Raw genomic sequence first — 576,716 nt, 5'->3', positions numbered from 1 at the left:
AATAGGAACAATGATGTGCATCATTTTTTTTTCAAAGTGGCAGGACAGAAGCAGCTTTGAGATTTGATTCAGGCCATCTGCAGACTCAGGCAAACCTCAATCACTTAACACTGTTCATAGTCAGAAGGTAATATTTATAACCCAAGAAACTACAGGAGGATTTAAGAGATTAAATTAGGGAAGTCTTTGGTCATTCTGTATCTGTATGGAATAAAAAGAAAAGCATCTAGAAATTACTCTGCTAGGGAGTAAGCCTATTTTTTTAATTTTTTTTTTTTGTGCATGTGGCTTGGTAAATTGAGCATTGATTGCTTAGATTAGTCCTATTATTTATACCTAATATTTTCTTTGGTAGAAATAGATTATGGTAGCATAATTTGCTTTATAAAAGCTCCTCTTGAATGATGACCTAATTCTGGACACTATTTATTTAGCTCATTTTGGAAGAACACTACCAAATTTAATGGAGAATGATAACCTCATCAAAATTTTTTGGAGTTTGTTTTCTCAAACATCCCACAGTAAGAGCAATTCTGTGTTATGGTCAACAGAGCAAAGAATTATAATTATGGCCAGTAAATTACATAGGATTTTTGATGAGATAATTCTATTGGGTTTCTATGGTAAAGCACTGATTTTATTCTTCCTACTATTCTGTAGGATGTTTCCACAGGGAAAATTTGAGCTAAAGCAGAATCTCTACTATCTTCCTCTTGGCCTCTAGCTACTGCAACCCATAACAATTATAAACTGATAAATCACTTGAATGGTTATGACATCTTCCATTGACTACCAGGGCAGTGGTACATACACACATACTGCTGCCAACATTAAATAACTGTCAACTGAATTACCTAAATGATTTAGGCTCAGCTAAGCTTTTAAGGGCAATTTTTTTCCCTCTCAAAAAGGGACGATCGCTATACTTCCAATATTCAATCTTGTTACCCTTTTAAATTCCAATTGCTGAGTTTTCTGATTTCACAAGGCATTCTGCCCATGGTGATAGAGCAGAATAGTGGAGCTGATTCCTGCCATGTAGACCTAGGAGAAGGAAAAGGTATGCCAAGCTTGTAAACCCAAATTCCCACTAATGTGTGGACAAGGACAAGTTTCACATGGCACAGGTACACAAGTGTGCTTTATTCCACATATTTTTACATTCTACAAAGTTGTAAATAATTTCCAGTCTTTGAATGTACTAATTTTTTGTGTCCTCATTTCCACCCATAAAAAAAAATTCAAAAATATAAAAATATTGTCAGTGCTCCAGTAACTGATAGGCAGTCTGAATGACATAAGTGTATTTTTTAGCAGCCTTTGCACCAAAGAGAAATTATCACGTATGCTAATACAGTTGCAATAATGTTAGTAGAGTCTCACTAAAATATCTGGAGTTCGGTTATAATTTTTCCTCTTTAGGAAGGGTGAAAAGGAAAAATTATGTAGTTTGGGAATGCAGAGATGGTCAGCATGAACAGGAGTTCTTGCTAAACTTGGACTAACTAAGGAGATGCTTGTTTGCTTCCTGACAAAGATGGTGTCAGTTCTGTTTGCCAACATGCACTGCAGCTATATGTAACCACTAAAAAAACCACACAGACATTCAAGATCTGCCACTTTTGGAACAGGGACTAGGAAAACTGTATAATCCCAGAGTAAAAAACCACACAGCAGATGGTCTCTTTTTGCTCATCTCCTGCTCTCTCTCCCCACCAAGTGACGCTGACAGTATCTGCTGAGCAGACTGCCAAGGACAACCACATCACTCCATTTAGGCCACCTTTTTGGCACAACAGTCTTGTTTTAATTTTGCATTTTCTGTTGTCTTAGTCTAACTGTGCTAAGACCACAAGTTTAACTATATATAGGAACCCTAATAAATTTATTACAGCTGTGAAATGACATGGTAGAAAAAAAAAGGAAAGATGAAACACAGAGTGGAGCAGATGGAGGAAAAAAGAAAATGTTCATACTCCATGAAGAAAGATAAATGAAGCAGAGAATTCATTTTTGAAAGGCATTTTTAATAACATCATTATCATACAGGTTGGCTCAAGAAGTATAACTTCATAATAAAAGATTGTAGAATGGACTTTGAAGTATCTGATTTTCCATGCTGATGAGAAGCAAGCCTCCTTTTGACTGCATATTCACTCAATGGCTACATTCAAAGTGGTATCACTGCTCTTTTCTGTACTGCCTGTACATTATAGGCCATGGCTCATTAACAAATATTATTATCATGAGATGAGTCCAGTTTTGCCTTCCAGTTAGACATGGAAATCCCATTTGACTATATCTCAAAAAGCAAACCAGAAAGAGATCATCTCTATATGCTGGGAATACCAGCATATCTTATTCTTTAGATGCCAAAATATAAACATTTGCTTAGGAATACAGTCATGCAGCCAATTATCCTTTGTCTTGATGACAAAGTAATTCTTAGTTTGATAGCAAAGAGACCTCTCTACCTCAAAATCATGTGAAGTAGTGATCAGAGAATGCATTTTTCTATGTCACACACACTATAAATATATATTTCTCTCCTGTCCCAAAGTTACTTTCATTTATGTTTAAGTGTTAAAACTTTATGCAGAATAAGTATATTTGTCCTACAAATTATGCCCTAACATCCATATGATTTACAGACAGGGAGAGGGATGTTGAGGTGTCTAGAGAAACCAGGGAGAGAACAGTATTTAAACTCTAAAAGGTTTCTGGATACTCTAAAATATATTCCTTTGCATGATTATATTCATATCCCTCCTACAATTAGGGCTATATTCTGAAACTGTTGCCCCTTACTGAATTCTGAAATAAACTCTTTTGCTGAAAAATACTGAAACTGTCCAATTTTCAGTGACGTTTACTAGAAAGAGCTATATTCAACTTCACCTTAAGCGAATAATACTTAGGGCACTTTCATTTATATATAGCAGATTAGCCCCTCTCTCCTCCCCAAACTGCCCATCTTCTCCTGTTCCTGTAACATATCTCTCCCAGTCACAGAGATTCTGCTCTCACAGGAAACAAACTAAAATGCATACCACACAGAAACAGAATAAACAAAAGACAAGTCCACAAGAGAAAGCTGCTAGGACACTGGATGAAATATTTTTCCATGAATCTAAAAAAGATAACAGGCACTTACTTATATGTCTCCTTTCATCCCTGAAAGCCTTAAAGTTAATTCATGGTTTCATAACTACAATAAAGTAACCACGCAGAGATTAAAATCAGGGCCTATTTTTATTTGGATATCAACAGTATGAATCCCACCCAGGTCTTTCTAAAAGCAGCCTTGGCTGACACTCCAAAATGCTTCCTCAACTTCATCTTCAGCCAAATAAGAAGTGGTCTGGAAAGGATTCATCCTTTTAGTGTACACAGAAGATCCTCGTCTTGGATCTATAAACCAAGTCTTTAAATTCCATTGTAATTACTTTGCAGTCATAAATAGAGCACACTATTTGTGGCATCCCAGCTGGCTTTTTAGACAAGGTGCACATATCTTAAAACAGAACATTCAAGAAAAAATGGGGACAGTGACAGAGACATGGCTGTGATAATATATGAATGCCCAAAAAGAAAACAAGAAAGGAAAAGAAAGAAGAAAAAAAAAAGAAAATAAACATTTTTTTTTATTTTTAACATAAAGTAATGGCCAAAAAGAATTTTCCTTATTGAAGAACATTTTCTCAGAAGCTGGATTCCCACCTTGAAGTTTTGCTTTCAGGTAAGACAGGTTTGGTGAAAATGAAAGTTCTTTTTTAGCTAAGTCCTTTAAATCACTTAACTCTTGAGACATGATGACTTAATAACAGTATTACACAAACAACTGAACTCTTCACTCAGAATTTAACAATCAAACCAAAGTACTATTTTCCCCGAGAGATACATTTTTGTAGAGACAGTCATGGAAATTCAAGACCATGGCTAGAGTTAATGCTTGTTAAAGATTTCCCCAAAGATTACAAGTCATTCACAGTGCCTCTGATATCTATAAATGCCTAGCTTCCATGGATGTGCATGGAATGGTCACAAGTTCCTCCATTTTAAGCTGGGATAAAATTAATTCCATTGAGTTTGTCTGCCAGGGGTTTCCTGTGACCTACAGCATTTGCCAGCTCCTCTGTGGAACAGCAAATGACATGACTATCAGCGAGACAGCCAACAGTGCAGATTTCTCCTTATGAACTCACTATAAAGTGGACATTCAATAGGCCTTTTAACATGCCCAAGCATTGCACTAATTTTTAAAGCATTAAAGAAATATTGCATAGAAGTTTCACATACACAGCAGTAAAACATCACTGAAAACCACAGATTATAAGAGCATACAGCCATTTTTGGTAATATAATCCAATTCAATATCTAGTCTCCAACACCACTCTTAAGCATATGTTGAGGAAAGAGTAACTACTGAGTAAGGATACAGATATCACTACTGCCCGCAGTGGTAATCTCTTTAAAAAAAAAAAATACAACAGCTATCTCTGCACTGCTGCTATGTATCATTTCACTAGTAGACTACAAATGAAGAGTGGTTTTTTAAGAACTGAGTTTCTAGTACAGAAAAATGCTGTCAAACTGGTAGAATTGGTAGAATATATTCTGGGTAATGGTTAAAAAAAAATGCAGGAATTGTCTGAATGGATCTTACATGTATACAAGATAGCCTATCAGCCACACAAGAAGACTGAAAGGACTGGAACTCCAGGAAGCAAAGTAAAACAGCAAAGACATTATATGATTTTTAAGCTAAAAAAAGCCCATAAACCAACCAACCAAACACAAAACAAAAACAACCCCAAACTACTGCAAAGGGCAAGCTAGCAATCTGCTTCCCATATCCGCAGTGACAAGAAGTGACAAGCTTAAAAGCAGGAGTTTTTTAAACATTAGCAGAAAATACCCAGGAGTAAGTGTAGTGCAGCCCTGTAATAGGTTGCCTGGGGGCCTTAAAGAATATCTGTAAAGCTTTGGAACAGGTTAGACAAACATCTGCCAGGATTAGCTCATGCTGCCTTGGGGCAGGGTGATGAACTAGATGCTCTCTTGTGCTCCCTTTTAACCCTAAAATTCTATCATTACTAGGAAAAAGCCACACAATTCCATGGTAGTAGCCAGAGAGCATCTTAGTTCACTAGGAAACCAAGGACAGTGATTAAAAAAAAGCAGTAGTCTACCACTGAATGAAGATGATAATTTTTTAATAATGCTGAAAAACGAAAGTTTCAACACGTTTACATTCTTCAATCTCAAAGAAAAATATCTACTTTTGTTATGTTTTCAGGTTTCTAGTTTATGCAAATAAACGAAGTTCCTCAGGGAGAGAGTCATCCTCTAAACCTCATTTTCTTGTGAATGGAGGCTGAAAGCTAGGAGATAAAGAAAGATTTTTTCAAGGTGTGGAACACATATAAGGAGGGGGCCTTGCCACACCTTATGAGGCAGTTTTTTAAGCACAGATCTTCACTGTGTAAATGACTCCTCTGCAGAGATCATAGCATGAACTGCATGAGATCTGTAACCAGAAGATGTACAACCCCATTTGTCATGGCCCAAGAAGCAGGTATTTCACTGCAGAAACTGCTCTGCATGAGCTAACCAGGAGGGAAACTGTGAATGCATCATTCTGCACCTGGTGTGCATACCAGCCTAAATCAGTGCTGGCTCAGGATTCCCTTGGCTCTCAACTCTACTGAGGTAAGGAAAAAAGTGATGGAAAGAGGCTTACATCAGATTTGCTATTCCCAGCTAAATATTTTTCTACCTTGTTATACATGTTCAATTTCAGGTCTTCATTAAGCAGTATTTGAGTTAGAAAATAACTTGACAAATTCCTGTGCAATACTAAGACTTAAATTCCCCTTAATTTTTATTTTCTTCTTTTCTGGACTAGTTCCACCCAAGGAAAGCCAAGGGTATAGAAGTGTGGTGACTCACCTGATACATGGGAGAGATGTGATTTAAACTTCCCGTATTCTAGACACTTACTTCTCATGTTGCACCATCTACCTTTCTATTCAAATAACTGTTTCTCTCAAATCAAAACTTTTAATGACCTCACAGAAAGCAGAAACATTTTCCAGCTTAGCATCCTTTCAAATGTATGCTTCTGTTAAGAGCAGCTTTGAAAAATCAGCATTATTAAGTCATATTCCTACCTAAATATTTTTGTCACATTACACAAAATTTCTGGTTTGGTTCCCTTTTTATACAGCATAAAAATAACACCCGAAAGGAGATGTGTTTTGAAGTCTTTCAAAAGTGCTGGAATAGACTGGCAGCCCTGCTGCCCCTCTTCTACACAGTGCCCCTCTAAGAATTCCCTGTCAACTTTCAAGGGCAGGTGCTAATGAAAAGCAGCAAAGCCTACTTTGCTCTTCATCCTCCAGGAAGAACAGCACTTACAATGAGTGAGAGAGACAGAAAAATCATGCCAACCCAAAGGAAAGGCAGAGAGCTCAAGAGAAATGCAGAAATGTGGTTTTTAGGTTTTCTGCTTTGTCTTCTCTCCAGTTCTCCCTCTCCAAGTTTATTGCTTGTAAAACTGCATTAAGAGAATGCATCTGAGGATTTCAGGTCAATTAGTGTACATTTGGATTAGCTCAGAACTCCTGCAAACCTACCCTAAAGAATGCCTAAATAATTTCTCTTCCTTCTCATTCCCCTCTAGGACAGCACCACTGCTTCTCAGGCAAAGTAGAGGAAGTGGTTAACTCAGGACAAATGCTTGCTGACATCCTGTGCTGTTTCAGAATCGGTAGAATAAAACTATGTTGGATAAAAAACTTATTTTAGGTCTATATAATCAAACAGTTCATATTTACAAATGCTACCTATGCATTAATAACACTACTTAGGGCTACAGTTACTTTTTAAATTTGTTTTTATTATAGTTTTCAAAACTATTTTAAAAGGCTGCTATCTATGTGAAAAATACAGCACCAGCAGCTGGGCTTCAGCACTGTATCAGATTTGCTGGAGGAATGAAGACCTATCAACACCTTAGAAAACAAGGGGTAGCCTTCTGAAATGCAGGTAGCCTTCACCAAATGTCATCACATTATCCCTCCACCACTACTTAGAGCTATGATGTGAACACTAACAGGGGAGGCTCTCATTTTTGTCTCATGTCTATGCTAAGACCTTCCTAAACAGAAAACACAGCTGGTTATAGTGCGCAACTTTCACCAACTGACAAGGCTGGCATCCCTCAATGTAACAGAGAAATTTAATGAGGTTTCAATATGTCACACTGAGATAAATCAGAGCTACTATGACTGTCAATGACGTTATCCTAATAACTTCTCACCCTAGACACATAAATGGCTCCTGAAGAACATGACTTATCTGAGCACTAAGTTGAACACGGTTTAAATAGCATAATTAAAGATAATATGAATCTATTCATGTTAAATATACTGAAATACTTCAGATAGTAGAATAAATACAGTCTAATCTCTGGGGAAGGATTAGTGTGATAAAAATGACTTTGGTTCCACTGCTTAATTTTGTCATGTAGATGCACCCTGTAGACACTGCAGAGAGATAACTTTTCTAAAACAGAAAATTAGGTTCTCTTTCAAAGGCAGGCAAATCCAAAGCTTACGAAAACAAGATCATATTCAGCCTTGTGAAAATGGAAGGCTAAAACCTCCAAATGTAAAATGGTATTGAATAGCATTCACACTCATCCAATTTAATGAAGTTTTGGATTCTTGATGTCAACTGTAGCGCCTTGAGTGATAACACACAACCTATGCACTGAATTACAAAATTGTAAGTTATAATTTCTGTAATGTGTTTAATGTAGGTAAATAACTGTAGCTTTTTGAATCATGTAAATTAGAAACACAGTAACACAAACACTTCTTTACACTGGTAAGCAAAATTGTGTGTCCTACAAAGTAGCTCAAAAGCCATAACAATAAGGATACATAAATTGATATATTAAGATTTTTGAAATTTATTCAAGTCAGGTCAGAGTATTTTGGTAATGGTTTTGAGAAAACAAGATTTCTTATGTCAAATATTTAGTAATACCAACTAGTAAACTAAATCTCTGAGACGTAGCATGAGAAAAATCACCAGATGGTAAGCTGACAAGCTTTTTAAAGAAAATTCAGATAAATATAGCCTAAGCAAATTAATTTTCATTGGATTTACCATACATTGCAGATATGGCTCTACTTACATCACAGCTGTTAAAAAGATAAACTTATCTTAGAGATCACCAAAGAGTTACTGGGTAGTGATAAACATATGCAACATACAACTGGAATAGGATTAATACTGCTGAAAATACAAACAAATCCTAAATAAATTAATTCAGGCATGTAACTTAAAAAGGAAGGAATTTTAGTTTCTACAAAAATATGACTGAAATACTCAGAATGGTGTTAAAAATTCCTCTGCCTGGCTTACTGATTCTCCCTAACTGACCCTACACTTCTGTAGTCAATAAAATAATATCTGAGACCTACAGGAATGCAGAAATACCAAGATTCAGTGAGAAATTTATATATTTTTGTTTTACCTAGAAGCAGCACTCTGTACTGGTGATGCTGAGACATTCAAAACCAAATTAATTTCCCAAGAATAGAGGAAAAGACTGACTAACACCAAGCTGTAAAATTTTAGTTCAGCAGTCTTTATTTCTGAGAATCATTCAATGAACTTGAGAAGCTTTTATGAAACTTTAACTTCAGACAGCCACTGTCATAATATTGTAACTACACTATGCTAAGTTTTAAACATACTGTGTTGTGTGAAAAATATGAATAGTTTACATCTCATTAGGGGAAAATATAATCCTGACTTAAAGCTGAATGAAGACAAGAGCAAATAAGCCCAAATGATGGGATATGCATGGAGTTTACACTGGTTACAAAAATGACATTAAGAACAGTCTTCGTATTCTGCTCTACTGAAGAATTACTAAAATGTAATTAACAAGATCCAGTTCATCATATCTCATTCCACCTTAAGAACTAAAGAAAATGTTGATAGTCAGCAGTGACAACAAATATTAGTACTATATCTATACAAACTATGCATATTGCAAAGTAGTCAAAGTCAAACACTAAATATTATTTACTGGTTTTTCATTATCCACTTATAGATCTGACAGATTCTTCTTACATTATACTTACTCTGCATGGCATTTAATCTATAATATACATTGTATACAGCATATACAATGATAGGAAAACATTCTCCACCATTTTGAGTTTAGTTGTTTGGGTTTTTTTTTCAGAGAGCAGTATGACTTTGTAAAGTGAAAACTGGGGGGAGATTACCAGAAATTCTGTCCCTTCTTTTTTCTCCTGCATGAGGGAATAGGAAAATCTTTGGTATTGTCATGAGGTCACCGGAAATACTGCAGTAGTGAATATAAATAGGTCTTCATTAGGTGACTGCTGCATTGTGGTCATTACTTGGGAATGGTTCTGGATTATCATCTTATTTTTCTTGGCTCTAATTTAAAGATACCTTCTTCAGTTGGTGGAAAAAAAATGCTCCTTCTTTAGTTCTAAGAAGAGCAGCCTAAGGCTGGAATGCTCTAAAGAAACCCAAGCTTTTGTAAAATGATGTCATATGCCAACTGTGCCAGGCAAATGTTTAGTAATAGCTAAAGCATTCTATAATTAAAACAAGTCCCTTGTTAAAAGAGGCTGAAAGTGATCAAAGCTCTTCTGTCTGTTCAGACACTCGATAGATGTGAAAAGAGTTTTGCTTACAGTGAGGATGGTGCTGTGGTTTATTTCTCCATTTTAAGTAGCAACAGAGTGCATTCTGAGCTATCCCTATTTGCAAAGAAATTAATAAAAATAGTACAGCAAAATGACTGAAACAAAAGGGGCATTCAGAATAAAATAGACAGGTCTTACCCCTGTAAGACACAGTGTAGAGCCTTAAATATCTGAAACTATTATTTAATAGTTGCAAGGCAATAAAGCGGAGATATTTCAACAGTACTGCCAACAAATTGTCCACTCAAGCTGAAGGGATCATTTGATACCAGTACTGATTTGATTCAGCATGTGGTCCATGACTATTCCTTTACACTACTGTGTTTCTAAAACATTTCCTGTTTACCAAGAAACAGTATGTGTGAGAAAATATTTTGAAAATAAAATATTTCATTGATTGAAGCACATTCTTCAGCTTGCCTCTGACCTTGTTCCTGCTCTATGCCTGAAGTTGCCTTAAAGGTTATTCAAAAACAGCTATTCAAATGCACCTTAGAAACTGAGGAAACAAAATTTTTCATCCAAATACACCTTAGTGCAATTTTTATATGCCACACTTGTTATTCTTTGACTTGCAGAAGTACAAATAAAACAGGAGGCAGACATTTCTAAAACCAATCCGGGCCATATTTGCAAGACATAAGCTGGGAATTTTAAATTGAAGCCCTTTCTCCTAACATTTCCTTTATACTGTTAAGCAACAAAAATGAAACATAACTGTACCCACAGCATTCAGCATACTTTTTAAAACTTCCCTGACACAAAGCGGCAGAGGACAAGGGTGCACATCAACATTAAAAGGAAAGTAACACATACTCGAGTTTGGAATAATGGTTTGAAAGAAGCTGAGTAATGCTAAACTCTATCCTGGGTATTCACCTCTGTGGAACTAAAGCTTTACCATAAGAAGACATGAACACAAGCCTACTTCTTTCCACCACACAGCATGAGGACAAAAATAAGTCTGAATCAACCTTTTGACCAAGCGAGGACACTGCTCATACTCAATAATATGTTCAATATGTAAGAACTTAATTGCTTGCAAAATTTGATACCCTTGTTCCAAACTCTAGCTACCATTCCTATCAAATGCTCACTGAAAATGCAATACTAAGTTAACGTAAACTCTGCATTTCTAATACACAACTTTAGCTGTGACCAATTAATATTATAAAGCACTTTTCACAACAAAACATAACAGACTTAATTTCAGGTGCAAATTCTTAGTTCCTGTTCACTCTGAAGAACAATGAGATGCTATGTAAAATTTTGAGTTGACTTCTGCAGTAAAGCTAAGTCAAGTGTTTCATTATAATTTTAAAAGACTTTAGTCATGTTCTCCCTAAGGGAATCAAAACAACTGATTCATGAATTGTGAAAAAGAATTTCCCAGATTAAGAAAGCTTCCCAATTGATCTACATATGGTCCATCTGAAAAACATAAGCCATTCAAGGAAAGACCCACAAGGTAGATCTTCAGGTTTTGGGGGGTTTTTATGCCCTATCTTCACTCTATACCCTTTGCCACTGCAAATTATCTGCAATCACATATAACTTCATTTCTCCATTCAAAACCACTCTTTTTCTCCAATAGTCAATGTTACATAAATAGACCATAGTCTTCCAAATATCTTTTTATATCTCGTCTCTTAGCCCACAATCTCTACTTTGGAAAAAAAATAACCAACCAACCGAACCACACACAGGAAAAACATCAGACCATGTCATACAGACAAGTCTTCTGAAAACAGGCCATCAAGGGTGTTTCTAGACATACCATATTTTTCCAGATGTTTTGTGCCCACTAATGCAATTTACTCTTGGAAGGAATTTGACCTGTCTCTAAAATGCTTCATCACTAAAGGCAAGTATAATGATATCTGACTTCCTGGAACTGTTTCAGAATGTTTTTGTATTAGGTTTTTTCCTATTTCTTTTCAAAGCAGGATTAATGCTCATTCCTTGTAGCTCTTAAAAAGGTCTAACTTCTAGACAGAAAATATTAAACACCCCCATCAGTGGATTACTAAACTCTTAAGTCTTTTCTTTACAGTTCCTAATGTGGCACCACTTCATTGAGCTAGGGTTTATTTCTGTGATCTCTTACATTCATTATGTGGATGAGATGGGGCATGCAGCTTCTCAGTTGTTTTCCTGTTGTACTGCAACATTTTAAGTGGGAATAATGATCTGAAAGACTTGGTAGCTGTGCATCTTCAACAGGTCGGATTTCTGATGGAGAAAAGTGGGTCTTTACCTAGTGGTTTCAGTTCCAATTTTAGCATCTATAATGATAGCCTCACCCAATGATCTTTTAGAAAACCTGGAAATAATCCCAGTAAGATTACTGTAAATCAATACTTTTCATAGTATGATGTGTGAGGTTTTAATAATGGTATTCTCAGAAGGTTACAACAAAGCAAATGTGTAGCCAGAAACGTGCTAAATAAGCTGCACAATGGAAATATTACATCAAAGCGCTTTGTAAAGAAGCAAATGAATCTTCCACCTTTCATGGGAGGTGTTCCAGGGAACTGTGATTTCAGAGAATAAAACTTTCAGAGACATTAAAATAAATAAATAAATAAATAAATACATAAATAAATAAATAAAGGCTGGATTTTATTTCTGGATAGCACAGGAGAAAACAAAAGGGGAATGTTTCTTATCAAAGGACAGGGTGGAGCTTGCCTAAATCTGGAAGATTCACAAAAGACTTTGGGCAGGGAAAGTACATCCCTGAAACCTCTACCAGTTTAGAATTTCTAAATCTCACTCCTACAGAGATCATATGAAGATACCAAACATTGTCCTACTCACAAGAAATCCAGCAAGAGCCCTTCCTCTCTTTTGTCTAAACCATGAAACAATTAGAAATTAATTAAAAACAGTTTATTTACCCATCATAATTGATAACAAGAAATATTAATACCTAGGGCAGACTGTCAATGTTTAAAAATGATAAATTAAAGCCTTCCAGTGGGGCTCCAAGTTCCTGCATTCTTTTTAAATGCCTGCATACTTGCCAGCTTCCTACCAAAAATATCATGATGATACAATGGAAAGTTGATACAATAATAATAATAAAGCATTCAAAAATGCCTTTGGGAAATTACTTCAGTACTGATGAATGAAATCCATAAATAAATGTTAATCCCGTTACACAACATGGTGAATTCCCAGCAATGCTGCATTTGGAGCCGAAGAAGAAACAATCCAATCATTATCAAGAACTAATGTAATTCAGGATAAGTAAAAATGCTCCAGGCTAACATGTTATACTGTACTACCCTAATTCAGTAGGCCACTCCAGTTTGTTACCAGCTAAATCTATAGACAAGCCAGTACTTCAAGGTGTCTACAAATTATTGTCTTCTTACAGTAATGGAAATCTCATCTATTCCCAGAAAAGATGAGAAAGAGAAAAGACAGTACCTTTTCCCCTTAGGAAAAATCTACAGAGGTTAAAACACATTCATTCTGGCACATGTGCCTGTTCTCAAAGGGTAATGAAACACCTTCCTCTGAAAGAAGGGCTCATTTGAACAATTATACTTCCTCTGGTCAAAACCAATCAGAATAAGAAAGCAGTTTTAAGGCTGCAACTTGATCTAAGATCAGTCAAAATATGTTCAGCTCACCAGCAATAGCAGATTCTGTGATACTGTGAATGTAACACAGTACATCTACTGAATGTAACACAGTAACATCTATAGCTTACCAAATTACTTTCACAGTTCCTTACATGTTATGTGTCTACTGAATCTGGTTGCCCCTGCTTAGGTGCTAACTTGGCTTTCAAGTTAGAGATTACAGCAGTGTATATACTGATATATTTGTCTAAGAGCAATTTTGACAAGAAATAGAAAACCTATTTGAAATTTATTTTCTCCTGCTCTCCAGAAACCTACAAAAAGATACAGGAAGGACAAGTTATTGCTGTATCTGCCAGTAGGGAATAAAACCTACACACTACTACATCTTTCATGGTCAGTGTCCTTCATTCCCCACCACAATTTTTATGTTTATTTCTAAAATACTTGTAGTAGTGAGTAGAATCAAATTTCCATAGACCTTACAGTGATAAAGAATGCATAACTTCCACATGTAAGTTGTTGTGAAAGCACAAACTAGTATTTCAATTTCCTGGGTGCTGTGTTGGTCTGCCTCTGCATTTCTGCTAACCAAAGAGACATTTTGATGTGCATGGCTCACCAGCAGTTTAACCACGGTGTTGTAACCCATTGTGGCAGGGACAGTCTTGCTCTCTAGACCTGGTCTGGTGCCAGGCTCAATGGAATACTTGATCCATGAGGCTGGGTCCCAGAAACTTCAATGCACAAGTAATAAATAGCAATAAATAACAATGGATGATCCGAAACACCAGCTCACATCAGTGCCCTGTGTATACTAACATTTCTACGTTTTTCACCACCAGTAGAGCTGAAATTGAGCCAGTAATTGTGGGAAATTTTAGGAAAGTATGTCAAACATAGACAAGATAATAGTGTCTGTAGCCCTTTTTTTTTTAACAGCATTGTAGGGTGCCATTTTTATTGTCTATCAATGACTTCCAGATTGTTTACTCAGTTCACAAATAAAAATTAAAATGATTTTGAGAGCAAGCAGTTAGAAAAAGTCATGGAAAACTGGAAAAATACCAGAGGATTTCTTTAAAATGTAAATAGCATCAAACTTCAAAATAAAAAACTGAAGTATTCCTGACAATAAATATTCAATAAATTGATGAAAATAATCCAAAACACTATGACAATTCCCATTGTCCTGTAAAACAATAAGCAGCCACCCAAGAAGCAAGCCAAAATAGTTTGTTTTGTAGCTGTAGAACCTTTTGTTCTATCATTTAAACTGATGGACCATGCACAGCCAAGTTACTTTAGAAGAGGATGAAGGAAATTACTTCAGAAATTTCAAATTCTAATTTATGCTACTTACACTTCTGCATTCATTGAAGATCACATTGTGTCTCACCAGAGCTACACTTAGGGCAGATCTTATGATAAGCTTTGCACTGATGTTCATTCAAAGATGCTAAAGGCTCACCTTATCCTGCATCAGAAACAAAGCTTGATTTTGATACAAGCAAAGAAACACAACAAAACACAATCTTCTTTTCAATTACACTGATGTCTCTGTCATCTAAATTAAACTGTTCTTTTAGCTAAGGATCAAACCAAGGGGTAATAAAAATGTGTTTTGCCTGCAACATGTCCAGAATTCATGATTTGGAGCAAGGAACACAATGTGGACTTTGGAACACAAAATGTAGAATGGATAACAGAGCATTACTCACAGCCTGGCAAGGAGGGCTCTCAGAAAATAAATACAGTTGGCATTCTTTATCACTCCAAGTGACACAATATTCTTCCAGTGTCCTGGATTGTGGAAATGTTCATGAGTCAATATGGAGTCTTTTTGTTTGTGACTTCTAACTAGAACCTTTGACAGATGTTCAAGTGCTATGATAGAAGCTGTGTTTACTGTGGGTTAATTTCAATTTTTCTAAGAGGTTCACAAATAATGTTATCCCATTAACTTGTTTTCAAAAGACGTATAAAAGGCCAATATGTTAGGAACAAGTCCCTCTTTACTAGGCATTGATAGCAATCATTAAGTCATCAGAGCATATAATGCTGCAGTATCAAAATACTTATTTCCCGTAACGAACTCTTAAATTTCAAATTACTGCTATGAAGCAACACTATTGTTCAAAGAGCGTAATATAATGGAAAAAAATTCTGACACATTCCTATCTTCCCTTTCTGGAACCAATTTCTTTTTTCCTTGTGCTTTCTTTAGACTTATACAGTTTTGGAACAGCTACCTCCAGCACTAACAGCAATTAATAGCAAAATAAAAAATACCTATATTGAAAAGTACAAGACCAACAGATATCTAATCTAGTGCCCAGAGGCTATCCCACATTTACATTTGAAAATACTAGCATATGCCTTCGCATGATCTTGCTTATTTGGAAAGTAATGTAACTGACAATGTTTCTTTCACAGGCCTTTAAAGAAAAATCAAAACCCATAAGCTAAGAGGAAATCCTAAAAAAAGTTTTGCTGTAAGTGCAAATGGTATTTTATCATCCACCTCATTCAGAAGGTTGTTTCATGCTCCAACATTTTAAGAATATAGGATAAAGAGACATTGCATAAAAGTCTTTGAACTATGACATGCTCGGTGAAAAACTAATATTTTATTGATATAGAGGTTGTTAGGCTTTTAAAACTAATTAATCTTACAATATTTGGCACTTCTTTGGTCATCTTTGCTGTGAAAAATCAGTAGAGGACAGAGCATAGAAGCTGCTTGTTCATCCCTGCAGTTTGGAAAATAGCAATCACTGCAAGCCAAAAGACATGGAAAAGGATGATGAATAGTCAGGAATTTTTCTACCATTTTCAAATGTCTTGTATAGGACTGACTGTGAACATGAGTAAAGTCAAAGGAAACTTATGAAACAAAACCTGGAAAACTTAGGTGAAGTTCACACATATGAAATTACACAGTATATCTCACTTTTGATATTACACCAATGCTAGTCTTGGGAAGAAAAAGTCATTCCATATGAACAGAAGAACATGGAGTGCACAATGTGAAAGAACCAAGTGGCTGATGGGACAAGAGGTTACTATTACTGCAAGCAGAAATATGTTCCCATCAGGCTTTCAGTCTGATTTCAGTGTGGTTTGATCTGTTCTACTCAGAGAAGAAAGCAAACCATGCCAAAATGAGTTTTTACAGAAAATATATTTAACTTTGTATTTTCCTTAAAGCATGACAGAGATCCTATATTTGCAAGGGGGAGGCAGCATATCACTGAATCTGAGAATAAACCAGATTTTATCCAGGAAGTAGATTCCTTTTTATAGGAAGGCATCAAAACAATGTGAAAGACAACAGAAATACTTAAACACCTTAACACAGGAGGAGCTTTATTGTAGTGGGACCAGAAATAGGACAAGATGACCCTGAAAATCATTAACAGGCTTAAGTGACATAGAACAAATGCACAAATTAAGCCCCACCTTTTCAGAGATGGGGACATTAAAAAAACCCTCTGGAACTATGTTGCGTTTGGAGGCAAAAAGGCCTCTGAGAGAGACTGGGGTAATTTGTTGACATTACATTAATTCTTTGAGTAATTGCTCAAAAATCCACGGACTAAATGACAAAACCAGATATACATCTCCCAGGAAAAGTTGTGAAAAAATTATGATCAGCCAGAATTCCAACTTTGGGCATCTCATGACTGACAAAACTCCACAGTATGTAAACAAGCCCTCATCTCAAATATCCAGAGGCAGACCACAAGGGAGGCAAGGAGTGTGTACACCAAAAACTTTCTTAAACCAGTGGGAATACGGGTGATGCAAGGCACAACACCCATATGACTTACTCAGAAAAAAAAAAAAAAAAAAAAACCAATCTCACACCAAAAACTCTGAGATGTCTCAGCAGAAGGGCAAGCTAATAGAAACACTTAGTATACTCAAGGGCACAATACAGGAATACAGTATTTCTTGTAGATGAGGTAATTACTAGAAAACAACAAGGCAGGAACAACTGGATTTAGGAAACAGCTGTATCTGATTTACATAGGACCTTGTCAGGGCCTTATCTTGGAGGTATATTAAAATTCTATTGTCAGCACAGCAATCTACTAATAAAAAGTTCCTTTATTATAACTTTTTAAAATGAACTATACAGGTAGCAAAAAGACAGTAACATACAGGAAAATATTTTTAAAACCAAACCTAACTGAATAAAAAACTGAACAAACACAAATCCCAAACAAAAACCAAACAAACCCAAACATCTTAGCAGACATTTTCAATCCAGAAGCTGATGCAATGGAAAAATCCCTCTGCAGTACCTACCCTGTCTCTTACCTCAATTTGAGCTCCCCAAACCACACCTCTTTCAGGTTTCCTGGTTGAGCTTTATGGGAAAAAAAAGCTCCCATACTAAAAGATACCAATGCTTCGTACACCCTGGTATCCCCTCTTCAACTGTGGGCAGTCCCAGCTTAGTATGAGGTGCAGCTAAATCTCCTCAGTAGGTGACCATAGGAAGAGCTGCCCCAACATGAAAAGTTTCCTCCTGACCTCAGAGAGTAAAGGCTGGTTTATCGTCTAAACATACCTGATTATGGTGATAAGGATCCCTTTCAAAACTTTTTTCCTAATTTATTATTGCAATTTTTATACCCTTGCAAGGCACATAAATCACTCACGGGTGTTGGATCCTCATCCTTTAAACGTACAGATGTTGCAAGAAGGGGACTTTGAGGAAGAATTGTGTGTGGTTTTGGGTTGGAGGTTGTTTGGCATACCAAAAGAGGTATAAAGGGTCAATATGTTAGGAACATACTGGTTCACATAGGAACATTGGTCTGGATTTTTGATTTTTATGGTTGTTTGGAGGTTTTTTCCTATTTGGCAGTTTGATGGCGCTTTTTTTTTTCCCCAAGCCATGGTGCCTCCTAAATCGCTGCAAATTTTTGCTCAAGTAGGGCGATATCCAGGCTGCTTTCAAAGGACCAAGCTGGGATACTCAGAGCAATTCACCTACTTCAGCAAAGGTCTCAGCTGTCCTACTCTGAGAAGCCCATACCCAGCTATCTTCCCCGGTTGTTTCTGACTGAGAAACATAGGAAGGAAAATCCACTGTTAGTGATAAACTGCCAGTTTATCACCACTAAAGTGCTCCAGTTCTTGTTTTAAGATAACTCAGGTATTTCAACATTTACGTTACAGCATAGACATATCTTTCATAACTTCTGGACATTTTTTCATATGAACTCTTGCTTAATTCCCTAGTCTCTGCATATAAATAAAACCTGGAAAATAAGTATAATACTTCTAGGGTGAGTTGTGTATTTCTGATGGTAGCTTTTTAGTGGGATAAACACTAATCACTTCATTTTTTTGTTATTTGACTTAATAATTTGCAGATTCAAAAATAACATTTTGTTTTCCATAGTGGGGCTACTTGGCTTCTCTGTGCTTCTAAGGGAAGGAAGTATGTTTTTAAAGGCTTTTTATAAGTTCTAATGGAGTTTGTTGACATACACATTTTGTTGTATCCTGTTCTATCCCCTATTATCCACTTATTTATATTTGCTCTTCAATAGGGAGCATAGTAGGTATCTTAAGGAACTTCAGAACTTCATTGTGCTAATCCCTTGGATTATTATCATTAAGGTCAAAGCAGTTTCTTCCCCACACTTTAAATAGCAAAGATCATTAGCAAAGGCTCTTTGACCCCCAAAACCTGACACTGCTTAAGCCGGCATTGTACATAGCCATGGGCACAGATCTCTATCATGGCTACAAAGAAACCTTTGATAAATTTTATAAAAATACTGAAATATGTAAGATTTCCTTCACCACAACAAGCACTAAATCCATATTTTAGCCCTGCTAGCCTGCCTCCACACCGAAGGAGTCTTTTAACACGTACACAGAGTTTCTGTGACTCCCCAGTACCCTGTGAGTCGTGCTGCAGCTCGGAAGGAGCAGCACATGGCCGCTCACAGACGCTACTGCCAGGGACAGGTGAACCCCCCTGGCAAAAGCCTCTGCACAACCCAGCAGCGCCCACAGGTTTACTTTTCCAACTGCTAATATCTGTTTAGCTTTTTCTCGTGGCAATCGTCACAGCTACTAAAAATCTCTGGCCTATTTACAGTGTGCAATTACCTCCGTAAATCGACATTTCACGCGTCACTTTTGTCACAAATCAATTACAACGCTGCACGCAGGATTCAGAGCTGCCGATGCCGCCGTGATGCTCCGCCAGAAGGAGATTTTGCCTGGGGCAGCGGCACGGCTTTCTGCAGTGTCTGTACGGCGTTTCCCGCACGGCTCTTGGTGAGCGTGCGGCCTGCAGGTCCCGGGGCCGCCGGGGCCGCACGAGTGTCCAGGGCCGAGGCGAGGCCGCGATGCCCCTTGCCGGCCACAGCCGGGCACAGCCAAGCCCCTCAGCCGCGGGCAGGAAGGCGTGAGGGAAAAAAAGGTAGGAAAGGCCCTGCGAGCCCCGAAGGGAGAGCAGGAGGAGGGACAGCAGGGGCTCCGGCCGCCGGATTGCCCAGGAGAATCCCCGCCGAGCAAGGGAACAGCGAAAGAAAGCAGGAGCGGTCAAGAGGGGCTGGCACGGACTGACCGCAGCGACCCGTCCCCCTGCACCCCTGTGTAAATGATCTCCCTGTCTTTATCTTGACTCTCAAGCTCTTTTTTTCCCCCCTCTCATTTTACTCTCCCTCCCATCCTGTGGAAGAGGAGGAGTGGGAGCTCGGCTGGGTGAGTTTCTAGCCGGTGGCCCACCACGTTGAGAAATGCTGTGTGCTTGCACCGCCTGGAATGATCTTAAATCCATTTTTACACTGAGTCACTATAAGAGATTTGATAGCTGTCTTCTCAGAGGTGTGCCAAACACTAGAAAATTAAAGCAAACATGTTCAGAAAACATGCAGCTTAGGTCATATGATGGAGGGAGTGACTTTAGACAAGCCATCAGTCTGGTTCCCAAAGCATAGTAGTCAGCAGCAACTCACACATAAATAGGTAAGAGACTGATTTCAAATGGGAAACCTGTGAGTTTACCTCCCACAGTGGTACACACACATGAAGATTAAACTCAAGTAAACGCAAGACGGGGATGCTTCTTACTAAAACATAAAAATATAGTAAGCAAATGAAGAGAATTTCATTTGGTAAGGCAACAAATTTTAGCTCTGCGGAGGCAGAATATAAAGCGACACTCCAACTAACAAGTTCATTTTAACTTGTGTCTATGCTGTTTTTAATTTAATTAATTGAAGAACTTCCATCAGCTTGAAAGGGACTAGGATCAGACCCTTGAGAGAGTGATTGTTTTTGAAGCATTGCAAGCATTGAAAATTATTGCAGTATTCAAAAATTTATTCTGACTGTTCTTTGGTGTCTCCACCACTACCATTCTGTTAATTATTTCTCAATCTTTTCCTGAGTGAAAACAACAAAAATTAAGGATGTATTTTTTAAAATTGGTTTTGTTGTTGAATAGAGAACAATAATTCATATTGATCAAACTTTTAAAGGCTAGTCTAGGCAGGCATTTTCCCAGGGGTTTTAAGTTAACCTTTTTTAAAATTACCTCAAAGATGAAGCACAGAATTTTAGTTTATTTTAAAGATGTTTCTAAAAAGAAAATAAAAATGCAAGAGTTAATTAAATTATGTCTGTGCATTTATGACATCTATATATAGATGCCAGTTAACAGAATTTGCATCTTCCTGACTATATGCCAAGAAAGTAAGTGATTCTGGAAACCCACTTATACACAGATTTGCTAAAGTACCATGCAAAAAGCTTTTATTAAAAAAAGATTGAAATTGCTCATATCTTAAAATAACTGTAGCACATGATGTAAAATATACTATAGTCAGTGTGATTTTTTTGAATTTCAGAAGGTAATTAGGCCCCCATTCTTGGAACAAGAGCCCTGTTATTATGATTACCAGGGAACTATAAAATTTTCTCTTCATGGCTTTCTACTTTGTCAGAGATCATCCAGGAAATATTAGTGTTAGAGACTGACTGCACATAGAACATTTTTTAGAGTCTGACTTGTCCACCTGTATTAAAAAGACAATTCTTTATACTTAGGTGTGCAGGATGATGCTTGAGCACACATTAAGGTCTGCTTTGATCTGGACACAGATGAGATCTGGGCAAAACTTACTTACAAACCACAAAATTTCCATAAAATGTTTAATAAAAGTTTCAGCTTGAAACTTTACAAATTCAAGCCAAATAAGAAAGAAGATTTGTTCAGAAATAAGTTTGTTTTGATTGTTTTAAAATGGAGGAAAGTGATTTAACCTGGTCACTTACAGCAAAATATGGGCCGTTTTTATTTGTCGAATGACACATGAACCCACCATCTCCAGCACAGCTATGTGGATATTCTAGTGATTACATGGGTTCTTCAATCTCCTTTATTCATCCCTTTGCACATTGTAGAAATATGTAAGTATGAATAAAAAACAGACTAGACGCAATAACTCATGTGATGCCACTTCCTGGGTAAAGTGTCCCAACTGCTGACATTAAACTTCTTTTTTTTTCTCACAATTTTTTTGAATAATTTACATATGTGGAAAGAAAACAATTTATTTTACTAGCAGCATGTTTTTGTTAACAATTGCTGAACATCTTTATTTTCTGCTTAGTGAAACAAATACACCCTTAACCTCCCAAATTAAAGCCTTTAAAACAGTTTATCAATTATTTTGATTGTGTAGTTGATCAAGTAAGGTATGGCAATGAGATTATTTACAGAATGCTATTGATCAGTCTTTCCCTGTCTGCATATGCAATAATAGAAAAAGCAGTTCAAAAACAGACAGCAAAAAACTTGCTATAGAAACCTTTGTCCAACCAAAGCTAAATTGAAAAGATGAAAGATTTCATGAATGGCCTTGGCTCTTACTTTATACTTTGTCTTGACTTACCCCTTGAAAGTCATCCAGTCTGGATATCTCACATAAAGCTCTGATGGTAGGATGAAGTAAAGTTTGCAGTGGGATTTCTCAGGACACATCTTCTTGTGAAAGTAACATGGAGTAAACAAATACAGAAAGGGCGACCAGCCTGAAATCTTTTAATCCAACTCCATTTACCTAAAATCACGCATAAAAATTGCTTTTAGCTTCTAGGTCAGTGTTGAGTTTTTGAAAAGTGAAAGCTAAAAACATTGTAACATTGTAAGCAAGGGCAGTTGTACTTACTAAAATCACTCCAGAGAGCAATGGCCTTTGTGTGCTATGCTGGAAGAAATGAAATAGGTTTTGATTTTTTTTAATGTTTATGTTGGAGCCTGTAGCATTAGGGTCAAGGCAGATGTGCAACCCAGCCCTTAGCTAAGATTTTATTCGCTGCACACACACTGAACAGAAATAAATGTGCAGCTGCCAGTTCTGTGATTTCTTAGTGAATTTGTTTTACCTCTGTTCAACACAGTATGTACATTTATTTGGTACGGTTTGTTCATTATTTACATTTCTCAAGACCATCTAGGCAAACTCAGATATTGTTTCCATAGCTACCATCTGTACATTACTAAAACTCTCCCCTGACCCAGGCATAAATGCTTCTTTTCAATATCTTTGGGCTTTCAAGTGGCAGGTTTTCATTGGTTCTTCCAAATTCAGAAAACCTGACTTTCAACGTGTATTCATGAAGTTTTGCGGGCCACATATTGCAGTTTACATATTGCTGCTTCACTTGAGGTAAAGAAGCAGCGAAAAAACCCCTATGAATGGAAGTTTTAAGCATTTAAGCACCCAGTCTAAGCAAGCTTTGCATATAACAAAGACTTCTAAAAGCAAACTGTTACATATCAGAACCTGGAAAAAAACCACAACCAAGTCCAGAAAAACCCAAATGTTTAACTCAGGAATAATGGACTGCATGGGGTATCATAGACTTTACTAGTTAAAAGCAAAAAGCTTTTCTGTGGTGTACGCAGAAGCATCCTTGCACACAAACAAGTTCAAAAAGGTCACGTCTTCAAAGGTTTCAAGGTGAGAAGCACAGGGAAGCTGATCTTTATTTGGAAACAGGGCAGCATTTGTGACACCTAAACTGTTTCAGTGCACCTTGGGCTGCAATCCAAAGCCACTAAACTATGACCACAAAGCGCAGCACATCTAGGAGATTGTGTCATAGCAAGAGTCTATTTTTGAATTAAGTACAGGAGGTATTGAAAGGAACAAAAATATCCTTTGTATTTTCCAACTATGTCTTTCAATGACTTACCAGTTCTATCTAGAGCAATCACACAAGAATGTAGCAATACAAAGTATATCATACAATCAAGATTAATTTAATATAATACCAGAAACAAACTCCAAACAATCATGCATTCTTTCAGCTAATCTTTTCATTCACATTACTCTTACATAAATCTCTTGAATATTGTGTCTTAAAGAAAAATGTTTTAAGCTCCCAATTTACAAACTTTTACAATTTTTGTTATAAAAAAATAATTAAGTTTAATACAGGAAGAGAACCTGCCTGAAGAGAAGACCTCTGCTCATGCAAGCTGATTGTTTAATCCCACTCAGAAAGCAATTCAAACTCTAATGAGTTTGGTTTGGCCTGAGTCTTGCTGCTAACGTTAAAAGACAATTCCGGAACACTATTAGCAGAATATTCTTACCATCAGAGGAACCTTTTCCAGGCTAAATTTAGTCAGTTAATATCCTTTTTTTTTCCTGGGCCAGCACTGTCCTTAAGCTTAAGCCCCCCTTCTCTGACCCTAGTCTGCCATGCTTTTATAAAGGTCCATTACACATTTTCCTTCAGCCTTCAGTTTATGAGGTTAAACAACAAACTCTCTAATTTCTTTCCTAAGGTTTCTTTTTGATCCCCACATCCATCCCAGTCATAACAGTGGAGATTTTGATTGCAACAATTCAATAATATTGTAATTAAGACCAAGCTATAAATGAGCAGAAGCTTAAGCGTAGGTTCTTGAACTCCATTTGGACAGCCAAGAGGTCTAAAACTGAAAAATACATAGATAGATCCCAAATTGAATCAAGCTTGCTTGCGTGGGTTATGATGCATTTTAAAAGGAAACAGTAATGTTGCTGCCATATTTTACACAATCTTTACTGCAAAACCAAAATTAATAACAATATATTGGGGTTTATTATTAAATTTCCTTTAATATTGAACACATCTTTATTTTTCATAGAAGTTACTGTAATTTACAGACTTTCTACAAACTTGAAAAAGGACAGGAAATGAGGGGTGGGATTTCTGTAGTTTATGACCTCTCCACTCTAATGCTCCAGCATCTCAATTAGGTCATTGTACCAAGGAAAGGATGAAAAAAAATAAAATGGAAAGGCAATGAAGGGTAATCTTGCACTGAAGTCTGTTGCTTTGGCTTTGCACTGAAACTCTTCTAAGAAAACACCATTCCTGAACTCCATCTGTTTTCATGTGACATTTTTCCCCACATCAAGCCTCGCAGAAACTCCTTGCTAGATTCAGGCCTAATGAACCTTAGGAGTGCAGCCCAGTGAAGACCTGAGGTATGGAGTAGTGCAGCTCAAGAGAAAACATGGGGAAAACAAACTGTTATGAGGGGTCCTTTCTTAGAATCAGTTATATTTGTATTTCCTCTAAATAACAGATAGATACTGTAGTACAGCAATATTTCCAAACTTAAACTTTGTTTGCTTATGCAGGAAGAGGATGCATGACAGCTCTGTGCTGCCTGGCAGGGTGTAAACCTGATACGGTGTGAAAGGACCATGTGATATTGTACAGAAGACAAAGACAATAGTACTCTGCTCAATACAGTGGAAACAATGTGACTGAAAACATTTCAATAAGGATATGACTAGCTCACTAGCTTTCCCCTTTGGTTTACCCAGCAAGCAGCCCTCCAGGAGTCCTTTCTGAGTCACCATATTCTTCTCACTGCAGCTCATGGATGAGTCGAATTCAAGGAGAAAACTAACACAGAGCCATGTCAGCTGTGCTGCTCTACAGTGTTGACAGACTTTCTGTGGCTTCTTTGATACCTCCATTGATTATTCTTTGAGAATTTGCATTTATAAGAAACACCATTGACAAAAAGTCCAAGAGGAAAGAAAGGTGAAAGGGGGTAAAGAAAACTTTTAACAACAGGAAGAATACCAAAAGAGACATGTTGTCAGAGAGGAGTTAAACTGAAACCAAATAAAAGTAGAGCAGTTTTTGGGGGCTTTAATATATGCTTTGCTAAAGAAGCAAAAAATAAAAATAAAAACAAAAGAAATATCATTAGACAAGTGTTATTGTGGTTGTGGTAAAATTGTTTTTGTGGATTGTTGCAATTTCAGAAAAGTTTAAACTTTTCTCTAAAAAAACTCATTTGTTTTCATTTTGAAGTGACAACTTTGTTTAGAAAATTGCCAAAGTTCAAATAAAAAAAAATTAAAGGCTTGACCAGATAAAAAATTTTGCTTCTTCCTTGCTTCTATATTTCTTCTCCCACAATTTAGAAAAAAAATCTACCCAAATTAGTTTGAAACAAAACATTTCCCAAGTCTGGCAAAAAAACTGAAAACAAAACAGAACTGCAAAAAATAAATCAAATACAAGGTAAAAATAATAATCAGTCTCATTCTTTCTTTCTTTCTTTCTTTCTTTCTTTCTTTCTTTCTTTCTTTCTTTCTTTCTTTCTTTCTTTCTTTCTTTCTTTCTTTCTTTCTTTCTTTCTTTCTTTCTTTCTCTTTTAGAGCAAAAAAAGAAAGAGAGCTTGAAAAACTGTCTGCGTAGTCATTTGTATTTTTCTTGCATCTCTAACCTTTTTTCCATGGTAGTTGCACTTTAGGAAGGGCACCATGTCATGGTTTCCAGCTACCTAAAAGTTAAAGTGTTGCTTGTGTTTTGTCACCATATATTATCCCATCAAGCAACACATAATTGATCAAATACTGAAAAAAAATCTTAACTTCATCTTTGCCCTTGCCCCACTTATATTGTTTGTGTCATTCAGTGATCATTAACTTCTCAAAGTGGGCAGAATTTTGCTTTGCAACACAGAGAATAAAAAGGAACGGGAAACAAGTTAAACAGTCAACATATTTTATAACATTATAATTTCTTATTACTTTTCTACTTAATGGCTAATTTTGTTCATGTGCACACCTACATGCTTGAGTTGTGAAATTCAGCAGAAGCCTTATATTGACTGTAGTACTTCTCCATCATCTTTATAAGGTATACCTGCCAACTGCCAGTTAATAATTTCTTAACATCATATCCACCTACTTAATTTATAAAATACAGAGTTATTTAGTACTTGCATAAAGCATGTGTAGGAGACTTTAGCTTAAAAGTCTGACACACATGAAAACATCCTTGATTCTCGCTACTCTTTTTCTAAGCTTGAAAGCTTGAAACTGAATCCAGGTCTGAATTTAGGTGTTACTTGCTGTGAGAACTAAAGTTCCACCCCACACCCTGTGACACTTTATGGTAGAAATTCTTTTGAATACCTGATATCAAATGTTTGCCTTATTAAAGCTAAAGCTACACACAATGAAGAGACAGCAAAAATATCTATAACTACATGAACTTCTGGGGGTTTATTTATGTGTACATATGTATGTATAGGATATAACCCTATATGAGATATTATGATAATAATACACCTTGTCTTAGTCTAAAGGATATATTGACCTCTCTCTATATTCTACAGAGATCTCTGCTCATGCCTTGGCAATAATAAGTGCCAAGTCAAGTATGGAGACAGGAGATCCCTTGGGTTACTGAGTTGAAAAGAGTATGCAATATCTGTTCAGATGATCCTTGTGTTCTATGGAGGTCTATGTAATGACTGATTTTTAATACCATGGTGAAGAAAACAGGACAAACTTGATGGCTTTTGGCTAATTGTGTTCGATGGTTCTTGTAGGTGTATCTGCTGCTTTGTGAAAAGCAGGCAATGCTCAGGAAATGCTACAGGGGCAGGAAGTACCATCCCCACTCCCTTCAAACAAAGAAACATACATATAACTCTGATTTGGGCTAAATAATACATATTAATCCTCTATCTTATCAGCAGTGATCTCACTGCACAACAAGAGCTCATCTCAAAATGCATTAATTATCTCTCAAAATGCAGCCAAAACTGCACATATTCTTACTAAGTATTCCTGAACAAGGGAAAAATATTTAAAATGTAAAATTATTCTGTTTTGTTACACATTAAGAAAAAATACATCTGAGATTTCCCTTCCTCCTTCCTGAATGATTTTTTAAATGGCTTTCCTTGCCACAGCTGAGCTGGAAAGTTAAATTTTTATTCTTTCCTGAGCATTTACTCAGCCTTACATCTAACTAAAAAATTAAGGCTTTGAGTGCAGCTGGATTGAGAGAAACACTGCTGAAACATTTAACTGAAGTACTGCTCTTTTCTGGAATCCAGAATGTTCCTATAAGACCATAAAGAAGATGAAATCCTTACTCCATTTAAACAGAGAGAGCTTTGCCATTGAATTCTCACTGATTTCAAAGGGACCTGAATACCATCCTTAAAGTCTTCAATATATGTACAAACATCTACTGGTTTGCTCTATGTGCTCTTGACCAACTCCCTTAACACCACAGCAAGAAACACAGCACAGAAAACCAAATTGCGGAAGGTAAAACTCTTACATTATTTAACCCTTCAAATTGCAAACAAACTTACTAAATAAAAGATGTGAAAGACCAAAAAATTAGTGATTTTTTTAACACTGTATTAATACTTAAACATGTCAATCTACATTAGAATATCTGTGCAAGTTCTGCATATTCACAGTGCAAGAAAATATTGTCTCATAAGAGGCTAGTACAAACAAAACACTTTAAAAAAAGGTCAAAAGAAAATAGAAGAAAGGTGGAACTGAACAAGGTTATCCGCATTGTCAAAATGGAAATCCCAGATTGCAAGTGATGCCCTGATTTGCATGAAGTTACCCAATTTTAGAGTGGCAGGAGTAAAAACAAAACCAAATTTTAATGGATAATGCATTCAAATCCTAATAGTTAATCCTAAAAGTATTTTCTCAATATTTCCCTTAAAACAGTTTACACACATAAATATATATTTTAAATTGTGTTAGCAACAAATGTAAACATGAGAGTAAAAAACATTCATTACAGTAATTTCAGGATTTTGTTTAATTATTTTTAAAGGTCTGTATGACCTGGAATCCTTGGTATGAGACAACAAAATTTTGCTTTGCCTCTACCATTCCTATGGCTAGTAACTTACCATTAAGTGTTAATAATTCTTTCTTACTTGTGATTATATGCAAGAATGAGAAACTGGGTACTGAAGTATTACCTGTGCTTAATGGAGAATTCCTAATCAATGTTCAGCGTAGCAATAAATTGAAAACTCTAGTTTCTTCCAATTCTGTCTAAATTCTTTGCACTTGAAGGGAATGGAGTATATTGCCATCACCAAAGACAAGAGATAGACAGATTAAACTGAGCAGTGCACAGGGAGCACTGCCCAGCTGGGCAATTCCGTATCTATGCAGTAACATATCTGAAAGAGCCTTATGGAAAACTGGTTGTCTTACTTCAAGCTTGTCTTTCATGCTGGGCTAACAGGCAGCAAACATTGATACTCACAAAGAGTACGTGTGATGGCACACATACTGATATTCATTACAGTACACAAAAGACTTTTTAGCCTAATGGATACATTTCTTTTTCAAATTTCCATTTTTACTTTTCAGCTGCTATTTCTAACTGATTTTCTGCCACTAACAGCAGAATTCAACCACCGGTTCTTTCTTCACAGTCAAACTTCAAAATCAATAACTTAGGATAATTTATTTTTCTTCCTCTGCTAGTTTTTCACAGAATAGCAATATGCTCGCAACACCAGCATACGAAGTTCAGTCAAGTTTGTTATTGGAATTGTTTTTCAGCAGCAGCATCTCTTAGACACCATAGGACCTTAAAAACACAACTGATATTTAAATTCAAACACTGTTTCTTCATTTCTCTAGAGAAACTGTTTCAAAATGTAGCCTCTTCCCAGAAGCTGTAGCAAAAAGTTTTTCATCTTAAATAGACAATCATAGGAAATAAGTACGAGTACAAACTGCAAAGCATGTGGATACATGCACAAAGAAATGCAACACAATAAAGGAAACAGATCTACTGGATTTTAATGAATGGTAACTTTTAAAACCCAATTACTCTTCAGATCCATCAATAAAAATCCTTTGAGTAAAAGTCCTTTGAGTATTTTTTCTCTAATCAAATTCAATGTCTGAGAAATCAGTATCTGCAGGGGATGGATTCATGACTTAGGGCAAATGTTATGTATTTAGAAACCAATTATCTCCCTACCAGGTATGCCCTCAGCAACAAACAGGAAAGGATTTTGGAGAAAACAATATTAGACCTCACAACATCTCTCTAAAGTGAACGTTCCTACATCTGATTTTCGGTCAGAAATTAGACAGGCTCTTCAAGGTAACACCCAATGCCTACTGGTATTCAGAGCATAGGTCCTATATGCTCTATTTACAAAACTGTCCTTTCATTGCCCGAAATGTTTCTATAATATACCAAATCTCTTAAGAATAGAGTTTAACACTCATATGTGATTTAGTACAAGAATTCTCTTGTTGTCATAGTTCAGGAGAAATGTATGCATAGCTTTATCACCTGTGATATACCGCACAAATCACTTTATTGGTACTTTCTTTCTTGCTTACATCCAAAGCTCACTAAAATGAGGGAGAATGTGGGACTAGCCTGAATATGGATCACTGAAAATTTCAAGTTAAAAACCAAGCACATGAATTGGTGCAACTTGAGAGGCAGGGTACTTCCTGGAAGAGGTAGAAACGAACAAAAAAAGTGTGAACTTCTCAAGTGCTACTTGCTCCAACACCTCTTTAACAGTATCTGGAGTAACTTTTTGGGTTCAAAGACTGCTTTATGTCAGTAGTTCTGTGTGTACATGTGTATGAGCATACAAAAAACACTCAACTCAGTCTGTGCTATAGCTAAGCTTCTATCCAATAATAGAAGGTTCAGCTACTGGTAATGCTTTAGCTTATCTAATAATTTATATTGCATAAACATAATAACTTGAAGCCAATTCAAACTCCCACTACAATTAGAAACACACTTCCACTTGTCATCATTTTTTTCTGTTTGTCTACACCAGATACACATTGGTTATCTAGTGTATCTATTACGAAAACATTGATGAAAACTTACATTACAAATGAGCAGCAAGGACTTTTGATTAAATACTAAATTAATTTTGGTTGACCACATAAAAAAATTCTCATAGTCCCTCAAAAAAGAAATGGTAGGTGAATGCAAAAAAAAAAATCATAAGTATTTAAGAGAACTGTGGAGAAAATTAGCATATCCTACTAATATTATGCTTTATAGCCCTACGCCATCCTACTGATGTTACTGTTAGATTTTGGAGCCTTACACCAAAGTGGATGGAAAATTCTGTCATACATTAAGTTAGAATCATAGAATTGTTTACGTTGAAAAAGACCTTTAAGATCTTTAAGGTCATTGAGTCCAACTGTTAATCCATCACTGCCAAATCCACCACTAGATCAAGTCCCTGTGTGACATATCTACATATCTTCTAGATACCTCCAGAAATAGTGACTCAACCACTTCCCCAAGCAGCCTATTCCAGTGTTTGACAATCTTTTCAATGAAGAATTTATTGGTAATATCCAATCTAAACCTTACCTGGTACAACCTGAAGATGTTTCCTCTTGTCCTATATCTTGTTACTTGTGTGAAGTGACCAACCCCACCTGGCTACACCCTCCTTTCAAGTAGTTGCAGAAAACAGTAAGGTCTCCCATGAGACACCTTTTCTCCAGACTAAACAATACCAACTCCCTCAGATGCTTCTTGAAGTATGGGATACAAAACTGAACACAAGATTCAAGGCACAGCCTCATCAGCATCAAGTAGAGACAATCAGTGTCCCAGTCCTCCTGGCTGCACTGTTGCTGATACAGGCCAGGATGCCATTGGCCTTCTTCAGCACACTGCTGGTTCATGTTTAGCTGCTCTTGACCAGCACCCCCAGGTCTGTTCTGCCAGGCAGCTTTCCAGCCACTCTGTCCCAAGCCTGTAGCTCTGTGTGGGGTTGTGACCCAAGTGCAAGACTTTGAAATTGGTTGTGTGGAATCTCATTGCCCTCAGCCCATCAATCCAGCCTGTCCAGATGCCTCTGCAGAGCCCTCCTACCCTCGAGCAGATCAACACTCCCCCGCCCCATGTTTTCTAAAGATAAAAGTCATGATCCTAACCTTAGTGGTCTGCCACATTGAGGCTCATGCTAAACTTTGTATCTAGGAAAACCACATTCTCTAAAGAAAGGAAATGACACTCAAGACTGAACATTTGAAATGTTCGGAGTGCTCTAAGACTTCATAGTCCAGCCCAAGTTTTCTAACCCAGACTAAACTCAGAATCCTAAAATATAAGCACAGAGAATCACAGACTGTACAAACCCCTCTTTGAGCAGGCCAGACAAGCCAGCGTAGATGCTACTCTCTGGATTAGCTAATGTATTCTGACTCTCAGCTTATAAACCTCCTAAACCAAGAACACTACATGATTTTTGGACCAACTTAGTTTTTCCTTTGCCTGTTCTTGAAGACATCACTCTATCCCTACTCCAATTGTACACAAGTACTCTTGCTGTCAAACAAAAACCTGAAGACAATTAGGTAGTCTGTATACCAGAGGATGTCACAGTGGTTTAAACACTCCCTTCTTTCTCTTTTCCTCTGAACTGAGGAGAAAAAAGAATGATGTAAATTCCTAGAGTCAGATGCTGAAACACATGATTTAAAAAAGACACTCTCTGCTCCACTTTCCTTCTCCCACAAAGATGTGCGCAAAGAAGACAACGATAAAAGTTCTGCAAGAAGAAATTGATTTGCACAAGCTTTTCTGTGACTTTTAACCTAAGGCTGTAACTCTTTATGAACCCAGAGTCAGGCACTTTGTTTTTCCTTCTTTTTTTTTACTTTTTTAAATTGCTGTGAATTCACACAATTTACAGAGCATAAAGGGACAGTCTTTGTAGTCCTACTCTTGCCAGGAAAAGGAAAAATAGAGAAGATGTACTAGGTTGGAGCAAAGATCTGTCTAGGCCAGTGTCTTTCTGCTGTCACTGTCCTTAAACTGAGTTAGAGATGGGATTGTTTTTCTCTGCTCTGTGAATCACTATATTTCTGTCCACACTGAATTTAATCTGCTGTTTAATTGACCAGTCATTCAGTCTTGTTGGATCCTTCTGAAATTCTTCTGTCAGCCTTGCCCTGCATACCCCAATTAACTGTCAGCAGTCTGTCATCTCCCAGCTCACCCCTTTTTCAGGTCAGTTAATTTTTTCCCTGAAAATTCATCCACACAAGGCAAATTTCATGAAAAACCACAAGAGGTGCAAACTACCCAATTCACCCTCCACTGCTGACCTGTGTTTTCGCAAACCTAACCTTTCAGCCAGACACTGATTAGCAAGTAGCAGGGCTGAGGCAGTGGCAACAGAGTTTTGAAAGGTGCAAAATAAAACATTCTAGCCATTATCCAGCAGTCTGGCAATCAAATTATATTGTAAGGTACTCAATGAGCCATACTTTCCCATTTATAAACAGCAAGTCAAATAAATAGGTTTAAATAAGGAGAAGTTCACTGGAAGAGGAGCAAAACATTTTGAAAATGGATTAAGAAAACCTAAACAATCCCATAGGCAATACTGCCTTTTTCCCAGAATATGCCAGCAATAGCCTCTGTGCTGAAACTGCTGAAGTAGCTCCCTGTCCAGCTGCAGCAGTCACTATTTCATATCCAAGACTGCAATGAATGGGCAGATTATTCTGATGTCCTTAACAGCGCATCGTCTTTTTCTGGCTGCTATGCCCTCTTACAGATTTACAGAGGGAGTGCTTTGCTCCAGAACTCTCGAGGGGTATATCCCTTAGACCATCTCCCCTGAGGGTCAAGTCCTCCACCCATATGGGTTTATACTCTGTTTCCCAAGAGTCTGGTACGTGCACTTTCCATCAGCACGCACTGGCCAGGCAGTGCTTCCCTATTCTTAGGCTCATGCTAAGTAGTCATAGAAAGGTTTTCTGTTATAGAGAAGACACTCATAGCTAACAACAAATTAAGTAAGCTTTCCTTTCATTTCTTTGTTTGAGGAAATAATTTCCTCAAAGGATCCAAGTATTTTTAGATAATTAAAATGAAATATAGGGCATTTCTATTTATTAGAAATGATAGAAAACCATTATTTTTATAAATATTAGAATGCAGTAATTCAATTGTTCCATTCACAATTGTTTGGTGATAGAAAGCTGTTGATTTCTCTTCAGTCCTTAGATATGACATGTGCAGACACACGTTCTGCTGGCTATAAAGACCTAGCAACAAAAAAACTGAAACAAATAAACAAAAGATAGCCCCAAAATACCCCATCATGGAGACAGGCCCATTAATACACTGTTATGGAAGCAGCAATAGTTATGACTGTAGCAATAAACACAACCTGATGCAATTTTCATGCTTGTATCCTTTTTAGTCCACAGGTACAGACTCTTGTCCTGGTGCACAACTTTGTTATTGGTCTAGGTATAGAAGTATGTGCTTTCACCAACTATATTAGCCTACTGCAGCACCCACTAAGCTGGGTAACAATGTGGAGGACTTAAACAAAAAAACCCCACCAAAACCAAAAATTCCAACCAAACAAATTACCAAAACAAAAACAGAACACACAAACCCATGAAAATTCAGTAATCACCAAGTGGAGAAGACCAGAAGGCCACTGGCAGGTGACTAGACAAATTCAAATTCCATTTATAAGCTGACTGTGCAGTTCTAATACATAGCTGTGAAAATTACAGTTGCTTCTACTATCCTAAGCCATTTCTTATTTCCCTGAACACCAGATAAGTTTGTGGGGAAACTTTATGTGAATTCACAGTGGTTGGATATTCTCAGAAGAGGTCAATGGCCTGTAGCATCCAGCTTCAGCTGGGAATCAGACTGATACAGCTTTAAAACATGGCACAACGTGAATGTGCTCAGGCAGACCCTCTCCTTCCTAAGATAAAAATTATTCCCTCCAGCTAGGTTGTCCCAAAAGCCCAGTGGGGATTTTATCCTATTTAGGAGAGCAGCTGTAACATGAGAAAGGAGGGATATATTTATCCTTTTTAATTAAGAAAGATAACTATTTCCATTATGTTTGTGGACCTCCCACATAGCACAGTGCTGGGTTCATTTCTAATACTCTTGGATAGATAATAGCCAAAAACCAGCAGCCATGTGTACTGAAAGATCAAAACATAAAAGCAAACTATCTTCTTTTGCAACATTAGCCTTTGAATATGTGAGAGGGCACAAATCTTAGCAACTAATGACTCAGTATTTAAAATTAAGGAAAAGAGATGGAATTCTTGCACAATTTGTTGGCAAACTGTGAAGTCTGTAAGTGAATACCATTTGCTACTGTTTACCACAACAGGTGGAGTTAGTGTGTTTTCTGGATTTTTCCTTTATGCAGCTTACTACTTTATAATGCAGCTGTATTAAAGTAGAATTTTGCAGTTTAATTCTTTGGAGATTTTTGAGGATTTTTTCAGTTTGTTGCATGGTTTCAATTAAAGGACATACTATGGAGGTTTCGAAATTACACAGGCAAATGTCAGTTGGAAAATTCTTCTTTTTTCCCCTCTGAAATTTAGAATTTAATACCACTTCAAGATCTGGAAAACCTCTTTTTTAGTTTTCCATTTTAAAAAATATAGCCAAAAGGCAATGAATGTAATCAGAACTGAGGAGGGTAAAGAAAAAGAGCATTGTATTTGCCAGGATCACTAGAAGTCTGTTTTAAAGCTAAATTGCAACAGGAAGGGAGCTTTGATTTCAAGCAGTGCTTTAAAGTGAAGGATCCCTTCCAAATGCTATTACCAAGCAGATCCAATTGTGATGGTAATGACATGTTGCGTGGGAAGTAGTGGTTTTACTTGGATGCAAAGGGAAAGTGCATTGCCATGATTGATGTACCATATGAGGGTCAAACCACATAATCACTAACTCTCACACTGCCCAATGTAGTGGGATTGATTATTTAAGAATCTTATATTTCTGAAGTTTATTGTTTTTACTATGATCATTTCATTGTAGTGGTGAAAATATTTCGCAAATTAAATGCATTGTTTCTTTAGATGACATCATTAATATTTCATTTACTTTTCTGTGATGTGCTACAACTTCCACTAAATCTTTTTGCAGCTATCATATCACAGTTGTGGGTGGTCTTGTTCAGGCGAAGCATTGGATAATTCAGAACTTCTCAAAATGTTATGCAAAGAGAAAGTGAAAAGCAACTAATGATGAAACTCACATTTATCAGCCCTTACTACTCACATTTCAGTGTCCAATGTTGAGGACTAACTACTAGTTTAAGCTCACATATAAAAAGGAAAAGAAATAGCATGAAAGAAACCCTAGAAAACCTTCTTATCTGGCTTTGTTTTTTCCCCTTTTATTAAATAACAATTATAAATGCATTCATTCCCCTAATGCATATTCTAGAACTACTTTCTGCACTAATGAGTTCAGGAGAACTAATGTTTATTTCAATGAATGCAGGATAAAATTCTTATCTCTGTTTCAGTCTGCTTGTACTTAATAAGACATCCAGTTCCATTTACAAAGTCATTGACAGAACATGCTTAAAATGCTTTTTTTGAGTGAGCGGATCTAGGATTGTGCCCAGATTGTTCTGTTGTAGAACCAGAAGTCTTGGGCACAACCAGGTGCCCCCCAGGAGGCCTGCCCTGTATCACCCCTTACTCTTTAGCTGAGGGAACCTCCAAGACTAACAGCCTCTACTACTTAACTCTGCATCAGTTTTCAAACTCAAGCAAAGAGCATCAAGAAGTTTTTCACCAAAATGAACAAAAAAACCCCAGGAAAATACAGCACTTTTTAAAAGATAGAGAACCTTCCTCTCCTTTACATCTGTTAAGTAGGTGTTAGAAATTTACATTAGTATATCTATAACTTTTCATTTAGTAATTCAAAATAATAATTCAAAATAATAATAAATAATTCAAAAATTAGTGGCTTAGATGTGTTCCCACAACTTTGTTTCACTTCTCCCATGCCACTTCCTATTTAAGATGAAACGTGTTGTTATAAACAATGGCAAGTTTATTGCAGTTTGCATGTTCCGTGTTACTTTTTTTCTAATGTAATTCCATTTGCATTTGGTACAAAATTTCTCCTGCAGTTAGATCATACAGTGCATAAAATCCATTACATTTTTACAGCTGTTACTCTTTTCACAAAATCAATATATTATGTATCTATGCCACTCTCCAGAAGAGATTCTCTTTACCCCAGAATAACTCATGCGCATCCTTAAAAGAGAGCAAAGAAGATTTTGAGTCCTGTATACAAAACTAGCTACCCTTTACATTTCACTTCAAAAGACTCAAATGGCAGCAACTTCTGTAGTTTGCCAACATCATTGATTGAATGAACCCAGACCAAATTCATGCCAGACTCTTTGCTATAGAAGCACAAAATCAGATGTTGTTCGTCCTCAGAGAATAGTACTACACAAGGGTATTTTTTCAGTGGGAATAATAGTTTGTTGGTGTCCAACACTTGGTTCTCTGCCATTGTGGAATTAAATTAAATCAGTCTTAGGTCACACATAATTGAGTTAGACAGTGTCCGCTCTTGTACGTTGTTAAAGGACAGTAGGCCAAAGAAGAAAACTTTGGTTCTACTTGCTTGAAACAGTCTTCATTCAAGAGAAGCCTAGATTTGACCAAAGCAGGACAAGATGTCTTGGAGTAGGTCTGAATTCAGCACTTCCAGCTCCTCATTTATTAACACCAAAGTGCACTGTAACAGTCCCTACTCTGTGGAGCAGGAAATTGCTTTTTGAGCACCTATCCCATGAAATAGTTTAAAATTTGTTTTGAATGTATGGTAGAAAGCACTTAAAACACAACAAATGTACACTGTTAAGTTGAAACAAAATTTTCACTCAGAATTTCAAAGCACTAGAATGTCTCACACTAATAAAATTCTCATATTTTCTCTAAAAATTAATTATCTGGGTAACTTATTTTAATTCAATGAGAACCTTCTTTCCACATCAGAGAGAATTTGTTTGTGTTAAATCACTAAAAGAAAAAAAAAACCACAGTTTTAACAGTGATTGATTTTAATAATCATAACCCTATGCTGTTGTTAATACTGTAGACATTTCCTATGAAAAAGAGACATAATATTCCAGCTCTGCTGTGAAAATTGAAGGAACAGATGCTAGATTCAGGTAAGCCTACAACTGTTTAGATGACAATAGGAATATTATTCAGATCAACTTAATCCTTTAAGAAAGAATTCAGAGTTTCCCTGAATTTTTCTAAAATTATCCTCTTTAGAATCTTTGAGTTAATCATTGCTTTTAGATCTAAAATCTGAATCCTGTCATTGAGAGCCATTAATAGAAATTGAATGAGTCAGGATAGCAGGAGTCCTAGTACCTTTGTTTAGCTTTGTATTTTCTAATACAAACTATGTATCTTTATATATGAGCAAGCACTTAGGAAAATATTCTTCTCAGTTTTCAGCTACCTTTGTCCTACTGTTAAAGTGCTAGGAAAACAGACTGCATAAGTTGACTTTCATTAGTTCTGGTTCAGAAAATAATCAGAAAAAATGAAAAGAAAAACATAATGATTCTGATTTGTGAGCAAAGTCCAGGCAGACTTTTGGCAGATTAAAAAGTTGTAGCGGGGTGGTTCCAAAGAGAAAGAGGTGGTGCTTAAAAATGACTGTGAGTAGTCAAGCCAATCAAAAAAAAGGGGGAAAGAAAAGAAAAAAAGTAACACCAAATACTCCAACTTTAAGATAACAGCTGGTTTTTATTTGACATTGGGAATGCCAATATCTGTGTGAGGGATTACTTATACCACCATTCTACTGTTCATTTCCTCTTTCCCCTTCCTTCACCCAGCACACAGAGGTCAGCCCACACAGCTTGTTAGTTCACGGAAATGTGGATCTGTGAAAAACCAGTGTCCTTGTGTGACCCCATGTCCTTGTGTGACCTGAGCAGCGTTGGAAGACTGCAAGGCTGACAACCTCATGGTGATTCAGGCCCTTCTTTTCAAGGTAAAAAGGTAGAGTCCTAGATTCTGACTTCAGGGCAGGCTGGATCAGCCTGAGAGAGCAAAAATGAGAGACAACTGTAAGACCCACTTGCATATTTCCTGGCTAAGGGATCATGTAGTGCATCAACAAGAGAGTACTCTGATCTCTTCACATAAGGCCCTGGATGGGAGATAGGTCCAAGCAAATATTCATATTGAAGGATCACCCCTTTCAAGCTCAAGAGGGGTCTATCTCAACAAGCAGCAAACCTGGCAGAAATGCCAGAATACCTGCATGGATAAACAAGCGGTTCTTGGCAAAGATTAGATATGAAAAGGAAGTATACAAAAGATGGAAGTAGAGACAAGCAACCTGAGAGGACATAGGACAGTATCCAATCATGCAGAGACATGATGCTGAATGGGAAAGAGACACAGGACTTAGAAAAATTTGAGGTACTAAATGCCACATTTGTCTCAGTCTTCATCAAAGACTTTGCAATCTGGGATCCCAGGCCCCAGAGACCAGGGGGAAAGTCTGGACCAAGGAAGATGTGCTATTGGTAGATGAAGATCAGGTTGGAGAACACTTAAGCAAAGTGGCCATATGTAAATCCCTGGGGCCCAGTATGATGCACTCACAAGTACTAAGGGAGCTGGGGGATGTGATGACATCTTTTGTCATTAAATGTAAGGACACTCCTGATTACCTTAGAACAATATGGCTGCTGGGAGAAGTGCCTGGTGACTGGTGGAAAGAAAATGTCAGTCCTGCTTTTAAAAAGGACAAGAAGGGAGACCCAGGGAACTACAGGCTTTTCAGCATTACCTCAGTTCTTGGTAAGGTCATGGAACAATTAATGCTGGAAATGCTTTTCAGGGACATGGAGAAGAAGAAGACAATTGGGAGTAGTCAGTATGGATTTACAAAAGGGAAATCATACTTGACCAACCTGATAACCTTCTCCAATAAACTGAATAAGTTGGCAGTTGAGGGGAGAGGACATTGCCAACCTGTCAGGGCAGCATTTTGACATTGTATCCCATAGGATCTTCATACGGAAACTGATGAAGAATAGGCTGGATGAGCAGATAATAAATTGGGCTCAGGACTCGCTGAACATTCAGGCCCAAAGGGTGGTGATCAGCGGTATGAAGTGGGGCTGGAGGTCAGCAGCAAGCAGTGCGCCTCAGAAAAAGACAGAGTGAGACTTTTTTCAGTGGTGCTCTGCGATGGGAGAAGAGGCAACATGCACAAACTGAAACCTGGGAGACTATTTGGAGATCAGGAACCACTTTTTCACTGTAAGGGGGGGTAACTCAGCGCTGGTCTAGGCTGCTCAGCGAAGTGAATGAGTCTCCATCTGTAGAAACATCCAAAACCTGGCTGGACAGTTCTAGGGAGTATGGCTGCTGACACATAATTCTGTGACTCTAAATATGCACATCAAGAGGAGGTCTGCTGTGGGTAAGCAGCCTCTGGGAATCCTTTTGCCCCAGAGGGTCACCTCCAGAAGGTTTTTACAGCTAGGTAGCTGCTTGGAATAGAAATGTTAGTTTTTTACTGAAATCAAAGAAAAAATATTAAAGGCTACCTGTGACAGGGCTTACATGAATTAGGTATTTGAGCAGGAAATAATGTCAAGTGTCTCTGAAACAATAGGTTAAACTGCATACCTGGTCTGAATCTAAATTGGTGTGGGATATTCTACTCCCAGGCCCTAAACCACATGAAAACTGCAACTTGGCCAAAGTAGCTTAGAACCAACTCATCTCAAGAAGGCTGTAGAAATGGGAGTTACCAATCAAAGCTACCTGTAAACACTGCTTGTCAAGAAAGGAATACCATCATAGATGTGAAGTTGACTTGTCAGAAAATATAGCAATCAAAGATATTAAGAACTCTATTCCTTCACTTTATTGTAACTATCATCTTTGACAGGATTCACACGTACAGATATGGAAGAAATGCTTGGGTCAGCAAGTACTATTTATTTCAACAGATTGAGGAAAAATTAAACAGAGAGTTGATTTTCTCTATCTTTGCCAACATAATTTTTATCTGCTTGTTCAGCAAGAGAGGAATAAACAGGTTCAAGCAGCTTTTGGAAAGTAGGAGGCAGTTTTGTTGGTGATGACCATCTGAGTTGTTCATATAAATACATCAATGTATGTGACAAAAGGCATTTTTAAAATCTTCACCTGCTTTGAAATTCAGTGTCTCATTTCCCAAGGGCTTATGTTTAAAGCCTTGATCTATAAAAGCAGTTATTTATATAATGCAAGATATTAACTTTGGATATTTTGCCAGCTGTTTTTACACTCTCCAGAATAATTCAAACTATATCCTTCAATAGCTTTGCCCCAGTGCCACAGCAATACTGATAAAATGCTTTTTTTTCTAACAATCTAGATACATATACACTACCACAAAGGCATTTTCTACCTTACCACAATTTTACTTTCTCATATATACGAATTCTATGCCAAAAGACTTATTCCAAATACAAAACCAAAACACCACACCACACATTTTCACTGGCTGCTCTGTTACAGAAATGAACCCAAATGTTCCACTTTTTTTCTACTTGTATGTAAAGCATCTGAAAGTACAGTTCAAGGTCACTCTTGAATGTCAAAACTGAACATCACAGTGTTCCTGGGAAAACAAACACTATACACAGTAAAATGTTTAAAAAACAGGCAAAGAAAACATTAAAACCTCCCAACCGTAACCTTTTACAACACTTGCCAGTGCTAATTGAAACAATGATAAGAAGAGGAAGGATGAATCCTTGAACTCTATGAGAAAGATTCTTCATTTCCACTCTCTGTTATATGGTATGAGTTTCAAGAGAAGAAACGGTAACATGCATGGGAAAAATCAGTAAGAGGGCATGGCAAGGAATACTTCTTGTATTTGCAATTGCTTTAGGTCTCCAGATAGAGGTGTGGAATCTTTCAGCTGTGTATAAAAGAACCATGAAATAACAACTAAGAAAGAGTTTTCATTACAGTTCAAGAGAAACCAAAAAGTTCTTTTCATTATTGTTCAAAAGAAATCAGCAATCAGAAATCCTTACTCAGATAATTTCCCTAACACAAAGCAAGCAAAAACCTTACAATACATAGTGATGTTCATCAAAGTCTGTGTAAGAAAGCGGAGACTTGAACCAGAAGTGAAACCTTCCAATAAACTTTGGAGTTATGAAAAGAGGAACAAAGTGAGAGAGCTTGTCTTCTCCCTGCATAAAGTGAGCAAGGAGTGTAAACAAGAATTCCTCATGTCTTTAACAGGAAATTACTTTCCATTAGACAGTGAAGAAAGAAATACATGCTCTTTAAATTTGGGTGAAAGAACAGAGACAGCCGAAATGGCATTTTATTTCTGTGCAGTGGCATGAATCCATCAGCATAAAGCTTAGGAAACAAAAGCTCCTCTTTCACTGACCGGAAGACATCAGCCAGTTCAGCAGTAAGGACAGAGTGGACTATGCACAGTCTCCCATTTTGCAGATGGGACTCTGGGAACAAGTAAGAAGGAAAGAACATGAAAGAAAATGTGTGAATTTTAAAACTGAGTAGCACAGAAAATAATCAAGGAATGCAGGAGTTGTATAGAGAAAGACAGATGGACCAAAAAGATAGGAATGTAAAATGAAGGGTTACTGCAGAGGAGAGTGTTCATGCATCCCAGAAAGTTTGGATTACTAGGGTTGCCTCCAGCTGAGTTTGGGAACTGACTAAATGTGTTCCTCCAACCCCCTGCACCTCACAGTCAGAACAGGCTATTTTTCTTTTCTTGTAGAAATGCAGGAATTAAATTATGGTTCTTTCCAATTTGAGTAATGCTATCTTCCAGCTCCACAAAGTTGTCAGATGGACAAAAGACAATGGGTAGAAAAATATCGCTAGAGTTCCAGGAGCAAAAATACAATTGGACAGGGTTGAAAACAAATCCAGCAAGTATAACTTTCTTTTTTTGGGCCTGATTACTACTAAGGCACAGTGAATCTCTCATGCTGTCGGGATGTAGAAGACAACAGTGTATCAACTCATTTCAGCTGGTGACAACTTATCTTTATTCTCTAGAAAACTCTGAGAGTAAAAGGCAGGGTTTTATCCATGTATTGAACACAGACAGCAGGATTCTTCCTTTGGTCACCATACTTTGCACCAGCAAATATGTGAAAACACAAGAAGAGGCACTACCTCCTTGGCAAAACAAAAAATAGCAATGTATCTGCAGTGGGAACAAATTGCCATTAAATGGATGTCATCAGTTCTGATGGTGGCTGATGAGGATGTCCGTGGCTGAAAAACATAAAAGGAACAAAAGTAAGTTCTTTTACTTAGGCCAAAATTCAATAGAAATTAAGGCAGAAAGAAATCAGAGACCACTGCTTGGAAATTTCCCTTTCTGTGGGAAATAAATGCAAACTTCCACAAAAATTTGAATGTTTACACTTTTATGATTTCCCTCTGGTAACTTTGTGGGAAAAGAATGTAAACTTCCCTGGTCTTGCAGGCCATCTCAAGTGAACCTCATCTTTCTTAGCAATGAGGCAAATTCCAGAAAAGCAGAAGAAAACCCAGAACATCTGTCTCTGGGCCAGCCAGGTAAGCAAGAAAGGCACATCAATATGTAGGTACTGAATTCTGTTCATGAAAGAGAAAATGGATTTCTATTATCTCCAAGGCTTCACAGACCAAAAATAACTTATTTTTGATACCATCTCATTAGGAACAATAAAAGATTATTTTCTTGAGAAAGATCACTAAAAAATAAATGTTTTCTCATTCCTCAGTGTTGAGACATAACATGTAGAATATGGAATGAAAATAATTAAAGTACTTCTCTTATTTCTAAAAGAACAATAACCAATTGTCAAAATTCCCATAAGATATTTTTCCTTCTACAATTGCATTATATTGTGTTGCTCTTTAAAGATCATGCCTCACAACAAACAAGTGCCCAAGCTGATAGCATAAATTTGCTGGGACAGTCTCAAAACCAAGAAAGGAGAGATGAAGGAGTCAACAAAATTAATCTTTTTTCAAGGTCAGGATGTGAGTGTGGGCACACCCACAGCCGAAGGTTGTACCATGGTGCTAAACCAGCTAGAGCAAACCATGGTATCAAAGAGCAGCTGGGATGTCACAACTAGCCAAAGACCTAGTAGGCAGGGGATTGTAGAGGAAATAGTTATGAGTTTTCCTGGGAAAAACTCATGTATGTCTTTCATATGCAGGTCAAAAAATCCCAGTCTTCATATACTGTCACACATATATGTAGTTAACCCAAATGAATATAGGAAAGGAGGTAACTAATTTTAGCCTTGGTTTTATAGAGAAACGCCCTGTGGCCTTACTTGAAATGCTGTAAGTAAAATTCCCTTTTCTGTGTTTGAAAGAAGGATCCTACCTTTTTGTCTTAGAGAACACGTAACTCAGTTCATTTTGTGACCAAAGAAGATTTGCAAAAATGCATCTCTAAGAAACCTGATGACTTACATAATTTGCTCTAATCCCATGACATTTAACAACAAAATATTGCAAACATGTGACACATTCCAACAAGATACCACTGTATGAGGGGGTTAATGGTGGTATCAGTGACATGATCTGAGGCATAAGAAATTTGACACTAAGACAGATACATTCAATTTACTCCATTCAATTTGGTATTTAAATACTCTACCCTTCCTTCTCCTCCTTCTGCAGGAGAAAAAGACCCCACAAAGTCCCAGTAATAGTGAAATATGATGTTTCCTCCAGCTACAAATGTTCATTTGAGAATTTGTTTCGAGCCTTTGTTCAAAAGGTTAGTTTCTACTCAGCTTTTTTTGGTTTCTTGTAAGTATTCTTTCATCTTACTACTTTACATTCATGGAAAATAAAAACTAAAATAAAAACTATCTTGCTTATCTAAATTTTTGGATGTTTTTAGCCTTATTAGCGTTATTCTAGTGCACTTTTTCAAACAGAGGCATAAATAATGCTTTCTTCTTGGGAGCTGCTGAATTTCTCAACAGCATACATCCCATGGTGATGAGGGCTTGGAAAGTGAGGCAGGATGTGCAATGCTGGAAACCAACATGTATGTGCTAGAAAAGAATTCTTCAGTGATGTGGCTGGATGCTTGCAGTTGCTTTCCAGACCCTTTCTTTGTCTACCAAAAAAGGTCCAGATCTGTTGTAGGAATTCAGTCTGATGGGTGTAATTTTTTTCTGAGCAGAATGCACCTAAGTGATTTCTGAATGACAACTGTTAGACATTCTTCAGATCAAGAGCAATCTGCACTTGTACCACCCTGGCTCCCTATCCCCAACTTCTGAGAGGACAACCTGTGTTGGCTTCAGTGAGCTATCAATTAGGGTCTGTCATTGGAGGGTTGATGAGAGGGGGAAATCATTCCATCCTTTTGTAAGTTGCACTTTCATTCTTACATGATGCTAAACATGTTCATTTTTCTGATGTATTTATAGTTCTTAAATGTTAATACCTGTTAATATAGTTCTTAAATTTTGTTAGAAAGTCATTAGTCAGTTAATGATTCAAGAAAGAAGTAACACTACCAGTAGCCTGAATAGGCTATAGAAAGTACAACTGAATGCAAACCCAGTGACCCTTGGCACCTAACCTGTAAAGTCATTTTCACTCATTTCAAGGAGAGGAGAGTGGTAGACAAAGGAAACCCTGTGGAAAGAAACAAGAAAGGCTGAGCTCAGCTGGTGTCTCTGTTAGTCTGCCGGGCCACCTTCTGGGTGTTCCAGAGAGGCCGAGTGTCTGCCTTGAATTAGCCTCCCTGTGGCCCCCAGATTAGTCCTCACACTTCACAGTTTTCCTCTGTGGCCCTGTGAATGACAATTTATTCAGCTTTGGCACAAAATCAGTATGTTGCATAACTAGGAAGAAATCTAGCATGCATCCCTGCACTGTGAAGATCGTGTTCAAGCATGTGGGCTGTCCTCCAGAACCGCAACGTCAATCAAGCAGTAGAAGGATGCTTTTTTTTCCATAAGGGGGCGGGAAGATGGAGGGGTGAGGGAAGGAAGCCACTTTAATAAAGCTCTGAGTTTTTTATGCTATAAACTTAGAGCAGAAATTTCCTTGAAATCTGAAACAAAATCTACTTCTGACATTCCAAGCTCAGGTACAAAGCACCTGGCACAAGATCTACTTTGATATATCCAGAACTAAACCTCATAACTGATCCAGAGAGAAACAGATATTCTTGAAGTCTAAACTGCCTCACATTGAGCTTCATGAAAGTGTTGTGACATCCTTCTGAAAAACCTGCCTACTGATTGCTTAATTTAATGATATGAAGCAAAACACCCATAGCCCAAGGAAAAAAATCACAGAAACGTAGATATCATAAAAGAAGCCAAAGTCCAAAAAGCCTTTAACAGACAGCATGGATGGAACCAGTAGCTTGTGTTAACTGGTATCTAGAGCAAAGGAATTGCAGGCATACTTCTTTAAAGGACACAAAAAACTGCCCATAGGCCTGTCTTCTACAGGGAATGTTCAGTTTCTCTGTTTAAAAATGTAAGGGGACTTTTTTCAGCTAACATTTTCAGAGGTAGAGCAGCCAGGGTTTGAAGAGTACTCCATTGATCACAAGTCAATGATTCTGTTTTGGAACAGTGATTTTTACAGTTCCTGGACTCCTGTGATCAGGTGTCCAAGGCTGTGGTTAATTTGCTTAAATTCTACACAACTCCTCTTTTCTGGAACAAGTAGCTGTGGTTTGCTGACTAAGCCATTTGCTGCTTTTAATCTGCTTTTGTAAAGGAAAGTTCAGTTCCACAGTTTAGCCTTAAATTGTCACTCTCCAGATTCTTTAAATATGAAACATGTTCCTTCTGTATGGAATAATCTTACTTTGCCAATTGTATTAAAAAAAACCCAAACTTTTTTATCTCTCGCCCTGCTTCACAAATTGTCTTGGGCTTCCATTGCATAGATGACTTGGTTTGAAAAGACAGGTGTCTGCTAAGGAAGGCAGGACCTCTCTTGAAATGCAGAATGTACCCCCTCCCTCTGAATCATTATAATTTTGAAATTAAAGGCAAAGATATTGGAGTAGGAATAACAGTTCTTTATTAGGAAAAATGAAAATAAAAATGCAGTAATGCAAAACAACATTGACAGAGTCAGAATACAACCTGACACCCTGTTGGTCAGGATGTCGGTAGCAGTCCCATTAAATGGTGGCTGCAGTCCTCCTGCAGTGACAGATGTGGTTCCTTTGAAGCAATGATCCTGTAGAAGGGTGTAGTCTTTCTTTGAAGGCCCAGTGGTGGTGTAGATGGATCTCGTCTTCCTCTGGGAACCCAGTGGAAAAGGCTGCCTGTGGTGTTCTGAATCTCAGGTTATATCCATGTAGGAATGCTTGGCTCCTCCCCCTGGGTGGAGCATCTCACAATGGGAGGATGTGACTTCATCAGTCAGGCAGTGAGACTCAATGGCCCATTCACAGCAGACATTTTCCAGAGGGAGGATGGGTCATGGAAGAGAGAAAGAAAACTGCCCTACCTGGTTTTACCAGGTGGCCAAATTAACAGAAGATAACTGTCCCACCTCTAACAGATGGCAATAGAATACACATCCCATGGCCACGTCTTGCATTTGCAGCCTAAGACAACAGGACAGACTCTAGCCCTAGCAAACAGGTAGATAAATCATCTTTCATAAGTCTCAATAGCACTGAACTGATGTCAAAGGCCTTTGTATGCACCAATCATGGTCCCCCTTCATAAGCCTATACAACTCTATATAGAATATATCCAGGTTTTTATATCTAACTACAGCTACATTTCAGTGACTTTTATTAATTTTGTGCTTTCTTTCTCCAGCACTCCAACTGTGAATCCTTTGTCTAAAATGAGACATGCTCAAGGGGCTGAGTTTTGGGGGTTTTTTAACTTATTTTTCTTCATGGAGGTTTTAATTTATGTCTTATCAACTAGTTTATTTACAAAAATATATATTTTTAAGCTAGACTAGATATTTCCAAGACACTCATGCTTTTTTATTCTTGGACTTCACTGAGCTGGAACACAAGAATTCTTATGCTGAAATATATCCACCCAAACTAAATTCTAGAGATGTTAATTGCCTTGAGTAAATTGGCATTCAGGTAATTGAAGGCAATTAGTGAAAAAAAGTTGTCCAGTGTAGGCAAACCATGGTTGTTCAAACAAGTAGAAAATGTAATAATTTGGCTTGACTTTCACTGATTTTATTTTCACAGCTACAATTCATATGGTCTTTCGTTCATCTCACATTTGTTTTTCTTGAATGTAAAAGGAAAGTCTGCAGGCGGATAAGTCTCTTGCAGGAAAAAAAAAAACAGGATTTGAAGCCGAATGAAAAATATTACTTTCACTTTATTTCCACCTAATTGAAAAACTACCCACAAAAGAGAAGAAGTGAGAAGCAATTAGTCAAAGATAATCTGAGTTACGATAGAAGTTGCAAACTGAAATACCAGTTATGATGGGTAAAATGAAGCTTAATTGAACCAGGACATTTTTATAAAGTCAAGCTGAAGAGCCTCTCGCTTAAGAGTAAAATTTTCATAGAGAAAACTGATAAGTCCAGAAACTTACACAGACTTTGAGCTGGCAGATCAAGGAACCATTAGTGGCCATAGTGAATTTAGATAATTCTTGTTTCCTCAGGATCTTCACAAATCACTGGCTAACAAGTTTTGAAACTTGGAAGCCAGGTGAGTTTTGTTGAGTGTGGTGAAATATTCCAGCTAAACCCAGTGCTTAACTGCTGAAACAGTGCCAATTATGCATTTGCAAGCAAGTGGCAGGTAGAACATTCATACCAAGTTGGGGCCTGTTTCAGTGATTCATGGTATGAAAATTATGAAGGAGAAACTTATAACCTGACTAGAGTAGAAGTTCAACTTAAAAAAATCAGCTGAACTCATGAAATATCAAGATGGCATACTGAGGTAGTATTGTATTATACCCCAGCTCTTCAGGAGTTGCTACAAATCGCCCCCCAAATGTTAACAACGACCCATTCAGCAATGCTGGAAAAATCCCACTACTATGTCACTGGAGCATTACATAACAGTTTGCAATCTGCACTTGGCCAGGAGAATTATTTTTAAAAACTTTGCACTATGAGTTATGATAGGGCACGAATGGAAACCAAGTAATTTCTTACAGAGACCCAAAGTATAGAACAGTGAAACAGTTAAGGAATTACTCAAAGCAACTGTGTGCTTTTCCTTGATGACTCTGAAGTAAGAGTTGCTGAATATAGGGTCTCACTTTAACTGCATCATTAAAAGTTCAAGGCAAAAGTTATGAATAGAAAGAGTTGACTATTTTTTCCTCATCTCTATTATGAGAAACTATTTCCTAGGTCCTCACACAGTCCTTCACCAAAACAATAGTCTTTAATTTATGAGAGTACTGAGGAAACCTGAACGCTTTCTACAAGTTCTTCTTTCACTTATGGTGAATCAGATCCATCCTGAACTGGTCATCCCTAAGTAACTTTTCAAATATAGATTCTTTTGCCAGTCAAATATTCTGGAGACTCTGTTTAAACCAACATGCATTCATAAAACATCAACCAAAAATAAACACTGTTAGAAGAATACCCTATAAGCATAAACCTGGGCTCTTAACCATGTAAATTGCCCAATTACCTTCCATTCTAAGTGTAAAAACTGTTTCTAAGGGGAACATAACTTTATTTTGCTGGTTTTGTACAACTTCTCAACTTCTTTTCTAAAACAGCCCAGTTTCAGTTCAGCATATGTGTTGTGAATGCTGCCCATTCACTCTTCCCTTGAGATCAGGGAAGAACAAGTAGTTGACATGTGTTTTAGGAGCTCACACAACACCTCTGCCATCAGGGCAGATGGATCTATTTGCTCCTCTTCTCTAACCATGTGTTCCCTCAATCCCTGACTCTCAGATGACTGCAGTGGAACTGGAGAAGCAGGAGTCACACTGCAATTGAATCCACTTTGCAAGAAATCTTCTTTTGGGTTGCGGTTAGGGAAGGATAGTTATGCCCTAGGCAAAAGGGTGAAGGCAGGAATTAATTTGCAAGCAGCTGATGTTGTGCAGGCAGCGCCTTCCCATGTGCAAAGAAAATGAAAATATCAAGCTGATCACTACTATAAATCAGTGTCTTGACAGCTTTGTTAGGTTATCATAGTAAATAAACACATCCAGTAGCATGCACAGCAGGATCAAACCTGTGGCAGCCAATTATTGTGACTGTGTATTAAAAAGGAATAGAAGTGAATATAGATATTTTAAAAAATCCATACTATAAATCAAGTATTGGGAAGAGAACTTCTAAATTTAAGGTTGACTATGCATTTTTAGCTCAAAACTCTGTAATAAGGCTTTCAAATAAATCTCACATTCTATGGGGTTTTCCACCTACATTTTAACTTCCTGTGTTGCATGACAGTTGAAAAGAGATTTTACAAAGTCCCCAGAAGCCTGGCATACTTTCCTCTTTCCTGAGAGCATTAAATGAAGGTGACATAATGCCCAGATGCCCTACTTATTTTTATTAATTTCTAATTTTTTTAAATCACCATTTATCATGGTCACAGGTAATCCTACACCTGTCAAAACCCACTAGAACATGCGGAGTCAGGCATATAAAATCATAGATGTTATTTGTTTATTTAGTCAGACATTCCTTCATGATTATACTTAATTATTTGAACTTCAGAATTATATTACTTCTTGTGAAAAGCTGCTCATTAATCTTAGGTTGTTGCATTTGCTCTGCATGAAGAAAGTATACATTTAATTTAGAGAGAAAAAGTTATCTTTGGGTCCATTATAAATCCAGACTGTCACAATGAGACACACTTGCAAAATACATCCCACACCTACACCTGCGGCTGAAACTCAAACCTGGCTAGGGTGGGTTATGTTATGATACCTCGACTCAGAAATAACATCTTAGCTTCACAGAAACTTAATCCACCTTTTTGGAGGCTAAAAACCTTTCTGGACAACTTTGGAGGCAGATTGTGTTAGCTGCTGTTGAGAAACTCCAGGCAGTTACTATACCCTCCCAGAGCGTAAGCCTAGAAATAATCCAGGGATGGTCCGGTGGTTTCAAACTGAATGAATAAGCTTCTCAATTTTCTGACAGGCTCTAGCAAACTGCTGTCTAGCACCACAGAACCATGCTGTAGATGGCAACCAAGCTGAGTCTGAAGGGTTCACGTCTGTAACTATATGCTGTACAAAGTGTCCCACAGAACAGAGTATGGAGTAAAGCAACTTTCAGCTGTGTTATTTTGAGCTGTCACTGCATAACAACAGGGTGATACTTGTATGAGCTGCCTGTAGCAAAGAGAACTATTGTTCTGTCTTTCTTCAATACTTGGAACAGGATGCTCCTCCTGTGCCTCCTTCCACAGTAAATATTCCTTTAAAAAATTAGGGACTGGAAGAATTTAGGCAACCCCAAGAATTCTAACACCATGGCATTATCATAATTTGTGAGACTTCTAGGAAAATCCTTTCAAAATTTTTAACAAATGCAAAGTCATGATAACAGATGAGTTCACAGTGGATTAAAAAAAGACCAACGAAAAGGAAAAAGAACAATTATTCTCTTTTGTGGGAGTTGTTTTCTTTTTTACTTATTTGCCTGGGGAACTTAGTTAGCTTGAAGGTAGTATTAGTTTTATTGTCTAAAGCCCTGAACTAGAAAGCCTTTAACAATATGGAGAACTTCAAGCATGTAATGTCAAGGTTCTAATTACCTCTTACAAATTAAGCTATTTTAAATAGATAATAATCTGATGCTTAGATCCCTCTCCTCAGCAGGACAAAACTGTATTTTCTGCAAAAGAATTTTCAGTTACTTATTTTTTTCCCTTTGGATCAGGAGCACGCATTAGTTTGTTCCCAGACAGTCTTTTCTAAGGATATCACTATTCTCAAATCCCAGCCTTTTAGAATCCAGCTTTTTCTACCCAAAGGCTACCTTGTCCATAGAAGAAAAATGCACAAAAAGCTTTTCTTCCAAAGCTGTCTTTGCATTAGAAATTCAGTGTTGCCTGGTAAACTACTGTTGACAGCAGGTTTTCAGTGAAGTTTGTAACTAAACACACAAAGAGACATGGACAACATTGCCAAAGCAGACCCAACAGTGTCCTTGCTGGTTTGAATGTCTGCCGAGGGGTGTGAAAAGGGAAACCAGCAAGTTAATCAGCTCAATTTCTCCACTGAAACAAAAGTCCAGGCAACAGGAGGGCCTCCCTTCCTCCTTCCAGTTTTCTACAGTGGTCAATTAAACTACTTCAGCCCAAGAATTAAAGCAGCATCAGGTCCACATCACAGGTGAGATTTGATTGCAGATGGAAGAGGCAAACCTGAGTTAACCTTGTGCTTCATTGCTTTTGCTCCCCATATTTCTAAGCAGAGGAGGGAGGATAAGACATATTTGTCTCTTCCTACCCACAGCTGGATTTACTACCCACCTTTCCATATCATGCACTTGTGCGTCTTCTCAAGCACAGGCTCTCTACAAGTGTGAGTCAGCCTGGGAAACACTTGTCAATGCCAGGTGAGACATGAAGAAGAAAGAATATAGCTTTATTTGGAGGCTGGTATTTTGTTTCTATTTGCCAACCCTTGAAGCTTAGTGCAGCTATATTTGAGAATGAAGACTATGTGATATTAAAGTAAAAGGAAGCAAATAAATACAGTGTTTTCCCACAATATTTTCCTTCTAGCAAGCTTCTCAGCCCTGAAGCAAACTTTTAGTTTGAGTAGCCTTCAGGGAATCAACTTGCTGACCTGCCATCCTCAAATGGCTCTGTCTATAATGCTATAGCCCCTGTGAGCAAATCAATTATCCACTGGAGGACAAACTTTGCAGGCCTACACAAAAATGCAGGACCTGTCTCAATAGTCAATCTAGTCATTCCTGCCTGAACACAGGGGGAAGAAAGAAGTATAGCATCCCTTCTATCTCTTCTTGTATTTGCAGTATAGTTTACTGATCCTTTTACTCTCATTACTGCTATTGAGATAGGTGGCTTCTGGGATGTGTATTATTGCAAGCATTGCAATAAGCTCTCCTGTTAACCACTGTTCACTGAAGCCTTTTGCACAATCCCACTTTTCTTCACTTCTGACACTGACAAATTATTATTGCTTGAATTGTTTACTGTTTTCTTTTGTAGACTGAATTATATGTTATCCCTAATTTCAATAAAATGGGTTTGACTATTTCCAAGAGTGCAATTTTTAGGGGGAAGCAGAAATAAATTGTTTAAGTCATGTTTGACAAGATACAAGTTTAGTAACCTTTATTGTTATAGCTCCAAGGCTTTCTAATCTCCATGAAAAGACACTCAAATTATGGCCTTTGAATTATCGTGTAAGCTTTTTGTATGTAACTTGTCAGAGATAGTCACAAGCTCTGTTTAACTCCAAATGAACTCATTTTCTGGATGCCTACTTTGAAAGCTGAGTTTTGAATTACGTAGGTGCTGGTCAGATGTGACTGCAGCCATTCCATGTTGCATAGATCAAGTTAGTTCATAGTACTGGAATGTCTAATTTCTAATCAGGCCTTAGACATCTCAGATTTCCCAAAAATGAATTGATGCATTTAGCTTAATTTCTCTGCACACTGGTTTCCAGGATGCCAGCACTTCATTTGTTTCACTGGTATGGTGAGGATAGAATCCTTGACACAATTTAAAAATGCACTGATAATAATTATTTTTTAAAAATGCACTTTTGAGGAAATTAAAAATGCATCATTTCATGCATTCAGACTGTGCTTCAAATAACTTTGAACAACAAAAAAAAGCATTAATTGACATTAATTGCAAACTCCAAGAATAGTGTCGATCAAATATTGAAAAGGTTATGCAGAAAAAGAAGCATGGGATTGTGTGATTGAGTAAATCTTTCAACATAGATACATAAGGCATTCACCCAAGTTCTTGCTGACAGCCTTACAGACTGCAACTTCCTACTACTTGAGCAGTTGAACACGCAAACTTTATTAATATCCTCTGTTAGCAGAGGAAAGCTTTATGCACACACTTTACACAGCTGAATTTGGAAAACCCCAAGCAAATTTAGATGAGTGTGTTAAGCACTGTATGAGCATAATCAAAATCTCTATCCTTGTAAGGCCCTGTACTGATAAATGTTACTGCAAGCAAAAAAAGTGATACTAAGACCACAAAGATACATACTTTCCTTCATTCTTCACCTTCTCAGACTTTTTAAATTTTTTTCCATTTCTTTCTGTTTAAACAGTCACTGCTATATTTGTGGCAAAGAACATACTTTAAACTTTTCTGGCACCTAGAGTCAAAGGTGGTGTATTTAAATGTAATAAATAGATCTATCTCAATATTTTGACAAAAAGCGCTATAGGTTTTTTGCCTTATTCCAGGAGAAAGGGTCCATTTTACATACAGATGTACATTAACATATTATTATTGAATTTGTCACTGTTGTATGGCTAAATAAAAGCAACTTAAAACTAGTTTTACTTCTAGATTGTTATGGTTGCGCCCATGAAGCTGGGGTTGTTCAGACACATCTTTTGTTCCCTACACAATCCTGAAACAGGCTATACATGCTTCACTATTGCTTTTTGTGTTCAGACCCATTGTGCAAAAATGTAAAAGTGTAAAAATCTGTTATTCCTATTGACCTGTGTCTTCACACTGGTTAGACTGCTGAAGACTATGTGCTGGATTAAGTAGATTAGTATTTTTCTAACATGCAGATGAGATGACTCATTGCTTTTATAGATAATAAAATCATCAATTAATGAACTAAGCTGCACTATAAACACACATTCTGTACACATACAAAGGTGAGTGCTAAATACTGTTGAAAATTCTGCTTGCCATGGATTCTGCTTTAGAATGTCATAGCATTTTTTCTATCATCCATATATAATTCCATATTGTAATAGGAACTCAAAACATTTGCAGGAGAAATAGTTCAAGATTACTCCAACTGCAACATGAATACACTTAGATGCTTTGAAATTAAAAACCTCCAAACTTCTTGGTAGCGTAGAGCACAAACAATATTTCACTGTATCTAGTTACGAGCAGATAGTGTAATGTGACTAAAATGCTAAATGTATGTGACTGCTGCTTATTCCTTGGAACTGCAGTTAAAGAACAAAATTAATTTGTTGAACAGATTGGGGAGGGAAGGGGTAAGTGGGGACAGGGAAGTGGGGAGAGGACATGGAGAAAGAAGACCAGATAAAAAAACTTAATTCATTCCAAAGTAATAAAACTCCCTGGTAAAACCCCAACTGACATTTTTAAACAGACAAGAAAAATAAAGGTAACAGAGTCAAAATACAATCAGGAAAGAAAAGAAGGACAGAAAGGGGATTCAGAAGTTTGGAATGCTCTGTGAAAATTAGAGATGGACCATAGCAAGAAGGCTTGATCCAGATACCTCTAAATTTTGGAGGACGCTTGATAGCTTGAACAGGATTTGAGTGCTACAAAATTGCCTTTTTTATAATGAACTTACAGCCAAACTCTATTTCCAAACTCTGGGATAGTTTGAGAGTGTCTTTTGATTCACATACTGAATCTTCCACCCATATCTGTTGGAAATCTTACATTAACGCAATTGTTGAAAAACCATGGGGTGAGCCAAGATTCTGTTTTCACCAGTTCAGTCTCCTGAGCTGTCCTAGGCCACCACTTTCGTCTGCTGGAAATAGTGTATGAGGTTTGACCTGGGCAGTTTGAATGCCTTTCTGCAGTGCACAGACAGAGGTTTTATTGTAAGCTTCCATTTTCAGGACTTCAGTCCCTCCTACACAGTTCAGTAACCAGTTAATTTATATATGATGCCTGAAGCACTCCCTCCGGCTTCATAATATAATCTCTGAAATGAAGAAAATGTACCTAAAAGCGGATACAGCCATTCCCAGGCCACTTATTCAGCTCTAGGCTGCCTGCTGGCATGAAGACACTTGTAGCCAGCTCAGTGTCCCAGGGCAGTCTGCAACACTGAATGATGGTCAGCCCTCTGCTGTGCTCTCCAAGCAGCTACCTTCCCACCATACAGCACTTCGCTATATCAGTTTTTCCACTATATTCCCTATGTGGCATTCCCATTCTTTCCAGGTAACTGTAAGATTTTGGAATCAGCTTGCTTGCAAACAGGCTTTATACTTACAGGAGATTGGAGTGGGGAGGAAAAAAAAAAAAAAAAAAGGACAGGTTGGCTGAAATAAGTAGCTTGTGAGTCCTAGAGATAATTTCTATACATTTTTTTCCTTGTGTAAAGTTCAAACAGTGGCTTATAGCAAAGTGTAAATTCCAATTTCTTCTTTTTCCTTAAATTTCAGTGATTCTGTTGGCTTCTGTATCCTGTGAATTTTCTGGCATGTACTAAGGGAAAGCTCATACCAGTGCCCTTTCCTGTGTGGGGATATTGACAAGGTCTCTGCTCTTTCGGCTACCTAACTCATCTAGCAAACTTACCTGAAGTAAGCCAGTAGATCCAAAATTATTTGGGGGAAATAGGATCGTGGACAGCACAATGAAAATAATGGAGCTGAAGATCAATATAATTATTTTACAACACCACCCTCCAACCCCCCCAAAATAACCTACATACACAAACCATGCAAGAGGAATTGAAAGGACTTTTGGGCTCACTTAGTTTAGGTCTAAGAACTTTCCAATGTGCTCCATATGTAGCACCCCCCGCCCACCCCCCCCAGAAAGGCGAACAACAGGGACTGCCATGTAAATTGATAACCCAGCATGTTTGCTAAGCAGCTTTTTTCTTAGCTCCTAACTCTTACATACTAACAGTAACCTCCCTGATGTCATGAAGGTATTTGCGCATCCATTGGTAAAACAGTACTATAGTAATATAGTGCCTTTTTTTCCCCAATAAATAATGCGCTGCGCAGCCACAGGTTTGTGCCTCTGCGTGCAGGAGTGGAAAACAGATTTCCTGTATTTCTAGAATTTTTATGATCTCAAAAAGTTGAACTGAAAAATTGAAGCATTAAGCTTTTCCCACAAGCAAGAAATGAGCCTGTGTATCCTAACTGGGACTATCATTTTTTTAAAAAGAAATACTCAACTTTGAGGTCATTTTTTCTTTTAAAATACTGTGCAATATCAAAAAATATTTAAAATATTTAAAACTGTCCAATATTGTCAAATGGATAATAGCTTTAAATTTAAAAAAAATCTGATTTTAAAATATAAATTTGAATGTTTTGATACATTTTTTAAAAATTAATTTTTTAACTGGAAAATTCATCAAATCTTATACATAAACTGAGGCTCTAGTATAGGTCCTGTTACAGGGAACTACTCTTTCAGATAACTTCAACAGCAAATCCCACAAAATTTCAACATTACCATTTCTATCATGCTTCTATCAACTCAAAACTGCCAGAGGCTTACTATTTTATAGGTGCACAATTTTTAAACCTGCAGTCATTTTTTGTGTTTTGTACATAAAACACATTTTAAATGTGGCATTCCTGACTTCATTCCGAAGGGATAGAAAAAGAAAGAAGTATTTCCTTTTCTCAGAAAAACAGCCACATTCATTTTTGGCACATTTTAATTTTAGCAAGAGTCCCATCAGAGATGTATGGGGGTCCTTCTGCAGTGTTTTCCTGGAGGCACGTGTTAGACTCATTACCTTGTACCTCCCTTGTGATCCTGGTGAGACTAACACAGGAGTGGAAACTTCAAGCAGCATTTCCTACAGAAACTGGCTAGCAGGTGAAGACAGGCTGATGCTTTTAGCACAGGAATACAATGTAAGAAAGAAAGCAAGCTGAGAACTTGCAGCCCATGATTTTGTCACACTGATTATAAGGGACATGGGAATTTGGATAGCTTTGGCTTTTAAAAAAAGAAAAAAAGCACAAAGACTGTAGATTACTTTATTCCACTATCTAATAATTCTATTTATATTTAGCAACAAAAGAACTGAGACACCAAAATAGAAGTTTTTTCTTTAACTGTGATTCAGGAGGGGCTTGGAAAAGTAATCGATATGAGGGCAAAGGTATATTTCTTCTTTCGTTTAACATATACATTTTGCAAAATCAAGTTGCAACTTTTGGTTGCCTTTTATTATGATTTTTATTTATTACCTTCTGAGCATTTCCTTTCAAGAAAAAAATGTTTTATGAAAACACTCTGGCAGAAATACCAGAATATGTTTTTGGATCTCTAAGGAGATTTTGTCTCATGATTCATCCTGCACAATCTGATTCCAAATTATTGCTTTTTATGTTCAAATATTTTCTTATGCAAGCAGGAATTCATACACTCATGGCATGGGAAAAATGTGGTAAATCATATTCCAATGCACACATACAACTTGTCATGTTTAACTCCAAAGGATTTTTAAATAGCCCAAAGAATAACACAAATAAAATGAAATGCAAATAAATCTAATTCTAAAAGTAGAAAGAAAAAATGTGTTCCCCATATATATTCCTGAAATATTTCACCTAATTAATGTTTGTTATAGTACTTAGATGTAGGTTTTCATAGTTTTATTGACAACAATAACCAGCAATTTATTTTCAAACCCTACATGTAATTCACCAATCCTCAAAATCTTGCTGTAATAAGCAAATAAATTTTATTTAAGAAAAAGACAAAAAGGACAGTGAACTACCTCATTATGGCTAAACTTAAAATCTGTGAGAATCAGTTCTGAAACCTAAGGGCTCTGAGAGTGGTTTCCAGCACTGAAGCCATTGGGTTCTTTAATTGTGCGTGGCAAAGGTGGTGGAATAACCTTGACCAGGGCACACCCTGCCCTCCCCCTTTAAACAGATGCCCAAGGAGGACCCACTCTGCCTGGGCACATCTAAGCCTCTCACTGACCAACACCAGTGTGCTGCCATTGCAGCCAGCACAAGGAGAAATTTGCTCTCCTCTCCTCGGTGCCTTTGCTGCAGTAAGAACAGGTTTCTTCAGAAAATTGTCCAGCTACTGAGCCTTACCGCTTGCTCCTTCACCTGTCCCGCTAAAATTCCCTGAAATTCCCCTAATAATTTAATAAGATTAGAGTATGTTTAACTCAAAGAGCTATTAAATTTGGATTTCATCCCATCTCAAGGCTTGCTTTTGCCACAGGGTCTACCAAACACTGCCAGACAGTAATGCTTGGCCAAGAATAGATTCATTGGTTGATAGCTATTCTTCTGTATATGAGCTCATCTTACCACTATCCAATTCTACCAATTTCTTCATCCACACGTTGTTTCTTGTAATTCATCTGGGTTTCAATCTTCTGGAAGCACAGTAAACTCTTTTCAATATCTTGGTATTATCTCTGTGAGAATCCCAACTCCGGAAAATGGGTCAAGGGTGCTCCTGCAACATAAAATCTTACTTTGTTCTCCACAAGTTACTGTCCTATTATACAAAACAATAACTGATGCCATTATAACCAAGTTTTAGTACTCCTCTTTGTCTTTAAATGTGTTCTCAAAGACTCATCATCTCACTGATAGGTGTTTTGATCTTTGTTTGCTAGTTATTGAAGCTTTTTGTCTGATGATAGAGAAATAATTTTCCTCCCAGCTGATCGGGCTCCGCAAGGCATTTAAGTACGCAGAACCACCATTGGCCTGGAAAGGATCCTAAGGGCTCCCCTAGTCCCTGATCCAGTCCACAGCCCACCCTCTAATCCACAGGGGTTCCAAAAGTCCATTATTAACAGATATTCATTCAGCATAGGTGTGAGAACTCATCAAATATGCCTACGAACAACATAAATTTTCCAGCAGTCTACAGAAACTTACCAGCATCCTTAATGCTAGAAAGGTTGTCCTAACATCTAATCTGTGCAATATAAGCACATTATTTCTACTACATGGGCATGCTAAAAAAAGAATTCCTGGTACTTTTCATCAGTTTTCCAAATATTTGAAGACTTCCATCATATCTTTACTCCATTTTCTCTACTTTAGTTTAAACAGGCCCAAATTAAGGCAACAGTCCATCACTTGGAACACCTTAAGTATTCTGACTGTTGCCTGTAGTATCCTACAGGATGCTGCCAGAAGCTTTCTCTACAACAAATGGAGTCAATGCCACTGGCCACAGCTAAGCCCACCAGCAGCAGTGGCAGAGCCTCTGGGACAACATAATTGAGAAGGAGAAAAACACTGCATCCCAGCAGCATCTGTGAGAGGAATAAGGATATGTGAAACAGCTCTGAAGACCCAAAGTTCAGTGAGAAAGAGGAGAAAAAAGTGCTACAGGCATCACACCAGAGATTCCTCTGTAAGACAGGATAGGAGAGGAAAGGATAGGAGGGCAAGTTTCTTACCTTCCATTTCCAAATAACTCTTCATACTCGAGGTGGGGAGAGTAAGCGCCTTTTCTTCCATTTCCAAATTCTTCTGTGTATTCCAGGAGAGAGGAAAGTTGTTACCTTCTATTTTCAAGAGACTCTTCATACTCGAGGGGAGGAGGGGCAAGGTTTTTACCTTCCAGCTCCAAATGGCTTTTGATACTCAAGGAGAGAAGGGAAGAGAGTCCCCTACTTCCACAAGGTCCTCTTCCTCAAGGTTTTCTCTGAGTGGCCAACCCACCCCTTTTATCACCTTTACCTTAATTACCCACAGCTGTGACCCCTTAAGGGGAAGGCTGTTCCTCTTGTTTTGTATTTAGTTCACCTGTGTCTTATCAGGGGCTAGGTTGCCTGTTAAGGTCATTAGAGCTCATCCAGTTTTCTGGATTTCTTCTTTTAAACAGTTTCCATCAATAAGGGGCAACTCTGTGGAAAAGTGTTTTTTTATTTAGGAAAGATTTTCTTAAGTACATCTTACCCTTTAGCCAAATAAAAAGGGGAAGCATCAAAGTAATTTTATACTTGCACAGTAAACATAAACTTGGCACATGTGCTATACAGTAGACTTGCTTGCTGTGAAACCATCTGATTTATTGGGGTTGAGGTCAGACAGTCAGGTAGGTTTGACATATTTTGTCACAAAATATCCAAGATTGTCTAGACAACGATGCTATTTTTGGCTCAGAACCAGTGTTTGCCTGCAGATCCTTGAGGTGTAGCACAACAGTCTGGTACTACATCAATGTATGTTTGTATCTAAGCATGTGTCAGCAGTGTCCTGGCTTCCTGGGCTTTGTTAACAAAACAAAACAACATCGCAGCCAATTGACAAAGGAAAATTATTACTCACCTTTATCTGCTATTCATTAGATCACATTTTGAATCCTCCCATCTTTGGTTCCCAGTGTAAGATGTTGGTAAACTGGAGTGAGTTGAGTGAAGGCCAACAGCATGGTCGGGGCTGGCGCTCCTGCCCTGTGAGCAGAAGCTGCAAGAGAGAGGTTGTTCAACCTAGAGACATGATGGCTTTGGGAACACCTCACAGCAGTCTGTCCATATCCATAAGGAAGTTAACAAGAATGTAAATTCCTCTTATGTTGGGGCATGGTAGATGAATGAGAAACAACAGTCCCAGACTAAGAGGAGAAGTTCCAACAGGAACAAATTGTCCAAGGATCTCTGTGAGGACAGCAAAGCACTGGGACAGGCTGCCCAGGAAGTTGTGGAGTTTTTGCCATGGAGGCTTTAAACACCTGACCCAAGGAAGCCCTGAGCAATCTGGTCTAAATGCTGAATTCACTATTAACTCTGAGTGGGATGTTAGAGCAGATGCCTATCTGATATCACTTCCAACCTGAGAGATCCCATTGAAGACCATCTTCCAAATTCTCTCATGATTACCTTTGGTTTATGCAAGCCACTGAATATATTCCGATTTTCTCAAGGAAGGTCTAAGTACAGAACAAATCCATGAAAAGTATTACAAATTATAATGTGGGAAAAATTGCAACAATTCGGACTGCAAAATGATAATTGTGAATGGAATTGGTAACAGGATGTCTTGATTGATAGCAGGAACGCTTAAGACTGTGACTTAGAAAATCTCCAGCTGTTTTGACACTTTTTTTAGGAGCCAGTGTTGATTAAGATTCAAACAGGAATGGTCCAAGTCTTACAGTTCTGGTCTTCAGTTCACACAGTCCATTAAAGGGCTGTATCTGATTAGCCCATTATGCACTTTTCTGTATTCTCAAATGCTTAATAATTAATGATGGAGGAAGATGCAGGTCAGATTAATTAGTGTTTTTGACTCTGTGTTTGTGCATTAACATTACTGAATGGTCTGTTACTGCTTAATTAAGCCCACAACATAAATTTTTGCATTGATTAGGTACCATGCAGATGCCCCAAGTTCAGTTATTCAAAGTTATGTCAGACATCTAAGTTAGATGTTACTGCTACTGCTCCTACATGTTAGCAAATGTCCCAGATAAAACAGGCCAGGAATGTTCCAATTAAAAAAATAGGTACTAGATCTTTTGCTGGAAAAGTGACATGCACTTGATGAAATTCATCAGGCTAAATACTCTTTGTTTATTTGCCCTGAAACATAGCAGGAAGCCTTTCTGCATATGGCATTGGTTGGTGCACAGCAAAACTATTGAAGAGACAAAAGTCACGACTGTAGGCAGTGTGATGACGTGGGCTCTCTTACTGAAGGACAGACCTCTGCTGGAAGGTTATGTACCCACAGCTTCCATTTCACCCAGAAGCCAATTTGTGTTGATAGATTGTGTACATTTTCCACAAACACTGGAAGTGGGTTTCGTCTCAAGTAGCTTTAGACACTTACAAGATGTATGAGCTATATCAGAGCTGCTCTGTTAGATTCCCTTTATTGTCAGCAGGGAGAAGTAAGTACCAAGAAAATGATTCATCTGACCTGTCTTAGAAATCTGCTGAAGGACGAGGTGACTCATACTTGAGCAAATTGTATTACCTTCCATTGATGGGAAAAGAAGTTCAGACAAGAAGCCTGACTGCAAGTAAATCCCACACAAGAAAACAACACTGGTCCATAAATCTGGGACCAACAGAAGTTTTGTAATAAAAGGGACAAACAGCCTTATTCCTACAGAAGAGCAGCATTTTCAGTGTACCTGCTTCAGACATTATCAAAACAAACCCACATTAAGAAGTATTACAGTGCTATGATCAAAACTACAAGTCATACAAGTTTGAAAATCAAACTTTTTCATGTATTGAAGGTTTTTTACATTGATAAAGCCATGGGAGATGAGAATGATAGTTTCTTTTTCAGAATCTTTATATATCTGGACCATATTACATTAGCTTTATGCATCTGAACCTTTATTTGGCCACCAACCAGTGCCTTCTGAGTATCATCAAGTATAATTTGCAACAAGTAGCAAAAAAGAAAAACTTCTTTGGAACTCCCCTTGTTTCCCTCTGTGAGAGTAAAGTTCCTTCTAATCTGAAATCTATAGGGTACCACTCTAACCAACAAAGAGTTCACAATCTGCTCACCACAAGTCTTTCTGTTCATATTATTTCATCATTATAAATAGCAATTTCTAGAGCCTTCTTTGAGGAATTATGTAAAATATACCTAAATCTACCTCCTTTTGTCTTTTTAATTTTTTTTCAAATGAAAAATCCTTGGTTTTTTTCTCTGATGACTGCAGAAGAAAGTTAAAAACTCGACTGCGAGAAAGTGCTCAGCCAGAATCAAAAGAAAGACAGACAGAAGTCCCAGAGCTGCCCTGGTGGCCTGTAAGGCTGCCAGACAGTCTCCCAACCCTGGAGCTCAGCATCACGCCTTGCCTAAGCCTCTGTCCTCCCCCCTGTAGTTCTCAGCTCTGCTGCAATTCCAGCTGCCCAAAGTGACTCTCTGAGTCATTGCAGTTTTGGCACCACATAATCCTGAGAGGGATGTGAATAGAATAAGTTGAGGCTGCCAGGGGAAATGCACACACACCAAAAGACAAGGGAAGCCAAAATGATAGGGATACAGCGAGTGTGGTCACCAAACAAAAACATGACACATTCAGAAAGTTGAGGAAAGGAAAAATTGTCCTGAGTGCCTCCACAGTAGCAATACAGAGGCCTGGGTGTGACAGAAGGAGCTCAACATTCACATGGAGAGGTCATCACCTTCCCCACCATGGAGAAGAGTAACCAGAGAGGACAAGCTTTCATTGAAAGGGAGGTGAAAGCTTCTAGCAGGTGATGATGTTGGCCATTCAGCAAACTGCAGACTCATTTAGAAAAACTACAAAAAGCTTTCAACAATTTATGCTGGATCTTCTTAATAAATAGAAGTGAAGCTTATTTTTGAACATTGTAATCACAGAAAAAATGGTGAAGTGTTCCCTTTTCTCTTTCTCATTTTCTCTAAAGGAGAAAAACCTGCCAAGCTGCTTTCTCACAATTTAGCACATGGGCACCAAAATAACAATGCATCTCTGAAGGTAATTTTGACCTGAGTGGCTGATCACCATATTGAGGCTGTGGTCACACATCCTGACCTTACTGCAGCAGAGTCAACTGAAGACGCTGCCAGCCCTGCCTTGTCCCCAGCTGTTTATCTTCACTATTTGCTGGGGCTACTGACTTGTGGACCTGCTGGCATAACTATTCAGTCAAGTGCTCTCTGCTTCAAGTAAAGCAAGTCAGATGAGCTGTTATGTCATAAATATAAGTTCTTCTCTAGGCTGAGCTGCTGCAACTCACTGGGTCCTGAGGTGATCAATCACCTAAGCAGTCACCAGCACTACCAGGGATCTCAAACCTTAGTTACCTCTGGCCGAGGACTGTTTCTTAATGGAGAATGGAGACCAACCCTTTGCCCCTCATGCTGCTGAATTCTAAGATATCCGTGCTTTTCCCCTGACAACTCTCTCCCTACAAACTCTGCCTTTAAGTCATGCTAAAAATTTTTCTCTGACTTTTCTGCTGCCTTGGCCATCGGCTTCTTTAGTGTTTCTGCTGTCTTCATCCTGCCTCCTTCCCTGGTAGTTTGTCCCACAATGTCCAGTGTCTCTCCAGCAGAGGCCTACTCCCACCTTGTTCAGATCCATGCAGCTGCTGTGCCTTTTGACTCATAGTTTCCAGTGCTTTGGTTGTCTGCTCAGTAAAGGAGCTTAAATCCTTTTTGGTAGGGTAGCCAAGTGCATGGATTCTTCAGGAAAACAATAAATCAGCTGATCCTTGCTCTGCATTGAAACTAGACACAGAGAATTGCAATAAGATAGAAATTTCAGTAACTCTCCAGTCCAGGAGGTATGATGGGCTGGCTTTTGGAAAGGGACACTGAGAAATGTGCATAGGGCATCCCTGTATTTAAGGAGTCTTACCCGTTCTTCTCTATGGGTTCATCTTCCAGTGATTGATGGGTGATCTGAAAGAAAACAGACTACTTTTGCTCTCTGGTCTGAGCTGCCCTGTCCTTATGTCTGAAGTGTGGCCTTGCTGGCTCTCTTCAGCCTGAGCCTGCTGTTGTGGGACCAGCCTTAACAGGGCACCCTCAGCTCCCAGCACTACAGTGTGTACCTCTAATGTCAGTCTCTGGCACATGATTTCACTTTCAAATGAGATACACAGTAAAATTTGAAGTGGCAGAGAGATATATATCCTCACAGAGGTGCATACTGTTAAATATTACAGCTGATTTCTCCCCAGAATATTCCTACGCTGCTGTGTTGCTACATGTGTCTTGGTTGGTATGGTTTAACTAAGAAAACACGCTTGTAAATGCAGCAGAAATCATCAATAATTCTCTTTTCTTCCTATTTTCCAACATGTATCTCATTACCTCAGTCCATGTCTAATGTAAGAGGGTCCACAATTGTATTGCATTTGTGTGGAAAGGGTTTCATAATGGGGGTCTACAGGGACAACTTCTGTGAGAATTTGCTTCTCCTTTTCTGGGGAAGAATTTGATTGGTAATAAACTAAAATAATTTCCCCAAGCCAAGTCTATTTCCCCCATGATGGTAACTGGTGAGTAATCTGTCTCCATGTCTTTATCTCCAGCCACAATCCTTTTGCTGTATTTTTGTTCCCCTGTCCAGTTGACAAGGGGATTGGTAAAGTGGCTTTGGTGGGTACCTGGTGTCCAGCCAGGCTCAACCCACCACAACCATGTCTCATTCAGGGCCACAGGCACTGTCCCTGTCATGACTGAGTCTTCTGCCATCTGATTTCTTGCCCAGTTTTCCAAGTTCATATAGAGACTGAACTGTTACCTGAACCTTTTGTGTTTTCCCAGAACTGGAATGAAATGTCTCAGGCTTCCGCAGTGCAGTTATCATTGTTCTCTGTCATTGTGTAATCCCTCTTTGCTGAATGCAGCGCTACAAAACTGTTCATGTCTTGTTCTCATTTGTTTTTATAAAGCCTATTTCCTTGAAAGGCTTCTTTGTATTGACTGCATATAACATTTTCTCCCTGAGATCTCTTTCTTCTGACCTGAAAACTTAATGCTCATTTTTCATTATTTCAAACTGTACCAACAGAACATCCTTCCTTGCTTTCCTTAGGAAACTTTGTAACTATTTGTCTTTGATCTTTCTGTGTTTTTTACAAAGTCAGGTCCATAAAATCTTCAAATAACATACAGTTGTTCAGTGGTTTGAAACAGAGCTAAATTAGAACTGCATTTTCAAACACAAAATTGTGTGCATTTCAATGAACTTTACTTATTTGTTTACTCTTTTTGTTACAATAATGAATCAAATCATGAATAATTTTACAGAGCAGAGGTAAATAGCTAAACTGTTTATCAGTCAGGTCTAAAAATAAAAAATCAATAGAATCACCTTCTTCCTATTCTCTTTTGGAAACACAGACAGATTAAACATAGTGGAAAATATAAGAAACAGCATCAAACATATGGCTGAGAGGGACCCAGCACATGAGTTGTTTCATTCTTTCAATTTTTGCTATCCTAAGCCTAATATAAGAAGAACTTGTTCCTCCAGGAACTGCCCTAAACCATGGAAACTGAGTGGCCACATTGGTAAGGTTGGAACAGTTTCTTCTAAAGAGACTCTATTACTGTTTGAAAAAGGAAAAAAAAGTACTGCTGCTTTTCAATCTGAAAGGGAGAGCTGGAGTAAAAGGGCAGCTGTCTCTTAGCTAAACTAGCTGATTGGTGTAAGGGGGTACTTATCTGAGTGACATCTCCCATATTGACCTCAGGTCTAGCAATTCATTTCTGATGGAAATCTGCAAAAATACAGCCATGACTAATGAAGTCTGGCATCAACATGCTTACTGTCCTCCGGTAGATACCTATAGGACAGAGTGGTCTGCATAGCCCACACCTCCAATGTGTTGCTGGAGTTGGTGTTTCTAGTATTTCTCAGTCTAAAGAAGCAGCCTTGTTAAGAGTCAGCATTAGATTGTACAGTGCACTTGACCACTGGCCAAGCCTACTCTTTTTTTCTTTCCTGCTAGGTGAAATCCTCCTCCCACCTTCCACCCACCTTCATCTTGGAATGGTATCATCATTACAAGCTTCACATTAATTAATTCGCCTTTTTAACACATCTGGTTTTCCTTCCAATACTCACCTCTAGTGAAACATTTCTCACATGGACTTTCTCTGGCCTTAACCTGACAGCAAGAAATCCAGATAAGCACATAGCTTAATAGCTATTTTTAGAAAGACACATCAACATAGGCCTCCATTGAAAGTATAAACCATATCTGTGGGAGAAATGCATTTCAATACCCAGGCTCATGAAGGAAATGTCCAACCTCACAAGCTGGCTAAATATACCATGGTCTTTAGGAATACTGCACACAGCAGCTGGTGGAGCCAGGACTCATCTGAGGATCCATTGCAATAAGCCAGAGCAATTATCCACAGCATGAGAGAGCACTCTTGAAAAGCTGAGGCTGTGAAAGGTGTCTTCCTCAGGGGAACAACCTACAGATTGAAAGATGCATTCCATATAACATTACTACTTCTCTTGGAAACCTGAAATGCCTCAGCGAGACTAAGTTATACTTTGACTTCAGCTCCTCCTCCTGCACCCTGGCTCCTCTGGCCTTCTCATCCATCACATTTTCTTATAGATATATATATATATGTGATTCCAGTATAGAATTACCTTGTTCCCAAAACCCCAGTCTCTTTGGTCACCCTTCTTGGACAGTATCATTGTTGACATGAAATTCTTCTCTGGTTTGTTCACTAAAGGTTTCTCACTAAAGAACTAGTTGAATCACACCAAACTGGGGCCTACAAGCAAGTTAGCATGGAGAAGACAATCACTGAAATAGAACCTTAGATGAATGCAGAAACAAGATAGCTTGATGACATGGTTGAAGCCACAGATGTGGGGATTTACTCCACAGTAACCAATAACCAGTATGTTTTCTTAGCTAAGTCTTGCATGCAGTTTAGCCACAAGACCTGCAGTAAGCTTGCATTTCCCATTTCCTAAACTTAAATTTCGGTGTGCAATTCCTATTAGCCTGATTGTACCTTAATAAAACTGAAAGAGATCAGAGGAAATTTGGGTTTATTATCCCACTGTTCCAAAATAGCTTTCAGTGAGTCCTCAGCTGATCCCAGTACCTTGTTAGGACATGTAGGAACTTCTGTAAACTTAAGATTATAATAAGAAAGGGTGAAATAGCATAGAATGAGAGAATGAAAAAGAGAGAAGAAGCCCAACAGTGGCTGCCTTAGTCAATGGTAAAGCACACCCTTAGATTATTCTACATTGTGTTTTTCCTCTTATATTGTTAAACTCTCCCTCCCTGTCCCCCCCTCCCCTTTTGTTGTCAACAAAGCAAGATATAGGAAAAGATAGTTCAGAGAAGCCTGTTGTTTAAGAATATGTATCCTTTGGATAGAAGGGAAAGAAGAATATGCAAAACCCCCTCAATTATTTATACCTTTGCAAAATCAGATTTGAGTGTACTGCCACATTTTTTTAAATTATAATCTCCTTTACAACACAATTCCTTTAATTGAAATACAGATCAAAGTAGTTTCTTATCAGATGGGATCCTAAAAATAAATATAATTTGTAGATATTTTGTAAATATTCAGAAGCTGAAAGAAATAATTCAAATATAATGCACAGCATTTAAATAAAAACACTATAAAAACTACTTGTGCTATCATAAAATAAGCTCAGTGTACCTAAGAATACCAAAGGGCATAATCCATCAAAGGAGAATAATCCCCTGTTGTGTTATAAACACAAATCAAGGGAGTATAAAACCTATGTGATGTCACAGTTTTATATTGAAACATAAATGTTAGCACCAGGATAGATTTTGCTTTCAAGATACAGATGTGTGTTGCATTGCCCCTGGGTGAGCTCATTACATGCCAGGTTGGCTCTGGTTTGGTTTGCAATGGATTTCTGCAAGCAGCTTTCTAACTGTGTGAGGGTAGTGATGTGTGCATCTTGGTCCAGCATGAAACATTTCAATAGGAGAAATTTCCTGGGCTGGCAAAGACTGTAGCCCTCCCCAGGAAAATTATGTGCTTGCTCAGCCTGCTTTTCTTCCACTGGCAGAAAAATTTTCACAAAGCATAAAATTCCAGATGCTGTGATGCGAGTTAAAGTTTGGAACAGGAAGTGTATTAACCTAAACTGATTGAAGTCAGGGATCCAAACTGAATCTCCTCTTTAGAATTTGAATTTTAAAAAGTTTTATCTTGATGTAAGTCAATTATACTGTTATATTTGCAACTTTATAGACATAGTAACATAGAAAAATAAGGAATGTGAAACACTAATATCTACTTTAAGTAGAATTGGGTTCTGAAATATTAAAGCTGACTTTTACTCTCTTTAGGAGAGATGAAAAATGCAGCAACAGCACAAAATTATTATGAACTATCCCAAGCATCTGACAATGTGCATGTATTACAAAGATAAGGATGTCTTTAGATTCTAATTATCTACAATACTGGAAGACCACTATGCAGTCTTTTCCTTCTAGCAAAAAGTACCTAGTTGGAAGTTGAGTGGTCTAATTTCCCTTCTGGGCTTATGTAGGCATCAACTTGGCATATAGATTCATTCCTCTCTCACAGGTTGTCAGGTTAGAAGGAAGGACAGGAAAAAGACATGAGATGAGAAGGACTCAACTTTGCTCCATCTGAAATAAATGGGACATTGAAAATCCTGACCCAAAGTAATATGTAATATGCATAACAAGGAAATAAGTATTCTTGTATTTAAAAAAAAAAAATTGGCCTTTCCCGTAGTTGTTATTGTTTCATGATTCTTCAGACTGAGAGGGAAGGAAAACAGCAAAAGTAAAGGCAATGGGAGTCAGGGAAAAAAAAAAGATTAGAGGAATAGAAGGCTGTCCTTCTGTGGCCAGTAGCTCTTTCAGTTGTTTCTGACAGGGGTGTAGGGCAGAGCCTGTTCTGGTAAAGGCCAAGGTAACTAACCCAGGTGATGAAGAGAGACCTTGCTGCACATCCCTCTGTGAGTGTGCCTTGTGTCCGAGGACGTTTATCCCTGCCTTGGGGGAAGCCAGGGCTCTCATTTCACAAGAGGCCTCTGAAAAAGATGAGGGAAAAGGTTCTGAGTATGGATTTGGAGCAAGTCTGCACCTTCACCAGGGTGTGCCTCAGCAAACTTCAGCACACCAGGAAAAGCTAAGCTTGCTTGACTGCAGCTGGATGATGAAAAAGGTTTTCAAAAAGGGTGGTGATGACAAGTTACAGTGGATCTTCCCCTATAAATTTAATCCTCTGTAATGGACACTGCTGGAAAACTCTCATTTATACTTCTTGGGCAACAGTAGCTGAAAACAGATAAAGATCAAAAGGTGTTAACAGTTCTGAAAAAGAGTAGGCTGGGAAAATAAATGCCTAGCAGGTAGGAAAAAAAATGTATATTGATGCTCAATAGTTGTCTTCTGAGAACGAATTCAGCATTCTAGAATTAGCAAAATAATCAAACAATGTTGAAGGGTAGCAGAGGGACATCCAAGTCTGTGTGATTCACTTCCTACCAAATCAATCCATTTGGTTTAACTGTAAGCATTTTCCCAGTCATCACAGTTTCAGAGTATTTTATTGTTGGAGGGGTTTTTGGCTCTTATGTAAACAGCACATGCAGTAGAATGCAGCACATTCAGTAACCAGCACATGCAGTAAAATGCAGTCAATTTCAGCACATGCAGAAATACATTGTGATGTTTACTTTGTTTTTAATGGCAAAATTCATAGTTTTCATAGATTCTTTCAGAATCAAGATTTTTTCAAGGTAACACAACTGCTCCGTACACCCTTAAAAGGGGAAGAAGGGGGGATGTTTTCTCTCATTGATACTGACATTTTGAAGTCCAAAGTCAAAATAAAGAATTACTGTAAGGTAAAGCATACACAGTGTGGAGACAGCCTGTTGCTACTTTCCAAATTGAGTGAGAAACACATCAAAAATCTTAATTGCCTTTAAACACTGCTGTCCAGTGTTGCTTACCCTCTCTACTAAGAGTTGTTCACATTTCTTGTCTGAAGATATTTTCTACCATTTGGCTCTCATTATGTGATTCTCTGTTAGACATAAAATAGTAAATAATAAAAGCCTATAAATATTATTTTTATAAATAATAAAAACCTATTATTAAAAGTTTATTCTACAAGGTAAATACTAGAAGGATAATCGTATAAGCCTCCAACCTGCTTTTCAATGTACTTATCCCTTTGAGTTTCCTTAGGTTTTCTAACTAGCATGTCTTTTCTGGACATCAAATGATTCCTAAATACTGTTCCAAAGCCCATCACATTTCTGAAAAAAAACCCAGAGGTTTTAACAAGCCAATGCTCCAGAGGCAGTTGAGCATTTTCTACAGAGTTAAATAATCTTTTCTATTCTAATTGAGTTGTCTCTATTTCCGTGTCCAAATATTACAATCATCTTCTGGAATAACACTTTGCCCTGCCAGAACATGGTCTCTACCTAATAGAAAAACTAATTTTTGGAACCGCTTCTTTGCCAGTGAAAGACCACAATATCATAAAAATTACATTCTGTCTTTATTCCAGAGTTATATTTGTCTCCATTAAAATTAAAGACAGTAGATCCTCGGAATTTCTTCTTGTTATGGCTATTATTTTGTTATATTTTTCCTTTTTCCATTTTTAGGATTTATTATGTTAATTTAAATGTAAAATATCAGCTGCCCACAACAGAAATGCATAAAGTGTACCACACCAAGTCATATTACTCTAATGACAAAATTATTGTAGGATACTATTTATAGGTAACGTCTCAATATATCAAATTAATTATCAGAAAACAACACACTTTTATTTTTACTAGTAAATAAAAATTTAAACCTGTCATTTTCAGTGGAAATATATTTTAACCTGTCCTGTGGACTGATGAGGCCTTACCAATGGAATCTAAATAATGACATGAGTTAACAGAAATTTTGTGATTCCTTAAACCTTGTTTTTCTGAACTGAGAATATAAGCCTGGATGTATGACAGAATTGCTGTATGTGCAAACTGCTTTAGCTGAAAATTTCAAAGAATGGTTGTTCAAACACAGGACATAATTGACCCAGGGATTTTGCTGTCTGTGTTAGTGGAGTTTGAGATTTTCATAGCACAGTAGAATAAGTACAGATGTTCTGGTGGATTTATGCCAACTGCATATTGCATCCTTCTCTTTAGTCTTACTCATGGGCAAAGCTAGGAAATTGTCTTTGCATGGGAAAGTAAAATGTTGCTTGCTCTGAAGAGCTAGAATTCTACCTGCTGGCAATTTTTTCAGGATATTAGAAAACTCAAGCCACACAGTTGGGTAGGAGATAGTGCACCATTTTACAATGCATCTTTGCTAAGTACTGTCTAAGAGCAAGCAGAAGATATGCCAACTGAGCCAGTGCACCAGTTTTCAGGTTTATTACATTTAGAACAGGAGAAAGCAAGGAAATATTAATAATAAAACAAGCTCAAGCTTCGTCTTTTAATGGGCTTTGCTGACGAGAGAGCTAAACACAACTCCCTAGTCTTTTCTCATGGGTAGTGAAAGCTCAGGTCAGATGACACTAAGGAGAATAAAGGGCTATGAAAACTTATATTAAGATGCCAAAGGCAAAGCCAATGCAAAATATTTAGTTAATTAATTATGGAATTACAAACTTGAAAAGAGCCTTACAGTTCATCACTCTAATAGAGCTGATGAGCAGGTTATACCTACTCTGAACAATATTCTTAGAATGGAACAAGAACTTTTGAGTACGTTGTTAATTTCCTTTAAAAATAACTTTTTTCTTTTCACCTGAGGTAAAGCAAAATCCTTTATTTAAATGAAAGATTGTTTAGATTTCTTTCATGACAAAAGAAGCAACTGTGTCCCTGCAGCCCATGGAGGATCACAGCGGAGCAGATATCTACCTGTACCTTCTGGAGGACCTCGTGTTGGAGCAGGTGGATGCCTAAGAGAGGTTGTGACCCTGTGAGAAGCCTGTACTGAAGTAGGTTTGTTGGCAGGACCTGTGGACACACGAAGAGAAGAGCCCATGTTGCAGCAGATTTGCTGGCAGGACTCATGACCCCACGGAGAGGACCCATGCTGGAGCAGTTTGGGAAAAGCAGTAGCCTGTGGGATGGACTCACGTGGGAGAACTTCATGAAGGACTGTCTCCTTTGAGAGGAATCCCATGCTGGAGCAGGGGAAATGAGTGAGAATGGAAGAGTGACAAGGTGTGATGGACTGACTGTGACCCCAATTCCCAATCTTTCTGTGCTACTGGTAGGAAAGTGGTAGTGAAATTAGGAGTGAGGCTGAGCCCAGAAATAAGGGAGGGATGAGAGCAAGTGATTTTAAGATTTGAGTCTGTTTTTCATTTTCTTACTCTGATTTTGATCAGCAATGAATTGAATAAATGTGATTAATTTGCCCCAGTCAGGTCTGTTTTGTCCTGTTGTTATGTTGTCTCCTGATAAGACTCATGATTTTGATTATATTTTGTCTCCCCTGACCAGTTGAGGAGAAGTGATAGACAGGCTTTGGAGAGGATCTGGCAACTAGTGAAGATCTACCAACCACACTCATTTAAGCAAATCTGGCTTAATAGGGATGAAGACTCAGTCCTTAAAAAAAAAAGAAAAAGTCTATCAGGTTTAATAGACCTTGATTTTGGCACCATAAAGTCACTAAATCTTTCTCAGTTTGGAGACTCTTTAAACTTCTGTTTCCTGTTGTTTGTATTTTTTTTTACTAATGTCTGGGTTTGGGAAAATTTGGTTTTTCTATACTTCTTTGCACTGTACATCTTTAATAAAGGCAAAAATGAAAAAATATTCAGGAATGAATCAAAAATCTATTCAAGCTCCCAACCCCCAAACTTCTCCATAATATCAAAATGTCTTGAAAAAGTAAACATAAACAAAAAGCATAAGTAAACTTGCAATGATTTGGAGCAAAGATGTGTGCATTTATATGTTTCCTTTTCTTGCCAGAAATTAAAGTTCTTTTCCCAAGTTTTGGAAGGCAATTGAAGATAGAAGAGAGGGGTGGCATCTAATTTTGTTATTTATTTTCTTGAATTAAGATCTGTGACTCATAAAAAAACTTCTTCAGTTTGAATATGAAACAACACCCCTCTATGCATTAATACATTTAAATTTCAAATGTTAGCAAGTTTTATTCCTCCATTGATTCATTTTGCAATCGTCAAAATTTATTTCACAAGTTTTTATAATCCAAACACCAATGTATATCTAAGTGATCTCAACATTCCCACAATAACATGAGATATTAAAATAAAAAGATACTATAGTAGATAGTCAAAATCTACCCCTTCTCACAGTAATTTCAAGGTAAAATTCCTCGAACTCCAGATGTTTAAAAGGTTATTTAAAAAGTTATGAAAAGAAATAAAAAGGTTACATGATGGAGGATAAAAAGAAATTATCACTTTTGTCATGTTTCATCAACAGAGAAACTGGTCTCCTTAGGTCAGAAAAGAAAAGCCAAACATTAGCAGAGCAATAAACTCTCATTATCAAGAGTTCTGGATTTCTGTTCCAAGTAAAAATATCTGGGGGATTTTTGGTTTTTTTTTGGGGGGGGTTTGGTTTTTTTGGGGGGTTTTTTTGGTTGGTTTTTTTTTTGTTGGTTGGTGTGGGTTTTTTTTACATGTCTTCTCTAACTTACAGAATATAAGAGCTGACTTCTAATTCCTCTGAACGAGAATTTTATTTGGTTTTATATCCTTTTTCACATCTTCTTTGAAAATCAGAAACTATGAAAATAGAAGCATTGTATCTCTGGAACACAAGAAGCCAGAAGCTGCCTAGGAACTGCCTGAACATTACAATTAATTGTGTATAGTGAAATGCTTTTCCACCCCTAACTCCGAGCACTATAACACCTTTCCCAATGTCTTGGGGCCTAAGATACCTGTTCCAATTTCAGGCCAACTTTTCACCTCTGGAGTAAATGGCAGCAACTGTTATTACTGTCTGTAATGTCACCACACCTATCTGTCACCATTTCATTATTTATACAAACAGGAGAATTGAAGACAGGCAAGGAATACATACATGACTATCACCTCAATACTTGGGAATGGAATCACTTTCTGTCATTACTATTTTTACTGAAGCTTCTTCTAGTCAAAGGCAAGAACCATTATCAAGGTTAACTTATTCTAGCATCACATTATTGGCCATTTCTAGACAAATCACTATTTCTTCAGAAAATAACATTATCTGAGGTCCCAAGGTCTTTTTCATTCACTTACAGAGAGTTTCTCTCATTTGAGAGAAAAGACAGGGATCTTTCAGAGGGGTACTTTCTTCCAAACTTGTCCTCTTGAATTTAGGCAGTTTAAGGGAACAATGACTGCTGACAAGTTCCTTATTACCAGCAATTAATGGCCAGTTTGTTAATTAGTGTCCTGAGGCAAAGTTAATGTAGTGTTTCCAGCAGAACCCAAAACAAAAACATAGAATATTTTTGGATATGGGCTAACAGCTCTGTTTTATTCAGTATTTTTCTTAACAAGGACTGATTTTCCTGTCCAAACCAGTGGACTGCAAAGTGCACATGCTGGGAAAAGAAATCAGCTTCATTAAAAGGAAAAATAATAATAAACTGGCTGTGGTCTTTTTCCTGACCCAGAACATGGCAAGTTCCCAGTACATTCAGGAAAGAATAAAAATTCAAAAAGAAGATGGGGGAAAAAAAAAAAGAGGATGTGAAAGCATTTTCTCTGCCTTTTCAATGAAAACTCCAATCAATCCAGAGGCTTCCTGACAGATTCTTTCCCTACTCCCTATTATTCAAAGAAAAATAATCATCATTGGACCAGATGACCCACTGTCCTCTCTTCCAACTTTACCCATTCTGTTATTCTGTGATCTATCCACTACTGAAAATGCCTTCAATGATCTAACAACTTTCTTTTCTTTTTATTTTAAAATACCCAAAACAAAACATCTCACAAACTCGTGGAGTTTCAACTCAGAACTGCTATTTGCTTTGGGGATATCTCTGCTTAATACAAAATTATGAACTTTACAAAGGCAAATTTAGAAACTATCACATACCCTACCCTGTCCCCCACATTCCTCTGGCCTCTCAGAGCTGTGATCTTCACCTTTTTCTCACCTAATGAGCAGAGACATACAGGATATCTCTCTTATGGGTAAGGGTGCTCCTGGGTCAGTGTCTGTACTGGGCATGAGAATTTTTGGGGGTTTCCTACATGTTTCCCAACAGTGTGGTACTCAGGGCCCTCCAGAGAAGGAACACTAACAATTCTTGAACTGGTTGTAAAACCTACTTGCATTTCTAAAGACAATAAAGAATCCTCCAGACACCATATGGCAGAAAATCACAAAACTTTCTAGGACTGACCTCCATTGTCGCTACTTCTACATCCGCTGGACTGTTCCTCATGTTTCATTGTGCCAGTTGAATAAGGCAAAACTGATGCTGGCCTCTGCTGTGCATGAGAGACACCTTAAAGGCCATGGATTTCTCCCCAACTTTCCATAAGGCAAACAGCTAGAAATGAGAGCCGACCCATCTGGCTCCTCTGTGAGCCACGCAGACAGAAGAGCTGAGGCAGCCATGCCAGCGAGAATGACTCTGAACAGCTCGCAGTGAGGTTTCTCCAACAGAGAAGCTGAATTTTCATGCTGCAACAGCTCATTTCAGGACTCTCCAGGAAGAGGTGGGCTACAGCAGGCAGCTGTAGTCACTTCAGGTATCAATGAGAACATACTCTGAATCACTGAGTGATAAGACCCTACAAAAAAAGTAGAATAGTATAAATATGAAATTTTACTTGTTATATGGTATAGTCAGGCTGATTTAACTTCAGACTTTGCATCAGCCAAACACAACTTTCAGACACGAAACATTTATAAATGTCTGCATTTAATTACAATGGTAAAACTTCTTAAAATAATTCTCTAAACATGTTAAACCACATGAAATGCAATCAAAGTTGTACCATATTTTTTAAAATTGTATGAGTTTTTAATTGTATAAGCTATATTAAATTTTTATACCAGCAAAGATGTACTTATAACAAAACCAAAGTAAAGCACACACAAAAAGGCTGGAGGGATTCATGAAGTCTGGTGTCAGAATTCTTCAGAGAGCAATCAGGGTTTCATTTGTTTGGTTAATGTATTCATTGCTGTCGAGAACTGTGCTATATATAAAAGGAGAATAATCAAGAGCCATCTTTTACATGCTTTTCTCCCCATCCCATCTCCTAATGAATGGTAAATCATTTAAGTTATGAACTACTGATTAACTTAAGTCAGCCTATATATTTTTATACATGTATTTATTGTTTATAACGCAATAAAAAATTGTGTTATAAAGGATTTTTAGGATTTCTCTCTTACCCTTTCCTTTTGGGTTTTTATAATGAGTATCCTTGTGAAGAAAGCATTGTCATCTGATAATATGTCAAGAATTGCCAACACTGACATTGTTTTGACACATTGATTTGGCATAAATTGCTGAGTCCATTTATGTAACATCAACTACATTTATTAAAGCAAAGAGGTATAGGCTAAGAACTCTCATGTGATTTATGTACAATTTACTCTCCAAGAGAGCAGCCCTAAGAAATCTGGAGCTTCACCATCTTGCCATTCATTTTTAAATAGAAGATAGTGACTTCAGCCAGTTTATCAACTGTAAAGCAAGACAGATCTGTTTCTAAGATGTGATGTGCAACAGGAGGTCTCAACCAAAGGCTGAAGCGAGAAAGGACATCTAAAGAGGTACTAAAGTCTTACACTGATTCTGACTGTAGTTTATATAAGGATTTTGTCAGGTGGCCTAAAGAAAGAGATTAATGTAAACACAGAAGAGTTCTGCAGAACCACTATAACAAATATCCTCCAAGGAGTATTTGATGACACTTGATGCTAGTAAATACTAATTAAAGTGTTTTCATATAAGCACCCAAAAATCTTTCCAAGGCAATATTCAGGAGGGGAGACGTCAGACTAGTTTTGCCAAACAATACACTCCCATAAAGCAAATGATCCTCTGCTTCTGTTGTCTTCACTTAAGGAGTGTGTATTAGGTTAATTAACATATCTTTATAGTCCTGACATCTCATGTTTGAAGCAAGAGCATAAACCCAATTTTTGCCACTGGGTCTGATAATTTAGGAAGGCTGAACTGACACAGTCTGAACTCTCCTAAAATAGTGAGGATTTCACACTGAATGCTCCCAAAACATAGGATGAATAGTGTTTTTCAGGGGTTGGCACTAAGACCAGTGCTGCTTAACAGCTCTCTCAGTGCCATGGACAGTGGGATTGAATGCACCCTCAGCAGGTGTGCTGACCACAGCAGGCTGTGTGGTGCAGTCGACACACTGGAGGGGAGGGATAATGCCATCCAGAGGGACCCTGAGAACTTTGAGAAGTGAGCCAGTGCAGACTTCATTAAGCTCAACAAAGCAGAGCCCAAGGTCCTGCATGTGGCTCAGATTAATCCCACAAATGAATATAGGGTGGTTGAAGAATGATTTGGGAGCAACCCTGAGGAAAAGGACTTGGGGATATTGGTTGACAAAAAACAGGATGCCACCTGTCAGTGTGCGCTGGCAGCCCAGAAAGCCAACGGTGTCCTGGGCCACAGCAAAACCAGTGTGGCTAGCAGGGAAAGGGAGGGGATGATCCCCCTCTACTCTGCTCTGGTGAGACCCCACCTGGAGTTTGGCATCCAGGTGTGGGGTCCCCAACATAAGAAGGATGTGAAACTGCTGGAGTGGCTCCAGAGGCAGGCCACAAAGGTACTCAGAGGGCTGAAGTACCTCTCCCATGAAGACAAGACAAGAAAGGCGGGGTTGTTTATCCGGAAGTAGGATTAGTTTATCCTACTAATCAGCTAATGACATGGATGGGCAGAAGCCAATACTGCTGCCCTTCAAGCCATACTTCACAACCGAACTGGGGACATCGGACTTATCCTCTGCATAGCCTGACTGGCCTCCACCACAAACACCCGAGAAATCCAAGAAGGCCACTTATAGCAGCCTTTCAGTACCTAAAGGGGGCTTGTAACAAAGCTGGAGAGGGACTTTATACAAGGGCATGTAGTGTTAGAACAAGGGGGAATGGCTCTAAACTGAAAGAGGATAGATTCCCTTTAGACATTAGGAAGAAATTCTTTAGTGTGGGAGAGTTGAGATGCTGGAACAGGTTTCACACAGAAGCCGTGGATGCCCCATGCCTGGAAGAATTTGAAGCTGGCTAGGACTGGGCATTGAGAAACCCGGTCTAGTGGAAGGTGTCTCTGCCCATGGCAGGATGGTGGAACTAGATGATGTTTAAGGTCTCTCCAAACCCAAACCACTCTGTGATAGAAGTTCATGAAATTCTGTACAAGTAGCCTATTCAATCTATCTTAATTAGATGTTATATCATTACAATATGGCACAAAGCCACACAAAACAGAAATTGCAGGGGAAGGACAAAAATTTTTATGTACAGAAGAGAATTTGACTAAGAGGATCCACACCACAGAACTGGATTTGTTGAAAGTTACTTTGTTGGAGAACTGAACAGCAACTGGAGGGCAAGACAGACCTCATGTGACAGAATGATAACAATAGGCTGGGATTTTAGGAGAGTTGCATCAGGAGTGAACGATGATTTGCTCTGTCTTCCTTCTTACTCAAAGATGATCCATTTCCCATCTGGACACTGCACATCTAAACTACAGTGGCCTTAATAATGTTTGCTAAAACAAGCACAGCTGTACTTTTCATTTTGAAAGTGAGGGAAGGAAAATGCCTTTTCAGTTTTTGTTGCCTTTATCCTATTATGTGAAGCATGAGAAATACAGTGAAATCATGTAGGCCTACACACAGGTAAGTCATCCATGTGAAGTTTGTACTACCCCATGCAAAAAAGTTGTCTACTATGATTGGGATATTTATCTATCATTATTATTATCATTATTAATGCTAATTATTATTATCATTATTATAGTTATTAATATCATTACAAATGTTAATATTGAGTCATGTGGTAAATGCCTGGATAATCCTTCTGCCCCTGTCTCCATGCAGTTGATCTGTTCAGGGGATTAGAAGGAAAACTAGTTAGCAGAAAGAGAATGTTGAAAATAGAGTGATAGCTACAGTCTAACCTGCCTCCACCTGTCCACCCACACAGCTACCTGCATCAGTCAGGAAATAGGTGACTAATATTTGCTCACTTTTGGGAATTTGTTTAACATTACTGAATGATTCATAGAAACAGAGGTGTGGAATAATAACAACTTTTAAGGATAAATGCAAAACAAAGAAATCCATTCATTCAACAGATACACATTCTTTGGTACAGAATATAACTGTACTGTTGTACTGTTATGGCTGTCAGCCATTGTATGACCTGTAGTACCTCTCCTCTCTCCTCTCCTCTCCTCTCCTCTCCTCTCCTCTCCTCTCCTCTCCTCTCCTCTCCTCCTCTCCTCTCCTCCTCTCCTCTCCTCTCCTCTCCTCTCCTCCTCCTCTCCTCTCCTCTCCTCCTCTCCTCTCCTCTCCTCTCCTCTCCTCTCCTCTCCTCTCCTCTCCTCTCTTACAGCTATTTTTTTATTCCCACTATTATTTATGCAGCTAAAGAGATCTGCTTGGTACCTCTGAAGCACCATTTTTAAAACTGTATCAGGTCAAGAATAGCATATAATCTCTTTTCCATTCCTGAATAAAACTTCTCCATGCTCACAAAATAAAAGCAACAATAAAACCTTTTCTCCTTCATCACATTCTAATGATAAATCAGGTGCCAAAACCTCTTGAATTCACCTTTTTCTCCTGAGTGGAAAAAAAAAATTAGACCAAAATCCACTCTTAGGCACTTTAAAAGGGGCCTTGTGTAATGTCATAAAAAGAACACACAGGTTCCAGTAACATCCACACCTAAGTCACTGGATTTTCTTAGCCTCCCAAGAAAATCCAAAACTAAAACAAATAACAAAAAAGCATAAAACAACCAACACAAGCCACCAAAAAATCCCCCAAATTCAAAACCAAATACCCACAACAAACTTCCTCACCTCTCAAGATTTAAGAATTTTAAACTTAGATTTCGAACCATATATTTCAACACTGAAGTTTAAAAATGTGTCTCTCCACTTTCAAAGAAGAACAGAAACTTGACATCATGCTCTAAATAATTTCCTCTTAAATAATAATGTAAACTAATGTTGATTCTCTGCAGACATTAAATTAGGTGATCAACAGACAGGATTTTCATCATGCTGTGCTTGGCACAACTGGAAAATCCTTTTTATTAAACAGTCAAAAAATAGTCATCCATTTTACTTCTGTTCCTCTTTCTTCAATAAACACTTCAATAATTTTGAAGAAAAAGATAATATAAAAGCAATCTACAGAGTTGCTCTTATCTTTTACAGTAAAAATTCCTTTTGTGGTTTGTTATACACATATGTACACAGATGTTTCATCAAATTAGCTTGTGGATATGCTCAGATGTCTTTAATGTCTGGCAAATTGTGATGTCTGTTTATAACAAATACCAAATAGAGAACACAGCAACTTGTGGAGTCCAGTTCCATTAGAAATGTAAAACTGTGTATTAGGAAATCACATTCCTGTATCTCTCTCTTTGGAAATATAATACATTCTCCTGATTCATTTGACCTCAGAAAGACCCATATAGCCATAGTTCATAATTTCTTTGAGTTAAACATCAACGTTTATTTAAACTGGCTTTGGTTCAACTATTTTTGCTTCAACAGTAGTTGTGTTGCTCATCTTGTTTCTGGTGATGCCTCAAATACAGAATTGAGGCAGGTTTTCAGTATCATGCCATAGGATCAATCAAGGCAAATTTGTGAGACCAGAAAAATGGCTAGCATGAGAAAAAGATGAAGGAGTTGGTCATTTTTACTCTGTGGGAGACAGGGAAGCAAAAACATAATGGCAACATGCAAATAAGAAAGAAGGAGTTACAGAGATGATGGTGAAGGTTTTCCATACGCGCTTGGAGTAACTTGAGAAAATGGGGCTTAATTTGCCACAAAGTTTTCTCTACGCGTCTATTTATCCTGATTATGAAGCACTGGAAAAGCTACCTAAAGGGGCTGTAAAATATTATTTATTGGGAATTTTTATGACTTGATCCAGAAATGTTGATTCCAAGTAAGAAATGGTATATTTTTTTAATGTTAGACACATTGTGCCACACACCATGCTTCATGAGTACTGCAGGGATTACCTCAGGTCTAATTACTGCATTTCCAATTCCAAGAAGAGAAGGATAAGAGCTACTGAAATTTCAAGAAGAAATTCTCTATTACACTGATCCTACTGCTCAAGTGAACCTCTATTTCAAGAGAGAAAAAGAAGCCAAGACCAGGACTGATCATGCAAATCCACTAGCCAAAAAAAGTAAAGCAAAAGTAAAGGGAGCTGTAGTCAAGGTTACTTCACCAAAAGAAACGTCTCCCAAGTTCTGCAGAGGAAGATTACCAGGGAAACAGAGCAGTTTCATGGAGAGCCCAAAACTCCTGGGATCATTGGCCAGTATTTGGATAAGAAGTATTATTTGATGAATTATTAGTTGTCATACAGATTACAGTAATCTGAAGGATTGCAGTTCACCCCAAGGACAGAAAGGCTTACATTTCTCCATCTCTCAGTAGTACCATGCTCAGGCTGAAATCAACCTTCATTTCAACTACAAGCATTAGTGACTTAACATTCACAAGCATCACAAGATGCTTGTCACCCTGGCCATGAGAAACAACAAATTTTTCTGTAACAAATAATAAATAAGTTCCATTAAATATAAAGCAGAAGCAATACTTTTTGTTGTGTTTGTAAAGCAGTCTTTCAAAGAAATTAAAAGAATGAAAATAAGGAAAACAGTGTTTATAAAGGCATGAACTACCTTTTTTAAGGCTCCACAGACCATCAGACCCCAACAAATCAAGGATCCCCTTCTTAAATAAATTTACTATGTAACTTCTGATACAATGAGTAGCATTCCTCCCCATAAAGGCCAATACTAAATTTGGTAAGGACTTACATGAAATGTGATAAAGTGTGACAGAATTTGGCCTTGAAGTGAGTGTCTCACTAATTTAAAGAACTTGCTGCCTAGGCATACTAATTACATGTGCAGCAAATGAAGAATTATTTCTATTTGAATGAGTTCTCTTTCTGACATTATGAGAAACGAAATATAGAACCACACAATTACGTTTCCTCTTTATTTGTTATTCTGATGTCAGTTTGTGACTTGGAGAAATAGGCATAAGAACAGAAGTAGATACCACCCACCATTTGATAAAAGTAGATGTTCCAATTCCTGATCACAATTGTAGTATGAAAAATACAGAAAAAATGTAGAACAGAAATAACTATTACTTTCATAGCACTTTTTTTTGAAGCTGTCAAAGTGATTAGCAAGCATGTATTAGTCTCATAACAGCCCTAAGAAACACTTCAGATAAAATATTATTTTATGGAAATAATTTTACACTACCACAGTTAGTCCAATATGTGAACTTCTGTATAATATAAAAAATATTTTTTGTTTTCACTGCTCACCTCCTTTTCTGGGAGTGATTTGTATTTATTTTACATGATCAACTACACAGAGTTCATGTATTTCTGCACTGACTCCTAACAGCTAACTACAAACTGAACAAAGGTTTATGGGTATGAAACAAACAGTATGGCCTATATAGAAGCAACCAGTATGAAGAAGCAATCCTACTAATCTCCCTAGAACACAGTAGATGATAAATGCCACATTCCTGCTGAACTACAACCTCTTCCTCCTTTTGTGGGGGAGGGGAGGGGAGAAGGAGGTCATCTGAGTTGACAGGAGAGGAATGCAGTCAGAAGCCCCTATGACTCAGGGGTATAAAAACAATTTGAGCCACACCCCAGAGACCCACCTCAATCCCCTCAGTCACATCAGTGTAGGCCCTCTTAGAGGTTAATACCTCCTCTGCAAAACTAATTAAAGGATTACATAATTGCTTAGGGTTTATAACTGCAAAAGCATAGGCTGAGGCCAAATATAGTCTTAACTTTTTTTTTAGTTTTTTTCAAATAGTTTACTTTCCTTCATTTTGATGGAATATGAAATTTTTTTTGTGTAGTATTTCTTATACCAGCATTTGATGGTGCTTTACCACATGACAGATATCCATGTACAGATTCCATATAGATTAAGCCAGTTTTCAGCCACAGCTGATGTGCTGCTCACAACAGTACAAGTACTTAACATAGAGGCAGTTTCTGGGCACATAATTTTTTTTATGCTGCACTTGTCTGAGAATTCCTATCAGAGATTTAGTTTCTGAAGAACTGAATGGATAAGAGGGCTTAAGCATCACCTCTGTAGTTAGGCCAAAGGTCAGAGGGGCCTTATCTGAACTCCTGGGGTGTCAGTGTTCTCTGCTCCTCCAGCAGAGAACATGAACCTGGTACTGATGGTGCCAGAAGTCTGCCATAGCTTAGACGTGAGGCATGATCAACCATGGCCCTGCAAAGTCATCCTTGTAAATCCAGAGAGAGTTCTGTGAGAGCTCTTATGGGGTTTACAGGCCTAAAGCCAGCTTTTGTCCTTGGCTTCCCCAGTGAGAGGTCCTACTGGACATGGCACCAAGTGGGCTCCTTGTCATCCTCTTGTCCCCATGGCAGAAAGGCCAGACCATCAGGTGTTCTGCCATCTGCATTTCAGCTTTCACATGTCACTCTCACCTCATGCATTAGGCAGTGCATTACACCACAGCTACAGCACGGTCTGCACATACAGTGTTAGAAACCCTCCATTTCAAGTGCTGGCTTGGATGGGTGCCACACACCCCCTGGAAGCATCTGCATTTGAATTTAAAGGGGTGGGTGAGTGACAACTAGCTTCTTCTTCTGAAAAGGCTTTGGCAGATCATTGGTTGTCATCAAACCTATTGCGTTTCTTGCCTACTGCCAAAAATTCCACCTACATGCCTGATGGCAATTAGTCCTTTGTAGGTGCTAATGAATAAAAGCACCACGCACGCTTTACAGACTTTAGGAGAATATCCCAATCCATATATTGATTCCATATATAAACTCACATGCACACACAGTCCCCCCCTTCCCCTATCCACATGCCACTGTGCACCCATACCCAAATTCGTGCTTAGAAAAAAAGCAAGAGCAGTAAGATGATCATCCAACTGTGTGCAAGTAGGATTTTTTTCATGAATCATTAGCTATTTTCCCAGAACTCATCTACTGAAAATGTACTGCTTTATGAATGCAGAAGGCATCCTACATTTGGGATAATGAAATACATTCACTCCATGCTTGAACCTTTCAGAGGTCCAGACATTTCACACACTCCCTCTAACCGTGATTTTTCTGTGGTATCCAAAATCATCTGGGATACAACAGTATGACAAAACCAGCCTTCAGGAAAATATACCAACAATTTCCATAGAAGGGAAAATGAATAAAATAGGGGTACCATGAGACTTCAGCGCAGTACTTTTAAATCAACAAATTGAGCATTGCTTTCATGTTTTCTGTGTAATTCCGGGGGTTCTGGTTTATGTCAATTTTGGAAGAGAAGGTATCAAAACAGTATGAGGTAATACACTCTATATAAACCTAATTAAAATGTCATTATTTACATTTCCCATCAGAAGAAAAATCAGTTTTTAAAAAGGAAGCTATTTTACAGAATTGCATCAACTCCAAACCCAAAAATTTAGGGGGAAATACTGCATTTTGACTTTCATGTTATCGTTACATATATAGAATACAGATAGACACAATTAATTTTGAAATTCAGAACAGATTTAATTGAATATTATAGAAAACATTTCAAGCATCGTGAAAATGACTGCATTTTGTTTTTCTCAGACTATTCATTTTGCATGAGGTTTTCAATTCAAGTTTACAATATTTTCTTAAATAACGGAATTTCCCAACTACTTTGTAGAGTGGTCATGAACTAATCAAGTGTGTTCAGTGTCTTATTGTGACCTTTCCAGACGAGATTTCACAGTCTCCAAAAGGCTTCAGAAGGTCAGCTCTAAGCCAGCACATTGATATTTCAGCCTCACTAGATTACAGAGGGTTTTGCCCTTTTTTTGCTGGCTGAAGTGCAGGCAGGAGCAGTTGGAGAAGGCAAGCAACAACTCAGGAGTTGAAGGAAAGTGGGCAGGAACTGAATGGCAGTGCCTGACAGCAACCATAGTGGACAGCAGCCATTGCTGCATCGCTTTGTTTGGACCAGCAAGTAGCAGGATCTTTCTGCCCAGGAGTCAATAAAAGTCAGGCAAGGAGTCTTTAGTGTTCCCAGAGCAGATGAAGACAACATTCACATGAAACGCAGAATTAAAAGCTTCTCTACAGCATTCTCTGGTCCTCCCTGCCACAGGGGCACATAGCTTCTTTTGTCTTGCTGTTGCACTTTTGTCTTGCTTTGTAAACAGTTTTCAGTATTGTAGACATTAAGAATGAAGGGAAAGATGAGACAAATGTCAGAATGTACCTTTGTGAGAGGCTTAGCTGCCACGTCTTCTTGTTTCAGTTTCTAGATGAGGTCTGTAACTTTTCTGCCAAAACAATACTTTCCATAATTAATCTGAACTGGGCAGGGAACTTTTTTTCCATTTTAATTTCTTTTCTTTCAGCCTGTATGAGGATTGTTGTCCTAGTCCATTCCAATCCATAGCATATCCACAAGTACAGTGAGGATCAACAGTTCACACACCCTATTATTTTTTTATCCCCTCTTCAAAAATTTCTCCTCCAGCTTCCACTTGTAGCTGAGAAATTCAGACCAAAAATCTGGCCATTTCTCTTTCATCAGCATCCATTGAATCAGCTGCTTAAGTATACACAGGTGCCCACACATAACAGCATCAGATTAACACTGATGTTAAACAGCCAAATGCTCTGAAGCATAGCACCACAACTCACATTTCACTGGCAGACAGGACCTTACCAGCAGGATGGGTAACTGGGTGCTTTCAGAGTACGAAAACTGTAATCTTAAATCCATTCTTCAAAAAGCTATTCCCACCACAGATGTTGAAGCACAGTTTCTCCAAAAAAAGTTCTATTAATATCCATTGGAGTTAAACCCAGTCATGCAGGGATGGTCGTGCTTGCAGGGCAATCCCACCTGTGGGACCTGTGTGCTTCAAGGATACCCTGAGGTTTCAGGTGCTCCAGCCATTGAGGCAGGCTCTTGTGTTGTGCTGCAGAGCTCCATGAATACCAAAAGCTCCAGCACATCCCTCAGGAGTCCTGGACCTAGATGTTGTTTTCTCCCAGCGTAAAGAGATAAACCCTCTGCCTTTTTTGCTCTAGGATACCCTAATCTTTGTGTTGTTTTTATTATTAATGTCTCTGGAAGGACATTTCCCACAGACAGCAGGTGGGCAAGAGGTCAGGGCTCTCCCAGCTGGGGCAGCAGCAGGCAAGACACCAGATCTGTAGCTTGATGGGCAGAACACACCACTCGAAAGAGGAAACCTGCTTTCAGAAATTATCCCAGGACAATTTTCTTTTTATTCAATGACTGTTTAATGTAAAATGCATTAAAAGCTTAGGAGAAAAATGTGAAAACATATGGAGTGAAAATGTTTAGGCAAATTGACGAATACGTCCCTACCTCCCCGGAAAGTCTTACAAAATTCTTGAAAGCTCCTTGGATTTAAATATCCCTTCTGTTTTCATTGTCCCCTATTTTGTTCTAAACAGCTTTGGGGAATATGACTGCTCAGAATATTCTATTTTATAAGGTTTTCAGTATCCCCTGAGTTCCACTTATTTTAAGAATTGTCAAGTTATCAAGGCCATAGATATAATCCTAGTGTTTACAGAAAACCTAAACTTTTAACTGGCATATCTTAACACTCTAAGGGGAGTTCAGTTGCAGCTGATCTTTCATCTGTACTCTCCAGTCAGAATCCCAAAACTACATGACTACATCTGTAATCTCCTGGTCTTTTTCAGTCATAAAAGTTTGCTATTTTCCCCCTTGCCAATTGGTTGGTAAAATGGAAAGACAAACATAAAACAAAGGCAAAGACATAAATTAAATTAATACTTCTGGAAACTGATTTATTTCAAAGTACTTTTAATATTTACACAATTCAATACAATTTCATGTACAATAACTGCTCAAACCAACTGACTCATCCTGATGTCCACATGCTTTCTTTAAAACCAGAAAACTTCTTTTTAATCTTCAAAACATAACATTTTCCTGGAACAGATGCCTTATTTGAGCAAAATGACACATTTCTCTATTATTTAAAATAACGTTCCAGTTTCACCAAGATGCAAGTAATAGTCAATGAGTAGGAAAAGTTATCGTGACCATGGTTTTACCCAGTATAAATGAGATGACTGTGAAACATTCTGATAAAAAGTGTTTGATAACAAGGCCTGGCTGAACAACATGTTTTGCTTTCTTAGTTATTAGTTTAATCATTAGCTCTGTTCAAAAGAGTTGTCAGTACAAAGTAATGAGGTGAGGGCTGTAATCATGGGCTAATATAATCTTTTCAATGATTCACTTGTAATTCTGCCTAACTTTTATAACCTACATCTCATCCCTTCTACTTTTAAACTTTGTGACAAACCATCTATTCTAATAGCTAAAAAAATCCAGCCCCCTGTGAAAAACTTAGTGCTTTTAAGTTGGTTTTTGCTTTTCTATTTTCCAGCAGCAGCACATCTGTCCCTGAAAGGTTTTAAGTGTCTTTGTAACTGATACGAGAGCAACCTCAAAAAGATTTATTTGCTTTGGCTCAGTTAAAGGCTTTGGTTTCTAGCACTTTTTCAAACCTCCTGGAACTGCAAAAATAGATGGGGAATCTCAAAATGTTTCACTGTGTTTTTGTCACCTCCCTGTATTCAGTAGGAAATTTCACAAGAGCTTTCTTTATAGTAAACTGACATTTCTGTTAATGGATTTACATCTTAAATGTAGACTTAGCTGCAGACTTACACTGACCAACTTAGCTGTAATCATCACAAGAGATGGAAGCTTAGAAGGAGGCCACCCTTATCCCACATCTGCTCCTTTGGGAGTCTAATCCAAGAATCCAGGATTTCCCCTGTGACAGTGATTTTTTTTTTCCTCAAATTTCTTGATCTTTATCACCAATGTAGTTGAGAATTGAGTCCCTAGTGTTTACTATCCAGATGTTTTCTAGGGATTTAAATGTACAGTTTAGAACATATTTTTCTTTTGGCAGCAGATTTTCCCACTCAAATGACAAAATCATCACAGTTTTTGCATAGAGAAAAAACTCAGGCCTCATGTGCTGGAGAAAACGCATGAAGAAGGGTCAGCACAATGGTGTCATGAGGTTGCACCACATATGCCATCTAGTCACAAGAATGTCATGTCTAAGCTGCAAGACCATCTACATTGACTGAGGGAATAGCTAGGCATGTAGGTAAGGCATATATATAGATATATATATATATATGGGTCCATAGATTATGAGGATACACTAAGCTTTGCTGGTTGGCAACAGTCCATCCCTGTACCCCCTGTGTTGCCTACTCCCCAGATGGCTGATGCCAGCTGTGCAATTCCCCAGCTCAGCCTCTGTCACCTCAAAGTCAACAAATTGTTTCATCTTGAAAAGGCATGAAAAATCTATACAGTTGTTTAATGTCTCAGAGCTGAGCATCAGATCTAATAAATCCTTAGTCTAGAGCAATGTAATTTTATTAGTCCTTAGGAAATGGAGAAAACAAGAACTCCTTTTCATGCATCTTTATTTTCCAAATCCTAATATCTATGCAAATGTTGTATGTTTTCTTAGACCTCTAAAATACAGCATTATTCGGGCTTGTTTCTACTCTCATTCACATCAGCCTTAGGCATATTTACACAGATACTCTAGGATGATACATTAAGGCACAAACAAAATGGAACAAATAAATGAGGGGTTTGGACTGTTACTGACTATAACTCCCGATGAAAAGCTTTCTCCTTCTACCCATTTCAAAGACAGCTCTTGAATTGTTATGGCAAATATGCATTCTCCAGCTTGCTGAAATCTGGAATCAGATCCAGAACAGAATTTAAACAGTTTGGCTCATATTAGCTCACCACAAACAAAGGCCACAGGTAAACTGTAATCTTTCAACACAGTGCAGAACAGCTCTAATCCTGGTGTATTTTTTCCTAACACTAAGTAATTGCAGTTCTTAAAAGAGCTCAACACACAAGTCACGTATAACAAATGAGGTGATTTTCTTAGCAGATGTTTATTTTTGTCATTTATAGAAATACCAACAGAAAGTCTTATATCACCAGGTGAGTCAGCAGCAGTGAGATGTGTCATCATAGAAACTGCAGGGTATCTCCTTGTTTGGCTTCATTATCTAGTCATTGTTGCTAAGGGGAATTGAAAAAGAAATTATTCTTAGAGGGCAGGAAAACCCCATTACATCCCAGGATGATGAAGAAAGGAAACTACATCTTGTGTCATTGAGTCAAGACAGCCACCAAAGTACGTACTGTGAAATGACACAGAGGGATTTCTCTGTAAGAAAACCCATGCTGCTGGCTACTGACAGTGATTAACCGTCTCACACACAGGAAGCAAGGATAACACATTCCCTCTTTAAACCAACTTGGTTATTTTAAGTATATCAGATTCTTTTCCTGTTTATGTCCAGGGTAGCAACAGCAGTCACAAAAGACAGCTACAACTCTTATTATGCTGGATTTTTCCCTTCCTCCAAGTAGTAAGAAATTTCCCGGAATTTACTAAAAGCTTTATGTTAGTATTATGAATACTAACAGTATTGTGAATACTAACAGTTCTCGGATGATGAAAAAGGAAGTATTTCTCTGCTTCTTTTACCATATTTGGATGTCCCTTGAAAACTGTGGGGCTGAAGCTCTGTTGTGAAATCAAAACTCTTTTCTCAGGAAGGCTCATACGCCTGCCCTGGCTTCACTAAAGTCAGCATAGCTCATCTGAGCAGAACTCATTTTAGGACTTAAAAGCATAATTCGAGACCTGCGGTTCAATTTCCATTTGGCACTGGCTAAATGTGGTGACAAGACTAGTCTATGGTTTCTGATCTTATTTCCTTTCTTGCCCTAAAATCACTCAAAGAAGTGTCTTCACAGTTCACATAAGAACAGGCTTCATTTTAGTAATTTTCAATTCAGAGGAGAAGAGAAGAAAGGAGATGGTATGGTTCAAAAGTTGAAGATGAAATTAAAGACATTTAAACTGTAAATATATACAAACATTTAACAAGCAAAGATTGTCACCACTGAAGCAACTAATCCATCATCCTTTTCTGTGTTTGAACATGGCTTATATCTGTCTCTAAGAACTATACAATCATTCCCAAGCTTCCAAACTGCAATACAGATCACACCAGTGTGCAAGCCATGCCAAAGCCAGGAGCTGCTGTTGCTGACAGTAGCACTCAGTAGTGACATTAGGCATGGGAACGCATTAAAAAACAATTGCACAGACACATCAGAGGAAAATTTAGTCTACCTTTCCTCAGAAGACAATGTTACCCCCTGGAATGGGAAGGCCAAGGTGATTCATGCAGCCCAAAAAAATTTACCAAGTAGAGAATCTAAAATGTAAACTCTACAGCATCTTTAGAAGGTCTGTCAGCAGGATATTCAGCAGGTCTTACTCAGTCACGAGTCAGAAGAAACTCCTGTGGAGGGGTATGCTAAATTTGCTGAATAGAAATGACTAAGAGAATAAACTCACAGGTCTCTTTTCATATCCCACTACCATTAAAGGCAAATTAACCACATGCCACAGAATTAAAATTTCTCTTCTTTTTGTGACTGGTGGATGACTCCTGGAGTGGAGGCTTAGACTTTCTACTCCACTACAGAGTCTGGCAATGAGGCATCTGAAATCTCTTTATCTATTTAAGCTTTATTCTGACCTTCAAAATTTGACAAGGGATGAGCCATGAGATTCTACCACCACCAGTTCTACTCTCCCCAGCTGCCATTGGAAAGAACCACCCCTGATTTCTGTATTTCCAACTTTGTTCTTGACCAGAGGCTGTAATTGCAAGTGGCTTAACATTTCCTTAATCATTCTAATTAAAAAAAAAAAAAAACATATCTGAACACAGATCTGGACTAAAACCTTTGCTCTGGTTGCCATGACTTGAATGGTATAGGGATCAAAAGATACTGAACTGATCTTTCTCAAAATATGGTAAAGGTAGATAAAATCTCTGATTTTCAGAAGGAAAAAAAGCCCTCAGGATGGAGCACCTATTAAAAAAAAAAAAAAAGATACTTAGCACAAATACTAACTTGAAATTACAAGAATGTTCAGAGAAGTTTCTCACATAAATACCTGAGAAACATTTCATTAGTTTTTCTCAGGAGCTGTTATTTTGAAACCAAGAACACAAAGATAACCCTAAGTTACCATTTCTGTATTTAGGTCCATGGGCTGGCTTCTAACATGTGTTCTATATAATTGTATGTACAAATACATATTAATACATTTAGTTCCCCTCACCTCTTGCATCATCAATAAGAGAATAAATTAATAGAGTTTCCTCATATTTTCCCAAAAAAAAAGATATGGAAACTTTGATCTGAGGTGAAGCGGGGGAATATTCTGAGCCTCAATTAGTATTTTGTTTTTGTTCAAAGTTCAATACCTAAAATTAACTATTTTAAGGAGATGATTTTGATTGCACAATAAAAATATTATAACTTTTTCTTCCAAATGATATATTGATGGAAAATCATCATACTCCTCTCTCTTACAGGAAATGCTTACTGAAATTCTCCTTTTTTCACCAATATGCAGTCTGTATCTATTTCCTTGTCAGTGATGTACAAAGGGTGGCACTACTTATCAAAGAAATAGATGAAACATTCAGAATCACTGAACATGAGGGAAGTGGAGAGGCAAGCCCTGATCTCTTCTATGTGGTGACCAAGGGAGCAGCATGAAGCTATCTTAGGGGAGATTTAAGTTGGATATTAGGAAAAGATTCTTTCTCCAGAGGGTGGGCACTTGGACAGGGTCCCCAGGGAAGCTGGCACAGCACCAGCCTGACAGAGCTCAAGAAGCATTAGGGTTGTCAGGAGTTGGGCTTGATGACCCTTACAGGTCCTTTCCAAACCACGATATTTTATGATTCCATGACTCTATGAACATGAAGGGATACATATTGCAATTTAAAAGTTGTTTTTCCTTCTTTTCATTTGTAGTCTTTCTGTGGGAACAAGATTATACATTCACACCTTCTCTAGGAAGTGGAACTCAGTTCTTTTCATATAAACCTTTTCCATTAAACTTTAGACTAGGCTCCAGAAGAATTCAAAATTTGAGGTCTTTCCACACAGTAAGCACCCCTTATGCCTGTCTCAAGTATCCACACAGGCTGACACACATAATCTTCACTGACCAAGTACAACTATCTAAAGTAGGAAAAGAGCAAACACTCCCATTTAAGAGAAATTTACTCCACAAACTGCTAGAAAAATGAGATGTCCTAACAAGATGGTGTGGTTGTACCAGGAGACTGGGTGTCCTGAGAGACACATGTAGGTGACAGCACAGAGTCACCACAGGAAGTCAGGCAGCATGAGGAGGGCCCGACCCAGAGGAGGGCTTGGGGAATATGAAGAGACTTCAGCTCTGGCCTTTTGTGAAGAAACACTCTCACAAATGCTTGAATACTGCATCATTTCAGCAGAGAGGGAAAGGCTTCCAAACTGCACAATTATGCTATTGTAATCACAAAGCACAGGCCAAATTAGACAGAGCAGCTCTGTTTTCCTGAATCTGGTTTTATAAGCTACATTCTAGCAGCACTCCATTACGCTGCTATGCAGAAGTGTCTGGCATTGTTTCCATCACAAACAAATCTTTATGTCCTAAATTCATGCTGGACGGAAACTTGGCTTCCATGGCACAAACCTAAGAATTACATTTGTTTGTTTAAACAAATTTGAGGGAAAACATACTTGGCCATCTTTGAGTTATATGATGACAAGATGATTTAGATCTCCCATAAAAGATATAATTCTTTTTTTCTCCCCACACCAAACAATGATGCTTTCTTATAGCTGGACAGTTGCTGGCTAGGAGTACAAACCTATCGAGAAAAGCCAACTCTCAGCTGTATTGATTAGGACAGCAGATGCTGAGCACCTCACAGGATGTGGTTCTTCCTTTGGAAAAGTGAAGACAGAGGTTTATCTCCTACATTTATAAGACTGCATTTTTATTTCTCTGATGCTTCTCTGTGTAAAGCTAAATTGGAATTGACGTATTTTCACTGTATTGTGTAGTATTGGAACTATTTTATCTTCCCTAAACACTGCCTATTTACAAACCACTATTATAATAATACATCAATGAAAGGAAACATCCTAAGATAAAATTGAAATTTGTAAGAAATACAACCAAAGCTCAATTTTTCACTTTTACCCATCAAATGATAACTTACGCTTCTCAAAGCACAATCAAAAGAAAATGAGGATGACATTCTGCACTCAGTATCAAAAAATCACATCTTTCAGTCATTGAAGAGATACATACAATTTTTTACTGATGTCTTTATAGAATAGAATGCCTTATGTCCCTTAGTTAAGCAAATTGTCCCTCAGAGAAAAAATTGTAGTCTAAATGTATTCATAATTTTCTGTGTATAGAGCAGAAGTTGTATCATTTTGGTTATCTACATGATTTCATATATTAATTCAATCTCACTAATAACTGGCACTGAAGTATCATGGAGCAATAGACAAAATTATAAATCATTAATAAAGCTTTCTCTGGAACAAGTGACAAAAGCAACCTTAGTAAATTCTTCATTATCATTCCATCTTTATTATCTCCTTTATTTTTTGCCATCTTCATTTTATCTTCATTCAGTTGTGATCTTGGCTCTACAAGGCTCTATCAAAGAGAAGGATAAACATGTCCTTCACAGAACAAACAAATGCATATTCTCAGAGAAGCATACTGGATGATGCTAGGAACAGATCCCTTTGAATATATTTTAGACCTTCTTTTGAATGCCTCAAACTGACTTGTACCTTTAAAAGCCATTGAGTCTGAAGAAAATAAAAGCATATTTAGACAATAGAAGCAATAATTTAAAATTTACAAAATATATAGCTTCTAATGAAAAGCTGGAGCTCTTCTCCTTTACTGAAATCAAGTCTGTAGTGTGCAGGTATAAACAGGACAACCATGCAGTTCTTGATTACCTGGGCCTCAACTGAGAATGTTCTCACTTGGGAAGATTCTCACAAACCACTTTTTATAACTCAGCAAGGCCTACCAGCTAATTGCCTTTTCCAAATTATCTCTTAAGCTTTAATTTCCAGTAATAAATATTTGTTCTTGGCAGACTCAGAGGAACTCAGAAACCCAGATTAAATAAACCATTATATGCATAGACACCTGCTATGCTATGGCATACCATTAACACAAAGTTAAGCCTCAACAAATTAATTTGTTTGCTCATTGTTGCGTTTAAGCAAGTGCTTGCCATCTAAAATAAATTTTGAGCAGTTTCCTCTAGGGAGTTATTTGTTCTTAATGTCATCATTCACTACAAGAGTGGCCATAAGTGGATTTTCCATCCTGTCTAGATTGTAGTTTACTTTGTCAAAGTAATTATCCATTACTCCCATGTATACACATTTGTTTACAAGTTCCATACCAAATGCTTCTTTATAAACTGAAATGATGGTCTTTCTGAAGACAAACCAAACACTGAGTTAGAAAGAAGAAATATACTGGTAGTCACTGAAACTCTCACAGTTGAAAGATCTTCAAGACAGACATGCAATTGCTTTTGGATAGAAGAAGGAAATTAAGAAGCTGGATGGTGAGCTAAGAAACTGACATTAGCCAAGAAAGGACCTTGCAAGATGTTTGCAAAAGTTTACCAAACTTTTCCAAGTCACTAAGGATCACCTGGACCTCCCACTAGGTTTACAAACATCTGTCCAAATTCGCTGAGTCCTCCACATTTCCCTGACTTTGGGATACACACCATACTCTTCCTCTGCAAAGGCAGCACCTCTACATCTCACCAGCTTACGGTGCAAAAATAACTTAGAGTCAACTGCTTCCCAGTGCTACAACCTTAACAAGTACCAAGAGGCATGTTTTACTCATCAACTCAAAACACTGAGTCTCATTCTTTTGTCCTGGGACTTTTTTATATTCCACTATTTTTTCTGGCTTCCTTCTACTAAGAAATGCCACAGATATTCTCTTCAAGAATCAGTCTTTAGTTGACTTTTCTGAACTTCTACCACTAACAACGATCCCTTTCAGAAATTGTCTTTTTCCCCATTAGTCTCCTCTTAATTTTTTTTTCCTCAAAAAATTGACAGGATGAGCAATTGATTTTTATGTTCTTCAAAAAGTTCTCTTATTATCCATTGCAATATCTGAGTCTGTAGTGTATGCACTGCTTGTTGCTTCTTCCTCGGAAGGGAAGTCAAAATTTATACAGTTGACATTCAGCTTTCCCTGAAAATAAAAGCCAACTTCCCTTGGTTAAATGAAGTAAATATGTATGTTAAATCTTTCATCACTAGCTAAAATAATTCATTACAGTTTCCTACTGAAAGGAAATGAGGAACGTGATCTCTATGTGAAAGCATGACAAAGTAACACCTGTGAGCTTGACATGATCTGACATGATATTTGTGAGTAAACCAAGGGCAACATGCAAGGTAGTTTCCAGTCAGACTGAAAATAACTCAGAGCAGCTTGCATCGATCTTCCCCCGTGTTTCTGACAGTGCCACATGTTAAAAAAATACTTTTAAAGTTAAATTTGAAACAGCGAAAGGATATCTTAATAAGAAGCGCGTGTGTGCACACTCATTTGCAGACATACACACATTTTCTTGACACAAACTGTCACCTGAATATTGATTTCAATATTCAGCATCTCAGTTCTCTGTAAACATTTACAGAAAAACAGAATTCCCAAAGTCCTGATATTCAGTAAAATCCCAGGCAAAACTGAGCTATAGCTATCCTCATTTTTGCACTCAACCTCAAGTCAATGTGTCTTTTTCTTTATTTTCTTATTCTAATGCTTTTCTCTAATGATATTAACATGGGAGAAATAGCTTCTTGTCAGCACAGCTCTACAGAAACTGGCAGGTTCTGTTTCAAGGCATTTATGCAAGCTTCTTCTTTGGTTTGATTAGACTATTCTTGTTTCAGCATTTGGACCCAGATCAAGAAAGAAATTTCAAATTCTGCCCACAGAATGCAGCATCTGAATTGGAATGAGGTCATTCTGCCTTCATTTTCATGCCTTGAGGTTTGTTGCTAGCTTTAGAACTAGAAATCTGCAGCAAAACCTAGCTCCTTTCACCTAGCTTCAGGACCAAATTGTCTAACATCAGGAGCTACTTACACTGGTGAATACATGCCAACAGCTATCACACAGTGGTATGTGAGATGGAGCATTTATTTCTTCTTTTAACCCTAAGGAAATATTATGATAACAAAATGTCATCACCCCTGGAAAGTATTGACTTTTACATGATGACCACAGGGTCCATTTTTGGACCAACTTGTCTGAAATTCATTACACTAACCAAAAATTGGTGGGTTGGGATTTTTTTATGTTGTGTTCTAAGAAACTGGAATCATAAAAGCTTCATGCCATGTGAGATTGGACAACAGAAGCTCTGAGAAGCTCCTCTTAACTGTGCAGCTGTAGCCCAGACTAAGAGAGAGTAGCATTTATAGCAATGTTGATTTGTGGGTCCCTGAAAATCAGTGGTCCCTGCTGTAAAAGAGCCCATGTGTCCTTCTAAAAAACACTTCAAGTTGGAACCAGTGAAGCTCTGAAGCTTACTGTGAGGGCCCAGAACTCAGCTAGCATGTCCAGTTTATTACTGCTGCCTACATACCCTGAAGATGATCCCAAAGGTCTCCCAGAAGCACCAAGGTAACAACCAATTCATCTTTTTGCTAATTTCTTGTTATTCTTATTTCCTTGATCTCTTATTTCTCATACTCTCAGCATGCAATTTTTATACTCCTTACAGCTGTTTCTCTCTGATTGATCTTCCTCCCTGTGTCACCTTGCTAATCAAATACAACGCTATCCTCCCAGTGACACCATTTGTCAATTCATGTGCAAATGATGCTCCAAGGCAGTTACCTCACCTTACATATTTCAAACAGGAGCTCCTGTAGTGTCACCCCAGCTAGTAGTTATGCAAAGGTCATCCCCATCCATTTCAATGGAAAATCCACAGCATTGATTCACTTATGCATTCATGTACATGCGAAGGGCAGAGAAGTCTGGCACCCTGGAGAAGACTGTTGCTGACTTGATCATGCAGGACCTGGTTAGTGAGTGTTCCCATAGACTTGTAACTACACACATAACCCCATTCTGTTTGACTTTTTCCCCCCTTGGTTCCATTTTCCAAATCAAATTTTAAAGGGTTGGATCTGACCTTCTCACCCTGCGAAACAGTGAAAGAGCTCAAGCAAGAATACCTGGCCAGTCACACCATTAAAACAAAAACAATTACTGCCTTATTTAACAAAACAAGCCACAATCTCAAAATGGTAGAGGCCGCCTATTTTGTTAAGGTCTTAATAGCATATTTTATAGTTCCCTGAGGAATAATTCTCCTTATTCAGAGAAACACCTATAAACCTTCATAATTTATTTGTGGCTTCACTAAACACGCACGTACTGTACTGTATGGCCATTATTCCTGGGAGTGAATTTAATAATGATGGGTTCAGTTTAGCTCAGATAACCACCCAGATTTCTGGATACCTTTTTGAATATATATCAACTGTTTGAAACTCACTAATACACTTTTTCCAAAGTCTCTGTTACATAGCACTTTGTTTCTAGTCAGCCCTCCCAGAAAGTCCCCAGTTTCTTCCATCATGGTAGGTGAAGTGTTCAACTACTTGTTAACTGGCACCACAACTTGCTTATTCATATTTCTGAGATAAAATCTTAACTTTTAGCCAGAAGATCCTAGAGAAATGCAGCCTGTATTGCAGTCCTAGACTTTGCCATCAAACGTACATGCTGGCTCTGTCCCATAACACTCGTTTCAGTGGTCTTCTTCTGAGGAAGATGAGAATAGTGGAAATACAGAAGCTACCCCATCCAACTCCTATAAGTTTGGCATGTGGCTAGTCTATGCTTAACCTCATATAGCTTTTGTAACTTCTAATTTGCTTTTTTTCCCAATAACCTACTTAACCAGGCCTGCTTTGGCGCCTTGCATTTGATACAGCGTGTTATGTGTGTTTCTCCTGTCCTTATCACTGCAGGATTCTGAACCATTTTAGGACTCTAAACACAGACATATCACTAAAAATAATGATTTATTTAGAAAGCATTAAAAAAAAATTCCCAGAAATATAGTCTTGATACTAAAGAGAACAGATGCCCAAATACTGAGAAGTCAGTCTCTCTACTAATGGCTGCTGTAGTCTTTTTTTTTTACTACTTCATATTCTTTTGACTTATTCTGCTGCTTTTAGCTATTATCATTACTATTATTATTATTATTATTATTATTATTATTATTATTTAGTTATTAAAACTGAATAAGAAGAACTCCTCCTCAACATATTCCATCATTTTCATAAAATGAACAAGCCCAATACTAATGATGTTACTTCCAGAATTTACTAGCGTAGTGGTATTTCTGTGGAGCCTGTGGACAGAATAGCCATACCACGGCTATGTGAGCAATTACTGCTTGAACCAGAACTAACTTCAGAGAAAGCTATAGTTATTTCTAGCCAAATTGTGACTGCAGTAGAAAGGGCTAAAATAATTGTTCAAGAGGCTATAGACCATGTCCAGCAGTTCATTAACGGGGGTAAACTGGCATAAGTGTGGCAGGCAGAATGGTGGTAAACAGAGCATGTTTGATACATCTAGAAAGCACCATGCCATCTTAACACCCTCTGATACTTCAAAGTCAGACTTTGATTGTGAATCTCTACTGTGTATTATCAACTGCAATCTGAAACAAAACCATGGCCTGCAGGCAATTTCTTTATCAAATTATGGGTATGATAAGGGTGAGATAAAAAAATCACAAACCTGTGCTTACAGTTGTTACAGTCAAAGACACTTGAAGACATTGGATATTCAATTTCTACTAAAATAAAATCAATAATTTAGTGATCAAACAAAAACACACTAAAGCACCTGGGTTTCAAGCCTATGATGATTAAAAAGAAAACTTTGAAAACTTGGTCAGATATAACCAATGTGACAAGCATGACTAAATCTGCAGATGGGCTGAAATAGCAACACTGAAAGATATTACTGAAAGAATGATTCTGGCCTATTAACTAATAGAACAAGCACTTCACAGGACCTTATCAATACCACTGCAATTTATGCATCAACTACTAGCTTACCCCTTGGGATGAACAGGGAAGGAGATAAGGATCTCTTGTTACTGTCATCTTTGTCTGGTTGGCTGTATAAAGGAGAGATGAGCAAGAGAAGCTTCTGGCTGGCCTTGGGAAGAGAAGAAAGTTGGCTGGTCTGGACAAATCAGGAAGTTACTTGCTTGTTCTGACAGCTCAAGTTGTTGGCACTAGGCCACAAGATTCACTTAACTGCACAAGAAGAGAGACCCCACAAGAATGGGACCAAGCAAGAGGGTGCTGCTGCTGGAAGTGAAGCACTTGATTATCTTTAAGGACCCAAAAAAAAATGAGCTTGTCTGTAGGTTGTACCAGCCAATATCAAGTCCATGAGAATGAGCAAGGCAAGATAAACACATGTTGTGTAATGTGTTCAAATGCATTGGCTAACTTTCCTGCACACAATCAAAAAGAAGCTCTGAAGTAAAAACACTTGCATAGCTTGCTCATGGCAACAGGCAATTGCCTGTGGTGGGAAGGGCCATATGGTCTTTGCTCCCTAACAAATCACCTCATCTTGCTGAACAGCACAAAGTACACTACTGAGTAGGGGGAGAACATGTGAGGATACCTCACTTGAAGAAATTGCAGGAAGATCCCCTGACATAAGTGTGATGGGTCACCTCTACTGAGCAGACTTGCAAGGGACACTGCTCTGTATCTCACTGAACGCCAAAGCCAGGTGCCTTCAACTTGTTCAGAAGCTACTTGGACAGCTGGCTGCAAGAGCAACAGCTCAGAATCAGATTCAAGTCCTAGGAAATCCTGTTACTTGCCAGAGAAATAAGAAAGGAGCTGTAACACTGCTGGGCCAGTTGTATCCATTGTTCCTGACACAGTGTGTTAGGACCTTTTGGAGCACCATCAGAGAGCACAGAGTACACTAGTGCTTGTAATAGACTACACCAGCCAATGCCTGGAAATAAGCTTTTTTTCTGTCTCACTTCTATAACTGCGCATCTACAAAATACTCCTTGTGTTGCCTTAATTATGCCCCTATTTGCAATTCAAGCCTTGTTAGGTAAAACCTCCAAGAACAAAATAAACAGAGAAGGTGACTTGTTCTTTTTCCTCTATTTTCACCTGCACAGTTGAAAAAAGTGAAAGCAGGAAAACACAAATGTTTTCTGAGCAATATTAATTTTTAACTGCAAATATGTTTTAAATTCTTTTTATTCATCTCTTCAAATATTTTAAAACCTCATCTTTTATGCACTTAGAGATTGGGGGGGGCCTCATTCTCAGTAGTAATTACTACTTTCCATTGAAAATGTAGACAAAATGACTCTGTACAAGGTGTACTGAGTAAAATGTGCAAATACTTGTTTTATTTATATCACGGTAATCACCACAGTATCCCAATGCACCTAAATATAAATGGAACTCTATATTATAATTCCACAAGCTCCTTTCCTGTTTATTATTATACATACTAATCACAAAAAAAAAATTTCTGACTGAAAACTCTGTGCACCACTGTAATGTGAACATTGACTACACAATTAATTATTAATGGGCAATTGTTGTCATTTACAGAGATGCTATGTATATTTTTACATTGTATCTGCAAAGAATAAATAACAGGATAAGACCAAATGTTTTTCATGGACTTTTCATGGATTTTTCATTAATAGGGTTGACAGCAACTATAAGTTTTGTCAATAAATGTATAAAAATGTAAGTCTCATTTAACACAACTCGCACCCTCTGTCCTAATTCTGGGAGGACTGAAGTGGTCCTTCACTGACTCGCCTTGCTGGCTGCTGGTACAACAGGGTCATGAGCAATGCAGCCTAAGTAAATGGGGAAGACTGAAATTTCTATTTATTTACAGAGGATATCTTCCTTCCTCTGGTCTGCCTTCCTCCCTTCTTCACCCCCGCAGTCTAACCCTGCCCTGTCTGGTACGTGGGTATGGTATTTGTCTTCCAAACATAACAAATAGAAGTTAACATTCACCAACTGTGACTTATCTGACAGCTCAACACTCTGTTTCAAGTCGTTCACTGTTGCAACTTGATTTCCACAAAGCCCTGCGTCATACTGGGGCACCCTGCCAGGTCATAGGCTGCTCCATTTCTTCAAAATGGAAATTTGTTAAGTTTGCTGAGGTCTTTCCTCTTTCTCTTATGGTGTTTTATGTATTAATGAAAGGTCATGTCAAATGGTATTATTGCAGGGAACAGCAATTCATAATTCAGCAAAACTGTCCCTCCATTTTCAGTGTGAATTTTTGCTACCCCGTTTGGCATAGGAATTTACGCAGCTCCTCTCCTATGAAGATGTTGTTTTCCTAGTATTCTTCCCCGGACTAGAACAAAAATCCTCCTATATGGCTCAGGTATCAATTCCTCCAGTCCAGAGGTAATATCCTCTCCTGCTCTCTAACCAGACTTGTTTCAGACATAGTAGGGCATGGATCCAGACTCCTGCTCTGATCAATTACTTCCTGACCTTAGCTACACCATAGGAACTCTTTTTTCTTATTGTTTAAAGTGCCAATATATTTTATAGGTTTTCCCTTCCCCCTTTTAGACTTTGGAATAGATCAAGGACTACTTAAGAGTCACAGCATAGCAATCCATAACAAAGACAACAACAAAAATTGATGAAGAAGTACCTTTATGCTCCATATATGGATTTTCCATTATGGAGAACATTGTCTGCAAGTGTTTCTCTAAGACGGCTAGTGACAGCTTATTTTGTCAAATGTCCGTTTGTATTTGTAACTATTTCAGGAAGAATAAAAACTTCTTAACCCCTTGGTATAACTTCTAAGTCATCATGAGCCAAACTCCACACTTTTGAAATCTACACGGCAATGGTCAGTTCCTTTCTGTCTTACTAGTTCACACATACAATCTTCCTGCCCAATTACCTCACATCAAAACCATGCCAGAACCTGCAGCTTGCAGGTACGCCCCCAGACTCCTAGACCTGAAAGCAAGAGTACCACATTGAATCCAGCTGTGAGGTTGGATAAGTTTGCTACAGCCTTTTCTTGCTTTTAATGCCTCTGCACCACTCCAGAAATGCAAATCAACCTGAAAAACCTTTTATGTACCCATTTTGCTCCAACACCTCAACGGCTGCAGGTTACAGCTGACATACACTGACCCAGTTTTATACCACAGCCCTCTCATGATCTCCAGAGAATGCAGTGAGCCAGGGGAAGGAATCAATGGATAGACTGTCACTAAACTTATCTCAGGAACATCCTCTAACAAGAATTTTGTGGTAGTTAGAGCTGCCCTTTGGAAATTGATTCCTAAATGAAGGACTTTCCCATGGATTGTAGGACATCACAGAAAAGCAGAATAAAGCCCTAGCTCCCTTCTCCAGTCATCTGCAAATCGAAAGAAATAACTTCCTAATACCGTATTGCTGTGTTCTGTGCCATTTTCTGGTTATTGAATGGCAATTTTCTGTGCTATGGTGCAATGTTGATGAAGACTGGATAGCCTGAATAAGGAGCAGGAACCTATTCATTATGTCTGTCTTTGTGCCCTACCCAACAATGGGGAGAAAAGGTTTCCTCTGTTGAAGCAGAATATGTCCCCAGTGCTGCTGTATACACCTTTCACATGGAGATTTGTGTTATGAGGGTGCAGTCACAATGATTGTCCTCCTTGTAACACAAATCTCCTTTCCTGTTGCTGGGGCATTGTGCTTGATGAGAGAAGCAAAGCTAGGAATGTGGTCCTATCCATAACTTCATTTCACTAATATCTCTTCCAAAACACTACCTCCTCTCCAGTGGAGTGATTATACTTGGTGTTACTCAGATACAAGGAAAAGACCAACCAGCCCTGACTCACTTTATTCCTTGGTCCTTGCTTAGATAGAGGAGGACTGAACAAAACCTCAGTAAGGAGAAAAGGATGTGGCCTATGGTGATTAATTGTCTCCCACAAGCACAAGTCAGTGAGGGTGGTGCTTCACCCAATGCACCAAACCCTTCCGTCTCTCTCTAGGGCAGGAAGTCCTCACCCACCTCCTGAAGAAGCAGGGCACCCCCTGCTGACTCTGCCCCTAGGAGACAGCAGGTTTTGCATGTCCTCAAACCCAACTGAAAAAACCCCCAAACATATCCCTTGGAGCTCCAGTACATAGTTTTAATTTTGTTCTTTTATGTATATATTTCTTTTCAATTTCCAGAGAAAGATGCTTCTCACAACCGAAGTGTTTTTTCAGGTAGAAAGAAATATGATTCTTTGCCATACTCTCAGCATCTTTGGGGAAATTGCCCGAAGTAACCAGTGTTGCAGCAGAGAAAAGCTGATTTTATACACTGCTGTTATGCTTTTCCACTGCTGTTGCAGCTGAAAAATTGATCCAGATATTCTTCATAACAATGAGAGTAATATAACAATGAGAGTAATAACAGTGATTAGTATGGAGACAGAAAAAAAAGTACTTGCTTGCTCTGTGAGAAAGAAATTTAGGAGTTTGCCTGACTCAGGGTTCAAAATACTCCTAATTTCTGTATGTCATTATATCTTTTGTCCATGTGGGATGTTGTTGAAGCAAATAATTAGTTTTGTTTAGATTTGTCTAATCCAGCCATGCACTCAAGTCCAACATTTGCAGATATTGTCTCATCAATTAAAGGAATATTTGGAAGTGTACAGCAAGGCCATTATGCCTTGGTATTTATGCAGGATATAGGAAAAGAGGAGGGCTTGTCTCTGTGTTTAACTTGGTTTGGAGCAATTTAGCTTGAGGACAACCAATGCTCTTGTAAAATCTAAAATACTTCACAGATGCCAGGTCTCCAATAAATTTTGGAAATCAAGATGCATATTTTAATATCAACACTTTCAGCATTTTACCTAACATGCTGGAGATACCAGAAGAATTCTAAATTCTTCCTTCTATTCAATTTACTCCACATTTCTCATAGCAGATCTTTAAAGAACTGTCTTAGCAACAAGGAGAATAGGTGAGGGACAATTACAGCCCCTCAGTAGGAAAAAATGTGGGTATGAAAAACTTTCATAAATCTAATCCAATCTGGACAATCATGATTATGAATTACCAGACCCTCTCTTTTAATATAATGCAATGTAATTAATTTAAATTCATTGCATATTACTAAAATTGAATGAATACAGATTTGTTTTTATTTAGTTTATGACCTTTGGAAGAAGGGGCAGGTAACCCAGGAGGACTACAAGGATGTTTTGACATTAGCCAGGGAGAAAATTACAAGGGCTAGAACCCAACTAGAACTTAATCTGGCTTCTGCCATGAAAGACAACAAAAATGTTTCTACAATCATATCAGCAACACAAGGAGTGCTAGGGAGAATCTCCATCCTTTTCTGGATGCAGAGGGGTACATAGTGACAAAAGATGAGGAAAGGGCTGAGGTACTTAATGCCTTCTTTGCCCCAGCAAGACCAGGTGTTCCCAGACCCCTGAGCGGGAAGAGAGAGATGTGGAGCAGAGTGAAGCCCACATCATCAGGATGAAAGAGTCAGTGACTTGCTGTACCACTTAGACACACACAGGTCTATGGGTCTGGTTGGGGTCCACCCAAAGGTACCAAGCAAATTAGCAGAAGTGCTCACTGGGATGTGTTCCACCATTTAACAACAGTTCTGACTAAGTGGGGAGGTCCCACATGACAGAAGCTAGCAGATGTACTGCCCATATGCAAGAAGGGCCAGAAAGAGCATTCAGGGAATGACAGGCCTGTCAGCCTGACCTGAGTGCTAGGGAAGGTTATGGAACAGGTCATCTTGATTGCCATCACACAGCACGTGCAGGACAGCAAGGAGATCAGGCCCAGCTAGCACAGGTTTATGAAGGGCAGGTCCTGTTTCGTCATCTTGGCCTCCTATGGCAAGGAGACCCAACTAGTATATGAGGGAAAGGCTGTGGGTGCTGTCCACCTGGATTTTAGTTAAGCCTTTGGCATACTTTCCCATAACATTCTCTTGGAGAAATTGAGTGTTCATGGCTTGGACTGTGTACTCTTCACTGTAAAACGCTGACTGTATGGCCCCTTCTCACCACTGGCCACCCACCACTCTATTCACCAGAGAGTGGTGGTGAATGAAGTTATATCCAGTTGGTGGCTGGTCACGTGTGGTGTCCCCAGGGCTCAGTATTGGGACCAGTCTTGTTTAATATCTTTATCAGTCATATCAATGAGTGGATACAGGGTAAAACCCTCAGTCAGTTTGCAAGATAACACCAACCTGGGTAGGAGTGTTGGTTTGCTGGGAGGTAGGAAGGCTTCACAGGGGGATCTGATAGGCCTGGATCAACAGGCTGAAGCCAAGTGTATATAAGGTTCAACAAAGTGAAATGTGCCTGATTTTGCACTTGGGCCACAACAAACCCATGTAGAATTACGGGCTGGAGGCAGAGTGGCTGGATAGCTTCCCAGTGGAAAAAGACCTGGGGATGTTTGTTGAAAGTAGCTGAACATGAGCCAGTGTGTGCCCAGATGGCCAAGAAGGCCAATAGCATCCTGGCCTGTATTAGAAATAATGTGGCCAGTGGGATCAGCGAAGAGATTGAACCTCTGTACGCAGCACTGGTGAGCCACACCTCAAATATTGTGTTCAGTTTTAGGCCCCACACTCCAAGAAGTGTCTGAGGGAACTGAGATTGTTTAGCCTGGACAAAAGACAGTCCAGGGGAGTTCTTTGCACTTTCTACAACTACCTGAAGGGAGCAAGGTAGGAGTCATTCTTCCAAGTAACAAGTGTTAGGATAAGAGGAGAAGGCTTCAGTTTGAGCCAGGGAAAGTTTAGAATCAATGTTTAGAAAAAATTATTCACTGAAAGGGTTATCAAGCAGTGGAACAGGCTGTCCAGAGAAGGAATTGAGTCACCATCTTTGGCGGGATTTAAGACATGCAGACGTGGTACATAAAGACATGGCTTACTGGTGGACTTGGCAGTGTCAGATTCGCAGTTGGACTTGATGATCTCAGAGGTCTTTTCCAATCTAAATTAGTTATGATCCCATCATTTCAGGAAGATAATCACAAGCCTTATACTTTCTTTGTTGTATTCCACGTGCCTTACAAAGGCATTTAGAGTTGCCATTCTATTTCACAAGTTACATTTTCCCCCTTGCTACATAAAAAATAGAACTACACAAGAGTTTTTAATACCAAACACAGTTTGATAATTGCTTGTTGTCAATATTTTCATTATTATTTGAGACTTGAAAGTTTTAAAGTAGTAGAAGCTTCCAATATTTTTGTTCATGATTTTCAATTAAATCTAATTTTTGGTTTAGAATTTTATGCAAAATTGAAAAAAAAAAACTTAGAGCAGAAAAAAATATCAAAGTTAAGGAACTAAGAGCTGTTTGAACTATGAAATATAACAGATGGCAAAAAAGCCTGATGATCAGTCAGACTGAGGGTTTGTCTGATCTACTCTGCAAGACAATTCCACATTCTCCAATTCAGAAAGTCTTGCATCTGGTTCTCACATACTTTCTTCTGGGCAATGTGTTCTGCCTCAGTTAGGAGGAGTACAATTTTCATGGTGGTTTACAAATCAAAATTTGGATTTGATTAGCTAGTGTTGATTCACTAACCACCCTCAGTACTTAAAGTGACATCAGAAGCTCACCAAGCATCAGAAGAGGACTGGAATGTCTAGGTTAGCATGCACCACAATAAGAGGCAGCAACATCTACAGACATCAAACACACCACTAGGTGGTCACGTTAACCTGATCCTCAGTGTAAGCATCATTTGTCAGACAAAACACATCCAGGTCAAATGAGTTCCAATAACCCAGGGCTGGGTACTCCTGCCCTCAGGTTATCATTGCCCAGGAGGAAGGAAGGGATGTTTTCCAGCTAGCTGTGAAACCTTTCGAAAGCAATGCTACCTGGCCATAGAAGCCAGAGGCAGAACCCACAGGCTTTGCACAACTTTGATAAATAAAGTCCATATGTCTTCAATGAATGGAAGGTGGAGACAGAGCCTTGGCCCACTCTTCAAAGCATTCCCCCTTTCTGACTAGAATTGCTTTGGTCTTGCCTGCATTCAACTTGAGCCAGCTGCTCTTCATCCAAGAGTTTATTTCCTGAAGGCATTCCAAAATCCTATGGCCAGTGTGAATATATTGTCAGATTAGACCATCTAATAGCCCTCTGTCTGCCCTCAAAAACCTCAGAACTGCTGAAGTATTAGCGCCCACAAGGCACAGCTGAGATTACAGCCCATGCAGATTACGCACAGGAAGGCAGACCTGATCTGAAATAGCTTCCAGATGAAATTAATAAGTAAAAGCAAAGGCCATGGGTATGTAGGATTAGATATATTGGATTATTATATATACAGGGTACTCTAAGAGAAGGATAGGAGCATCAGATGTGTGTCACTATCCCACTATCTTATCTGCACTGTGAGATCTCTAGTACTTCTCCTCAATTAACTTTGTAAAAAAAAAGTTACATCTTCTGAGCCCTGAAAGTAGCTCAGTCATAAAATCCTTTTTGCCCTGTAGAAATAGAAGGTTTTCTAAATTAGACCATTTTAACAACCTAAATTATTTGCACCAAAAGTCTACTGACTGGTGTAAAATTCTGGTTTGTGTAAAAGATGCTTTTACAAAAATATGGGAATTATCTCTAAATATATTCAGCCAGCAGTATTTCTTTAATCGTATTTTTGTCTCTTCTTGTCTAAGAAGAAATTAATTTGTCCCTTTCTTGAAAGGCTGTGTATTTTCAGATCAGAAGCAGCAAGTTGATCAGACAGTCTGATTTCCCATCCTCTGTAACAGAACCTAAAACCATCTTCAGAATTTTTTCTGTCAAACACAATAACCCTACTCAAGTCAGAGATTTTCTCCCAGATATTTGGCAAATTGGAAAAGCATTCTTGTGGTCAGTATTAGGTCACTGAATCACTTCAGACAGAAAAAAATAGTACTAATAACTAGCTCCAGTATTATAATTCTCACACACTCACTGTACACAACAAATATCACATCCTACTTGAATTTTTCACTCCATATTTTCCTGTCTCATAGAATTAAACGTTAACCAGTCAACTGAAACTTTAATGAATTAATGTTCTCAACTTGCACAGATTAATATTAATCATTATCACTTTTGACTTGTTGAATTAATGTTTTAACTCATCAAAACTGAGATTGAGAGGATTGTTAATGTCAAGCTCATGTATCAAAATCATTAAATCTTTCTAATATATGCCTGCTGCTATTACATTTTTTCACATTAATTTCTTACTTTGGTCAGTGTTTACCTGTGGTAACTGGCACACTCTGGCTAAGAGTTCTTGACATGACAGATACAATGATGGGTGGTAAAGAGACACTTCAAAGTCTTCCATGCATCAAGTCAGGCCTATTCATGGAACATTGGTTTCATCTCACTTGACATCTTTCCAATTGACTTCCAAGTTGGTCATCACAGTACCACAGACATATGGATCCTTGCTAACATCTTTTTCCCTATTTCCAGCCACAGAAGAACATAATATGGATCTCTTCTAGTGGCTTTACAACTTGAACTATGGTCCTGGGGCAGGCATGCAGACAGCTGAGCCGCAGAAAGCACTCTGCCTCCTCATGCCTTCCCTTTGTTTTAGCTCCTGTCTGTAAACACCAGCCCCTCATTTTATCAGAAAAAAAAAATTATTAAAAAATCCTATACTGCTTTAGGTTTTTTCTATCCCTGAAAATAGTACAGTTATATTTATGAAACAACAAAACTTACTGAACTCTGTAAATGCACAATAACTAACTAATCATCAACAATAAAGAGTTGACAGTTTTCTTCTTTTACCTTTTTTAAGATTTAGGTTTTCAAGCTTTTCTTTCCTTTACAAGTGAGATATTGTCCTCTTTTCAGAGATTTCCTGTTATCCCATGAGTTCAAAAATGAACAGTTATAAAATTGGAAGAACTTATAACATTTATTATTTCTACAACCTTGTGGATGACTCATCAAAAATTTAAGTCAGTGCCACGACAAACATAGTATATGACCTTTACAGATGCCAATGACTTCTAGTAGTATATTTGCCGTGGAGGGGGAGGTCAGGAGCAGAATCAGTTTATGAATAAACAGTTTTCAAGACTTTATGATTAGCCAGTATGCAAGATAACACAGAATTACTGAATGCCTTCTACATCCCTACGTTTGGATTTAAAAAATAAAAATAGAAATGGCTTTCTAAATAGATATATTTCCTCCATTACCCCAGCCAACTGGAGAGCCAGTGTGACTTTTGTTATGTCTAGCAATGGCTTCTGGGTAGCTTTCTGTCTCTCATTTATTTCCTATATATTTGGTTTAGAACATGCTCAATATTTTGGATGAGAAAGCAGCCAGGCAAGTCATTAACTTTACAGATCAAAATAAATAATGTTGGGGTGCCTCAGTGATATTAGCCCTCCCCTTGTTGACACTGTGCTAAGGTCACTGTTGGGACACTGGATGAGCCTTCTTGATCAAAGCTAAGAACAAGAGAGAAAGAACTCTACAAAGCACTAACTGTCATGGCTACTGGGTACTGCCCAGGAACTTCATTATATAAAAAGAAATTTAATAATAAACATAACTATTCCAAGAAAGAACACAGACCAGAAATAAGAACATCATATCAGTGAATCCCCTAAAGTATAATTCTGTGCAGAAGCCATAAAGATCGAGAATAAATATGCTTTTCTTTTCTTTCCTTCTCCTGTTCCATCACTCCCATTCTTTACTGACATTTAATAACATATTTGGGGAAGGATAGGAGAATTCTCAATCTCTTAGTTACATTAAATTCATATTTAGAGAACAGACTGAATGAAAATCCTACTTACAAAGCACGTCAAACTTTGCAGGAAATATATACTTAGCTCCTGACTGTCACGGCTCAGTCCAAATCTCATAAAGTGGAAAAGTTCAGAAAGGGACAAAAATGATGGTTATTTGGTAAAGGAAACATTGGTTAAGAGCAGTGAAGGAAGGCATATATCTCTGCTCCAGAAATGCAACACAAGTCTGGTGTAATTGCACAGACTTTCTGTAGGACCAAACGAAGGCTAGACAGCACAGAAGTAGAATTTGGAACAGGACGTTGGCAGCACTTACCCACATCTCAACACATTTTTCCACCAGGTTTTTCCCAGCAACACTTTTACCTGATACTTTCCCGTCAAATAATAAAATTTTCAACATATGATTTTTCAGTTCTCCGTCTCAGTCCTTCCCTGCCTCCCCCTCCAGTGTTATGATCACTGGAAATAATATTAAAAGTTCAAGTCCTGAAAACACTTAATGCCATGATTAATTTTTACAGCTTAAGGAAATCCAAGATGACATATAGTAATTTTACTTATTCATGTAAGTGACACCAAGAATTGTTAAGCTGGCACAATACTCGAATAATAGTGAGCTCATATTCTCAAGAGCATGGAGCATCAGCATTTTGCCAAAAGATCAAGAGAGACTCTCTGAATCACTCTCTGGTTTAGACTATAGTTGTTTCTTTTAGGAACATATCAGCAGTTTCCTTTTCACTTTGCTATTAAATAATAAAGGTGAATAAATACTCCCCAACCTAGAGCAACCAAACATTGCATAAAGAGAAGGACGACATTCACAGTCAGACCTCCAGTTCACTGGAAAATACGTTATCTGCAGAGGTGCAGTTGTGCCAGTTAGAGGCTTTGCAAACACTGTGAGGCAAGTACTCTGAGAAGATGGGAAGAGCACAGAAGTAGTTCAGCATGCCTGTCTGAAATGCAGGCATAGCAGGAGGATTTTCAGTTGGAAGGATCAGGTTGCGCTGGGCTTGCTTGTGCAGATGCGCTGGAGCCACCCCAGTGAATCAATGGAACAACTTTGGTAACTGCTCCCTAACGTAAATGAAATGCTTCTCCGTGTGGCTCCACGTTTTAAGTTTACTCCTGACTAAAGCTAATTCGGGTAACAATAATTAGCTCCTTTTCTCTCAAATGTCAAACCGCAACATTTGCTCTTCTGTTTCTGTTGCCACACAAAAAAAAAAAAAAATCCCTCCTAACCATTTAATGTACCTTTTGCAAAATACTTAAGATAAAACAAGATAAGAAAAAGCTTCAAAACCACTGTAAGAGGCAGCAGAATGAGCTCAGAGCCCAGTTCTGTAAACATACCTACTTTTTACCCACATAGATCACTCCATTAATCTCAACAGGACTGTCAGCAGAAACAAACTGGTTCCCAGTACTTAGAAGTTAGCAGGGGTGGGCTATCACAAAACAGAAGAAGTTTGAGATTTAAGGACCTAACAAAAATACTTCACCCTTCAAAAAATACCTCTGCATCCCTCAAGGCCATCCCAAAAACCCACCCTCTGTGGAACGTATCTCTTCCTCTGAAAAATTCTTGGAGGCAGGAGCCTTCCTGGCAGAAGAAGCCTACCACCTCTTACTCCTTCTTACCCCAAGTGTGTTTGTACTCTCACAGGGGGCCTGAACATACAAAAAGTAAGCATCAGTTGGGAAAGGGAGAAGTAATACTGGCTCCTACTCCCTCCTGCTCTATCAGCTTGAAAAAGAACAGGAAATTGTGGCGCCCTGCAAATTGCAAACCCTGTCCTCTCACTCTAGCTTGGGGGAAGCAGAAGAAACATGACTCAGAACGATCCTGTGTAAGTGGGTCCCATTCTACTTGTCCTTATGCAGAGCTGGGGTGAAAGCAAAGGTTTACACCAAAAATCATGGAGCAAGACCTTTTCCAGGCAGCACCTTGGGTCAGTCAACCTGAAGCTTACTCCATACAGAGGACCAAGCAGCAGCCTAGACTGTCATTTGCAGAGGTGTACCAAAATGACAGAGTTGAAGGCTGATATATTCTGCTTGCGGCTGGCCAGGAGACTCTGAGTATTTGTACCAAGTATTACCTCCCTTTAAAAAATGCACATAACCTCTACCATCAATTTCCTATTTGTATATCCATGGGAAAAGTCCTGCAGGGGCAGTAATTCATCTCCCATTTGGAGATGTTATGTCCAGGCGTTGAGAGTGTACAGGTCATTTATGAGGATACAGCTCATTTGCAGACCATTTATTACCCCATCCATCTCTCAGCCTCCCCCTGGTGCTGCCAATACACAATAGCTGTTTTTCTAGTTCTATCAAGCTTCTCATTCCCAATGTATTTGAGCATCCTTGTGATATTAATGAACATATCCTCACAATGTTCCCGTGGGGATATTATCACCATTTACATAGGGCTGGCCTATGGCTATACAATCTGTGGCAGACCTGGGAAGGAGACCAAGAGATCTGGCGCTTCAGCCCAGTGCAGTAACCACAACACTCTTCCTCTGCTCCCTTTTATGAGTTGGACACCTGTTTGCTGGTTGAGGACCACCAAACAAATATCACATGGTAATAAACTTTTACAATCACAACAGACCTGGGCTGGATTTGAACCAGCATCTTAGAGGTGCAAAAGCCTTATGTACAGCCCATTATTGGTCCCTTGAGCTGGGTACTGCTCTGGTGAATGGTTGGCTATCCACCATAAAGATGAGCTTGAGATGCCAATAGCCTCTAGAAGCAGGTATTACTGAGTACTCTGAATTATTTGAGTTCAGCAAAGAATTCACATGGTAAGATGGGTGTCTGTATATGTGTGTGTGCATGCTTCTTTTTTTTCCTTCCCAAGGAAACGTTAGAAATCAACCTTAAGGATATGAACTTAGTTTAAATGTCAGCTGAAAAACAGCTGCTGAAACGAGATATGATCCATGAGCCAAAAAAATGGGGCTGGGAGGAAGTTGAAATAAGAGATATTTAGTTTGCTAATGCTCCTGTGTGAGGATAAAAGGGTGAGATGTGGGGAATCTTCTCTGGCATGAGGTTCTGCAAAGTGTTCTGGAAGATTCGGGTTAGCAGAATATGATCTCCCCATATGGCAGGTTTGAAAAAGTGGTGAAAGAAGTCCAAGCATATGCAGCAGTGAGGTAACAGGGCCAGAAGGGTCAGGCACCTGTGACTTTCTAGCCACATTAAGTTTTTCAGAAGCTGCTTTTTGACTTAACCGAGTAGAGTTTTCCATCACATATGTGTAAAACATTTCATCCATTACAGGTTTCTTGGCTCTTCTGGGTTGATTTTGTTCATGTGTGGGGGAATTTCAAGGAAACAAAACAACAACAAAAAAGTTTCTGAAACTCATTCCTTCTGTTTCAAGATTTTTCACTCATCCTGTTGAAGCATATGACTTGTCTTGCATCTGAACGATCAGTTTTTCAGTGCTGCATGTTGTTGTGTGTCTGAAGGCTGCTTAGCACAATTAACATACAGGGCTGCAGGAGCCTTCACCTATCACTAGGCATCTTAGGTAGTGCTATAATACAAAACCACTAATAAATCACTGCCTTCTCTCCACTCTAAAACTTTACAGAGACAATGTGTGAACTCTAGCCACAGGCAGAAAAAATCCAACTGCCTATCCCTCCTCATATAAAAATTACTTAGAGCAGAGTTTTCCCCAGATAGCTATAATCCACAAATAATCCTCACTTGCTACAACAAAAATGACAGAAAAAATATTCACTGTAGCAACACAGCTGACTCCTTTACCTCCTAGTGTACTTGAGGACTGAGGGGAGGAGAGGATACGGGGGCTCCAGGCAGCTATGTGGGGCTCAGAGCTCCCCACAGACCCTGGGTTTTTATTCAGGTTCAGGTCACCACCAAGGAGAGAATGAAAATGCAGCCTCTGAGGAGCCCAGTCAGATCTGGGATTACACTTGAGGCCATTAAAGTATGGCACTGCACTCTCCAGCGTGGGCCAGAATTCCTCATCTTCCACAAGTTCAGGTCAATGTTCAGGATGACATATGACCCAGCACAAGCAGTGACACTAAAATACCCTAAAAAAATAAGATGTCTGATTTCATAATGCATACATTACTACTGCAATAGATGTGAAAAGGGAGGATCTGACGCCACTAATCATTAATCTCTTGAAATTCATCCCTATGTAAAAGTGAAGGTAATGCCCAGCCCCATTTTTCTGCCACTAGGGATTAAATGATCTTGTTGTGCCTATCCTCTGAGCTTGTAGATGAGATTCTTGTCATCCAAAGGAGCTATCATTATCATGGTCTCCTGGCACATCACTGCTTGCCCTCACCATGGTCACCGATCTGTATCTAGTTAGTCCATTTGCAGTATCCCTTCAAGATAGCAAATTTTAAAAATTAACCTATTTGTTATGCAGCACTTCAGAAAACCAGTTATCAAGATTTCCACAGCCAAACAGCCAAAGCTACAACACCAGAGCTCGCACCTAGCCCATCCTAAAGAGTCTCTCCAGCTAGACGAGGTGCAGGAAACACAAGCCAGACTTTATACATACTTGTGCCTCACCTTTTGAACTACCCTGAATTCATGAGTCCCTTAGTTTCAGGAACACGTTAGAAAAAAAAGCTGCTGTTAAATGAAGCAAACTCACCTCTCATCAACTCACTGCTGTGTTTCTGGATGTGTTTTATCCTGAACCATGTCCCAACGTTGAGTGCCTTATCGCACCACAAGAGATTCTTTCAGTTGGTCTAGGCAATTTCACAGGTATCAGGAGGGGTACAGTAATCTACACACCTTCCCCTATCATGACTATGACCATTTTGCAGCAATGCCACACACAGATCAAGGGGTGAAAGCAGGTACAAAATTCCCTTTGACACCAAACATCATTACAGCTGGTCGATGTTGGTTTTCTCTCCTACAGCCTTGGCAACAATGAACATCAGAGAGGACCTGTACCACAAATCATGCCCTCCATCAATGTCAGCGCCCACCAGACATGCATCAGTTAAGGGTCTTCCCTGTAGCAAATAGAAAGGGAAACACACAGACTGAATCTTCTTCAGGCATTAAGGTTTACTTGCTTATTACAGAATGAATCTCTCAGACACACGGTGCAATTTTTGGGGTATCCTGCGCATGGCAAGGAGTTGGACTCGATGATCCTGATGGTTTCCTTCTGACTCACTATGTTTTATGAGTCTGTGATTCTATGACTGGTGAGGTGAGATCATCTACAAGCCCAGCAGCACCAGAGGGAACCACCAGGCTGCGGAGGGAATGGGGTAAGCCTGCTGATCCCCCACCCAGCACTTCACCCACACGGCCGTCTCAGCCTGGGGCTGCAGGGCAGGCCAGAATTAAGGCCGTCCTCTGGCATTCGATGTTGTTTGTGACAACACCCACAAAGCATCACAAGTGGATACTATCAAGGACTACTATTTGTGTATTAGTGAGTCACAATACGCCAGATTCATAAGAGCCAGATGTCACAGCTGACCCAGACAAGGCACTCAGACAGATCCCACGCGTTTCATGTGTCAGCCTTATATCCATTCATAAAACAGCTCCTTCCCAAAATATAAGTCTTGGGAAAATTTAAGATCATTGTGCAATTCTAAGTCAAGTTTCAATCAGTTTCTTGGGTTTATTTTTCCCCTTCTTTTTATTTTTTTTTTCAACAGTGGTTGAAAGAAAGGAGGGGCAGGAAATGATGTCCATCACAGAGGAGGATATAAAAAATGAAAAATATGGGTAGTCAGGCTTGGAAAAATAACTTTTCTTTCCTCCGCTTTTCAAAATGTTACAGCTATAGAAACAATCTCCTGGACAAAGTCAGACAGATGTTTTTTTCTCCCCGCCCCTCCCCCCCCCCCCTTCTTTGGATGGAATGACTTTCTCAAGAGCACAGCTGAAAAACCTTTGGAAAAAAAAACACACACACAGTCTCAGGCGTTGGAGGTGTCTGGGGCTAAGGATTACAGAAGTTCAAATTGGCTCCCCCTGTCAAAATTACAGCTGCACAAAAGATGGTACAACGTATCAGCCCAGGGCTCAAAAGGACTTTTTCCGGTTCTCAAGAACCTTGAGAAAACGCAGCTGTGCTGTGCGCAGCCAGGCTCTGCTGGCCCAGCCATGGCCTACCCCTCCCACCTCCCCCACCCTAAGACAATCTAGTAAGGGTGCCAGCCTGCTAAAGGACATAATTAAATAATACGTTCATGCGTGCACTTGTGATTTAGGGATGATTTACTGCCAGGGCATACCCTTTGTGACTTCTTGTAATAAGTTTTCTTAGTTTTCACACTTCCCTCTTAAGACTTGAAATTTAATATATATTCCAGCAGAGTTCTTGCTCCCTTGCCCCGCCTGACTTGCTCTCCCTCTCCCTCCAGCATATTATCTCTGTCCATTGCCCAGATGAAGTGAGCTGATTAAAATTTATGTGCATGGTCACTGAGGTGCTCTTTTAACTGTACAAATGTGTTACAAGGCTCTTGTACGACTCAAGCCCACCCCACCAGGGTGACCCTGCTAATCTCAAACTGCAGCCCTTGTCAGGTGATGACTGCTGAGAGATCCCTTTACAAGCTGCACCACACCATGGTTTTGTGGCTCTGTGTGTGTGTGTTGGTGTAAGGTTCCTGTGTTGTGCTTGGACGCCACAGCCTCCACCAGTCGCATGCAGGTGCAGCAGTTCAGGGGTCTATACATAGCAGGGATATTCTCAGTACAGTTTGCCAGATATTTTTGCCTACGTGTTTTAAATGATACGTTTCCCCTTCTTCCTCCTTAAAAAACACAGAGTTGACTGGCTATGGAGAGCCAGCTATACACCTGGGTTAGCAACGGCTAAACAGATACACCCACATAGCATGGTCTGATTGTTGCTCATGCTGCACATGCTGCTGTCTAAAGCACAAGAGCAACACAACTTCCTTCTAGTAAAGGCTCATTTCTTTGGCTATAAATCATGCTAAGGTACACAGAAGCTGTTAAGCAAATATAAATTATATTCTTCAATAGGAAAGGCAGATAAACCATTCATTTGAAATTCTCATTTTGATCTCTGGACAAATGGCAGCAGATCTGAGGACACAAAGATCCTGCTGATTACTCACTAGCTGCTCAAAATTTTTAGTCTGGATATCCTCTACAACTTCTGTTTCTGTACAGCAATTTTTAAAGGAAATTTCTGTGATTTGCAAATATGGGAGCACCTGTAAATTTTGGTTTCTTCCCTTGATGTTTATTTAGCTCCAAAAAATCCTCATTCCTCTAAACATTTTTCTTCTGAATTACTGGCATTCCTTGTAATATAGTCTGCCAAGAATTGATTAACTGCTATTGTCTTCCTTCCTTCTCATTCAATAGTACCAATTATGCTGCTAAAAAAAAATAATCACCCTTCTTCCCCACCCGTCTAATCACATTCTTCTCTTCAAATCCTGCTTTTGGCTTTTCTATACTCTGAGGAATTTTCTCATGCTTCCATGATAATCTCCACTTCTTCTTATATCCCTCTTCTCCCTTGTTTTGTTGCCTGCCCACTTCCCTAAAATTGCTCTCCAAGATCCTTCTGGTGTCTTTCACACATTATTCCTGCCATCAAGGTCTTCTTGACACTATGGACCTGTTTCCAGTCTGTGTGAGCACCAAATGGTCATCCCCTTCTCACTGTTACTTCTGGACCTGTATCAGCCTGGAAACAGCCCCTGCAAATCTTGCACATCTAGAGAGGGATATTTAATATGTAAAATATTAGTCTGTTTTCAGGCTAGGTCATTTTCCTGATAGCAGACACATTATCTGAACATCACTTCCTTTGAGATTTAAAATGCAGCCTTGCAGCAGAATATCTCTCATTCAGTCCATGGTTAGAGGCAAAGATTAACCCATACCCCTAGATACTCTGTGACACCTTTGGCAAGGCACTTTATTTTTCACTCTAGTTTAACTCCCTCTGTAAAATAGATGAGAGCAGCTCTTCTCCAAGCCAGCACTGATTGAGACATCTTATCAATGACCTTTATCTGTGTGGTCCATTCATAAATTCTTCAGAGACTTGGTATATCAAAGTATGTTGCCAGGTACAATAAAACCTCCAGTCTCAGTCAATACTACTGTACCACATCTATAACAAGAATTTAATGAAATCTAATTATTATTTTTCCAGTGCTCTGAGCATGGAAAACACTGCATTAGTGCCAACAAGGTGCTTTATTTGCTGTTAGTCAGGGCTGCTCTGCAGCAGGAGTAGTAGTAAAATAAAAGAATAAATTATTCATCAGGAGTTGTTCTGTCAGATCCAGTATTATTATTATTGTAGTCAACTACATACAATTAAATATATTAAAAAATTTCCAGTCTTTATTTTAAATTATATATTCTGGATTACTCTCAAAACATTCTCAAATTCATACCATTGTGTTTTACAGCAGCTGTATTGTATAAAGCATATATTAAGTAGACTCCACAATACAGAATTTTTGATCAGTGATACAGAGAGCATATTGCATAAGGCATATGTTTTCTTTTTTTCCCCAGAAAGTTACTATCCTGAATTCAAAACTCTTGGAAACACTTGGAAATGAAGGGGAATTTCTACTGCTCCTAGCTCATTTCAAAATGAAACATCAGCTGTCCCTTTTCCATATCATATTTCCCTCATTGCTTTCTTAGGAGATACAGGATTAAGTCTGATGCTTATTGAATTTATAGGTTATTAACACTAGTTATACCCAGGGATGATGTCTACAGATTCCCCTATCATTTTTCTCCTAACTTCTATGTATAAGTTCAGTTCTCATGGAAGCAGTGAGGAGAAAAATCTGATATCTCTGACTAAAGTCAATATAGTAGAAGCAGATTCTGTGCTAGCTCCTGCTCAAAGCTTTGCCAGTACTTCTAATTTAGTTTCTTGTTTCTCTCCTGTACCAAATGTTATCTTTTTCCTGACTAGCTCAGCAATTGTCTTTCATTCTAACTTATGTAAGAGAGCCTTGTAATTTGCGAAATATTCTGTACAAACTAAAGGGACCTCTAAAAAAAGCCCACTCCCCCCCCCAAAAAAGTAAACATGCTTGTGATCAAAATTTATGAAGGCCAAACCTTTCACTTGTCTCCAAGACCTGCTAGCAGGCAAGTCAAACAGAGGCATGTCAACAGTGGGATTCTAGTAGGGCTGGCCCTGCCTTTTCTATGCATGGAGAAGACCTGTGGTATGCATAGAGAAGACCTTTTGTAAGCCTAGTGGGTGAAGCAGGGTAAGAGGCAGAAGTGCTAAGTTCCATATTTATCTCTTCACCAATGCAAACCATGCTACCAGCATGCTACTACACTTAGCATGTAGAGAAGTGCTACCAGATCAAATAGATCACTTTTTATCTTGTTGTAAAGCTGTAGATGGTGACTTGCAGGCTTAGTGCTACTCTTTCATTTATATCTATTGCTTACACCATAACTGGGAATTCTACATTGGCATTTTACAAGGATACTGAAATGTATGCCTCTTACACACCCTTAAGTGCTGCACACTTCCTCCTATCTGGTTTCCAGTGTCACATAATTTGGCAAGCTAATCACTTCCACTAAACAAGGTAGAGATGTTGGAGGAAACAAGTGGCATGTGATCACACAGTTACGGCCTATGTTAATGCGTATATTCATGGTATACATGCGGACAAATAAGCAGGAGAAGCTGCTTAAATGTTCTACTTTGTTTAGCTACCCAGATCCAAACAGCACCAAGTCTAAGACTGTCATGCTATTTCTCAGGATTCATTTGGGGAAAGACAGTATAGCATATGCTCACGGTCAAATCCTGAGACTAGCACTAGACATGCTTTTGCTAGCATTATCCTGATAGGGATTATGGACACAAACTCAAATTATCTCTAGTCGGCTTCTCCTTAGTAACCACCCCCGTGAACGCTATCAACACTTTATAGATATGTTACAGCTTATTCTTCTTTCCCTTGGTAGTAAACACCTCAGCCTTGAATTATCCCACCACCATTTACACAAGGGCAGTTACACACTGAATATGTGGAAGGCTGTTATTTGGAAAACACAACTAACAGATTTTAAATCAATAAGAGAAGGCAAAAGTTCAAGCTTGATTCAAGGAAAAATAAATTCAGTACTAATAGCTGCGTGTGTGCACTATCAACTAAACCCTCTTCTTAGTCACTCATGTGGGAGTATTATCTTCTTGGCCTGCTCCAGTTGGGATAAAGAAAACCCATTGCTTTATTTTATTGGTTACTTGTGGCATTAAGTGTGTGGTTTCTTACATCTTCTTGTAAAAGGGCATTGCTCCTATTAAAGACGTCATGGTGCTAATGTGGCTTGATGTTGTATGGTCATTACAGTGTTCTGAAAAAATTCAAAAATGGAAAAAGCCATTAGAATATACAACAATGCTCTTTGTAACAGAGGTTGGGACACTCTTTGTCTGTAGGACCTTCACAGAACTGGCAGGTACCATAAGTCTCATCCTAAGCAGACTACCCAACCTACCCCAAAGCTTAACTTTTCAAAGACAGATTGCAGCAATAAAAGAAACTTTCCTATTGAACGTGCCTCTGTGTTTTATCTTCCAGCACTACCACAGAGATCTTCTGTTAATAACATTAAAGACAAGTTGGAAAATAAAATCTTCAGGAATTTACTTATTAGAAGATTTTTAAACAGGCAAGTTTAATTCTCACTGGCTCCTATTTCTGTAGACTGTGCTAATACAGCTCCCTCCCTGCTGCTTACCACAGCTAAGACTGCATCAATATGCCTATTATAGATGTCATATTTCCAGTACTTACAGCTCAGCTGTTGGTATTTTCCTTTGGACTAGCCATGGAAATTCAAGCCTGTAACCCAAAAGCATGTATAAATGCTCCATTTACTCACAGAAAACCTCTCCTGCCAGCTATTTAAACAGAAAGCTTTAGGAACAACAGCTAAAAGTGAGTCCCTACAATATTGGCTTTAACCACCTGTTACTGCAGGCAATTTCCAAGTATAATCCTAAATGTGACAATAGATCGGGCTACAATATGGTCTGTTATAATTTTGAGCTTTCAAAAATTACTGTTTAATGGTAGTGTTTTAAAATACTGTCAATCACATCAGCACATGACGGCCTACAACAGTTCCAGAGGAGAGTGTTAGGAAAACAGCCTTTGACTCAAGAGCTCTCAAATTCATTTGTGCTGTGGTCGCACATGTAGCCACAGCAAATTCACAGTGGTCACAGTTGCCAGACACACAACAGAGTTATAAAAAGTGAGCTTTTACACAGTGGTTGCACACAAAGTCCCTGGTGGCTGCATTTGGAAATTGCTGGTTTAATACATCCCTTTAAGAGACTGGGAGCATCAGTTCCTCGTTTGATTCAAAAACATATTCACTTGGACAAGTCATCTTAGGTTGCCATTCTTGCTTAACTTGCCAGTTCCTCCCTCAATTCAGCACCTTCCTGTGTTCTGTAGGATGGGCTTTTTCCATCAGTGACTGGAATTGACGCTAAACTAAATTGTCTAAACACTGCACAAGTATCTGTAGTAAAAGAGCCACCTTTGGAGTTAAACATTTACCAACTCTCGACAAGTTTTTCCCCTCTTCATTTGTCAGTTCTTTGCAGCATCAGGGCTTGTATGGAAAGCACAGTTATTAGTTGAATCCAAAGCCAGTTCCTCTCAAAAACAGATAGTGCAAGTTTTCTAAGAGGACCTCGCAGATGTAGTTCAGCACTGACCTTCATATCCCTCCCTGTGGATGGAAAAATAAAGAAATAAATCACAGCAGTGTGTAACTGGCAACACTTTAGTACCCACCTCAAAAATGTTGAGAGTCCTAGAACTGATGCCTGAGAGACTTTAATCCATTAAATCCATGTTCTCAAATGACCTTTTGCTACTGGAAAGCTCACCAAATAAAAAAAGTGACCCCCACCTACTCAGTTCTGGACCTTGTCATTGTGACTATCACTATAATGGCATTTAATGCTATTCAATACTAAATGTTGTAACAGAGTTTATCATTAAAGTCCCTTTTCCAGGACTGAGCTATCAATGCATTTCAGTAGTTGCCTTTTCTCATAGAACAAATTATCTCCAAAAATGCAAAGTATTCTCCTCTTCCAGTAACAGATGGTCCTGAAACATTAGAGAACTGAATCTTATCAATAACACTCTCAGCTACACAGGAAAAAAAGAAAGCTTCCTGAGCTACAGTGTAAAGTACCATTTACTGCCACAAGGGAATGTCTGGAAATGCCAGAGCTCCTAGAGCATGCTGGTTTAAAACAGGAGATACAAGATCCTGGGGGGGCAATTCATGGCAACTTTCCAACCTATGGAATGTTTCCATGGGGAGAAAGGGAGGAAGAAGGAATGTGATTGTGAGTTGAAAAGCAGTGCTGTAATCTGAAGGAGAGATAGGGTTTGGCTGATGGCGGCTGATGGCCTTACCCTTGGAGTGGCACGACTGCAGAATCACTCCTGTGTCGCCGGGAATCCTGCAAGGGTACAGCTTGAGTGCATGATAACAAAAAACACTGGAGAAGTAGCAAAGACTCTGATAAATGAAGGAACTGCTTTTCCCAGCTGTCCCCTTATGAAGGTGCTTGTAATTTCCTTCTAAAAAAGGAAAAATGAGAGGAAGAGAAGGCGGAATGGGACTCTTTCTCATTAAAATCCTTCCCTAGGCTGCCAACTACACTCCCACACTCTACCTTCCTCTTTAGCACCCTGCCATGGCTGGGTGGCTGAAGAATGTAGCACAGGAAAGCCAGGGCCCTTAGCAGCATGTTGTCTGAATGGACCACCAAAGTTCTAACCCAACATGTGCCTGCCTTTGCACTGACCCTTGCAGAGGGCAGTAGTCAGAGACAGCAGCGTAAAAACATAATTTTAACCTCAGTACTAGGAATATGGTTACTATTTGTGGGATTTTACCCTCTCTTGTACTTCACACCCCAAAGACACTTCCTTTCCCTTTGAAGCAGGAACCCTTCCTCCTGTCCTGCTTGCACACACATCCTTGCTTTAACTCTTCTCACAGAAAAAGGGAAAGAAAAGGCACTAGACACTGTCAAATGAGATAGAAGATGTAGGGAATTTTCTTCTCATGGGAAAGGCCTAGTAGTTTTCAACTTGCCTAAATACGTTCTATCAAATATCCTAGTTATAGTTGAACTTTTCAGAAGAACTTAAAGATTTTCCTTCAAGCAGTTATTCTAAACTGAGTTTGCTCTCTTTCAAAATCAAATGCACAAGTGCTATCAGAATTGTGGTATACAATTTTTCAATATTCCTACATTTGAGAAAAATTAAGTTCCTGTTAGCCTGCTTTCTCCTACCACCCTTTAACCTCTTTTCTCTGACAGAAAAGCAGCTTAGTGAAAGTTCTGCAACTTTTCTTACATTTTGATATTTGTATTTCTTTTATGTAGTTGGTTTCAAAGCACATGTGTTTTTAGTAACCTCCAGTAAAAATAATACTTGTATCTAAACTGAATTCAAAATGGAGGGCAGGCTGTCTGTGGGAAATGTCCTCTTGGTCTTATGAAAAACAGAGACATCATGTTCTCCATTTGCTCTAGGTTAGTCCCCCAGCTCCAAGTGCACAACCCTCTGCTGAGAACAGCCGAAGCCTAATTTTAGGTACCTGACCCTCACAATCTAATCCAAACTGCAGCTCTCAGTTAGTTGCTTGAACTTCCTATTTTATGGATGGAGAGACTTGTGTCAGGGTGGAATTTACCATAACCCACATGGTAAGAAAAAAGCCACAAAAATTAGCTGTGACAGCTATTTGTTACATTTGTCTTTGTGAAGGGGAGTGTAAAGACCTATCTGGACAGGTATGGAGCCTGCAAGATGCATTAGCAAGTAAGAAGCTCTCAAATAACATGGATCTCTAGGATGAAAGAGATAGACAAGGGTCAGGGTGTGAAGAAGCATCTTCTTGTGACCACCCAACACTTGCTGCTACTAGGAAAATCGCCACGTTGGTTAGAAGCAGCAACGAACCTTGTGAGACGTTCAGAGGAGAGGTGCATAAACTTTTACAAATTTCTATTCTGATATCACTATTTTATTCTCATTTTAATAAAAAAAATGTCTTTTGTTTCAGTCAAATTTGGGGCTTATTTTTTGGTTTTGGTTTGTTGATTTTGTTTTTTTAATTTAAAAGTCCTTTGTTCTCTTTGGGGAGATCAGTGCTGGGAAGAGGTCTACCCATGGCCAGCAAAAGCTACCAGTATGCTAATCAGTAGAAAATGCTAAAGAATGGGAACAGTTTTTAAAATTTTTCCAACTTCACATGATGTATGTTCTTTGTTCACAAGCTTGAGTTCTGCCTTGGACTACTCCCTTATTTCTTAAAATACTCTTGCTGCTAGTACTGTCTTTTATGGACCAGAAACTAGTAAGAAACTAATGGGCATAGCGAAGACTCAAGTTAACTTTTCACCTTGATATAGGAATGGAGACTCCATCCATTCATAGGAGGTTGTGTTCTGATCTTTGCCAGTATCCAACACCAAAAGATCTTAAGATGTCTTCAAAACCAAAGGGAAGGAGGTACCTTATTACAAACCAGAAAAAAAGCCCCTAATTAAAGCCTGAAGAGGAAGAATTCACATTATCCCCAGTCATTTAGCTTCCAGCTGCCCTTTTACCTAGGAATAAATGCATGCAAACTGAACTTACCAACTCCTCTCATACATGACTATGAGCCCACTTCCAGTCACAAAACACATAAATTAGTTCCCTTTTAATTTACTGCTGTATCATTGAAGATACCTGTTGGAATCCTGCTTTGATGACTGCTCCCACTAGCGGTGCATACAGCCTTGACTCGTAACTCTAGGTGAAGTCAACAGTACTAAGGTGCCTAAAAATTAGAGCTCCCTAGATGGTTTTAGCTCATAGCACTCAGAAGCACAGTTACACCCTGGCAGCTCTGAGGATTTAGACATCCCTGATGACATCCAGAAAAAAAAAGTAATTTTAAAAAATTTCTCAAAGATAGTTGAGATTGATCTGCTATTGACTGGAAGGTGTTCAGATAGTCCAGAGAAGAAGCAGTCAAAATTTGCTTATTAAATATGTTATACTAAGAATTCATTTTCTATAGGCTTGAGAACAAGCAGCTTGGCTCAAATGTGGGGTGTTGGAGACTTCTAAACTATGTAGAGCCATTTCTCCTTCTGTATGTTTTTCCTACATATTTAATCTAACTAATTTTCCTGTTATCATTGTGCTCAAATTGATCTTGGTAATGTACATAGTAATTAAACTCATCAATAGCATACACTGCATATAGAGCTTTTCTTTTGTATCTGCCATATACCAACAGTACAAACATTTGTCTTCGGTCTTAATCCAGTCAAAAGGGAAAGAAAATATGTAAGTATAGGTTTTAGTGTCCACAATCCTGTTAACATTTATACCCACAGATAAGCTTGTGTTGTCTGTCCAAAACAACAGATAAAGTTGATAAAATAAAAGCAGTCTTAAAAAAATACCAAAAAAACAAAACACCCCAACCCCTTTCCAGCCACTAAATATCTTCAGCATAGTAATGAAAAGCACTTAAAACACTTTCAGTAGTGCTTCAGTAGTGAATGCACTTCTCTATCCTTAACTTAAAGATATGGCATCATATTTACTTTGGAACAATCCTTTCAGGTCCATGCCCTTGATGAATGATACAGTGCTAAACTGGACTGCTGCTGCAGCTGCTAAACAACCACCTGAAAACAAAAAGAACAAAATATGGTTTAATTGCAAACCTGTGTAGCTAGTGCTGTCAGGCTCTCTCCCATGCAATACAAAGTACACAGCTTTGGTCAACCCACTGAAGGTGGTTTCCCTTGTTTATTCACCTTCACAGCCTGCTCTGACCTCAACAGGTCTTCTAAGGCACTGATTATATCTGTTATCAGGAGAATGGTGACAGGGAGGAATATGTGTGTAGGAAGATTATATTAAGGCACATGAAAAAGTTGCTAAAATTCAGGAGGGGAAAAAAGGACAGATGGATTTTTTTAGCAAATACTGTTGCTTCACATCTCCTTGGCTCCATAAGGGAAAACATTTTCTACTAAAAATAGTAGCTGGACTGAAAAGGTACCAATCTATATGAGGGTACAAAATGAGGTGTGAATTATTGAAAAAGGCAACTCAAACTGTGTTTGCCAGAAAACAGCCAGCCTATCATACCAGGAGGATGAGGGTTCATCTAGTGGTAAATACAAGGTACATGCCTTGGGAAAAAGATTTGAACAGCAGAATACCTAAATGATGAGGTGAAAATCTGGCAGCTGGACCTTCAACAACCTAAGCGCAAAAATATTGGTATAGTATTGGTGGGGCTTTTTTGTTTGTTTGTTTGTTTTTGTTTGTTTGGGTTTTTTGGGTTTTTTGGTTGTTTTTTTTTTGTTTTGTTTTGTTTTGTTTTGTTTTTTGGTATGGCTTTTTGGGTTTTTTGGTAAACAACCCTCTTTAACCTTTGTACTCTTTCTGTTCCCAGGCCGGTTAAAGCAGGGTTGTCTGGCCAGGGTTGTCTGAAGAGGATCTACATGGGTAAATACACAAATAAGCAATCACACACACCAAACCAGGTAGATAGGGCATCTATACATGCCATGGAGCTATGCACATATGACGCTCTTGTGACCACCCTGGTGTCTACCTTTTATACATTAATCTATCTCCTCTGGCACTGAGACTAAGCGTGGCTCTGTCTTGATTGGGTGCTTTTAAGTTTTGATGAACAGTGTTTCAGGCCCACAGATGAAGATATTTTTATGTTATGTAGACCCAAATGCTAAAGGCTAGGAACATATCTAAGCTCTTGAATAATTTCAATAGAATATGTAGACAGAAAAGCACTGCTTAGTAAGATGTTGTATTTTATATATCACCTGTGGAAATGCAAGGAGTTTCAGTTATCAGGAGCAGCCAGGGCTTTGGCTGGGTACCATTTTGAAAACAGTTTCCTTCAGGTCAAAATTAATACACTTCCTTGAAAATCCAAAACCTCTGCTACCATCTGTAAAGAGAGAACCACACAGTTGCCCCAGAGCTAGCAGTAGCTGCAATGGATAGGCATAGAGGCAACTGGCAAGTGAATGTTATACATACTGCTGCCTGTGGTTCTGAGAGAATTAAAAGCATTTGCTGTGATGACATTTTCATTAACAAGTTTCCACTTTACTCACAAGGGAATATAAACCAGTTGTCTTCACTGGAAGAATCGTATCGTGCGATCAGGAAAACATTGGAAAGGAATAGACATAACATGGATGAATTTAATTTTAGAAAAGTTACATAAAGACTGCGGGATATTCATGGGAGCGACTATTCAGATTCTTTCCTCTTCTTGAAATGAAAAGTCTCCCTGTGGTGTAGGTTTAAGGCTCTGGAGTGGGCACGGGTTTATTTCCAGTTTCTTTAATGTAATTGATACAACACACTCAGAGAAAGAAGACTGTAGTGGGAGACAGGCAGTGGTGATGGAGAAGGCAGTAATGATCCGGTGACAGATCTCTTGGTGCCTGGCTGTGTCACAGAGAGAGGCAAGCTGTCACAAAGCTGAGAACATAGCAAGGGAAGGGTGACCTGCAGTAAAATGAGTCTGTGTACTGTGGGGAAAAGATACTGAAAGCTTGATGAGCTACATGTCTTGAAGTGAAGGCATGTTAATATTATTGAAATAGTTGCTTTAAAAGAAGGTTTTCAATAGAAAGAAGAAGCAATCAGTTGTTAATCACAGATTGATTTTCATCTCTTTTCTCTAAGGATTTTCATAAACAAAAGAGATTAATTTCTAATTCCTTAGCAGAAGAATTCCATAATGCTCATTTTCTTTGTCTAGAAGCTGACACTGAAAATAGATGCTTTAGCCCTCCCCACTTGCTCCAAGGCTAGAGCGCGCAAGGAACATGATATGTCTTAGAGCATTCTGACTAATGCAAAGCTGCAAGGTGCATTCACGAAATCTGCTTACTCTGGAGGCTGGTTTAAAAACCAACAACAGAAACAAAAAGCACACATTAAAAAAAAGAAGAAAAATATAAAAAGATGAGAAATCTGAGGGAGAGTTTTTCCCTTGGGGGTGGTCTGACTAAGAAATGACTAAGAGCTCTAAATGAGAAATTACAGTAAGCAAAAGAGCATCCTGAGGTATCTGCAAGCAATTGGCGGAAGTGTAACTTTTAGTTCGGCCGATGACTAACAGGCACATCATTGAGCACTTTGTATGGCATGGCTTTTCAGGTCAGCTCGTGGTGTGTAGGCTCACACTCTGGAAATCTCCATGAAAACTACAAAGGTAATGAAGGATGTGCAGGCGGAGGAAGCACTAAAAGTTCAGGAGGAGAATGAAAAGGAGTGATGGTGATATAAATGATACACTGCTGTGCCATAGAGGCAAGAAGTTCACATACTCTGAAAGGATAGCAGACTTCAATAAAATTCAGAGCTCTCACAAGATATGGCAGATCTGGGGGAGATAATACACAGTGTGCTCATATTTCAGGCTGTTGTGTTTGATTTATGAATCTGAAGGGATCGCTTGCACTAAGGCAATTGTCCTCATGGTTTATATGAGTCCAGTACCAAACTAAATATGCTTTTAGTTATGGATTTACCATAGCATTTCATCATTCATCTCAACCAAACTGATGGGATGTGTAATACACATTGTCCCTTGTTTATAGTGTGTTTAAACCTAGTACAAGAGGGAAATGAAGACTATAATCTCAGTTGTTTAGAACCAAGACTGACTGTGAAATAAAAACACAGACCCCCAGCTGCTTCTCATGGCATACTTTGGTGCAGGGAGATATACTAGAAAGGAGACATTCTTTTCCTGACACCTCCATCACTATTGGAACTCTATTTCATGTGTCCATATATTTTAAAAGGACCAGAGCTAGGTTTTACACAGCAGTCCAGAACACTGCCTAAAGCTGAGCTTGTAAACCAAATTACATAGCACTTCAAATAGCACTTTCAGAACTCCACTGTCTAGCTGAATGAGGAGGGTTTATTATTATTATTATTATTATTATTATTATTATTATTATTATTATTATTATTATTATTATTATTGATGATTATTATTATGTATTCTTTGCTTCCTGTTGACATAGCAAAGGTATCACTCGAGACATAAGTCTGGGGAGTCACAAAAAACTCAGACTGAGCCAAGTAGTACTGCAACTTATTCCTAATTTGTCATACCTCACCAATGTCCCTGTTCAATTATTAGAACACAAATTGATAATCTTTGTCAAGCATGAAATTGGCACAACTGAGTATGATGTTTCACATTCACATTTCTTGTTCATTTTTAAGCCTACTTAAAGTGTTCTTTTTATTGAGGGATGGAGGTAATGAGTATATTTTAAAGGATAGCCTTAACTAACCCCTTAATAATGAGGAGGTTTTGAAAGATAGCCTCAACAAATGACTATAGAACAGCAGGAGTCAGGACTGAGAATCAGGCAAAAAAACCCCCATTGCCAAGTCTAAGTGAGCAAAGAAAAGTTAATCTTTTAGGTAGACTTAAAGGTAGAATGAAGATGCCCCTGTGGCCTAAAACTACGCAGCTCAGGACTCAGGATGTGGAGACCTAATATGTGGAGCTGTAATTCTTATTTTGACCATGCTGTCGAACAGGAGAGCAGTAGCTGAGGACTCTCAGGTCATGCCATTCAATAAAAACAGCAGGAAAACAAACCACCTTCCTTAGATGGGATAAATATTATTTTCTCATTTGTTGGTGCAAAATGTTGCATGTTTTTTGAAAGTATGCAGATTCCAGTGGAAGGACTTCTTTAAGTAATGAAGTGTTGAAGTGCTTCATCCATACAGAAAAAATTAGCTTTTCACTTGGGATGATAATCCTTCCATTCACTCCCTATTTTCTGTTGTCTATTTATATTTTAAACTCTTAAAGAACTGGGACTACTCTTTTCCACATATGTATGCAACATCCCTCATAGTTCGTCTCCCATTTCAAATGGCACCTCCAATTCTAACTACAACTAAGCAACAGGAAATTTAAGAACTGCTCTGCAGATGCAAATGATTACTAAGGCCAGTCAGGGACAGAATGAGAAACAGAAATCAGTATTTTCCACTCATTTAATTCACAGATTCATACACTTTCCAAGGAAAGGAACAAGATGTCTTTTGGCAGTATGGCTTTGAGCATATTCTTTAATCTCCAAATAAAAAAAAATATCAATTTGACAAAGTTCAACCAAGAAAATAAAAATAAAACCTATAAAACTGTCTCAAGTTTGTGGATACTGTGAGCCTACTAAATGGCTGTTGAAATGACTGTAAGTCTCTCCAGTGATTTCTGTAAACCCTCAGCAAGAACCTTAGTGAACTCAAAACCAGAGAGAGACTGGGAAGGTGGGGGGAACCTTTTTGGTACATGTATCTTGCTCTACCCTGGGATTCAGTTCCTGCACACAGATGAAAGAGGGTTCAAGATAAATTAGAAGGGAAGCTCCCTCCCATTATTTTATTTAACAGTCAGAGGAATCTGAGAAACATTTTTGTATGAAATAAATCCTATCCTCACTTACACCCATGCAAATGAAAGCAGCATTTGGCTGCAAGACAAGTGTATTTCTTAACTATTTTGAGTGCCATATGCTATATGAGTGCCATATGTTAGCATTTCTTAACTATATATAGCCATTTCAAATGGTACGCTGAGTTAAAGGAGAGAGCACTGCCCTGATCTCCCTTTCACCTTTCCTGCCTCTCCTATCTCCCCTCTCTCCCTTCCTTTCTTTTTCTCTTCCTTCTGCACTCCTCTCCACCTACAATCAGCTTCCTTCATCACACTTCCTACTATTTCTTATTTTAAACCCCCCACAAAAAATCAATAAAAAAATAACACCCCAAACCCCCTCCCTCCCCAAAAAACCCCACCAAAACTCCAGTATTTTGTATTTCTAAAAACTCCAGTATTTTGTATTTCTAAAAAACCTCCTCCTCCCTTCTCCCATCTGACATCTGGTTCTATTCTTCTCCCTGCCTTCCTCCTTAAGGCATACAGCATGGGTTCCCATCTTGGCAAAGCCAGGGGCATGCACCTCACCTGAGGTAAGGGCAGTAGCTAAGGGGAAGGTACAGTCAGTGATCCCACAGCCCTCCACCCCACTGTCTCAGCCACTACTCTCCTCTCACTCTCTGCTCCCTGCCACTCTCCATCTCTTCAGGACCTCTAGATTTCTTCCTTTTTTTGAGCAGTTGGCTGAAAGCACCTGCTTCCTCTCAGGGCTGGTTCAGCAGGTATATGCCTCCTGACTACCATATTATATTTTATTTTAAACCTCCTTTATTTCTTTCCCTTTCTTGTCTGGCACTAGGAACTAGCTTTCCCCTTTCAAAACACAATGAGTAGGACAGCCTGAGTCTGGCATAAAAACACATAAGGTTTCAACACTGTATGCTGCAGGTTAAACAGCTTCCACCACGCCTGTGTGGCCTGGCACTCAGCAAAAGAAGACAAAAACCATCTCTAAGGTGTCTCCCTGACCCCCAGCCTATATTACCCTTTTGCACAGTCTGGCAATCATAAAGGTACTGGAGAGGCATTTTCTCTTCCAGAAAAGCACATAGTGTAAAGTAGACATGAACAGGCAGCGTCCAGAGATTGATGCAACATAGAAACAGCGACACTGCATAGAAACACGCCTGAGCATAAGAGGTGATGGAGGAACCTGCACCTGAGAAGGACCTAGGAAAAAACCCCATAGAATCTGCCTGTCACAAAGGAAAATTTGAGATTTTTCCTCAGGCTGTGGTTTAACATAACCTATTTTTCCTGTTGCTTTCTGTTCAATTTGGTTGTGGTAATTAATAATGGGAGATATTTTGATCACTGCAGTGGAACAAACACTTGAAAACGTTTGCTCTTTGTAATCCACAACTCCACAAATCTATCCTTGGAAGCAGTGTGGTAAAAAAGGAAATAAATGTTCACAACACAAGGGAAAAGCCAGACCTACCATGTTACAAATGTTCCTTCACAACCCATGCCAAGTAAAGCAGAGAACAGCAAGTATCCCAAGAAAGGAATATTAAGGCAGGGTAAAATTCAACTCAGTGCACACAATCAGCACAAAATTATTTCAAAATTTATGCTTTTCTTAACATAGGTCAAGATCAATGTGATTCAAGGTATACATAAGATTTTGTGCCACATGGGAATAGTTGCCCCTGTTTCTGCATGAAGTATTTGCAGGCTGCTGGTGTCCTCCAAGACCTCTCAACTCCTGATGGCAAATGTGAGCCCACCTAAACAGGCTGAAGCAATAGCTCTGCTCCAGCATTCTAACTCAGGTTCTTGCTGCCACCAGAGGCCTCCTTCCCCCTCAGGAGCTGGAGCCCTTGATGAAAAAAAAAATATTTTCTATAAGCAGGAGTTCTGGGATGAGGGAAACACCACAATATGCTGGAACCCAAATTGGATTGGTCTCCCTTCAACTGACCCCAATGATTTGTATAATAAACCATTGAGCAAGAATGCTCACCTGAATATCATGTTCTACTGAGGTTTAACTGCAATACCTTTTGAGGAATTATATTACATTACATGTAGCTCATGGATTTTCAAAAAAAATGCAATTTATGATTTGCATGTTTTATTGCCTTATAATTATAATCCAACAGTGCCATCCACTGCTTCTCCAAATAAACTTTGCTTACAGTTTCTTCCTGAAGTTTTCTTTCATAAGTCATGGCACTATAACTGAACAGTTTGACTGTGTATACATATAGAGCATATAGGACAGTGCGGCCAGATGTGGGGATAAAAAACTTAAAGAGCAAAATCAAAATTGTCATCTGGTGATGTTCATAAGGGATTACCAGAACTGTCAAACAAAACCTTTCTGGGCTGTAGATAACACCACATTGCTTAGTTGGAAAAACCACACTCCAAATTCATACAGAGAAATCTGTGTACATAATTGTATAATACTTCTTGAAGTCAATCCAATAAAATAATGCCTTTCAACTCAAACTTTCCCCAAATATAATCATTGAGCCTAAGGGAACAGAACACCCCACGCTGAGAAATAACAAGTAAGTCTTGCTGATTCTTTGGGATTGATGCTTTGGCCATCACCCCAAAGAACCATTATTTCAACACTGCAATCTTCTGATATGTCCTGAGATAGCTGGCTCTCCAGATCTATTCAATCATGTGAAGATTGATAAAGATGCATTTCAGAAAGTGGCAAGCATGTTCCCAGGACACTACTAATGGTATTGCCTTTCCAGCAGGAAATTGTAAAAACATCGCTTGAGTTCAATCAAAGCATTGCTATTTTCTCATATTTTGTATGTGCCTTCATGTCATATATCAGATGCAGTACATCCATGTATACTCACACATACACATCTACATAGGTAAATATGCAAGCACCCACACAAACACCAACTTCATGTTCTTCCACAGGAACCTATAACTATACAAAGTAGCATTTAGGTGTATGCATTTTAAATAGTTCTTAAAATTTTGCTTCTAGCTCTGTATTTGAGAGCTCTAGTTAGTATCTTTTTCTTTTGTCAAACCAACACAAGCTAAAACCTTATATAAATGGCCAACTGAACATTTCTCTTTTATGAAAAATCATTATCATGTAGGCCTACAAAGGTTTTCATGGTAGGACATAAGAGAAGCTACAAGTCAAGAATTCACTGAATCAAAAAATCCAGCAAGTGGCCTACAAGGTCATTCCTAGACAGCAAAAGGCATGATTATCTTTCATTTTATGTTCAAGTTGGATCTGAATTTGGGGGCCATTAACAAATGCTGCATTTTTAAGCAGTAATTCTGTCTCTGCCATGAAAAATTGATGCTATAGTAACACAGTTACAGAAGGAAGTTTCCAAATCAGTGGGCAACTAGATTGAAAACAAACAACAAAAAAAATACTACAATTAATGTTTTTGTGTTGTACTGCATAAAACTCCCAGGCAGAGAACTACATCTGGAAATTAATCAGTAGCCTTAGTGTCAATAAAAGACAGCTATTACATATGGGTTTACCAACTTTGCTAGGATGCATGTGGACATACTCACTCACCAGCTACTTACAAGTGATCTATTGACCACCTTAACAGAGATGAAACCAATGCCAACATCATCGTATATCTCCATTACATTCCTTGATGCCAAGAAGCAGGATGAATATATACTGTTTAATTTGGTTTGCTAACCCATTTCCTAACAAAATACAGTAATTATCTACACTCTAAATTATCCTCTGAAAGCAAATCATGACCAGAAAGGACTTACCAAATCTTGTCCCAGGGGATGAGAAAGAACTTCTGGGTGTGTGAAACTGGGAGCAAAGTGATTTAGTGGTAGGGTTTTTTTAATAACTAAAAGGATCATGTTTATACAAGTGTTACTTCTGCCAATACCTCCCACTACAGTAAATTTATCTAACCCTTGAATCATCAATAGGACATGAAAAAAACTACAAACATCTATCTGGTCAATTCTGAGCCAAAATTAAAGCCTATGGACATGTATAGTCTGTCATCAGGAGAAAAGCATTGCAGCACATTCCTTCTATAGTTCAGAGAAATTAATAAGAAAATTACGAGTGCTTTAGTGTCAGCAAAGGGAACTACAAAAGCTGCCTGGGCTTGCACTGCTCGTGACCACAGCTTCACCATATGCAGTTAAAAAATAGTAACTCTGATTGACAATATTTATCAGTATTGTTTATGTGAAACTAAAAGTAAGACTTGTAATACACTGTAGAATGTCTAATCTGACACTGTATTGTATACTTGGAGGGAAAACAGTAACAAAATGTGGGCAAGTTCAGTAGCTAAATGCATGGTTTATGACTGAGAAAACTCTTTCAGAACAAAAGCTCTTTTTTTCCTATCATGTACCAGGTCCATGCTTTTAAAAGATGAAACCTAGCGTGTTTATGAGACCATAAAATTTTGGAAAATTATTCCTCAAATATACAGACATATATATACACACCTAACAACTAATGAAAAGCCTTTTCAGTCCCAAAGGCCATGCAGAAAGAAGAAACAGACTTCCCTTCCTGCTTCTTTTTATTTTGCCGGTCAGACAGACAGACAGACAGACTCTTTATGTTACTCAACTATTCACAGCAAGGAGAGTGGCAAAATGCTACCAGAGCCATGGCAAAGAGCACACTAATGCAGCCATGAACCCTAAGGTCACATCCTTAGATGGCCTCAGCTGGAGCAGCTCTGTGGATCTGAAAAACGAGAAACTGAAAAATAAGCCAAGCAAATTTCCACAGATCTTCAAAGGTTCATGGAAGACATGGCTGGCAGGGATCTGAAGACACTATTCAGCACATATTACTGACCAAAGGGAGGATCGCATTTCCTTAACCAAAAGTCATTAGCTATTAAATACAATGGTTTGGGAACATTCTTCAGCTCATTCCTAAAATTTGCCAGAAGCAAGAGGGATGTAAGGAAACACTTCACTCTTCTTATCTTCTCTTCAAAATATTCTCTGCTCACTGCCACCAGACTCTGGGACAGAAGAGGTTCTAGTCACCTGCTTATCTTGTCCCCTCTCCTGGACGACTTTGAAATAGCCTCTTTAAACATACTTTGTCCTTCCCCTTGGCTCTGGAGTTTAAAATTTCTAATGCAAATCTGTCTCCCTTTCATCAAGAGAGTATGCAATAAAATCTCAAAGGCCACCAACATAACAAGTTGACAGCAAAGCCAGACTCGTAAAATGATTAATTTATGTACAGAGAGATTACAATCTATCCATAATGAGGCATCCAGTGTGTGCTCACAATCAGATCCAGCAAACAGATGTTGGGTATAAAGGAATATGAGAAACTAAAGTTCAGAGGAAAAGACAGAAGTGGTGCCAAGGAAATATTTTTTTTTTCCTTTTCAGAAAGATTCAGGGAGATAAAAGTTCTCCTTCATATATCTGGGAGATTACAGTGCAAAAAAGCTATAAATAAGTGGGAGAGGTATTCCTGTCACTTGGCCTTTATCATGCAGTGGCTAGCCTTCCCCTTCATTGGTTGAAGGCAGCCTAGCTTGCGCTGAGAGCCCAGACTCTAAGGAGCTGGGGCTGCTTTGTCAACAAAGCTGGCATACAGAATCCCAAAATCTGCTCTCAGATACACGTGCATGGGTCACTATGCTAAAAAGCACACAGTAATGTGTCTTAATCTTCCTAAGCACCAAGAGTATTGCTATGTCAGGGCCAGCAGAGGAAGACAGCCCACAGAACAATGAAACAGCAGGTTTTAGCTGTAGAAATAACCCTCCATGGAGTATTTTTTCCCTTTTAAAGCCCAAGCAGGCAAGGAATGCATGGCAGGACAAGCCTTATATTACCAATGTCAGTGACAGAGATCTGACCTTGTAACCCATTATCCAGCCCAAAACCTTTATGAAGGCCTTCAGTTGGCAAAGAAACAATCACTGGAGAATCCCTGCATGACACTGACAGTCTGCACAGCTGTGCTTTGGACACACTGCAACTCAAGACAAATTAAAGATTGAAAGCTCACAGTCTGCCTCAGCACATAGGAATACAAATATTCAGGAGTCATCTGCGCTTTCCAGGTTGCATTGAAACTCTAAATGGTAATCTCACCTTAGGTCACAAGGGCCAGCTCTGTCTGGGATTTGTGCTGCATGGCTACCACTATCCAGCCTGTATTTGAAAAAGTTTCATCCATTCTCTGATCCAGACTTGCAGTTTCCATGAAGGTCACATGGTGTCTCTCACCAGAGATAAGTGCCAGGTTGGCACTTTTTCCTATCAATGCCTCATGTGACAGCACCATGAAGAGCTTACCCTCAAGATTAAACTTTTAGTTTAAAATATGTATTTCGTCCTTACTGCTGCTGTGGGAAAATTCCTTTTTTTTTTTTTTTATTGCTGTATCTCCAGCATTTGTACAGATTTATATACTACTCCAATATATTTTTCAGTCTTATAGCTGTCAGTGAGGATCAACTTTAATCTTTATAAAAAGCTACTGTACATATGCCTAGAAACTACAGGCATCATGTGCTCAAGTACACACCTGTGAAACAAAATTACTCCAAACGTGTTTTCTTTTCCTTGTCACTTTTTGAGTGCTGTCCTTTAAGCTTTGGTAGGCACTCTGCAATTTGTTATTGCTGTGGGAGGGAATGTTTTTGTTAATATGTTATAAATGCACAGCTATCAGGAGTTTGAGTAGTGGAAAAGGAAGGGCTGCTCCTCTTTGCTATCTCAGGAACTACAAAGTCCCTCTATTGTGCCAAATTTTATCATTTTGCAGAGGATTGTTATAAATTTCTCACACTCAGCCGTCTTATAAGGCAGTATTTGTATGGAGAATGGAAAATTAATAACATGCTGTCTCTCAGCTCAATAAAAGGTGTATACCTGCTTTTGATTTTGACAAATTTCATTTTTATAAAAACTGAAACAATAGGAGAATATGATTAATTTATAAAGTAATTATCAGCTAAGCATCATAGAAGAAAATTGCTGGAGCCGAACTTAGACTTCTTGGTTAGAGAAATTTCATTTATCTGAATCATATTTACAATAAGAAGTCATGCACTTCTAAGGCCTTCAGGTAGTTTTGAAAAGTGTAAACAGACTAGTTTCTTCCAGACCTTAAAAAATTGCATTTTCACTAGCAGAAATGTCATTAAACAATTGGCAGTCTTGCCTTATTTTTGTGTTTCCCTCTTAAATTGCATGGGGAAAAGAAGGGTCTTCATGAACCTTTCAATAATACTTTGCTATAAAGGGTTATTTTCTTCAATATTTGTATAAATACATATACAATCAGGAATAGGCACCAAAATTTCAGGTGAGGCGTACCACAATCTATTGATCTGACCTCTCATTTCTGCAATGCAATTTGAAAAAATGGGATGACATTTAAAAAAAAATTTATGACAGTTAAAGAAAAGATTAGTCTCAAATTATATGACTATGTGAGTTCCATCCACCAAAGTTGTGAGAACTCACTCTGTTATATCAAAATGTCACTGATGTCATTAGGGAGGGATGGCAGCTGCTCCAAGTTTAAAATTGCAACAGAATCCCCACTGGACTTGGTTTGGACCCTACCAAAACATTCCACTAAAAGGAGGTTTTCCTTGTGCAACCACAAGAGGAATGGCAGAAGAAGAAAGATTTTTGTACAATCAGGACCTACGGTCATGTTTCCTGTTTGGGTTGCAGAATGTTGGCTTTCCTTTTCCCTGCAAAAAGTGAACAACTTCTACTTCCACATTCAAGACCTACCTTTCTTTTTAAAGTGGGGAAAAAAGAAACAAATCCATGGTACATAGGGCAAGTTTAGATGCTTTGGTGTCCTTCCTACCAGGCTGCTGCTGCAAAAATCAATTCCATGCTGCTTTCAGTTTCCCATACTTACCCTGTTTAGCAAAGTTCCCTTGGTAATAAGGATTCAAGACTGTCAAACAGTCATTTTTTCATATCAGTTTCCTCCCAATGAATTTCAACTTCCTTGTTCATTTTCAGCCAGGTATGACAGAATGGTGGGTGTGAGACGAGTGAAAACTGGCATGTGGAGTCCATGTGGGAAAGGTTGCAGCACATACCTTTACCATACATTAGAGGATACAATGAGTAGATTCATGGAAATGAGAAGAGCAAGAGGAGAAGTGCTTTAGAGAGCAGTCTGTGGTAAGAAAGGCTTTCTGGGTTGTGCTATTCGTTAACCACTTCTTTTATGAAACATGGATTTGACCTGGCCCTTGTTCCCAAAAAAACAATGTAGATCCTTCCCTGTTCTTTGGACTTGGGCATCACTGCTTTGTTTTCTTGGATTAACTCAATATTTCATGTGATATTAAAGGTGAGTCTCAAGTGAAAATGTGGTGGGCTTATGTATGTCTATCTAGGAACTTGCTTGGAATCAGCACTTGCAAAACTCCTTCTTAAGGGCTTGTAACAAATGGCTAACACTGGTAATCACACAGCCTTTTCAAATCAAGATACTGGTCTACCCTAACACTGAGAGCAAGAAATACTACCAGCAAAAAAGTTTTATAAGAGAAGTCAAAAGATAAAGAAAAAAGACTTAAAAAAAAGGAAAAAAAAACCACAAGAAAAACACCAAAACCAACAATCCACAGTCATATTTAGTTGAAAACCAAGGAGACCAGAGCCAGGCAGACACTGCCTCCTCACATCCTAGACCAAAGGCCAGCCCCATCAGCACGTCCTGTGTGAACCAGACCCGGACAGCTCTCTCCTCTCTCTCTCACAGAATGGTTTAAAAAAAATATTTAGTGTCCTTTTGATCTTTTGGCTCCTTGCCTCAGCATGTCTTATGACTTCGGCCGGAACCTGGAAGAGCATCTTCCTAATTAATAGCTCAGGAATTATTTCAGACTGCCACCCACCAGGACTGTTTAGCTGGATGGATTGTGTGACCTTTCGGCTGCTTTTCCTCAGCCTCTTCCCAGGGTGCTGCTAGTGACCAGTTTGTAGCTGTGTCCACAGAAATCCTGCCTACCCCAGGCAACCCCTGTTCTATAGTGACCCTAAAAAAGGCCTACTAGAGCCTGCACCACCCAGCTTTTCCCACGCTTCACACACCAGCAATGCCCCATTCCCTCTTAAAATACTTTGTGTGTGGGGAGTAAACAGCTCTGTATTCAAGACCTAACAGATGAGCTCTTTCTAAACCTCCTTTCCCAACCTTTCAGACCATTACAACTGCGTCTGCTTCTAGTAAAGTGCTTTCACATACAACATCACTTATAAAACATACTGTTAACATTTATTTATAAGGTTGTATACAAACATGTGAAGAAGATTCACAGACTGATATAAACCAGAAAACAATGTCCTTATGCATAACTTTGTTGTCAATGCTTTAAAGGAAAACTGATTTTGATAACCTCTGGGTTTTCTTGTTGTCCTCTATATCTGTAAGGACCCTCAGTTTCCAAATTACGGAAACTTGTTTGCCAAAGCACAAGCCCTTTTAAGGTAGTTTTAATGGATCATCCAAAGCATAAGACATCTAAAACAATTAGTCACTCCCAAAAAATCTTGACTATTTATGTAACCTTATTTTTCTAATTGTGAATAATTGACCAATCTTCTGAACCCACACACTCAAATTTATGGCATTTCTTTGTAGGTTTGTCTGTCTGTTTGTCTGTCACACAACAGCTTGGGAATGCTGCATTTACTCAATTAAAAACATTAGAGACTATTCCAGATGCTCCTGGCCAAGGAAAACCAGCACAACAGTAATGGGGAACACAAAGAACCTTCGTCATCTGCTTTGTGCTTCCACCACTCCCTCTCAGGTCAAAGGTTTGGCTGACAACATTCATTAATGCTTTCTGAAATAACAGTATCCCTCCCTCATCTCTTTCCAGCCCATCTTTCCAATAAAGCTTATTATGCAGTCCCCCAACCAATACTTTCCCAAATAATGGGAGGAAGGATGTGGAAGGGAAGAGACACCAATGAAGGCCTTCACAGGAGGAGACAGTGGAAGGCAAGTACTAGAATGAGCACCTGCAGTATGTACCTCTCTATGGAAGCATGAATTGTAGTGTAATGGAGAAGGAAAGGCCTGGAAAAGGGAAGTGCAGGGGAGGATTAGGAGAGAAGAGTAACTCTGGGGTGAAAGTCTCCAGACCTGGAGGTACAAATGGAAATAACACAAACACATATTGTAAGGAGTTCTGAAATCTTCCTTCAAAATTAAGGTCAAAACTGACAGTTTAGAGGACTTGATAGTCAAATGTTGGAAGCAAGGGCCAGTATTCACAGTTTTGGAACACAATCATACTTCTATCTTATTTGCAAGGAAAAAAAAGAGTAAGCATCATAAAAAGACCTATCTAGTGTTTCATTTCATGACTATTTTTTTCCCCACTGTCACTCAAGCTAAATCACACTTAGCCTTGAGTCCTGATCCAGAGAGTTTTGACTTCGCAGGATTCTTTCAACAGTGGGATGAATTTCTTCTCAGCCATAAGCTTACCACCTTCAGCACGGAACCTAGAATACTTGTGGCCAACATTGTTTTACCCCCTAGCAGGACATTCAGTTTGTCATTACCCATTTAGTTTAGGATACCAAATTAGCCCAGCGTAGGAAACAGAGTTGCATACTTGACTTTTACATGTTTAACAAATGCTCTGAAGAAAACTTACCTAAGGTCTACACTACACTGATGCCCACAGAAGACAAAACAATGTGATGGAGCTGATGACTACATGCCTCCACTGATTATGTTTTCAAAACAGAACAGTGTGTACATGTGAAAAGCTGATGGACGTTCTTGACATTTTGATATGGCAAAAAAGAAAACAAATGAACTTGCCATAAATACTGCACAAATCTCTGGTTTAGCCACACAAATCTGATAAGTTTGTGCATCATGAAGAAATAATGCTGCAAGCTGAATCATGCAATCAGAGTTTCACAAGTGGATGGTTTTACTGATATGTTTGAAAGATAGATTGGAGATGTGGGCTTTAAACTTTTGTCTCTCTCTAGGCCAATCCCAAGATGCTTTGTGGTCACACAGGTAAGCATAATTATTAACTTTATAAGTACTTGCATCCTGTTGCAGTATCCTGAAGGAATGTAAGATCTGTCTCTTTAGCACTACTGATATTGAAAAGTATAGTATGAAACTTGCCTTAAATGGAGCAATAAAGTCAGTAGCTCAGAAATTTTTATTTCCACTATTTAACAAATTACTAATAATAATTTTAAAAAATAAATGATCATTTAATAAAGCATTAACCTCTTCTAAGGTATTACAAACACTCATTAGATCTCCTTTCTTGAAATGAGTATTCTAGGCTGAGCACAGGGTTACACTTACCAGGCACACTTGATTTCAGCTGTCTGGAGCTTCCACTATCTCCATGGCACAAACTGATCATTCCAGCTGCGCAGTGCATTGCAAGGAGGTGCATGCTAACCTGTGTAAACTCAAGACACCTGGCACAAAAGATGCCCAACACAGAGAAACTCGGGTGTCTCCACAGCACTCCTATTTTGGGTTGGCCAGCAGCCTGGAGGAGCTCTAAGATTCACAGGGCTGCAAAAGATGGACCAGAAGAATGTTTCCAGTGTGTTTGGTCTAATACTAGATTTTCTTTTCATGCTGAAGTCCTGCTTGAAATAGAAGGGTGTTTTTTGGGAGTGGTAGGTGTGCCTGTCACATGTAAGTGTACACTAAAGGAGTAGGCTGTTTAACTTACACTCTCCTCATCATCACTTCTCTGCAGGACTAACACCCCTGCTGAATTCTTTTTGTCAGATTATCCTCCTGACATATTCCTGGCAGTCCCTCTTTTGGCTGGATTCACCAGCCATCCTTCTCCATCTCTTTTTTTAAACTCTGAATACATTCAGATACTTTCCTGTACTCAGATTAATTTTTGACCACTTCAGTCTGTGTATTTCACCTCCCATAATTCAAATGAGGATCTCACCTCAGATATTATCTACTGCTTTTAAACTTGGCATTGTATTACTAACACAGCTTATTAATGGAGACTTTCCAAAAAACAATAACTACTGGTGCCTGCAGTTGGAGCCCTGTCGTCTCAGTGCCTTTGGAAACCAGGCCCGCCCTGCCCCAGACAAAGAAGTAACACTAATGCTTCTAAATTCAAAAAGCAGATTTGGGTCTTCTCCACACTTAGACCAGTCACCTCATCTTTGAAGCAAAGAATCATCAAATCTCAATCTCATGGGCAGCTGAAAGCATTGAGCATCAGTTCTGGAGAACATTGGGCTGACTTTGGGTTCTAGGATGGGACAAGTTTAGATGGCAACATTTTGTGTGCTGGCAGCCTCTATGTTAGTCCTGCAAGTAATGCAATGCACCTCTCTTAGCTTTTCCATTAACTGACCACCCATTTGCATGTAACTTAGAGACCACAGTCTCTAAGATTCAAGTCATAAACAACTTAGAGACCTTCAGTCGTCTTGGTCATATTTTCCCCCAGTCAAAGATGATAAAATCAAAGGTGATAATAGTTTTTATAAGTCTCATTTATTCCCAAAACAGTGTGAACAATGATACCATGATGCTGGCATGGCTGAAGATTCAAGAAAATCACTGTTAACTTTAAACACTTTAAACTGCCATTGTTGTTACTTCAATTTAATTTTTAATTTTTTTAAATTTTTCCAGTCAGACTGGTTGGACACATTGGGAAGAGCTGTTCCAGTGACAAAGCTACTGCTGACATTTAAGCAGGTGATAATACTTTTGCTCTTATAATACTATTTATAATACTTCTGCTTCTGACAGTCTGAGGGAGTTGGGGTGGTTGTTGAGGAGGCTCAGGGAGACCTTCCAGCAGCCTTCCAGTACCCAAAGGGGGCTTACAAGAAGGCTGGACACAGACCTTTTCCAAAAGGGCATGAAGTGATAGGAAAAGGGTAAAGGCTTTAAGCTAAAGAAGGATAAATTTAGATTAGATATTAGGAAGAAATCCTTTACTGTGAGGCACTGGAACAGTTTCCCCAGAGAAATTGTGGACACCTCATTCCTGGAAGCATTTAATGCCAGGCTGGATGGGGCTTTGAACAACCTAGTCTAGTGGATAGTGTCCCTGCAATGCAGGAGATTGGACCTAGATGGTTTTCAAGTTCACTTCCAACCCAAAGTATTCAATGATTCTCTGATCACCACTGATAGTTTATCCTCTTCCTTTCAGGCTAAGAAGCAGCCATAAAGCCTATGTATTTTATAGTGTAAAACACAGCAAAGGAACCCTTCCACCTTTTGTCCATATTTCTTCCATCCAACACTTAGTCCAGCCGGGGGAGAAGGTGAAAACATAATGTAGGCTGCTTTCTCAGCTGAGCCCAACACATAACCTACAATTTCAGATTCAAGCAATAGCAGAAAACAGCCATTGTGGACAGAAATGATTACATAACAGAGCAGATGAGTTCAGGATGAAGGGAGAGGAATTTCCTTCATAATGGAAAATTAACTCAGAAAAGGTGGAAATTTTACAAGGAGACATTAAAATGCAAAATGAATGCCCTTTGGTTCTTTGCTTCAGAACTCTTCCTCCCCAGGCTTTGTTCTGCAGATAGGAAGTAGGAACCAAAAAGGAAAATATTTCTGGCATGAACAGAGTTAAGAGAAAAAAAGCGGGGGGCAGAATGACTGCTAAAAGTCCATATTTCCACATCTGCTTTCAATTATACTTATGTCAAGTCATTTTATTATTTGACGAAACCAATCCAAGGAATTAAGCTTTTGTCGGATGCCTTGAAATGTCATTAAGTGTTCATACACAAACACACACAAATAAAGTCACGTTTTCCATCCAATATAAACGTGATTACAGTCTTGAAGGAGAACAGGAAGAGCAAGATGTTACCAACTTGCAAACCACCACTTCCCACTCTCCTGCCAACCTTGTCCTCTCACATGAGGCCAAAGCCAGGGTGAGGTCCCCTTTTTCCAGCACAACCCAGGGTACCTGAGCTGGGACCAGCAGTAGGAGGAAATAGGAGAGTAAGCACTGCCCAGACAAACTGGGAAGAAAGAGGGGAGAAGTGTCCATTTACAAGTTATAATTTTGTCAACAATCCAAATTTGGTTTTAAATTAAATATTAGCAATAAACTCAGAGAGAAAGGATTTCCAAACTGCATGACAAAGGAAGTGCTGGGAGCATATGTCTTTTCAGCAACTCAACAGATGTCTCTCTTTCCATCCCAGTTATCCCAGCCCATCCATTTAAGGTTCTCCATACTTTTAAGAGCTGGAGCCCTCAGACTGCTGTTTGCATATTTGCTCCAGAAGAAATCCCAGTAGAACTTCTGATGCTTTTACAGAACCCGAAGTATGGCTTTGGTGAAAGGAGTGGAAGTGTTTAACACATTCTGAAAAAAAATCAGACCCAGTGGATGTGCCTCTCACTAGAAACCCCAAAATGGGGATTTGACACCAAGAGTCAATTAGTCACTTAAAAAAAAAGGAAAATAAAAAAACTGAAAAAAAATTGCCTCTGATCACTTAATCTGTAATCTGTAGCTCATTTTAGAAAACACCATTGCTTTACTGCTCAACAGGATTGTGATCTCATGATAACAGCTGAGGAAATAAAATCTCTGTTTCTTTTGGCATTTTCTCATTTCAGGGTCTGCAGGCTTAGTGATGTTTTTCACTCTTTGTGCTGATATTACTGCAAAAAATTCTCTGATGTTTCAGTGTCTTATAGAAAGGGGAGCCTGATGAGTCTACTACTATCACCTATTTGGGCCATAAAGAATAATCCTGGTCCTGAAGATTTCCTTCTTCTGCTGTACAGACTCTCCCATGGAAAAGAATTTTTTGACAGAATAAGGTCATAAGCAGTTCTTTCTTGAATGACAGTCAATGGTTTGCAAAGTGAGATTTCTCAACTGTCAGACAGCTTTCTTTTATACATCTGCATGTAATCTATTTTGTTCTTCTCGTAAGTATAGGCTGAAAGTCTTCTTATGCTGCTAATACAACCCTAGGTCCCATGTCCCATCCTTTATTCCTTCAATTCCACACAGCAGCTCCACATACCATGGTGCTCATGCTTGTACTTAACTACCTTTCCACAGTGACCCATGACCATTTTCCTTCCCATATCCTAGGTAGCATACATGAAGTCCAAGCTTTGACAGACATGTTTATGACAGCAAATTGATGACTCGACTGCACTGCATATGGAGCAATGGGGTTAATCACAAGCAGGAAAATACAGATCTTAGCACATGATCCTGAAACATGCCCCGTGATTCTGCCATCACATCTGTGGTATAAAGCATCACAATTTGTTTGAAACCAATTCAGATTTTAGCAGAAGAGAAGTCCTAGCAATCCAGTGACCTGAATGAGTAAATCAATAAATCTCCTAGAAACTATCTTATGCTGGAAATTTTAAAGTCTATCCTTTTTAGTTTTTCTAGAGGTCTTTTCTAGACAAAAGTGGAGGGGGGGGGCAAGAGCAATTTGAGAGGACATGATGGAAAATAAGGAGACAGTCCTTCAATACACATGTAATTTCATTAATGGGAGAATTTAATTCTAAAATTTTAGAAACTATTAGAAAGAGTAATTGCTTTTTGTTTGGTTAGAATTTTTTAAATTGTAAATGGGGAGGTGAGAAGACCTATCCCAAAATACATGCTTAAATAACATATTTCCAAGTGCCTCCAATTCAGGACCTAAATAAGAGCTTCAAAACTACCTATCAATTCTTGTAAAACCTGTCTCCAGTACTTAGCTTGTAAAGTGGGCTGTCCATCCAGAGGTTCTTTGAGGTCTTGTAGGCAGACTGGAAAAGTTCATCCAACTTCTTGAAAAAAGTCACTGCAACGGCATGATTTATACCATCTCAACAAAGCTCCAAATGGAAGAGGAGCCTCCTTTTGAAAGATCTTAATTAGTCAGGAGACACTGAACATCAGAAACTTATTGCAGTGCAGCAACCCACCCACTTTTGCTGATTGGAAATATATACAAAAAATACATTTATTTCCCCTTTGGAACTTTTGATATATCCCATGCCTAATTTCATGTGTTCTTATTTAAAAATGAGGCTGCAAAGTTTTCAGGGTAGAGAAAGTATCTGTAGTGTGCTAGACACTGTCCACACAAAACATCCAGACACTAAGAGAATAGGAATAAGTGATTGTTTCAATAAAAATTACAAAATATATCAAAAGTGGGGGACCAGGAATTACTTAGACACATGGAACAATTGGAAGCCATTTACCATACTTGAGATGCTTGTGTGTTGCATAAGGCTTTCTCTGGTTACAAATACTGTTGTTTTTGACTGGAAGAAGAGAGGAGGAGGTAGCAATTTCCAGTGTGCTCTTGCTGATTGTGCTCACACTGTTTGTCTCTTTTGACTACTGCATAAACAATGGTTACAGCAAAAACACAGATCAGGGGTAGGTTTGAGACACTTAATTCCAAGGTGCTTCTACATGCTCAGGCTGCAGGCACCAGAATACAAAAAAATACTCAGAGAAGCTACTTGAACAATAAGAGAGGAAAGGAAGATGAAGCAAGAGGCAGGGGGGTGAAACCCCAAACAAAAAACCCATCAGGCAGAGAGTGCAGCTACAGAAGCCTGGGTGGAAGCACGATCTGTAATTGTCCTTTGGGCAATGTGGCATCTAGGCTTTCTTTGGGACCAAACAAACTGATCTGGGGGGTGAGGGACAGAGGGGGAAATCTGTTTGTGGGTTGCATTCCTGTAATAATAAAAAAATTATTCACTGAATGACTGACAAAGTTATAAATTAAATGGTGGTATAGTGAGTTATCTCACTCCTACCTTGGAATGCAGCCAGGAGGAAGAGTGTTTTTCAAGGATGAAAAAAAAGTCATTGAAATAGAAAACTAGAACTAATGGAGAATTAAGTCACCGTAAACACTCATGGTGTACTTTTGAGTTTTGGTATGATCTTGTGTACAACATCACATTCACTCAGGAGTGTGTGCAGGGTAGGATGTCTCCAGAAATCTTCTTATTTCAGCATGGATTAGTGGTCTCACTTTACAAAGCAAAATTTATTCAGCAAGGCTAAAATCAGTTGAATTCAAAGACTTCAATGAATTCTCCTGTGCTGGAGAGAGCTCAGTCTTTAACTGAAATGAAGTGCTGCTGCTCCACCACACAAATGCAGCCCTGCTACCCTATTGCAAGTGAGGATGTGGCTGGGTCACACCAGGAGAGCCTGGAGATAAGTCCTTTGCAGGGACCCAGGCATGGCAGATGAGAAGGAACAGGGCAAACACAACTTAGTGGATGTAATCCTTCTCTTTCCCTTTAATCTCTAACTCTTGGAGCCAAAGTTAGAGGGTGGTGATAATCCAGGAAAAAAGATACAATTGGGAAGAAGATATTTTTAGGGGTTGTCAGAAATGAAATGTTTGCACAGGATGCAGTGTTTTAGAGGTGGCTCAGCCCAGCTAGACCACTATAAGACAGGAAAAATCTAAGTATTCTGACCTTTCAGAGCTAGTCACCAGCATCTTTAAAATGGATGAGTTTGTATAGTGAATTCTCTACTCCTAGCTCTGTTAACTAAACAGTGATTTGAAAATGGGCCAAGATGTGGGATGCTGAAGAACTGGCAAGGCAGTTTAAGGGCAAAATGCAAAATAAAATGAAAACCTAAAAATGCATACAGCACCCTATTTTTAGAAAATGAACATATTTCCTTGTGCCTGGAAACACAGAGAGATCCAAAAAACCTGATGATCCCAAATACCTCCTGGTATCAATTTTGCAGCCATGACAGTTAACATACAAGTGAATTGGCAGAAGTGACTTTCCATGTTGTTGTCCCAAAGCAACTCAAATCACATGGTGGTGAATTAGATTTTTCTCTCAAGAAAAGCAAGTCATTTGACAAGAGGGGCAGCAGAAGCTACTAGTCTGTGATAAGATCTAGAGCAAGCCATCTTATTTATTTCCCTAGCATGGTGTTGACTGCAGGCAACTGGCAGTGTGCCTGCCATGACTCCAATCTTAATGAGCCCTGCACTGGGACACACTTCTCTTCTGCATGTTCTGGGTCCTGCTCTCTCTGCTCAGGACAGATCCTGTCTCCAAGAACATGCTCAAATGCATTTTTCAGCACACAGCACTCCAGCTTATCTGCAGTACTCATGTGTCTCCTCTCACAGGCCTAACACCTTGGATGCATTCATTTTCCATGCTTTTAACCCTATTTCACAGTGAAGTAGTTGGACAGAGCAATGCAAGGACCAGTGCCCAGGTGATCACCTGGAAGCCTCAAAATTCATCACCACTGTCCAAGACCGGTGCCGTGTCAATTGAATTTTCTTCATCACAAGTTCAATGAAACTCAAGCATTTACATCAGGAGACAGTCCCACCAGATTTGCTTACCATCCCTACAAACAGAACATGATCTTTTGAAGTGGAGCTTTATTCTGAGTGCGACAAAGAGCACTCTGGTATTCAACACACACATTCCTGATTGCATATATGGTACTATGGTCTCTCTTATGATTCGTGGCATCAGAGGTTTCTGGTATAAACCTAAAAGGCAGAATAAGTTCAAATAGGACAAGGAAGACACTATTTCTGCATATTCATTTAATAAATTCATCTGTCCTATAGGGGACAGGCTGTGTTAACTTTTTATTAAATAGGAATGTACTTTAAATTTTCTGCTCTAAAAGAGTAGGCATAGGCACACAAACAATAACCAAGGATTAACCAGTGTGTCAATCAATTTAGACATTAATTCACTCAATAGCAACCTGTAGATATTTCATCTTCTTAAACAACTAAGTTTCTATTCACCTAGTTAGAATTTTGGGTCAGAATTTTGATTGTTTTTTCCTTACCATGGTCTTTTTTTTATTGACTCTTAAAAGAAATCAGGAAAGCCAGATGAAAGCTCCATTTAGCCATTCTATCAACTGAATAATGAGGCTGGCACAATTGAACAGAGATATTTTGGGGCTCTATAAGCAGAACTGGAACCAGAATCCAATTCATAATTTTGTTTGCTGCATCCTAAGTGTTGTTATAGAAAAAAAGGTAAAATTCAGTAACTATCATAAAATCATAGAATCATAGAATGGTTTGGGTTGGAAGTGGCCTTATAGATCATACACTTCCAACATGCCTCACCATGGGCAGGGACACTTTCCACTAGACCAGGTGTCTCAGAGCCCCATCCAGCCTGGACTTGAACATTTCCAGGGATGGGGCATCCACAGCTTCTCTGGGTGACATGTTCCAGTGCCTCACCACCCTCTGAGAAAACTATTTCTTCCTAGCATCTAATCTAAATCTCTCATCTTTTAGTATAAAACCAGTCTAGTCCTATTGCTATCTGCCTCTATAATTATAAATTGCCCAATGCCAGCATAGCATATAGTTTTCACTTGAACATACATTTGTTATTAAAATTAGAGCCAGGCAAAGCCTAGAGCTAAAAAATTATCCAATGTGTGTGCTAAAGGTGTTTATGGAATTTATCATTCCCTTGCTGGTACAAGTGAAATATGAATAAGGATAGGAATAAGGATCCACGTTATTCCAGTGCTTAGGTCCAGATTTAAAAGTATGTGTACTTAGAACCTGGGGCCAGCTCTGTTTCCCTGCCAAACCAGGAAACCTCACACTCAGAGCAAGACCGGAACTGGAAAGGTCATGCAAGATGCTTTCACCCTGCCATGAGGAGCAGAAGAGGAGAGGGGCAGCTCAAGGGGCTGCTCTGCACCTAACGTTTAAGGGGATTGCAGGGTAGGAGAGCACAGGCCAGGAGACCCTGCAGGATAGCAGGGATACTGCCAGTACCCAGTGATTCACCCAGGTGCCCCAGGCCAACTTACCTGCCAGGAGGCCAACTTACCTGCCAGGAGGCCAACTTACCTGCTGCTTGTGCCAGCTTACTGCATTTTCCCACAGCACTCTCTCCTTTTCCCTCTCTCTTGCACTCCAGCATGCAAGCTCCCTGCTAAGGCAAGCTGCTGGTGTTCTACAATGCATTAAGCAGACTCCATCACTATGCTCCAGCTTCCTGCTTGGGATGCAAACATTTTCAGGTGCCTGTAAACAAGCCTAGCAGTCCCAGTACTAACAGCAAGCCAGTGCTCCTCTAACCCTAAAGCCTGCTGCCAAACCAAACAAAAACACCCAATGTGCAAACACTGGATATCCATCAGGGAAAGTGGAGGAAAGAGACATTATCTGTCATTTCCCTCTGTCATCTGTACAGCTGTTAAGCAAATACCAACTAGTTAATAATCTGGGTCTGTTGATAATATGAGAAACACTCTAAAGGCTGCTAATAACCAACAGGACCACTCAGCTGGAAAACACTGTTAAATCCAGTTTCAGATGCAGATTGCCACACCAGTGTAAAGACTACACTCCGTAGGTGCTTTTTGTATGTTCATTTACCTCAACTTCTGTTTTACATAATACAACAGCTTCCTCTCGACCCATCTAATTTTGTGAGCCCTGAGAGCTAAAATTCCCTTAAAAAAAAAAAAAATCACATTTTCTTGCCATCTGAAGGAACAGGATTCATAAACACAAAGGCAATCCCACTGTCAGACCTACTAGAATAAAACATATGTAAGAAACTTTTCAAAGCTTCTCCTAAAAAACCCCATGAACCTGAAAGATAAAGTTTTCTGTAACTACTTTTTATGTATGACACTTGCCAAAAAATCTGCAGAAAGTTTAGAACAAATTTGGAGCATTTGGATAAAACAGGTTTTCAAGAAACTGTACTGATTTGCTAAATCAGCAAGAATACATGGACAAATGGCAGCTTTGGATTAAGCAGAAATATTCCTGGTTTTGATCAGAAGCTGACTTTACAGACTCCCCATACAGCCCTTCAGAAGGACACCAGGGACCTGGCCTGAACCATGTTTGCCTCCTTCAGGCCACAGACGCACTGACAGCCTTCACACGCCAGGCACTTCATCTCAGCCCCTGTCTATACTCAGGCAAAACTCTCTGGCTTATTCCTAGCGGAACTTTGCTGATCAAACACACTCACTGGGTCTCCTGCAACCCAGGTGAAAGCCCTTCAAGTAGAAGACTACTGTCTTACTCTTTGTGAGGAAAAATAAATAAATAGAAAAAGGTTTTTTAGAAAGGCCTTGGATTCACTTCCATGAAGAGAACATATCTATTTAATAAAATAAAATAAAAAATAAAATCTCTGAACATTTTAATAAGAATGGAAAACTTATCTGTCTTCTGTAATCCTGTTGTTCTACCTGGGTCAGCACTTGGGATAAACATAGATATCCCAAAGTATGATTTTTATAAACAGTATTAACAAATCCAGGACAGATGAAGAAAATGGCAGCATATTCTATTGGGCTCTGTGGTGAAATTCATATACAATAATATGAAATTTACTTGCATGTAGCATATCCCTCTAATGATAAAATGTGTATGTACTATTTTGTTTGTTTCAGGGAATAGTGCAAAGGAGAGGGAACAAATTATGTTTTTGCTCTAAATGAAAACAGTGTTTATAATAATCCACTTAGTAACACAGGTTGCTATGAACACATCAGACCATCCCTACCCTCTCCAGCCTGCCTCTTTGCAGAGGCAGCATGCACCTCAGAGCCTGCACAGCAGGCTCTCACCCTTCCCGCAGGGATCCCAGCATTGCACTGAAGATGTGGTCTCTCTCTCTCCAGGACCTCCACTCCCCTGCACTAACAAAACTACCAGCCAGCAAAGGGGACTTGTAAATCTGGGTAGTGGGATTCCCTCCAAAACTGGATTCAGGCTTCAGAGCAGTTCCCCAGAGTAACCACATAGTCAAAGGCAAAACTCATTTCTTTCTTTCCCTTCATCGCATTGGTACACATGAACATATTCTCAGGCAAATGGAAGTTCCACAGCAATTTCAGCACAAGGAAAGAAAAAGACGGCCGAAAATAATAAAAAAGAAAAGGTCCTAAAAACATATGTGTACACGCCTGCACATCAATAAATACATTAGGAGTATGCAGGTATTCCAGCAGTATAAACCACGTAATTACCTCTAAGTGTAGATAGACCACAACCCTGGTCTAAGTGATGAAATTTAAAATCTGCCATTACAGAACAGTGGCCTGAAACATTATATAAGTGACGTGAGTTAAGGATGGAGTAACAGCCTTTACACTCAATTTCCTGGCTTTCCTTGGTTTGCGTCACACCCTTAATGTTATTTCAACATTGCATTTTGTCCTCTAAATTAAATGTACAGTAGGTGTTTTGTATTTAATTTCCTTAAGTTTTTTTCCCCTCCTAACGGAAAAAGAATGGAAGAGATTCATGAAAGGTTATAAAACACACGTTGTGTACTGGAGAGGCTGGAGTAGCTCTTTTGGAGCCTTTTCATTCTCCTGGGAAAATATGTAATTAGGTAGTTTTTTAACATGTGTATTATATACTGAATTACATGTATTTATATATTTCTCAAAGGAGTATTGCTTACACAATAGCCTGGAGCAACTCTTTTGGAGCCATTTGGGTCTATCATGTAATTATGTACTTAAGACCTGTTTATAGTAAATTTTGTTGTGCCTACATAGTAGCTTTTTATTTTTATTTAAGATGAATTTTAAGGCTTGTGAGGGATGCTACACTGACAGCCATAGAGACTGCAGGCTTCTGTTTATTTACAGAAGGGGAAAACACAGGTAATGAAGATGTCTGTGGACATCCCCAGACTACCCTCCAAAATTTATCTTATCTCTGACTTCGGGAACAACTCTCCAAAGTAGGTGGTAAATGACTCAGTATTCAGCTTTCTTAGCAATTTGTTATGGCAGGTTTGGGGATGAGGACATCCATCCGCCTGGAACTGGACTAATACCAAAAAAATTATTTCACATAGGCTGCTAAGTATTTACCATCTGCTAATCTGCAATTTATCTCATTTCATTTTCTCTTCTTATATAGGGAAAAAAAAAACACTTGGAAGTTGGATTACTGTAAGAATTTAGGTGCTGTGAATCAGACATAGGCCCTATGGAAAATGGTAATTACATATGTTTGTACTCTCCCAAGATACAGCTTTTTGATTCTTTAAACATCAGAAAGAATTTAAAGGTTCTGCAGCTTTTTTTCTTTCCTGGGAAGAAAGAATGCATAAGCCAAAATACTTTTCTGCTGAAATAATAAACAAACAAACTCCCTTTCCTCCTCCAAATATGCTAAATGACAATGTGATGCTGACAAGAAAGCACAGTGACAGCTGTAATGTAAATGCGTGGATATACATAATTTTACATCATTTAAAGTCCTAAGAAGGAAAATAGATTGCTTTGAATGAAAGTGAATCATCAAGCAATAGTACTGGACTAATAACAGATTTTCTTAACAAAAAAAATTTGATACCAACTCTGAAGCTAGTTTGATACCTCTCCTCCCAAATGTAATTCCATTTTACTTTGATTTAATTTTCTTTTTGAAATATTTTGGTTATTTAAGATGTGTCTGCCAGATTTTTGTTTGTTGTTTCTTTTTTTAACAGTCTTGTTTTAAACAAAGCATAAGAAAATATTTTTCAAAAATGTTGAAGGAATTCTGCATTTCTCAAGTAACACTTTTTATTTAAAATTCTCTTTCTTTAATTAAAATACAATTGGCATTCAGCCCAATATGTAAAGTTTTAAAACCTTCCAAAACTAATTTTTGGGAAAACCTCTATACATAGAAAGCCTTCAACACAGACTCCTAAGGAGCATTCAAGAGCAACATATTTGGCTCCAGCTTCCCTTTTTCCTAACACCATGCTGTGGGGGAAATGCATGAAAAGCAAGGTTAATGATGAAGGTCAGTACCAGAAATGGTTTTTTTTTGACTCTGTCAAGGCAATGTTCTCTAGCAGAAGCGCTGTACCTTTTCCTTACCGAGGTCCATCGATGGCACAACACAGACAATGAAAAACATGAAGACACATTCCTTATCCTACATAGAAGGAATATATGATGTGCAAGGAAAAGTAATCAAAACCCAGGGAAAATTACTATAATTGACACATCTCTGACTGTGTACCACTGCAATCTTTTTTAAGGTTGTCTTTAGCTATGCATTTTGCCAGATTAACACTCAGTACAGAAAGTACCTTTGTGCACAGAGTACAAATTTCAGCAAGTTACATCTGACTCAAAGCTACCAAAGTACTACGTGTCAATCTGCTTCCCAGGAGGCTATTTCTATGCCTGCTTCAGCTTTTTCTCCTCAGGTCTTTCTGCAGCAGAGAGGTCCACCACCAACTTTACAGGCATTTATTTTTTTGAATTTTAGGAAAGAGAGAAGTGCCTAAAATATCACAGACAAATAAAGGAACAAGCCTGGAAAATTTCAGCTCAAAAGCCAAAGATTCCAAATGAAATTAGTGACAGAAAAGAGTGGGTAAAAACAGAAGGACTGTAAGTTTCATGGGTGCTGTCATTCAAGAGGATGAACAGTGCAAGAGACAGACCCTCCAACTGGAAACCAAAAGCCTGACATCTTGGCATCATCATGCCAACACCCAAATCCCAAAATCCTCTGCACTCTGGTTTCTTTATCTGTTAAGTGTGTACAAAAGTGTTGGTCTAACTGCAGCATAGAAAGAAATGTTTAGTCATAAGCATCAGCTTTAAAGGTCATATGATTTTTTAGCAATGTTTTTAAAAAGTCATTTTAGTTATTAAAAATCCTCTTTATCTCTGTGCTGTTACTTTTGAGATACCTCTGCCATTTTCAGTCAGGGAAGCTACTTTTCCTTCCTGAGGTTACACGATTAAAAGCCTCATCCTGCATCCCTTCCTTAAAGGAGGAATCTTACTGATATGAAAGTTCCTAAGATATCAGTAGGCATTTTGGCATCAACAGAGCTACACGCACAGGTGCAAGAGGTGCAGGAAACTTCCCCAGGCCACCAAAGTATAGCTATAATTTATCACCAGTGCTTCACTTTCATCAAGAGAACGTTCTTCTCATGTCCGGGGACGACCATGAGCAGCAGGACATGTCTGTCATCACTGTACCAGTGCAAGTGCTTAGGAACACAGGAGCAGAATGAAACTGTGCAGCCATGAAGTTTGGGTCGGAGCTGTGGGCACTGGGGCACATAGCTCCTCTCTTTGTCTACAAAAAGTATACTGCATGCCCTTGTTGCTCCTGCTCGGAGGCAGCTTTATGACCTCACTGTACTGAAGGGTAGAAATCATCTGATTTCCATTTTAGTTCTACTCAGGGCCAAGTTTATGCCCACTTGTTCTTATGCAAATATTGCTCTTGGGTTTGAAAAGCTTTTTCCCCTCTCTGGCATTTAGCCCTGGATGTATTTATAGAGTGCTGTCAAATAGTCTCTCAACTCTATTTTGCTAAACTAAACAAGCCAATCTCTTCTAGTTCCTTCCCATAAGATAGGATTTTCAATCTTTTAATATCCACACTAGACTTTCCATATGTTCTAGTTTTATTTCAACTTTAACACAGTTATTTTAAAGTAAGTATGCAGTATTCCAAAATATGCTTTCCAGTGTCCTGTACAATGGTACCAGTGCCTTGCCTGACATATTTGACTTCTCTGTCATTTCATCTCTGTCACATCATCATCATGTCACTAGCTAGAATAGGATGGACAGAGTTAGCCATGAAGTTTTAGCCCAAAACTCAGTCATACACAGTAGCAGCACAGTTAGGTAAGCATTAAGTTTAGGGCATTTCCCCAGTTAGGTAAGCATTTCTAATCCTCAGCAATCCAATTTCCTAATAGGTTGAAGAGGGAATTTTCACTGGCATGTGTGCAACATCTCATTTTTTAAGGTGAATGCTGACCATTAAGAAACAAGAAATTAAGATGCTCCACCAAGGTTGATCTTTTCTTCTCCCCCAGCCATTAACTGGAAGAGACTCTCTGTTCAGGCATTTGCTTTTATTTTGAAACCAGAGAAATACAGAGTTGCCACCAGATAATAGTCTTGATGAATACACCCACAGATTTAGACAGGAACAATTTGGCCACTGTCTCCCCATGCACAGCAGAGCACCACTGATGTGCTGGAGGCTGGTGAACCTTTTGCTGCCACACCAACAGTTGCAAGGCTGCACTAGTGCTGCTCAGCTTTCCAGCATGCTTCCCTTCAAACCACAGCTAAGCTACAGCCATTCTCTTCCAGTCTCAGCCACTCTGTGCCAAAATAAAAATCAGTCAAATGGAAGAGAAATCCCAGAGCAGTAGGCAGAGTGCTCCTTGAGTTGCTCTCACCAGCTGACAGCCATGCAGTAGGAGTGGAGCAGCAGGTAACATGCACACATGTATGGCAGTGCTGCAGCAGCAGGATAAACCCAAGTGTTATTGATAGGTGCACCACTCTCTTCTCTTGGCACCCCACTGCTCTCAAGGCCATGAAGCATTGTGTCTTCTTCTTAATTTCATCCTTCCCCTTTCCAGAACTAGTCCTCAAGCCAGTGCCCAAAGAGGCACTCTCTTGCTGACAAAGAGTAGCTGCCCACACACTACAGCTCTGATGAGCATTTAGCCTGAATAAGTATTTCTTCAAGAATTCTCAGCCTTACCTTTACAGAGCATGTTTTAAGAATGAAAATGTATTAACAGCATTCTCAAGATGTTTCTTCTTACTGTTGTTTTCCCTGTGGTGGCAATGAAGGATGCTTCTTAAGGGGCTTACCAGGGGATGCATTAGGCAACAAGACGGCATCAGCCTATGGTGTTAAGGGAATAGAGAGTTAACTTATAGATAAGTTAAACAGCTAAGAGTAGATGTGAGAACAGAATAACAAGCAGTAGCAAAGCACTGTAAGTTACCAGTATTACTTGATGTGGTCTAACTGTGATTTACCATTTTCTCTTCTGTTTCAATTCACATATACTGCCTTGACACCTGCCCTGAGAGAAGTTTTATTATCCTTGCTTTTTCCTAGGCACAGATTTAAGAAAAAGGGCTAAAGAGGTACTGAAGTGCCTTCCTTTCCTTTTCAGGAAGGGTGTAATCCTCACATTACCCTAAGAAAATTATACCATACTACCAGCTGGAGCTAAACTGGGTTTACCAGTTAAAAACCTTTCCTTGTCCTTCCCACTGAATTTCCTGTATGAGCATCCCACCATCCTCACTCACATATACAGGTCACTTCCTCAAAGTGTAACACATCTTTTTGTCCTTAAGATTTAGAAAGCATTTGAACATTTTAATAACTCACACCCTTAGATTCCCACTCACTTGCTTACATGCCAAATTTTCAATACCAGAAGAACTCTCACTAGGCTGCAGAACAGATATTTATAGCTATTATAAAGGCATGAAAATTAATATATCAGGTTAAGGTAGAGCTAAACCCATCATTTGGGCCTTGCTTGTCTTGTTACCTTCACATGCTTGGACTTCTTTGAGGTGCAAATCTAACTTTCAATCGCAACATTCCTTTAACATTTTATCCACACATCACTGAGTAGTGCAAATATTAGACTTTCCCTTTTTTTATTCTTAAAAGTACATTTCATGCTATCACACAAGAAATACAGAATTTGCTGCTGCATCACCAAATCACCAACAATATATGCCAGATATAGTTTATCTTGAAATTCAGGTCTTAGATTCACCCATCCAAACAAGTAGGATGCTGAGTGCAGCTAATCAGGAACTTTGAACTTCCACAGCACGGGAAGATGGCTCAAGTCCTACAAATACTCATGAACACAGCTCTGAAGAGAGAGCAGTGACCAGCAGAAGAGCAACAACAAATTATTAATGAAGAGATTATTCTGGTAGCTCTCATAACAATACTTAGAGCATGCAGAACTCTTGCACACAGGTTGGATGCTGAGGGAAGCAACCAGCTTCCCTGTCTCATAAATACAATACATATACTAAAATATTACTGTTTGATACATTATATGTTTTTAGTGATTACATACAACTGTTCATCTAAATGGGTTTTTTTTTAATATGTAGTGAGCAGAAACATTACAATTAAGTTTAGTGACCAATAGTTTGAACTGATAGAAAAGGATACCTTTATTTAAGAAATCCAGTTTGGGTCATTGCAGGTCAAATAACCCAACTTCCTTACTAGTATTTACAATATTTATTCTGTTACTATATAAAATAAAAATTGTTGCATTTTCACTCTTACCTTTTGGTAAAATAAGGTTAACATGACAGATTTGGATGAAATCAGAACTCATAATCTTGAGCCAGAGATGGTCTTCACTACAAGAACTTCTCCCAGAAAGAACACATCAAACTTACAGATTCTCCTTTTTATTTAAAGTGCCCTGTAGCTTTTTGGAGGGTTGGTATGGGTGCTGTTTCGGGGTTTGAGTCTTTGTTTTTTCACTGGCTTGTTTTATTGTTTTCAGTAAATCTGGGGAAATGTTAGTTGAGTCACATGAATTTCACTGTATATTGTCCCAGCAGTAGCTGATATTTCTTTGAAGATGAACACAACATAAATACTTGGCAGTCATCTACACTGAAACTTGAAACACTGCAGAAATGCTAAGGAATGGATATTTTAAAGACATCTTCAAATCTGGATGCTCAGTTCCCTTGCAAGGAATCTCTGAAAAAATATTCATAAAAGTTGGGAAACTCAACATTCCAACACAAGAAATTTCCACAAAATTCTGACAAAAGATTAAAGTCATAAGATGCAAGAATTCAAAGTTTATACATTGGCATATATTTTTTCATTCATCTTTCTTAAACACATAAATAAATCTTAGAATCTCTTGCAGAGTCTTTACAAAAACCTGCAGCATGCCTACCATCATGGCTTGAAGTGTAAATGTTCATCTGGGAGAAACAGGTATTTGCTTTTTTATCTCTTTAGAGTCAATAAAATAAAAGATTATCCATACATTTTAGGGTCTTTTATTGACAAGTGTCTGAGAATATGTGCTTTACCCTTCCTGGAATAAACAGTGAAAGTAAAAGCCCTGTGTGAGATTTATGATGGCCTTCAACTTTCCTCTCATCTTGGGGGGAACAGCATCTTCCCCACAAAAACAAAAAAAAAAACAACAAAAAACACCATAGCAAACAACAACAATAAACACCAAAAAGCCCAAAAGTCCTGATTCTAAATCACTCAAAGCAGGTGATACTGATATTCAGACAAGTTTTACAGAATTTTTGTTAAGAGAGAAAAGTGATACTGAAGTATTTTAATGTGCTTATCAAAGATGGTTCAGTTTCTGAGCTAATCTGATCTCTGGGACTTGTTCCAGTCTATCTTATTGTGACTCACCAAACAGCTTCCCCAGCTTCTTCCTCCACAACCAAAGCACAATTGCAACTCAAAAAGGATAGTTTTGGCACAGATACCTGCCATGAAGTGTGGAGGTTTTGCTGACCGTGGTTATAATTGTTAAGCAGTACTAACAAGCGCCAAGCTTCCTAGAAGGTTAGAAATTATTTCAACTGCCTCATCTACCACTCTTATGCTTATGGGCATCTCCATTGAGAAGAGCAGAATCTGAATCCAGGTCCTAGGTATTAGGCACATTGTATTATGGCTACTTATAATTATGGCTTACTAATGGGTAAAACTTGATGACACCAAGCTGAATGGTGCAGTAGACACAGCTGAGAGACAGGATGCCACCTAGGGAACCCTGGAAAAGCCCAAGAAGTGGGATCATATCAACCTCAAAGTTCAACAAGGCCCAGTGCAAGGTCCTCAGCCTGGGTCAGGGCAACCCCCGGCATCAGTGTAGGCTGGGGAATAAAAAGATGGAGAGCAGTTCTGAGGAGAGGGACTTGAGGGTGCTGGGGGAAGAAAACCTGCACATGACCTGGCAATGTGGGCCTGCAGCCCAGAAATCCAGCCATGTCCTGGGCTACAGCAAAAGCAGCTTGGCCAACAGGGAGAGGGAAGTGATTCTGCCATTCTACTCTGCTTTGATGAGATCCCACCTGGAGTGTTGCACCCAGCACTGAGGTCCTGAGTATAGGAAAGACAGCGGACCTCAGTCACCTCTTCCCAGTGAGGATGATCAGAGGGCTGGAGCACCTCTCCAGCAAGGAAAGGCTGAGAGTGTGGTGGTTGTTCAGCCTAGAGCAAGAGAAGGCACCAGGAAGACTTTATTGCAGCCTTTCAATACTTAAAGGATTTTAAGAGAGTTGGAGCATGCATCAAAGGGACAAGGGACTACCATTTTAGCATTTTAGAGGGACATGGGACAATTGTTTTAGAATAAGCTAGGGTAGATTCAGACTAGATATACTGAAGAAATTTTTTATAATAAGAATGATGAAAGACTGGGACAGGTTGCCCAGAGAGATGGGCCATGTCTGGGACAGGCTGCCCAGAGATATGCCTCCCTGGGAACACCAAGCATCGGGCTGGACAGAGCAACCTTGTCAAGTTAAGGATGTTTCTGCTCATTGTGAGAGGATTGGACTAGATGACCTTTAAAGGTCCCTTCCAGCCCAAACCATTCTACTATAATCAGGTTTTGTATTGAAAGCTTCTAAGTTGTGTTTTGTTATGAGGATGTATTTTTGTTTTGAAAGTCATTATGATAAAGAGCCTAAATGAACTCAGATGATAAATACAGGCTCAGTAAAAATTGACCATGCCTTTAAAGCAGGGCATGTCTGATAACAGTTCATAAAACAATATTGGTGTTCCTTTTCTCAATAGAATAAGCCAAAAGCAGGAAGGGAAGGGAAGCACCAGGGAATCTTGGGATGTCCAATTTACTGTAAGTGGGCTCAGTTTCCTAGAGTTCTTTGTCTTGCAAGGGGTAAGAAAGTTGACTAGTGTGTCAATGGGTATGGCTGCAGGTTTAAAAGAAATATACCAGAAAAGCAGTCTAAGGCTTGAACGACATTCTTACTAAACCTTTATTTTTATGTTTTTTTCCACACAGATAAAGAACTCTGCTTTGCAGCAGTAGTGACAGATAGTTGCCACACCAATAGTTATCATACCAAATCAAATCTGTTTATCTTCATTTAAACAAGCTAGATTTCTAAAGGTTTTGTTATCCCTTGAGCTGGAAGAAGAACTTCTCTTATTTATATTAGTTGCTTAAAACTCCCCTCTGTTATGTGCTGCATAGCGGTATAGTAAGAGCGTTCCATCCCGAATCACTCACCATATAAACATAAGAGATACAGGGGATATTTTTCTTGCTTCTAGTAATACAGACCCAAATCAGGGAGTGACTTAAGCTTGCTCAAGGTCATATAGGAAACCTGTAGTACAGCTGCAGTACATATTTTTTTTTAGCTGTGACCTGTCAGATGCTGCTGTTGCTGCCTGCCAACAGGATTGGTGTCACCTCCTGAGAGAGATTGAAGCTGTCTACGTTCTGAAGCTGTACACGTTCACTGATGTAATGTTCCCTTGCATTTGTCTGTCATCCTTATCCACATGCAGCCCCAGACTTATTCCAAAACATTAGGTCCCAGTGAAGCTGAATTGCACTTGTATTCTGGAAGCATTTGTTACACTCCAGAAGATAGCTCCTCCATAGCAGTCTTGCACCACAAAACCCATGGTGACAGTTTTCTGCAAGCATAAGAATTGCTTAGAGGAATGCCTATGGATATTCCTTTAACCATGAGCCCAGTGTAATTTTACAAATAAATTGAGACACAGTTCACTTCCCAGCACAGACTGGTTTCTGTGTGCAGTAGAGGGAAAAACTATCGACCAGGGCTGCTGACATAGCTGCAGTGATACAAATGCTTTAAGAAAAACCTGTGCTACTGAATCCACTAATCTCAGTAGCACGCTGTGGGTTTGGAGACTACAACAAACACCGCATGAACATTATTTAAGCACAAAGTAAAGCTCTAAACATGTTTAACAGTAATCATTGCACTCTGGAAGGCCGGATTAGCCATTGTGGATGTGTGATCTCAGCTGACATCTTCCTCAGGATCTTCTTTCCATCACTCCCCTGCTCGTGGCCACTATCACAATATTGCACAATAGATATAGTCGCAACATGTATTTCAAGGGGAGCTCTGGAAATAAGGATATGCCTGCCACTTCCACAAGCCATTAATTCTGGGACATAAAATCACTGAGTACAAGCTCTTGGCATTTCAGTGCTCTGACAAGTACTAAAGAGCCAAAGGGTGCACCTGTCCAGCTGCTCAGCAGAATCAGGGCCTTCATCACAGGCAGTATCACAGCCATTAAAATTAGGCTTGGGTTCATAAAAGTCGATTGCACACCAAATTGCTTGATAGAAAGTAAACATTGAATGCATATTCTGTTACAGCATATGAGCAGCAAGGTACTTTTTTAAAGCCAGTACAGCTATTATATAGGGGGTTTTTTGTTGTTTTTTTTTTTATTCTGAGCTAGTAAAAGTCACTTCAAAGTGTATCAAAGGATCATTACCACGCTTGGTTTAAGAGCAGGACTGACATAAGTGTTAGTGCAAAGCATTGACACAGCAGAGTATAAATCTTTGGAGCCCAGAAAGTACTATTTTCAGTGGTTGTTTTTCCTTCTATAGAGCAACAATGTAATTTTCAAGCAAAGAGAACAAGTGGAGGAATGACTGACTGTAGGCCAAGCATTTGCACCCTGGACAAACAGCAAGTTATTCCTTTCACTGGTCCTCCTGTTATTACAGCTTCTGGAAAGAAAACCTATTTTGAAAGGATGATATCTTTGTATGTGTACCTTCATTTTATATATATACACTATACATACATATTCATATTCACATATATGAATGTCTGTTGCAAGTAGAGGTGTTTATACATATGGCCCCAATATTCAACCTTCTCTGTGAAGCACAGTGATGCACACAAAGTCTATTTCTTCTTTTTAAAGTATGTAACTACTGTGATTAAATAATCACAGAATATTCAGGAGCTGGAACGGATCCATATGTGAGCCTGTTCTCTGGGACAGCAGGGAAATAAGGGACAAATCCAAAACAGAAGTTTGGGGAATCCTGGCAGAATTTACACTGGCAGAAGCCTCTCCTGTGACATGAAGCTCATTACCAGCATGTACTTGTTTACTGTTGCTTCAACCAGCCTTTAAAGTCCCAGCAAGATGCAGTCTTCAAACCTCTGACACAAGGACTTCTCCTAGTAAGGATCTGGGCAGCCTCCCTCCAGCTAGGGGAAAGTGTGAAGCATGGGAAATTTCAAAGCAGCAGGCAGAAAAGGCTTTGCAGGGGAAAGGAGACAGATCTTTATATAGGAACAGAGCAGGCCAGGTATGTAAACATTTGCACAGCTATAAGCTGTGGGAGCACTCCTGTTGTAATCAACAAGATCTCTTAAACATGCTTAACATGAGGCTTGTGCTTACATACCTGGCATAAATGGAGACAGAAAGAGCAACTGCGGGGCCTGCTTTCAGGGGGCTCGCCTGCGCACACGGACAGCAAGCCTCGGGGCCAAAGAGCCAGGGCCACATCTTCCTAAAGCAACTGATACTTCTGGATGGCCAGTTAGGGTAAGGCTGATATTTACAGATATGGAAACAAATATATAAGAACATATATATTTATAAATTTTTTAGGGTTTTTTTTTAAGATATATATAAAAATCAGGTCGTAAGCTACTCATAATTTCTGAGATTCCCAAACCTAACGGCAGATGCTGCTACAAACTGGGACCTAAATGTCAAGTACCAATGATGTTTAAGTGTCACTTAATTAAATTAGAAGAGAAATAGCATTCATCTGTTGATTCAGTCATTCAGAAGGATTTTATACATTCACAGCAAGAATACAACTTACCCTTTAAGCACTCCAAGTTTTCACCTCATGGCTTTTTATTGGCAAAAATGCCTCATCTCTGTATTCAAGCAAAAAAGTTTTGCTTTATTTAGCCTTTTTAGGTCAGGTACCTACACACCCCATACCTTCCACTTACATTCTGTAGCCCAGAGCATCATAGAACAAATGTCACTTGCTCCACAAAAGTGACCTGTGGTCTCCACAATACCCCAAACAAGGACACTAATGGCAGAAGCCATCACAAACTGAGTTGAAACTCTGAATGCTTCAGTGAAACAAAGAGACACATTAGTTAAATGCAAATTAGCATAAAATATATTTGACTCCCAAACAGACCTGTGAGGCTCAACTATCTGTGAAACAGGAGCAGAATTTTGACCAAAGTTTTTTACTGATGGAAATACTAAAGCCTGCACTACATAAAAGGAATACCTGATGTATCAGATACCATGAAAAAGAATGAGTTAAAATTAATGAACATATGGAATACACATGTGTAAGTAAAAATTGAGGGTTAATTACTCATATTGTATTATATAATCAATGGACAGAGTTTAAATGTCAACTTGAGCTCCAGAATTTTCAAGTCAGCAAGAGTCCACTATTTGTGTTGAAGAACTAGACAAATTGTATGCACCAAAATGTTTTAATAACAGTATGTGACAAGGGAAAAGAAAGAAGAAAAAATGAATCAAGTCATACAATCCAAACCTACATCCAATTTCTAAGTAAAAACAAGAGGAAAAAGAAAGAAATATCATGTTTATAAATTGATTTAAAAGACAATTCTAGATTTTTCCATAAGAAATTAAGTTTAAGGAATTTTTCATGTCACCAGAATCCCCAAATACAAATTTAGTTTCTTCAAGCATTAGCTGATTTCCTTCAAAAAAAATCTTTTTTTAAAGGTAACTACACCACATGCATTAAGTGGTATTAAAAAAAATGTAAAACAAAAAAAGAAACCACAAAAAACCCAACTATTTCTTCTGCTTTTTATGAAGAAAGGTCAGGAAACACCAACCCCCTATTTAAGCATGCAATTTTTTTTTCCTGCCTCTGTAACTTTTGCCAAAACCCATTCTTTATCTGAGGCAGATAAAGAATGTGTTTAATGTAAAGCACCTTATTCTTCTAAACACCCACGTAGCTTTCTGAAGGTTAACAGATGCATCAGAGAGAGTAACAAGACACTGAAGTGAATCAGAAAGGTTTTGAAAGTTTGATTGCTTTGTTATACTGCTGTTAGCTGCCATGCAACCAAACAAAACCAGTGCTCCTTTCGAGGAAAACTTTTGCCATCTACATCAAACTCAGAAGTGTGAAGTGTCATGATTTAAGTTCACTACAGGTTACAGCAGCTTGTGTTTAGATGTGTTCTAGGAATCTGTTTTCAAAGCAGAAATGTATGTCCTATAGTAAGAGAAATAGCACGACTCCACTTTAGCATCACTGTTACCCCAGCTGTGTCCCTCTGATGTGGATGGATACTTTTCTAGCAATGACACCAGAGTGGAAAGAATGGCTGTTGCATTTGGGACTAAATGTGCTCTTAAACAACATGGCTTTGGCTGTGTTTCACTGGAAGATTAATCTGACATCCTTCGACACCTTAGAAACAGTATTGAAAGAGAGGACATTACTGTCTAGTGGTGAGTGCCACCACGACAGGTGCCAAAATACCACAGTTGAGACAGCGACAACACACAGAGTATCATCATAGCACTTCAGAAGGCTTCAACCCGTACAGAGTAACACCAGACCACTCCAGAAGGCTTCAAGCACCTACCCATAAGAACAACATTACTTCAGAAGACTGCAAGCATCTGCCCTTCTTGTCCTTCAGCCCAACCTTCCATACCCCTCATCGTTCATGCATTGCACCTGTCCTGCACAGCTGTAGCCCATTAGGAATGAGGCTCAGCCACAGCCCCACTCCCAATTACCACAAACTGTGTGCCTACACCAAACTATAAGTTCTAGCCCACTAGTCATGGATTGTCTGCACAGAAGTGCCCTGCTGCACACTCCCATCAGTACCACATATGGGCCCTCTGTGGGCCTGGTTCCTCCCACAGAGTGGAAGGGCCAAGTGAGCATGACCTCTGCAATTTCCAGGGGAAGAAAATGGAAAGCACAAGTCCAGCTACTGGAGTGATCAGTTTGAAGAACTAGATTTAGCTAAGATCCCCACCACCTCTGCTCTGATTTGGCAAGAGTTAAAGAAGTTAGAGGTTTAGAGAAAACAAATATCCTGTTATTTTAGAAAAGTTAATTCCTGGAATGATTGCTGCCAGGGGGCCACAGCAACAGAACAAACAAAAAGAGAGAGTCAGGGCAATTCTTTCCTATCAAGTTGGCATACACTCCAGAGATTGTTCAGCAATTCTCCAGGATCAGTGAGAAAAAGTCAGCTGTGGGAACATAGCCTTGCCTTTGCAAGCATCAGCAACCTTGTAAACACTGAGTGTAAGTGCTCTGAAGTGAGCTGGAACATGAAACCGAGCTGTTTTCCCAGCTGGTGTGCACGGGTGTCATTCCATCCACAGAAAGCTGAGCTGCGTGGCTCAGCTCCTCTTGGGACTGTGCTTCCAGGTACCACCAGTGCTTCCAATTGCAGCACAACTGCACACAGACACTCTGTGGGAATCTCCCTCTCAAGCCTGCATAGGCAGTTTTTCCCTGACTGCAGTATCTGGACGACACACAATTTTTTGTCACTATTTAAGATCTCACTAGGGATGAGGAATTTGACTTAGATAGGGCACACTCAAATTGCTCTACCACAAACTCGAAGCACTGGAAGAGGCATATTTGCTCCTTTTTGGCAATAAAAAAATGTCAGAGGAAGATTAATTTTAAGTTAACCACATAGGACTCCCTCTGAGCACCACAAGGCAGAGCTAAAAGTCAGGACAGAAACCAAACAGTTAAGCTGCATTCCTCTCAGAGTACCCACTAAAAGAAAAGGCTTTCTCTTCAGTCAACTTCAAATCCAGTATTCTGCGAAAGCAAATTAGAGTGGCTGGAACAGAGCTTTTCTAAAGCAGTTTACATTGGACAGAACACAAAAACAATAATCACAAAACATGCTTTCTGTGAACCTTCCAAATTATCACATTTCTTCTTTTGACAACTGAAAACATTCATAGGGTGGGGGAAAAGACTGAAATCTAAGGGATAAGTGTAAGGCAGTTTTAAGAGCTGATGATCTGAAATAGGAATAAAAGCAAAAAAAAAAAAAAAAGAAAATCCAGGCCTTTTGATTGTAGCCCAAACCCATAGTGATAGAAGAAATCAGATACTTTCTTGGTGACAAATTCCGAAAGCACAACAAGAAAGACAATTACTTTCCTCAAAAATGTATAGCTATGCAAAAAGACTAGCTTCTCATATCACTGTAACATCCAAGTAAAATCAGTACCTCATTATTCTGATCAAACACACGGGAACTCCTGATCAAGGGCAGTCCTTGCCCAGAGACATTGCAAAGCAACTGGATAACCAGAGAACAAGAGGAGGAAGTGTAATAAAGAGAAATCCTGGGTGAAGCCAGTCAGCAAAGAGCTCAGGGGATGCTCTTTATGCCTCAGATTACCTGCCATAAATTTCTGAGCATGTGTCAGGTGAGACTTGTCATTGCACCCCGGTCTTTTTACACTTAAAGACCTGCAGTGCTGTTAATGTTCTGGCAGTTTTTCTGGTTTTCTTTCCCATAGGCACTCACAGATTTGGCATGACAGAGTGACCCGAATCATACAGCTAACAGCCAGCAGGACCTACCCTGCTTCACAGCCTAGAAGCCTTCCTTCATCCCTGCCTGGCTTCAAAAAGCATCTTGGCTGCATCAGAGTAATCTCCTTTCCAAGAAAGGGACACACCCAAATTTCAACTTCCAAATACCCTACAAGGCCTCCCTCCTTTGGGTCCTCAGAATTGTTGTGCCTCCAACCCAGGCTTGCACTGAATCCTCCCCGCAGACCTACTTCTCACCAGGGGTAAGGTCTGTGACCCCAGCTGGCTCCTGACTCATCCTGCTGTGCCCACCACCGCCTTCCTTGCAGGAGAGGGGAGGACACCACACATAGCCCTCACCTCTGCCTTACTGCTGTGTTTTTGGGTTGCTCTCAAAGAAGTCAAACTGAGCTCCTGATTTTTCTTTCTTTGGAAGCTGTTGCGTTTCCACCCTGACTTGCATGGAAGCTGAACATTTAGACTGTATGGTTTGATGTGACAGTGCAGGTCATTTAATTACTCTTCATTTTTCACTTAGAGTGCAGATTGCAAAACTGGATATTTGCTGAAATCAAATGGACGTTTTTTACTCTGAATGGCTGATTTCAGTAACTAATCAGCAAGGCTCAAATGATAGGTTTAGCACGTCTTCAACAGTTTTAAATTTCTTCTGTATTTGAATGTGCAAGATTTCAATCCACTTCTCATTGCTATCTGTTCTTCTGGAGTTCAAATATGTCAGTATTTCCTGGAATGCATATGAGCATTACAAATAAAATCAGATTGAAAACTCACTTTCAAAAAGTTTGGCATTATTGAGACCTACTTTTAAGTGCAGGCAGATTTAATGATCATTTGTGTCCAGGAAGTTCAGAGAGCTCCACACGCACACCTTGAAGGCAGAAACAAACCATCTGAAATTAATGAGGTAAGTGTGGGTTCCATCTTTCTATCTGGGAAAGGTGGAGTGAAAAGTTCAAAACCAAAAACTTTATAAAATCAGGACTATTAATTAAATACTGAGCCAGAATTTATCAAAGGCAAGGAAGTAATTCCATGTGCTCCACTTGGCATGGGATCAGGCCCTTCATTTGAAATTTTGCAGAGTGAGGAAAATGGAAAACAACACTGTTACCTTCTGCTTTTTAAAGGGCAAAGTCACTTGTCCACCCTTCTAGAGAAATTCTTTAACTGGTAAAGCAGTCATCACATACCACCAGATCAGGGAACTGATTTGGAATAATTGCCTAGGTAATTTGAACACTTTTTCCAAGATTCAAAGAGCTTCATTTACAGTTAGACATCCCTGGGTTCCTCCCTGCCCTGGCTGTGGAGGTAGCTGTGCTTGATGGTCTGTCCAGATGTCTCTCCTCCCCCGTGTAATTTCACCCCTCTGCTTGGGGTGAAACCACCAGGCACATGCCAGTGACCAAACAATGCAGTGCCTAAAGCCTTCCTGCAACCCTTCCTGCAACCCTACTAAAATGTCTCCACCAGGCTAGCCCAGGTCACTGCTAGTGCCCTCTGCCTTTTCCTGCCTGGGATCATTCCCCACACCTTTAAAGCTATGGATCACTATTCAACTATCACAAGGATCAACCGCAGCAACATGGATATGACAGATTTTTCTTGGTATACCAAGGCCATTCCCTTCCTTCCCACTCTATCCCTTCCCCACTTTTATTTCTTCTCCTATAATTTCTCGTATGTTTCATCATCTCTTTCCCCTTTCTTCTCTCTCCACTTTTCTATTCTCCTTTTTTTCTTGTTTTTCTTTTTTCTTTCATTTTTTTTCTCTTTTACCTGTTTGAGTTGGGGTTTTTTTGTTTGTTTGTTTGTTTTTTGAGTTTTTTTTGTCTTGCCTTTCTTCTATTTTTTCTCTGCCTTAGATGCAAAACCTTCTTCTTTTAGCTTCTATTACAGCTGTCAGTAGTTCTTCCTGGGAATACACATTGCAGCTAATCTTCTTAACCCTAAATTCACTATCCCAGTCAGAAAATGAGATTAACTTCCTGAATTTTTTGCAGTTGCTGCCAGAAAGGCCAAAGTCTAAAAGCTTGTGATCCCAATTTTATACGTAAGCAACCACTAGGTACAAAGATACTATCTGTTTATACCCAAATGATCTGTGGAGGTCTTTCACAAGCCCTTTGGGGAGGCTTCTCTCTGTTTCAGCAATGGGAGATTGGGAAACTGTGGTTTTTCATATTGGTTTTACAGGAAAAATAAAATGTCCTCACTTTGCAAAAGAATTTAACTTCTCTGCTATGCTGCAACACATGCATTTTTAAATCAACACAATTCCTCTGCAAGACAGACAATGGATTCCATCTGTCTAAACAGAGATGGCCTCTGCTATCAGGTCAGCTTGCAATCTTTGTCTTTCTGAATGGAAAGTACCAAACTACATACAGATAACCTAGAGGAAGGGAATGGGACTTGCCCAGCATCAAACAGGAAATCTGTGGCATGCAGATTTTCTGATAGCCCTCAGTTTGCCCAACAATCACTGGATCAGTCCTCTTCACGAGACTAAATTCTTTAAAGCTACGGGAGTCCAAAGGACTATGATAAGCCAAGAAGAACTCCTGTATCTGCTACTTCTAATCTTTATCCCCCCTTAAGAGTTTTGTTTTTCTCTCCATTCTCTGTGAAGAATTTGAAGAACTGTCTTTGATTTTACTTATAGGAAGAGGTGGGGAATGCAGTTTAAAACTGTTTTCAGTCACACAATGCTTATCTTCATAGCATTGTAAATGTTCACATCCAACCTATTCAAGTATATGCTGAATAACAAGAAAGAGAACCTTTTTCAATTTAGCTAATAGCATCAGCTTGATCCCATCTTCCAGCTGCTGATACCAACAACCAGATATTTCAAAATCATCATTATAATTCACTTCCAATGTTTTCCTAGAAATAATTTCTAAAAGTATCAGCTCACTAAAGCTAAAAGAACCAAGCTGAACAAATTCCAGGGCTGCAAGGAAGCCAGCAATGACCTGCATTTTGTTCCATGGACAAATATGTACCAGAGATGTTGCTAGCCCTTTATCAGAAATCTTGCTATAGCTTCTTTACAAATCACATCTAGATATATCGTTCTATCATAATATTCTCTTCAAAATTTTTAATCTGTTCTTGATTACTTTAGGGTCTGATTCTGGAGTTTTTTGAGTGTTCAAGGCTGGCAATAGTCAACAGTTCTCACAAAAAGCTACACAGAAAAGGTTAGAATTCCTCTCTTCTCTGAATGCTGTTCAGTAAATGAGTATTCTACTGATGTCACTAACATTGCTAATAGCATGGTCATTAAGGCAAGTACAAATACCATATAAAGTCTTGTGTGGCGTTTGATGCAAGAAACATGTCAATTTTTGTATCATGATTCAAAGTGAAAGTGCAATGACCCTACCAAAGAAATTAAAACCCTAGCGATGTAAGGCTTCCGGATGAGACCACTGAAAAGGCTGTGAACTTTTACTACAGGAATTTAAAGCTTTGTGTACCTGGAGCGCACAAATTTATTGTACTGAGGTTCAGGCTCCCTACTGAAATAAATGTGAATGCCCCTTCATTGCCTTTAAAGGACAGGGGATTAGGTTTTTAATTGTCCAATATTTATGGCACAAAATAGATCTGTAATGTATTCAAACAGTTTTCATGCTTTAGGAGAATGAATTCAATGGTCAGAGGTACAATGTTTTGGAAATCTGTGCTCTAAAACTTCACAAATGCAGCTGTAAATGCAGAGGAGACAGGACAACCAGTGCGTTAGGAGGCAATTTGAAGGAAGCAAGTCCATAAAACCACACAAAATGAGTCAGCAAGCAGGACAGACTCTTCAAAATACTAACAGTTTCAAATTTGTTTACAAATTAATACTTCTACCAATTTAACATCATTGACTAAAAGTAACAGGCCTCACCAGGTCTTCAGATGAAGTTCATATTGTTTTGCAACCTGGATCTGTGGTCATTCAGTTTGGTCACGTAAACTTTTGTCAGACCTGTTACAATCAGAACTGTTCTACAGAGACACAGGGATACTTGGGCTAAATTCAAGGCCATCAGCCCTATGACAATACTACAGAATCTGGAGTTTTCTGCCAACATAGATGCAACTAAGTCTCAAGCAGTGTTTTCTCTCTTTGATCCTGGTTATTCTTAAGGTTCTTTCTCTATCTTAACCTGCTCCCCATCAAACACAAATGGAGTGTTTAGTAGAGTGGACATGATACAATGAGTGGGCAGAACTGCCGCAGAGTACAGGCAGTCAATGTGGTTTTTTCCTGAAGAATTCAGAAAAATGGTACCCTAGTAACACCTGTAGAGGTTTGTAGAGTGACTGCTTCATTATCCCTTTTTTTATCCCTTTTTTCTCTGACTGAACTGTATTTCCCTGTTTTTTCTCTGACTAAACAGGATAAGCAGCACACTATACTCACAGGATGAACACGTCAGGTATCACTGGTGTCCCCAGGCCACCTGGCCTGAAGACAATAGGGGCATGAGACACTTAAACTGTGACTTTCAGAAAACTCTGCAGTGGCTTTCTTGAATCAGTACTTCCATCTTTCTGCCAAAGTCCTTAGTGTTGGCTTTGGGAGAGAGATGGCTTTGATGAAAAGACCCAAAAAAATTTATCAGAGAGCTGTCAGTTTCCTCACATGATTGCTTTAGTCAAGGCTCAATCCACTAGGAGAAGAGAATCTCAGTGGGAAATGTACACACTGCTCTGCATTTTTATACTCAACTTTTTAATGTGAAACTTTACCTTCTCCTAGCATGGATCTTTAAGAAATGGAAGCTACATATGCATTCCTCTACCAGGTTACACATCTTCAAATTTCTTTTTATACTTAAAAGATCTTTTGGCTAGTTTGGGGTAGTTAGGCAAATGTTGAAATAGCTGATGCACAGAAGCAATTGCAGTGAAGTGAGCTCCTCCCCATGAGGAGTTCAGAGTCTGCTTCCCTGAGTACCTTGTAAATAAGCAGTGTGACACTACTCACTATAAATTAAACCATATTGAGTTTTTTTTAAGGCAGGCAGTTTAGTATACTCTTCACACTATGATTTTTAAGAATTTATTGATAACTAAGGACTAATTGGTACTTACTAATTCATTTTTAGCTGTAGCTCTAGGGAGCAGAATAAAACCTGAAAGTTATCTTATCTCCACTTTAACCCTTGCATGGGTCCCCCTCCATTGTTCACCACAGTCTGAGCCAAAAAACAGATTTTCTTTCAAAAGTTTTATAGGCCCGTGTGATGCCAGGCATTTTTCTCATGTCTGTTCCAAATTCCAGTCACAACAGAAACCTACAGTAATTGAATTGATCGATTGTCAGCTTTAAAAAGCTTACTGTATCACTGTCTACCGCTGCATTTTAATCACATTGGCCAGTATCACGGAGGCCTCTGTGTAGAGAGGTTACTTGATCCTACAGGAACTGCTTTCAGGTTCATTGGTTTTTTTTCACCAGCTAATAATCTTTAGCATTTCATCAGGCCACATTAAACTCAATGCACAAACAGTTAAGAAAAGTACTGTATCTGGCACTGTTTAATGTCACTGACATGAAATGTGAGCAGCTGTGCCAGCATTCCTGAACTCTGAAAGTACTTTACCTTTCTTCTGGCTTTTGGAAATTAAATACATTTTAATATGTTTTGGGGAAATAAATATGTTTTAGAACAGTGCTATAATGTTAGGAAGGTCAAAGGATTAACTGTGTCTTGTCATCTAGACAGTAAAAGAAATCAAGACCTTTTCAACTACAGAGATGTCTAGCTGCCTTTTATCTCCAGGTTCACCAGGGCTGAGGATTTACAGTGCTCTGTGAGTGGCAGAGCTATATGGCAATTTAATGAAAATGTTCTCCCCTGTTTTTGAGTACACTCACTGAAAGAACTATTTCTGACTGCTATTTTAGCCTCAACCTATTGTCATTAGACATGTTTGGGACAAGCTTTAATTTCTGAAGAAGCAAGACCAAAACTCTGATTAATGTCATCAGGCATCAATCTATTTCAATGAACTTTAAAAAAAGGATTTTCATATTTTGTATGCAAGTCAAGGATAGGGATATTCTCCCTTTCTCTGTTTTGGAATATTTTTTTGATATTAAAAGATATAAAAATGACAAAATAACAAATATTTATCTTGATTTTACAGATCTGAGAAGAAAAAGAGCATTTCCCTCCATGACAATTAAGTGATACTCTTTTACAGACTGTTCTTCATATCAATATGGCTTCACTGGCCTATGCACATCAGCTGGATCACTACTGAGGCTGGTGAGCTTCTGATAGTTAGCAGATTGTTCCTCCTGGCCACTAGCCAAAAAAGACCTTCTTTTGTATGTCAGTTCCAGGGCACCCATTGCAGACAAACATGCGAGGGCTTCCCAAGTGCATGGTTCTGGGGAAGAGTTACCAGGAACAAGATCCATGCAGGAGCAAGAAAAATCCATTACTGTCCATTTGACCTTTATTTGATTGGAATTTTCTTCTGATGCATTAAAGTATCCCTCAGTGAGATCCCTGGGCTATGCAAAATCCTTCTGACTCTGCCTGACCAGTTCTGCAGTTTTCTGGGTGATTTATACTTGGTGTAGAGATTTGCTAGCTTGCATGGAAAAGAAAGGAAGACAGTTATTTGAGGAGGGCTGAGGAAACATTTTTAATAGTGAAGATAATAAAAGAACAATGGGACCCCCAAATGCAGAGAATGGAGTCAAAGTGGCCATGGACCACGGCACCAAGAACACATGTCAAAATGGAAAGCTCCTTTTCCAATGGTAGCTAAAGCTTCCTGGCAAACACCTGTGAGTGGGTTCAGTTTGGAACTAGACAACAGGTGTGTTCTGTATCACTCTTTTGCTTTTGGGGGCTTTTTCTTCATTTTGTTTTTTAACACAGTGATGTATAAATTGAATCAAATTAAAGCAAGTACCATACACACTCTTACATCATGGCAGCACCAGAAGATTCCTTTCCAATTTAAGCAGGGAAAAACAAATATTCATTGCCAGAGGCAGCTGTGTATAGTCATCACAAACTACATTTCTTCCTCGAAAGTGGAGGGATCTCAGTTTATGAGTTCCAGAATCCCATGTGATGGCTGGTTCCAAGTTTTGAGGTACAAGAGAAAACCATTTTGAAATTACAATATTGTCAAAATGCAACTGAGCTCCAGAGACATCTATTATTGAAGATCCTTGAGAAGAGTGCAGTAAATTTTGTTTGAATATCTTTTTCTGCATATATTTGTTAATTTTTAAAGAAAAGGGTATTAGAACAGCTTAAATATTATCATAGTAATTATTAATTATTTAAATGTCTTCCAAATCATCCAAAACCAAAAGACTAAAACTTGTGAAAGGGTAAAACTTCATGATCAGATGTTGGAAACTAAAGGAATTTCTAGCTTCCAGATACTCCTATATAAAGGCTTCCAAGCTTCCTATTTAAAGGCTTCTATTTATTTCTGATGTTAGGGGTAAGCATCAGTCTGTGTGTGAGTGCTTGACTTAAAAACTGAGAAATCATGTCTGGATTTCTCCTGTTGCAGTAACTACTGGAGGTGAGACAAAGTAATGTCTCCAATTGTCCCTTTAGGTATTTTACTGTCAACACAGCAAACTGGAAAGGAAAAATACTAGTGAAAAAACAGAAAAAGAAAGGGAAATACTGTTCATGTGTGAACTCTGCACAAAATACTTTATGGAGTTTAAAGCCCAATATTCAGCTTATTTAAACCAGCATTACCACATTAAAGTCAAAGCAGCTCTGCCAATTAGCTAAGGATATGGTGATTAGCTATTTCCATTGCTTGGAAAAGCACAGGAAAAAAATCTTGATTTTTTTTTAGAAATCCTCCAACAAAACTTAGCAATATTTTATTATACCTTGTGCATAGGATTCTTAGAAATGTGAAGAAAATAACCCTTTGGAAAGTAAACCCAGAAAATTTATTTTTGAATGTTATCTGACAGTATTTTTCATTAGTAAACAAAGTTTAGTTCAATATCAGATTATCCATTTTATATGAAATAGAATTCAAATTTCTGCTTTTCTCATTAAAAACGGGATGTTCCCCTTAGATTAAAAGGAAGGTGGACTATATCAAAATCTCTTCCAATTCAGTTTCAGTTCTTCCCCTACGGTGTCCCAATTCTCAGTTCAGACTTATTTCTATATTTATTTTAGAAGTCACTCTTCCAGGATCTCATGATGTCTTTAGCACATGGATAGAGTATGGTGTTTGGTGCCAGGAATGCAGTGCAGAAAAAAAAAATTAGAAGGACACAAAAACCAGAGAAAACAAGCAAACAAGTGAACCAAAACACTGGGCTTCAAAAATAAGCAACCACAGTGGGGTTCCACTGCAATTTGATTATGTAATAACCTCTTTTCTTCTTCCAGAAGGTAATGCAGAGTTGTGAAGTTCGAATATAATACAGAGGATCTTGTTTGTTAGAGTGGAAACAAAGTGACAAGCTATTTATAATGCCAGGCCTGTTTCTGATACTTTGAGAGAAACATGGATATTGTGTGTTGAGCATCGATTTTAGTTTTATTCAGTGCTAGGAATAGAAAGGCTTTGCCTCGCTCCCAGTGTGCACACTACAAAGGTTAAACCCTTCCCATACACTGAGTTTACTTTAGCTGTAAACTATATCCTGTCACAGAGGAGCCTGGGATGTCTTCTGTAAGTGAAGAACTGCCAAATTGGTTTATAGAGAAGAAAGGGATCTCCTTTAATCCTTTCTTTACTACTTCTCATGGATCAAATTCTTCCAGCTTCTTCCACTGCATGGTGCCTTACTCTCAAGAGCAACCCTACTGAAGGATATGGTATTATGAAATTTGAGGAAGATCTGTCAACTCTCACCAGGTTTTAACCATGGAGGTTGGACTGAGTAAAAAATTTGGTACAGATTTCAACCTGTGTTTTCTCCATAATGAAGGTGGTTTGGATGGTAACTAGAGTCAGAGATAGGGATCAGTACCTACTCACAGAACCATCAGGCATGTTTTGGTATTCAACATTCAGCATGTGGTTTTCTGTGAACCAGTGTTTAATGAAGAGTACCCTGAACCTTTCTGAATAAAATTACAGAAGACTATTCAGCCACAGTTTTTCTCTCAACTGGTCTTGGAACAGGTATTTTTGATAGCTGAAGAACTGTGCCAATTTCAGCTTTCTGCTAACACGTTGAGATTGTCATGACTATGCAATGTAATATAATGACATATTAGTAATTTGGAATTCTATGGAATAGAGGTAAAATTTGCAATGGTTAGTCTACTCTTGATCTAAAATAGAGATGAACAAAGTTTTCAGGATGGATAATTCTGTTCAAAATCAATCAGATCAACTACCAATTTGTAAATAAATTACTTACTATTAAGACACAAAGCAGCTTTCTGTGAGTGGAGAGTCTAGTATAAAGATTTTAAAACTTCTGCTTCTTTTCACTAACGTCATGTCTTTCTGGGGACAAATGTTTAGGCAATTACTGTAATTATGATAAGGACTCCATTTTCCATGTGAAGTAGAGAGAATGAGTAGTCACACAGGACTGTATAATCACATTTATTCCCAACCCCCCCAAGAAAATCTTTCACTCAGACAGCATGAGATTGTTTATTTGATACATCAGTGTTAAAATCATACAAACACACGTGGAAGAAAATTAGGAATTAAATTATGTCTTCTCTTTGAGTCCCATTAGGGAAACTGAAGGGAGCAAAGAGAGGACAAAGTAGTGTGAACTCAGTGTGAAGGAATGTAGCTCATGTTCCTTATCTGACCTCATGCTGAGCCACAGCACCAGTGCAAAGAAGTTCTTCTATAGCGTCATCCTCATACCCCAGCACGCTCTTCAGTATCTCCACTGTGTGTTGTCCAACAAGTGGAGGTGGTTTTGCATGTGACATAGCAAATTCACTGTATCTGACACCTGGTCCTGAAAATTAAAAAAAAACAAATAGGAGGGAAATTATTTTCCAGAGTTACTACCCATATTTATATTGAATTGTTAAAGGAAAGTACCTCATTTTCACACCAGTTCTAATCACAGTCCTTACCATCAAAATGTTATATTCTGAAATTACAGACTAAAAATATTCCAGTTTGCAATGATATACCAATAAGCCACTTTTAAATAGTTCGCTCAAATGCAGAATTGCTGGATAGTCATGAAATGTTATGAAAATCTTCCCATTTTTTCCAGTGATATGTACATGTATATCAGGGTGCTTTGAGTCATATTATGTCACCAGTCTTCCACTCTCTGCTACCTGAACAGCAATGCCCAGTCCACTCAGGATGAGATGCAGAAATCCCCACATTTCTACAACACGAGGCAGAACAAGCATAAGGACACAATTCAGTGTCACGTTAACACTCTTCTACCGTTGTCAGAGCAGTGCACAGACAATGGGCAGCACCATCTCCAGCTGGCAGCAGCCCAAGCACCTCTGCAGTGTGCTCTATTATCCTGCAGTGACACAACTGACAGCATGATAAAACCAGTTTGGTTTACGTGTTTTATCAAAAATACAAGTAGCAGTAGCCATAAGAAAATCAACAATGATTTATTTGCTCTGGAAAAATAATTTCAAAAGTGAAAATCTGGAAGCTGGCAATGGTAAGAAGTCTTCTTTATTGCAGGCAGTCAGATGTCATGTTTTAGTGGTGCTCTGTAGTGAACTGATTTCAGTGTAGCTCCCTGCAGAGAAGTAGCTATACCATTACTACCAGACTCAGAAAGGAGAATGAGCCACAAATTCATGCTGGAATCAGAAGTGAGGTGCACTCACTCACCTCACAGAAGTGAGGTGCACTTTCATTACATGTGCACTCAGCACATGCAATGGAAGAATAGCTGCCTCATGGAGAAAGAGAGGACAATAGTTTCCTTAACTGCTAATTGAAAACTCTTCTTTAATACAAAACTGAAAAACATTTGATGCTATTGGCAAAATGATTCCTCTATTAATAGAGATGCTTTTATTACATTAAAAGAATTTACAAAATTGTTATATTTCATTATATCTTTGTCTACAAAACTACAGCTTTGCTTTGAAATGCAAAGGAATACAAAGAACCTTTCAAAAACCAGAACAGTATTTACTTTATTTCTGAAGAAATAGAATATTGACCAGCAAGGGAAGTGAACCACAGCATGAATTGGTAAATTTACTACATGCAGCTGCTACTTATTTGAGGAGAGATGTTGGCAAAGGTCAGTCAGAATGCCAAAATATGTAATTTAATTATTTTTTGCCAGTATTCATGAATGGGAATCAAGTGTTTAATACAATAAAGTATCCACCTCCAGGAAAGATAATATAAGACAAAAGGTGCTGAGAAAAACAGTATTTTTCAAGCTGATTTGGTACATTTCTGTCAAGTATGCTCCTGGAAGGACTAATGGCTGGACTTGATGATCTTACAGGTCTTTGCCAACCCAGATGATTCCAGGATCCTATATATGGTTTCTGAGTTTAAAAAGGAAAGGAAATACAGTTGGGGAATTGCAAAGCAAATAATTTAACTTCAAGGTCCATTCCATACTGGATGAAATAATCACAATGAAAATACTCAGCAGATGAGTAACAGCCAGCATTTACCTCTTAAGAACAAATAGTATGTGTGATCTCTTGTCTTTCTACTAGGAAAAGGGCTGAAGGTGAGAAACATCCCATCTAAATTTAGAAATCAATAATCTATATATTGATTTTAGTTTAGTTCCTTAGACACTCTTTGGAGATACTGAAGATGAAAGTACACACTTACAGTGTCTTCTAAGACACTGATAAATGAGTAAACCTGGCCAGATGAATTGCAATCACCTGTGTTTCTCCACAGAGGAAAGAGTAGACAAGTGCCCTAGATGGGGAGGTTTACCACCCAGACATCAAGCCAGGTGAGATGACCCTCTGTCATGGTTTAACTCCAGCCAGCAGACAAGCCCCATTTGCTCAGTCCCCCACCAGCGGGATCAGAGGGATAATCAGAACAAAGGCAGAAAACTCACAGGTTGAGATAGAGAGTTTAATAGGGAAAGCAAAGGCCTTGCACACAAACAACAAGAATTCTCTACTTCCCACAGGCAGGCAGGTTCAGCCACCTCCAGGGGAGCAGGGCCATGTAACAGTGACCTGGGAAGACAAATGCCAAAAATCCAAAAGTTCCATCCTTCATCCTTCTTTACCCCACTTTATATACAGAGCTTGATATCTTACAATCTGGAATGTTCCTCCGGTCAGCTGGGGTCACCTGTCCTGGTTGCGTCTCTTCTCAATCTCCCATGTGTTCCCAGTCTTGCCAGTGTGGCAATATGAGAAGCAGGAAAGGCTTTGTGAAAGCCCTGCTCAACAATTTTTAAAAATCTCTATATTATCAACCCTGTATTCAGCACAAGTCTGAAACACAGTCCCATACCAGCCACTGTAAAGAAAATTGCCTCTACCTCAGACAAGACCAACACATCCTTCAACCTGTAAGACACCAAATCAAGATCTGACTTTCAGAAAGAAATTTCTCTGCTATTTTCCCTAAACTGACTAAAGAAACAAGGTTTAGATAAATCCAAAACAAGCTGCAATACTGAGAGGGAACTCATATTCAGAAAATTGCTTCTTGGGATCTTCTAAAACAGAACATTTTAAGTGAGCTCCAGAGGAATCTGTTCAGTATGAAGCACTTACCAGTTTATTTTTACCTGATGGCTGATGGAACTCAGATCTTACCTGCTCAGCTTTCTGAGGACATCAAAAGCTATAAGTTCCTGTGAAGCACATTTTACAATGACCTGGCTACACTGGAGAAATGGTCTGATAAAAGAGGGTGAAATTCAATACTGTCAAGGGGAAGGAATTATGTTTCATTACATAAATACAGGGCAGGGGACAAACAGGAAAGTAGGAATAGTTAGAGGTTATTCTAGATCACAAAGTGAGGATGAGTCAACAACACCATGCTGTTGCAAAAAAGGCAAGCATCATACAGGGGTGTACAAACAAGAGAGATGCCTGCAGGACACATTTTTGCTCTAGTTAGAGCTGGCAAGTCACAGCTGGAGCAGTGTCTGGTGAGGGGCCCCCACTGCACAGCCATCTGGAACACCCGAGAGCTTCCACAAGACAGCAACAGAAATTTTCACAGGCAACATGACAGATTGAACCAAGTGGGATCATGGACCTAAAGAGAAAGGCTAGAGAAAAACAACTTCAAAACTGTTTTCAAAAAATGTATAAAACCCCCACTACTACCACTAAAATAAACCCTAAACACGCCCCCCCAAAATCCATGCAAACTTCCTGGAAGGGGGAAAGAAATCCTTTTTCATGTCCATGATGAGAAATATGTGACTTAAATTGCAACAAAGGAAACGGTAGGAAACAAAAATAAACTTTTATAATGGTAGGGTAGCAAAATGCTGAAACAAGCCACGGGAGGAGGCTGTGGAGTTTGTATCAATCCAGTCTTTAGAAAGGAGATTTATTCTAGAATAGTTGATCCCACAGCTGATCCCTGGGGCTTGCTCATGGATTAGATCTCTCACAGACCCTTTCACGCACTAATATATGTCCCTTTCACCCACTGTAATATGAAAGCTAAGAAACAGCTCACATCAGGGATAAGTTTTCTATTAGCTTGTTCCTCTGATTCTACTCACTTCAAACACACCGAGTTCAATTTTCAGAGGAAAACTTCTGAGAGATCAGTACATTTTAAAGGGAAAGTTGACATCACTGGGTAATATTTGTATTAATTCCTCTACTTAGGAGTGAGTAGGAGCCCTAGAAGGGCAAAACTGGCAGTAGTGCAAGCCACAGGAACGATCTCTGTGCTAGCTGAAATGCTTGTGACGATAATTTCAAAGTAAAAATGCCCTTTAGGGATTTATTAGTCTTGAAATTCAACATAGCCACAGAACTATTATGCAATTTCTACTAAAAAGAAAAGATACAAAGCAATCTTATTTCAGATGTGTGTATCTGGGAGCTCTTTACACCGAGAAATCAGCAAACCCTCAAAGGTTTAGTAACTATAGACTTTTCATTTACTTGTGCAAATTTTTGCTAACATAAAAAAATTATAGATCTCAAACCCTGGGAGTTTTTGCAGTGATATTGAAAGACACAGAATAAAATCTCTAAAGAGAGAAAACCAAAACTGACATTGTGTGCAACAGACAGAATGCTTCATGCTTCCCAAAGAAAATTAATCTTACAAACTAGAGCATGCTGGAAAATTGCACAGCAATTATAAAACCAGTGTCTTCCTTGAGCTTTTATTGTTTGATGCATAATTCATCACGCTACTTTTCACTTTGATAGAGTTATAAAGTTATCTACATTCATTCAAAGGAGCTACTTGCTAATGATCCATCATTAACGATTCTCTGTTCTTTCCTTGTGTAACTTCTACTTGGCTTCTGTGTCAATTAGGAGGGTGCAAAGCTTGCCAGTCAGGCTTCAGCAATCCCACGCTCCTACTGAACAACGCTCCAGGAAAGCAACCAGCAGAATGCTATGCAAATGCTAATTAAACACAACTGCCTTATGAGGAAACCATCCCTAGAGGCAGAGAGAGGTGAACTGCTTTAATTAAGGTCAAAAGCATTTGCATGTGGGTGAGTTACAGGAGCCTTGCCGATGAAAACAGGCCTTTGCTGGGGTAGAAACAGGGTGACTGGTGAGGGGGTATAAGGTGGTGGTCATCTGTGCATCCTTGCTGTCAGCAGGACATACTCCATTCAGGCATGAAGTTAAGGGGGCATTTATTGTTACCTGAAAAAAGCAATGAAAGAATGAGTAGCTGTAATTTACCTTTGTCCTGTTAAATTAAAAAGAGTTTGTTTCTCTTTTTGCTATGATTATCACTGACAGTAAAGCAAAGAGCTCTTTCACCACGTTTAAATTCTAAGCTAATATTTTGTTATTGTTATCATTATTTTGATTTTGACACATTGCTAAAATACATGCTGTGCACACCACATAACCTACAAGAACGAATAGTGTGACAATAAATCAAAATTTTTATCAATTGCAACCACAATGACAATTGTACCAAGACATCTTGAATACTTGAACTGAGCTTCATTATAATAAATTCTTTTTCTTTGGGGCTATCTACTGTGGCACTGCTAAACATCACACTGAGCCACTAGTTAAAGACATACCAAACACATTAAAGCAAAAGAGAAAAATGAGATAAAACCACTGAAACAGGTTCAGAAGGATCCTACAAGAGTGAGATGCCTTTGAACACTCACCCTAAACAGGTGAAATACACAACAGTCTTTGGAATATGTCTCTGAGCATTGCTGAGTTTGGGACAGCAGAAGCAAAGTCATTTTCACTCTACACACAGCAGAAATTAAAGTTAAATTTCAATTCTATTAAGTGTGCAAAGCATAGTATATAAAAATGGATAAAGGTAATAATCTTTGCTTTGCCCTGACAAATAGCATTCCTCCAGCATTGTACAGCAGCCACCGGAAAACACATTTTCTACAACACAGGTTAGAGCATATTGAAGCAATCTAACTCTCAAACTATGTAGACAAAATCAGGCCTGGGGACAGCCAAGCTCAGGAGAAAAGTCATGATTATCTGTTATTATCCAAGTGGGACAAGGGAAAAAAAGGGAAAATTTGAGCTAATATATGTGTATACATTCTGCTTGAAACAAATCATCTCCCTTTGCAAAAAAAGAGCAATGAGAAACACAGCACCACTTGTCAGTTAGTTCTACCCTAGCATACAGTGCAATTTATACACATGTAGGAATTATATGAAAACAAACAGAATTTGGTTTGCATTGCAAGGTTTTGGCTACAGGGGCAGTTTGTGGCAGCTGCCAGAAATTTTTCCTATATTCGATGAAGCCAATGCCAGCCAGCTCTAAGACAGACTCACTGATGAACAAGGCCAAGCCAGTCAGAGGCAGTGGTGATAGCAGCTCTGGGGCTACATATTTAAGAATAGGAAAAAACCTGCAGAACAGTAAGCAAAAGATAGAAGTGATAATGTGTGAGAGAAATGGCTCTGCAGATGCCAAGGTCACTGAGGAAGGAGGGGGGACGAGGTGCTCCAGGTATCAGAGCAGAGATACCCTTGCAGCCTGTAGTGAAGACCTGGTGAGGTCTCCTGCCTGGTGAGGCAGCTGTACCCCTTCAGCCCATGGGGATCCACAGTGCAGCAGAGACCAGTCTGCAGCCTCTGGAGGATCCCAAGCCAGAGCCGCCTGAAGAAGGCTGCGACCCCATTGGAAACCCACACTGGAACAGGCTTCCATGGGAGCTGTGGACTGCTGGAGAGAAGAGCCCATGCTGGAGCAGATTTGCTAGCAGGACCTTTGACCCTCTGGATTTCCACACTGTAGCAGACCATTTGAAAGGCTTCAAACCATGGAAGGGACCCACCTTGGAGCAGTTCATGAAGAACTACAGCCTCTGGGAAGGACTCATGTTGGAGAAGTTTGTAGAGGACTATAACCCATGAGAAGAACCCCACACTGGGGCAGGGAAGAGTGTGAGTCTTCCCAGTAAGGAGGAAGGAGCAGCAGAAATCTGTGATGAACTGTTCACAAGCCCCCATTCCTCACCCCCCCCTGCACCACTGTAGGAGAGAAGGTAGAGAATCAGGAGAATAGTTAAGGCCAGGAAGAATGGAAGGGTAGGGAGAAGATGTTCTTAAGATATAGTTTTATTTCTCATTATCCTACTGTGACTTGATGGGAAATAGATTAGTTATTCCCCAAGCTGAGTTTGTTTTGCTCATGACACTGATTTTTCTGTGTCCTTATCTTAACCCCTTCCCCTGACCAGTAGAGGAGGTGAGTGCTAGAGCAGCTTTGGTGGGCAACTGGTGTGCAGCCAGAGTCAACCCACCACACAAAACAAGCATGTATGCCTCTTTCAATAACATGGTGTTGCTACACAGGAGTTTTTCAATTCCAATGAAATATCATCAACAGTTAAGAATGATGGCCCAGAGCCAACACATTTGCATGCAGATCCCTTATATGCTACAGGTCAAGTGTTTGGAGCATGCAATTAACTGGTTATGAAACTGGCCTGAAGGAGATCAGCAGGAAAGAAGCAGTGACTTTTAAGGCAATGAAAAGGAAAGCGATACAAAATAAGTCCATGAGAGGGGCTTCATGGCTACTATGAAGAATATATGGGTGTTGGAAATGATGTGCGCAGGGATATGATGAGGAGTAGACCAGGGCAACCGCATTTTGAGTGTATGATTTCTTCCCATTGATCCCAGCCATGACTTCTGTCAATCCATTATTCCCAGCTGAGAAGATGCTGTGCGCAAGCATACAGCACTGCACAGCTTGGCTACACCACTTTACACCAGGTTTCTTCCCCTTGATGAAAATCGAAGCAGAAAAGTACATAAGACAAAAAAGCTCATTATACAGTACTTGCCAGTATGACTAGTGCTCACAGGCTTCAAAGTAATCTTCAGAATTAATGACCTGCTCCATCTCAACTGGAAATTTCTCATATTTTTCTTTTTCTTACCATAGATCTGAAAGTTTAGGAGCTTGGGAGACTTTTTGGGAATCATTTAATTGCTGGGAAAAATATTTCTTTTTGCATTACATTAGAGCAGGTGATCTACCTTTTAAGAACAACTCATAATAGATTGGAAAAAAAGTAATTGAAGAAATAATATTCAAAGTCTTGCTCCTCCTTCCTTACTGCTGTTTCCACTTCCTCCCCCACTTGGAGCACAGTCACACACTTGGCATCCAGCACAGCTGAGAGGGGGGAAAACTTTGGCAGGATAAGTAGGAATCAGTAACTGAGACTAAAGAGGATGGACAAACTTGCAAATGGTAATAAAAAAAGTAAACCTTGCTCTAGGTGCCATAGGAGCACACACATATATCATCAGTAAATGCTAAACAGTAAAATTGGTAGGGCAGTAAATAGTGTCAATACTAGAAATATCTACAAGTCACATTTTCTCATTTGGACAATTCTGACTTCTGTAGAAGAGGTATGAGGAGAGTCGAACTGCACACAAGTCAAGAATTTGAAAACCAAAGCACTGTGAGAAGAACGACTTGAAAAGCTGAGGGTAAATACATATTATCTGTGATAGCCATGATGGGTGTTTAAAAATGAGACTACTTTAAAACCAACACTTAGGCATTCAAAAGATCCCCTACACAATTCTGAAAATCCTTTGCCAAGTACATTTATAAAAGTACTTTCTCACCTGAAGCTGCACGTAAAGAAATGCATTAAAAACCATTTTATGTATTTCATATCAACAAACATCTTGGATATAATCAGTGCAATCCCACTTAACATTTATATAACTCTTTACATTTTCCAAGAGACACAATACTGACTGTACCTAATTAATATTGCATGACTGCTGGAGTAAAGGAAATAATTTATCAGTCACTCTGGTTGCATATTTGAGAGTAACCCCACATAATTGTGCTATCTGAGTAACACAATTTTGTGATAGGACTCTTGGCACCCAAAAGCTTTTAAAAAAGTTGCAGTATGGTGGTGTCTACTTCTTCCCACATGTATCATCTCGCAATGCTTAAAATTCGTCCCAACTTTTTGTATAGACTCACATGGTCCCACTCCTTCCTGAAACCCCCAAAGACCTCAAGAGAGGATTTGAAGAAAGACAGGAAGGAAGATGACCAGTAAGAATACACAGAGGTAGCAATTTTAAAGAACCATAAATTCCCCAGGTAATAATCTGTAGCTCCATTTCCTAAGGAAACAAGTTTATGTGTCTGTGCTGTCTTTCTAATCATCTGTTTGTCTGCCTTGTCCCTGCCACACACAGTAACTTCTGAATCTGTCAATCTTGACAAAAGTGTAGACATCCCAAGGTAAATAAATTCTTAAAAGTGTTGTGAAAAATAGCAACTGCTGAAGGACTGATGCCCAAATTACTGCCCTGATGATACTCAGAAAAAAACCCAAAGAATGCAATTGTTATATTATTCCATTTGGCTGCAAATGGCTTACCAGTAAGTACAGACACAGCTCTGTTAGATGCATCTAGCACATACTAAAAGGACGTGAGGATAGTTCAGGTGATAATAAGGATAGAGTTTATCAAGGATATAAGCTTGAAGTACAGCGCTATTTAGTGCCAGAATTTAAGTATCTTTTCTACAGTACTGTGGAAGGTGTGTTCTAGGGGTTTTTTATTGCTCTTGCAGGAAGGAGCTGAAGAGCTACATGGCAAAGACAACTTGCTGAGAGAATCCCTGCAAAACTCTAAAAGGAAAATCCTGCAGACACAAGCCTAAACTACTGAAAATCCAAGCTAAAAACATAATTTGTCTCAAGTCATAACCGAATCAATACAAAACACAATACATAATCCCACCACAGGATGCTGGTTAACCACAGGTTATGTACCTAATGCAGAAATTACAGAGCGAAGCTGAACTTGTACTACGCAGGAGGTCAGATCATAATATGATCACAGTGTTTTTTTCTGAACAAAAAACATATTAATTTCTTAAATGCCCATAAGCAAAACTGTTTCCATGCAACAAGGCTGGGGTTAAAATGGCCTATCTGAATCTCCTGTGACACTTAGATGGTCAAGCCACATATTGTTTCATGTTGCATCTTTACTGTAAGCCAAAAGGCCTTAACTACTGTATTGTATGGAGAGTAATAAGAGAGAAGAATGCTTACATGCATGGTACAGGAGAAAATAAAATGCTACCTGAAATGAGCCTCTTGTAAGGACAGAGCATGGCCTAGTTGCAACACATTCACATGATCTGGAAGGTGAATCATGCCCCCAGCTGAACAGGAAGGCAAGCAGCTCCTGGAGGGGAGGCTCTCCTACTGAGCCTGGTGAAACCTATTTCCGAGTTGCATGCCTTGTGGTTAGTGTGAGCCTGCCTGTTGGAATAAGACACGCCAGCCAACCCAGTCTGTATCTCCTCAGTGCACCAATTTGTCCTTTCCTGTGTCCTGTTTCTAGCTATAAGTTAGATTCTTTGGCTCTTCAGAGACCCAAAAATTAATCCTCTTGGCCAGCTGTGTATCATCAGAGTGGGAGCAGATGAGCTCTTCCTTGCAGATGAGCTTTTCCTTACTCTTTAGGTAACCAGCTGAAGCCCAGATACATGAAGCTGATAATTCAGGGATGCAAGACAATGCACACTGAAGGACATGCAAAGCCTAATCCAAAGTCTGGGTATAATTTGTCTTGCTTACTCAAGGGGCACTTTTTCAGGATAGGAGGCTTTAAGCTTTCTCCAAACAACTGGTGAAAATAACTAAAAATTAAAAACATTTGGGCCTTCCATTAACACAAATTCAAAAGAATACACAAAAAGCTCCCCTAAGAAACTTTTGAAAATGCATTTCTTGTTCCCAAACACCCTGACAAGGTTCACAAGCCTGATATTCCAGGTCCCAGAGAACATTTTTCTGTGGCCTGCCCTTTAAGTATTTCTCTAGTTATTTCTGTACCCTTCTGAAAGCCTGGACATCAGAACATAGGATTATTTTGCAGAAGATAAATAATTTTCTATGTCCCTTTTTTATGCCTCTAAATAGCAGACCAGCTCTTTTCAGTACACCTTGTAATGGGAATTTATGTTAAAATTATTATTTTTGGTGGCTCCCATCATGCTTCTTTAAGTCTCCTTTCAAAACCAGAGGTGTTTGTTGCACAGTCCTATTCTGGCATTCCTATCTGATAGTATCTCCTGTAACATCTGTATCCTGTATCCTATCTGGTAGTATCCTGTAACATCTCCTTTAACAGCGATGGTTGGCAGCCAGAATAGAAAGTGAACTGGATGGTAAACGGTTTATGGCAGAAGCAGGTTACCAAATTGCTTTGATCATGTTCCCTAACCTCACCACAAGCAGCTGGTATATTAGTACAGGTTACTTATTCATTTATATAGGATGATTAATGTCTTGCAATATCCGTATTAGAAAATGAGAGGGAAAACTGAAAAATCAAGAGAAAGAAACTGAGAAATGAAAGCCTTCCTCAGTCCACCTGTAGCAGAACTGCTTCCAGCCACTTTTTAAGACTTTTACATTGATTATTTTTTCCTCAATAATTGCTTGTTTTAGCCAAAAGCTTAACTCTCAGAAGGAGTATATTATTTTTAAAAGGCAAAGATTTGACATTTAGTTAGATGTCAAATCATGTGTCTGTCATGTGCTGTATGGATATTGCTACAGTCCTTTATTCTTTATGTCTTCAGATTGTTCCTCTGTGGCCCCAGTACACAGGCATATAAACCTCCACATTTGGAAAATTCAACAGTCAGTTGATACTTTCTTCCCTGGTTGGTGACCCACACAAAATAAGTATTTTCAGAGTGAGTATTAAAACAATGGGAAAAGCCATCAGTTGCAGCCCTGCCAAGGAAATTCTGTTGGTTGAAATTCTTCATCACAGATGTGAGCCAGGTAACTCTGTGTTTGAGCACCATGGAAATATTTGGAAATAAATTTTCAAGCAAGGCACCTATGATTAAATAGGGCTGAGCACTGTGTACAGCCTGATCATTCTTCCAAAAGCTCTCCCACTCCACCCTCCATTTACTTCTGCTGTCCCCTGTGTAGCAGAATGAGGCCAGTTCTAGTGCACAGGGACTTTCCTTGGCAAAGGAAGATGGGAAGGGATTTGATACTTTGTTTTGGATTACTTGAAGAACTGCAAATTACATTTTTAGCTCTTTTTGGGTAAGGTGCCCAGACTCTTTGAGGCATAGGCTACTAAAAATGCTGGCTGAGTTTTGAAAAGCTCTGAGCAACCTGGGATGATTCTTTGAGTATCATACTTGAGACATCTTTAAAGGGGCTCATTTTCCAGTAAAAGCTGAGGACATTTGAAAACCTTTCCCTTTCAGGATACCTCAATTTGACTGTGCAGAGTCATCTGCTATTCAAAGTAGACAAGAGGAGAGAGTATCCTCTTCCTTGAGCAGAGGAAAGTAACATTCTAGACATAGAATGTTCAGTCATTTCTTTTTCTTTTCCAATTTCATATTTAAAAGAAGTCATCACATTTATCTTAAGTTCTTTAGAGGGTGTGCTTAAATTGCAGTCTGTAAATGCGGTTAGACAGAGAGCACACTGCAGATTAGGCTGGGTTTTTCCATTGATTTGTAATTTGTAAGTGACAACTTGATCAATTCTGTCTCAGCGTGGAGGGCTGGGAACAGCTTTTCTTGTTTTCCACTGTTTGCTGCCAACCCCTGACATGTGATATTCAACTCATCTTCTTGCAAATATCAAAGAAGAATGGGCAGGAAAAACAACCATGTCAAACCAAGCAGCCTTCAGTATGGTTTTTGGTACTGCAGCCATGTCAGTGCGAGCGTGTCAATGTCGCTTAAGTATAGACTGGTTCTCTATCAAAGTTCTTGTGGTTTCTAACATTTGCCAGCCTTTACTCCATCAGAAGGATTTCAGTTTTGTGTTCTACCCTAAAGTGGGCAAAAGAGTCAGAAATCATTTCTCCTCCCCCGCAAAGACTAGAGTAGGATTAACAACCAGAAATTTAAGTCAGACACACCCATGAAGAGGAATGAGGCACAAGGTTAGGAAGCCATCCAAAGAACGGTTGCCTACCTCCTTACTAAACTAAATTGAGCTAAAGTCCCTTTTTGCTCAAGAAGACAACTGAAAAGCTGGGGAATAAAAATTATAAGCAAATTGAAACCAGCCATGCCTAACCAATACCCTACCTTAAATGTGTGCAGATCAGTTTCATAAAATATTTCCCCATTCTCTTTTTCCTTCTCTTAATACTTTGACTGTTTCCTTCAGCTGCCCTTTAAACTGCAAAACAAAATACTTTTACTGACATGGTTTGTAATTTTGAAGCCCAAATCTTAAGCAGCAGGTGCTTAGTTTTAACGGAATTTTTCCATCCCCAAATGTCTGGGATCATCAGTTGCACCTCCCTCCTACACAGCCCCTCACCTTTTATCCTTTGCCATTTGTTTTTGTGGATTTTCATTTTATATATTTCTTCTGCTTTCAGCAATCTGCTTTTTCACTGCAAACCCTTCAACCACTCTTCTTATTTTACCTCATACGATTGGCAAGTGCTGTCTCCTAAAAATCCATATAAAATATGAAAGGCCTTGCTGCCTCTGGTCTTGCTATCTCTAACTTTATTTTCAGCAATGCTCTGTCTCTTTTACATTGCACTGGCAGTTTGAAAGGGCCTTAGACTGGTTGTAAATATTTGCACCACAGGAACAATTACATTTTAATTGCTAGAGGTCCTATGGCTTCTCTGCACACACACACACACACACACACACACACAAAAGACCCACAAACAAAAAAAAAAAAAAAAAAAAAAAAAAAACCCAGCAAACCAAGAAACAAAAAGAACAAAAAAAAATCAATCTGAACCAAAATAACAGTTGGATTTAGTTCATGCAATTATTTTGAGCAAGTCTGTGTGTGGGCACATTTGTTCCATACTAACAGGTTTTGTTTCCATTTAATTTTAGCTTTTTGGTTGATTTTCCTGTAGTCAATTTTCTCTTATAATTTCCTTTTTTTTTTTTTTTTTGAGGTAATGTAAATTATTTTTACAGGCCTCATATTAAAGAAAATTCAAGGAAAAAGCATCCATACTCAGGTTGCAATAGCATATATAAAAGCATGGATTAAAAGTAGCTGTGTTGAAAAAATGGGATTCACATACTAACACTGGAACTAGAGATGCTGAAGTGACTGAATGCCTGCTCTGCCATGGTGCTGATAGATTGCTCCTGAACACAGTACAATTTGACAAAGTATAATCATCAGTCTAATCATCAGACTAAAATTCCAGTAATAAGGAACTGATTCCTTGTATCCAGAAAGACCTTTCCAAAGTTTATGTTTTAGTTAGTCCTACAATTCTATTTGTATTTGAATATAAAAGAACAGTTTCTTTTTTTCATTTGCCCTTCTATGGCTTATCAGATACACTTACATATCAGTATAGAGCTCTTGCCCAAAAAGAAATTACATGCTGTAGAAATGACCAGAACCTTATTTGCTAATAATTTTGACATTAATTTGACTGAAAACTCTGCCTTTTAAGATATGAATTTTCATTGCTCAGCAGTAAATCACAAGGTTATTATAATTATAGGTTTCTCATAACTAAATTTTAACTGAGCTTTCCATTCTTAACAAGGCAGCCCAGTTTCAGAAAGCCGTACCAGCCACTTCCTAATCCACAAAGCTCAGAGGTTTTCTGCACTGAGCATGCAAAAATGTTTAATACTAACACAAATACCTCTCACAGATTATTCTGATTCTCAGGCTGATTTCTAAGCCAGCTGTTCTCAGACTGATTCAATGTGCAGATTTCATTTTAAACCAGAGAAATTCCCTAGTTACCTGCCATATAACTAGATCTTACAGGTGTAGGGCATGTTTGTAATGCTTGTTAATCTACTTGCAGGGAAAAAAATCATAAAATCAAATAATTTGTGTTGCTTTCTTGGATTCTGATGTTTTCTTCCCAACTTTCAGATACTATATCAACAGAAGAATGCCAGGAATTACATCATGCTTTATATATGTACCTGTTACATATTATATTCATTAATTTCAAAGCCAGATGCTATTTTTGTTTAAAGTAATGCTTGATGGTACACTTTTTAAACATATATACTACATATGTATTACATTCCAGTAAGAGAAACTGCTTGCTGTGAGATACAAAGATTTAAATTTACCTTGATTATAGATCTGTTACATTACAGCTTTGTTCTTTTCCATATAAGTAGTGCAACTAGCTTCCTGCTCCTCCCAGGTCTTACTCTCTGTAGAGCAGTTTTGATAAAGAAACAAGACCAAATACAAATTAAAATGATGAAAATATATGAAACTCATCAGAAGAAACTAATCATCATCTAATAGTAAGGTCAACCATAGTACAGACTGTTGAGCTGGGAATTCAAACAACTGGATTTTAACCAATCAACTCTGTGATCACAGGCAAATCATGTTCCATTGCCGTATCTTTGTATTTCCTGTACACTTATGTTAGACTTGTCTATTTAGATTATGAAATGTTAGAAACTCCAGTCACTGCTTACTATTTGTTTACACAGTGACTGAGAGAATGGGCTCCACTTTGTATTGGAATGAAATACAAATAACAATTTTCTGATATTCTGTCTCCCAGAGATGCTTCAGAGGAGTATGAACCACTGTCCCAAGTTATATCTGATAAATTGTGTATTACTCTGTGGTGGGAAAGATTTCTTTCTAATCCAAAATACATCTGTCTTGCTGTGCTGCAAGTGATAGTTTCTGGGCAGAGAGCATACTAATTGCAGGATTAAACTCTTAGCTAACTCTTGGGTGGAAACAGTTTCCCATAACGTGGTAGAAAACACATGTTGGCCTCTGTCTGCAAACTCTTGAAGATCACAGCCCTGATCTTGACTGTGATATTTAGGTACTCTATTGAACTATGTCTGTGCAATATAAAGCAATTAAAATTAAATAATAACTAGCTATCAAAAAGTATTATTGAGATTTTAGTGGCTCCAGTACTGCTTAGCCAGGCTTAGTTACTCTTTGAAGGCAGAGACAATTCTGCACTTCCTTCAACTAAGTAGCACACAAACCTAGACCTGAAAAATTAACTGTAATTTCTGCTAAGCATCTTAGGATCATTTAAACTTTACAAAGACACAGGGATTTGAAGCTTTTTAAATCTAAAGTGCATCTTTGCTTATAATATTTTCATATAATATTTCTCATTTCTGCGGATGTACGCACTATATTCTATTCTTAAAGGTGAATGACTGACACTGCTGATATGACACAGACCCCACTGGCAAGCTTCTAGAAACAGCTGGCCCCCAACATCTTTTCTTCCCATGGGTATGTAGAGCAGGCAGATACCAGACTGCAAAACACAAATGTGGAGGAAATATTTCAGAAATTATTCTGTGTACATCTCATCTTAGGGCTATCCAATCAAAAGACATCTTGCTAACAAAGTACTAAAATTCCCATATAGTTAAAATGTACTGAAGGTGTTGGAGGTAAACATATTTTCAAGAAAAGCTAGATTGTTTGATGAATCTACTTGTTGTTTCAATCTAATTTTTATGGTAGTGGCTGCAGTGCCAACACAAGCAGTACCACTCAAGCAAGAGTTCTCTATTTTGTAATACTGAAGCAAAGCCCTGTGCCAGAAAACATTCGTAAACATAAGAGCAAAGTTAGCTGGATGCAGGGGGTGAATGCAGTAGGATGACGTGTACAGTGGGTTGTGGCAAGAAATGTTCTTTATGCTCAGAAGATCACAAAAACAGATTTGTGTTTGGGAAAACACAACTCTTCTGGAGAATAGGATTAAGGATTCTAGAGGAGAAGGTAATGACTGCCATCCTTAGCTTCTAATTCCAGCACCTTCTAACTCCTCTCAGCCCTTTTCCTAAGGTGGCCTAACCAATCAATTGTTATCACAGAGAGGTCTGCCTTTCCATCTAAGCCATCTCCGTATTTTCCTGCTTGGCACTACTCTTTGGCCTCATTTGCCAGTCATAACCACGTGTGGACAAACTTTCTCCCTTTCACAGAGACCATAAAATCTGACATAAAAGCAGAAATACATTCATAGTGGCTCAGTACACAAGACCAGTCTCTGAAAATGGTTAAAAGTAGATGCTCTTGAAAGCATGTGAGAATACAGGAGGAGCATCCAATATTTCCTCATGATAGTTTTTCAGCCTCTAGCAATTCATCATCTAGCTCCTGTATCCCACCCTCTTCTCATGCATACTGCCCCATTCTTCCCAAATCCCTCTCCCTAGTCTCCTATTAACCAACACCTACTTAAACATTCCAAGGTTAATCAGCACAAGGAAGTTAATACACCATGAGATAATCTATCCCATATAGATCAATTACTCATCAACTTTTAATGCTCTTTTTAGTTCGCAAAGCCCACAACTCCCCACAGCATTTTCCACTAAGCCTAAACCTTTTTCTCATTTGCTTCTTTTCCTACTCCTTCTCCAAAACCTTCTACTGACCTTAAATGTAGAATATTCTAAATGTTTGATATTCCTCACTATTTACATTTTTCCAGTTTCTTCATTAATTAATGTACTCCCTCACCTATTTCCTCCATAAAGCTGACCAGTTGCATATTGTGCAGTGAAAGCAACGCTTGAGACAGAAACATCAGCAAGTGTCTCTGACTAAATTTACCATATTTGTTGAATTCTTCTTCTGGATTTCTTAAATCTCTGCAGCTGGGATTATCCTTAATGATAAACCAAGTAACCCCATTTTGCAGCATGCACTGCACCAACATGTTTTAAGCAGGTGTAGGAAAATTCAGCAAAGAACAAATGACACCCAAAACTGCTAAGAGAACCTCAATTCATGATGAAAGATGTAATGCCAATTAATACACAGAGAGAACTTTTTGTAATTTCTATCTGGGTCATCCAGTCTTCTTTAGAGGCTGACCACAAACCAAACAAAACCAGAATCAGATCAAGAAATCAAATACAGTGAGCTTGTTTCATTTTACATTATTTAGAACTTTCAGGGAAACTACATCGTTTATGTACATGCAACAGCAATCTTAGGGTACCACAGACCTCTACATCGGATATGAGAAAGCCTTTCCTGTCAGAGAAATCCAAATGCTGTTTTCTTAAGTGACTCAAAAGGAAGGACATGGGCAGTGCATCTTTATTCACTCTCCTAGGTCAATCAACAGGAGTAGACTCTTGTGCAAAAATTCTATATACTCAGCTTCATGAGTGTGGCACTGCAACAGGCTAATCCAGGAGAGCAAATGGCTCCTCTCTATCTTTATTCTCAACCAACTTTCACTCATAACATGTCTAGAGAGAAATAAGACCACAGTTTTCACAAATGACTGCGTAGGAGCTCAGGATGCTTATACTATTAGATCTAAGCTGCTTGTGGTAGCCCTAAATGAAAGAAAGTGCACTCTCTGAAGTTCAGTCCTTAATATAGCTTCTGCTGGGTAATTAAAATCAAGAAACCAAATCACTTATCAACTTTGAAAAATTTGTCCCAGTTAGTATTTTTGTGCTCTAGCTGTACTCTTTTATAAAGACTTATGAATCCTTCTAAAAATATTATACAATATCAGTCCAAATTCTATTAAAATAACTGTTCTGCTTGGTTTAGAGACACAGATGTGTGTGTTCTACACACGTGGAGAACACATGTAATTTATATGGCGCACTTCCCATGACACGTGGAAACTGCTATTGAAATCTATGGCAAACAACAGCATGCAAATAATCCTTACATCTGTATACAAGTAAACCCACAAGTTTCACAGAAGTTGCTCACATTGGATGTTCTTAGATTGAGAAAGACATAAAGTGATTTTGTTTTCATTATTTTTTTATGAAAGCAGTGATGATTTCCTTAATCCCACTCATACTAACTTATATTTTACATCAAGAACAGTTTTTAATGGGGTTCAGATCCAAGTTTTTAAATTAATTAAGTTTTTTAATTAAGCTTTGTCTCTCCACATTTAAAGACCCTAAATAGTGATGCTTTGAAATAAGAGATTTAGAACCAGATTCAAGAAATATTTAGTCATTTAAGCATAGTGTAAAATCAATTTAAAGGATTGTAAAAAATAACTTAGGAACCAACATATTTTGGTAAATCTGGGCTTTCAGATTTTCTGAGCATAGAAATAAGGTCCCTTTCCCAGAGGCCACAAACTGATAATGTCAGGAAAGTAAGTCACTGGTGATTAAAATCCTTTATTTGTATTCTGCATAAAAATGTTAATGAAGGAATACAAATAATGTGCTATTTTCATTACAAACTAGTACCAAGTTGAAAATACCCTTTCAGGGAGAAACTGCAGTTAAAGGAAAGTTCTTAAGAAAGGAAGAAAAAAAGAAGGGGGAAAGAGAAAGCAACCGTGAATGTGGGAAATGCTATCATGATTTAGGAGATAATGCTATCATGATTTATGTTGATTCACATCTGAATCCTCATCCAGATACATCAAAATCAATGGTAATAATAGTAACACGGAACCATGGAATATGTAGAAAAAATCCTTGACTGCACTACAGCACTGTAGTATAGGAATGGGAATACATTGAAATCAACATCTTTCCTTGATTTGAAAATTTTAAATTAAGTGGTAGAAACAGTGAAGGTCTGAGGTTTGTTAACAGACTGATCTACAAGGTGTGGCATTTCCCTTAAGTGCAAATCAAATATTGCCAGTGATACAGGAATAAGTTCTTCAGAACTGTTAAAAAAAGAAGGAAAAAAGGATGAAAAACTCTACAGAGTTGTAATATATTCTGCATAAGAATGAATACACATAAAAACCCCACTATTTATCATGTGATGAATTCAGTATAAGGTCTGGATCTTACACTCCAGTATAACCATGAGTAATTTACACTAATTAATGGCATAAAGAGTTTGAAGAAGAAATAAATTCCATAACAGAACATCTAGATTTCCATTTCAGCTGGTTACATGCAGATACACATCCTACTTATATACACAGATGTACTGGTATTGTATAGATGCATGCACACTTTCACTTACAATGAGATGACTACAAGATGGATATTGAGACATATATATGCACGCACAGCAAACATACAGTCACTTCCATTTCTAAGACACTGAGATTCTTAGGTCTTTACTGTCCACATGGAGGATATTATTAACAACAAGAGGTGTATGGTTTCAGGTTGCTTCCTTCTCAAAAAAGTCTGATCCTTACCAAAGAAATTTTTTGACATCCCTAGTACAAAGCTGATGGGGAGCCACCATTGGATAGAGACACAAAATTCTAGCACTTGCACTCACTTGCTGTACAGCTTTCCATAAAGTAGCTACTCTGTAGGTTGTGACCCAGCAAACCATTTCAGCACATGCTCAAATAACCCAGCCTCCTCAGCTGCAATGAGCGATGATGCTATTTGCTGGCTCAACTCTTGGGTTATTGTGAAGGTCTCAGTAACACTAGTATGGAGAGAGGAAGTTTTTAGAGCAGCTAGAGCATTGTAACCAATATGACCAATAAACTTTCCTTAGAATAACAATAAACTTTTTCTATGATCCACACCAATCTGCCTAACTGCAACAGGCTTGAGAATTTTACACTTAGTGAACACCTTCCCTTCATGGTGTGTGTTCCCACTCAGCCCTAATCTCCATACTGTCCAGAGTCTGGCTAGGCATGCCACTGTCTCATTTGCACTGGTATATCCTGTTTTCTTTCGAAAACAAACTAGAGCAGGTGAGAGCAAGGGGCAATGAGAGTGCAGACCACAAAGAGTGGGGATGTTTAGCCAGCTGCACTTGTGAGCTCTGAGTGTCCCTGCATTGTAGACTCTTAGAGATCAGACAAAAAGAGCAGGAGAAGAGGCAGTGATAGATCAGAGCCTAGAACATGTCATTTCTCCTCTGCAGGAAGGAAAGAATGGCTCAATGATGAGTAGGTATTCAAGGACAAGAAATTAATTTATTGTGACCTTGGGGAAATTTCTCTTTGTCCTGTGAAATGGGGATAACAGCTCTTAAGTGGTTCCCAATATGAGGCTTTTGATTTTATCCATTTCTTTGATAAAATGATAATAGAGCCATTAAAGTATCTAAGGTAAAACAGAGCTGTATTTTCCAATTAAGTTTATGCAAAAAAAAAAATATTAAGATTGGTACAAATGAAAAGCCAAACTTTTTAAAAATTTTACATGAGTTAATTACTACTTGTGACAAAAATGAAATAGACTGCTCTGATTACTAAGGGCATACTATAATACCAGAATGGACCCTTCCTTGCTTATTTCAAAGACAAAAGCAAGGTCACTTTGAACATTTATGCCCAGGAATTAGCCATCTTCTGGGGAGAACCAGTTCTAAGAAAAAACAGAATTTTATTACCAATACCAACTGAAAGTGCCAAATTATTTAGAGACAAGTGAAACTGCTATCTTTTTGATGCAGGCACCTAGTCAGGAACATGCCTACTACCTGCCTACTAGATCAGAACAGAGTCCTTGAAGTGACCTTATGCAAGTAGCTTGCAACTGCTTTCAGATGGATATGATTTCATAACTTTGAGAAAAGGCTTATAGCAATTCAGATCTCACTGGCCGTATTTCTGTTATACATGAAAATGGTCTAATCATCATGTTTCAATTAATACCTCTTACAGCACAATTTACTGTCCTTGTCTCAGTTTCCTCTCAACATACAGTGACAGATTCTGAAAAGGATCAAATATCATAAAGTCTTCCAAAGGACTCCTTGTACAAAGGATGAGATACTGAAAGCAAAGAAAATGAACATTCATTTTAGCAATGTGCCTTTAAAGCATTAATAACAAAGGCCAAAACAGCAACAGGAAACTTTTCCAAACTGGTTATGTTTAGCTGTTCCAATTCTGTGTACTGCCCCAAGGAATTTGAACACCCACTGAAACCAAGGATCTTCCTTTACACAAGGAGACATAAAACATAATCCCATCGACTTCAATGCAAGTAACTTCCAAGAGACTAGCTAAAGCGATTTATTTGCAACAGGTTTGCTGCAATATTAACTTTTCACTAAACTACACAATGTTTGTCTTTTGCAAAACAGATCCACTTCATTTTCTATCAGAGGGCCACCAATCCTTTGTGCCAGGATTTCATAAAATTAATAAATCTACTTCCATAATCCTTGGTGCTTTTACTGACAAATGTAATAAACTACAGGATGCAAAACTCTGCAAGCCTACTGGGATTCACTTTCTTTTTTTTTCCTTGACAAGCTTTACAGAGTAGCACATGAGACATGCTCATGTGCTGTAAACTTAATCCTTAGCAATTTCCTCTTTTCCCAAATAACCAAAGTATTTTATGAATAGTGAAGGATTTCCTTTATCAGACAATACTTGTTGTTTGTTTTGGGTTTTTTTTCCCTATGTGAGTTCTTCTGAAAGAAATTCACTTTGAAACAATTGGAAAGTCTCAGGTAGACTTTCAAAAGACACACTACTAAGGAAACAGGTAAAACTTGACTGAAAAGGAGGTGTCCTACACTTTAAAGAGAACTGAGAAGAACTGATAGAACTGAGAACTGAGGCCAAACCTGATGGGACCTACAACCAAGGGATTCTTCCTAACCCTCTCACAGCAGGTATTTCAGTGCCAATTTTTATGCTTTTATCTCTTTAAAAGGTTTTCCTTTCTTTGTTGTTGCAAGTCACACATAGATTGATTTTCCAGCGTTGATGAGCCAGTGAGGTCACAAAGGCTCCTAATATTTTCTTGGGTGATGTTGACCACTCTATCTGCAACAGAAGGTGTTGCCCTACTCATAGAACAACCACGCTTATATGACTGTCTTCTGCAGCTAGGCCTGCACCTCTGACCCCATACTTTGCCTTCTTTATTTTAGTTGGAAAGTGTATTAGTGCACACACATGGGCCTGCAGTGATGCGCTGTCAAGAAATCTTGTGGACAAAATGCCAACACAATGGAAATCAAAGTATACTATAGCATTGATCCATCTGCTAAAAACTCTGATTTTTTGCTACAGAAAGAGCAGTCTGAAATAAAGCTCTTCAGGAAAAAGCACACTGGTTTGTATCACCTTCCTACTACCCTACATAATTGCTCTAGTCACAGCTTTACCTTATCCTTCTGCTGCTGAGAGACACTCTTGATTTGCCTGGGAAGTGGGGAATAGGGCATTGTAAGAACAACTAGTCCATTATTTCTTGTTTATTCTGAAAGGTCCAATAAAGCGATAAACACAAATCTTGGCTGGAATAACTGTAACAAAGAACAGCTGAGTACATTTTTTGACAGTTGGTTACCTTCAGGAAGTCTTAAGATCGTCTAAAACTCCTTCTTCATCAAGACGAAAGACTGCTCAAAATTTCCTTAAACTGACAAGCAACACTTAAGAAATAAATCAAATTGAAACAATATTCATTTTGCTACACATCCAGCTCCAAATTAAATATTACAGGAGCACTGAAAATCTGAAGAAAATGCCCCATGAGGCATAGAAAACAATTAGTGGGCAAAAAACGAGATGTATTCAGTGCACCCCTCACCCTAGAAGTCCAAGCCAATTACAGCAGAAATAGTCAGTGATTCAGCACAAAGGTTCCTTGGCAGACTAGTGAGGAAAAGGCACAACTCCAGCTGGGTCACTTAGAGAAAAAAAAAATGCAATAGTGCATCATAAGGGCAGGATTTGCGTTTGCAGCCCTTAAAAGGGGGGACATTTAATTCAATTAATATAATTTATAAGAGGACCTTCCTCATTTATATTTGCTCTCAAAACATAAACCTAAGAGTCTTTTGCAGTCACAGGGTCAAAAAACCCTGCAACCATCAAGGGTCTCTCCCATAACTTAACTCAAGGAATGACACATTTCTAGAGGGGCAGACTCTGATACTTCAGAGGGAACAACAGAGTGCAACCCAAAATTTAACCATCAGGGATTCTGTCATCCTTTTCCCTGAAAAAAAGGGGAGGGCCAAAAAGAGGAGCCTCAGGTAGTTGCTCTGAAGACATGTTGAAAGAGTCTTGATTTTAACTGATGACAGAAATAAACAGAAAAAGAAGATTAGGGGTTGTTTGGGGTTATTTTTTCTTTTTATTTTTTTCTCTGACAAGGGAGCCTGAATTTTGGTCATTGTCAGAGACGAGACAACATGAGATGCAGACCTGCTGTCTGCCATAGACTGAGAACTCTAGTTCTTGAGTATGCATGAAACATTTGTAAAAATAATCTTAGAAGAGCTATAGATTAGAAAAATTATAATGGAGAAGATAAAATTGCAGAAGGAATCACAAAATGTGGACAGAGTGCACAGCTATAGAGGTAAACAAACAAAAAAAAAAGAGTTAACTGTTTAGGACCCAAAATACTAGAGAGAGCAGGAGGAGGAGAGGAGAGTTTGATGTTAAAAGTGATGAAAAGGTGACTGAGATGCTTACCATTGAGATTCAGAAAAAATGCTGGAGCAAGAAGATGGGAGATATGAAGCAGAGTCATCAACTGCAGCTGAGGAGGTTCTTATGATCAAAGAATTTTTCAAAATGTTCTCAGCCAACTGTGGTTGACTCAATGAATAATGCAGTTAGGAACAGGAATGAAATAACTGAGCTAAGGGACAGCGTGGTAGAGGCCAACAAAAGACAGCAAAAAGAAAAAAGCTAATTTGAATGGATTGTGTCTGAAAAAAGTCAACTGCATCGGCTTAAGCTTTACAAAGAAAGAAAAGGAAAGGAACTTCAAGATACATTCTCAGCTCCTGCAGTTGTCCAAGAAGTGCTTTTAGCAATGAATTTATCTTGAAGATAAAGCTGTAGACAGAAAATATATTTGTCTTTTAGGAATATTTTAAAAGCATATGTGTGTATGATCTTATTTCCTAAAAATAAAAAGATAACGTTAAAATAAAAGCTTTTACTGTTTTAAAAAATACCTCAAACAAACTCCATGTCTTCTTACCCTTCTAATAATAGAACCACAAAATACCACAATACAAATACTGTTCTTGTAAAACTCTTGTCCTTACAATAATACCAATGGTTCCAGAAGTGTGAGGTTCATTAATTTTACAGTCCAGCTGGAAGAGTATGTGCATGTGTTACAGTTCCACAGCACTCATATAAAACATTTAGAACATAACCATTTTAAGGTAATACTGTCAATATTTAAATAATGCTAGATTTCTTTTTTTTTTTCAATACTATTGTGTCAGAAAACACTTGGCAATTTTGTAACTTAAGGAGAACAAGGGTATTATTTCCTACTGCTCCAACATGAACTGCCTGCAGAAAGCAGTTTTCACAAAAGTTTTCAGATGAAGCTGTGGAATCTCCATCTCGAGGTTTTCAAGACTTGACAGACAAAGCCCCGGGCAACTTGGTTTGAATTCAGCACTGAATTCAGCCTGCTCTGTCCAGCAGGATTCTAGAATGCACACCATCCATTATGAACAATTTCAGTATTTATCTCCTGGCAGATTGTCTTGGTAATAGACCCCTAGTCAAGCATGGTGTTCATGACTCACTTGAGCAAATAAGATTAAAAAACATGCAGAAGTAAACCTGGTATTTTAACAACTTCATTTGATGAGGGAGTGAGAGTGATAAACTCAGTGTCTAACACAGGGAACTGGGGTAAAATCTCACAAAGAAATAGCAGGAGCATCACAAGTAGTCTTCACCAATTTTGTCTTCTGTATTGCTCTGTACTGAACATGTGTATTGCATAAAAGATTTAAAATATGGTGTTATATCACTTTTAATGAGATTCAGTTCTACCTGTGTCCTGGTTCTGACCAGGACATGGTTAATTTTTGCAGTAGCCAGAGGGAGAAGGGTTAGGACCTGGAGGTTATTCTGTACCACCTCAGGCCATTTCCAGGGCAGGGGAAAGGAACTCTGTTCCAGGGAGGAGGGGCTCCTTCCAGTTGAGAGAATGTGGCAGAGAGAGTTGTATGGTATTGTCTATAATTGAGAGTATTTTCCATGTGAATATTTTCTTTTCTTATATCCTCTGTCACTAGCATTGTTGCTGTTAATGTTTGTTTTCTTACCTCAGTCTTATCTCCAGTAAATTGTTTTAAATCTCAACCTGTGATCTTTACCTTTTGTGCCTCAGGTTGGAGGGAGAGACCATGGTTGTAGTGGGAGTACTAAATTGGAGATTACCATTCCTAAACCACAACAACCTACAATGTATGAGATTAACTGACTAAGTTTCAAATTTATTTTTTCAACCAAATGCTGCAGGAATATGAAATATGGCTTAAGGTTTTCCAAGATGTCATGCAAGGCTGTTATTTGAATCTCAAAAGCCTTACAAGGCCTGCAGTCCTTTCCCTTTTGCATGGGGGAAATCCAAGTGGGTGAAGCATCTTGTTTGCAGTAAACTGTGATACTAAAGACCTCATGGATGTCCCTGTGTCATCCTTCATTGTATGGCTGAGGCCTGTTCCAACAGACTTGGTTTCAATCAGGCCAGTCAGCAGTGCCTAAAAATCAATACACTTTTTAGAAGCACCTCAACCATGGCATGCAAAAATCACTTCTTAAAAACTCACATGTTTTAAATGTATGAAATACTTGCAAACCTGAGAAAACAGAAACATTTTTTAAATGATAATTTTTCAGATTTTCTCTCTTCCAATGGATATACATTGTCCCTGGAATATGCCACAACATTAAAATTTCAATTGGAAGAACAATTCTCAGCTACCTCTTTCATAAAAACCTGTCAATCATTTGTAATGTTTTTTGACTGATAAATAATAGAGCTGCTTCACTGAGCAATTTAAGTAATATTATTTACAGCTGGAGAAAAATGAGAACAGCCTAGTGAGGCCAAAAAATATGATACATTCATGCAAAATAAATTAGATTTGTAATTTTTTTTGCCATTAGTTTGAGAAGATAAAGGATAACCTTTTCAAGTTTTACTTTGCTTGGCATTGCATTTATATTTTCAAATGAAAGATCTTGAACACAGAACTGCATGAGTGTTAATAGGTTTCAGCGCTATTGTTGATATGCTGAGACTAAATCCAGATGGAACTACTGAAGTATTGCTGTATTTGGAATGTCTATGCAGAGTCTTTCAAAACAGCATTCAGTGGCACTTAATTTTTTTTTTAATTATGTGGTGTCAAACTATACACCACTGTGCAAAAACTTGTTAAGCAGACCCTTGAGAAAGCATCTTTGCAGTTTTGGGGTGCTTTTGTCTGGTTCAGGTTTGGTTTGGTTTGTTTGTTGGGTTTTTTTTCTACAGGGATTGGTGGGAAGAAGGTAAATCTGCAACTCTGGCATTTTCCTCTACAGTCTCACTGCTGTCCTCCTGTGTGCACCAGACACCTTTGCAGTCTCGATGGCTGCAATAATGACAGTACCCAGACATGGAGAGCAGCTGGCAGCTAGGAGTAGGCAAAAGACTATTCCTCATGTTGGCCTTGCTCTTCTCAGCTCTTCTCAGAGAGCACAAGGCAAAGAGACATTTCAACTACCTGTTTGTACAATTATAATTGGTTTTCAGATTCTGTGTTTTGACCTGAGACTTCCATTGGAGTAAATCTGGGCTGCTCCATAGCATGTCTCAGCAAAACTTCCCCACAGGCAGTGGAGCCCCTCTAATGAACAAACAGGGCTACTCTCCAGCAGCAGTCAATTCCTATGCTGCAATGCTTCCAGAACCACCCCCAAGGGAGTCAGGAAGAAGAAAAGTTAAATAAAAGTTAAATAAGGGAAGCATAGTGGATCCATGGAGGTGTTCTGAACCTCCTGCCATTTTCCATCACTTTGGCATTAAAAAATGGAACATTTGAAGGCTTCTTCAGGGCACATACTTATTTTGAGTTATTGCTATTGTTTTTAAACTAGACAAAGGCTCAGCTGAACCAAGCGCACAGACAATTGGAAGAAAACTACCCTTAATCCAAAGAGTTTACAGACTGAGTTTAAACTACTGAATTGGGCAGCAGTAGAATCTCAAAAATATGGCAAGAGATATCAAAACACCTGTATTAAAATGACAGGTGAAATAAATAGACAGAAAATGCTTAGCTTTTCTGCACAATCCAAGGTCTATGTTTAACTCCGAGCAGACAGAACCAGCTCTTTTGCACCTCACACTGTTCCTTAAGAGATAGTTTTATGGGAGAAGAATATATTGTCAAATCACCCATGAGGTAATCTCTTCTGTACTTTTACCTTCACTACCAGAAGCAACTCAGGAGTTTCTCAAAAAACTAGTCTTAGGTGAGTAACTAAAATATTCATAATTAGAGCTGCAACCATTTACTGTATGCTGACTTGTACTATTTCAATGCTTTTTCGTGATCTTTATCAATTTTTGCTCCTGTATTACACTTAACATGACTCCATAGGAAAGAAGCCACTTTTTTCTATTTTTTTTTAATGTGTGCTGGGAGAACAGCACACATGGGGAGCTGTTCTCCAAACATATATGTTATAATACATAGATTAGGGACTTCACTACCACCACTAATTTGTCCTATACAGAATTCAGATTTCTAAGTTAACTTCCTCACTAATTTCATGTCAATAAATTAAACAGAAATGTTTCATCTTATTGTATTTAAGAACAGCCAGAAACTTTGAAGGGTTTAAGTAATGAGAGAAAAAAATTCAGAGAAGCTACTTATTGCATTGTACAAATAAGCTGACACATTACAAGAACCATCCATCTTGCATTAACAATAGATATTTGGATCCTCACTTCTGAGCCTTCTATCTTTTAGGAACTCATAGTAAAATAAAAGTATGAATCCATTAATCATCTGTATGCTGCAGGACATTAAAGTAATGCTTGCTCCATTATATCTTGAACTAAAAATTATGGTGTTTTTTCCAAGAGCAGGAGAAGCCAAGAGTACCAATTATGGTCCTCTCATTTAAACAAGATAGCATCTTTCTCTGATCAGACAACCCAAATGTATGCATGAAACCACTCTGTAACAGTTACAGTGAGTGTCAGTAATTCTGATTTCCAAGTTTGAAAAATGTATGTAACTTAGCTAACAATGCATATAGTAGATGCAACCTCAAATAATTGTTTGCCTCATAAAAATTTGGAATATGAGAAAAAATAATATTTCTCAGCTGTGGTGCTGGCTGTGGTTTTAGTTTGTTTTGCTTTTCCATTAGGAATCTGGTATTTGTGGCTGACATTTTTATTGCATTAATGGCAGGAAACAATATGAAAAGAATGCAGACAGAAGTGGAAAACATCAGCAGAAATATTTAGATCTATTGCAGGGACATTCTAATTATGATTGTGAGTAATAGACTTGTAGCAGAAAAGGCCAGGTTCAGTAATAGTACATGGAATGCACTTCACATTTTAAATTTGAGTTTCAAGTCTAAAAAGCTGAAGACTTGCAAAATGTTGGATAACTTTTGTTCTCCATTTTACTAGATATGGGTCCTTTCAGTTCTGCAAACTATGAAGTACGATAGCACAAGACAGCAAAAATTTAAAGCCTTAATCTAAGTGGTATCATCACAGCTTCCCAGAAAGTCTGGTTATTAAAAAATATCTGGGGTTTAGCCTTCAATTTAAGGTGCTGTTGCTTGTTTTAAGTTGTTTGTCTTTGAGAAGACTGTTTCTGGTATCTGCAGCTAAAGGCTGAGCATGATGAAAATTTGGGGTCAATGTGTCATGCTTAATTTGTCGTTATAAGAAGCACAGTATATTCTGTACTAATTGCACTTACTGCCATATTTATTTTCATTAAAAAGCAACAACAAAAACAACATCGCTATTTAGTTTTACTCGACAATGCAATGGATCTTGCATTTGCTGAGAAAATAAAAACACAAAAAAAACCGTTATCATGTAATTTATGTACAATTGGAGATGCATCTAGTTTAGTCTTGTTAAATGAGAACCAGATCTAACCACCAGTGAAGTTAACAGAAGACTTCCCCTTACACTTCAGCAGGCATTGGATTAAAGCATTGTTTTTTGGTGAGTCACAATTTTCTACAGCTGTCATTTTATCAGTGTTGCAGACCTTATTTGTGTGTTTCAATGCACACTTTCTTCTTATTTAGAGCTTTGGATGTTCTCTTGTGGGCTAGGAAGGATAGCTTTTTCAGAACTGATATATTTATTTTTTGAAGACAACTGAATGTGAAATGTATTGAACTAAATACAAGATAGTTCATCTGCAAAGGTTAGCAGCAGTACAGTGGCTGCAGTTGGGTCCTATAAACATGTAGATGTTATTAACTGTACCTATTGACCAGTCCCATAGGTTCAAATGGGACTACTCACTTCAGGAGTTACTGATGTGCATGGCTGTTTGCAGGATCAAAGCCCCACTATGAAGCAGAAAGAAAACATCCCCTTGGAGGGAGCTACCAAACAGAAAATACATGAGGAGTAAGAAACAAAGAGATATTTCAAGATGAGGTAGTGCACTGAGAATAGATGAGTCATGGAAAAGATGCTAAGTGATTCATTAATAACAGAAGCTTAGCCAATAAGGAATGTACAAGTATGAAACTAATGACTGTGCTTTTACAATACTACAAAACTATTTGCTTTTGTAAACTTAACATAGGAATAATTTTCTCCCATTCTGAAAATTTATTATGCAATTAGTTGTCACTTTAATAAACTATATGCACGGCTGTGATAACGGTGGCTCAAAATACTAAGGACTTTACAGTTTTTGTTTTAAAAAAGAAAAACACTAGGAACTTCAAGTCCTGCCAATTTTTCCTCCCTGCCAAGTCCTATTAGCATAAATGAACAGTTTATTTTAAGAAATGCCTGATAAATTACTCTACACAATTGGTAATGAGGGTACTGTCAGCAAAGGAGAATCATCTCCAAAATTTACTTGGCACAAATGAGTGGTTGACTAGCTCACAACCATGTTACATGGCCTGAGAGCCTGTTTTATTCCATAAATCCACCTGACCTCTTCAGGGTGAAAATTAGTGATTCTACAGAAAAGGTAGCTGGGCAAACCTGGTCTGTTTGCACTTTTTCTCCTTTTTAAGAAAAATTAACATGTTCAAACCATCTATAGGACTATTTTGATAGCTTCCTCTTTTTTGGCCTGCTGAAGCGCCAACCTAAAGGTACTGCCATAGGTTGTATGTTAAAATTGCATATCCTTTTAATCACAAATTACAAGAAACAAAAACATGAAGACAAGAATTATAGCATTTCTTAAGAAAAAAATAAGAGGTATGAATCTCCATCATGCTTCAATTAATCTCAACATCAGTGTGTTATCTAACAAATCAATTCTCTTCTTTATAGAATATAGTTTCAAAACTAGAGAGGAATCCCTTGGCATGGATTATTATGTCAATTAGCAACTGAAGCCAATAATCATTCATCATCTCTTCTAAAGAATCCCTGGTAAAAGTCCCTAAATACTTTATCATCATTGCTATGGAATTCATTACATTAAAGCAGGGAGAAAACCTTTCAAAGAAATAATTTGAGATAATAAGGTTTTTAAAAAAGCTCCAAGAAATCACTTGTGCTGTGCTCTCCCACCACTGCAAATTACTTCCAATTGTTATTCCTCTTTTTAAAAAGTTGGATTGTTACTGATTTGTCCAGTCTACTCTTCCAAGTCCAAAATCATAGTTTTCCCACACTCCCTTGCAGACTGCTTGACTAGTTCAAATATTTTTTATTCCAGTTTTCAGAATATTTTTAATATCATTTAATCTGCACATACTTTGTGCATCATCTGCCAAGTTCTTCACATCTAACAATATGTTATATATGCAGTTAAACATTCATGTCTAAATACAATGTCTAACACAATATGAATACACAGGCAGTCTATATAAAATACAGAGGAAAATGAAAGGCCCCACAAGTCTCGTGAAGTTTCATAGGAAAAGAATACACACCAACAGCCTCCCAGGAGGTCTGATGTGAGCCCCAATCTGCTTGTCAGTGCACAGCTGTGGTGCTGTTAGTGAGATGTTGAAATCTATCTGCCATTTGACAAGGAAGCAAAGGGTCTGGAGAGCTGAAGAAAACACCCTGAGTGCAGGAGAGTGCTTTACAGACTCACTTCAGAGACTGAACCCACACACAGTGGCAGACAGATCTAGAGGAAAAGTTCTCCATGACACATCCAAAGGTATCCATAGCTACTATTAAGTCCAGAGTAGGCCAACAGTCATGACACTTTGAGGCTTTTGTTCAACAAGGAGTTTCAGTCCTGAGATAACTGCGACAAAGCCACTCTCTAGCAAGGTTTGCACGGACACTTTCTCTTCTCTGGGAGAAGGATTTTAGCCATGGTAAAGTTTTCATTCTAAGAAACATATGCATGTTAAAATGTAGCCTGAAATTTCAGAAAGGTTTCTCTCTGCATAAGTGTAACTGTGTGAAACAGCAAGAAATGTACTCAGAGACTCTAAAATCTCTCAAGCTTTCTCACTTTTCCATATTAAGTTGATTCCAGGCAGCTGCCTAATGAAATGCTTCTTTTCCAGAGTGAGGCTCAGAACACAAAACTTTGCTTAACCTGTGTAAAGCCCATACCACACACTTTCTCAGAGCACTGAGGAGCAACAGAGCAAACCTGCCAGGTCAGACACCTTCCTGGAAGGCTGCATTTCCTCTCTCAAGCACAGGATTTGCCATCAGAAGAGAGGAATGTTTTTCACTTTTTGCATTTTATCCTGATGTTTCAAAGGGGATAAGCAGAAACAAATCTGAAGTGCCTTCAAAGATTTTTTTCCCTAGTGTTATGTAAGACTCTATAGATTGCTTACAGGTACACTGTAATGGAATGGTGGGAACGTTTACACCACACCAATGCTGCACTTGTCCTGCAGATACAGCTGATACAGCTGTACAGTCACCAGTTCTGAGCACAGAACACCTTTAAAATGGCCTGCAGAATAGTTCTGCTGAAACTCAATGAATCAAGAGTATAACTTAAAATTGCCATTGCCAAGCCCATATGTAAATTTATTTTACTTTTTCTTCAAGCAAACTATAACAATTTTTGAAAGAAATGAGATTTTGAGTTTCTGTTGGCATCAAGATTGTTGAAATTTCTTTTTTTTATACTTTCCTTTTTTATCACTTATTTACTTTGATTTGGATTTTGATTTTGTATGGGTACTATCTTCAGATTTTCCTCTACTATCAGTAGCCTTTAGTTTCTATTATTAAGTATCATCAGCCTTTAGTTTCTATTATTGCTGCAAGTGGATTTTTGATGGCTGAACCAGACCAATTCATCTACACAACAGTATCAGATCATCAACTTTTTTACTGATTTTTTTACTAGTTCATTGCACTGTTTATTGTTTCCTTTTTGCACAGTAGACTTGATTTATCTGTGCCAAGGTAAAAATTAGGAAGGGAGATGGTAGACTGAAGGGAAAGAGATGGAGGAATGTGAAAGCTGAACAATGCAAAGTGAGAAGTGTTCACCTGTACTGTTCTTGCTTACAAGCTCTTTATTGCCAGATTGTCTCTCCTGTTGCCGTTTGAGCATCCAGGCTAATGTGACCAATTTTGAGTTAATTTTGAAGTCTATTGCCAGGCATCCTAAGTTTCAGACAGTCTGGTACCATCTTTGTTTATATATTCTTCAACAAGTTGTACAGCAGCTGCAGCAGAAAGCTTGTCTATTGGTTTTATTCTTTTATTTTTCTTCACTTTCTTCTCTGTATTTTTACCAGGGCTGATATTTCATGAAGCTGTGCAATGTCCTGTGGTCAGTCAGAAGTCTGAGCACCTCAGATTTCTATTTCTTTGCTCCTATCTGGGTATACAGTCTTGGTTGGCATTTCATTCAGATCTATATTAGTAGGTCTGAAGCGTATTTCAGGCACACTGTACCACCCTCTAAGTCCTCTAGGATTGCTGTTAGGTCTCCTTCAAAAAAAAAAAAAATTTGCACGTACAGTATATTCGTCACAGACCAAAACAGAGTAACTTCCTGTCATAAGTGCCCCTTCAGACTGCCATGGTTGGTACACAAACTGATATACTACTGCCTGGTCTTCAGGAGGCTGTGTGAAGCCCACCACTGGAGATGCAGATTTTGTCTTATAAAATCATGTCTAGTATTCTGGAAGGCATGTCTTCTTGAGTGCATCTATCACATGAAGGGATTTTCTTGGGAAGTGCATATATTCATATTGTACTGCTAAAGTTTTACAAAGAAACAAACCCAAGCATAAACTCACAACGTTGTCCATGTTCCTTCGAGCAGATTTTGGGCAAGTGCTGAAAAGTGAAGTGAGGGAACTGCATTTCAGAAAATATGGCTCTGTGTTTCCTTTTTGCTTCCTGTCTTTAGTAAATGTTCTGGGCTGCTTGGTGTGCATTAGCACTGCGCCTAACCTCCTACAGAACAAAATAATTTTGCTTTAGTTACCCTATAGAGTCTTAGGAGCAGTAATTGTTTTAAACACCTTGGGTAATTCCAGAAAAAAAATCTCTATGTCTAATAGACATTGGACTGCTTTCATTTCAAGTGCTTTCCTAATTGTGCTGACTTTTCCAGGGTCTTGCTGACATCTCTGCAGATGTCAACTAACAGAGAAAACATAGTTTTACTCAAGTCCTACATGTCTACATTCAACTTCATATTTTGCTTATTACATAGTGACACTGACTGTCTCTTTTGTCAGATCATTAATTTTTAATAGCTCTGTCATCAGCTTCAAGCCACATGTTTGGGAATCCTTCCCAGCTTCAATTTACATTGCAACACCTTAGAAGTTGGGTGCAGGTCAAAAGCATTTACACCAGGCAATTATCTTCCAAAAGGTGTAGTCAGTGTTGTCACATGGCTCAAATCACAGAGTGGTAAAAGTCTTAACCTGACAGAGGTGTTAAATGGATGATAGCTTATAGAATCTAGTGTGTATTAGTGCTGACATACATACATACAATTATACGCTTTGGTGTATGGCTAAATGAAGATCCTCAGTTTACTCCAAATTTTTCTCAGCAACAATTAGTCATCTGAGTCATTGTCTAAAAGTTTCAATAGACATAATAATGTCAATTCTTGCAGAGTTATCAATTATTTGTTATTACTGTGCAATTATCAAAAACTGAATTTTAGTCATCTTCACTTTTGTGTGTCTGATTCCCTAAAGTATGATCGTACATTTTCTGAAAAGAAGAACACACACAGAGAACACTCTCTCCCCTACCATGCTCAGGAAATTAATACCTTGTGTATATAACATCTCTTGATTGTCAAACTTATTCTCCACAGGCTGCATTTGCTGTTTGGCTTCAAATGCCTGCTTCAAGAATTTTAATTCTCCAGATTAAAGTGGTCCAGCTCGGTAGGATTAGGCTGCTGATGCCTTCACCATCCAACTGCAGTCAACTTATTAAGACCTGATAGAACAGTTTTGAAAATAAACAGGCTGATATCATTCTCTGTATCCCTCTGTGCAACCAATTTATCTGGACTTATGCAAGACAACCAGAAGACAGCTTTCTTTTAACTGTAATCTCTATGTCGTCCCCACCTATTAACACTTTCTCTATTTCCCAAGCTACAACACACTGGACAGAAAGTCTTGCTATGCTCTCTGCTTTTTCTATGTTTTTCCTGGGTACTAGACAGGATTTGTACTGTTTTGTGTATTTTTTCACTCAGTACATACCCTGCAACCCAACACTTGCATTCTTGTACAGTCTGTCTCTGTCCTGTTTCTGAATTTCCTTTAGTTTATCCCTGTTCTGCACTGATGACACCGTTTTGATCCTCTTGCTAGACAGTTCAGCTGCCCTTGCCATTTGAAGAAATTTATCTGTTTCTTTCAGCATCCTCCCCTATATGCTGGAATCATTTGCCCCATATATGTTTCTGTCTCTCATTAAGTGATCTTTTATATCTCCAAAAGTACATGTGGATGCCAGATTATGTGACTGTGAGGCAAGCATATATTGCCCCTTATATTTCTTGGGTTCAGATAAATACACAGTTACATTCCTTCTAGGGTCACAGTATATCAAATACTTTTATTAGCTGCTACAATGTTTTAGGTATTATTTGTACCAACTATGTCTCATTCACTTCTCTTGTTCACCAGAAGTGATAGTAGAAATGTTTTATTATACTTTTCTCGTCGTTACACTCCCACCCAAAGCTTTATTCACTATATATTAGTACTGTTAAGCTTGAGTAAGGACTTTTTATATGGGAATTCAGCTTTATTAATGGACTTAAAGTCTCATGGCTGTTCATTGCCTCGTGACTGCTTCTTTTCTCTTTATAAAGCTCCTATTTTGTCTTCCAGTAATGCTTTATTCTTGCTGTTAGCATCACCTGACTGACTATTGTATCACACTGTTCTTTACTGCATAAGGTGGGCAGGGAGTGCCCCACATCTGAGAAGTCCAATGTATTCTATTACATTACTTGCAGAGATCATCCAATTGCCATTAACATCCCAGGCACAAGCACACAAACTAGCTCTTTGGTGACTTCTCCATATCCATTTTTCCTCTTAAAGTCCATACTTCTGTGGTAGCTCCATGTCTTGCTCAGCAAGGATGAACTTTTGAGAAGATCAGAAAATAAGAATCTAATGAGTTTCACTATACTGGTAAAGTAACAGATGACTTCTCTACACCACATGCTGCCTCACAATAACTGCTATCTCTATTTCATGGTGGCTCCCCATTCTCTCTTAAAAAGTAATCCAACAATTTATTTTAAACTAGTTGCTGATGAAAATGTTTCAATTCTTATACAAAGCACTGAAAGCTGAGTATAAGACAAACTGTAGAAGAATATCTCCCCTGGAACAATAAAACAGAAGTTTTGCCATTCAGGGTAATAGCAAACCTTGAACACTGCAGCCAGAACCAAGGGCTGAAGCCAATGCACAATGTGACTGACTGATGACAGCCCCTAGGACAAGCAGAATAAAAGGGGTGGGAGAGAATCCCCAAAAGATCGCTTTCTTTTTCAGCTATTTGTGCATTAGCTATTCTGCCTGCCCTGTAATTTCTATAACCTCCAAGCCTCCCCAGAATTATGAATACCTATTGTTGACTTAATTGGCAGAATAAAAAGAAACATCTGCCAAAACAGCCCAGTTTCTTAACTTCTGATGGTCTCGGACACACTATGACTGTGAGAGAGAATAATGCATTTTGTCTCTATGAACAAGCCTGGAAGAGATCCTTCCACAGTTCAGGGAGACATTCCCAGTGTAAAACAAAGAACCAATATACAACAGAAACTTCATAAAGGCTGTGTCTTGTTGTCAGGTGCCCATCTAATATGGCCTGTGGAATATATCTACAATATTACTGCTAGGCTGGAAGGGAAGGGTAGAATTAAGTTGATGAAATAAAAAAGGTCAGGCCTTTTCTTTCTTGCTAGAAGATAAGATTTGAGGGAGGTGAGTAGACACACAGGTGGACAGAAGGTCTAAGAAAGATGTAAATGAAGAGGTTTTTAAAATAGAATACAATAAATGGAATAGTTGAGTTGGAAGGGACGTATAGACATCATCTAGTCTAACTGCATCACCACTCTAGCTGTCCAGTGGAGGGCTGGATTGTGCTGCTAGTTGTGACTGCGTGGAGCTGACTCCAGCAAGGTACTGATGGATAGAAGCCTCATTAAAGCATTTCCCAGGCTCCATCTTTCATGATTTGCTGATTTGCTGTCATCAAATGTAGGAAACAAGGAAGTTCATAGTCAGATCTTTTGAATTTAGATTTCAGAAAACTATGAAGAAATGTAGGTTTTATTGTCCACATCATATTCTGGATTTCATGGCATTCACGTGGCAGAAGAAGCTCTGTCTCATGGTATAGGTCTACAGCATCCTTCCAACCAGCTGAAGCTCTGACAAAAGTGACATTCCCTACATCAATAAACACTCCTTGCATGAAGACCTGCAGACCAGAAATAGGTACCACAATGTCAGGCAGATTGCCATGAGTTTCTGCTCCTCTTGAGAACTATCAGAGTAGGAAAATATTCCCAGAGGCATGAACAGATCACAGGATGACTGTAAGCTATGAATGAGATACAAGCAAATACGTTCTTATGTCTCAGACAAGATATTTCCATAGGAAAGGCAGGCATTGTGCAAAGCCCTGATGAGAGCTCACCTGTACCGCTACAGACATTTCTAGTTTTTCAGGTTCAAGAAAGATAACTTCCCTCTGGAGTGAATGCAGGCCAAACTAAGCCCCTGACTTATGGCCTACAGAAGAAAGTGACAATTGGAAGGAGCAATACAAATGCTTGGAGGCCTACCATCACTTTCAAGAAAGGGATAATTTGTTAAGGTGAAGGAAAAAAAGGAGCTATTGAAGTAAAGAAAAAATATGGTAAAGAACACAAAACCATTAGGGACTTCTTTCCAAGAAGGCAACCTCATCATAAATAGTGTAGTGGCAAATGTTCATTGGTGAATTGGTGGGAAATCACGCATGCTCTTTATATCCCTGCATGTCCAAGGAATCAAACTCCTGCCTTTCATCTCTGGCATCACCACAGCGAAAAATATTTATACATTATATAAATGCCCTTATTTACATAGTCTGAAATTGCATACTAATTTTAGCACCAAGGTACACAATGACAACAGCAATACCTTCCTTAATCTTTTATTACTTTGAATCTTAAATACTAAAGGCAAAAAAGATTTGACAGAGTTATAGCTAAGACCTGAACATCTTCCTGCAATACAAGGTAGGCAAATAACTCTTAGAAAGATTAAAGGAAGAAATTAACTCTTAAAGTTTTACCCTGTGACTGAAGGGTGTTTTACATCATTTATAAGCGTGGCCAGAGGTTGTGTTTAACATAGGAGCTGTGCAGCTAGTTTTAGTGGGACAAGGGGATGTGATGGCAATAGCAGCAGTGGGCTATATTCCCAGTTTGTGACAGTCATCTTCATCAGATGGCAAGCCCCTCAGGAGATGAGATGACCCACCAAACCCTGGAGGTGCCTGAGGCTGTCAGCCCTTTTCAGCAGTGGCAAGAGCAAGGGAACACCTTCTTGAAGATCACTGCAGAGCTTGACATCCTCATCCCCTGGGGACTGGGGACAGCAGTCATATGAAATGGAATGCAGAGATGTTGCCATGGGTCCCAGTGGTTTGAAGCACCCACAGGTGCCCTGTCAGACCCAGAAAGGATTTTTGCCCCCAAGGTAGATAAGACATGGGGCATTTGGCCACTCTTGGAAGCCCCTGAGATGGCCCCAAGTAGGGTAAATTAGGGTTTGGGCATCTCCTCGAAGGTGTGAACAGTCTGTGGGGCAGGGAGGTGACAGGTTTTACTCACATGCTCAGGAAATAGCCAATAGCTATGTAAAATTACTTAATTCCTTCTAATCCAAATGGACAGTGTAAATGGCACACTAAGCATATCCTGTTGTGCAGGATCTCCTTTAGTATACAATATACAGAGAGCATATGTGTCCATGTTATAGATGTCTGGGACAAATTAAATCACTGAAAAAAAAATATGCCAAAGAAACTAGACTGGATGTGGAGGTGGTAAGCCCTAAGATACAATATTAGAAAAATATGGATAAAACCCATGAATTTAAACTTATCTACTTTTTTTAAACAAACAAAATAAATCCCAGCATCATACAGATAACATAACCACAATGCAAAATAAGTATGGTTTTCCTTTAAGCCTTTGAAACAGAAGTACAAAGGAAAGAAAAACTAATTGGCTATATAGTCTCATTTTTTTGCCAATAGATGCAATAGCATTAGAAAATATAATTTATGTCATATCCTGTATGGTGAGTGGTTATATGAGAGTGTAATCTGGTGCACATCTTAGTAATCTGGTTTTATTTCCTATTATATAGCTCTCTTCACATAGATTTCATTTGGTCACCTGGGGTTTTATTGTAGGCTGAACATTACCAGTGGAAGACGACCACTTGTGAGTGAATTTTATATTCATTGTATCTTAAAATTCAGGGCAAAATTGTTTGTTCAACCAGCATGTCTCATTATTTCACAGTTTCAGTATTTAGGAAAGACTGGTAATACGAGACCTGTGGAAGACACCAATCTATAATCAAAAGTCATATGTCTTTCAAAGGCTGAGCTGTACACCAATGACATCTGCACCCAGAAATAACTCTGGAATTAAGTACAATCACATTCCTGCCTGAATCGGTGTCTTTGGGTAGGTATTCTTAGTTAACTAGCTAAAAACTGCTAGGAAGTAGAAATCAGCTATTATCCCAGTATGATGAGCAAACCAAAAAGTCCTTCCTCTCCAAAGTGGGGTTCACATGTCCTGGTTACTAGGAACAGGACTTCTTTCTTTTTACAAGATAGGAGATGGTAATAGTTACATTATTCAAATATAAAACTAAATCTTGAACTACTAAAAACTCTTCTGCTAAAGATATTAAGCACAAGAAGACAGAAATTTCCTAAATTATGATTGAGCTTTCAATCTTATATCTTGGCTTTTTAAACAGCCTCTACAAATTGATCCTTTTAATATTTCTGTGTAATTATCAGTCACTATATTACAAAGTGTACCATGGATTGGAATCTTTCATTTTGTTTTGCATATATTAGGTACCCTATTTTACAGTAATTTTCAGTTGACTACTTAGAGTAAATTTAGAAAAATTATATGACAAAGCTCCAAACAGAGTCTTCAAAAAAGAGAAGAGCACTTTTACTAAGGACACATCTTACTGCAAAGAAGACTGCATTTGTTTAATTCATTCATCCTGAGTTTTAAAATTATCCGCAATTTACTAAGGCATTTAACATCGACAATGTATTCACAACAAATCATCAGAGCATGTAAGTTCCTTGATTGTACCCAATATCTGAAATCTGGTGTATAAATAAATAAATAATTATTTTTTGCCTGGCTTTCAAATTATTTGTTCTTGGATATCAAAGGTAAATAAAATTACCTATAAATACTGTTCAAAGGCAAGCAGGTAAAAATTCAGTATGATACCAAGGATTAACTTTGTTTTCAATTACAATATTTTTCTTTCTTATACAAGATTTTGTTAAAAAATGTTTATACACGAAACAAAAAATATTCAGATTTCTGAATTTTCTGAATCACCTCTACTTATAAATTATATGCACTGTAATAACCTAATTCTTCTCTCTCTACAGTTTAACCCCAAACAACCTCCTTGGTTGTCAAGCGTAGAAGACTTTATAATATATTCACATGTGATATACCAGTGTAATGAATAATTATGTTATTGTATATTATTATATTTCATTGTAACTTGTACCCAGTATAAGATTAAGTTCAAAGAGTAAGATAAGACTTTAGACTTTTAGCTTCTAAATACAATCAATGAAACATTTTGATTCATACCTGTGTACACTTGGGGAAATGAATACCAATCTATGAAAATACTTGAAAATGAGAAGTATATGCTGTGCCTTAAAATATAGCACCTGAGTGAAAACTTCCTACTTAAAAAAAATACCAAAACAAATACAAAAATCTAAAAGTAAAAAAGTAAATGCAAATTCATGAAAATGGTAATATTGCCTCAGGGATATTGTTGTGGGTGATGCTGCTTTGAGTGGTAAGCTTTCTAGCAGCGAGAATCTGAAAGCCATATTAAAACAGTAAACAAGGTATTGCTTTCTCTCTTGAAGTCAGCTGGAAGGATGATTCCAAGGTATCACCACACTAGCTAACGTTTTGAAAAGCTTAAAATCTGTCAGAACAGTAACTCTTAGAAGATAAATGGCTTAACTGGAAAACACCAAGGTGGGTGAGCTACTCCACCAATTCATTGTTTTCCTCCAGTAAGTTTCTCTACATTGTCATTCTTACAAAAGTGCTTGAAGGGTATGTTAAAGTGGTCTCTGGCAGCCTAACACTGCTATGTAGCCATGTCAAAACTACATTTTACCCATGTATTCTCCCAACACTTTTAGAGGCAGTAGAAGCTAGAGCAAGGTATCTGAATCTACAAGGAGCAAAAGAACAGGTCAGCATTTCTGATGTTTTTTTCTCAGGAAATCCAAGCAAAAATGGGGAGTAGAAAAGTATGCTATTAAGCTCTACATTCAGCATAGAGATAAAACAACTACTAAATTATACAGTGGGGACATTGATTTGTGATTACAGAGGAAGTCAGAAAGTAAAACTTCCCTTTCAGAAACTACAACACAAGTCCTCATTCCAGCCTTTTAAGAATGTACCAAAGGTAAATACTACCAAGACAATTCTGTGGCACTTTTAAAAAATTTTTTGTCCCCCTAGGTATGAGCAAATGTGATAACTAATATGATTCAAGTTATAGGAGAGTTTTCATCATAGATTCACTTATATAGGGATCTATCTCATAATCAAAGCAATGTAGCTTAATTTTTTAGCACTAATCTTCTGATTTCTTTAGAATACTGTTAAATTGCTATGAGCCTGTACAAGCTTGCATGTCTGTATCTGGGCTCGAAACAGCAGATGTGTGCATGAAGTTATGTATTGTATAAATTGGATGATGGGAATTGGGTATTAGTGCATCATCAGCCTTAAAACCTTTTTGCCCCACATGTTTATAAATTGTTCTGTCTGTTTTCACAAATGGGCCTCATTTTCTGTTCCTTGTGATGTTTCTAAAAGCAGTCGGCAAAGAATATTAAAAAGCTTGTTCTAATCTGCAAACTTCTGCTTCATTTCATCTCTACATCTAGTTGAAAACCGATGAGGAACACTCCACAAATAATTTTTTTTTTGTCCTGCCAAAGGTACAATCTCTAAATAACTTTAATTCAAAGCAATAAACTCACAATAAATTTCAAAATTCATTAAGTTATCAACTCAATTTGATAGATCATTTATTTGCTTTTTATATGGGTAATCTGCTTTTATTTTCTCTGTTCAGTCTAGTTTCAGAGAGCCAAAACATGGATTCTGTGTTTTCTTAGTGAATTCTGTTCTGTACCTTAACAGACTCTGTGTCAGGGAGATTTTTCTAATCAGGTCTTGACTCAATGCCTAGTGTTTCAACAGATCCTGGATTAAGCTAGTTATTCTGTCTTGGTTAAAATATTTTGCACACTATGTTAGGATGGACAAGCTATTTTTATTTGCCTAAAAAAAAGTTTATGCTGGCAAAAAAAGTCAACATTTGAATCAAATTTGGTGACCAATAGCAGATAAATAAAAGTCTGGTAAAAAAATAAAAGGAACACCTAGTCATAAAACATTTGGGAAAATTCTTGGGAATTTCTTTCTCTCCCAGAATCACAAAAGAGTTCCAAAATAGTTAGCGAAATGGCAGAGGGCAAAAGAGGTGGCAGCAATACATTACTTTTGATAGCTCAAATTATTGAGGCATCGTTTAGAATATTCAAGACCCGCGTCAAAATCTCCATTTTAGTTTTTGATTTTGTGTAATATGGCATTAATTTCTGGACTGGAATTTACTAGCAAGAGTGGTAAGTATAAGGAAGAGGAACAAAAATATTTTCAAGTTCACATTGACTAAAAGGACTTAAATATTCCCTACTTCAGGAGTTATAGATAAATTAACAAATGTACAACAGGCACACTCTATCTACTGATGGTTGGCTCTAAACAACTGAACAACTAAGCTAACTGTATAAGCCTTATTTTGTCCCTTATTTCTATCCGATAATTCTTTCATAAACTACAAGGAAAAATTGCATCAAATGTCACAAAATATGAATATTATAATTTGGAAAAAAATAATACTTAATTGTGAATTCTATTATCTCAATGTTTTGCATGAAGAAGTAAGAAACATAATTTCATGGTCTAAGAGACTTGTCCAGAGTCAGTCAGGAAGTTTGTGATGCACTCTATATAACTGCAGTTTTTCCTGTATTTATACAGTACATAGACTGCAATAAAAAATACAGTGTAACAAAACTGTAACTGCACTGTACTTACAGAAAGGACCTGAAAAGATCTGGGCAATTTACCCTATATAGTTTGTCAAAAAGTTATCTAAATAAAATTTTGGTCATGTAAGTACTTTCATGGTACAAAAAGTATTTAAACTTCATGAAAGACACAAAAAATATATAATTTCTGTATTAAACTGAAGATAGAGGGGTTTTAATAATTAAAGTAATCAGGCCTTTAAAGACAGATATTTGGCATATATTTGCCAAATTTTCCATCTTTGAGGACTTCTGAAAAAGACAATCTATAGTCAAACATACTGAAGAGTTAAATTGATGATATTCTATGATCAATGTGAATAAAAGGCAAAGCACATGACCTAATGGCCAGTGCTGACCACAAAATTGTTCAGTTTAGATTCACAGAAAACAGTGTAATTTCAATCACTCTTACCATGATGGGAAGGCAGGGCTTGGGTCAAGATGATATGAAGGAAACACAAATGAGGATTAGTCTACTCAGTATCCTAGCGATTAAGTAAAATTTTCTGGATGTTTAAAACATATTCTTTCATTTAGTGAAACCAACCCTTTTTTAACTGACACTAGATTCCTTTTATTATCCAATAATTATTAAAGATCATAAAGATATATGAAAAATGTATGTGTGTTGAAGTAATTTGGCTGTTTTACAACACACCCGAGGCATGCAGACATATCTTTTTAATCACACACCCTGAACTGTGTGAGCACCTGGCTGTGCTTGTTACAGAGGGAGGGTTAAGAAGCTACTTTCTAAGTTATTGTTATTTATAAAGAAGGAAGTGGGAAACACACTCAAACAGAAGAAAAAACCACATCATTTTAGACAAAGTTGAATTTTAGGACAATGACATTGGTGGAAAACTCATCAATTTATTTGGCTATTCAGTCAATACTTCACCTTTCACCCCCTCCCTACCCCCACCACGTGACAGCAATGAGTTAGTATTGAGTTAATGCTCCATCAGAATTATGTCCAGTTTAAATAAAACCCTAGTATAGCTTAGGACACATGGAAGAAAATGTGAAGAAAATGTAAAGAAAATATTCTCCAGTAACTAGAAGTAAAATTACCCATCAGCATTTAATACCTCAACCACAGCTTTACTTGACTTATTATGTACAAAGCAGAAAAATGTCCCCACTTGTCCTCTGAAAAATTTTTATTTTTCCTCCCTATATGGCAGTACCAGATCCTGGAAAAAATATACAATAAAATAAAAACAACTTTGGTTGTAAGATCCTAAAGACCAACAAAGAAACCTAGGGTGTGATGAGAGAAGAGTCTGGCTCAGAGACCTTGAATAGCAGTTCTGGAGAGCCACTTATTGAGTGACCCAGCCAGTACTGGTCCCAGTCAGTACTGATACTCAGTTACTTTAAGACTGATGGAAAAGTCTTCTACTATTTCTTAATTCCCTCCAACAACTGAAGACCTAGAACTAGGTAAGAAATAGCTGCATTTTCTTCCCAAAAACAACTTTAAAAGTATTAACTGTGGCACTTAGACCATTCCTACAGGTATAAAAATTTTTAAAATATGTGGTAGAGAAATACTGTGGAAACATATGACAGAGGAGCAAAAATGTTAAAAGGTTTGTTATTGATATTTTACTTTAAAATTATTCTTAAAAGATTCCAAATTAAAGCATCATTCATTAAAAAGATGCACTAGCCTTTCTACACAAGCATGAAGCCAATAACATATTCCTTGCCATTCCCACCATCTCTTTTCTGCTTTTGCAATCAGTGTGAATATACTGTTTATATATTTATTAATTTTTTAGAGTACTTTGAGGATAGCTAGGTGAGCTGTCATACATTATTTGTGTAAGTTCCTGTAATGGCCATGGACTCCTCAAAATTGAAATCGGCTCTGTGAATGTAAAAGACATAAACAGTCAGCCCTGATGACTAAAAAAGACAAATGAGGTCATGGTAATGCTGGTGAAACTGTTTGTCTCCAATGCACCATAAATAGTGAAGTGAAATTAAAATTTTTCAATCAACACTGGTTATGCACATGCTTGCAAACACACACAGACAGGCACACAAATAGGAAAAAAAACCTGATGAGAAGTGTTGCAGTGAAGCAGATAGAATCAGAATTTCAAGCGAAGGATGTTGAAAAAATTGTTGAGATTTTTTATGCTGTTGTTGCTATATTGAAGGATCTTCTAGCTGCAGGAAATAATGGATTGGAGTACAGACTTCCTTAATTTCCTGCAAACTTCCTCCATGTGGAAGTCACTTTTCTCTGCTTTATAGACCCACTGAAGCTTCCTATTCTACACTCACAGTAAATGGTCAAAAAAAATAGCATGTAAAACTAACAGCCATATTTGCTCCCTGTATTGAAATGCTCTGATCAAATACATAGACACACCACTGTTTCCTTAACTATAACTAGTCTTCCACATACATGAAGAAAATAGGTATAAATACATACATAACAAATCAAAATAAATATTTAAAATAACAAACAGAGTTTTCCTAAGAAATTCCTTCCCTGAGGAATTAAAGTAGTTTTCACTTATTAACCAAGATCCAAAAAACTGCAAACAATTAGTTTGGTAAGACACAGAGTGATTTGTCCAAGGTTAACGAAGAACTCTGTGGCACAATAGGGAAGTCCTATTAGATTTCTTGCCTCTTTGTCTTATTCTTTAAAATCATTCTTCTAAGAGATTGATAGCAATTAGTCTCCACGGAACCATGACACCATTTAACGAATCACATACAACAGGAAAAGCCTACCTCTGAAAAAAAAATCTTTCCTGTTTCAGTAGTATATTTGTAATGCACAGTGACAGGAGAAGACCGGAAAAAGGGACATTTCTCCTGAGTGGGTTGATTAATTAACATAAGTTGCCTGAATTCAGTCCAAGAAATCTATGTCAAGGAGGAATCCTGCACTGTGTTTCCTAACTGAGCTTGGAATAGTCCCCCAAAAACTTTATCTCAAGAGCAAATCTCAGGAGCACAGAAGGAAATTATGAAGCCAGGTATGAAATTGGCCTTTCTGAGCAATAAAGTCATCCTTGATGCACATCATGGGCCAAAGGAGAGGCATTGTGTTTGTCAACTCAGGAAATGGGGATGAGAAGAACATACAACATAAACATTATCAAAACTAGAATATTTGTTTTGTCTGGAAGAGGTGATTTACACAACTTCAACAGTTATACTGCTTCCTGTTTGATCAGAGATGATTCCAAAGTCTAGGCTTACATCCAAATCCCCAGTTTGCTAAGGCTTAGAAGGGGTCAGAAATTAAATTTAGTTCACAAAGGTTCCTGCTAGTTAATAAATTCTAAAATGGTTAGTTTGTTAGGGACAGCTGAATACATAGTGGTTTCTCATTAAAAAAAATAATATTACAAACACTGTTTTGACTTTAAAAACAACCAGCAGCCTTTAAAAGTCAACATTAGAGACTAGATAATGCAGAAGCTGGAGTATTATTATCTGAGTTTCCCAAACCATATAAGGGGACTGTAATTGAAAAGGTTTGGGAAAGACTGTAGTGCATCCATTAGTTCTTTTCTATGTAATCAGTATGGGTTGGGAGCATCCATTGTGCTCCATATTGGCACTCAGAATACTCAGTGGCTTCCAGAAATCCACATACTCCCAGTCTTTGTAAAATCCATTACTCATTGGCAAAGTAGTTCAAGACTAACCCAGATGCCAAAACTTCTTGAAATTTTGTCCCTTCACTTACCTGTAGTGTCTCTGTGCCATCCAGTATCATCTGAAATATGGCACTGTATAAAACATTATTTTTTTTGTCCCTGAGAGTACTTTCTGTGGTCTACATTTCTCATTTGAATTAAGTGTGTAATTTCCCCTTCACATCTCTGTGGAAAGGGCTAAGCATAATAGAGCTGAGGAAAAGATACTAATGTTAATCACAGAGTAAGAACATAATCCAAGTTGGAAAGGACTTCAGCAGGACACCACTGTTACTTGGATCAGGTCAGAGTCATGTCCTAGGTCAGATCAGGTTGGCCCTGGCTTTACCTAGCTGTTCCTTGAAAATGTCTAAGAACAGAGCATGCAGACATCTCTGGACAACCTGCTCCACTGCCTGGCTGTTGTCATGATAAAAAAGATTTTCATGATATACAGGCTGTATCTCTCTTGACCATCATCCTCCCACCATGTGCTCCCGATGATCTTTGGAGCACTGCCCTGAACTAAAGATTATTAAGTCACCTTCAGGTACATACAGAAACAGAAAAGATTCATCACTTCAGCCCTACAATCAGATGAACCAGTTCTGGCAAGAATGACTCAAACAGGGCTCTCTCATGGTGTTGCACCTTCTATATAACAAGTATATATAGTCTATATAACATTCTATATGACAAGTGTATGTATATGTCAGTTCAAGAACAACATCATTACATGAAAGTATGGAATTATATAGGTGAAACATTATCCTAATGAAGCCACTGAACTACCATAGAACAACATTTTTCTTCAGAATGTTCTCACAATCTTTTATAGAGTCACTCTAAGACGCAATGAACTCTCTTTTTCACATTTGTTCTTGAATTAGAGATATCTTGATACTAGTAACAGCAATGCAATCTATTTGTGCATAGACATTTTTCATGAATACTTGAAACAAGATGCAAGGTTGCTTGCTTTCCTACCATAAAGACACATTCTGAAAAGAAAAATTACTAGGAAAATGTTCTTTGTAGTACAACTTCTCCCATCACCCTATAATGCACTTATCACCACACAGTATAATTTACGCTGGGAATCACAAAAATAGCAAGGGGGAAAATGAGGAAAGAACCAAATTCAATAACCATATCAAAATATATTTAAGCAAAGGAGGAGTATTAATTACCAAGTCCAACCTTAAAATTGTAGCCAACACTAATATCAATGGCAAAACCCATTTCAAGCTGCAAGATCTCCAAAGAAGGACTCATATACAGGTTTGAATCAACTCTCAAACTGGGGACATGTCTGGAGAAGGACTACTGCAAATCAATATGCTAGACACAGAGGCCACCTGTGATACTTGGAGCTGAAATCTGCCAGCATGGTCCACTTAATTAGTGCCTGTCACTGCACTCACAACTTTATTTGGTAGCAAAAGTCAGACCTCTGTCAAGAGCCTCAAGTGTGATGTCCAATTCAATTACTAAAGGACACATTAAAATCTGGTTTATATGGTTAAGAAATAAGAGCAACTTATTTTATTTTGGGATTAGAATCTCCCCAGTCCCTTAAAAGAAAAACATTTTCAGCCTATTTAGTTTCAACATTCATATTAATAACTTAATTTTCCTTAATAAGCAATCCTGAGACAGAAACTAAGAGCTTAGTAAACTTGTTCTCTACCAAATACAAGATATTAAAATATAACCACATTAAAAAAAACCAAAACCTTCTATTTCTTAACTGTCATTGAGAAGAAATTATCTACTATAGGTTTTCTTTGCACACTCTTCCCTGTACTCTTCAGACATATCATTAAGTAGGACAAATCCAGGGTACTTCCATTACTTATCAACAACAGTGGCCAAATTCACTTTAGTTTTGGGACAGTGTAATGCACTGTCTTTCCAGAGATATCAATAGGTCCATTCTGCTCACACTGAATAAGTGTTCTTCCCCTTTCCTCCCCTGTGTCTCCCCTCCTTATCCTCCCATGCCAGGAAAGGAAGGAATTCTACTTTTCCTGCTCAAATATCCAATAATCATTCCAGCCATCTGTTTCAATACAAGAAACTCTTCATAGAAGTCCATCTAAATGGCAAACCATTAGAGACTAAGATGATTTATTTTAGTTTAGTGCAGTGTCACTAGTTTAATAAAATAAAAAAATTACTAAGGATTTAGGAAGTACTATGGCTTACCTATGTAAAAACTCACTCTCCTGCCAATACATTCTATCGCTGCTGACAGACATTAGAACATTCCTTTCATCTCTTTCTTCTTCTTGCAGTTTAAGCTATCCCCTTAAGGAGTATTTGCTTTCTCTAAGATAGATTATAAATTGTATGCAACATGAAAACCTTACACACTTCCTCTACCATCTGTAAGGCTTTTATTTCTACTTCTTAAAAAAGAATTAACTCAAAAACCTTTTACTTGTCTTTTCATTTTGGGTAAATAAACCAGGATTACTTTTCTGTAAGAAAATTCTTTAAAAAAGGACTGTTATTTCCAGATATGTGCATCTAAATTAGAGAAGCATTTTTCAATACAGTCAACCAAACATTGAAATCTAGTGAGACCAAATGTGGAATGCAAACTGTGATAAAGAGCAAATATGGAGCATACACATCCACACACACAAACACCCTTTCTATTCATGAAGAAAACATGATCTAATACAGAATTGGTTTATTTAAAATAATTCTTTCTGTATCCCAGTGTGATTTCAGGATGTGAATATAAAGATAAATTTTATGGGTCAAATTCTTCTTAACACTACATGTGCTCAAGTCAACTGAAATTGATGACAACTGGATGCCGTGTCAGAGGAGAGGAACTGGCACAGGAAATCACAATGTAAGGAGAAGTTCTTATAAAACTAGACATGACATAGTACTTTGAATGAAGGAAGAAACAATTCTCGATGTGGTCTGGGAGAAAGAAAAGCAGAGAGAAGCAGAAAATTTGACCCAATACCTAACAGGTTATCAGATAAGGATCAATTATCAAAACCAAGCCAACTGCAAGATGTTCATAATGGCTGTGGTTGAACCTAACTCCATTACATAACAAGTCTAATGGAAGGAAAGCTACAACAGTTCCTGGTCCATTTCTCCTGGTCCATTTAGAGTTGTAAAGAGGAGAGACTAGTTTATTACTTTTGTGCATACTTCTGTATTTTTGGAAGTTCAAAATAGCTATTTAAGACTTCATTATGGCAGAGCTTCATTCAGTCTTCAGTAAAAATTTCCCTCCTCTTTTGTCTTCTTTTGGTTTTTTTTTCTTTTAAACAGAAATGTCCCTAAAAGAAGCCTGGGTAACTTGCAAAATCAAACTAAATGAAAAACAGATTCACGTATTCATGTAGATTATTTAGCAGTAACATTTCTAGCAGTGGGAATTTGCAAATATTATCAAATTGATATTCATGTTATGACAACTGACCGATGAAAACCAGAAGCTTCTGACACACGTTTTAACCCATTTTTCTGCTACTGGAATGACTATTCCATCAATGGAATGACTATCCAACAAATGTCAGCCTGGTTAAACTTTTATTCATTTGAGTGAAATGTGAAGATGCGTCATGTCCTCAGCTGAGTTCCAGAATCACTCAGGATGTCATGTAGCATTTAATTCAGCAAAAAGGATTAAACATCTAACCTGGAACAGCTATCTTCCCAGCTGTTGGATGATTCATTTCCATCACAAGCCCATTGTGCAGTACCTAGGAAAACAAAACAAAACAAAACAGAACAAAACAAAACATGTATGTAATATAAAATACAATCAGTTCCTAAACTCAAGAGGAAAAAAAGAGATAAACTATGTTCTTCCACGGACTTTCTGAAAATACAAGGAGCTACAACACAAGTGGTCTGTTTAATGTGAAGGAAAAAAGCTTTGATGTTTGACACTACTTTTTATTCATGCAGCTAAATAAAAGCTTCACTAAGACTGCACATGTCTAACATATCTTTAAGGTCTTAGAATCATCATCAAACAAAATGAGCTACAAGCATGTTATACTTCCAACCACCAACAGACAGCTGGTACCAACACAGAATGACTGTTAAAACCTTCATACCCTTTCATATTAACCTTCAAAATGTACTAATGGCCTATACATAAACTATGTTCTCTTGTTTGTTTTTGCACTGCTAGTTTTGAGCTCATGATGGATCATACTGTAAAATGCTGTGTTCATAGCTTTTACAAACATTTTGGAAAGACTAAATAATTTTGATGTTTTTTCTATTATTTTGAGTGGGTTTGCCATGCTTCAGGCCCTGTGTATATCTATATGGGGTGATTATTCATCACAATTTTCAGATCCTTGTTATTAACTTCAGCCAGAAAACAATGTGTGATACCAAAATTGTCAAGTAACAGAGAAAAAGATATTTATAATAGCAAACTCACTGCTCTTGTTTATATAGTTCTGCACTAAAAGCCTCTAAACAATATTTATAATTTCTTTATCTATTATTCTTCCATCCTTGTAATACTGTTACCTTAATCATATAATCACAATTACTTAAAAAAAATAGATAGGCACCCACTAAGCAATTATTTTCATATCCAATGTAACAAGTCTAGAATGTCTTGCCAAATGTACCAGGTATAGAAAATGAAACATGGGAAAAGCCTTTTAAGTGATCATCTATCTATTCACCTCGTACCATGAACAACACAGCAACCTTGACTATTAATGACAAGTCCTGGTCTAATTATTCTTTAAAATTTCAAGTTAATAAGATGAGAATTTTCTTATGTAGTCTGCACCTTGTTTTGCATTTTTATTACTAGAAATTTTCCTCCTGATACATAATCTAAGTGTCTGACTATTAAACATCTTTATTCTTGTATTTCCCCCTAATGAACAGAGAAAACCAATCATTATCATCTTTATAACATTCTTTTATGTACTGGAAGATTGTAATCACATCCTTCCTCAGTCTGTTCTTTTCTAGACTAAACAAAACTAATTCCTTTAACCATTCTTTCCAGGTCAAATTTTGTGAACCCTTTATCTGTGTAGAATAGCGTGCTTAAAAAATTCCTATTCCTGAACAGGTGGTGTCAAAAGGTCAGGTCAGCTTTCTCTTAGCTTGTGGGATAAACCTATTTAGCTGACATTTAGAAATCCAGATATTTCCAATAATAGATGCTGGTGGAACAATGTCTCTTCACTGGTCTAATTGCTTGGCGGTATACCAAATCATTAGTTCTATTTCTATTTCAGAAGGTTAAAGGCAGTTTTAGTAGACATTCAAGTGAGACATCCAGAATTATTTTTCCAAATGACAGAATTAGAAAATATAATTGCTTTTTTTAATTCATATTTAGAATCTTTCCAGTAATGCCCTTCATCAAACAGTATTGACAGTTTGGCCTCCTTTCTTCACAATTTATTTACACAAGCTTGCTTTACGCATTTAATTGATTATTTGGGACCTGAATGCAAGAAAACACCTTCATTTGAACTTGAAATCCACAGCACGCTGAGGTGAATAAGCAGTTCTTTAGATGGCAAGTTAAAACATGTACCTAAAAGTGTCTCCAGTCATTTAAAGAAAAGCATACAAATTGTCTAGCAGCTACTCAAGGGTCCACAAAAAATCATGGTTTTCTCTGTTCTGAGTCTATAAATTCTTTTTCTCATAAGACAGACCTAAATTTCTTTTTAAATACTTTTTTGGTTAGACTCAAATTCCAGATCCCTTTTCTTTACCGAATGAACTACAAAACCCCTGAAGTATCTTTGAGGATCACCACTACTTCTTTTAAAAGAATTGCTTAAGATGCAGTCAAGCTTCCTTATTATTTTCATTATTAATACAGTGTTGAATTTTCCTCTCAGATATATTTTTTACTCAAAACACTGAAATTTCTATTAATCTTATTTTCTACAGCAATTAAGCCTATATTGATATACTCAGTTCCAACTTTTCTTTTGAAGAAAACAATCACCAAGAAATGACTGGTCAAGAACTGTGGATGTTTTTCCTACATCAGCAGCACTGTTTAAAATAACTGGGTAATTTCCCATTCCATTCATTGCGCTATTAGGACTCTCAAAAACAAATAAAAAACGCTTCACCAACTTCTCATGTGCATTCTTAAAAAACATGAAGGATTACTGTAACATTCTCATCCTTTACCATCAAGGACAAGGAAAACCAGAGGAAAAGGTAAGAGACACAACTCAATGGTTTTCTCCTCAATTGTCTTGTATAGCTGAAATGGTCATGATGTTTCTGATGTGGTAGAGCCCTCTACTGTGTCTGTATTCACCTGAGCTCATAATAAGGAACTGATTAACCAAGAGAATCACATAAAAGATTATGGCAATCAATAGATCATTTTTTTTTTCCATATGGGTTATTTTGCAGGGTAGAAATACTATATGGTCTATTACCACATGAGATTTTCTGAATCAAATAATGTTTGGGAGGCATTTTACAGTGAGATCACCATAAAGAAATCAGAAGCACAGTCTTCAGTCTTTCAGTAAAAATCTTTTAATATGTACCAGGAACAGTGTGGCCAGCAGCATGGTGAGGCTATACCTTCAGTTCTACATCCAGTTCTGGGCCCTTCAATTTAGGAAGGACATGGAGGTACTGGAATGAGTCTAGAAAAGGGCAACAAGGCTGGTAAAGGATCTGGAATACAAGCCCTGTGAGAAGCAGCTGAGGGAGCTGGGGTTGTCAATCCTGGAGGTAAGACCTATAACTACCTAAAAAGAGGCTGCAGTCAGCTGAGGGTTGGCCTCTTCTCCCAGGCAGCCAGTGACAGGAGAAGAGGGCAGTCTCAAGCTGCTCCAGGACAGATTTAGGCTGGATATTAGGATGTATGTCTTCAAAGAAAGGGTGATCAGATATTGACATGGGCTGCCCAAGGAGGTGGTGGAGCCACTGCCCCTGGAGGTGTTTAAGGAAAGACTGACTCTGATATAGTTGACATGATGGTCTTCAGACTTATGATCTCAGAGGTCTTTTTCAACCTAATTGATTGATTCTGTGACACCATTTTATTTTATTCCAAATACAGACATCACTTCTGATGATGCATGTAACTAACCACCCATGACAATCCAGTTTCTCTTAAAACTGCCAGCAAAGTTTCAAGTCTACCTATTTCAATTCTACCTAAGGTAAGCTTGCAAATCCCTATCAAAGGAGATACTGGAATCAGAAACATATCAAACCTTGTAGCTCCCGCCTCCCTCCTTCCCTGATTCAAATTTTAAAAGTTCTATTTAATGTGGAGCTATGCACTCAACATATGCATTTGCACAAGTACTACTCTTTCACAGATTCATCTAGAGTTTAGTGAAAAGGATTTTAAGGGCCACAAAGGAAATGATGTAATCAATTTCTCCATATTTCTGTAGCCACAAGATAGCTGGCTGTTGGTAAATGAAATTACCACCCATGCCTCCAAACCACAAAAAAGTAATAATAGTTTTCCCTCTACATGCTGAACATAGTGCAACGGCCATAATCACCCCCTGAAAAAGTAACAGCACATGTGAAGAAAATGCCATCTTGGAATCCCACATACTGAAAGTACCCTTTTCCAAACAAAAATATGTCAAGTCATTTGAAATTTGGAAAGGATATTAAATATATCCCCATCTGATGCCTGGTTCTGCTTGACTTTGTATTCCTAGAATGTTGTTGCACAACAGAATAGTTTGCATGTCAGCATGTTTCCCCTCCACTTTTTTTTCAAAGCAGAAATCCCAATATATTCAAATTGTGTTGCAAAGTTTGTCCTTCATCACTAATAACTTTACTATTCTTCTTTCAAAACACAGTTTCTAATATGCAATGGTCACTTAGAGAAGGTATTAGCTCTCTACTATATATATATCTAAGTATCGTATTAATGAATCACATCTATCTCCACTTTACCTATCTCTCATATTTGAAGCTTTTTAGCATTTCATGAGACAGAACATAATTTAAAGAAATGTTGCTTTCTTAACAAATTCGTGAATTAATAAAATCTGGCTTTGTTGTTTCTGATTGCCTATTAATTTACCTCTTTTCTCCCATTGCCTCATTCTGACACAGTGAACACTGTCAGTACATTATAGTCTCCAAGGTCTCTAGCACCATGTCTGTGATACTATATGAATCACAGTTCATTGGAATGTCCCTATTCTCTACTGCTGCTTTCTTCTAGACCAGTGTCTTACAGACTGTCTCCTTCACCCAACTTGTTGGGTTTTTTGTGCATGTGAGGTGATGGTTTTGACAAAGTTCTTCTTTTGTCACAGCTTTATAGATATTTGCTACTATAAACTATAGGCAGAATTACTTTTTATTGACATCCCTGGGGATGGCCTTTTGACGTCTGATGCATACATCTTTATCCTGATCCATGTCACATTATTTAAATACTTTTTTCTGCTACATCTCTTGTTCTACTACAGAACACCTCACCTACATTCCCTCTTGGTTATCAGAATTTAATTTCCTAACTTTTTATCTTTTGTCTAAAGAGTTTTTATATCCTCTAGCCTAACAGTGGTTCTACAAACTAGCTATTCGCTCTTCAATATTGAATTTAGGTTTTACAGCAGCCATGACTTCAATCAAAAATGGCGCATTCTGATACAGGAGTTAAGAGCTTCTTACCTGCATTCTGCTAAGTCACTTATATCAAGAATTCCATTGCATATTCTAGAACTAAACGTTTCAAAAGGCAATCACTGAGAGTGATGAGAAATTGCTTCCCTTACACTCTATGCCAATGTTACCTTTGACCAGCTGAAGGCAGTTGAATTCACCCATTATTACTACTTCATTAGGCTTAGAGGATTCTTTTATCTCCTCCAACATTTTGGACTCAATATCCATTTCCTGAGTAGAAGGCTCAACAGTATAGCCCTAATATAGCTCCCCCAGCTCTATCACCTAATCTGTCCATCCTGTTCAGTTTATAGCAAGTATTACACTTTCCTATTGATTTTTGTCCTTCCAATGTTCTTCAGTAATGGCTACTATGTCAAGATCCTTCTTCTTTGCCAAGAATTTCAAATTACCTTTTTTATTTGTTCTCAGCTCATGTTGGTATAGAGATATGTATAGGTTTTGTATACATTTGGGGAAGCAGAGAGTTGGCCAGATCATTTTTTTATTTAACTCTAAAATTTGACACTGTATTACCTTTCCAGAATTTCTCCTCTTTCCATTTTCCTACACATTTGATTCTTGTCCTGTACACTTTTTGTATAACTGGCATCACTAACAGATGTTTTAAAATGGTGTGAGCCCTCATATATCAGATTTTTCTCAACTCCTGCATGAGACCACACTCATTAATTTCCTGCACCAGCAATCTATTCTTACTACTGTTCTAGACAAGTCCTTCCACTGAGGTTCTTCTCTGCAAAGCTCTGTGTAAGTATCCCATGGAGATCCTATTCGTCATCCATTAACTGAAATATCAAAAATCTGATATTATGAAACCTGCACATTAGGCTAAAATTAGACCTCAGTTCAGAAGGGAGCATAAAGTTGGTGAAATTGGATAAGTTTCCAGGATTATTTTAGTGGTTCACAATACTGGAACAGAATATACCCACCACAGTGACCTCTTCTCAGGCACACTATGAAAGTCTGTTCTTCACAGCCTCACCTTCTTCCACCCTGAGAGTCTACTCAGCAAACTGTTTCTGGGGCCAATCTGAACAGACAATTACCATTTTTAGTAATTCCGTTTCCTAAATCATCTTTCAAATTCATAATCAAAGTAAGATATGATCCTGATACTGAGAATAGTTCTCATATTAATGTTTTGCTTCCCCTAGCACCTCCTCCTACAAAATTAAAAATTACCAAGTCCTTAGTGCTAAATCAGCCACAGTATAATACACAAAAGAGACATTAAACAATCCAAAAGTATTAAACAATGGAAACCTGTTCTGACAGAGCAGAAACACCTTTGCCACTGTCTAATCATCAACACATACTTATTTTTGAGAAAAATTACTAAATTTAATTTATACCTCACAGTCTAAGTAAATATGAGACAGCTGCTAAATATGTCTATATAAATCTCCTATGTTTTCATCAGATATATTGAAAAGTAATGAGAGTAAAATAAGGTACTTTCATTCTAATAGCAGACCATATTACAGTAAAGAATCAAGTTTGTAACTCTTGTGGAAAAGGAAGTATTCCCAAGGGGTTTATTAGCATGTGATATGTTTAATATTTGTAACAAATAGCAAGGAGATTAAGAGAATAAAGGTTTATAACTTGGGCCAAAATACACAAAAATGCATGGATACAAGTCTGTATTTAATCACATAAATTCTATGATTTTCAAGGCTGCAGACCTGACCCTGACTTCAAAAGGGGCTGTCCAGGTGCTTAAAAATCAGGTTCCTTCCCTCAAATCATCAAGAATAGTTCCCTGACAACTTCTTGCACCATCAGTCTGGAGACATGGCAGAGGAAACAATCTGTCCTTATTTGTAAAATATACATATATTTTTCAGATGTTCTTCTTCCCTGAGAACTGATGTGATTGTAAAACCATACTTTTGGTGAGTTTGAATGTGTAAATTCACAGAAATATTTTAGCAGAGATGGTTGGCTGTACTGCTATTTGGATATAAGACCTGGTTCATGCTGGTAGGAAGACGGGGTGTGGCTATATGCAAAGCACTGGCTCTGCAATCAAAAGAGTCTGTTTCCAGCTGCAGCATAGCTTTCCTAACACTGATAACTCCACTCTGATCATGTGCTGCTACAGAAACAGATTGATTTTATCATTGCAACAGTCTGAAATACTGACTGGTTTTTTCCTCATTTCAATCAGATTTGTCAGTAATTTTCTGCTAGCAATGGTGTTAAAAATTACTGCCTTTTGATAATATTTTTTCTACTTTGGATTATTACAAATACTATATTCAGCCTTTAAATGTTATGTTTGTAGTTTCTTTTAAGAAAAATCATGGAAAAACCTAATTACATTTACTTTTTAAAGATGCAAGTGAATGTAAAAATTAAGAAGAGTATCCCAGACTGTCCATAGTTTATATAATTTTGGTGTCCAGAATGTCACATGAAAGCCTTTATTTTATTTTATTTCATTGTGATTTACCTCTTATATCAAACAACAACAAAATAAGTTTCCAGATGTTTTCTTTTGTGGAAATTTACTTGTTAACAAAATGCAAGCGTATTGCATTTTGTATAACTTATTACACTGATAATAAGCTAGGACTGCCACACCTTCAAGCACTGTGCGCCATAAGTGGGAGACTGGTGGGGTAAAAATACCATGAACCTTCCCACTGCCATTGTTTTCATAACAACTCTGTGGATGTTTGTTACATTCATCAGGGATCATTTACAGACCCGCCTGTGGAGCTGGAGATGATGAAGAGAAAATTCTGATAGGGTTTTGGATAACTGAGATTTTTCAGAAGTCACTTTTTGCCATGTGGTATTGAAATAAGTAACATGCAGATGCAACTCTGGATTGAAAAATGACTGCGGTATTTGTCCACCATGTAAGGGAATTGTTAATTCAAAATGTACAAGCCTCAAAAATTGACAAATTTAATATCAGGCTAATGGTGAACATACGAACCATTAAACAACAGCATTGCAACATTATGCTAAAATATCACTTGATTTCTGATGGTCCTTGGGAATCTCACTTGTTTTGCCAAATACAACGTATTCAAAGCACTATAATATATAATCAGTACATATTTTCTGACCTTGCACGCCACACTGAGTTCCCAAGAACCTTCTTTTAAGTACTCCACCTATCTTTCACCTGCCATGCAAGTGTCATGGTTTATTTATACATCATTGTTTCATTAGTGCTGGTCTGTCAGCTCAGAGTACTTAACCTTTCCCAAGACTGCAAAACTTGCTCATCCTCAGAGGAATGCCACTTAACAGTGGCACCTGCTTAGTATTGTAAAGGACATCCAGATGAGCCCATCTCCCTGCGCATCCTCAGTCTACTGCAGGCAGAGATTCACCACAATTCCCATAAGTAGTTTATTCTTGCATAATCTTCCACTGACTTTCACAGCCCTTTAGAAAATGAGCTGTAACTGTGGTTTAAAACACAGCATTTTAAATTAAGTCAAAGGAATTCTGTATAGCAACATGTGCAGACAACCCTGGTAAACTGTATAGATGCTGTTGAGTGTTGCTAGATGTCCTGGACAGTCAAAGGAACTTTCATCAACAGAAACTCTGGCACGTGGAGATTTTTCCTGATTTATACTCTATCTCATTAACATTAGCCTTTGTAAGAAACCCACTTAAGACAGAGAACTCCTAACCATGCCTACACCACAGAACTGGGATTCAAGAATGCTAGGTGCAAGATTTATATGGAGAAGGTGAAGACTAAGTTCCCACTTTGTATCAGTATCTTCAACTCCTTTCCAGCACTTAACTACTGCCATCCACTTTTCTATCATTAGCATTTAGTAATTGATTTTATTACCCAACCATGAAATTTCTCTCCAAGTTGCAGTTAAACGAAAAGAAACTAAAGCCAGGAAGGTATTTCAGGGCTATGAATGTTTACACAAAAGAGGATATTTCTTTCAGAAATCATTAAAAAAAAACAAAGCATGGTTTTGAAAATACTACATTTAACAGTTATTTTATCATTGATGTGCATTTGATGCTCTGTAAGAATTTAATGTAAAAAGCAAGTGGTATGTGAATACTACATACGTAACTGTGAGCAAAAATACTTTTAAATATGATGCTTCCAATGAACTTTGCTGTACAAGTTGCTAGAGAAGCTGAGACCAAAATAGAAATGGAAAAAGGAAAATACAAAGGACAGATTTTTCCACTTAAATTCTTACACAAATTTTCACAGACACCAAACAGTTCACCAGAGTGTCTTAGGGATGGGTTTTTATCCCATAGTCATTTCTTGTTTTGTTTTTGTTTTGTGTCTGCGATGGTCACTGCCCACCCCCAAGCCTGGCTCTGGGAGTTTTGCAATGGGCAAGAGCCAGCTGGAGATTTCCTGTGAGAACTGGGGGGCAAGGTGCGGCTACTTCCTTCCAGTGAGGTGAGTCCTCTCCACGGCCATACTCACACAGTGGGACCTCTCTGACAACAGATACTTGTTGCCGTGCGGTTTTTTGCCCGTTTTTTATGTTCTTTTCCTTCGGCACTGTGACTGGAGCTTACTGGCTGGCTTCTCTGCTGCTTGGGAGACCAGAGCCAGTGCTGCTGCACTGGGACCTGTGAGTGCCCTACTGCCCACCAGCGACTGCCCCCTCTGCACAGCCCAGACCCGGGATCAGCCATGGCTGGTGAGCTACCCAGTGGAGCCATTCCCTGCTCAGCCCTGCTGTTCTCTGCTGCTGCTTCAGGGCTTCTAGCTACACCGTAACCCAACAACCAGACATCCTGAAGCTTCTGGCAGGGCCCAGAGTTTTCTGACAGACTTTGTTTGTCAAACCGGATGTGCCCGCCTCTGCTATTCCAGCTTGCTGCTCCCGAGTTTTCCTGCTGCAGTCCATTCAGGTTGCCGAGAGGCACTGAGACTGGCTTCCCCCTGTAGGTTTGCAAAGGAAAGCCCCTTCTCTCTTTCTTTCTTTCTTCAGCTCACCCACCATTACCGCTCAGCGGGATGGCTGGTCTCACACCAGAGCGCCCCCTGCAGCCGCGGGGGACTCATCGCACCTGCGCGGCCAGAAGCCAACAGCGCCCCTGCCGGCTGTGACTGTAACTGCACCAAAGGGGAAAGAGACGCAGCCGGAAGAAGGCTGTTACTGAGTTCTGGTTCTGTTTGTTCTTGTTGCCATTGTTGTTGGGTTTTTGCCTTGTTATCCATATACATACTAGTAAAGAACTATTCCTTTTCCCATATCTTTGCCTGAAAGCCTGTTAGTTTCAAAGTTATAATAATTCAGAGGAAAGAGGGTCATATTTTCCATTCCAAGGGAGATTCCTGCCTTCCTTGGCTGACACCTGTCTTTCACACCAAGACAGTGGATAAATTCATATCTTCAAACTTTGGAAGTTATATTCAACCTTGTCTCTTCAGCTTTGTGTTAAGGATTTCTTCTCTACCTCAGCAGTGACACCTGTTGCATAATACTACTTAAGGCAATACTAGCATGTGATAGCAATAAAGTGTCACAGACAGTAATGATGGAAGAGCATTTTTCCTAAACAAGCAAATGTAAGCAGATGAGCAATGTAATTGGAAAAGCATTTTTTTACATTCTTAACTATTTCAGAGCCTGCACAATACCATCAATTACAACACTTCACTCAGTATGTGAGTTTAGTTGAAGCAGGTTGTGCAACCAGAAGAAATCTCTCATTCTGAAAATTTGCTTTGTATAAGACCTTTATTCTATTGAATGCTATTCAAGGAGATCATTAAAATGACAGGCAATCAAACTATAAAAATGAAGAGAGGGGTGACATCTAAAAAAATGAAATAAAAATATTTTAATAAAAGGAATTGTCTTCAGCTTGTAGCTGATTTGTGAGATTAGCTCCAACATTAGTTCAAATAAGTATAATACAAAAGCTTCAAAATTTCATTTTTTGACTCTTCTGATTAAAATGCTACTACCTTATCATACAGTATGTATTTCCTACAAATGGTAAATTTTTTTAATTGACTCCAGTCCTGCAAAAGAACTCATCTTCCAGAACTACTATTGGACAATAAATGTCTTCAAAACCATACTATTCCATGCACATCACAAGAAGTTTGTGTAGATAATACCACTTGAGTATCAAAACAAGTGTCTTCTATACTTTTCAGGAAAAAAAAAGTTCATTAAATAATTCTGTTGCAACAAAATTATATTCAGTTTTGCTGGTAAATGAAACCATTCCATTACTATCATCATGTGAGATATTCTGAAGTTATTGTCATTTTTCCAGTTGATCACCTACTGTTCAAGAAGACTGTTGGGAGAGATTAACTTTAAAAAATGCTTAGTGTTTCAGATCAAAACAGAAAGTACTGTAATGTTTGATATATTAAGCTGGTTTGAAAACAGTATTGAACAACAAATCAAGTGTTACATAACTTTAAGTCATAAATTTTAAGAGAACATCACAGGATACTTTTAAAAATGGAAGGCATTATTTCTTTGTATTTCATTTATATGTATATAAATGTTACATACAGTGGAGTGCAGAAAACTAGAGTTTCTTTTTGTTGTAATTAATTGCTCCAAACACCTGTTTGCTCAGGTATTTAATTAGTCTGAAATTTTCTTTCCCCACTACTCTGCTTACCTGATGTCAAGCAAATGCAGAGCTTGAAAGAGATATTTAAAAGGCAGGTGATATAAGGCCTTTTTTTCCTTAACTGAGGCACATGAATGTTGACATTAAAATAATAACCAACGTAGGATACAAGTCCCAAGCCTAGAAGAATCTAAATAACTGTTAGAAGTGTTTCTTAAATATTGTGAGTTCCAATTTTGCAGTATTTGGGTTTTATGCCAACCAGAAAACAAAGCAGCAAACAAAGAATGCAGACCAGAAGTCACAAAAATTGACTTATAATAAAGGGAAGATCAAAGGAGGTGACTACTTCTGTGCTAAATAAGAGCCACACAACCAGTAAGAATAGAATAGAATAGAATAGAATAGAATAGAATAGAATAGAATAGAATAGAATAGAATAGAATAGAATAGAATAGAATAGAATAGAATAGAATAGAATAGAATAGAATAGAATAGAATAGAATAGAATAGAATAGCTGGAAGAGACCTGCAATGGGTCATGAAATGTTTCTTCGTATCAAGTCCAAATCTCCCCTAATGGATGAAACTTTGAGCCATTCCCCATGTCCTGGCAGTGAGGGACTGAGAAGAGCTTAGGATCTCCCTCTCCCCTTCCTCGGGAAGCTGTAGGGAACAGTGAGGTCACCCCTCAGCTTCCTCCTCTCCAAACCAGTCAAGCCCAGTGCCCTCAGCAGCTCCTCAGAGGACATTCCTAGCAGCATCAGTGCCCTCCTCTTGATGTATTAGAGTCACATAAGAAATATTTAATAATTTTAAAATATTATTAAAATATTTAAGCAGTAGTAACAGTAAAAGGAGATAAGGAACAAAAAGTTAGGGAGAAGTGCTGGTATGTAAAACCACAACATTTAAATAGGAAAAACTATTTTAATTTTCTGCTAAGACCTACCTGTCTTTTTAAATGGACAGAAATTTTAAGGCTAAAACTAAGTAAAAAAATAGAAAATGCACTACATAAAACAACTTTGTCTTATCACAGTACAGAAGGATTTTTCAGTGGTATGATCCACCTCTAGTATCTAGGTTCTGAGGTCATGTAAAAGCCCGATATCATATCATTTCCCTTGTCATGACCCAGTCATGTCAGAGACCTACTGTAAATTCATTCCCATAAAACTTAAAGCATAATTTCTTCATAAAAACCTATAAACTGGATTCCCTTAGACAGACTTTTCTTTTTTCTATGGAAAAAATAATCTGTATACCTGCAAACATTTTCTCACTCATTCATTACCACTATTTAGTTTAGATAAACAGAAGAAAAAAATTATTTCAACATGATCCTTTACTTAAATTGTATATATGAAGAAATATTCTTTTGGAAAAACTAGAAGTTCTGGGGTTTTTTTCATGTATTCCTTAGTCTCCTGAATACAGCTATCAGTATTCAACAGACAGCCAGTTTTTGAAAGATGATTACTGTTGACCTGACTCAGCCCATCCTCCAATTACAGAAACCCAGAAATTACCAAAACACAGTTGCCACATAAAATTAATTGACAGTTACTACTGATGTGGACTGCAATGGAATATGTAACCTGGTGAAATAGCAAAGATAGTCAAAGGAAGGATTTGTCATTAAAAAAAATGAACTTGTATTTGTGGAATTTCTTCTCTGCCATGCATGTATAGGATGATTTTGGAAATGAACAATATGACCCATATTCACTTCACTTACCATTAAACACTTGACAGAGGATTGCTAGATGGTAAACACATTTCCCTCATATAGGCAACAGAGAAAGACATATCCAGAGGGTGATTATGGCTCTGATAATTGACTACAATTATCATTACTATAATTATGACATTACTCTGCTAATGATGGAGTGATCTTACAATTAGAATGTAACTACCTCAAAAACCTCACATAAATGCTTGGTTTAGAACTGAGATGTATCCAGGCCTGTGTTTATCAATTCCTCATGTGCAAAATGTGGAAAATAATATTTCCACAATTTTTCAGAAGAATAAAAGGCACACGGGACACCGAAAGATACAGAAAGGATACTGTGTTGGGCTGGTTTCAGTTCACTGGACATTAGTCATCTGCCTTCTGATTTACAGCAGCAGAGGTGAGACAGGCCACCAAAATGAATTTTCACTATATTATAAAATCCTCAGTGTTTCTGGGATTCACTGGCACTGCTTTCCATGTATCCATTGACACAGATGTTCCTTATCAGTTGTTTCCTTTCTTATATATAATAGAATATTCACAGGCTTAGAGTCAATACTCTGTGGGTTGAAGGAAAAAGCAGAAATGTGTTCAGAAAATGTGCCCTGAATAAGTGGTAAGTGTCTAATGTGTTAAAGGGCAGTTCAGATGTGTGCAAAATCCAGTTTTCCCTTTCAGTACTGACAAATGCTCAATCTTCATTCAAGCTCTACTTACAGGCAGTTGACAGTTGGGACCTGCCTGCATTCTTCCTTAATCCATCAATACATACTTGAAGTGAAAAGAGATACTCCATATCCAGAAAAAAACTGGAGTTTTTCAAGTAGGCCTCATGGAGATTTAGCTTACTTATTTGTCTTGCATAAACGCGTCACTCAAGAAGACACCAAAGAAAACAGAGCTGTCATAAATCCGACGGTTGCTTTTTTGTTGGCATTATTATTGCTCAGCTATTCAAGGTGATGAAGTCTTGGTGAACTTGATGAAGCTAAATCATGCTAAGCTAGAACAACTTTCAAATTTAAGAAACATTGTACCAACACAAAAAATTATTTAGAAATGTTCCATGTATGTAACTGACACTCAAATGTAGCTTCAAGACATTTATCTTATATTTACCTTTTATTTGATTACTAAATTGTAGGTGTTTAATTTTGATTGCAGTCTTTTAAGGGAAAAAAAGTAAATGAGTTAGAATCCAGCCTGCTTTCTCTGAGTTAGCTCCACAATGTGAACCACACCATAGTAAATGGAGATTTGCTTTATAGACTTAAAATGCTTAATTCCTACTGTAAGTGGGAATAATTTTACAAGAAGATATATGTTACTGGTGATCTTTACAAGGAGTTGTATAACATTGCCTGTGGTTGTTTGTGGATTAGCTATCAAGAAAACAGATTCTGCTTCTACTGATGCAAAAAAGAGTTATGGCAAAACCCAAAACATGTTGGCAGACTGTTCAGTCAGTTTTGCATTTTAGCCTGTTAATGACAATGCTCTCAGGCACGTGGTGTGACTCTTGATGTGTCATGTGCAGAGCCAAGGCTTGGAGGTCGACAATCCTTGTGGGTCTCTTCCAACTCAAGATATTCTATGATTCTAACTAAGCTGGCACTCTCTGAGGGACAGAACAAGGATCTAGAAGAAGGACAGACATCCCCATGACTTCTGATTATGCTTCTGCCTGCTGATAATTTTATGTGCTAACATGATACGGTCATGAAGAAAGTCTGTGGCTGTTGAGGAAATGTTTTCCTTTTAGAGGAGAAGTGTCTAAATAATAAATCGGGTGAAAATAATCTGAATTTACTTGACTAATGAGCAATGAATACATTATATCTAAATGTGTTGACATTCTATACGAAAAAGCCCAAAATGAAGTCTTCTTGCCCAAGATCAATTGCAGTAAAATAAGTATTTATCAAATCACAGTGCTTTGCCTATTTGCTTCACTCCTGAAGTTAATTTCACTGTGGAGAATGAAAGTCCTAATTTTGGAAACTCCTGAATAGACAATGTATATACATGCTTTTTAACACTTTCCATTGCCATACACGCATGACAATTTGACTGCAAGTCAACTTCTTTAGGAAGCACAGTACCTGTGCTAATGTGGCGTCATTAATAAGAACCAGAATTGACTTTGTTATCTTGATTTCATCAATACTTGCAAGGTTTTCTAAAGCACTGAGGACAGATTTGAAAGGACGGACTAGGAAAGGAGTAAAAAATGAAGCAGGCACATGGTTTTCATTTGGGGCGGAGGGAGACTGTTATGAAATTTACTTGACTGCTGCAAGCAATATTGGAGGATTAAATGGAAACTGGCTGAACCTTAGCTTCCAGTTTATAAAGAGCATTCACTCTATAAAGTTTCCTTATAACACCTTTTTACATAATGAGCTTTAACTAAATTCTGTCAGCACAGAAAGTGGTTCATATGCTTTAAGATGTGTCTTACTTAAGGAATTCAGATTTTCCTTTCAAAGGCAGAGAAGAGCTTTAAAGGATGGATTGACTTTTGAAGTGGTAGAAGACGTTGTACCTATCCCATTTCTCATGTTTTCAACTACAGGCTTGAAAAACCTATGGCAGGATGTTGATCTTGCCAGTTGCAATTATCTTTCATCTGATTATTCCTATGCTATTTTCCAAAGTCACGCTTTCTCAAGGAGCTCAATTCTCAGCTCCTTGAGAAAGCGTGACTTTTCCCGATAGCTTTATAATTGCTACAAAAAACAAGGAGGACAAAATACATAAATTTATGCAATTTATATTTAATGTTCTTAGTTTTAAAGATTTTCCTTTACTTCTGTTCTGGGCTCAGTAAATAATTATCAATAATGGTCATTTCCAACATCTACTTTACTCATCAAGGTGGCTGCCCCTCCTTTTCTTTCTGCTTTCTTGACCTTCAAGAACTTCCAGCAACCTCAATCCAGCAAAAGTACTAGTTATGAGGAAAAGAACACAAGAAGCATCAGGACCTATCTGCCTTGCAAAAATCAAGTATTCTTTTGAACTTTTCAAAGGATTTTCCTTGTAAGCACTATTCAAATGAAATACTTTATGAAGTTTCAGGACTTAATGTCATTTGATTGAGAAATATATTAATGTCTTTGAAAAGCAAGCAAAGGCTATATAAATGTAAAATAAAGAAAAATGTATAATTTTATTTGTATTTAGTCAATACATATGTCATAATGCAGCAGAAGTTAAAACTCCATTTGAAAAAAGGAGTTGCCCAATGCAAACAGGTGATAAGTGAAGATGGCATTAGCCAAAGAACATGATACTGACACATTTATTAATCTGTTTATTTGTAATTTTGCAGCCAGAATTATCCCCTTGAAGTCCATACACAATGAAAAAAAATTTTGGCATACTAAATCAAAGGGGAAAGAATCAATTTTACAAGTGTAATATAAAATGTGATATTTATACTGTTTTCCGGTTGTAATCAGCACTGTCTGATGTGCAAGTAATTTGTTGAATGCCAAAGACATTCATGTCTGGCTAACAGTTGTTGGCTGATTTTGCTGAAAGCTGTGTGTCAGAACAGGAATCTGTTTGTGGTAAAATGGTTCGTGCAGGAAGGTAGGCAGCCTGCTTCCACATACTGCGCTAATGATGCCTCTTCACAGCAACCACATTTTCCATTTTGGAGCCTTGCTCTAAGTCATCCTGAAGTCTCCACTGAGAGACCATGGGGGAAAGAGAGTATATCCTCTCCTCAAAGCCTCAGTTCCCAAATTAATTTATTTACCAAAATGAAAACAAGATGAAAATAGCTCTATCAGCTAAATTAGTAATTGTTTATTTTAAGCAAACTAATAGCCATACTTTATCTTTCTTTCCCAAAGATCTCAATACTCTTTGCACTAGATAAACAAGCCTCAGATGGTGTTAAGTATTACCTTTTCCAAATATTCTATTGGCTTATGAAGAGACGGTGAAAGGAAGGGATATGAAACAGAAGAATGTGCTGCCATGTGTGCTGCTTTATATAAACCCTGAAAGAAAGCTATAGCACTATAGCACTAGCTGAATCACAGCTCCTCCTGGCAGCCCTTTAAATAAGGTGGGGGTCAGCATGCAGGATGGAAAAAACTCAGCAAAGATGAGCCTGACCACTTTGCAGCTCAGCTCCACCTGCTGAAATTGAAAGAGAAGCACCAACAACAAACCTACTAATGCTTTTGTCCACGTCTTTCCCCTGAGGGCCAACCTGGACCAGTGATGAAGGGAACACTAATATACTCATCCTGGCAGGTGAGGTGCTTCATGCCCTTCAAGAATGTCCCTGGAGCATAGTGCAATGTAGCCCTCAACTCCATGCCAGAGGCCACACAGGAGCTACATGGCACAAGCTGGGACCAATTCCCAGGTTCCCAATAGAGACCTAACTCTTGATCATAAGACTATACTTTCTTTTTCCTCAAGACTTTATTTTATTTTCAGCAATGTAATAGATTCTAAACCCCTCATAACCTCATTAAAGTTCTGCATGCCAGTCCCTTGCCCATCATCAGCAGACGGCCCTGCAGGCCTGAAACCACTTCCGATGGCAATTTTTCAAGCCACGCTAATCAAAATGAAATATCTTTCAATTAATTATCCCTCTACAACCTGCATTCCAATCCCACTCCATAATTGACAATTACTTGCCCGTTCTTCCTCACAAAGCCTGAAGTAAATTGGATAATTTTAGCATTTGTTTTATTTTGACTGTTCCTAAATTTAACGTGGGAAACTCTTTGCACCAACCCCCACTTCCTGTTTTGGTACAACAAGTTAGTTAGACCGATGTCTCCATAATTAAATTTTCAACAACACATCATGAAGGGCTTTGCCTCAGCTCTTTATTGATCTGATTATTACAAAAAGCATGTGGTTATAGCTATATCTGGCACTTTATACTTTTTCTTGTGATTTTAGGAGGTACTAAACAACATATTCAAAATATAATATTTAATATAAAAAATACATATTAACACTTCTGCTCCAATTTCTTCCAGACCAACATGTTGCAAAGTATTTCCCGGTTCATATTAAACACACATGAGAACATTTGCACTTACAGTTAGGAATCAGTTCTTGACCTTCTAAACTTGTATTGTTCCCTGATGAACACTCTGGTTCTAATTCCTTCAAAGGCCACGACCTGGTGTGTACCCAAGGTCAATTAAAATTAAGTCCTTAAAGCTTTTTCATATGAATTCTGTTTTCTAAGAATTATAGTCTCAGACTTAAACCTGTGCTGTTTAAGATTTTTCCAATATATGCTTCTGATTGCTCTGAGCAGCTGAGTGTGCTGTATTTTCTATCATTATTTCCCTGCACAAAGCAGCCCTTATGGCTTATTACCTTCCTCTTCATCACTGTTTGTTGGAATCAGAAGAATGAGAAGCAGTAAAAGTCTGGTCAGCCATCAAGGCCATTCTCTTACTTAGGCCCACCTATTTCTTACAGAGTTGTTAATGCTGAAGTTTTCCAGTCCCATTTGAATCTCCTATGGTTTCATTTGCAGGGTAATCATCGATATTCAGCAGCTCTTCTCTTGCTCTTCGATCTACATTCTCCCTTTAAAACCCCTTCTTAATCATCTATGACTTGACCATGTCCCATCTCACTTAGGCTACTAGTTCCCAATGAGTTTTGCTGTACTGGGTAACACCCCTCCCTATTCATGCAACCCAAGATGACAGAGTGGGAGAAAGTAAGACAAAGAATAGACACAAGAGGAAAATTATGAAACATAAAAGACAAATTAGGCACTAGAGAGCTCCTAGCTGGGTGACTTCAGATGATATCAAGGAAGAGAAAACCCCTGCACCAACAGTCAGAACTCAGATTTCAGACCAGAATTAGCAAACATAGCCGAGAGAGGACTGCCAGAACTGGCATACATAAATAACCCAGTTGGGATTAATCACCAACAGGGGATTAGAAAAGAAAATAGTCAGAGGACTGTGACAATGGGTTGTGAGTCTTGAAGAAAGGGAACTCGAGACAAGTGCTGCAGAAGGAGTGTATGTAAGGTAGAGCTAACAGAGAGAGGAAGCAATAGCTCGGGCAATTGAAGTCTAATAGCAGGACTCTGGCATGATAAAAAATTTTCAGTGAGCACACAAGTGAAACAGTCAGCCATGTAAAGCTTAATTGCCAATGCTATCAATCCTATTTGACAAATCAGGAGACTGGAACAAAAGAGATTTCTATTATTCTAGTGAGATTAAAAGACAGAAACACTGCCTTTGATTATTAGGTGCTCTTAGAATAACAATGTAGAACATGGAATGATAATTATTACATGCTGCAGGAATTGGAAAGAGAGGCAATATCTTTTATTAGCTCAACTGATATAGCTAGAACACAAAATCTCAGAAGCACACAAGCCCCGTTTTTAGTATTTTTTAATTACTAGCTCTATTTAATTGGTTTATGAATATTTTAGTACAAAGTTCTTTCTAGTGTTACAGCTATTATTTTTTAAATAGCATGGAACTTGATAAAAATGTTATTTGACTTATCCTCTTTGTAGATTTTAATTCACATTGTAGCTAAATCTTAAGTCAATAGCCTGACATAATTTCAAACTAACTTTTCTAGTTCTATATGGAATTTTCAGCTCACTTAAAATTTCAAAAAATACAGTTTTTGACTTCAGCTTATCCTGAACTAGCTAATCATCCAGAAAAGCAGCCAGAAGAGCTTTTCACAAAGTGAAATTAAGAGAATAAAGAAGATAAGCAGGAACATGCTGTATTTATCAGTGTAAATACTATATTTTACTTGTAGTGCACTAAGGTATCAGGGATTTATTAGACTAGTGATTTAATAAGCTAGTTCCTTAAATACTAAGATGTATAAAATTCTTTTTTTTTTTAATCTGTAAATTAATAACATGGGAATAATGATAATCTTACTGTAGTATCACTCTGCAAGTTTGTTGCAAGTCAGGAAGGCAATAACAATCCTGATATTCAGGAATGCCTGTACATACTCAGCTGGCATGCAGGTGTTCAGCTAATAAAACAGAAATAGAAATTTGACAGTTAGGCAGAAAGTTACCAGATGTTTCTAAGACATAATTAGGAGAACAAAGGAGAGAGATGGACTGATATCGGTAAAAAGAAACACCCATCATCTTTGCTTGCCTGGGTTTTTGAAGGTTTACGTGTAAGAATTCCTCCTTACATTTAAAAACCAAAAGACTGTATTTGCACTATATTGTATACAATTTCAGGGGAAAAAAATGTAGGAGACCCATATAAAACATATAAAAATAAAAGTAGAACTGCAGGACTATAAGGCAAGTAATTTTAAAAATGGGCAATTAAGATGGAGAAAAGTTAATGGTTCAGTTCGAAATGTGCTTAGTAATGAAGACCAGTTGCTTTAAATATTCAGCCATGGTAACCACAAGAACAGTAGTGATTAACACAAATTTTCTTGGTAAATTGGAAATAAAAGTTTAATAAAACATAGGGTTGAAATCTGATCTAATTTCTACTTACAAAGCACTAGAATAACTTATTTGACATCCCTGAAAAAAATGTACAGCTGCACATTCCTAAGTCCCAAAATTCTGCTCCAAGTACAATTTGCAAGAACATACAGTTTTTATGCAGGAGTTTTACCAAGAAGGTCTTTACATTTTTTAACTATGCCCCTCCCAAGCATGTCTGTTGTTTCAATAACCCTGCCTTTATCAGTCCCATCAAAGCTGCTGTCCAGCATGGGGTTGCTAGGAGCTATAATGAAGTGATGCTGCTGTGGATTTCCTTATAGCTCAAGATTTTCCACTACTAGGCAGGTGACTGCAATTTCCATCACATCAGGACAATTACTTTTAGGAACGGAAGGAACCTTCAACCTCCCTCCTTTTCCTCTACCCCTCCCAGCTGAGGCTGCATATCACAATCCACAAACTTACAGAGAATACTTTGCTTGTGATAACCAGTACTACAGGAAATTGAACTGCAAGACAGAAAAGTATTTGTTTAAAGGAAATTCTCTGTGTAAACCAAAGGCTGGGAAACAGATCATGGAAAATACTGTGAATAAGCTTTTTGATTTTACCTTTTGAACAGATGACGCTATGGGTTAAAAAATAAATAAAACAGGTTTTCAGAAACAATCCTTAGAGCACACATAAAAAATCATGGTTTTTTTTAGTACTGGAAAAGGTTGAGAAACATATTTTAATTTGTGCACAACTGCTAATCTCCAGAACACCACAAGGTTTTCATTCTTATGACAAATCTTAAGCATACAGAAGATTCCTATTTTATATTGTCAACTCCCTAAGCAAAAAGTTGAAACTGCAAATCCACAACTGAAATAATTTCCTTCATGAAACAGAAAATGAAGTTGAGCTGTAAAGGCATAGGATTCCAAACTTGTGCCAGGCACAAAACGATTAAGACTATCAGATATAACTATTATCATAGCTCCTTTTTTCTTTGACTCTTTGAACCATATGATGACTTTAAAGATTATAATGATGGCTATCCAACAATATTAAGAACAAATATGTGTCATTCACCTGCTCTGTTCTCATATTTGCTCTAAAGAAAAGGAATTACAACCATTTACATTAGTGTAAGTGATACACAAACAGCAAAGCAGCATTGCAAGATATGAAAATTACTGCATTGTAATATTGCACAGGCATATACAGCTTCAATAAACTGTTGTCATTATCTGACTCTACATCATTTATTTATACTGTGTTTTCTTTAAAGGCTAAATACAACACCTAAATTGCAGAGCACAGTAACCTGGCAAAAAAAAATTGATAATAGCCTCAAAATCTGTCTACATCAATGCTTTTTTTTCTGGAAGTCAACCTACAGCACAGTTATCTGACACTGGGTTATCACTGAAGTAGTCATAGAATCACTCCTACCTCAGCTGATGACAGCACATATCTCCACACATCCTATAGAATTACTTGCAGAATAAATTACTCTTACATTGCAGCCTTACATAAAATAGTGAAAGGAGTTAGTTATTCCACTTTGAACAGCAAAGAGGAGCTGCTAATTTTAAGCTAAAATGTGGTTGTAATGTGAAGGAGCAGAAAGTATCTACCTCATATCTGGCAAAAGTACTGGTCTCCAATTAATTACCAATGATGTCAATCAAGTTCAGGAAAACAGGCCATATTAAGAAACTGTAAGATGTCACAACAGAGGTGCTAGGTTCCTGGGAAGAATGTTGTCCTTGAGATAGGCTTTATTCCTTCTGGAAGCAAGTCTCACCAAAAAAGTTTGTCTCATTTATTTGGCTGCTACAATATGTTGTATGCAAACAGGGCCCTTTCACCAAGTACTCACTGCATCTTAGACTCTAAATTATTTACTTTGAAGAATGACTAAATACATGGGGCTTAAAAGAAAATATTAACTCTCTTTCCCTTTGATGTACAATGGGAATACTGGTAGACATTACTAGAAAATACTATTTTCAATAGTTAAATGCTATATTTGAGTGATTCTTTGCAATCTGATTTAGTTCAGTATTTTATTAAAAGTTCTTGGAGAATATTTTCAAATATTACTTAGAGAGCTGAGGTATCCAAAATGAGGTGCCATAAAGGGGAGCATATTCCAGAAAGCATTTCCTTATCATTTTCGTAATATTTTTAACAAGAGTAAGATATATTATCATACTTTCATTTCTTTCTTTTTCCAAAGCATTATTTTTATTTATTGAGAGTGTTAATTCCTTTAAATTTATGATACAACTTAGCAGGATGAAATTATAGAGGAAAACATAAACATAAATGCAACTCGCAGCACATGGTTCTGAAGTAAGCAAGTTCAGCCATTTTTAAAGGGAAAAACATTTAACAAATACCATCATCTAAAATGATGGTCTTCAACACTATTTTTAGGACAGACAAGGTTTATTTTTCTAGATGTTAAACAAAAATCCAAAACAGCAACTCAGGGTATCTTCTTGCCAGTTATTGAATCAATCCTGCTCTGGTTAAACAATAACCTCAAAAAAATTACACTTTTAAAATGCCAAAATTCTGTACCCTGAAATTCAACAGTGAAATCTTCACTGACTTCAATAAAGTCAGGTTTTCACTTTCATTTCTACTTTACTACGTGCTACATTTCTATAGGCTTGTACTTCTGATACTGAGACCTAGTTTTGTAAATCCCTTGTAATTAATCACTTGTATTAATCACTTGTATTAATCCAGCAGTTTAGAACAAAAAGATTACTACATCTTGGACTGAAATTCTCCTTCCTTTTTTTCATCTAGTTTTCATGATTGTGTAGTTAGGGAATGCTTGAGCTATTCATGAGCTTTTGCTGCTCAACAGAGCATATCAGCTCCTCTGACATTAAAAAGGAATAAAAGCTTTCTTCTTTATGTGGCAACTCTGGTTAATCCATTATGAATCTACTTTAAAAATTACTTGAATCCTGTTTTCCTGGAGAGTGATCAATCAGACTGTGACAGATTTTAAAGCCAACATTTGCCTAGAGGCTGAAATAAAAGTAATGGGCAGAACGGCTCTGTCTGTACCAAAAAATGCTTAAAGATTTTGTTTTGTTTGTCATCATGGTGGTAATGTTTGAAAAACATTTGGGGGACATTAGGAACATCTTTTTTACAATGGAAATACCCCAAGTGTGAAGATTAAAATAATGTAAAGTGTACATCAAACAGGGAGTGTTATAATTATGAACATTAAAGTTGAAGCAAACACAAGTACGAATCCTCCATACTCGGATCCTTTTTGAAGGATGGACATAAGAATTGATATTTTGTAAATCAGAAATTTACACTCCAACAGTAATCCATTCCTTAAAGCATGTATATGAAAAAGCAAATCAAAAATACTTCTACCAGCATGTGCTAGGACAAGCCTTTAGAAGATTCAAATCTCAGAAAGCAATAAGACATTTCCTATTGTGTTGTGGTGGACAATACCCACTAAGTTCTGTTCACACCTTTTACTTCTTATTCGAGCAAACGTCCACTGAAAGCAAATAGAAAGCACAAGCAGGAACATAACTCAGGTACTGACCCCAGACCTAACCTTTTGGAAAAGCGATTCAGGATTCCAGGCTCAGGGTAATGAAAAAGCATTAATTGAATCTTGGTTCTCTCGGTTTTTAAATATGAAAATAGCACTTAAAATACAATTTTAATATTTGATGAGACTTTTTCACAGAGTGATATGATAATCTTCTATAATGCTGGAAAAAAATAAAATGGTCTCTTTTATTTGACTTTAAGTAGGTTATTCAATGGCACAATAATAGTAGCACGGAAATATCATTATTTTGTCATCATAACTAATGATGCTATCCACTAAAACATCTGTGACCATAAAATACAGATAAGACTAGTCATAAATTCTCTGCCTTGAGTTATCATATCAATTCTTCATGTTAGCAAACCTACCTATACAGGATTGGCATAGCACAGCAGGACTAGCGAAGTGTTAAGTTTATACTAGATAATCATCAGCTTTTACAATGGGGATTATCAGATGTAAAGCACCACTAGTACAAGAAGCTATAAGAAGCTATAAGTTGCAAGCCTATAAAAGGCCACAACTTTTAGCAGCTAATTTGCTTTGACACATATAAGATGTGAGAGCAAGATTACTGTACTAGTACAGTGCTGGTCCCTTCAGTACACCTTCCTGTGTTTACAATGAAAACTTCAGTTTCAACTGTTCCATTGTTTAGACAATGCTAGTGCTGAAAACTTAATCTAAGTTCAAGACTCACTGTTCATCACTGTTAAGTGCAAACTCATTTTTCTCGGGGTCGGCTGCTTGTTCTCTGCCCCCGAGGTGAGTTGGGTGGTCCAGGGAGCGACCCCAGGCTCTGAAGAATGAGACTGGACTCTTTGCTGTTCGGTCTTCAGGTTGTTTATTAAGTCTTATCTACAAAATTTTCTTCCTGGCAGACAGAGGTCTGACCAGCAAGGCAGCCACGATGCTCTCCGACCGCCCCCGAGGCTGCTCCGTCTCTTATACCACAAATTACGTATATCATATTTACCTTTACCTTCCAATACCTATCACCCATGTTGGACAGTGCACCCCTTCCCCAAACCAATCCCTGAGTGCCAACACCACAGCAGAAGATGGAGAACAAGAAGAAGAAGGAAGAAGGATGAGACACGCCCTGTTCCCTCCATCTTGTCCCCATTACCTTTATACAAAATTTTTTAAAACTTATATTTTCACCCTGTGTACACCTTATAAAAACACCCTTTAAACCTGTGACACCTTCCAGCCCTCATACCAAACTGGCAATTCATTTGCAGGATCGAAATCCAGCCACCAAGTGTTCCGGGCATCATGCCAAGATCTCCGAGCCCCCTGACGGGGTTTCGGCTCTCGACGTGGTCTCGGGGGACTCCTCACATCTGGAGTGATGTGCAGAGTTCCCACAATTTTTAGAGGCAAAATGTCATAAATTTTGGTATTAGTATGTATACAAATCATGTATAAAGATAAACTAAACAGCATCCTAAACACTAAATCAATTCTGCAAGTACAGTTGACAGGAATACAGGCTGAAGCAGAGATCAGGTGCTCTCATCTCCAACAGTTACAAAAAACAATCAGAACCTGCACTTTAGCTGCAAATACTGTCAAATGTACTTGTTAAACAAAACCAAAGATTCTGCTACAACAAGAGAATGACCAAAGACAAAAGAGATTCCACTGACACTGAAAGAGATACAACTACAGTAGAAGTACCAGCATTCATGAACTTAAATTCATCATACACAGATACTGCAGGATCAAAGCAGGGTGCAGAAATAGGTTGCACAGTACTTTAACCCATGCAAATGAACAGTAAGAACATTAACACTAGGAACAGTGTAAAATTAACAGTACGAATTCATACAAACAGTCAGCTAGAGAAGTCAGCTGAAATACTGCAGCTGAAGATAGGCATTAGTTACTGATAGGCTGGAAAATACAAATATTGCTTATGCAGAGTACTGAACCTCAGTAGTGAAAAAAAATCACCTTTGATCACCCCAAGTTAATTCAGCACTGGTAGAAGATCCCAAACTCTATTCCTGGATATACACATGCTCTGTTTATCCACAGAAAGGAAATCCACCCTGGATAAGTTGATCCTAGCCAACTACCGCCCAGTATCAAATTTCCCACGAGCAAGTCCATGGAGAAGCTAGTCAAAGGCCAAGGACATTCTCATCTGGTAGAAATTAACCTTTGAGACACAGCATAGTCTGGAGTCAAGCCAGGACACACAACTGACACCACCTAGGAGACTGATGAATATTCTCCACCCATCAGTGGGCAAAGGACTGATATCCGTTCCCATCATCTTGGACCTCTTCAGTGAGACTATAGCTCTAAAATTAAAGAGTCCTTCCTGAAGAGGTACACCCAGTAAGTAGTGACAGGAAACTACCTCCACCAATGGACTCCTCAAACTGTGTGGGCAGTCACAGAAGCCAAGATCTGTGGAAATTACATTTATCCCAAATATCACATCGTTCACACAGCTTTTGTCTCACACCTCTACCCCACCCTATCCCTGCTTTATTTGGACTGTGAGCTCCTTGGCTACTGATGATCGACACCTCTTTGTTTACCCAGCATCTAGCACAAACAAAGACTTCAGCGGCAGTCCTTTGTATAACCTAAGAAACACTCTTAATAACAACACTATTTGTGAGGTTTCATAACTATTCATTTCCCTTCAGCTTGTTTTCAATATCTACACAGAACAACAAGCTGAAACAGTGCTAAATCAAGTCCTAGCAATATGTAGACAGTAAAGAATTTTATCAGTAGCCCCCCACATCCTCATATAACTACTGCCACAATAGACCATTGTGAGGAACAGCCGACTACACTGGAAGAAAGACGGAGAAAAAAGATTCAGGAGCCTGTAGCCACTTCACCCTTTCTATGCTTATCAATGGTTAGTCAGTGAGTACTGGAGCAGTACACATTTTTAAACTCATCTCTGTTTTGACCAGAATCACCATAAATCTTCTGTCAGCCTAGACAAGGTACAAGATGTTCCATAATAACTAACACTGTCAAGGCCCTTTAACTCTTCACTAAACTAGCAGCAAGACAATCTATCCAGACATGGATATGACAGAGACTCAAGAATCCTGACTGATGTCATATGAACATGGCATATTCCCTAGAATCACAGCTGCTACTGTAGATACCACTTCATTCCAAATCATGTTCAGATTGCAGTTTTATACTCAAGGCATTTTATGGCCTTTCTTTACAAGAATATTTTTATGTCTATATATGTATATATACATAAAAACCACAGCCATACAATTTTTTTTCTATAACAATAACCATAACCATAACAACAACAATGATGTTTAGATACTATAGATACTAATCTGTAGTGGAAGGAATCCATGAAGAGGAAGAAAAAAAGCACTAAAAGAGAATATAGGCAGTGAGAGGATCTTTATCAATAATATAGTAGAATAGTTTTTACTACTGTATTTTAAAATTTAATTTCATTTTTGATCCACTAATTTACATGCATTTCTTTACTCTGCATCTAATACTTACTTCAGAATAAGCACATAGCTATTTCCAAGGAAGATAATACCATGTATTTTTCAGCTGACTTTTGAATAAACCTATGAATTTTTTAAACCCTTAATTATGTCTAGATTTGTAAAATTCCTTCAGCAGTTCTTTGCAGGAAATGCATAAGCCCATTTATAAACTAAATTTCGTTGGGACTGGATGACCATGAAGATACAACAATCAGACTGAGGAATAGTTTGCTCTTTTCAAATACAAATCATGAAACCAAGGAATATAGGGAACAGATATGCAATATCTGAGCTACACAATATGAACTTCAACTCACCAATTTGGAACAGTTGTTGATGAAAGCTAAAATGATGCAAAGTGTTTGGAGTTGCTAATAAGATGTATGATACTTAGAAACACTCAAAACTATTGGAGATAAAACCCCCTAACATTACAGAGTCTATGCAGACCTTACATTGTTTGAATCTGAAATGTTAAGCAAATCACTTTGGTTTTAATTGCAATGTGTTTAATATTCATAATATACTGGAAAGAAAAATGAACAAATACCATAAACATTAACACTAGGACACTAGGACTTTTTGTGGTTGAAATTGTTTTAACACTACCTACATGTGTCTATTGTGAGAACACTCCAAAACACATCAGGTAGATTCAGACAAGATGTAAACTTTTTTTCTCTGCTAGAGAAAATATTTAAGTTGGTTTTCTGGGGTTTCTTGTTGTTTTGGTTTTGGGGTTTCTTGGGGTTTTTTGTTTGTTTGTTTGTTTGGTTGGTTGGTTGTTTTGTTTTGTTTTGTTTTTTAATAAAAGTGACTTCTACACATAAAACATTTATATTGGAATTTTGTAACATCTGGAAACACCTCCTGAGAACAAAACCTGACAGGAAGAACGGAAGAACTGCAATGCTGTCAGGGCTGGATGAACTTGTATGGGAATTTGGGAATTACTGGAGAACTTATCCTATAGATTATATATATATATATCTATATCTATATAATGATGCAGACATCATAAATATAGCAGAGCTGCACGAATCCTGAGGGCTGGTAGAAAGGTAATCTTACATGTAATATTATTTTTTTGTAGTTCTCTGGAGTTGCAAAGGAAGGAAAGAAAGGGTTTTAAATTGTCCTATAGTTTAAATCAGCAATTTACGTATCTCTTGAATAGCTGCTAGAAGTAAAATTAAATGCTCAAGAGTTCAAGAAAAAAAAAATAATAATAATAATAATAAATAATGCAGTTGCCTCTAAAAAGATTGACTTAGAGTCATTAGAGTCACAGAAAACATTTAGAGAAATGTCTGTAATGATTATATCCATCAGTGTCCAGGTATAAATTCTGACTTAGGCCACATACAGCTTTTTATCAGCAGAGTGGTAAATGGTATGTGATTACTGATCAGTAAGGGCACAGTCCTGTTCCTGTGCCAAGCACAAAAACCAACAAATAAATGTACCTGAGAAACAAATGTGATGACAATTAAGACAGTACTGCCTTCCTCCCACAGGGACACCCTATCACGATCACTTCTGAAAGTGTACCTCAATGTATTCTGTGCATGTGTGAAAGCAAGTGAATGCAAATACAAGCAGAAAATTTTGTCAAGCAAGAATAATGGCTGGTTACCACAGCAGATTCAAGCAATAAACTGTTTTGGTCAATAAACTTAGAGCTGATGTGAAATGCAGAAGCAAACAGTTAACCAATCTCGCCAGACATATTAAAAAAACCCTTGATGATCAGGAAAAGTACATGTACCAAAAAGTGATAGGGAAATATGGTTCAGATAGCTGTCCAAAATTTGGAATTATCTTGGGAGTTTGATCCCAATTCAAAGAAGCCAAAAGGCCTAGTGAATGACTGTCTCCTGAGAACTTTTCTCCAGGTAGACATTCCCAGGATGAAACACATTTGTTTATTTTGTCTCTTGGTAACAGAAAATTCAATCAATGGCCTCTGACTGCCCATCCTGTTTCCAGTCCTAACAATAAGCTGTTGGGAGAATATTTTTCCCCCTGCTCAAGAAAATCATCCTTTAAAATGTCAGGGTGGTTAATAAGAGATTAACAGACTCAGCTCAGCACCTTGTCTACTCAAATATCACCTTTTGTGGTGTTTTTTGGTTCTCTTTTCCTGAAGGACACAGAAAGTGGGAGTCCTGATCAGACAAGAGGCACCCAAGTGCACTTGCTGACACATAAACACAGACACCAACAATTTTCAATTGTAAATTAGAAAAATTTCTGAGACAATGTGTAACTCAAACCCTTCAGTGTTTGTGATGTTACATTTGGGTGAACACCATTAATTTGAATGACTATACTTGTGTGTTGGGTGATTAAACATATTTGTGTCAAAAGAAAATCTTGTTAATGCTCTATGGAAAGGCTTCCTTCTTCCCGCTGAAACCCAACCTTCATTAGCCCTTCATATAAGCAAGGAGAATATTATACATGACTATCTGGGCAAAGTGAAAATGTATTATTTCTTACAACCTAAATACCTTAAGACATCATTCTGCCTAGGCCTCTGCTCTGGTCTCATATCCATTAATTAGGAAAAAGCAGACAGCTACCAGCATTTCTGAGATCATACCTGTCTTGTAAGACATGCCTCAAAAAAATTACACGTCTGTACTTATGTAAAAATGGAAGGTTTCCATTCAATACTCAGTTTATTTATACTGGATACAACCAAAATTCACAAGAGTTAAAGGCATCAGTACTTTAATACACATATTTTTGAAGGGGGAGCAAGCCTAACACTACCAAAGATAAAACCAAGAACAGTCAAAATATTGTTCATGCTGTAGTATGGCATGTAAGTCAAGAGGATGGAATGAATCTATTGATGATAGAGCTTTACCATATTATCCTGAAGTCAATGTGCAAAACTGATGAGAAGGATCAGAAATAACAACAATGAAGATGACAGTTCCATTTCATGGCAAATTTTGAGATTTCATGAAATTCTTTTATTCCTTGCTATAAGGAATGCAAAATCTTTTGTGAATTTTTGTCAAAACTATATTGTGATCACAGTCTGACTGAAATTTGAGCTTTATTATGAAAGAAAATAAAATTTATGTTTCTCTTTGTGTTGTGAGAGGAGGCTGTTGTGAAGCATATTTTTATGTTGATAATGAAGATGTAATGTCAAAAGGTCCAGATTCAAACTCCCTTTCTGCCTTATTTCAAACATAATTTTTAATCCCTGAAACATTAATTAAGGTAAAAAGGTTTTGATTGACTGACAAAACTGAGAATCAAAAGCACCAGCTTTAGTGTTCCAATTAAAATAGCGCAAACATAAAAGATTGTGTCTGTTTGTGGTTGAAACTCTTGTAAAAGATATTAAATTATTACTCTGACAATAATTTACATTTGCATAATCTACACAATTTTCATGTTCATTTGCATCCATAATAGGATTGCTGGGGAAATCATAACAGGAAAATAAAAAAATACCTAGTTTGAGATCCACGAAGTTGCATTGTTTATAACTTCACCTAGTTGGATCCCTATCTTCTGCTAAGGATTGCTGTGACTTTCTGTATAGAGTACAATTCTGACACAGTAGTTTTCAACTACTGAATAAATCATTAAAAAAATAAAGCTTAAATTTGAACATAAACTCCTGTATGCAAGAGAAATTTTTGTCTAAGCAATGCAGGTCTCCTCTCTAGAACATGAATGAATGCTTATAGCCTGCTCCATTAAAATTATTTACAATATATATAAAAATGTGCTGCATTAATAAAAATACTTTGGTATTATAAGGAAAAGATGAAAAATGTGATCAAGGAAGAGAGACAATGAAGAATTAGGGGAGGTACATTAACAAATAAACATTTATATTTCTGCGTGAAAAATGCATAATATACCCCAGGACTAAAGAAACAGGTAGAAAGAGGTCAAATTCTTCCTAAATGGAATCTTTCCATTTCTCAATTGTATCTTTGTTATGTATAAGAGACCAGACTGGAAAAAGAAACAGAACATGTTTTAATATAACAATTAGAATGATGGCCAAAAGGGAATTATTCCACTGAATTAACCAGATGAGTTTCCATGCCAAGCTATGGTGCCTTTGAATTTCCATCCCTTAACACAAACAGATCAAATAATATGTTTCTTGCTTTTTTCCACAGCTATCCCAAATGAGCAGAAGTACAAAGTTATTCATTAAACATTGAAATAAAATATTAAACACTGTAACTGCCATTTAATATGGTGACCATATGTATTAATTCCTGAAAACATAAAGCAAAATATAAACTTCCTTCTCTTGCTGGAAAAATTTTGATTGCTGAATAAGCAACTATTACTGTTAAGTGGTAAATTACAGTGACTATTTTTGAAATATGGAAAGCTATGGATACAATAAATGACAGATGGAAGAAAACTGACAGAATCTGCAGATTGAATCAAAAAATTGTAAAGACCTGTTTCTTTGGGGAAGGGTTAGATTTGGTTTTTTCTTACACTTCCACAGGCATGTCATGTGAGATTTTAGTGAAGGATACTAAATTCTTGTCACAGAATTTATCGAAGAGAAAGAAATAATCTCTAGACTCTTTCCAGAGTGATAGTAATTACTGCTTTGGGCAACTGGAAGTCTTTGCTAGACAGTGTCCTTTTTCTAACATGAGGGAATGAAGTGTTCTGTCATTTGAAGATTCAATCTTTATTATAGGCCAGGAGGTTGTGCCAGTAAGAATGTTATTTTTAAAAATAGTTCTTCTGCTGAGATTACTATACAATATCTTTTTCTTATTTCCTACTTTTCCTTCATTGCAGACACTTTTCATAGAAGCCAATCTTTTCTTTTGCAAGAGAGCAGAGTTCTTGGAAAGACCATGTACCTCTTTCACTAGGAAATTTGTGCTTCCAGGCTGACCAGGGACATAAAACAGATATAAGGAATTAAGTATTCATCCAGCTACCCTGGCCCTTCTCTTCCTTTAGACAGCATTAAGTTTTCTGGGTTCACCACTTGCCATTCAGTGCACATCTAAGGCTTCAGCTCCAACAATGAAGCCTATGCTAGCTGTAGCTGGATTTTCAATCATTCAGTATGCTTAAGTGAATAAAAACAAGAAAAAAATACAGCCCAGAATGATGGAATATATATTAAAGTAGTTCATGGCCTCCACCAAATACCCCATTTACAATGACTCTTAAGGAAAACTTGAATTTTGGTCTCAGCACCATGGAATAAAACCAGGGTTTTTTGATTCTTCTTTTTTTTTCTTTTTTTTGCCTTCTGGTTGCCAAATATGAATTAAACAAATCCTATATAAAAATCACACTCTAAGATTACTATTGTTCATGCTAATTTGTTCATGACAGCTCTTTACAAAAAACAGTTTGTCTCATCTATCATGGCAGAAAGACTGTTCAATAACATGGCTCTAAAATTTTGACCTTGGGGCTTGGGGAACTTTTCCTTGCTTATCTATGCTAAATATCTTTTAAATATCTGTTTCTACACAGGTCCCATAAGGTTAGGGTTTAATTCAGTTCAGTAAGTCAACATATCTATCATATGAAAAAAATAGATCATATTTCATTTTGTGACATGAGAAATTCACAAGGCTGAAAAAGGCCACTGAAGGACTGGACACATCTATTTTAAGGACCCCATTTGCTTCCATATTAAAAATCATCTTTCTCTTGCCAAGTAAAGACAGAAAATATTCTGCTTATATGACAATCTTATATTGAGGACTTTTAAAAGATAAGTTAAAATTTAAGAATCAGTGGGAGCAAATTAAGATTCTTAATTATATTTATAAACTCTATGCCAAGTTAATAAACATTATTTAATTAATTTATCTGTCAAGAGGAGAAATGAGAAAGCTGATATCAAAAATCCAAGCCTTGTCCATATCTGTATTGAGCTACTTTAAGGACAGACTATCTCTTTAAAGGCTTTTCCTCTTTATTTCTGCCTAAATGAAAAGACTTTCCCACTTGGTGAGGAACTGAACAGAGCTGTCACATAGTTCTCTGAAAAAACAGATGTAAACCATCCCCAGATTCAAAGTTTTGTTTTTCCTGTTAGGCTAAGCTCTTATGCCCTGCTCTATTGTCGCATTGCATTGGCAGTATTTTGTGCTCTGATGCAACAGCCTAATTCCAATGTAGATCCTTTTCCCTCTCATATATATACATAAATGTGTATAAACACACAAATACATACAAAGTGCTCAGAATATTTGGCCTCTTACCAAAACCCTTCTCTCTAGGATTTCTAGGATTTTACACATTATATTATATTTGCTAATATAATTACTTAAAAATTAGATTTGCATAGGTTAATTATAGAAAAAAGGGTGTGGTCTTTTTGAGGTAATGCATTATTTTCAACCTACATATTACTTCAGGCTGAATATGCTGTTCCCTGATGTGTTGACAAGATTGCTCAGAATGAGATATCATCTGACACTGTAAATCTGCATTTTCAATATAAATTGGTCTGTTCACGCTGGCCATTTTTCTAACTATCAAAAATGCCAACAGCTTCTGCGGATGCAACAACTACATTTCTGGTTTTCCCACATTTTTTGGAATTGAAAGATATATTTATGTGGGATTTTTGCAGTTTAATACACAGCAGATTTGACTTGACTTGAAATTATTGCTACTGTGAGACCTTTAACTACAAAAAAAACATTGGAATGTGGCCAAAATCTTTGTTAGCAGTCAGGAATAGCCAAAGGCATGGAAAACTGGTATTCCCAATATGGCCCGTGACAAAACGTCAATGCCAATGCTGTTCATTGTACCCTCTTCCATCAGGAAGAGCTTCCTGTGGTGATCTATCATGTCTTTGCCTACCAGTTATAAGCTTTTAGTCATCCAAGATTTTCTTTTCCTAAACAATCTGGTTTATGTATTTTATAAAAGATCATCATGACATAACTCCTTTAAGTAAAGTGTAAGTATTATATTATGAGGATTAAGTATATTAATGAGTATCTCATGAACATCCACCAACATATTGACTCTCTTCACTGAAAGAATATATCAAATCAGTTTTAAATATAATTTCTTTGTGCCATCCACAGTGCACAATGTAAATAATACATCAGTGAGTATATAACCCACCACTTTCTCTTGAGTGTGAAAATGATGTTGATAAATCTTTTCTTGCCAAGTCTCTTCCTGAAATAGGTCAATTTGCCCCCAGTTATCCCTTAGCAGACACAGTTTCACACATCTAAACTACAAAATACTCAAGTATACTTTGTATATCTATAGCGAGGCCATGCATCCATTCTGTGCATGTAGAGAGTCCTGACTGTGCTTAAGAACTATAATAAAGTCATAGAGATGCTGTAAGAAGAGATAGCTGCTTTGCTAGTTATAAAAAAAACTAAAACTTGGTCTTGCAATACATTTCTCTTTCCCAGCACATTTAATGCTGCTGGTGACCAGCGGAGTCTTGGCTCAGTCACTATAGCCTACTGTAACAAGAACCAAACCCATTCTCAGCACAAAGAAGAGGACCAAAAAAAGTTGAAAGGGAGAAGTCTTCTCCCTCAATTTTAAGATGCTAGAAATTTAAAGCATATAATTTTATAATGGCTGTGTTTATTTCAGCAACAGTGGACTTCTTTCCTTCATTTTGAGTACAGGTACACTACCCTCTGTTTAAATTCAGATCTATTTCTGATTGATAATAATAAAAATTTTAAAAAAACAAAACAAAAAAAAACCCAAAAATTAAAAAAAAAAAAAAAACTAAAACAAAAAAAAAAACCAACAAACCTGAACTACTAACAGGTGGTTTAAATATTTAGACCAATCATAACAAAGTAACAACTTTTTCCAAGGACGTGATGTCACCCTATATCCAAAATTTATTCTTTCATTGTCTTTGAACAAGAGGGTGTTGCTGAATCTTTCACATATCTTTCGTTCTTGGGACATGGACAGCAGATGCACATTCCCTACTATCTCCACATTGAACGAGTGTTACAGAGACAACAGAAGAGCAAGATATACCAAACAGCTGATCAACTATTACATAAAATCACAAATATTCCATTTTATTTCAGTTTGTGGAAAATCGACTGTAAACATAGCAAGAATTTGCATTTTCTTCACTACCAGAGCAGTGCCAGACAACAGAATTGCAAAATGCCAACATAGCCCTTCTGCCCAATCAGGTTTTCTAGACAAAAGTTGTTTGAAGTCAGAAATAAGGCTGTTTAGAAGAAACTTACCAATAAAGCAGTTCTTGTTCTAGTCGCCGAAAAGATACAGATTTGTTTGCATACTTGAGGTAAATTTGATTTCGTTTATTAATGCTGCTAACTAGTAAGTGAGTATGAGAACCAAAGTTTCTTATTTTCTACAAGAATTTGTTATTTTTACCTGAAGGCTATTTCAAAAGAAATACAAACTTTATGTTCAGGTAAAAGCCTTCATTTTGGATAAATTATTTCACCAGCACAGAAGAGGGAGAACAGGTTCTAGATTCATCCTTATTTTAACTGGAAGCAAATCTTGAAATTTGGTAAGAGTGTATACAGTGCATGTGAGTATACCATGCATGTATGCACAGAAGTGGCACAACTGCCACCCAATTTTACTCTGTTTTATACCATGGCAATCCACAGAAGTGATGTGACACAGCAAAGATGTTCAGCGAGGAATCCAAGAAAGAACTTCTTGTGTTCAGTAGCACTGGCATTCACTTCTACCAGATTCATCTTTCTCAGATTACAGGAACTGAGTCCAAGTTAGCCATAAAATTTTAATCTAAGTACAATGCTATGTCACTAAAAACTTGTCCTACTCCAACAACTATCACAAATATCCTCCCATAATTCCTCCAGCCAATGGTCTTAGAGATATATACCATTTCCCAAGCGGCTCCAATTTGCCTCTGAATGACAACACGGTCTTGGTGAAGAAGTGTACCATAGAGAAATCAGAATTCTCTCCTAACTTTGTAGCGCCTTTATGAATATCCGACAATTTGCTTTTGCTCTGACACTTCTTCCGGTACCACACCCTATTAACTTATTCTCTCAGCATGTGCCCTTTAAGGATACCTGTGGATGCTTTAAAGCCTTTGAAAGTGTGTGTGCACACACATGAACTTTCAGTGCTTTCTGTAACATGTGGCCTGCATATGGAGAAATCTGTGATTTAAAACTAGCTAAAGATTATCAGACAGGCCTCTAAGCAGCACACAGTGATGAATGTGCCAAGAGACAACTATTAGAAAAGAGAAGGATGTTACTAGCAGTCAGTATCATGCATCATTTATCACTAAAACAAGCTTTTATTTGTGTGTTTAGAAGACTCATGCTCTTTCATGATTTTAAGCAAAAGAGATAGGAAAAGATTATTTCTATTTTCTCACTGTGATCAAGCCAAAGAAATTTAGGCATTTTTCATAAATAACTAGGAATGCTTCCATTTTAAAGAGCCTCATTTTACAAAGACCGTCACTTAAAACAGTGCTTACAACAAATAAAAGGTATATGACCCAGCACTTACAAGAAATAAAATTGATTCTGGAAGAAGGAAACAGCAAAAAAAACATGATCTTTAAAACAGTGTGAACTGGGACTCTTTTATTGACTATGAATAGTCTGAACTCTCAAATAACATAGGTATTTGGCATGCAATTAGGGGCTGAGAAGTGCAGGTTGGATTCAGGACTACTTGTATTAGACAGTATCTAAAGGATTTGAAAGCAATTATCAATTCACAAGCTTTTCCTCCTGAAAAAAATACTCAAGATATTTCATGATTTATACAGCTGGGTAGTGCTTTCAGTGAATAATGTATAAGTTTTCAGCCCACCTGAAAATTATTTCAGGTTGAAATCAGCAATATTCAACTGGGAAAAAAACCCCCACAAACCCTAACACATATCACTTAGACTATTTCCAGAGTGGATGCTTTCAAATTACATTTCCATTTTGAAATTCACCTTTAAAGAGAATGAAGGAATTTTAAAAGTATTTTAAAACTCGAAAAAAAAAATATGGAGTGACAGCATTAAACATATCTGATTACAAGAAACCATTTTGTGTCACCAAAAGAAAAAAAGGATTGCATCTTTATTGTCCCTGAAAAAAAAAGGAAAAAATCAGGCCCAGCAAAGAATCCTCTCACTCCAAGAAGCAATCCTCATTTGTCTTCACTAGGATCTTATTCATTCCCAAATCCAACTGCTTCTCTCCTCTTTTTGAAATGCAAAAGGACCAACTCTGCCCTCCACTTCTGACCACATTTATTTCTCTACTCACGCTTTTTCTTCATCCTAGGCCTCTTCTCCATCTGTCCGTTTGCAGCAGCTGGATGTCATTCTCTTTCTGGGGCTGCTCTATCGATCTGGTAGGATCCTGAATCCCTGAGTTACATCCTCTCTCTAAATCTTCCCTTCCTTTTTCTTTTTATTTCATAACTCTTCTGTGCAATGAGGATGGTACATGAAAAATTACATTGTTCTGTAACTGCACATTTGGAGATAAAGCATTATATTCAAACTCAGGAATGAATTCACAAACATCACTTACTAACTTGTTAGGTTTCTTTAGGGCACTGTTCTATGAGGGTGGTAATAGCTTGTCAGTTAAAACCAGGAACCACAGTTGGCAAAAAATCTTGCATTTCAAAAAGTCTTTAACTTATATACCTAAACTCACTGCCAGCATTGTTTTTTCTCATAGTACAAGAGCTTCAAAAAATTTCAGAGAAATAAATACAGAAGCGTTCTTCAAATTGCAAAACAAAGCTCTCAAAAACCAGATTAATTATATGCAAAGATTAAACCAGATTAAGCAGGACCTACATTTTAAAAGCCGTCCTGTAGGTATATGGCTTTTTTTTTTCTTTTCTTTACTTTCCTTTCTTTTTTTTCCTTTCGGAGGAGCAAGTTTGTAATTACCTGACAAAGAAAAAAATAGCAACAGTGTCTGGAAAGAATGCGTTTTCAGAGAGTGAGTACTTACGAAAGAAGCTTCCATCACAAGATATATTCAATGGAAACATAGTTTACCTTGTACCATAAACTACTATCCTGCAACTCAAGTCCTGTCTTGTCACTCAGTTTTCCACGAAAATAGACCATAATTATGTGCCAAGCAAGTCTCCCCTCAAAAATAATCTCCTTCCCTTCCCCCAAAAAACAGAATCTCTGAATGAAATGGTAAAACTAATAAAAAGATAAATTGAAACTATTTTTTAAGTTTTCCTTGAATTAAAGCAAAGCTTACAACAAATAATTTTCCAGTCACACCACATAATGAAAAAACTTACTTGACAAGTTGAATGAACTTTAACATGTATTTGGAAACAGTTTAATCCCAGGCATCACAATATAAAAGAACTTAATAAGTAACAATTACTATGGTATGAAAGTGTAAAATATCAGTTTCCAATAACAGTTCCTTGATGCAGAAGATCAATTAGAGAAAATTCCCATCAGCATAAGTATCAACATTTTCTATTACTGAGGCACTGTTAACATAACTCAAATTATTTCTCCTTCCATTTAATGTGGATAAATGAGACTGAACTCTTAATTTCACTGCAGTTGCTGAAGTATTAGCTCATTCTCACTCTAAAGCCATTTGACTGCAATGAGCAGCATGAAGAGTTTCAATGTTGTTTTTGTGAGTGCTATCAGACCAGATACTCTCCAGTGCAGTTTTACTCAGAGAAGGCAGGCTGGGGAACACCATAAGGAAGCCATTCATACCTCCCTAATTCTGTGAGCACCTGGTTGAGACCTAGCAGAACACAGCTCCAGCACACCCTGACACCGTCCCCTTCCTTGCCACAAGTATGTGATGAAGGGTTGGTGGGACAACTGGGCACAGTGGCAAACAGCTTTGTGCATCAGGGGGATTCTCAGGAGTCGGGTACAAGCAGGTTGCCAGCCCTTTCATATGCACACATGCAGCAGAGGTGGCTGGGGTGGTCTTAAGGAATTCAGTGCACTGAATAGGTGCATCTGAAGACAGAGCATCAAAAGCAACAAGACTATAAAGCTTCTTGAGAACAGGGCCTTTTTGATGTTGCTGTTACAAATAGCAAACAGGAAGTGATTAATACTTGCACATTGCCAGGGTACTATTACAACATGAAGCTTCCAGTTTGAAGACTCTATATGGAACACCTTTTCCCCCTTGCATTTAAAAATAGGGTATTTACACTATGTTAGTCGCCATCTGTCTTACAGCTTTTCCTTTGTTCTCTGCATATAGCATTGTAACCTACAATGTACCTTTTTCCTAACGCTGTAAACACACCTTCAGATTGTTCTTGGGAAAAAAATATCACCAAAAATAAATTTCAAAAAAACCAAGCAAACAAAAAAACACCACAACGCCCTTCCTCCAAAAAATACAACAGTTCCGTAGCAGGTAGAGCCAAACCCCGCTAAATTATCTCAGTTTTTTTATTCACCCCACAATATTCCCTAAACACAAATGTCAAATTGCAGGTGCACAAAAAATATTTCTGTTATGACAAGAGCTGTGTATCTTCATAAGCAGTGTTTCTCATAATGATGTGTGAAATAAATGCTAACTGAAATAAAATGGAAAAAAGCCAAAAAAGTCCCAAGTGGAAGTCATGTATAGAAGAGGGACTAAGCCAAGTGAGAACAAAAGGTCACGTGGCTGACAGTCGAAAGGCATGCACCATTTCACTTTATTTCTTAAATTTCTAGGGCTCCAGCAATAGTGTTTGCATAGTAACAGGATTTGAGTTCACCATACCGATGGTACACTGCTGGTATCACAATCATCTGAGTGACTCATCACAGTGAAGAAGAGAACGCAACAAACAGGAATAAAGGTTAAGGAGCAGAAACTGTCAGAGTTTTAAAGACTGCAGCTAGCAAAGTTTATTTTCACAAACTATAGAAAAGCATGATTTTATACAAGAATATAGAAGACCAAGGCTCCTCAGAAGAAAAACTCATTATGTTCTTTTCTACCTTAATGTCTGTATCTGGGCCTTTGGACTACAAAACTATTACCTTCCCCCTAAACCCATTCTTAAAGCTACCAATCTCGGTCATAGCCAGAATGCTTGTGTCCACTACACCTATGGAAATGTTCTACATCACTCTCTAACTTTCAGCATAAATATACTCATGAACAGTTTTACTATGCATTTACTTGCAAAAATTCATCCTCTAGTGTGAAACTTGCCCCTTTAATTAATTTGCAGGGAGTAAAATTAATCCCTATAATTTCTGTTTTGTTAATTTAAACAAGAAGTGCCCTTTATAAGAAGTCTATGTTTCTAGGAAAATGAAAGTCTGAATGCAGCACAAACTGGAAAATCTTAAGGAATTAACTGTTACAGAAAGGAGAGCAGATGACAGCACATAGGTACAAGCTTATTTGTGAGCTTAAAACAGACGTTCTGGCTTCTAATCCATACTGAAACAGTGCTACTGAATTGTACTTTCATTGCTTGTTACTTGCTTTAGCGAGAGAAAAGCAGGTAAAGGCATCCCTACTGATGTGACAATCACAAGCTCTGCACAACAGACATGAAAAAGTTTAATGTATAAGGTCCCAGTGCATCTCCTTGGATACTCATAACATTCTAGCTAAGGCAACACAGATATAGGAAAAGGATTTCTCAAACACTGAACTTTTATTCAGCCTCTTAAGAAATTTTTGTCTAGAGCACTTGTAGTACTTTTAATCTACAGTAATTTTAATCTACAGTAGGTGGAGAAGTGCTGTGCCAGTATGACCATGAGGACAACACTGAATGTCCTAGTCACCAAGATTATGATCAGAAATCAGTGTGCATCAGTCTCCTTTTAAAAAAATATTTCAACATGACATTTTGTCACTATAAATAAAATTTTGCCAATTTTCACCAGCTAGGTAAAAAGAAACTAATACAGAACATTTAACATAGCCTTCTGACTCTAGCTAGATGTATTTTATTTTAGGATTTGACACACATTTATAGTGCATTTATGAATAAGGCAACTTCACTAAGTAAACTGTTCACTGTACTTTTCTTCAACCCTGATGATTTGTAACAGAAGAAATCTCCTCCATGGACTTCAAGAGCTAAGGAAATAATTCTTACTTTAAATGCATGGGATTGGGAAGCATCTTCCTCTGTGCTGAGTAATAAATGTGAGATCCAACCCAACCAAATTTAGTCACATGGAAAGTGAGCTCCCAATCTCACCTAGACATGCAGGATGAACTGCCATCCAGAGGTGTACCCACTCCTTCTGTCTTCTCTGAAAACGGGGGCTATACAAACTGCTGAGACCATATGCCTAACTTGTGACAGTTGTCACAAGGGCTCTTGGGTAAAGGAAGAGACGAGAAGGTTGACTCCATTATCAGAAGGCTTGATTTATTATTTTATGATATATACATCTATTAAAACTATACTAAAAAGAAAAAGCAGGAGAGCTTTTCAGAAGCCTGCTAAGCTAAGAATAGAAAAGTAAAGAATGATAACAAACCCCGCTCTCTCGGACTGTGTCCGAGCGAGCTCAGTTCTGGATTGGCCATTATTTCTAAACATCCAAGCTGGGCCAATCCAGACGGACCTGTTGCATTCCACAGCAGCAGATAACCTATTGTTTACATCTTGTTGCTGAACTTCTCAGCTTCAGCAGGAAAAATCCTGAGAGAGGATTTTCCATAAAAGAAATGTCTGTGACACTAACTGATAGCTAAAATCGGGCAAGATGACCTCCCACAACTCATGATATTTAGAGATGCCTTGCTTAGGGATTTTTCTGCAGTTATTTCTATAGTTTTAGATTTGTACCTTTACTCACAGCCTACATCTCAAAGTATTCTATTCATTCTATGCTACAATGGACTGACAAGAACATCTATGAAAATTGTTAAAGCACCCTAATTATGGGCAAATGCTACACAATTATGGCCTTATCAATCATTCACTTTGATTCTTTAACCTGTAAGCTCATCCTGAAGCATGAACTACAAAGAGCACTAACTGTAAAGCAACTACACTCAATTTACAAGTTGAACATTGGACACATACCAGGACTGGCAAGGGGAATTACAATCTTTCATTCTTGAGAAACTGCCTTGTGATCTTTTTATGAAGACCTAATGCCAAGACTATCAAGTTAACACTACCCAGAAAAATGTTCTAAGTAATCTCATCTGCAAGAGTCATTTAATAACACCTTTCCACTGAATCAGCCAGAATCTTGTTCCTTGTCCCCACAGAAATCTTCCATACAGTAATAGTGCTGATTCAGCTTCATTGTTAATTTACGGAATAGCTCAAATCTATAGAGACACAATTCCTTAACTCTCTTTTGCAAGATTTTCCACTGATTTCCTTATAAATTAAAGTTTCTTGGTCTGCTGGGGTTAAGGTACAGTGGGAAGGGTGTGGGCAAATGGGAAAGGGAGATGACATTTTAAAATGCTTTATAAAACACCAGATGTTGCAGAACCAACAGAGTGGAACAATGTATTTGGAATTATCAAAAAGAAGAGAGTTGTTTGTCCGCATTTTTAAAAGCTCATGGGATACTTTTAAGTCACTTAGTTGTGGTCTTTCTGTGTGTGAAGAACGCAGCAAACGCCCTTATAGATTTGATATTTAAATGACATGCACGACAAGGGAACAGCTTGATGTGGTTCAGCATTTGCTCTTGTTACACTCTGCACTATGCTGTACACATTCCAGTTATGTGAATAATTTAAAAACTATGCAAAAGCATTTTGCCCTTCTTCACATATCTTTTTTGTGCATGTTTGAGTTCCATAAAGTTGCCTTTGGCATATCATAAGGCAATGCTGGACATGTACTAGTGTATAGTTCCAATAACAGATGCCAGCAGCTGACAAGTATGTCCTACTTACTGACTTGCACCTACAGTTTCAGTTTCAAAAACCTTTTTAGCTGGAAGCCTAAGAACCACGTAGATTTCCTATTCCACAACTGAGAGCAGGATAATATCTACAAATTTTTAATCAATGGGAGATCTAAATATTTTAACACTTAAGTATGTCTTCCCTCTTGTCACTAAAGAAAAGACTACATACATTTAAAGCCAATCTGTTCTTGCATGTTTAAGGAGCTGTTGCAGATATTTAATGTAACCTGACAGATAATTTTGTTTGGAAACAATTCTGTTTACACATTACATCACTTCAATATTGCTCTAGAAATGTTTTGCAGAGTCTAGGAGACAGAGTCAGAAACCCTGAGCTCTGTGTTCACTCTGCCACTAACCAACTGTGCTCTTTTAGGCAAGTCATACAATCTCTCTGTGCCTTGGATTTTCCATCTGTAAAAGGCAACAGTTATAAATACTCACATGACAGAGGTGTTGTGAATGCCAAAAATATAGCACAACTCTGAAAAGTGACTATGCAAAAAGGCATCTTCTGACTCAATGAGCTTCTCCCTTAGTGAAATCCACATGTGAATTCGCATGGCCTTTACACTATATAAGCCCCATTTTGAGCACTTAATGGGAGCACTGCTATACAGTGGGTTTGTGCAGAGCAATGGATTTCCTTCCTCAGAGGATACGTACCCACATGTGCTGACTTCAGGGGCAAAAATTATTTTTTATTTATTTTTCACCCAATGCAGAGCATAGCTGAGATTGATACAGGCGGAGATTCCAGTCCACCTCGCATTCCATTGATACAATTTACTGTTCTTTCACATAATGTGAGGAAACAGTGAGGAAACATTATTGAAAGTGTTAGAACTGCCTACAAATCTCAAAGGCAAAAAATCTGAAGGAAGAGGGACAAAAAGAGCCTTGAAGTTAATCGGACTGCACAGGTATAAATAACTTGGTCAACAGGATCTCTATAACTAGCGTTATATATGTCCCAGTGTGTACATTGGGAAGAACCTGGACAGCTCTCAGAGCAAAGGCTCAGTTTGCAAATAAAGCTTAATTTCAGTTGCAAGCAATAATGATTTGATCATGAGTTACGAAGGACAAGTAAGATGGAAGGTTTCAACACCATTTCTGCAGCAGCTTCTCAAAAATCTTTAATGTATTAATACTTGAGAAGTACTGTAAAATCCTGAGATGAAAGACAAAGCAGAAAGTATTACAATGCTTCTCCTTTGGATTGTTGGTTTTGGGGGTTTTTTTGGTCATTTACAGGAAAACAAATCTTTGCTTCTTAAGAATTCATCTGCTCCTTATATTCCATTGTTTGTGTTCATGACATAATCATTTCCACAGCAACTAATTAGGAGAAATCAAGAATTATGACCTGAGAGGAGGCCTGTAAGGAGCAAATGAAATCATACATGTGTTACATAGAAGATTCCACTAAAAAAACTCATATCTGGCTAAAACAGTGAAATGAGGAAGGCATAAGCTGATTTTTTAAACTGAGGAGAAGGTTTTCACCTAAGACGAGACTGTGGGTCTCATCCAATGATCCATTTTCTTTTTTCCCATGTAGTGCATGTTAAGAACTAGGAATAGCTGGACCAAGTCAAATCAAAAGTCCATGCAGTTCAGTGGCCAACACAAGAATGTCTGGTTGTACAGAGGACAAATATGTGGAGACACTTTTCCAGCATATTCTCATGCAATTTTTCAGCCTGCAACTTCCATCTGAAACTTCTTCAAGGCAAGTGAATCAACCTCACTTCATGTAACACTCCCCATACAAAAGCATGCTAAAATACTCTTTTGCTGCCTCTCCTAGTGGCTTGGGATTAAGTGAGAGGAAGAGGTCCATTAATGTTCCCTATTAGAGAATATTAGGGACCTTTTTAAGGTCTTTTAATGTTCTTTGGCATGTCTTCTTAAGCTATTGTTATTAACTGTTATTATAGAGAACTGCTAAATAGCAAAATTACAGATGTAGTAGTATTTAATTTAAAGCTATTTTTCCTGTGATTGAAATGCAGGCTGAAACAAGCACTGGAGCAACTACCATCAATATCAGTTCAGCTGCATCTAAGGATGTTTGCCATAGACATTTTGGCCATCCAGTGGCCCACCTACCCTTTTAGCAAAAGATCAGTGAGGGATAATGACATGTATCAGTAAACTGAAATTAGGACTGGGAAAATTCTGCTTTGCTACAGTCTCTTAAAACCATTTGGGCTCCCCTCATAACAAACTAGTAGTTTCCTCCAGAGCTGCTGAGCAGCTCTCCTTCTCCCAAAACATCACATCCCATTGTCTCCTACAGTGCATTGTGTTTTAAACAAGCTTCAAGGTGCTCACTGACAAGACAATTGTTAAGATCTCTCAAGTAAGAGTTCTTTCTCAAAAAAACAACATGAATAGCCAACAAGGAGGGGAATTAAGCAGGTAATAAACCATCTCCTAAGGAAAATCAGTTTGCAATATACTCTACTTTCTTCTTCCTGTCCTCTTTCTTGTACTGTCCTCAGAGACAGGAGCCATTGGGAGTGAAATGCCCGAGGGCAGGAATACCAACTGACCTCAATGTCATGGGAATTCAACAAAAGGATATAACGAAATGGAGAGAGTGTCCTTGCCTACATTTATTATGCAGTGCTTGGCCCTTTAAATATGAGTGAATATCATTGAGAGAGATAAAACTTCATTGTACAGGCTCTATTTCTGAGGTTAAAGGAAGGTTTTATTAAATGAATTCAAAGTTTTGCTTACTCACTATAAACATTTCAAGGATACACTGTGTCAAACAGCTTCTCATGTTAAACACATTATATGACACTGATGTTTTCCATAGTTTATCATTGATAGAACTGGAAGTGTACTAGCAGGGAGTTTTAACTTTCTGAGCAGACAAAGTCATTTTGATAATGGTGGCCACCAGAGACAGGAAGAAGTCTAAACATTCTTGATCTTTGGGGTTAGTGGGAATTCAGATGAATGTGAGGGACCACACATGTTCTCTTGGGAGAAGGGTGCTGGCAGCCTTGTGTAAAACACAGTCCTTTTTTGGCTCAGGCACAAAGGAACAGGAGAATCAGCTCTAAGAAAGTCACACTTCTGGACATATGCAAGTCATTGCAACTGTGCATACCATATGTGGGGAATGGTAAGGAGGGGACTGAACACAAAAATCAAAAGAAGGAAAGTGGCAGAGCCCTGGAAAGTGGGTTTCTTCTAAAGCAGTAAGCCTTTAAAAACCATTTACCAGGCCAAGTCAGCTCAGGAAACTCTCCCTGCTGCCAGCTGAACTCTCTGGCAGATGAAACAAAGAAACAAAAATTAACAAAAGGGCATTAACAATAAAAAGACAGGATTCAGTGTAGAATCTAGTGAAATTAAGCCTTTTCTATGTCAGCCTGCTCTTGTTAACCTAACTTGAACTCCCCACATGACTGCTTGGGTCAGGAAACAGAGCAGTTACAAGCAAAGAATCACTGCTGCACTAGGCAAGCAGGGAGCCCAGTTCTGAAAAGTGTTTAACATTCATGTGCAGCTCTAGTACTGTGAAAGTTTTCTGCTGAACAATTTAAAGGTGGAGCAGTTTATTCTGCTATCAAAACAGACAGAGTTATAGATAAGGAATTCCTGGTATAATGTGCCAAATCCTCAGGCATACACAAAAGCCCATCTGGGCTACAGCAAGCCTTTGCCAACCTGCATCTACTCACGTAAGTCAGGATCATGAAGAAAAAAGGACTATACTAGCAAAACTAGGTGGAGCTAATCTGTGAAATAAAATTCTACCCTTTCACTGGGGAAAAACAGTATGGCATATACATACCAATAGTGTACTTAGAGATAAAACGAGATCGTGAATGTGAGTTTCATAACTGTTTAAATACTACATTATAAACAAAGGTTTACATTTCATTCCTCTATCATGTACTGGCATGATGCAATCCTACACCAAGTGAAATTCATATTATCTTTGTCACTGATTACCAAGGGAATATACATTTGGTTTAGTGTGCTTTCACCTAGAAGTTAGTAACCACATCTTGCATCATAGATTAGCTCAAAGTTTTCACTTCTTCCAAAACCAAAACATTTTGAAGCATATTGAAATAATGAAAAGGATTGGAAAGGATTGTTAACAATTGACTGAAAGGTTAATAACAGTTTAAAAGGTCTTCAAAATTTTCAGCACAGTATCTTGACAAAACAATATCATTAAGCATGCCTTAAAAAAAAAAAAAGAAACCTCTAACTTCAAAGAGTACTAGGCATTTATCCTCAGAGCAGTGCATTACAGGTGACCTCTATAGATTGAAAATAGGATTACAACAACAAACCTTTCACTTTTAAGTTGTGGATTGTGTGAGATGAAAGGGTGGTCTCCCTAACATTTTGCTGTGCTACTGGCTCAGGTTTAAAGGAACTATGCAACCAGGTATTCCCTGTCGCATTCTGATCTGCAATGCTGACATGGACACAAGGAGCAAAACCCTTTGAAAATGATACTTTCATATGATGAAAAAAAACTGGAGAACTCTGAGCAAATGGGTGTGAGAAACATGAGAGGGAATATAGGTAAGGAGACAAAGAGGAACCTTTATGTAAATATGGCCATGCACTTATGCCACCAGCAGTAACTTGTTTGTAGCACTGTGGCTTAACATCAAATAAAATTATATTAGATTTTGAGATTTACTCTTAATACCTGCACTTGGTATCTTCTTCTTTACATAAAAGTTTCAAACATACAGCAGGCAAAGCATAGCATTTTTTTCCTGGACTACATTTGACAAACAAAATAACTATATTTTCAAAGATTAAGCAAATTCATAAAAATAAACAAAATTAATAAAAAGCCCCTTCCATCCTTGTATTCCCTTCCAGAACTTGCCTGTTCTCCTGGGCACTCTGAGTTGGCACACACAGCTCCTATTTATTAAAGTCAGCAATTCCCATTTACTTTGTATTCAGTAGTTTTTTCCACCACAAAAAATGACAAAAAAGACAACAAACAAACAAACAAAAAACAAACAAACCAAAAAAACCCACAAAAAACCCAAACAAAACCAGGAACTGAAAACTTCCCAGCACTCCTTTTTAAAGGATCAATGCTTTCCCTGAGGAGGCATTCTGATTTGATAGACTTAAGACATGCCTATAGTATCTAGAGGAGACTCAATTTTGTACACTGAGACTCAATATTGTATACTTAAAACACTCAAAATAACCCCACTTCAACAAAGTATTATTTTGGAAATATATAAAAATTAGGAAAGGAGAATCTTGAGCCACCAAGCTTCAGGTACTGATTTAGCACTGTAAAGGTCAAGTAGGATTATTAAAGAAAATGTGAGCACCAAGTTATCCAGTCAAGAATTTGGATAACTAAATACAATACAAATACAATTCTAATAAGTTGTTTATCTCCTTGCAATTAAACTACAGTTCCCCAGAAGTGTCACATTGCATGCCATCAATCTCACTGTCCAAAAGAGTGATTGTAACAAAATGATCCATCATTTTCTTCCAGCACCATATGATAGCGGTAGGGAATGGATTAAATATATAGTCATAAAATCTTTGTATATGCCTTACTCAGCGATACCAAAAAAAAAAGAAAAGAAGGCTTCTAAAAGTATTCCATTATAATGTTCAATATTTTTAACTGCTTTACAACACCCCCTCACCTCAGAGTTTGGTGATATACTGACAGCAAGCCAGTTGCTAGTTCTGTATAAAGAAGGATAAACATCTGTTTGCAGACACTTCCTTAATTCCTCAAAATTTTACTTTTGCTGCAAGAGATTTCAAATCTGACCACAATAGTTAAGCAAAAAACTTGCACTCCAGTATAAAATACAGAAAAAATCAGAAAATACATACAGCTAACAAAAACAGCCTTAGTACTTCTCGATGAGAGGTATTTGGTTCCCTCTCCAATATTCCAGTAATGTAAAACCAGCATGTAAGGTAGAAAATAATTTTTCAATTTCAGGAAACATCATTACTAGCTGCCAAAAGTCTATCCATATAATAAGAACTATTTGCTAAAGCTGAACACCTGCAGTTTTATAGAAGGCCTCCAAGGACAGCTGTAATTATTCCAGTCTACTGGTACAGCAGCCAATCAAAACCTGAAGGTTTTGTCCAAGAAAACAACATTTTTTGCTAGCTACATGTACATTTGCAGACATTTGATTTAAACAGGTAGACAGAGAGATGGAAAGACAGCTTGATCATGACATAATGCCCTGTATGCAAAAGACAAGGCTAGTGAAGGATGTCTTAATTGAGTCCTCAAAGTAGATTGCTGCTCCCAAAATGCTCTTGGAAGCAGGCCAGACTGCTGGAACTTTGCATCATAGCAGACCACCACACAAATATGTGTAGATTACCTGCCTTTCCAAATACAAGGCAAACGATTGAATAGTAAATAGAAAAAGATAAGTACAAAGGAAAAATCTTCCTCATAGTATGCATAAACAATACATCCCAAACCCCTGTCTCTGCTAGTTTCCACAGCTGAAAGTGTGACCATTCATTTTGGGTATGAAAAAGATGTTCTTTTATTACTTGGTGTACAACTTCAGTAGCACAGCTTTGCTCCTGTTAGTTATACCCGGGCTCTTACTATAAAGGTTAAACTCCTTTAGGGGATGTTTATCTAGAAAATATTCAGTCCCTTATACTTAAAAGTCCATACACAATTATGGACTACTGAACTGCTCTTAACTGATCTTACATGGATGAGGTGACTATGACAGAGCATAACAAGAGTTTATATATGGAGAAGTGGAAAGAAGTAGGACTCCTTTCTCACTGCTTGAGTGAAAAAAGTATTTCTCACCATTCTGCTGTGATCCTCTTTAACTGGTGAAGGTTCTGCCTTAGATCTCAGGCTGCTTTAACCATTGCACAAGTGTTTTGTACATAACACGGTACATTCACCTTGAGTAACCAACCAATACTTTCAGAAATGTTACAATAAAGAGACATTCAGATAAAGACAACATTTCTTTCCCCTGAAATTCTGTCTTGCTGTTTCAAGATGAGCTGAAACAACAGATGCTGCTTAACCTAGGGCTCTGCTTCTCACCTCATCTACAGTCAGAGATCATGAGCACAAACAGTGCAACACAGAATTCTTTTAACCCCTTTCCACTGAACAAAGAAAGCAGATTAACTTTGAAAATATGTTTCTGAGCACGCAGTTTTGCCAGCTGCCACTGTGGCTCCATATGATGCAAAATGCAAGTAGCATGAATCCAGATAAATTGAAATTTGTCCCTTAATAATACACTATGCAGAATCTCCTGCAAAGGGAAGGATCTAAAGGGCACACACATGCACATACAAAAGAGTCTGAGATGGAAATAAATAAATCAATGAACGAATAAAAGCTAAAGTATTAAACACTCAATGATTTCAATAAATGCTTACAAAGCCAGGGCTAGCATTCATTCCTGAATTAAAACCAGAAATTCTTTCCAATGTACTTCTATGTAAACAAGACCAGCTCAGCTCTTATCTCAATTTAAGAAGAACACATCATCTCCCAAACTTAAAGGCAAAAATGAATGCTGTTTATTGCCCTGAGAAAAAAATCAAATGTATTCCCTTGTTGGCCAGAAATTTAAAAATTCAGCTGTTATGTTATCTCCAGCAACTCTCCATGGGGTCACTGTACCTTTTGTACATAATGGAAAGATACGAGTGTAGAAGCAGTTTCAAGGAAAGTTTCAGTAACAGCACACTCTGAGAGTCTCCCTCTATGCAGGGACTTGGGTCCCTTTCAGGTGCAAGTACAACCAAATGAGAGCAGACTAATCACTCTCCAGAAGAACCACTGTAAAACTGATTTGAGCCACAAGCTTATTTTTCTGATATGAGGACTGACTATTCTTTTTCAAAAAAAGGGGTTATGCCAGGTAAGTTAGCCTTCTTCCATAAGTCAGGGTCAAATTTCCCTTTATGGGAAAGGAAAGTTTAAAAGCAATGGAGAAACTTGAAAAAATACTCACTGGTACCTATTCTTAGTTCATTTATTGTGGGCCAAAACCTGCATACTCATCTATAATATCAACTGATACAAAAATCACACTACCTGAATTTTAAAATAACTCTATTGGGGAAAACCCTTAGTCCTACCAAAGTCAGTGACTACTGACTACTTTCCTAAGGCCAGATATTATCCTTGATATTTAGAAAATCCCAAATTGCCCAAAATCTACACTGAATACCTGGAGAGATGAGCCAGGTATATCTCCCACTATACATGAGGAGAGGTACATCAGAAAAGAACAGAACCCCAGACCAATAATGCAGTCTGCATTAAATAAGTACACCTTTTGCTTTGCTTTGGGAAGGTGTTGGCTTTGTCTTTTTTAACTCTATGTTTCCAGTGAGGTCTATTTATATGAAAACTGTTGCTCCCTCTAGCTTCTGATGGAATGTGACACACATCTCTTGTCCTAACCTCCATCAATGTATACATTTCATTACGGCTAAGAAAGATGCACAGAATTTAATAGAAACTATATTAGTACTATAAAGGAATGTTGTTTGTGTTGCCCATAAATAGTTATATTACCTATTTTATCAATCACATCAGAATGCTGTTGTACAGCAAGGCACTACAGAAACAGAAAAATTACAATGTCCAAACAAATTCATATAGTCTTTGCCAGACATTTTTCACACATTTTTATTTCAGGCAAGAAAATCTATGCCAGTACCACACAAAAAACCAAACCAAACCAAACCAAACCAAACCAAACCAAACCAAACCAAAAAACAAAACAAAAACCAAAACCAAAACCAAAAACAAAAAAAAAAAAAAAATCCAACAACAACAAAAAAAACCAAAACCCAAACACCTACAACAGCAAACAAATGTAATTTCAAACAGTAAATATTTATAGTCCATAAGCATTCAGGAATTCTGTTACAGCTGACCATCTATTTTCTCCACCAAAAGTCACAATCTATTTCTTGGGTCCTGGTTCAGTAAGAGCTCACTATGATGTTATTATGAATAGAGTTAGTTAGGAAGAAAACCCTATACTACTGTGCACATGTAGAAGTTCCCTTTGGGCATCTGTGTCTAAAGGGTTAAGTTCAACAAATTATTTTAATTATGTTAAAGAACGTTTAAAACCTAAGACTAATGAAAGATTTCATTCCACAGTTCGATCACAACAAAAGCAGGAAATTCAGAATTGACATTCCCACAGCAACCTTAATTCTATCCCATCGTGTATATTTATTTCAACTGAGTCTTTTTTTCTATGACCACATAGCATATGTGAAACAAAGGAAGGTGCTAGGAAAAAAAATCCTAAAATACATATAAATCAGTAGTATGTTGTTAAGTTCTATTATTACAGCAGTAGCAGTTGAGTGGAGATAGCATTCTGGATTTAAAAGAAAAAATACATGTTCACTAGTCCATGCATTTATTGAGTGCTATTGCCCGTGAATGCACATGTTCCACCAACATTTCTGGTTGCTCACCTTTCACACTGGGATGGGTACCTTACCCAAGCCTGGATGCAAGAAACATAGAATCTGAAAGAGTCTATTATGTATGGGGCTCCAGAGAAGTCTTACTTAATTTCATAAAGGGATGGCTCCTGGAGGAGCACAATCATTTGAATTCCAGCTCAAAACTAATAACCTGCCAACCCCAATCTGGCTCCACATATACATAATCCAAATGCTTCTGCAGTGTTTCCTCAGAACCAGAGCTCAAGGAAATTCACTACAACTGCTCCCCTGTGCTTCTACACTGCATCAGGACAGGTTTATCTCAGCCTACAAGCTCTAGCTCTTCTGCATATTGACCTGCCCTGGACTAATTTCCCCTTGCGCTGCATTTCACATTAAACTGGATGCAGAGTCCAGATATGACTATTACAGACCTGATATGCACATCCTAATAGGACTATTTGCTGTATTGAAGGTAAATGTGTTGCAGGGCTGCCCTTGGGACTTTTTTCAGGAATTGGCCCAAACCCAAAAAATGCAGTGCTGTGCTGCACCTCATAAGTCATCATTTTGCATTAACCATCAGACCTGAGCAGGTTTTTTGTATGTGTTGCCCAAACAGCCTGTGCTGGGAGACACTGCAAGGTCTCCAGATTGTATTTCTCATGCTACATGACAATTGGTACTTTCCAAAACTTGAGTGCAAGTACCTCTACACCTGTATTTAGGCAAACATTTTCATATGATGCTGAAAGATTTCCTAAGTATCTGGAGCTCAAGTTTAAAAACAGACAAAAACAGTGAAAAGCATATATAAGGGAAATACTTTTAGCTGTAGAATATGGGTATTTCACACCTGAAAACTCAAAATGGCATCTCATAGCACCTCATAAAGCAAACCAGGCACAGGTCACAGACATGCAGAAGTAAAATGTAGCAAACATAACTACCAAGGGGGGACGACAATACAAGTGACTTTGCATTTCTCTGTGATAGCAATGGCTGGAAGTGATTTAACGGTCTAAGGGTAACCAAGAGGAAACTCAGAGCTCTCATGTCAGTGAGAATTGCTGCTCTTCAGAACGGAAAAGTTTGGGAAATTAATGAATACCAGCACAGCTCTGGCCGTGCTCCATGCATACTTCCAAGGTATATTCTGGCTATTATTTATCAGGACGACCTATATCACCTTAAGATTTGGAGATATTTTTTTTACTAGAACGGTGCATCAAAAGCCTCTGCACAAGCTTAGAACCTACATTTTGCTTCTCTGAAAATGTCAAAATGTCAGTAAAACCAAATCTTTTCAACTGGAAAACAGGATCTAAACAAACAAACCTCTAACTTGAGAACTTAAAGGATGAGAATGCTGATGCCACTCTGTACAGTGCTCTCTAGGATCTTCAGTACTGAGCTCCTGCTTTGCAGACTGAAAGCGTAATTAATTTCTTACTGGACAGAACTACGAACAAGATCCTCCAGTCATGAACTCTTTGTCTTAAGACAAATAGATTTTAAAACCAAAATACACAGGTGATGTACCATGAAACAAATCACACAATGAGGTGCACATGAAAAATCTGCTAATTCCAATTTTGGTCACCAAGAACTAGATCCTGTTATTTTCTTGAACTCATTACAGATCTTCCCTCAGCAATGGTGGAAGTTCATTGAACAGATGGAAGCTCTACATAGTCCAAAATTGTTGCAATGCTGCCATTGCTATTCTCTTTCAAAATGTACTACAGTTTACACAGAACATAGAGACCATATATAAATGTTTTCTTTCACCTCTGCAATTTGGCATAGCTTATTTCCTTGCTCGGCTGTAAAAATGCTCATTATTTCTGAGTACTGTTAAATGGATTGGTTATCATTAGTATTACAGGGAGATAATAATCTGCTGCTTCCAATGGACAACTACACAGTGCTTTAGAGGGCCATTGCTCAAAATTTGGTTTCAGTTTTTGTGTTGTTCTGAAACAACCTGAAGATTACAGAAAAAAACATAGAAAAGGGTTGGGCTTAGGGTAAACAGAGAATATGATTTCATTTAAGACTACTGAAAACAGGCGAAAGATTCCCACATATTTTAATGGCCTTAACAATGTGCTGACATTGTATAATGTAGAAATTGACTATACTGGTTATCATGTTATTGAAGACACGCTGCTCTTTCTCCTGATATTTAAGCAAGTTTACCTTTTTTTTATTGTATAACAGCAGCAGCGTAGATAAACACTTGGTAAGGCTATTGCTACTCAAAAAGGCAAATCTAGATGTGGGAGATTGTATGAGAAGTGGAAAAAGGATGGAAGGTAGAAAACTGAATAAAAAGCACTAAATGAGCATGAAGGCAAAAGATAAATTTGCCTCGCACATAAATAGCTATGTATGACCTATTTCCCAATTCTGGCAGAATTTTATTGAAACCTGAAAGAGGTGCTTCCTGAAAGTATTACAGGAAGTGTAAGAAAAAAGTGCAAATCATTAAAAAGTGATTAATTTCTCTATCAATTCCAGTTACCACGAGGTTTTGGATATTTTAGAATTATTAAATGTTGTACTGACTCCCATATAATATCCTGGAAACAAGAACCAAATAACATCTATAGATGAAGCATCCAGCATGCAGATTTGGTCTGCCTAATGATTCAAGATAACCATAATGTTTACCAATGCAGAAAGCTATTTCAAGCTGAAAGGAAAAGGGCTCTATTCATTCTGTTTCTTTCAGGTGCCAAAAAACTATTATTTTAAAATGGTTTGTTTCTTCTTTCACATGACAGGAAGTTAACACAGACTACATGGGCACTGACTGTGTAAACATGAATCATTTTTAAGCATTGTAAATATATCAACACAGAAATTATGCCATGTTTTTTTCTTTGGAAAGGCAGCCAGCACAACATAAACCTCATCAGAATCTAACAATTACATATAGAAATATGTTTTCCATTTATGATAAAGTCAGCCTTAATAAAAAGTTCAATCTTGCATGGCTACATATAAATGCTTCTATGTAAAACCAGAAAGTTAGTGTGGTACCTTCACCTATGGCACAGAACATATAGGCCTTTATTCAGTACATCTTTACAGAATTAGTGCAGTTGAAGGATAGCCTCAGGCTGACCTAGAGGAAACAAACAAAAAAAAAACCCCAAAGAGTTCAATCAGTTTATTTGAATTTTGTAAAAAGTACTATAATGGGACATGCAATGTAAAAGTTTAGAAAAATTATGGACTTCTCAGATTCTGCAGGATAAGGAACTGTCAGATTAGAATTATTGGAAGTCATGTCACTGAAAACTGCACTGAGCAATAAAGACCTTTGCTTTATCTTTCCATTCCAATAAAAATGTCTGGAATTGGTTTCAAAAATGCTAAATAACACACAGCAGCATACTAACAGTTCATGCAAGAGCATTTTTATCTGGCATCCTTGGGCACCTTCATCCCCTATTCCTGTATGTCACTGTTCTATAAAACTAGGACAACATACACATTAAAATAATATTTTTTAACAGAAGTCATAATTCAAAAGTCTCATGCAAGAAAATTCCTTCTAGGTCTACAAAAGCAGTACTGACAGAATACAATGCCTAAGTAAATGGATTGAGAAGTTGAAAATTAACTCATAGATGTGGCAGATCATAAAACTATATTGACTCTTTTTGCTAAAAGCATATTATTTTTGGTGTTCTATATAATGTATTTCTATTAAAATGACCCTTGTTCCATTATTTACTTCCACTTGTTTTTATCTTGTAACATTCAGTTAAGAGGCATAATAATACAGTTAACTCCACTGCTTGTCTTTCCTTCGGACCACTGTGGTGAATTCAGCACTTGGGCTGCTAAGTGATAACCACCTTACTCCTGACCTCACTTACTGAGAAAGCATCTCAGTGAATGCCAAGGCTGCAGGAAATGCAGGTGAATACAAAGTTCTAGCAGCTAGGAAACAGTATGTGGATTGAAGCCTGGAAGCTGATAGATGTGAATGTATGACTGTGAGCTGTCACTGGCTGCTCTGAACAGGTCACTTCCACCCAAACTTACTAACAATCTGGGAAAAGAGTTCCTATTTTCTTCAAAGCCAATCACATGCACAAACAACACTGTGAATCTGGACTGAACTTCCTCAGTGATTTCACTTTAAAACAAGGAACACAGCTTTTTCTCAAATGTTTAGAAGACTAAGTAAACTAAGGGCTTAAAGACTTGCAAAAGATAGAACAAAAGGAGAGAAAGAACTTTTGATTCCCAATTGTAGTATCAAAATCAATTTAATGGTCTCCTAAAAGAAAATAAGGTTATTTCATAAAGGAGATGTTAGTATTCATAACTTTCTCTTCTTGGGTGATTTTCCAGAGTCGAAAATGAACAGATGAGGAATTTAATTTGAATACCTCTGTAGAAGATAGATTAAACAGTAAAACATCAAAGATCATCATTCAATATCAAAAGGGAAAATAAGTACATTATTTTTGAGTATTTTCCTGAAAAGCCTTTTACAGAATAACTAGTTTAGCTAAAAAATTTCCTATCTTACCAACTTGCTATAACAGGAGATGTTTGGATGTCCACAGAGAAGCTGTGAAAGTTCAAATAAAAATTCTGATGTTTTCACTACATAATTTAGAGAGAACAGGAAGAGAACCTAGTTGCTTCATCCACTAACAGATGGTAAGAAAAGATATGCAAAGAGGAAATAAACTTGCACAATTTCATAACTACACCTTTATATAGCAGCAGTATCATAAGCTGAAGATGTGCAGCTGAATCTCATAATACAACTTGCAGCAGATGTACTTGTGCTATGTTCCAGTGACCATATCATACCTACAGTGCCATTATACTTGGCTATGTACAAGTGAAAAGAGAACATAAGCCGTGTCAAAGCCTAAGGGCAGATAAAAGGGAATATTGTTCATGTCACTGGCCTTTCTACTGCTAAGCCCATATCCAAAAAATACCCAATTACAGTGGCAAAGAACTGTACCTGTTCTGTTCAGGAAGAAGAAATAACTGCTCTTACTGTTACCAGTGCACTCTGCTGCACGTCTTCTGTGTAGTCCAGAGATAGGAATTACATTTAAAAATCCACTCTAGTTCTTACTTTCTTTAAAAGACACTTAAAAAGAATGCCGGCCATCTTTCAAACCAAGACACAAAGGTACAAGCAAAGGAAAGTAAGATTACATATTAATGTATACATATATGTATATACTCCTCACAATCACCATGTGAAATTTCTTAACGTTATTACCTTAATGTGCAAATGGAAATGTGCTTCCACGGTCCTATGCAGCCCATTTTCTAAAAGTTCCTCACAATATTTTCATTCACAATATTTCAGTCAGCTATGGCTAGATTGAAAGTGAGGGAAACTAGATTCTAGTATCAACTTTCAAAATACAATAACCTAATTAGAAACAAGCAGAAAATGAGTCCATTACATATATTATTCTTGGGCTTTTCTGGAATGCTACTCCTCTATGGTTGTGTCCATCTCCATCAACTCAGAAGCTGCATCTACTGCTTTTCAAATATTCATAGGGAAAGGATTGTTGTGCGATCTGAAGTATGACATCTGAGTATGGGAGTGGGGAAAATAGTAAGCAGTACCTTCAGAAAAGGTTTTGCCAAAGGTTTCACTCATCACACATCACATTCAGACATGTTAGTGGAAATACGTTACTGAGGATTCCACTAACAGCAGGACAATAGGACCAGGCATCCACCATGTGGTTGTCCTCAGGAGGCAGAAATCAAAGGAAGCAAAGAAAAAAAAAGTAAGAAAAATCATGAGATGGAACTGAGTGAGCCAAGTGTAGATAACCTGTTAGGAGCAAGAGGAGAAGCTACACCTGGGTGACAGTTTATGAAAAGGAACAAGGCCTTTATTTGGAAACACCAAAATGAACAACAATGATTTATTAACATGTGTGAAATGTACCAGACGATATTAAAGGAAGGTACGCAAGCTCAATGAGTCAGTATGTATTCACAGGGGAGAAAAGGAAAGAAAAACAATGGACACAAGCATGTGATATGGATGTAGAAGATGATTCTGACCTTCAGCAGCAACAGGACAATGGGTGAATTCATTGCACTTCTACTAGGAATCAACAGAATTTTTTCTTCAGAAGTGAAAATAAAGCAAAATTCCAAGTTGAGGGAATTAACACATGTAAGCCAAAAGTAAATAACCAGGACATGGCTCAAGGTAACACAGTGCCAATCTTATTTAAAATTCCTTAAAAGCCTGATAAGGCAAAAAGAAATAAGTTGTCTGGGACAGCTTGGAATGCAAGTAAATAAAGCACTACAGGAATAAAAAGGGAATTTAGTTAGAATTCCAATACAATATATCACTTCATGGGTACTGAGCTCATGGAGAGAGCTGACAAGTTTATTCATCAAAGTAAATTATATAAATGAACTTAAAAACACGGGCATTTTTATGGTGAGAAATAGAAAAGAGTATTGAAGGATACAAGAGATAAAAATCAGACAGAGGGGGATATAATAAACTTAAAGAAGAACTGTCTTGGTTCAGATGTACTTTTCCAGCTCAGAAATTCTTTTTTTTACTATACTGGTGATTAAATTAAACCAAATTCTCATATGCTAATTGTCTCCTAAGTACCATTATCATTGCTCCAGAAGTTATATACACCATCGCATGCAGAAATCCTCAACAATTTACCTTTCATTCTGGCCACAAAACAATCCTGTGTTCATTGCCTGACAACATAAAATGTAGCATTAAGAGCAGAACTCATGAGATCAAAAAGCAGCAGTTTCTTCTCATCTGACTTGCACAGAAAAGCCCAAGCAAACTGAATATATCTTTCAGTATTGACAGAACCAGTCACACATATTCCTTCCCAGTAGTGTAATGGAACAGCCTAGACACATACAGCAAATATATCATGGCAAAGACCTTGACTTAATTCTGACTAGTATCAGTTTTATCTTAGTAAAAAGGCAGAATGGATACCAAATTGGGGGGGGGGGAACAAAAAAAAATGTCAGAATTACTTCTTTAAGCAGAACAAGTCAACATTTATCTTGCATAAGCCCGGTAATCATGATCACTTCGAAATATTAGAAGCTTCTGCAAGGACTGGTACATAGTCACTCCAGATAATAGCTCTTCTGTTGTTTAAAGGAGAGGTATACACTACAAAAATTGACATGTCTGATATTTACATCTCCTGCACTTCACTCTTTTACTCCATCTTTCCTAAATAACTCCACAGAACTCAGAGCATTGCTAGCCACACCATCTAAGGTGTTAACAGTGCATCATGCATTCTAACAGCTAGCCTGACTGAAGCTTGTAGAATTCTTCTGTTTCTCTTATTAGTTGGAAACTAAAAGCAAAGACCTTGCTGCTCTAGTGTGGCAGGGATGCACCTCAGAAGAAACACAGGCTAGATATTATATCAACATTTGCATCTTGTCTACCTTCACTGTATGAACTACATAGACCTTATCATATACATTAAGTTCTTACATATCTGCTGTACCAGTTTTAGCAATGGTTGACAGCTTGTAGTGCAAAAGAAGGTGAAGAACAAAGACTCTGCTGTTTTCTGATCCCCTCTGACATTTGAATAATTTTTTGTCTCTACAAAAAGTTTAAATTTCCTTTTTCTTTCCGTTGGAAATATAGTAAGGAGAATAAAAAAATAAGCTCAACAGCTGCAACAATCTGTACTTGCCTCATATGTCCACAGGACTTAAGCTGTTCAAAAATAAAAATTAAAAAAAAAATACAAAACCCAAATATTGTTAGGCTGGCAAAATGAAACATATTATTTTATTCTCAATTCCCTTTGTTTCAAGCTGGTTCTCATTACAGTAGTAGCCTGACAGCCCTAAAATTTGAAAACTTCTGTTCATCCCAAAATATCAGCAAGGAGAGCTTAACTTAATATTTTCCCTTGCCCAGAAGCTTCAGATATGACAGGGAGGGATCTCTGTCAGCCAGAAGCACTAGCCAAAGAACCATTTCTCCTCTGTTAAACAGCAAAACAAACGTGTTTATTATGCAGATGGCTAATAGGAGATTACCAGCAATGGTCACCAGCTCAATACTTCCAAATTTATACGGTTTCCAAAAAATGGCCTGATTTCCCAAAGCTAGAAGCAAGTGTGCCTTACCCAGGGTTTCAAGACTCAGCCCCTACTTCTGTAGTGACAAACACCAGTAAAGATTTTATTGTAAGTCTACAGGGAGCACATTTTAACTTGTACTCTTGCCTTCCCAAATTCCCCACATAAAAACTTTCAAAGCATAACCATGCCTTGGTTCCATTCTCTATACACCAATCACTTTTACTTTATGTTTAAACAATTTCCCACTGATCATTCATGAAATAGAATATTAACTTTAGTTTTATCTAGGTTTGTCTGACATAAATCATATTTTTAGCACTACCTTAAGAGACACAGACATAATAATAAAAAAAAATCTCAAATTATTCTTACCACATCCTACATGACAGTATCAATATAACTTGTATAAAAACTAAATAGACAATCAATAGGGCAATTATGTAACAATACACAAAAGAGGAATTTAAAAGAGCTGTTCATGCAATACTCAAAGAAAAGAACTTCCTGGAATTCAGGAATATTTTATATATTATACCAAAAAAAATTGATAAGATTTTCAAAAAGACACTTGTTCTCTGTGTTTTCTGAAGGATGGTGGTAGAATCAGGCAGAAAACCCTGGGCTATAAGTGAAAACAGATTACATATTTAGTACAAACCTTCAAATATCCAGTCTTCACTCGCTGCACATATATGCTTCTACTCTCTGTTTCTCAGACAGCTGCATTTATATTTGCAAGGCGCATAAAAAATTTCATCCTATACAGGTGATGGATACAATTAACTTCTCCAGGTCAAAGACCGACTCACTTCAATGACCTGCAAGGTCCTTGGCAAGTATTAGGCTGATGCTCACTGGGTTGCGCTTCTGGATCTGAACTGTTTCAAGGACGGTCTCAAAAGAAAATTGCATAAGGAAAATTTTTGCATGGAGAAACAGCTTAATTTCATGGTGCATACTTAGCTTCTATATGAATTCTCAGACAATTTTTTTCTAAACTTTTAATTTCAGATTTGGCTGCTGTTTCTCTATCTATTTCTTTTCCCTACTATCACTCCCCCCATTAGTATGGTAAATGAATCAAATTTGAACAAAACAAAGATGAACAAAAATTTGAGAGTAAACTCCTTTACTGTTCAGTGTCTGGTAACTATAGACAGATTATTTAGTGCTCTTCAATCCATTACTGAAAAATTTCTGTAAGCATTCCAGGAATTATGGCGTTGTCTTGAAGGACAAACAGCAAATCTAATATTGGTGTTTGAGATGGGCTAATGACTTGACACCAGACAGAAATATTGCATGATATGTCAGTTCTTTAATTTGAAAGGCATAATTCTCACTGCCTCACACGTGAAAAGACATTTACTTCTTCAGGCTTCATGAACCAAGACACTCTCTTACAGACACGTTTCTAAGCTATCACTACATCATTGCAAGAAGGTGAGCAAAAGGCTTCTTCCTTATACACTTATACACAGCTGTATAAGTGTTGCTCAAAACAACTCATTCTCAAAAATATGGGGCCCATTTATTTCTTCCCAACCCCAGAAGTTAAAAGAAGAAATTAGGCCCAGATCCTATTTACCCCCTGCATCAACACACAGAATAGCGAAACTAACTTGGAAGTATATCACATGTGTATTGCATTCCTCCACTTGTACCCACAGTAGCACTAATTTGATCTCTGGTTTTACAAGTTCATTCTCCTAAAGTTCACTATTAGAATACTCCTGCTAGCCAACTTATTTTGTACAGTTGCTAATGAACACAAGCATTACAAGGCCAAATGAAATCAGTGTTTTTCATTTAAGAGATTCCTTCCCTCTAGCTTCACCTAAAAGACAGTAACAACAAACCCGAAATTAGATATCTCATTGTTACTGATAGAAGTGGATGCAAAAAAAGTGGGAAGGGGGAGAGCATGGAGAGTAGACAGAAAAATACAAAACTATCCATTTTAAAGCCTGTTCAGATCATGTAAAGCTGGTAGTGCATTTGATAAATCCCTCTAGTGCTTCAGTGAAAAAAAACCTCAATGGGCAGCTGGATAGAGCATTGAAGGCTGCCCTTTCTTGTGCTTTTTTTCTGGTTTTGGCAACATATTGCCATACATGCATCTTTCCATTTCTACAGATTGTGGCTGTACATTTAAAGGAAAAAACAAATAGTAAAGTTCAAAGGACAATAAATATCCAGGCGTCTCAGAATTCTGCAGGTGTGGGACTCCTGATTCTGGCTAGCTAATCCTGCTGTAGAAAACACTGCAAGTGTTTTCAGAGCTTTCACATCTGCCTAGTTCCACCCAACCAGCATCCAAATTTCAAAAGCTTGAAAATCAAAGATTTTTTTTGAGTGATTTGTACAACCTGTACAACCTGGTCCCTGACCTTGCGTAATAAATGTGGCAGGGTAAAAGAGGGGCAATCATCATTCAATAAAACTGCATTATTATTAACAAAACAGTGTAAGTACCAGTGGGGTAGACCTACAATACAGTCTTCAGGATGTATTTGTAAGGACAAAGCACAATTTCTTTTTTCTATGACTGCAATGTTTTTTCTCCAAGAAATATCTAAACGTTGCAAGTGTCAGCTCAGGCAGAAACCTCTTTCTCATGTGTTAGAAATTTGAAGCACTATGCAGATGTAACCCAGTATCTTTTAGGAAAACCATATGAAGTTTAGCAGTACAAATCTGTTCCACTGTTACATGGACTCTATATTGCTGCTTGTTTTTTAAATAATTTTCACTGTATCTGGTTGTTTCTGCCAGGAATATATTTGAGCTTGGTACAGTTAAAATACAAATATAAAACAAATACTTGCTCCAAAAACCTCTCCATGTCTGTAGATAAAATGGATAAATAGTGAAAAAGGAAGTAGGATTATCCCAATTTACATGAGAATAATGAAACTCATAGCTCCATGTGCATTAGTACTAGGTTATCAAAAAAAATTAAAACCCAGAAAAGCACCAGAAACAAGACCAGGCCTAAGCACAAATATTTTTTTCTCAAACTAACTCCTGTCATAATAAAGAAGTCACACTGGCAGTAGAAGGACAAGTTTGATCCAATAAAAAGATTTGCCTAAACCTCACAAGAAAGTTGACTGTTTTCCATGTACTATTTAAGATGTTTTGCCACATATTTCACGTTTCTTGAGTCACTGACAATAAAAGTATTCTCATGATGCTGAAGTAACCAAAAACTATATGATTTCTTTTTCAGTGCTACAGTAAAGGAGTTAAAAACAGGAAATCAGGTAAGCATGGACAGCAGGAAAATTTCTGCTGTGTTTTGGAGTTCCTACAATAAAGGAAAGAAGCCCAGCATGTCTTTTACACTGTAAACACTTCTTTGGAGTTAGTCACTCTGACTAATACAAAAATATATTTGACAGGAAGAAAAAAAAAACAATTTAAAATTACATACTTCAAGCTTTGAAGTGCTTACTATAAATATTCATCAGGTTGATCAAGTGTTTGCATAAATGATGAATTCAGGTTAAAATAAAAGTACTTTAACAGCCTTTGGTCAGATGCTGTATTCTCCATCAACTGAGATATAAACCAAACAGGCTCAGCAGAGGAAATGTGTTTTGCTGTTTTTGTCCTAAGCTGTTGGGCGAACAGGTTTCTACACACTTAATACCCTAATCATTATCATAAGTTAGAAGAAAAACAAATAATACTTTTATTCACAATGCCAATGGCATTTTAGGATTTTTCTACAAAATTATACCCAGACTAAAGAGAAATAATAAAAAAAATTTTAAAAAAAAGCCAAACTCCCCCGCAAAAAACAAAGAGAAAAAATACACTAGATTAAAAGGACAAAGTCCCTTAAAAACATTTAATCACTCACTACGCTTCAACTACTGATATTGAAGGACTCAAAAATTTCAAAACTTCTTAAATTTCATTGTGGTTCTTAGACTAAAAAAAACAGGATTCCAATCCTAAAATGCAGGTGTTGTCCATTATGCTTCTAAGAAAACTTAACACTAAGACACCTTTTCATCCTCCTGGCACTAACCCTTCCTTCTTCACTTGAAAATGAAAAATAAATAACAAGAAATTCCACCCCACTGCAAGGTGAGAAATGTGGCTCTTCATTAGACAAAGAGCTGACAATTCCATTTCAAAAGACCTACTTTCTTGGTTAATGCTAATTGTCCCTTATAACTGACAAGAAATTGATTAGTAAGAAACTAGATTTTACTGTATTTCACTGTTAGTTTTTCACAGACAAGTTTATCAAGCATAAGTTTTTGTCACAGCCTTCATCAAGGTCTTTGATATCTAAGCTTAATTACTTCACTTGGAAGCATAACCGTTTAAAATAAAGTGTAGAACTCTAAAAATAGGCTATAAAAGGTGTATTCTGGAACTTCCAATCAACAGAATTTTAAATTAACTGACATACAAAATCAGCGCTCTACTTTAGATACACCGTAAAGAGCAGGACTGCAAAAGTGTATCTGAGGAGAGAAGGTGTAATACTTGAGTGAAATCCTTAGCTGTTAAGAAGCAATAGAAGAATACACTGTTTGCCATTAGATCCCGTTTTCTAATAGTTTTTCAAACGAAAAAAAAGAACTGCCTTTACTTGTAAATATATACAATAATAAAAATAAATTTAATAAATTGCTTTAATACATTTATTTTAATTTTTGGATAAGATCCATACTATTGACACAGTTGAAAATAAAATGTAGCACAAGATGACTTGAAAACAACTTGAAAAAGATACCTTTTCATGTAAAAATGTTTCGCTTGTAATATATGAAGTTGTACTCTCCTACATAACTGAGTAACTGGAAAAATTTTCAAGTACACTTCAACAACACATCCAATTCGAAGATGACATTCACTAGGTCTTTAAAGAAAAAATCTTGATCTTGATCACTGTTCTTTTAAGCTTCAGTGTCTCTCCTTCATCCTGGAATATTTTAATTTCTGAACCAGCACCAGGGTCCTTGGAGCTATATATCTAATGGCATGGCATTTTTCACCATGTAAAAGGGAACCCAACCTTACCTGAAACCTTAAGTTTTTGGTTTTCCTTAAAAAAAATTTAAAAAAAAAGATATGAAAGATCACCTTTATTGCACTTCAATAGCGATAGATTTCTATGCATTAGCTGATATATTAAGTCTAGGTAGAAAACTAAAATAAGGAAAGGAAAAGCAAGATGGAAGCAAGGTTTATGGGATAGAAGAGCTATATTATTGAAAACTGTGAATGAACAGTCTATTCTTGTCTACTGCTATTTCATATTGAAAAGCTATTAATTTAGAATGTTCTGGACTGAAGAAGAAGCAAATCTTGTGTAGCTTGCAAAAAACCAGAACAAATCCTTGGTGCAAACACATTCTGCTATAATGGTTCTGTTCTCTGTAACCCTCCCGGCAAAGCCCATCCATCTGACCACTTCCTAATCAGACCTCTGACAGAAACCTAAAGCAGGACTTGGAATTTCCTTTCTCAGTAAAGGAACAGATGGGATATTGCCATGAGTAACTGAAGTGTGTCGTGGTTTGAGAGGAAGTAAGTTTTCTGGGATATGAAGTCATCAGGCCAATAGCTGTTCAGATTTGAATATTGGCAGCTGGTTTGGCCAGTGGGGACATTGGATACACCACTGAGAACACAGGGGTTAAAAAGCAGAGCGCTCCTGGGGGAAGTTCTCTTGGGTTCCAGTGAGGGAAGCAGGTCAGACCTCCCCTGCCCAGCTGCTGGCTGGGTGGGGGAGGGGAAGCCATGCGGCTGGGTGAGGTAGGACTGGCCCGAGGATGGAAGGGCGGAAGAGAGAGAGCACCAAGAGGCATTGGGCAGCCCACCCCACCCAGGAGACAGACAGAGAGAGAGCCTGTGCCACCTTGAAATTTGATATCATGTGTTGGCAGCACAGCCCAGCTGGTGGAGAAGGGGGATGTGCAGCGAGAAGGCGTCAGGCTGCTGTGGGAGCTCTGGGTGGGCAGAGCCCGAGTTTTTAACCCTTTTTTTGGACAATGAAAACTTTACAGAACATTAACCTTTCCTAGAAGAGCGATAGAGATGAAATGGAAGAAGGAAATGTGCAAGTGTGAAGGTCTGGGCAAGTGAAAGATGTTGGAAGAGTAGAGAAGAACCTTAGGTGGGAAGAGATGATGGAGTGGCCTTAGCTGGACTCTTCTTGTTACAGCCATGGACAGAACCATGTTTCCTGTCACACGGAGACTGGATCCAGGGGGAGGCAATGGCTCAGAGCCAAGAAGGTTCAGTGTTGGCACCCCTTGGCCCCAGGGGGTGAAATTTGGGGGGGACAGGTGTCCCAAAGGTGAGACTGTGCTCTTTTTGGAATGGGACAAAGCATCCTTAAAAGGAACACCCTAGAAGCAGCTCTGGTCCATGTGCAGTGGTGAGAGCGCTGGACACGGAAGGAAGATGTCACAACGGCAGATGTTCTCCGGGTGGTGCCACGAGTGACATGGAAACACACAAGGTTTCAACGGTTTCCTGGGGAAGCCTATGGCACAAGAAGGACTCCTCTCCTCTTGATGAACTGAGAATTGATTACCTAAAGTGTGGTGATGGACCGAGAGTTGGTGATTTTGGGGGATGGATGTATTGGAAATTTGGTGGAGGAGGAAATGGTTTTGGAAAGTTTTCATTTTCCCTGTGTGTTTCTTTTTACTTAGAGTTGTAGTTTAGTTAATAAAGTTTTCTTTTCTTTATTTCTAAGTGGGGGCCTGCTTTGCTTATTCCTGGTCACATCTCACAGCAGAAACCAGGAAGAATGTATTTTCATGGGGGCAATGGCATTGCGCCAGCGTCAAACCATGACAAGTGTAATAAACTTATATTTTTTCCCTACTCTTTCTGTCTCTGGTGAATATTTCAAGAAAGATAGTTGGATTTAAAACCATGATAGTTCACCTATTAGGGCAATGACATGATCTGTACCTCAATTTTTGAGGAGGCTAAACCAGACCTTATTATGAATAGGGAAAGGTTTTACTGTCAAGTTTTTTCAAAATGTCAGCTGGATACATGTCATTAAGAATAAGGTTGGGTTTTTTTTTTCATTAATGTAACCTTTAAAAGGTCATGAGCCTCCTCATATGGGGGCTACTTTTTGACAAAGAACTTAGAAATTAACATGTCAATTGTGTGTGGTAAATTATATGCATGTATACATACTGTGTTTGGAGGACATTTGTAGGCACAAAGACTCAAAAAATGGATTGCAATGAAGGGTAAGAGAAAGGATTTAAGTCCCAGAGTACAATCTACATTTTATTCATGTTATAGTAATCTTCACATTGATTTGAGGAGATGTTGCATTCTACCCAAAATAAGGCGTGGTTACCAAACTCTAAGCACATGTACTTGTTACACTTGCCCACATTTGAGTCCATCTGAAGACTGATTTCAGCTGCATCAGTGTATTAGTATACTGTATTAAATGCATGTAATATAAACTTACATGAGTCACTTTTATTGATTTAAATTTTGACTGTAATACTTTTTTGCATACATTTTTACAATGAATAGTAGGAACAATGCTGCAAGCAAGCATTCACACATTTCTTTCCCTGGCATCATTAGATATTTGCATGAGCAGGGAGGTTGGACTACATGACCTCCAGTGAATCCTTCTAGCCTTAGCCATTCTGCAACTCTGGAATTCTGTGAATTACTGAAGCATTGCACTATATACTTACATATTTTAAGCAATACTCTTACTGCTGTAATTACAAGAATCACTCAATTTTATGATCAGTTGCAAGTTTAGAAATGCACATGTTTAAGTATCTGCCTATGTAAAATTGCACATGTTCCAGATTTTGGAAATGAGGGATACAATCATGTGTTCCAAAAGGTAAGCAAGTGACAGCTATCGAACTACCAGAGATAATTACAAATTATTTCCTGTTTCTACCCTACCCCTTCAATCTTCAGTACTACACAGGGTGCAACTTAATCTGAAAGGTTCTGGCACACTGAATTGTGAGACTCCATCAGAACATGATATCCAATGCAACAGATAATTAGCTGATAAGAAACGATGGATATTGCAGTGTAACTCGCTCTGCTTTCCCTGACACTGGCATACATGAGTTTACACAAGCATAAAAACTATTGCAAAACATTCATCAGGCCATTTGTTCATAAGCAAGTGAAAATAGTTCATCTATTCAATAGACAAGGAGAAAATACTATAAGCCAAAGAGTGGACAGAAATCAGGATGCCCCAAAGCCTTCCTGGAGTCCTACCAAAGAAACTTTGGTGTGAGGACATTGGCTTTCCACAGCCAACATTTTACAGTCCCTCTGGATTTGAGTGAGCAACCTTAAACACAACCTTAAAGTACTTAGATTTTTAAAAGAGGGTGTTGGACTGAAATGCTTAACCATAAAGACCAGTTTGTCTTTCTTCTAAATCAACAGTTGTGTCCACTTAAGAGGCACCAAAGGGGCACTGTGGTTTTATTTTAAAGGTTTAAAAAGAGAAGCAGTGAAAGAAATATATCCTCATATTTCCTTAAAATTGCTACTACTTCAGGAGCTTCTGAAGCACTGGACTGTTTTATTAAAATTGCCTCTTGGTAGTATAATAGTGTTGCCAAAAATTACTGCTCACTGCAGTGATTAAAAAGTTACTCTTTTTCTTAGAAAAGCTTTCAATTGTTTAGTCTGTCCCCCCAGCAGTAGCAAGTGAGCAAAGGGCATGTTTTTAAAAACTAATTAAGATGAATAAAAAGCTTAGCACAATTGAATTGGACCCCTGTCTTCCCCCAGTAAATACATCTAATATCACATACTTACATGTAATATCACATACTTATTCAGAGAGGGAAGAAGGGATCTCCCCTCAGTAACTTCTGGGGGGGGGGGAGGAAGAGAGAGAGAGAGAGAGAGAGAGAGAAGGAGAGAAGGAGAGAAAGAATGTAATTGTTCCCCATCTCATTGTATGTGTTACTAAGCCGTGATGCCAGCCACATGCTGATTATCTCTCCTGTTACATAAAGCGCTCTGCTCTCCTGCAGTGCCAATTGCCTGCCCTGTGGTCTGTATCCTGTTACATAAAATGTTATCCTGTACCACCAATGTGCTGTGCCAAAGTGCTATTCTTTCCTACCATGCTCCCAGTTTTTGGAGCTCAGACGCCCTTTGTTTTCATGCCCGCTTCTGCCCACAACTAAGCCACCTAATGATTAAAACAAAACAAAAATACTTCTCACTAAACAGTGATTTTTTTAGTTATACTGTAAAACAAGAAACAATGCAAATTACTGTTGCTCAGGGATTCTGGAGGATATGAGAGTGCTACATGAAAAATCCCATTAGAGACAGAGTTGCTGCAAGGCCCTCTGTGACTCAGATGTTGCACCTTCACACTTCTATCATTTATGGTCAATCTGAAAGATGCAGTTTTATTTGTCTTAACATTTTCCAAAGGCAATCCTCAGATCAGCTCTACTGCTTGAGATGAAAGTACCCTTGGAGTAAAACAGACCAAAAATAGCTGTCTCTCACGATGTATAGCAATAACACATTATCAAAGAGTGCTGCTGCTCCAGCAATCTGTAAACATGCTACATCATCAAAACAGAGCAGGAGTGATGATGTGTTACTGGAAAGATGGCAGCAGTATAAGAAGAGCACATCTACAAGCAGAGCACACCTGACTACAGACAGACAGTCAACTCACTGGTCTTTTGGGTGGTCTAGCAGAAATGACACTACTAAATCAGCTGCACTGGCGCTACTGTTTCTGGCAATCAGAAATGGCAAGTCTTACATGTACAAAGGTAAAGGTTAGGCAAGGGGTCTCCTAGTTGAGGAGAGACAAAAGAGAAATTGAATAATCAAATTTTTGTGAGGCCACAGAAAACAGAATCTGATCTCCCAGGGCTTCTGGCCTTTTCTACAACAGTGCTTTGAAGGGAGCATCAGCACTATATATTATTCCCTGAATGAGGCTAAGGGACGTTTTAGTATAAATCTTACAATTTGTTAGTTTCAGCATTTTTAAAATATTTCTCAGATCTCAAATAACAGTCTTGTGTTTAGTAACATGTTCATCAAATATCAATGCAATCTATCATCAGGAGCAAAGAAATCCCCCAAACAAGAGCAAAAACAGCTCTTCCTGGTCACTCTTGCTAACATAAGGACCATGATTAACTCAAAGGAAGAGATTTCAGCTTCACAGAACTGAGCAGCCTCAATTCCAGTCACATGAAGAAGGCTAGGGAAGGAAGATGCATTATTTTTTCATTCCAATGGTCTCTTGAGACTTACTGCAAAGACATGGCGAAAAGTCCTGATGCCAGACATAAAGCACGCAAAACGGTTTGTAAATATCAGTTTCCCCGCAGTTCTAAATCATAGCTCATACAACAAGAGGCAACTACCAAAAAAAAAAAAAAAAGAAAAAAAGAAAATAGAGAAAGTAAAGCCCAAATAGAACCTTTTCACACTAACAGTCTTAGAAATTGCTATTGGTGGATTCTGTTTCTGTGAAAACCTGAACAGTATCTTGCAATATTTAAACTGAAAGTTTGCAAGAAAATAATGGCAAGTCTCTATTGAAAAGATTAAAAGGGTTCAAGATTCTCTTAGTTTATACAGAGAAACTAGCAGGAAAACAATATTCTTGCCTTCATCCAAAACCCACAGCAGACACTTTCTATTTGTTACCACTAGCTTTGAATTGGAATGAACATTGCTTAACTTTTGTGCTACAATGACTCTCTTCTAGAATCATACAAGAAAACACATTGGCTGTGAAGACAGTTTAATGGGGAAAAAAAGGAAAAAATCAATGGTAGATAGTAGCCTTATGGTTTATAAACATGATGGAAATGATTTTGTCTGTTTAACTTGAAATAGCCTAATCAGTGTGTCTTTTCTGAACAAACTTTCTGCTGTAATGCCTTCTCCTGCACTATACATTGTGTCATACTACACCATACATTCTTTATACCCCACTATCGCATCCCTAGGGTCAAAGGCAGAAGATAGAAAAATTCCTGGAATAATATCCCCAATAAATTACTACTAACTATTATAATTCAATGTGGGCATATAAACGGCACTTTAAAGAAAATTGAATTTGTTGAAAATTAAAGCAAACCTGGTGTTACTTTGAACAAGAGGCTCATTGATTGTTTTCAGATTTCCATAATAAAATGGGCTTTTTTGTTTTATGTTTTACATACCCTCTGAGGAAAGGAATTGTACCTCAAAACATATGGCTGTTCAGAATCTTTATTTTTAAATACAATCCTCCATGCTCATAAAACCCTGATTGGAAGCCAAGGAATTTATACCAAGGTGCATAACAGCAAGCCTGAAAGAAGGCTAAAGATGAAGAAAAACAGAGCTTTCACTCATTAATTAAAATAAATAAGAAGAGAGCCTAGAAGTGAAAGTGACCTTAATCTGGGGACAAATATCTGTGGTTTAATTTAATGACATCTTCTCACTATATGTGGGTGCACAGGCACTGAAATACACTAGAAGACAGACTAATAAACCGGCATTTATTTTGTGTAGCAGGCATATTTTTTTCAGTCTACATCATAGTCCTTTTCTTTTCTTGCTGTATTATGTTACACTGAGAGCACGAAGAAAGGATTCTTCTATCTGAATTTTAGGGAACATTTTCATGCACACCTTTTCTTCAAAAACACATGTTCTGTTAGAACAACAAGCTTATATGTCTTACTTTAAACTGTGTTAAATAACCTAGAACATTGTTAAATATGCTCTTATAATATATGCCATGACTGAGTGGCCTCACTAGGATTCAGTGTATGCCTTGAGTGTACTTCAGACCTGTGTATTATACCACCTGTGAAGTGTGCTTCTAATCCACTAATGCACACACAGATAAGCTTTTTATTATTGGGAAAATGGTTCATTTCACATTACAAAAAAAAAAAAAATTTAAAACCTCATTTTTGGATTGGGTTTATGCAGCTTCTTCTTTTATTACAAAAAGTCATTCCAGGTAAGGAGCTACAGCATGAAGACTATAATTGTGTTTTAACTAGGTTGCCCAAAACCTTGTTTTTTCCTGTTGGCTAATGATTTCTTTTCCTTCTCTCTGCCCTTAACTGGGAAATCTTTAGTACTTGTCTGTGATGTATTCTGTATTTATCATTTCATTAAAAGGTGAGACTAATATGCCAGAGGGGGCACAGAGCTGTAGCTTAGAAGAAAAAAATGACTATGTAGTAAGAATCAATTAAAAATACTGTCCCTTTAAAAGGAGATTCCTGCCCCCCTTCCTTGCTCTATTGTCTATCACGTTCTCATACATTAATACCTTATGTCAACACATCAGATTCTTTCCATATGCACAAGCATAGTCTGATGGAGACGTGAAACCTCTGCCTGCATGACCAAGAAGAGCACTGGTGTGATTTTTATAGAGGCTCACACCAGCAGACAGAGTGTAGAGCTGAATAGTGAAAATCCACACCCAGAAACTGAGCCCTTATATTTGCAAATGTTTTCTGGTATTTCAGATCTGTCTCCTCCTGGTAATCCCTTTGGACTTGGCAACCACCAACTTTCTTGCGGGCCTAAGAGCAGGTGAAGAGGAGGAACTGGAGAATACTGCACTTCAAGGACATTCATATTACACTAAGGCACCAGCAATTAACAGTCTGCCTGCATGCACAAAAAGCTAGTTTGTCCAATCAAAATTGCACAGTTAAGCTGCATGCACAACAGTTTTATGAACAATCCTGGACTTCACAAGTTTTGGAAGTTGGGCTCAGCAACTATAAAATTATACACTTGATATATATTAGTAAGCACAGTAAACAGAGTATAATTAGAACAGAATACAATGTACTATTTTTCACTGCTTTTTATTCTTACTTCCCTAGAGCTACAAAATGAGTTTCTAATGAGCTTTGGGTAGTCACATAAATAGAAAACCTAACGTTGTAATGCCTGATAGTGATCTAAACTGCTTAGATATGTTTTGTATTACACCACAAAACAGTGGTTTGTTCATGGAATGGAACAAAAAAAATCGTGTTACTCATACTTTGGCCCTAGGCATGCATGTGTTGAAACCATAATCCCCCAATGTATTTCAGAATATGTTTGGACAACCTAGCTTTCTCTGTGAAAATGACCCAAAAGGAAAAACCCCTATCCATTAAAAACATAAATTACTGAGACCTCAATGTTTAAGTGTAGCCTACAGCACATAAAGAAAAATTCCAATACACTGCCTATTTTCCCAGTTAAAAAAGAATAAGGAAGATGAGAAGGATGTATTCAGGAACCATATAGAAAGCTGTAAACTAGCTGTGTATGGATAAACATTCTATACAGCAGAAACCAAATATTCTATGTCAATGCAAGAAATCTACTTATTAAATGATCTTCTAACATGGTTGTACTGATATATACTGGTTTCACATCCAGGGGTTCTCCCTTAAGATTTTCAACAGCCACTCTGTTTTTCTCTGGTGGGGAGAATAACATGAAAACTCAGAGAATACTGACAATAACATAAAGCATTTTTTCCCACTCTAGCAAATTCCCTACAGGTATTAGGTAGAATCCTGTACACAAAGCATAAGTATCATTACCTTTACACCACCTCTACAAGGCAGAAGGATTAACAGACAAGTGGACAGGCAGGCTGACAGACGGACAGAGAGATGAACAGAGACTAAGTGAATTACCAAGAGTCAAACAATGAATGCGCTGCAGTCAAGAAATGGATCCAGATACCACAAGCTCTTTTCTAGTGCTTTAAATAAAATGTCATCTTCAAGAGGCAATATTTCTTTACCAGGTAACAACTAATACACTTACATTAGTAGTTGTTTATTTTTTCTGTAGAAGCTGAATCATAGAATTGTTAAGGTCGGTAAAGACCTCTAAGACTACTGAATCCAATGACAATCCCAGAACCATCAGGTTCACCACTAAACCATATCCCCAAGTACCACATCCACATGTTTTTTGAACACTTGGGACAGCATTTCTACCACTTATCTGGGAAGCTGGTTCCAATGCCTGGACACCCATTCAGTGAAGAAATTATTTCTAATATCCAATCCAAACCTTCCCTGGTTCAATTTAAGACCGTTTCCTCTCATCCTGGCACTTGTTACCTGGGAGAAGAAGTTGACCCCCCACCTCACTACAACCTCCTTTCAGGTAGTTGTAGAGAGTGATAATGTACTCCTCCAGTCTCCTTTTCTCCAGGCTCCCTCAGCCCCTCCTCATCACACCTGTGCTTCAGACCTTTCCCCAGCTCCATTGCCATTCTCTGGGCTTTCTCTGGCACCTCCATGTCTTTCTTGCAATGAGGGGCCCAAAACTGAACACAGGATTTGAGGTGCAGCCTCACCACTGCTGAGTACAGGGGGACAATCACTTTCCTGGTCCTGTTGGTCATACTTTTCTTGATATAGGTCAGGATGCCATTAGCCTTCTTGGCCACCTGGGCACAGCTGCTGAGAACCAGCACAAGCTGGTCCTTTTCCACTGGGCAGCTTTTCCAGTCACTCTTCTCCCAGCCTGGAGCTCCAAAAGAGGTTGTTGTGACCCAAGGTCCTTCACCTTATTGAGCTTTGACCCATCAACACAGACTTTCCAGATTCCTGAAGCTTCAGTAGATTATTTTTTAGCTGCTTAAATGCTTATTTTTTGCTTATGGACCAGAACTGGAGGTTAAAAACAAAGCATAGATTTGAGAAGGTGTAGATGTAAACATCTACCTCAATGTTCTTCAAAAATATGGTTTCATGCATTTCCTTCCTTTCCCAAGCTGCGAATCAGAAACAAAAACCAAAATTTTAAAAACACAGATTCCCATTAGCATTCTGTTCTTGGTTTAATGCTTTTTGGTTTTGCTTCTTTGAGGTAATTCAAGAAATAAGCAGTCTTTTTATTGTTTATATGAACATTGCTTGCAGGTAAATAGAAAAAGTGCTAACATTTGATTGAAACTCACAAGGATAAAAAGGTCAACTCCTAATCATAGAAGGTTTACTACAACATGGTACATTAAAATTAGGGGGAAAAAAAGTCACAGTGATTCATTCTGTTGCTTCTTTATTACAGGAAAATAGAACAAAAAAGTGAAAATATTGCCTTGAAATTATAAAATCTCCTTTGGGATGGGCTCCATTTTGGTTTACATGCAGCATCATTTTACACAGCATTGGCTGTGAAAAGGGATTTTTCAACTGGTCTTTAATGGAATTTATGCCAGTTTTAAGGCCTTTTGCATAGCCAAAGGAGCACAAAGAGCCTTGATGCAAATGAAAATCTGTTCTTTAATGTGCACACTACTCAAAGTAATAAAAGTTTTATTATTTTTTAAGTTATGTGCACCCACTGTGCAATATCAAATATGCATGTTGTAAACACAGTGGACCAAGTTCAGACATGATGTAAGCATGTGTAACTAAACTGACTTCAAAGGAACCACTTGTGAAACAGAATACTGCTTAGCATGGCCATGAATTGCAGGATTCGTGCTAAATTCCTGGATCATGTTATTTTAAATAGATTTTTTTTTAGCAGGATAGTGTTACACTGCATCAGAAATAAAGGAGAACTGGGCTGTCAGTAATCTGTGGGGTCAAGTATCAAAAGAATTGTTTGACTTCATGCAAGACACACAAAACATTTCAAGCAGACTGAAAAGAGCAGAGAAGGAGCACACTGAAATGTCATTTCAGAGCAAGAATGGCCACCACTGCTTTAAACAAGAAAAAGCTAATAGTTCATGTATGCTAGTGGTGTACATAAGAAAAGCAATTACTATTCCAGAGAGAGGGCAAGGAGCAGGACCCACCAGTCCTGGGAGATGGGACCAAAATCAGGGAAATGTCATTGAATCAGACCAGCCAGAACACTGTCACAGGCACTAATACACAGAGAGCAGCAAAGCAGGTAATAGATGGTATTGATCTCATGGATCACTTTACACATCTCCACTCACTCTTAAAGTTTTAATCTTGCATCTATTTCACTGCCTGGCTACATTCTTAGCAACCAAAATGCTTCTGGAAAATATACAATGAAACTGCAACTTGTAATACAACTAGTTACTTTTTTTTTTTTTGTGTAAGAAAACTAGGGCATTAGACAATTCACAAAGACATTTCATCATGGATCATCAATCTGCAAACTAGGAGCCTGAAATCAAGTGGAAAAGAAACTCAGCAGAGAAACCACAGGGAAGCAATATTGCTGGGAAAAAAAAAAACATTCAGGAATGGAACCAAAAGAGATGGTCAAAGAAAAAAGGCTTTTCTGATGAATAATGAAATGGAACTGCCTTTTTACACAGAGGAGACTCATTCCCAAGTGCTGCCCTTTTAGCAATGTTGGTCAATGAAGACTTCATCTGGTAAAGCTAATGCAATGTTTGGAGAGAAGTTTTTCTGACTTACGGGACAAAGGCATGTGAAAGTTGGACAGCTTGCTGCATCCTTTCAAATCCCACCAAAATCACTGTTTTGCTGTGAAAAACTCCAGAGGCACTTTATTTTTTAAATCTTAAAGTTGCAAAAGCAGTTCAATTCCATGGAACAAGAGAGGATTTCTTTCAGCAATAAGGGAGATGTTACAAGTGTTCTTTCCTCACAACATGAGCAAGTGGCTGACTTCCTACTCCTTTTCTGTCAAAAGATATGGCGACAGGAATAACCTGTGCCCTGGGTAAGAATGCAGAAACCCAACATATAGACATTTTGCAACTCAGTTTGAAAAAATCACCTAAGATGTCTTGCCAAATTAAGATCAGGTATGAATTTCAAAGTAATGTGAAAAAGAACATCTAGTAAATACTCATACAGATAGAAAAGCTATGTCTTCAAATGCCAAGTATTAATATATGAGAACAGTCCTAAATGGTCACACCACACTGGAAAATAACTGAGAGAGAGGACAACTCCCAAAGCGTCACATACCAATTAACTTTTAAATGGTATTTTTTGGCCTCAAGAGCATTATAGCTGATGTAACATCTGAATTTCACCTATGGCAAAACTCTTCCTGTTTGAACATGTTTGGTGGTCTCCAGGTTTTGATAATATCCTGAGGTTTGTACATCTTGCTACTTAAGTGATATTTTTACCCAGTCAAGGACTGTAAGAACACGCAATGTACAAGAGAGTAATGAAATCACACTTCTAAACACTGATTCTGGACACTCAGAAAATAAATGAAGCTTGTTTTGACATGCTTCATGCCTTAGAATTGTGCCTGAGAGCACCTTATCTTCAAAATTAATACATAGATTATCCATTAAGGTTTGACACTGCTCATATAACCTCTGCATGCATAGTTCCTCATGGAATAATGTAGTCATGAGTGTATTAGTACACTCTTTCCAAGCAATCCAAGCAATTTAAAACTCATCTTTTAAAACATCAGCCATTTCTTGGAGTCACTAAAGACTATCCACTAACTGACCTCAGAAAAAAGGGCTGTAGCTACATTTATATACTTGACCCCTAAAAAAACAGGAAATAAATGTTTGGTGTTTTTTATATTCTCATACTTATACAACAGTGAGTTTTCAGTGTGTGGCCTGTTAGAGACAGTATAAAGGCCTGAGCCTCAAGCTGCCATAGTTCTACAATTCCAGGCACTTCTAGTATCACAGAATATTATTCAATAAATGAAATATACACATACATGGAAAGATGAGCACACTGGATTCTAAAACTATTCTGCGTATACAGCTTTGGGATGACCGTACATTAACAAAGTATGTGATCACAAATAAGCTGATAATTAGGAGGCTTAAGCAGGCCAAATTTTATTTTAAAGACTGCATAATTTGCAATTCAGACCTATATTACAATGTGAAGAGATAGACTGCTACAATTTGAATACTCAGTTATAGAGCACCTACTGGTTAACTGTCCTCTCTCCCTGGAATTCAGCAAAGGCAATTGCAGAGTCCTGTGCCTGGGAAAGAATAACCCCCTGCACCAGTGCAGTCTGGGGGCCAAACTGCTGGAAAGCAGTTCTGCAGAGAAGGACCTGTGGGTCCTGTTGAACAACAAGCTGTCCATGAGCCTGCAGTGAGCCCATACCAGTGGCCAAGGCAGCCAATGGTCTCCTTGGGTGCATTAGGAAGTGCATGGTCAGCAGGTCAGTGGAGGTGATCCTGACCCTCTGCTCAGCCAGACCCTCTACACAGCCACATCTGGAGTGCTGTGTCCACTTCTGGGCTCTTCAGCACAAGAGAGACAGGGAGCTCCTGGTGCAGGTCCAATGGAGAGCAATGAAGATGAATAAGGGACTGGATCATCTCTCTTATTAGGACAGGCTGAGGGAGCTGGGCCTGTTCAGCCTTGAAAAGAGACAACTAAAAGGGAACCTCATTAATGTTCATAACTACCTGAAGGGCGGATGTCAAGAGGATGAAGCCAGGCTCTTCTTGATGGTACCAAGCAACAGGACAAGAGGCAACAGGCAGAGACTGAGGCACAGGAAATTCCAGCTGAACATCAGGAAGAATTTCCTTATTTTGCAGGTGATTGAGCATTAGAACAGATTGCCCAGGGAGGTTGTGGAGTCTCCCTCACTGGAGATATCCAAGAATGGTCTGGACACTTTTCTGTGCCATGTCCTCTGGGATGACCTTGCTTAAGCAGGGAGGTTGGACCTGATGACCAACTGTGGTCCCTTCTGACTGTATCTATTCTGTGATTCTGTGATTAATTTTTAAAATTCTGAATGCCTTTGAATGGCAAATTGTTGTCTCTATGTAACTCAGTATTCATCTATTTGCCAATATATTACCATTTTTATGTTCTCTCATGCCAAGACAAACGCTTCTCTGTGTATTTAAATGTCTTTTAAATATCACAATACTGAATCCTAAATAATTATAAAAAGGAAGCCTATGAAGAGTAAGATGTCATTCTGAATTTTGTTACAAATTCATAGTGTTGAATGATTTGCATGATGCTTTACTTCTGCAGTCTTGCTTGAAATAAAAGTGTCAAAAGCATTCCCAGCTATTTTACAGAATGTCACTGTTTGTGCTTTTACTTCTAAGTAGGAAGCAATGAAAGAAGAAAATCTAAATTTGCCCTCTCAGGTATAATTCCCCATGCTCTCTTTCTTGAAGGAACATATCAGGGAGAAGTGAGAAATATGATTTTAAAGATTAATTCTAAGAAGAATTTAAATTATTCATTGCTTTTAGCTTGATGATCATGCTACAAAGGGAAAGCAAGAGGTAGAATTCAATTCACATTACTCAACTACTCAGAACAGCCTTTAAAATCATGACTCTGAGACCAGATCAGCTCTAAAGGGAGGAGGCAGATACTGGGGACAGCACAAAAGGGCCTGTGGAGATCTAATCTAGCACCTCTCCTCTGCTGTTACTCATCATAGGGAGAATTTAGTTTGTTTCCAGGCCTCAGCCAGATCAGAAGGGCAAAGCCAGGAGTGGAAAGAGAAGGGACAGGGAGGTCCCCTAGACAGCTGCTTGAGTATGAGGTGCCCCCAGTACATGCTGGGAGGCATCTCAACTGTTTTCTTGCAAAATGAATTTTGTAGCCTTGCAGTCTGGAATTGAATACATGCACAAATGACAACCAAGCATACACTGTTAGGGTAATTCTGAAGACAACAGACTGCACAGCTAAAACTCTGAAACTTCTTGGTATTAAAAATAATTCTTAATGATATAACAGTCAGGAAGACAAAGAAAATAAGGGATGGTGTGTCCTATCAGGTTCCCAGGCTGCTTGACTTGCTCTTCTCACTTTTTGAAAATCATCAACTTCTTGAAGAGACCAACTCATCAGGTTGTTCTAACAATGATACTTGAAAGGGTTTATTTTCCTGATGCCTCAATGTATTTGTTTGTATTATTTTGTTTACATTTATTTGTTTGTTATTATTCATGTTCTGAAGTATACTGTACAATAAACTTAATTCAGAAGACTTGCTATGGATTGATCTTTTACATGTGTCACAAGTAAAATCTTAAACCTTCCCATGATTCAAAAGAAATGGGGAAGGGGGAAAGTGTGGATCACATTAACTTAATTCAGAGAAATGATGTAAAAATCCCTGGGATTAGACAGATGCATGCAGGTTCTCTCATACAGACCCAAACCAGATTTGTGCTAACAAGATTAAATTTCATACCTTGGGATGTTTGGGACTTCTGTAGCACGCCTCTATTTAGATAAATGTTCTTTACTTCCATGGGTCTAACTGCATGAGCAACAATGGCTTGTGAGTTTGCATATGTAAAGGTGCCACTATAAGACACAATAAAATATGTCTGCCCAACCCTAATACATACTTAACAAGAGTCCTTGAGGAAATTAAATCAGAAAGGCTAGCACAGAATCTTAAGAGCAATAGGAATGAACCAGGAAGTATAAAAATTTATATTATATATATTATATATATTATATATATTATATATATTATATATATTATATATATTATATATATTATATATATAATAAAAGTAGGAATGCTCAAAACAAAATAATTATTCATGTTTGAAAAAAACCACATCAACATAAAAATCATTACTTATGCAAAGTGAGGACTAGCTGCTATTTGATAAGGCTAAATTATTTGCATTCTCCATGCAGCAAACTTTGGAAATTGACATACATTTATCACAGAATTACAATCTTGAAGTTAATCCTTCAGCATGGATGCTGACCATGTCACATCTTGACAAGTGCCTAAAAATCTTTAAGCAGTTTGTTTGCAAAACCAAAAATCTGTTCTGCTAAAGTCTTTCATAGTAACCTTCTCCCTTTTTCTTAAAATGTATTTTGCTGTACTGTAACAGAAAAAAATGCTTCTTCAAGTTTTTGCTAAGCAAATAAACATTGTTGGGAAAAAAAACCCCAAATCTATGTATGTATGTATGTATGTATGCATCTATCTATCTATCTATCTATCTATCTATCTATCTATCTATCTATCTATCTATCTATCTAATCTCAGAATGCAGATAAAAATAACAGCTGCATTTACTTCAGCAGCTAATGGTATTTGCAGACTCCAAAGTAGACTGAAGAACTCCAAAGTATTTTTACCCATCTCAGTGGAGTTACACAAAGCATGCACCATTAGAACAAGTGGAATAATCTAGTCTGGAATTCCATATCTTGAAATAATTAAAATTCAAACGTATTAGCATTAATAAATAATATTTTAAGGAAAACATTGCGTTTAAGTCCCACTGCAAGCTTGAACTGTGCAACATCACTTCTCTGGAGTTCAACTGTTCTCGGAAGCCCTAGATAATAAAGATATTCAGGTGAGGTAAAGGGTATAGCCTTTGAAATGCTATATTATACCTCCTAGAAGAGTGAATGTACATTGCACTTTTACCTTGCACAGGCTGTACATACACTGTCAAATACAGAAGTGACATTTACAATAAGAAGTTGACATTTGTTATTTCACTTGGAGACAATTTCTTTCACTTAGACAATTTCTTTTATCTCATGCTATACATGTTCTAAGCGAATCAAGATACTACAGAGAGTGAGTTCCCATCAAGTACTCTCAAATCTTGCTAAAACAAAGAGACAGAACACGAGATAAGAAAAAGCACAGGTACAATATATGTGGGCATTGGCATGGAATGTACACTTCTCCAAAATTAGCTAGGCATATGTAGGAATGATGGAATGTTGTCTTCTCTGAAGCTGGCATAGATAATTTCAGTTATTATGAAGGCCAGATGGTCTCATTACTCTTCATAAGCTATGTGGTAAGCCAGAACTTCGTCAAGGCTTCAAATGCTTTCCCTATGACGGACCTAAATCACGTCAACAGAGAAAGGCTTGGGATGCTTGATTTCAGGTTTTCTTGCTTCCTTGGTCACAGCAAGATATTCATGGATTCTGCTGATCTGATCAGAAATTCCAGTTCTGAAGGCATCTGGAGGTATTCCAAGGAAGTCTGCTTTTTTTTAAGGAACACTTTCAGATATTGTGAACTAGCAGCCATAATTATGACTAAAAATGTCAGATTCAGTGCAAATTTCCAAGTAAAATATTCACAGTTATTTCAGGATTGGCTACATTCAGGTTCACAAGTCAGAAGAACAAGCAAATTCACTCAAATTCAGCCTGTAAGCACAACATCAACATCATTAGGAAAAGGCTGAATGCTCATTCAATAATGCCTCAGCCACTAGCTTCAGAACATCATAAGTACTTTCCTTTCTTCCTCATTACAAAAAGAGGAGAGAAGAGAAATAATTTCACTGTAATTTTTTGCAGCTTTCTTTTGGATGGGGTCTGTAGACTATTTCAAGATGAAATAGTCTCATTTTCTCATGAGAAAATGAGTTGTATTTAAATGATTCTAGAAGATTTTTTTTTAACATGACCATTGCTAAATAGATGATGAATCATGCCTGCTACTGATCACTGTTTTCTGTCCATTCCCGAAAACTGTTTCAGCTATAACAGATTTTATAAGATCAGATAACAGATTTTATAAGATTTTTGCATATTTCTGTACAGAACAGCATACACATTTGTTTGTATATAACAGACATATTATCAATCCAGAAAGAGTTTTAACTTTCTTATGCCAGTATAGAAGTGTAGTCAGTTGGTAAGAATTACTTCAATATGAAAAATAAAACTGTGACAGAGTATTCCAGTTGGATCATTTTAATATGAAACAGGAAGATCTACAGAGAAATAGGTACTAAAATAATGAGTTTATAAATTCATAGTGATTGCTATATGTCCCTTGATAGCATCTAAATCAATTGAAGCTGTTAAAGAAAAAAAACCAGCAACTTTCACATAGAGTGGTAAAAATACTGCTAGTTAATTCCCAAACTCCTGCCTAGCCACTCTGAATTGAATCTGTTTAAAGGACTCTACCAGACGGAAGACATGACTCAATGTACAAATTTCATAGATATCAAAGAAAATTATTCATTATGTTCATTATTTATATTGATTCTTTTGACTGCTCTTCCAGAGGCATATGCCTAATTCAGGTTGTGAAGAATGGCAGACTTTCCCCAATTAGAACACCACCAGAGTTTAGAAGTTTCTGTGAATTTTCTCAAGCCCAAAGAACAGACTTCACAGATGGAATTATGTTATTAGTTAAACTTCAAGCATGCCTAAGTCTTGCCTCTCCATTTTTGTGTTGGGTTTTCTTGCGATTTTTTGTTTCTTGGGTTTTTTTGTGTTTTTTAGAAAGTACTACAAGATGTTTGAGGATTGACATTGAGTAAATGGGAATGTCTTGAGAGGCTATATGAAGTACTTGCTACATACATACACTCTGTAAAATGTAGTCCAAATGCTAATTCTCATCTATATACTCCTGTACATATATATGGGTAACATTACTGCAGACAAACATTACTGCTAGGAAAAGTTACCCATCATAGTATAAACAGTTATCCCAAAGCATAGATATTTTTCAGTTGTAAAATCCTTAATCCTCCCAGATGAATTATGGAGGAGGGAGCAGGAGAAGGAAAAGGAGAAGGGGAAGAGGAAATTATGGGGAAATGGAGTACCTCTAAAGAAACCAGTTCCACAAAGTCATAAACAGAGAAGATAAAAAGTGTTTAATTCAACACAAAGTCAACTTTTTCGATTGGGGAAAAAAAATCCTGGCAAGAAACAATTCCCTAATGCTTCAATTTTTCCCCAGATAATAACCATCAGATCCTGCGCTACTTCTTACGAGCACAATTTCCTCATTGTTAGCAGCTGTTCATTGGGTAGCATTGCACAACTGGCCAGGTGCATTATGAAGGGAATGAACAAGGAGAGAGGGTTGTCTGCCTCCAAAGCATCAGATGGACTAATAATATTCTTCAATACAGCAGTAATTGGCCCACTTCCTAAGCTACATTTGAGTTTTACTGAACGTAAATAAACAGCGGTGGGAAAAGGACACCCACAGTCCCGGACAAAGTCAGAAATCTTCAGGCATCTGTTGGGTTGTTTTTCTGCCTCCACCTACCCGGAAGTTGGGAACTGCAAGATTATGTGGTCTTTTTTTTTTCCTCCTAGCTTCCTGAGGATTCCCAGGAAAGCCTCAGGGGACTGGGCCAGTTGCTCTGGGGACAGGCAACAAGCTGGCTCACATGCAGTCCTGTCACACTATACACTGTGGCAGCTGATATTAAAATGAACAAACAGAAGTTATCCTGAAACTCTCTAAATTGATTGCTGTGAATTTATATTTTCAACTTCTCTGTGCTCTACTTAAAAGAATTTTTGATGTGATGAGCATTTATTTTTAGCAGTTTTTCCATACCAGTTCAAAAGCTACAGCTGTTTTTGCACTGCTTTCACCGTAGACTGTTAAATGGATGATTCCACCATGACTTTGCTCAGGAATAATCAGTGGATACAAGTCCAGGCATGTTTATAGTAATGAGAACTACTGAAATACTTGAACTTTAAGAACACTTTATCAACAGTATATTGCCCTTAATACCCTGTGCAAAATATATAAGGCACACAAAAATGACTAGCACCCAAGAAAAGAATAACAACAAGGATCAAAATACTTATGGTGTATGTAAACGTGAACATATCTTAAATCTAAGGTCTTGTCTGTAATGGTTGAAATTCAAACACAGGCCTCATGTTTTTTGTTAATTTGAAACGATCTGATTTTTTATATAATAACTCAGTTGAAATGGGAAAGATATTAAAAAATCAGACTCAAACAGGACACTTTCAAGGAAAAGTCTGAAAAATAAGATATAATCCTTAAGGTCTATGATCTAACATATAACATGATGAAAACTGAGCATGAAAAACTTATTTTAACCCTGCTTTGACAGAGGATAATGTATCTTGCAGAATCACTTGTGCTTCTAATGCAAATGTATATCAAAACTCAGTGAATTGGTCCCCTAACATTATGTTGTCTGCACAGACACACGTTCAGACCTAGAACACCAAGAGCTAAATTAGGTGATTAGAGGATGAAACACACAGTGTCCCACTTGCTATACATGCTGTCCCATGCATGTCTTGCTGATCTCTAACTACATGGATTCAGATTATAAACTTCATAATATGATAAGATCATACATACAGAGCTTTCGATTGGTTTTACTGCTTTTATCACTGCGGAAAATAGAGAAATAGAAAGGAAGAGACCTACGAACTATTACATAAGTAATGGAAGACACAAGTTTTAAATAAAATTTGTCTTTACCACCTCAAAAAGATACCATATTTTCATATTTCATCCACCAAATCATGTGTGAAAATTGTATCTCAATAATATTTAAACAAACCTCTACCAAAAATTGGAAAGTTTGAGAGAATTTTATCTGATACACTGACTTTAAATTATTTTTGTTTGTCTTCAAATATCTTTCTATTGAATTTTTATCACTTTTATTGTATTTTTTGGTTGTTTTCCATTTTCTTTTATGCATATTTAAACTACACTTTTGCAATGTTAAGACTGAAAGTTTGAAGTTGCTCTCCTTTTTAGAAATCCCTAATAATGTTGCACTTGTGATGGGAACCAATAAACAGCTGTTAACAACAAGCACTTTATGCTTTTAAGAAGTAGCTAAATATCTGACAGCTATTCCCTTGAGAAGTACTAAAGCCGAGTAGTTCACTATTGTACTCAACTCAAATGCAGACAGATTTGTCACCAAGTACAAGAGAATGACAAGAAATAATTTAACCCATGCTCTTTAACATCATTTAAATGTTTGATTGCAATTTTCCTATTTGAATACCTAAATGAACAGTCTAATTAAACACCTCAATTCATGTTGGTATGGCCTAATTGGCTCTTGTGGATAAAGCAGACAAATTGCAATACCTGCGTCAGTAGGTGCTAATACCTATAAATTTACAACAATTTCTAAAGCCCAATGATAAAGATTATTCAAGCTAATGTTTGATTTTGGCCCTAAAAATTTTGTACCTCAAGGCATAAACAATCAGATTTTTACTTTACATTACTTTTACTATGGACTACACAAGCCTTAACTTGGTTAATTTCATCTAGTTGCAATTTAAATTAGATTAGTCAATTTTTTCCTTTTAGATCATGAAATGAGTAGAAAGATTTATCTCAACCTAACCTATTTCTCCCAGTGGCCAAAGTGACTATATCTGTCTTTTAACTGGATGGTTACTAAACGCTACCCTTAAGCTCTAGATTTCTATAGAGATCTTACCCTATAAGATTGGTACCTTTCGCTTCCAGCAGGATGCTGTCAGCCAGCTGCTATGGATCTTGATATTAGCACAACATTTCTCTGAGTTCATAAACATATACTTCAAGTTTCACTCGCTCTGGGTTCTAGAGTTGGCTATCAGAAAACCCAGCAAGCAAGCAGACTACTGGCTTAGCAAAGGAACATGCATTAACGATTGACATGTCCCTTACTTGAAACAGCCACATACAGAGGGTGGTGGTCAATGGACCAGAGTCCCAATGGACATCAGTGACAAGTGGTGTCCATCAGGGGTCTATACTGGGACCAGTGTTATTTGATATCTTCATTAATGACAAACAAAAGGTCCGAGTGCACCCTCAGCAATTTTGCCAAAGACACCAAGCTGAGTGGTGCGGTTGTCACACCTAAAGGATGGGATGGCATCTAGAGGGATCTGGACAAGCTGAAGTTGGCCCATGGGAATCTCATGCAGTTTTACAAGACCAAGGCAAGGTGCTGCACCTGGGCTGGGGCAAGCCCCAGTACCAACACAGGCTAGGGGATGTACAGATGGAGAGCAGCCTTGAGGAGAAGGACCTGGGGGGGCTGCTGGATGAGAGGCTGGTCATGACCCAGCCATGTGCACCCACAACCCAGACACACAAACATATCCTGGGCTGCCTCCAAAGCAGTGTAGTCAGAAGGGTGAGGGAGGGGATTCTGCCCAGAGTACTGGGTCCAGCTTTGGGGACCCCAGAATAGGAAGGACATTGACCTTTTGGAGCAAGTCCAGAGGAGGATTACCAAGATGATTAGAGGGTTGGAGCACCTCTTCCATGAAGAAAGGCTGAGAGAATTGGGTTTGTTCAGCCTGGAGAAGATAAGGCAGCTTCTGGGTGATGTAAATGCTGCCTTCCAGTAACCTACAAAAAATATGGAGAAGGACTTTTTACAACAGTATATGGTGACAGAACAAGGAAGAATGGCTTAAAACTGAGAGTAGGTTTATGTTAGATATTAGGAAAAAATTCCTTACTGTGAGGGTGGTGAGGCACTGGAACAGGTTGCCCAGAGATGTTGTGGATGGCCCATCCCTGGAAGTGTTCAAGACCAAGCTGGATGGAGCTCAGATCAAGTTGGTATAGGGCAAGGTATCCCTGTGCACAGTGGGGGGTTGTAATTAGATGATCTTTAAGGTCCCTTCCAACCCAGGCCATTTTACGATAACATACTAGGAAATTAAAAGGAGGAAACGATCCCTGGGCTTGCCACTACCCTGTTCCTACTCAAGAATCTATTGTTTCTCTGGATGGGCTCATCAGAGGAACTATTAAAGGAATAATTGATAGATTGTGCTGATTTTTCATGAAGGACACATCCCAGAACAAATGTTTTAGCGCAAAATAAAATAAAATAAAACAAAAAAAAATGATATGGAGCCATTTTAAGACCAGGTCCACCAAAGGACTGCTTTGATGATTAAGGAACTGGAGTGCCCCTCAGATGAGAAAAGGTTGAAAGTGCTGCAATCGTTAAGTCTGGAGAGAAGTCATATCAGGGTGAATGTTATCAATGGATATAAATTGATGAAGGAAGGGTGTAAAGACAAGGATGACAGGTTCTCCTCAATGGTGCCCAGAGACAGAAAAGAGGCAACAGGTACAAAGAGGATGTGCTGTCTGAACACCAAGAAACACATTTTTACTGTGACAGTGACTGGGCATTGAAACAAGATGCAGACTCTGCCACCTCTGATGGATATGTTCAAGTCCACCAAGACATTATGCAGGGAAACTGACTTAGATGACCCTTCTTTAGCACAGAGATTGGACTAGAAGACCTTAAAAAGTCCCTGTCAACATCAACTTCTCCTGTGATTCTGTAAAGGAATTCAAGATATTGCTCTTCAATGGAGGTGACAACACAAAGTGAAATGAAATGCCATGCAAAAAAACCCAAATGCAGTTCTTGTTTCTGATACAGATACAACCTCTGCTGTAGCAAATGCACTCCAAATTTCTTGCTGCTAGTGTCACACAGTCCATTTTTCATGCTTTCTCAGGAAGGGAAACGTAATTGTGCAAAAAAGGGAGTAGATAAATTAGAGATTTGACTATCATTATTTCCCTCTTTCATCATCAGTTAAATCTAGCTTATATCCAAAATATTTTAAAATCACTGTGTTAGTGGTTGTTTTGTTATCTGTAATGAGTATGACTTTAATAATAGTGCCTGCACCATACTGCATGGGAACCAGTGACATAACTATTAAGAAGTTCTAATTTTCCCCACAATTTAAATAAAATGCACTCTCCATCCTCTAGTTTCCATGGTGTTTAAAAAAAAAAGTGGCACCACAATATTGATCTGTCTAAGAGGAATACAAACACAAGAAAGGCCAAAGTTGTATACAAGAAACAAAATACTGGCCAGTTATTGCCTTGGTCATGATTATATGCAAAGAGTAATAATAAATGGAAGATCCTCAAAATATCCTTTTAAAGTCTGAACAGGATCAAAAACATTTAAATTGCACTAGTGGAATCTTTAAAACAGGATGTTACACTTAAGGTACAATGTAATGTGTTTGTCTTTCATGGAGCAATTAATCACTGGCTGGAGGAGTTAAGACCCAATCAAAACGGAAAGGTGTTTATTGCTGCAGCTGGTCATTAAATTATTTCTATAAAGCTTAAACACTGGGTTTTATTGTTTTTATTACAGATCCGCTCCTATAAAAAATACATTTAAACTTCCTTTTTTAGATTTTGTGGGTAATTTTTTGTGCTTCTGTTAACCAAACAAAACCAAACCCGAAGAAACTGTATGTTATTCTGTTATCAGTGATAATAGGAACCAGAAAGATAGAAAAACATGTCACCTTGAATTCCAATATGTATACCTTTTATCTATGGGAAAAACCCCATGAATGATGGCAGTAACACAAAATAATCATTATTTGAGGTTTTATTTCATTGAGTGGGAATTCCTTTCATTCAAGACAGATAGTTGATTAAAATAAATTATTTCTTGGTATATGGAGACCTTAAGAAGATTCTCAAATACCCTTAAGATACCTATACATGCAGTCCTTTCAATGAAGCATTTGTCATTTTGGATAGACACCTTGGCTAGTGGTAAAGGAATGAAAGAAACTTCTCCACTACATGTAATCCTTCAAATGACTGTACTAAAGGAAACATCTGCAAGGAAATATCCACAGGACAGCCGTGGATATTTAATGCATTATCAAAGGATTTGTTTTCTTGATTGCTCCAATGAGGTATTTTTAGTAGATGCAGGTGCTTTGTGGGATTATCTGTTTATACCAAGAGGACACGTGGAGGCTCACAATTTTGATCTGAAGAAAAACCTATGGACTTCCCCAAGAGAAAAATTGAATCCCAAATTTCAACACCCTTGGACTGATTACCATGATGAATGACATAGAATTGCCACATGGGAAATAAAACCATAGAATGAGTTTGGGCAACATGTTAGGGAAGAAAACCTGTAGCTTGAATGTTTTCTGAAGAAAATGAGCAGGCTACAAAGGGCATGCTGAAGTAATATAAGATACTGACTACATACCAATTTCGAAAAAAACTTGCTAACTGCTTTAAATAGCAGAGCCAACACTTTCTGACAATCAGAGCTGACAAAATAATGTTTCTTGGAATGAGTCAAAACTATTAAGGCAAAAGCTCACACCCTTTTTCCTGGTGCTGGTGCAAAGAACAACTCTTGTGATATGTGCACAGAGATGTTAGCAGACAAAGTTTACAGTTTAAATATATATGGCTGCAAACAAATCAACAGCATAACATGTACACATTCTCTTAAGAAGCAGAAGCAAATACTACCAAGATTTATTCAAGACCTTTTTAATGTGCTACATGCTTCCATTTAGCACATCAATCAAGAGGAATTAATTCCTGATAAATTAATTTACAATTATTTCAATGCTTTCCCAATGGTATTCAATCTATGATTTCTTTCCTTGGTATCTGAATGTAATTTTCTCAGTTGTAGCTAGAATTTAGAAAAATTATCCTTGAGCATTAACCTTCTAGAAATAGCTTTGTTACTTTGATTCATAAACAGTTTTTATGAGTATTAAACATACACATAAATCAGAGTACAAACGAGTATAGTTCATGATTTGAGATTTTGAGGAAAACATATTCTCAGGCCATCAAATTTCAGGGTGGAAATCTAACATTAGGAAAAGAGAAGTCAGCAAAGTCTCTTCCGTATTGCAAAAAGCATGATTTTAGCCTCTTGGAAACATTTTTTGGAGTATGAGGAAAAAGTTATATATTGGACATCACATTGCTTATGGGAAAAATAGAGTGGATTAAGCCACACCTGGTTGAAAACGGAAAAACTGCATTTGAAATGTCTGCAGAGCTCATTAGTACCTCAATACCAAATTATTCAAAGCTATCTTTGGCTTTGACTCAAGATGATCTCCTAAGCATGGTGGCACAATAACAATCCAAAAAGCTCCACAGATGTATACTAGAAAATGATAGTGCTTCATTAATTACCAAAGTAAAAACTTGCTAAATAGAGGCCCATTTTAGAAAATAAAAAAGAAACAGACTGTTAAAACCAGATGGGAAATAGACTATAGTAGCCATTCATTACCTTTACATTTGCAACCAAGAGTGAGTATTGCCAGAACAGTTTGTTCATTTGTATAACAAATTCTATGCTTATATCACTGCATTCAGTTTTACTGAAAGTTCTGTATAATACATAGAGCATTAAAGAAAAAAAAAAGAGTCAATAATGCATAATCTAGGTGAAGATTTTGGTCAGTTTTATAGCAAGATAGCAATGGATTGATAATTGATGCCTATGTACAATACATACAACACTACACAGCTACTTGAACAAATAAAATGCTGACCAGCAGCACTACTTTCTTCTTCATCTTCTGTTTGTAAAAATCATATTCAAAGTTTAAGCTTTACAAGTTCATAGTGCAATGAGTAGCAGGTGTGAGAGGGTAGAAGCCCATTAGGAAAAAACCAGAAAAACACTTGACAGTCATAAACCTGGAAATTGAAAATTTTACCACCCAATACTTTCCTTTATACCACAAAAATCCATGACATAAGGGACAGATCTTTGGTTTCTCAACATAGCTATGGTAACAAGACAGGCCAGAGTAATTATACCCTAGTTATGTCTTTTAAATTGAATCACTAATGAATTACTTTTTGATAGCCTCCTAATTACACTCTCTACCTCTAAAAGCCCACAGACTACTTCAAAAATATTTTTCTAGGTTTTTTTTTACTCACAGAGTGCATCTCTATTTTTAACAGACATCATTAAAATGAACCGAGTTGACTGAATGATTTTTGTAAACTACCTCTAGAACTGTATGTTGAGACAGAGAATTGCTCTTAATTTCCCCTTGTACCATTAACTTTCCTTTAAATTATTCTGCTGCCTTCATTGATTCATTCCTATATTTGGAAAGAAGAATAGACCTTGAACCTACTTAAGTCTACTGTTGTGTTGAAGTTAAACTATACAATATATTAATGAGAAGAAAATTGTCAAATCTCTAAGCCTATAACTTCCTGTATGTTCAAGGTTTTCCATATACACTTTTAGCCCATTTGTCTGCTCAGAATCATATTCTTCCCCCATGAAATACTTTTTACAGTCAGAAAATACTGCCATGAACATCAATACATGTATTTCAGTCATCTAACTCATACCCAAAGAGATTTTACTTAATGTAAATCTAACAACAGCTGCTGCAGTTGGAAGAATATGCAGGTTATTTGCACCAAGTAATCTGTTTGAGACATTGAAGAGGGCCTTGTCTTGGTTTGAAAGACAGGTGTCTGCCAAGGAAGGGGGAAACCTCCCTTGGAATGGGGAATATGAATGTCCTCCCTCCAAATTACAACAACTTTGAAATTATGGGGCTTTCAGGCCCTGTGTATTTGAATATATATATATATATATATATGTATATATAAAATACTGGAAAAGTGTATATAATATTGGAAAAGGAATAACAGTTCTTTTCTAGATAATATGTAGTAAGACAGACAACCACAACAGCAGCAACACCAAACAGAAGAACAGAAACCCATTAGGAGGCTTCTCCCGGCTGCGGCTCTTTCCCCTTTGGTGCAGTTACAGTCACAGCCGGCAGAGGCGCTGTTGGCTCCTGGCCAGGCAGGGCAGGTGTGATGAGTCCCCCACAGCTGCAGGGGGCGCTGCAGCACGAGCCCTGCTGCCTCTCCCATGTCTAATGGCGGCACTGCTGGGGAAAGAGATAGAAATGGGCTTCCTTTAAAAACTCATGGGAGGCAGCTGGTCCCAGTGCCCTGCCAGATGGCAAAATAGGCTGTAGCAGGAACCTCAGAGCAGCAAGCTGGAATGGCAGAGGTGAGCAGACCCCGAGGTGGCAAACGAAATGTAGCAGAAACCCCGCAGCCATAGCAGGAGCCACAGGGTATCCAGGCAGGCGCAGGGTGTTGGGTTAAAGTGTAGTCAAAAATCCCACACAGCAGCAGAAAAGAGCAGGGCTGGATAGCAGCAGCTGGGCTCTTCAAATAGCCAGGAGTCTCTCCCTTGGAATAGGAGGGCAGGGGGTTGGGCTCGTGGGTTTTCCCCTGCAGCATCCGAGTAGATGGTGATCTCCTTTCCAGTGAGATCAGGTGTTGAAACAAAAAAAGGTCCCTGTTAAATGGTTGCTCTTATGAGCAAGAGTTCACTCACTGTAGGAGAAGCAGTACAGGGCTGGACTTCACCACGGCAGGGAATTCTCCTTGCGGTAGCAGCAACTGGAACGTTCCCTTGTGATCCTGAGAGTGAGCAAGGAACTGAGTCCATCCCCCTGACCTCACAGCCAAAATCTCACAGTATCTTGTATTCCCAAGAGAAAGCCCCCCCAGCTAGGAGGGTAGCCAAAGGCACCCTTACCCAGCCACATCCTTTGTCTCTTAAGTATCAGTCATTCCTATCTCTTAGGTAACAAATGGGAGAAAATTCCCTGAGAGAAAGAAAAGGGGGGGAAAGGAAAAATCCTAACCTCCAAAAGGCCTTGACTTGTTGTTCTTGTATCAATCTTCATAAAATATTATCATTAATATATCACTCACAGCTTTTGCTGTTTGAATTTGTGTTCCAGTTTTGGGAGTAACAGGGCTTGACAAAGAAAATAGTTCAATTTCCCTCAATACAGGACCTAAAACCTGTAATTCTATCTGTAGATTTTCTTCTTTCTGGAAAAGAGAGTTTCATGGGAAAATGCAAACTTATATATTTCTTCAGTCCAATATATGCAATTGCACAATTTTTGTGCTTTCAGTACAAAAAAATGAGTTAAACAATACTAAGATGTTTCATCCAGATTTACTCCTGGGAAGCTACATATTTAACAAGGATAGTAAGTTAGCCAGGCTAAGGTCTTATGTAATGCCTAACAGAGTTAATTAACCAATTTCTGCCAGAACAAATTTTGAATGCTTTCTTCTCTGCCTCATTGTGGTTTACCCTTATAGACACTAGCCATTCTCATGGATGTAGCCAGAACTACCATACCAACCCACATATAATGTGACTTCAAATATAAGACAAGTTCAGATATAAGGCCACTCTCATTTTTCAAAGGCTACATAGAAAAATCAGCAAAACTTATTAATAAAAAATAAATTCTCTACTGGAACTTCTTAGACCATCTTCTCCAGCCTCAGCTTCCAAAGTCCTTCCTCCTCATGGTCAGCTTGCCAGGCATGCTGGTGGCTGTCTGCACATCTGTTAATTGAGCTCTTCACATGCAGGGCTTGGACCAACCACACCAGTTGTGCATGTCCACGTCTGGATCTGGACTTTGGCAGAGCAAACAGGTGAGGAAGGTGAACAGATGGGCTAATCCCAAGCTCTCCAAGCAACATGGCAGACTACCAACATCTACCTCTCTTCAAAACCTTGAACTGAGTGGGCTTAGGCTGCTGTCTGTACTACCCCTTCCTGTGTGAGGCTGGGAAATTCAGAGGGCTCATCATATAAATGAAGTTTTAAAGGAGGCCAGACAGTGAACTCACAGAATGACAATATTCTGAGTTGAAGGGACCCAAAAGTCCAACTGTTAAGTGACTGGCCAATACAGGGATGGGACCCACATCACACAACCTTGGTGCGATAAGCACCATCCTCCAACCAGATGGGTTAATCTCACACAACTCATGCCTTTTATCAATACAGGAGTAAGTTGTGGGACTTTTTACCTATGCCTTTCATGCAAGCTTCACAGAAATGTAATGGAGTACCACTAAAAGTAGTGCTTCTACATTTTGCCAAGATGGGAAATATTTTTCCTTCTTTTACTCCCCACCCTGACACCCCCCACCCAAAGTATATCTCAGCAAGCATGATACTATATCACTCCATGAATCTGTCATTTCCAGATTCAAGCTTTTAATCTTCAAGTTAAGTCCATAATAATTCTTTCATTAGTTACTCATTTGTTGTTTCCATCATTTCCCTTCAGAGAAAAGACTGTTGTTTAAATTAATATAATATATTCATATAATTAAATATAATTATATAAATGCCATGGTCATATCCTAGCTAATGGAATATAAGAACAATTCTGTACTTACTACCCACGTAATAACTACCAAGCTGAACTGACCTACAGTGACTAAGAAGCTTGCAAAAGTCAATCTTCCAACTTTGGAAATAACAGAAGTCAGTTCACAGACAGGCATATAAACATATAAAAACCTCCTTGTACAGCAGTATTTACCTCCTTGTTACCAGTGCCAACTAAACTGTGAAGATACATTCAAGACATTGGATATGATCCTCCACATTCTCAGAATTCACTGAACATCTGTCAGGTATTCTGGTTATTGTGCTTGGCTTCTTTAGGATAACTGGCTGAAAATAGTAATGTACACACTTATTATTTTCCAAAGTAAAGCTAATATCATTTCCTGTGATCAGAATTTTCTGGAAAATACACAATGAGAAGTGAGAAAACTTCACCTGTGGAATATAAAAATCAGCTGATCTCTGAGTGAAATCCGTGATTCTGAGGAAGCAATTCATTTTCTAAGATAATGCTATTTGCATATAAAAGGAAAACTTTCCACAAAGAAAGGACAAAGTGCTTGTTCACAAGCTTCCATAAAGATCCTGATCATGCCAAAGCCATTTCCCCTTACAGACAGGTGGGCTAACGCCTGGCAAACAGCAGGGAAACATTTGGTAAACATTTTAGTTTTGGTATATGAACAATGTCAGTGATTTCTCAGATAGTATCTCAGAAATTTAATGACTACAGTGTGGCCCGGAAATGAGCAGTAATGAACAGCATTGAATCATTTCATCTCTAAATGCAGCAAGAGCAAAGCCTAATAATTATCCACAGCAGCTTAAATTGAGAAAACCACAAATGACTTTGCCTTTTGAAAGTCAGGGATAAGGCTAAGAAAAGTTGCAGCCAAAGGCTAAAAGAGTTAACTTAGGTCTCTGAATGTCAGACTCCCGCTTTCTAAGCACTGCCTCAGAGGTTTCTGATTCAAGTTGATGGCAGAAAAGCCAGCATGCTTTTATCAGACGTTAGTGTTTATAGAAGCAATACAAAACAGGATTCTGTTAAATGTATATATTATGCCAGATCAAACTATAAATTGAACCATCTGTGTCCAAGTTAATCTTAGATACAGCAAGGAGATTATTTGAATTGTGTGTTTCCTTTTGTGACCTTTTTAGATGCAGCTTTGTTTGAAAGGGGGAAGGAATGATTTTCTTAGCTTTTTATTCCTAAGCAGCAATGCCAATAGTCCATCATAAGAGCAATATCTTTTAAAATCACCCAGCTGAATAGCAAAAATCCTTTAGTAATTTCCCAGCATTGTTATACAGGGAGCTCTAAAAAATAAACTATAGTCATATAAACAGAGACTTGTAGTTTTAAGCATGCTACAAGCCATTCATTACATAAGTATTCAATTAAAACTGCTTTTATGAGCAGTAATCACATTCTGAAAAGGCAAACATGAACAGTTTGTGGATAATAATGCCATAATGCCTGCAAAATTAACTTTTAAAGAAAGCAGGTAAACAAAGTTCTGTTTCTTTGCTACTTAAGTAAAAGATTTTAAAATTCTTTTGCTCCTGCCTCCAGGACTCAAGGGACAGGAAAGAAAATTAAGAATTAATATTTTATTATTGAAAAAATAAGGAAATTATTTGCCTTTATGAATTAATATTATCAAAAACCAATCTCAGTTTAACTGAAACTATGATTACAATAAACAAATTTCCGTTGCGGAAGTAATAGAACAGAACAGCTGTAGTTTCCAGTAGTATCAATCTGGTTAACTGGCAACAGCATAGCACTTTAAAGAAGTAAGACAGAAACTTTTAGCTTTACAGGTCACCTCTTGAGCTGGAAGTAATTTAGGATAAAATTTCACAGAGTCTACCTCTCCTCTAGAAGTACATGTTGGTTTAAGACTCTTAAATCCAGAGAAGCCATTTTTATTACACTGACAAAATAGTTACAAAATAGCCAACAGAGTTTGCAAGGAACACCTCGTCCACAGCTCTCTTGACTGTCCCCCTTTAATCTCTCAGTTTTGAAAGCTATTTCATTCTCAGCTCCGAACCACCACCTATCATGCAAACCCTGATTACCTATTGTAATTTGTCAAAGATAGAATGAATTCAGGGCTGAAAAGGGGTTACGTAATATAGAGATGATGACCAATATTTGATGAGATGAAATGGAAGGACTGATATAGGGAATTTCAGAAAAAAAAATTCTGGACCATAATATAAACATATTTTACAACATCTACAAAATATGCACAGTATACAATATGAACCTGAAGCAAGTCCTCTGAAATCCAGTTGCTTAAGATGAACATGAAGGGCCAGCCCCTTATCTGTTAAAAGGCATTTTCTCATTTTTAATATCATACATATCATGAGCTGTGGTATCACACCTGTCAGCAAAGCTACACTTGGTATTGCTGTGCCATTAATTAAAGCTACTTGAGGCCACTGTTAGGACTCCATCCCTTAGCAAATAGTGTTGAATAAATTGTTGACTAGATTTTATTTTATTCCTAAATTTATTTAATAAATTCTTCACTCTTCAGAGAACAGATATTGAAACATAGTTTAAGGCACAAAAAACCATAAATAGATCAACTGGATCTTTAACATTGACTTGAGGTGGGACACAATAATATTCCATCTCCTTTCACTTGTTTTGACTTGTACAGCAGAGTGATATACAGATTTATCATACCTTCTGAAGGAATGCTTTGCGTATCACACCTGAGGGAGTGGAACATTAGAATCTATAATTTCTGATAGATTACTTTTTAGATTCTCAGATTTTGGGGAAAATTTTTAATTTCCAAGTGATTGGAAAATTTACTAAGAAAGAGTGAGGGGAAGCTTACATACTTCTGGCTGACATTTCTCATATCAATTATGTTCTCCATTAGAAAAATTTAAAAATTATCAAAAATACAGTTTTCACCGACAAAAATTATTTCAGTCAAAACTGAAACAAAATTAAAAGCAAGCTCTATGTGAATTAAATCCAACTTCACCTTTTCAAAACAAGAGCCTGAAATCTATCAGTTTCAGATCCTGTACCTCAAAGCCAGTTACAAAGTCAATGATTGCCTTGCTGTTACTTATGTTAAGTGCAGCTCCGTAACCATAGACACTTAGAAAATATACATCTTTTAGGAGAAGTTTTGCTATTGCTTAGTTTTGCCTTCCTGTTTTATGTTGAAGAAAGTATCACCTTTGTATCACAGGAATATGGTGGGGGCAAAGGTCTGATCATCCACATTTTCTGTACAAATCCATCACTGAAAATGATCCATTCAGAACCTTGTACTAGCACTGAACTAAAAAGATTCTGGCAATAGCTAGTAGGGCAGTGGTAATTCAGGGGAAACAGGTCCATGATCCACTCCCAGTTTGCAAAGAGATGTCTTATACAATAGTTATGCACCCCTCCTGGGAAATGGACATGCTTGAACACCTCTCAGAAGTGCCTGTATACCAGTGCACATGGTATGGCAAACAAAGAGGATGATTTGGAGATCTGTGCGCAGTCACAGGCCTTCATCTTATCACTTTTACAGAGACATTGGTGGGACAGCTTGCATGACTGTAATGCAAGGCTAGATGCTTTTAGAAAAACAGGACAAAAAGACATGGTGGTGGAGCTGCCCTTTGCATAAAGGAAATCCTGGAATGCATGGAGCTTCACCTTAGGGAGGATGATTAACTACACAAGAGTTTCTGGATTAGTGTAAAAGTGCAGACTAATGAGGGTGCCACAGTTGCTATCTGTTACAAGCCGCCTGATCAGAAAGAGGAAGTGGATGAGGCCTTTTACAGAAAGCAGCCCCACAGACACACACACTGGTCCTTAAGGGGGACTTCAACCACCCTGACATCTGCTGGAGAAGCCACAAAGCAAAGTACAAACACTCCAGGAGATTCCTGGAAAGCTCTTCCCAATACCTTTCTGATATACATGGTAGAAGAACCAAGAAGGAATAATGTGCAGCTCAAACGAAAAAGGTGGGCCTGGTTGGAGATGTGAAGTGAGGAGGCAGCTTTGGCTGCAGTGACTGTGAGGTCATGATGTCCAGCATCCTGCAAGGAGGAAGCAGGGTGATCAGTACAATTGCAACCCCAGACTACAGGAGAACTAACTTTGTCCTCTTTGGGGACCTTCTTGGAGGAATCCCATGGCTCTTGTAAAGCTTGGTGAAAAAAACTGCATTGGCATTTAGAGAAGCAGAACCACCTCCAAACAACTGGATATTGAGTCAGTTCCAAAACTTGTGATCACATCTATAAGCATAAAGCAGCATCTAAATGAGATTTTGAATTATATTTTTGGCTTTTTTTCTCATCTTGGATCTGTAACACAAAAGCCATGGGTTTCCATTGCTCTAGACTGTCCCAAGATCTACAAATTTCTTGCACTGAAGCAGTATTTAGCACTGTTTGACCTCAAAATAAAAGGGACAGAAGACATGAAGAATTAGAAATACAACCTGAAGTTTTCAAGGGTGTTGATGGAATCTAGTCACCCTGCAGAACTCAACACTTTTCAGCACTTTCTAATACATGTGAAACAAAATTCTTTGACCTGACTGTCCCGAGATTCAGCCAAAGTAAAACAAACACATCCAAAATCAAAAATATCAAATTGTACATTATTCTTAAGGCACCAATCTCTTCCTTAACAGAAGATAAAGGACAAAAAACTTGTGAAGGATGTTAATCACTTTGCTTAATGTTGAACTTATTTCTCATTTAAGAAAAAAGAAGGTAGAAGATTTTGCATACAATAATTAAAAAAATAAAACACTGTGAGGGTAGTATAGAGTCCAGGAACCCATAAAGTAAGGCCTGATACTAGCATTCTTCCAAGCTATTTCCAAAATGTGAAAAAAACCTCTTATATTTAAGGAAATATTCATAGCATATATTTTGTCTCTTACTTGCTTTTTCTCTGAATTCAAGAAAGATAAAATGGCTAATGGACTGCTAAAATGTTTCAGTTCCAAGTCTATAGTCATCTATTCTGACAACTATATAACCAATCTATCAGAATTTTCAGGTTTTACCTAGCAGCCTTGGGGCTTTAACAAAAGCTTATTATTTACATGCACAGAGTTTAGACAGTAGAGCTGGAGCTTTTCTGAGTCCTTAGATCACTTTTAAATGTGGCTTTTTTTTCCTCATCTGTTCAACAGTGATCACCTATAACCATCAATCCATCTTTCCTAGGCAATTTTAAAACCACAAAGTGAAAATTAATTGGTCTCTTGATTTATCACAGGTCCTGTCACATACAGACAAGAATATAAAATCAGTGGAAACTATTAGGAGAATTACATATTCTTTCCTTAAATATATAATCAAGCTCAAAGACGGTAAAATTACAGGGGATACCATTTTCCTTTAGTCTTGAAATAAAGGAAATATCAATTCAACCTGAGAGCATATCAGATGCTTCACACTTACCAATCCTGTTGTTTTCCTGCCCTACACTCACCACTTCTATTTCAGCAATTAAGACAAAACACACTTTTGTGACATGTAGGTGACCAGATGTCCTTCACTGACATAGCTGAACCCTTCATGCAACCCATTTGGTCACTACCAGTAGGTAGTGCTAATGAACCAAGTGTCAAGCCCATAGGTGGCAAAACCTTCTGAGGTCAAATCTATACCATGACAGCGAAATAAATTAGAATTTCTCCTTAACAAAGATGGAGCATGGTATGCTATCAAAGATTTAGGGCTTGAGGAATAAGGTCGGCAAGTGGCAAAATACCCAAAAGCAGTTACTGACCAGTAGCTCCCTCCATTTACTTCAAAGAATACATCTTTATATTGTTCCACTTAGTCCCTTTGAAAAGAAAACCACAAAATGGCTGCCTTTGAGAATAAAAGCATCCACATCGCATGCTAGAATGAAACACGAAGTTTTACTGTCACTTTTGCCAATGGATGTTTTTGTCAGAAAAAAAAATCCAAAGTTTTTAACTCAAAGCAGATTTAGTCTCTAGCAGGATTTGTAACTGTACACATAATTAACCTCAAGAGGCTCAGAACACTCTGTGGTCCACAGTGGCTAAAAGCAGAAGAGATGCCACAATCAAACTATGAAAGCACAGGCAATGCTGGCTGAAGAAACACAGCAAAGCATTGAGAACACACTGCCCTTGGGTAGTATCTAGTCGAGAGATAGAAAGGGTGGGAAGGATGAAGGCTGCATTTGCCCGCACAAGGCATGAGGGAATGCAGTAGCCTGTATTTGACTTATCCTCCCTATATCGCAGGACAGTTTGTCCCTGCTGCCATAATTGGCTCCAACTACAAACTATGTTTCCAATGAACTAGAGTGATGAAAGGGAAAAAAAAAGAAAGTAAATTTCTCAGTCAAAACTTAATTTGAACTGTTTCTGAAATTTCAAAAAATGTAATCATTACCCCTTCAAATAAGATGCATTTCCTGCTTCTAAATAAAACAAATAAGATCATTCTCAGAATACTATGAGAACGGTTGTTAAAGCACAATCAGAAGAAGAAAAGGTCAGATGCTTTACAAGAAAGTACATTATGAAATTTCCAGTATGATTTTACAAACTTTGTAGAATCCAGATATTTTCTAACATAATCCAAACTTTTAATAATAATAAAATAACAATACTTAACCCCCTTTGGGGGGTTGAATGAATAGCACTAAAGTATTCCAGAGAATAATAAAGATGGAAGCTGGTTATTCCAGATCTTGAGTCTGAATAATTTAAAATGAATTTTTACATTTTAAGGGATATTTCTGGGTTTCTTCAGGTGAATCTATAGATAAACAGTTTAGCAATTACTTGGCAGAGTATCAGTTATTTTGCATGTGCCCAGTTTTGTGATCTTATTTTAGTTGAACACTGTTTTATGTGTATTGCTTTGCAGATTTAATGTCATTTCAGCATTTTTCAGGTTTTGGATATTTACATAAAAAACTATACTGCACAAGAGAGTGGAAGATAACACAAACCACAAAACTTCCAGTTTTTCATGTAGACATTCCAAGTCAGCATCCTGTACAGTGATCTACATGTGATTTCTCTTTGCCCTGGCTCTATACTTTGCAAACTCCTGTCACTGTTACAATCCCAGTATCAGGACAAGGCTATTGGGTGTGAGTCTGTGACCCAACTACCTTTACTCCATACAGTCAAGAAAAAAAACCCCACATGCTCTCCTTTGCTGCCTTCAAAGCACCACAGGAGGGTGGAGAGCACTCTACAACCTCGTGTTTTCCACAACATAGTAGCTTTTTGCCTTGTTAGACTGGATTGACAAAAATGCACAGATTTCTGAGGTTTATTGGGGTTGCACAGCTTGAAAGAGCCCTCTGATGTGTATAACAAACATTGAACAGACTGAGACCTAGCAACAAGTTACCATGGTGCAGGAAGAGAGGAGAATTACATGGTATTCATTTGGAGGAGGGAACAGGGTAGGGAAATCATGTTTCATTACAAGTATGTTGTTCAAATTAGCCAAACTACCTCCTTCATTCAACCAATTCCTTCTTGAACACTGGCTCAATAAAATAAAACACTCCTCCTTTATATTTCTCTATTTATGATACAAATGAGGATAGTTGGAGATTTTGAGGGGGGAAAAAAAAGGAAAGAAATCTTAACCAAAATGTGACCTTAGCAGATGCAATTCAATCTTATTTCCACTACATTAGCCTACAGATGCTTGTGCAACTGCATAGCACAGCAACTGAGAGACAAAACAATGGAAGTTTTAAAGCTTTATTTATTGCTCATTCCCCAAACATTCAATCGCCATCATGCTTCAACTGCCAAATCTAAATTAGAGAGTTAAAAAAAAAAAAAGAAGTACTCTTCAGGGGAACATTAGAGCTCTATAGAGAGGTGCAAGCTCAAGGAGATGGAGTATCTGGCTAGAGACCAACTCGCCTATAAGTCCAGACCAAGTGGACCCATATGGATAGCTTTTAGAAAATTTTAAGTGGTTACAAGTAGAAAGATTCCCTCCCTTCCTTGTTCAGCCTCCTTTTTTGGCATTAGTAATTAAACTCTACTTACTGCTATTAGCAGATTACAGAAACTTCCACCAGAATCTAAATAATTTTAATGTAATCTAATAAAGTATAAATTCTATAAATTCTAAAACCACATTTATTCATGTTTACCAACAATTTCCCTCTTTTTTCTATTGACTGCTATGTAATATTACAAAGCATAACAAAAGCTGATTTGCTACTAATTAAGTACACCAGAGCAGTATATTAAGCTCTTCTTCCAAAAACAAGAAAAAGAAATCAAATCTCCATCTAAAGGTTTAAAGCAATTAGTAAAGTAAATGGTCAAAAATATTACCACTGAAGGTTTTTTTATGTGCTACATCTACAAATTGCTAGAAACATTTAATAATTTGCACTTATGCTAACATATTTATTCTATACAATGTTGGGCAGCTAAGTTCTAAATCTGTGCTAGTAGTCAATAATACATTTAAACTCTCATAAAAAAATTTGCACAAGCCACACATTTTTAATTTGTACAGCTTTCTTTCCTTCTATTTTCTTACTCAGTATGCAACTTTGCACTGCTTCCTTTCTTTTCTCTTTTCCAGCAAGTGAACAAATGCAGGACATTGTTCAAACTGTTTAATACCAAAATCTCATAGAGTACCTTCCAAAAGCTTGTTTACTTTGGTTGTAAATTTTCTTTTTTTCTATCAGTACTTTGCAGAGGAAATCAATTTGGGAATCAAATTATGTAAGACTGTTATGTGTGCTCTCATCTATCTTTTGCATGAAATGAAAAGTAGTCATTTTCATACTTCCTAAAAATGTGTTTACTTCATAAAAATGAAAAAAAAAATTACAAGGAGAATGAGACAAAGATAGCTAATAAAAAAAAAAAACCCAAACCCACACCACACCAACTAATCCCCTTTCTAGTGAATTTGAGAGGCCTTCACTTCAAGAAATTAGTATCTTGTTCTTTGACACAAATTTTATATAATACTATAGTATTACATTTACATATGAATAAATATGTAAGTATAAATTCTAAAAACACAACATACAGATGAAGTATTGTATCCATTTTCCAAAGAGAAAACCATATTTCACAGAAGTTGTTCATCACAAAGAATAATATTATTGCATTCCAGTTGTTCATAATGTTAGGTAATACATGGAAAAACCACAAAGACTAAGAATATTCTACCAGTGGTACGTGGTTAATTATATGAGCCAATCCTAGAATCATGCTTAGCATTTATTTTACATTTCCTCCCATCACAACACAAAAATTTCTAAACTGACACATCTTCAGTTAGCATCACATCATAAATTAACTTCAATATATTCTTTCTTATGTTACCTAACACACCTTTTTACCTTTTGGGATGCACTGTTAAGTGAATTTCCTAATGTCAAACAGTACATCATCCTCAAAACCGAATTGGAACCCATCATATTCCTGCATAGGTTTATGCTTAATCCATCAGATACCACAGTCCCCTATACAGCATGCAGTAAAGATCTGTCTGCATGGTTAAGTTGGAAAATAAACCCCTCAGAAAGGAAAAACATAAGATAGCTGGAAGAAGAAAAGGAGCAGAATGCAAACCCAGTGGAAGCTGGACTATGATTCAAAATGAGGTATGTTCTCCTCTCCTCCCCCTAACAGAGTGTTACTGACAAAAACATTGCACAGACATATGTATTAGGATGAAGTCCTGGTTATCATTTATGCATTTAAAATTATTAAACCATGCAGCCAAAAGGAGTAAAGCAAAAATAGAACAAACAGGGCAACCCCCATGACACATCCTGATGGCGATGGATGAACAATGAGCTGAATACTTCCAGCTGGACACGAGCATCATCTCCACACTGAGTGATGTATTAGCAAAAAGCCAAACAGAGGTTTCTCATTTCAGTCCAGAGTTAGACAGTCAGCTCTGCTCTTTGAGAAAGTGGTTTTCATAGGAAAGCAGATTTGAAAGTCTAAATTCAAATACAGTAAAAGAATAAAATAAATGTAAAAAAACAGATGAAAATCAATCACTGCTTGACAGAGTTGTCACAACACTCTCTCTTCATTTACTTAATGGCATGAACCAAGAACACAATTCTCTGCTGAATAGTTTTGATTCACTTGTATACTGCTTGCATTTTCTTTATCCAACAGAAAGGTATACTATAAAGTTGAGTGAGGCTTGGGTATTTTTATTCCCCAATCACTCTTTCTGCCAATTTTTTATACTCTCTTGTTTTATTCAAGCTTCAGATGCAAGAAAACTTAAAATTAAATGGTAAACCCCAAACTGAAATCACCATGTTTTACTACATTAACAATCAATCAGTGATACTTGGCACAATTCTAGTTCACAGCAGTTTAACCTTGCTGGTTTAAATACTGGTCACATTGTAGAAAAAAAATCCAAACAAAACCAAAAAACCCACACCAGCAGAGAAAATTTTAAAATATTCGTTACCCTCCCAGTATCTTTAAATTACAGAAAAAATTAAGCAATATTTTACTATAACACAAGAGATACCATTTGTTATCCTTACTAGCATACAACTGATATAAAGCCAGTTCAGTGTCCCACGGCTTCCATTTCCTATACATAGGGATACCGACACTTACTTATCTCTTCTGCAAAAAAGCTTTGAGATGCACTTATAAGAAATGGTTAAATTACAGAGTTGGTTATTTCATTTTAAAGTATACACTTATATCAAACATAGGTGTAAAAACAGTCAAGTGGGAAACTGTGAACAAACATTTGATCACTAGAAAAATTAGTACACTATGTACTTTCAACATCATCCTTGAAATAGCCTACAGTAACTATCCATATTTTTGGTTACATAGCAATACTGTATGACTTCTCAATATGACTTTATCTTGGAAGCTTTAAAAATTTGGTTTCTGAGTTCACAACCATGACCAATAAAAAGGTGTTCTTAAATTTAAAACTGACACAATTGCAGTACAAGGTAATTTTTCCTTCTTTTGTGACTTTTGTACATACCATTCTAGATACAAGAAAACAATCAAACTCCTCAGAGGGAGGAAAGTGAGGTGCTGAGTACAAACACCTGTTCTGCTCTCACCACCAGCTGGGACAGCTGCACTTCCCATGTGGTCAGTGTCATCCAATGACACTTATCAACATCAGAAATTCCCTTGTCTTTTGATGCTATTTAATAACTGTAATCTAAATACCAACCAGGCAAAGCAAATTGAAATATTGTGTACTGTCTGCATGTCAGAAGCAGAAAAATGGTGGTGGGAACAGCATCTTTTGGAACCATGGAGAAAACAGGTCCTATGACAAGAGTAATATACTATACTATAAGCATTTCCCTCTTTTTAAATTTCTTCTTACAGTAGCAAGGACTTTAAGGGCAACAACATGTTGCCCACATGAAGCATTTGCCCCGAAGCATCTTTTCTCTGAATGTGTCTGTCTTTTTAATCTGCAACACTGTAGTCTAATTTTGAAAAATAGGATGTTGTCAGCTCCTACTGACTTTAGCAGGGACTGCCAATGTATTTTCCTCTAACTAATTTTATCAGTTCATCTAATAAAACCATCACCTTTCCCTCTGAAACTCATCTCTGAAAGAGCTCAGCCTCTCTCAGATGCCTTTGAATTACCTTAACTCACTGGATATTTAGATGAACACTTTTTGCTCTTCCACAGACCCACAGTCTAACTACCAGCTGAATCTTCTAAACTTCAGGGACATATATATATATATATATATATATATATATATATATATACATATATATATTTCTACCAAGCACCTAGGACAGATAACAGTTCACGTTTCCTCCTGTATACCTTAATTTTTTATTGATCCTTTCCTCCAGTTTGTCCAGAGACAGATAGTATAACCTTGGATAGACACTCAAATGAGACACTAGCAGCAACATTTAGCTGTGTAGGAGAACATGTAAGTCTTACTTTTCTGGAAAGATGACACAATGGCCTTTTTTTTTTTTTTTTCATGGCTTCATTAACGCATTTGTACATGGTTATACAAGGAAGCAAAGGGAAAAAAATTCTGCTATTGCACCTATCAAGTTCTAATAACAAAAGGCAAATAGAGAAATTTACTTTTATAGATATATACACACACACAGAGATAAGTAGACATATATAAACACACATATATATGTACATATAATATATATAAAAAGTAAGCAGTAGTTATTGCTATTTCCAAGATGAACACAGGGGAAAAAATGAAATGTAAGAAGAAATAACAACTTCCCCACAAAGATGTCTTTCTATGGCTTTCACATTACCTTGATCCATCTGTCAAAGCATATTCTGCAATAGGTTGTGTAACTGACACTTCAGAAATTATGGCTCTGGTTCAGGAAAGACTTAGTCCATGCCTCTCCAGTTAAACATTTAAGTCTTTTAAGTACATGCTGAAAGTCCTGTTGAAGTTATGGACTTGCCCAAGCAGTTTTCTTAAATGGAAAATGTTGACTTGAGTGAAGCTTATACTTTGTGAACTAATATCCTCTCTCAACTGAAAACACACCAAACTAGGCATAAGCGATGACAATACAGCAAAAGAATACAGCAGAGAAGTGGGAGACATTTATCTTGATAATCTGCAACCAGTCCTAAAAGTGTCAGATGTAGGACTTTACACAAATTTACTAACAGAAACTAGAGAATGTTTAAGGTACTGATGACTTCAGCCTCCAAAATGTGACAGAGGGAGTGCATGTCCACAGTGAAGCTCCCAGTACAGCTAAAGATATCTTATCTGTAAACCATCTCAGGGAAAAATAGTACCTGACCATGGTGTATGGTGCCTCTACAATTTGTTTGATTTAAGACAGAACTGATGTACACTGAAATTGCTTTCTCAAAGCTGAAACCCAAGTATTAAGGAGTAGGTAAACACTGAGTTGACAACTGTGGGACTGCATTATATATGCCACCAATGTAAGGATCTATTATCAGAGCAACACCTTTCACATTTAAAAGGCACTACACTGCAGCAATGAAGATTCACAACTAACAAGTGAAAAAATGCTTGCCTTTAGGCAAAATATAGTACATGTGAAGGAAAAGGCCGCAGCAAAACAAGGCCCATTACATGACTTGGAATATGTGCCAAAAACTGTGGTTAGGATGAGGAGTCACAACATAAGCAGTGGACACTATTTTTTTTTAATATTGCAGCCTTGGAGCTAGCCATTCCAAGTATGCCAGATTCAGCATGCCATTAAATCCCCAAGGAAAAGCTCACAGGAGAGGGGAAAATGACAAAAATCCACACAGGTATTTGAAAAATTGATCTCTTCTTTAAAACCACAATTTAAGTTTAGCTAGCTTGCATTTCTAAAAAAAAAAAAAAATTGAAAATATGGGTTTGTCCTCTGTCTTTTTATTCCAACCACCAAAAAAAACCCAAAAAAACCAGTGTATTATAATAATAAATTGAACTATAAGCAAACTCATTTCATGGATTTGCTTTTAGTCAAATATGAAGCAGCTTCAGTGCTTGTGAAAGAAAGGAAACTTTCTTCAATCAAAAACGTCCAAAATTCTGTGAATGAAATTTTAGCATTCATCAGTGTGAATTCTTATCTTTGAAATCTACTATTAAGACGGTTCCCAGTTCGCAATTTTTCAAGACCATATGTAGTTGCAAATACAAATTAAAAACCAAAGAAATGACCGAGACTGATGTAACAACAGGCATTACCAAGCCTAGAAGAAAATGATGGAACGCTGTCTCCTTTCACAGGCATTTTGTCATCCCAATCTATATGCACATCTTTAGGTTAGATGCTGCTCATGGCAACATGAGGAGAGGAATATTATCAAACAGCCATCTTTGAATGGGCTACCTCAGAAAAAAATTCAGGGGAAAAAGGTGAGGCAGAATTCTTCACTAAAAGAGTTGTAGTTTCTATTTTACTTCACACCTGGTCTACTCAAAATATGCTCAAGGCAGAACAAAGCACTGCTTTCTCCCTTGGTTTTTATCCCTTGTACATGATAGAGGGTCAAGAATGACAAAGCTAACTAAAACCAGAGAAAGTGGAAATAAATCCAGGCCCAGCTCTAATGTCCCACAGGAACCTAACAATGAGGAATGCAGAATAGGGCTCTGCTTTGCTGCTCTGCCATTGGAAGGCTTCAGGCAGAGCAGTGGGAAGGTTGCAGGAAGGCAAAGAAGGAACAGGACTTAATTTCTGCCAATCAATATACCGTCTTATGGCAATTCTTCTAAGAAGGAAGTGGGTAAGGCATCAACAGAAAGACTCTTGGTACCCTCATAATTCAATGGGATAAAACAACTCCTACCAAGTACAGCAGTTCTCTCTACTTCCATTTCTGAGTGCCATACTCTATTGTGATAAGTCCAGCTAAAGCTGGTCTCTGTGTGCTGGAAGAGCATGTTGCAAGGGGTGAGGGCTGCAATTCTGTCATTATGTACCTGATTAAGGGCTATATTAGAAGACCAACGCTACTACAAGAACTTTAGTGTAGCTCTTTCATGCCAGTTACATGATGCAAATGTACATTTTGAACTTTACTGCCTGGGGAAGGGAGGGGAAGTTAATTTGTAAACAGCGGCATTTTCCAATCCATCTACCAACCAACTTGTTCTCCGAGGCTGGCTCTGTTACAACAGTCATCGTTTTATACTCACTGGGAGTATGCCTAAGCATACACATGCATGTTTGAATGCATACACACACACTAAAGTTACAATACACATGTAAATTTCATTCTATATTTATTCATTTGCTGTAAGCACCATTGCTAATGGAAAATAGACCATGTCTCCTTCTTAAGGGAATGATTAGGACCACATGTTTCACTGACTCTTATGTTGAAGTCCTTGCCGATATTTTTGAAACCAAATTACTAACAGCATACTAAACTTATTTCCCTGGTGAAAACCACTGGCTACTAACTTAGTGAATATGAACACATTTGTCCCTAAACATGCAAGTAATCATCGTACAAAGCCAGAGGCCTAAAATGAATAGGTATGGGGCAGACGAGAGCAAGGTTCATATGCAATAGTAACATACTCTATAACCAAATGACTTTGTTTATCTGAGAAACTCAGTATTACATCACTTTTCCTAAAGAGAATATAAACAGGACATTTTTGAAGAAACAGTTACTTAATGTGCAACTTGTCACCACTATCAGCTTTAACATAATAAAATACATGTGGAAAATCCCTTGAAGCAAACCTTCTGCAAAGCAGATTCTTCCCTAGTCTGGGTCAGAGGGTGTGTATGTCTATGAAGGAAATGCTATCTCTGTCTCTCTCTTTCATACACCCACTCGGTGTAGGTCATACAGCAGAGCTCACTGTTGTGATGTTTCTGCTGTATGCATGGCATCAGCTGCCTGAGGTAAAGAAATCCTCATTGTTTCTTGGGGACCATCTGTGCCTTGTGAAGAAAACCAACAAATCACACTTCAACATATTAAATAGCAGCACTCATTGAGACTTCAGCCAAAGACCTCTAAAGTGTTTGGCAGATAGTGAATAAAGCATGTTTCAGCAAGGTAAATATTGCTCTTCATATTTTGTAAGTATGGAAAACACAGCACTACCTAGCTGAAAAATTTAACCAAGGTCACTCTAAAAAAATACAGAACTGACAAACATTATGATCAGCCTCCACACTCTACTTTTGGAACCACCAGACTTCAATCACTATGTATAGAGGAAAGTTTGTACAATCTGGTCTGGAAAGGTATGAAGCATTTCTGGGGGATAAAGCCCCTCATTTATCTTTGACTCAGTGTAGAAGTACCAAAAATTAACGAGCATGCAACTATTCTACTCTTACTTATTTTAACTTCATAGCCTTAAAATCAGAGCTCTGAATAAAGAATACTATCTTTAAGCCATGATAGTATTTCATCCCTCATGGCATCACAAATCTTGAGATTGTTGAAATTATTCTGAGTCACTCTAATTGTTCTCAAAGTTTATGACAGAAAGAGAAGAATTGGTTCCATTTCTTTAATCAAAATTTATTTAGCCGAATAACAGCAGTAGAGAAAACAAATGAGGAGATATACAGACATGTAAGTCTTCCATTTACATACAAGAAACAAGTAATTTAATGCAATTGCAAAATTATTGTTGCAGAGTTGACATTTATTATACAGTAGAGTCTCTCACAACATCACTGGCGAAAGAATTATGGGTGAGCAGCAGCAATGGGTTAATAAAAGATGGTATGCTGTTAGATAAAGCTTTTACAGGTTTGCATCTGAAAGTCATAACATAACCTTTTATTTCATGTGTCACTGTGACAGAAGGTTTTCAAGGCACAGTTCTTAAAATTGCAAGATGTTAAACAGATGTACTGTACAGCCTTCCAGATTTAAATCATGAGAACTGTATTTGCAGCCCGTGTGTTGTATCTCCATTTTTTTCCCTTATCAGCTCTGGATGCTTTAAATAAAACCGTCTGGATAATGCACTTTTTTCCCCTTTTTTCCTAATACAGTGGACCCTAAAAAGCACTTTTTCCCTTCTTTTTTTCTTTTTTTTTTTCCCTTCAGACTTAAAAACCAAGAGTTATTTGGAAATATATCTCTTGGGCAGGGAAATCTCTTTCTTCTTATTCTGCAGGTGCTGGCAAACTGATCCAATTTCTTAGTGTAAAAAATCATTCACTGCAGAAAAAGGCAGAAGTGATACCAGTAAAAAGAAAAAAAAATGAAAGCATACCTGCTGAAATTTCAGCTTGAACATGCCTCTAAACTACTGAAATATTGACAGTCCTATACCTTCTCTATTTTAACTATTGCTTGCACTCAAAATCTTCTATTAAGAAACATTTGCATATTCATACAACTGAGCTTTCATGCCTACTCAGAGGCCACTACTTGGGTCTTTGAAACAATGAATGCAGTCATACTTTAAATACATCATTAGTAGATCATCACAGACCTCTGGTAGTCTTCTGGTCCAATCTCCCTGTAAAGCAGAGGCTGTTCAGGGTCTTGTTCAGGCATGTATTGGCTGTCTCTAAGGATGAGAATTTCACAGCGTATCTGATCTAAAACCTACTAAAACCACTGCAAAACTTTTCTTCCTTAAATCTAATCAGAATTTTCTTTGCTGCAACTTACACCCATTGCCTCTTATAATGTCAACATGCACTTCTGGTGCTAGGATTTACTTATGTGCAACAAGGAATTAGCATTTCTCACAAGGGCATACTGCTGACTCTTGTTCAGCTTGCTGTCTATAAAGACATAAAGACATTGGGTCTTTATGCGTAAATCTGCATTCTATCCAGGCAATCCCTAAGCTGTAATGCTGCTTGAGGCTTTTCTGTCTCAGGTGCAGGACCCCATATTTGCTTTTCTTGGACTTCATGAGGTTCCTGCTAGACCACTTGTCCAGCCTGTGAAAGTCCCTCTGAATGGCAGCTACACTCCAACACATCAACTTCTCTCCCAGTTTGGTGTCATTTGCAAACGTGCTGAGATTCACTCAGTCCCCTGTCCAAGTCATTAATGAGGAGTTTAAACAATATTGGCCCCAGTAGGGACCCCAGGGAAACCGACAGTATTTTACATACCATTGGGTTTACAAAGGCTGAACTCACAAACTACATTGTATGATCCATGCAACACTGCATGAAATAAAAGAAGTTTCCAATTAATAAAAATATGTAAATTCACTAAATTGGACAAATAATTTTGTGCTAGTGAGCATAGTACAATGGCTAGAATTTTCACTATATTATAATGGCATTTACGCATTTTTGCATTAATGCATATCCTTTAATTAACATGGCTAGTATTGTTCATAGGTATTCAGTGCTACAGAGAAATGTGGCATGTAAATGAATGCTGGAAGCACATCCCTTGACCCAAAGAATTCTTAAAATCTCAATAAAATACACTAGAAAAAAACCAGACAGCGTAGTGTATCAGCTACCACATCATAGAATTAAATGAGTGTATCTAGATGTGAAAATTGCAGTTTTCTGCATAAAACAGGCAATATATATACTTACAGACACACAAATATCTTTAAAAAGGCCAAATGAATTTGCATTGCAAATGGCAGGAAGAGGAACAGACAGTATTTCCAGCAGAGGAAAAGAGATCAGGCATATTGAGATAAACACCACAGTAAACAATTCCAAAAAAAAGGCAACCCAGCAACACCACCTACTTTTTCATCCTTGCAGAACACAGGCAAACCATTTGAGGCAGGCAGTCACAACAGAAACAAAAAAAGACTAGAAGAAAATCTTATGTGGGAAGAATATATGAAATTCAGTAATGAAATGGAAATTATTAAACATTGTAAAGTGTAGATTAGTCAAGTGTCAAAAAAACCCCAAGAATAATCACACTGTTGTGAATGCAACCTTGCATGAGAAGCATGCTGGTTGATGGATTGGGGTCAAAAATGCTCATCACCTTTCAGATTCAACTCCCTGGAGCTGTTTGAGTTTAGGAAAAGGCCAAAGTAAGTGCAAGCAGGTGAGGATTCCATCTTGTTCTGAAAAGAGCATATATAATTTGTTTCTTTTGTTGCTATCTCTTTCTTGGCACATATTTTATTTAGCAACTAGAAAATATATTCCAATTCCAATATGTTAAACTGTTCACAGAACACTCCTTGCAGAAACAACTGATTCTTAGGTGTTTAAAAGCAAGAAAATGCACAAATCAACACTCACCTGTTGCCATTGTATGCAAAGCTGTGAACTTAGCCACACTTTAAAGCTGGAGATTTAAATCATCAGCTTAGTGGAGACAACCAACTTCACCCAATCTATGAAGAACCTTCTGCCTCAAAATGAATATAGATGAAATAAAGGTGTTCCTATTCTGTCTTTTGCTGTTGGTCATCATCATGGTTATCTTGATTTATGGCAGTATAAACCAGCAACAATTAAAAAACAATACAGAAATGTTTTCAAATGTGTAAGACATTTAACTGAGTTTAAGTCAGCTGTTAAAAAAAAAATCAACTGTTTCAAAAGCGTGCGTTACTTCCACAATACAAAAAGGGGACCATGAAGTTAGATTTTCCAGCCAAAAGTCAATTTTTTCTTAAACATTTGTGTTTTAAAAGCAACATTTTACCAAAAATCTAGAATTTATCATAAATCTTCCAAAGAATATGGAAAGTCAGAAAGCTCATAAATATATTTGGGGCAATAAGTGAGCTAGATTTTATTAAAAAGATGAACTTTACATTTGGCATGAAGTTACTTTTAAAGTTTCTAAATACCAAAGCCAGGCAAGTAATACCCAACCTCAGATCTCCTCAGTATGAAGAAAAATATCTAGTTGGTATGAGATGCATGAGATACTCTAATTGAACTAAAGACAACCATTTATATGTCTCTGCTGTGAACTACTTCCAGGCTCCTTTGACAGACCCTTTTCCTGCTACACTTGTCAAAAGTAGCTGCTGGGATCTCACTGTTTTCAGCTGTTTGGTAGGCAGGTCACTGGATCAGAAAAATAGATGGCTTGGATTAATTTAACCCCAGTATTGACATTATTTCTCTTTAAGGGAAAAAAAGATCCCATCTTAATAGTACCACAATCATAATAGAATATCATAACATTTATGCCAGCGAGCATCCATCTGAGTGAAGGGAAACATTTCTTCAGATCTCACTTTTGATCCAGGATACAATATATTTTAAAAGTGCTTGATTTTCTCCTTGCTAGTTTATTCCCATTTAAACTTTTTACAATAATTAAAATTATTTCATGAATTTGATATAAATTACAAAGAATTTTATCTCTCCCAGAACCATATTCTGGTGATTGATTTGCTAAAAAAGTTAGTCCCATTCTATTTCACGTAATTGTTGCCTAAAGAAGCAAAATCCTAAGACAGAGACTATTAAAGAAAAGGGGGAGGTGGGAACCCAACAACCTGCTTTTAAGTATGCTTCTGTTAGAAAAACAAAGTCAGTCCATAATACGAGTATTTCAAGAAAGCAGGAAAAAAACATTTATCCGTCAAATACTTCTCTGCTAGGAAAAGTGCATATCAGCATGAGGCTACACACATTTGGAAAAATCCTTTGCTTTGGTAACAGAAAATATTGTTAGGTCAGCAAATATGCTCAGTCTTTTAGTCTCCTGAGAAGAGCTGCAATTACTCTAAGGCAGGAGACTGAGAAGGGAGAACTTCCCTGTTTAACTCAACCAACTAAAACATGCAGGGACCAAACAGAGAAAACATGATGGATATTATCAGCTACTGCAATCTCCCTACACACTTTTATTACTTTCTATAACCTCTCTGGAGACTTTGGCCAAATCCTAAAATTAAACATGAAACAGGAATTTGGGGCACAATACCTTTGAGGAGATCATAACTTACTTCATAAGCATATATCAGAACATGGAGGTTTTCCAAGAACAAATCTCTCTATTATTATTATTATTACCCCCTTTCTAATAATAATAATAATAATTTCTAATCCAGTTAAATCAACCTGCAATCTATTTTAAATGCAATTTTTGATTCAAAACTTCAGGCAAATGTGATGTCTTATTAAGTAACCACACAGATCAGCAGGCAAGATTCCTCTGCAGCAAGGAGGAATGTTCTATGCTCTCTTATTCTATAATTGGTAAAATAATTCCTAATTACACAATATACATATAAATTTCAAGCCTTTAGTTGCTATGTATAGATTTTATACTTTGTTGTAGAATCTATTTCTTCCCATTTCATTGGAAAATGTGTACAAAAAGCAGCAAAAAACATTCCTGACACAAACCTAGAAAAATACCTTTATTACAAAAACCTAAAATCTATTTAAGAATTCTGTTACTTCTGTTGTGATCTGCTGAGAAGTCAAGACTGAGTAATCTGAGTAATTAGCACTCAATTCTCCACACCCCCTCTAATAAAGTAGCAGCCTCTATAAATGAATTTGTGATCTAATGTTAAATATTCATATAGGTTTCTTTCTACTGACCCAAAGGCTGGCCTACCTACTGGAAGTTTCATCTGAAATAAAGGAAACAGTGAATTAACAAACCAAACTCACTGGCTATCTAATGTAATTTTTTCTCTTTTCAACATCCACATAGCTTGCATATTAATTTTCAATTAATGACATAGCCAAAACCAAACCATAGTCATACTTAAGTAAACATTTTTTCAGTTTCACCCATTGCCCCACTGACTTCTGGGGTTTTTTAGATGGTCAGTTAGACAGCTACATCAATTAAGATTGCAGCACTGGTTTTTGCTCACTCAATTTGACAAAGGCCAAACTGATGGAAAGGCAATAATCTCCGAGAGAATACAACAACAGTGTGAGGAGTGAATCTGTGTTTCCTTTTGAAGCAGCAGAAGGTTTGTATCTACAGAATTTGGTGTGTTCAAACCAAAAATTCTTAAAACCGCCAAGAAGTTTGGAAAAAGTGTATTGTATTGTGAAATCACAGCGACACTTCCTTCTGCACCCTCTCCTAGATGACTTCTGAAGATATAAACTATCTCCATGTGCTTTTATTTCATGCTTATTTTTCCATCACTCATCTAAAAAGGGAAGTAAAACATACACAGTGAGAATGAATGCATTTGCATTTTGCTCTAAAATAGGAAATATGCATGGATTGAAGTCTGGTAGAAGAGCAAACATGTCACAAGAACCCATAATTCGCTTTTACTTTTATAAACCTGCTTCCAATAAAGGATAAAGTTAGATAACTACTAGATTAGCAATTGCCCTAGTCTTGCTGTGCCTTTAATTTCAATTACAAAGGCTGTTTGACTGAGAAAAACTTTAATTTTTTTAAATTCTGAAAGAGCATATTCAGAGGATAAAGACGTGAAAACATGTTACTGAAATTAATTTAATTAAAATTTCCAAATATTTTGAAATTTCACTGCAGAGACACTAAATGCCACCTTCTTTTAATAACACATATTTATAACTCACACTAGTTTTAGCACTGTATTTACTGAAGTTAGGCCTTAAGAAAAAAAGGCAATTAAAGAAACACCAGTCTATATCAAGGATATATGTTCTGTTTCAAAACACATGACTTAGAAATGCTCAGTATGCACTCCTATTAAGTGCATGTTCTTATGCCCTAAAAATAAGAATGTGTAACACTGAAATATCCAACAGGTTCCTACAATAAATAGGGCTTGTCATGCAAAGTATAACTCTTTTCAAATATAACAGTTTATGGTGTTCATACAGAATACTGTATCAACAGAACTTAAGTTCCATCTAGAATATACTATGCAATAGGTATATTGCATGGTACATCCAGAAAATATGTATTATATAGACAGTTAAACACCACTAAGATTTAAGTTCACAAGAGAAATGTTAAAAACAGAGTCAATAGTTAGAAAAATACCTAAAGATGAAAATCAAGGCCATGAAAGAAGAAGGAAAGCATTTCTATTTTGTTAACATGCCTTGGTATCAGGGTATACCAATCAATAACGGCAGTTCAATTTGCTACTGCAGTTTTCAACATGAAAGAAATCACACAACCACAACCAGTTCAGTAAAGTCATGGAAAGATAGGAGATTCCTAAGTCTTTTAAATCGAAGGGACCATAAAAACATAGGAATTGTGGGGGGAAAGAGAGAGATAGTTTGCACACTCAAGTTGTCAGGAAATATTCTTCTCACTTCACAGTTTTTTTTGGGGTATCAGGAAAAATACGGAGAATTTTACAAAATCTGTTATTATATAACTGCTTAAAGGAGTTTCTCAAACTCAAAGCCTTTATCTTGATGACTGCTACAGAGTCCAACTGTTTTCAAGAAATAGGTGTCTTGAGCATCATAGGAAGGAGTAGAGAAAACCTGATTCCTCTTTCTCATTTGTGAACCTATGCAAATACAGTATCTGGAAGAACAAGATGTGCAGAGACAAAATGGTGTTTCTGTTCATGCCCACTTTGGGTGTGACTTGGAGGACTGCAGGAAAATGCATTACAGTTGCCTGCTCTATGCCAAGAGAGCACCAGACTACATTTAGGAGAAGTTTCTCGCCAAAACCCAGCTTATTGAAACACATAGCAATCCCTCAAAATGGCCCTTGCGGGTTCTTAGCCTGACTCTCAAAACTCTCTGATCACAAATCCATACAGCCCATCACAGAAGAATATAATACCTGCAACACTGGAGAAAAGCATGAGAGAGTAACACAGCAGCGTTTCTTTGGTTTTAAAGAGATTTTTTTTTAACTTACTGTTTTTTTCTTAGAAATTAAACTGGGATCCATAGTGTAAATACCATCTTCTTGGCATCTCCATTTATTCTTTTGTTTTTCCCTTACCATTTGTAAACTTGGCTTCAAATTCCTGATTTCTGTCTTTCCCTTCTCGCACATGTGAATCAGGATATCATATTTAATACAACTATTAATCACCTTTACTACACTAGCTTCATATTGCAGTGTAATTTCATTTTCATGTAATTTCATTTTAATTTTCTTATTCTGTGAGCTATGAGGGTTTCAGGTGTGGTCCTAAACAATTAAAAATCAACTGGGTCCTCCCAAAGTTCTGTCTGTAAATCTGATCAAAATCTGTTTTTTTGTTGATTAGCGTTTTTCAATTAGCAACAAATCCAGATTGCTTTTCAGGACTTAAAGTTTTTTAAGAACATTGCAGATCAACAATATTAATCCAGATTTATATGTAATTCAACAGAAGTTTCACTCTCAAAACATATACTACAAAATTACATTTTTTTATTTAAATTGTTCTAATTCAATGCTAGTGGCTAAGTATCCAACTGAAATTGTTGGAAGAAAATTTCAGCACACAGCTGGCTGCTCCAAGTGTTGACATCTGAATGCTATAGGCAGCTTTAAACTTAGAATGAATTCTTTAGAACAGTGGTTACGTTCCTGGCCTGACTGACCATGCACAGTGAGGAAACACTTCCTGCATCCTCATAAACTGTCTACTTGAATAATAATAGAAACCTACATGAAACCACTCAGAGATGAGAGAGAAAATGGCAATGACAGAGAAAGCTTACCTGACTAATGCCTTTTTGTGGTGGTTGGAAATCTGTATCTTCAAAAACCCACTCCTACTCAGCCCACACTCTTGTCTTCTGATGGCTCAGATATTTCTCCTTGTTATTAAGGGGCATGAAACTAAAACAGTACATTTTTGTTAAATATTGTTGTATAACTACAGTGTAAAATAAATATGTCAGCATCTCATTTGATAATATCGCCCTTTTTATCAGCAGTGATTGGGACTCCAAGATGAACCTAGGTTAATGGAGCGTGGAAATCTTTTTCAGGATGACAGGCCAGGGTCATGGCTTGAGCTAAGATTTAAAAATCAAGTTGAGCACTCAGGTAAAGCACCTGAAAACCAAATTATAAGTAAAGCCTGATTTGCACAGTTTCTGCAGTTTCAGCACAATTTCTGTCGTTGTCATTGGATTTTCCATTTTTTCTTCTTCTTTGCTGGGATACATGTACCATCATCTGTAGTTGCAATCATATGAGAGATTCTGAAATAAGTATTCTTTAGAATATCTTTAGTATTTTCATGCCTACAAAACTTAACTCATGCTACAAAGCTTCACCCCACTACTTATAAATAGATTAGTTTGTGATCAATATAAGTAATAAAGACCAAGGATAAAATCTAGCCCTTATGGCCTCTGAGAGACACAAAAAACCCCTGCAGGCTATGTTCAAATGAACTCCAGGGGAGCTTGGTGGCATTTATTTGGGGGAAAAAAAAAAGTAAGAAACATGAAAAGCAACCCTTTGTTCAAGGAAGTTATACTGAAGCATGTCTAAAATTTAATCTGAAATCACAGTGTTTATTATTGAGTCTACTTAAAGTTTGCTTAGTAAATGAAGTCACAGATACCTTAGAAAAATATTTCAAAACAATGTTGTTTTCTTACTTGATTTTATATACTTAGTTGATTTGAGTCAGGCAACCAATAATCATAGATAGTCTCACAATTCTCATGCTGCGGGGAGAGCAAAGAATCCCTATTTAACCTCACTATTACTTTGTGATGATGATTCAGTGAATGCTCAGATTTCAGAAAAAAAGTAAAATCAACTTGTAAAAAATCAATTACTTCAGCATATAAACTTACTTGTGGCTGAGAGACTTGATGAGACAGACATATGCTTGTATTGCTTTCTTTCCCATACATGTAAGAGTCTTAACACTCATCAAACTTTACATAAATGCAACAACTGGGTTAATTAAAAACTCTTTTGACCCCCACAGTTATACAGTTTATACAAACATAAATGAGGGCTGGGTTCACACTCTGAAGGGAACTTCCCAGAATTTACACATCTAACTCAGTAGATCAAAGTTTGATGGCCTTATCCTGAGCACACTCTGGTAGTGTGAGAAGCCAAATACAAATTCTTTGAAACCAGCTGATGCCACTTTGATGAGCTGCAAGGTTAGGGAACCAATGTGTAACTCCTGCAAGTACAGAAACTAATCCAAAAGTTTGAGGCACAAGGGATATGTATTATAGACTCCTAACACTAAGGCCTAACAAAAACTGAAAGGTTTCAAAAACAGCCTCTATGCTTCATACCCAAGCATGGCTTCTTGACACACGTGCTTCTAGAAGGAAATGCCCAGAAAGGCTAGGTGGCTCTTCATGTCCTTGAACAGCCATGGCCGCAATGTAACTTTTAAACACATTCTATTTTATGAGAATGGATCTCTTTTTTTGAGAACTTAATATTCTTCATAACCTGCAAATACTTGGATCATGCTCTCCTCAGTGAAAATAGGATTAGCTAAAGACATACCATTCGTATATATACACACTTAAAAGGGCACTGAAAAATTGCTGCTCCTAAGCATCACTTGCTTGCCCAAAGAAAATGTAGTGCAATCTAAGTGCATGTGCAACTTATTTCCTGTAAGGCTCCACCATCATTCAATAAAGATGTGCAAAAGTGATGCCACTTTTTGTAAGGCCTTATTTTAATATACATCAGTTAAATCACATGATAAAAAATTTAATTTCCCAATTTCTCTGGTGTTTTTACATGAGAAGTAATACTTCACAGAAGCATAACTACTGCATCTTTACAACACTGTTTCTCCAAGTTCTCCTCCATGGTTAAGAAGCCAAAATAGAGAAAATTAAGAATAAACCCACTGTGTTAGTTTTTTCAGCTATTCTAACAACATGATTATTTTTCAGGTGCTCCAATAATACTTTCAACAGTTTCATTTACATCCATGAGGACTCAGCACTGCTACGTATTTTGCATGTGGCATCACAAGGCAGGTACTCAAAACATGAGGAACATGCTTTAAATGACCTTTTAATATTTTGATCGAAGTGACTTATCCAAAGCTATGTGGGAACTGTGTGGCAGATACAGGAAGAAATTCCTGTCTGACATTCAACTTCTATAAAAAGGAAGCTATATTTCTGCTACTTCTTACTTCCTTTTATACTCTGAATCAAATGAATTAAGAATTTGACAGAAAACAATCTGGTTCAGAAGGCAGACTCAATGCCCTCCTAATGATCAGTCTAGTCTATCCTGCATGTATCAGGAAGATGATATAGCAGAAAGACATTGCCTGTTTTAAAAATATCACAATGCACATGAATTAGAGGTTCTACAGTAAAGTTGTTAGGAGTTCTCATATTGGCATTGTTCTTATTTATTGTAGCATTTCTAGAAATCAAAACTCAAGCATGGAAAAACCCTAAACAGTTTATCTAATGTAGATAGACAACTTTTTATCTAGATCTCAAGCCAAACTGGTGCCTTCAGGCTCACAAAACTCACAAAGGGCTTGGGGAATATGTGGCAACAGGTGAAAGCATGTGCTGTGCGGGACTCAAGTCCCCTTTACTAACAGCCAACTTTTTCCACTAACCTTAAAAACATGGAACAGAAAAGATCATATCTGTGACACTGCCAGCAACTTTCTGCTCAAGTCTCTTAGACAAAGAACTAATTCTTTAAAATGGAGCAGAAGAGCTCCCAGGCAAAACCTAGTTGTCAGAATATGCTGGTATTGTAAAAAAATCTTATTTGTGGAAACTTTTTATCCCCCATGAGTGGATCGTTTTACTAGAAATGTTCCCAATGTACTTGAGATTTAAGCAGACAACCAGCACTGGAAATTCTGTAAAGCTAAAGGCAAGCTAAAAACAAAACCTCATAATAGAAATTGTTGAGCTACTTCTTTACTATTATTTTTCTTATAGCACTGTCTATAAGTAGTAAGTACTGTCTAGACAGTAGTTGTATATTAAAAGTGTGTACAGACAAAAATCCTGCCATTAACATAAGCATACAGGGTTTTTTTCAAGACTTCTCCATTATAAGCTTTCCACAGGTCATTGTAACAGAGGCAGGCCATGCACAAACATGGCACAGCCATGGACCAGATTTCACTACAGCCAAAATTTAAAATACACTTCCTATTACAGTATTTCTTATACCAAAATACAAGTGCTGTTTCATTTTGATACTTTCCTACAACATCTGTATATAGAATATATATATATATAATGTATAATTGTGTATATGTGAAAATCACATACTACAAACTGTACTAGAATTGGATTTTCAAAATATGTTCCATTTCTTAATCCACTCCCCTTTAGAACAGAATCCACTTTTATAAAATTCCTACAGGCCAAAAGCTTGAAAACATTTGTAATTCAGTATAAGAGAGCTACTCTTGAAAAAATTAAAGGCTTGGGTATGGCTGGTGGTGTGGTGTTTTTTCATTGCACAGAATTTAAAAATTGAAGACAAAATTTGTCTTGAAACACCAAAGCCAGGCAGCACACATTTTCAACTTAGCAAGAGAGGCATGAATACAGTTGAATTTCTGATTCAAAGTATAGTTTAATTTTAGTTGTGTTCATTGAGTTGTTTCACTATCAATGAATTGGCATTTTTAAATATAAAAACATTCCATCATAAGATTTCCAACCAGTTTTAGTACTTATTTAATAGACACATACAAAATTTAATTCCTCTCTCTTGTCCATTAGGAATTACTTCCAGAAATATCATATTGCCTTAGACCTTCAATCAGTTGCTTTTCAGTTGCAGAAACCTCTACATGTAAAAAAACCTCTCTGTAGAATTATGAACATGAATATAATTTCATTTGTCTTGGGACAGCCCTCAATATGCCACAAAAGTATATTTCAACAAAGAATAACAATTAAAATATGGTCCTATTTTAAAAAAAGGAAAACAAAATAGCCCCCAACCAAAATCAAACCCAAACCAACACCAAAACCCACACAATTAAAAAAAAGCAACAAAAAACCACCATCAAAGCAAAAACACCCTACATATTTTATAACTTTTGCTCTTCTATTTGTTCAACATACTGAATGTAGAAGCTTTTACCAGATGCTAGGAAATATTTTTGCCAGGATATGTACAAAATAACTTCCAAAATAAGGGACAATCTGAAGGTTAATGAAAAAAAATAAACCACCACTTTTGTAAGTTTTCAAAAATAATAAACTTAAAACATCAAATAATTACCAGCTATCAGATATTTCAATACTCAATTTACTGTGACTTTTTTTTCCAAGGCATATTCAGAGAAATGGCTAAAGGAACTGTAATGGCCTTCTGGGACAGGAAGACTAAGGCTTCAGTAAAAAATGTTAAATTAATTTTTATAGTGATGCAAAGTCAGGGAAGGGTTGTTAAGGGATGGCCTCTTGCCACAGGGTGGAGTTTTGTTATGGTATCCTTTTAGAGTCTGCAGGTGTTTGGCAGGATCTGAAATCAGGGCCAGCTGTGATATTTCAGCTCCGATATTTCCCTCCCCATATTTCTCAGAAGTGATGCATCAGGATGATGTCTTACACCTGATGTACTCAACTTGTGTGGTATGACTGGAACTGCTGGGGGCATGGGGGAAGTGCCACTGCATGGTTTTCATTTTATTTTCAGCTGACAACATTCATATAGTAAAACTCATCAACATGAATGGATTTAATATAGTAAAACACCAGATTACAGTTTATTAAACTGACCACTTTTTTCTGAGTTGTTTTGGTGCTTCCTGGATTATGCCAGCTATTTAATTAAAGTAAGAACACTCTATAAAATAATGTTGAAATAAATTACAGGGCAAAAAAGGCAAGGACAATGTTCTAAAGAAGAAAAAAACACCTTCAGTCACCTCACTTAACCAGCAAAGAGCTTTGTCCTTGCATACTTAGCTGCAGTACAGTGCGTACCTGTTTTTGTTTTGTTTTATCTTTTGGGAGAATTTGAATAGTTTCTATTAAAAATGGTATTCTCTTTTAAGTTTGTTTTGTTTGGAAAGCTTCAAACCACATTGTATTTCATACACATATTCCCCAGTGTATGTAAAATGGGACCATACTGAGGTCACTCATAAGATTTTTAAATGTTTTAAGAATTCTTTTTATGTTTGTACTATCTTGGCCTGGTTAAAAGAGCATTTTTTTAATAGTTTTTAAAAGATTCACTATATAAATTTTCATAGTCTATACTGTTCTATTAAGCATTTGTAAGAACTTTCACAAACATTGCTTTCACCCTCACATTTTTAAGAAATTTGTTCCCTTAACTAGCCAATCTCCTTTTTCTCTCAGCTGTTTTATCCAAATATGCACAAGTACACACGTACATCTCTCCACAGACTGATTGACTTACCAGTACAAATGCCTGTGGTATTCATTTAACTTCACAAATGAATAAAATATTATAATCAGTGGGAAAAGTGGACATTTAACTCCATTCATGGAAAAACAGTATCACCTGGCACTCCAACTGAGTAAGAAATTTCCTGGGTTTTGGCAGCTCTCTTGGAGTACGACTGAAGCTGTTAATGATATTAGTGAAATGTCCTGGGATCAAAAAATATGTTGTCTTATCTCAGTTTATAGAAGGAGTTATATAAGCCACTCCCAGCCTTCAGAGCTCTGAGGTCCTTTTAATTAAATAAAGTTTGAAAGCACAACCAGCCTGTAGCCAATTGAGCTCCATTAAACTATTTCAATCATCTCCTGTAGTTGTCTTTCCCCCTACTTCCTCACATGTGCTTCTAGCCATCTCTTGCATTGTTCCAGCTCCCTCCCTAGATTTCTGCCTCCATCTGGTACCAGCCTAGAGCACCCTTTACAGCATTACTGACAACTGAGCTGACATCCGTGCAGTGCATCTTGGTCACTAACAGTGCAAGGCTACACTTACAATGCAAGGGGTTGGCATTATGGATATAAAAATCCAAAGATGAAGGAAGAAGGTAATGGCAATAAATGAAGTAAATAAAATGCTTAGATCCAATCTTGATGGTAACACACAAAAAGGAAGATGTTAGCTAAGCCTGTATATTATCTATTGGAATAAGATAAGAGTTGGGCAAAATTGAGCTATCACTGGGTTTGATGTTTTTCTGGACTCTTCACAATGGTTGAGAGCAAATGGTGATGAGAAGCACTTAACTGTGCTATGATCAAACAGTGTTAAGTAACATTAGAGTTTCACACATCATACAGTATCAGTATGCATGGTTATCATACGCAAATTGAGTGACATCTTTCTTAGAATGTATTTTCCGGTCTAAACTGAGCCTGAGAAGACCACATTATAATGTGAGCCCTGGGAAGAATTATTACAAAGTTTTCATACTTGATAAAAATCTGCATTCAGGCTTATACATAAGAAAATGGGTGGATTGATGAATAGGTGGATAAAGAATTGGTTGGATAGTCACATCCAGAGGGTATGGGTCAATGACTCAGTGAGACATGATTTGGGTGACAAGTGGTGTCCCTCAGGGGTGCTTTTTGGGACCAGTGCTATTTAATGTCTTCATCAATGACAGACAAAGGGATTGAGTGCACCCTCAGCAAGTTTGCAGATGTCACCAAACTGAGTGGTGCAGTTGCCACACCTGAAGTATGGGATGCCATCCAGAGGGACTCTCATATTCTTGAGAAGTGGGCCCACAGGAACATCACAAGGTTCATCAAAGCCAAGCCCAAAGTTCTACACCAAGGTCAAGGCAACCCTCAGGATCAATATGGGCTGGGACACGAGAAGATTGAGAGCAGCCCTGCTCAGAACAAATACAGGGACCTGGTGGATGAGAGGTTGGACATAAGCCAGAAATGTTTGCTTGCATTCCAGAAAGTGAAATGTGTCTCAGGCTGCATCAAAGGAAGTGTGACCAGCCCATCAAGACAAAGATCCTCCCCTTCTACTCTGCTGTCATAAGATCCCACCTGGAGTATTGTGTCCAGCTCTGGGGTCCACATTATCAGAAGGAGCAAGGTGGAGGAGTCCAGAGGAGTGCAGTGGAGATGATCAGAGGGCTGGATGGAGCACCTCTGCAATGAGGAAAGGCTGAGAGAACTAGGAATGTTCATCTTGGAAAAGAGAAGGCTCTGGGGATTCCCTGTTGTGGCCTTTCAGTACTTAAAAGGGGACTATAAGAATTTTTAGCAGGGCCTGTTATGATAGGACAAGGGTTAATGACTCTAAACTGAAAAAAATGTTAATTTAGATTAGCCATAATAAAGTTTTTACAATGATGGTCAGAAAACACTAGAACAGGTTGCCCAGATAGATGGTAAATGCCCCATCCCTGAAAATATTCAAGATCAGACTGGGTGGGGCTTCTGAGCTATCTGATTTCATTGAAGATACCCCTGCAGATTGCAGGGTTGTTGGAATAGATGACCTCACAAAGATCCTTTCCAACTCCAAGTATTTTAAGACTCTATGAAAAATCTTGCTGTGATTAGAGTATGTTCTTGTTGGTGGGTGCTGTTTTTCTCCTATTATACCTGGGATTTCATCGTGCAGAGGACACCTAGATTACAGTCTCTCAGGTGATAAATTGCTTCCCAAGTCAGACAGTCTCAGTCTTTTTTTCCCCCTGCTTCCTTTGAACTGAAACTATCTGTGAGAAAACACTTCTTTCAGAAATGAAATAAAGGTTAATATGCAGCTATGCACAAATATTGGCATTAAATTTCCAGTAGCAATGACTGGGTCCCACATATTTCAGAAAAGTGCATAGAAAAGAAGGTTTTAAAGCAGTTTCATGAGGAAAATATTAGCATGCCCCTTACAGAAAAATATCTCAAAAAACATGCCATATCTAACTGCAAAGCACCATGGTACCTTTTATTGATAGCCTAACTATGTCAAGTAATAACCTGACACATATATAATATTATGTTACATATATATATGTTATTTATATATATGTGAAAATGTTATTTAGGTGAATTTTAACAAGAGCAAGGTAGCCAAGATAACCTCTTTCCAATTTGGGAGGTAATAGCCCATGACAAATAATGCTTTAAAAACAGTCTCTTTCAGAGTAGACTCAGCTTCTTAAAATTCACAGCATCAAAAAAAGCACAGAATATTTTTCCAATGTTGCCCTAAGCAGAGCCAAGTCTGAGTAAAATACTCTTGCTGTATGTTCTTCAAAGCCCAATCTTAATCCCTGTGAAAGTTATGAAGTGAAAAATTTGGCCCATGCATACTTTACAGCATGATACTACATCATTTTAAGAAGAGAGTATTTATTTAATAAAAAAATATTCTTTCCCTGCAGTCACCTAACAAATATTATTTTATGCCTCTAAAATATAATAATATTTATAACAAACATTTATTATAATTTTTTTTTTATTACAGGGATTGCTTTGCCTGCTCTTATTTTCCCAACACTGCAATCACATTCACAACAAACGCTTCTGACAGCAGACATGGACATGTACAAAATCAGAAGAAAATACCAAAACAGACATTGATAAATCATTTTTTCTTGTGATTCTCTGTAGTAAAAATCATCTTAGAGGAGATTCATCACACATTAGAACAGCCATAAAATACCCAGCTGCAGTACTCAAGACAGTATAATTCAGTTTATCTTGGGCCCTTTAACCCTTCCTAAGCAGGAGAGTCAAAAAGTAGGGAAGGCATCAGGGAATATGAAGATAATATAACTCCAGGTACTAAAGTATAAAAATATTGTTTATAATTAAGCATAGGTGTAATCCAGTGCAATATTTAAAACAGATACAGAGATGAACTGGTTTTAGCAACTGAAACCTCCAGGCCAAGAATAGGTTTCTTTCTTTTTCAGGATTTTGTGCTTCATTTTTCTTTTTCCAGTCAAAATGTTGCCCATTTTTTTTCAAACAGAATTGATTTTGGTTATCCATACTCCATACAAAAAAATTAGTTCTTTCAGGGCCCAAAAAAAGGTGCTTTTCTGCATATTTATGCGATAAAATGCAATTACATACTATATTATGGTTTCTTCCTCCGTTTTACCAGCCAGTTTTGAAACATAGACTCTCAGTGTGAGACATGGAATACCTATGGTTTAATTTGTTGTGACAAAATCTGAGTTCCCAAGCATATAATTCATTTAAACATCTGTATTTATTTCTTAATATGACCTACTATTTGCTGAAACTCAATCCATCCTGAACCTCTCAAATCTCATTTTAAAGTAGCCAAAACCAGATCTGAGTGGCAGGAAGAGTGATCATTACTCACCACTTGTAAGACATGTGTAATAATGTACAGAAGAGACTTGGTGAGGACCAACCTGAGGATCTGAGAACACCTGCTTCATGTTGTTGATTGGGCCGTAGGGAACCCCACTCCCTTCAAAGAGCTGCAACCACTCGATCGTTGCTTTTTCTGAAAACCTAAGAGCAAATAAGAATGAATGTGGTTTAAACACTGTCCTTTCAGATTCTAAGGAATGTATAGCATATCTCCCTTCTCTTGCACTGCTTCCATACTCCTCTTCACTGATTTCTTCCCATTCAGTGAATAAAATAACAAAAATGGACTACCTATGTTCTTCAGAAATGCAAAACCCAAAGACTATCTCTGAACAAACTTCTGTTTCTATCTGATCATCTGAAGCAATGCAGGAATAATGTAAAGCTGAATTTATCATCAGTTTCAAGTAAGGATCAATGGGTTTCCTCCCTTCCTTAATTATACTAATGTGCTTCATATTCGTTTCCCATCATGTACATAATTAACAACAAAAAGATATAGTGCAAGTATCACACAATACTGCTCACTAAAAGCTGATGTAAAGCATCATCAAAAACATACATCAGGATTAAAACCCACATTTTTAGGTCAGATAAGTAGACTGATCACATATTTATTTGTTGCATGGTTGTACAACCTATTCTAAGAACACCCAGTTCAGCATACATACACGGTGCCTGTATGCTGGTGAACGCATTGCTCCAGGTCTTTGTATCACATGCAAAAAGCTTATTTTATTTCTTTCTAAGCATTCCATTTCATAACTAGTAACACCACTCTATTTCCCCTGTTTTGCTAGATAGATTTTCTTTCCTCATCTGCCTACTGAAGTTGCATACACGAAGAAAAGACACCGTTGGAACAATATCGGTCACAGAGAGATGGTATTTTCTGCAGTCATCTGGGATCCTGAATCAAAGGTAAACTTACTTGGAGATAGTATTTTAAAGTTCAGGAAGATAAATACCATAGAGGTCTACCAGCTTATTAGAAATCAAAGACTGGCTTCATGATATACCTAACACTGAAAAGAAATTAGATGTGATTTAAAGACCTGATGGATACAAAATTAATAGAAACCTTAAAAAGGGACACTCAGTTACTGGTATTCTATAGCTACCAGTTTGCTGTTCCTTAAGAGTAATTTGGAACAACATCAGTAACATTCAGCTTTACTTCCAGCACAAAATATGCATGGCCCTTTCTCAGAGCTAGCAGATTTATTCCTGAAGTCAACAAGCAATTCTAGAAGAAATGGAAGGAGCAATAAAAAGAAAAGTCAAAATAAAAGGTCTTAAAAGTGCAAAATGTATTATAAAATGAAGCATGAGTCATGAAAGAATGAAGCATAATGCAGCATAGCTTCTAAATAAAACAGATAAAAAAAATATTGCAATGCACTTCATTGAAAATTAAAGTGACCTCATGGTAAAGATGTAGTCAGCCATAAAGACAGTGCTGCTGTTGAACCCATCTAGGGTCTATCCAATTTAGTACTCTGTTGGAGCCATACCTAGAACCAGGTACATTGCAGGAAACTGGGGAAAAAGGTAACTCTAGAGAGGCAGATAACCTTCCTTCCTCAGTGATTACAGGTATTAACCATGATTTTAGTCTAAAATACAATTTGTATTTCCCTTCAGTACTCTCCATTCAACAATTATCATCATCTGTATATTCTTGTTATTCATAGCCATCTCGTATTAAGGTTTGGCGCTCAAACTACTGCACAATGTAAATAAGATTTGCATGAAAAACTGTTTCCCTTCAGTTACAGATGCTGTTTATATAAAATTATTCTGTTCCCTGCTAGCAACAGAGACACTTCATATTTCATGGCCCACTAAATCCCTTGTTATAAATGGAAAGCTTTTTCCAGCTACTACTTTTTGACACTTCAAATTCTACTATCTCATTTCTAATAAGAGAGGACAACTGCAAGAGGAATCTTGGGCTCAACTTCATAAGCATGGTGCTGAAGACCATCACCAGAAAATTATTGTAATTCTCAATGTATCACATTCAATTGATCTGTTAGTAATGAATAACTAACAGATGAATAACTAACTATCCTGCTATGTTATGTTCCCACAGTTCTTTTTAAAAAGAGTTTATAAATATCTTCCTGAGTCTAAAAACCCAGAACTTTTGCATTTAAAGAATAGCCTGAAAATGAAGTTTTTTCAACAGGAGTGTCTATAATGTATATCTGCATAACCAGTAGGCTACTTCCTGATGTTGTGGTAAATCTGAATAATTTTCAAGATATATATTCTTCAGTTACACCATTGTGAGTGACTCAATATATAGTGGAGCTGTATATGTAAGTTGCAGAATCTATGTATATGTTAAGAAAAATTTCTGTGATTCTATATTAATTTCTACAGCTTCAGGTTGCACTTAGGTTTTTCTTTCCTACGTGACAGAAAAAAAAACCACTACAATATTGTAGAAAACATGAAATTGTTTATTATCCTCTGTCTATTATCCTCAAGAGACACACAGTGTTTCTTACTGAAACTCTAACTCTGATGGGGAATAGCTCCCTTTATTTGTGTTAAAGAGAGGCTGTTGAGAACATATTGTTAAGCAAACTGTTTAAAACCAAAACAGAACACCACCACTGCCAATAAAGGTCTAGTATTCAGATTTTGAGAGCAACAGCATGGAACTATTTTGCTCATTCAACTATGTTTTATATATTGAAACATCTGCTGTACATCATTAAGGGAGAAATACTCTTTCAAGATCTGATAAAAGATAAGCCATGGATTACAAAAATGTTAATTTTTACCTCTGATGTCAGCTGTACAAATTTCAATTTTTTTTTTTACCAACCTGTATGTATTATTCCCCCAACTAAACACATTTTGTGATACTACTTACATACCATAACCATTACTTAAAGTGAAGGGCTGATGTTTAGGTTGCTGAGTACCCATTAATAACATGCTCAGCACTCCCAAATAACAAGAGAAGACCCTCAGCGAAAACTTCCAAGAAGTAGACGACTGACATTCTCTCCTGAAAATGAAAGCTCTGCCAGCAGGAATTTAGAAAATCTGGCCAATCTTTTTTCTCTTAACCTATTTTAAAATGTCTTTCTATGATTTTTCATTGTTTTTAATAAATATCATACTTTGTATATTTTTCAGTTAAGAAAAATAAATTATTGACTTTCTTTATGTATACACATTCATAAATAAAAACATTGTGATGGAAACACAGACAAGGCTAAACAATGGTCCATCTTCCAAACCTGAGCTAGTAGGGAAAAAAAAAGAATCCAAGACTGTAGAGCATCTGAACTCTGAAACACGACATTTGCAAGAGGATCTTTACCTCAGAGATACTCAGTGACTGCAGGAGAGCTCAACACTGCTCAAACTACAGCTTCATTTCTTTTCAGAGGAGTCTCTTTTCCTATAAAATGTTCCATCTGCCACATAGATATAAATATATAATCACAGAAATGCCCTCTAAATTACCTGTGATTTTTTTAAATAAAAAATGTTTTAAACTGCTAAATGTTTTACAGCTATGCTGTAGCATAGCTCTCTGCAATTACTACCAGTATTTTAGAAGTTCAGAAGGATTTGCTTTTTACTGTATTACTTTGTGGTATGAAATTTAAATTCAGGCTCTTTCTGAAAGCACCTCTAAAAACGAAAGGATATGTACCCCAATGAAGAACAAACCCATTGCTAGGACATTTACTGCAAAGCCTGAACTGAGGCTTACTTCCTGAAGAGGTCAAAGTCTCCATGATGTCTCATTTGCATTTTGAGCAATACTGTAAACCTCCTCCGCACTAAATTACACAGCACTCACAAAAATACTAAAGTTGCAGTATCGAAATGAGGCATCAAATTCCAGAACATGTAACATTAAATACGTTTCATGCTTTAAAATATTTTAAGAATAGAAAGTGTGGCATAAGCTGAACTAATTGAAATTGGAAGAAATCCAACTAAATATATTTTTCTTCAATTAGTAAATCTAGCAGGCATCATTAAATGGAAACATCTAAATTTAAACTATACACTCAGCAAATTCATCAAAAAAAATTTACAGCACAATATAAAGAAAAAACCTCTAAAAGGCAAAAACTAAATATAAAATAAAAAAAGTTTTACACCTTGTTTTTTTACATAAACTACAACCATAATTTGGCTTCTTGAAAAGCAGGATCTACATTCCCTTTTGCTTTCTAACAAATTCTAATTTAAAGAAAAAAGTAAGAAATGCATCTTTACATGTAAAACAGAAAAAGTATGTCTGCCAGACTTGTGCAAGTTACATGAAATGGCTTTAATGCGTTCATATTTTTTAATAACACTTGGGTATGTGTTGTATGTTTCTGAGTTTCTCATCCCGATAATTATTAAAATAAAATTTGGTGGTTTTTTAGCAATATTTTGTCTTTCAATGAAACAAAGACTTAAAAAGTTTGAATGAATCCACTTTGTGTGTATTCCATTTTCTATGTTTCCTAGGAAACCTTCAATCCTTGCTACCATCCTATGTAGAAGGGCAACTATATTTCTCTAATGGATAAAAATATCCAATCCAATTCTAATAAGTTTAGAAGAACTACTGAAGCAAAATACTGCTCTTTTCTATAGGAAACCTATGGCAATTAATTTAGAGAAGTTATTTGGACAGCTACCAAATACAGATGGAACAGCAACCTCCAGGATTAGTAAGAGCTTTCTACATGTGGTCAATCACAAAAAGCTCCTCTGTTCTTGCTAAAGTCCACAAGAGCATTCCTGTGTTCTCTAGCACAACGCAAATCTGCATCATAGTTTTTGTTTTATTTTGTTCTATCAACAGTCTCTTCACTACCAAACACCTCTTTAATTGTAGTTAAATGAGTAAGAGGGTTGGTACAGTTTCTTACAGTAGCATCTATGAAAGACACTACACAAAACAAAAGCCCTAGAAAATATTTGTTTGGAAAATTCAAAGAATGGATCATTATCCTTTAGTGTACAGTGAGTACAGAGTTAGTGCTTTCAAAGTGAATTCTACAGCATTTACTCAATAGTGTGTAAATATTGTTAGTGTCTACTCTTCTGTTACTGGTGAATTGCTGGGAAATCCACAACAGACAAAATATTAAAATAGTTGTGATCAACACGATTGTACAGATTTTGCTGAGAGATATTTCAAATACTTTAAAAGATGTCACATACAGTAGATTATAAGTGGTAGCTACATAAAAAATACTATCCAGACATTTGCAGTTACAACAATTCACCATGAAAATTCTTTTATATTTCTATATACATAAAAATATTTGTAGAGATAAATAAATATTGTTTATTTATAGATAAATATTGCATACTATAAATATTGCTACCAGTTTTGTAGAACTATTAATAAATCTTCGCCTTTATGCACTAAATTTGTGCCAGAGGTTGAGAGACTTCCTCTTTCCTCTATCAAGATTTGCATGCTGCTTTAAAACCATGTATGATTTTTAAGGAATGGCATACCAGACAGAGGGAAATACAACTATGTTGTAAAATGCATTTCTTATGGCTACTAAGAAGTTACTCCAGCATGTAAAAGAAGTAATTCTTTTGTAGTCAGATAGTGTTAAGCTACGCACATTAGAAATATACTACTTTTCTCCAACCTTCCTCTGTTTTACTCAAGTACAAAAAAGGACCGTGACTTTTATACTTATGACAAAAGAACTGCCAATTAACTGAAAATCAGCTAGGTAAACACACACTAATAAAAGCCCATTGAGAAGGATGAAAAGTTGCATTGATTTTGTTGCTGGTTTTCTTTTAACCCAAGGGGATTAAGGAACTAGCAAGGGACAGGTCAAAAAGTCACTTTAAAATCACTGATTTCAGTAGCCTCAAGTTAGAAATGTAAGTCATCAGAAAAGAGATGGCAAGCTCCTTTTCAGAAAGGATCTTGAACTTCACACAGATATGATAATCTTAGAAGGTTATTAAAAAGTAAGAAAAAACCCACAAAAAATACACATTAGCTTACCCAGTCCAAAAATCAGATGCTTGAGACATTTTAGATCTCTCTAATTTGTGTACAGAGAAGTCAACATAAAATAGCAATTTAAAATGAAGCTTCTTAAAGCAAAATGTGGCAATTTGGTAGCCACTGTCTACACAGCTCAACCCTCTATATGCTGATGGTAAGGTAGGTGACTGGGGAAAGTAAGCCTTACCAGCTGTGCCACCCTGAAGTCAACTGTCTTTCAAACTTCAAACACCTGTCTTGCTGAAGCTGTAAACAACCAGATGCTCATGCCTGTAATGTTATCAAGTGACTTTAGTCAGCAAGGCTCTTGGCTTAGAAAAGGAAATGGTGGGGATAGGGAAGATTTACAAAGGCTGGGTGTGTCTCAACAAGTGTGAATTTAACAATGCTTCTCATCAGGCAAATTAAACATCTTACAATACTCTTTCCCCTTTAGATGCCCTCCTATTCTGTTACTAGGCGGAAACCATTTAGCAACGACTTTATTAACTGAGGATCAAGTTCCTCTGTGTTTCCTTCCTGTTCATTCCTTTTCCCCTCACGCTTACATACGCAGCATGCAGCTGTAGTGTACAGTCAAGAATAAGGGGTTTAAAATATAAGTGCTAGGAATAGAAGTTCCACTCTGAATCATTTCCAGCCCTAACACTTCTGAGTCTACAATAATTTAGTTAGAGCTGCAGGAGCACTAATCACACTGAATTTATGTGTTCTTCTTTATCGGAAGCTGCTTCAATTTAAAGGCTGAGGGCAAGTCTGCTACTCACCTTCCACCTACACCTATACACCCCCACACACTCTGTTCCATTTACAGGTTAATTTCCCAAAGTACCTTGGAGCACACATTTAGCTGCCCTTAAAATGTGACTACATTACTGAGGTGCATGGTGGGATTAATGTTTGAATTCTGGAGTAATTTGAAGAAGAAGATCACCAGATTAAGCCCCCTTTCTCAAGCAGTTTCTTTTAAAACTGGTATTATACTAGGTACTATTAAAACTGGTACTATACTATTTTGCACACATGTAAAATTCCATGTGCAGTCTATATGTGTGTGTCTTGACATATGCCTGCTTATATATACACATACAAAATAATCTGCATTGTGTCTGATACTATTGTGTTCTAGTGGAAGCAAAAGTGAAAGGGAGGCAGAGGGGGAAGATAGCAACAATTAAAACTTGGTTCTCTTGTTTGTGAGTTAGATGTACACCTAACTCACGAACCAGAGGTTTTCACTGGAAACTTAAAAAACAGAGTGCTCTGTAGTCTGTCAGTTCTCACATGAGCTGGGAGTCTCAGGGGCCTCAGTGGTAGCCATTGAACCTGACCTCCACCCAGGTAGGGTCATTTTAAATTGACTCTTGGCACATACACAAGAAAGGAAGGCAGAGGTAATTTGCTTTTGTCAGAGTTCTGCTTTCTTGTCATTTGGGGAAAATGTAAATAAAGAGGCAGATACAGAAGGCACAAAAACTTTTTTTTTTTATACTGAAGAGTAGATGTGCAAATGCCAGCAGTGGGAGGAGAAAGAGGAAATAAGATGAAGAGAGGGAGGGGGGCCTGTAGAAAGTGGAGGAAGATGATGGGAACAGGAAAAAAACAGCACAGAAGGAAGAGGACCATAGATGGGAAAGGGACAACACCACCAGTAGCAAAACAAGTTCAAAATGCCCCATGGGCCTATATCCTTCTTGCAGCATTTTACTCATTTTCCCATAGACTGTGGAACTAAAAACACTTCATGTCTTGAGATGGAACTGTTTTCTGTAATCCCTCCTATTGCTTCAGTATGAGAGCAGGCTCTCTCAGAAGCAGCATACCACTCCACAGGGGTGTATCTTCCCCTCACTTTTATTGACATCTAACATCCTCTGTGGATATGTGAACTTATCCTTCCTTATTTGCTGTCCCTCTCCACCCTTCATTTGTGCCCTACAGATGGAATTGAGATGTACAGAGAGCAAGCTGGATTAAAGAGTTAAGGACAGGCATGCTTCACTCTTCATTTCTGTCAGAGAAGAAAGAGGATGAGGAAATTCTTTCTGAAATAAATGGAGCAATTCACACCTTTCAGAGCAGTTGTTTCAAGTTGCATATATGTCTGAAGTCATATTCATCCCCATCTTGTATTCTCACTCAGTTCAGTATATCTGACTTTGATGAATAGATAATTTCACACCCTTCTGAGAAGTCTTTTCTTTAAAGGTCAATTTCTTCTAAGTGCTGCATAATCCCCATGCTTACTTGACTGCCCTGAAATCTGGCATGGTTACCACAGGTGGTGAATAGAATTATTGATATGAATTAGAGGTCACATGAGTCAAGAATTCCCAAGATAGAGCCTTTTTCTTAAAAAATCCCAGCATTCCTTAACATTGACCAATTGTCACAATGTTTCCTTTGTGCACATATCTAGAAATAAAATTCTGACCAAAGAGTCTCAGTCGCTCAGTTTTTAGCAAATAAAAGCCACCAAGTGTCTCCTTGGTATTCAGAGTTCAAATGCTTTCAAAAATTTCAGCTCCACACATGAAGTGAACTAAATGCTTGAGACTTCACGGGAGTTTTTGACACTGTGAGTAGGTCTGAACAACTCCTTCTATTCCTATACAAAGTCTCATGAGCCCTTCTTCTTAAGGGTTACTTTTTCTTACTTTTTCTTAAGTAAAGAATCCTTCTTTTTGCACTTACTGAATGCTCAGAAGTTAGAAATTAATTGCAGGTAGTTCATTTTGAAAATTAAGAAAAAATTGAAAAGAAAAGGTGAAACACAGCTCCAGAAACAGTTCAAAAAGGATAAGGGCAAGGAAACAGTGTAGATAGGTCAGTGGAAACCTGCTCTACGCTCTGGTGGAGCCTTGGTTTATTAGGATTAGAACAACATCAAAGGCTTTAAAAAATATATGCTTATCTCTACTGTGCAAAAGCAGTGCTATATGTAAGCAACTGCAGAGTACCAAGCATCTGCCATACACACTGCTTAAATACCAATGACTTAGTGGAACAGAAAGAGTGTATAAACTGAAAATGGCAGCAGGAGAGCTTGGGGAGAAAAGGAGTGTCTCATCTTAACAAAACTACTGTACTTCACACAACTGTACTTCATTTGCTAGACTGAGAAAATCAATGTCTAAAGAATATGTCTTCTAAGCTGCTCCAGCTTATATCTCCACAAATTCATTTTAAAGTGGACAGCAGGGCACATAAAGTGAGTGAATAGAAGGGTCTGCAGGTATTTTTGTCCAAGTAATGCACCTTAGGGTTATATTTTCCATGTGCTGGAAGCTGTAATACTATCAAGCAATCAGTGAGTAAATTAAGGTATTTTTCAGTGAAATTCTATCATTACTATTTTGTCATTTCCCTTCATTTCTCAAGGGTTGACATTTTTCAGCACTGAGAAACCTTTATTTAATTCTCTAAGTAACTTCAAAAATAAACCATGCACAATTTTACAAAAAACTGTACATTAGTGAATTAAAGCAAAGTTACCATGGAATGTGCGTGGAAACACATTCAACTTGCATTAGAATACTGAAGGTGTTTGTTATATCTGTGTTTTATAACTGACTGCCAGATGAACTCACAATAATATGACATAGCAGAATACTTTAGAAATGTCTACTCCAAAAGTGTGTATACATTTACATACTTGCATATAATATGCAGAAATTCAGCCTAAATTATAATAATAAAAGAGAACACAAACTCTGAGGAAAAAAAATACATAAAGCAGTAATTAGAAGAGCAAGAATGTAATTTGATTAAGTAATAGCTACAGATATAAAAACAAATTGTAATTCTGGCAATTCAAAGAACAACTATTCCTTGAACTTTATCTTCTTGTTCAGACATTTCCCATAAGAAAAAAAAAAGACAACATCCAAAATTAACCAGAGGCAACAAGCTATCAAGTAACTGATCTATGGATGGCAAAATAGCCTTCTCACAAGGTACCTGAGTACATCAGACAAATTCCATACTAAATGAAGTCCAAGTAATAAATAAACATGAACCAACTTTGAAACTAAAACTATGCATCAATAATGTAAGAGCTCAAAATTAGGTCAAAAGATAAATTATGGCCTTTCAGGGGCTCAAAACTTATAGCAAAAGTGGCCTCATTTGCGTTATCACAATCCATTTGTTACAAGAAGGTAAAATAAGAGTTCCAAAAGTTAATCAAGGACAGTTACACCATAATTATTCAAAAATGCAGTCAGCTGGTACTTTGTTGTTTTTTTTTACCAGGGGCAGGACATCTGAAAATATACAGGTAAGACAGAGACAAAAGTACAAGTGCAACCAAAAGAAATTAAATAACTTTCTACACTCTTTAATGACTCATGATTCTGATTCTTAATATCCAAAAAATGTGGGATTGAGAGTGGGGAGTGTGGATGTGCTCTGAAACTGAAACTCTTTTTCTTGGTTGGAATGAAAAGGGGAGACATCTGACTTAGTGCTTCTAAACTCCCCCAGTAAAATTGCCTCAATGATAACTGTTATGCATTTGTTGACAAAGACTAATACTGGTCAACATGATAGTGTGACTTTTCTTGAATAATTAACCACCTCCTGTGCTCATCCCCAGAAGTATGAGGTGCTGCCAAAGCCACCTTTGGGAAGGTTTACACAAATCAGATTTTTCTTTCATTACATAAATTTATCATCTTCTCCATATAAGGCCTTCTCAAACAGAATGAGGAAGATAACTAAGCTATTGTAATCTCTCAAATAAAAATTTTTTTCAGTTCTCTCTTAAAAAAATGAAGTATTTAATAGGATGACTCCCAAACAGAAAACTAAACACATATCCTTTTGATTTTAAAAGGAATGGCCCAGGGAGAGTTTGTGGCACAGAGTACTACAATACAGAATCAGCAGTAAGGGAGAAAAGCAAGTGGAACTCCCCTGGATACAGAAACACTCATTGAAAACTTTAAAATCCCACAGCAAAAGCAAATGGTGCTCCAAGCATTTTTTCCAGGTGCTACATCCATTCAGGAAAGCGGAAAGCACTGGTTTCACTAAAATTCAAGTTAATGTTAAAGAGAAGTTAAAGGAGTTTCTGAAAACTTAAATCTGTGGTCTGGCTTCTTTAGTTCACACGATTGTCTGTGTGCAAAAGGCAGACTATTTACTATCAGTAAGCTTTTGCAATACCTATTATAAAAACTAGAGTATCTCAAAAGAGTAAAACAAAATTTTCACATGATGAGGGTTTGTTATGCATTACTATTTGCATTAACAGATTAAATAAAGATTCTTCCCTTTTAATTAACTTACCGAGTTGATAATATGTCAGTAAGTTCTTTTCTGTTCTGGACTCTGAGTGTATTAGTCTTGTACCTGGAATCTTTACTAACTTCAGGCAAATTCAGGATCTAAGTAAAAAAAAAGGTACGTAAAAATGTGCTTTACAAGATATATATATATAAAACAAAATAATTACTGATTTTTTTAAAACCACTTATTTCCAATAATCACTATTTATCAACCATTTAATATAAAAAATCAAAAATTAATTTTTAATTCTTTGTGTAAAAAGCTTCCTGGTTGATGTAACATAACAAGTAATGGAAAAAGAGAGAAATCAGACTGAAGATCCAAAACTTAGCTAACAGCTATTGCGAGTAGCCAGGAGAAATTCTTACCATAGAAAACCAAAAAACTAAGTTATTAACATGGGGATGGATAGATCTGTGGGATTATCCTGCACTAACTTGTATGTCACAGAAAAAGAAATATGTCTGTTCTTCATACACTAGATGGAGAAAAGATATGTCTAAGATTATTTCTTTCCACTTCAGTAATCTCTGTCAAAAAGGAAAGAAGAGAAACAAAAGAAAATTTTTTTTAAGTATTTTTCTATTGAAACACCATCAGTCTTTTTTATTATTTTTTTCCAAAATAATTAATAAAGAAAAGTTGTGGTATAGCCTCTGAGAAAGGAGAAATACATCTTTGATGTGTAACTTCCACCTGCCACATTAGACCTTTAAACAACATGTGCTTTAAAGACCATGTGTATTATACTATAAGAGGAATTAAATATGCAGAATGAGTCTTACAATTTTGTACAGGCATTCATTAGAAAAGCAGCTGTGTGGGAAATCAATATAATTTACCTATTTGTGCCACAATGACTTTCTATAGAACATAAATAAACACAATTAAATGTGATTTCTAAAAAATACACCAACTACATCAGCTACAGAGAAAGGCAGCATAGAATCTTATAAAGAAAGAGACTGTCACATATTCTTCATGTATTTTTACTCACTAACACACACTAAAGCTCCATTTTTCTTGTGATGAGTCTTATAAAAATTCTAAACATGCTACATTTTTATAGGGCCATTTCTAAGATGGCTTTAAAAATACAATGGCTCAAATCTGAAGTTCCTATAGCCCATCATTCTATCTCTGCCTGTTGTCTGATGCTTAGGAAAAGTTTAAGAACAGGGCCTGTACATACAACACTTCCTTAATATTCATCCAAACTCCAGTCCTCTTTTGACTAGGACATTTCTGAGTTGAAGGTGTTTTCTATATATTTAGCAATCATAAATGGATTTATGTTTTATTAACATGTTCAGTCGCTTCCTGAATCTATATGCTTGTGTACTACCACATGTAAGTGGGTGTCAAGTTGGTGTCAATCTCTCTGATACTTCAAACATTACATTCTGCTAATTCCTCTGACACTGCTTTAGACCAAGGCCACAATCATTTAATGACTCCTGACTTTGCTGGAGTGAATAAAGATACAGCTTCCTTTACAAGTGAATAGCTGTTGATGACATAGAACCATTAGCAAAATAGATATTCTTTCAACAGTTATTTAGAGACATTAAAAACAGATAGTCATCTTTGAGATAATTTTCACCTACAGTAACAAAACTAAGCATGGAAGCAAGATATCTGTAAGTTATGCTAGAACAATGGCGATGTTACAAAACTTTTCTGCAGATTTTTATCTGCAAGGTAAAACATAAAACATCAATCTAGCATCTTCCATCAATACTTAATTCACAGCATATTTTCTTTTTCTTCTGCATTTATATAATCCATTTTATGGAAATCACAACATATCATAAATTAGCATTACAAAATAGCTAAATTTTTCTATCTGGAAGTTTATCAATACTGTTGGTACCCCTTAAAATGATTTCCTTAATACTGCTGGTTTGGAGTTACAAATCACTGCTTTAGAAAAAAAACTGTAAGATTGTTCAAATTAAATTATAGTGAATTCTTATGTGAATTTAAAAAACCAATAAATTAATCAGAAAGCTATGGTTCCATTCGATGTGTTATATGAAAAAATGATCATATGGAGTTGCTCACTGTGCTGTTTTAATTAATGTCACTGATTTCAGCTTTAACTTAGTGTCCATCTGGTGTAAAGCTGCATGTCTATATATGTTCTTCTCAATTTTTTTTGTGACTAACAAATGCACGCTTGAGAAGTTATTCATTAATGTACCATTCATCTTTCTGCATCGTGTTGCCAATGCTATTTTCTTTATTTCACTGTAAACATTTAGAATGAAAATGGTGCTCTGTATTTGAGGCCTTGCTCGAGCTCTACATGCACACTCAGAGCTTACACTCTCTGTGTTTTGTGTCCTGCAACACTAGCAAAACTGTTTGAAATCTCCCTTGCTGTACCTAAATCTTCAGTCTTCTGAAGGGTCTCGCTCAGTATTCCTAATCAGACCAAATCGACCACAGGTCAGGATGTGCAGTTGTAACACTTGACCACAATGAAACGCATTTCAGCCAGCAGTGTTACAAAGTTTTTCTTCAATTATCTGAGTCCTCAAACAAGCTACGTTAGTTGTCCCTGATTTTGAAAATATCACAGTGAATTATTCCAGATTTTTCTTTCTGCTTGCCTGAAAAGATCGAAGCAGAATGTTCGCGATTGTTGACAGCTTGAGCCAGCTGTTACATCTCTAGACTATATGCCTTCAGGGCAACAGCTTCCATATAGCCTCCATTTTCAGCACCAACTCAGCTCAGAAAAATTCCCTAATAGCAATTCCAGTGTTTGAAACAATTTCAAACACTGTATTTACTAAAGCTCGCTAGGATGTTGAAGACCTTCCTGTAACAAAGTTCTTTTCCCTTATTGGCTTTCCCTCTTCACACTGTTTTAAGTTCCAAATCACCGTTGACTTAGCACAAAGCATATCTCTAACGAGACATGCTTATCTCTAATTCCAGCATTCCACTGACTTCTTAATCATTTTATTTTTTGGGCAATGTAACAGCCCAAATCCATACCTATAATAGCCTGATAAGGGTAAAAAGCATTCTTTATAGAAACAAATATGATAACTGGTGTATAGAAAAATCTAACAATTACTCAAAACTTGAACTACTTTTTCTGCCTTTTTAATCCCTTTGAAATGTAAGCAATCATCATTTTTCCATGCTCTGTACCTCTTTGTAGGAACTCAATTGTAGGAACACCAGAACACATTTATCAAGATAAGAGAGAAAAAACCAGCCTGCAGACCAGTGCTAATATTAGTCTCACTTAATATTTATCCTATACATTCTGGGGTAATACAAACCATTAAAATCTTGCTTCATCTTCTGGGGTTCCATTCCCTCTTTAATGATTACACAGAGAATATGTAGCAACAAGGCACACCGTAATTCTCTCAGCTGCACCCTAAAGTCACGTAAAGTGCATGGTCTAAAGATTTAGTGCCTGCTTGCTCACATCAAGAAGTCAGAACCTACTGAGACGGATCTTCAGCTCTCTCTTACTCAAGGATTGCAGGATGACAAACATTTGCTACATAATTCTTCATTTTAGATGATAAAGCATCAAAAAGACATTTACAGCTATGTCCTGGGAGACTCTGGAAATATTTCCTTTATGAGATAATGAGTCTTTGATAAAACTGAGTTGTGCCAGGTAGACACTTATTCAGTGATTAGTCTTCTTTCATATTAAGATAATGATGACTGTAGCAGTCAGATACCTTTTTGAAGAAAACCCACTGAGCAAATTTTGAAGAGCTTATGAGCCAACTCAAAGTGAAAGCAGAACCCCTCCACACAGTGAGCTGAGGATACATACCCCAAACTGTACTAAAAGAGAATCAAAACAGCACTGTCCTCTTACTTCATATTCCAGTTATTCGTGGTGAACTTCCACAGAAATGTGAAATATCTGACACGAACAAACGGAGGAAAATAATGCTCAGTTTCCTGAGTGTCATTAATTTATGTTAAATATCCAATTTCCTAGAGAAAAAACACAATGGCCAAAATAGCTAGAGCTGTAATTTTTTGAAATGTTGTCTAATGCTACATGCAAAAATTCTCTTGTCCCATCTTACATGTTACTGGGGTCTTTTATTTGCAATGTTGATACATTTCATTTAGAACAATTTTTTTAAACATTGTTCTTCAACATCATGTCTCTGCACCACTCCAAAATCAGCCCAGAGTCCTGTAACATTTCTTTTCTAAGTCCACAAGTTTCTCAGTGAGCACAGATCAGCACATGCTAGCGGCTCTAAAGGACAATGTGCATGGGTAATGATTTAAGTAGATGTAGATTCAATCAGATGTGCACAGACTTCAAAAGGAGCACAGTACCTACAAGTTTTAGAAATGGTGTGTTCTGAATTCAGAGTCAGAACAGATACAGGGTTAGAATTTATACTCACCACATATTTCCATACAGAAAATAAAAAATGAATTAAAAACCAGAGATAATAAAGAAGAATCAGCATCTTAATTTTCCTAGTGAGAATGGAAGCTATTACACATTTCTATACTCTTGCCTAACACACACCTTGCACACAGTGACAAACTGATGATCATTTCCAGCTCCCACCACGATGTAGCCATCCTTGGTCTTAAATGCCTGGAAGAACAAAGACAGGTGATAAGCTGTAACTAAACTATAAAATATTAGCACACCTTTGAAGTGAAACTCTGTAAATAATGCTCGAATGACTTCCTTAAACATTTCCATTCAGACCCAATCTCTTGTTCTATAAAAGTGGCTCAAAGTCACCCATTCACAAAGATGGATGAGGCCCTTTTTGAATTTTTTCCCTAGAGCTGAGAAGTCATCTTGGTTACTAGTTTATTTGCTAAAAATGTGTCATGAGCTACCCTTAAACTTATTGTGTCTCACAGCCACAGGACTGAGGATTGCCATGATGATGTTTACTTGCCAGGAGGTATTTATTCAGCTTCACTCAGACTGATTCAGAGCAGACGTCTGCACTGAAATGTTACAGATCCTGACCAAACACACCAAAAAATAATTGCCAAATAGTAACTAAGGATTAGGAACTCCCATGGGAATGAAACGGATAGACTGCATCTTTACAGCTCTTCAGCTGGAGATAAGGATATCTCCTTAGTCAGTAATATCAAGATAGGTCTCATGGAGGAAATGGGATTTCTTGTCCAACTTTAAAGATGTAATTTTTACTTTTGACTTCATTACAGTGGCCTTAGTGGCACATTTCATGGTAAACACAACATTGAACTGGATAGAACAGAACAGCTTTCATTTCAGTCTAAACCCTCTCGCTTAGATTTCCCCTGGAAAAAGAAAATCTGTAATTGGCAACACCCTCAATTTTTTCCATTGTGTTAGGGCATCTTCTAAAACTGGATAATGCAATTCCTCTTTTCTCCACACCTCTCTCTTATACAAAGGTGTATAACTGCAGTTTCAGTCATACATAGTACCAGCCCAATTTTTGAAAACATTTAGGAAGAATTCTTTCACCATTAATTTGACTTCAACGTAAGAGGCCAGCATAGGCTGGTGCACTAATTATGGCAAGAACTTGCAATCCTTTCTTGCAGAGAGCAAGACTCATCTTCCATTCCTACAAATCTTTCTTCTCCTTATTTTTTTGTTGTCTTTTTTAATGAGCTATCATGTCCTCATTTAAAGGTGTGAATTTTCACAATAAATTTTGGTAAAATAACACACAAATGTAAGTCCTGGAATGGAAACACTTTAAAATTCTTCTCATGCCACTGTGGCTTATTCCTCTTCAAAGAGAGCAATATGCTATCTCAACTTGCAATCTTTCATATAGATACAAACATGTTCACTAAGACTCTTTTACCATCTGGTATAGTCAAAGTTTTAAAATTGCATGTGGACAATCATGTCCTCTGAAATGCAGGTAACCATGCATCAGGTTAAAATATCACCTGTTTGCTCTTTCTATGTTTCATTTCATGGTAAAGAGTATTGTCCAGTCATAAGGTTTAACAATTTATTTTTCACACATTTAATTAAGTAGTTCAGTCTAAGATAGAAAGCAAAGATAAAATTCAGCAAACAATTAGTCCCAAGCACGCAAGAAAGTACCACTGACTTGGCCCCAGTACAGTAAAAGCTTAGTAAAATACATCATATAAAGGTACTACATACTCATGCTGAGAAGAGCAGTAAGCAAAGAAAAAAGACTGGAGAAAAGAATATAAAAAAATATTTGTATGTAAACATATATACATTTCTTAGCTAAATCTGTTCATAAAAATCTCACTCTAAAAAAATAATGGCAGACCCTGGTAAAAGAATATGTAAGACTCTCCCTCCCAGTAAATGGGAGGCCTTTAGTGGGAATAATTATGAATTAAAACTGTCTGAATAAACTTACTACCTTTAGTTACAGGCAAAATCTGTTTTCTGAACACCCTGTCCAAATCATGATTTTTCTTTGCTGATGTTCAGAGTTCTAAAACCAGCCTCATGCAATTGAGAGTCATTATGAGTCAAACACTGTATGTATCAGTGTGCATCTATAACACAGAATAATTTTTATTGGTGCAACCATCTACTACTTCCTGTAAACACAAATCAGAATTCTTTTGTACATTCTTTTAAACTTCCAGTCTGGATGCCTGCTACAGCTTACAAAGTATATGTCATATGTACAGATCCTCCTCCTCAGTACTCCAAAAAGAACTTCTATTGGTGCTGTGGGCAAATCTTAGAGAGTTTATTATTTATCAGCAACTTCTGCTGAGACACAGGTCTCTGTAAGAAGGCTGCAATCACACAATAGCTGCTGCAAACCACTGTGAAGCATGCATCTGTACCCACTGGCTGCCCATGCAGCAGCGGAAGTCACTCTGAATTTAAGGGCCTGGTTATTAGTATGTGTGCTTCAGTTGCTTTGTGGAATGTGTGGGAAAACTGATTATTCTTAATTGCACTGTATGTCTAAAAAGCTAAAATAACAATCATGTCATCCTTACACAAAAAAAAAATGGTATCATAATAAATGCAGCAGTGTCTTTTTCCATGAAGCTTAACTCAAATGTCTTCAGCTGCTATTTTAAGCTTCCCATTACAAAACAGCTGATTATTTGCCAGTCATTGCTGCTGATAAAGCAGAAACTTCCAAATGTTACTAACATAATGTTGATGCCAACATTTAAGGGTGACAATGGTTTTATTCATCACCCATGAATGTACACACACTACAGGTTACCACAGGTTACCATCTGGTCACAGAAAGCTTCACAATCTTATTATATAAAGGAGAGTAAGGGCAAAGTGCAGACAGATTTTAATGAGATTTTGTTTTGATAAACTGCTGTCCATCACATCGAATCATTTCACATTAGTGCAATAAAAGGCACTACACACACAAGGCAAAAGTCCTTTTCCCCTTCCCTTTTCTTCTGAAGAATGAGGCCTTCTGGTAAGACTCTTCAGAGTACAATCATGAGTTAACCTGCTACTCCCATGAAGTATCTTGAGCAATAGCACATCAATTGGTGAAGACAAGAAACAAATACTAAGCAAAAAATTATTAGAAATCTTATTCATGGAAAAGGCAGAGAAAGATTGGGAGTATTCAAAGGTGTAGCTTTTTCAGTGTAGTGCAAAAACTTGAGGGTTTCCAAGAAAATAGCCTGTAAATTCCCATTGAATGATATCTAGTACATGACATAACACATGCATGTTCCAAGGCAGATCTCAAGGTCCAGTGTATATGCATCAACACCTCACATAGTCAAATGGATGTTCCAGGACCTTATTAAGACTCAGCTCTTTTCCAACTTTGATCCTAGGACACAGTATATGCTTGAGATACTTCATGTATTAAAATACTTTAATTTCCCTAAACATGTGGCATATAAAATCTATCCACCTTCAGGAATGTTTTATGTGGTCTACAAGTATTCTCCAAATCCAAATATGTTACATAGACTACACAATAAAGATGCAGGCCAAACTTAACCTAAGTTATCAGCAGAGCAAGCAAAGATTTGCTGAGATAATGAGGCCAAGAGAGCCTTTCTTTCCACTGCTCCAAGTCAATAGCCTTTCAAAATTTGCCAGCTTTGAAGGCATTAATGAAAGACCATTAATCTTTGTATTTATTTCCTGCTTTATGAATTTTAAGTCTATATGTCCTATGGCAATCATCAATCATACACAAACATCTTTGCATGTGTTTCGATTTGCATGTTGATTCCACAAAAAAAAAAACAACCAAAAAACAAAACAAACAAAAAAAAAACCAAAACAAAACAAAACAAAACAAAAAACCAAACCAAACAAACAAAAAAACCACTTCAAAATATAAGGGACCAGTCAAAAAATATGGCAATTCCAATAAATTTATCAGAAGTCCAAGTCAGTTTTTAAGTCCAAAACACGGTAATCAAAACAACTAGAACATTTGCAGTTGTGTATAGCAATGGTCCCCTTCATCAGGTATTTATAGACATTCATAAGATCTCCTTGAGCCTCTTCTCTGACCTTTTAGGCTACACAGTCCTAGATCTCTCCTCATACGAAAGATGCTTCAAGCCCTTAATTATTTTCTTGGCCCTTCACTGGACCTGATTCAGTATGATCATGTCCTTGTCCCAAAAACCCCAGAATTAGACCCTGTTGTGGGCCCACAACTGGATTGAGTGGTTATTCAGCCTCAGTGGTGCTGAGCAGACAGAAGGATCAGCTCTTTTGACATGTTGACAATCTTCCTACTCATGCAGATGAGAATGATCTCTTTGTCACAGGGACACATTGCTGGCTCATGTTCCATTTTTTGTTCACCAAGATCTCCAGGTCTTTTTGTGCAAAGCTGCTTTCCAGCAGGTCAGTCTCAGTCTGTACTGATGCATGGGTTATTTCCTATCATGTGCAGGACATCACGTTTCCCTTTGTTGAATTCCATTAGGTTCTTGATGGCCTGACTCTCCAGCCTGTCACAGCCCCTCTGAATGGCAGCACAATATATCTTGGTAGATCATGTATCAACGACTCTTCTCCATTTTGCACATTCCACAGATTTTGGAGGCCAAACAATACTTGGAGAGACCAACAGAACAAAGTATTGGGTTTTTCAAATTGTAGAATTATTCCATATTTAGGAGAGGTTAAAAGGAGATGTTAATTATCTGAAAAAGTGCTTATATTCATTACCATTTACCATATTGGCCTGTTTACTGATAATGGCTGTCAATGGTTGAAATATTTGAAAGTTTTCAGACCTCCCCTTGGCAGAACATTTGTACTACATCAGATATGGTAAAAATTACACATAACTCATATTTATGAGTTTTCTTATCACATATTCCAGTGTGAATAACAATTAGGATCTGTAGAGATACTTAAAATCCCTTTTTATTGAGAATACCTGATGTTAGATAACCTTGGATTTGAAGTATCTTTCAAGACAGTGCTGCATTTTGAATCATAAATTTGAATAGTAGCATCCCTAAATGCATCCAACTATGAATCATGAGGGGAACAGTTGAAGGTTATGGGATAGTCAGTATGTATTGGCAACTTCTGGAAAAGGACTTAAAGGGACTTAAATTTTTGCATGCATTCCAACTGCTCTGGGTCTTATAGAGCAAGAGGCTTCAACTGGCATCATCAAACAGCTTGCTTAAGATTTTGGGATGATGGCATCCTTGAATAAAGGCTAGATACAGTATTTCTGTAAGTTAAGTGTTTGTCAGCACAACAGGCAGCTCTCTCTGATGGCATTACAGCAGAACACTCCTCTGAGATCCCTCCCAAGGCTGACATAGAGCAAGCAGCTTCATGTGGAGCCTGAATGAAACTTTGGGACCAGCTGGGATCAATGCAGAACAAACACACTTTCTTGTAAAGTCTTAAACATAACACCGGGAAAAGCCAAGCCAGTATTTTCAAACAAAGCTTTGAAACATATCATTAATATTTTCTTAAGAGATTGCTTTTTAAGTGTCACTCCTTCCTCTCCCCTCCATTTTCTCATTTACAGAACCATTGAGACACTAGGCGACCATACATAGGTCTTTGTTTACAAGCTTGAAGTTCTTCCCTGGCATTCATGGGTGTGGTCAAACAGAAGAGCTGGTCACTTGCAGGCTTGGAACCACAGTTTTATTACATAATTGGTTGTCAATTAGACTTTGAAGTTTTCCAGTGCAATATTCAATTCAATGTAAAGGTCATTTAAGGACAAGCATTATTTAGTCTTAATGCAGATTAAAGGTTACAATTAAGAAGGTGATGTATTCAGGGTTTGACTGATCTGTACAGGCTCCCTTGTCCTTCCAACCAAATGTATCTATGGTATATGTTGATTTTTCTCTCTCCAAACCAACTACAGTGTAGGAGATTCTCAGTTTTGCTTCAGATCCAGAATCATTACATTCCTTACAGATGGAATAAACTTTGCACATAATTTCTCTATCTTTACATATTAGTTTGAATAAAACATCAGCTGTACCACAGAACCATGGAGGAGTCACATTCTTTTTTCTTTCAAGGGAACGGCACAATCCTTTCATAACAACTTAATATTTAATTACTGTAACAAATGGGAACAAGACCAAGAAGTGTGGTCAGTGGTAGTTCTGAGCAATACATATAAACCATAAAGACCACACACTTTGAAACTATTTGCCTACTTTGCACTCTCTTCCAGTGAAAGCAAACAGTAAAAATAAAAAAATGTAAATTTCATGGACTGGATTAATGAATGCTGAATGTTCTCACCGAGCAAACTGAAGAAGGACATTCCACACAAAGATTTCACTTTTCCTCTCTGATCTTTTCAACCTACACTACTTATGTCTCATTTCCCTACCATGTTGCAGGACATGCTGCCTTGCAACTTTACAGCTGTCAGTCTACCAGACAGATTAGCATTAACAATATCTGAAAAAATTCTCTTGCCAAAAAAAAAAGAAGTTTGACTGGATGCCATGAGCTCCTAGGAAAGGTGTTTATGGCAAGAGTGGGAATGATTACTTTGGTCCCTGAGATGAGGCAGAACACCAGCACTGATGTAAGGAAGGCACACCACAGACTACCAGCCAGGCATACAATTCACTTCTGCAGAACCTACTACTCATTAGACAATTTTCCTGATCAGCTTTCAAGTTCCATATATGCATGAATCCAGAAAAAAGCAATGTTGTCTAACTGATCCACAAGAAAAGATTATTAACCACTAAAAGTGCTCTGATTGCACCTTCCTGAAAGGGACAACAAAGTTTACACGAAATCACAGCATCAAACATATCTGCATTTGGCAATATAGTGTATTACTCTCAACACTCCTTCAGGAAACAGAAGAGCTTAGAACTGCTTTCCAGACCATGTCATTTTTTTATCCAGTTTTTGCCTAATATGAGAACTATAAACTGCTGGAAACAGACTGAATCCAAGGCTTCTCCAATCCCAGCTCACTGTCCTAAGAAACAGGCTGGAGACAGGATCTCTCTTCCCCCTCACTTACTCTTCATCTGGCCATATGATATTTGCACTGTTCATTTCCCAACTGACTAGATGCAACACATAGGTCAGTAATCTAAAAGTACCACTTGGACAAACTATTAATCAAATAGACTTTTACAGCTGTTACCTCATATTCAATAGTAATAGAATGTTAACGGTGCATTTCATACCCTCATACTTTCAGACTTTTCTCCAGAATATCTCAAAGAACATATGCTACCAAGGAAATGAAACCATTTACTTAATTTTCTAATGCAATATACATTTAGCCTCATCACCCAAAAAGACATTTAAAAACTCCTGTAAGAACAGTGAACAGCTTTAAATTGGGAAACTTGTCACTTTCCCAAATTTCTAAAATTTTAAATTCTGAAACTATACCTCAATTAAAAATAAATTATCTGGTACTATAAACTGGCATTTAAACTGTTTCTTGCTGTTGAAAAATATCAGGCACAGAATCACATTCTCCATTGCCACATTAGTTTTCCATTAGTTTTTCAACAATGAAATTACACACACACAGACGCACACACAAAATAAATAAACTTTAATCACAGTATCACACTGGAGCCAGTGTAATTAACGTTGTGTCAGCATTTCCATTTAAGCCACTATTTTCAAGAGGTTTATAGCACAGCCATAAAAATTCAGTTAGGTTGAAATTAAGCAAACAAGGTCTTATACAGCAAGCAACATTTAAGTATATATACAGACAGCAGCCAGTTACTACTTATATGGGAATTAAAATAGATGCTTACTGATTTTAAAGGGCACTGCAGAGCCAGTTTTTAAACAATATTTTTCTCAACATTTATAATGTCTCAAAAGCCTGAACCCAAGCTATGTTTCCTTATTCTTTTTTCTTTCTCACACAATAGTTCACACAATTTCTTCCAATTTTGGGATTGTAAGCATTGTATTTTTGTTTCACTTTAAAAGTAAAAGAATGCAATGAAAACATTTCTTTTGAAAAACAACATACATGACCACAGTTTGATCCTGATACAGGCCTCCAGGCATAAGTGATGCAGAAATGACAAATATTTCTTACATCTTCCAATAATCATAAGCTATCATAAGTCTGGAAGATCTGGGTACTCAAATATGAAGCTTTAAAAATGCTATTTTGAATGTAATTCTAAATGAGGTCTTATTTCTGTTTTTAGTAGAACTCATCAGAGTGGGATTTGTGTCACTATTTCTGTCCCTTTTCCCTCTCTACTCTTTGAAATTAAGTGTTGTAGTGGTACAGTTTCCAAAGGTGAGTTTTATAATACTAACCACCCATTTGACTCATACTGAGTCAGGGACCATACTGAGTCCTGCAATCTGTCTGGGATTTCAAGCTGCAGATGACCCAGTGCAGGTAAACTAGAACTCAGACTGGGCTGGCAGTGCTATGAGCTTAAAGGTTTCAATAATTTAGTGTACTGCTACAAAGAAGACTCTTCAAAAGACTGAGTGAAATAATTTGTTTCTCAACAACCAGTCAACAGAGAGGAGCAAGGAATCAAATTAGCAATGATGCTGGTGAAAATCAGAAAAAACACCAATGGTGACACAATTACAGGGGTGTAAAATTGGCCAGGTTTCACAATTTAGCACTTCCATAACTTAAAATAAAAGCAGCCCTGTTTGTAAACTGCCATTTTGCTGCAGAGAGCAAAACTCCATTCTACTACTGTGCTTTTGCCCTATTTTATTCATCTTTCTCAATAAATATATCTGTCAAATATTATGTGATTCTATCTACTCCTGAGTAAACAAAGTACAGTGAACTAAGGATGGATTTCAAATATTTCAACCTTAAGTCTCCAGTATCCTTGATTTGTGGTTTCAAGTCAGACTCATTAAGTTTTATTGCATGCAGTCTGTTTTAGTTTAAAACACTAATTTATCTCTAATCAACGATTTAAATATTGACCTACCCAGACATCTAGGATGCACATTATTTAAAGTTATGAATGTATGCAAAAAATTCATTGCCAGGCCATAAGAATAGTGCTGGTGAGATCTATTAAAAAAAAAATAGAAAAATAACATTTGATGAGTGGAATGCTTAATTTTGTCTAAAAAATGTCAGAACCACACTTCCTCTTAATTTTCCTGTAAAGTTCTATTAGGTTTCCTTAAAACTATAAAATTTAGACTTCTGTTTTCTCCAGTATTTTTGTAATCATGTCCTTTAGTCTGAAAAATATTGAAATTTGATATCATATTACTGGAATTAAAATTCTATCTTCCCAAAATTTAGCATTATTTAAATTTTGAAATTTTGAAAATCACTACAATTAGAAACCAGAATATTATGCCTTTTTTCAACTTACTATTTTCCCGGCCAATATTTAACCAATTTTCATTCTGTTACCTAATTTGTCAAATTATCTGCTGACAAAGAGCTGCAGAAATCTGTGTAGTGGCAACTACTATACTATTTTTTATCACAGACCTTCAGGTCTACAGCTTGAAAAGGACTTTTCCAAAACAAACATAATTATCCTTTACAAAAGCACATGTTCTGGAGAATCAACACACTGTAAGTGTGCTTCTATTATCACACCCTAAAATCTACATCCACCTTTATACAAAATCTCCTTGCAGCCCCTGTAGCCCCAAAATCTGATGGACATAGGTATGCCAGTAAAACTGTGTGAAAAGACAATAGGAGGAGACAAAAGGAGAAGTCAAAAATTCCAATTTTTAAAATTGATCCCATATTTTTCCCCTTCAGATTTGAAAGGAAAAAACCTTTAGGTTTTCACTCACAAGTACTTATGTTTTTCTTTAACAAACTCTTTATTCTTATGAATTGTTACATTTATTTTGAAGTTTCATCTTGCCTTATGCTGCCAAAATATTTTTTGTTGTTGTTGGTCTGGATGGCTGAGGGGCAGCCTGTTTCTCATATGTGACAGTATGAACACCCAAAGGAAAATCCTGATTTAATAATGAGAGATTCATAGGAGTCTGAGCTTACTTAGGGCAGGATTCTGACTCTGAAGACCACCCAGTACCAGAGAGTTTCAATTTCTTGGCATGACCAGCAAATTTACTTTTACTGTCAATCTAAAACCTGACTTTTCATTTTCCTGAAGAAAAGCCCAATTGTAAACCAAAGTGGTGAATTCAAAGGTTAAGGACTATATATATCTCTGCCAAAACACTGTTACATCAAGAAAAGCACAAAACTACTGCATTTTTTACCATAGATAATTGCCACAAACTGTTCAAGTTATGAAAGTGATACATTTTATACAGCCAATTTTGCACCCCTGTTACTTACTATGTCCACATTGATGTTTCTGGTGCTTTTCATCAGCATCAGTCCTAATTTGATTCCTTGCTCTTCTCTGTTGACTGGCTGTCAGGAAACTCAAAATTCTAATTCCATTTAGGTTTTTGAAGGGCCTTCTTTATAGCAGGAGTGAACACACTGCATCACTGCACCTCAATCAACTGACAAGTGAGCATCAACACACACTGCTTCTGCTGCAGTCTCTAGCAAAAAACACCATTGTTTCACACATTTTCATAAAAGATATTTTAGAGAAAGTAACCCAAAGCAAACATACATAGCATAAAGTTAAATTAGTTTAATTAATTCATCACATGTAGCCAAATAAGTTTAACACTATCTGGCTACTGCAATCCAAACACCACAGCACAGTCACGTTAAAGTCTACGTGCAAACAGCAAAGATCTCCTGTAAGAGAGAACATCTCTTAAAGAGCGAATGAGTCTTGCCACAGAAATGTTCCTAGCTGCCAAGGGCCCCAGTCTGGTGACAGTGAAGGGATGGTGCCAGCAAGTCTGGAGGAGCAGCCTGGCACCTGACCTTCCTCATGCTTTCTCCTCCCTCTGTTGCATGGGCGAAGTCAAAGGGCTGGTCTCCTAATGATCCAGATGGCCTTCTGGTGACACTGGGCTTGGCATCAAATGGGCAGCAGCAAGCCCAGCACACAGACCTGCCATTGTACTGGGAAGGACTAAAATGGGCTGCTGGCAGAAGCTTGGCCTGCTCTTACACCCCTGATGACAGCCTGAAATGCTGCCCGCCCACTGTTGCCTGGAGTTGGCTATGAAATGACCTTTCACAGAAAAAGGGTTCTTGTCCCTAGATTATATGGAGCTGATATCTGATTGCCTCACCTGGGGAGGGGGAAGAAGGAGCAAATAAGGAGAAGAGGTGCACAGATTAATAAAGGCACTCACTCTTCCTCCCCACAGCGGGCTGATGAAAGCCTATGGATGTTTTAGACCCTCCTTTTAACAGTATTAAAAAAGAATACATAGAGTAACAGAATATACTAATTAGTACAGAGACAGTTTCAGTAGTAGTGGGATTCTGGTATATTTAATTTTCTTCCAATATACATTTCCTTTCACAGTTACAAAGCTTGGGCATCTTATTAGACATTGACAAAGCTGTGCTTACGAGTGGGAAGGATGGCTGCTAGAGAAAATTATGCAGGGAGGCATACCAATTTTCACATCAAGTTATGTACTGAAGCATAAGATTTTGGACACAAAGAATGTATTTCTCCAGCTACTTGATCTGTCTTTTTCTTTTCAAAATCTGCAAAAGTTAAAATACACCGAGTAAGCAAACAAAGCAACCTTAAGCTGCCATAAAGAATGCAAAATCAACTAAAATGAGTGAGGCATATGGTTGTGCACTGGACTTCAGCTTCCAGATGACAATGAAGATCCTATTGTATTCCTTTCATATACAAAGAAAAATCTGGGTTTCCAATGTATAAAACATGAAGGCAGCCTTCCCTCAAAGAAGTTTAAAACCCACTAAAAATCTTTTTGGACTAAAAACCTGAAGAATCAGAATAAACAGGAAGTCTGTGGCGGCATATGATTGCCTACCCTGGGAGTTCAGGCATTTCAAGGTTTAGGCTTGAAAATTTCTGTTCATTTATAAGAAACTCTGCAGGAGTATCAAGGCCAACTCAGAATAAGGATAACTTCCACTTCTAGTGGAAGGTGTTCCTGCCCATGGCAGGGAGGTTGGAACTTAAAGATCTTTAAGGTTCCTTCCAACTCAAGCCATTCTATGATTCTATGATAACTGACCTCACATCTGTCCTGGTTTTCACCAGATTGCAGAATGTGAACTGAATGTGAACCCTAAGAATCTTCCTGAGCTTCCTGAGTTGCTACAAGTACTTGTAAAATGGGATCCAGAACAAATACACTGCTGATAGCACCCAGGCTGGGATCTAGGGTTATTTCAATAATACCTATGCACAGGAGCACACCTCCCTCTGAACAGCAGTGCTCATCTCCCACTTGGATATTTTGAAAACCTCCTGCTGCCAGCCTGCTGTTGACATCAAGAATCATGAAATTAGACATAAATGAGAAGGGAATGAAGATTTCCACAGATCATTATTACATTTACACTGTTCAAATGCCACCTATAACAAGTGGTTTGCAGCTTCAGAGACAGCTTCAGAGGGCACTGTTAGGTTTTCCCTTTCTCTTCTCATGTCAGCAGAATGTAAACTTACATATCACAAAGAAGTTATGTCACAAATGTGTGTTAAAACAAGGATCACATGGAAAGCACAGGCATGTCAGGAGAAGGAAAGCAAAAGCATTATTATAATGTATTTGGGATCATATTTGCCCCCAGCCAGACTACAAAAGAAGTACTGAACAGTTAAAGCGAGAGGACTGGAACATTCTTCTGGACAACATTCCAACCAAAACAGCTCTTCACATAAGAAAGGGAAGGAAGGACCTGGGAATTCTGTGATGGGAATTCTGCAAACCCCAACAAGTTGTCAGTCATTCTACTAACTGCTCTGGAGATTGTGCTTTCCACACAATTGTCCACAGCTGGATGTCCAAGACAGAGGTTTGGCAAGGAAGGATTTTGTGAATACAGACCAGCATCAATTTGAATAATGACAGACACAGGAGTTCCTAAACTTTGTTACGTACACAGAAATAAGCAAACATCTGATTCAAAAATTATGAACTTATTCTAAAACTGACAGCTAATTTAAGAGTTAGGTCTGGATATTGACCTTTTGGGGGAGAAGTTGACTACAAGTGCCTTTGTTGTCTAGAGTAGCATAGGGTTGTCGAGAACCCAACAGAAGCACAAGAAAAAGTGCCATAATTTCAGAGATGAATGTGGCTCAAAACACAAACCTGGATAAAAAAGTTATGATAATGTTTAGGAGATCAGTTTGTTTTCCTGGCCCAGCTGGCATTCAGATGGAAATAAAATACAAGCTCTAGAACTGCTTATTTCTTAGTATGGACAGGGTCATAAACAGCCTCTAGCCAGATTACGGGCACAAACCTACTCCTAATGAAATCCATCCCTGCTCCCCCTCAGATATGTCAGAAAGCTAGTATGGTTTTAAAGTGAGCTGACATTTAGGAACTTTACTGTCAATTAAATTGGCTGACCATGCCATTTTGCCTCAGTTGGCCAAGTCATACCACAGCATGTAACTATATACTGCTAAGAACACAAAAAAATTTCTGCTGACAGGTGTTCTCACATTTTGCTTTTTTTTTTCTTTTGAGGCAGAGTGGCTGAGAATTGCTAGTTTATTAAACAACTAAACTTAGTGACTCCATATGTGAGGCAGAAATAAAATAAGTTGGTAGTAAATTTAAAATAATAGAAAATATGGGATCTCCAGTTTATCTCTCCATCACACATTCTTTCCCCATACCCCCATTCAGAGGCCTTTTATCTGGATAACCTCAACTTGACTAATAGGCAAGTATTATCCTTTCTAGATGAAGGTTGGGCAAAATTGTGGCTTCAACAGAACTCTCACACTTCCTCTTAAAAACAGATGTAATTTCAGAGAAATCAACATTCTTCCCCCCTCTGGCTTTGAAGAAGTCACTGAAATATATAATTACACATTGTGGGCATCAGCAAATAACTAGCCAAAACCAAGTAACAGTAAAGAAGCAGTAAAGCATCACAGCAAATATAGGTATTGAAGGTATTCCCTTCATCTTTATGTCCTTCTTATGCACAGGCACACAAAACTCTTTACAAAGGTCTAAGAGCATGTCCTCCATGCTGGAGAAAAAGCCATGCCAGATCTGCAAGAAGATGCATAAGGATTCGGCAGCTACTCATCATATGGGGAATCAACTGTCTCCATATCTACACAAGAGACCTGGAAAAACCTGCTGCTGCCTTCTAAAGGCAATGAGCTACTCTTGAAATGATTTTCACTACATGTCATGCCCTGAATTATCTGCTCTTCCTAAAATGAGTGTTGCATTCATGTTAACAGATGGAAAACATCATCATCTAAACTTGTACCCATGCCTTGCTACTGGCTTTTACAAAATTCATGAACATGGTTTAATTAGTTAAGTTAAAAACATTTTTGTATAGTGGCCTGTAGATGAAAAGTTTTCCCACATTACACTACAGAAAAACTCATGCAATGACATCTCTTAGGGCACCTCTTACCTGTAAAGCTTTATGCACTAGTGCTAATGTAGACACAGCACTCTGGACTGACATGCATGTGGATTTACAATTAGGTGCTTCATGGTAAAAGCATCTTACAGTAACCATGCCAAAAAAATACAAAACCAAACCACCACCATCTGCCCCCCCACCAAAAAAAAAATCAACACAGAGAGCTGCTGAGAAAGAGATTCCACAACATACAGGTCTGCCACAATAGAGAAAATAATATTCTAAAATAATACTCTATTATAAGTGAAAGAGATTTCATCAGAAAATCAGAAGGAAACTCCAGGCCCTGGAACTCAGAAAGATTCTCATAGGCAGAGCATCATACATATATGTCAGAGACTATTTGAAGAATCCAAGGATGGGCATTGAGATGGAAAAGGGGGAAGTTTTCCTTCAATAAGAGACAATCCCAATCAATGCATCATTAAAGAGATTACAGAACTACAAGAGAGAAGAGATTACTAAATCCCAGACATGAAAATCCAACATTCAGCAATTCTCTGAGGCAACATTTTGATGGTTGAACTGCACTGTGGGTCTACCATGGTGCTATCATTCCACACAGCTATTATCCATGTTGATCAGTGTATAATTCATAGTCACCAAGCAGTTTTCTTTGCCCCTGTGTCTCCATACTTTTCTTTTTCATGTGTACATCTTTTTAGTGATATCCACAGTTATACTGATGAACAAAAGATTTATCACAAAACAATTCATGTCTCTCATCTCATGGGCTGTAACTTTTCAGACTGTGGGTCAGGGCCCTTTCCATTTCAGTGAAACACCCAAGAGACAAGTTTATCTGCAATGAGAATTTCCCATAACTTTAGTAATTTCTACTCAAGAGAAGATGTAAACTACCATTCAAAACTAAATAGAGCTCCAGCTCTAGCAAGGAAGCTACAGTATTTTAGGATTTGTCTCTTCAACTCCCAGTTTTACTCCAGTGAATCCTTCCAAACCTGAAACAAGTCAGAAAGGGTGCAATTCATTTAAATACAGTTGTGGCTTCTTGGCACAGTGACAGAATTAAATGACTCTGAGAAAACCACAGGGATTACTCTCTCAAGTCAGCCTCACCTTGTCAGACACTAGCTTTTATTCTTTAACTGTTTGGCAGGTCACTTCTGGCTTTTGAAGTGCTGAAGGCCTTTCCCTGTCTTGACAGGAAATCGCTAATCCTTCCTTTTGGAATCCTTGAAGCAATGTCCTTGGCTAAAATGTCAATATAAGATTCTATGTCATTGCCTATTCTCCTCTCCATTTTGCATCCACAGTCTGGCATCCTTTAAAGCAGTTTCTGCTACCCTCATTACAATTTCCAAGAACTAGGGGGAGTAGAACTTTTAAAGTAGAACTAAAGTAGAAGTTCTATTAATTGCAGATGCTTTAAAAACTCTGTACTACTTTCATTATTCTGTGCTAACAGTACTATTAACTACTTCCTTCATCAGTTAAGTGTTTGGTTTGGGTTTTTTTGACTGAGCTTCTGCAGGATTATAGACATTATAACTTGCCACAAAAGTTTCAAAATTCCTGAAATCCAAGAGTGACACTGGCTTTTCTTCACAATTTCCCATTTCCATTTTAGCAAAATGTTATGTAGCAGAGTTTTAAGGATAACTTTTGAAAAAAACTCAAACTATTTATTAGGATTTGTTTTATTTCAATTGGCAAGAAAACATAAAGAAAACAATTACAACTGATTCAAGAAGTCTATTCACCGAGCAAAGCCAAGCATTAAAATAAAATTATTGTTCTGGTTTCAGCTGCTAAGAGCAATATAACTCATCATTCAGGATCAAACCACCAATGTCTACTTATAACAGGGTACAGTTATGTAAAATTAAGGCTGGCACTACTTTGTGCTCAGATACTTGAGGTCTGGATCCTTAACTATGAATTTCCTCCCTTTTATGATCTTAAGCCAGAGAAAATTGTCTGTGTTTTAATCTTGCCTTTTGTAATTTTCTTGCTCTTTTCTTTCAAGCGTTTACATAGAATGCTACAACCCTGAGTGATGCCACAAAGTAACACATCATCCAAATCTAGCTGTTTACCACAGATGCTATGATATCATTCAAGGTTGAACAAATCTTTTTTTTTTTACCATGGAATGGTAATGGATTCTTAACAAAGAAGTGGGTTTTTTTTAATTGTCATTCATCCATGTCTGCATCAGACAGCATGCTTATGATTAAAGGTTGTAATATTGTGATTCATCAAATTTATTCTAAATTATTTTCAAATGGAAAAAGTAAAAGATATCTGGAAAGAACCTTCAGCAGCATAACCAAGTTCCTTTGTTCTTCTTATATTATAAAGACTACATGACTGGAATTCTGCACTAGATTCTCTTCAGTCATTGCAAACTGGTTTGACTTTACTATGGTCAACAAACAATAACAAGACATCATTTCATTAAAAAAAAACAATTTGTACAAGCTAATTGTCTCCTTAATCTAATTTTTTTATTATTATTACAACACTGGCCGTGCTATTACAACACTGGCCATGCAAAATATAGTGCATAAAAAAGAAAATTATGAAGATGACAAAGAAAGTTAAACTCATCTGTTACTAGTAGAAAAGGCTGTAATAAAAAAATTGTTTAGAATTCACATTTTCCAGAGGAACTTGAACAAAACTACTGGCCTTTATTAAGCAACATAGAAGGGAGACTTCTCTTGTTGATTGGGCAGGAAAACCAACACTACTCCCTTCTTCAAGTATACCTCCTTTCATCTTAGACAGTCAAAGTGATAGGCTTCTAAAAACAGAACATTATGTTATAAATGTCAACATACTGTCCAAAATCATAAATATTTACCTTATGTTTCACCTTCCTATTGTATCAGATCCTCATTCTACACTAAATATTAGTACATTACATAGGGATTTAATCTTCCTCAATTTTGTCAATGCCATTCAATCTTACAGATTCAAAACTATGATGCTGGGACTATTCAAAGCATGCTCTCCCTCTATTTTATTTTCCAGCTAAAACTTTACTAACAGCTAAAAAAGCACCCACTGCAAAAAAAAACCCCAGATTAAAATAGTTTTCAATCAGTTCTGAAACCATAGTATAAACAGAATAGTACCTTAACCTTCAAAATTTCATTTAAGACTATACATTCTATAATATAACTAAGAATAGCACAACCAGTCTCTTTGCTTAGATTGTCATTCCTTTGTTTTGCAGACAGCTAAGTCTCTGGACTGTGTTGTTTTCACTCCTACAACAATTTTAAACAGAAGTCAGAGATGTCCATTTCTTAAACTTGTTTCTATGGCATGCACAGAGAAATACAAAAGTATTGTTACCCAAGGAATACAAAACCTGTCATATTTTAGAGGTGCCCATAGTGTTAGTCTTCACAAAAATGAGGTGAGCTGAAGCGTGTGTTTTCTGTTCTCCCCTTTAACAAGGAGAAAGCTCCACTGCACTCTGCATGTTTAAGAGTAAGACTGGATTGGCATTCAGATCTGACACAATCTATAAATACATGTTCCATTTTCAGTGTGACTCTCAAATTCAAATTCATTGTCACTATGGAGGACTACCTCATTTCTTGTTTTTACCATGCTTGGCGTTTGCTTGGCTCCATTCATGTTGTCTGACTATGTGTAGGGACCAAACAGATGCCATAATCTTGCATAATCCTACTATTGGAATAATCAGACATAAAGTTTTTAAAAATATTAATAAATAAAATTATGACTAAAGAAGATAGCTAAACTTTAAATAATTTGAACGAAAAAAAAAAAAAAATTAGGACCTGGAAGATTTTTTGCTTTTTAGATTTTTTCCACCTTCCACTAATTTTTATTTATTGCTCTGAATATACTATTCTTGATAATAAATATTTAAAATAAAAGACTAAACATCCAACAGAAGAAACATTAAGGAAAGAATAGATTATTGCTGCACAGATCATATATGCTGTCTTTAAATATATAATAGTGCTGGAGGAATAGGCTATGGTATAAAATAATCCACATCAGTAAGTCCTACTCTATCCTTGCTTTCCAGTACACAGAAAAACATAGTAACACAGATTTGCTTTTCTTAATGCATAATAGCATTACTGTGCAATGTGAAATGCAATCTTTCTATTTCTTTAACTATGTAGGAAGCTAAATCTAGTGTTAAAATATAGTGTGCTTTCTCTCTACAGAAGTATAACTTAAGGCCTTCAGAAAGATAAGACAGACTAGTTGACCAGCTCAGGAGATACTATATTTCTAGGATGGAGGATATCACTAGTCATAGAGTTTCATGTAATCTCACTATTTAGGAACCTTCCTGGAAAAACAAACAAACAAACAAATTTGTAATCACCCTTTTAAGCTACATTAAACAAAAAATGTCTAAACAAATGGCTGATGAACAGCTATGCAAAAGAATTCTAATCTAACACAGCTTCTCTCATCTCCTTCAGGATAAACATTCTACAACCTTTTTTTTTAAACAAGCACAACCAACAGATTATGTGGCAATCCAAACTGGCAGAAAATCTAGAATTATTTCTTTTTATTAAGACAAATGGATCTACAAGATGACAAGAAAAATCTAGAGGAAACCTCATTTCAAAATTCTTTTAAAATCTGTTTCTGCTAATGCTTTTAGATTTTGTACAAAAATATACATCTTAGTTAAAAGGAGATTTCCATAATTATTTAAAGAAATTAGCCATATACCTAGAATGGTATTAATTAATTGAAGTTCTCATTAGACTTCATGTTTCTTTCTTGAAAATATTATCTTGTTCTTGTTTAAACTTTGAATCTCTGCTCTTTTCGGGTAGGTACTGTTATCCATATACAGAAGGAGCCTCTGGCACTGCCACGTTATAAACCAGAAATACCACTGAAAACAGACCTGACCATTCTCTTGTTTTCCTTTGTCTTTCCTTGTTTTATCTTTCCTCAGAAACCAAAGAAGCTATCTATATCCTAACACTTCATTTCTATCAACAGCTTAAGAAACAAGTCCAAGACACTCCAGGCAGTGGAGCTATGGTAGATCTATGCAAGAAATTTTTCTGATGGAGTTAGAGTCTACAGTGTAAGAAAACTTATTTTGTTGGTATATCTTATTTGAGTTCCTGAGATAGCTATATGCCAGAAAAACAACTCCACTTTCCTGTTTCCAGTGCAGCTTCTGCCAGTGTGGTTGTGCCAGTTGCACTGTGATTTTCCCACACATCTAACCAATAGGACTCTGACATTGATGCTTTAAAGTACAGCCAAGTTTAGCTTGTGGAGCAATTGCAAAGATCATCTTTTTCCACATGATATGATTTTGTGTGAAATTTACTAAAAATCTGTCAACCCAAATGTCCTGTTTGTCAACTGGAGGAAAACACCACAAAAGATACACAGAACAATAGTCAAAGGAAAATGTTGCTGCATTTTCATCATATAAAGGAGGATTAGAAGGCGAGCATTATTTTTTTTTAAATTACCAGTGTCTTGCTTGTATTAATTACAAGAAACATTTGAGTCAACTGTTCCTGGCTTAGATTAATTTCATGATTCAAATTATCCTGAATTTACAACACATTTGTGTATGTGTGTTTCATATTGGGACAGTTTTAATCTTAGTTAAATTAAAAGCTACAGTCTGCTACATTTGATTGCTTTCTGTTCCACTTTGTGCTCATATAATAACCATCCTTCAGAATTCAAAAGGCTTATCAATTTTATCTACAGTCAAAAATTTTAAAAAATAGGGGATATGACTCAGAGCTGGATTTTCTGATCATCTTTATTCATGACAGAAGTCCCAGCCACCTTTGAGGCCACTGAATTTTACATGTACACCAACCGTGATGGACAAGTATTCTGAATGTTTTTTTTCTCTTAGGAAAAGGATACGGAGGATATGGAGGTTATGGAGGATATGGAGGATACAGAAAAAGTGTCAGTTGCTTGACACAGAATAAAACAGTTTTAAGCAGCTACAGTCTGCAATGAACATGACACGAGGACATAGTCTCAACCTGTGCCGTGGGACATGAGGAGGAATTTCTTCATAGAAGGAGTGATTGGGCACTGGAATGGGCTCCTCAGGGAGGTGGGGGAGTCACCAAAAACACTGAACGTGGCACTTAGTGTGATGGTTTAGTTGATAAGGTGGTGTTTGGCCAAAGCTTGGACTCAATCTCAGAGGTCTTTTCCGACCTAATTGATTCTGTGATTCTGAATAGAGAAAGTCACAGACGAGCAAAAGTGAGTAGCAAAATTTACCTATGTGCTTGGGTCTTTCCTCTGTATAATTCCATTGGCTTCACAGACGTACTGCTTCCATGGTTCCCAGTAACATTGTTACAAAATAGTCTCATGACTGTATTTCAAGGGAAAGGCAGGTCTTCTTTTAGGCTAGCTCTTGTATCACTGGAGAAAATCCAGTAGTAAATTGAATCAAATTAAACCTGTCAGGCTAAAATATTACAGTTCCTAAATAAACAAAAACCTAGACATAAAAATTGGTGTTTGAAACACCCTTTACACATACTTTTTTCATTATTTGCTCTGAAAAACAAGTTGATTCATTCACTAAGGGTCAGATGCCCAGTAACTCAAACAATCAGCACATAATACAACTCATAAGCAACACCCAGAACTGCCACAGAAGCCAAGACATCTCATGTCCCAAGTTATCTGCAGATTCGTAGATTATCATCAAATTTTGATGATAAGTACATTCATAATAGTGATTTTTGTACAGCTGTCAAAACTTTTGTGAAGACTTGAATGCTTTTTGAAATATAATTAGGCTAGTGGACCAAATAATGACATTCATATGCTCACCATCTTAACAGAAGTTTACCTGTCACATTTAATAATGAACTAGCTTTGATACACACATTTCATCAATCACAAAAATATCAACATCATTTTATTAACACCTTTCTGTGTCATGAAACACTATTTATGACTGTAACTTCAGCATGGACTGGAAAACCTATATGCATACTCTTCCCATGAGGCTGAAAAGAGATATCATGAATGCCTTCACCACTGTATACTTCCCTCCTGGTAGAACATAAAGCTGGCTCTGAGATTAAAAGTCAGACGTCATTGCCTGTCTAAATCAATTCAATCAGGACTGTGACTATGGCATTCCTACTTCAGATGAAATTATTTGTTTATGAGTTGTATTTAGAGGTTTACCTGGCTATTGAGAATACAAATATGTAACAAGATGTATTTCAGGAAAAGCATACTCTCTTATGAGAGCAATTGAAAATCTAGTGGAATAGTCACTCCTATCCACTACCAAAACTATGAGTTTTACTGTTTTCTACTAGCATTGTAGAGAAAGGACTTAGCAGCATTTTCAGTGTACAGAATTATGCTATGGTATTATATGGAACGAGATCCAAGGACCTGGACAACCCCTCTGCAGCCCTTGGGATTTTACAGTGCAGCAATATAATGTTCTCCCACAAAATATTGCTCTCTGAAGAGCCTGATAAATGTTTATCTTGGGCTCTCTTTCCTTCCTGTTTAAACAGTATAGTTTCTATACTTCCAATAAATATTCTGGTTTAAATTTAACATTTTCATACCCAAGCTTACAACATTTCTATGCTTTTGAAATTCATTCTGCTGCCTGTAACTACACAGATGTCACTAGACAACATTGCTGGCTTGACTGTTAACAAATTCAGCTGTTCTTAAAACACCTGAGTCATACAACTGTCAGATTAATTCAGAATTCAGGTTCAGATTTTATTTCCTCTTGCAATACAGTATCATTAATAAATCGTGCCAGGCTGCACAGCCTGGATATAGTCTATATGCATTTTTCTTTTTCTAATTGACAGGTCTTACTTCATTTGTGAGAGTACAAAACTTGTATGGGACTCTTTAATTTGCGACAGAAAAACTTTAATGATGTTTGGATCTTCTACATATTTGCATTTCCCACCAGGTCAGCAGCTGAAGGCCTTGCACTTTTGTACAAAATCTAATAAAATTATGAACAATGACAGCAAAGAGAAAATTAATGCATCTTAAATATATTTCAAGACATGATGGAGGCCAAATGGGAAAAAAGAAAATAGGAAAATGCATGTAAGGAAAGGGACAGGCTATGAGAAACAGGAACAGGAAGTCTACTGGAAATAATAAAGCATATAGGGAAAAAATTGAACAAGCTGCACAGAGAGAAAAGATAACTGCTTTGAGAACAGTAATTGATTAGGTTGCAACTTGACACAGTCACTCCTAACTGATTGAAAAGTTGATGTCCAACCTGCTGTCTCCAGAGGAAAGCCTGTGGTGGTCTCACCTCAGAAGAATAGTAGTCCTCTACATTAGACACATTTACAGTTCAGAAAATTGGACATTCCTGTTCAGGGAAGTCTAGGACTTAAACTTGTTTGGAAACTGAACTTCCTGTCACCCCAATATGGGCGCATCCTGTAGAGCCCCAGTGAATCAACAACTTCTAGACAAGTTCAAGAGGCTGATAGTTTGGTTTTATTTAAATATACTTATGTTTTCAAAGTCTACCTTCCTTCTTTTTCATAACTGTTTACCGTAAGTCTTCAGAAACTGGATCCATACTATTACAGTTTTTGCTTATTCTATTTGAAATACACTAAGCTATACTAGACAAGCTGGTTGCACTTGTAAAATAGCAATTAAACTGAAAAGAAAAAAAAATACATTCAAACACATGAGCTATCAACCTGAGAGAAAAATGCTGCAATGGCTGAAAAGCAACTGACCTTTGTTTTGTTTCTTTTTTAAACATCATTATCAGGGGCTGTGTTGATCATGTTGGGTAGGGTTTTTTCCTCCTAATCCTAGTTTATTCTCTATTTCTGCACCTATGCTTAGGGATACAGTAGATACCTATGCTGAAGTGCCATCTGAAATACATATTCAAAGTCAGATCCATCAGGATACTAGTAGAACTGAATGTTTTTCGGTGCAAAAAATGTTTATTTGTCAACAGCAACATTCACTATAACACACAGTCTCAAAGAATAAAACACATTTTAGGCAAAACTGAAATCAAAAGTTGCAGTAATTTAAAACATTTGTGATTTTTACTTTTTCAGAGTTAAATGTTTTCGTTTTGAAACAAATTTCCATTTCAATTTTATTCATATGGCAAAATATGCTAAGTAACGGAAAAACTAGAATCAAAGAGAAGTATTACTTCAGTAGTTTCAGCTTGTGAAAAATAGGGTTGCAATTCTCTTCTCTCTGCTCCACCAAGCTCTCCTATCTGCAGTTTAAAGCTGTAGGGCTCTGTCCCATACAACCTAGAGCATTACATCCTGCAGCCTGTTCTCTCACTGCAGAGCTGAGGTACAGAAGGGCTGCAGCATTCACCTCTGCTACACAAATGGCTTTCACACCATTGCAAACTGAGCCAAGATGCACAACTAAATCACAACTATGCTGGTGCAGGTGTTTGGCTCACACCTCAAGTAAGTCCTGATCTTTATTGTCCCCTTTTTTCCAAAGGGCTGGAGTCACATTCTTATTTCCCATTTGCTCCCTATAAATTCTCCATTCAAATTGTATGACTGAAGCATTGTCATGGAAACAGTAAAGGCTAAAACTTTACTTTAAAAACAATCTTGAAGAGTTTTGGGCAGTTTTTCTCAGCCCACAGCTGCTATATGTTTTCAGGCAGAACCATAGCAGACGTCACCAACTCTGTTTAAAGAGAATAACATGAATGGTGAGTCTCTTTATACTACAGAAGGGTGGGAAGACTGTGGTCTTTCTGCTTCTTTTTTCTCCCTTTGTTCAGTATTCCTGCCTGCTCCTAACTCCTTACTCTTTTGCTAGCACACATAATTTTGCTGCCTTTGCCACTCAGCACCAATTTTTAAAACATTACTTTAGGCAGCCACTGCTGCTGGCATTGCCCTCCCTACGAAATGGTATGATCAGAATAATGGCAGGGATGCTCTGCAGTGATTTTTCCTTCTCCCGCTGTTCCAACTGAGGAGAGGGGAACATTTTATTTATATGAACCTTGGATTGCAGGATCATTGGATAAGTCAGGTTGGAAGAAACTTCAGAAGGTCTCCAGCCTATCCTCTGCTGGGACAACAATGAGATCAGAATTGGTGGCCTGGGGATTTATTGAACCAGTTTTTGAAAGACTGCAAGGATGGAGGCTCCAACACTTTTCCAGACAACTTGTTTCACTGACCACCCTTATGGTGAAAATATGATTGCATTTGAATATCCTCCTACTGGAACATACTCTCAGGCATAATCAGCATAAAGAACAAACTTTTTCTTTAAATATTGACCTTACCAAATTAATGAGATGCAGTGCTGCTCAACAGAGAAAAACAAAGTAAACTGGTGACTTTTTGGCTACTTCTAATGAGACTTTTCTAGCTGGTGGCTGACAACTTACTTAACTTCTGTCTCAGCTTCCTTATTTGCATAGAATATATGATGAGATCTATTTACTCTGTAGAATCTTTTGATGTAGATAGAAAGTGATAGGAAAAAGGGTAACTTTGATAATGATGGTTACAATACGATATAAGTAACTACTATTGTTAAAATATTAAACTATTATATATATATGCATGTGTGTGTGTATGTATGTTTGTATACATACACATGTAGTCCTAGCATAGCTATAACCATCCTATCAGTAACTGCTTCTCAATTAATCTCATTCAGATAGGTAACATCTAAATCCTACAGACATACAAGGTTTTTAATATATATATACATGTATACATGTATGAATATATATGCATGTACATATATATTAAAAAACTACACAAAAATTATTGTGCTTTGTGTGTGCATATGTATCTCCTCACTTAACTTTAAACTGTGATGGTCCTAAGAACAAAGTTGCCCTTCCATAAGACAAATCAAATTTCTTTACATTCTACACCCTTGAGGGAAAAAAACTATAATTCTTGCTATCATTTTGTTTCCAAGGCCACAGAAAATACAGGAACTGAGCAGTTTGATCAGAATTCCACAGCACTACTCCACCCCTATGACAGCGTATGTTGAAGAATCTTTTGCTCTTACCCCCTTGGAAGACCTTCCTAGACAGATTGAAAATATCACAAAGGCTTAGCAAACCAAGCCTTCAGAATGGTGACAGATAAAGCTTCTTATTCTATAAGGGGCTAAACAGAGGATGATCTGGAAAAAACATTTGTTACTTTGCAGCTTCTACAGAAATCATCTTCTTCCTACACAAGGTTACAGTAAAGAAGCCAAACAAAGCAGACAGATTATTAAAAGACAGAACAGGGCAGATGAAGCCCTAATTCAACAAGCAACACAGAATCACAGTACAAGTTGTTAATAGAGGCCATGTTAAGTACTGCTTGTCACTTAAAAGCATTGCTTTATAAGGTTACCATTGAAAGTGCACTTGGACATTCTGGCTCCAAGATCTATGCAAGTGCATGGTCCAGATTTCTTGCCAACTTTGCTACACAGACCTTATTATAGAACAAAAATATCACAGCCATAATCAACAAATACTAGACATGCTGTACCACTCTAGAGATGTTCATACTAAATTGTCTTTAGAAAAGTACGCATTGCTTTCAAGCACACGTATCTGCATAAATTTTACAGAGTGATCCCATTACTAACAATTAAATTGGATGCTTTAATTTATATCTTTTATCAACCTCTTCCTCAAGACAATCAAGGAGTATTTTCTGCTGACTAATTGGAATGACTGGGAAAATTTAGTAAGAACAGGCAATTTATCAATTTCTACATGTAGATACATGTATATGTGTGTGTGTAAAAATATGCTGATTGACCAAAATTCCACTTTTTTTCTTAGACGTTATTTCTTAATCACTACAGGAATAATAATATCCTCATTGTCCATGCCACTTTTTCTGAGTACTGAAAGAAAACAAAAAAAGACCACTATCCACTAAATTTCCCTTCTACTCTTGCAAGCAGGTATGCTTCCTCATTGGATGGATTCACAGAAAAAGAGAAGTGGCCACAGGAGGGATGACTTCTGTTAGCTTAATGTAAAAGCATTGCAGCCCAATTCCAGATCTTCCTCCAACATTGCTCAAGTAAAGAGGATTTTTGGATAGACTCACTTTGAGGGAGATATGGGAGAAAAGTATCTCTGATCAGAAGGCACAGAATACAGCAGGAGTATCGTGTGTGGACAAGGGCACAAAACTAGTGCCATAGGTTTCACAATAGGAGGATGAGTGACAGGACCTAAAAAGTTTGTGATGTGCTTCTGAGTATTTATAACATGATGCTGTCTGTCAAGCACACGACACTAATGTAAATAGGATGAGATATGTGGATCATGTCAAACAAAAACTTTCATCATGTTCACAAGACAACAAATGGAGACAGACATTTCCAAAATGACAGTGGACGCCTAATTTAAATATTTTCATTGCAGAGACCTCTTCTCACCCACACTGTTTCCAATGACAGTGGGAGCAGCAGGTACTGAGAACCTGGAAAATTGAAGCCTTTTTTACTGGGATGTTTAAATATGAAGGATGGCACTGCCTCCCATAGAAATTGATCCATTTGATTAAGCATAACAGATTTTGGACAAGTGAAAACATTTTGATGAATGCTTCCCAGAAGGAACACGGGGACAAAGAAGCAGTTTAAGGGAAGCTGTGAGAGAAACTCAGACTGAAAGGGAAGGGGAAAGGAAGGACACAGGGCCTGAGCCAAGCCCCAGTTACTGCTTTTAACATGCGCCTGGAAATGTATATATGTGAGTATAAGAGGGAAATGAGCCAGAACAAATAAAATTGCAAAGTAAATGCTAAACATGTTTTTCTTCTCCATCTCATGGGAGAATAAATATTTTATCCTGCTACAGTTCTATTATTTATCTTCTTCATACCACATCCAATTGGGAAGTGAAACTGTTAAGACTTAATGTCAAGGTTTAAGGGAACTGTTTCATTTTGAGTTCAAATGCTACACTTTGGCAGTAGAACACCTGCTTCAAATGTTTCAAAGGCTCTTGACATTTACAACACTATGCCCCGAAAAAAAATCAAGCAATCGAGAGCATCAAAAACTGAACATTCTTTGCAGTGTGCCCCTTGCACACTCTGTGTTGTCTTGGTGTAGAATATAATGTACCATTCTGCACTAAGAATTTTATTTCAATGATGTAGTAATAACACACTTTTTTATTAGGGAGATAAAAATATCTGTCATTTCTTAGTATAAATAAAGCTGACAGATTGTACAAAAAAAGGGGGGGGAGAATGGAAAAAAGAGGTTTACAGGAATCACAATCTGCTTTCAATGTCACCCTACAGCACTTGCATTGTGTGTCACTATTTGCCTGGATTTCACAGTTGTAATTTTTCCACAGTGAACAGTAGATTTAAAAAGGATTTAAAATCCTGTCTTTTCATACATCTTATGCATGTCTCTGAGATTACAAAGCAAATGAAAAGCATGGAATTCTCTCATTGTAATAATTTTCTTATTTGTCTGCAAGTGAGTTTAGAAATCATAAATTTAAAAACTGTAGAAATACATTTAAATTGAACCTCTTATATAATGAAAGCAGCCAAACACTCTTAGCATGAAAATAATGCAATATCTACTTCAAGGCCAAATTTACTGTATTTGCTTAGTCTAAATAATAAAAACCATCATGAGAAAATTCTTTGTATTTAAAGGATAACAAATACAAATCACATGTCAAAATGATAACTGAAAAACAGTCTCATCCTTAATGTGACAAAATAGGCAAAAGAACCAAGTCCTACTCAAATTTACATGTCCTATATGGACTGGGTGGGTCAACACCAGGTATACACCTTATTTCATGAGAGTAAGATTGAACAGCATCTGTGGGCTGCTCAGTGGTCCCAATAAATATTTCATTTACATTCAACAGCAGCTATGCAAAATAGCTAAACTGTAATCCCACTTAATTTCTACTTATCCATCAAATCCCTGTGAAAATCCTCAATCAAAACTGACACCCCATGCCAAAAAACAATGCAAAATTTTTTCTGAGCGAATCATCATTTGCAGAGACATATTCCTTAAAACCACAGCAAGATGAAAAATATACATATATGAATATGGTATTTGAACTTATTCATTGTGTCCTTTTCGCATCATAAGACCACTCAATGGAAGACATGAAATTCTAGAAAGATCTTAAAAGCAGGCAGCTCTTCCCTGAAAGGATAGTAGTGGGTCATTTTAAGGGTGGAGAGTGAGGAAGATGGTCATGTGTCAAAGAAACTGCTTTCATTGCCTAGAGAAGAGTGACCCACATTTAATTTTACTGGCATCAACACATTATCTCTAGAGTAAGAGCTGCTGCAAAAGACTGTAAGACTGGTATACCTGGCCCAGGCTTTAGCTTTCCAGGAAGAAAAACAAGCTCAAAAAGGAATATGCATAGAAAGTTCAAGTCACCACTAAATTAGGACTCATGTTATGCAACCAAATAAAGTGGGAAATTTTTCACATACTCAGGCAAATGTCACAACAGGGAAAAAGATGCTGACCAGGATGTGAATGGTGCCAAGTCACTCTTCCAGAGAACTCTGCAAAAACGGCTTCATAAGAAGGATTCCAGTTTTCAAACACAGATGTTACCAAAAGAGGCTAAAAAAATGAGTTAAAGTTGTTGACTTAAAGGAAGTCTCTTGACTGAAGTATCCTGCCAGTGTACTCAAAATATTATAGTATGCCAAATATTCTTTTGTTTCTTCTAGTGTTCAAATGCACAGGTTATTCTTTTTCTGCTGCCTATGTACCACTTTGTGAAATGTAGACCTGATTGAGTACAAGACACTGAACAGCAGATTCCAAGGCAGTATTAGGTAATAAAGATAAATACAGGGTACAGTGACCATTTATGTCTCTCCAGCACAAAATGAATTACAGAAATGCATTTGCTTTCAAATTCAGAGACATTGTGAAGCAATTAATGCCATCTGTATAAAAAAACAAATTGAAAGTATAGTCTAAAATAGTCTTATTTGTCCTATATTTTTTAAGCTTGAAAATGCCAAATTTAAGCAAAATTCACAGTACCTTTTTATCACTCATTACTCAGGTTACCATTTTGGGTCTATGCTAAACTGTTAAACCATAGATACCACATCTAAATAAGACGGGACACTTTTAATACATCTAAGGAAATGACACAATAAAAGAAAGAGATGTTGACCAGGCTGTAAATGAAGCTGAGTCATCCTTCCAGAGAACTCTCCAAACACCATTTTGTAATTCTAACTACTCCAAAAACTCCATCTTAAATTATATTCCATTTGAGATAAGAATCTCAACAATGTATCATATGATCAGATCAACTTTCTACAAGAGATGAATATACATCAGCTAAGAAGAATGATACAGAAGCAAAATCAGAACACCTTGTGACAAGTGCTTCTTGGGAAAAAGCAGGTGCATTATGGTTACCACAGCAAAATATGAACCTCCACTTATTTATATCTAAATCTATTTTGCCCTTTTTCCTGTATGTAAAGAACTATAAGCAAGAGAAATGAAAGATACTGCAGTTAAGGAACAAACTGGAAATTAAATACAGAGACCCTGAGCTAGCTTTCAGCAAAAGTACTGACTTTCTGTAGCCACTACAGAAACACTCACTAGTGATACGGCAATATCAAAAATCAGAGCAACCTGTCTTAAAATCCAAAAATAATGAGTATAATGATGCTATGGAAAGGAAAATGTCTTTGGCCTTAGAAACAAGGGTTATTTCTTTGTTGATAAGTACTATTTAACTTCACATAGATTTTTCTTTCATGTCTGTTTATTGATATTGGAATATTTTCAGGCGAATCCATGTGAACAGTTTCTAGACCTTTCCAAACATGTGATTAATTTAGTTGGACACCATCTAACTGGCTTATATTTTGAGTATTCACATTGTGTTTGGAACAAACAGTGATTGCTTTGCTTTCCTTTAAGAATTCCTTCAAAAACAATTCTTTAGATCTTTACTGAATTTTCATGCATTTTATCTGTCTTAACAAGATGAGTGTGAATCCCACCTCATCATCTAGAGTAAAAAGAACTTAAATAAATTCTTAGATCTATTTCTGTTCTGTGTAATACTTAAACCAAAGTAGTTCTCTTCCAACTGAAAATACTAAGTCTTCTTGTCTTCAGTAAGAATTTATATGAATCAATTTAAGTATGTCCATAAGTTTAGATGCATAAGGATGCTTGTTTAAATCATTGTTGATTGTACATTTTCAACCACCAAGTTATTGCAAAAACATCTTTATTTATATCTTTACACCCCCAGTTTTTGTAAAGTTTCTATGCACTGAGTGCAGAAGATACAGTCCTTATGTTCTTAACATGTCGAGTGACTTAGGAAAAGAGGCTAGAATTTTTTTCTGTTCATAAACTAAACAATTTTTTCCAGTTACTCATTTTCAGGATCACATGGACAAAATCTGTAGTTCTGACAAACATACTCCCACTGAGTAGCACTCTTAAAATGCTCATACAGGTGCACAAACTTCTCCAGTGGAAGAAAAATAACATCTCTGTCACTATTACACTCAACTTTTGGTAAACCAATCAAACATACACATGGATAATCTTATCCACATTTTAAAAGTTCCCAAGATTAGGGCACTACATCACATGCGCAAGCATAAGAACACGAATACTGCCACAACTGATGTATGCATGCTTCCAGGGCTGACAACACCAACCAGGCATGCAGAACATGGGTAAAGGACTTCCATAAAAATGTGCACTACTTTGAATGAAGTCAGACTGACTGAAGAACCAAGCAGCATCTAAATGATCTATTAGACAAAGAAATTAGACATGAAATTTGATTTTAAATTTTAAAAATATATAAATCATTGATCTAAAATCTTGGAATTTTATGGTTTTGAAATAACTTTTGATAAACACTAGTTCCATGAAATACTTATGATTTATTAGCCATGCACACAAACAGATACCACGTCATATAAAAACTGTACTATCACTGCCTTGAAGGACTTCAATAACCTTGCTTCAGAACTCATTTTTCTGAAGTCTGTAATCCAGTCATGAAAAAGTACACTCCTGGGTGAAACCCCACAGTCAGAAGTTTTAGTCCACAAGCCTTCTTTCAGTTTAATTTGGTTTAAATTAGTCTTTTCATCTTGAAAAACTGACAAAAAAAGCTCTATGGTTTTACTTTTTAGGAAAATATTCTTTTTTCTCAAAAATAGCTTTGAATTTCCCTATTCTATTTGACTTGTGAATGAATAGAACAAAATTTAATGTGAAGTTTTGGGTTAATTTACCCCTCAAGCTCTATCTGTGAACTGAAACCATTCTATAGAAGTCAATGACAAATTCAGTCTATGCATATTTGCTGATTAAGAAACTAATATTGTTGAAAATACATAATATATAGCTATTAATTTTCTATAAAGATGTCCAACATAGTTCAGTGTGTATAGACGCATTATTCCAACAATATTTCTGATTTTCTCCAGCTATGTACTCATCTTTACCTCAGCAGTCTCCATTTTCTACTACAATTTAAATAGACAGTAGTTGTTTCTGTCCTGACATCACATCCACATATCCCACTGCTATATTGTACGTAGTCAATCAACAAGTCCACTACAGAAATTCATAGTGTCTAAAACCATTATATTACTCTGAGGTATAATGAAAAAGGAGTTGTGAAGCCTTATGAAAAAATTAAAGCCACACATGACCTACATTTTGTTAAGGGAATGAACCCTTCACAACTTGCAGTCCCACTCCACCTACCTAGACAGAGAATTTTCTTATAACTCATATGTAATACAAGAATCATTCCTGAAGTTAGGAAAGTCATTCTTCTGCACCTGACACACAATTCTGGCTAAGCAGTTTACTGTGTGGAATGGTCCAAATGGCAGATGCTATCGTGCTTTAAAGCATTCACCAATAAGCCTCCTTCTTTTGCCAGTTAAAAAAATTAATATGCACTACATATCATACAGAAAAAAATCTTTTCCTTCAGAAATATTCTCTGTTTATCAAAAAAATAACTGTGTTACAAAACACATTTAAAAAGAGAAAAAGTTATTTATTTGCTCATGTCTTCCAGAAGAGCTTTAAGTCTTCCTCCAGTGGGTAAGACCTGTTTATCACTTACACTTTCTATAATTTTGCTTGTATTTCAGTATTTCATTCCAACTAGGCTTGCCCCAGTTCAGGTCTAGATTTATGAATATAAAAAAGGACAGGCCTCCATCAACTCTTATGTATACTACTTGAGGAAAAACGAGCCTGACTTAGCTTTGCTCCTCAAAGAGCCTACAAAGTAAAGGAACTTTACAGCAAGATTTTCTCTCCATGCAGTTCTGGTTTAGACATGACTATAAATAGTCAACAATATGGTTTTACAAGTATCCTTCAAAGCACAACTTGTGAGCCTCATTTCCCAGTTCTTTCTTTTAACAAGGCAGTATCAGCTTCGCAGGGTATCCCTTAATATCTTAAATTCATAGTATAACAGTATGTATTACACAACCATCACTCTACAAAAGCAGAAGAACTTCAAAAGCAGAGAGACAGCAGCACTTCATCTGAAATGGAACAAGATATTGGATAAGGTACAGCAGGGGAAAAAGAAATTTTCTAAGTCTCATCCATACATGCAAGCAGCAGTTTTAAATGTATTTTAGAATCACATACCTGCTTCAAGGTTCCAATAGGCTACATGTCAACAGTTCACTAACCACTTCTTATTCATGTCCTGGTATGTCAATGGGATAAGAAAATAATTCCCAATCAAGCGCTCACTTCTATTTGTCCTAATTATGCAAAGGCTTTGGAGAAAGAATTTTGGCAAATACCTAAAAGAGTATAAATATTTTAAGCCTGCTCTAGCCAATAAAATTATGCCTTGTGTTAGATTTTATTTCTTACAAGAAAATCTGCAGCTGCTTAATTTTATGTTCATTATGTACCTCCATAGCACTCTGTTCACTTGTTTTTTTGGAATGACAGCAAGATGTTATAAGTGAAAGGAACCAAGGAAATAAGAGGTATCATATATACTTTATTTGAATCAGATATGTAAATCTTATCCCTTTTCTATTCATTTGCTCCTTCCTGTACACCTGGATCACATTACCTTCATTATCCTTGTTATATATTCCCATTATCCAATAAACACAAATGAAAGTGCAAAATTCTTCATTTTGATGAGCTCATGGAAGGTCATCTGACAAACTGGATATACTTCCTTTCATTTACAGATATTTCTTGCTTTCTACTTGCATTTTTTAGAATAACAGAAAGTCCCTTTCCCATAGCAAATCTTCATTGTTTTGTAAGCCTGTTTTATGTAGCTTTAATTAATACTACTGCAAGCTCTCAAAATCATTAATCATAATTCCTCTGTCTTCCTGGTTTTTATAAACACACAGATTTTTGCAGAATGCCATAGAAACTTGGTAAATCACAGCAATATGTTTTCCTTAGTTAAAACTTATCCATAATGATAAAAGGAATCATGCACTTAGTCAAATGCCTGAGAAGGTATTTAGGTCTGATGAGAGGAGAAAAAGGGACTGACCTGTAAGTACAGATGCTAGAATCCCCTAAAAAAGAATGTTTCCTAGCACTAGACTGCAATTCTTAAGTAACAAAATAAATTTAAGTTGAAGTGGTTTAGGTATTCTATTTTGTTATACGGATAAACTGCAGTAATACCAGATATTTTGTTGCAATTTTATTGAGGAAAAAGTAAGAATGTACTAAACAAAGAAACAAGAGAATAAATTAACTTTGAATGAAAAAAGGGCTAACTTGATCAAAACTATGAAAACAACTGTGTTTTGACTATATATAGGAGTACACAGCTCTCTTTGTAGGACAAAAGGTGCTTCTGCTTGAAAAGTACAGCATCAGTGATTATGTCAGTCAGTTAAATTTAAGTTTTTTCTTTATCGGTTCTTTTATTTTGGTATCAATGAAGTTGATTGAGCAAAATTACATCCTTCTTTACAGATCAAGATGAAAGTCTAGGTTTTTGATCTACATAAATGTTCATACTGCAAACTATTGCCTAAAATGATGTTCCTCTTTTAAACCAGAAGTAATCTGATTTTGCAATTCCTAGTCGCTCTCCACTGCAAGTCACCATGTTTCTTTCTGGTCAACATTTACTCTTCAGAATATCACCATGTTGCCCTTCTGTAACAAATCTCTTTAGCCTTCTCACAAAACCCTTGAAGGAGAGTCTCAGGCTGAATTATCTAATGCATCCTTAAAACACAAAACCACTTACAAGAACACATAGCAAAGAAAAGTCTTCAGATGAAAAATCGGTATGTGTCTTGATGGAAACTGGTCATGGTATGTACCATGACTGTAAATCAAATTAGAAAATTAACAAACAACAGTTGGCAGGAAATGCACAGTACTCTTGCCCCTGGGCTGCTGTCCTGTAAAAAACCCCAGCGATTTATTAAATATATTCAGCATACATGAGAACAGTCATAACAGCCCTCCACAGGTTCAATTCACTTTTTTGTAAGAGACTGTTTGTTCTTTGGGTATAAGGTACTGTCCATAGAGGATGAACACAAAACTATACAGTTACTAAGCCTGGATATTTTACTAAGGAACAGAAAATACACCCACTAAGAACTATTATTGAACAACCAGAGCAATCAAAGAACATCTACAGAGCAGGTTACAGTTGCTTGTTCTGTCTTCACTGTGCTATTAAGTCATTATTGCCTTGATTCACCAAGTTAGTTAAGCATATGTCTAATTTTATGAACATGAATAATCCCCTGAAGTCTCATGACTATTCACTCAATTAAAGTTAGACATATGCTTAGGTACCTTGATGAATTGAAGCCCATAATTGCCTGCAGTTGTTTCTGCCAATTTTCTGCAAATAAAACCCCAGAGTTTTGCCAATGAAAATGTGATACTATAATGCTTTTATCACTGCAGAAATTAATTTTATTTAATATTTTTTCTTTTAAGTCTGTTTTTCCACCCATGGTTCTAGGTAAAGTGGTCATCAAAGTCGATAGAACAAAGAAAATTGCATTTTAAATTTAAAATATATATGAGGATTTGGTTTCTCTTCCATTAATTTCTAGAAAAAAATCTTCTGAAGTATGATGTATAGATCATGGAAAAGACATAGGAGACTTGCTATTTCAAGTAGTTGATGTTGAATTCATTGGCCAGAGTCACAAACTGAAGAGCGTGACAATTAATGGAATGAGTACAAAGAGGAGTTTCACTTCAGAAGTTTTCCAAGATAGAAAGCTCTTCAGTTCTTGAAAGAATTAGGGTCCTGGTCTTACTGCAGCACCCCATGAAGTCTAAGGAAAAGATTTACATCAAATTTTGAGAAGTGGATTAAACTTTTACTTCTCATAAACTATCATCGTCCCCTTGTTTCAAAAAAAACCCACATACCTGGCAATACCTGCTAAAAGTTTTTATTTTTTAATGATTCCTAAAAGACAGGATTAGAAATAAAAGTGAAGGAGAAGGAATATTAAAAATATATATCTTTATGCATGAACAGAATGAAGTCCTTGTAAACTATGTTCTTTAGATCTATTAAGACTTTTATAAACATACTATTAAAAACACGGTAACTCTAAACAATTTATAACACCACAATTCACAGCCTTCCTGCCTGATCTAAGGCTAAGTCCAAAAACAGCTGTTATTCTGTGGCTACAGCTTAACTAATTTGCACAAGAAAGACATAATTAGCAGTGGCCAAAAGGTACATAGCTTGTTATCCCATCTAAAAAGTCAGTATTCAAAAATTTGCCAATAGCAGCACATTTTGCTGGCAGAGCAATACTGTTGGTGATGAAGAACAACATAGATAAGTTGTTAAAAATGCCCAAAAAGTAGAAAAAAAAAGGTTAAACTGAGAAAAGTTTGAGAGATTCCTATCCCTTTTTCTCTGGCACTACATCCTTTAAAAACACCTGCTCTAGACTCACACCTGCAAACTACAAACACATATGGCAGCAGTAGCCTACAAATTCTCGCCTCATCTGACATTCTTGATTAAAGGAATTGTAAAGGCTTTTCAGTTCTTCATAATGAATTGTTTGGATGTATGTTTTTTACTTTTCTCCCTGGAAGTCCTGACATTTCCTTATATAAAGACAACATGAGTATAGTCCACATTTGCCCACAAGGTTTAAAAACAAGTAAAATACATGCAGAAGTACATACATACTAGTTCTACTTTTGGAACTAAATCCAAGGGTTCTGGATAAAATTCACAGTTGTATATAAACCACACATCCTACTCCCCCCAAGATTATCCACCAAAAGACTTAACAACTTCAAAAATCAAAGAAATAGCTACAAAAATCACACTATGGAGCATTTAAAAATTTGTTTCCAAGAGAAAAAAGGTAAACTGGCACTGCCCGTATATATAAAGAAGTGACTACTATTTCCTACAAACTGGTCTCAAAAATTCACAATCAGAATTCATGCCCTGTTCCTGGATCATAAGGGAGAAAGGGGAACATGCAATCAAAGTTTTCAGATATATGACTACTGTAGGGAAAAAAAAAAAAAGTTGTGGTAGAAAATTAATCTGTAGTAGCTTAACCTGCTTACCCCTCCAAGATTACCTAGATGAGGCAAATATGTTTGTTATTAATCTAACACAAGTATGACTTCACCAAGTGGACCTTTCAAACTGTGTTCAGCACTCCTAAAAATACCCTTCCACAGCAAGTCCTGCTAGGTGCAGCAACGAAACACACAAAATATTTCTCATGGCAACATATGGTCACTTCATAATTACCATTTTGGGTTAACATACTTAAAATACCTCTAAGAATGATTACTGGAAAAATCTGTTTGTTTCACTGAATTAAAAAACCTATAAAGAAATACCTATCATTTTGTTGTTACTATATTAACTCACAGTTTACCCTTGAGAAAACAAAAGAGGAAACTAACCTGATTTTCCACTTTAAACTATGTTCTCTGTGCAACTTTAGTGTTAATATTTCTGGTAAGACTATCACTGCTTCCAATTTTCCCCTGAAGCTATGAGTGTTCATGACCACAGTTTGTTAGAGTGATATACTGAACTTTAAACTTTTAAGAAAATGCCACAAACAAATCCAAATAAAGCAAGCATGCACCTGCTCCCATACTTAATTTTTCCCTGCATTTGGTGAGGTTGTTGAGTCCTCTTGTTAAATAATAGCTTGAATCACATCCTGGTTTTAAAAAAGATATCCACAAATAGTTCCTTACAAATCTCTGTCCTTTTATTTCAAAAGTTTTATAACCAAACAGGGTTCAGCTCCTGCAATAACTCTACAGACTGTTTCTACCCACACAAAAATAAAGCAGCCTACTTACTGCACAATTTATACTCAAAATGTGTAACACTATTTTCTAACTGAAAACAAAATCAATTATGTGAAATCTAGAGTTCATAATAATGGAGAGAAAATAAAATCCAATATATCTTGTTCAAACAAACAGTAAGTGAAATCAGGAAAGCTCAAGAGAAGCAGGAGGGGAAGTTCAACCCTCAACTGAACTGTTACAAATGGCAAAAGTAAATTTAGGGCCTTGAGGGGGTGAGAGCAGAGAAGGATGTGAGGGCTGAAATCCTGCAGCAATTTTACAAATCATTCATTTCCAGATGACAAAAAACAACTTTGCAGACAAGGCAAGAACACCTGAAAAGGAATAAAAAGACACCTTCTCTACAAATTTGTCATCTTCTCATTTTTAATTGCCCTCATTACTGAAATTCAGAGAAACAGTAAGAACATATAAAGGAGAATAAAGCATTTTAAATCCCTTCCTACTAGCCCATCCATGATCAGAGACAAAATCACCTTATTTGGAATTTATTTTTTTCTTTATTCTGAGATATATTCACTAAGACATGAGTTCCAGAATCTACACTATTTCTGCTCACCCCCATGTCCACACAAACAGAGCCCCAAGCAAATAAATACTTTTCCTGTTTACGTTAAAAAAATTATGCAGGATTTCCTGAGAACATGATTTTCAAATTACAGACAAACCAAACTGAAGAGTATGCGTTTCCTTTACCACAGGAAATGTAGTGGATTTGGTTTTAAACTCAATTTATATATCAATTAAAAAGCTGGAAGTTCTTATCTGTGACTGAGTTGTGGCAACTTTTGAAAGTTGAGGAAAACAACTCTCGAACAAGTATTTAGATGTTGAAAATATCTTTTAGAAATGTTAAATTTAATAACTCTCCAGTGCATGTCTGGGATTTCTTTGTAATCTTCTTGAGCAATGTGTAATATTTTGGCAAAATCCCAGACCCTCACAGTTAGCAGTAGTAGAGCAAAGGAAAGGTTATTAAGTGAATTTGTTGTCTCTCTTTTTTATAAGTTTTAGAAACTTTAAACATAAAAGAAATCTTTCTTTACATTAACTTCACTCTGTTGCTGCATTCCAAAAACTTAGTGCAGATTTGCATGTGCTCCATATGTATCTTTCCAAATCTGCCTTTACCTGCCCTAAGCAATTACTGTGCATGTGCTGACCAGCTGTGAAGAAAGAGGTGGGGGGGGGGAAGGGGAAAGGGAAAACAACTGTGCTGCAGACTTGGAAAGCCAAGAGCTGAATTTCCTGGCTTACCCTGTGGCCCACTTAATGTCTCCAGTCAGGTGACCAAAAGAGGCCAGTAAATTACACAGGAGCAGGTAGTGGATGTCAAACAATAGATTATAACCACACAAAATTCCAATTTCCTTTTCTAGTCACTGTAGCCTCAATGTGCTTGAGTTAAACCCTAGCTTGGCAAATTTTTATGGTTGCTTCTCCACTTACTTGATTTCTAAGAGAGCTGAGCATGATGTTGCAGTCCATATACTCCTTCTTATTCTAAGAACTTGGTGAACTTAGTATTCTTAATTTTATTGACAGATTAATCTGAAAGGGCAATACTGGCCTCAGAATGTTTCCCTCACTACTAACAGGTGATTTAATGTGATAGAGCTCAATGCAATATGATATCAATTGATAAATCCTAGTTATATGTAGCTGCATGAACCACAACCAAGAATTTGAGTTTTTATAAAGTAAATTTTCTACATAGTGAGAAGAGGTTTTTACAATCATTTCACTAGTTTTTAATACTTAACCTGGACTTGCAGCAAGACATGTTCTGTAAGTGAATATCAAATCTTGGGCTCGTGGATGTTACAAAATTAAAGAAAAAAATGTCTAGCTTATCTGACTTTATTCATAGTATTTAGTACTCATGTTAGAATAAAACAGAGAACTAGAATGATAAAAAGTAAATTCTGAACTTTCAGAACTCTATCACTTTCAGCATCCCTTTTTCTGTAATACGTTTTCACAATTTTATTTTCTATCGCTGGTCGCTATTCATGAAGTATGGACTCAGAAATGCATTGAAAATAATGGTTATGATACAAATTACTGTTAAGCAGGAAAGCTTAGTCCAAATGGCAGGGAGATATTCTTGTCTCTCATCCTTTTTCTGGTTACTTACTTGAAGGGCATAGCTCTTACTTGGTATTGTAGTCCTATCATAGGCATTGGCAGTGTTTTAATTTCTTATTTGATGCTTCCCAGCTATAGCTTATGAGCTATAGCTTAGCTCATCAGCTCAAAAAAGCAGCTGTCTGCAATATGGGTTCAGCTATTCCCCTATTCTGCTATACTTCAAATATTTTTTAAATTGTATGCTAATCCCTCAACAGTAAAAAAGCAGCACTATATTAATTCACATGTGGCAAACACAGCGTCTTCCCTGCCTGAGCTGAAATTGTCATCACGCCATCACTTAACCACCAAGTACTGCCAGTTCCACTGCAGCCACTTCCACGAGGGTTCCAGAGACATTCAGTCTGCAGCTTTCCTAATGCTCATTACAACCCTTTTACTTACATGTTTTAAGACATTCTTGGAGTGCGACATCAGAACAACTACAATGGATTTGAACAGCATTTTAAATTTAGTGGATACTAGGTTTGTCTCTTAGCAGCCTTTCAAACGTGAAAGGTCTGCTTATTCCCTAGAAGACATGGGTGCAGAGCTTGGAAGCAATGTTATCAGAAATGGTTTTGGGGTAACGATGTCAAGGGGAGCATGTCTTGATGGAATTACAGCAGATGGTACAGTGAATGATTACATTATGCCAAGGCACATACTGAGATTCACTCAGATCTCCCAAAATCATAAAGCTGGCTTAAAAGCCATGAGATGCTCCAAAACAAAAACTATCAGCATTTTTCGCTTTCAGTATTTTTGGAGCTTCAGGGAGAAGCTGCCTTTCCTTCCAAGTCCTGATGAGTTGATACATTACTGATGAGTCTGGTGAGTCTGATAAACATTACCCAAAAAATACCATTTACATCTGGACAGTAAAGTCTTGCTAAATCAAGAACAGGGTCTTGATTCCCTCAAGGAACTGAAATCAAAGATGCAAAAACCAAATAACTGATAAGCTTTTATTAAAATGGAGGATAGACAAAGTCTAGCATGCTGCCAAGTCAGCTTCAGTAATTATGCAAAGGAGTCAGCTGTCTTCCTTCTTTTTCCACCAAAGCAATTTTTGCAACTCATAATATAGGGAGAATTGGCACATTCATCAAGATGATATTGTTTTAACTTCTGTTTCCAGCTAAAATTCTTAAACCATAACACAGAAATTAATCAACAGGTTTTACATGTCCTTGAAGCCACACTAAACTTGCACTTTAAAGGATTCAATTGGATTTGGGTGACTAAGTCTGCATGTCTATGATGCTGGGCACAGTAATCCATTTCGGTGACTAAGTTGGGGGGTCTAAGATGCTCAGCACAGTAATCAATGTAATCTGAAACTAACTGATGACCCTCTTGATTCCCATGAACATTGACAATCTCCAGGAGCAGCCCATCTGCCTACTATTTACATTCTGCAATGTGTTACTATTTTAGTTGCTTGATATTTGCATTAAAAGGACACCTATGACTCTATTCTGCACTACACAAACATATACTCAGGGAATTCATTAGAAAGGGTACAGTAGCACACCAACATGGCTATACACAATGAAATTTCATCTAGATTATGAAAATGCTGTGTTGAGAGCATACTTCTGAAAACACAGTGTTTTCAAGCACTCTGCTTAAGCACTTGCTAAGATATTTTTTTCTATAATCCTTGCAGTTGAGTCTGAGGAAGCTACACACTGTCATACCGGGGACAGAAGAGAGATACTAGAGATTAGAAATGTGCAGAGTGATTGAATTAAAAAAAAATAATACAATCAAGCAAATTATATGTCAGCACTTCCCTCTCAGAAGGACACACATACATTCGCCACCAAACAACCAGAGAAAGGGAAACAGCCAAAATTGTCTTCCAAAGTTCATATACATTGACTAAGGTGTCTGTCTCTGCACACCAGCCTAAAGGGAAGGGCAGTACAATTTAAGTAAGACCACACGAGAAAACAAATTATCAACTGGCTGGATATCAACCCGAAGGGGTTATGAACTCTTTGTCAATGTGAAAAAATACTATCAACTATTCATGGATCATTTCAATATTCCCATTAAAAACACAGATATGGAGAGAGGAAAGGACATACATCAACCCTGAAGATCTACAAAACTAGAAGGAACTGCAAGCACTAGTCTGACTAGATAGAACTGAAAGTGTTTGTAGCTAACTGGGAGATGAAATCTGAAAGCAGAAGGCAAAATTCAAGAATGAAAATCAGCTGGGAGGTTCTACAATTAGGCATGAGTAATTCATTGACATGAATAATTCGTATGCAAGAGAAAAGGATCCAGAATCTACGTGTTTCACAAACTGAGTATGAATTAACAAAGGCTCCTTTGCAACAGCAAGGTAATATTAAAGTGGAATTTTAGATCATCAGCAGAACCCACTAAATATTCTTTCTCTTGGACTTCAAGATGATGCAACTGGAACTGGAGCAACGTACTGCATTTGGTTCTGGATGCCACAAAACTGTTGTGTTCCAAAAGGAAAGGTCAGAGATTAACAGTAAATTCCAGAACATGTGATCCAAGGGGAAAGACTGAGCAAGCTGGGAATATTTAGCCTGGAGAAGTCTGAGACATACCAGCCTATAAGATCTAGAGGACTATTGAAAAAGAGGAAAGAATGTGTCCTCTCTGTTAGAAATCTTTTCTTAATATCTGATCTAAATATTCCTAGCATATTGCCTTTTATGCCACTGAGATAATAAATAGTGAAGCACTAGAATTAACTGCCTGAGGGGTTGTGAAGTCCCAGAATAAGTCAGGCAAATATCTTTGTAAAGCAATATTTTTAAAGATTATCTTACACAGAGAAAAGATAGCCCCATCCAAGACTGTTTATGATTATTCCCTGCTTGCAGCATTTAAACTAGCTCCTGTACATTGCATTGTTCAATGTCACGCAGTCACAGCCTGCAAGACACAAATCATCTCTTTTCAACATCTTATGAACAGCCTACTATTTAAATAGAGACCAAAGAGGAGAAAAGTAGAAGGAACAGGTCAGCTCTTTAAAAGATGAAGCAGGGGCATGCAAAAGTGCTCTACTCAAATCCCAAAGACAGCAATCAAATCTCAAAACATAGACAGAAATGTGATAAAAAACAAAGCAGCACAAATTCTGGAAATAACTACCACTCTGTTACTTGCTGTAATCTGGAACAGGTGATTTCAAGAAACTGCTCTACCTTGTATTAAAAATGGATTGGGAGCACTCCCCCAAAAATCAGTGTTACATTAAATGAAGTCACAACACCCAAAACAGAAATAACACAGCTATTTTGCAAGCAAACAGAACTAAATTTCTTAGTTTCAGTCCAATGTCTTGACTACAAATCATTTATTTTATCTTTTTTAATCTAACAAAGGCTTATACGACCCAAGCTCGAGGAAGCTTGCACAAGTTGTACAGGAAACCACTATAAAAACCACTGACATTCTCAGTTGCTTTCAGCACCTGGTACTTGAAAAAAGAAACTATTTAACTGTTTTCTCATCATCATTATTACTCAAAACTGTTAAATGGCAGGAAATAAACTACTTAAGAATCTCCAAGGGGCTTGAAAAGGTAACAGTGAAAAGACAGCATAATTATGCAGGAGTGCTAAGAGGTTTCACTAATAACATTCTCTTAAATGAGCTACCTGATCAGACTTTTAAGACAAATATACATATTATTGCTGTCCATGGCCTTCCTCATTATTCATGGATTAAATAGATCAGTAAATGCTGTAGGTATTAAACTAATCTCAGATTATTTCCTAATTTCAGCAGTCATGTGATGGCCATTTATGCTTCCTATTTATCTCCCAATTTTGACAAAATGGTGAATGTCAACTGAGCATGTAAAAATGGGTAACATCAGGAACAAAAATGTGAAATCATAAAATTACTTCAAGACATTCACATCCTCAAATAAAATACTTTATGCTTGTACACAAAAGAGGAAAAAATTATTCTTGGTTTTGTGAAAGCACTAAAATAAGACTCGGGGTCCATTGTTCTAAGCTTCAAGCCAAATTAAAATGCAAGTCTCTGCCCCAATGAGCTAAGTTAACAACTTGTGTATACTACAAAAGCCTTTGTTGCATTGTCACAACTATTATTCATGGTCAAAACTCTCTAGACATTACCATAACCACATATGCCAAAAATAAATTTGACAAGATTAAAACATGTCTCTGATGAGAAGAGACATGATCATACATCGGTATTTGTAGTATTCTATATTCCTTGTCTTTATGTTAGGATTTCAGTGTTACATAGATTCAGCTAATGTTTCTCTACTTGAAGGAAGTCACATCAACTTCCTATTTGTTTATTATTATGGTCATTCCACATGAAGAACAACTAATATTAACTGACAGCAAATTAAAGGATAACCTTTTGTCTGCTTTTTATTTTTTTCTAGAAAAGAACAGCCTTTCCACCAAAATAATTTAACTTCCACTCTTTACCATGGTAGCTTTCTAAAACAAAAAAATATAGAAAATATAAAATACAAAATATGAAACACAAGTTGGGTCTTCCATATTGTTACAACTTTTTGAAATTTCTAGCTTCATCTACCTAGAAACATGCAGGAAGAGACAGATGACTAATGATGTAAAACTAACATGCCAAAAATTAAAAAGTCCACCAAACCACACAGGGACATCCTCATTCAAAGTCTGCGTACCCTCAACTTGCTGTAGCTGACATAAACCAAGATCACGGTCAAGCAATTAATTTGGTTTCTGTTACCTCAGATTTAGAGGTCACTTCAGCAGAGTAACCTCACTTCTGCAGGCTTCACTGGACTTGGAGTCATCAGTGTACCTGATAACTAAAAACTACCGTGCAAAATGATCCACAGTGAAACAAAAAAAAAATATGGAATACAGACAAAGGAAGCCCAAGAACCTTTTAACAGTAAATCAAAAGGAAGCTGCAGCTGATAAGCAATCAGCAAAGTTTAGGCATCGAACTATATGCTGTTCTCCTGCCCTGGCAACAGAAAACCTTAGATGAAGGAGACATTACAACATGTTGCTGTTAAAAACTTAAAGCAAGCTATTATTGGGTGCCCTAAACACATGTGAAAGTTCTTTGTGTTACTCAAAAACATGTAGAATCCACTTAAGACGCTTGGTGGATCTGGACACATCACTTGAAGAGGTGATCAAAGTGGAAATCATATCAGAGATAAAATCAAAAAGATACAAGAGGTTTAAAAAATATAGCTTTGGGGGAAACATGAATGAACTGACTTCACATAATCTAGGAATAAGAACACGGTAGATGTACATATATTTACATATGTAAAGACTTGCTAGACACAACATTGTGATCAACTGTCATAACACACCACTAACTTTATAACCAAAAACCTATCACTAATTTCAGGTTCTATCTTCCTTATTGTAAATAGAGTTACTTCTTTTACTCCTCGCAGTGGGCATGAAAATCTACATAAACAAGACTGTAGCATGTACTGCAAAACTTCTGGTGAATAGAAATTGGAAAAAAAAATCTGTCAAAACTATCCTAGATATAAGTGAACGAAGGTGAAGGTGTAGACTGGATAAAACTAGTTGAGGTTCCCTTGGGGATACAGATGTAAGATTAATTTCTCTAGCTTAATTTGTATTAGAAGAGTAAATTCCAGGCAGTGAGTACTGCATGTTTTAGGTGATGGTCAGGAAGTATGATTTTGTCAAAACAGAGAACTACTTTTAAAAAATTTTTCTCTCACCTTCACCCTAATCCCTCTCAATACAACAAAATTACTATTTATTAAAAAGTAAAGAAATCAAAACAATTTTGGTAATAATAGTGGTTTAATAATAGAAGAAGCCTTAAATTACAATTCTAAGGGGGTTTTTTCCATCAAATTTTATTAGTGAAAGCATTAAATAATTAATAATTAAAAATACCTGTGCTAGCATCATGCAACATTATATGTATGATTGAATGTAACAAAGGGCATGAGAAACAACATTTAAAAACACTGCATAGTTAAAGCTTATGTACATAACCAGATTTAACATTTAAATCTTCAATACTTTGGAAAGACAACAGGACTGATACTTCTTAAGTTCATAAGTCATTTTTGAAAATAGAGCAGAAGCCCTCTCACTACCCTTCCCATTAAATTCTCAGGAGTGGCAGTGTACTGGAGTACCACAGTTGTGATTCCAGTGGAGCTAACCTTATTGTAGCAGTAAGGCAATAATTTTCAAGAAAACAGTATAGCCCATATGAAATTTATTTGCAGGCATCAGTGCTTGGAAATTAACTTAATGACCAGGTTTGATGAAATGTCATCTCACTGTGAAAAGAAGGGGTCATCTTGCAAAGTAGCAATCGGGTTGTGCACCAAAACTTTATGAAGCAGTGCTTAATATCAAATATATCTAGAGATACCAAACAAGCTTCACAAACTCTATTGACAGATTGATCCACTCTGTGAACATCCTCACCGCATAATGCAAAGTCTTCCATCAAAGAAATTAAAAGAGATGTAGTTTATATAGCAACTCCATTCATTAACTACCTCTGGAGAGTCCTGTTTCAGAGTTTCATGGGGATAAAGCACAGACTTCGAACATATGCATTAAACGTGAGCAGAAATGCAATTCTCATGCTAGGAGAAAGAAGAATGTTGTGATGAGATGTGGGGAACGAGCCTTTCTTTAGGGAAGTAAATGCTATGTGAAAGTAAGTGGTTTACATTCTTGAGGACAATATTCAAAAGAGTGAAACAGTTTTGAACAGCTTTATGTTTCTGGTGGCAGATGGCTCCCTTTTGGCTGAACAGTGTTTCTTAATCAGGTCTATGAGTACAATGAACCTTCACATCGCTGAAAGAGAAGCATCACTCTATTAAAAGCAAGTTCATAAGCAAGTGTTAATCCCCATACAAAGTAGCATTTATCATTTTTCATGCAAGTGCTCATTCCAAGAGGATTATCACTTCCCCATCTTGCCCTCTGGCTGACTACACAGGGCAGAGAAATTCTTTATTCCATATGGAAGGGGAAAGGGAGGTTGGAGGAAGCTGTGATCTGCAGCTTCCAGTTTCGCTGTAGCTGCTCCAAGCTGAAAGTGGGGAAGAGCACAGGCCAATGTTGCAGCAGTTGCTCTTCAATGAGAGTATGGATATGGCTCCCCAGAAGCTGTCTAGCAGTTACTAGCACACGCCGTACTACAAAGATGGGTGGAGGGAGACAGGGGGTGAAAGAACTCTTTGCTGGTATCAGTCAAGTACAGATCCTATCAGCCCACCCAACTGAATACTCAGTGGACTTCTGACCTGTCCACATACAGGGTATTTTATTTAAGGTAGATTGAAGTGATTCTAATTTAAGTCCCTCAGTTATTTAAGCATCGTTATGTGGCAAAGATATGTAAGTATGTAAATCCCCTTGTGTAAGTTTCTGAAATTTGAGTTCCCTTTCCTAACAAGATATGCACTTTTCTAAAGAACTGCTGTTTTAGTTATATAGAGCTTAGAAAAGATCATATTTGGGGTGGAATTTTATTAATCTCATGATATTTTGGTTTTCCTTTGGGGCATAATGCCCTGACATCTATACTCATGTCTCTCCTTCCAGAGAGTTACCAACTACATGCAGTTCACTTGGCTACTCTTATATAACACACCTACTCATGCAACAATGAATGCTATTCTAAGCAAAAATAGGCAAAGATGGGAGTTCTAGACTAAATTATGTGTCAAACCCATCACAGAGAGAATCCTAATATTATTTTGTAACATGCCACACATATATAAAGTCAAAAGCACTGCATGTAGAAAAACACCTAATAATGTTGGTAATTTGTATCCACCATCCTTCATGGCTCTTCAGAAATAAATGCTACCACAAAAACTAGATTACATGAATGACATCTAGTGGACATACCTTTCCATAACAATCAACTTTTCCCAACCAAAACTGACACAAGCTTCACATGGTAAAAATAAGGAGCACAAGCACCTATTTATGTACATGCATATATATATATTTACATATATATATATTTTTTTATTATTTTTTTATGCAGGACAATTATGTCAGAAGTCATTGAGCAATGCTGATACACAGATAACTGAGTCCTCTTTCAGACTATTTAAATATGTTTCAGCTCATGAGTGGCTGCACTGTATAATAATATAATGACTATAAAACATATGTTAAGAAAACGAAAAGCAAAGTTCATTCTTCTGCCTTGGATCCAATAAACAGATTAGAAGAAAGCAGTGATCCAGCTGCAGTCAATATCTCCTCTACAATCCCACAAATCCTGCTTTCATCACTTTCCAACCAGCTACAATGTGAAGAGCCCTCTACTGATCAGGGCTCTGTTAAACTGCTCTTCCAAAGAACTAAATTTGACATAAATATACAATTCTGTAATATTCAGTAGCCTTGTAACATGTTTGCTGTAAATACCAACTAGATCCCTCACCCCAGCAATGGGCAAATGTGGAAGAAACAATTAACAGTATACATAGAAGACAAATGTCCACCAAATGACATTGAAAATGAGTATACTTGTATTCCTATCCTAGTTTAATTAGAGGGGTTTTTTTAATGTATCCATGGACAAGTGACAGGTGAATAATCTTAATGTAGATTCAATTTAAATGAGTGGAAATAAATATGTCAGTACAAACACATATTCAAGTACATATACAAGAATAGCCTGTGACATTTCCCAGAAGGAGATAAAAAATGAGATTGCCTCTGTTGTCAACTATCTTTCCTTGACAATAATTGTGATTATCCATGCCTGTTTTGAAAATTTAAAGTATAAGTGACATTAAAAAATACCTTGCAGGCATTCCTTAAAACGAAAAGGTGCAGGGGGATTTCCTTCAGAAAAAGAAAACAGTGTCATGTTTTCAATTAAAAATGCATTTTATTTAAATCTGAAAATTCCCTTTGTACAGGTAGAAGCTGTCTGTGTGCATACCAGGTCAGCTTCTTTAAAGTGCTATTTCTGACAAGAGAGGATATACATGAATGAATTTATAACTACATCTCATATCATACACTGAGAACATATCTAAAACTGCCCAAGGCAAATCTACTGGACTGGTTTCCAGACAGCTGCTCTGCCAGAGGTGAGGCTTGACAACACACTGAAGGAAAATCCCCACAAAATTATCAGTATAATGTTGTCATGTTTGAATAACTAGAATTAATTACTCATCATTTATGAGCTTTCTACAGAGATTGCCACAGATATTACCATACTTTTTCAATTACTAAAATGGCAAGGAAAAAATCCATACTCCAGCACTTCTTACCAAGCAGAGTGCCAACTCTAGTCCTCTATATTCACAATAAGACCAAATCATCTGTGAAAAGGGCACAGTGGTTAATGTCATCATACTATAGTAGGAAACATCTGAAAAAAAATCTAGTAAAGAAAGCTACAAATAGAAAATTGTTCAAAAAGAAAGAAAGAAAGAGGGAAAGTCCTGCAAATTATATTCCTGTTTTCTTGTTTTACAGAATCCATTATGACACGAGCTTTTCTGGTTTCACTCTTTCTTGTGTCTTCTAAGATAAAGACATAAGGAAGGAGAGATTTAAAAAACAACCTATAGGTAAGTAGATGAAGGCCACTAAAGTATTGGATATTCCTCACATGAGTAAAGATATTGATTGTGAGGATGGCCAACTGTTCTTTAGAAATATTATCCATGTAGTGTGATAGAACACGCTTTGCTGCTGGAGAACACAGCTTCTAGTCAGCTGATCTGTGAATACATTTGCTTTTCATGTTTAGTGGTATATATGCTTCACTGCTTGGAAGAAAAATATAGGAAAATGGAGCCCCAAGGCAGTCTAAGTAGTCCAGATCAGTATTATGTAGATAACACTCACAGAGTAAGAAGGGTCATCTTGCATTGCCTGAATTTAAAACTTCCCCCTCCACAAAAAAAGATCTGTATTTTACTATATTTCCTGGGCATAAGTTCCGTCTTCTCCTAGACTGAGCTAATTTAGAGCAGAAAGATTTTCTTCCATTTTGAATTTATTTAAGGAGAGTCTCATGTACAAAACAAAACTTTGCAAATAATCAAAGCTCTATTCTTTGTTGCTTTTGATTCCAAGAGTCATTAACTGCAGAAGTATCCCATAAAACCACATAAAGGCAGACAAGAAAATGAGTACATATCACCATTCTTGGACGGAATAAGCAGTTTGAAATTTCTAAATGATTGACATTATTCTGCTGTCCTCTTCACTGAAAGAAAAAATAAAGGAGACTGAAGTTCTGAGAGATTCTCTAGAGCTGAGTTAGAAAAATTGGTGCACATTGTGCCTTTGTGTGAAAAGCATCTCTGCCAGATGAATCAGGTCAATAATCAAATTTCTCTGTTCCTGTGATGAGACACAAGTGACATGTGTGGGATTTTCCTTGTAAGACTCCTAGACAGTATGAAACTCTATGACCAAAAAGTATGAGATGCAGATCATAAAAATAATGCAGAGATATTTTATCTAAGAATGTGCTCATCTTCCTAATACCTCATACCTTTCACTTCCTTGTGAGCTTATACTTTGATCTTCATAACATTTAACTGACTTTGACACTGAAATAATTTCCTCATATGAAGAAAATTTTATGCTTAGCACAAGCAGAAGTTGATACTTAAAGAATCTAAGTGAGGTTGTAACAACAAACCATTAGTGTTAGGTCTGATGAGTTATTAAAATGCATAGGTCAGTCAACAGAAAAGGTAATTGGTTAAAATAATTTCTTTACTGTCTCATGTTTTTAACTTCAATTTAGAATGGCTGTGCCCTTTGCGTGTTCTGAAAATAAAATGAACTATACTTGAGAAAACCCTGCGAGTCTTAAAATTCCAGAACAAAAATAAAATCATATTCATTAGATATATGCAAGAACTTGTTTTCTCAGTTTTCTAAATAGATTTCCATCATTATGACCTGAAAGGAAATAGCTCTATATCTTTTGCTGAAAGTTTGCCTCTGCTCACTTGCCCAGGGGATCTGATGGCAGGGTGACAAGCTGCCACATGAAACATCTTGTACACATTCCACTTAGACTTTCTCAGGAGAATGAATTCCAAGTGGATCAATTGAAAGATGAAAATGTGAATGTCCATGTCTCAGAGAGCTACATTACTGAAACCACTAGAATGAGGGAAGACCTTATCACCCCAAGTGAAAGACTAAGAATTTTACTTTTCAGCACAATTATGTAAGCTGGATGTTTTGAAGCCTTGATTTCCTCTGGATAATCATGGAGCAGCTGTTGCTAAACAAGGTTTCTCATTAGAGAAACTGTTTTTTTAAAAAATTGTACTAATTATATTTAATATACAGCCCAGAACACAAGGTTTGTGTTTTAACACTTGAAACCAAGCAAATTGGGTTCTGATTACATTAACTATGACTGGAGTGACCTATTCAAGCTACACTGCTCTGATTAAACAGCAGATATCCTCAAAGTAGGTAATTTCTCATTAAGGTTTCAGGATTCAAAAAACTATTCCTGATTTTGTCTGATAAGAACCTAGAGTACTTCATCTTTGTGGCACATTGCAAATTCCACCTCCATTGAAAATCTGTGGCAAACCTTTACAGTTAGATTTACAGGAACCCTGGGAGACATTACATACGCAAAAGACATTCACATCTTTTTCTTTGGCTCCTGGTAATGAACGCAGAGAACTGAAAACTCAGACATTTCAGATGATCATGTCACAAAGTCAGCACATTGTAAACAAATGAGAAAAACCTTAAGAATAGGAAAGACATTGCACAACAAACTTAACATCTCAGACCAGACCAGAAAGAGATTTCCGAAGATGCTAATAGTTTCAGGAAGGAGAAAACCCATCTTCCCATTGATGCTTAATTTTTATATTTTTAAATGCAAAGAAAAGTAATAAAGGTCAATCGAGAGAACACATTCAGGGACAAATTATGCTGGTAGTATTTCAATCAAGAAGCAATAGCGAAATTCAGAGAAATGACAGAGATACAGTCAACGGTAAATTTGACCTTGTAAATAGAAAAAAAATATAGTCATTTGCAAAGATATCTTGAACAAATTTATTCGGGTGAAAATAAAAGATATCACAGCATTCAATATAGAACACTTATTGTAACAATTGTAAGCAAAAAAATTAGTTTTTATGTACATTTTTAGGATGCTTCTAACAGGGTTTTTTATTATTTTGGTCAGTGCTCTACTGTAACTCTGATCAGACATCTCTCACACTGAAAAATTATGTAAGTTATTTTGATTTTGCCTTTTTAATATCTCTAAGAGGATCTCATCTTTGCCCAGTCCTCCATGATTTAATGTAACCTGACACTTTTTACAGGACTGCATGTTCTGTGTCACTTCATAACCTATTACCTGTATAAACACTTAAAATACAGAAAAAGAAAACAAAATAAAGGACATGTGAAAAAACAACTAACAGTTTGCCACTATCTAATTGTTCTGAAATATATAGAAATTCAATTTTCTGAAATGTGCTTTTCATTATTTGAACAAATTGTAGTTCACTTGCATAAAATATCTTGGGAAAAAAATGGTAAAGATTAGTGTAAGTCATTAGCTTAGTAAGCATATTCAGTAAGTAGAATAAGGAATTAAAGTCAGGTATCAGAGATCTGTTCTATATTAGAAATTGCAATATTACAAATGAGCTGTATGAGAAACTGTAAAGCCAGTACAATAGCAACAGTGAGGGTTAAGTCAAGTTTATGAAGAACTTTGCAATCTAAGTATAGCTTGGGTTAGTAAAGGGAAAAAAAAACCCTCTAAAACCCAAAATATTCTTATGGTTACAATCAGAATTGCAATGACAGTAGCTGATACAATGTTAGGCCATAAGCACATACACACACAAATCCATCCATAAAAAGTCCACCCTAATTATTGGTTTATGAACAAGAAAATTAGATTAAATTTGTTTATAATATGGAGGTAATATTTCTACTACCTACTACAGAAACAGCACACAGAAACACAGGAACCATAATTTTATTCAGATATTTTTAAAAAAAATATTTACTTTCACAATGACTAATCAAGATTAAATCAAAAAACAGCTAAAACAATCTCCTAAACCTAAAGAGCTGTCTATGAAAAAAGAAACAAAGGATACTCAATGTATGCTTTTCATTTTGACTGTGGAAAAACAAAGGCCAAAAGGATATAAAAGAACACAAGTTTCAGTTATTCAGCCAAATGTCACATGATGAAGATAAAATGCTTTGTTTAGTCAGGTTTTTGGGTTTGCTTATACAAACTTCAGATACTTCAGATCTGTTTTATACTTTCAACATACTAAAGCTCAAAAGGCTTGCACCAAAAGGTCGCATCACAGAAACACAGCAGAGTGTAAATACCTGGTTACACTGGGTCATGAGAGCTGGTTCTGGAAAACTCACCCATGCTGCTACACCAATAGCACTGGAGACAAGGATACTACAGGACTAAACTAATTCTTGCAGAAAGAGCCACAATACCTCCCCATTGTTCTGAGACACTTTGCCATTTGTTGTAGCTAATGCGTAACAAGATAGTTGATTGTGCAGTAGTACAAGTAATGGAAAAAGTCTCCTAGATGAAGTAGACTTAGTCCTTACAAAACCTGTTCATTTTGGTTTTAGACCTGAGGAGGTCTGGCTTTTACTAGCTAGTGAAAGAGTTCTGCATAATAGTGGAAATTTTTTGCTTCAGATTTTATGGCTACAAGGAGCTAATCTTTCAGATAAGATCACCGTGATCTTCATCACTGGGAAGACTATACACTAAATTTCCCTCTCCTCCTGTAAAAAGAAAGGAGGGTATAAAGATACTCAGCAGTGTTTAGCTGCAGTTCTCCCAAGTAAATGCTGGAAACTGCCCCTCTCAAGACTTAAAGGACTCTGCACATAAATTAAGAAATACAGGCTTTGCCGGCTAGATACAAACATGACCACTTGCTAAGAAATGCCAAAAAATATGAAATAAAGAATAGATTTTTTTTAGTTAAATATATGCTCAAGTTTCCATAAGACACGACCTCCATCTAAGAACACAAAATGAAGAGCTAGAAAAGAACAAAATTTTTTGTTTACAAGAAGAGTTTACCGTACTGGTCAAAAGTAAGATAAAACTTGCAGTGAGATTTTTTTTCCTGTGTTTGTTTATATGATGAAGGTCATGTTATTTTAAGGAATGTCAACCCTTCATTAGATGTAGCAGAGTATGAATTCTGCTGAGGAGATCTGAGTTCTGTTTAATTCCTTTTATCAACCTGTTGTCTCACTGAGGAAGCGATTTGTAGCAAAATCAATAGAAAATTACAAATATGTAGCACGGCCAGATTATCTTTGTCATTTAGACTGCTCTTGTAGGCTCACAAGATAAAACCACCAACATTCAGAGGGAAAATATTGAAAGATCTCAGTTTATAACTGGTATGGAATGGAAGTCAGGTAACCCTTAAAAAAAAGGTTTCTCTGTTAGGTGAAAATAAATCAAGTCATCATGCTAGGTTTAAAGTCATCCAGTTTCAGCAAACACCTTTGATCTTTTCAGTGTTCTGTTACTGATCTACCGCTGATGAAGAAATATGTGAAATGCAGAAATGACAATGAACAACAGAACCTTGTCATACCTCTACACAGACACATTACAGACTACAGGTCATGGGAAAAGTCAATTCTCAATCTCATAATACACAAAATAATGAATTCCAAGGGAAAAAACCCTAATGCTTTCTGCTTACCTGATATGGAACAATACTCCCATGAGCAGTACCCCAGCGTTTTGCTTCAATTTTGCAATTAAGGTAATTCGCTGCTACATGAGTGAGACATGCAACCTGGAAATGGAAAAAAAAGTATAATATTCAGGAAAGCTGGAACTTCATTGACAATTTCTCTGAGATTTCTTTCTATGTGCTTTAGATACATAAGCTAACATATTTATGTCACAAAAGTATCCTTTAGACATTATATATTTTGTATACTTTTTTACTATGATAAAAACTCAGGCTACACGCTATATGACAGAAGTGCTTGTTTAAGAACAACTCCATAAACTCAAAAATTAATATGTTCCCTATAACACCAGTAATGCTGGACATATGTAGCATTAAACTATCCTAAGAGATAAGAGAGTGTTACCCTAAATATTTTGCAGAATAGTCAGCTGCAGTAGTGTCTTGTCTGAAGTCTAGTGAGAAGCATGATGGATTTGTGGGATAGAACTCACCATTTCCTGAACCTCAATCCCAAGCTTAAATCACAAAGGCTTTTTCCTCAGTTACAAGATTATCTTTTTGTTTTCTCCTATGCTCCTCATTTTACATGTCCAAGCTATGGAAAATATTTCTGAATTCTTCAGCTCCCCACATGTTCTGTAATATTAATTAAGTCATGGGCCTTAATAAATCATCTGTCATTAGAAGATAAGGAGAGATTTAGCAAGTTATTAGTCAGACATAGCTGGAAAAGTATTAACTTTGAAGAAAATACAGCATACTAACTTAGGAACCAGAATGTGAGAGTATAAATATATATATATTGTAAGTATGATTATATCTTAGGAAAAACAAATGAAAATTTGCGATGCAGTAATGCATGAAAATCAGTGGTTCTGTTATAATCCATGGCAGATTCCTTATTCTTTATTCTTGGAGGGAATACAGTGTTTGATGATATCTGAAGCCAAGTAACACAATAGAGCATTACAGCTACCATGGAAGATTATCACTCATTCATCAGACACAATGCATTTTTTTATTTTGTTAACTAGCTGCACCAGTAAGTGCAAGTGCTTGCCTCAACAGTAGACCATGTGAACAATTTTTTCCAAAAATATTATTTTCTCCATATTTCTCCCATTAGATGAAAGAAATTTTGCTTTGATGATCAAACTGTTTATACTATTTTGTACCTACTAATCAGTCTAGTCTACAACAAAACACACAATTAATTCAGAGTCTACCATTCATATTCCAATATGTGAATTATATCAGAATTCTCAGGAATCAAAAGCTATTTCATTTTCTTGTTCTTTCTCTATATATTCTGAAAAGAAAATAAGAATGTGTCACTGTCACATTTAAAGAAAATATTTAACTGTAAATCATGCATGGAGCAATTTAGTACAGCAGGAAAAAAACTAAGAAAATACATAGCAAATAAGTGTTTAACTACTGACAAAAAATTATATTTGTATATACTAACTAGAAATAAATTCTTTATTCCTGAGTACTTTTGGAAAACATTTTGTAGCTGGATTTCAGGTCCATCTGTTTATAGCCCAGTGTCACTTCATTTGGCTAAAATGTTGAACCATGTCTGTTCTTTGGTCCCCAGGAAAATCTCAGTAGTTAAGGAAATGGTACTGGAAATATCTAGGAAGAATTTTTTTCCTAGTCTACAACTTTTCTCAGCAATATAGAAAGAAACACCATGATTATAGAGAGAGTTAATGAGTTACAAGAGTGTGTTGTTTATTAGTAACACATAGTCTTGACCCATCATTCCTGCCATTTTTCACTTTGGGGTCATACTCCATAGTGATACTTTCTCTACCACAGCAAATGGCTCTGCAGTGAGGATGAAATATTATTCATTACATATTCTTCTGTATTTGCATGCAACACTACACAGCTGACACATTACACACAAATTTCACTGAGTGAAGTGAGATGCATCCATTACAACCAGCTTTTACTTCTAAAGACCAGGAATATGCATTTAACTTTCCACATTTTGCATAAGGCAATGCTATATCAAGCTTAACTCTGGGAAGGACATAGTGAATTAAAACCTAGTGAAACAAAATCCCAAAATATTGATATTGAATGCAATTTCATGCTAGTCATTTGTTTCTACATTCTATGCTATAGAATTAGGGATTGGAGTCTCATAAACAGAATCCTTCACAAAAAGACTTTTACCCCTAAAAATATACCTTCCTAACACAGTGTTGCAAATTGCTTCAGCTTCCTGGATGAGATGAATGTAATATTTTCCATAATGGAAAAAACCACACATCTAGATTTTTCCAAAGCATTTTTTCACAGTACAGGAAAGGGAAAAAAGGGATTAAAACATAATGCTCACCAGATACTGACATTTGGCCACTAAAGCATCTGCTTCATGCTTGTTTCAATAGCAAAAGACCGAAAATGCCAGGGAAGTCAGGGCTTAGTAAAGATGGCAATGTTGGAACTAATAGTTGCTTGGACTATATCAAGGTCTCAATTCAACTTGGTACTTAGTGTGAAGAATAATTCCATTTCAATCAATGTACTGACCACTTGCTTGAATGCAGATGCCTATGTAGCCTATAAAACTGGTTTGCTTATTTTTGTTTTTTCAATAAATCATGAAAGAAAATTCTTTTGGCTTCCTCTGACTTCCTTCTCTGATCTGAGTACCTTATTTACAGCCAAATTAGCCAGACAAAATTAATTATTAGCAGTAGCCGTAGTATCATCACCAAACAAATAAGCTAATATAGACCAAAATAAACTAAATACATCAATGTTTTGTGTTTTATATGAAAACACACTGTTGAGTGAACTCTGTGGCCTTTTGCCACATTCATAATAACTTTCTGACAAGTTCAGCAAACTTGAAGACGATTCTATTTCTACTGTCCCATGAAACTTTCCCCTACCATGCCTTTTCTCTTTCCTCTCTTCCTGGCTCAGTTCATTATCTTTGGTCTTTCCAAAGATTTAGTCCCACTAAAAAGGCACGGTCCAAAAAAACCTTTCAGCATATACAATTTATGTAATTAATAAAGAACACGAAGAATTGATCTACCTATATCTTACAGCTGTTAAGCAAACTGCTGAACTACTAGCATACAAAAGATATCCCAGACGAACATTTTTATAGATGTTATATCCTTTAGAAAAAAATGTTTGTAGGAATGTAAGTCTATTTCTCCAAACTCCCCAGTAATTCAAGACTCAGGACCTCACTGATAGAGACACTTCTTGCAGTAGAAACATCTATAATACAATAAATCTCTAAAACTGGAGTTTGGGTACATCTGTATGACATAGTCAGATAAGTATTTTTAAAATCTATACTTAAAACTGCTTTCCTGAAACCTTATAGACCCACTTCTTTTCTCCTTTAATTAAGGAATAATCCTCAAAAGTAACCTTTGAACTTACAACATTAAAGCAGATGTAATGCAATGATACAGACATCTCTGTATTCATTTGCTTGTAGAGACAGATCTATGCTCTGTAAATATGCATTATCAAATATCTACAGATAAGCGTTTCTTTATTTCACATCAGTAAAGGGAACACATATTTCAACATTCCTTTCTAATGTTACTGTTGATGGCCAAATCCCGTATTTGTGTAACAGACTTAAATCAGAACAAAAAGAGAGCTGCATTAAGGTCTGAAAAGTTATGCTCAGATTATGATGAAATCAGACAGATGGGAAACAAGATATTAAAAGCCACAAGGTCAGCAGACAAAGAAAAGAGACAGAATTTCAAAAGATTTTTTTTCAAGATAGCACATCAAACATAATCTATTACAATGAGTTCGCTGAGTCAATCAATCATTTACATGCAATTTCAACAAGTGTATATGAATAACAAGAGAAGACAGGAAACTGGAAAGAGAAAATAACATTTTAATTATATTCTTTACTTTCTTCTCCCTCCAATTTTGTGTCTGCTGTCTTGCCACAAACCTTAACAATGCTTTGACTCTAAGCCAAGTTAATTTATTTCTGTCTCATTCTTTGTTTGCTTTTTCTTAAAGCAAGCATGTAGACTTATTGCACTGACATAGGTAACTTATGCTATGCTACAGAAGTAGTAACACAATTATTAATCTACAGCTTTGTAGGAAAAAATCATTCCAGAAAATTCCATGGCCTTCTGTTGCACAGAGGCAAATAATCCTCCATTTATACCTTTTCCATACTTCTGGTGACACATTAAAAAAATCTTTACACAAGAAAAGTGTGAACATAAGACCACAATCCACATTTGGTGCACACTATAAAAGGTCTCTTAAAATCACTGATCCTATGCTAATATTTACCTAATGACTGATTTTACTGGTTAATGTTTTCCCTAATAAGTATTTTGACACTAGTAACATTTAAGTTTGACTAATTTTGCTTTTGCAGTTATTTCCTATTGCCCTTATGAAAGCCGTTTCCATGTACGTGTGCATCAAGTGACTCTCAGCTCTTGCTCCTTGAGTCATTTTTGCATTATCCAAAAACCCCAAAACCCCGCATGAAAACCCAAAACCTCTATCTCTATCAGGGAACCCCCACTCTTCCAGCTAATTATGCAATTCCTAAGCATCGACCCAACTGTTTCAGGACGTGGCATGACACCACAATGCACAGTGGTGTTCTATCAGTTTTTACACAGGAACTTTGTTTCAAACTTCTGCAAGAATTAACTGGGCAGCAGAAACCACAGCCTTGTTTAGAGGCAAGAGAGCTGCCACAATTCAAGGCAGCCCATCATGCAGGGGTCCAGCAGGAAACCACCACATTCCCAGGTGCTACCAACAAACATCACCTTACATTCAGGCTTGTAAGGGCTGCCCATCCAGCCCCAAGTTGAGAGATCTGCAGAAGCTAAAAATCAGTTCAAGAGTGGCATACACCTCTAGGCAGGGCAGACATTCTCACCTGCAATTATGCAGCAAAGCCACTGCCCACAAAGGAGCAAGATTCTACTGCTTCATCTGCCGTGTCCCTGCATCAAAGCAGCAGGTCTGGCCTGCAAAAGTTAACTAAAAAAAGTAAAACTACTATCATATAGGCCAAGGCTTAACACTATTAAAGAGAATTTTTGAAAAATGTCCATGGTCATGTTATGAGCACTGTGCTCCAGTAAAAAGTGTTTTCTACTCAGTGACTCTGATATCTCTTAATGAAAAACTCCAGGAAATTATCATGAATTCCCCATTCACACAAGAAAACTCCTGGCACTGAAGTATCCATAAATGGCATAATCCTGGTCACAACTATAATCTTCATTAATCTTCAAAGTTAAAATCAGATCTTCAATGACAAAAGACTAGAATTTTAAAACAGGTCTCCTATAGTGTACCTTCCAACCAGACACTTAGGCAAGTATACAAATCCACGCCAGCAATCAGGTGCAGCATGGGGGATTTGCTGATTCAAGTTAGCCATCTAACCAATAGCACACAGCAAATCACAGTCACACAAAAGATGTGCTAGAAGGTGTTAATTGAACCAGAAACAATAAAACCCTTCAAACCACACAATAATAAAATAAAAGATAATGTATTTGAATACCTTATCTAGAATACTAATTCTCAAAGGTTAAGTTAGAGAAAAAGAGCAAATAGATTTTAAGGTACACAGTTGTATAAATACTTTTTTTGCCTGAAAATTATGTTTGATAATATCTTTTATCAAAAAACAGTTTAGACTACACAGATAGAGAAACTGAGACATCTTCAAAAACACAATGCATTTGCATTGCAGAGAACTGCTACGTTCAGAGAAATGAAACAACAAAAAAAGAACTGATCTACAAATTATTTTAATGAGCTATTTACAGCTCATAAAAGACCAGAATGGATGCTTCCCATAGCATGGAGATCAGCTCCTAATTAAGATTCAATTAGCATAAACAGTAGCGAAGATTGATGCAAATAACAGATGTAGGACTTGTAATTTCAAAAGTATGTTTCAAGAGTAAGTACATCTTAAATGGACTCCTATCTCTCCAATTAAACAGGCAATCAAACAAGCAAAGAAAAATAAACTTCTACACACTCAGATAAATTTTAGGTGGAGGATCAAATATAAAAAATCGTGACCATGGAAGCTATTAGACCACACTGGCATTAAAGAGAAAAAGGAAACCAAAAAAATATTTCTTTTAAATGAGCTCCAGTTGAAGAAAAACACATTCTGAAAGGAATAATAAATTTCATTTTCTTGATTATGATAAAATACTAGTCTTTTTTTTCCTGAAAGCATAAAGAAAGATAATGCTTCAGCTTCATAATTACAAAGGAACACCACTAAGGAACATGTTAAATAAAAAAAAACAAAACCACAACTATTAAGGAGAGTACTAAGGCTAAAAATACCATGAACTCCAAAGTTAGTCTGTAACTCTGCAGAAAATCCAAAAACTGAAGGCACTGGGTTTCTCATAAAGAAAAAAAAAGGAAAAAACCAAAAAAGCCTATCAGTGGATTTTCCCATAACATGGTCCTGGAAACAGATGAATAATTTTTAAAGTAACTTTGAAAACAAATCCCTTTTCTTTTCCCTGACATGGAAAAATCAGCCAAAACAGTTACAACTCTGGCAGTGTTCTAACAAATGAAATCAGATGTTGATAACAGATATATCAGACAACTTTAGCCATAAATTTCTACAATTATTTTCTTAAGACTTTATTCTCTCTGAAGAAAGAATATGTATGCGTTGAGATATTAAATGCATTGTGTTCTGTATTTCACTCAGCTTTACCAAGTCCAGGCAAAACTGAACTGACAACAAGTTTATTCCACTACATGGTATACAGGTTTCTCTAACACTGTAATACATTTTGTGTGTTGATTTTCTAGAGCTAAATGATGGTGAGGATAGGGTTGAGTATTCATGGGTAAGAATCAAGAAGGCTAACAGGGCAGATATCCTGGTGGTAGTCTTATATACAACTCAACCAGGATAAAGGGAAGATGGAATACTCTATGAGCAGCTGGCAGAAGTCTCACAATTGCTATCCCTTGCTCTCAAGAGGGATTTTCAACACACTAGATGTCTTGAAAATACAACACAACAAAGAGGCAATAGTCTAGGAGTCTGGAGTGTGTGAAAGATGACTTCCTGATGCACTTGGTGAGAGCTAGCTAGGGAAAGAGCCCTCTGGACCTGTTATTTGTGAACAGAGAGGAAAGTCTGGGTGGGAGTGGAAGGCTGTCTTGAGCATAGCAACCATGAAATGATAGAATTTTTAATTCCTGCAGAAGGGAGGAGAGGACAGTTACCTTAAAATTCCAGAGGGAAGACTTTGGCCTCTTTAGGAGATTGGTTGGGAAAGTCCCTTGGGAAGAAGTTCTGTAGGACAAAGGAATCTAGGAAGGCTGCATATTCTACAGGAAGGAACACCTAAAGGTTCAGGCATAGGATCTTCATGCTGCACGTGCCCGACAGAGGATCAGGCCCAGCCAGTATAGATTTACGTAAGACAGGTCCTACTTGACCAACCTGATCTTCTATGGCAAGGTAACTCACTAAGTGGATGAGGGAAAAGCTGTGGCTGTTGTCTATCTGGACTTTAGCAAAGCCTTTGACATTTTCTCACAATCTTCTTCTGTTCGTGGTTTGGATGGGTGCACTCTTTGCTGGATAAAAAAACATGCTGGATGGCTGGGCCTAGAGAGTGGTGATAAGTGGTGCCACATCCAGCTGGTCACTAGCTCTGCAGGGCTTAGTATTTGGTCCAGTTCTGTCTAACATCTTTAACAACACACTGGGCAAGGGGACCCAATGCACCCTCAGTCAGTTTGCAGACAACACCAAGCTAGGCGGCAGTGTTGATCTGCTGGAGGGTAGGAAGGCTCTGCAGAGGGACCTGGACAGATTGGATCAATGGGCCAAAGTCACTGGTATGAGGTTCAACAAGAAGCGCTGGATCCTGCACAACAGAATCACAACAACCCCAGGCAGTGCTACAGGCTGCAGGCAGACTAGCTGGAAAGCTGGCCAGCAGAAAAGGACCTGGGGGTGCTGGTTGACAGCAGCTGAACATGAGCCAGTGTGTGTGCCCAGGTGGCCAAGAAGGACAATGGCATCCTGGCCTGGATCAGGAACAATGTGGCCAACAGGACCAGGGCAGTGCTCTATAATCAGATCTGCCGCAGCCTCAAATCCTGTGATCGGTTTTGAGCCCCTCACTACCAAAAAGATATTGAGGTGCTGAAGCATGTCCAGAGAAGGGCAGTGAGGCTGGTGAAGGATGTGGAGCACAAGTCTTGTAAGAAGCACTGCGGGAGCTTGAATTGCTCAGACTGGAGAAAAGGAGGCACAGAGATGACCCTTATGGCTCTCTACAACTTCTTGAAAGGACGCTGTAGTGAAGTGGAGGAGCCAGTCTCTTCTCCCAGGCAACAAGTGACAGGACAACAGGAAAAGGCCTCTAAACCCAGGACATTTAGATTCGATAATAAGAAAAAGATGTTAAAGAAAAGATAATAAGAAAAATAAGATAATAAGAAAAAGTGTTGTCAGCCATTGGAACAAGATGCCCAAGGAACTGGTGGAGTAGCTATATCTGGGGGTATTTAAAAGATGTGGCACATAGGGACATGCTTTAGTGTTGGACTTGGCAGTGCTGAATTACTTGATGATCTTAAAAGTTCTTTTCCAACCTAAATGATTCTTTTCTGATGATCTTAAAAGTTCTTTTCCAACCTAAATGATTCTTTTCTGATGATCTTAAAAGTTCTTTTCCAACCTAAATGATTCTTTTCTAATCTAAAAATAATAGCTATATTTGACGACTAAGAATGGAAACAAGAAAGCATAAAAATATGATAAAGACAAACAGATTTTGCTCATATAAAATTTAATTACCTGTGAAGACAGGCATCAGAATAACTATAGCAATTTTTGTTCTTGTTTGTAGTTGTGTAGTATCCATAGGCTCCAAACTGATTTTATACAAGCTTTGTGAAGGATACTATTTTTTTATTTAACCAGTAATAGGGATTCTTATCCATGGAAAGCTGTCAACATCCAAAACATGCTGTATTAAGGCAGTTTTCACTTTTGATCTTATGATAGGAACAGTGCCATTTACAATGAAAATATGCATATGTCTAACCATTTACATCACTCATCTTTTTGTTCTCCACATTTATCAGCATTAATATTTGCATGGAAAAAAGAAACTTAGGTGTGTTTGTCTACTGACATGGTCATTTTCATCTTATCTGTAGTGAACAAATACAAAAATAAAATATAATAGTTATTTCAATAGCTTGTACTGCAGCAGTACAAACAGGTAGATTTTTAGACTTTTCATTCGATACATAGGGAGGGTCATAAAGAAACAAGTCATGCCTATTTGGTTGTGTGAGAAATGTGCAAATGTTGTCTGCCTATTATCACAGCGAAATCTCCCATTCACTACAGTATTACCTCGGCAGAAAAACAATGGCTTTGGTTCTAACACTGAAAATCTCCATTCATTGTCCATTAAGTACTTAATGGTGCTAATGCACTGCAGAGATGTCACAAGAAACAAATCCATGCAATTGAACGAAATGTTTGAAATAGGATGTTTTACAAGATTATCATTTCTGTGCCTCTGCAGTATTAAGCAATGGCCACAAAGCTCTTTTGAGCATTTTAATGCTGTTCACATTGCAGATGTAGTTAATTTACTAAGCTGTTACACAGCATGCAAGCCAGAGAAATGTGGTCCAAAGTTCTGTTTGACTTGACTACTACCAAAGAGTCTGGAGTCAAAATACAGCACTTCTACATAATGCTTTTAAGTAGTGGCAACATTGTAAATTCTACTCTGAAGAAAAGAAGGAATTTATTATTTAATCAATCTACAAAAATATTTAAGTAGTATCACAAAAAACCAAAAATGTTTTATCACAGAGGAAACTAGAATAAAAATAACTTCAAATCTATTTATTAGAGAAATCTAGTACTACCAAATTCATTCAAAGCAAGGCAAGGAATTTTTACAAATAACTGTACTCTGACTAGACACTCACATTTACGGTCACATTGATCCACACCAGGGTAGCGAGGAAAGGAAAATAACTTGTTAAACCACTCTGAATCCTCTACCATCAATCCTTGTTAACTGGAAAAGTTCCTGCTGCCTGGAAATTAGCAAATGTAAAGGATGTAGCTGAAGGATGATTCAGGGAACTACAGCCCTGTCAGCCTGACCTCAGTTCCAACCAAGGTTATGGAAGAGATCATCCTGATGCCATTACATGGCACATACAGGAGAATCAGGTGATCAAGCCCAGCCAACATGCATTTATGAAAGGCAGGTCCTGCTTGACCAATCTGATCTGATTCTATGAACAAGTGACCCACTGAGTAGATGAGGGAAAAGCAGTGCATGTACTCCGCCTAGACTTCAGTAAAGCACTTGACAGAGTTCCCCACAGCATCCTCCTAGATGAGTGAACACCTCAGTTAATAAAAATCTGGCTGGATGGCCTGGCTTGGAGTGTTATGGTGAATGGAACTAAATCCACCTGGTGATGGGTCACTAGCGGTGTTCCTCAGGGCTCAGTTTTGGGGCTGGTCCCTGTTTAACATCTTTTTTGATGATCTGGGCCGGGAGATTCAGGGCACCCTCAGTAAATTTGCAGAAAACATTGGCTGGGTGGGAGTGTTGATCTGCTCAAGAGTAGGAAGGCTCTGCAGGGAAACTGGGACAGGCTGAGGACATGATGAGGACAAAAGGGAAGTGCTGGGTCCTGCATTCAGGTCCCAGCAAGACCAGGCAGCCCTACAAGCTTGGGGAGCAGCGGCTCAGGAGCTGTTCAGCAGGAAGGGGCTTGGGGTGCTCAGTATGAGCCAGCAGTGTGCCCAGGTGGCCAAGAAGATCAATGGATCCTGGCCTGTATGAAGAACAGTGTGGCCAGCAGGACCAGGGCAGAGATCACCCTCCTGTACTCAGCACTGGTGAGGCCACACCTCGAGTACTGTGTTCAGTTCTGGGCCTCTCACTTTAGAAAGGACATTGACGTCCTGGAGTTTGGCCAATGAAGGGCAACAAGGCTTGTGAAGGGTCTGGAAAACGTGTCTGAAAGGAGGTTGTAGTGAGGTCTGGTCTCTTCTCCTGGGCCTGCAGTGAGAGGACTATAATCTGTAATTTACAGATGAAATGGCCTTAAGCTGAGATAGGGCAGATTCAGATACCAGGAAAAAAAATTTCAGTGTTTGGGTGGTCTGGCATTGGAATAGGTTGCCCAGGGTGAAGTCACCATCCCTGGAGACATCTAAGAGGTGGCTGATCTGAATCATGGGATTTAGTGGTTTAGGGGTTGTAGTGGTAGTTCTGGGTTGACAACTGGACTTCATGGTCTTAAAGGTCTCTTTCAAGCTCGATGATTCTATGACTTTTATACAGTTTAATGGATACTTGCTTTAGAAGTCCTAAACTAGCATCTGAGGACATTTTTTATAGCTTTCACTATAACATAGTCAGTAATAAGTTGTGATTTTTGGCCTAACCACATGTCACTTCTCTAAAGAGTTTGCAATCTAACTGATTAGCCAAAACCAATGCTGAACAGAGAAACAATACTGCTGAATACAAAGAGAAATTCTGGCAGCAGGAAGACCAAAGGAAGTCATTATTTCACATGTGTTTCAGCATCATCCTTTACCTTTTTTAAAATAAATTATACTCTAGAGAGAAATTTTAATAAGAGTTTTCTGAAGTAATCAAACTAAGCAGTGTTGAAACCTTAGCTATAGTTCCATCATCATACCCCAAAGTGCCACACTTGTTAAGGTTTATTAGATTTCCAGAGGTTCAACAGCACATAAAAATCAGCTGTCTTGTTAACTTAAAATTTTCCATGACATAAAAGTAAAACCTCTTCCATCAAGTTACAACCCTATTACTTGTTAGTTACATTAAAAAATGAAGCACAATGTGCTGAAAGGCTCTATCCTAGTTTGATGAACTTATAGAATTACTTCTGAAACTTCTATGAGTTTAGAGGGGCAGGTGAGATTTTGGGGTACACTAAATGTGTTTATTCTGGTACTAGTTGCTTATAACATTCCCCTTTCTTTTCATTTACCCAGGTTATCCTTCTCCTAATACTCAGCATGATTCTGAAATCTGATCTGCTGGTAATAAACATCTTGATTCCATTTCCAAGATTACACCCTTATTTAAAGGTCATCTAAATTAAAAACTCATTAAAGAAATGTCTTCCTTTGTCTTCAAACCTTCAAACTCTCCCCCCTACCCACTCCAGCATCCTTTTTTTTTTTTTTTTTAGTAAAAAAGGGGCATATTTTTTCTATCTCCTTTCTAGTCTTTCTCTAATTAATGACAGAGACAGATCAACATAGGAAAATGAAGCTGAAACTCATTCAGGCTTGGTTTCTCTAGCAGAAGAACAATGGCAGCAAACACAAAAAGACAGAGAATTTACAGTTAGGCAGCATTTAAAGAAGAAATTCCCTAGCAATTTGAAAGGTATTCTGTTTACAGAGTAAAGAAAGCCTCTAAATAAAACCAAGATCCAGTTGGAGGATGTTCTACCAATGACTGCATAACTAATCATTAGAAATCATAACACAAATTCCACAGAGACCAATATTAAATTGAGTTACTGTCATGTGTGTATGGTCTTCTGGTCTATTCAATCAAATTCTGGCTGCTTAAAACCCAGAGGGATAAATTCTGTTCTTAGTTATACAGCTGTCCTTAATGGAAATTGTCAAGAATACAAGCCAAGAAGTGTTTAAAGTGCAGTATATGTTTAAAGAAATGTTCACATTAATTCAGATTTTGTTATTTTTCCATATGAGAGTTATACAGTGAAAAAAAAAGACATCTCCATACAGCACATGCTGAATTTTTTATTATGATGGAGATAAGGAATACTATGTTTTGCAAAGATGATGCTTTATAAGCTTGTAAAAAACTGACTTATTCAAACCATGTCCAAAACCAAGACAACTGTGTAACAGTCCTCATAGCTGGCCTCCAAAATCACCAGAAGCAATAACCTCTAAAAAAGACGATTTTCCTTTTTGTATTTTTGTATTCATTCAACTCATGACTCTCAGCAAGTGGAGAAGCAACAAGATAGCGTCAAGACACCTGAGCAGTATTGAAGTTCCAAGACTGATATTTCCACTCAGCCTTCTATGTCCTATGGGCAGAATGGAACTGTTACTAGTTTCACCTACACTCAATAACTGCAAAAAGACATGCCATGAAAGCCCTGAATAGATAGCACTGAAAGCACCTTAAATAGATAAGCCTTAAACAGAATCATGATGGGAAAATGTGAGGCAGAAACAAAAACTAATAGCTTCTAACCCTCATCATTCTCTCAGTAAACTAGCTGCTGAATTAAGAACAAAAATGAAATAAAGAAAATAATTTACAATAATTTACAATTTTCTAGCTTTTTCTAGAGTCACTTCAACATTTTAAGAAGATATTTGCTATGGCAAATACTAAAACATAGTAATTCGAAGCAGAAAAGTGTCTGATGAACAATCATATTATACAAACAATGTTAACCATATTTTTCTCTCAGTGGAATCTGGAAAAAATATATTCAAAATTGCAGAAATGTTATATGTAATGTATTTCTTGCAGATTTTTAATCCAAATGAAACCAACTTATTACAGTATTTGTTGGAGCCTGGTCGTAATTAAATACAGGAAGGATATTAAAACGTCCAAGAGATTTTTTTAAGCCACAACAGATGAAAAGGCACAATTGCATAATTGGAACCAAATCCAAACTCCACTTCCTTCTTATTTACCAGTATCATCTAAAGGACACTATTTAGATGCTGAAAGATCTGGAGCTTACTACTGTGAATCATCTAAAAGTCAAAAATTTCAAAGGAATTGTATGACACAGGTTAAAAGTTTATAGATGAGAGATATAGAAAGTTTCTGCTCACTACAAAACCACATCCTAAGAGTTACTATATCTCTCGTTCAAAAAAAATGCTAGAATCCTATTTTGTTGTGGGGAAAGAAATTTTTGGTAGTAATAAGTGTTTAAAACACAGAATTTGAAAGAAAGATACGTATTTTAAGATATTCTAAAAATAGTATTTTTTCAGTGTACAGAGTCTCACTATAATTTGGTTCTACACAGATAATATGAAACTAACTTGCAGGTCAGTGAGATAGTTCTTTAAAAAGTTTCAGATCAGCTTTCTTGGCAACTGAATTCGGTTCAATGCTCTTTGTTATTTGCATGTCTGTGCAGGAAATTAGCATCAAAAGCATTTTCCAGCCCTCCCCTCCACAAAAAAAAAATATATAAATTCTCTTGCATTTCTGCAAGGCATGCAGAAAAGTGATAGCACAGACACAGATTTAGATTTAGGACATTTAGACGCTAAGTCTTCTGTATAAAACAAACCAAACCATTTTCAAGATTTTCTAATTACCTGAGTGACTTAACCCCTGGGGTTTTTATTCCTTTGTGACATCGTTAAAGTCATCAACACTGAACAATGAATATGTATTGGCCAGGTTCACAATTTTCAGTTCAGATGAAGGGATGAACAAAAGATCCAACCACACTGCTATATTAGCTCAGTGCATGAAATGCTGGCAAAACCAAGAAGTTTCATACAAGACCCTGCTGTCAAAACACTATAAATAGGACGGTTCAGTACACATAGTAGATTCCTTTTTTTCCTCATTAAAAATTACCACACTTCAGTGAAATTCTTGCTGAAGAAGTTATCAAGATGTCTCTGTTTGACCTCTAGATACTACCATTAATCAACATCAACAAGAACCTAGTAAACTGAAAGTCTAAAACTTTAGGTTCCTTATTTTTTTGGCAGCATCCATGAGAAACTTCAAAAAGTCCTTCTTTGTAAACATTCATCACATGAGGAAAAGCTAGCTTTAGATACCTAGTTGGGAGGTAAAACCAAAACCTTTTTGGAAACATGTATCTTTAAAGACCCTGATCGCATCACGGTAATTGTCTAACTTCATTTAAAAAAACTCATTACCATCAGAAGTAATGCAAGAGTATTTTACTTATTTACATTAATTTTCAGATTTGTACTACTCTTTCTTAGTAGAGACACTCCCCCTAAAGACTTATAAGTAACCAGCAGTCTTACAAAAAGAAAGAAAACAAACCAAGAAACTAGATGTTCTGAGAGAGACTCAGCTGCCACTTATGTTTTTCTTCATTCACTGTAACGCATCTTTTTAATGGGATTAACCACATTTTGTTTGGTTTTTTTTCTTTAGAACCTCATCCATAAATACTTCTTCCAATTTAATAGATGTTCTCATTACAGTCTTGGGCCAACACCCTAAAATTAATTTGGACTGAAGCAACAGGGTCATCTAAAACAAAAGAGCCGTTTTCTGAATAACATCTTTTATCCATATTCTGTTCCAATATACCAAATTATTTGAATTTCATTTACCCAACACTGAAGTAAATAAAAACATTTCTTTTTCAATGAGAGTGTGCATTTATGGAATTACTTCTCAATAACTTTTAAATAACTATAAATTGATAATGAGCAGGGAAGGGGTTACTGTTTAAAAAACCTAAAAAAACAAATAAGCTTTTCCTTGACTATTTAGCACTTCTTCAACTAATCATGTAGAAGACAAACCCCATGTGACGTGCTTTGTTCACCAACATCTATCCAGGTCCTCAATCTCCTCCTTGTGCATGCTAAAGGAGTGGCCTAAAGGATGATGATGTGGAAGTTCAGGTGGAAATTTTGCAATATAAGAACACTTCTGTGCATAGACAAATCTACACTAATCAAGGAAAAATATTATAAAGACAAATAAGGTAAAAAAAATTAGCAAGTTGAAGTTAGAAACACCTAACTTCAACTCTTCTTGCTTTTAGCATTTGATAAAATATTGAATAATAATCAAGAAGACTTCATTTAAAAAAAAGCCAAAAACCAGTGGAACAAGCTATTACATGCACACATCCCTCCCAGAATTACTCTGGAAATCAATAAAAATTATCAAAAGTATTTTTAAAAAATTAGAAATTAAAAATATCAAGGCGCAGCTGCCATAATATATAACACTACAATACCTTAAACATAAAACCCCCCTATATCCATATATTTACAAAATATTTAATAAGCATTTAATACACATTTAAAATATTTTTCTGAACTGCTTTTTCCTAAACATTTTTTCAATACAGATACAACATTTGCAAATATATATAAGTATAATTAAGTTCAGTTCTTACAAACATTTGTTTCGAAATAAATGAGAAGTTCTTTATTGATTTAAGCAAGGATTTCCCCTCCTTTCTGATTTCAGTAGTTATTCAGACAAAAGCAGTAGGCACTAAAACTAGAGCAAACTCAATCATTAGTCTCAATCATTGTTACCATACAATGATATAGGTGTTCAATCTCTTGCTCACACGTGGGCCAACTTTTAGCACAATGGGCACTGTCATTTCTCAACTGTACTGACAGCTATAACGTGAAGAAAAATACAATTAAATAAGGATGAAAACAATGGAGCACTGTAGTTGCTTTAATTAGGACTGCATACAATTTTGACATACATTTTAAAACAAAACCAAAAATTTCTCTGTACCACGTGCCCAGTTGGTACCAGCAAGTACCTACATCAGCAAGACAACATATTATCTGATCATATGCTGCTCATATCAATGCCACTTGCTTTTTAGAAATGATAAATCATTGCACCAGTGGTGTTCAAATATTCAAAGAAGAAAGTTAAAGTTCTCATTATATGTAGTACATGCTATATCTTTCATGAACAAAACCACTTTGCCTTTAATGCCTAGGAAAAATGCTGCATCTTCAACCTTACTTCATTCTTTTAACTCCTGGGGCCAAAAGGCAGACCTCCTGGATTACATTACTTTGAAACGTGGGTGATATTTTAACATTCTGGATGATTTTGCACAAGTTAGTCAGTCACTCTAGAAGTAATGTGACCTAGTGCCAAAGCCTTCCTTTCAACATTGGTTTCACCACTTAGGCTTGTCTGTCTCCAATTACTCACTACAACTGTTACATTCTCAGTGATATTATAAACCTTGATTAACCCGTGCTTTCGCAGAACATGGCAGTCCTTTGCAAAAAGTGAAAACCAAACTTAGTGCAGTAGTAACAATAACCATGTCATATAAAATGGTCCCTACCAGAGTGGCAAGTAAGAGAATGATCACTAATGTCATTATTAGTGTTGTCATTAGTTATACTAACTAATGCACTTTAATTTATATGCAAATGGTATTCTTAGGTTCAAACATCTATACAACAAAAAGCAATTTTTTTACAACTCCTACCTGAGTTGACAGGAGATTGCAGTCAATGTGTAGTCCTTTTCCTGTCTTATACCTCCGAAGTAAACCAGCCATAATTGCTCCATATGTATACAACCCAGTAGCAAGGTCTGTCATTGCTACTCCTGGTCTAACTGGCTCACCATCCTAAAGAAAAAGAAAACACCCCAAAATGAAACAATACAAACAAACAAAACAATAAACAAAGAAAAAATTAAAAGCAGGGAAACAAGCAAAGACAGTACAATTGTGTGGGGCTGGGATCTTATTGGCATGACAGGGACACGGTGGGATGACTCCTGTGACTGGAGTATTGGAATGGAGGGATATAGGCTCTTTAGGAAAGACAGGCAAAGGAGACAAGGAGGCAGTGTTTCCATCTATATCAATGACCAGCTGGAGTTTCACTGGGGGTGGATGAAGAGCTGACTGAGAGCACAGGGAGGGCAATTGCAGCTAACATTATAATCCTGCTACGCACACCCATCCACGGAGACAGAGTGGATGGGGACCTCGACAGACAAATCGCAGTGGCCTCACATTCACAAGTCCTGGTCCTCATGGGGGGCTTCAACTACCCCAATATCTGTTGGAGAGACAACATAGAACCACATGCTGTAGGAAAAGATCACGTTCAAGACCATCTAGGGAACCTGAAGGTGCATAAGCCCATCGGACTTGATGACATACATCTGCAGGACCAAGGGATTTAGCAGTGGGAATCGCTAAGACGCTATCCATCATATTTGAGAAGTCATGGCAGTTCTAGGAAGTTCCCACTGACTGGAAAAAGGGAGATATAACCCCCATATTTTAAAAGGGTCAAAAAGAAGACCCAGGGGACTATGGGCCCACCAGTCTCCTCTTCCTATCCAGCAGGCTTATGGAGCAGATTCTCCTGGATGCTATTCTAAGGGACATGGAAAATAAGCAGAGGATTTGTGACAGCCAACATGGCTTCACTATGAGCAAATTGTGCCTGACAAATTTAGTGGCCTTCTATGATAGGGTTACAGCAGTAGTAGGTCTGGGAAGAGTGACTGATGTCACCTACTTGGTTTTGTGCAAAACCAAGTTGACACAACCATTTGACACCGTCCCACATGACATGCTTGTCTCTAAACCACGCACTTGGTAGATAAGGAATTGGTTGGATGGTTGCACTCAGTTGCAACTAGTACAAGAAATTAGTATCTTTGAGTGACCTGATGTATAAAAAGTACCACTGAAAACCAGGTATTCTTGGAGCATGTACACAAAGGCATGCCACTTTGTGATGCCACATACTGGCATCAAGAAGGATTTATTATGCCACTTTTTGTCCCTAATAACATAATGCTTCAACTCACCAATGCAAAAAGAAAAGAGATAGAGACAAGAGAAGCTAGTGAAGACTGAATTTTATTATGTCCAGAAGCTAAAGGTCTAAACAATTTCTACAGTATGCTAACACAGCTGCCTGTCTGTTTAAAAGTCAGAACCATATTGCTTCATTCTTCTCACTCCCTTTTTTTCTCTTGTCTTCAGTCCCTCACCAAGTGAAAGCTCAGTTTTGTATTTTCCACTATACACACTCCAGGCTTCTAGTAAGAAAACAAACACAAATTTTTGTTTACACATGTAAATATTACACATGCAAATTCATGCAAATTCATGACCTTCTGAGTGAAGGCACTGAAAAGTTGTTTGTTCAAATATCCTTTTTCTGTATGTCATCCCTTTTCTAGCATCAAGGGAAGAATCTTCATGTAACATCATGTGTTTCAGAACTTCTGTAATCACTGGCATGATATATGTCCTCTCTGAAATCAATGGCAAAATGAACTACTAATTTCAGCCCAGCTAGGCTTTTATTGTAGTGCTTCTTCTGAAATATTCTCCATTTCCTAGTCTGAAAAGTTTGAGGTCAGATGATCAGATTATCACAGCAATTCCTTATTTTGAAGTCTTACTTTTTGTTTGTTTGGGATTTTTTTAAAGTTTTTGAATTGCGAAGAAAAATAGCAGTGCAAAGCTAATGAGACTCTTCCAGAGTTCTGGCACCCAAGTAAGTCTACCATAAGACAAAATCATTTCAATTGATAAATAATAAGTGTTTGTCATGAAATTTACTAAAAATTACAAAATCTGTATAAAATATAGAAAAATTGGGAAAAAAATTAGTTACTCTCATCCAAACTACGGTAAGGATTAGTCTGTGACTATCTATAGCCTAGATATCCATAGGATGATACATAAATTACACAATACTAAGGTCAATGCTGCTTTAGGAAGTAGAACTGTTTTGAAGAATCTCTTATTTCTTCCTTCCCCAGATGCTACACTAAGCTACTTCAACTTCCCAATAGAAAACACAACTCAAAGATTCCAGCTATTTACCACTCTCATTGTACCCAACTCTGGGGAAAACCAGGAAAGTTTGTTCTTCACTTTCATATGCACAAGCCTACTGAGAAAACTAATTTGCCCATGAGAAGGTTTATGCTCCTCAGAGCTACCACAAAGAAATAAAATAAAAAATAAAACAACAAAAAAACCCCACACAGCAAAAAGACAAACACACATACAAAAACACCCAACCAAAACCAAAAAAAAAAAACCCTCATATTATCTGCTGCAAGTAATCAGCTTGTTTAAATTGCTCTTTCTTTATTATAGCCACTTCATTACATTCACTGGGTTGAGAAGAAACGAAAAAGACTAGATTTTACAAACAGATGTGCTGCAACATTCTTAGTTTGAAAACACTGCCCACTGTTTTCAGTGTCATTAATTTCACTTTTTAAGGAGAACACTACATTTTGAAGATGAAGAAATTTGGATTATTTTAATAGGTTGTTATATATGAACTCCAGAACATTCCTCATCAAGTACTAAACTATCTAATGTTTAAAAGCAAACACTTCCTTTGCCTCAGTAAAAAGTTCACCTTTATTTCTAAAAATACTTTCACAATTTCTCCTTAGAGAACACTCCTACAAACTACTAGCTCTATACTGCTATGTTATTTTTAACATGTTGGCTTTGTTTTATCCTAACACTCCACAACCTATAATTCTGAACCAGTCCACACAATTTCTAGACATCCTTGGTCTTCCTACCAAGACTCATGATGAGCTGCCATGTCTCACCGTTTAATCAGCTTCAATCAGCTCCTGTGCCATAAACCTGTCTTTTGTAGCAGGACACACAGGTGTAAGTACTGTGGAATGGATTCATTCAGGCTTTATCACTATCCTGCAGAACAAGGGATGTGAAGCTGCTTTATATGAAGGATAAGGCTAAACACACAGAGAAATAACCTGCCTTTGGACAGAGCTGCTGCCAGCACAGCAGTACTTTTGTATAGCTAACATTACACCATTTACCCGGGCAAAGTAAGGATCTATACAGTATCTTTTATTCAAGCAAGTTATTTCAAAAGTGACAAACACTGCCACCCCGGCCAGACAAAAATGATTTTATTGTTCTGGTAGGAAGAGCAAATGTAGCACTAGCCAGGGAGAATGTGTCTTAAGCAAACAAAGCTGCCATCCAGCCTCAAGGGCTGGCTTGAACTCTAAATTAGGTGCAACATCAGGAGTTGCCCTTTCCTCATTTGAAAGGATAAAGATTCATACCAGTTAAGCAGATGATTTGTTTTTAAATCACTGTGCTTTGCTATTGCTCAATCTTATAGTTTAGATTTTTATTCCTAATTTTTGCTGTTTGCTAAATTCCTTACAATTTGTTGACATATTCTCGCCCAGATATAGCCACACCATGTTTTAGAAGCTTCCCTTCCTGAGGTTTTTTTTTGCCCTTTAACATAACTTCCCTTCCCAAATTTACATCAGTAATACAAAAATCATCCATTTAAAATGAAATTTGTTTTGAAATTACATGTTTAAGAAAAGCATTCTAAGTCCAGTAGTTTTACAGATGTGAAATAATTGCTGAAGCTAATATGAACCAGCGATGGTTGTATTTTTCAACAGCTCTCAGCTATATATACCATGTGTATTCTTTTGTAACACTTTGTTTGGTACTAAACTGAAGAATGAATGGCATCTCTGGATTGCAGATTAAATGCTGTCTCATATTCAGTAAAACAAAAATGTTTTTTCCTCAAGAAAGAATACACCATTCTAAAGGTACTTCAAGTATTGAAGTAATTGATGTAATAATCCACTAGGAGATGGAAGGGGATTTGTAACCAAATTGGACTTTATTTAATTAATTTCAAGTTATTGTTTTGATGAGTCACAGAAATTTCAATTAGAATTTCAAATTTCACACGTGTGATAACTTCTAATACACAAGTAATCATGTACACATGTAAGAGCTTGCAGATTACTGTATACAAAACCATGATTTAAAGACACTATTCTACTGTGTTTGGGTTTGTACAATCAGCAAAAACAACACTAGCACAAATGCAGTTGTTTGTGCCAATATTTTTGCAATGTTGCAGAAGTTATAGCTTGATTACAAGGTTCAGAATATCACTCAGAAGCATTTCAAAGTTACTACCATTAAGTGATGCCAGGAAAAAAAAAAGATAAAAAAAGTGCAAGCTGTTCATTTTTTTTTTTTTTTAATAGGCAGGAATATATACTGCTATTGGATTATACATTTTTGTATGTGTCAGATACTGGACAAAATTTTAGTACCCTATTATTAAATTCTTTCTAAGGAACCATAAATATTTATACATTGATGTAAACATGTCTACCTCAACATTCAACACCTCAGTCATGTATGTAGATGCTTTTTTACTGCTTGCTCAGATTCATTCAATTTGTGTGCTGCAACAGCTGATGCCTCTGAGACCTTCCTGCAAGAACATTCAATGGTTTGTATACCAAAGGGATGTTTCCAAAGAGCACTGTTGCACTGATGATGTTTTACTGATTATGTACAGCTCCTGCAATTAAATACAAAACCAACATAATCTGTTATACCTTTTCCTTTTTTTTTCATTTCCAGTTTATGAGTGGCATTTTCTATTTTATTCTAAAAAAAAACCAGACCCTAGTGTACCCATTCAAATGAACTTATTCATTTTAGCACATTAATTCCACGTTATCTAGTCAACAAATAATTTAAGCTTTATTTTAAAAAAACAGCATGAAATTATGTTTCCTATTTTCCTCTTTTTCTTTGGCCACTTTTCTACATGTTGACTGAAACAAGGTGTTCTACTTCTGTTCAGACTTAGTTTTGTGAAATTTTAAACACAATTCTGTCACATGAACATAAATGTTTAAAAAAATGGAAAATTTTGCTATTAATAATACTTCACTTTTGAAGTAACTTCATTTTGAAGTTACTTTCCAACAAGCATATGATTTTACAGCCACTTGGATCCAAGTTTTCACTACAACAACAAAAAGCACATTTGTTTTTTTTTGGAGTAATTGACTACTTACGTCTTTGAAACAATACTGTCCATCTATACATCCAAAAATGGTTTTGAGAAATTGAGGAAATGCTACATAAACAACTTCAAATAAAGAAAAATAAGCAAATGTTTGCCTGCTCATTTTAATCATGCAAAAGAGTGACTAAGTTTGAATGAACTCTTAGAAGCCCCCGGTGAACAGACAAAGCTGTAACTGACAGTGACTAAATGATTCCTACGATTACATTACCTCGCGGCTTGGTGAGGTGATGCTAACATCTGCTTTTCCAGTGTAGACCTTAACACCAACTTTTTATAAAATCTATCTTCATAACAGCCACTGAGGACTATTATTTTCATAATATAACTTGCATGTAATTATTCAGTATACCAGTTATTTATTCTGGCACTCACATATCATTGAAAAGCAGTACAAAAGTCCTGTGTTTTTCAATCTTTCTATCTACCTTTCTTTATTAATGTTGTACTAACAACATCTGCCCCTTTCTAACAGTTTGTATACCCTTCCAATTTTGATTGGTATATTTTGAGGCGTGCGTTGTACTGGAAGTATTAACCTCCATTCTACAGACGCAATGTTAAATTTACTTACACTGCAGTTACTGTGATCAGTCGTTGCTTAGTGCACATGTACATGATATATTTGAAGGGAAATGCCTGTAAGGACAGCACTCAATTTCACGTCTTCTCATGTTCTGAGATGGAACATCCTATGAGTACATACCAGTAACACAGCAGAAATAAACAGCCTCAGGAAACTAGGCACAAGATGTTTCAGCTTACTCAGTCAAAAAATGCTCGATTTTGGCTTTTTTCCCTAATAAAAAGGACAACTCTGGTAACAATACTTGCCAGAAGTACAAACTTCTGATGTTTGCCATTGTTCTCAGTAGAAAACAAGTCTATTGGCAGAATATCAACCCTACAAGAGAGTTGTGTCCAGATCATGTGGTTAGCTTTCAACAACATACTCAAACATGAACAACTGACACTTAGTACAGAAACTTTATGAATTCCTTGTTTATCTAGAACATGCAAGTATTGTACTCACAAGAGCTGCACTACTGCTTCCAGAGTACCAGGAGCACCTCCACACTAGAATGGTATCTGGCATTTATAATGCATAGAACAGACCTGTAACACTACCTCACTCGATAAGGGACATTTCAGGACCACATTCAAGACACTTAATTAAATGCTTTTTGACCAGCGTTTTTCTGAGGTGAGGACACATGTTCTGTGTACCTCTAGAATTCAGATACTAAACTACTGTTATGCTTCCTGCACTGCCACAGCTAACAAAGATCTTGGATGTCAGTGGGAATAGGTAGCACATAAAGCATTTTCAGAAATGCATGGCATCTTTCTGCCTATTTGTAGGCAGAATGATTGAAAAACACCCAGCTTTTGTCAGATATCTTATCTATTTTGTCAGATATTTTATCTAGATAGCTTCACAATTCCCATTTTTACATAGGGAATATCAATATCCAAGCATCAGTGAGACTTCACACCCACAGATATGGTTCTATCATCCAGCTGTCAACAATGTGTCTACTACAGCTCTAGAAGTGACTACAAGTGACCATTAACAGGTTAGCACACATTGCCAATTTATTCACTAGAGATTTAGGATTTTTCTTATTTTCTTTAATTTTCTGTCTCTTGAGCATTTTTCTTTGCAAGCCTGTAGTGACATAGCTGAAGTATACAAGTACTATTATTTTCTTAGATTCCCAGAGATGAGACCTCTTACTGGACTCAGGAGGGTTTACATAAGAGATGTGGTACCAGCAGGCTGACTTGTTCCATGCAGCAGCCAGTTTTGGGACACAGCACAAAGATTCTATGAAATTTGTAAGTTGTGCACTATACCTCATGCCCTGTGATATGCATGAGACCAGAAACAGCAGCAGCAATGGAGTCATATCCACCTCTTTGAACCACTGGACCAGTCTGACCATAACCTAAAAGAAAAAGAGAACAACTAGTAATTCAATCAAGGACAAGTACAACTTAAGCTATTATTGCTCCTCAGCTTTTGTTCACAAGATGTCCAGACTGTACAAACAATGAAAAGTATTGTATTCTCTTTATTCCTTCACATTTCTAAGAGTAAAGTTGGATTTATCCTCTGTGGGTTGAGGATGTGCTTGATCTTAACTCTAGACAGACTTGTATCCCTGCTATGTTTCATTCCTTTTGGATAAAATTTCCTTTGTAATTCACTGTGTCAGCTGAGGTTGGACTCAGATGTTATTTCAGAGAATCTACAGTATCTCTACAGGCCTACAATTGCTGTCCAACAGGGCCCATCTTACCTGTGTTTTCCCCACTCTGCCATAAGGATACCTTGAATACTTCAAACAACACTAAAATCATGACACTATGGCTTTGACACATCACTTGCTCCCCCCTCATTTCTGTTACTTTATTCCATACCTAAACAGAGCTACCTTCAAAATAAGCATTGTTTACAAAGATGGCAAGGCCTTAGCAAGTACATACAATCTGTTTGCCAAGAGTTGGCACCAATGAAGTCCAAAATACTGAACTACCTAAATACAGTTTTGTTCAGCTGTATAATTAACTTAAAACAAACATCTGTAGACAGAAGGATGCTGTCTTACCTCTCTTTGCTATAGTCATCATGTTCTTCCAATAACAACCATAAAATCTTCCAACTGAGGAGATCTTACACAAGCAGCTGAGGGAGGTCACTGGAACCAGTAACCACCATCACAGAGGATAGAAGTCAACAGGGAAGGAGCAACATATTTGATTGATGGTTTCTATTAGTTCTAACAATGGCAGAGCCCTCAATAATCAGATTTAAGTGCAGATTTAAGAGGAAGCACATTCAAAGCTATTTAAGTGCTTTCTTTTCTGATATCTCTAAGAGAAATCCCTCGGAGCAGTTACAAGGTATTTGTGAAAGACAAGATTCCTAATCTAACTTTAGTTTTAAAACAACATTTCTGTCTAATTCTTACCTGTGAGGACAGTATTAGAATTACGTTCTATCAACATACACTGCAAGGTAAAAAATTCCTGAATCACCTAGATTTCTTTCCATAACTTGCCTGGAAAAATCTTCTCTATATTCAGACAGTCTGTTCAGCAGGCATGACAGTCTAAACATTCGCTTTGTGAATTAAAGCACACAATTAAAAATAATTTTTCATCTCATTCATGAGATCCCAAAGAGAACTCATGGTATTTCCTTTCATATTTACATTCTAAAGGTTTACAGCAAAGAACAATGTCTTAAAATGTAAGAGGACTAGCAAATAAAATATACTGGATCCACCCAAAAATGTTCCAAAGAGCTCTAACTAGGCATATACCAATATCTCATTGGAATTAACTGTAGAATTAAAACCAGTCAAGTGTGTGGGGCCACTTCAAAAACAAAATCTTGCTCAATAAAAAAAAGTACGCAAAACAACTTTAATTGAATAGTGAAAAGCATATTGAAGCAAGTGAGAAACTACGTACTGGCCTCAATTACTAACAAAGAAAAGACATCTCAACACATCTACTCACACAAATGTTTTCATAAACAGCAAACATCTGAAAATTAAACATTTAGTATGTAGACAGAACAACTATACAACACTTTGCAATGCTCTTCTGGTAAGGGCAAACATCCATCCCTCAAACACTGAATTCAGGAAAGGTGACAGGCAACAAGATCTGCATTTTTCTAGAGCAGTTTCACAAATAAAATTTTTTAACTCCTTTTCACGCTTTGTAACATCCAAGTTTCAAATTAAAAGATATTATTTAATGACTTTCTGGTTAAGATTAGAACTTGTATGGAGTGTTCAATTAGTCTTCACACATCACAATAGATTAAAAAGAAAAAAATACATAATTCTGCTTTTGATCTGAATTCTGAGTGGACAAAGCTAGTGTGGGGACAAAATCTCCTGTCATTGGAAATGTTTCACCCCAGGAACTATGGATATACAAGATTCCTGGAGGAAAAAGTAGACTTAAGTGAGAAATAGCTATTGCTAAAAATGAAAGATCTCTTTATCCAGACAAAAATCAAAGGCTGAACATTATTTTCATGGTCAATGGACCAACCCAGTGCAGATGTTTTAGAAATAACTAGGAACACAAACACAAAAAGCTTGAAGAGGAGTCCAAAATTACATTCAAAAATATTCAGTCTGGTACACAGATTTTAAATTAACTGTAATATATACACATACATACATTTGTACAAATACATGTGTAGATAGATATACAAATATATAAAATAACTCCCTACAGATATAAATGCCACCTAAAGTTTATGTTTGTCCAAATACTCTGTGTTCTCTCATACTTAATTCAGTGTGAAAAGAACAGATTTGCAATGACACCCTCAAACCTAGATATAGGCTTCTGATGAATAAAATGTAGTTAGTCGTTTAAAGTTTAGAAACAGTGAAAAATACTTTAGGGTAAAGAGATAATCCCAGTTGACTACAGAGAGAATAGTTTTAACAGTTTTAACTCAGAAGGTAAGATAAGGCAGCTGATCACACTCCGGCTCCCCTTTAGTGGAGCTTATCACAGTAAGCTACAGTCAATATTTAAATAGTCTCTACTAGAAAAAGAATTTATTTTAGATCCCTAAGTCCAATGTAGGTATTTTTATTTTGGATAATAGATTTCAGACAGACAATAGAATTTAAATTTTAATTTAATAAAACTAAATGTTTTCTAAATCATTTCAGCTTGTCAGGCAGCTGGCTAGATTCTAAATCTCATGTAAAGCTTTAGATTTTTGTAAAACAGAATCTGCAAATAGCAAAAGAAAGTTGCACCACACTAAACCCCTATTCAACTCCCCAAATCTCCATTCTATACCTTGCAGTAGGAAGATATGATTTCTTCTGATACCTGTCACGTCCTCATGTGTCTAGAATTCAAAATCATTCCAGTATGAGCCGGCATTCTCTATGGCAAAATGTACAGTTTCTCAGTCAAACCAAGTACAAGACAATAACCCCCAGTTAGATCTCCAAGTCCTTCCTAAAAATTGTCATTGTCAAAGCATTATTTAATCTGCATAGCAAGCTTTTGAAATTGCCAGAAACAGAGAATCACACAGAATCACAGAATGGGTGGGGTTTGAAGGGACCACAATGGGTCATCTGGTCCAACCTCCCTGCTCAAGCAGGGTCTTCTCAGAGCACATGGCACAGGATTGTGTTCAGATGGTTTTTGAGTATCTGCAGTGATGGAGACTCAACACTCTTCCTGGGCAATTTTTTCCAGTGCTTGGTCACCAGCACAGGAAAGAACTCACTCCTCATATTGAGGGGAAACTTCCTGTGTATCAACCTCTTCCCATTGCCTTGTATCCTTTTGCTTGGCACCATCAAGAGCCTGGCTTCATCCTCTTGGCACCCTCCCTTGAGGGGCATAGGGACATTGATGAAGACCCTTCTCAGTCTTCTCTTCTTGAGGCTGAAAAGGCCCAGCTCTCTCAGCCCGTCCTTTTGAGGGATATGTTCCAGTCCGTTATTCCTCTCCGTTGACCTCCAATGGACCCACTCCAGGAGCTCCATGTCATTCTTTGTGCTGATGAGCCCAGAACTGGACACAGCACTCCAGATGTGGCCTCACCTGGGCTGAGTAGACAGGCAGGATCACCTCCACCAACCTGCAGGCCATGCTCTTCCTAATGCACCCAAAGAGACCATTGGCTGCCTTGGCCACAGGGGCTCACTGCAGGCTCATGGACAGCTTGTTGTTCACCAGGACCCACAGGTCCTTCTCCACAGAGATGCTTTCCAGCAGTTTGGCCCTCTGACTGCCCCAGTGCAGGGGGTTATTTTTCCCCAGGTGTAGGACTCTGCAATTGCCTTGGTTGAATTTCAGGCACTGCTTTCTGCCCATCTCTGTCTTCCAGTTCTTCTCTTCCATCTCTCTCAAGGCCCTTTTGAAGACCATTTTGAAGCCCTCTGTGGTATCAGCCACTTCTCTGAGCTTTGTGTCACCAGTGAACTTGCTGAGGAGGCATCTGCCCCTTCACCTGAGTCACTGATGAACAAGTAAAACAATCCTGGGCCCAGGACTGAACCTTGGGGACACCGCTTGTGACAGGCCTCCAGTTAGACCCTGTGCCACTGATCACAACCACCAAAGGACTATTTGCTTATTCAGCATAGTCACACCTAAATCCTCCTCTTCTGACCCTGCAGCCAAGTCTATCTTCTACATAAGAAAGTGTAGAACCTTTACTCTTTGAAGCTTTTTCTGAGCAAGAAAAATTAACTGGGTACGAGAAGTATGAAAGAACTGGCACTGGCTACTTTGTGTCAGCTTGAGGGAAAAATGGGCCTTTACTGGAGCCATTTACAAAGCAAACGCCACACCTTTCCACCAGCAATCCTGTACCCTTAGCTCAAACAAGAAGGAAGAAAGAGACTTTTACCAATTGGAAAGTTCTGAAAAACAGAGGATGCTAAATAGAGTCAGTAAATATAAATTTGCAAATGAAAAGTTTTAAAGAATTTTCTTAACCAAGATCTCCACTATCACACTCTATTAGTATGCAGCATTACATAGTGTATGATATTCAAAATGAGACATGCTTAATGTAACATGAAAAAATCATTATCTCGCTGTTCCTGTATCTCTTTTTTTTAAATATTTGGGTAAATATGACAATTAAAGTTTTATAAAATAAGGTGGCTAACATGTAATAGTGCAGCTCACAGCTGTTCTGAAAGGTCTCCAGCAGTTTGATGGCCAAACCTTCGATATGGAGCAACAAGAGAAGACTTAAGGGTCTAAGAATATTTATCTAGCAAAACTGAAAAATAATCATGTCAAGATAAACAGTGAATTATAATAGCACTAAGATAGTCATCACTAGCTAGGGGCATGGCAGAAGTAACTTTATGCCGGACACTATTTGCAGCTGACTGAATATTTGTTTGGTAAAATGAATTGAAGCATACAAATTTCCTGTGAATATTGGCAATATATACACATTGCAATTAAATGTAAGAGCCAAATTGCTGCTATTATCTGATTAAATTACATTGGTATTAATACACCACAATTCCTGGCAAATGGAAAGACTAAAAGTATTTCTTTCTCTCAGATTTTTCTAGTTAAATCAGACACATATATTAAAAAAAAAACCAACCAAAACCAACAAAAACCAGAAAAAAAAAAAACCCAAAAACATTCTACAACAGGAAATAAATCTTAGCTTACCTACTGCTCTGGGGTTGGTGTGACATTGTAACATCTGTCCATGATGAATGAGGCCCATTTATTCTGAAACATGGAAGTTACTTCTAACACAACAAAGCTTATAGTTCTGGGCTTAGTGTGCAGGAGCCATGTGATGGCACTCAAAGTTTGGAACATAGCACAGGAACAATAATAATACTTTCAGGCATCATGTGGGACAAAAGTTTGGGGGAAAAAATAACATGTCATAACAAACTACTATTAATTTATCCACTTTTAAATGGTCAATATATTTATCACATAAGAGAAACATAATTTGCTTTACAATCCGCTCTAAATGATTCTGTTCTGAGAAACAGAAATAAATATTATGAAGCGAGAAAGGTCAGGCTGAAGATTACGAAAAAAAAGTAATAACAGTAAAAGTTGCTGGACTGCACAAAAGTGTTACTGCCCAAATTGCCAAATGTTCAAAAATGTCACACTAAATTTAAAAATGCTAGCAAAAAAAACCCAAACCCAAACATGTTTCCAGAAAGAACTCTGTTAGGAAAACAGACTAATGTGTTCTTACAGGTTTAGCTTTCTAATACCATGTCAGCTACATTTTTGCCAGACGACAGTGGGATTTTTAGACATATTTATGGCAGACATTCTTCATGAACTTTTAGAAACCAGGCAGACCAATTAAACAACTTTGCCCCAGACAAAGTTTCATATGTCTGTAGGTTCTATGCTATCTCAAGATGTGTAGAGAACACACCGTATTTCCTTGCCTAGGAGTTACTGATGATATGATGACAGAATTCCTAACATGTATAAAAAAAATTCATTTTGGCTAGGAGCTGCCTGAAAGCATCTGGGATAAACAGGCATTACTGTGTTGCAATATCACAACTTTAGGAATAATCACTCCAAAAGAAGTATTTTTATGTAGGTTAGTTTAGATTCATTTGGGATTTTTATGAAGATTAATAAAAATGTTTCTCCATTTCTCAGCTTGTTGTGTATTTGATTTGTATTTCATGAAATTTAACAGCTCAGGATAGTGGTGCAAACAATTTGCACCTTCAAAAAAACAACTGAGAAAGAAGTAAATGTCACAAAATTAATAAATGCACAGAAACTGGAAAGGAGGAATGAAAACTCATTCAACACCTGAAATTGCTACTCTCACTTCTTCAATACAATGTGTTTTCAAGCTAATGATGGCATCATAATTAAATCTACAGAACAGCCTGGGTATGATTTTCTGTGTCATAAAAAGAAAGGTCAGCATTTCTCATTATGACCTGTGTTCAAAATATTCGTATCACATGCGCAAGAAAACCAAAAGCCATAATTTCTGCACTTCTTCATGATTTGATAGCATGATAAAACTTTATAAGGCCAAATATAAAACACATTGTACTAAAAGGATAGGAAAAACCAACATGGAGACGTTGTCAACACAGACCAATTCCCTGTAGTTCAATTCCCAGATGACAAATGACATTACAAAGTCAGGCTGTATAAGATATTCTGAGCAAAACATACAAAAATATGTTCAACATAGGCATTTCTACAAATAGGAACTAAACATTGTCACAAATTCAATCCAGATAGATGGCTATCCCTGCTGAATAACAAATTAATGAGAAACACCTTTTGGCTTGTTCTATTGCCAAAAGAAAATATTCAATTAAAGACAGCTTACATCTTTACTTAATAAAGATTAATGAAACAAGCAGAAGAACACAAGCAATTCTCTGCGATGACAAAAGCCGAAGTTTAACAGACGCATTATGAGAAACTTTGCAGTGTCAGAGCTGCCAAATGCGTTAGCAAAACGAATAACGACTTTCGGAAAATGCTTGCCATGTGTTGGTCAGAAGGCAAGGAAGTACAACTTCCTGAATAGGCAGGCTTACAGGAGATCAGAACAGATACAAGAAAGGTGAAGTCAGAGCAAACTGTCAAGAGAGATGAAAGGATGTTAAAAAAAAATAAGCCTTAAGTCAGCAAGCATAAAATCTGACCAATCTGATAAAAACATTTCATTTCCCAATTGATGATTGCAAATTGTACAATAGTTATTGCTTTTACACATGTTGATTTAGACATTCTAACCCTGTCTTTTGAAAGCAATCAGGTGTTACAAGTTGGAAGGCATAGATAAAACAAAATCGTTACATCAAACACAAAACTCTATGATAAGATTTAGCTACTGAAAGACTAGAAGAGGACAAATAACAGCCTCTGCCAGTTGTTCAACTCCATTCAATTTTCATGTAATCTGGGTACCCAGCCTCACACAACTCATATTAGGGCACCAACCACACTTCTGGGACACAGTCACAGACCATTTCAAACAAGACAAGTTTGGTTTTCAAAAGGCTTTTAATCAGCCTGCAAAATTCTCGGCCATATTTTCTAGCTTTATACCATGCCAAATGTAAGTTACAAGAAAGCAGTCCTCCCCTCCATAGCTCAAACCATAATTATTCAAGAGATGCTATCTCTTTTGCTAAGTCAGTGAAAGTTTAAATTGTCACTCTCTGAATTTTAAGGCAGAAGCAGCTTCCCCGTCTGAGTGGGGCCACTCTTCTACATGATCTAAGAAATTAAATGTGTCATGATGACCATCTCAGAAAACAAAGTTTCAACTAAAAGCTTTTAGATGACACTGAGATTAGGTACTCAAACTTTACTTCCCACCTTAAAGGCGGCTGATAGACACCCAAATTCCCCATTGCTATTCTGGGTTTACACAAATATTCCCAGCTGAACACACTTAAAAGTAACAAATCATTCCTTGTTCCATGCTTGGTACAGATACAGCTGATATTAGGATTACAAATATTTATATAGTGAAAGCTAATATTAAAATAGTGAAGTGAATTACTCCCAGCAATGTAGCAATGACATTTCCCCAGAACATCCAGGTTTCAAAATTTGCACAGAAATTAGTTAAATGCTGAGGCAAGCTGTCTGTCCTCTGTGTGTCCTCCCCTACTTTGCTAGGACTGCTCTACCCACTCAACTCTGCCACACTATTATGACTAAGGTAAGGGAGCAAATATTTGTGAGAAATATTTGGCTAATCTGGAAATCAGTCAGGAGTCAACAGAAAGACACCACACTTCAGCTCAACAGATATTAATAATCTTACTACTTCTTATAGTGAAAAAAAAATCATGTAAAATTAAGACGTACCTGCAGAGTGTATTTTCTATTAACATTTATGAAGCTATAGCAAAGCAGTGTAGTGTTAGGATAGCCTCAGAGAAGTCTTCTGATAAGGACATTATCTATGATCCCATGACAGAAATGTAGGATAATTACATAATTATCTCTCATCTGAAACAGGTGATGTACATTCTAAAGTGGATATTACCCAAACAGATACCCATTTGTTGTGACTATACATAGTTATGTTGACAGAAAAATCTGTGCAGCAGTGTGCAGTGAAGGAGCTGACTCTGACCAAGCAGCTCCCCTGGAGATTGCATGTCCATGGCTGATCCTGACCTCTCGCTCTAAGATCAAATACATAGTGCCTCAGAAGTTGGAAAAGCATATTAAATGAACTCAAAATCAGTATGTAATTGTTTTTTTAAACTTTCCAAAATTTTTCTCAAAAATTTTCAAAACAAATCTATAAAGTTTGATTCCCAAAGAGGATTAAGTCATATGGAATGCAACATAGTCTTAGAATCTCAGGCTGTCATTTCAACCCTTTCAATAACTTAATAATAAGTGATATTTTTGAGCCTGATTTTAGTTCCCTTTAGTCTACACACACAAAATATTTAAACAGAGAATATATGATAAAATTTATAGTCTGGAAATAAATATATTTACTCTTTTAAGTTTTAAAATTAAAAGAAGTTCAATTCATTAATGAATTCATTCCCATATATTTTAAGATCATTATTTTAATTTTATAGAAATACAAGAAACTGGCAAACAATCATGTATTATATGTTCGGAGCAGGCACATGATATATAGCACCCCTTCTTATTGTACAAATAATATCATTTTAAATGAATAAGCAACTTGTAGTTGCAGTTCCGTATAATAATTTTGGAAGATGTAGTCTTTTAAAAGGTTACAAAATTTTGGCCTCCTATTTTCCTCTTGAAATGGTTGTCACGTCACTGTAAGACACAATCACAATGGCACTAGGTATCCTTATCCTGACTTTGCAATACCCACAAAGACTCTCCTGGAAAAGAAAGCTATCCTCTCTTTTAGAAAGCTTTTCTAAATGTTTAATAGGAATCCTTTTTTGCAGAAATTTGAACAGTTACTTCTTGTCCTATGTATAACAGATTATTCTTTCCTCTTTACAAGAACTTTTACTTACAAGAAGACTGTTATCCACAAACCTATTCTCATTACATACTTCACAGTAACATTCACTACTTGCTATGTCGAAGTTTTCCCTACAAGACAACTCGCAGATCAATGGATTTAGCTGTTGGCATAAACACTGAGATACAAAATGCTGTTAATGATCAGGTACATGGAAAAGTGCCAGATTCTGACACTATCTAGGTTTCTAAAAATGACAAAAACCATGCTATTTTTCAATCATTTGTGTCTTCTACACCCAAGACTGGTTTTATTTCTGTTTGCTAGCTACTGACAGTGTTTTATTTTATAACAGTATCCTAAAAACACAAGCAATGAAAACCATATGCTTACTTGGAAAACATTTTCAGGTCAACAGCAGCTACTTACAGTCTTCCTACAAATCAAACAACACCCACAGACAATACCGTGAAAGGGCACAACAAAGACACCGGATCTTTTCACCATTTTAATTAGTTATACCTGCTTCTTTGGTGAAATCACAAAGCCTCACCATTTGAAACAATGAAACAAACCAAACAAAGCAAAACTCCTGCAATCTTCATGAACTAAGTCCATCAGGCAAGGAAAAAAGATTAACAGAACAAGATAAAGCAGTTAAGAATGCTATTAGACAGGAGATTCCCTAAAAAATAACTCATTTGGAAACAAGCAGAGAATTTTTTTAGTAATAACAAACAAAATATTTCATGATCTTTTCATGATCAAAGTCTTCTCTTTAGACTATTGCGACTCAAACACAATAAATACTTCTTTACAAAAGCCTGCTGCATGGCTTCTGAAGATGCCTAAAATCTTCCAGCTTTGTTTCTGTTAACTTAGCTAGGCACCAATCCAAGCATAACAGCTACTGAAAAATAAACATTAAACCATCAGTAAGTGTCTTCACAGTTGTACTGTGCTGTTCATATCCAGGATTTTCAGTGTCTAATCTGTTTTCATTCACTGTAAACTAACCCAGTGTTAAATCTTACAACTCACAGGCTCTCTGTCTGATATTGTATTCTTCATTAGGACAGAGTCCAAAATTCTCAAGTTTTTGATTTTATACAAAAAACTGCTACTTAGATAAAAGAACAAGCAATAGAGTGAGAAGGCATAAGAAAAGCATTACTTTCATGCACTGCTGAAAGTCAATACTTGATATTAAAGCAAGGAAGAATTATGACTGGTTCACTAAACTTTTTATATGCTTCATACTGAAGAATGGGAACACAGTGTTTCAGAGAAGCACTTATTTTCAACTGTTTCTTGTTCCTAAACTCACAGTATTTTGGACATTCAGGCTATGTGTGACTGAAAAAATAATAGTGGAAAAAACAGCTAAGCCCTCCTGCTAGGATGCTAAATGCCAGTACAAAAGGGTAGCTCAATCATTTACAGGGAAAAAAAAAAGTTAATGCACTCTAGCTGCTGGTGGTGTGCTGATAACAGAAGCAGCAAAAAGTCAAAGACTTAGTGTCAGTCAGCTAAAATGCCTACTTTCCTGAAGGTGTGCAGCAGATCTGAATCCTGCAAGGATATCAATCCAACCAACAGAAAAGGGATTCTGTCAGCTCCCATATATTTCTCAATTATCATTTTTCAGTTTTCCACCTCTCAGTCTCTACCCTTTTCATACTTGTTTGTGTTACTGATACATTTTAAAGTTTGGTCTGTGTCAATGCCAGAGTCCTTTATTATTTTTGAAGTACTGGCAAAACCCCGCAAGTATAGCGCAAATGCAGCTTTCCAGACCAAACTGTACTTCATACTAGAATGCAAAACCATTTACAGAGATACATCTCCAAGAACAATTTTACCAGCAAAAGAAATGTTTTGTCAATATAATAACGTATTTGCTAATGGCTTCTGCCAAAATAACTAAACCAGGCAGTGTTAGCACCTCTTTACAATCCTGTCCAACAAAGCTGTGCTGACGGAAGTCTGTTGTATAGAAAACAGCCTGTTGCTCAGTTCCAAAAAGTTTGTCAACCAGCTGAACTTTATAGAATCCTCTTTTGAACAGACTTGTTTTGGCCCATGCTAATTTTGCAAGCAGTATATAAACCCACCAGCAACAAGACTGTGCTTTAAGTAGGAAAACTAACTGTTGGTTCTTCATCTTGACACAGCACAACTACATTAATCCTATAGAAGGAGATACCTTGAAGTTTGTTTTTATGGTAAAACACCCAAAAAAATGCAGCTTTGTAGGATTCATATTTCAGTCACTCTAGAATGGAATACACATTTTTGTGTATGGTACAGGTTAAAAAACATCGTCGCCATCACCATTAGAAAAGCATAAACACTCCAAATTCAAGTCCATTTTGTTTCTCCTCCAATCAAGAGCTACCAACGTAATTGCTCTGCAACACACCTCAGTCAAATCTTGCTGGTTCACACTTTACTCCGCAACCTCTTGGCAACTCATGTTGTCCAAATGGGCGGTAAAAGCATATTTTAAGGGGTTAAGCATGGGGCACCATGGAAATATGAAAACAAATGGAGACAAAAAGACCAGCTAGCTGCATATTCTGTCTCCAGAAACAGAGAAAGATAGATGACAAGATGAAGAATCTAAGCCTAATACTACTCTTGAGTACTATGCAGGTTCCAACAGTTCATAGCTGATAACATTCTTAATTAAGTAGATAAAGTTAATAAAAATTTCCCAAATCAACTGCTTAGGAGTAAAATACACAGAAAACCTTTCTAATTTTCAGTCACTTTAGGTAGGCAGACATTTCAAACTTACGTAACCATAAGCAAAAAACCAAACCAAAAAGAAAACTGAATATTTTGAAAAACATTACAATACTTTTAACACACAGTCCCAAAAAATTCAAATCCTATGAATCAGGCTTTTAAAACACATGGTTCTTAAAAAGAAATATGAAAAATATGTGAACAATAAAAGCAGAAGTAATTCAAAGTAGTCCCATTATTTGTCATCTGTTTGCAAGTTGGATCAGCAGTGAAGTCATTGTTTCCCAGTCTTCATCACAATCATTAGGATTTTTTTTCAGTAAAAGTAGATATCAACACAAAATAAACCAATTAGTCATTAAAAAAAAACCACCAAATACATTTCTAATCTCAGTAAAGAGAAAAAATAATCCTGGGTCTAATAGACCTATTTAATGCTTTTCGTTTCTGTCTAGAAAACCATGAGGTAAACACCTCCTTGCAGATGGATCACCTTTAATACAAAACACCTGGAAGTATTTAGGAGATCTTCAAAAAGAAGAAGCAGCAGAAATTAAAATCAAATTATTTATACACCATCAGGAGGTACACCCTGTTTTTGTAGCTGTGTTTCTGTAGAATAATAATTGGCACCATGAGCTAAGAATAGAAATTAAAAGCTTCCATTGGTCCTCCTCATTTAAATCTGAATAAAGCAGTCAATTGTGGAAGGCTATAACAATATCTGCTTTATTTTATATATAAATAACATTTACAAAAATTAAATTTCATGTGTCTAGGATTGCAGTTTATACTCCATATACTGAGTACTTTAGCCTAAGAAGAAATACTGGCCACAAAGTGCCAATCCTAATGCATCAGACTGTTTTGGAATGGGTCTTGTGCCAAGCACAAAGAGGTTTGGGACTGCACAGGTTGCCTTCTACAAGATAGACTAAAGGAGAGGCACAGAGCTATCTAAACATGTTCTGCCAAAATGAAGCAAGTCCTTAAAACATGATACTTAAGGGCTACATGATACTTAAAACATAACACTACTTTATTTTCAGAAGCATCAGCTTTAGTGCTGCTTCACTTGAAATCAATGGACATCTACTTCCAGAATTTCCTTCCTAAAGTTTTGCAACTACACAAATTATCTTTTGATCCTAAAAAAGTACTGAGAGTAAATCAACATTACATATTGCTACAATATGATAAATGGCTCGATCAGTTTGGCCACAAAAGCAATGCAGCTATAATACTTGAGGTCCAATTTACTATGCTGGTTAAGAGAGAGCTCGTTTTTGTTTCTACACAACACTATTAAGTGATGTAAATGTACTCTGACTGGCCTCAAAAGTTCCCTTTTGTAAAGGAAAGAACCTACAGAAACAGATCAAAGTAGTTCTTTCAGGAATTTACCTAGCAGTAAATCAAAGTAGTTCTCTCAGGGAATGTACCTAGCAGTACCACCTAAAACCACCACTGACACACTAATGCACTGCTGTGGCAATTGATTCCTTTCTTAGAAACAAGAACTGTTTCTTCATTCACAGGACCAAGTGACTTTTTTTTTCCCCTAAGTTTTAGTGAAAAAGTACTTTTTTGACATCACTGAAGTAGTATTTGGATATATGCATTCTACCAATTAATTTCCACATATAAGCAACCACTTTGCCACTTCGAACAGAAATTTTCTGGTTTGATGGCTCAGCTAAAGGAAAAATTGACACAACTTAAATACTCAAATGGCATAGGGTTAGTTTTTCAGGCTAAGGCACAAATCTCTTTAGATGTCTAGAAAGAAATCATATATCTTGAACTTATGAGATAATACTACCTCTTCCACATTAAGTTTTTAAAAAATATTACATTGTAGAAATTCTGCTTGTGAACACTTATAATACAAACAGAGATTAAAACTGTCTCATCAGTTTCTTTAGTGGCTTTATTCATACAGTGAAGGTGGGAAGAAAGGAGTAATAGCTTAAAAAACCATCCTACTGCCTGGAAGCATAAGGCGAACTGGCTCCTTGGCTTTGATTTACATCATGCAAACTTTCAGTCAACAATTAACTTCTTTATGAAGTTATGTCTTTACAACATTTAACACTTGTGCTATATGAGTTAAAACAGTTCCCAATTCTTTCAGAAATTCATATTTAGAATTAATACAGTCCAAAAAGCCTCAGTCCATTTGATCATATATTGATGGCCACCTCTGGGATCACAGCAATTACTCATGAGATGGATAATAAATTCTTGGAGCTCCTGCTGTATGCCATAAAGCTAGTTCTTTACTGCACAAGGAACCAAATACCAATCTGCACAAATGTGCAGTTTACACTGAAAATTACAAAGCAGCATATTGTGCAGTGCAGAAAAGCATCAAAGTATTCAATATCCATCATTTTTTATTTTGTACACCCCACATGTAGTCCCAATTACTTAAATCTCTGAAAAGAGGCAATCCATTTCTCCAATTGTCAAGTCTGAACCCCTATTTTAATTACTATCTCACAAAATTTTTTCTTGAGTATTCTTTTCTTAACACAGTCATTCTTTGAATTCTAAGTAGCAATTTGGCTAATTCTATGCAATAAGTAAAGGTTTTTGATGCTTTCACATCCTATCAGAACCTTCATTTCAGAACTGCTGTGTGCAAACGTACACAACGCTTTAGGAGGAGATGGTCAGACGGCCAACCACAATACTTCTGATCACAGCAGCCTTTCTTTTAAGAAAAAAACCTGATGTTCCAAGCTACCTTTCATACACAATGTTTTTTACTTATAGATTGCTCTTCTCTCAACTCTCTTCTGCTTTCCATATAGTTTTTGAAATGTGGTACCCAGAAGTAGACTTCACATTCCAACCTTACCAATGTGGAGCAGGGTAGAGAAACAATATTCATCTTTATATAATCCAGTATGACATTAGTCCTTAATCTAATGATATCATCACTGATTCAAGTTCAACTTTGATCATTCCCTATCCTTACAACTAAGTCTTCCGAGAACCCTCTACTAACCCAGTGTTCCCCACACTATATTAAAATTACATTATATTGATTATTTTTGATTAAGCACAGTACATTGTATTTGTTCCAATCTTTAATTCTACCCTTCCTCTTATATTTATGTAAAAAATTTGGTCAAGGTAATCTTTAATTTTAATTCTGCTGCGTCAGTTGACTCCCTTCAGCTTTGTGGGCTTTCAGAGCTGCATGGAGCTCTCAGGCCACTAAAAATGGATCTTTTACATTAGGACTTCATCACGTGACTGTATTGTGTTGACACAGAAACTGTTAGGAAGGGTTCCAATTATAGGCTTCAGTAAGAAGAACTGAGCAGAGCCCTCCATAACTCTTCTAAAAGTTAGCCAGACCCCCAGGAAATATTCTAAAGGACAGTATAAGGCTGTAAGGGAAGTGATGCCTTCTACCTGTAAAACACCTCCAGGTTCTTCCTGTCTCTCAAATCTAAACCCCACAAGCCCCCAGTAGCACATGATGTTATCAGAATTTTGGACTCGCCCACATTGCAATCCATCACCTATATTAAGAAAAGCAAAAAAAAATCCAGAAACATCAGTTCTAAAGCATTTTCTTCCATTGTCATGAAGTTTCTATAGCAAGCTATGAGAGAGCCTCTGATCCTCTTCAACCAAGTTTTTTATTTCTTGTACATCAATTGTCCTAGCTTTTCTGTGAAAGAATTATGCAAAAGTGTCAAAACTTTACTACAGTCAAAATATATAGCACAAGTTTATTATCCTTATACAGCCAACATTGTCTTAAAAAAAATTGTGTATCTGCTAATTAACTTGTCAAAAAATGATCTTAGACTATTTTATCTCTAGACCCTGATAAATTTTTCTTAACTGCCCACGCAGATAATTTCAAGCTAACAAAAAAAAAGGGAGATTAACTCTTTAATCCATCCATCTTCCAACTGCATAATGTGAAAACTAACAGATTAGAGAAGTTTAATCTTCTTTTCCAATGCTGGAAGACTCTAATAAATCAAGCTCGGGTAGAAGCTTCATATTTTTCCCCTCCAAATGCTTTATTCAATCATTGTGAGCATTGAAGTTCATACCTCAAGGCTTGCAAACTTGTGATTTTTGTGTTTGCTTAAGAGCTGTATAATGTTCACAGTTTTGCAGACCTCCCTCCTTATTCTTAAAACACATTAAGAACTAATGGAAGTGCGATACTCAGTTTGGTCTGACAATGCCTCTTTTACACATCAGACAATGCATTATTTTCCATTAAAAGAAAACAATACACTTATTGATAAAAGTCCATGAATATGTTTTACTGAATATGGTACCACAATACTCAATATTCATTTTTGCACTTTCCAAATTCCTTAACACATTCTCCAAATTGTTGCTGCTTTTAATATACTTAAAAGTCAGTGATAACTGTAATTACAAGTTAATTCTTCTAATTTCCAATTCATTCTGCATATCATCCTGCTTGAATTGACTATTTGACTCAATCAGATGTTTTGCAATGCAGGTGAGTTTTTTACCTTCCTTTTTGGTTTTTTTTTTCTTTTCTTTCTCCTAAATTGTTGTGCCTAGGTTTTTTTGGGTGGGTTTTGTTTTTTGGGGTGTTTTGTTGTTGTTGTTTGGTAATTACAAAAAAAAAACAAAAGAACTTTTTTTAGCATCTTTGGGTCACAAATTTTAAAAGCTGTTGAACAGATTAATGCTCAAGACCATTCATATAGCTGCTATTATTTAGTTACAACTACAGCCATTGCTTAGTCAGCTTCTGAATACCTGAATTTTGACTACCCTGCTATTAACAAATAATTTACACCATCAAGAAGCTATTTTGCCCAATGATTTTTACAACTAAAGCTATCATTTTTTTGGCAGGTAATCTATCAGTTTCTATCAGGAAACTATATCCAGATTTAAATGATATAGAAGCCGCAAAACCATCAATAATCAGGGGAATGAATGGGCATGAAGACACACCCATTCAAAGTAATGTGTAATTTTATGGGCCGGAAACATTTGGTAAGAGGGAGTCTCAAAACTGTACCTAATCCAGGCAATTCCACATCTTACCACAGTTAGTTCACAAATTAGAGGATCTGAAGGATGCTTGGGCTAGCCTTTGCCCAGCAAAACACATTGTGGTTGTCTTTTCTTTCCTGTTGTGAAAATACTAGAGACAAAGTAGCATATGCAACAAAACTATAACATTACCTCTTCTCAGGGAAAGCCACTACAAATTATCTGTACAACACAAGATACTGGGAAGTACCAAATGCTTCTTAAGTTGTTATTAAACATTATGTAAATGGTTGGAGTGAAGAACTATTTTACTTTCCATAGGTTAACCAGAATCACTCAAGAAAGATAGAGGACGTAGATACTTTTTTGAAATGTGTTCATTTATTTATCTTTACAACTTTATGTACATTAAATAAAACTACATATACAACAATTCCAGATTCATACCCATAGAAAACTCAGGTGACCCACAACACGTCTATAAAACTTTTGTTACTCTTTCCACCGAATTTTTGTCTCTTTAGCAACATGCGGTTTGCCAACAAACAAACAGTTTAGTGTAGTCAAGTCTATGTCAATTCAGAGTTAAAGCTAAGTTTTGTGGGTTAGAGAGTGCAAATCCCCAAGAAATATAAACTGTGAGAGTAACACAAAGTTAATAAAAATAGCAATTCCAAAAACTTATCTTCATCGTTACTTTTTGTCGAAACTAAGTATATTTTCATGGCAGATTCTCTACAATTATAGCTACATTTAATGACAGATCCCAAAAAGTCATGATCAGTGGCACAGGGTCTAACTGGAGGCCTGTCACAAGCGGTGTCCCCAAGGTTCAGTCCTGGGCCCAGGATTGTTTTACTTGTTCATCAGTGACTCAGGTGAAGGGGCAGATGCCTCCTCAGCAAGTTCACTGGTGACACAAAGCTCAGAGAAGTGGCTGATACCACAGAGGGCTTCAAAATGGTCTTCAAAAGGGCCTTGAGAGAGATGGAAGAGAAGAACTGGAAGACAGAGATGGGCAGAAAGCAGTGCCTGAAATTCAACCAAGGCAATTGCAGAGTCCTACACCTGGGGAAAAATAACCCCCTGCACCGGGGCAGTCAGAGGGCCAAACTGCTGGAAAGCATCTCTGTGGAGAAGGACCTGTGGGTCCTGGTGAACAACAAGCTGTCCATGAGCCTGCAGTGAGCCCCTGTGGCCAAGGCAGCCAATGGTCTCTTTGGGTGCATTAGGAAGAGCATGGCCTGCAGGTTGGTGGAGGTGATCCTGCCTGTCTACTCAGCCCAGGTGAGGCCACATCTGGAGTGCTGTGTCCAGTTCTGGGCTCATCAGCACAAAGAATGACATGGAGCTCCTGGAGTGGGTCCATTGGAGGTCAACGGAGAGGAATAACGGACTGGAACATATCCCTCAAAAGGACGGGCTGAGAGAGCTGGGCCTTTTCAGCCTTGAAAAGAGATAAGCGAGAGGAGACCTCACTAATGTGTATAGATATCTAATGCGGGGGCACCAAGAGCATGGAGCCAGGTTCTTCTCAGGGATGCCAAGCAATAGGACAAGAGGCAATGGGCAGAGACTGAAGCACTGGAAGACCCACCAAGTGACCAAGCACTGGAACAAATTGCCTGTAGAGCCTGTTATGTCTCCCTCACAGGAGATATTCAAGAGCCAGCTGAACGCAATCCTATGCTGTGTGCTCTAGGATGACCCTGCTTGAGTCAGGAGGTTGGACCATATGACACTTTCAGCCTTACCTATTCTCTGGTTCTGTAATTCTGTATTCAATTTTTGTCATGCATAAATACAATAACAAGTCTTTGCAGAAGTAAAATTTCCTTAAAAGGCAGAAAACTAAAACATCACATTTATATCCTAAGAAATAAAACTACAAAAAATACTAAAACAAGATATTTTAATATCACCAGCAACATGCAAAGCAACTTGCATATGATATAAAGTATTACTTCCTAGAATATTAGGAAGAAAACAAACCTGTACAAAAAGGAGAATAATCACAATGCACATAGATTAGCAGAGCAAAGGGCTGGGGTAGAGAACCTGAGAGGAGTACATTTCGTCATTCATAAACAAACTGTAAAATTCTTTGAAAACATACTACCTTCAGAGGCTTTAAGAAAAAAATAAAAAGACTTTGATTTGGAAACTATGTTGTCCTTTTAAACAGTGCCCCCTCCCGTTCAGGACTAAACTGTGACTTTCCTACTGACAGCGTGATGCAGACCATAATAGAAATGGTCACTCCCTTGTGACCTGTACATAATTTTCTTTAACCATCCAATTTTCCAGAACTTAAACCAATCTCAACCACAGAACTATCAACATATATTACATTTAAACTATTTCTAGCCAAGCAAAGCCAGCTTGTGAGTAAGAACAGGCAGTTTGGAGTTCAAGTGCACTCAAAGCAGCAGGAACATTGGGAAATGTCCCGGATATCCTCAAAACCCTGCAGCACTCACTGCAAAGCTGTATGGATTCAATCTGAGTTGTTTGGATAAGAAAATCAGTTTGTAAATCACAACTTCCAAAGTGTCATAAAAGAGACAGCGTCTGGCATACCTATGTAAAAACTCTTCACCTACACATGACCCTAGACTTACTGAAAAAAATACACTATATTTCATTTTACTATTTGCAATTCTCCAAAATTTAGAGAGGCAACTCCACATAAAATTTTTTCCTGTATTAAAGAAAAATGGCTCAATACTGTTTAAGTTATAAAGTAGCATATTTTCTGATTTCTAAGAAATGTGTCTCCTAGATTTTATTTTTTATTTTTCTGCTAAAATATGTGGCTATCCACCAGAAGCAGGCACCTCCATATATATTTCATTAACAAAAAGTATTTTATGTAATAGAGTTCAATCTTGAATTTTAATTTGTATAGGAATGAGAAGTTTGAATGCTTTCAAAATTTCTCACAGAACGTTTCAGCTGTTTTTAAAGACAAAACCAAAAAAGGAAGTAGGTTTGTTTTTCTACATTAAAAAGCCCACAAATTACAGTTGCTTTCTTAAAACACCAAGAACTTCTCTTCTTTTAAATGAAGACTTGAAAGAGTGGGAAACCTTTTTGCCATGGCTCTGCTTTTTTTTAGTGTTGTTATTTGTTGGCCATCATAATTGATGAGAAAAGGAGCATAGAAGGAACATACACTACTAGAACTCAGATTAATTAGATTTCATGGTGATACCATAGCTTAGAGCAAGGAGGGCAAAGTAAATAATAAATGAAAAGTAAGCTGATAACATCTCATTTATGTACCAGAAAGAGAAATAATGAAATACATACAAGTGTTGTTATATTACAGATGCACATATGAACCATTCACAGCCACATGACCGATGCGATATATTCTGAGAACAGCCCAGCCTGATCTGGCTCACATCAAGCAGTACAAAACAGTAATTCCTATATAACAGGATTCACAAAAATAGTATGTCCTGGGCTGACTTCTATGATGCTTGTATCCCCACTTGTCTGTTCGGTTTATGCTGGATAATAAGTTTTGCACCATTAAGACTTGTTCCAAGAGTGAAGGGGGGAGAGAAGAAGCACACAGTTTGTTATCAGAAATTGCACTTGCTCCCCCACATCCTGCTCCTGGACTGTGCTGTCTGCATCACGGACAGATGGAGAGACAGAGCTCTCCTTTGCTTTTAGTTAGGTTTTAGCTAGCTGAGCCAGAGAAGTTCCCTGGACTCTGGGATTTCTTTTTTTTTGGACCTGTTTAAACCTGCTCTGGACTGAACACCCAGAGGAGCACCGGCAGCTCGCACCTGTGGCCCACCAGGCTGGGCTGGGGCCACGGCATTTCCAGTGCTGGAGGGACTGAGTGAGCCAAGCTACAGCCCACCAAGGGGACTTTCTGAGTTTGTCATCTCCTTTGGAGCGGCAAGATGTTTTATTGTTTAATATTGTTCATTTTTTGTGCTGGTGAATGCTTTGCCTGTTATATAAACAGTTTTTTTCCACTTTTCTCCAAGGAAATCTTTTCCCAAACCAGTTGGGGGAGGGGCTGCTTCAATCTGCTTTCTAGAGGAACCCCTTTGGAGGTTTTCTCCCAAATTTGCCCTAAACCAGGACAAATACAATCACAAGGAGTGCAGCACTCCATCATCTGAACCACTTCAAGGATCTGGCAAATACCCTAATCCACAATAGGGTAATGGCTACTATCACTGTAACCACAAACACAAAATGCCAGCAGGTGCTGAACCAGCCACTGTGAGTATAGAGGGACAATCACTATTTTTGATACAAGCCAGGATGCCATTGGCCTTCTTGGCTACCTGGGCACACTGCTGGCTCAAGTTCAGCTGCTGTCAACCAGCACGCTCAGGTCCCTTTCTGCTGGGAATCTTTCCAGCTGCTCTTCCCCCACCTGTAGGGCTGCAGGGAGTAGTTGCAACCCAAGTGAAGAACCTGGTACTTCACCTTACTAAACCTCACACTATTGGCCTCAGCCCATCAATCCAGCCTGGCCAAAACCCTCTACAGATTTCTACCCTCCAGCAGACCAACACTCCCTCCTACCTTGGTGTTGTCCTCAAATTTACTGAAGGTGCACCCAATCCCCATGTCCACATCATCAATAACTTTAAACAGGACTGGCCCCAATACTGAAGCCTGGGGAACTCCACTTAGAAGTAGCCACAAATTTGATGTGGAAACACAGCCCACTGTGGGCTGTGGGCCCAGCTATCCAGCCAGTTCTTCACCTAGCAAAGTGTGCACCAGTCCAAGCCATGGGCTGCCAGCTTCTCCAGGAGAATGCTGTGGGAGACAGAATCAAGGGCTTTGCTGTAGCAACATCCACAGCCTTTCTCCCATCCACTAGGTGGGCACTGGTCATAAAAGGAGATCAGGTTGGTCAAACAGGACCTGCCTTTCACAAACTGGGTTGGCTAGGCCTGATCCACTGGCTATCCTGCATATGCAATGTAATGCACTCAAGATCATCTGTTCCATAACTTCCCCGGGCACCAAGGTCAGGCTGATTGGCCTGTAGTTCTCTGGATCCTCCTTCTGGCCCTTCCTGTGGATGAGTGTCACACTGATCAACCTCTGCTGGGCCTCCCCAGTTAGCCAGGACTGATGATAAATGATGGAGAGCAGCTTAGAAAGTTCATCTGCCAGCTCCCTCACTACTTTTGTGTGAATCCCATCCCACTCCATGGATTTGTGAGTGTCTAACTGGCACAGCAGGTCACAAACTAATTACTCCTGGATTACAGGCAGTCTGTTCTGCTTCCCATCCCCATCTACCAGCTCAGGAAGCTGGTTGATAACCCATCTTTCTGTTGAAGACTGATGCAAAAGAGACATCACCTGCTCAGCCTTATTATCCTTCATTGCAATATTCCTCTTTACATCCAATAGAGGTTGGAAATTTTCCTTGGCTATTCTTCTTCTTTTTAGCGTATTTATAAAAGCACTTTCCACTATCTTTCACAGAGGTGGCCAGATTGAGTTCTAGAAGAGCTTTTGTCTTTCTAATTTTCTTTCTACGTGACCAAACAACACCCTTGCTCAGTCTTCCTGAGTCGTCTGCCACTTCTTCCTAAGGTGATAAATTCTTTTGGTTTTCCCCTAAGTTCCAGCAAAAGCTCCTTATTCAGTCAGGTAAGTCTTCTTCCCTGACAGCTTCTTTGGCACGCAGGGACAGACTGCTCCTGTGCCTTTATAATTTGCTTCTTAATGTATGTCCAGCCTTTCCGGACCCTTTTGTTTTTAAGGGCTGTTTCCCAAGGAACTCTCTGAACTAGTGTCCTGAACAGGCCGAAGTCCAGCCTCCTGAAATCCAAGGTGGAGGTTTTGTTGACCCCTTCCTTACTTCACCAAGAATTGAACACTCCATTATGTCATGGTCACTGTGCCAAAGATGTCATCTGACCACCACATTTCCCACCAGCCCTTCTGTTTGTAAAAAGCAGGTCTAGCAGGGCCCACCCCTTGCTACGCTCACTTACCAGTTGTGTCAGGAAGTTGTCTTCCACACACTTGAGAAACCTTCTAGACTGCTTCCTCTCCACTGTGTTGAGTTTCCAGCAGACATCCCACAAGTTAGTCTCCCACAAGAACAAGGCCTAGCAATTGTGAAACATCAGCCAGAGGCTTACAGAATAGTTCATCCATCCTTTCATCCCAGCTGGGTTGTCTATAATAGACTCCTATCAGGATGTCTGTGTTGTTGGCCTTCCCCCTGATTCTTACCCACAGATACTCAATCTTGCCATCATTATCCTTGAGCTCTATGCAGTTGAAACACTCCCCAATGTACAGAGCCATTACATCACCTCTCCTTCCTTGCTTGTCCCTTCAGAAGTGTTTGTAGCCACGAGTTGCAGCATGCCATTTAAATGCCTCATCCCATTTCATTTCCCTGATGGCAACTACATCACAGCTTTCCTGCTGCACAATGGCCTTCAGCTCTTCCTGTTTGTTACCCATACTGATGTAGATGCACTTTAGCTGGGCTATCAATTTAACCCCTGACACAGGCATGCCACCCCAGATTTATCTCTAGTGACTCTGGTCTTACCTACTTCCCCCTTCAAACCAAGTTTAAAGCCTCCTCAATTGTCCCTGCCAACTCACAGGCCTAGAATCCTTTTCACTCTTTTAGAAAGACAAACCTTATTTGCCTGCAGCCAGCCTAGTGCTGTATAAACTATCCCATGAGGAAAAGCCAAAACTGCACCAACGGCACCAGCCTTTAAGCCATGTGTTGATCAGGGTTTTCCCGTTTCCTTCAGCACTCTCCCCTGCTACTGAAAGCATTGAGGGAAACACCACCTCTGCCCTTATCCCTTCAACCAGTCATCCCAATGCCCTGAAGTTGTTTTGGATTGCCCTAGGAACTGTCACGGCTGACCTGGAAATCCAGAATTGGAAAATAATCAGAGGGCTGAATCAGTCCAAGGAGTCTTCTAGTAATATCTCTTACTTAGGCCCCAAGGAAGCAGCAGATTTCCCTGTGCGACAAGGCCAGTCAGTATATGGGGCCTTCAGTTCCCCTCAGAAAGGAGTCATCTACATCAATAACCCATCCTTCTTTTTTTACAGCTGTAGTTGTAATGTGGCTGGTTGACTGACTTGCCCCACATAGACCTTTACTATCACTTGCTTGACATTCAAGTCCCAGAGTCTCATACTTAGTCCCATCTCTCTTCACAAAAAAAACCCAAACAAAACAAAACAAAAATACCCCCAAAAAAACCCCAAGCATATCTGAATGCAGCAAAGTCAATCACAGCACAAAATAGTTAAGAACTGTAATATCTAGAATCACATCACTGAGGTTTGTGAAATCAATCAGGAATTCTTCTTAAATCAGTTTTCTGCCTGATTGTGCCTTCTTGCATGTCCTAGTCTGGTTGCTTCTTTTAATATGCTTAGATTGAGGCTTTGCTATTTCCCACCTTAACTCAATGGATTTATGAGCTGATTTTTTTTTAAGGGCACTGGAGCTTATATTTTTATTCCTAAAAGATGCATCATCCTTAAATAGACATTGCTTATACCTGTTGAGTATCCAAGACGTAAGCAACCATAATTTAGGATTTCAAGCTGCTTTATGAATGCCTAACAAAACATCGCTTAGGTCTTACATCCCAAACACTTTCAACTTCAAGTTGCCATGGTCTATAAATAAGGCTTATGGTTTCCCATTATAGAACATAACTGTAAGTTATGCATTACACAAAGCTCTAAACAGCAAGATTATGTGATTTTTGTTCAGCTTGTCTTCCAAGCAGTGAAAGCAGAAGCAAGTGACCTAGAAGTACAGGGGTACTGTTTGATCATATAAGTATATGGTTAGAAAAGCAAAGGCTGACCTGGAGTTGAATTTGGCAAAAGACACAAAAGACAACATGAAAGCAAATCAGCATCAGAAGGAAGACTAGGGAGGATATGGACCTATGGCAAAATAAACAAAGGCCACAAAGGTGGATGCATTTAATGCTTTTTTGCCTCACTATTTACCAAAAAAAGATGGCTCTCAGCAGTCTTAGGTCCCTGAGCCTAGAGGAGAAGTCTGCAGCAAGGAAGAGTTACCCTCAGTTGAGGGAGCACTCAAAACATATAAAAGTATGCATCCTTGTAGCAGAGGACAGCAGTATTTTCTGCACTGGGAAGAGTGCCAAGCAGGCCAAGGAGGAAGATCCTTCCCCTCTTCTCAGCACTCCTGAGGCCACATCTGTAGTCCTGTGCCTGGCTCTGGGCTACCCAGTACAAGGCAGACATCGACTTAATGAGGCAAACACAGAGTCGCAAAGGTGATTAAGAGACTGGAGTATCTGACACAAAATGAGGGGGTGTTGTACCTCACACAGATTGTTTGGATGTAATTTTAATTATTTCCCATCATTACGGTAAACAAAAAAAAACCAAACCAAAAACGCAAACCCACTTGACAAATTCTAGTTGTGAGATGATATGCACAAGCAAATGTGATAAACGTTGTAGTAATTAGCCATTGACCAACCTAAACAGGTGTTTAAACAAAGATTCTCAGCAAGCCCTGAATAAATTGTCTTTCTGCTCTTGACATTTTCAGACATTTGCCACACAAATATGATAAATACACCACAAAAGACTAAAAAGCTATTTGATTTCTATTAAATAACACCCATACTCAGTAACCAAAAAGACAAAGCCATTTATTCTACAGAAATTGAAGAAAAAAGCAGATTTATAACTAAGATTTTAAAACAGTCTAAAAATATCTGTAATTTCTGCTGTTATTTAATTGCATTTTAATATTAGACTTTTCATTTTAGTGCTTGATTAAGATTTTGGGGGTGGTTTTTGTTGGGGTTTTTTAAGCAGTTTTTCAGACTTAAAATTATTTTTATATGAATATCAGCATACGTGTGTCTACTTCCGTCTCATTCTTCCCTGCTTTTATAAAGTACATATAACTCTTCTACTGTTTCAGTTACCAAGCAATAGACCATAAAAAATTCATGCAAAACTTCCATAAACAGGTAACTGCACAATTCGGAATAGAGAGATACTTCAGAGCAGTAAAAAACACTGAGCTTACCAGATTTTATTACACAATATGTAAATTGATTCGGTAAAACTGCTGGGAGAGTTAAAAAAAAATCTCAGTTTTCAGATAGTTTAAAGCAAAATCCAAGGAGGCCAGCCCATCCTGGCTCCACTGAAATCAATAGAACATGTCAGGCTGCTATGGCAATGACACTGAACAGCTACTAAGCTTTTGCCATGGTTGCTTCCTCAAAAGTTTTCTATACCTGTTTTTGAATTGAACTCACTTAAACTCTCAGTTTATCTTAACTGATATCAAAGTAACATACTTCTATACAACCACATGACTTTTATAACACTTTGACTGAAATAAAGGAAATAGTGAACATAGAGAATTGAAAACAAAATACCTGTTATCGAACAGTATACTATGTGAGGAGCAATCTTTTTAATGTCTTCATAACCTAGACTCATTTCAGCCAGCTTCCCAGGGACAAAGTTTTCCACAAAAACATCAGATGCCGCTGCAAGCTTTAGAAAAGAAAAGGATGAGTAAAATCTGTTCATTCGCTCCCAAAAGTTGAATAAATTCCTATGTAACTTAATTTTAAAATCTTGCTAATCAAAATGGCTCCAGTCTTCCTGATAAAAGAAAAGCTTACAGAGATACTTTTTTGCCTGTCAGATTGTGTCTTTCTGCAAGCTACATATTAGAGATGCTGCATATCTAGAAAGAAGACTGTCAAAACCCTAGAGTGATTAGACAAAACTGTGGTATTATCAGTATCACATCAATTTCCTAAGGCTTGACAACAGTTTACCAGAGCAATCTTCACATACATTCTTTCTACCCCCTTTTTCTTAAGAAAAGTGAAATTATATATCTCCATTATTCATGTTTTCTCCATAATAGAAATAATTTTTAAATTATTTTTCATTTTCAAGTCATTGATTAGAATTACCATAACAAGGCCATATATCCAACTTCCTATATGTAGAAGTAGAATAGGGAGCTCAACAACACTTAAAATTAAAAAAAATAAAATTGAGATCTTAAAGTCACATTAAATATGATGGTTCTGTCAAGTTCTGCAATATGACTTTTTAAATTGCTTTCAAATGAATCACCTAGTCCAAAAATCTATTGATGTTGAGATTAACATATAACCTTGATTTGCTTTAAATTGCATCCTCTCTTATAAAAATTATATGCAGATATACATATGGAAATTTCAGTGAGACTAACACAAGTTGACTCCTGAAGCATGAGAACTACATGTTAAAAGACAGATGTATGCCTTGAGGGACTTGTAGGCTTTCTGCCTGGTAAATTGTGCAGGGTATATGTGAGTGCACAGGAATTTAAGAAATGCTCCCTAACAGGTACACATGTTTGTGCACCCATTTTTAAGCATAACTGATATATTAATTGCTTAATGCTATTTGCAGCCAATCAAGGAGTCATAGTCTCTGAAACTGCCATGTCACTGTGTAATTAAATATACAGTGTGTTAAACAAGCTCCTACAAACTAGTGTTGTAGAACAGAAATCACAATGCCTTTATGAAAGTTTAAGTTAAGGAGGTTTTATTTTCTATTTAAATCCTTCACAGTTCATACATAAATACTTTTCAAACTGGTAATGCTACAGCTTTAGCCTAGTTGATTCAAGAGATTAAATTGATTACAACTTCTGTATTCCTTTCACTCCAATTTTGTAATCTGTGAAAATAACAGTGAGTGAGTGGGCTAAAACAGTTGAAAGTTGTCCATGTTATATTGAAGAACCACCATCTCCCACTGAGGAAGAAAGCATGACACACAGTACTGCAACATGAAAAGCACCATACTTCTGGACTGGGCAACATGCACGAAATTACAAAAATGCTAAGTGAGGATATAATGACTTGGGCCCAGAGTTTAGCAGGGTATATGCTCTCAGAGAAAGGAGTTTTCAAGACACATTACAAGGGCTGTGCCAGTTCTTCATCTAAAGTTTCCATTTAAAATAGTTTTTAATGTATAAAGCTGGCAGTCTACATGTAGCTCTGATGCCCACTGAACCAACAATTCTGCCATTGTGGAAAACTGGATACACAGTCTGAACCAAAATCATGCCTTAAATTTTAGCTTTTATATTTTCCAGATTCTATGCTGCATTAGTATATAACTCTGAACTTCATATAAAGTGTTAGCAAGGTCTCTTCACAGTTTAGTTAGACAAAACAATCTTTTTCTAGCCTAAGAACCAAGGACACCATTGCAGCATCAGGCCCAAAAGCGAATTGAGGAGAGCAATCTGGGAGGACGGGACTGCATAACCTGAAGCTGTAATTGGAAAATTAACCCAAATATGTAAATGGACCAAAACTTATAAAAGTGTGAAAACGTGTGACCTGTCATCCATCCTGGGTGTAGCCATGGCCAGGCTCTTGTACTGCCCAAGGTGTATCCTTTGAAGGCCTTCTTAATAAATACTTATTTTAATCCTTTAATACTGTCTAGCCTCTGTTCTAGGTAGCCTCTCAAGGCATCAAAACAAACCATGTTGTTAAAATGCACAGAGATTTTCAGTCTCCATTGGGTCTTAAGTCCACTGTCGACTAAAATTTCATACTTCATGCCCTAAAAATTCCTCTAAACGTCACTTGTATTTTAACACCTACTAACAGAGCAATACTATACAGACCTGACTTGGAATACTATCTGTTCCAGAGAGGACACTGATAGGCTCAATGTCTATGCCTCAGGAAATAATGAACAGCAGAATTCATGCCAAAGTAGTCATTAAGTTGAATAACAAAGAATGATGCTACTAACTTTATAAAGGAAGCCATGCATACCTTTTGGAAGTTTTGGTTGGTGTTTTGTTTGGGGATTTTTTTGTGTTTTGTGTGCTTTGGTTTTTACAAGAACTCTACAGAGAAGAATCTGCATAACACATACATATAAACAAAAACATTTATATATATGCGTGAGTAGCTTGCTTTATCAAGTAAGACAGCAATGCATGGGACGTATTGACCTTTCAGCTAAAAATAGTGGAAGAGAAGAAGTGCCATCAGCTCCCAGTCAATTAAAGTCCCATGTTCTTAATGAATAAAAAAATTTAAAATTCATTAGTTAAGGCTAAATAATTCACAGGAGAGAAGTATACTCAAGGTTCTTAAAATGAGTTTCTGACAATAACCAATAAATAATGTTCTAAAGAGAACAAAAAAGATATCAGAGCATGGGACTGGCATATGTACATTCACTGAAGACAACAAAAAGAATTTTTGTTCAGGAAGACAAACAAATATTTGGAATGCAAATTAACAGCCAGCCAAAAACACTAGAAGGGAAGAAAGGGCTACAAGTGGCATAGAAAGAAAGAAATAAGTCACAGGAATAATTTAGTGGAAATCAAATAATCACGTGTGAAAGAATAGACCCTTGAAAAAATATTTTGTAGTGTTGTACCAAAGGATGAAAAGCAGCCAGGACTCCTGATTAATAGATTTCTTCAGCTCACTTGATATTACTAACTGATTGTCAAGTCTATGCTTTTGACATATACTTGAGGACTCTCTACTGCTGTTTTTCTAACATGATTCTAAATTGAGAATTGCCCTCTTTCAACTATACAAAATATATGTGGGAAATAAAACCTATTTTAACCATGATACCTTGCTTAATAAAGGTAAAAATTATAATCTTATTACATTTCTTTGTAGCTTTTACACTGGTGACACAACCCATATTTATATATGAATAAGCAGTGTCACAAACTTCAATTTATACTTCTCATCAGCTGCTTTAAAGACATGGACACTTCTTGTCATAGTAACAAATACAATGTTACTATGCCCAATTCTATACACGTCTGTCCTGATGATAGCAGAAGACAATTGAAAACAAAAGCCCAAATAACTTCCCTTTACACATACTTTTTGACAAAACTCCAAACAGAAGTTTCATTTGAGATGAATAAGGGAACGCCAAGACCTCTACACCAAATGCTTTCAAAACATATCATTCAAAATCAAGCAGAAGGATGAACAACTCCACAAGTAGCATGACAAACAGAGCTTCATCAATTTTCAGTGTTGCTGTATCACAGATAGGGATGGCATTGATTTAAGGAACAGAAAGCTATAGTGGTTATTAAAGCAATTTTAAAAAGGATAGAAAATATAAGAAATTATATTTTATATTCTTTATTTTATAAAGAATTTGTCACAGGCAGTCTCCTTATTTTTACAGCTAGTGTGGTAAATATTTAACAGATGATGCCACTTTTTCCTCCACCTCATCTTGACTCATAGGCCCAGCTGCCTTTAACTCTTCAAACACCTTCAGCCCACACATGTGGCATCAGTGGACACAGAGTAGTTCCTGTTTCACCATTTTTAAAGGTCAAATTATAAATTAATCTTCTTCCACAAGAGGAAAAAATTTTATAGCAATTAATTAGAACATGACTAGTTTATCCAAAAATATGTCTGTGAAATACTTTTTTTATACTGTGCAAAATTTTTGCAAATGAAAATTTCTGCTTACAAATTTTTTAGAAGTTAAACACAGCTCCATAACAAATTAACAATAAATGCCTCTGTTCTACAAAAAGAGAAGGCACTGTAGAATTATATCTATATATAATCTCCAGAGTATTTCTGTAGGAAGTACAGAAATAGATAGATAACAAATTGCATAGATAACAAATCAAAAGCATCAGAAAACTTAATCTATTTCTATTTTATGCAATATTCCTAAAAAAAAGTTCTACCAGACAAATTCCACCTACTGCATGACACATAGTGTCACTGTGGAAAAGGGATTGGAACTGATACTGAAACAAGCAGTAACAGAAGTCAGCTGCTACTACTGCAGGGCTTAAAACACACCACTAGCAAGTAGCAGATCTTGCATTTCTCAACAAATAATAAATAAAGGGATAACAAAACTCAAGTCTGACAAAATGTGAGATTTGATGCTTTTATTATTTTTAGGTAGAGAAATGGATCACCTTAAAAGATGTTGAAGTCAAATACAGAAAAAGAAACAAATACTAACTTTCACCTACAGGAGAATGTTTTTCAGGAGGATGTACAGCAACTGAACACTATAACATTCAAAAAACTGCATTTACTGGAGCACAGCATCTCCTCCTAACTGCTCACTGACTTCATCTGATCAGTCCATCTTGAATCGTTCTACTGCAGTAGTACAGCAGCAGCAACAGGAAAGGAATAGGCTATTAGACCATTTCCTCATAGTATTTCATTTGAAGATTTTGATGACATTTTCATGTCATCATGTAAATCTAAATTAATTATAAGTTACACTGAACATTGAGTGCAAAAGCACAGAGTACAGAAGTACATACTGTAATTTACAAAATTTACTGCATACATAGATTTTTTAAAATTATCAAATTAATATTTGAAATGCAGAGTTTAATCCTTATTACTTAGTGTAACTTGTGAATCGCTTAGGATCACAACAATACAAAATAAGGACACCTTGCATGCCATTAAAACCTACCTCTTTGATTAGCTTTACTCCTTTTGAATCCTTCATGTTGATGGCTATACTCTGGGGATAAAAAATAAATACAACGGTAATTTATGTGGAAAAAGTATGTGAAAGGTATTTTAAACATAACCAACAGTCAAATTGCACACTACGGCTAATATGGATAAATAAATTTTAACACATAGCCCATCTCCTCCTGCAAAAAAAATCTTAAAATTCTCTCAGCAAAACAAGCTGAATTATATCTCATTAATGAATCAGACACGGACCAAAACCAGTCTGACAGGTGAGCAGCCTGTTCACTATATATTTACACAGGACCCACTACTGCAAGTACACAGGGGGACACCAGAAACATTTGTTTCAATGGCAACAAGCCGTTAAGCAATTCAGGTATGTCATGAAATATCACGTTAAGTTTCAAAAGCTAGATTTAGCCACCCTCACCATGGTATAATGGCAGCACTCTTCCTGCCAGCTGACACAGGGCAACTGAGCTGATGCACCTGAAAAAATTATCACTCAAATAAAATACCCCTTGCTTTCAGTAGGTCTCATTTTCAGTTAATTAGCACCAGCAACTAAAGACCATCAGGAGCACTCTTGCTTTTTTATTTTGCCTCAGCTGCCCACAGCACAGTACCAGAGATTTGCAACCTTTGTTGTTCTAAAAACTTATGGATTTTCTCCTGAAATGTATTCATCATAACATTAGGTAAATGTAAGTATTGCTCCATTATATATGCTAAGAATCAAACTAAGTGTTTTATATTCAGTTACAATTACAGAAAGCCTAGGCTCATGTCCCTTTCCACACCCCATTTACCTTTTTATTTCTATTGACACTGAGAAAATAAACACTTTCTGTGCCAGCAAAAGGTGGGCCCCAGGCTCTTGTGTCATCACCAGCTCCTGAAAGAAATACCATCACATATTCATAGTTGCAAAATATCACATACCCAAAAAATAAGAATAAAAACCTTTTCTCCAATATCACATTAAAGTCACCTAACCTTCATTTAGCAGGCAGGAAAAATATTAGTTTAACATATTTATTTTAGGATATTTATATCAAAAAAACACATAAAAGTGAATGTAATTAAGCAAAGTGAACAAAGTTTTTGCTAGTGTTGGGATTCCATTTAGTCTTGAAAATACTAATACAGCCACAGACCACTAGTGTATTTGCAGGGTTTTTTGGTTGTTTTTCACTTGTGGGTTGGTATTTAGGATGTTTTCTTGGGGAGTCTGGGAAAAGGGGAATTGGAGTTCTTTTTGTAGTTTGTTTGTTTGTTTTAACTTAATATAGACCTACAATGCAATTCTTTTTAGTCAATCCTGAAGAATTTAGTAGAGTCTCTCACCTGCACCAAGTCACACAGTTCATCTGGTTAGTAAGGAATTCCTGAAACACTCCAGACATAACATCAAGATACCACTGACAGACAACAACTGATTAAGTCACATGCTGCACAATGCCAACCAAAAGAAGTGCTCTCGATGGCCGGGCCCGACCTCCAGCCCTTCCAGAAATCCTGCCTTAAATATGCTGCAGACACTGATATTAATATATCATTTATGCTTAATTTCCAATTTTTAAACATTCCTAAGCATCATGAAGGCTAGAAATCCATTTTAAATAGAATGAAAGCTAAATTCAACTTCAGATAGAATCACTGTCCTGAGTGTTAGCAAGCATGTGCATTCTGTATCTATTTCAATATCTACCCGTCATCTACTTGTTAACTTCACATAACTGAAAACTTTCCTTAGTGAGGCAGCAGGGAAGACTGATACAGAAACCCAGATACAGAAACAAGCTGAAGAACTTTAGGTGGCATGTTACATAGCCACTGCCACAATTATGCTATACACTATAGTAAGACAAAAGTCTACAGCCATTTAAGATCTACAGTGGCAGAAGTTATGCAAACATATAAATTTCTTAGCAACATTTCTACTGTTCATTACCTCAAAAGACTATTTCGGTTCAAGCAGGATGCTTAGGAGGGCAGGGGCAATCTTCTCTGTGTACTTTAAGTGATTCAAAGGAAAACATTTCAGTAATACTTTCCCTGTAAAACACTAGTGGGGCTACTGCTCTTCTGGATTAATACTCCTGTGAAAGTGGACATCCTCTCACAGAAAGAGAGGATTACTCATCTTCTAAAATGTTTGAAATTTAGAATTCTGAAGCTGCCCTTCTTCTTCAATCACAAAAACAATGCAAAGCTCCAAAATCATTATTTCACATTTAATTGTTGACATTGCTCTGTTCTTACTACCTAGATGTTTGGAATACCACCAGTGTTGGTCTAATCTGATACTACAAAACTGATGTACCTTTGCCTGGTCACAAAAGTGAAAATATTTATAACAATGGTCAGTAAATAAGGATGACCTATAGATTGATGTGGCAAAATCTTTGTCAAAAATTCATTGTTTCATTAAATGTCCAAACAGTCAATATTTTCTATTATAAATAAAACATAGAGAATGTAGTATGTTTAGTATCTCAATTTATGTTATAAATTATTATAAACTGTTATAAAATATAGGGAGTGTAATATTGTTTAGTATCTCACTAATTTCACCAACTAGTTTCAAGACTAGTAATATCAAAAGAGAAACTTAAAGTATGGAAATTTAAAGGAAAAAATACATTACACAATGTGCAGCTGCTATGGCATAATCACACACCTCAAATGCATAATGAAGCATAAAACTTAGAGCCAAGTGAGGGGACAATTTCTAAAAAAGACCCAAATGCCATGCAATTTGTTATTCTTCTTATATGGTCTTCCAAACTAAAAAGTGTAGCTATACCATAAGAATGAAGCATTTTTTTACCATTACCCAATCCTTAGAAACTGTTTGGCTAAAAAGCACATGTGCGGAGTGGAAGAAGAAAAACCATTGTGTTAAGCTAAAAAATATACATAATTTAATTAGAAGTTAATTATCCAATGTCCTTACATTTTATATATATATATATATATATATATATATATATATATATATACACACTTATTATCCAGTTCTTATTATATCTAAAATAAGCAAATAAAATTCTTACCTGGTCTTTCCACTTTGATAACTTCAGCCCCTAGATCTCCCAAATTCATTGTGGCAAATGGTCCTGCAAGAACCCTTCAATATGAAAAAAATAATATTGTTTTTCTTAGTTTTTCCAATCAGAATATTTGCATTTAGACACGCTGTTACAAATTATAGACAAAACACAAACCTTGTTAAATCAAGAATTTTCACACCATCCAATGGTTTTACATTGCTAGCACCTGACAAGAAACAAAAACAGTGACTTCAATCTGAAAAAAAACCAAACACATTGTTTTTAGGACACTCATCATTCTCCCTCATCTCCCTTCCCTAATAAAGGATAACAAAGCTTTCTCAACAAGCTGGTTATTAGGTGCATACTACATTAGTAAAGCCTTCAAAGTTGGAAAACCTTATGTGTGACATTTCAGAGCCTATTCTAACTCCCTAGCAAGTCTACAATAAAGCTACTTTATAGCAATACTTTATATGTGCCTTCCACAAACACTCAAACAGCTTTTAAAGGCTAATCTGAAGAAAGATGCAACAAAAGCATTTTAGCAACATCAGACTGACATAAGCTAAAAGTAAGGGTACCAGACCAATGGGAAGTGTAGTGGAATCCACCATGTTTTGACCTGTGTAGACCTATCCACTTGCATCACACACACACACAAAAAGAATATCCCCTTTACAAAACTTAAGGCAGAATACATGAGCCAAGTAAACACTTTCAATGGCAGCTGCACATGTGAGATAATTACTAAGAAATCACAATGCTTTCTTCCTTTCCCTCACCCTTTCCAACCTGACCAGGTCTAAGAAACAACAGTAATGGCAATAAACATCACAGACAGAGCAAATAATCTCACAGTCTAAACTAGGTTGGCCAACTATTTCTTTGGTGGCATTAGGTTATCTTCTTCTCCCTCAGTCTTTAATTGAAGGCTAGGGACACAAACACTTCATCACCCTGTGAGGACAGTCATTCAGCTACTGTTTGGAAGGTGGTCTTATATCACACACAAAACAAAAGCACCAGGCCAGTAACACCACTAAAGTGACACATACCAGTTTGTGGCAAACCTCTCTTTTTGGAGCTTGTCATGGTAAGACAAGGATGTAAAACATATTGTGGGGGGAGGGGGGAGGGGGTGGGAATCAAATAAACCACATTCAATCAAAGCCTGCAGGGCACTGTGGTGCATCTCCTATATCATGCAGCAGTGCATGCCTGTATCACCTGCTCTACATTCCCTCCATTAGACCTGAACCATCATTCAGTCACCCTCATAACTCTCCTTCCTACATATGGGAAGAAGATTTATATCAAGAGAGAGATAAAAGAAAGCTACAGAGAAGCAGCAGTAGAAATTCAAGGTTTCTGCCAAAATATTTTCATTAACTGTACTGCCCTCAACGAGGACACTTGCATCCCATTGTTCATCTTGAACAAATTTTCCTCCATTATTACCACTTACTCCAGGGAGATTTCCATTTAACAGGTTTTGTGCTTTAATATAATGTGCAGACTGAGCAGCATGTTGAAAACATATATATCTAGGAATGGCCATGTGTTTTGCACTTTCAAAGCCTTTAGGAAAACCTAAAGGCTACTACTCTTCAGTGGTTGTTACTGCTCCACACCTCCATGGGTTCTAGACGTTGGAAAACAGTTCTGCCAGGTAAACACCACAGACCCTCCAGTATAACTTCAATTTTATCAAGCTGGATGCAAAATTTTCTCCACAAAAACCCTACTCTTTTTTCCAAAAATATGTAAAAAGCTTTACTGAAGCTCCCCAAAAATTAAAAATATGTAATTTCAGTTTAAAAAGGTACATCTTCCTCTATTATTTCCACACCTTTTAGAGCTGCACTTTGATAGCTCCCCTATTCTCATCCTGAACCAATATTTAGGGCTACTCACAGATACACTAACAGAACAATAGCAACTTTTCAGAGCAAACAGGTTCTCTGCCTGCAGTCAAGTTGTAGGAATCTATAAAGATATTTCTCAAAAAAAAAGCCAGTAAAATGTTAAGATTAGGCTGTAAATATGTATTTATGCACAACTAAAACTGATGAACCCTTACTAACTATCATATCACTCACATTATGGCAGCATCTAACACTCCATTCAGGGGTTAGGACTCTTCCATAGCTGGAACAGAATAGGAGAGCACAACTCTTGCTCTGAAGACAAACAGACCATTGTGATTTACTTTTTTTTAATGGCAGTAAATAACAGATACCCATGATAATGAAGAAATGCAAGATCAAAAGTTTTCTTTTGAAAATTGAGGAACAGACCTGTTAGACTCTTCAGAATAGAAGAACACAGATGTTCACAAAAAATACACATGAGCTAGATTATATATGCAGTGTGACACTAATTTGCTGAAATAACTGCAGTAGAAAGCCTTTTGACATCAGCAGTTCTGGTACATGAATCCTGAATAAGGGAGTATTATCTATTGTAGGAACAAAAAAAACCAAAACCACATAATAAACAAACATAAAAGATCAGAATTGATCAGCATTAACTAGAAATATCTCCTGAGTTTTTACTTTCATCACTAGCTTCCTAAGCATGGACATAGCCAAAGTTAGACTTTGTTAGAATTCTGACTCAACAGTCTTAATTTTTAAAATGCAAACTCACATTTTCTCTTGTATTTCTGCTTTTATTTATACCAGTAACTTGATGTCTGAATGAAAAATCACTCTCCCAGCTCTAACTATATCCTCTGTGTAAGCTCTTGATTCCCACGATGCTTGAATTTATTGTGAATTAGACTATCATATGTATCTTTCATAAATAACTTCGATTAAGAATAAATACACCCTCTTGCTCTCAATATGATTTACACTCTCTGGCTAAGCTCAGTAGCTTGTTCCAAGGTTGGCCGAGTCTAACAATACAAATAAGCAACCAACAGAGAGACCATTCCATAGAACAGAAATCAATTCTTGTGTCTCATATTCCAAAAATATTTCCTTTACACTTGTGACAGAACAGGGCACCTAGAAGAGACAATTAATTTTTGCAACAATGCAAATTAAGAGATTCCATTCCTATTACTTTCAATTCCAGAGGCCATGAGTGCTTCACAATTAGCATTTTTTCACTTTATCCATGCAGTAAGTTATAATCGAGTCCATCACTACCGTGGACTAATTCACAATCAGTGGGTACACTCCTGCCTGGAACACACTTGGTATGTTCATAGTAGGAGGCAGAACTGCAAACTTCCTCCGATTCTAGGGCCAGCAAAGCTATTGTTACTATTTTTCTGTTATTTAATAACAGAGAAACTTGAAGCCAGAGAACAATGAATTTGTTGCAGCTTTGATTTATTTCATGTCATTTTTCAAAAAATTTAACCTTACAAAAAGATGGGGCCTGGAACACGGCGTTCCGTTAGCCGGGGCTGCCAGGAGAGCCGACACGCTCCGTGTCACAAGCGGCGCGTCCAGCGGCCGAAGTCCGAGCGCCGAAGCCGCCCCGGGGTTGCGCTCAGACTCCCTTGGCCCGACCCTCGCAGGAACCTCCCGCAGGTGTTTGGCGCCCGCGCCCCCCGAGAAGCGGCTCCGACCCCCGCCCCAGCGGTACCGACGGGGTCACACGGACAGAGGGGCCCGACGCGGCGGGAGAGGGGAGGCAGAGGAGGAAAAGGAGGAGGAGGGTGCGGCACGGCTCGGTACCTGCCGGGGGAGCGCCTTCGCTCCGCGCCCCGCCGCCGCTGCCCGGGGAAGGGGAGGCAGAGGCAGCGCTCAGGGCTCTGGCGCTGCCGCCGGCAGCTTCGGGGCAGGAGCTCCTCCAGAGCCCCTCGCAACACCGGCTCCTTCTTCCCAGCCCGACGCGCAGCATCCCCGCCACTCGAGACAGCACCGAGCGCTCGGCGCAGGCGCCGCCGCCCCCTTCCCGTCTCGCTCCCGGGACAGGCTCGGATCTCCCGGGACGGGGGGCGCGCAGGCGCGGGCGGGCGGCCCCGAGCCCAGCGCCGCTCCCGGCTGGCTGCCCGCTGCGCGGCACGGCGGGACGGGGCGCCCCTCCTGTGCCATCAAGCACTCCCGCCTGGACTTCAGAAAGCAGGGAGGCGTCCTGCAGATGTTCGCGGCGGGAATTCCGCTGTCTGACGGCTGGAAATTTGAACTTCCAGCTCGGCGTACATACAACATTCCAGCTCGTGACATACAACATTGCCAAGGTCGAATAAAAGTAGAAACCCTTCCACCACCACCCAGAAGGGTTTTCCGCACTTACCAAGGCAGGCAGCCGCACTGGATGCGCTCAGCGGCACGAGGGAGATCCTTCCCCTCATTTCGCCGTCACTGAAGGTGCAATATCACTCACACTGCAAGCTGTATCTTCAGCTGGGTCTACTTATGGAAGGGTTAGCTTGAACTGACCTTTGAGCAACTCTTCCCTGAACGAAGTACCCTCAGACTACTTTTAGGTGTTAGGACAGAGGAGAAGACTTGTTACAGGAACACCATGGTGTCTTCTTGCCTCTCTAACAGGATAAAAAAGGCTGCACAGAGGTTTGGCATTTGTTTGTCAGAAATACGTGAGGATAAGACAACTCCTGTATCTCAAAAGCAACTGAAACTTCTGACTGCTTGAAAATGAGCATGATGAACAGCACAGGCTTAAGACATGTCACATGTCAGTCTGCCTAAATGCTAAGGAAAAACATAGAGAAAATCTGCATGACAGGTCTGTGGATTGGAGGTGCTGTGTGTAAACAAAAGTACTACATGGATGCTTTGTAGATTTGTCAACAAGAAGAAATGAATCAGCACAATTACCCCAGTAAAACTCAACATGTGCACAACGGTATGTATTTCTAATTCATATGGTATGAAAAGGGTTTAAATTAAACTGTGCTTTTTTGAAATGAGACAGATAATTTGGTAAGTTACATTGATAAACCGTCTTCTGTAGACATGGCATTCCTTGTGTGCACAATAAAAACACATAGTCTTCCAGACTAAAGGATTATCAAAAAATGTAAATGAGCAGGTTTAGTCTCTTTCCATTTTAGAATTTAAAAGATACTGCCTCATTTTTCACAGAGAGATTGTATAACATAGTGGGGAAATGAGTTCCCTGTGAATATAGTGTTTGCTGTAACAAACAAACACTTTAACACATTGTAAAAAAACAAACCAAAACCCGTTTAAAGCTAAAGAAAAGCAAGACTGGTATATAAAGCACAGAAACTTTCTGCTTATTTTAATATTTAACTTTTGTTAACTGCTGTTCTGACAGCCCTTCTTAATTTTCCTATGTTGCAATGCCCTTAAACCGAGTAGTGCTTTGTTGTACTGACAGAAATAAATAACAATAAAAAATCTTTACCATTTTTTACAGAGCTGTTGAGGATTTGCATTAATATGTACGTGAGAACAGAGCAGGAATGTGGAATAAATAACATTGTTAAATTGACTTTGTGCTAAATGTGAAGTTCTCCTACAAAGTAGCATTTTGCCACGAGTTTGTATGAGTAAGTTTTGCCTGAGCTACCACTCAGTTGCTGACAGTTCAAACTGATTTTGAGGAAAACCCTTTCATTAAAGTGCTCTTTAAATGTGTGTCTGTTTTTTCATTCGGGACTGCCGCAACTGCTGTAGCATTTGCAGGCTCACACTCCAGAACAAAGGGGCACAATGAGCATATCTGTAGTGACAAGAAATGTGAGGCAAACACTCGCTTTCCTTTACAGGAGTTCATTTCGTTGTTTTTAGCAGCTGTAGTGCCGCGGGCATTCGCTGACAGCCACGCTGAGCCCAGGGACGCCGTAAACCCCATTCTCTGAGTTACCAGGCATCTTCTGAGACTCCTACTCCAGATTACTCCTCTTCAGCTCAAGGCGCGCAGAACCCCTCGGACTCGGCGTGCCGGGTCGCTGTATGAGGCTGCCGGGCCCTCTCTCCCGCCTCCCGCTTCCAGGCGGGACGGGATGGACGGCGCCTCGCCCTCCCGCCGCGGAACGTTTGGAGGCCGGAACCTGCCGCCCGCCCGCCCGGCGGGGAAGAGGCGGGGGAAGAGAAACGAGCGGACGCGGCACCGCCGCCATTGCACAGGTTTCGCTCCCGCCGCCGCCATTCCTGGCCTGTCCCGGCCATGTACCGGCCGGGATTCCGTGCACCGACTCCTCCTTACGCGGGCGGCGGCTTCCGGAGCCCTCCCTCCGGCGGAGGACCCCTGCCGCCCTCTCCGCGGGGCTACGGGAGCCCCCACCACACGCCGCCCTACGGCCACCGGCCCGGGCCGTACGGCAGCGGCCTCTCGCCCCGCGGCCCCGGGTTCCACGGGCGCTTCGGGAGCCCCTCGCCGGGGGCGCAGACCCCGCGCAGGCCGCAGAGCGTATGTCCCCGGTACCCGGCTCCGTACGGCGGCGCGTCCCCGGCCGGAGCGCCTCTGCACCCGCCGCCGCAGCACAAGCGCTCGCCCGGCGGCTTCCAGAGGCACTTCCAGGTATGGGGCAAGGCGAAGAGGGACACGGGGAGGAGGGAGAGAGGGAGGGAGCTGCTGCTTCTAAGCGAAGCCCGTAGCCCGCGGGGGGAAGGCACACCGGGGCCTTGTGTCAGCGCAGCATCCACCCGCCAACAGGGTTTTCAGGGAAGAGGGAGGCTTGAAGCTCACTGGGCAACATCAGCTTTTCCCCCGCCCATTCCCCCGTAGTAGAGAGGATGGACAGAGCACCGGCAGCTGTGAGATGAGGAAAGGGAAGAGGGCCCTAGGCAGGCGCAGCTTCCTTTTTCATATTCTGGCATATGAAGGTAGAGAATTAAGCACTGGCCAAAACGACAGCAAACACCTTCCTGCCTCCCTCTGTTCGGTTTTCTTTAATGCAGTGGTGAAGTGCGGTGTGCGTTTACTTTGCCCGGGTTGTCGTCCATCAGGAGCTGCCCTATCCACACGGAGTTTTCAGGGACACGGAAAGAGAAAAGGAGTGCTCCATTAAACAGAATTAAGCTGAGGCTCCTTTAAGCAGAAATAAGAGCACCTGTTGTGGTAGTAGACTCTCATTTTAGTCTTTGCTTTGCACTGAAAGCTTCCTGAAAGCCAGCAACAGCAGGTTCTATGAGTTAAGCTTTTCTCCAGCTGTGTTAGTTGTGGCATGTGACTGGCAATGCACACAGGGATGGCAGTTCTCAGGAGAACAGCTTTATGTATATAACTGGCTTTATGCAATATTAGAGAAGCCTTAAAAGTGTAACAAATGACACGAGCAGTACAATGATAATTTTTTTTGTGCTCTTATTGATACTTGAAGGATTAAATATGATAATGAAGTCACATCTTAATAAGAGATTAGTAAAATCTCAATGTGCCTGCACTGCATTGTCACGTGTCCACTGAAGACTAGTATTTTGTTATTTTCTTATGATGCAGTTAACTCAGAAATCTCATAGCTGGTGGAAGGGGATCATTACAAAATTTATACGTTGTCTTCAGCGCAAGAGAGACTTTCCTGGTGTGGAAGCCAACAGATTGCATAACCTCAGTGCCTTTTGAAAAAGCCAAGCGTATGGCATTTCTGCTGCAGATTATGGAGGGACAATTTATGTCATTGATGTCTAATTTCTCTTTGAAAGATCATTCTTTGGCTGTTCAATTAAGTGGTTTTTTCAAAGCCTGCTTGTCATGGGTTGGCACAGTGCCAGTGCACCCATGAAAATATGTTTTCTCAAATGGTTACTGTAAGATGTGACCAGAAACCAAGCAGAGCAGGCTCGAGCTTAGAAATAAAGAAAAAGAAAACTTTATGAACCTACACTATAATAAAAGGAACACACAAAATTCAGAATGGAAACCTTCCAAAACATCCTCCCCTCACCAAATTTCCACCAAAGCACAATGAGACAAAACCTTGGATTCTCAGTCAAGTTACCACCTCTCAGATAATCAATTCTCAGTTCATCAAGGGAGAGAGGAGTCTCTCTTGTACCATAGTCTACCACAGGAAACACAATTGAAACCTTTTGGGTCTCCATGTCACACGTGGCACCACCTGGAGAAGATCTGCCATCGTGACATCTTCCTTCCACGTACAGTGCTCTCACCCCTGCGCATGGACCAAAACTGCTTATAGGGTTCCTTTTAGGGATGCTTTGCCAAGTACCAAAAAACAACAGTTTCTCATTTTGAGACAACAGTCCCCCCCATTTTCACCTCCCTGGGGCCCAGGGTCTTCAGAACAGAGATCTTCTTCTTCCCTGAAGATGGAAGGCTCCACCACACCTTCCTCATCTTTGTTCACTTCACTCTTGCACTGGCAATCACTGCACCAGGTCGCTCTCTTGGCTCAAACCATTGCCTCCCCCTAAATGCAGTCTCTGTGTCACAGGAAAAATGGTTCTGTCCGTGGCTATACAAGAAAAGTCCAGCCAAAGGCCACTCCATCATCTCCTCCACCTAGGATTCTTCCCCATCTTCTTCTGACATCTCAGGTCCCAGGCTGCCTCTCTTCTCTTTGATGAGATCAAGGAGAATTAGTGTTTCACAAGGTTTTCTTTGTCTAAGAAAGGGTAAAGATCTCGGGCTCTGCTGCCCTCAGGACAGCTGAAATCTCACTATGGCCATGGCTGGGCACTTCCCCCCTTCTCTTTTTCCTCTGCCTTTGTGCTGCCAGCACATGATATCAAATTTCCAGGTGGCACAGGCTCTCTCTCTCTCTCTAGGGGGAGGGGGCTGCCTGGGGCATCCCAGTGTTCTCCACCCCTCCGTCCTGTCCTGGTTCCATTCCCTTCACCACCCCCCCCCACACCGGGCCTACCTCAGCCTAGGCCGCATGGCTTCCCCTCCCCCACCCAGCCTGTGGCCGGGCAGGGCAGGTCCAACACTGACCGGAAGGAAAGAGAAAGTCCTCTGGAAGTTCTCTGCTTTTAACCCCCTGTGTTCTATCCATGTCTTCAGTGGTTACACCAGGTGTCAATATTCAAGCCTGACTACTGATTGGTTTGGCTGTAACTTACTGAAACACTCACTTCCCTGTCAACCGACTCTGCCTTAGAATTAATTGAGCAGAAGAATATGCAGGAATCCTTTTTGTCTTTAGTTTTAGTCAGTTTCATGTCAGCACCTGAGGACGGGAACCTTTCCATGGGCTCCATTCTTGATGCAAGAAACCTGACTTAAAGTCAGGTTACATTCTGAGGTAAGAAACATGACATAAAGAAGGTACAAGTTTGAATCCAGTCTCAGACTGTCACATCTTCCCTTCTCCCCTTTCCTTCTTTAGACCTTGTGTGTAGTGTAGGAGCACTGGCCTGATGGCAGCTTCTTCAGAGACTCAAAGGATATTGAATGTCTGTAGCTTTGCCCAGGACTGAAGAAATGTGTGAGTCTGCACTTTGCGTGTACACGAGCTGTTCTGCCTGGGAGGGCAGTAGAGGCAATCACAGAGGGAGTTAGTCTCATAAACCGTGAGTCCTCATCTGCTTTGGTGTGGACAAGGATCTCTGCCCATGAGGCCATAAATAGATTCAGGTAGAAAGCCCTTTTGCATTTTCTAAGCATCAGGTTTCTTGTGAGGCATGTGCATTGTCCCCTCTCCTCTGTAGATCCTGTTAAGTGAACTCCAATGCATTCTGTACTCATTTTGTGCTCGAAGACTTTCATTCTTTGAAATAAACAGAAAACTTGAAGGAAAACATACTGAGCTTGTTTTTTCTGAAATGGCTTACTCAAGATTTATGTGGCCAGTAGTTTACAGCACTTTCTGTTTTCCACAGAGGTGCTTCTGCTTTATATTTTATGAAAACATGTTTCTGGAAACAAGGGCCTGTAGTGACAGGACAAGGGAGAATGCCTTTAATCTGTAAGAGAGTAAGTTTACATTGGATATTAGGGAGAAGCTCTTTACTGTGAGAGTGGTGAGGCCCTGGAACAGGTTGCCCAGAGAAGTTGTGGATGCACCATCCCGGGCATTGTTCAAGGCCAGGCTGGATGGGGCTTTCAGCAACCCGGACTAGTGGGGGGTGTCCGTACCCTCGGGAGGAAAGTTGGGACTAGATGATCTTTAAGGTCCCTTCCAACCCAAACCATTCTGTGATTTCTCATCTCCACTTAGAATTCACTTAGTGGTAATGTTTTATTCCCTACACTCAGCAGGAACTATTGAACTAGCTGCTAGCAGCAGCTGTGGAATGGTATGGATCAAAAATTGTTACAGAAAGTAAAAGAAATGCCACCCTTTTGAAATGGTACAGTTGTGGTTTTTGTGGTCTCTGCATATGCCCGTGGCTGTAATTACATCAGGTGAAGCAAGCTGATAAAGGGAGTGACTGTCCCCAGTTTCAAGGCAATATTACTCCACTCAGTAACTTTTTAATGAATAGCGCTAAAAGCTGTTGTTTTCTACTCCAAAGAGAGATTTGTTATCTAGAAAAAAGTACTGACTGACTTTTTTTAAGGAAAGTTCATTGAGAAAATGCTGTTGGCATAAGTGACAACTAATAGAAAGTTTTTTTAAGCTATCTTTGGTACCAGATAGTGCCTCTTGCACTGAATGGTTTCACTTGTACAGGTAGAGCTGATTTCCTTTTCCACAGGTCTGTAACGTAAATAATCACATTTTGGTTTTCTTCCCTAAAAATAATTCAGAGGGGATAAAGCATGTGATAACTAGTATTCTAAACTTAAATAATCTACATGCTTAAATTAAACATGTACTGAAGGCTGTCAGTCTTGTATTACAGAATGATAAATTTCCTATATTTCAAAAATGCTAAAATGTTAGTGTAATGTCAACGTTACAGATGACCTGCATCATACTGTAGTGAGATTAAAGATTATTAAATAAATCCATATGAATGAGCCTCACCATTGAATTATTTTGCTCCTTCCCTGAATACTGCAGATTATTATCTCAGCTCATGTTTCTTTTGCCTTCTGCAGATTAAACACGGCAATAAATGAGCTCCACATTCAATCTGTTTTACAATGTCAAAGTTAAAAGGTCCTCATTAAGTGTGGTAATTTAGGGATGGTGGGGGTTTGTGTTTATTTAGGACAGAATACACTGGGTACTGCTGTTTCACTACTAAATGTGAGTATTTAACATAAATGTCACTGTTGCTAGAGCATGTTAGCTTATTCTAGGAAACTCCATGCCCCTTAGAGAGTTTTTAGATGTACTCCGAGGTGATTCTCTGACCCTCATGGGGTTTGATACAGTATTGTAATTCACCACCTTTTAGAAATTCTTGTGTGTTGAGATCATCCTCTTAGCTACATAACCTAGCTGCAAAGAATCATCAGAAACAAGTGCTCTATAAATAAGACATGGATGTTCCCACATTTGGTCATGTGTCCATTATCATCAAACTTCAGGAGCTCCTGAAGAGTTCTTGCTGGAAACACATCAACACGTTCCTGCCACAGTACGTTAGCAGAAGCAGGTTCAAGCTGTTTGAGTGAAATCTATTCTTCTGGCTAAACACTGGGTCTCTCACCTTATGGCACCATATCTCAGTTTTGCTCAGAAATTGTTTCACGTCATCTATTTACATAGATGTTGTTAGAACTTATAAGTCAAATTCAAATACCATCACTGCTGATCCAAAAATTCAGGGGTGGCTGGGTTGTGGGGGAAAGAAGCCATTAATCAAGTGCTTTTACCCTGTTTTACAAAATCAGATAACCAGACTCAAGGCATCCTATTGCTCTTACCATACAGAGTGCAGTGGGCATGCTTGGAGATTACTGTGTATCTGTAGTATGGGTTGCTTAACTTTCTTTAGTTCTAGATAGAACTTTAGTTCTATCTAAATCTGTATTTATTTAAATTGTGTTAACTTTGGTTAAAACAGTTTAAATAAATACAGATTTAGGTAGAACTTCACCTTTTAGAGGAGTGAATCTGAGGAGAACAATGGATTATGCTAACAGATGAAAAAGAGTATAGGAGCTCCTTTATGTCCGCACTCTTTAAGCTGCAGACTTGTAGCAGCTTTACAGAAGCAATTGTTGTGATCCTTGATCTTAAAAAAAAAATCAAATATGAAGAGCTCCCTGCAAAAGCCAATACCCACTAAATCACTGATTACCACTGAGATTGTATATAAAATAAAGTTCTCAAATTTCACAGAACACTGTTTTGGTTAAAAGAAGATTTTTTTTCCCCAATGAATTCTTTGTAGCTATTTGCATTATAGAATGCTGTGTTCAATCTGTAAGTACTTAATATTTTACTTCTGCTCTTTTTAATATTGTCAGCTCTTCCTCAGCCTCTAACTTCCTGTTTTGTTGTTCAGGTTTTTTTAGACATGTTGACAGATATGAAAAATAGCATGAGCTGTTTTTCTGCAGCTATATGCCAGAGTGATGTAAACAAGTATTTGGGTAAAATTGTGGGTAGTGCTTTTTTCTTATCCTGGTAAATCATCACTCATAAGTAAAATACATTAAAGTTAATATTTCCTGAGGAAGATGCAAGATGTAGTAATTAAAATTAATAATCAGCTTCAGAGCTCTACTGCAGTAGAAGGAAACATTTTAATTTTTTTTTACATTTTTTTCCTTAGTTTGAATTAGACTATTAAATGTTTCTTTACCTGATGATTTTCTTCCAAAGGGATCACCCAGGACATCTACTCCATTTGGTACAGCGCATGGCAGAGAGAAAAGAGTGTCTAATGATGTGGAAAACTATTACAGACCTTCAATGCTTGAGGACCCATGGGCTGGCCTAGAGCCAGTGTCTGTTACAGACATAAACCAGCAATACAGCAGTGAGCAAACAACATGTACTGGTAAAAAAGGGAGGTATTTCAGCTAACACTTTTAAAGGCCAAATAATTCCATCTTGTCAGGAAAACTTTGGGACAGAATCTTTACACGTACACAAGATGAACAATAATCAAGACCTTAGATAATACTTTTATTTCATCACACGTCCACCCTTTTAGCCTACCTTTTTTATTGCATTGGATATTTTTATGTATGGGAGGCAAAAGGAGTGGTAGGAAAACTTACATTTCTGGCTATGTGGAAGTGCCTACCAGCTCTGAAGAACAAAGTGTTCTTTAATCACCAGCGACTGATTTGTGACTGTTAAAGCAAGTTTCCATATACTTACCTCTCCCATGCCAGACTGTTAGCCTTCTATTGTAAAGTCTTTTAGGAAGTGGTATTTTTTATGTTTCAGCATTTTTAGATTGAAATAACTTGGAAATAAAATAAAGTTTTGTAAATCCTTGTTTTGTAATGTATAAATATTTTAGGAGCTTTGTTAAGGTGAACACGTTAACACAGTAATTCACAACACTGAAATTAGGTGACTTTGTAAGTGTGCTTGTATGCTGTAGTTAACATCTGGTTTTGTGCATAATAATTTTTGTTAATTGCAGTGTAATGTGAAATTGAAACATGACTTATAGCCATCTCAGGAAACAAATGTATTGGTTTTGGAAAGTTTGATTTGTTGAACAAACTCAAGTCACAAACTTAATTCTGAAATTATTTGCTTTTGTGTTTAAAAATATATATATTTGAATCAATATTAGAAATTTCTGGATTATAGTAACAAGTCTGCTCATTGACAGTGTAAGTCTAAAGAATGCATAAAACATCAAGCTTAAGTAAATGCAAATGTACTTCCTGGATCCACCTGCTAGAATAGTACAGAATGAGTGACAGTTTTTGTTACACAGTTGACATTAGTACATGCATAGCATCTTTTTTAATTCATTTTATATTTTTCAATTATTTTTTATTTTTACTTAGAGCAGGCATCATTGCCAGGAGAATTGTTTTGTGTGTGTACATGCTATATTTTTATACTGAAGAGGAAAGCAATGCTTTGGGTTTTTTAGAGCTTGTCTTTACATGGAAGATCCATGCTTAAATCCAGGAGTGAATATCATAATCTAGAATAAAAAAGACATAGTTCCAGCTGCAGGCATGTTCTTAACTTGCCATGTTACGGCTGCAATAGTTAGATAAATTTGTTGTTGAACTTAACACTATTTGTTTGTTGATCTTGGCTTTTAAACCAAGGTAGAGTGTAAAAAGTTTGTTAAATAAAACCATTAGTTTAGTTTTCAAAATACATGTCTTCTTTTAAGCTTCTTGTGTACTCAAAACTTATTTTTGTAGTCCTGAGGCAGGATTAGGTGGAAAAGCACAGGAAATCCCATTAAACTGTTCTTAGTAACTTGTCTTTTGCTGAGGTAGAATAGCCCTCTGTACTCTTTATCTGTTTCAGGATAAGATGTGTTAGGTTAATATTGCCTTCAGGAACAACTTCGAATTGTAAGGGGAGCTTAATATGCTCAAATGTTCTGAGTCTCTTGTACTCTTAGGACCACAGTCTAACGTATGTCACTTGTGTGTTCCCCTGGTTCACCCTATTATTTTAGTATTGTATCCAAAAAGGCTGCCTCAAGAACTGAGAACATAATGCCTGCTGGATATCAAGAATGGTTAAATCTTCATCCCAGAATCAAAAACTGGTGCCTTAAATGGCAGCTATCAGTATTGTTGTCTTTAATAGGTACCAGCTAAACTGAGATGACTTGACAAGTTGTAGAATTTATACATAAGTTAATCAACATCATTGTGAAAACTGAAGTGCAAATTTTTCTTTCCTTTTTGTTTTTTAAACCTTGTCAGGTGCTGTTAAGCTCACAGAAAAAAAAAAGTTGCAGTGTGCTTAATCAAGTGCCCTGTTTCTTTGCCGTTTTCCATGTAATTGAAATGCAATTTATTTTTTGCAATATTTGGTGATCTTGGAGAAACAAATATGATTTTATTTAAGAGAGTAAATCCATGATTTGTTCTCAGTTAGATGTGATGAGAGTCTGGGTTTGGAAGGGAGAAAGGAAAGGTAAGGGATTCCTGAGAGAAAAGAGACTGTTAGAGGTGGGACTTCTTACAGAGTAGCCAGAATCAGCTACCCTTGCACATTTCAAGGATGGGTTTTTCCACTTTGGCATTGCAGTTGACCCAGGCATCAAAGCCAGACTCTCCTCTGGTAATAACTCCTTACTCCTGGAACCAGGTGTCAGACATCAGTGAAGGTAAATGTTCCAGAAACAGAACTGAGAAAATAATTATGAAATACTGTTTAATCCATGCAGACCTTCCACTATGTCATCTGTTAAATTGCTGCTTCAGTGCACTTCAGGATATGACTCAACAATTTTAAGTACATCATACTGCTAAAGGCTACAGTCATTTGGTCAAGAATCAGCACCAAAAACTTTAGAATTATTCACCTTTCTGGCTTCTGGGAGAAATTCTGTAATTACAGTAAAATTTAAATATGTCATTGTTGGAGAGCTGTAAAATGCATGAACATGTGTTCAGAACTATAAATATAATGCTCTTAAAGTCAATTTAAGCTTTGCCTTTTTTGCCATGATATCTATTAAGCTTAAGAACATGCCTCCTCACCAGTTGGTTTTTTTTTTCTTTTTACCATTTGGCAAACATCTGATGGAGAGAGGATATATCGCTTCCTCATTTGTTAATGAAGCCACTTCATAGTACCACTATGACTCTGGAAATAGCATGTGATGATAAAATGTAAAGCACAAAATACATCATTTTTTCATGAGCCCGTGAAACAAAATAGTGCTTATGTCTTTTTAATGAAGGGATTCCTCTGTAATGAACACAATATATGGACATTGCTCTTTCATAGATTTGAAGGTAAGTTAGCTTCTTTTTCAGAAGTTTGGGTTCATGCACTTTACCATTCTGTTTTGTTTGCCTTGTGTTTGTCAAGTCCATTTGACTTTCTCTTCAGTTGTTATAAAGAAGTGTAACTCATGAGTAACTCTTCCAGCAAAAATTTAATTCACTTGTTGCTGTTTGCTCCTGGGTTTAAAATTGAACTGCATCACTGCTACATTAACAGTAACAAGAACTTAAAGCAGCCGAGAACATGTGTAATGCAGCAATACATTGGATGGGTAGCAACCTCAGGATGTGCACTATGATGGTTCAAACTTCAGCTTTGGGTTTTCATTCCAGCTTTATCATATGGAATATTCATTCTTCTGTGGCACTCAGTACACATTGAAATTGTTAAATAATTTAGCATATTAAAATGTTAATTAAAATGGGATTTTAAAAGTTCATGTTAAACTCCTCCTCTTTAGAATTAGAAGTAATGCTTTGAGATGTAGCATTTTCCTAATGTCAAATCTGCGAATATTTATCAAGTAAAATGTGTCTGGTCAGCAGAATGGATAACTACTTTTGCAGTCAGGTTGCTTGTGTTGTTATGTGTTCTTAACTTTATAGAAATTATTTCAGTAGAAATCAGAGGGGGGAGCATTTGAAAAAGGCATTATATGGAAATTCTACAAGTAGCTGTTCACCTTCCTTTTAAAGAAAAGATTTTTTTATAGCATGTTTGGTTTTCAAGCTGTGCTTCTGAGTAATCTCACTGAAGTCAGAGGATTTGCTCATGCAACTGGGATATGTAAGTATCTAATGTTACAGTTTGAAAATTCTGTCATCCATTTATCCATCAGTGCTTTTTACCAGCACTGCAGTTTATTCCTCTGCCTAGCAATTGCTCTGAATTCAAATTCATACATGGCTTTTATACATGACTGTCTTGCAATGAATTAAACTCGTTTGTAGAATATTTTCCAAAGTTTTCAAGAGTAAAGACTGTTCTCTTTTCCCCAAATCTTGGTGCTTGCCTTCCTTCCATCTTCTTGGAACTGGCAGAGGAAAGGGAGGATTGCCTACTGGTGGGTGAAGAATCATGATGGGTGAAGGATCATGTAATGATTTTCATATCTCAGGCTTTCAGAAACTTGCATACCAATTGACATAGGGAACTAGATAAACTTTTTTATCATTTGATATGGTTCAAACAACTTTTTACAGCACAAGAAATGAAAGAAATCAAGTTATGTTTACGCTCAACAGTAATGCAGTTTCAGCATTCAGTCATTAATTCACAAATTTTTTTTGCCTAGAGTAACTTCTTGTATGTATGCCTCAAAAGGCACAAACTGATTCAGTTTCATTCTCTGCCATTTTCACTTTAATGTGTGTTTTGCTGACTTAGAACTTAACAATAATTTCTCAATCTGAACTTCTGAATTTTCTTTTCCAAAATTAATAACTCTTGAGTGTTAGACCTCAAATCTAGGCCTTCCCTTTACACTGATGCTGACTCATCTATTTTAGATCTGGTAAAAAAGGCTTTATCTTATCCCAGTTGCTTCCTTGATGACACTAAGAAACTTTTGCCTCCTGGGCTGGAGACAACTGGGCAGATGTTTTGTGTGTGGCCGCCGTTCCTGTCCTAGAGGTCACCCCTAGACTTTGGCCATTCCAGGAGCTGTTTTGAGACAAATAGTAATCTATTTTGCTTCACCAGCTCTGTGTGGGGTCCAAACCCAATCAGGGGGTTGGTTAGTGCTCATCCTCAATTTTAAATTTCATCAACATCTTCTGCAGTAAAATCACAGGTGAATTCCACTGCCCTTTTTTCACTCATCTGTGGCTGTTGCACACTGCTGTTCTGAACTAGTCGTGTAAACATTTGTGTTCAAGAATGTAACTCCTGCAGCTAAAAGGGGTCATACCAGTACAGTTCCACAGGGAAATTTTAATGCGGCTGACAGTCCTGCTATTATAATCTGCACCAAAAATCTGCATGTACTACCCTGCTGCTGTGTAGCAGTAACCGTGCTGTTGGATGCTGTATTAAACTTAAACCTGGTATCCATAAGTATTTGCCACAGTCCAATTGTTGTGTATTCAAGGTAGTTAATAGCTGTTACTGTAGAGTCAATGGATTCAAATCCTTGTTGTATGTATGAGGAAATTCCTGCTGAACATGATGTCGATGGAATTCTTAGTATACCAGTAAAAGGAAGAACAAAACTTTCACACTGATGGCAAATGATTCTCTTTTCAAGCATCACAGAGCTGCTGCTAAAACAAGGGAAGAGGAATCAAGCTAATTGACAGCTTCTGTGGATGACTGCACAGCATAAAGTACAAATAACAGGGCTGACATAAGCTTTAAAAAGCACTGATTGCCAGCTTGGGAGTGGCATCATCAATAATTGCATTGTAAGTAGCAATTGCAGTGTTCTTAAATCAAACCACCACCTCCTGTGGCTTTATGAAGATTTTAGGTTTATATAAAGGAAGGCTTTGAGCTATATTCCCTTAACAGATGTTGGAAGTTAATGTTACTGTTCCTACAGTTGAGTTTGCAGAAGAGACTGTCTTCATCACTTGTCTGTGAAGTTTAGTTTCTTTGCCTTTTTTTTTTCAAGCTAAGAAAAAACAGGATTTGAAAGTCTCAGGGGTTGCAACAAAGATAAAAGGGAGAATTAACATATGCAAATGGTCCAAGAGTACAACTTGAGTTAATAACTATAAGGCACTGAGAATCTATTGATTACTTGGCATTGCACTTTCCTAAGGCTGTTTCCCTTGCTGTAAATTTTTAATAGCCTCCTGATTCCTGTGGCAATTAAATTACACTAAGGAAAATTATTGGGTTGTTAATTTCCACATGTTGGAAAGCTGTTTGCGCACTATGGGCAACAGGTTAAGAAATTGTGATAACTGTTTGCAAATGAATGAGCTGCCAAATTGTGTCGCTGTTGGAACTTAAGACACCTCACTACCAGCAGCGTTCCTGTACTTAGAATAGTTTCTAAAATAAAATACCAAGCACGTAGAAAGCTTGTGCAGAGAACCTTTGAATCTGTGTTTTCAAGTTACCTATTGTATCTGGTTGCTTTTTCTGACAATATTTAATTTCCTCTCACAACAATTGCTGCATGTTTTATACATTGGCTGTCCTGTAGCCTGTCATCCTCACTGCTGTGAGGAAGAAATAGTTACTGTCTGTATTTTGTGAATATACTACTGGTAGCAGCCCAGTTTAGTTTCTCTCTGCTATTAGATCATCCCAGTACACATTAACCAAATCTCTATGGTCTTACAGCTTGCAAAGTAGATTCTAGTACATTATTAAACATATCCAGAAGGCTTTGTGTACTTTATTTTTCAAGCAAACAGTTTTAAGGGACCTACCAAAAGTGGTTGTTTAACACACACAACGCCACCCAACCCTGTCCAGAGAAATAACTTAGGCAGTCTTACCCTAATTTTTCCTCTCTAGAGAGTTTTCGATTGTCTCTTCCCTGCTTCCCCCCTTTTTTTTACAGTGCTCTCCATACAGCAGCCATAACTTAAGGCTCTTCTGCCTTGGTTTTCCATGGAAATAAGTATACCCTCCCTACCCTTTCCATTGGAATAGGTTCACTCCACCCTTCAGGGCTCTGCTGGAGGGTTTGATGGAATCAGTGTCATCCAACCACCCAGCACATTCAGTCCCTATGAGTCCTGTTAGTTTACATTGCTGGAGATGACAGAATTATGACAACAAGTGAAGTCACACAGATCCCTGCTGACTCATCTACATGAGCCTGCACCGGTTGAGTGGTGGACTTTGTTGTCAGATGTGCAGTGAGAACTGTAAAACACAAGACATGACCTTGCCATAGTGGCTACCCTTCAGATTTAAAAAAAGCCACTACTGAACATGCAGACAAGTGGTGCTCAAATCTGTGTTAAACATTGCAAATTTAGCAATAATAAACAGGCAAAACCACTCTAAAAATTTAGACAACAGAAAAAGTGCGTAAGAAGAAGGCACAGGGAAAGTGTTGCATTGATCTCAGTTCTTTCTGGTAGCTTCCCAACACAACCATCTCTTAAATACTTACATTTTCACTAAGGATAGCCTCATTGGTAGTACACCAAGTTGGATGGAGGAAAACTACCTCATGAAAGAAAAAATATCAAGTATTGTTGCTCCAGCAGTCACAGGATGTATTACTGTTTTTAAATCCATGAATGACAAGAAAGCAGATAAGCATTTCTGAGAGAAGTGAGTTTGGTGGACAGCAGAAATCAAAAGGTTTTCTGCCTAGGGACCTTTCCTATTCAATATACTTAATCATTTACTGCCAGTTTGAAAAGACAGTTTAACTTCAGTCCAGCACTACTTACTTCAGTGCTAAATTCTACTTAGACACTTTTGAACAGCCCAAAGATCTGCTACAGAGCAACTGCTCTCAGGCTTGAAACCTTTCAGTGAGCAGAAGGAAAAAGCAAGGTTCTGGTGTCATTCTAACTGTGTTAATATATCAGAGAAAAACAGCAGAAACACATCTAGTCAAAGCATATGGCTTAAACAGCAGCTAGTCTGTCTCTAGGTAAGCATCCCAAAATGAATAATCCAGTTTCAGGCCTGGCTCATCAGGATCATCAGTTCAGCTGACTTGCGCTTCCAGCACCTCCTGGCATGGAGACAATGCCAGGTGAAAGGGTCTGCTCTGTCAAAACCACACCATTGGCACCAGTCGTTCTCAGTCATTTGTAATATCACAAAGCGTCAGCACAGAACATGGGCAAGAGTCCAGAACATGTTAAAGGTGTCCCCATAAGGGACACAAAAGGGTAGAAGGCTGAAGAAAGGTAAGACCTGCATTCATTCCCTCACTCTGCTTCTTCACAGGCTCCACAACATTGTGGCCAAACCCTGCATTTTCTCTGGAGTCACTTTCCATGAGTAATTCCAAATATTCTTTCTGTGGCTGACACTTCAGTTGAACCAGATATTTCTCTCTTAAAAGACTTCCACTCTTTTGTGACTTAAGATATCCATAATTTTTTTTATTCTTAATGTATTGATTTATTACAAAATAAACATTTAATTTATGATTCAGAGCTATGTGTATCACAAGATTTTTCGATTCTGAACTGTCACTGTTCCCCTAGTTCTGACAAAGCAAATACAAGTGTTTTCAAATCTCACAGATTAAGATTGAATAGTTTAAAATGTGTTTTAAACTAGGCTTGCTGGTGGCTGGGACAAGAAAGTTAATTCCAGTGAGCTTTTCCAACAGTGAATCTTAGAATGGGAGCTGCCTGTGACCATCTTTTTTATAATAATGTTGTTGTTGCAACATCAATTGCAAAGCAATTTACAAAGGTATTTCAATGTGTAACAATCTGCTTTCAATCTGCTTTTTCTGCCTGCAGTTTTCACAATCCTGCTTCATTATTTTTGTCCTGAGGTCCTGTTGAATTTTTGCTTCTTATTATTTCTTTTTACTAGTTGCAAATTTTAAGGATCTTTCAAAATGGTAAAGAAAAATTAGTTTTAAAGTTTCAAGTAGTGTCTATACATATTGAGTCCCAAAGAGTAAGTGAAATCAATAACTTGGATGATTCTAGTTGTGAAGAGGTATGGGATTCAGACCTTTTCAGTATCCATGGACTAAAGCAGTAAGTGAAATACACTTTTTGCTAAGAAATGCTTCATAGATTTTGGTCAAATTCCAAATCTCACTGTCAATCAGTTGGTGGTAGAAAGAAATATATCCTGTGAAATTCTGCACAATGTTATGTCTGAACCTCACCTGGCAACTCCCACATAAAACCACCAGTTTTGTTTAAACCACAACAAGGACACTTAATATTTAAAGATTTGCCTTTGTGGTATCCCAGGCAGAAAGAGTTAAAACAATTCGCTTTTTCTTGGAATTTCCCTCTCCTCTCCAGAGAGAGAGGTCTGTTTTGGAGTCATGTAAACACAGATATCTGCTTGCTGTCACTTCACCCTTATTTTGAATTCATAAGAATAGAAAGAATCCCAGAGGGAGTTCCAGACCAGGCCACTTTCAGCCACCAGCTCTCCATGCCTTTATCCAGTAAAAAGGCAGATGAAGTGCTGGGGCTTATACATATTTTATGAACCTTCTGGCTGTGAGTTTTGTTAAACTTTGAAGTTAGAAATGCAATTCATTCTGTCTGAAAATAGTATCAAACCAAATTTATTTTTTGTATAAAAATTGGCAAAACTTTTGTATACCTAAAGTGTGTAAAGGAAATTGTGAAGTACAGTAAGCTTATGGTAAGAAGACCACTAGAGTTGCTGTCTTAAAAAAAAAGTTTTTTAGGCAAAGTCTGGTATTTTAGTGGGAGTCTCTCCATCTCTTGTGCTTCTCTTTGGAAGTACAACCTCTTTATATGTGATTTAGAAATCAGGGCTCATCTTTTAATTACTTTGCCTCTCTGTGACTCCAGACAGGCAAGTGTGGAAGACCTGAGCAAATAGGAGAAGAGGGATTCACAGTTGTAGAAAGCTTTAATCCCTATATCCTGCTAAACAGAAATTCACATTACAGATGTAAACATTACTTTTAATATAAAGCTAAACCAACACATCAATTGTATTTCATTAAGCATCAAATCAGTCTTCAGAGGGGATAACATTATTAGTCCAACATTTTGCATATGGGAAAATGAATGAATAGCAAGAGGAGATGTCTTGCTTAAGCCTTATTATTGTTTAGTGGCAGAAGAGAACCTGGTGTTTTCTGCCCTCCCTATTGCATTCCCTAACCAATAACATTTTTAGATCAAGTTTCGAATGCATTGCCTTCCTGGAAGGAGGGATGCCAGTAGAAAGTCAGCCATGCTTTCCAACACATAGTAGTGATATGTGGTAGCTGTTTAATTCTGTGAGAATCTCTCTCACTCTCCATTATAACTGTTCATTGAATGTTCCAAATTCTGATAGACTTCTGAAAAGAACTCGTTAATTTCCTCAAGCACCTTTCAAATCTACTGTAGAGAATAAAAATAGAAACATTGCTCTTAACAAAAGAATAAGCATTCAAGGACTTTGAATAGATGAGAATCTCCATGCTTTCTTTGATAACCTACATGTTTGTGTGCTTCTCAGCTCTCCAGGAGAGAGTCTTCCATGGCCAAAATATGTATGCCAAATTATACATAATTTTTTTAATGGAAGGTGGTTTTATTAAAAGCCCCCAATATTATTTAAAAGGGAAATTCTGACACTGGAGAATTAAATGGAAATCCCCACTGAAGTTAACAGGGGTTCTGGTTTTCATCCTTAGTCTGAACTAAAATCTGCAATGACAGCAGGAACACTTTCAACCTAAGACAACAGTTTTAAGTTTTCATTCACAACACCATAGCAATGGAGGTCACAATCACCTTAGAAAAGGAATATTTACTCTATCGAACTTCACTGCATATGGAAATGATTTATGCTGTAATCAGAAGCATATCCCCTTCCAGTGGAAGATTCTTAAGCAATTATCATGGAGCAAATCAGTCTTTAGCTCACTAGGCATTAATTTAACAAGATCTTTTTTTTTAATGACCAGTATCTTCATAACTGATTGATGCTTAATCTGGTGCAGCACCTGCTCTCTCAGTCTCCTGTGGTTCAGCTTTTCAGATTAATGAGTCAGAAAGCCAATTGTGACAGTATTATAAAATGTATTGTAATAAACTTTCCATGCTTCAGAACAGAAAAATAATCCACAAATTGATTTCCAGAATTGAGGCTTCAGGTCCTGAAGGGTTTTTTTGCTGGGGACTCTTTTTGGACAGGAGCTTTAAGTGACATCATCACTTTCTAAAGCATAGAGCTGTCACCATAATTATAAGTCTTTTAATGTATTTTATTTTTTAAAAGCTACAGAAAATCAAGCCTAAAAATGTTAATGCATTTCTAGTAGTGATCAAGCTGTGCAAATGCTGAATTTATATTCCAGCAATATGTAATACTTCACATGATGTAGATGATGTTTTACAAAACACAGGGTGTATAAGTGTTACAAACCTGATTTCTTGTTTTTTATGACTACCTACAGAGTGCTTAATGACAGCTTGGAGCAGCTTTTGCCTTGCCATTTAGGAACAGTTTTAGAACTGCTCTGAAGAACAGTAGGAGCTGCCAGCTTCCCCAGTGCACTTTGGAGCACCAATAAGAAATCTAATCCCATTTCTTGTGTCTGCTTATGTGCTGATGAATTTAATAATGCTACTGTGGATGTGTTCCCTCTCCTATCCTGTGAAATCCTTCAACTCAGCCACACTACAACTTGTCAAGGCATTACACAAGCAAATGGTGATTTCTTGGAAAGGGTGGAGCCCATGTCCTGTGAAACACTCTGCGTAGCAAAGCAAATGCTTTTGTGTTTTTCATGTCAAGCTGTTGTCTCTGCATTGTGTAGAAACTTGGTCAGTTATCACCATTTCCTATAGCAGGAGCTGTTTTAAATATCCATCACATTTAAAACACAAGAAATAGATTCCCTCAAATTGAGTATCAGTGAAGCATCTATATTTGATGTTCTTTCTATTTTGCATTTGAATCCTGACTTCTTCCTGTTAGCTGCAGCCCCTTACGTTGTCAGAAGAAGGTTTTAAACATTTTTATTTACTGAATATAACTGATCCCTCTCGTTCTCATAGCATTTTTCCCAGATTCTTTGTAGAAAATTGATGATTTCACCTAAATTTAAACTACTAGCTTCCTTATTATATTATGGACCGCAATGACCATATTTAGCTCTGTTAGATGCTCCTTACTCCCCTTCTGCTCTTGCCACCACAAACATGTCATATGGATTAAATATTTAGACAGAAACATACTTTAGTCAAGACAGGAAGGAAGCCTCATAGTGGGACTGCATCTCAAACAATCCAATGCAATTTGATGGAAATACTCATTCAGTGCTTTGATTTACAGCTTCCCATAATGAAGGGCATTGTGCAATAGCTTTTACAATACAAAAGCTCCATAATGCTGGAAATCTTAATACAGGACTGAGGAATGAAAAAGGAGGGAAAAAAATGGAAGAGGTTGCAAGATAGCAACAAATGACAGACACTTAAATAAAGCATGCAGAATGTTTCCCTGAATACAAAGAAACAATTTGCATTCTAACAGTTGAGACTAATAAGAAATATCCAAACCCAAAATGAACAGGAACTTCCCAGGAGATCAGTTGAAAGAGAAGGTCATCTCCAATTCACCTGATGCTAAAAGCTGAAATAGGGTTAAATTTCTGATAGAACAGGTCTGCAAAGTTCTCTTGAATTTGTTGGCTGTTTTATCATTATCCCCAAAAGGCAGCATTGTCATGGCAAGTACAGTTTGCAAATAAAAATTACTACTACCTGCATGTCTTGTTTCACTGTCTTGCAAAACCATATGGGCTTGCTTGGAAGTCTCACAGCAGGATCTGTAATCCATAAGAAGCAGTCTGGGGAGAAAAATGCATATAGCTTCTCAAATCTGCCAGGTTTAGCATAATACTTTCCTGATGCGGAATTGCCAAACCATCTGCAGGTAAGTTTTGAACTATTATTTACTACTCCTCTTCTCATATACAACATTAATAGACTCCTGTTCATTTCCCATGTCATCTGTTGTTCTTAGTCCATTCCCTACCCCCTCCCCCTCATAAACAGTTATTAGAAAAAATGGGATTAAAAATGCTCACAATTAATGTTTGTTCTGCAGAGAAAGCAGGAAAGTGCCTGTGCAGTCAGAAGGTCCACTGCCTTCCTTGTCCTGAGGGCAAGGACTCCAGCCCAGGGATGACATGGGTTCTCAAGAGTATTTGTGGGGCAGGAAAGGTTACAGGACTGCATATGGGTAACTTTGGCTGCTGTTTTTGTCTGCTCTGCACATCATCCTTTGTTTTCCAGTATGGGGATGTGTTTTAATTTTAGCTCTAGTGCAGGAAGGCAGGGAATGGCCTGCTCCTCTTCTGTAACTTCCATGTATTTTTTGATGCTGGGCTAGCTGTAAAGCAGAAGTCCCGGGTTCTCAATCCTACATTGATTTGCAGGCAGTTTCTAACACCCAAACACTCTCTGAAGGGCAATACCAGTAAAGAAAAACAGAAAATTAAAAAAACCAAACCAAACCAAAACAAAAAAACAACACCAAACCAAGTCTTGCTTTGAAACCATTCCCGTAGAGCCTTTTTGCCGTTGGCAAGGACGAAGGAGAATAAAAATAAATAAGTAATGAGCTCTTCCTTACTCCTTGTTCAGGGAAAATCACCTCCTAAAGTCAGGCTTCTGTTCAGTTCTCTGTGCAGCCCATTCCTTTCTCAGGGTGGTCTGGAGACAGAGCAAGGAGAGAAAGTGACACTGGCAGCTCTTAGGGCATTGATGCTTGGAGAGGCTCCCAAAGGCAGGGCAAGCACACATGAGTACTTCCTGACCATTGCCACCCGGGCAAAACCAAGATCTCGAAAGGCTGTCAAGACCGTGCTGTTCCCCATGATGGAACCTGCTGACATGCTCCACACATTTGTAAAACAGGGCCGAAAAGAACTCGCAGGAAGAAAGAAAAAGGCACCTGTGTTAGACAGTACTGCACATTAAACACTTGCTTCCAGCTATGTCCTCTAGCACTAATACCACAGCCTAGCACGCAGGAGGGAGTGCAGCAGAGAGACACCTGCACAAGTCAAATACTGGCCACTTATTCCCCCAAGTTACCTTCAGGGCAGCACACAGCTGTTAGATCTGCTTGTGAGTACAAGGCTGGTTTTTGTAACACCCTTGAGTATTCCCCTTTCTAACCAGCTATGTCTCCTCTACACTGTATTTCCTAATATTGAAAAAAAAAATCTTCACAAACTCTCTTTGCAAAAAGTCCTATTAAAGGTATATTCACCATGTTATGAGAATTTGCCATATCAATAGTATGCCCAAAGTGCCCCCAGAGGAACTGCTGAAGAAGAAGTCGTGCTGTGTGAAGTGATCCAAGTATTGCCTATTGGTGAGGGCCGCTCTAATTAAGAAAAAGAAAACATTACCGTAAGGCTCAAAGTCCTTCTGACTGTGCCTTTTCTCCATAGGCAATAAAAATAACCCAAAATAAGCAGCCATAACAAGTAAACAACTTTAAAAGCGAAACCCTCAAGCTCCATCAAAGTGACTGGGAAAAGCAATAGTCACCCTATTTGTCAAAGTTCTCTGCCCATGTTCACTGCAACTGCAAAGTGCTCCAACTTTCATTTTCTTCCACATGGTGGGGGAGTTTGGTAGCTCTAATCCTGTTCATCCAGATGGCCTGTCAGGTTTTATAGGCATTTCTTAAAAATAGAAGCAACCTAATCCTGGTTCAGGTAATTTAAAAGAAACTTCTGCAAAACTGCATTGTTCTTTAAAGCTAGCAGACAATAATTCATGGCTTTGACAAGAGGACTGGTTTCCTCTCTTACCACCAATTTCATAGACCCATTCCTTACTCTGTGTTGATACACAAGTAACTGCAGAACAGCCTGTATCTCCTCTTTCACTTGGTGCTATTTTACTTGCAACTGAGGATATCGACTGACATGCAGATCCCACTGGAATTATTACTGGTCCCTTATTGCACAGCTGGCTACCCATATGGCAGTAAGAGCTCAATAACAGAGATGCCTCACCATTCTCAAACCATTTCACACTCATGCTCCAACATAAACCAGAGCCAACTTTGTTACAACTTCGTTATGACTTGCAATAACAGCTTTCATGAGAAAAACCAAGCAGACAACTAGAATTGGTTACACACAACTGCCAGATCTGCTATGTGCAAGTCAACACCCTGTGAAATACAGCCTGAGCTTGTCCCAGAACTGAAGGTCAGGCTTTAACTGTAGCTGTCACCAAAATACAGTTTCCAGAGGGAGGTGTTTGGGCTGCAGCTACACATCTTGTCAGCCTAATGGCAAATTTAGGCCTAACTGCTGCTGGCCCCTGTAACTTCCAACTGCATTTTCACTGCCAATCTATTGACTTCACCAATGACAAGCGATGAAGCAGCACTCTGCACAACCTCAAGTTTAAGAGAACTGAAGATAACAGCAAGTGCCATATTTTTGGATGGAGGTATAACATTTATTGAAAGATTCAAAAGGTTTCATTAGATAACTAATACAGTAGGAAAAAAACAAGAAAAGCCTCAGGCATTCAAAGCACAGTTGCTTAAGCCAGACTCAGGTCACAGTGTCTCACTCACCACTGAAAACACCTGACTCTTTAGGTTTGATGTCCCATTGCTTCTAACACACACAGCATCCTTTTTAAAGAGAGCAGTGGAGAATAATAACCGCACCTCTGCAGTCTGCTTGGACACGACAAAGAAAAAATGTCACGTTGTCCATCGCCCACCATCCTGAACAGCTGACAGGTGCTGAAGCAGCAGCCTCTCAGTGCTGGCAAAGCCCCTGTCCCACAGCCACATCCCAGCACTCGGCCTGCTCTTGGGGCACCACCAGTGCTTGAAGGGCTGCTCTGCTGCACCTTTGCTCCCACAGCATCCATGCTGCCAGCAAAGGCTCACAGTGCCAGTCCCTGCAGGGCTCCTTCGAAACAGGACTGCAGCAGTAAATTGCAGAATTTCAATACACTGAAAACATTCTCAGTTCTTTTGAAATGCCATTTGACAACCAGAAAGGGAAAACAAGGAAATACTTCAATTTTCATGTATTTTATTTACAGGCCACACAATACATTTTATATACAAATGGCTTAAAATAACAAAGAGTAAGCAAGCTGAAGCATAACAATTTATTTTAAATTAAGTTGTCTCGAAATAACTCCTGCAATAAAGTTTCTTTACCCTGATAAGCAAGTTAATTTGATTTTAAGTCAACCCAAGGTAATTTATTTTTAAATATAGAATTCAAATAAATTTTCAGGTGATTCCTTATTTTCATGACACACTCTGCGAATACAGAACATCCCAAAACTCTCAAGAAGGGTAATAGCCAAAATTTCCTCATCTAAAAAACACTATAACAGAACAGACGGGAGAAATGTTGTATGTAAAACACTTGCATGTTTTATTAATGAAAAGAAGAATGCAAGTAGTACGTCTGACATTCTTCTCTCTTGGAAACAGAATTCATGGTCCAAGACCTAATTTGCCTGCAGACAAGAGGCAGTGTTACTTCAGTACTTCAGTACTTCAGTTTTTAACCACACAATTATCTACTAAACTCATCCAACTGTAAACTTCACCAAAACTGAAACTGCCTCCACCAAAACTGAAAGCAAAAAAAGAAGAGCGCTCAAAACCATAAGAACCTAAAAGGTGGCACTTAGTGCCTCTGCTTCTAGAAAGCACCTGACACTACTGTGGGATGGAGAAAATTTAAGAGAGACCACATTTTATGGAAACATAAGAAAATATAGAAGTTTTCCATTTTAAAATTATTTTTCTAAGAAATTAAAATAGCATTTAAGGAGACGTATTTTTCTATCTCTTCCCTAGTACTGCTCATTCTGTTTAGGATAATGACGACTAGAGATCCATAAAAGCAGTTTCCTTTTCCTTTGGCTGAATTTAAGCATAATAACAGTCTTAAGTGTTTTAAGTCATGGTCATTAGCAGTTCAGTCATGCTCACTTTCCTCCTCTTGGTATGGCTAAAGACGACTTAATATAAATAATGAAGTACTTGCTATTTGATAGTCCATTATTACAGTATTTCACTACGTTTACTTAGAAATACAAACACACAACACTTACTTTTTGATGTGGTATCCTGGTCTCTATAGCTCACTTTGGAATTGCAGCACAGGAAACATAAACCCAAAGGAATGAGGGAGAAAGTAATGAAAGCCATGGCTCCACAGAAAAATAATGCTGTTTTCAGAATGTCTGCTACTGCATCAAAAATGCAAGAGCCACATGATGTAAAAATGCCAAACTAGTATAGACTCTGCTGAGTGGAGTTCACGCACAAGGGTAAAATGCTGCAATGAGCACCTCATCAAGTGATTTAATTAAAAAGAAATGTTGACAGGTAATACACAGGTCCGGTACAAATGAATGTGAACCTACTGTCGTTAGATCTGGGCAGTTCCCTAGCTGCTAACCTGCCCAGACACAATTCCAGGCCAGGGGAGAGTGGCTGCAGGCACCAATCCTCCTGCCACACCCTCAAGGGCAGAGCTCCAGACCTGCACCAGCCCAGGAGAAAAGGTGTCAGCAGAAGAGCCAAGAAGATTCCCTGGATTGCAGAGAAGGCAATCTTTTTAGAGTTATCACAAACAGAAATACATTCACTTTCTCTCCAAATTATCCCAGCACTGTTGTCCCAGGCAAATACAGCATTCAAAGTCACAAGCTAAAAATCCTTAAGCTGGGGAAATGTCATTGTGCAGTATTCATCTGCTTACAGCATGCCAGAGTTTTGTCTCTGATTCATCTGGAAGGCAATTGCTTTTTGCACCTCCTCTCTCCTCAGAGTCAGGATTACTTGTGCTGGAGCTGTTGGGGTTTTTTTGTGGCCAAAGACTGAAATCCATTCTGGTAGAACAATGTCTGAAAGTACTGCCAGCCCATAAGCAAACTGCACACTCATTTACAGATGCAGAGGGGACCTACTTCTCTACATTGAATGAAGCTAACTAAATGACTTGAAAATTTATGTCCAAAAAGGAAGGCAGGAGACACCACTTCTTCCTTGTATTTTTGTATTGGAAGTCAATGAATTTAGTTCTCTGAGATCTACTTTCCATTTGAACTTACCTGTGTTTTCAGCCAAATACTGCCTGCAGTTACACTTCAAGCGCATGTGGGTAACCTCAGACTGCAGATCTTTACCGAAACTAAGTGCATATAAGCTTTGAAAGCTTGATTCTAGAAAAAAAATACCCAAAAAAAGCAATCTGTGTGTATATTTGTGGGTCTGGGTTTTTTAAAGATTAGTAAACAAAGAGCCAACATTGTCTGTATCTAAATGACACTAATGGTTTTTGTCTTTAAAATTTTACTAGCAGAAAAATGCTATGGGGATGTCCTTACTCAAGGAAAAAATATGGTCCAGTGCACTGTCAATCCCATGAAGCTTTTGCCTTTCTCAAGCACAGGGTATTCAGGTTGTAAGTATTTGTTTCTGACCTGGCCACTTTAAAATTGGTCCTGGCCACTTTTATTTCAGATGGCAGGATCTTCTACTGTGTCTAGTGAAGGCAACTGCCAGACTAGGGGACAGTGTAAGCAGCAGGACTCTCTCCATTCCTCATCTGCCAGATCCTCAAACACTACACAGAGTTAGCGAAGGGAGTTTCTCCATGCTCTACAGTGTGAGAATTAGCCATATATGAGTCAGGATTTTCAATTAAAACTAAACACCAACAGCTTTGGCTTCGATCCTGAAAATCCAAAAAGTCATTGACAAGACATTCATAATAGTGTAAGTAGAAATTTTACTTTTTAAAAAGTAGTTTTTCAACACTCAGTTACATAAAGTACCGATTTGTCAACTGGATAATCAGTTGGAAAACTGTTTCCAATATGGGCTTCAAGACATCCTTTTACGTACAGGCAAAACATAACCATACCTCCTCTCTGCAGGAGAGACTACTTGTTGTCAGAGGAAACAACAAAAAAAACCATGCCAGAAGTCGTAATTAGTATGAGGAGTGGCTCTTGGTAAGAGTTTTAACTATAATAATCCTAGTTGTTCCGAGACACTCAATTCCAATATTAAAATGTTCTGTGGATAGCAGATATAAAATCAATTAATTGGCACAATTCCAAGTTTACAGCGAATTACAACTAGTGTCAGACATTTTGCCATTGCTTTAAATACTGGTCATTTTTCCTTTGGTTATTTCCTACAATGCAGTACTTCGGGTAAAAAGACAAACAGTGTCAGCTTTTCACACAAAGTAAAGAAATTACTGCTGTTGACATTTAAGAGAAAAAAACTATTTCATCACTTGGTAAGGACATATAAAGTATAGTTCATTTGGCAGAGGAACTAAAACACTTAATACAACTCCAACAGGGAGCTGAGAAAAAACTACACTCTTCATTCTTCTCCTCACTTTCAACATTTCTCATGAAGTTCAATTTGGAAATTACAATTTTATCTAGGTAAAATCAGGTCTCTAAGTAACTGGCCCATGTGAAGTAAACACCACAAGATTATGACCTGCTTGAGTTTCTTCTTATTATCTGAATCCTCTTTTTAATTACCTAGGTTTAGGCATTATGTTCATAGCAACCTATGAAGTACTTCCAAATTTTTGCAGACCTTAAGCTTACATGTTAAGGCACTTACCATTCAAGTAAAACAGTTTTTATATAAACAAGCGTGGGAGATGGAGAGAACATTTTACCAGAACACCCTTTTCTTTTTTCTTGAAAAAAAAAATAAGTTGACCAAATATTTATAAAATTTTGCATCAAGAGAAAGGTTGTGTTTTATTATCTGAAATGAGCACGAAGTACACCTTCCACAATAACACTGAAAGCAGTGCAAAAACTGACAGTGACCTTTGACTAAAAGTAGTTCTGTAAAAAGAAAAATACCAAATAAATCAGTGCCCTGCTTTGTTGTAAAATTTCATTCTTTTTACATAAAAGTTGGTCCAAACTTACAAAAAAAGCACAAATGTGCATAGTTCAGAAGATCTGAAAGAGTGCCATAAAAAGCTGATGTCCCTAAATTTAGCATCCACTTAAAACTGCCAAAATACAAAATAAAAGTCAGAACTAGAGTTTGTGAACATGTACAATCAAGTCATCTAGTTTTCAGACAGCATGAGTTGTAAGCATTTTTTAAATTTTTCTACTGTATGCAAGACCCTTTTCGACATAAAAATAAAGCTGTTGAATTAACATTATTCAAGTCTGTTGAACTGCTGCTTTAAGTTGCAGCTAGGGGAGAAAAAGAAGTTTTTCCAGATAAAAATGATGTGCCTGAGGAAAAACAGATACTCAGTATGGTAATCCTCTGCCTCGCCCCCTCACTGCAGATGTGCTAATGTGTCCCCTGAATCCTTGGGAATAGCCAGGTCCTTGGGCAGGAGAAGTCCAAGTCTGTCCGTGCATGTGGCTGATGCCAGTGGGATTTTCCTGTAAATTACTTCCATAGCTATAGTTGTGCATCTTTGTGGACAAAGAGTGTGCACTCTCTGGCCCTGTGGAAGCATCACTGCTGCTCCCCAAAACCGGGATTGGGCCGTGGCTGTATTCAAACCTATGGTCTTTATCTCCACTGAACAGCATGGGGCCAGCATTGAGGTAAATGTCTCTGTAACCAGTTACTGAGCTGGGAAAGGATTCTGGAAAGGCTGATGGAGGAGGGGCAGCACCAGAGTGAGATGAAGCAGTACTGTAGTTATCCAAAGACTGAATATCTGAGTTGCCAAGGAAACTCCTCCTTTCTAATACTCCTGATGGTCCGCTTCCTATTCCATCACTAGTGCTGTAACAGGCAGATGAGAAGGACGATGATCCAAAGTTATCCTTGTAGTCTGGGCCTGTTACATAGGAGTCTCTAGCCTGATAATCCACACTTGTTTGTACTGGCTCCTCCGCTGTCGCCTGAGCTTGATGCTGAGCCAGCAGCTGCAGAAGAGCTGCTTTCACTCCTGCATGAGGATCTGTTCCTGAAGAGTTACTTATAGGCAACTGCTGATTCTCTGTCCGATAATCAAGGTCTTCATCAGTGAGCGGTGGAGGCTCCGGTGGCTCAGGAGGACGCTGGTCTGGAGGCAAGATCCGAGGGCGCTCCTGCTCAGGTGTTCGGTTCAGAAGCCTCATCTCAGACTGCCTAACCAAATCCTCTTGACCTAAGAAGATGAAAAAGAAAGCTCTGGAATAAAAGTATGCAAATAATACGACCAGAAAGAAACGGACTCCTTCCTGGAAAAACTTAGAGGTCTGCTAACTTCAATTTTAATGAATTTATTAGCTAAATTTGTCAATAATTATACAGATTATTCTGGACAAAATTTGGCAACAGCTCATTTGGCTCAGGAGCATGATGCAGGTTGCTCCTTAAAGATTATCAAGCAGTCAAGTTAAAGAAAAACAGCACAAGTTCCTTAAAAAAACCCATATCAAAAGCAAACAACTGGGACAAAACGCAAGCAACACAAACACTAAAAATTCAAAGGAGGATCAAGATTCACAGATAAGGATAGAAGTCTCAAAGGGCCACCCTATCAAAGAGCAGCAAAACTCAAGGTTTAAAATAAACAAAAACAAAAAAAGCACACCTCTCAAAAAACCCCCCGAAATCCTCCAAGAAGAGCCCCAAAGCACTTCAGAGTATTTCTTTCAGCAGCTGCAAACACCACAAAACAATAAAATAACCTGAATTTGCAAGCCAAAAATATGAACAGACCTCTAAACTGTGAGAGGACTACAGAAGCCACTACTATACCTCTATGGAAACCTTTAGCCAGGTGTGTGTGACAGTTAAGGGTAACCACTGAATTTGACATTACAGAACTGCTCTAGTCAGCAACAGAACCTAAAATAAAATACTGTCTCATGAAAATAAGCTTTACCTAAACACATAGTCAAAACTGGCAAATTACATCTCTGCATCTGCTAGAAAAGACTGTCTTCACCACCACACTCACCACTAAGAAAACCCCAACCCCTACAATAATGATTAATATTTCATCACTAATACTTGTGCACCTCTTAGGTTAGCTATTGCTTGCTCTGTCTGCATGGCACCTGTTAGACTAAAACGAATTCTCTGATCCAGATGTAAAATGTGACCAAATCAATTTAATCTCCTATACTCACACAGATTCATATGGCAAACATGTTAATTCGCTACTCCCAAACTATTACATCTCCAGTGCTCCAGGTATTTGCTGGTTAGCAATAAAGGTCTTCAGTACCTGCAGACACATATAATGACTTGATCAGATGTGGGTAGCCAGGTGCCGGAGATTCCACGTCGTCCCGGCTGACAGACACAGGAGTGGCGGGCTCTGGAGGCTGCCTGAGTTGTAATGACATTTCATTTCCTGATCCATTTTCCTTCTCCTCCAACACAAAATCTTTTTGTTTTGTTTGCTGAGCCTTTACTAACTGAGACAACAGAACAGCAAATGCACTCTGCACAGCTGCCTGGGCAGCATCAGTCTCCACTTTAGGCTGACCCAGCTGAGCAGGTGGCACAGGGGGCTGTGTGACCATCGGCTGTTTTAGAGGCTCCTGCTCTGGAGGTGGTGGCGGAGGCGGTGGTGGCTGCTGCTGTTCTGACTGTTTTTCACCTGCTGACAAAATTCCAGCAGGAAGATTTATTTTATTTAGTTGCTGTTGAGTCTCCGGGTTTACCTTAATATTCAATACTTGGGCAAACTGTGCCAAACTAACACTTGTTTTAGACTGTAGCAGGTTTAGCAGGATTGCCACTTCATTCTGGTTTAACTGCTGTCCAGTGCTTGTTTTTGCTAAAGACAAAAAAGGTGTTTTTAAGTATTATTTAGAACTGGCATATTTCAGAAACTCAAAAGAAGACTAATCTAGCATGGCTGACACGACTGGCAAAGCATGGGTTTGGACAACACAGAAATGGAATACTTCTACATATTAACTGTCTTTAGGGAGTATCAACAGGAAATGGAACAGTAAGATCCGCCATAACCAAAGTGATTTCCATGAGGTACATGCACACACTTAGATGGAAAAACACCAAGCTAGAGCTCAATATTCCACAATACAACTAAGTTGGGGCTTAAGGCCACCTGCTTTAGGCAGCTATTAGACTTCCAATCCCCATAAAACTTCCTATCTTTGACATATCACAACCTTTTGTTGAAAAGTAGCCATCTGCAAAATCCATTTCCAGTCATATTCCAGACCATTCTAATTCGGCATCTGGGTTTTAACATCTGCCCACCTGGCTCTATGTGGCCTAGGAGCTCACATTATAAGTGCAAACTTTGAGGGAGAAGAAGTCAATCACTCAGTAGCAAGAAACATGTGATAATACAGAGTTATTTCAATTAAATGTAGTTTGCCACAAATAAGAGCAGATCACGATGATGCAGGGTAATATGAATAATGAAGTTTCAATATCAAAGTAGTTTTTCAGCTTCAAACATCCACTGTGGTGAAGCAGCATGGATTGCAACATGCCCTATGAGCAAATGATTTAGAGAAGAAAGCAGTTAAAAGTTAGAAAATGAGTGTGAGCAGGCTGGCTGAGCTCTGATTTTTTCTTAACCCAGGTCAGCACATTCAGTCCTCTTCTATCCTTGCCATTGTGCTATCTTAGTAATATATTAATTCATGGCAGATTAGAAGCCATGCATGACACACAAAAATATTAAGTATATGCCTTGCAAGATTTAAGAACAGCACAGCTGGAAAGTGCTGCAAAACTCACAACCCACAACTCTACTTGTGGATGGGCACCAGGATACAAGCACTTGGAACTCACTTAAGAGGAATCCAGAGACTTCAAAATTGTTTTGCATCAATATTAATATAATCCATCTTCTATTTGGCAATACAAAAAAAAAAACACAATTTTCTTACGCCTTATGCTGACTCTCACTCAGATGTTGTGATTAATGGAAGATTTTGCCACATCTGAGGATAGTATACTCAACATTAAAAACTTCTCTCAGACCCTCAGTGAAAATTCATCAGAAAAATGCCAAACAGGGAAACTAATCTACCTGTTCCATACTCTTTGGTTAGCTTTAAGTTCATTCTAACAGGAAACTGTATACTGGGAAATCTGTCATAACAAAATTATTGAGCTCTGAACAGTTCCTGTTAAATTGCAAAATGCAATATCCAGGGGTCCCACTCATGGATCAGAACATTAGGAACTGATACAATGTCTTTTTAAGCTCTCCTGTTGGGGTGCTTAGAAACAAATGCAAGAGTTTTGGTTAAAGTATGTATTTGGTCATAGAGTTATATAATGTGTCTTATTAATAATATTATCTAAGGTGCATTATGACTTTCAGAAGTGTTTTGTTTAATACAGGAAATGCCTCTATGCACCACTAAAAATTAAATTGTCTTCTTTTCTACCTAGACATATTTTTCTGTGTACATATGGGTAAACAGCAATATAGGTCAGAATGATTCCTTGTCTATTTGCTTCGTTTTTTTTGCATAGTCAGTATTAATGACTAATAGTAGTCTCTCATCAGGCTGTTATGTCATAAAAGCACAAAGAAATTAACTATCCTTTGGACTCTTTAAACTTCTAATATAGTTTCATTGATGGGAGAAAAAGTTACAGAAAGTCATTCTTGAAAATGCTGCCAAAAGTTTAGCCTAAACATATGGATTAGCAGAATATTGCAGCTGGTTTACAGTGAGAAACCAGATGAACAGAGCAAGAGGCAATAAATTGCAATAAAATATGATCAAAACAACTACTTTCAATGTATCCTTGCACAGAATATTTGGAGCTCTGCTCTACTGTTAAATTAAGGGTTGATTCAAGATGGTTAGTATACAGAATTGTCAGCTGCAAAGAATGCATAAACTGTGTATTTTAGCTGAACTCCTCTATCAGTGCCATAGGATTTAGGCTTACTTTGCACAATCAAAAATGGTCTAACATTTAACTTAAAGGTATCCATTTGGTGTTGTTACTCTTTGTATTATTACATATTTTTAAGAACTATCACTTAACTGCTGAGTATCTCAAACACTCTCGATACTGGAACCACTACTTTGTTATATTTGTAAGACTTGTCTCAAGCAAGATACTTTGTTAAAGTTTCAGAATTACTGGCAGTGCAATTCACAGAGGTAGATACTTCACGTTATACCAGCTTCTGGGGGTGTGGTTTTGGTGTTTGGTGGTTTTTTTTGTTGTTGTTTTATTTTTTTTTTTACAACTTGATTTAGCCCCAACAACCTGGAAAGCTGAAGACTAACATAACATGCAGATGGAATCTGTTCCATTTAAAATGACAATTATTCTAAACTCTGCCTTCTGACCAGTTCATCAATACCAATAAAGCTCATCCAATCTATGGAGATCGTGAGAAACTTTGAACTGGCTTGTGGAATTACCAAAGAATCATAGATGAGCAAGAGCTAAAATCCCCTCAAAATACAGAGCAAGCAAGTTAGTTGCTCTGACCAGGCTGAAAAGTTAGGTAAAATTGGAAAGGAACACTTACGTTTCCAAAAGCAAAGGCAAATCTTTTGTAACGAAGATTAAACTTACAATCCTGCTCCTTCCTCAAGAATCCAGGAGACGCCAATACTCTGTAAATAACATCTAAAATTTCTAGAGGTGCAATCCAAGTAGTAGGTAATTATAAGAACTGAAAATATTACTGACCAAGTGCTACACTAGAGCTGCCCTGAGTTTTGAGTTGGGAAGAAGTTTGCATGCCTTGTGGGGTGTTGGTTCTGCTCTCATCCATGCCTAGAGACAGATCCTTCCTAGGGACTTTAGCTGCTGTAGAGTCATCAGTCATGCCCATCTGCTTCTGTCTTCTGCGTTTCTTACTCCACAGCTCATGGCAATCCTGCCACAAGGGAAGGCTGCAAAGAATGATTGGAGATAATCAGTTTTATTCCTATTTTTAATTTTTTTTTAAATCATACTGGTAAAAACACTTAAATTGTACATAATGTAACTTCCGAAACCCAGAAATACATCAGGAAACGTTCAAAAGGCAGCAAATTCTCAGACCTGCTTTTTCTGGCTGAAAACTATTTACTGAGTGCCTCTTTCAGAAGCATATGTCCTTCTGGCAGAAAAGAGGAAAAAGTATCTTCAAATGAGAATTATTTTCCTAATTATTTGTGTAATTCAAAACTTCAAATCAGTGCTGCAGAGTTGCTATGAAATATACAACTTGCATACTACCAAATAACTAAGTTATCAATATGAAAACATTTTTTTCAGGGTCCTTCTGTCTGCTTATAAAAGTACTGCTGAGCCATTAGGTCACATATTTGTCCACAGTAATAGACATGGCTATCTAGTATTTATAGTGTATAGCTCAGGCAACCAAGAAAGCATGAGGGAAAAAAGGAAAAAGTTGCAATATAAGCTGCACGAATAAATATCACTTGACACTACCAAAGCTGGGATACCAAGAAGAACAGGGGATATCCTATATAAGACATACGAATGCAGAGGCAAAGTTCTCCTAAGAAATTTATCTGCCACCAATTCTGTCCTCCCATTATAGCTCCCTGCAGGCATCTCAATTCTGATTTCCTGAGGAACACAAAGACCCAGAGAAATACTGAGATGGGCAGTAAAAATAATGGTTTATGTTTTCCTATTACATATTAACTACCTTAGCAGTTATGCCACCCAGAAACATGGAAAAATTAGCTGACAAATGACAAGAGACACTGGAAAGGCAATTATGACAACTGCTTCCTTTATTCTCTCCCTCCACCTGCCAAGTATTTTCTGAAAGACAACTGGAAGCAAGAACTCATTGTGAGAAGTATCCTATGGTCCTCCCAATCTGCATGTCACTTTCTCTGGATGAACAGCTGCTCCTTCCTGAAACAGAACTTCAGTCTCTCAAGAGAACAGTCAACACCTTCCTGTGGTGTGCCAGAAAAAAGTGTGATTCCTCCTAATTTTTAAAAGGACAGCAGTGACTAGTTTGTTTTGAATTTCCATATATCAGCTTCTAGAATGGATGCATTACCACATCCATTCTAGATGGATGCATGGGAAGAAAAGATGATCTTACCATTCACTTACTTTAAAATGCCCATAAGCAACACACTGTACAAGTGGTTTTGAAACTTCAGCAAGCAGCTTGAGATTGCTGATTTCTGATTTTCACACAGTGATATAGTAATATTCAGGCAATGAAACCTCTTTGGCTCATGTTTCAGAACATTAGTAACGTTTGCCCAGAGAGCAAAACAACAAACACCATCTGGACACAATCCATGTGCTCTGGGATGACCCTGCTTGAGCACAGAGACTCGACCAGATGACCCACTGTGGTCCCTGCCCACCTCACCCATTCTGTGATTCTGTACAACAATTTTGTGTATATAACAGGTAAGTCTAGAAAGAATTTTAATAAAATCCTTAGATGAAAAAATCCTTAGATAAAAAGATGTCAGTACCGGCTGCCTTGAAGGCTCAGTTTACTCAAACAGTATCATGGATTCTATGTTCTGACAACTATACTGAGGAAAGAATGAGACCTGCAGATTCTCTAGGTCCTTTTCATTGTTTTCCTTAGGACATGCTCCAATATTATTTGTACTGATTAAATGACTGCAAAGTCACTGCAAAAATCCTACAGGACACTGTAATACACTTCCTCTAGAGAAACTGACAGTAACAACCCTGCACAATTTCACTTTTCCTGCCTGTAAAACCAAGGCTCTCATCTGGTTCATGAAACAATGTATTGTATTTCACTTTAACTCTCAGGTACCTGTGCAGAACTCTATACCCACTGTCATTCTATCATCAAAGACAGCAATTCAGATAAATGGAGGATCTCAAAATCCCTGGAAAAAGTAGACACTGATAAACTGAGATAACAGTTTAAATTAGAAACATTCATAGAAGAGTATTTTCTTTAAAGGTAGTAACTCAATAACTAGTTCTAGGAATGACAAAGCCAACTCTGTTATCTACTGTATGAGTCACTTAGCTACACAAGCATTTTACTGCAGAATCACCTTTCAACAATTGTATAAATATATATAAAAAACTGCATATAAACTTTCAACATTTCTGCCACCATCTCCCTTACTGAACCACAATGAACTTATTGAAACGGGTGCATGTTCACACTTCCTAGAGGTCAGTACCATTACACCAGTGGAAATTACTTACTCTGGAGGAGGCATTTTAGATGGTTCCACATCTCGCAGAAACTCACACTGAAGAGCTTGTTCAGCTGTGCAGCGCTTGCTGGGATCCAGGGCAAGCATATAATCGAATAAATCTAATGCAGCTGGTGGGATGCTACAAAAGTGCAAAACAGAGGAAAGCGTCACATCTTTATTTTGTATCACACACATCTGTGAAAAATTTTAGTGAACACACCCCTTCCAAGATGATCAGTAAGTCCTCAAGTAACTTAAATACTAACAAAACACACCCACAACCTGAGCTTGATAGCAAGAGGCAGAAATACACTTCACCTTTTACTACCTGTGCTATTATATAACCCAAGCTTTCTTCGCCTTGTATTGTTTCATTGCTTGAAACCTTGTACTTACAAAAAAACCACACACATTTTAAAGCTAAGAGTGTATTTTTACATTTTGAAATTTACCACCAGACTTTTGCTTGATTCACAGACAGTAATTCTATTGCTTCAAAGATATTAGTCTCATCAGTATGAACAGGATGATGCATTTCTCTTGAAACCCACTGCACCTGAAGGAGGGGAACAACCCCCTTAAAATAAGCTAACAGCTGTTTTCCATACCTTTCACTTGTGATATATGCACAAAACTAGTCCACTGGTAGTACTTTAGAACACACGGTTCAGGTAACTCCTCTGTGTTGAATGAGTTTATGACATAAAAGACTAATGTTAACCAGACTACATATTTAGCTGTAGCCAGTTTTACCAATAAAAAACAATTAAGTACTTTCAGTTGTTTTCTGGACAGGGCAACAAGCAGGTGTACCAAACAAGTATTTCCTTAGGTGAAAGCTGACAGGTGGCTGAAATTTTAGGGCCTTCTTTCCTCTTCTTGATGCTCCTATTAAATAAGGTTTAATACAAGCTCAGTGGGTACCATGGGAAGGACAAGAACCTAAAGCCATTTTTCTTTACACTTGATCTATGCTCGTTCTCCGGAAAATACTGAAGTTCATAAAGTCTCTGGGAAAACTTAATGCTATTACAGTTGACTAAACTAATTCTTCATTCTTACAAAGCAAACTCTTCCCTCAGTTTTCGACGATACTGCTTCTTTGGTTTCATTGTGTTGAAGTAAGCTAATTTTATAACATCCGGCCACACTGCTGGACAAGGACTTCCGCAAATTCGGCTGTACCAAAAAGAAAGGAGAAAAGGGTATGAGATCCAAAACCACAAGTGAACACATTTTTGCTCTTGCAAGTACAGTGAAAACAAGAAGCATTTTCAATTTTCATGTTCAGGTTATTTTTAGCTAAAATTTCTCCACTGTCAAATGCCCAACACCACTAAACAATGGTGAATTGTCTACAAAGGGTGATCACCCCACACAGACTAAACTTACTGTTTCTGCCTCAGTCCAGCCCAAACATCCTCTACACCAGTGTTTTCCAAAATGTAACCAACTACATCTGAAGAGTTCTCCAGGTATCTGACTAGAAAAACTGGATAGCCCACATTTAGAGTAACTTTTATGTCCTTAGTTCCCAATACCACTGAAGAAAGATATACCAAATAGCTGAAAAAGCAGTTTTTGCTGAGAATTTATTTAATGCTGAAGACATAAGGGAAAAAAAACAAATAATCAAGTAAGTCCTAAAGGCATAAACCACTATACAGAGAAAACCTCTGTATTTTTTACTTCAGTTATGAGTTTTATACCTCAAGCCTCATCTACCTCCAGAAATGGAGCTGCCAATACTCTTATGCCCTACATTCCATCCCCATCCTTTTTTCCAATAGCTAAGTACAAATTGATCAACACTACAATTCTAAGCAGAAGAGCTAATATGGTATTTCCATATATGCAAGGTTTCAAATTCTCATGCAGTCATAAAAGGACATTTTGCAAATACTTTTTCCTAGTTCAGCCCTCCTTTTCGTAAGATTTAAATGGCTAGTGTAAGAGACCTAATGATTTATGCCCCAGGTGCGATGCCAGTCAATCTGACTTTACACTGGTTGGTGTATGTAATTTTCAGGAGGGAGAATAAAAATAATGAATCTCTTACTATCAAAATGTACCTCACATCTATCTTTGATAAATTTTGAAAAGATAAATGTAGAATTTTTGGCTGCAACACAATTACAGCAGAGATGTTCATAAAACTGATATGTTCAAACAGCAAAAAATGCATAGCATCAGTGAAGACAGGAAATGAGCTACAAACAGAAGCTTCCAGCAGGAGGACATCACAAAGTTTTAGTTTTGTACCAGAGGTAAAACACAAAGAAAAACTTTGAATTACTCATTCTCATGTGCTTCAATGCCATCTAGTGCTCAAAACCAAAAACTCCCAAACTCATGAGTTTAATTCTTCTTATGCCAAAAAGAACCACTGATCTGCTCTGCACCACCTAAAACCTTCATTTATTCAGGCCAGCTAATAACACATTACACAGAAGCATGCTACTGTTCAATCTGTTTTGAAAAACATGTCAGTATATAACTTTGTAATATTTGTTAGTAAGTTAATTTGACCATTTACTGTTCACTTTCTGTAAGTTCTGTAGGACTCACCCCCTTTTCCCCTTATTTCTAGGAAGAGCACCTCTCCTCATTTATAATGTCAATTATGATATCAGAGTCAAGAGCAGATTTTGCTTGCTGAATAAAGGGAAAGAAAAAGATGTTCTGGTTCCACTAAATCATTCTATAATTTATTGAGAACAAGGAAAGAAACAGAATTTTTATGTCCACCAAATGTCTGGCAGTTTTTAAAGAAACAGAAATATTCCCACAAAAGTAATAAAGCTAAGGTGTGTAAATGGTAGGCTCGAAACAAGAACTCATGGCCAGCAGCATGCCAAAAACCTGTTCCTCCCAAATCCCACTTGTCCTTATTATTGTCCATGTCCTCATTCTGATTTGCTGCAAGCAAGTTGCAACAACATCTTAAAAATTACAGACATTTTGATTACTCTCTCTTTACAATTTCAGTAATAAGCAACTCCAGCTACTCTACAAAATCCCATCTTACTGGTCAATGGTACACTGCTAAGAACACAGAACACTCACAAAAAATCCTTCATGTCTGGGCCAAAGTCACTTGTGTTAAATGCCCCTCAAAACCTCTAACATCTCACTCGGGGCAGTTAACTGACCACTTGCAAGTATTTGCAGTGCATTATCTCAGAACACTAAGAAAAGAAACCTGTCAGTTTATGAGGCATCTATGTAGCAGTGTTTGCTAGTTACCTTATGAGTTCCAGTTGAGCAAGTTCTTGATTTGCTTGAAATATTGGTTTCTTTGTAAAAAGTTCACCCAGGATACAACTGTAAAACAGTTTTGCAAAATTCCATGATTACAGCTTTCAGTACAGAATGACAGAAACTTTAAAATTTATTTCTGGCTTGTTTTTATCCTTGCTAGGCTTCTATCCAAACTCTTACCCACAGCTCCAGACATCAATAGCTGGTGTGTATCTTTCTTCCCCAAGGAGAAGTTCAGGAGGCCGATACCATAATGTAATAACTTTGTTGGTATATGGTCGGCTGTTGGAAGGAGGAAAAAGAGAGAACTATCATTTTAGTACAATCACACTTCTAAAAAAATGATACCTCAAGGACTTTACTTCTGTGATGCTGTTCAAGAACAGTACAACCTTCCATTCTCTTTTTAGTCCAGCAAAGCTGTAACTGCACAAAAGAAACACAGCTACCTGATGAAGGCTACAAACAGTCAGATTGAAGATATAAATAATAATCACACAGCCACGTTGATACTATGTGAATAGTGTATCTCCATTATTATTCAGAAAGCAATACTGTGTATTTATTACACTGCTAGTCGTTTCAGGAGCAGGACTCACTTAGATAAAACCAGTAACTTTCATGCACCTATTGGCTATTACCAAACTAAATACAGGACCTCTACAAGCACTTTAAAAAGAAGGAAAAAGTCACTTTTCCCTCTTTAAGTATGAACAAAAACATAAAAGCCTTTTTCTGGAACTGCATCATTCCAATTTTGATTCCAAAGCCTGAAATGCCTCTAGTATCTTCCTATATTTCACAACATCTTTAATTCTCCACAGCTCTAACCAGAAATTTTGGTAACTGTGAATAATCCTTTCCATCCTCCCACTAAAGCAAAGATTTATACTAATAAAGACACACATTTTTTTGTGCACAGGCTGAACTACAGCATCAACAGCTCAAAATAGAAAGCAGAAAAGAGATGTTTGATTTTGGTTTTGTTTCAACCAGGGTGCTTTAAAAGTGATTCCAGAATTCTTTCAGTTTTCTTCAGTTTTTCACTAGGTGAAACTTTTTTTCTAGTTACCAACACGAGGTAACTCCAAACAGAAAGACTAACAATAAGTATGAACAACCACAGAATGAAGCCTAACAAGCTCTTATAGCATTCTTTCTCAGTAGAACAGGTATCACTTCTGTAAAATCATCTGAGTCCTTCTTTCATTAAGGCACATGACATCAATTCCTTTTTAAAAGGTAGCACGTTTTTGGAAACAATTCCATCATTTATCATATTTATCTCTGAAGCAAACATTCCCTACAAAATATTTACATGGTATGGACTATCTCTACAGATACATTGCTCATATGTATTAGTATATGGTGGTTTTTATTTGAACACTTGTCTTGTCATGCAATCTGTCATACCTCCTACTCCAAACACATTAAATCTACCAGAATAACATTTAAAGGACCCCAACTACAACAACCAAATAGGAACGTACTTAAATTTTTATTTCCTCCCCATTATGCTCCTACTAAGTTCTGTACCCTTTCAAACAATATTAAATTCTAAACAACAGTAAACCAAATGCAAAGTACATGAATTAAAAAACAGCAGCTATTATACACTTGTTGATATACATTAATTTTATCTGTTAATGCAGGTCAGAAGAAAAACTAATGACAAAAGAATTGCCGAAAATCTACTGAGATTCTAATTATTCTCCTATGTTTAACGGGCAATTCTATTAGCTAGCTTAATTAAATCTTAATCTTGGTGTCATTTATGCATAATAGCATAATAATGTTGCTGTTTCATGTACAGTAAAATGGGTTATTGGCATTATAAGGACACTGAACCATTAATCCTTAATGAACAGTGAGTTTTACAAAGAAAATTTAAATTAATTTAAAAACAGACATTAAAAAGACCCAAGCAAAACATGGTAAACCAGAGGACAAAACCCCATTAGGCCAGTTTGATGCGAGTTAAAACAAGAAGGTAGGATAACATCCTTTTATTATTAAGTACATTCAAACATAAAGATAAATAGCTAGCAGATGCTTACGATTATTTCGCTTAGCTGTTACACTCAACAGTTTTCATAACTGTACTTAAGCATATTTTCCTGAAATAAGAGTTCTGAGACAACAGCTCAGTGAAACTAACGCTAACACATTTATCAACAACATAACAGCTGTGTAGAAAACAATAAACCCATAAAGCTAACATTATGGATAGTATCTCTCAAATTAGACATGCAGAAATCAAAGTAAGGTCAGGTATCCAAACATCTCTGTATCCAACCACTTCATGGACATATTAATGTAGCGAACATCCCGCCTGGATTTTGAAACATTAGTTCCACATGACAAATGCTACATTAAACTAAATACTGAAGTTTTTAATCATAAAAATCTGTGCACCTGTTTCCTGAAGTATGAGCATAATGAAGCCAAGAACAACAGAAGCACAAGTCACAAGAAGTTTCAGAATAACTTTTATTTAAACTTGTATCTCTGTTTCCAGCAGATTCAACAGCACTGACTGCCTAAAGAATACAATGAACCTCTTGAAATGTAAAGTTAAATCTTACACAAAAGTAATGTTTAGTAATGCTTATTGAATAGGAGCTGTATGATACTTTGTGCCAGCAAAAAAAAAAATTGTTTTCCCTAAATAACATCTTTGGTATACCAACAGAAGAAATATATCTCAGGTTTACAGGACCAGAAACTGAGGAGTGTAAGTTAATTTCCAATCAATATATGGCCAGTCTCTACCATTATTTATCCAGAACACCTGGAAAAGCAATACACCCGCACAAAGAGACTTTTGTGGTTTTATGCTGTATAAGACAACATGTATTTCTGTCACTTTCCAAAGCAATTACTTGTATTACAGTACAGTAACATTTCCTCTAAACAAAACAGTCTTCTGTCCCTCATAATAGTTAAGCAAAAAGATTAAACCTCTGAATGCTTTTTCACAGTGTAATTGTATCTTACCTTTCTTCTGAGTTGTACAGCCGAGCAAGCCCAAAGTCGGCGAGCTTTATCTGCCCTCTGGTGGAAAAAGCAAAGAATTATTTAGTGGCTAATCCTGTTAAGCTTTCTTCCCCCAAAAGTTTAAGACTGAAACAGCTGTGACTGATCTTCACCAAACCACATTAATGAAGAGGCAATGCTCTGCTATCTCTGCATCTCTTCAGTAAACAGTATGCTAACTCACTGAATAGCAAAAACAAGTAAGCAAAATTGGGTATGCTTATCAAATGGCATTTACATTACTGGATGACAGTAAAAATTTACATCTATACCATAAAATATTCCAGTCAGTAACTCTGCAGGAAAAAACTGAGGGAAGAAACCGCTATTTTTTCAGGCCTTACTGCTAGCATGAGTACTTGTACAACAAACAATTATCAGCAGTCATACTTCCCTCTAGGAAGCCATTAAAGTCTTGTTCTGCTCTTGTACATTTTAAATACAGCCTTAACATCAGGGTGACTGACCAGATAAGGGCTTCTACTTTTATCAGCAACCAACTTGTTGAATAACATAACCCCTAACCCATTCCTGAGTTTTTCACATATGAGGGGAAGAGTAGAAGATACAGAGCTCCTGCCTGGCAGTTCCCACAGCTAAAAGCCACTGCTCTATGACCAGAAACTCCCACTACTTGTAACGTCTGGATGATTCAAACAGAAAGCTATCTCCAAGCTTCTCTAATACACTAAATGAATGTTGGATTGTTATATGTGGTTTTCCTTTTCTGTACTGATAAACTTTAATAACTCCCATCACTTTCAAATACATGCTATTTTATCAAATTATGGCAAGATTTGCTGCTAGTATGACAATTTTGTGGTAACAGCATGTACATGACAATTTTGTGACGATACTATATACAGGTTATAGTTTCTATCCACTTTCCTCCTCAGACCTTTACTCTAATTTCTTGGAAAACACTCATAAACAAAGAAATGTTCCCCTTTTGTATGCTTATTTCTGAGAATATATTTGTAGAAGATTATTTGTATTTGCTCTAAAATTCGTTGAAGTTGCCTATGTAAAAGATACATAATCCACATGTTTGGACTCAGGCTGTAACTAGTAATAGGATCTTTGAAACACTGGCTTAAAAAATCATTCAGATCTACTATCATGTTTTTCTGCTGCTGGTGGAAAAACCTAAGGATGCTCAGACACTGTTCTAGGGGGGGAAATCCTACTCTACAACCTGGATTGGAGAACACAGTAAAATAACACGTTCCTTCTCTACCATAAGGCACTCTTCTCCACTTTCAGGTTACGCCCAGCTTCTGAGTTCCCAAAGGTGCACACAGAAACACTAATGGAGATCAGCAGATAATACGATTAAGTGTGTGGGCACAGTGAGTAATGGGGAGGAACGTGTACATCTGTTTAAGAATCTGTATCATAATCTGACACGGCTGCAGTAGGATACAGAGTTGAAAGCAGTCAAGTGTTAGTTCACTCTAAGGGAAAAAGGAGGAAGAAATAGCAAATTTAATTTGGAGAAAGCTAGAGAAAAAATAGACCCTTGATCAAATTTGCCCAGTATTTCATCTCCAACAGCAGCAGTAGATTTTTAGGAAGAACATGTGAAACCATTCTCTTTGGGGCTCATCTCCCTCAATCACTACCCACAATCATTTGTTGTATTGCATCTAGCTGTCCTTGCACTAGGTGATAGGAGAAATATTACTGAGTCACTGGATGGTGTGGTGCCCCTTCCTATCAGATGGTCTCTCCCCCAGGTTTCCCTTTCCATACCTGGTTCGGTGGTCTGTTCCACGCGTGGCCCCTCCCCATTGGCATCCCATTGGCCACGGTCCTCTTTCTCTGCCCCGTCTCCCCTGGGCACAAAACCCCACAGCAAGGGGACCACGGCCTCTTTCCTACCTGGGTGGTCGTACCACCTGAGTGTCCTGTCTCAAGCCAATAAACGGATACTTGCACCCACATGGGGAAGAGTGCTTCTCGTCTTTTGTCCTTCGTCTATGCTGGTTCCGTGCTGGGCTTGAGTTCGGGCTGGCCGAGTTGAACTCATATAAAGCCCAGAAACCCGCGGAACTCAGCAATCATTGTGTTAAGGATGCTTAAACAGGGATCCCTGTCCAGCTCCATCAGCATGTATTAATGACCTTATCCTTGAATGTATCTCATCTTTTTTGGAGACTCCTGACACCACCCAGAAAACTTCCTGTGACAAGAAATCCCAGAAGCTGAATACCTACTCTTCTTTCTTAACTATACCCTTTTTTGCTGTTATAAACCTTGCTCTTATGTTGCTCCCTGGATTTAGCATTCCAGGTTATGGTGCACAACAGTTGGTAATGAAGTCCTCCATTATTCTCACACTAGCTTTTTATTTGTTACTGCTGCTGCACATTGAAAACACCACAGTTACTAATATGATTTGTAATTACCATGTGTTAAAGTAGTAAAAAACAAATTATTCTCCCCTTTTGATGATAGCAATAACTGCAAGTTAAGGCATGTTTGATCAAGCCTAATCAAATACTCTTTTAAAGCATTATCCTGACTGATGATGATGAGGACCTCAGAACTATCATGAAGAACCAGCCTAGCCACATTGCAATCTTGAAATGAGATGGCAGAAAGAATACACTTCAAACACTTACATCCTACAATTCTATTTTAATATATTTAAACTCAGATAATTTTCCCCCCATACTCTGACTTAGCAGGATTAAAATTGAATCTTTTTAAACACAGATTAAGTTTAATACACAGCTGCAAGTTCCCATGTTAAGCAGGAGCACTACTGAATTAGTATTTTGCAAATGATTTTAAAGAAACGAGGCAATTTGGAAAGTAAGTTTTGCTAATTACTCCAATCAGGTGAACTGCAAAGACTGAAATAACAATTTAAAGGTGTTGTTAGCATACAATTTTTGTAACGTACTTTTAAGTAATATCCATACCTATTATTTAGTAGAATATTTGAACATTTGATATCTCTGTGCAAGAAGTTCTTCTTGTGGCAATAGGCCAAGCCCTCCATCAGCTGTCTCATAAAAGATTTAATATGATTTTCATTAAAATGAACCAAACCAGATTCCAGCAGTCCCATCAAGTCATGGTCCATATATTCAAATACCAGGTAAAATGCACCTACAAAAACAAAGGAAAAGGGTAGGAGAAACAGACAGAAAAACTGATTTAACAGCAGTCCAAATAATTGCTGTTGCCTACTTTTTGAAATCAGAAGCATTTTTCATACAACTACTTAGATTTTCTGCAGTATTTATAGCTATCTCATGTCCAATGAAATATAGTACTTTAAAAAGTTTTAATAAATTGCTGTTTGATATAAACGGTTATACTAGTCAAACATTTGTGAAAAGAAAAATAATGTTACCACATGGTGCTTTAGTCTAGATAAACATGTGCTCTCCCTATAGCTCTCAATCTCCATCCATTTTATTTCAAGAAAAATTAACTGTGTTAACATTTCCTATGAAAAGTTTGGAGAGGAAATCTAGAAACAAAATATGTACAAGCATTATTGTGCCTTACTGTTCATCTGTCATGACTCAGTGATTAAATTTTTTAAAGATTTCCATGCAACTGGGTCAGAAATAAGCTGGCCCTTCTCAAACTAGAAATACCTGTAAGACAGGATAAAATGAGAAAGCAAAACTAACCTACTAGTAACAGCAGCTCTGCAAAGACAGACTTCATATTTTAAGTTGCCACATACATATATTCAGCACAAGAGAATCCGGTCTTATCTCACATTGGCCTGTATAATTCTACCACTAAAACCATTAAAGCCAAGGAAGGCTCTTCGATATGTATAAGCACTCTTCAAGAGGAAAAGTGTTGAGTGACTCAGAAGTAGCAATAACCAATCTCCAATACAACCACTCCCAGTACAATCTACGTTTTAGTACTTCATTCCTTCCCTTCTTCACCCTGGGACACACAGAACAGTGCAGCTCCTGCAGAGTGAAGTAAGCAATGCAGAAACCAGATTCAAGTGGGTCTGTCTACCTTGCATTTCCAAAACCTCCTTAAGTAAATCTTCCACTACAAATAGTTTCTACCCAACAAGAACTCATTACACGTTCTTGTTCCTAAAAAAGTTTAAACTCAGAAACTAGTGAAAGTCTTGGAGCAATAATGAGAACTCAGCTTGATAGAAGCAGTACACATACACAGCCGCATTCTAATGAACTGACTCCTTTTCTTGTTTAGCAGCTGAAAAGGGAAAAAAGAATGCTAGGTCCCATCTGCTATTGAGGAAGAAGATTACTCATACACTAAGGGTTAAACTTGTAACAATGATTAGCATATATTAGCTAAAGCACAGGCCATTGCATACCTCGTTGTTTTTGACTTAAGTCTTTTTGTCCTGTTGCATATTATACAGAGAAAGAAAAAAAAAACTCATTATAAAATACCCCTGCAGAGGGGGTGAAACAGGAGGTGAATCAAGCAGGTGCAACACAATCCCACTCACTTCACAAGGAGAGAGGGAAGTATTAAAGTCTATAAAAGTATAGAAAGTCTGCTGTGTCACTATTTGCATAATTGAGTTCACCAATCCAGTTCACCAGTTTAACATGGAAAAGCACAGAGGCTCCTAATCTTGGTATTTTCAAATTAGATAGCTGGCAATCTGCTGTTAGACCTACTTCATCAGTGACTGAAGTATGAGCCATGACATATTTTTAAATGCCTCAAAACAAAACACCTGATATTAGTACTGCAATATAAGAAAAACCTAGATATGCCTTTCAGAGGATGTTGGCACAACAAAACTGAATGAACACCAGTGAATCTTGGTACTTTCTTGCTCTGGAGTATAAGGGAAAGTTAACTCTGCCCTGGCAGCTGGCTGCATGTGTGTATATGACAAGGAGAAAGATTGACTGTAGAACTGTTTAGTGAGACCAGCTAAACAGAGACCTCTTGTTTATATGCAAAGCAGAATCCATGCCTTGAGCAATTTCCTGCTCTGTCACTAACTCCCAGGATTTTTTCACTGCTATTTATGCACTATAACCAGCAATCACAATTGGTACCCTCATGCAAGAAAGACAGTTGACAATAGAGAAGATTCATAAACAAAGTAGAGTAGTACCTGGGAGGTGACACCTGATTATTTACATTCTCTGCAATTCTTATTAGAAAACATATATTAAAACAGGATAAATGCTACATATTCCTTCCTTATGAGATCAAGAGCAAATGTAGAGATTCATTACACTTGTGCATTCTTGCCTATTTCCTAACTACATGTTATTAAAATTTGTTTTAAAAATAAAAACTGGTAAAATCTTCATTTGTATGAGAAAATATGAAAATAAGTCTATCAACCTTGGCAATCTTACCATTCAAGACTGATTTTCAGTATTACCCAAGCTATCAAGCAAACTGAAGTGGAACTCCCGTTAATTTATTCCTAGACAAACATGGTGCCCTTTTCTGACGGAGATCTGTAGTTTCTGCCAACAAAATCCTTACATTATTCCACCTGTTAATTTCAAATTTTCATCACTTTTCATCACACTGGGGGATTTGATCCTCCATAAAAGGGAAAGCAGCTAGTCCTTCAGGAAGAAGAAAACAGTCATGGAAGACACCACAAATGAACTATGCACAGGCAGAAGTCTGCTTACTACAGCTTAGTCTGAGTACAAGTTCACAACATACTTTAGTTCTATCAAAACAAATGCCACACAAATATCCATTTCTCAAAAAAGGAAAACATAGCAGAAAAAAAAATAATAATTACTTCTTTTATGAGGGCAAAACATTTTGTAACTTGGAGGTTACATTTTAAAATGATAGTTTGCTTGATGCTAGCTTTGCCCAGTTCTCATTTTGGGAAACAGTGCCATAAAAACACCTAAAGCACTCTCACAGGAAAGTGCATGCAATTCAAATGAACTCAGAATTACTTACTTGACTTTAAAGCTCCTCATCTTACTGCTGTTGTGCTAAAGACCTGCACTTCCCACCTGTGGGGTGGAAGAAAGCCTAGTCCATTTCCACACACTGCAACAAAGCACTAACAGAAGGGTTGTGTCCGGGGTGGCCCATCTTTCACTAGCACCATGAAGTTCATCTACTCTCCTTCATCTACTGAGATAATCAGAAACCCTAACATCACTACATGTTGACAGAGCAGCTCTGTCAGCATCTCTATTTCTGAATACGGGATAAGAGAGAGTAGCTGAATCTATTAAGGAGGTACACAATAAATAAAGGAGATACACATGGATGAAAATAATCCTCACCTTACTCCTTTTGATTGCCCTTGGAATAATGCACCTTTCTGACCATTTTGTCAGTTAAGACTGATAGGGTTCAGCAAGTGAGATATCAATTTAGACTAATTAAAGGATTAACACATCTCCTTCTCTTGGTCATATGTTTCAGTTCATGGAGATCTAACAAAAGGAGTTTCTTAACACAAAATAAGCTAGGGTATAATGCAGTAAAGGTTTGCATACAAGAAAGCTAACTCAACAAAACATGGCACTAATGATCTGTAAAAAACAGTGGATTTTCTGAGAGGCCAAAAAATACTAACAAAACATGCTTTGCGTTTTCGTGACACAGGCAGGCTCTGGATTTCTTTGGAGTATCTTCAATCACACAGATCCAACAAAACAGGACACCATTTGTTCCCAAAGATACAAGTACTTTGGACTGAGAGGGGAGGGTGGTGGTGCAGGGGAGAATGAACCAAAAGCCCCCATAGATTATGGCTTTTAAATAAGTTTTTTCCAAACATAATTCGGAGGAAAGGTGTTCAGTGTTTCTCAAAATATCTAATTAGATAGAGATCTGAGGACCCAGGAGAACAGAAAGGTCTTATTACATGCAAATTTAAATTCAATCCTAGTAAAAATGCATTACAATAGTATCTTGAAATACAGAAACGCTTTAAAGAAACTCCAGTATCCCTGCCCAGTTCAATGCATAGTACATACAATGCTGAGTTGTGAAATATGTTTTCAACATTTGTTCTGTACTCCATTTTCAAAATGAAACTCCAGCAGATTTTAATTCTGCTACTAAGCCTCCTTCAGCTTCTTCTATGCAATACATAGATTATTCTTACTGTTGACTGATTAAATAAAATAGTAAATGTAATCTTATTATATTTCCTTAGCACTTCTCTTCCAGTTCTCATGATATACTATTCCAAGAGTTTTACGCAGGATTTTATCAACCACAACCTGAAAACTAAAGAAGAAATTTCCCACCAATTCCTTAAAGTTCCTTACGCTTAAATTCCTTAAAGTTAATTCAATAGACAATTGTCTTTTTGTTCAACTTAGGTTTTATTAATCTATTTTCTGATTGCCAGAACAACAAATATAGCCATAGCTGCTAAATTAATCCCTTAAGACTTAAGAAAACATTGCTGCTATACTACTTTTTTACATTTTCACCCAATATTAAGTTTCTACTTAATGACAGTGTTATTCTCCCCTTTCAAGTTCAACTGCATTTTCCTCTTGCATGAACTCCACAGATGTTTTGAAATATTTGTGATTTGTATCCAAGAACATACAGAAGCCCTGGGAGTAAATACTCTCCTTGTTTTATCAGATAATATAGGGAAATAAGGAAAAAGACCCCAAGCAACTAAACCAAAACCAAAAACTTAAAGCAGACAAACAAAAATCTTTGATTTAAAATTTGAGATTTTTCTCATTTTGACATGAAACAAGTTAAAAAGTCACACAATTAGGTCTGCGCTTATCCCAGACCAAAGCCCAGTACAGCACACACAAATAGGAAGCACCACTCAAGCAGTCACACTATTCCTGATAACTTAGCTCTAGCATGAAAACTATTTAGGGTAAGTTTCTATCAGCTATTTTGGGAGCAGCAAGGCAAGCTGTAGAGCATTAGAGGTTTCTGAAATTAATACCCCTGCTTTTACTCAACTTCCTCGGAAACAGACAAAACCAGCTACCATGTAACACTGAGTACATGACTGATGTCAGACTCCTTCCAAACCACAAGATTTCAGAATAAGTACTACTTGACAGCTGTGAGAAAGTAACCTGTCAGTCATATTACAACATACTGCAGAGTCAGAGTCCTCCTGTACTACAGTACTGTCAATATAAATACTAATTTCATGCCCCAAAAGTTTGCTGATTTGTACTGCAAATCAATTCAAAATTTAATCTAAAGTAAACTTAGATCTTAAAATTAATTATAGAAACACACACACAAACAGGTAATTCACACACACACACACCAAAAAAAAAAAAAACAAAAACAAAAAACAAAAACAAAACCAGAAAAAAACCCTTAAGCTGCCAAGTTTTACATCCTCCCTCAGACTAGCAAAAACACCTATCCCAGTCAAAAGGAGGAAGGGATGTCAGGCAGTACACTTACTGTGTTTACATTCACAGCAACAAAAGCTAAGTCAGGCATTTTCCATTTGTTTAGTATAAAGAGATCATGTCAATCCCATAGCTAGACTGTTGAGCACTTGCAAACACCTCCCAGCTGTTAGAGGCAACTGAGAACTGAAGAAGCATCTCAAAGTAAAAAGACATACATAAAAGTCATATAAATTATACACATACAAAGGAAAAATACCAAAACTGACAACAGCTCAAATTTAGAAAGCATTTTCTCAATAATTCATTTTATAACTGATAAGGTGGCTCAACACACGAAAGACTGAATACAACCTCAGAGTCACAAGCTCTCATCATTAAGTTTGGATGTTCACCTAACTACCTCTGAATGATAGGTAGGTGAGAAAAGCCTACATAAGTAACATATAAAATGAATACACCTTGTGGCCACACCTAACATATATGTTTTATCTATCAGGATTGTGTCTGAGTATCAAGATGTTACATTACTAATCAGTAATGCTGTTCTCCAACTTTAATATCAAGCACATCTCATGTATAATGAAGATTGCAAAGTGAACAACTTCTGATCCTCAGCAGACAGACTCATGTATCACCCACTCTGCTTTGTATATACCCAATTTATACAAACAATTATCCTGCCTAAGGTGCTGACTTGCACTGATAGAGGGAAATGCACTTAGAAAATTTGTAACACACTGCTCCAATGTGTTACACTTCTTTTACGAACAGTTAGTACAGAAAGAATAAACTCAAAACTATCTATCAAAGCTGTTCATGTCTTTAAATTTATAGTCCAAGCTGGCCAAGATACAGCACAGATATAATTTCTTCCATTTTCTCTGTTGAAAACATTGAGACAGGCTTTAATATGGGGAACAAGTAATCCTCTCTCTTCTAGACTTTTGAGTGTGCCATTTAAAAACATGTAAGGCAGCTCAAAATATCAGGAAAAAGTTGTACAAGCCAAGCTATTGCTGGTTTGCAGTGCAACATTACTATCTTAAAAAGTATCCTTAAATCAAGTACTGTAAAGTGGGCCCAACACACATTATTGTCAGAAAACTGAACATACTGTATATTAAACCACTGAGATTCAACCAAAAAAAAAAAACCCACACAGCCTTAAGTGAAAAAGCAGATGAGTACTATATCAGGATATGATACACAGCCTTGGAAACAAAATTAACTTCACTCATAAGAACTAGAAAAACTGTGATAGCAAAAATGTTCTCATTCCCTATTCTTCTAAGTGGGATATCAGCTGGGTTTTCCAAGTCATATTTCAAAGCTATGGTAAACACGTATTACACATTAAGCATAAGCATGTTCATCATATAGGCAAAACACCCTGCTTTTACTCTAACTTCTGCCTGTTCTAAGATATCACTACCACTTTTCTAATGGTTCCTTGTTAAGCAGCCTACTTTTGTATTTCCAACACTTTACTGTGAAAATGACCAAACTTCCTCCCACTTGCATTCATTCCCTGCACAGACTACAATTTGGCCACAACTCAGCTATAAATCCCTATCTCACAATAAACTACTCATTAGAGAAGTACAGAATACAGTGCCTGAAAAAAAAACCCACAACTTCCTTTTTTTCACAGAGAAGTTTTAACAGCAGTCTCATTATCCTGCTAATGTTTTCAAGAAGCTATCAGAAGTTACTCAACTATCAGAAATTAATTCTATTCTAGCAGAATAGAATTCTTCTCGAGAGAAAACCCTGCCCTTGTAAATTTTCAGAAAATGTACTTGCTGTAATATGCTGTTAAAAAGGAACAAGAAATTAAATCAGAAGTAGTATCAAAAGCACAAACATAGACTTGGAAAAAAAAAACATTTGAAATTTACTATTTAATTCTAAACACAACACTAAACAGAAAGAAAGAAAATTCATTAATGAGTCATTATGTATTTAGTCAATACACAGTGTGGTCTCATTAGTCAAGTAGGTTACACCTAATTAAAACTTAGTGCAAGATTCACATACAAAGACTAAACTGGATGTTGCAGACTGTCAGGATTTTGAGTGGGGCCTGACCACTGAACCTGCACAACTCTCGAGAAATTCTTGCTAGATACCTCCCACTTTTAAGCATGTCAGTGCTGTACATGCTTCAAGGTATACTCTCCAAAGATGCTAGGAAAAAAAACCAAACGAATTCTTGCTTCATTTCCACCTTCTGAATGATCATATCACCTGATATTGTTTCAGCTGGCCATGCGGTACACACAGGATTTTCTATCTGCACTGCTGCTGCGCATGCTGTATAGAGACTCAGGGAGGGAGAGCAGGGAAGAAGGACAGGTACTACATTCCAAACACTCTAAGCCAAACTATGTAACAAATTGCCCACAGGACACTAAAATAGGTCCAAAATTATAGGTTTGTAACACTTAGACTTAAAACGAAATGCCCCCAGGGGCAAAATACCACTCTGATATCAGAAATACCAAGCAATAACACTGCATGATTTTCACTCTGTTTGCTTGAATCTCTAGACTAAGGAGGTTGAAACAATTCAAACAAGACAGACTTAAAACTGAAGGAACCAAGAGTGTAAGTGTACATGCCTTCTCTTTGGGGAAAAACACTACCACTGTACAAGTCTTGGTTTTAATATTTTTAATTTACTCTTCTTCTAGCCCACAAAACACGTGCCTAATCATCAAAAAAGTAACTGAAGAACAATTAATATAAAACCGAGGCCTAAAATTAAAAAGATCTCTTCAACATTCAACCTACTATACTCTAAATGGTGTGAGAAGGAACTAAAAAAATAAAAGGTTAAGAAAAGCTCACAATTGAGAGTTTCCTATTATTGCTGGCCACCCTAATCCATGGGTGTCAAGGACTCAAACATCTGCTCCTCCACAGCAAAACCACAATCAAGCAATATATTTTTTATCCCACAAAATATTGGCAGAAAATGTTTCTATAAGCAAAATGCAAGCTGAGTTAAATAAACAACTTCTTATAGTATTTCAATCAAAATACAAATCCCTCATCAAGCATCACAATTTGCAAACATATTTTCAATGAATCGTAACTTCAAATCCAGCATAGCAGACTATCACATTAAGAACAGGTCCAGAAAGAGCAAGCCCTGCTAGCATACATACCTTTGTCCTTCTTGAAGTCTAAAGCATCTTCTTTATCCGTCACTATTTCCTTCATGTTGATAATGCTTTGATGATTAAGTTGTCGAAGAATCTTAATCTCTCGAATAGCTGTAATTGGAAACCCTTCCTTTTCATTATCCAGTCGTACTTTCTTCAGTGCTACCATTTCCCCTAAAAAGAAATTTAAATAAAAGCCATTAAGATTAGCAACCAAATCATGGGATTTAGTATTGATTTGTATGTTTGTTGTTCAAAACCCTGATGCTTGCATCAAGCACTATGCTGAACAGAAATCAGCATCACATACAGAAGCAAAACTACAAATGAGAATTTTCAGCTACACACACTATAAGGGCTATCCTCCTTCCTCCTGCACATCTCACTCACATATCCCAGTATTCCACACCATGTCTACCAGTAAAGAGTGATTATCAGCAGCAGCTTTAGAGACAGAGACCTGTGACTGCTCTGGATTTCTTAATACTACATTACCACTGGTCAGAATGCATGTATCTAGCCAGAAATACTACACAGCTCAAGATATGAGGCAGACGACTATAAAGAGTCCTCAAATTCATCAGTATACTTTCTACAAGCACAGGTGGCACTGCCATTTTTACAGTGAGGAGATTTTCCCTAACTATTTTACTGCAGGGTTGGCTGGATCAAACTGGAGTCTACAAAATGGCAGGAGCATGATCTACTCATGATGGAGGATGTCTACAGACCATACATGCTAGTTCAATCGTTGTGTTCTTGGAAGTTTATTGCTGTGTCTGGGAAGTTTACTGACAGCCCAGGTATCTGTGTTAGCTCTAAAAAGTACTTACCCTACACTAACTTACACGATACATTCACAATAGATCATGTTCCAGCATGACACCACATCCACTTGCTCTGAAAGCCCATTACAAAGCTTCTTCTAAGGTATCTCAAAGGCCATAATGCCACTCTCCACACAGGATTTGAATCCAAAGCTAACAGATTTGCTTGCTGTATCTGTACAGACGCCTTCAATGCAGAAAGCAACAACTTCTAGGGGAGGGGAGGTTAAGAGATGACTGTGACACACAAATAACCTGAAGCTTGCCAAAAAGGCAATATGGTTACAACAGGACTAAAATGCAAATATGCAAGGAAGAGTATCTCAGGAGATCCTAACAATGATTTGCAAAGGTTCTCAAGGTAGAGGCAAAAATCTGTGACAATTCAGTTAGAACTAAAGCTGAACTGAGACAAGGACAGATAAAGAATAAAGAAGGAATTATAATCACACTGCTTATTCTTCTGGCGATCAGAAAGAAGGAACTGAGGCTGGTATGTGCTCCAGTGGGGTCCAGTTACTGCTGAAGTAGAAAATGGTCCAGCATTCAAAGCATGCACAAATAAGCCAGAAGGGTAAGCAGTCATGGAAAAAACTACTAACTAATCACAAAACAATCACACAGCATACAGCATATATAAGGAATTTGGATAATCTATTTAGAAGTGGTGACAATATTATGTATCCCAGTGGTGACTGCTCACTCATCTCAGCAATATCTTAATATGAAATTAAGAAATAATATGACTATTGTAAAGTCAGTTATATTGCAAGAATACCCCATGTGCAACTCTTCACGGCTGTGTTGCACAGAAGCAGATTCTCTTCCTACTATGAACTAGTGACTACCAGAGTACAAACAACCACGACCCAATTTTATGCATAGCTTCTTTCACAGTTACATCCCTTTACAAACTTCATTACAGTTTGCCAACCTGTCTTTAGCCTCTCTTCTCTACTAGTTCAACTTTACACAGACCATCAAAACTCAAAAACTAAGAATCAGAATTTAGGACTATTCAGCTACACTTCAGCCACAGCTTTACAGAGAAATGATTTTCCAATGCAGCAAACAATAATTTCTGATTTAGACAAATGCTAAAGTTAAAACTGAACACACCAACAACTAAAAAACTTCAAAACATAAGAGGACGGAATACCACAAATTTTACTCAATATAAAAGAAAAACCAAAACCATCCTATTCACTTAAAATTATAAAACTACATTTATCTTTTTCGAACTTACCTGTATCTTTATCTTTGGCTTTGTAAACTTGCCCATAAGTGCCTTCACCAATAATACCGATGATATCAAATTTATCCACACAGCGCTTTCCCCAGTCTATTTCTTTTTCTTTTGTTTCACCATGTCGTGGTCCACATATTCTACAAAGCAACAAATATTTGTAAGAATACAGCTAGTGTGTCTATACATTGTCTTAACTTTGAAGACACCCTCAACACTAATTGAGACATTATTAGTTAATTGTCTTATTACTATTAAGTGGCAATAAACCATGCAGTTTGAGTCAAGCCACATTAATATTAAAAATGTCAAAAAGCAGAACTCTTTCAACAAGAACATGTTTTAGAAGAAACTATTATTATTTCTACTTGCTTAATAAGCTTTTTTTAAAAAGTTTAATAAACATACTTTGGTCTTCTCTTGCTATGTAACTGAACTGCTGGTTTCTTTTCTTCAGGACTTTTGGGTACCTCAGCTCCTCCAGGCAGCTCAGGTGGAAGTGGCAAGTCTGCAAGCAGATGGCGAAGTTTCTTCCCTGTTTCTTTAACTGACTTCACTGAAAGATTTTCTCTCAAACTATTAAAAAAAACATTGTTTTGCTAATAAGTTGAAGATAGTAGAATATTAGCATAAAGGCAAAACTTATTAGAATTATTTTTCAAAAAATAATATATTCTAGACTGTCAATGCACCAACATTTGAAATCTGCTTTTAAAATTTGCAGGACTTGGATAAATGACTCAAATAGCTCTTTGGAAGATGCACAGTTAACAACCACAATTCCACAGAACTGTGAAAGCAGACTTTCCTGGTGAAAGCTGAGGTAAGATGACACAATAAGCCTTACCAGGCCAGACTTCTTCTGCCACATAAGCTTCTTTCCAAGCTTATGGCCTGGACTATTACAAATATTTAGAGCTCAGGTGCTGCCAGACATCAAAGTACAGTGGTAAAATCTGTACTCTGACTTCCCATATAAGAGAGAAGATCTGACTAACCCTAAAATTGGTCATCACAGCTAACGAGCTTCATGCTTATATTAACACTGCCAGGCATTACAAGCCTGTCCACATCACCTCATTTACAAATTGTAACTGCATGCATCTGCTGAAACACTCCAGATTCAACACATTTCTAGTGATCAGCATGCATATCAAGTGAGAAAAAAACCAGATGAAAATAATGACAATGATTTTCTGACATGGGTTACTGATATCTGACTGATTTTTAACCAATCATAATTAAATAACAGATACTGTTCATCTCTGTCTTGAGAAAAATCCCCAAACACATGCACAGCATCTTTTAACAATTACACAGTGATCTTAGAAATGCTCTTACCATTCTAATGGGGAATCATAACTGCTGCAGGATTTTTTTTCCTAAGTACCTGCCTCAATTTTACCACAACTTCTTTTAGTTTAGCTAGATTTGTTCAGCTACTGCATATCCAGTAATTTTAAAGCCATGATCATCTCTAAACTTTCTATAATTACATAATTATTTCTCTCCTATGGGACACTCACACAGTATTCACTCTTTCAATTTCCATCACTGTCACAGAGAAGGATGAATAGTACCATTTGGCAAATGCAGCTAACTTGGTAAATGTCCCCTCAAAGCATGACTTAAGTTTTATTGATACAGTTTTTCAACAACTTCTTACCTGCTTAGTTTCCTAGACAAAGCAGGAACTTCTATAAATGGAAACATATTGCCAACTCACATAATACAGAATGCATACATTTTTTCTTACTTTTCTTGCAATAAGTAGTCCTTATATATTCAAATAAAGAATTCCAGTGTATTGCATATGTCTATGCTTCTCTGTGACAACTGAACCCTTTTATGTCTTTTTACCACTTCCTAAACTGCCGCTGCCCCATTTTAAAGAAGCATCACAAGGAAGCATAGACTGCCCTCATCACAAATATAATGGTTAACATGCTATAAAGAATAAACCACCTTGGTGCAGTGCATGTAACTGTCATGGCAATAAAACACTCTTATTTTGAAAATTATATATTACTATTTCTTTCATAATTTTTCCCCAAAATTTTCAATATGCGTGAAAGCCTAACATATGAAAGGTTCTGACACGGATTTTAAAAGTGGCACATGAAAACAGAGGCAGCCAAGAGCAGCTTTTTTTTCAGGTCTGCTAAACCACACATCATTAATGACCAGGGCAATTTTCCCTTTCAGCTAACCTGCATTGCGGGGTAGCAACACTGATGTTCCCTTAGGTTGCTTATCTGTGAGTTTATGAGATTTTTACTGAAGGAACCAGACAGTTCTGCACAGCGTTGAGCTCCAACTTTCTTTGTTGACCCAATTTCCCCACAGTAACTCAGAGCCCAAGGTAAATATTTTTGCCCTCCTCCGCCATTAAAAACATTGATCTTTTTCCTTTGATGACTTAAACTTTATCATTACTTATAATTTCTGATCCAAAGTTTATAACATCCTATAGGCAAAACTAAGCAAAGCATAAAAGACATTCAATTACTTATCATTAATCTTTCTAATGCAGCTGTTTGCAAGCAGTAGGCTTTTGGTTTTGAAAGGAGAATGAGCCCCCACTTTGAAAGGAGAATGAAAGAACCACTGCTTAATTGTAGCTTAACTCCTCAGCCTAGCTAACTTAAAACAGGTAATCCATTAAAATATAACAATAATAATAATATCAGAAGCAATCATCCAGCTTCAATATGAAATCTCATTTCATGCTGTTGCAATTAATACTTCAATGCCAGTAATATTTAGTTAAACTACATACACTAGTTTTTAGTTAAAACAGTAAATCTTGCTCACAGTATCAGGATTCTCATTTACCTGGAGAGGATGGATTTGTCACAAATGTAAATGTAATCATACACGCACTACACCATTATTACATTTGCTAGAGTTTAATGCTGAAGGGCAAGAAACGATTTCTTTCTTACAACTAAAAAATAATATATAATTGTCTAATACTATGTTAGGTTGCATTTATTTCCCAAGGCTTCTATGCAGCCTTAATGTTTAACACAAACTTAAATTACGAGCAAACACAAGAGAAACATTTTCACCTCTAGCTAAAAATGTCTGTCTTACTTGTGAAGTGATTTCTTGCATACATGTGAGAGGCATGTAGCACCTTCAGCAAAACAAAACAAAACAACCCCAAAAAACCCACAAAACCACAAATCATAGCAGAGATTCTCTGTCAGGACTACAAACAGACTTATCATAGTCTAAATTCATATGACACTTGGACACAGAAATTAATTTCTTCACTACAGACCAATTTTTACACTTCAAAATTAACACAAATGGCAAGCCAAGAACCTCACTTCCATTATACATACTCAAAATAATACTGATGGTTTGAAATAAATTACACTAAAATAACACCCAACTATAAAACAATTGCCTTGCAAAGGGAAGAGAATCTTTTCTTTGAACCCCAGCTAAATAATTTTCTCATATTGCTACTGAATTCAACTTTTCCCCAGAAGTATGTATGTATATGTTCACACCAAACTTGCAATCTTGAATCCTTCAATACATCCTTTCATTCATCCCAAAGCTATTATTACTAGCAATTTTTAAAACAATTCTTTACTAGACTTTTTATAGAAAGATTCTTCTTAGACCAAACTCTTCTTTTTTCAAGAACTAAAATTATTTTTAAGATCAAATTCCTCCAGTTCACTAATAGTCACCAGTCAAACAGCTGAAGAGCAAGAACTAATTAAATAATGCATTCGCCTGACCTGGCATATAGTTTTATATTTATTTTCCAAAGGAAATAACAACAGCCATTATAAAACGGAACAAACAATCCCAAAAGCAAATCTCTGTCACAACTCACCTATCAGCTTCTTTATCTTCAGGCAGCGTGGGAGGCAAAGGCAAGGGTGGTAGTGTGGAGGTCGGTAGTGCAACAATTCGATCCTTCTCCTTGGCTACTACACTTGGTGTACTTGGTTTGCTTTTCTCTTTTACAGGGACCGGTTGCTGCTTCACAACAGTCAATTTATTCTCTTTTACTGCTGCAGGCTTTTGTTTGGTAATTTTATCTGCAATTAAATTATTTTCTGCTTTTGTTTCAGGAAGTGAGACCTTTGCTTTTGCCTTGTCATTTTTCAGATTTGCACTGCTGGTAGGAGAAGGTGTATGCTCAGTTTTGATTTTCTTCAGGTCCTTAACATTGTTCACTTGAGGTGCACTTACAGCAGCATCAGTGTTTCCCTTAGTAGGTGTTGAAGTATTGGAAGCTTTTGCACTAGCTTTGGCTGCCTCAGCAGCTCTTGCTTTTTTGTTTTTGTTCAGCTCAGCAGCCAGGCTACTCTTCAGAGTCAATGTACTAGGAGAAATACTTGAATGACGACTTCGGGATCTAGACAATCTGTGTCTGCTACGAGACCTGGAGTGCCTTGATGAATATGGACTTCTGCTTCGAGATTTTGCTGATCTCCTGTTTCAAAAAAGTAAAGATTTACCCAGGTAAAAAGAAGTCTAGCTGCTTTCCCAGCACATCTACTTTTTTGACAAATTACATTTTTTAAATCAACTATTATCACCATGCTCATAGAATAAACAGAAGTCTATGAAATAGGAAAGACCATGCATTAAAAAAAAAATTGTATAGTTAACCAATCAAGATTCTACACCCTCCTATTAGAAAACATTAGAATTCTTATATGTAGTTTCTCATCTCACAGAACTGCAAAATACAATACTTATACAAGGGCAAGAAATGTTCTGCTCTCCTCACTACTTAAGAGACATTTTTCTCCTTAAAAAAATCTTAATGTATGTAACTTGTACTAACACCTTTAGTATATACAGTACTTGAGAAAAATTCAACTGAATACATAGTCAGAATTCAACAAAATGAAATTAAAATTATGCAGGACAAGAGAAATCTAAGCAACACTGTTTTTAATTGTAGCAATGTCTGAATTTTCACTTCCATAAATATCAAAATTCATTAACTGAGAAAAAAATGGAACACTAAAGAAAAAAATTGAATACTAAAGGCTGCAATGTGGCCAACTGAAAGAGAACTTTCCTTTTCTGAAATCTAATTGTACAACTTCAAAAAGAACCAAAACAAACAACCTCCCCAGGTTCCAAGAAGCCCAAGTACCCAACATTTGTTACAGTTATTGACAAGCAAACATAACCCACAAATGGGACTATGCTATAACTGCATCTGAATGCAGGCACTAACAGAAAGAAGAAAAAAAAAAAAAAAATCAAAGCAACCACATAGCAATGTTATGAAATAAATTAAATTAAATGTAGGGGTTTTCATCCATTTTACCATACCAAGAATAACAAGGATATTCATCAGATTTACAAGTATTTTCTTGATTAAAGTTTGATGGAAATCTATTTTGCTTATCATTTGGAGGAAAAAGCATACTCAGGATTAAAAACACCCACTCTTCATCAGGTGAACAAAGAAAAAAGTATCAAGAAATAGCAAAACTAAAACTTCCTGAAGATACAAGAATTTTAGAGCTCAAAAGATAGCACACCAATGTATGGAGGTTGCTACAAGAAAAGGAAACAAAAAACCCAAACCAAACCAACAAAAAAACAAACCAAAAGAATGCCAACTACAATCCCTATGATCAGGACTACACATCCCACACCAAATTTAATTTTACTGACAATTAAATCAATTCAGTTTTAATTATTAACACACGAAATTACATCACAATGCTTCAACTAAACAAATATTTAATCTAGTACAATAACGTTTCTTTTGTGTGCAATATTGACTAATTTCTAAATTTATACTCTCTTCCTTTTATAATGCAGGAACTCTTACCCAAGAAAAAGTCACTCAGATAAATCAAAAAGTGACTGAAACAATGTGTATGCACACTATATAGTATAGCACAAGCTTCAAAATTCTACAGGTGAAATTGATCCAAATGGCTAGAGACTCACGAAAGAAAAAAAAAATCAAATCCCAGATGAAGATAACTTGGAAATTAGCACAGTTCAATTATACACCAGGAATCAGGTTTTATAGGATTTTCTGGCACAGCAGCGTAACAAAAACAGATAGCAATAATAATAATAATAATAATAATCCTAAAAGTTTTTTTACACTTTAATTGAAAAAAGCCTCACAGTTCTCTTCTAACAATTTTCAACCAAAATCTAATGTTTGGTTTACTCAGTAAAGAGATATTAATGTTAATGTCTAATAAACACCAAATAAAATCATAATACTGGGCAAAAAAATTCCACTGAAAACTCTTCCTTCATTACGAATCCTGCTGCTGAAGTAATTTTTCTCATTACTTTTAAGATCTAAGTGCTAAATCCCACAGAATATACAAAGTTCCATTATACAGAGTTAAAACAATGTAGCAGGAAGAAAAAGGGTCTAAAAAATACACACACTTCAAATGCTATACCAGAGCTCTCTTCACACTGCTGTCTCACTTTTGGAGAGGAATTACTGTAGATCTCAAACAGAGGTGTTACTGCTGGAGATCTGCACCCGCCCTAGAATCAGTATCATTGCGTTTCTCCAGCATCAAGCACAAGCTAAGAGTCCCCGTTAGTCCTAAACTGACTTCTATAAATGGTGCATCATTTGCAAGGATGTCACTGACCTGTCTTGGAAAAAAGTTTCCTTGCACATCTTGTTTATAAATCAGCTATTTCAGACTGACTCTCTCCAATTACCTGTAGAACATAACCTCCATCCCAAGTACATCACTGCAACCTGTACTAGATTTAAAACATGCCCTAAAGGTCTCAAAATGAGCCCTACTTCTTTCGTAAGGATGATGTGGGGTTTCTTGTTCATTTTGATTGATACCTAACAAAGAAAGTAATCATGTAAACTAACAAATACAGAAGTAACTTCACATGCACTAGAAAAGAGAAGTAGCAGCCTAAAACAGCACAGTTGATGAGATACCGTGCCTGATTCTAAGACTGGTTCTGTTCCACTTTGGCACCAAAAAAACTAGGTTTGTTTAGCTCACTACTAAGGATAAAATGAAAAAAAAATCTGTTCAAATCAAGGACAACTAATTTCATCATCTGATTCAGCCACCATAACTCAGTGAGGAAGTGGCAGTTTTGAAAACCTAGGGCAAAAACAACCTACATTTTTGTACTTCAAAAGCAAGTAAGAATTGACAGTGGATTGATGTTTGTACTCTACCAATATTAGCCAAGAGAGTTTGGGCCATGGACATGAATTTGTGCAGGCTCAGCTGAAAAACAAACCAAACCCAACCATCATCCATCATGAGTTTCACACTCTACATGACAACTGTACAACTTTTCCATGTCAGAACTGCATTCATGCAGGAGACAGCAGATGTGCATGCACACAAATAGTTAAGTTTCAGTCCCAGTACCTCTTACAGCCCTTAATAGTGGATCAAAATGATAGCAGTCTAGTTATGAAATACGTTGACTGATTATAACAGTGCTTATAACACTGCACTGGTTTAAATTTTCCAAAAACTTTTCATTATTTATGTCAGAAAAACTATTATATTACCTATATATAGCACCTTTAGCAGCCCAAAAACCTTAGCAAGAACCCCTTGCTGTACCTGAACCACTGAGGTAGACCCTAGAGAATACAGCAAAAGCATTAATTATTAATGCAAAAGCATTTTCAACCAAACTGACAAATCCTGAATTTTAAATAAAAAGCGTATTTGTCAAAGTGATAGTTATTCAAGTTACAATAACACCTGCTGTTTTCATAAGCTTAATAGTCTTTCTAAACACTCAACTATCACTTTCTTTCATCTGTGTAGTTCAGAAGTCCCAAAAGACTAAACAAGTTATGTACAAGCTTTCACCTATAAAAATGTGACCAAAAATATGGACACATTTACAAGCTTTTCCTCAAAAGCTTATACAGCACTCAGAGTGGAAAAATATTGCCTAATACATAACAAAACCAGCCAGCTCACTCTGTTCAGACCTAACATTTGACATAAAAGATGAAGTCACAGTAGCATAGAAATGCACTCACACAACAGCCAGTGTCTGCCAGTTAATGGGACACTGACTACCTAGTGAGACCCTGAAAATACACCAGGAGAGACATCTGAAGTACAGTCTAAATCTTCCAGCAGGTCTCTATTAAATGTGTGTGCATGCATACACATACATGTAAAATGCCTTATCCAACGTTTGACACCAACTGATTCAGATGTAGTCAGCAGCCTGTTTTTAACACAGTAAAAAGAAACAAAAGAACGATGGCTGCAACTGCACAGACCTGCAATGCAAAAATCAAATACATTGAACAATGCAATTCAAATTTCTCTTCCTGAAGTAAGGAGAGATCAGGAAGCTTACTAAACCTAAAGGCCACATTTCACTCTCTTAAACTGAAGCACCAGCATGTGCTGTTAACAGACAAGGGGAGAGGTTAATAAGAAGCCTAAGTTAATAAGAAGGTAACTTTCCTTTGATGCTTCTCCCTGTTTGCACCCACAAGTTCTGCCCCATTTTAGAGTACCTTTGCCACTTAAGCCATTAATAGTTTTCTTTCAGCATCTTGAATTCACTTCACACAAGTGTAGATCCCTACAGAGAGGATAACTGCCACACTTCATGACACTTGTAAAATCCTTTCTGAGCCATATACAGATGTCAGTGTGTTTTTAGATATGAAGCGTGATGACAAGAAGAAAATAGAAAACTGATGTGCCTGGAGACTGTAAGTTCGCACAACTAGACTAGCCGCAAAGGGACATGAAAGAAATTACATTTTAGCTATAGCTATAAAATAAAAGGCAAAACAAACAAACAAGCAAAACCATTAAGATATTCTCTACAAACCATATAGGAGAAAAGACATATTTAAAGAAAGCCATAGAGGAAGAAAGCACTAGTGAGGAAGCCACCCTGAAACCAAAACTCCACTTTTCAGGCCAAGAAAAATAGTGCCCTCAAAGATGAAAGGGAAAAAAAGCAAGTTGGTTTAGCTATCACGGTTCTGTCTTTCAATTTTTTGGTTTTGCCTAGTACCCAACATTTCATAAAACAAACAGGTACTCATTGTTTCGCTGCTTCATACAATGTACTTAGTCACTTTAGAAAAAACTACTTAAGAAATCAAAACGTTTCGAATTACAGGTTTCAAAACTATTATAATGTTTCTCCGTCCTGATAAGCAACATTTTATTGCACTTCACTGGATCACAAATAAATTCACTGATTAATTTAACAAAGAAAAAAAGTCTACTGATATAATACCACTTACGTTCTCAAGCAGAAAATGAAAGAATTCCAAATAGTAGCTTAGAGTACTATCTTTTACTGTCTTGATATTTAACACCCAAGAGGAAATAAAACTGTTACCTACGTCAGATTTCCAGGAATACATTTCATTCATTCAGTTTACATGGTTTTTCTTGCCAGGCTACATTTTTAGGTGTTTCTTTCTGTCCCCTTTCAGTACCCCCTCAATACAAAAAAAAGTTACATTTTATTGATAAATCCGTACAATCATGTCTTATCTTCTCATGTTTCTAAACTTGAAAACCTCTTTTCTTCTTAACTGCTTTAAGAGCAAGCTTAATCCATCATGCTGGTGGCCAGCTACATGTTACCTAAGTGCAAACAATTTTGTAAGGGTCTGTGAGCTGAACAAGGGAACTAACTTTGTCAGTAACTTTTAACAATGCGTAACACAAAGGGATTTATGAGAATACAAAGGCAAAACGAAGAAATCTAACAGTCCAAAGGAGGTTAAAACAACTACTGTAGCCCAGCTCTTTCTTTAACCCACAGGTAATGCTGGACTACTGACTAAGCACTGCCATCCTTCCCTGCACAGCAAGTAAATTTAGGTCTCTCTTCTCAAACACAATCAACTGGCTTCACAACAGACCTTCCAAGACATTTACAGCCCCTTGGTAACATAAACCACCTCGACAAAACACTTTAGCTTATACTATTAGCTTTTCCATGTTGGTCTAGCAGGCAAACATATAGTTCATTTCTTTAAGCCATTACAGTAATAGTATTCTTTCACTTGATACCTTATTTATTAATTTTATTTTCTCTAGCCCCTAATTCAAGGTTACATTCTATGCAGCTCTGCAACCAACATCCTACTCAGCTGCTTTGTACATGAAGACTACATAATCTGCCTTACTGATTCAAACTAAACGTAAGTCTTTAAAAGGTCCTCTAATACATACTGGAAAACTCTGAGCTAGGCTTTTATTTGTTTCTTGAACCTGCTTTAAACCCCTCTATTATCATATGAGAACTTGGTCTACAAAGAAATCAACCAGCAAAAGGTCAAGTCAACTCAAAATCTGTGTTTGAACACATTTGAAGTTAATTTTTTCAAATTAATTTTTTTTTTCAATTAAGGAAAGAAGCAGCAGCAACAAGGAAAAAGGAAAGGCACATGGGCAAAAGGCAAAGGCAGCAACGCGCACTGGAAAAATTAGCTACTCAAAACAGTGAAAACCTAAAGTGGTCCATTTTAAATTCTGCAAAATACAGTTTTACTAACCAAAATGAGAGAGCTTTAAATCATATTAAAAAAAAAATCTATCTTTACTAATCAAGGGCGGGTGGGGGGGATCAAACTCTCTCTTAATCCTTTAAATTCAAAAGTAGTAGAATTACTGGAATTAAAGTCATTTTCCTATCAGTGTATGGCACCACAGCTTCTCCATTTACTAGCTGAATACGTATTTTACTGTTTTCCCTACACTTGTGATTTTGCACATAAATGACCCGTATTCTGCAGAGCCTCACTACTACAGACTAGCCAGCAATATAGACTGAGATTACTCTAGTACGAAAATAAAAATAAATCTTGTATCTTTTCTATAAGCAACATCTATGCACATACTAGCACTATCTAGTAGTGCCCCACCCACTTACTTTTATCTAAGCAGATGGGTCGGTGTATCCAAATTTGGAAAAATGCAATTACTCGTCTATACTGCTAACTGATTTAAATTTGTGATCACATAACATATGACCAGACTCAAGTTACAAAAAAGTTCTCTGGAAACTAGTTTAGCATGAAATTGTAGGAAGCAAGAGACTGTGTCTACTTCTTTTGTCAACCATGGGGTTTGGTTGAGATTTTTTTATGTAATCCAGTCATCTTACCAGTAGAGAAATAAATACCTCATACTTTTGGAAAAATTTCCATTTTGAAAATATGCATATGTGCTACTTTAGAACTGTTCTCTTACCCCATCCACAAGAAAATAAGAGTAATACAAATCCACCAGCAGCAAGTAAAGAAGTTTTGTCCAACAAGTGAATATAGCTCAATCAGTTTATCCAAAACACAAATTTTCCCTGCTATTATAATGGAAAAAGTAATTAGTCTATCATTTAAAGAGTAATCACCAAGTATGGAACACATATCCAGTGTCTCTGCCTCTCCTTAGAACCCACAGCCAAACAACATCACCTAAAACCAGCTAAGTCAGTACTGCAATTCAAACCTCACAACAACAATGCACTGTTGCTGCTTCAAACTAGCAAAGCTGACTTCACTTGTTTCCTTTCAGCTTTTTACTAGAAGTTTCTCCCTAAGCAGCTCAGACACCTAGATTAAAAAAATCACCATTAAACACACAGGCTTTCCAAGACGCTAGAACTGCTTTGTAATAATTTTCTACATACCAAAATAACGGGGTAATTTACATAACATTAGAGAAGACACATAGATGAGATATAAAATGAAAAGAGCATAAAGACTTGCAGGCTGAAATACTGAGTCACATAAAAAGTCCCTGCTGTCTGGACATCATTACAGCTGGATACAAGCCCAGAATTAAGCCTTTAAGTCATCCAGATGAAGAACACAGGTGCTGTAAGAAGGCATTGCCTTCACGAAACTGTAATATTCTATCAAGTCTAAAGCCACTCTATCATTATCAAACAGGACAGCAAAATGTTCAGCATTTTGGTTGTAGTACTACAGAGTCAAGCAAAAAGTGATTATGACATAGTTTTGAATGGTTAAAATAAAAGTATAAACCCCTACCTTTCTATTTCCCCGCTGCCATTGCAATATACATTATGATCAATAGCTGTATGGAAGGAAAAAACCACTGGCTTTCATTTCTCCACAACAGGTAAACATTATCAACAATTTATCTTCACACTTTAAGGTCTCTTTTGTTTTCTATGAAAGTGACATTTTTGCAATGAATGCCCCATTAGGACATACCTTTCTACATATAGAAACCTCTCCTTTTCTCTCAGCCATTCCAATTCCTCTCCTGAACACCTGACAGTCTGCATTTGTCTGCAAGCAGTTAAAAACTGAACACAAATTACAATTCAACGGGAGGGAGGAAGAAAAGTGAGAAGTCACAAAGCTAACTTCTAGAAACAGATCTGCAGGCTCAAGAAAGCCTTATGCACTGCAGAGCGAATACCAAAATCAGGAGACTCAAACTGTGCTTCAAATCACAGGCTCACTACCAACAGGAAAAGAACACTCCTACAAAACTCTACTACAGCCCATTTAGTCAGTGCATACAGAGCCCTGAACTTAACTGGGCTGTCAATCTGGCTATTCCTAAATGCAAACCTCAAATGCATAATTCCATGCATCATTATTAGCTTTCTTATTCCAGGATATAAGCAACTACAGAAAATAATCTGATTCCTAGGGCATTTAAATCAAGCTATGCGCATAATATTGCTGTTATGCTATTAGGCAAATAATTTTGAAAGTGTATTTTAACCACTTGTAAGAGAATCTCACAGAAGAACAAAATGTTTTCAGAGCAATTACAGTGTTTTCTTCTTGGAACACCCTACTGCTTACAAAATTATTCCATACAACCACACCTTTAGACAATCACGATTCTTATCCCACAGTGCTGGCTCTATCTCTCTGAACAAAGTAGGACACAGCTTTGTTACTTTGCTCTTTAAACAGCATTTAATGCACATCCAGGACAGCAGACTCTACCAAGAGCCCAATGAAACACGGAACAGCTTTATCATGTTCCCTGGATACCCCACAGGACACCCCAAATGGTGATCAACACAAGTGCTTATTCAAAACATTAGAGAACAGTCCTCAGACAAACCACCAGGTAATGCCTTGTAAACAAAATTCTTGCCAGTGCAACAACACACTGCTGGATACCTTTAAAACTAAAATCCAGACATGAATTTAAGCAGCTCTACAAACAACAAGGCAATAGTAAGATTCCAATACAGGAAATAAAAATCTTCAGTTATAAACACATACTAAGCAAATACTTTTAAATTTCAGGTGTACTTTTTTGCAGGTTAAAATATTCTGAAGAGCTTTAATTCCACAAAATGGTTTGCATCTGATGAGAAAGATACAGCCCACACTTCCTCTCCACATAAAATTCAAAATCTCATGCAATGCTGACCTTTACATCCTGAGTTCCTACTAATACTGAAGAAAAATTACCTGCAAGCATGCATTAATTATATACACATGCATAACCTTAGCAGATAAACAGCTTATGTTTTTTATAGCTTATGTAAAGTACAAGACAATTTATCAAAACATGAGACTGACTCAATTTTCCAGCAAAACAGAAATCCCAAGTCCTTCTACAGACCTCTAAAAAGAGCAAGAAAACACTTGTAAACACATATTGCCTGTCGGCTGGTTTTCTCTTTGGATTAGCAGAAATTAAACCAAATCCAAATATATTCGAGATGCATTCTACTTTACCCAAGAACAGAATACATAAAAATGTACCAGGACGTCTGTACTTCCTAAGCAAAGATTTAAAAATCAAAATTGGTCTTTTAGAAAACCTGTCCTCAAAGGAGCATCTTCTTTCAGTCACTCTCATTTGAAAACGTTCTCATACCTTTTAGCATTTAAAAGCCTTTTTCCAGCCAGGTGGTCTCCCACGGAGAGAAACTAGCCACGAAGCGTTACAGGCACTCGGGTCTCCCTTTCTCCCCGAGAGACAGGACAGGAAGATCTTTGTACTTCTCCCTCTCCCCTGCCCCTCACCCCAGCTTTCTGGTAGCAAAAGGACAAGAGAGAGGGATTGCTGCTGGATGCAAACCTCTCTGCCCTCTCCTGCATTCCTGCCCCAGTCATTACTCCCCTCCTCCACACAGCGGGCCCCCAACCCATCCCGCCTTCGCCCCCGCGCCCGGACTTACCGGATAACGGGGCTGTAGGGGCTTCGCGACCGGCGCCAGCTGCTGTAGGGGCTGGGCGACACATCCCCGCCGCGCTCGTACGAGCTGTGCCGGCTGTAGCTGGGGGATCGGCGTCGGCTGTAGGGGCTGAGTGGCGAGCGGGTGCCCACGGGGCTGAGCGACTTGCGGCTGCGCTGGCTCTGCGAGGAGCGGTGCAGAGGAGGGCTGTCATCCCGGCCGGGGCTGGGCGACGAGCGCTGCCGCCGGTACGCCTTGGGCTCGAGCTTGTCGTCCCGGTAAGCTTTCGGAGGGTCCTTGTACGCCGAGGGTGGCTCTTTAGTCGCTTTAGTCCGGCTCCGGTGCGATTTGCTCTCCCGGTCTTTCCTGCTGCTGCTGGGCGAGGGGAGGGAGCCCTTTCTGCGGCTGTCGCTGCCACCGCCGCTGCTGCTCTTGAGTCCCTCTCGGTCTTGGCTCCCGGTGTGGTTGTGGCGGCTGCGGGATTTGGAGGACGAGGAAGGCTCGGATGCCCCGCGGCCCAGTGCCGCCGTCCCCTCCTGCTGCGTCTTTTCCTCTCCTCGCCGGCGATGTTCTCGGTGCCGCTCCTTGGAGCGCCCGCTGCTGCCGCGGTGCTCCCGACGGGACCGGCCGCTTCGCTCCGCCTCGCCCCGCTGCCGCTGGGTCCCACCGCCCGAGGAGGAGCCCGGGCTGCCCCCGCCGCTGCCCCCGCCGGCTGCGCCGCTGCCCAACAGTCCCTCGGACTGGGAGCTCACGTCGTCGTATTCCTCCACCAGAGTGCTCAACCCGCCGCTACCGCGCCGCTTCTCCGCTTCCTGGGTGCCGCCGCCGCCGCCGCCGCGGCCCCGCCGCCGCTTGTGCCGGGAGCCTGAGCGCCGCTTGCCTCGCGGCCGCTTCCGCTCCCCGCCGTCCCCGCAACAGGAGGAGGCGCCGGTGGCCGCCAGGAAGAGCAGGGATTGTGGCGGCAGCGGCGGCTGCAGCAGCGGAGGCTGCAGAAGCGGCGGCTGCAGCAACGGGAACAGCAGCGGGTGCGGGGCCGGCGGCGGCGGCTGCGGCTGGACCGCGAAGCGCTTCCGTCTCCGGTGGTGCAGCCGCTTCTTGTCGGCCGCCGCCTCCACCGCCGTGCTGCCGCCACCGCCGCTGCCCCAGCCCCGGCTGCCCCCGCTCCCGCCGGCCGCCGCGTCCGAGGTGCTCGGCATCGAGCTCGCTCACGGCCGAGGGCGCGGCCCAGGGAACCCGCCGCCACCGTCGCGCTCAGGGCGCCATGGGGACCCGGCGGCGCCGCGCACACGTACCGGGACGGACACCCGCGGGCCGCGCCGAGGCCTCGCTCGCTCCCGCACCGCCCGCCTCACATGGGGCCGCACCAATACATACGGGGTCGGGTTGAGGTCGGGGCTGGGCGCGCTGCCCGATGCGGCGGCGGCGGATCGGCAGCGTCCCACAGGCCGGCACGGCCTCTCCCGCAAAACGGAAGTGTCTCCTGGCGGCGGCGACTACTTCATTCTGGGCCGCGGGCGCCGCCGCGCAGGGACACGGGCCCAGGGCGCGGGCCTCCTCCACTTCTTCCCTCAGCCGCTCCCGGCAGGGCGGCTGGGTCAGGCCAGGCCGGGCCGCCTCCGGGCGAAGTATCCGGGGCCCTCCGCGGCTCCGATCCTGGTTCTCCTGCCCGGCGGGTTCGCACGTGTCGGGGCCGCTCCCGCGCCGCCGGTGCCCAGGAGCGCTGTCGCGGCCTCAGCGCCGCCGCGCGCGGGTGACACACGCACTGGGGGGGGACACGGACACGGACACGGCCCGGCGGCGCGCGGCGCATGCGCGACGCCGGAAGCGGGCGGGGGAGGGGGAAAGCGCCCCGCCAATCGGGCGCGGCGCTGTCGCCTTCGCCCGCATGCCCGAGAGCCGCCCTGCTCTCGCGAGACTTCACCCGGCCCTTTTCCCCATCCCCGCGCCTCTCGCGGTAATTGCGCCGCGGGTCCGGCGGGTGGCGGGGGTTCCGCGCCAGGGGGCCAAAGATGGCGGCCGGCGCGGTGCGGGGAGCGCGAGCGAGGCGCCCGACCTAGAGGCGCTTGGCCCGCCGGGCACCCGCCTTATCTCTCTCCCTGTGCTCTCTGGAGGCAACGGGCAGAAACCGATGCACAGGAAGTTCCACCTGAATACGAGGAAGAAGTTTTTTACTGTGTCGGTGACCGAGCACCAAAATAGGCTGCCCAGAGAGGGTGTGGAGTGTCCCTCACTGGAGGTGCTCCAGAGCCGTCTGGACGCATTCCTGTGTAATGTGCTCTAGGATGAGCCCACTTGGGCAAGGAGGTGGACCAGATGACCCACTGTAGTAGCTGCCTACCTCGCCCGCTCAGTGAGCTGAAGCTGTGCGGGCGCCGCCTCAGGCTCTGCGAGGTGGTGTAGGAAAATCGCCAGTCCCCAGATGGTTTTCCCTGCTTTTACTGTACGTAGACCTTGGTTATCGACTGGGGGCGTGAGAGAAAACCTCTTCAGAAAGAAAACCACTTGTGTTACTCTGAAACAGTGAAGACACTTCTCTGCTTCATGAAAGTACTTTTTTTTTTCTGTTTTACACTACTGAAACTAAGTACAACTAAAGAAACTTAGGCTATTTTAAGAAGTTTCCCTCCAAGCTTTCTGATTTCATCTGCTAATGAAAGACTCAGACTTTTTTTCCTTTTTCTGCCTACTCTGTCCAGTTGCCTTCTCGTGGTTTTATTGAATTTCATGACTGGAGCTGCAACTACTGAGTGCCTCAATTTGGCTTCTCAGGCTGACTCTCTTCTATTAGGCACATCTGCTCTACCATCTTGAACGTTGTGAACACTTTAAAAGCAGAATATATTGTCTTTCCTTTCTGGCCACCTTGCCATCTGATTGTTGTTAGCTAGCTTATATACATACTGGTTACATGTGTTTGTAAAACACACACAAAAAGACCAAAACAAAGGAACCCGCCTGTCTTTCACTGTTGTATTTCAGCTCCTTAAAATCACTCTTTCCTCCCCTTTTCTAAACTCCAGCAAAAATATTGTCTGTCCAGGTCCCAGGTGTCATCTGCTACCCAACAAATCTTCTTTCACAAGTGTGTTCAGTAATTCACCCTTCACCTCTCGTTCCAACTCACATTTCTTCCAAACGCCATCAAAGCATTCATGGCATATTTCTCTAGTTGTACACAGACATACCCAGAGGCACCTGCACTTTCCTTCAGGCTTCCTCTTAAGGCGTGAATTACTTGGAGAAGGCAACCAAGTCCAGGTTTCCTCTTGGGGTGTGAATTACTTGGGGAACAACCAAGTTGCTTGTTTTCTATTTTCTAACGATGTACCATAGTAATGTGAAGGAAAAAGCCTGATATGCTGGCCCACCTGCCATTTCAGGAGAGAAAGTCCCTGTCCAACAAGGGTTACTCTAACCTAGGCAGTGACTGCATTCATACTTTGTGAAATTGGGGTGTTTTATCAGCATGCTGTGCCTTATGGAAATATTGTGGATCTCCCTGCTGTTGGGGAATACCTTATCTTTCCTTAGTGGTCTGGAGGCTGCTCTCAGCTTTCCTGACATCCTTTTCTGCTTACCGTGTATGTGAATATTCAGCAACTATGAAAAGGTTCTCCAGGGCTGCTGCAGCACACTCAGCAAAGCCAGTGTGCCGTCAGGCCTCTGGCACTTTGGGAAGAAAAAAAACAAAACCCAGAAAGCCAACCACCCTACATCACAGAGCAGCTGTAGATACTGTGGATAATTACCCAGGGCAGATCTGGACAAAGCAACACAGGGTGCAATTTCTAATTTATTCCCAAGCATTACCTGGAATTTCTGGATGAGGGATATGTTATTTGAAAGAGCTGTGTCTGTCATTAGCAGTAGAGTGCTGGTGTTTCTGCATCTGGAGCAAGCCTCATGACTTGTCAGAGAAGCTTAACTAGAAGCTAAGCTGCAAATGACAGCAAGTTTGCTCTGCCTGGAAATGAGCCACACCAGGTTGTAGGGGGATGTGCCAACAGCAATCATGTCAGCTGACAGGTGATGGCAGCATAGGAATTGACAGTGGAAACCTATCCATAGATTCCTGACATAATAAAGCAGACCTGGAATAGATTCCTTACAGAGAGTAAAATCTTTCAGAAGCATTGAAGACATTGATGGCATAGTGCCAATTGTTGGATTCACAAAGAGCCATAAAATTCAAGATGCATTACAGCTTATTTCCACAAGGCTTAGTGTGGAAGAGCAAATAGTAGGGAGAGGAGCTCCAGATTAGGTTTTGGCAGTGGCACCTGCAATGGTGTGAGAACCAGTACTCTCTGAAGATGGTTGTTCCACAACAAACTGAAACCTTGTGCCATAGGAATGTTGGTTGCAGGGATCTCATATCTTGCAAGGTATTACTATATGGTCAGCAGGTGAAAACAGTGGTAAACACTACAGAAAAATACACCTGGAAAGTTGAAGCCAGAATACTATCATCTCCAAAAGTATTTTCATGCCAGCTCTAGAAACTGAGCCTTTGGAAAAGCACTTCCCTACCAATCATCCCATGGAGGAAACTTAGGCTAACACTTAGGTGATTTAATTATATTTAGGAAAAAAAAACCCCTCAAGTCATATTCTATTTTTCATTCAAATACTTTGTTGTATCTGCACATTAAGCACATTAAGTCTGTTCTAACTGTTCTGTTCTGTTCCCACCTGTTCACCATCCTTAGTGTAACACAATTGGTACAAATAGATGCTGAGCTGGTCTCAGGTAAGGAGGAGGTTGTGCTACATGTCACAGACAATGGTACCACTTCTTTTTTTGTTGAAGCTTTTGTTGTACTTCCTTCTTTTTTAAAAATGTTTTTGTGTTCTGTCTGTGCCACCATGTGTAATAAGTCCTTAGTAATATTCTTCTGATGCAGAACAAACTGTCAACCCATAAAAATAAAAAGAGTAAAGTCTTCAGAAGTTTGAAGATCTTTTTCAGCAGAATTCCTCAGGGCTTGTTTGTTGACTTGGTAGGCATTTTTCCTTAAGGATGGTTTTGGTTGGTTGGGATTTTGTTTTTGGGTTTTGGGGGTTTGTTTGGATTTTTTTTTTTTGAGGGGGGAAGGTGTCTGGTTCTCTCCTTCTCCCAAGCAGTAACAGGTACCTAGAGTTCTTTGAAGTTTTGTTTTCAATCTTCCAGCATCAACCTGCAAGGTTTTTTATCCTGCAAGAGCAATTTCTCCCAAGCCACAGGGGAATTCAAATTTCTAACTTGTTTTTTTCTTTTGCTGTTGTTTGGTTGTTTTTTTTAGATGAATATGGAAGTCTTAGAAGACTGTATGCTTTCACATGTCTTCTAACCATTTTAGAAAAATAGTCTGATGTCTACATATACTGTCTTGTGTAGTCTGCTGTAGTTTTTGATACTACCTCTGCTATTTCTTTGCTGCAACTGTATTTGAATCTTGTCCTAAGATTGTTTATTGACTAGAGTGCAATAATTCATGTTTCCCAAGGCCCTGTGGAAAAACTGACTAAATTAACTATATCCATGTTTGTTCTTCTCAACAAGAAGAATGTTGCAATGATCTGGGAACTCAGGTGTTGGAAAAAAAACAGAGAAGGATAAAGACCTGTGTAGTGGCTGGTCAGGACACAAGTGGGCTTACCAGTGAAATGTCAAGTACAACCCATACACTTGAAGAGCTGAGAAAGATTAATGCTGTCTTTAATTCACTGTTAGACCACTGAGTCTCTGTCTGTCGTGATCATTCTTATTCAGAGAAAAATGAATTCACAACAGGAGCAGAAAAAGCTATAAAGATCATCAGTGAACCGAAATCTCTGTTTCAGAGGAGACTGGCAGAGCATGACTTGTCTAGTGTAACACAGACAGGAAATCACAGTGCTCTATGAATTTAGTTAGAGGCTAGGAAAGGTGTCCTTGCCCATGGCGGGCAGGCTGGAGCTACATGATCTTTAAGCTTCCTTCCAAGCCAGGCCTTTCTGTGATTCTATAAAAGGAGATAAACACCTAGAAGGAAGGACTGTTTGCCCTAAGAGACAGAGCTCGTGCAGGCAGTTACAAACAGTCAATCAAAGCTTTTTGGCTTTTAAGCCCTGTCTCTTTTGAAACAGGTTAATTGCCTGTTGATGAGAGACAGTTGCCACTCACTCCAATTCCTTTAGGGAAGCAATCTATTTATGCTTCCCAAAGCCATCAGGCTAGAATTTAAGTGGTTGAATTGTTTAGCAATTTGATTCATTGCGGAAGCACCTTAGGGAGCAGCTTCATGTGAGGGCCTACTTTGGATTTGACACCAAATGCCTGGTCCCTAGAAAAAGGTCTGTGACTTGATTGAAGCCACAATAGCTCCCTACACAAATGCTCTGGCAAACCGTTTTGCAAAAAAGTTTCCCTAGAGGTCAGCATTCCAAAGAAGATGAAACCAGAAACTGAATTCAGACTGCTTCTACTGCAAGAAATCTGTCATCCTCCAACTGCCCTCACAGCTGCTGCTCTTGGGCAGCTGTTAACTCTAAAAGTAAATTAAAATTTTTGAGCATGGTATCATCTCTGGGAAGATGATACCATAGCCCTAGACCTAAAGTAGAGAATTCTGCCTCAGAAATTATGGAGGTAAACTTTTCAGACGTGTCAAACATTCAGAGCAGACAGCCTGTATGACGTACAACAGACTGTCTCACTGCTTTATCTCTGTTTTTCCAATAATTTTTCACATAATTTTTCACATAAGCAGGAGACATTAAAAAACAAACAAAACAATACCCCTTCCCTTCCCTTCCCATCCCGGATCCTTTCCGGAACCTTCCCTTCCCTTTTCTCTTCCTCTTTCTTTTCTTTTTCTCATCTTTCCCTACCAGTACACACTGGGGATATCTCTGAAGACAATTCTTTCCAGCCCTGCACTAGCAGAAGGCACTGAATACCCATAACCATCTCCCAGCCTAGGCACTGGCTCTGTCACCTTGTGGGAAGGAGGTGTGTATCTTCCGAGAGAGGTCAGGGCTGTGGATCACGTCAAGATAAAGGGACCATCTGCACAAATTTGCAAAAGGCAAGTGTCACGTGGGGTTTTTTTAACTCATCAGTGTTCAACTGAGATAGCTTTTCACAGCATGGCAAACCACATCACTGACACCAGCGAGGCTCAAAGATCAAGCCTTCAGTCTGGTGCAGGATGTGCTTCTCATCTAAATGGTTGCAAACCACTTGGAGGTGAGCAACACTTGTTCATTTCCCCAGGCATATTCTTTTTTGCTCCTTGTACTCATTTTTAGAAATGTCTGGTCTGTCTTCTATGGAAGAACATGCTAAAACACAAAAGCCTGAGCACAGCAGCACTCCCTCAGAGGGAAGGTCCATCTGGCCCATTACTCTGTCTCCAAAGTGTCCCACCACCAGTGTCTGAAGAAGAGCACAGGAGCACTGAAGTTTAGTCCTGACAGGGTCCTGGTGGTGCTCACAGGCCTCAGTGGCTGGGACTGGCCTGCCCTGGGACCCCCAGCCCCACCACCTCCTGCCAAGGGCCCAGGGACGTGTCCCAGCTCTGCCTGGGACCCTCAGTCCCTGGCTGAGCCCTGCTGTGTGTGTGCCCCTGTCTCCTGGGTGGGCCTGGGACCTGCACTGCAGAGCTGCTCTCGGGGGTGGAGCCCTCAGACCTGGGTCGGGCCTTGTCATGTAGAGCTCTGGGTTTAACATGGCACAATTGCTCTGTTCTGCACTCACCTTGAGTCAAATGATAGTGAGACTGTTATTTGTGTGAAGTTCCAGGGAGTTGCTGATCCAAAAACACATTCAAGAACACACGACACACAGGTTACAACTGGAAATATGATGTTATTTTAATTTTTGTTTGTCTGAATCAGTTTCAGAGCTGATGCTCACAACCATTACCACAATGTGCACGTGTAGCCAGGAGCAGGCTGTATTCTTCAGTTTAGCTTGAAAAAATCCTCTGTAGTATGGCAAAGGCAAGCGACAGAGTTACAGAATGTAGCAGCAGGGATACAGGCCCAGCAGGTCCTATTCCTTGAAGGTTGAGAACATGAAGAATGAGAATCAGAAGCAACAACACAAGAGGTGTATACTATCTTGGGCATGTTCCAAAGTGTAACACAAATCAATGACAAACACACTTTTTGTCTTCCAAGATTTGCTTCATTGCTGTGCTCCCAGGCCAAGAATGCATGAAAAGAACTCTTGTGTCTGTCCTGTGCTTGCAGGCAGGAGAACTGAGAAGTGGCAGCTCTGGATAGATGCAAGAATCCCTGGGAAAATGGAGCCAAGGGAAGAGCAGAGCTCAGCCCCACTCCAGGCTTGCAAGGGGCAAGAGAGCCAGAGAGAGCCAGGGCACAAGTGGTGCCTTGGAGGTGTGAGGGCAGCAGGCAGGAATGGAGTTGCAGGGGCCCAGAAGAGCTGTGCCCAGTGCTACAGGAGGACAAGAAGCAACCCCCAGGCCAGCCTTGGGGCCCACCCTGAGAGTCTGGAAAGCTTCTTGCCCACGGCTGCAGGGCATGACAGGCCATCTTCATGGGGCATGAGCAGCAGGAAGCAACCGAGCCATAAGGGACTGAGGAGCACTGAACAGTGGTCATGCTCAGTGCTGCAGAGGAAGGCAAAACTCCCTGGGAACCAGTGCCAGTCTGCCCTGGAGGAAGATTCCTTCTTGACCCCAGTGATTTGCCATCCTGAAAATGGACTCTGGAATTATTGGACCCAGTGGAAACACAAATCTCCTTAGAGAATCACATCCCATTCTGCTTGTTAACCAGAGACAGTTGGACAGGACAGCCCAAGTGCGAGTGGCACAATAGGTAGAGTCTCCAAGGATGCTCAAGTAAGTCCCTGATCCAAAGAAAAAAACCCCAGCCATTGGTTGGTTTTTTACTCTTTCCTTCTCATAAGAAACCAAAGCTCTTGAAGGGATTTTTAAAAGATCCTGCCCTTAAAAATGATGACAGCCTGGGCACAGGGAGGAGCCAGGTAAGAGTCTGGTGCTGCTCTCAGCACTAAAGGGGGTCAGTGCAGGCAAAGAGCCAAGAAAAAGCTCAGACCGACACACACATCTGCCTTTCTCCAACAGGGAACCCTGGATACTGGGCTCATTCATCAAAGCAGCAGGAATTTGGCTTTTAGAAGTCTTACTTCACACTGAACATAAACTAAACTCCTGCTCAGCTGGCACTGATTGAGGTTATGTATTTTTAGGGTTCAAGATGGTAGGGATGATCCTGTGATGTGCCTAGAGCTTTTTCACCAGAAGATATTCCTGAGAAGATGAGGCAGGAAAACTCCTCTAAAAATCCTCTTTACCAGGCTGGTTTCAAGCTGTAACTCACTTGATCACTTCCCAGTAGTTTTAGTAAAACGTCCTAAGGAGAAGGAAAATGCCCAGCTGCAAGCCTGTCTGGAGTGATTTACAGCTCCCTAAAAGCTGCAGGCAAAGCAGCTTGGGAAGCAGACCTGCCCTTGCTTGGGTGGCCCAGTCTGTGGTAAGCCCTACCACAAGGGAGAGAGATTAAAACTCAGGGAAGTATAGATTTTCTCCACATTTTTCACTGGTTTGCCCAATATTGTGATTGATGCTTATTTTTCAGTTATCTATCCATTTTCAACTTTATTTTTGAATGGGATGAGAGCAACAGAGGGTTTTAATGGTCACTGAGCTAATGACCACACCATTGTGCCTGTCAACCCCAATCCAATGGGGCTGTAGAAAAGAAAAAAAATCTGAATTTAAAAACAACATGGCAAGAAGTTTGTGCAGAGACTGGCATGAAATGTCAGGATGTGCTTACCTCTCCGAGTGGTGCAGGCAAGCAGGATTGAGAATAGAGAATACGGGCTGTCATCTCACCAGATTTAAATAGGCCAGCCCATGTGCCTGATGTACACAGCACCCTCCCATCACAACAACGTAAAACTAGCAGGTAATGTGCTTCTAAAGGAGAAGTGCTTGGACTAATGGCTTCAAATGATTGTAAAAGTCAGAGGCACAAACAAATAATGGCACAGCATGGCCCACATGTACCTGCAGGAGAGAAAGGCCTGCTATGGCAGATTTGGAAGGCAGTTAAGGTTGCCAGTACAGAACAGCGGACTGTGACATCAGCAGTCCACAGACTCCATGGATGGCAACCTAAGTGAGCAACGCACTATGACCTCACATCCCTCACTGCTTGTATTTGGGCGCAGGCAGAGCCTGGCTCAGACTCACTCGCGCCTGGACTCCTGGCAAGCGTGACTGGGAGGACTGGAAGCTCGTGAGGTCATTGGGAGCTGCTGTCAGCAACTCTCAGTTCTCATTCACAAGACTTTGCCTGTTTCTTTAGCCCTATCTGGTTCAGGAAGCAGAGTACTGTGGGTGGTGCTTGCAGCAGTGCAGGTGAGTGGTGCAGGAAACACGCCTACAGGGTGGCCCTGGGGTGGGCGATGGTGTTTGGGGAGCTGTGAGTGTGTCCTTCTTGAGGGGCCTGGGCATTTCTTCTACCTGCCCATCTCCCTGGGACAGAAGGTGACCATTTTTCAGTGTGTCACGTCAACAAGAGGGAGCAGCTGCTCTCCCCAGCTCTGCTGCAACACACAAACATGGCCACGGAGACAGAGTGGAACTGCCCCATCTGCCGTGACATTCCAGGTGAAATCGCTTCTGTAACACCCTGTGTCCACCTGTTCTGCCTGGGCTGCATTGTGCGGTGGGCCAAGACGAAACCATCGTGCCCCCTGTGCAGGCAGGCTATCAACAGCATCATCTACTCTGTTCGGTCAGAGGAAGACTTTCTGGAGATAGTTCTTCCAAGCCCCTCGGACTCATCGGCCGCTCACCACCAGGATGAGCAGGGGGCTGCAGAGCCGATGCCCAGGGCTTATGTAGCTGGCTACCCACCTGAGGTCTGGGCAGGTTTTTTCCAGGACTGCTCAGAAATCCTCAAGCCCCTGCTGCCCTGGCTGAACCAGGAGCTATCCGAGCTGCTCAGGACCCGCTGGTGGGAGGTGGCTCTGGCACAGAGTGCCGTCGTAGCCAATTTGTGCCGCTATGGGCTGAGTGAGGAGGCCTTGGTCAGGGAGCTGCACCCCCTGCTGCAGGAGCACACGGTGGCGTTTGTGCGCCGGCTCATCGACGTTGCCGCTGACAGGTGCAGCGATGAGATCCTGCGGCAGATGAACCTCCTGAACTCCCATGCGGAGGAGGAGGAGGAGGAGGAGGGTTCCACAGCCCTCCCTGGCCCCTCTGCATCCCGCCAGGGGACCCCCACCCCCACCCTGGCCTCCTCCTGCAGCCCTGTAGTCTCCGATGTGGAAGCGGACGTTGGAACGATGGAAGCCACCCTCCGCGGGGGGCCCAGGCGCTCTCCATCCGCGCCCGGCCTTGCAGACCAGGAGCAGCCCCAGGAAGAGCCCGGCAGCGGGGCAGCAGCAGCAGCAGCAACAGCAGAAGCAGCGGCAGCAGCAGCAGCAGCAGCAGGACCCTCTGCCCAGGGCCGCAGCCATAGCCCTTCCGCTCCTGGCCGGGACAGGGACTGCGAGCCCGACGGTCCCCGGCGCCCAGCAAAGAGGAGGGCCTCTGCCCCTCAGGACTCTCCCCGCCCCCCGAAGAGGCCGTCCCGGCGGCGGCGCAAGCCAAGAACCCTTGATAGTAGAAAAAGGAAATAAATTGTTGTTTGTTTGACACAGTCTCTGAGGGTTGCTTTCTCCCCCTTCTCCTGTTGTCTTTTCCCTCTCCCCTCACATCCCACTGTGAGTGGCGACTGCCTGCTTTTGGACTTTTGGGCACGGCAATGGGCCTCTGGGGCTGCAAGGCCATAACCACGGCATCTTCTGCAACAAATCCCGCTGCAGCTACAGGCAGAGCGGGCAGCAGTGACAGCTGGTTTATCAGGAGAACCGCGGCCTCAGCCTGCACCCAGGTCTCCTCCCTGTCCACCGTCACTTTTCTGCTCTGCTTTCTCGTCAGCCAGGGCACCCTCACTCCTTGGAAGGCTGTCCGGGAGGCACAGAAAATGAGCGGGGACACCCAAGCTAGAGACGAGACTTGGAGGAACAGGAGGGGAAGGGGAAAGTGGCTGAGTGGGGCTGCTGGCAGTGCAAAGATCTAGAACATGGGGAGGTGCCCAAGGCTCTCAAGCCCTTATCTGCTGGAGAGCACTGGCAAGACCAAGAGGATCCCTTCAGGAACATCACTGCAGAGCTTTCTGTTCTCATGCCCTGCAGAGATGGGGCAGCAGCTGTAAGGTATAGAGTGCA

General features: G+C 37.8%; 3 protein-coding genes across 6 annotated transcripts; 1 reads left to right on the top strand and 2 right to left on the bottom strand.

Annotated features, from left to right (window-relative positions):
- Positions 1-178,785: 178,785 nt before the first annotated feature.
- SUGCT (succinyl-CoA:glutarate-CoA transferase) lies at positions 178,786-493,940 on the bottom strand. The gene is made up of 14 exons (XM_030966674.1): positions 493,737-493,940; positions 490,216-490,267; positions 490,045-490,118; positions 487,795-487,880; positions 486,978-487,028; positions 481,862-481,982; positions 455,036-455,127; positions 447,760-447,903; positions 430,444-430,539; positions 375,716-375,787; positions 371,179-371,276; positions 359,906-360,008; positions 230,083-230,146; positions 178,786-179,224 (listed from the first exon to the last, which is right to left on the bottom strand). Exons 1-14 carry the CDS (start codon positions 493,900-493,902, stop codon positions 179,061-179,063), a joined length of 1,383 nt encoding a protein of 460 aa, XP_030822534.1. The 5' UTR covers positions 493,903-493,940; the 3' UTR covers positions 178,786-179,060.
- Positions 493,941-495,787: 1,847 nt separating this feature from the next.
- MPLKIP (M-phase specific PLK1 interacting protein) lies at positions 495,788-505,385 on the top strand. The gene is given in 3 exon segments (XM_030966686.1): positions 495,788-496,052; positions 496,054-496,515; positions 502,622-505,385. Coding segments are annotated over 3 exon segments (771 nt in total). The 5' UTR covers positions 495,788-495,947; the 3' UTR covers positions 502,826-505,385.
- Positions 505,386-518,355: 12,970 nt separating this feature from the next.
- CDK13 (cyclin dependent kinase 13) lies at positions 518,356-565,701 on the bottom strand. Of its 4 annotated transcripts, none has more exons than XM_030965958.1 (14): positions 564,482-565,701; positions 554,184-554,789; positions 550,736-550,903; positions 550,328-550,467; positions 548,258-548,428; positions 539,685-539,874; positions 536,719-536,775; positions 533,902-534,003; positions 533,707-533,784; positions 531,523-531,639; positions 530,468-530,599; positions 527,972-528,177; positions 524,544-525,101; positions 518,356-523,475 (listed from the first exon to the last, which is right to left on the bottom strand). In XM_030965958.1, the coding sequence occupies exons 1-14, from the start codon at positions 565,672-565,674 to the stop codon at positions 522,619-522,621; spliced, it is 4,575 nt and encodes a 1,524-aa protein (XP_030821818.1). In that variant the 5' UTR covers positions 565,675-565,701; the 3' UTR covers positions 518,356-522,618. The 4 variants fall into 4 exon arrangements, with proteins under 4 accessions (XP_030821818.1, XP_030821837.1, XP_030821827.1 ...); XM_030965977.1 differs by having other exon boundaries at positions 524,544-524,921; XM_030965967.1 differs by having other exon boundaries at positions 528,026-528,177.
- Positions 565,702-576,716: the final 11,015 nt, after the last annotated feature.

Source organism: Camarhynchus parvulus, chromosome 2, assembly GCF_901933205.1.
Source record: "Camarhynchus parvulus chromosome 2, STF_HiC, whole genome shotgun sequence".
Lineage (NCBI taxonomy): Eukaryota > Metazoa > Chordata > Aves > Passeriformes > Thraupidae > Camarhynchus > Camarhynchus parvulus.
This window is presented reverse-complemented; position numbering and strand designations above follow the sequence as displayed.

What these genes read in the sequence shown, in the direction of transcription:
- SUGCT (XM_030966674.1), bottom strand. Translation starts at nt 493,902, where the DNA reads ATGCTGCGCGTCGGGCTGGGAAGAAGGAGCCGGTGTTGCGAGGGGCTC. An exon ending in GAGTAAAGCTAATCAAAGAG is followed by an intron (nt 481,983 to 486,977) that starts GTAGGTTTTAAT and finishes TCTTTTCTAAAG; the next exon opens with CTTGCAGCGGCATCTGATGT. An exon ending in GCAATCTCCTGTCAACTCAG is followed by an intron (nt 430,540 to 447,759) that starts GTAGGAGTTGTA and finishes TTCCATTTCCAG; the next exon opens with GTTGCATGTCTCACTCATGT.
- CDK13 (XM_030965958.1), bottom strand. Translation starts at nt 565,674, where the DNA reads ATGCCGAGCACCTCGGACGCGGCGGCCGGCGGGAGCGGGGGCAGCCGG. An exon ending in CTGTACAACTCAGAAGAAAG is followed by an intron (nt 534,004 to 536,718) that starts GTAAGATACAAT and finishes TCCTTCCAACAG; the next exon opens with CCGACCATATACCAACAAAG. An exon ending in CAGCTCTAGTGTAGCACTTG is followed by an intron (nt 525,102 to 527,971) that starts GTCAGTAATATT and finishes TTTTGTCTTTAG; the next exon opens with CAAAAACAAGCACTGGACAG.